This window comes from Micromys minutus (genome assembly GCF_963924665.1).
Source record: "Micromys minutus genome assembly, chromosome: X".
Classification (NCBI taxonomy): Eukaryota; Metazoa; Chordata; class Mammalia; order Rodentia; family Muridae; genus Micromys; species Micromys minutus.
The window spans coordinates 56,559,289-57,086,052 of NC_137970.1; the positions used below are offsets into that span (position 1 = coordinate 56,559,289).

Below are 526,764 nucleotides of genomic sequence, written 5' to 3' on the forward strand. Positions count from 1 at the left end.
TCTAATGCTCACAGTTTAGATTTTTATAAACCATTATTTTCTGTGGATTTAATTAAGACTATAAATTCCTGAGAGCACAGACCTCATCATTTGTACATTTAAAACTATGTATACTGTAACATCACAAACCCTGTCCTTTCAAGTGCCTAGGCAACATGTGCATTTGATCTGATTACACTGGGGACAACAGGCTTCTTCATAATTTTGTCCCTGAGCCTACCTCTATCTCTGATTTTAATCAGCTCCTGAGCTGATTCTTCTTGCATCCATGGCTACACATAGTCATTGACTCTGGCACTTATTAGTAAGTCTCTAAGAGGTACAAAAGTAGATATGTAGCTGATTATTTCTGATCTGATTTTCTAGGAATTTATAAGAAAGAAAAACCACTGCCATTCACTACAGAAATTCTCTGTACATTTGCAACAGCCCACAAACTATGAATCTAAAAAAATGGAGGAGCAGAAATAATGATTGAATATGAACAATGGTGCTTCTAAATTGAGCTACTACCAGAAATCAGTTTTAATCTCAGTTGAAATAATACAACATGGTTTAATTTATTTGCAAATACATTACAAGCTAACCCTATATATCTGTAAATGAGTTATACTGTACCATCCCCACTATTCTGAAGGTTTGCTTACTTTTTAATAGAGAATGTTAAAACAGTATTTATTTTTATGACAAAAGTACTCCTTTATGTATTTGCTACAATTGATCTTTTAAACATTTTTTATAATTACAGTATAAGTCAAATGCAGAAAACTTACTAAAAGATAAAATAGTATAATGACTAAAACTCATCTATAATTTCTATCACATAGAGATAAACAGTGTTTAAGATTTTAATACATTTATATATCTACAATTACCTTACAGTTGTATTTACTCCAAGACAGAATCATATTTTACATGTATTTTGAAGTCTTTATTTTAGCAATACAGAGTTGTGATTATTTTAAGCAAATTAATACTCTTCCACAAAATGCATTTAATTGTAGTACATCTTACCTCCATATGGAGTTCCTGTAATCTGCTTAAACAATTTTCAATGCCTGACATTTTTTTCTAATTATTCTCTATTATAAATAATCTACTAATGCAAATCCTTATGTATTAATTTTCATAAATCTTTGATTATTTTTAACATAAATTTCTGAAATAGGGATTGGTAGATGATAGGTTATATATCCCTTACATCTTTTAAACTTTTGCTGCCAAATTATAGCTGTCCTTAGAATATGTTTAGATTTTCAGTAGAAAAGGAATTTGTTAGACTTTTTACCTGAAAAAATGATGATGTACATTATGTGAATATCTATAATCTGGCTATTATATTTTTTTCATCTGAAGTATCTGCAGCCACTGTGTTTGTTTTTATCTGGCCAATATTTGTGTGGCAAATCAGTGTTGAAATAAAGTTATTTATTTATTTTTTGTTAAATGCAGGACATTTCCTAGAAATTGTACCTGAAATATAGCTATTATCAAATGAGAATGAAAAAAAGCAAAGCACCAAGTGGCTTTATATCAGCAGCATTCAGCTTTTTTGGGGGGTGTGTACCCTGGATGTTTAGTATAAACAAAAATGTAGTGAAGGGAAACATGACAAAGGCCACTAAACAAACCCATATCTGGTATTTAATTTGTACAAGGAATTATGTAGTCATCCAACATTTGATATGCATGTGCCATTGTTGAGGATTGGTGCAGTCATATGGAAAAACAAACTTTTTAAGAACTATTAAGATTGTCTGCTAGTGAATGAGATATTCAGTAAAAATTCTTGATGAGGTATATAGTAAAACCAAGTTATGAAACAAAAAACAGATTTAGAATTATTGGTCACAATTAGAAATAGGCTTTTGATAATTATAATAAGAGTTTATTGCAGTAATTCAATAGTTTAGTCTCGGTGTCAATTACCTAATAAATGAAGGCTTCCCTAAAAGTTGTCCCTGGCTCTGACAGGAAATATTCATATACTCAATACAGAAAAAGTGTGTTTCCAAATCAACCTTGACTTTCAGGTTCTACAGTAAAAATCTTTGTAGAAGAGAAGACAAAAGTCAGACCATTTTAGATCTGAGGTAGACATAAACATCTGTCTATTAAATTTCTGGGAAGTATTTGTCCTGAGGTATTTTAAAACATTGTTTTCATTCTTTGACAATAGTCTCTATGAGTACCTTGGAAACGTTAAAAAAAAGATGTTTGATAACACACAATGGGGAGTAGCAGCATTGTACCTTATCAAATGTTAAATAATAATAATAAAGGTTTTATTTTGATATATATGTATAAGGTGTGTTGCTTCATTGAATCTGGAATCTAGTAAAAGACACACCTGTCAGCAGGTCTATGAGATATTTCCAGGAAGAATTAACCAAGGACAGAGACTCTCTCCCAAAATGGGCAAGTACTGCCAGTTTTTTTAGATATTACAAGCACCAAGAAAGAACAAGTCCTTGCTTGCCTGCCTGTACCACCTTCTCCATTCTGCTTTTGCTGCTGTTGCTGCTGCTGCTGCTGCTGCTGCTGCTGCTGCTGCTGCTGCTGCTGCTATTATTTCCATCCTTTTGCTGACATTCAAATCCAGATTAATTTTCATTGTCTCTACAACTTTTAACCTTTCCTGTCTGGTTTCTTGGATGATCCACTGTTCATTCCAGACTGTGTTGTTTAGTCCCCAAGTATTTTTCTGCCCTTTCTCTTATTGTTGATTTCTAGTTTTATTGCATTGCAATTTGATAGAGAACAAAGAAACCTCCCTTTCCCTTCCTCCCTCCTTCCCTCTCTCCCATATTTCTTAAGTATTGACTTGGGTCCTGTGATGTGATCAATTTTGGAGAAGGTTCCTTGTGCTATTGAGAAAAAATATGTGTTCCTTATCTGTTGGGTGGAATATTATGTATATATCTGTTAAGGCCAGTTCATTCATAGTATATTAAGTCTGTAACTTTTCTAGAAGAATTATATAAATTTGATGGTAGAGAAATGAAGTCCCCATTATTATGATGTCAGGTCATGTGGTCTTTTATGTCTTTTAATGTTTGTTTTATGAAATTAGGAGCTCCAATATTGGTACATGAAGGCTTATAATTATTATATTTTCTTGATGAACAAAAGAAATTGTTCCTTTTATCAATGTGCACTGTCTCTTTATTCTTTTCCTGGTTTGGTTTAATCTAATTTTTGGTTTGGTGTTTGCTTTGCCTGGTGTAAGGATAGCTATGTCAGTTTGTTTACAATTTCTATTTGCCTAGTAATTTGTTTTCCATTCCTTGACATTAAGTTTTGGGTATTTTTACTGGTTGTGTTTCTTTAGATTTGAAATTGAGTTGGACATTGTTGTTTTCCCCTCCATGTCTGGCTTATCTGTAATTAGTTTCTCTTTCAGCTTTGTCCCTGTAAGGTAACCCATTAAGAACTTTCTGCAGTTCTGGCTTGTTTGTCTGAAATTGCCTTAATTTGTGCTTGTCTTGAAAGACCTTTATTTTTCCATCAATTTTGAAAGAAAGCTTTTTAGGGCATAGCATTTTTGTTTCACTGTAGTTTACTTTCATACCTTGATATATTTCATTCCTTGTTCTTCTAGCTTTTATGTTTGCTGATGAAAAGTCTGGGGTAATCCTGATATTTCTACCTTTGTGGGTGAGTTTTCCTCATTCTCATACCTCTTTTAGGATTATTACTTTACATTGTATTTCAGTTTATTCTCTCATAATGTTTATTTGGATATTCATATTCCTCTTGTGTTTGGAAGAACATCTCTAAAAATGTTAAGTTTAGTATTATAATTTCACTAAATATTCTGTCTGCAACTTGAATTCAATTCTGCTCCTTCTTTTATAATTAACTTATTTTATAAAATATTACTATAACTCACACATAATAATATATGATGAATACAAATTTTTTTCTTTTTCTTTTTCTTTTTTTTTCTAAGAAGGAATGAGGCTTCCCTATTTTGTCCTTCCTTCTTTTTGAGTTTCAAATAGTTTTTGAATTGTTTCTGGGATGTTCAGAGCTTTCTGGGGTTAGGATACAATTATCAGTGACTGCATATTATGTCTGTTCTTTTGTGACTGGGTTACCTCACTCAGGATGATATTCTCTAGATGCATTCATTTTCTTAAAAATTTCATAAAATCATTGTTTCTGTTACCTGAGTAGTACTCCATTGTATAAATGTACCATACTTTCTGTATCCATTCTTCTGTTGACGGACATCTTGGTTCATTCCAGCTTCTGGCTAGTGTAAATAATGCTGCTATGAACATGGTGGAGCATGTGCCCTTATTATATGTTGAAGCATCTTTGGGGTATTTGTCCAGAAGTGGAATAGCAGGGTCTTCAAGGTAGTACTATGTCCAATTTTCTGAGGAACCTCCAAACTGATTTGCAGAGTGGTTGTACCACCTTACAACCACACCAACAGTGAAGTGTTCCTATTTCTTCTCATCCTCACCAGCATCTGCGGTCATCTGAGTTTTTGATTTTAGCCATTCTGACTGGTGTGATGTGTAATCTCAGGGTTGTTTTGATTTGCATTTCCCTGATGACTAGGGATGTTGAGCATTTCTTTATGTGTTTCTAGGACTTTAGGTATTCCTCAGTTAAGAATTCTTTGTTCAGCTCTGTACCCCATTTTTAATAGGATTTTTTGATTTGCTGGAGTTTAACTTTTTGAGTTCATTGTATATAATGGATATTAAACCTCTATCAGATGTGGGATTGATAAAGATTTTTTCCCAGTCTGTTGGCTTCTGTTTTGTTTTCTTGAGAGTGTCCTTAGCCTTACAGAAACTTTGCAATTTCATGAGGTCCATTTATCGATTCTTGATCTTAGAGCATAATCAATTGGTGTTCTGTTCAAGAAATTTCCCACTGTACCTATGTATTCTAAGCTTTTCCCTATTTTTTCTTTAGGGTACCTGGTTTTAAGTGGAGATCTTTGATCCACTTAAACTTGAGCTTTGTACAAGGAAATAAGAAAAGATGGATTTGCATTCTGCATGCTGACTGCAAGTTGAACCAACACCATTTGTTGAAGAGGTTGTCCTTTTTCCATTGAATGTTTTTAGTTCCTTTGTCAAAGATCAAGTGATCATAACTGTGAAGGTTCATTTCTGCATATTCAGTTCTGTTCCATTGATCTACCTTCTTATCTCTGTATTAATACCATTCACTTTTAACACAAATGCTTTGTAATATAGCTTGAGGTCAGGGATGGTGATTCCCCCAGAAGTGTTTTTATTATTGCGAATAAATTTTGCTATTCTAGGTTTTTTTTGTTATTCCAGATGAATTTTTACATTGCTCTTTCCAACTCTATGAAGAATTGAGTTGGAATTTTGATAGGGATTGCACTGAATCTGAAGATTGCTTTTGGTAAGATGGCCATTTTTACAGTGTTGATCCTTCCAACCCATTAGCATGAGAAATCTTTCTATCTTCTGAAATCTTCTTCAGTTTCCTTTTTCAGAGATTTGAAGTTCTTATCATACAGATATTTCATTGCTTAGTTAGGGAGACACCAAGGTATTTCATATTGTTTGTGAATATTGTGAAAGAAATCTTTCTAATTTTTTTTCAGCATGTTTATCCTTTGAGTAGAGGAAGACTACTGATTTGTTTGAGTTAATTTTATATCCAGCCACTTTACTGAAGTTGTTTATCAGCTGTATAAGTTCTCTGGTGGAATTTTTTGGGTCACTTAAGTATACTATCATATAATCAGCAAATAGTGATATTTTGACTTTTTCTTTTCTGATTTGTATCCCTTTGACTTCCTTTTGTTGTCTAATTGCCCTGGCAAGGACTTCCAGTACAATATTGAATAGGTAGAGAAAGAGTGGACAGCCTTGTCCAGACCCTGATTTTAGTGGAATAGTTTAGTTTGATGTTGGCGGCTGGTTTGCTGTATATTTCTTTTACTATGTTTAGGTATGGACCTTGGACTCCTGCACTTTCCAAAAATTTTAACATGAAGGTGTGTTTAATTTTGTCAAAATATTTCTCAGCATCTAGTGCGATGATTATGTGGGTTTTTTTTTCTTTGAGTTTGTTTATATGATGGATTACTTTGATGGGTTTCCATATATTTAACCACCCCAGCATCCCAGCGATGAAGTCTACTTGATCATGGTTTAATGATGGTTTTGATGTCTTCTGGAATTCTGTTTGTAAGAATTTTACTGATTATTTTTACATCAATGTTTATGAGGGAGATTTCTCTGAAGTCCTCTTTCCTTGTAGGGTCTTTGTGTGGTTTAGGTATGAGAGTAATTATGGCTTTGAAGAATTAGTTGGGTAGTGTTCCTTTTGTCTCTATTTTGTGGAATAGTTTGGAGAGTATCAGTATTAGATCTTCTATAAAAGGCTGATAGAATTCTCCACTCAACCTGTCTAGTCCTGGGCTTTTTTTTTTTTTTTTTTTTTTTTTTTTTTTTTTTTTGGTTGGGAGGGTTTGGATGACTACTTCTATTTCTTTAGGTGTTATGGGACTGTTTAGATGATTTATCTGATCAAGATTTAACATTGGTATCTGGTATCTGTCTAGAAATTTGTCCATTTCCTCCAGATTATCCAGTTATGTTGAATATAGACTTTTGTAGTAGGATCTGATGATTTCTTGAATTTCCTCAGTTTCTATTGTTATGTCTTCCCTTTCATCTATAATTTTATTTATTTGACATTCTCTCTGTACCCTCTTGTTAGTCTGGTTAAGGGTTTATTGATCTTGTTGATTTTCTCAAAAAAACAGATCCTGGTTTTGTTGATTCTATTTATGTTTCTTTTTGTTTCTACTTGGTTGATTTCTGCTCTGAGTTTGATTATTTCCTGCTGTCTACTCCTCTTGGGTGCATCTGCTTCTTTCTGTTCTAGAGCATTCAGCTGTTCTGTCAAGCTGCTAGTGTATGCTTTCTCCAGTTTCTTTTTGAAGGCAGTCAGAGTTATGAGTTTTCCTCTTAGTACTGCTTTCATTGCATCGCATAAGTTTGGGTATGTTATTCTTTGATTTTCATTAAATTCTAAAATATTCTTGATTTCTTTCTTTCTTTTTTTCTTGACCATGTTATCATTTCCTAGCCCATTCTTCAGCTTCCATGTGTATGTGGGCTTTTTGTTGTCTTTGTTGTTATTAAAGATCAGCCTTAGTCCACTGTGATCTGATAGGATGCATGAGAATATTTCAGTCTTCTTTTTTTTTTTCTCTTTAGGCTTATTTTGTGACCAACTATGTGGTAAATTGTGGAAAAGGTGCCATGAGGTTCTGAGAAGAAGATATATTCTTTTGTTTTAAGATGAAATTTTATGTACACACCTCTTAATTCCTATTGCTTCATAACCTCTGGTAGTTTTGCTGTGTCTGTGTTCAGTTTCTGCTTCCATGATATGTCCACTGATGAGAGCGGGGTGTTGAAGTCTCCCACTGTTATTGTGTGTGGTGCAATATATGCTTTGATCTTTCCTATTTTTTTTTATGAATATCAATGCTCTTGTATTTGGACCATAGATGTTCAAGTTGAGAATTCATCTTGATATATTTTTCCTATGATGAATAAAAAAGTGTCCTTCCTTATCTTTTTTGATAAATTTTGGTTGAAAACCTATTTTATTCGATATTAGAATGGCTACTGCAATTTGTTGGGACCATTTGATTAGAAATTATTTTTTTCAGCCTTTTACTCTGAGGTAGTGTTTGTCTTTGTCTCTGAGATGGGTTTCCTGTATGCAACAAAATGCTGGATCCTATGTACAGATCCAGTCTCATAGTCTATGTATCTTTATTGGGGAATTGAGTCCATTGATGTTTACACATATTAAGAAATAGTGATTTTTTGTTTCCTGTTATTTTTGTTGTTAGAGGTAGAATTATGTTTGTGTGTCTTTCTTGTTTTTTTGATTTTCTTGAATAATCATATTCTTGCTTTTCCTAGGGTGTAGGTTCCTTCCTTGTATTGATTTTTATTTATTAACCTTTGTAGGCTGGATTTGTGGACAAATATTGTGTATATTTGGTTTTGTCCTGGAATATCTTGTTTTCTCCAATTATAGTAATTGAGTGTTTTGTTGGATATTGTAACTTAGACTGGCATTTGTGTTCTGTTATGGTCTGTATGATTACTGTCCAAAATCTTCTAGCTTTCTAGTCTCTGTTGAGAAGTCTGGTGTAACTCTGATTGGTCTGCCTTTATACGTAACTTGTCCTTTTTTCATCACTGCTTTTATTATTCTTTCTTTGTTTTGAACATTTGGAGTTTTGACTATTATGTGTCATGAAGAATTTGTTTTTTCGTCCAGTCTATATGGGGGTCTGTAGGCTTCCTGTATGTTTATGGTTATCTCATTCTTAAGGGTAGGAAGTTTTTTTCTATGATTTTTGATGAGGATATTTACTGTGCCTTTAGTTGATATTCTTCATTCTTTTCTACACCTATTATCCTTAGATTTGTTCTTCCCATTGTGTCCTGGATCTCCTGGACTATTTGGGTTAGGGGCTTTTTGGTTTTTGCATCTTCTCTGACTGCTTTGTCTATGTTTTCTATGTTGTCTTCAGTCCCTGAGATCCTTCGTTTCATCTCTTGTAGTGTGTTGGTGATGTTTGTATCTATGACTCCTGATTTCTTTCTTAGGTTTTCTATCTCCAGGGTTGACTCTTTTTGTAATTTCTTTACTGTACTTTTTTCCATGTTCAATTTCTTCACCTGTTTGTGTTTTCCTGTAGTTCTTTGAGTGATTTCTCCTGGTTCTCCTTTAATTGTTTAAGGGGATTATTTATGTGCTTCTCAAAGATCTCCATTATCATCATGAAGTATGATTTTAAGTGCTTTTCTGTCCTGTGGATCTGAAGGCTCATGGGCTCAGGAGGGAGATTGCTTCTGGGTGTTCAGCTCTTTGTTGGCAGGCAGTGAGTTCTGACGGCAGTGACTCAGTTCTGTCTTCGTGGGCTCAGGTGTGAGAACTCTTGAGAGGCTGTTCTGGGAGCACAGCCCTCTGCCCACAGATCCTGAGTCTTAATGGCAGAGACCAGGCTCTTTTTTCTAGGCCTAAAAGGATCCTTTTTCAGAGAGTACAAGCTCTCTGTTCTCTGAGAACTCCCAGCGTTCCCTTTCAGGACAGCTGGTGGGTCTGTGCCTCTGGCTAACCCTTGGTCCATGTGTAAAAGCACCTGTGGAGCTTAGCCTCCTGCAGGCATGTCCTGAGTCCAGTTGGTGGGGACCTGGCCCTCACTGTGGGCTGGAAGGGACCCCTTTTCAGAGAGCACAAAGGGATCCCTTTGCCCAGAGAATTCCAGGTATGACCTCCCCTGGCCTGTGCTCCAGGCTCTCCCTTGGTCCAAAAAGTGCCTGTACAACTAATCTAACTCTGCGTTTTCTATATCTTGAATTCTCAGCTTTGGAATCTTAAATGTGTCTCAGACTTGGAAATATTCTTTTTAAAGAAGATTTATTTATTTTGTTTATATGAATACCCTGTAGCTTTCTTCTGATAAACCAGAAGAGGGCATCCAATATCATTGAGCTACCATGTGGTTGCTGGGAATTGAACCCCAGACCTCTGGAAGAGCAGTCAGTGCTCTTAAATACTGAGCCATCTCTCCAGCACAGGAAATATTCTTTATTCTCCTTAATTTTTTCCTCATATGTGTGTATTTGTATTACTTATATTACTTTATCTTTCATTCCCCAAAGATATTTTTATGCATGGTTTTGTTACTAATGTCTGTTGAGGTTTTGATTTGATTTAATAGGTCATTCATTTTAAGTATTACAGTTTGGCTATTTCTCAATATGTCAATATCCTTGATAACATTTTCCTCCATATTTTTAAAGTTAATTTCTCATTTATTAATTGTTGAATTCACTCTACAAGCTCTTATCAAGATATTTGAGCACTTCTTTTTTTAATTTGTGCATCTATTTATCTTGCTTTTCTTTGTGATTATTAATTCTTATGAACAGGAAGACTCCACATTTTTTCTGACATTTTGGTATTTCAGTACTTTTGGATTCCTTTATGAGGGGTTAGGGTCTGTTAGTTATAGGTCTTTGGTGGTAGTTGTGTTCATAGTTTTTGTTTTTTTGTTTTTTATTTTTGACTTTCATGCTTCTATTAAAGTGTGTTTGTTTTGATTTCTTATTCTTCCATGCCGATTGAGATATTCTGGTTTCTGTGACTTCCCTTACACAAATATTTACTTGCAGTTCAGCTACCAGGACTTGTAAAATTTGGTGTTGCTGAAATGATCCTGTCTTGGCAATGTGCCAACAGAATGAATGGTGGAACTCTCTACACTAAGTTCCAAGGTGACTAGATGTAATCAAAGCCTTGCTCACACATGGATTCTATGAAACAGCTTGTCTTAGTTAATGTTTGTATTGCTGTGATGAAAGACCATGACCCAAAAGCAAGTTGGGCGTGAAAGGGTTTATTTGGCTTCCACTACTTCATTGTTCATTACCAAGAAGAAGACAGGAACTCAGGCATGGTAGTAACCTGAATGCAAGAGCTGATGCAGAAGCCACTAAGGGTGCTACTAACTGGATTGCTTCTACAGGCTTTCTCAGACTGCCTTTGCATAGAAGCCAGGACCAACAGCAAGTCATTTCAGAGATTTTTTAAAAGTATCTTTACTTAATAAAAATGTAGAACCTGTTTCTACATTAGCAATAACTTGAATAAAAATAAAAACATGAGTTATAAAAGCTAATCAGTAAAAAGTTGTGTGGAAATTTGTCTGCTATATTTCTCACAAAATCAAAAACATCATGTATTTCCTATATGCTTGCCAAATCAGAAACAGCTATAAAGAAATAGTTGACACAGATGACTAGGCTTAGTTTTCTGCTAGACATATCATTTTGTAAAAATTTAACGTCATTCTAAATAGAGATTTTAGTAATCTCTAAAATAAACTGTATTTATATAATGATACTACACATTCTTCACAAAATTAGAAAGAAATCCTAATACTTACACAGAAGTAAAGCAAACAAACAAAACAACCCTGAATAGTCAAATCAATCCCAAGAAAAAAGAACAACTCTGAAATTCTAGAAATATCTGGGTCCAGAAAATACTACAGAGCCATAATTACAAACACAGCATGCAGTACCCAGACACAAATACAAATGAAATGTGATAAAAGATCCAGAAATAAATCCATGCACTTACAACAATATGAGTCCCAACAACTGCTGTGAACATATACATTTTGGAAAAGATAGTTTCATCAAAAATGGTGCTGGAAAACTGAAAATATAGAAAAATGAACTAGACTGTGGTATAAACATCAGTTCAAAATGAACCAAACCCTTCAATGTAAGAACTAAAACAGACGAGCTAGAAAAATGGCTCAGTGGGTAAGAGCACTAGATGTTCTTCCAGAAGACACAGGTTCAATTCCAAGTACCCATATTGCAGTTCATCACTGTCTGTAACTACTGTTCCAGAAGATCTGACACCCTCACACAGACATATATGCCAGCAGAACACCAAACACCAATATGCATAAAATAAATATAATTAAATTAAAATTTAAAAATAGAGCGGAAAATGAAGCTACTGGAAGTCATTGTAAGATATAGGCATAGAAAAGAGTTTTCTTTAAATAGTGATCTAATGATAACTTAGGAAATAACAAAATTATTACTAATTAATTTGGATTATATGACATTATAAAAATCATGCATATTGTTGACAGCAATTTATCTGACAAGGAATTAATATCCAAACTATAAAAGAAACACAAAATATTAAAAAAATCAATCTAATCAATACATGGGTGAACAAATTGAATATATATTTAATGAAACAGTTTTAATGTTTAATATATTTATTAAAAATTTGTATCCACTTTAGCCATATGTAAATGCAAAAAATTACACCGAGATTCATTTTTATCCAAGACCAAAATACATCTTCTGGTTAAAATGCATGGCTGAGACAACATTGCAAACATAGACAAAACAGCCAGAGAAGATGCAAAAAACAAAAAGCTCCTAACCCAAAATGTCCAGGAAATACAAGACACAATGAGAAGACCGAACTTAAGGATAATAGGAATAGAAGAGGGAGAAGAGTATCAACTAAGAGGCACAGTAAATATCTTCAACAAAATCATAGAAGAAAACTTCCCTACCCTCAAGAATGAGATGACCACGAGCATAAAAGAAGCCTTCAGAACTCCAAATAGGTTGGACCAGAAAAGAAATACCTCCCGACACATAATAGGAAAAACATCAAGTGCCCTAAGTAAAGAAAGAATACTAAAAGCAGTAAGGGAAAAAGGTCAGGTAACATATAAAGGCAGACCAATCAGACTCACACCCGATTTCTCAACAGAGACTATGAAAGCTAGAAGAGCCTGGACAGACATCATGCACTCCTTAAGAGAGCACAAGTGCCAGCCCAAGCTGCTATACCCAGCAAAACTATCAATCACCATCGATGGAGAGACAAAGATATTTCAAGACAAATCAAAATTCACACAATATCTGACCACAAAACCAGCACTACAACGAATTATAGGTGGAAAACCCAATACAATGAGAGAAAATACAGCCTAGTAAAAACAAGAAAACTCCTAAACAAGAAAACTAAAAGAAAAAAAAAAAAAAAAAAAAAAAAAAAAACACAGAGACAACTCAACCCACAAAAGCAAAAATGGCAGGAAACAGAAACAATTATTTCTTGATATCTATTAACATAAATGGTCTCATCTCCCCAATAAAGAGACACAGACTATCAGACTGGATACGTAAACAAAATCCAGCCTTTTGCTGCATACAGGAAACTCATCTCAGAGACAGAGACAGACACTATCTCAGAGTAAAAGGGTGGGAAAAAAACCTCCAAGCAAACAGCTCCAAGAAGCAAGCTGGAGTGGCTATTCTAATATTGAATAAAGTAAATTTCCAACCAAAAGTTATCAAAAAAGATAAAGAAGGACACTTTTTACTCATTACCGGGGAAATCTGTCAGGAGGAACTCTCAATCCTTAACATATATGCTCCAAATAAAAAATCACCCACATTCATAAAAGAAACTCTACTAAAGCTCAAAAAATACATTTTACCCCACATAATAATAGTGGGAGACTTTAATACCCTACTCTCACCAATGGACAGATCAGGGAAACAGAAACTGAACAAGGACAATGTAAAACTAGCAGAGACTTTGAACCAACTAGAATTAATAGATATATACAGAACATACTATCCTAAAGTAAAAGAATACACCTTCTTCTCACCACCCCATGGCACCTTCTCGAAAATTGACCACATAATTGGACACAGAACGAGCCTTCATCGATATAAGAAGATTGAAATACTCCCATGCATTCTCTCAGATCACCATGATCTACGGCTGGTCTTTAACAACAACAAAGACAACAAAATGCTCACATACACATGGAAACTAAACAACGCTCTGTTAAAGGATAGCAGGGTCAAAGAAGAAATAAAGAAAGAAATTAAGGACTTTCTAGAATTCAACGAAAACGATAACACAACATACCCAAACATATGGGATGCAATGAAAGCAGTATTGAGAGGAAAACTCATAGCCCTAAGTCCTTCCAAAAAGAAACTAGAGAGAGCTCACATCAGCAACCTGACATCACAGCTAAAAGCCCTAGAACAAAAGGAAGCAGATATACCCAAAAAGAGTAGACGGCAAGAAATAATCAAATTTACGGCAGAAATAGACCAAATAGAAACAAAAAGAACCATTGAAAAAATCAACAAAACAAAGAGTTGGTTCTTTGAGAAAATCAACAAGATTGATAAACCCCTAGCCAGACTAACTAAAGGGCAAAGAGAGAGTATCCAAATTAACAAAATCAGAAAGGAAAGTGGTGACATAACAACTGAAACTAAGGAAATTCAAGAAATCATCAGATCCTACTACAAAAACTTATACTCCACAAAATTGGAAAATCTGGAGGAAATGGACGAATTTCTAGACAGATACAAGGTCCCAAAGTTTAACCAGGACCAAGTAAACCATCTAAATAACCCTATAACACCTAAAGAAATAGAAGAAGTCATCAAAAGCCTCCCAACCAAAAAAAAGCCCAGGTCCAGACAGGTTCAGTGCAGAATTTTATCAGACATTTATTGGGGATATAACACCAATATTCGCCAAACTATTCCAAAAGATAGAATCAGATGGAATATTACCCAACTCATTTTTTGAGGCTACAATAACCCTCGTACCTAAGCTACACAAAGACCCTACAAGGAAAGAGAACTTCAGACCAATCTCACTTATGAACATTGATGCAAAAATACTCAACAAAATCCTTGCAAACCGAATCCAAGAACACATCAAAACCATCATTCATCATGACCAAGTAGGCTTCATCCCTGGGATGCAGGGATGGTTTAACATAAGGAAATCCATCAATGTAATCCACCATATAAACAAACTTAAAGACCAAAATCACATGGTTATCTCACTAGAAAGCATTCGACAAAATCCAACACCCCTTCATGTTAAAAGTCCTGGAAAGAACAGGAATCCGAGGCCCATATTTAAACATAATAAAAGCAATATACAGCAAACCAACAGCCAACATCAAACTTAATGGCGAGAAACTTGAAGCAATCCCACTAAAATCAGGGACTCGACAGGGCTACCCACTCTCTCCCTACCTATTGAACATAGTACTGGAAGTCCTGGCTGGAGCAATTAGACAGCAAACGGAGATCAAGGGGATAAAAATCGGAAAGGAAGAGATAAAAAACATCACTCTTTGCCGATGACATGATAGTGTACTTGAGTGACCCCAAAAATTCCACCAGAGAACTTCTACAGCTGATAAACAAGTTCAGCAAAGTGGCCGGATACAAAATTAACTCAAACAAATCAGTAGCCTTCCTATACTCAAAGGACAAACATGTGGAGAAAGAAATTAGGGACAAGGTACCCTTCACAATCGTTACAAAATCTATGAAATACCTTGGCGTGACTCTAACTAAGCAAGTGAAGGACCTGTATGACAAGAACTTCAAACCTCTAAAGAAAGAAATTGAGGAGGATCTCAGAAAATGGAAAGATCTCCCATTCTCATGGATTGGAAAGATCAACATCTTAAAGATGGCCATCCTACCAAAAGGAATCTACAGATTCAATGCAATCCCCATCAAAATTCCAACCCAGTTCTTCATGGAATTTGAAAGATCAATGTGCAATTTCATATGAAATAACAAAAGACCTAGAATAGCGAAATCCATCCTCAACAACAAAAAAACATCTGCGGGAATCACTATCCCTGACCTGAAGCTATATTACAAGGCAATTGTGCTGAAAACTGCATGGTACTGGTACAGAAATAGGCAGGTGGATCAATGGAATAGAATAGAACATCCAGAAATGAACCCTCATGTATATGGTCACCTGATTTTTGACAAAGGAGCAGTAAACATTCAATGGAAAAAGGACAGCTTATTCAACAAATGGTGCTGGTCCAACTGGCACTCAACATGCAAAAGAATGAAAATAGACCCGTTCTTATCTCCTTGTACAAAGCTCATGTGTAAGTGGATTAAAGATCTCCACATTAAACCAGATACATTGAAACTATTAGATGAGAAAGTAGGGAAAACCTTAGAACACATAGGCACAGGAGAAAATTTCCTGAACAAAACACCAATGGCTCAAGCTCTAAGGTCAAAGATTAACAAATGGGACTTAATGAGATTGCAAAGTTTCTGTAAGGCTAAGGACATCGTCAAGAAAACAAAACAGCAACCAACAGAATGGGAAAAGATCTTTACCAACACCACATCAGATAGAGGCCTAATATCCAAGGTGTACAGGGAACTCAAAAAGCTAGACACCAGAGAATCAAATAACCCTATTAAAAATGGGGTACAGAGCTAAACAAATCATTTTCAGTTGAGGAACACCGAATGGCCGAGAAACATCTGAGGAAGTGCTCGACATCCTTAGCCATCAGGGAAATGCAAATCAAAACAACCCTAAGATTCCACCTCACACCAGTCAGATTGGCCAAGATCCAAAACTCAGATGACAGCAGATGCTGAGGAGGCTGTGGAGAAAGAGGAACACTTCTCCACTTGGTGGGGTTGCAAGCTAATACAACCACTCTGGAAATCTGTCTGGCGATACCTCAGAAAATTGGATATAGTACTACCTGAAGACCCAGCTATTCCACTTCTGGGCATATACCCCAGAGACACTTTAATACACAACAAAGATATATGCACCACAATGTTCATAGCGGCTCTATTTATAATAGCCAGAAGCTGGAAGGAACCCAGATGTCCTTCAGAAGACGAATGGATATAAAAATTGTGGTACATATACACAATGGAATACTACTCAGCCACCAGAAACAATGACTTAACCAAATTCTTAAGAAATGGCTGCATCTAGAGAATATCATCCTGAGTGAGATAACCCAGTCACAAAAGAACAGACATAATATGCAGTCACTGATAGTGGGATGCTAACCCCAGAGGCTTGCACTCCCCCAGAAACAACTCACAGACTGTATGAAGTCCAAGAAATAAAGAAAACAAAAAATATACATATATTCACAAAACAAGAAGACTTTGACTATTTCCATGTTGCGTTTTGTTTTGCATGTACTTTACGCTTATTGCAACTAGTAGGTTTTCAATGCATACTGTCAAGCCCTTGAAAAAAATCAAGTACTGACTAAAAAACATATTCACATGGTTTTATGTAAAATTTATTTTAATGTCTGAAAAAACAGTACTGACAAAAATGTATAATTTTAAGCAAAAAATGTTTAAAATCTGTACATTTATCTTTGTTTTGCAAAATAAAGTCGTTTAAAAAATAAAAAAAAAATGCATGGCTGATGAAGAAGCACCCTAAAACACTATTGGTGTGGATGTAAATTAGCACTGCTATTGTGTAAAGTTAAAATAGAAGATACTGAAGAAAACTAAGATATATACTATATATGCATGCTATATATCCTAGTTCATATAATGTATAATGTGTAATGTATAATGTATATAATAATAATATATAATAGTATATGGTAAACGCTACGTGATAATATATATATATATATATATACATATATACACATACATATATGTATGTATATGCTTTTTCTTTTAGACTTGCAGATGGCCATTTTCTTCCAACATATATATGCACATATATGTATATGCATATATATGCTTGTATAATTTTACCTTTCTTGAGGAAATGCATCTATCTATCTATCTACCTATTTATCTAATATTCACTTGTTTTTCACTTTCTATTACCTTCTGTTGTTCCAACTTTTCTTCCTGTGGGTTCACTTCCCCTCCTCAAAAAATTTCCTCCTTTATTCTTGTGACCATTTATTTTATCTAGGCTCTGAATATATCTCAGGGTAACACTATTATTATATGATCCATCTGCAGCATATGTATTTGCTTTCAAATGATTCCAAGCAAGTCAACATATCATAGAAATACTTACACATCCATTCAACTCTACTCACAAAAGCTAAAGAAATCTACTTCATTATAATTTCCTACCACTGTTTATTGTTCAGGATAGAAGAGTTATGAAATCAGCCTAGGTGACCATCATTACATGAATAGACAAAGAAAAAAATGTGTTAATTACTTTTCCATTGGTGTGATGAGATGCCATGATAAAGACAACATACAGAAGAAAGAGTTTTGTGGGTGCTTACAAATTCCAAAGAATCAGAATCTATGACCATAATGGAATAGAACATGACAGCCACAGGCATCATAGTGCTGTAGTAGTAGCTGGAAGCTTACATCTTGATGAGTGAACACTAGAGAGAACTAGAGAACATAGGATTGGCACAAGTCTTTCAAAACCTCAGCGTCAGCCCTCAGTGACACACCTCGTCCAATGAAACCACACCTCTTATTTTTTCTTAATAGTTTCTACCTGTTGGAAACCAAATATTCAACTATAAGAGCCGTGGTGACCATTCTTGTTCAAACTACCACAGTGTGCTATATATACATAAGAGTGTATTGCTTTGCCACAGAAGGAAAATAATACTGTGTGTAGGAAAATGGCTGGAAGTGGAAATCATCACCTAAAACCAGATCCAGAAAGAAAAATGTCATGTGATTTTTATCACTAGATTAAGTAAAAAGACATGAGAATAGAGAGGAAATTTTGTTGGATGGAGAAAGTGGATTCACAGAAAGAAAAGTGGTGACAACTGATGGTAATAGAAAGTGACTATGATAAAAGCACAGTGTAAATTTTATATAAGTATAATAATAAATCAGGTATGATGGCCCAATTTTGTAATATAAGTAGGTGAGAGGCTAAAGAAAGCATCTGATATCAGGTTGTGCTATAGAATAAAAACATGCCTTAGAAAATCAAAAGGAAAAGTATAACAGAGTCATTATTTTATACATTTAATATTTATTAATATAAAAAGAAAAAAAAACAAAATAATCTGCCTTGTTGGTTTAAACAAGAAACATTTATTTCACACAAACTGGATGCTGGGAAGTCTCACATTTTGGGTACTGGTCTAGTTTGATATTTTCCAGGCTTGAAGATGGCCACTTTCTTCCAGCATTATCACCTGTTGTAGAGTCAAAATCTCTTCTTCTTTTTTAAAGTACAGTAGTCCTATCATGGGAACTCCACCATATGGTCTTATAAAGTAAATTACCTTTCAAAGGTTTCCATCTCTGATATCCTATTTGGATTGGGGTTCCAGAATGTGATTTTAAAGAATAGATACATTCATATGTGTTATAAAGATAAATTAATGGTAATTACTTTTTCACTTAACAGGTAATTCAAAAGAGATATTAATTATGCAGATTTTTATTATGTATTCCTGAATAAAATGTTAAAATAATGTTTCAGATTAAATCACCATTTATTACTCTTATCTAGCATGAGTTAGATATCATTTAATATGTTTCTTATAAAAAATTTATAACAGTTTGGAATTAAGGAGTAGGGAGGGCCAGGAAGCTGTAGAGTATTAGCTACCAGAAGTAAGATTAAGGCTATAATGTGTCTTTATGAAGTACAAATAACGGAATTTCTGAAAGCATAAGCTGCATGTTAGAGAGTCTCATTTTTACTGATAGTTATAAAATTAAGTTGGTAAGTTGTTTCAACTGTCCTTGGACATTTCATGTGAGTGAGTTCAGCTATCATCACAAGAACGTGAGTTCTATACCTGTTGGGAATGTAGAGAATCAACTTAATAGATGAAAACTTCCTTGAAACAAATTGTCACTTGTCACAACAAGCAGCAATTTATTTTATGTATTTACTTCAATTATGTCTGAGAAATCATCATATCTCAGAGGAGCCTTATGTAATATGACAACTAAATGTAATTTTGTGTCTTAGATGGAATATTGGAACAGAAAGGAACATAATAAGGACTAAGATAGCATGAGTGCATAGAAACTTTAGATAATTCTTTATCGACATTGATTCTTTAGTTGTAGCAAATATAATATTATTCATTAAAATAGAGGAAACTGCATTCTTGTTCTAAAATCCTGTCTGTGGTATTCTTTACATTTTCATCAATCTTAAAACTATGATAAAATACTTAGAGTTACGTTACTTAAATCAAATGTAGAAGCATTCAACTAGATATAGTTTAGTGATTAAATGCTAAGTTTTAATCTAGAAACCAAACAAAGAGTACAATCCAGGGATTTTTCTAATGGAAAGGTAGAAGGTGTAAGTTTTTTAAACCAGTATGAAAGTTGGAATATTTTAAAAACTATCTTGGATTATTTTTTAAATGCAAGAAATAATTCTGGAGAGAGGTGTTTGAGGGTGCTGATAGCCTGGATGTACTAGTATGGGACACAGAAGGAAAGACAGTGTGCAGGATAGGACAGAGAATGAAGTTAGTCCATGACAATGGTTAGGAGCTTTAACTTCAGAGTCACACTGACTTCCTGCTATGTGCCAGTTCTTTTGATAAGCACATAAAAGATTTTTGGAAGTGAGTCACACTTCCTGGAATTCAGTTTTCCACCTGTAAAGTAAATACATGAGTTACATTTCTAGTAAGGAAGATTTTGTGATACAACTCATGAAACTTTTAAAGATTACTTGACACCAGGAAAATGTTAAAAGTTGTTGAATGTATTTCAGATTTTAATCACTTTCAGCACAATTTGAGAATACTTGAATTATTAAATAAATTAGTAAATACTTCTCTATACTTGAATTATTAATCTTCAATTTGGGAAGGGTTGGTATAAATTATATCTTTGCATCTGTAACATTCATTGAACTTAACAATATTCTGTATTTATTCTTTTGTGAATGAATTCATCTTTATACTCCAGATGATAGTCTCTAGTTCCATCCATTTGCCTACAAATTTCATGAAGTCATTGTTTCTAATAGCTGAGTAGTACTCCATTGTGTAAATGTATCACACTTTCTGTATCCATTCATCTACTGAAGGACATCTGGGTTGTTTCTACCTTCTGGCTATTATAAATAAGGCTGCCATAAACATATTATAGCATGTGTCCTTGTTATATGTTGGAGCATATTTAGGGTATATACCCAGGAGTGGAGTGGCTGGGTTTTCAGGTAGTACTATGTTCAATTTTCTGAGGAACCACCCAACTGATTTCCAGAGTGTTTGTACCAGCCTACAACCCCACCAACAGTGAAGGAGTGTTCCTTTCTCCACATCCTTGCCAGAATCTGCTGTCATCTGAGTTTTTGATCTTAGCCTTTCTAACTGGTGTGAGGTAGAATCTCAGGGTTGTTTGATTTGCATTTCCCTGAAGACTAGGGATGTTGAGGATTTGTTTAGGTGTTTCTCAGCCATTCAATGTTACTCAGTTGAGAATTCTTTGTTTAGCTCTGTATCCCATTTTTAATAGGATTATTTGATTCTCTATAGTCTAGCTTTCTGAGTTCTTTGTATATATTGGATACTAGCCCTCTATCTGATGTGGTGTTGGTAAAGATCCTTTACCAATCTGTTATCTGCCTTTTTGTCTTCTTAACAGTGTCCTTAGCTCTATAGAAGCTTTGCAATTTCATGAGATTCCATTTGTCGATTTTTGATCTTAGAGCATAAGCCATTGGTGTTCTCTTCAGGAATTTTTCCCCTGTACCTATGTGTTCTAAGCTCTTACTTGCTTTCTTTTCTAATAGTTTCAGTGTACCTGGTTTAATTTGGAGATCTTTGATGCACTTAGACTTGAGCTTTGTACAAAGCAATAAAAAGGATTGATTTGGATTCTTCTGCATACTGACTGACAGTTGAACCAACACCATTTGTTGAAGAGGCTGTCCTTTTCCCACTGAATGCTTTTATCTCCTTTGTCAAAGATCAGATGACCATAGGTGTGTGGGTTCATTTTTGGGTCATCAATTCTGTTCCATTGATATATCTACCTATCTCTGTACCAATACCATGTAGTTTTTATGACAATTGCTTTGTAATATAGCTTGATATCAGGGATGGTGATGAAAGATCCCCGAATTGGGGAACTCCTCACTCTCAAGTAGCAGGAGAACGCAAACCCAAGAACTCACAGACAACGTATCTTGCTGCAATCAGGCAAGAGGTTTATTTTAGGAGATCAGAATTCTGAGGACAACACATATCTCACGCAGGAGATAAAGGAGTCGACCCAGAACTCAATTAGGGTGATATATTTATAGGGAAAATTATATAGGTAGTTAGCAACAAGCGCATAGCAATTCTATTGGTTTATTCAAATTGGCACATTCTGTCCGCTTTTGGATATGATCCAAATCCAGACCACCCTGTTTTTGGGGCACGCTGACCTTCATACTTGTTTTGCTCCCGACTGCAGAGTTAGACTTTGTCAACACCAGATGGTTTGTGGTGTCTGTGGTCAGGTCATTTTTTGGAACATGTTATGTTATTCTTAGCCTTAAGGCATACTTGTCCCCAAGGTGGGGTCAGTGGGGCTAGCTTAAAATTTTAAGTCTTTCATTCCCCACTTCTTCTATTGGATAGTTATAATCTTAGAACTCAGTGTCCTGCTCTTTGGCCCCCTCGAGGTCCTTCAACGAATGATATTGCTGGTGAAGCATTAAAACCTGTACTGCACCAACTCTTTCTCTAACAAAGGCTACCAACTTATTTAAGATGCAGGATCCAAATGTCAAAAGTAGCAACAGGATAATTATAGGCCTCAGGAGCATAAAAATCAAGGTGGCGAGCCAAGGTGAGTGAGAGAACCAGCTTTCAAACCACCCTTGGTTAGCTTTCCTATCTTTCTGCCTGGTAGTCAATCTCACACAGCTTAGACATGGAGTCCTTCATGACACCAGAGTGGTCAACATGAAAACAACACTCTTCGCTTATGGCAGCACACAACTCTCCTTCTTTGAGAAATAACAAATCCAGTCTCCTTCGATTTTGTAAGACCACTTCAGATAGGGAAGTAAGTGACTCTTCTAGCTTGCTAACAGATTGCTCTAAGGCCGCTAAGTCCTCAATCATTGCCTTTTTCAGGTCTGAGAAATATCAATAAGTGATACCATTGCTGCAGTACCTGTCCCAATTCCTGCCAGCTTGACACTGACACCCAGCAGTACTGCTAAAGTCAGAGTAACTGACTCCTATCTCGGGTTGGTCTCAGGTCATATGCATTGGTTACAACCCCTTCTGGGTGATAATAAACTCAGGGTACCAATTGAACTAAAACACAAAAATCTTGGGTGGGGTCAAATACTGAGGTGGAGACACAAGGAGTAAGTCCAGTACTACAGGCCAACCAAGTATCAGTTTGAGGGACCAGATAAGTGCTGACAGATGAAGTGGCAGTCAAAGTGGAGTTACAAAGGGAAGTGCAGGGGCTAGGAATGTTCCCTTTACATAGGCCCGTCCCAGATACTTCTGTGAGAGTTTGTGGCTTGAGCCCCATGAATAAAACTGGTGTGACTCATTATAGGTGACAGTCCTATCAGTTGCTATCCCTTCATAATAGGGGGGCCCAGACCCCAGGCAGAGTCAACATGATTCAGTGATATTGGGGTCCATCTGATTCAATACCTGCATGAGATTGAGAAGTCTCTTTTGGGTATCTCTGGGGGGAAGTATTACAGTGGCAGCCTTGACACTCAAGGCTGTCATAGTGGTGGTACTTGGATTCCTAGATGGGACCTGAGGCTGGGGTGGTGCCGGGATAGGTTTAGGGTTTGTTTCTTGTAAGACTTTATTGGGCCCCACTGGGAAACTGGCAGGGTTCTCTATTTTGAGTTTCAACTTCATAATTAGGTCTGGGTCTGTTCCAGACTCATAAAGTCTAAGTCCCCAACTCAAGCCCCTAATCCAATCTCTAGACTGTTTGCCCTTTTCAGTAAAGGTAATATTTAAAGGATTGCAGAAGGGGATTTTGCTTCAGGGACCACTGCTAACCTGCACTACCCTAGACTTTAGGGAGACACAGGTAGGTCTATCAGTATGGTTTTTGTTCACTATGATGAATTCCCAGGAGGTGGTGAGATGCCAATGAGCTTCTCCTGTAGTTTCACATCCCCATGTTTTACAATAATAGGATTCTGGTCCTCCACACTTAACAGCTTGAGGGCACATCCTACCATCTCTGGGACATACATATATGTCGGCTGCCCTGATGGCACAGCTGGCGAGGGGTTTAGCATACCCTGGAGCCACTCCCATTTTTCCAATTATTGGTACATTTTCTGCACTATATTTGGGAATGTCCCAAGTATCTAACCCCACCACCAGGTGACATACATCTGGCGTGAGGGAAGACCGCCAAGTCCAAGGAGCGGCCGTTTTTTCTTACTGACCACATGACATATCCAGTTTGCAATATCACTTGCCACGTCAGCTCCTGGGGTGCATGGGGATTAAGAGTGCTTGTGACAGAGGCTAAGTTTAAGAGGATCAGCAGTCTTTTCTAACTTCCATTCATTTTTAAGAATGTCTGGAGCTTTCTTTACATGGAAGGTGTGTACCCAAGCAGCAATCCCGTCTACTTGGACAGCGGTAGGGGTGGTCAACAGTACCAGATAGGGCTCCTTCCAGCGAGGTTCCAAATTCACAGCCCAGTGATGGCAAATCAGGCCTGAATCTCCCATCTGGAACTAGTGAGGTGTTTCTGGCCTTCCCATCTCATAGGCACCCTTCAATTGGCTCCAGACTTCATTTTGGACTGTTTCTAGTGCCTTTAAATGAGCAAACAGGGTTGTAGGAAATACTTCAAGATTGGGGGCCCCTCCCAAGTCGAGGAGGGATGGGGAACTCCCAAACATAATCTCATAAGGTGTTAATCCAAAGGGGCCAGGAATGTTCCGTACACAGAACAGGGAGAAGGGAAGGAGGACAGTCCAGTCTCCCCCACTGGTCTCTGAGGCCAATTTTGACAAGGTCTCTTTTAGAGTTCTATTTATTGTCTCTACCTGTCCTGAACTCTGGGGTCTATATGTACAATGTAATTTCCAAATAATCCCCAGCTGTGTGGCCAATTCCTGACTTACCTGGGCAACAAATGAGGGTCAATTGTCAGACCCAATTACCTTGGGTATCCAAAACCTGGGAAAGTTTTCTTCAACAATCTTCTTAGCTACCACAGTGGTGCTCTCCGTTTTGGTGGGATAGGCTTCCACCCATCCTGAAAAGATGTCTACAAAAAATAAGAGATATTTGTTACCATATCTGGTAGGCTTGACTTCAGTGAAATCCACTTCCCAACGAGCACCTGGCCGGCTCCCTCTGATCCTTTTTCTTGAGGGGAGTTTTGAATGTCCTGCATTAATCATGGCACAGGGCACACAGTCTTTTACCACCTTATCAACAGTCTCTGAAAGTTTTGGGACATAATAATTTTAATCAGAGTCTCAAGATGCTTAGCTCCTAAATGAGTCATACGGTGTAGGTGGTCCACATAGTCACGCCCGTCTTTCTGGGTTGGGGCTAGTTTGCCGTCTGGGGTGTATCTTCTCTTTTCCTTTGACGGGGGAGGGAATCCTAGTTTGTCCATGCATTGGTGATATTCTTCAGTATATTCAATGTCTGATTTCAGAGCTACTGAGTGGTCCAGGGAAATTTTTGCCATAATCACAACCCCTTGGGGCGCTTCCTTGGCTACAAAGTCTGCCTTTCTATTGCCTTTCGCAATTCTGTCTTGTCCCTTTTGGTGACCTCGGCAGTAGACAACAGTCACCTTCTTCTGACAAACTGAGTATCTCCTCTTTATTTTTAATGTCCTTTCCTGCAGGGGTTAGTACCCCCCCATATGGTCCCATGAACATATGCAGTAGCAAATGCATATCTGCTGTCCGTATAGATATTTATAGCCTTGCCCTCAGCCATCCGTAGGGCTTGGATGAAGGCTATCAGTTCAGCTTTTTGCACTGAAGTCCCTTCTGGCAGATGGCTGGCCCATATGATGTTAGTTCCATCCACTACTGCTGCCCCTGCTACCTGCTTACCTTCGACCAATATGCTGCTACCATCCATGTACTGTACCAGTTTGGGCCTTCTGGCCATGGTTGGTCTTTCAGGTCCCTACTTGTACCCATTTCTTCTGCTAGGATATCTTCACATAGATGTGACAGGGCTGAATCTTGAGTCTCCGGTAGCAGCGTGGCAGGGTTTAAGATGGCTGGAGGGGCAAAGGTGATCCTGTTAGTTAATAGCAGGCTCTGGTAATGCGTCATGCAGACGTTTGCCATCCATTGATCGGGGGCTGCTGCACAATACTCTCAAGGGAGTGTGGGGCCACTATAGTCACTCTTTGTCCAAAGTCAACTTATCAGCATCCTATGACCTCGATGGCCCTTAGGCAAGAAGGCCACCCACTGGTGACAGGGCCCAACTTTTTGGACAAGTAAGCTACTGGTCTTTTCCATGGTCCCAAAGTCTGAGTAAGGACCCCTCTGGGCACCCTGGCTCTCTCATCTACATATAAGGCTTAGTCAGATCTGGTAGTGCCAGGGCAGGGGCTGATAACAGGGCTTTCTTTATTTCATCCAAAGCCTTCTAACGATTGGGAGCCACGATAAATATTTTCCCGTCCTTAGTCAGAGGATACAAGGGAGCTTCGAGCATGGCAAACCCGGGGATCCATAGTCCACAAAACCCAGCCATACCCAGGAACTCCCTCACTTGTGGAGGGGTGGTAGGCAGAAGAATCTGTGTGACCATCTTCTTCCTGGTCTCTATCAGCCACCACTTTTCTTTCCTTAGTGAGTAACTCAGGTAGGTTACTTCAGTCTGACACAGCTGAGCCTTTTTGGCTGAGGCCCAATATCCCAACACGCTCAGTTCCATGAGTAGTTTCTTAGTCCCATGGAAGCATTCTTCTTTATTGGGGGCGGCCAGGAGTAGGTTGTCTACATACTGCAGGAGAGTTACCTGGGGGTTTTCAGTTCTAAAAATAGCCAGGTCCAGATGCAATTCGTCACCAAAAAAAGTGGATGAATTCTTGAATTCCTGGGGCAACCTATTCCAAGTGAGTTGACCGGTTTGCCCAGTATCTGGATCCCTCCATTCAAAGGCAAAAATGGGCTGACTGCTGGAATGAAGCCTTAAGCAGAAATAAAGCATCCTTTAGATCAAGGACAATGTACCATTGCCGTTTAGGCAGGAGGTAACTAAGGAGATTATAAGAATTTAGAACAGTCGGGTGTATGTCTTGTACTCTCTTATTTACCTCTCTCAAGTCTTGTACTGGCCTGTAATCATTTTTTTCTGGTGGCCCCACACACTGTGGTTCTTTTGGTGCCCAGTTTCCCTAAAGGCAGTTGCAGGACAGAATATTTAGCCCTCGTGTCTACCAGAAAGTTCAATGGGGTCCCCTCCACAGTTAGGGTTTCCCTAGGCTCGGGGAGGGGGACCGAGCCCTGTCCCCTCTAATCATCATCTTCTTCAAGATTCAGTACTCGGGGACTTTTTCATTCCTCTTAGGGCACTCTTGTGCCCAGTGTCCTTTCTCTCTGCAGTAGGCGCACTGATCTTTCTCCAGGGGAGGTCTCCTTTCCCCCTTCCTTGTCCTAGACTTCTATTGCCCAGATTCCCTGTCTCTCTATGCCCTGCCTTACTTCTTTCTCCTACTACTGAGGCCAAAATCCTAGTAAAATTCCTTTCTTGTTTACGATCCCTCCAGCTCTCTCTCTTCTGCCTCTTTCTTTTCTCTTTCTTGCTTCTCTTCCTTTGTCTCCCTCTTGTGATACATTCTCTGCCTCTTTAACTAAATCCTACAAAGTATAGTCTTGCAGTCCTTTCAGGCACTGCACTTCCTTTTAATATCAGGAGCTGACTGTCTTATAAAGGCCATAGCAATTGCTGCCTGTTGTCCTGGGGAGGTAGGGTCAAAAGGGGTGTACCTCCTGTAAGCCTCCATGAGGCGTTCTAGAAAAACAGATGGCGGCTTTACAGGCCCTTGGAGTACTTTTCTTACCTTAGCTAAATTAGTTGGGCGCCTCTCGGCCCCTTTGAGACCTGACACCAGGGCCCAGCAGTAGACTGTCAGATGCTTACTACCTGCTGCAGTGTTGAAATCCCAATCAGTTCGGTTCAGGGGAAAGCCTGCATCTATTACATTGGGGAGCTGTGTAGGTTGTCACATGCTTGTGTGCCTCTAGGAGGATCTGCTACTTCTCCTCTGAGGTGAACAGAATCTGCAAAAGCTTCTGGCAGTCTTCCCAGGTGGGCTGGTGTGAGTGCATTAGGGACTCCATCAGCCCAGTTAGACCAGCAGGGTTCGCAGAAAAAGGGGGGTGATTAGACTTCCAGTTATAAAGATCAGCAGATAAGAATGGCCAATACTGGAGGAGTTGGAGGTGGGGGGTCCCACCAGGGTACCATAGGTGCTCAGGGCAAGGCCACCATGAAGTCAAGCTCTGAGGGTGTCCGGGCCCTGAGGCTTCGGGTGCTTGTGGCTGGACCTCCACTTCCTACTCCTTCTTGTGGGGCAGAGATCAGAGAATGCTGGGGAGGAAATTGGGGGTACGAAGGAGGGACTGGCCACTCAGGATGTTCCTCAATCTCAGAATAGATCTTTGGAGGAGCAGAAGGCACTGGAGGATCCGGCTTGGAAAGAGCCTTTTGTTTTATTTCCAGCGTGGGTGTGCCAGAGGGCCAGTGTTCAGGAACCAGCTTTCTGACCCACAGTTTTACCCAGGGTAGAGGATTCTTAACTTAGTTCTTGCTAGACCAAGATGTAAGGTTGCTGGTAGGGGTGCGATCCCAGTCCTTCATGGAAAACAATGGCTTTAACATCACAAATTATAGTCAGGTCAAAAGTTCCCTCAGGAGGCCAGCCGATGCCGAAAGTCAGCCATTCAACGGAGCAGAAATTCTGCCACTTCCCCTTCTTAACTTCAACTGACATTATGTGCTCTATCCCTAACTTCAGTACAGTGGTCTAGCGTGAGGCTTAGGGGGATCATCACAGTCAGTCCCATTGTCACAGAAAAACACTAAACAGACAAACAATAGACAACACAAAGAGATCACAATATCCAGACAACAACGGCTGTGCCTAGTCCGTAGCCACCATCATAAAGCAGTTTCAGAAGGAAGAGGTTTTTGTGGCTTCTCTTCCAAGAGGATAACGCGATCCTCCCTTACCCTATAGGAGAAAGTCAGGCATCCCTGACTCTCCTGTCTTCCCAGGGCGTCTCCCAGGGCTGCAGTCTGTGATTCCCTGGACGCATCTGTTGATCACAGCCCCCGAGCCTCACGACTCCAAGAGCAGCTGCAAAACTGAAAGCGCTTCTCAGACACAAAGCAGAACAGGAACAGACAGTGGCCTTACACTCAGACACAAATTGGGGAATCCCCGTTTACCTCCAAGAGGATCTCAGACTCTTGGGTGGTCGCAAAATCCTGTACAAGTCCCCAGCTGAAAGACCCTCAAATTGGGGAAGCCCCTCATTCAAGTATGGGGAGAAGGCGAACCCGAGAACTCACCAAGAGCCTATCTTGCAATCAGGCAAGAGGTTTATTTTAGGAGATCAGAACTCTGAGAACGACACGTATCTCATGCAGGAGACAGAGGAGTCGACCCAGAACTCAATTAGGGGGACATATTTATAGGGAAAATTACATAGGTAGTTAGCAACAAGCATATAGCAATTCTATTGGTTTATTCAAACTGGCGTACTCTGTCTGCATTTGGATATGATTCAAATCCGGACCACCCTGTTTTTGGGGCAAGCCGACTTTCATACTTGTTTTTCTCCAGACTGCAGAGTGAAACTTTGTCAACATCAGATAGTTTGTGGTGTTTCTGTTCAGGCCATTTCTTGGAACATGTTATGTTATTCTTAGCCTCCAGGCATATTTGTCCCCATGGTAGGGTCAGTGGGGCTAGCTTAAAATTTTAACTCTTTCAGTGATTCCCTCAGAAGTGTTTTTATTTTTGAGAATAAATTTCGCTATTCTAGGTTTTTTGTTATTTCAGACGAATTTGCAAATTGCTTTTTGCAACTCTATGAAAAATTGAGTTGGAATTTTGATGGGGATTGCACTGAATCTGTAAATTGCTTTTGGCAAGATGCCCATTTTTACAAGGTTGATCCTGCCAATCCATGAGCATGGGAGATCTTTCCATCTTCTGAGATCTTCTTCGATTTCTTTCTTCAGAGTCTTGAAGTTCCTGCCTTCATTTTCTTCAGATCCTTCACTTTCTTGGTTAGGGTGACCCCAAGGTATTTTATAGTCTTTGTGACTATTGTGAACAGTGTCAGTTCCCTAATTTCTTTCTTAGCCTATTTATTCATTGAATAGAGTAAGGCAGTTGATTTGTTTGAGTTGATTTTATAGCCAGCTACTGTGCTGAAGTAGTTTATTAGTTGTAAAAGTTCTCTGATGGAATTTTTGGGGTCACTTAAGTATACTATCATGTCATCTGCAAATAGTGATATTTTCACTTCTTCTTTTCCGATTTGAATCCCTTTGATTTCTTTTTGCTGTCTAATTGCTCTGACCAGGAGTTCCAGTATTATGTTGAATAGGTAGGGGGACAGTGGGCAGCCTTGTCGAGTCCCTGATTTTAGTGAGATTGTTTCAAGTTTCTCTCCAATTAGTTTGGTGTTAGCAACTGGTTATCTTTATATTGCTTTTATTATGTTTAGCTATGGGCCTTCAATTCCTGATCTTTCCAAGACTTTTATTATGGTGTATTAAATTTTGTCAAATTCTTTCTCAGAATCTAGAGAGAAGATCATGTGGTTTTCTTTCTTTGAGTTTGTTTATAAAGTGGATTACATGGATAGCTTTCCCTATGTTGAGCCATCTCTGAATCCCTGGGATAAAGCCTACTTGGTCATGGTAAATGATTGTTTTGATGTATTGTTGGATCCGGTTTGCAAGAGTTTTATTGAGTATTTATGCATTGATGTTCATGAGAGAAATTGGTCTGAAGTTCTCTTTCTTTGTAGTGTCTCTTTATGGTTTAATGTAAGAGACTAATTTTAGCTTCCAAGAATGAGTTTGGTAATGTTTCTTCTGTTTCTATTTAGTGAAATAGGTTGGAGAGTATAGGTAATATGTCTTCTATAAAAGTCTGATAGAATTCTCCACTAAACTCATCTGGTACTGGGCTCTTTTTGCTTGGAAGGCTTTTCAGGACTGCTTCTATTTCTTTAGGTGTTATGGAACTGTTCAGATGGTTTATGTGATACTCATTTAACTATGGTATCTGGTATCTGTTTAGAAATTTGTCCATTTCCTACAGATTTTCCAATTTTGTTGAGTATAGGCTTTTGTAGTAGGATCTGTTGATTTCTTCAATTTCCTCAGTTTCTCTGGTTATGTCTCTCCTTTCATTTTTGATTTTGTTAATTTGGATACTCTTTCTTTGCCCTCTAGTTAGTTTGGCTAAGGGTTTATCTTTCTTGCTGATTCCCCACCCCCCCCCCCAAAAAACAAAACAAAAACACATAGCTCTTGGTTTTGTTAATTCTTTGTACATATCTTTTTTTTCTCTATTTGGTTGATTTCTGCTCTGTTTTTGATTATTTCCTGCCATCTACTCCTATTGGGTGTATCTGATTCTTTTTATTCTAGAGCTTTCAGTTGTGCTGTCAGGCTGCTAGTGTATACTCTCTCCAGTTTCTTTTTGGAGGCACTCAGAGCTATGAGTTTTCCTCCCAGTACTGCTTTCATTGCATCCCATAGGTTTTGGTATGTAGTGCTGTTATTTTCATTAAATTCTAAAAAAAAAAATCTTTGATTTCTTTCTTCATTTCTTCCTTGACCAAGCTATCATTGAGCAGAGCACTTTCCATGTGTATGTTTCCATGTGTATGTGGGATTTTTGCTGTTTTTGTTGTTATTAAACACAAGCCTTAGTCTATGGTGGTCTGATAGGATGAATGGGAGTACTTCCATCTTCTTGTATCTGTTGAGGCCTGTTTTGTGACTGGTCAAATTTGGAGAAGGTACCGTGAGCTGCTGAGAAGAAAGTAAATTCTTTTGTTTTTGGATCAAATGTCCTGTAGATGTCTGTTAATTCCAATTGGTTTATAACTTCTCCTAGTTTTGCTGTGTCTTTGTTTAGTTTCTGTCTCCATGATCTGTCTGTCCATTGATGAGAGTGGAGTATTGAAATCTCCCACTATTATTGTGTGTGGTGAAATATATGCTTTTAACTTTAGTAGGATTTCTTTTTATAAATGTGGGTATCCTTGTATTTGGAGCATAGATGTTCAAGATTGAGAATTCATCTTGATAGATTTTTCCTGTGATGTGTAAAAAGTGTCTTTCCTTATCCTTTTGGTTGAAAATCTATTTTACTTCATATTAGAATAGCTACTTCAGCTTGAAAAAGCTGGGCCCATTTGCTCAGAAGTTTTTTTTTTTTTTTTTTTTTTTTTTTTTTTTTTTTTTTTTTTTTCCCAGGCTTTTATTTGGAAGTAGTATGTGTGCTTTTCTTCTTTGGTTTCCTTGAATGATGATGATGATGAAGATGATGATTATCATCATCATCATTATTATTATCATGTTTTTCCTTAGGTCTAGTTTCCTTCCTTGTGTTGAATTATTCCATGTATCATCCTTTGTAGGGCTGGATTTGTGGACAGATATTGTGTACATTTCGTTTTGTACTGGAATATCTTGGTTTTTCCATCTATGGTGATTGAGAGCTTTGCTGGATATAGTAACCTGTGCTGGCATTTTTTTTCTCTTAGGGTTTGTATGCCGTCTGTGCAAGATCTTCTGGTTTTCATAGTCTCTGTTGAGAAGTCTGGTGTAATTCTGATTGGTCTGCTTTTATATGTAACTTGTCCTTGTTACTTGTCCTTTTTCCCTTACAGATTTTAGGATTCTTTCTTTGTTTCAAATATTTAGTGTTTTGACTATGATGTGTCTGGAAGAGTTTCTTTTCTTTTCCAATTTATTTGGAGTTCTGTAGGCTTCCTTTATGTTCATGGCCATCTCGTTCTTAAGGGCAGGGAAGTTTTCTTCTATGATTTTGTTGAAGATATTTACTGTACCTTTTAGTTGATATCCTTTGCCCTCTTATACACCTATTATCCTTAGGTTTGTTCTTCTTATTGTGTCCTGGATCTCCTGGACATTTTGGGTTAGGAGCTTTTTGGCTTTTGCATCTTCTCTGGCTGTTTTGTCTATGCTTTCTATGTTGTCTTCGGCCCCTGAGATCCTGTTTCATCTCTTATAGTCTGTTGGTGAGGCTTGCATCTGTGACTCCTCATTTCTTTTTTTTTTTTTCCTCTTGGTTTTCCATTTCCAGGGTTGTCTCTTTTTGTGTTTTCATTATTATTTCTATTTCCATTTTTAATTCCTTTATCTGTTTGGTTGAGTTTTCTAGTGATTTCTCCTTGTTCTCCTGTAATTGTTTAAGGAAGTTATTTATGCACTTCTTGAAGATCTCCATCATCACCATGAAGTATGATTTCAAGGCTAGAAGTTTCTTTTGTTTTTCTGCTGTGTTTTGCAATCCAGTACTTCCTGTGGTGGGAGAGCTGGGTTCTGATGTTGCCAAGTTGTCTTGGTTTCCATTGCTTAGGTTCCTTTGCTTTCCCCATGCCATCTTGTTGTCTGTGGTTACAGGTGCTCTTGTCTCTGACTGGAGCCTGTCTCTCCTGTGGATCTGAGGGCCTGTAGGCCCAGGAAGAAAATTACTTCTGGATGTTTTTCTCTTTTCGAGCAGGTAGTGAGTTCTGATTGCAGTGGCTCCGTTCTGTGTCTGTGGACTCAGGCAGGAGAGCTCTTGCAAGACTCCTCTGGGAGCTCAGCCATGTGCAGGTGAGTCCCGAGTCTTGATTGCAGTAGCCTGGCCTTCTCGAGGTGCGGAGAGGATCAGTTCCAGAGTGCACCATGCTAGCTTTCCTCCAGGGGTTCTTGGCTATCCCTCCTGGGGCATCCTGGAGGGTATGTTGCAAGTTCCAGTTTTCTCAGGTGGGAAAGCCTTCGTAAGGCTCCTTTGCGGGCTCTGCTGTGTGCAGGCGGATCCTGAGTCTTAATGGTGGTCCCCGTGCCCTCTTGCTGCTCTGGGAAGCCCCCATTCCACAGTTCACCTCCATATCTACTCAGGAGATCACTGGGTGTTCCCTCCAGGGATAGCAGCTGGTGAGGGTATGTGGAGGCTTAGGGCTTACTGTGGGCTCAGGTTGGAGAGATCTTGCAAAGCTTCTCTGCAGGTTTTCCTGTGTGCATGTGGGTCCTGAGTCTTGATGACAGTCTGAAGCCAAGTTATTTTGTAGAAGTAATTTATAGGATATATTTGTGAAGAGAATATTTTCTAATGAAAAAGCATCTTCTAACTTTAGTGTCAGAAGGGTCTTTAGTTCTGAACAGCTCAACCAACTACTTGCCTCTTTTCCAAATGCAAATAAAATTCCATAATTTTCTTAGCAACTTTTTTTATGGATAATAATCCCTACTCTTCTTGATTACTTCCAATTATGAAGGTCCTTTACTGTACAATATTGAAGGTGTTACCTTTTGACAGTTTTAGCTATAAGATTTTATTTAATGTTGAATTAAAATCTCAGCTCTTGCTTTGGTTCTTTAAAAAAGGTAAGCATAAAATAATATATTTTCTACATGACAGCCTTTCAGATATAGTTAATGAAGAACTGATTCTTCTTTTTATATTTTTATCTCCCAAATTTTTGTTACAGTGACAGATAATGCTAAGAATATAATTTTAAAGAGATAAACGTCTTTCTGTAATATAACGCAGTTCAATAAAAGCAAACACAAGCAAACAAGCAAATGATCTGTGAGTGAAGTAGCTCTCAGAACCAAAAGACGTTCTATGAATTTCCAACAATATGTTTTTTTTTAATTGCAATTTAAAAATATCTGATGGGGTTGGTCTCTGAAAGTTTCATTTAATTTACCAAGAATTTTTTGGTAGGGAGAAAATTAAATTTATTCCATTGTTTTATAGTTCACATCATATTTTCATTTTATGAGTAGTTATTTTGTGTTATATCTGTAATATATATAAATATAAAATAGAATTTATTGTCTTTAGGGTGAAACTCTAAGAACAAGTAAGTACACTTATATCAACTATATGGTGAAACCATTAAGAGAATTTAAAGATACAATGAATCTTTGGTAAGACATATCAAAACCTCATGTCTTTGTTCAGTGTCCCTGAAGAACTGCTAAAATTATCTACCTTACAAAATAAACTGTAATTTAATGGACCTCCATGGTGATTAAGTAAGTTTGGGAAATTATTGTGCAAATGGAAAAGTGGTTGGTTTAAGATCTGAAGGAAAGCCTGCTTCTTGTCAGAAACCTATCGGTGTCCCCAGCTACATAAAAATAGGGAGAAAAGGTGGGCCAAGCGATTGGTTATTGACAGCCTCAGCTACCCTAACAAGCCACCAATTGTACTAACTCCTGCTAGATCATTATTCTACAAAACCAATTCAATCAGAGGCCTCACACTGCTGTTTACATGCAGCCTAGAACTGGCACATTGCACTTGTTAGCACAGCTGTGAAAACTAAGGACACTAATAAGGCTATCAGCTCAATTTTATAGATCTTCCAATCAGTTGATCAGAAATTTGTTCACAGCAATGATCTGCTTGTAGCCAAATACTTTAAAACAGGGAGCCAGATCTAAATTTCAAATTCTTATTGATGTGCTTATAGAAAAATAAATAGACGGGGGATATGTTCTATGGAGGTGTGGTCATGTATGGGGAAAGCGGTGCTTTGGTGGGCCCATGCTAAGGCCTCTCTTTCCCATAAGAGACCAGCCATAGGACAGTATAGTATAGAATAGAGTTTATTCAGGCCATGGAGAGGGAGGTCAAGAGAGTAGGGGGGGTAGGAGCAGAGTAGGAATAGTGAAGTGGAGGTTTGCCATAAGCATGTGGAGGGCGGGGGAGGGAATGGGGAGAGAACAGTGTCAGGAAGGCAAGAGCAAGAGAAAACAAGAGAGGGAGTGTGGCTAACAGCCCCTTTTTATAGTGTCAGGCACACCTGGCTGTTGCCAGGTAACTGTGGGACAGAGCTTAGGCAGAATGCTAACATTTCTCCATTTTGGTTTAATTAAAAAGAAAAATTAGAGGTGATGGTGGAGCAGTAATAGGGTCATCCTGATCTCTGACTAGTTCATGCTTTCTTTGGGGCAACATGTCTCTAGGAAACCTAGAAAAGTGGGTATGAGTCTTTTTGTCCAGTCTTAGAGTTGACTGTTTCCTTGTTCTCCAGGGTCTGTGGATCCATCTGACGATAGGTCAGAAGGAACAGGTCTAATAGAAGCATCTGTGTCTGTGAGAGATTGGAGAATCTGGAGCTGTCCTGGATGTAGTAAGCACCTGGACTTGATGAGATGTTGAGATGTTGAAACACAGACACACACACACACACACACACACACACACACACACACACACACACACACACATTATAGGTAGATTAAGTACATGTGGAAGAAGGAAAATGTTTTTTTTCTTAGATGTACATTTGAAACCCAGAGGAATCCCACCCTTTGTAATAGGCAGTAATTGGGAACTGTAGGCAGATATACGTATCTGATTGGAGTCTATTTGGCCCATGAGAGGTAGATCTGAGTGAGTTTTCTGTGGCATATAAGTTCATGAAACAGGTAAGAACATGTGTTAACAACATGAACAGTCTTTAAGATGAGCCTTTTGTGGAACAGAAGGAACAAGAATTTGTGATTATATAGTTGAAACATATAGTGGAATATTTAACAAGAAAAAGACATATGAAGCATTTAATTAATGAAAACTGAGTTTAGGTAAGGAAGTAAGCGAATACATCTGTGAAAGCTTACATTTGACTGAGTTGCTAAAACCTGAGTTTACAGGTCTGTTTCCATCATCATCATTATCATCTTCCTCTTCCTCCTCCTCCTCATCATTGGATATTTTCTTTACTTACATTTCAAATGTTATTTCCTTTTTTCATTTCCCCTCTGTAATCCCCCTATCCCATCCCACCTCCCCTGCCTCTATGAAAGTGTTCCCCCTTCCATCCACCAACTCCCTCCCGCCTCTTCACCCTGGCATTCCTCTACTTTGGGTTATTGAGGTTTCACAGAACCAAGGGCCTCTCCTCTCCTTGATACCTGATAAGGCATCTGCTACATATACATCTGGAGCCATGGGCAAGGTGGCTGGATATAAAATTAACTCAAACATATCAGTAGCCTTCCTCAACTCAAAGGATAAACAGGCTGAGAAAAAAATAGATAAAAAACACCTTATAATAGTCACAAATAATATAAAATACCATGGTGTGACTTTAACTAAGCAAGTGAGAGATCTGCATGACAAGAACTTCAAGTTTCTGGAGAAAGAAATCAAAGAAGATCTCAGAAGATAGAAATATCTCCTATGTTCTTGGATTGGAAGGATTAATATAGTAAAAATGGCCATCTTGCTGAAAGCAATCTACAAATTCAATGCAATCCCCATCAAAATTTTAACTCAGTTCTTTTTTTTAACTTTATTTTAAAAAAAAGATAAAAGAAAAAAATTTAAACATTTTTGCATAAATGTATACAAACATAATTGTGTCAGTGCTTGGCATTTTTTTTTTTTTAAGGTTTGATACTCTGCATTAAGGTCTTACTATTTACAATGAGCAAAAAGTACATGTAAAACAGGGTGTAACCCGGAATTTGTCGATCTGTTCTTGGTGTGTAAGGATTGAGCATGACTTTTTTTTGTTTGTTGGTTTTGTTTTTTTGTTTTTGTTTTGTTTTGTTTTGTTTTGTTTTTTTCTTGAACTTCATTCAGTCTGTGAGTTTTTTTCTGGGGGAGTGCAAGCCTCTGGGGTTAGCATCCCAATATCAGTCACTACATATTATGTCTGTTCTTTTGTGACTGGGTTATCTCACTCAGCATGATATTCTCTAGATGCTGCCATTTTCTTAAGAATTTGGTTAAGTCATTGCTTCTGATGGCTGAGTAGTATTCCATTGTGTAAATGTACCACAATTTTTGTATCCATTCATCTACTGAAGGGCATCTGGGTTCTTTCCAGCTTCTGGCTATTATAAATAGAGCTGCTATAAACATTGTGGTGCATGTATCTTTGTTGTATATTGGAGTGTCTCTGGGGTATATGCCCAGAAGTGGAATAGCTGGGTCTTCAGGTAGTACTATGTCCAATTTTCTGAGGTATCACCAGACTGATTTCCAGAGTGGTTGTATCAGTTTATAACCCCACCAACAGTGGAGAAGTATTCCTCTTTCTCTGCAACCTTGCCAGCATCTGCTGTCATCTGAGTTTTGGATCTTAGCCAATCTGACTGGTGTGAGGTGGAATCTCAGGGTTGTTTTGATTTGCATTTCCCTGATGGCTAAGGATGTCCAGCACTTCCTTAGATGTTTCTCAGCCATTCGGTGTTCCTCGACTGAGAACGTTTTGTTTAGCTCTGTACCCCATTTTTAATAGGGTTATTTGATTCTCTGGTGTCTAGCTTTTTGAGTTCTTTGTATACCTTGGATATTAGGCCTCTATCGGATGTGGAGTTGGTAAAAATCTTTTCCCATTCTGTTGGCTGCCATTTTGTTTTCTTGACAATGTCCTTAGCCTTACAGAAACTTTGCAATCTCATTAAGTCCCATTTGTTAATCTTTGACCTTAGAGCTTGAGCCATTGGTGTTTTTTTTTTTTTTTTTTTTTTTTTTTTTTTTTTTTTTTTTTGCAAATTGAACAACTTTATTTTAAAAAAACAAAGATAAATGTACATATTTTAAGCATTTTGCATAAAAGTATATGAATACATTTTGTCAGTACTTGATTTTTTAAAGGTTTGAAATGAGCATACAGTACATGTAAAACAAGATGTAACCTGGAAATAGTCAAAGTTTTCTTGGTGTGTAAAAATTAAACAAAATGGTTTTTCATTTTCTTTTTTTTTTTTTTCTTTTTCTTTTTTTGGCCTTTGTTTTTTCTTGAACTTCATATAGTCTGTGAGTTGTTTCTGGGGTGTTCAGAGCTTTCTAGGGTTAGTATCCCATTATCAGTGACTGGATATTATGTCTGTTCTTTTGAGACTGGGTTACCTCACTCAGGATGATATTCTCTAGATACATCCATTTTCTTAAGAATTTCATAAAGTCATTGTTTCTGATAGCTGAGTAGTACTCCATTGTGAAAATGTACCACAATTTTTGTGTCCATTCATCTACTGAAGGACATCTGGGTTCTTTCCAGCTTCTGGCTATTATAAATAGGGATGCTATGAACATTGTGGTGCATGTGTCTTTGTTGTATGTTAGAGCTTCTCTGGGGTATACGCCCAGAAGTGGAATAACTGTCTTCAGGTAGTACTATGTCTAATTTTCTGAGGAATCACCAGACTGATTTCCAGAGTGGTTGTAACAGTTTACAACCCCACCAACAGTGGAGAAGTGTTCCTCTTTCTCCACAACCTTGCCAGCATCTGCTGTCATCTGAGTTTTGGATCTTGGCCAATCTGACTGGTATGAGGTGGAATCTCAGAGTTGTTTTGATTTGCATTTCCCTGATGGCTAAGGATGTCCAGCACTTCCTTAGATGTTTCTCAGCCATTCCATATTCCTCAATTGAGAACGTTTTGTTTAGCTCTGTACCCCATTTTTTAATTGGGTTGTTTGATTCTCTGGTGTCTAACTTCTTGAGTTCTTTGTATACCTTGGATATTAGGCCTCTATCAGATGTGGGGTTGGTAAAGATCTTTTCCCAATCTGTTGGCTGCCGTTCTGTTTTCTTGACAGTGTCCTTAGCCTTACAGAAACTTTACAATCTCATTAAGTCCCATTTGTCGATATTTGACTTTAGAGCACGAGCCATTGGTGTTCTCTTCAGGAAATTTTCTCCTGTGCCTATGTGTTCTAAGGTTTTCCCTACTTTCTCTTCTAATAATTTCAGTGTACCTGGTTTAATGTGAAGATCTTTGATCCACTTGCACTTGAGCTTTGTACAAGGAGATAAGAAAGGGTCTATTTTCATTCTTCTGCATGCTGAGTGCCAGTTGGACCAACACAATTTGTTGAAGAGGCTGTCCTTTTCCATTGAATGTCTACAGCTCCTTGTCAAAAATCAATTGACCATATATGTGAGGGCTCATTTCTGGATCTTCTATTCTATTCCATTGATCCACATGCCTATTTCTGTACCAGTACCATGCAGTTTTCAGCACAATTGCCTTGTAATATAGCTTGAGGTCAGGGATAGTGATTCCCGAAGATGTTTTGTTGTTGTTGAGGATGGATTTCGCTATTCTAGGTCTTTTGTTATTCCAGATGGAATTGCACATTGATCTTTCCAACTCAATGAAGAACTGGGTTTGAATTTTGATGGGGATTGCATTGAATCTGTAGATTGCTTTTGGTAGGATGGCCATTTTTAAAATGTTGATCCTTCCAATCCATGAGCATGGGAGATCTTTCCATTTTCTGAGATCTTCCTAGATTTCCTTCTTTAGAGGTTTGAAGTTCTTGTCATACAGGTCTTTCACTTGCTTAGTTAGAGTCACACCAAGGTATTTCATAGTTTGTGTGACTATTGTGAAGGATATCTTTTCCCTAATTTCTTTCTCCACATGTTTGTCCTTTGAGTATAGGAAGACGACTGATTTATTTGAGTTAATTTTGTATCCAGCCACTTTGCTGAACTTGTTTACCAGCTATAGGAGTTCTCTGTTGGAATTTTTAGGGTCACTTAAGTACACTATCATGTGATCTGCAAAGAGTGATGTTTTTACCTCTTCCTTTCTGATTTGTATCCCCTTGATCTCCTTTTGCAGTCTAATTGCTCCAGCCAGGACTTCCAGTACTATGTTGAATAGGTAGGGGGAGAGGGGGCAGCCTTGTTGAGTCCCTGATTTTAGTGGGATTTCTTCAAGTTTCCTGCCATTAAGTTTGATGTTGGCTGTTGGTTTGCTGTATATTGCTTTTATTATGTTTAGGTATGGACCTTGGATTCCTGTTCTTTCCAGGACTTTTAAAATTAAGGGGTGTTGGGTTTTTTCAAATGCTTTCTCAGCATCTAGTTAGATGACCATGTGATTCTGTTCTTTGAGTTTGTTTATATGGTGGATGATATTGATGGATTTTCTTATATTAAACCATCCCTGCATCCCAGGGATGAACTCAATTCTTTATAGTGCTGGAAAGGGCAATTTTTAATTTCATTTGGAATAACAAAAAGCCCAGGATGGTGAAAACCATTCTCAACAGTAAAAGAACTTCCTGGAGAATCACTGTTCCTGAACTCAACTGTCTTACAAATCAATTGTGATTAAAACTGCATCATATTGGTACAGAGACAGGCAGGTACAGTATTCGAATAGAATTGAAGACTCAGAAATGAACCCTCACACTTATGGCCATTTGATCTTCAACAAAAGAGCTAAAACCATCCAATGGAAAGAAAGACTATTTTTTCAACAATTTGTGCTGGTTTAACAGGTAGTCAGCATATAGAAGAATGCAAATTTACCCATTTTTATACTCTAAAATATACCAAGGACACATTCTCTACTATGTTCATAGCAGCCTTATTTATAATAGCCAGAAGTTGTAAAGAACACAGATGTCCCTCAACAAAGAATGGATACAGAAATTGTGGTACATTTACACAATGGAGTACTACTCAGCTATTTAAAACAATGGCTTCATGATATTCTTAGGCAAGTGGGCAGAACTAAAAAATATCCTCATTGAGGTAAGCCAGTCACAAAAGAACATATATGGTATGTACTCACTGATAAGTGGATATAAGTCCCAAAGCTTGGAATACCCAAGAATCAATTCACAGACCATATAAAGCTCAAGAAGAAGGAAGACTAAAATGTGGATGTTTCAGTCCTTCTTAGAAAGGAGAACAAAATACTCAGAGGAGTAAATATAGAGACAAAGACTGAAACAATGACTGAAGAAAAGGTCATCCAGAAATTGCCCTACCTGGGGATCCATCCCATACGCAACCACTAAACCCAGTCACTATTGCTGATGCCAAGAAGTACTTGCTGACAGGAGCCTAATATGGATGTTTCCTGAGAGGCTCTGCTAGATTCATACCTATACAGAGGAGGATGCTTGCAACTAACCATCAGACTGAACATGAGAACCCCAATGAATGAGCTAGAGAAAGGACTGAAGGAGCTGAAGAGGTTTGCAACCCTATAGGAAGAATAACAATATCAACCAAGCAAATCTGAAAGCTCCCAGGGACTAAACCACCAACCAATGAGTGCACATGGAGAGACCCATGGCTCCATCTGCATATGTAGCAGAGAGTGGTCTTGTCTGACATCAATAGGAAGATAATCCTTGGGTCCTGTGAATGCTCATTTCCCCAGTGTAGGGTAATGTCAGGGTGTTGAGGTGGGAGTGGGTGAGTAGGAGTGGGAGCATCTTCATAGAAACAGGAGGAGAGGGTCTGGGAACGGGTCGGGGAGTTAAGGGAATAAAATTTGAAATGGACATGCATTAAATATCCAATAAAAATAAAAATAAAAAATAAAAAATAAAAAGGAACTCAATGGAGAGATTGAGGAGCTGTGTGCTAACAAATAGCCCCTTTCTTTGTCTTTTTTTTGTTTTTTTTAAGAATGTTTTCATGTAGTAGCTATTCAGAATGAGCTGGGTATCACATTCTTTCAGGTTTTAAAAATGGCTTTAATGAAGAAGTGGTTGTCAATTTTGCACTGTGATATTGATATAGAGATATCAATGCAAATATTTGTTTTTAACCAGCATGCTTTAATCACAAGCTGCACTCATATAATTTGTGCATCATCTTGATATTAACTAAATTCTATATTCTGAATGGCACGATTATGATTTGACTTATATCAAATACTATGTATATTGGGCATGGCTACAATAGTATATCCATGAGTTTTGGATTATGTGGGTGCAAATTTACAATCAAACAACAGATTTGGAGAATGAATTATAGGAAGCTATTATGTCCTGATTCAGCCTAGTAAAATGAGAAGAAATGAAGAGAACCTATTGTGAAGCAGGTAAAATGTATAAGCAGCTTCTAAATAGATGGATTGCAATGTAGTATAATTTTAAAAGATAAGCAAGCACACACATGAGACAAACAAAATAAACAAGCAAAGGAAAAAAAAACCAAAAAAACCCAAAAAAGCAAACAAAGAAACAGAGTATGTGTTCTGGAGTATGGGTGATATTCCAGTAACAATCCTTTGTAGAAAGATGATTTTTCATTTCTCAGAAGGTATTAATTGCAAAAAGCTTCGTGGTTGGGGGTGAATCTTTGTATTTTCTTCCTGTCCTCAGTAAAAGGATTATTTTTTGTGTTAGCTCTGTCATTTGTATACCTTTTGAGTGATGTCTCTTAAGGTCTTTGACTCATAAAAATAAATTATTTGTTTTTTCTTTTGTATTAGACAATTTTTTTTTAAATTTTCTCTTTTGGGGGGGGGGGTTATTTTTCAAAACAGCCTCATTCTTACTGCATTGTGGTTCCATTCGGCAAAAGGCTCAGTATTGTTTCTAGACATGGCAAACAACTTACCTTGCTGTGTTATCACATTTTCTTTTCCTGAATGCTTTACAGATTTTGCTCCATTGACTTTTTTACATTAGACTGTGTTTCAGAGAAATACAAGGCCATCTAATGTTACATTTGCTAGAAAATATCGCACCTTCATCAAGCTATTTCTTAGAATTGGTAAATTGGTAGGACATAATTTTAATAGGGATTTTCCCCCTTTTCTTTGTAAATTCAAGCTTAAAAAACAAACAACCCCCCCCCAAAAAACAAAACAAAACAAACAAACAAACAAACAACTTCAAAGGAGGTTTCTGAAAATGCTTGGAATTCTTTTGGAAATAATTTTCAAAAAGTAAAACAAGATAAAACACTGAAAACATAGTCCCTCACCTCTCTCTTACTCCACCAAGTCTTGTTACATAAAAGTAATCAACTCTGAAAATTTCTGTTGGTCTACTGAGTTTTTAACATTCTCAAACAAGGTCAACCACTTTCTCTGATCTTTAGGCAAAAACCTTCTTTAGTCTGGATTTTGAGTAATGGAAAACAGTTTTTATTAAAATTTCAACTATAAGATTAGGGTGGTAATTCAGTTGCTTAGTAGTGATTGGTTTCAGAATCTGGGACATAATTTACATACCAAAGCAGACCTGACTTTCAGGTTCTTCCAGCATTCCTCACTCTCTACCTTGCATACCCTGCCCCCCAAAGCTGAAATTTTGTAGGGTCTGGGCTGCCAGTCCCCCAGAGGCTTCTCCCTATATAATGCAGACATTTTTGTCTCCTCTCCTCCCCTCCCCTCCCCTCCTCTTCCCTCCCCTTCCCTCTAAACTCCACTCTCTTCTACTCTTTATTTTCCCCTCCCCTTATCCCTTCCCCACTTCCCTCCCCTTATTCTCTCCCCTTCCCTCTCCACTCACCTTATCCCCTCTCCTTTAACCTCCCCTCTCTGCCCCTCCCCTAGAGAGATCTAGACCTCTCTATATAATGCAGGCTGGCTTTAAACTGATGTTTCTTTTGCTTCAGACTTCCAAATGTTCTGATTACAGGCACTGACCAGCACCTTTGGCTCCTTTTTTAAAATTTAAAATTCTGCCCATTTTAGGTGAGAAGCCTGCTTCCTTTTGTTTTTTGTTTGTTTGTTTAGTTTTGTTTTTCTATTGTACTAAATCTTGCACATACCATTCTAATTTGCTTAATTATAAAATGTTGAATTGCAGCATCTGCTTTGAGGGGTGTTTTTCCTTTTCTTTATCCCCCCTTTCTTTGGATATTTTGCTTCTTCTTGTTGCTGAGACAGTCCCTGAAACTCATTACTCTTCTGTATCAGCCTTCCAAGTACCAAGAATACAGGGGTATGCAACCATAACTGCCCTGAGAAAAATTGCTAACTTAGATCTAAAAGAAATAAAATCCTAATTGATCAATGGTCTTTAATTGTTAACAGGAGAGTTGTAAATTTAATTTGTATTAAAATTACTTCCCTAAAAGATTCTTTAACAAAAGAGCATGTAAAATATGAGAATGTTAAAATTATGGCTCTTTATAAAAACTATGTAGAGTAATCATGATTCCATTATAAGGTTAGTATTTTCAGTGCTTTTCCCATGATTTTTTATTAGATATTCTCTGTATTTACATTTCAAATGTATTCCTTTTCTCCCCCTCCCATCCCCCTTCCACTACCATTGCCTCCATGAAGGTGATCCCTCTACCAATCATCCACTCCAACTCAGTGCCTTGGCAATCCCCTATACTGAGAAAACACGACCTTACTGGAACAAAAGTCTCTTCTCACATTGATGCTGGACACTACTAACTTCTGATACATATGCAACTGGAGTCATGGGTCTCCACATGTGTGCTCATTGGTTGGTGTTTTAGTTCATGGGAGCTGTGGAGGATTTGGTTGCTTGACAATGTTGTTCTTCCCATGAGGTTGCAAGCCCTTTCAGATGCTTCAGTCCTTTCTTTAGCACCTTCATTGGGGCCCATTTGTTGATTCTTGATCTTAGAGCAGAAGCCATTGGTATTCTGTTGAAGAAATTTTCTCCTGTGCCTATGCGTTCTAAACTTTTCCCTACTTTCTCTTCTAATAGTTTCATTGTACCTGGTTTTATGTGGAGATCTTGATCCACTTGGACTTGAGCTTTGTACAAGAAGATAGGAAAGGATGGATTTGCATTCTTCTGCATGCTGACTGACAGTTGAATCAACACCATTTGTTGAAGAGTCTGTCCTTTTGCCACTGAATGTTTTTAAGCTCCTTTGCCAAGGAGTTAAGTGACCATAGGTGTGTGGGTTCATTAATGGGTCTTCAGTTTTATTCCATAACCTACCTGCTTACCTCTGTACCAATACTATGAAGTTTTTATCACAATTGATCTGTAATAAAGCTGGTGGTCAGAGATGGTGTTTTCCCTGGAAGTTCTTTTATTGTTGAGAAATATTTTTACTATCCTGGGATTTTTGTTATTTCAAATGAATTTGCAAATTGCTCTTTCTAATTATATGAATAATTGAGTTGGAATTTCGATGAGGATTACATTGACTTTCTAGCTTACTTTTGGTAAGGTGGCCATTTTTACAACTTTAATCTTTCCTATCCATGAGCATAGGGCATCTTTCCATTTTTTGAGATCTTCTTCAATTTTTTTTTCATCAGAGATTTGAAATTCTTGTCATACAGATATTTCACTTGCTTAGTTGGGGTCACATCAAAGTGTTTCATATTGTTTGTGACTATTTTGAAAGATGCCTTTTTCCTAATTTTTTCCCAGCATGCTTATCCATTGAGTGGAGAATGTCTTCTGGTTTGTTTGTGTTAATTTTATATCCAGCCACATTGCTGAACTTGTTTATCAGCTATTAAAGTTCTCTGGTGGAATTTTTGGGGTCACTTAATTATATTATCATGTCATTTACAAATAGTGATATTTTGATTTTTTCCTTTCTGATTTGAATGCCTTTGACTGCCATCCATCTGCTGTCTAATAATTCTGTCCAGGATGTCTAGAACTCTATTGAATAGGTAGAGGGAGAGTGTGCAGCTTTGTCTAGTACATGATTTTAGTGGGATTGCTTCAAGTTTCTCCACATCTAATAAGATGAACATTTTTTTGAGGTTGTTTATATGGTAGAAATTGTAGATGGATTACTATATTTTGAACCATCCATGCATCCCAAGGATGAAGCCTACTTGATCATGGTGAATAATCATTTTGATGTGTTCTTGGATTCAGTTTGCAAGAATTTATTGAATATTTTTGCATCGATGTTCATAAGGAAAATTGGTCTGAAGTTCTCTTTCCTTCTAGGGTCTTTCTGTGGTTTAGGTATGAGTATAATAGTGGCTTTGAAGAATGAGTTGGATAGTTTTCCATCTGTTTCTATTTTGTGTAATAGTTTGGAGAGTATTGGTATTAGTTCTTCTATGAAAATGTGATAGAAATCTGCACTAAACCCATCTTGTCCTGAACCTTTTTTGCTTGGGAGATTTTGATGACTGCTTCTATTTCCTTAGGTCTTTTGGAATTGGTTAGATGCTTTATCTGATCCTGATTTAACATTGGTTCCTGGTATCTGTCTAGAAATTTATACCTTTCCTCTAGATTTTCTAGTTTTGTTGAGTATAGCCTTTTGTAGTAGGATCTGATGGTGTCGTGAATTTCCTCAGCTTCTGTTGTTATATCTCCACTTTCATTTCTGATTTTATTATTTTGGATACTCTCTCTGTGCCCGATAGTCAGTCTGGATAGGGGTTTATCGATCTTGTTGATTGATTCTTTGTATAGTTCTTTTTTTTTTTTTTTTTTTTTTTTTTTTTTTTTGTACTTGGTTGATTTCTGCTCTGAGTTTGATTATTTCCTGCCATCTACTCCTCTTTGGTGTATCTGCTTCTTTTTGTTCTAGAGTTTTCAGTTGTGCTGTTAAGCTGCTAGTGCATGCTCTCTCTAGTTTCTTTTTAGAGGCACTAAGAGCTACGAGATTTATTTTTAGTACTGCTTTCATTGCGTCCCATAAATTGGGGTATTTTGTGCTTTCATTTTTCTTAAATTCTAAAAAATATTAATTTCTTTCCTTATTCCTTCCCTGACCATGTTATCATTGAATAGAACATTGTTCAGTTTCCATGTGTATGTGGACTTTTTGTTGTTTTTGTTATTGTTGAACCAGCCTTAGTTCTTACTGATCTGATAGGATTCATGGGATTATTTAAATTGTCTTATATCTCTTGAGTTGTGTTTTGTGACTGACTATATTGTCAATTTTGGAGAAGGTGTTGTGAGGTGATGCAATAAGCTATATTTTCTTGTTTTAGGATCAAATGTTCTATAGATGTCTGTTAAATCCAATTGGTTCATAGCCTATGGTAGTTTCACTGTCTCTCTGTTCAGTTTCTGTTTCCATTATCTGTCCATTGATGAGAGTGGAGTGAAGTCTTCCACTATTATTGTGTGTGGTGCAATATAAGCTTTGAACTTTAGTATGGTTTCTTTTATAAATGTGGGTGTGCTTGTACTTGGAGTATTGATGTGCCGAACTGAGAGTTTATCTTGATAGATTTTTCCTGTGATGACTAAAAAGCATCTTTCCTTTTATTTTTAAAAACTTTTGGTTGAAAATCTATTTTATTCAATATTATCATGGCTACTCCAGCTTGTTTCTTGGGACCATTTGGTCCCAAGAATCTTTCCTACCTTTTCCTCTAAGGTAGTGTCTGTTTTTGTCTCTGAGAAGAGTTTCCTGTTGCAGGAAAATACAGGATCCTGTTATGTATCCAGTTTGATAGTCTTTGTCTTTTTATTGAGAACTGAGTCATTGATGTTAAGAGACATTAAGAAATTGTGATTTTTTTTTCTGTTAATTTGTTGTTAAAGGTAGAATTACATGTGTTGCTTTCCCTGTTTGGTTTTCTTGCATGTATTATTTTCTTGATTTTTCTAGTTGTAGTTTCCCTCAATTCATTAGATTTTTCCTTCTATTATCCTTTGTAGGGCTCGAATTGTGGACAGATATTGTGTAAATTTGCTTTTGTCCTGGAATATCTTGGTTTCTCCATCTATGGATATAATAACCTGGGCTAGCATTTGCTTCTTTTAGGGTCTGTAGGATGTCTGTCCAAGATCTTCCAATTTTCATGGTCTCTGTTGAGAAGTCTGGTTTAACGTTGTTTTGTCTGCCTTTATATGTTAGTTGTCCTTTTTACTTTACTGCTTTTAGTATTCTTTCTGCGTTTTGAACATTTGGTGTTTTGACTATTATGTGTTGGGAAGAATTTGGTTTTGGGTCCAATCTATTTGAAGGTCTGTAGGCTTCCTGAATGTTTATGGTCATCTCATTCTTAAGGGTAGGGAATTTTCTTGGGTATTCAGTGCTATTGTGGGCTAGTATCAGCTTAGCAGTGAGTGCTTAAGTGTGCTCTATGGTGACTGGGTTAGCTCACTCAGGAGGATAGTTTCTATTTCCATCCATTTGACTGTGAATTTCAAAAAGTCATTGTTTCTAATAGCTGAGGAGACCATTGTGCAGATGTACCACAGTTTAAGTATCCATTCCTTCATCATCATCATGAAGTATGATTTTAAGTCTAAATCTAGTTTTCCTGGTGTGGTGGGAAATCCACTACTTGCTGTGGTGGGAGAACTGTATTCTGATGTTGCCAAGTTGTCTTGGTATCCATTGCTTAGGTTTTTGTGTTTTCTTCTTGCCATCTTGTTAACTGTGATGTTAGGTGATCTTCTTGTCTCTGACTGGAGCTTGTTTCTCCTGTGGGTCTGAGGGCCTGTGGACGTAGGTGGGTGATTACTCCTGGGTGTTTGGCTCTTTGCGGGAAGGCAGTGAGTTCTGATGGTGGTGTTTAGGCTCTCTCTTTGTGGGCTAGGGTGGGAAAGTGCTTCTGTGGCTTTTCTGGGTGCTTAGCAGTCTGTGGGCTGACCCTGAGTCCTGATGTCTGTGGCCTGGATCTCTCTCTCTGGGCTGGAATATAACTGTTCCCAGAGAGCACCATGAGAGTTCCCTGAGAGTTCCCAGTGATCCTTCCCATAATATCCTGTGGGGCGCAGGTGTAATGGGCTCACATGGGCTCAGGTGGGAAAGTGCTTATATGGCTATTCTGGGTCTCATGCGTCTTTGGGCAGACCCTGAGTCCTATGCCGGTGACCCATCCCATTATTTTTGATGGTTTAAAGTCATTAAAGTCAGAGATGTAGAATGTAAAACAACAGGAATGGTAAAATTTTCTACTATATATTTGTATTACATGTACTACAACATTTAGCCAAACATCTTGAGTACTTTATATACCAAAAACCAGGTAGGGCAATATCAGAGTGAGACTCATTATTTTGCATAACTAATATACAATAATAATTAATATAAAATGTTAGAAGATAACCTAAATAAATTTCTCATGTGAAAAAAAAATGTGTCTTGTTGCCATTTTTCCTTTTTGACAGTGTCCTTTGCCTTACAGAAGATTTGCAATTTTATGAGGTCCCATTTGTTGATTCTTGATCTTAGAGCATAAGCCCTTGGTGTTCTGTTCAGGAAATTTTCACTGTGCCTATGTATTTTAAGCTCTTCCCCACTTTCTGTTCTATTAGTTTCAGTGTACCTGGTTTTATGGAGCCACACAATTTTACATGACTAGATATCACTTGATGTTTGCCAGAGAAATTCAGAACAGGAGCAATATGGAAGCAAATGAGAGAGAGAGAAAAAAAAAATAGTTCAAAACTGTTGCCTTCCTCAACACACCAGGACATGAAGCAGGAGTGGTACACTGCACTCAAAGGTCAGGATATGAGGTAGCACCACTTGCACACTAGTTCTAAACCTTAGACAACCTCAGAGCAGTCGCTAAGTCAATGCATATAGACTTACTCTCAGAGCAGTCCATATACACTTATCTCTAACTAAAAGTATCTAAAACATATTAGGAAACTGAGTCCCTTGTGCTTACTATGACAGAGCACACAGAAAGAGTACATAAGTCAGAATGCCAAAACTGCAGCAATTTACTCCTCAATCTTTGAAGCAATCAGAGGAGCCTATGAGCACTCATAGTATTTTCTTTTTTCAAAGGCCAAACACTAAGGCTGTGAGTCTCAGGCACTTCTCTTAGAGTCTGGTCTCTGGTGCTACATTATCTTTCAAATGAGCCTGCTTACATGCATCCTTGGGACATAAATATAGACAGAGACAACAGCGCTGCTTCATAATCAGAAATAGTCAAAGAATAAGCCATGGGTTCTTGTACAACTAACAGATTGGGAAAGGGTCTTTACCAATCCTATATCTGTTAGAGGGCTACTATCCAATATATACAAAAAACTCAAGAAGTTAGACTCTAGAGACTCAAACAATCCTATTAAAAATGGGGTACAGAGGTAAATAAAGAATTCTCAACTGAGGAATAGAAAATGGTTGAGAAGCACCTAAGGAAATGCTCCATATCCCTAGTCATCAGGGAAATGCAAATCAAAACAACCCTGAGATTCCACCTCACACCAGTCAGAATGGCTAAAATCAAAAACTCAGGTGACAGCAGATGTTGGCGAGGTTGTGGAGAAAGAGGAACACTTCTCCACTGTTGGTGGGGTTGTAAACTGATACAACTACTCTGGATATCAGTCTGACAATTACTCAGAAAACTGGACATAGTACTACCTGAAGATCCAGCTATTCCACTTCTGGGCCTATACCCCAGAAACACTCCAATATACAACAAAGATACATGCACCACAATGTTCATAGCAGCTCTATTTATAATAGCCAGAAGCTGGAAAGAACCCAGATGTCCTTCAGTAGATGAATGGATACTAAAACTGTGGTACATTTACACAATGGAGTACTACTCAGCCACCAGAAACAACGACTTAACCAAATTCTTAAGAAAATGGATGCATCTAGAGAATATCATCCTGAGTAAGATAACCCAGTCACAAAAGAACAGACATAATATGCAGTCACTGATATTGGGATGCTAACCCCAGAGGCTCGGACTGCCCCAGAAACAACTCACAGACTGTGTGAAGTTCAAGAAAAAAAGAAAAGAAAAGAAAAGAAAAGAAAACAACAACAACAACAAAAACGTCATGTTCAATCCTTACACACCAAGAAAACTTTGACTAATTCTGGGTTACATCATGTTTTACATGTAATTTTGCTCATTGTGACTAGTAAGACCTTAATGCAGAGTATCAAACCTTAAAAAATAAAGAAAAAAAGCCAAGCACTGACACAATTGTATTTGTATACATTTATGCAAAAATGTTTAAATTTTTTTCCTTTTATCTTTGTTTTGTAAAATAAAGTTTAAAAAAATAAATAAAAAATAAATATCTTGGTGTGACTTTAACTAAGTAAGTGAAGGACCTGTATGTCAAGCACTTCAAATATCTGAGAAGTAAATTGAAGAAGATCTCAGAAGATGGAACGATCTCCCATGCACATGGATTGGAAGAATCAGCATTGTAAAAATGCCCATCTTACCAAAAGCAATCTACAGATTCAATGCAATCCCCATAAAAATTCCAACTCAATTCTTCATAAAGTTGGAAAGAATTTGCAAATTCATCTGGAATAACAAAAAAACTAGAATATAGAAATCTAGAACAACAAGAAAACATCTGTGGGAAATCATTATCCCTGACCTCAAGCTATATTACAAGGCAATTGTGTTAAAAACCACATAGTAATGTTACAGATATAGGCAGCTTGATCAGTGGAACAAAATAGAAGGTCCAGAAATGAACCCTCACACATATGGTCCTTTGATTTTTGACTAAGGAGCTTAAAACATTGAATGGAAAAAGGACAACCTCTTCAATAAATGGTGTTGGCTCAACTGGCACACAGAATGCAGAAGGAAAATCAAGCTTTCCTTATCTCCTTGTACAAAGATCAAGTGCAAATGGATCAAAGATCTCCACATTAAACCAGGTACACTGAAACTATTAGAAGAAAATGTGGAGAAAACCTTAGAACACATAGATAGGCACAGGGAAAAATTTCCTGAACAGAAACCAATGGCTTTTACTCTAATACCAAAGATGGAGAAATGGAACTTAATGAGATAGCAAAGTTTCTGTAAGGCTAAGGACACTGTCAAGAAAACAAAATGGCAGTCAACAGATTGGGAAAAGATCTTTACCAACCCCACATCAGATAGAGGCCTAATATCCAAGGTATACAAAGAACTGAAGAAGTTAGACACCAGAAAATCAAACAATCCAATTAAAAATGGGGTACAGAGCTAAACAAAAAATTCTCAATTGAGGAATATTGAATGGCTGAGAAGTATCTAAGGAAATGCTAGACATTCTTAGTCATCAGGGAAATGCAAATCAAAACAATTCTGAGATTCCACCTCACACCAGTCAGAATGGCTAAGATCAAAAACTCAGGTGACAGCAGATGCTGGAAAGGATGCAGAGAAAGAGGAACACTCCTTCACTCTTTTTGGGGTTGTATGCGGGTACAATCACTCAGAAAATTGGATATAGTCCTACCCAGTTATTCTACCTCTGGTCATATACCCCAGAAATGCTCCAACATAAAATAAGGACACATGTACCACAATGTTCATAGCAGCCCTATTTATAATAGCCAGAAGCTGGAAAGAACCCAGATGTCCTTCAGTAGATGAATGGATACAAAAATCATGGTATATTTACACAATGGAGTACTACTCAGCTATTAGAAACAATGCTTTTATTAAATTCCTAGGAAAATGGATGGAACTAGAAAATATCATCCTGAGTGAGGTAACCCAGTCACAAAAGAACAGACATGATATGCAGTCACTGATTGGATACTAACCCCAGAAAGCTCTGAACACCCCAGAAACAACTCACAGACGATATGAAGCTCAAAAAGAATGAAGGACAAAATATTTAATTTTAGTCCTTAGAAAAAGAGATATAAGAGTGTGTGTTCTTTATATATTATTATGTACCAAATTTTATGACCTATAACAATATTTAATAAAATAAATTAATTTTTAAAAATGAAAGGATATGTGGTGCATGTTGGGAGAATTGTGCCTGTTTAAAAAGTTTTTTTGGAGCAACTCCCATCTGTGTTGTTTGGAAATTGACAGCTCAATTTACAGGTCAGCAGTGGCAACTTGCTTCACTGGCAAACACTTCTTGGAGGTCCTGGATACACCAGCAGGCCAGTTCAGTAGAGTCGTTTCAGAAACAGCTGTGGCATGGCCTAACAGAGACAGCCAGCAAAACATGAGACTCACAAACATTCCACAGCTAGCTGCACCAGCAAGCCAAGCCCTGTCTCTATCACTTCATGGAGTCCTATTTATATCCAAATATCATGCACCCTCCATTTGTCTTGCTGAAGCCCATGAGGAAGGTTTTTGGTGTATTTTTTCCTATGGAGCCGGACAAATGCACCTCAACACACACACACACACACACACACACACACACACACACACACACACACACACACACACACACACACAAAATTTGCAGTACAAGAGTATATAGTTTTGTTTGTTTGATCTTTGTTTTGGTTTTGGTTTTAGTTGTTGTTTTGTGAGAGAACCTTGCTAGATACACCTGGTTGTCTTGAAACTTGCTTTGTATTGCAGGCTGTTCTTAAACTCACAGAGATCCATCTGTTTCTGCCTCCCCAGCTGTACTGGCTGGTTTGGTGTCAACTTGACAGGAGCTGAGCTGGCATTATCACTGAGAAAGGAGCCTCGGTTGAGGAAATGAGATCCAGCTGTGAGGCATTTTCTCAACTAGTGATCAAGTGGGGAGGGCCCAGCCCATTGTGGGTGGTGACATCCCTGGACTGGTAGACCTGGGTTCTATAAGAAAGCAAACTGAGCAAGCCAGGGGAAGTAAGCCGGTAAGTAATGTCTGTCCCAGGCCTCTGCATCAGCTCCTGCTTCCTGACCTGCTTGAGTTCCAGTCCTGACTCCCTTTGGTGATGAACAGCAATATGGAAGTGTAAACTGAATAAACCCTTTCCTCCCCAACTTGCTTCTTGGTCATGATGTTTGTGCAGGAATAAAAACCCTGACTAAGACACCAGCATTGGGATTAAAAGATCAAGGCATTACATCCAGCTAAGAATTATCTTGCAGAAAAACCGATGAATGTGAGCCTTTTATTTTACTGTATAGCATATAACCTCCAAGGAAAGAGGAAACGAGTAGTTGTCATATAAAAAACACTGAATGCCCATGGAAAGCTTATGATTTAAGAGGGTTTTTCTCTGTGTTCAACCTCTCTGCAAAATATAAAAAAAAAATTAAAGGAAAACATACTCAAGGATAAGGGATATAACAGATTCTGTCAGACTTTCTAGGATTCTTCCATCTTTTCGAATTCTATCATCCATAAAAGATTAAGACTTTTATAAGACCTCCATCTCTCTCTCTTTCTCTCTCTCTCTCTCTCCCTCTCTCTCTCTCTCTCTCTCTCTCTCTCTCTCTCTCTCTCTCTCTCTCTCTCTCTCTTTCTCTCTCTCTCTCACACACACACATACTCACAAAATACAGAAAGGTGTGAAAATGGCCATCATACAATGATTATCATAAATATTAGAAAAAAGTCATGGAGTGTCATATAAACTGGAAATAAACTCACTGTTTAGAAAAAAAGTTACTTCATTTCTTCAAATAGACCATAGAATATGCAAGCCTCTTTTAAAACAGATTAATAAAAATTACAATTTTTCAAGAACTAGAAAGAAAAATAAAAATTGAAGTATGAAAACTGTAAGAATTTAGAAAACCCTGCAATTTGTGCTTTTGGATATACCAAAGACAGAATTATCATTTTCATCCTTACATACTTGTCTCAATTTGATCATGATTTCATGGTATCTAACAGTTTCACTTCTTAGTTTGTGATTTACTGATATTAAAGGTTACATTCTCCATTAAAAAGTCCTCCTATGGATGGAAAGTTCATTTTCTTTGGAGAAGAACTAGAATAATTTGCCTTTATTTGTACATTTTATACAAATTGAAAATGCATCAAATAGTCTTTTTTTAAATTTCTGGCCCCTTAAAAACATAAAATACCACCTATATCCCTTATATAGATAAGACAACTGGGACTCATATATTAATGACTTTCTCACATAGAGAGTTACATGAATCATTAAATTTTTTGGTCCTTATTAAAATGCAATGGCATTTTTAATTAGAAAGTCATATAATATACAACATTCTTCAGAGAACTTGGCCCAGTACCAAAAAATCACCGAGTTATTAGTATCTGTATATATGCATAAATATAATAAAAGGAGAACCAGCATTAACACAATCAAAATTTTAGTAAAATGATATTGTATGTGGAGTTTCTGTTACTTAAGTAGATCATTACGGCTACTGCTTCAAAATACAGCTGTGAGATGATATTGCTAGTCTCTCTACTATCATAATCATTTTTCCTCTCTCTGTTGTTCTCTCTCTCCATATAATATATATATATATGTAATAGCTTGTAGTTAAAGCTTAATTATACATAATAAAATTTATTTTTGACACTAAACTAATTTATTGCTGGGAGACATTATAGACCAGTTAACAAGTTATAGAAGTTAATTTTACATGTTTTATATTAATTTATAATTTAAATTTGAATTTTATAATTCTAAAAACTTAAGAGCTTGATCTCTCTCTTATTATAGAAACTATAAGTTACTTTTCCCAATTAAAACGAAAAAATGAGAATAGATGAAAAGTCATTCATAGTTCAGAGGCAGAGACATCCCCCAAAAGGCTTGTTTTCATACAAAATTTACATGGGGTGGAAGACATAATTCACTCCTATTATTCAAGTGTGAGAATGAAAAGGGATTGAACCCATTTTTAGTTTTCTTATATGCCAAGGCAATAATAGGTTCTACTTTGAACTTCTCAGAAGAAAATATTTTTAGGGTGTGTTAGAGTTGTTTAAGAAACATTTACTGTCAGTGTCTCTAGATTTTTTTTCTGAACATTATAATTATAATTTAACTAAAAGGCTTTAGGGACAACTGGGTTTATAAAATTTGGGAGGTAACATATAAAATTTTGAGTTTCTAGACCATGGAAGCCTTGCATAGTTATTTCATTTTTTAAAATCATAAGCCATTAGAAATGTACTCAAAAGTAGTAGTAGTTACCCACAATAGAGATACTGAACCTCTGGGATGCAGCCAGAGGTATTCTAAGAGGAAAGTTTATGGCTCTAAGTACTTACATCAAATATCAGAGAGATAGAAATTAAAAACCCTAATGTTACACCTAATGCCTTACAAAACAAGAAAAATTCCAAACTTAAATTCAATTGACCACCAGAACTTCAAGCATTTAGGGCATATACATTGTCTATGGATGAATATGAGATACTAAAGTCACAGGTAGAGACAAAAGAAGACTACAGTGAAACAATGTTTTTTTTTTCTGGACTTGACAGCACCATTGTATACATAAATATACAGCAAGTATTAACTCTTTGCACAAAATCTGCACAAGTTCAAGTCAGCCATAATTCTACTCTGGATGGGGAACAGAAGTCATGAGGTCCCACCCTTTCTAAGTTGCTGTTAGCAGTTGATGGCTTCTAAAGCTAAAATTTTACCTATGTTCCAGTTCTCCAATTCACACACAAGCAACAGTAAGTATATTCAGTAGGTTTATTAAAAAGCTAGTATAGGGCATTGGGAGGATGGGTGGTATGCTCTGTCAGGAGCTGGAAAGAAGGAAGTGAGACAGATATGTTAAATCACATTGTAGAGAAGTATGAAATTATCAAGAACAAATCAAACAATATCTTTGTTAGGGAAAAAATGATAAACTGGAGACTAAAAGAATATTACAGAGACTCAGCCAAAGTTGTTTTTTTTTTTTTTTTTTTTTTTTTTGAAAAAAGAAACAAGATTGACAATCTACCACCAAAACTAACCAAAAGAAACAGAAAGGGGCTTGAATTAATAAATTTAAAGATGAAAAAGTAGATGTCACCACAGACTCCAAGAACTCCACAGACTCCTTAGATAATATAACAAAAAATGTATTTCAAAATACTGAAAAATCTAGAAGAAATGGGTAAATTTCTAAACACATATCATGCACGTGTTTAATAAATATAAAAATTAAATCAAGAAGGCTATAAACAACTTAAAAATTATACAGCAAGTAATCAAAGGTCTTCTTACAAAGAAAATTCAAGGACAAAGCATTGTTATTTTTTTAATTGGATATTCTCTGTATTTAGATTTCAAATGTTATCCTCTTTCCCTACACTCCCATCTTCCCTCCCCCTCCACTTGCTTCCATGAATGTGCTCCCTCTCCCAACCACCTTTCCACCTCAGCACCTTGGCATTCTCCTACACTGGGAAAATGAGCCTTCACTGGACCAAAGGCCTCTCCTCCTTTTGATGCCAGACAATGCTGTCCTCTGCTACATATATAACTGGGGCCATGAGAAGCATTGCTAAATTATAACAATGTTTTATGGAATAATTTTTATTAGATACTCTCTGTATTTGCATTTCAAATGTTATCTACTGCTTCTTCCCCCCTCAATTCCCATCCCCCATGCCCCCTCCCCCTCCACTTATCTCCACAAGGTGCACCCTCTCCCAATTACTTTCTCTACCTCAGTGCCCTGGCCTTCCCCTGCATTGGGAAAACCCACCCTCACTGGACCAAAGGTAAGGTCTTCTCACATTACTTTTCAAAGTGGTCTACAAATCCAATAGTATAAGCATACTACCACACACATTTTCCAAAGAGAACCTTATATAATAACCAAGGTGTAACATTAAAAAAAAAACTATCTATACACCATTACACACACTCTCTCTCTCTCTCTCTCTCTCTCTCTCTCTCTCTCTCTCTCTCTCTCTCTCTCTCTCTCTCTCTCACCCCTCTCTCCAAATCAAGAGTACAATAAGATATGCTCACTAGTGAAATTACTGCATGAATTTTGTTGGGGAGGTAACCAACTGCTTTCTTACTGTATTTACAAACACTCCACAGGAGGAAATCATACCTGGTATTGTAAACCTTGGATACACCCATTGATGAGGAGGCCGCAGGCCCCTGTTATTACTGTCTACTAAATGAATATGATATTTAACTGCCCTCTTAGTTCTAAACAGTTTCATAAAACGACTATTTCTGTCCTTTAAGCATTTGAGAAGCTTTGACTTGTAATAGGTGGTAGTTAATGCAGAGATACATAACTGAGCAATATGCTGAGACCTAGTGACTTTTTAAAGCTCAGACTTAAATGAGACATATATAACATTTCTCTCTCCAAGGTTCAGAAAACATCACAGAAGATGGTACAGAAGATTGAAAAATCAGGACAATAAGTGAAATGCTGTAAATGCCATCTACTGGACATGGCTGTTCAACTTAGGAATTCATAGCATCAGTGTGTATTACACAAAACTGGGCTCACCAATGGTCCATTATGGATAGGATAGGGGTAATAAGAGCCACCTAGACCAGAGGAACACTGAAATGAGGAATTGAGGCTACACTGAAATGAGGAATCTTAATCTCCAGTGGTAGTAATTGGCATATTGCCCTGCCCATACTCAAAAAGGAAATCCCATTTAAATGTCTGATGTTCTGCAAAAAGACATGAAACAATGAAAATGATTTGAGAAGATGTGATTTGGTGGGAGAGAAAAAGAAAATAAAAGTAATAGTGTGACTTGGTGTGTGTTTATTAATAAGACAAATATAGATAGATAATATTGTAAAAGAACAAATAAATATAAAAATACATTAAGATGATCATATATCACATCCAAATTGTTTTCATTCCAGGTATTTGGTTGGTTCAGCATATACAAATCAACTATTGTAACACAGTATGTGAGTAGTCTTAACAAAAATTCACAAGATCATACAAATTGATGTAGAAATGCTATATAAAAATCAGCATTAATGTCTATTCTTTCATGATAAAAATCTCAAAACTTTTGGAGTAGAAGAACTAATATCAATATAATAAAATGTGTTTATGAGAAATCTATAACCAACTTTATACTAAAGGCAAGAAAATGAAAAAAGGTCAAAAACTTGGAAGGAGACAGGGTACCTAGTTTTACTATTCTTGTTTAATATATTCTTGAAGGTTTTAGATAGCCAAGTTAATCAAGAGAAAGAAATGAAAAGGCTAAGAAAAAAAAAGTTAAATTATCTTTGACACAATCTTATAGAACCCTAAAGACTCCACCCAAAGTATGTTTAATCTGACAAACACTTTCAGCAAAGTATCAGGATAAAAGAGTCAATCAATGTAAATTAAATTAAATTAAGTTTCTTTTATATATTTCAATTATGGAATCTCCTTAAACATAATCGAGAAAATATTCTGCTCATAAAGCTTCAAAACAAGTAAGAACATGCGAATGAGAATAACCAAGGATAAAACTCTAAATAAATCTTTAATATTTGAAAAACTAAAATGTAAAGATTTTACTTGCTTATGAGTTGACAGAATTAATATTTTGGTAATTGTCATATTACTGAAATTGTTTTACAGATGTAACACAATCCTGATAAAAGTTCTATTGACTTTTTTTTCACAGAGCTCTCTCTCTCTCTCTCTCTCTCTCTCTCTCTCTCTCTCTCTCTCTCTCTCTCTCTCTCTCTCTCTTTCTCTCTCTCTCTCTCTCTCTCTCTCTCTCTGTGTGTGTGTGTGTGTGTGTGTGTGTGTAGATTATAAAATATAGAAAAGAGACCATAAGAGAAGCAGAACAGATCTTAATAGAGGAAGGGTATAGAGGTTAACGGAATTTATGTGACTTAATAATAGAATCAATGCTATTCCAGGTTGCAGGAAGAAAGTGGTTGTGCTTCAGAAAGAGGGAATATGGAAGGGTAAAGAATAAGAACACACCATGTATGAAAAATGTCATAATGAAACACATTACTTAGTATCCTAACTTTAAAACTAATTGTATAAAGGAAAGTTTTATAAAATAGAACTTTTTTTTTTTCATTTGGTTGAAAGATTTCTGGAAGCTAGTTCTCATGAGAGAAAAAAGTATCTGCTTTCTTAGATTTGCTTATTTTGTGTCAGACCCTTTTGTGCTTATTTGATTTGATCTTCATATAGCAAATTGGTGGCATCGCTGTTATTATGTGCAATTTTACCACGAAGAAAATTTGCTTACTGAATCTAATTTACCTACAGTCACCTGGCTAACAAAATTCAGAGAAAAAACATCAGTGACTAAATGTAAGTAACCATCTTAGGTTCTATGATTCTAGGCTCTCTGATGTTCATTTTTGCATCTTTCATTTGGTAATCCACCATTCTGCTATCCCCTTTGCTTACTTTACATCTTTATTAGGATTATTCCACTGTAGGAATTCATATTTATAGTGAGCTTTGGGATGATGTCTAATGAAGATATAATCTTATTCTATCTCTAGGTGATTGTGATCTTAGGGTAAGAGTAATCGTAGCAGACTTTATGATAAAGAGCATTTACTTTTGGCCTTAAAGAGTTGGCAAGAATTAAGAATGTAAATATTTTGAGGAAAATTTTAGCAATAGATAAGAACTGCAGAAACATGATAAATCTGTTTTTGCTGCTGACTGACTTTAAAGGAAGAAATGGAGAAAGGATGAGTCAACATACTTTTAACAGTCCTTAGGTAAGTATAATGCAGAAGAAATAACAGAAATAAGGAAAGTGAGAGGGAAGTAGGTTTGAGATGAGGTGGGATTATTATTCTTAACAAGTTAGAAACACCAACAGTATAGTAAAAGAGGAAACATTTAATAAGCATATAAAATCAGATTAGCGTCATTAGAAAAGCTAAGGAGCCTGATATAGCAGTCTCTGGAGAGGCTTTGCTAGAGCCTGACAAATACAGATATGAGTACCAGGGACCCCAATGGAAGAGGAATTAGGGGAATGAGCTGTAGGGGTTTTTAACCCCATAGTAAGAACAGCCATTTCAACCAACCAGACCCTCAAGACCTCCCAGGGACTAAACCACCAGCCAAAGAGTACACATGAAGAGACCCATAGTTCCAGCTGCATATGTAGCAGAGGATGGCATTGTCTGGCATCAATGGGAAGAGGGACCCTTGGGCCTGTGAAGGCTTGATGCCCCAGTGCAGAAAAATGTCAGCATAGTTAGGAGGGAGGGGGTGGGTGGGTGAGCACTGTCATGGAGGCTAAGAAGAAGGGGAGGATAGAGGGTTTGTGCAGGGGAAACTGGGAAGGGGGATAACATTTGAAATGTAAATAAATAAAATATCCAATAAAAAGAAAGGCTACCAAAAGAGATAGTGGCAAATAAATAACAGTTCTATATTTGACTTTTTGAGCCCTTAAAATCAATTCTGTTACTGTTTGGATGTTAAACAAGATTTTACTAACATTTCTCATCATTTTTATTTTTAATTTTGAAGAATAGTTAATACAGGAGTTATATATATATATATATATATATATATATATATATATATATATATATATATGTATATATATATATATGTATATATACAAATATATCATTCATTAATGCAAATAAATTAGCCTTTTATATTTTAGCACAGTATATCTTCCCATTATTGGGTCAATCATGCAGTAATTTTTATAATCCTATAGTGAATCTTTAGTTCCATGGTAAACCAACTTCTATCACTTGGAACATAGAAATTAAGGTCCCCTCAAAAATTATAGTCTCATAAGTTTATAAAAGTAACAAATGAATATAGCACAAACATTGTATATTATTTAGACATATTACTTATACTTTGTATTTTCTTGCTCCATCATCTGAGACTAAATATTAAAACAGACTTAAAGATAACTATGAAAGGAGCTCATACAGTTATTTTCCCCTGTCTATTTAAGATAGAACAAATATTTGTGCCTTTGAATGTAATAGGGCAGGAGAGAGGTGGAATTGTGAATGGACCAAAATAATAGCTATGATTGAACTATGATGATTTCCATCAGAAGGGTTCTCAGAATAATACAAATAGAAATTGAACACAGTGAATTACAACCCCCTCTTGTTTACTTGTCCCTTTATAATGAGCGATGCAGACAGAAAGGGGTCGGATGATATATAGGTACTCTTATAGGATTTAATTATGAGAAAGCAATGCCAGTACTTATCTTGGTGCTTGTGATAATTACTATGCAAATGAAGGACTACTCTGCAGGAAAACCTTTGTGTGTGCACGTGTGTGCACATAATCATGGAATATTAAAACCCAGAAGGACAGTTGAGAACATTTAATCCAACCTTATTATACAGATGAAGAAATTGAAGCACAAACATTTTTAATGACTTGACTAAAGTCATATAGCCATGGAGTATGAAAGCCATGATTATAATTTGTTTCTTTCAAACCTTAAAACTTATAGTATTGAGAAACAGTATTGAACAGGGATTGGCTGTGGGTTTAAAATTACAATTCCTGAAAATATTCATTTTGTTGGCTACACAATATTACATAAGTTATTTTAAAAAGCCCCTTGGGGACTTGTTTCTCTCTCTCTCTCTCTCTCTCTCTCTCTCTCTCTCTCTCTCTCTCTCTCTCTCTCTCTCTCTCTCACTGTTAAAAAAGAGACAAGAGAGGTACCTCATTGTTACTAACACATGTTTGTTATCATTATCATTATTCAAGTACTTTGTAACCATGGTATATATTCCTTCCTGGAAAAATTTCAAGGTAAGTTTTCTGAATCATTACTAAAATTTTAGAATGGAATATCTATGAGATAATGAAGTAGTACAGATAAATCTCATCAGCATGATCTTAATTAATATGTTGTGGTGTAATTTTAACTGGAAATTTATTAACAGCCATGGAATCTATGGTTATGTGCTCCTTTATTCATAGATTCATTCCTGAGAACATCAAGATCACATTAGCAATTTCACCAAGGAACTCAAACTGGATCTTCTTCAGTGAAGCCATCCAGGCAGTATCCATTTATGTTCCAAGAAGGGCCTTGTGGAAGGATGGTGTAGGGAAAAGGAAAGTCCAAATCCAGTTTCAGAATAGAAATGGGAATAAAATTTATTACTCTGCCTAGTGGTTTCCTTGGAAACAATCCAATAATTACGTTATACAAAGTACACAATATACTTGTGTATTAAAGGAGATTAAAACCTCCACATGCATGAGTTTGAGTGAGATTACTCCTAGTCAAGAGCTTTTGGAATCAGAGCTGAAGACTGGAGGACAATACTTTATTTTTAGTGATTATTTTAGAATACCACTTTCTCAGTTTTATTGATACAAAGACAAAGGCTACAGTACCAGCTAAAATATTTCATGTTAATAGTTTAATCTAGACATTATGAATTTTGCTTTTATCTAATATTTTTCTAAGTATAAGAACGATTATTTAATCAGTACTCCATGAACCTCATTTTCCATGTAGAGAATAATAGCATCACCTATACTGCAACAATTGTCACGAGAATAATATAACAATATATTACTTGGAAGAGGGCTTAGCACATAATAAGTGTTCACAAATACCAACCATCATTCTCATGTTGTTGTCTGAGAAAGTTCCTCTCACTATTTAAATGTTAGAGTTGAACCCCACATATAATTCTGCTCTATATTTTACTATTTAAATTATTATTTCCCCTGGTGCCAAGATATGAGCTTGCCACTGGCCATAAGATATCAGTCACAATATTTTTGAAGTGGGTTTTTCACAAAGGCATATTTAGTGATTTGTTAAATTCATTCAAAAAGTAAATAGTGAAGTTGGGATACAAAACAGGATTCTCTTTCACAGAATGAGAATGAATAGCCAGTGATTCTTAATTTTACCTTTTCATTTATTTTGATATAATTTGTATATTAAGTATGTATGTATTTCTCTTCTTTGAGGTATTATATTTTATACATAATTATTTAAATGATATAAACTAAATGCATACAAGATGAGTAGATTACAGAAAATTGTTGTGCAGCATATAACCCTAAATTAATAATATTGGTTTGTGCACTTAAACCTTGTTTAAGAGGACATCCCTGTTTAATGTTCTTAGCATAAAAAGCAATGGAAAATAAACATTTTACAGAATATATATATTTTTATACTAGCAATGATAATAGTTATCATTGGTATTCACACATTATTTTTTAAAAATCATCAAATTATATACATCAAATGCATTTTATTTGTTGTACATCAAATATATTTCAGGAAATCTATTACAAAGTGTTCAAGAACTTCTCTGCATCCAGAGAACTTTATTATTGACTTATACTGAATAACTGCCCAATCATATTTAATATACTGTATTATGCTACTGTCAAACTTGTATTACTTTATATTTTCCATATAGATGTTATGAGAAAAACTCTGTGAAATACCCTGCTAGAGTAGATACAGTGTTCATAGTATTATCTAAAGATACAGCATAATTGAATAATTTGATGTACAGCTTAGAATGAGACCCAGGTCTAAATTTTGGCCATTATATTCCACTTTTAAAGTGGATTAAGGTCTCTAAATTTTTTCATTATCCACAAAATAATGTAATTGCATAATATGAACTAACAGTATAAATTATATGATTCTTAAATATGTTATGATATTGACAATGCAATTCTAGGGTTGTTCATGCTATCAAACCTCTAAAAGAATTAAGTACTGACAAAATTATTTATATAGTGTTATGCCAAAATGCCTTTAAAATATGTATATGTATTCCTCTTTTTAAAAAATAAAGTTGTAAGAGAGAGAGAAAAAAGAAGATTTAAATACATATATATCCAGTTCTTATATTTTCTGGCCCATAGTAAATGTTGATATTACTTTATATTTCAAATAGATAAAGTACATCATGAGTTTTTTGAAGATGTGAACTCTATAATACATAAAAATTTTCAGTCGTCTGTCACAATTCTCTTTTCTATCCTTGCCTTTCTTCTTTCTTTTGCTGCACCTGATTTCCTTCCCGTCCACCCCAATGCTCTTCACAACCTAAGCACTCTAGGGCAAACCTGGCATAGGTGAATAAAAATGTTAAGCTGTATTTCACCCCAATGGCTCCCTCTGTCTTGTCAACTTCCATATTTGTGCTTACTCTACAATACCCACAATCCTCCTGAAGGATTTAAGATATCCAGTGGATTTTATACAGACCCCTGTTGATCCAGAGGCTAATTAAAAAGGTTACTCATTGCACATTGATCTCAATCATAGGCATTGACTTAGTGATGAAAGAAAAATCCTCCAAGGTAGCCAGGTTTCTGTGTGGTTTCCTTTATAAGAAACACTTACCTATTCCTCCTGACTTGATATATAAATTAACCCACAGAACAGCCTTTCACAGGGCTCGTCAATTAGGCATTTACAACATACTTACTGTTTAGCTGCCCATGGTTACATTCTGGCATCCACTGAATGCATAGGAAAGGAGACATAAATGCTTTCATAGAATTGGTAGCTTCATTCAATTCTGCTTATGTTGTTATGAAATCAATTAATATAGACAAGTCAATTTTAATTGCTAAATCCCAGTTTCCACAAACTGGAAAGGAGAATTCTTTGAACCATTTACAATGTTACTGCTTGTTATTCAATATTTTGTGGGTTATATTTTCCTTGCTCTATTATGTGATAGTAAAAGTAACATTTCATGTTTATAAACATCTTTCTTACCTTTTTAAGCAAAAGAACTTACATGTATATTATTTCATATTTTCCTCATAATTATTCCATAAGATATATAGAGTCAAGAAAATACACAGTATATAGAGGTTAAATGGCTTCTTTAAGGCCATACAACATATTAATGGCAGAAGCAACATGCGAACCCAGGTCTCTTGACTTCTACTCCAGTGTAACCACACAGAAAGATGAATTACTGTAATATGGCTGTGTGCTGGAAGAAGCTCCACTTAAAAATCTTATCACCTGAAACTTCATTACTTTTTACAGTGACTTATCTTCATTAGTTTTAAGAGGATAGAGCTGTCACTTTCTTCAAGTATTTTTCCCTCAAGTATAGTACTTGTTATGTGCCACAGAGACTAGTAACCATCATCTGGTCTGCATTACAATAGATAATGTACCCCCAAGAGCCAGGTGACTATTTCAATGAAATTGCTGAATAATACCTACACCGTGATAACATTTTCCCCTTACCCAATTTATACAAGGTGTCTAAGAAGTAGGTATACTTCTGAGACAAACATGTTCAGAGCTGTCTTCTTTTACCTTTTCTTAACTGGATTTAGCAATTTGGTAGCCATCCCTTTTAAAATAACACTTGGAACTAAGAAGAAAGTTGTTTTAAAAATGGTCTAAGTAAGAAAAATATCATTAAAAGCCAGTGCTTTTTCTTTGCACTTCCAAGTAGGATGAATATATGGTGTTCAAATACTTAGCAAATTATAAGTGAAAAAAGGGCTGCAAGAGGCAAGCATGCTGACAACCAGACTGACAACTGACAGTATGATAGAGTCAGAGAAATGACAGAGAGCAATGAAGCTCAGAAACCAAACTCACAAAGAACAGCAATCTGAAGTCATTTAGCACAGAAGCATCATTCTATAATAACACGCTACATTATTCAGGTTCTGAAAGATATCCTTAATTTATTAAAACATTAATCACAAGATAGTTTAAAAGTATTATAGAAACTACTAAGCTTGAGGTAATGTGGAAAAATAATAATAGCAACAAAAAGGTCTGATATTCCTTTTTATCTGGAAACCCCCATCATACCATTCAAATTAAGTTTCAAATCTTCACATGCACTTTAAGAGCACCTGTGAGGCTGTCAAGGTAATCAAGGCCATGTGCCTTTGAAAAACCACCACGTATTTGAAAGCTGTCATTTCCAAGAAGCAAATTTTGCTAGTCCTGTGGCACAATAGGGGTAATGATAGATATGCCTCAGGTAAATAACGCTGTAAGACATAAGGTCAGTGGAAATGAAAAGAGTGCAAAATGTTGGCTTCATGTGTTTTTTAAATTTCAGAGTCATGCTGAAATTAAGCATATAGACAGAATCTCTGGTCATTGAATACATCAAAAATGAACAAAGCATACAAGATGCACAGCTGCACTAATAGCTCATGGTCAGATTAATCCTTGTATGAGCTCTCAATGCCTCACTGAAATGGTCCTCACTGAAAAGAAACACAGTGTTCCTGAACTAGCAGATGAGTTTGAGTGAACGAAAAAAAAAGACATCACAGGAGGAAATACAAAACACAAATGAATGGCACGGTAATAATTTCAACCTAAAATAAATACAAATGAAATAAAAAATGTATAGATTTTGTTCTCTGTTTATAAAGATGGTGTTTTTATCTTTTAAGTGACAATATTCTCAAGTATTAATTTTTAACTTGCCATAACATAAAAACATACATTTATGAGATTATTTTATCTTGGGAAATTAGCTTTTTCCATATGAAGAAATAGAGACTGTTTTATTTTTCAGGAGAAATGATGATTTGGAAATAAACTTCAATTATCTGAAAAACCATGGTGATTGGAATGACTCATTCCCGAAGGTTCTTCGTAGCTGAAGTCACTGCAGTTATACAGCAAATTAGTCAGCATGAGTGATTTTTCTCTAACTTGGCCATCACAGACAGAAAATTGCCTACAATGATATATCTCCTAAAATGGCCCTCGATTAATGTCTTTCTGGGCATGGGAACTTCACAGAGCACTTTAGGCAATGAGATAACAAACGCTGAGCTGGCTGTAAATTCCTTCAAGCAAAACAGAATATTTAGGATCACAGCTGCAAAGGTGCAAAAGAAAAAACTAGCATATCACTAAGACAAGTGTTTCCTTACTAAATTATGTATATATTTTATAAATACAAAGGGGGATTTTAACATATAATATGTTCGCTATAAAAATTACGTACAATAATATGCTACAAAACCTTTATTTTTACATCTCATTAAAATATGACTTAAAGTAAATTAATCTTAGTTCAAGCTATTCAGGTTAGATAGTCATATTTACCTATTGCCCTTAATTTGGGTGGTGTATATTCTGTATTTGTTTATATACTAGTGTATATAGTAATTATCTTTGAGAAAAAAATGAAAATTTCTGTGCAGGGTACCAAGTACAAATAATTCTGGAGGGAGAAAGGTATTTTTAAACACTAGCAAGAGACTGTTGTTTTTATATTATCTGTTTTAGTTCTTTTTATTTGCAAATTTGGAACCTAATATTCTGGAATTCACCTGTAAGTCCTATATTCTAAATTCATGTATTTTCTGAATTATAAATATAGGTAAATATTGCTAAACTATTTTCTAGCATTGAAATTGACATTACCTAAATACTTGTACTTACATACTCCTTTAGCTGGAAAGACAGCTGGATTCAGTAAAGGACAAACAATTAGCTAATGAGTTAGAGTTCTCCTATTTTGTTTTTACATTGAAGAAAAATTTTAGGCTTATTGGAATGAGAAAACAATACAACTTTGAATCTAGAGGGAAGAAGCCTAAATTTTTCAAGGGACCTATTGTTATATTTCTGGGCATTTAATAAAAAATATAAACTAAATGTAGGGCCACTAAAGATTATGTACACTTTTGACTATAACCTCGAAGCTCTAAATTGTTTGAAGGTGTTATATACCAAATGAGTATGGTACAAACATAATTAAAAGGCACACCACACACACACACACACACACACACACACACACACACACACACACACCTCAGATCACGTATCATTGTGAGGCTACCTTGTAAACTGGCATAGCACTCCCTTTCCTGAAATGCTCTGGGAGAGAAAAACACTCCTCTCATTTCCTCCCCTGCCCTCTCTCCCTCTCTTTTCTCCTTTTTGCTTTCCTGGGTTCTTCTTGTCTGGTCTCTCCTTCTGTTCTTTTGTAGCAAGGAGAAAGTGTTATCACTGAAACTGTCAAGCAAGACACCTCAGCATACTTTGGACAAAAGGTGATGTTTTCTTTATATTTTGCTTGCACTTCCTGTTTCTAATCTAATTTTCTGATTTGGCATCTTGTTGAGAATAGTGAATCCTGTTGGTTATAGCCACTTGTGAGTCCACTTTGAATGTATTCACATGCTATGTAATAGAGTAGTTTCCCTTAAGCCTGATTAAACGGGGCTGATTGAGTCTCACAGCAAGCATGCTGCCAGAATCTGCTTAGCAAGAAGTGCGGTTAGAATTGAATGCTTCAGTAGACAAATACAGGCAAGTCTATATAGTTCTTTCTTCTCAGAATGTTATATTGGTTTTATGTTTGTATGGCTGTCAATCTTTCATATTAGATGCATTTTCTTCTCCTTTTAAGATTAGATGGTATCGTGTGGTTGGAAATCATGCATGTCTGCAGCACTTGTGGAGAGTTTTCAGTTAGGATCTCAGGAATGCTGCTGAGGTCTGAAATAAAACCTCTTGTTCATGTCAGTGACCCTAGTCAATTGTCAAGCTTGCTTGTTTAATGTATGTTTGTTTTGAAAGTGCAATGTTTTAGCACAATCTCTATTATAGTGCCAAGTACAATATTTTCTCAGTGTAAAAATTACGGTAGAAAATGACAGAGCCTGCTTTTTCTATAAGAACACTGTCACTTGGGGAATTCTTTAAGAAAAGTTAAAAAGTGTTGTTTTCTATGCATCTGTAGCTCATACAATGAATGTAGGAAAACAAGAAGCCTTTTCTTATATAGATATATAAGAAACACACACACACACACATATATATGTTAATAGGTTCAAGTATTTTTTTATTTTGAATATTTAGTGCCTATAAATTCAAGAAAATTTAAATTTAAATTTGTATAAATTAAATCTTAATGGGTTTCCCTGTATCATTTTCATGCACGTATATAGTATACTTCAGTTATATTCTAGGTGAAAAAGAATATGGTAAACTATTCAGTCTTTTACTGAATATGAATGAAGTCAGTATTTGAAAATGAGAGTAAAATGACATTTGGGAAATTATGTTTTATTTTGCATCATTTTATACTATCCAGGAAAATTAAAATTACATTAATTTTTGCTCCTAAAATTTCAAGTTGTTTGCACTTTTGAATAACGAAAAAATAATCATTAGAAGACACTGTGGGAAAAAATTCCAGCTGACTCAGGTGGGTTGTGGCTTCTCAGTACTCATGATGCTTGGCAATACTGACATCAGTGGTTAGACCTACTGGAAAAATGAAAATAGTGCAGCTTGTTTCCAGAGCACTGTGGCTATCAACACAATACTACAGAGGCAAATTATCACAGGTATCTCATCCAAGATGATTTTTATGTAACTAGATAATAGACACCTGTGTATATACACACAAACAGAAACATGCCTCTGTCAAAAGATCAGCTGTGTCAAATGTAATAATTTGTCAATATTTATAATTTAAAATTTTTATAGGGGATTGAGCAGATAGAGAATTTATAATGACAGTAAAGAGTATTTTCAATCCTACAGTGATAAAATCCCGTTGACAAATTAACTAACACTTGTTGCTACTTTCAGAAAAGGCATTGACACATTTGAGGCAAATTTAATTAAATTTTGGTTAATGCATTTGCCTGCCATTTGAGCTATTTATATATTTCTCTGTGAGTTTCTAGTTTGTTACATAATAAATATTTTTATTAACATGAAATTAGATTTTTCATCTTATTCTTCAATTCTATATTTTCTTAATATAAACAATGGAAAAGGAACTAAGCAAAGATTCTTGGGATTTTTCAATGTTCTAACACGTTAATTGCAAATCACCCATTAAATAAAATGATTTTATATCTTTTTACTGTAGTAAATAAGTATGTTTTAAATGATAAAAAATGGATGTACAGCTAATATTTTGTTGCTGACACTCTATGTGTTATCCAAGATATTTTTTATTTTAAGTATATATGTATATATGTGTGTATGCATGTGTGTGTGTGTGTTATGTTTTAATATACACATTGCCACTCTAAGAAATGCTTGTAAAAGCTTACACTGTATCATAGTGCTTTAGGTTTCTTTCTTATTTTTTTTCATTTAACAGAAGGGCAATTAGTTTAGAAGTAACTTTCCTGTCATTTTCTTGATTAGTGCCACTTTACTGCCTGCATTTGGCAGATGGCTATTTCATTACTAATCAAGATAAAACTCTAGAGTAGTTCTGGCGTTCAATGGTATCTACTATTTTCAAAGGAATTGCTTGGGAGTGACCACTGGCTAAGATTTAACTTTTAAAACTATTACAATGCCAACAACTAATTAGAAACTCTCATTTGTTATGCTCTGACATATTCTGGCTAAACCTTTGAGTTTAATGTATTTAAGATCTACAATGCAACTATAATATTTTCAGAATGTCATAGATATATAACAAGTAATATAATTCTGTGTTTAAGGCTGGAGTACTCTGGAATTCATACAGATATTTGATTTTTAAATTCAGTTTGTTCTAAAACTAATAATAGCAGGGTTTCTATTGTTTGTTTTCTATCAATGAGATTTTATCTTTTGTGTAGACATGATTTAGAGGATTAAATAGAATTTTAACAGCATGCCAGATAAATATATCTGTGTGCAATTATGCTCATATTTTGTTTATTATGTTAGCATTAAAATTATGAAGGGACACTTTATCAGGAAGAGCCAATCCAAAAGGTTTTAACAGACTACATAATGTTCCATTTTTAATCACAGTGACAACTGAACAAATCAACAGGCATTTATTAAGTGTTTACTGTGTGCCAGGTACACATAAAAAAGGTTGAATAAAACTGCATGTGTTATATTCTGTGAAATTGCTAGTTAATTGTTTAAATAAAGGCTGCAGCTAAATGTTAAGCCTATTTGAAAGGTGCATTTACTCTGAGAAACCTTGGCTATATGTGGTCAAGGTAATTTTTACCTGCTGATCATAAAATACCTAGCATAAAAGAAAATACATTTAATAAGTACTTACAGAAATTTAAATGTTGCTAACAACATTCAACTCCAGCTAAAGATTAATTATAGACTTTCTAGATTAACCAAATTATGGCTTTTCTCTTTTTTCTCCTCTGTATGTGTATACGTATGTGTGTTTCTTTTTTCCTCCAGAAAGTGTGTGTGCACGCTTGAAAAAAAAAACAGTAACACTTTTCAAGTTTCCACTTCTTAATCTCCTTCAGAAAAGATATGAAGATCATTTGAATAGAGTTTTGAGATGATTTGGAAACCAGTTTCAATTATCTATGCTATCTTTACTCACTGTTATCAAGAATAATTAGAAGTCAGTTAGAAAAACAAAACATAACCTCAGTATAGTAGTGACATCTAGTAATTTTGTTATAGCTTCAAAGTAACTAGAACATTTATAAACATGTAAGTAAAAAGAAAAGTAGAGAATATAATTTGGTTCTCTATAAAGGCCCAAATTGGTTTTACAATTAATACAAATGCTTTAAATGTACAGAGTAATTGAAGATTAAGCAGTAGCTGGGGAGCATTAATAGAACAGAAATAAATGGCACAACCATTTGAGATTGAGTCTGGTATATACAGTGAGGAGATTATAAAATATATAACAGAAATGATACTCATTCAGGTAATCTGTGAGTTACTTTTAGATATGTCTCTTAAGATTATGTGGGGCTACCACTTGTAGAAAGCTTGAATTCCTTCTCCTCTTTTTAAACAAATCACTAAACTCAAAAGGTATATTAAAAGATACTTCAAGACCTACCTATTTAAATATGTTGTTATCACTGAGGATTGAAGAAAATCTTTTGAACGAAGGATTAAAAATATATCATGCAAGCAAAGAAAATAGCAAGACTATAGAACATAATTCATATTCATGAGCTATCAGCAGATGATAAGAAGTTATTTCTTTTAAAAGAGACAAAATCTTCTCAGCAATTTGGTATTCCTCGGATGAGAATTACTTGTTTAGTTCTATACCCCATATCTCTCTTTTATTGGATATTCTCTGTATTTACGTTTCAGATGTTATCCCCTTTCCCCCAATCACATTCCTTCTCCCTCTTCCATTGCCTCCATGAAGGTGCTCCCTCTCCCAACCACCCTCTCCTACCTTGGCATTCCCCTACACTGGGAGAACTAGCCTTCACTGAATCAAAGGCCTCTGCTCCCACTGATGCCAGAAAATGCTATCCTCTGCTGCATATGCACCTGGAGCCATGGGTCTCACCATGCGAACGCATTGATTGGTGTTTTAGTTTCTGGGAGCTGTGGTGGGTTTGGTTTGTTAATAATTTTGTTCTTCCCATGTGGTTGCAGATCCTTTCAGCTCCTTCATTCCTTTCTCTAGCTCCTTCATTGGGGTTCTTGTGTTCGGTCAGATGGTTAGCTGCAAGCATCCTCCTCTGTATCAGTATGACTCTGGCAGAGCCTCTGAGGAGGCATCCATATCAGGTTCCTGCCAGTAAGCACTACTTGACATCAGCAATAGTGCATGAGTTTAGTTACACCCCATTTTTAATAGGATTGTTTGATTCTCTGGAGTCTAACTTCTTGAGTTCTTTGTCTATATTGGATATTAGCCCTCTATCAGATGTCGGATTGGTAAAGAACCTTTCCCAATCTGTTGGTTGCCATTTTGTCTTATTGACAGTGTCCTTTGCCTAACAGAAGCTTTGCCATTTTATGAGGTCCTGTTTGTTGATTCTTGATCTTAGAGCATAAGCTATTTGTGTACTTTTCAGGAAGTTTTCCCCTCTGCCTGTGTTAAAGTGTCTTCCCCCACATTCTCTTCTATTAGTTTCAGTGTATCAGGTTTTATGTGGAGGTTCCATGATCCACTTGGTCTTGAGCTTTGTACAAGGAGATAAGAATGGGTCTATTTGCATTCTTTTACATGCTGACTGCCAGTTGGACCAGCACCATTTGTTGGATAGGCTGCCATTTTTCCATTGGATGTTTTTAGCCCCTTTGTCAAAGATCAAATGACCATAAGTGTGTGGGTTCATTTCTGAGTCTTCAATTCTGTTCCATTGTTTTACTTGTCCATCTCTGTACTAATTCCATGCAGTTTTTGTTTTGTTTTATTTTGTTAACCATGATTGATCCATAGTACAGCTTGAGGTCAGGGATGGTGATTCCCCAGAAGTTGTTTTATTGTTGAGGATAATTTTCAGTATCCTGGTTTTATTGTTATTCTAAATGAATTTGCTAATTGCTCTTATGAACTCTTTAAAGAATTTAGTTGGAATTTTGATGGGGATTGTATTGAACCTGTAGACTGCTTTAGGCAAGATGGCCATTTTTACTATGTTGATCCTTCCAATCCATGAGCATGGGAGATCTTTCCATCTTCTGAGATTTTCTTCCATTTCCTTCTTCAATGTCTTGAAGTTCTTGTCATACAGATCTTTTCCTTGCTTGGTTAGGGTCACATCAAGGTATTTTATATCCCTCTGGGATTCTATCCTGTCCCAGCCCCATACCTGGTCTGTTCCATTTTTCTTCCCCCTCTCCTCTATTCCACTCAGGTCTCTCCTTCCCTCTGTCTCCTGTGATTATTTTGTACCCCTTGTAAGTTATATTGAAGCATCTTCACTCAGGCCTTCTTGCTTGTTATACTTCTTAGGGTCTGTAGGTCATATCCTAGGTATTCTGTACTTTTGGGCTAATATCCACTTATCAATGCGTATATACCATGCATGTACTTTTGGATTTGTGTTACCTCACTTTAGATAATATTTTCTAAGACTATCTATTTGCCTGCAAAATTCATGATGTCCTTGTTTTTAACAGATGAATAGTATTCCATTATGTATTTTCTATGTCTATTCCTCTGTTGAGGGACATCTACCTTGTTTCCAGCTTCTGGCTATTATTACAAAGAAAGCCGCTATGGACACAGTGGAGCATGTGTCCTTGTGATTATAGTGGGGGCATCTTTTGGGTATAAATATGCCAATTATGAACTGCAGTTGCAAAATTCTGAATCAATTTGCCAGAGTTTATGTCAGTCATAAAAATTCTAGAATCCTTGAGGAGACAGTAGTGGTAGTTGAAGGACATTGAGAAAGAAATAGAGTGCTGCACACAAACATAATGTATCCTCTCCCATGATAATATTTATTAGTAAGATTTATACTCCAAATATACTTTGTAATCCATAATTCTTTTGTCATGACTCCATGAGTAGGGTCTGATTTTTAAAATTCATAGACTGAAAAATCCCTACATGAGAACTTACCTGTTAGTTCTGTGTGAAATCCTTTCTAATTATTCTATTCCTTTACCTTACCTTTTTGTTTGTGGTTCTTACTGTACGAACTCAGAACCTCTTACATTCTAGGTAGTTCTACATCATTGAGCCGTACCTCCAGTCCTTTTAATATGCACTTCAGTCTTGACACCATACCCATTTCAGTACTTAAAAAAGTTTTCATTGAAAGAATTAATCTATTAATACATGCATAATAAATTAAAAGCCTAGTTACTTGTTCTATTAGAGGAATTTACTTTTGCGACATATTTACAAAATAGAGATAGGGTAATTTCAGGAGGTTTTGAAATGATAAAAATTAATCTGGAAATGCTTGTTAAACATTTTATTAATTGAATAGTTTAAATGAATGTATCATTTTATATTGACAAATCCAAGATAAGTTTATTTTTGGTATAATGTGGCAAGTTCACAGGTGACAAATTTACAGAATAATTATACTTTTAATAAGACATCCAAATTAAATAGTGCTAATAGTTCATTGCTATGTAATGTCAACATGATTTTTAAATCTTAGAATGATTTTCTATCTTATATATTACTTTCCTTTTATTATAAAGATCTTAGATGGTTCATAATTGTAAAAAAAACTCCTGTCTTCATAATTCTGTGTGGAGGTCTGTAAATCTTTAATATATCCATATGTGCTTTTAAACAAACAGAACTTTACCTTTTCTTTTGCTACTGTCAACATAAATAGTTTACCTCTTTGTTTTCTGAATAATTCTGAGACTAGGGCTAATTATTTAGCTTTAAATAATTCTGTGTTGTCATTTGACATAATTTAATAAGGAAAATATAACATTTATGAAATACAGCATAATGTTGTGTCTAGTTTTAAACTTCCACTAAAAATGTCTTTGGTTAATTTGTTTTTATGTGTAGCAATACTGAGATACATGTTTTTCCATTTCAATAAAATATTTTTCAGATTTTAAAAAACCTTTTAATTACATTAGCTTTAGAGAAAGGTAATATGGAATAATTTGATGTCTAATATTCATCCATGGAAGATGACTTAAGTTATTTTTTGAACCTGTCTAAAATTGAATGTCTTAGACTCTTTTATTACATTTTAAGTATCCCGTAGACAGAACTATTTTAAAGCAAATCATTATTAGTTGAAACTTTTTTGAAAATTCACTTTCCTTTTTGTATCTAGATTAGAAGCTAGAATGGATATTTAAATCAATGAGAGGAGATATAACTTAGTTCAAGACAGTAATTTGCCCACAAAACCTTGTCTTTACACTGTTATTTGTGACTACTAATCCTCCTGAGAATTTTAAAACAAGAGTATACTCTCAAAGTCTTGGATTATATTATATTTATATGCTTATTAATTAATATGTATATGCAAAAACAATGGTTAAAGATTGTTAAAGAAGTTGCATATTTAGAGGGAAATTGAATGGGTACGATAGTGGAGAAGAGGGAGAATGATATATTTATATTTTGATTATTATTTATTATATTTTATTTTGCTTCGAGTTTTTTGAAACAGAGTTTCTCTGTGTAGTCTTGGATTTCTTGGAATTTAGTTTGTAGACCAGGCTGGCCTCACAGATCCCACCCTCTGCCTCCTAAATGCTGGGATTAAAGATCTATGCCACAATTCTTGACTTCAATTAAACAGTTTTTTAGTATAGAATAGAGTTTATTCAGTGCATGGGAGGAGTTAAGAGAAGAGGGTAGTAGAGGCAGAGAGAGAGAGAGAGAGAGAGAGAGAGAGAGAGAGAGAGAGAGAGAGAGAGAGAAGAGAGAGAGAGAAGAGAGGAGTAGAGAAGCAGAGGCCGGCCATGAGCATGTGGACAGAGAGGGGGAAGGGAATGGGGGAGGAGGGGCGAGGAGGAAGAGCAAGAGCAGGAGAGCAAAGAGCAGAAAGACAAGAGAGCTAAACATTTTTTAGAATGACATATTTGTGCATTTCTCTCTCTCCACCCTCCTTTGTTTATTTCTTGTATTTCCTTACTGGTAAGGTTGTTGAGCATTTTAAAAGATATTTGCAGTTATTTTGACTTCTTTTGAGATCTCTGTTCATATACATAACTTGTTTTTAAATTTGGTTGGTTGTTTTCTTCACTTTTTTGACATGTTTATATGTTCTGGATGTTAATCTTCAGTCAGTTATATCAGGTATATAGCTAACCAATACTCTATCCCACTGTGTGATCTTATTTTTCACTCAATTGATGCTTCATTGTCTGTACAGAAGCTTTTTAGTTTCATGAGATTCAACTTGTCAATTGCTGGGCTATTCAATAGCTGAGCAAACACGAGTCCCATTTAGAAATCCTCTCCTGCATCCATGTCTTGTAAGTACTTACTATATTTTTCTTCTAGCAGTTACAGTATTTTGGTTCCAGTTTGGGGTCTTTGATCTATTTGAAGTTGATTTTTATGCAGACTGACAAATATGGGTCTTTATTAGTCATATGTTCATATACATGTAGTCACCCTTGGATTAATTATTATGTGAGGGGAAAATGGTATGTTTCCATTATTTACTAGAACGTTCTGGATATATAATAACCCCTATGATATTTTGAGCAGTTTAGAATTTCATGTCTCCTCATCGGCTCAAAGATTTGACTCATACGATCCAACCAAAGCAGGAAGCCAACTATTCAGAATTGGACATAAGAGCATAGTAGGAGTCTTCACAATTTAAGGAGAAAAAATAAAGTTCTATGAACAGCTTTCAGTTTTACCAGAGGTTTTGTGGTAGATAATTTTATGATAATGTGACACAAGCTAAAGTCATGTGTGAGGAGAGAACCTTAGTACAGAAAATTCCCCCATGAGACTGAGCTGTAGGCAAGCTGGTAAAACTTTCTTAGTATTTGATGGGAGAAGGCTCAGCAGCACATTGTGGATGGCGTGATTCTAGGGATTGTGGTGCTGGGTTCTATAGGAAGGCAGGTTGAGAAAATCATGAGGTTTCAAGCCCAAAAGCAGCATTCCTCTATGGCCTCTGCATCAGCTCCTGTTTCCAGGTTTCTGCCCTGTTTAAGTTCTGGTCTTGGTTTCCTTTTATAGTGAACAATGATGTGGAAGTGTAAACTGAATATACCCTTTTCTTTCCAACTTGCTTTTGGTTACTGTGTTTCATTGCAGCAATAGAAACCCTAACTATGGCAGGTTCCATCCTATCACTTGGTGATGGTTACACGAGAGGCCTCCTAAAACTGAAGACTTCATTCTAAGAACAAAATTTTTGGCTATGGTTCAGAAATTCTTTAATCCTGGAGCAGTAAGCACTCCCATGTTCTATCTTGCCACTTTGAAGTCAAGGAGTCTTAAATATATTAGCTTGATATTTAGGCTGTTTTTCCTATAATGACTTATCTGAAGACAGACAACATATCTGCTGCATGACTGGATTTTCTATATATTACTGTCTTTATACTCTTAAGGCCCGATAAGCAATGCTAAGTAAAAATAGTCAGTATTAAATATGTAATTGTGCCTACAATTGACTGCTCTGGATCTGGAAATCTAAATTACTAATTCCACACATTTTGTTTTCTGATATTAACTTTTCTAAAAGCACCAGATGTAGTAAACTGGTTCTTTCATGTGTACAGTTCAAAGTTCAATTCACTTTGCAAGAAAAAAATTAAAAGAAACAACTTCTTCAAGTATCAGTTTCCTCATCAGTAGAACAGTGGAATACTTATCTTGGTTCAATTTTGTGAGAATTAATTAAGACAAATTATGAAAATTCTATAAAGAATATAAATCAATATAGGAAGTATGAGGGCTAGTACTGTTAACAGTAAAGGTCACTATCACCTTGAAGACCCAGAAACTAACCTAGAAGTGGAGACATTCTTATTAAAATATTTTTATTAATTATTTGAGAGTTTTATACATTGCAGTTTGACCATATTCATGGCGTTGCAATGCAATGGAAGAAAGTATGTCATTCTGTTTATACATTGGACAATTTCAACCTGAAAGTCATAACACTAACACACTTACTAGGTCAAACATATCTCACAATATTAAGTTTTAAAAATAAAATGGGCTGCACTTCAGTTGCATTTTATTTATACCATCATATAAATCTAATTATTCCAAGTTAGTGTTGATTTGATCCAAAAGATTATCTGAATAAAGATATGTTCCAAAATGATTATCCATATATAAATACTCCTTTTATAAAGAAACATATTGTTTATTAGTTAATTTCTTTAGCTCTATATTCCTAACAGGTGATCCAGAGACAAATGTTCCCATAAAATAAAACCAGCTGATAAACTGAAAAACTGAGCTAGGATGATCCTGTTCAGATAAATTAAGTTTAAACAAATGGTTTCACTTAGCATGGAGAGCCTTGATTTCGGAGTGACTCATAAATGAGGAATGGCTCGAGAGCAAGCAGAGATATCAGTGACGTTAGTGGTTCCTATTAGCATTCTGATCACATATGCCTCCTGTGACTCCCTTTCATTTTTTTTCCTTTTCATTAAATCAGCTACTTGCTTTGTGTTCTTACAGGATGGTGAACTAGCCAGTTCATGTTATATTTTTAAACAGTGATTTATACTGTGGACATAATGAAAAATATATGTAATAACCATTTTTATGTATGTTATACTAGACTTCTTTGGAGCTAAGCTTTCAAAATTCTATTTGAACTTTCCCTCTAGGAAATAATATTTTAGAATTCTAAAATTTGCATAAGATAATCTATCTGACTGTCATAACAGAAACCAAAAATATAGATTTGACTCAATAGTAAATTGAAACCCCCGAGTAACTTAATACCTTTGATTGGATGAAGGGAGGGAGAGAAAATTAACAATATATTCTCATTGTGTAGGTACTTCACATTTTCATCACACGTTTATTACTGTCAAACTAGAGAAAAAAATACCTATTTACCATTACAATTAAAAATAGCCTTGGGAGCATGAAAGGATGACTCAAAATGAGATATTTACCATTACAGTTAAAAATAGTGTTGGAAGCTAAAAAGATGACTTAGTAGTTAAGAGTGTGTCTGCTCTCCCAGAGAACACAGGTTTGAATCCCAGCTTCCACACAGTAGCTAGAACTCCAGACTCAGCGGAATTTGACATTCTTTCGTGACCTCTGTGGGTCTTAAATGTATGTGGTACACAGACATATATCCAGGCAAACATCCACATACATATAATAAAAGCAAATAAAATATCATCATCATCAACAACCTTTAAAACCTTGGATTGCCAGAGTCCCACTCTTCATATCACCTGTGTCCCTTTCAAGGACTCAGGTGTGATACTTACAAAATGTTATATGGTCGAAAATCAGTCATGATTAAACAAATAATATGGCTCCTCATTTCCTACACTCATTTCTTGATTTTCATGTCTGGGTTAGAAAACTCAAATGGTTTAATAATTTTAGATACTCCTATTTCAACGCAGTAACCAGTGACACTGTTAAGCTCCTAGGTAGACTGGCATTTTTCTATTGAGTACTACCCATTTTTAAAACTTAAAGAATTGTGAAAACCACAGACAAGGTTGTCAATATAAAAACCAGACCACGAGAAGCAATTTGATCTTATACCTCTCTCTTTTCTAATGAGGCTTCTTAAAGTCTCTTTTTAATATAATTTTATTGAATATTTTATGTATTTGCATCTCAAATGTTATCTTCTTTCCCCCTCCTACCATCCCCCTCCCCTTCCCCTTGCTTCCATAAAGATGCTCCCACTCCCAACCACCCACTCCCACTTCATTGCCCTGACATTCCGCTAAACTGGGGAAATGAGCCTTCACTGGACCAAAGCATTGATGCCAGACAATGCTATCTATCCTCTGCTATATATGAGGATGCATAGGAGAAAAGATTCAGTTTTGAGTCTTTCTTCCTAAATGTCTCCATTCAAATTCGCACTCGCGCTCGTGGACGGGCGTGCGCGCGCACGCGCGCACACGCGCACACACACACACACACACACACACACACACACACATACACACACACACACACACACACAGAAAACATTAGAGGTATTACACTGGATGTGACTTTTGAAGTGAAAGGGTAGATTTCTCTTACAACTTTCTGATGTTAAGAAAGAATTAGCTCCTACTTTAAATGTACTAATTTTAAGGAAGAAAAGTGGTACCTCACATTTAATCTGCAGAGGACATGTATTTTTTTTTAAATTGATCTACAAATAGCACTTTGTGTTGCTATTGATTCTGCTTTGCAAATGAAACAATTGAGGTCCAGAAATATTAGATAGTGTGTTCAAGGTAATTAAGCGAGTTGCAGAAATGAGACTGTTTGATTTTTGAGTAAAGAGAACACCTGAGAAACTCAGATGGGAGAAATAACTTATATCATCTGAGACCTGAGAAGATTTAATTTGGTCATGCCAGAGGTAAGTGGATATCAAACTCCTAGTGTTTTTCCCAATCTAATGCAGGAATTTTCAATGTAGTCTAATTCAGCACAGTTAAATATTCAGTTACAATACACCTAGGGAAAATGATGGTGAAATTAAGTATATTAAATACATCCATTCAGAATCAATGAATGTTAATACATTTTGAAATATCTCATTTGAAGGAGGCAAATCACAACTTTGCATAAGCAAGAAAAAGATGAAAGAGCATCTGTTTTTATAATGTAAATATAAATTTTATTTTAATTTTATTACTGTTTTTCCCAGATGTATTATAATGTAGTCAGAAAGTTTATATGTACACACACACACACACACACACACACACACACACACACACACATACACACACACACACACACACACACATACACACACACACATCTTTATCCATTCATTCAGCTGTTGCTGGACACCTCAGTTGATTTCATACCTTCACTATTACAAATACTGGATATATAGCCTTAAGATAGACTTTTGACTAATTCTGGTGTTCATTTTCATGCTGTTTCATATAATAGTCATACTGATAGATATTGCCACCAACAGTACACAAGGAGTTCCCTTTTTAGACACCTTTTCCAACATATTTGGCTCTTTATATGATTATAACAGCTGTGAGTTAATACTTAATTGTGTTTTAATGTATATTTACCTAATTGTTATTGATGCTGAGCAATTTTTCCCATATCCATTAGCCATTTGTATGCAATCCTTTCATAAATCTCTATTCAGGTCCATTCAGATTTTTAGCAGATTATTATTACTGTTTTTAAACTGGTTGCTTGACTTCTTTATATATTATGGCTATTAGCTCTTCAGTAAATAGTTGGTTTGCAAATATATTTTCCTATGCCTGACAATATCTTTTGTTTTCTTTTGCTGTTTTTGGCTTTTGGCATTGCTGTACAGAAGCATTTTATTTGCATACAATCACATTTGTGTATTGATTCCTTTGTCATAGGTGCTTTTTTGAGGCTTTTAAACTCAAATACTAAAAACGTAATTCACAACTTTGTGTAATCCAGAATCTGGTGCCCAGTCTGGCAAAGTAAACTCCCTGTTGACTGATGTCAGTTGAGTTGGTAATACCCAGAGAAATGGTCAGTTACAAAGGAAGTGGATTTCCTAGTATGGGTTACTGCATCTCATCTGTATAGTTATTCTGAGCATTTTCCCCACATAGTCTCCACTATACTTACCTGTTCTACTTGTTCAATAAACATACCAAATGTTCATGAAAAAAGTAACTCATAAAACCAATACTAAGAAGATTTTTTCCTTATGTATTTTTGTAGTCATTTTATATTTTCACATCTTATGTTTAAATCTTATGTATATTTTGGTTGATTTTGGATATGGTATGAAATATTGTTTTATGCAGACAGAATTATTAACAATATTGAAGAAATTGTCTTGTCCCATTGTATGTTCTTTGGAACATTATTAAAGATCAATTGCTCAAAATTTTATGAACCTTTCAAATAGACATTTTGTTCTGTTGTTTGGTTGATATATCTGAATTTATAAGTGCTTCATGTTGCTGTGATTACTAAAGAATTGTAGTATATTTTAATTGATTTATTTTGACAAGACATTACAATGTAGTCTAAGCTTGTTTGAAAGTTAGTTAAGGAGCTTGAGTTAGCCTTGAACTCAGTAATAATCCTGCCTCAGCTTCCTGTGGGTGATGAATCATTGTGTGCATTTGTAGTATACTTTTAAATACTGTAGCTTAATGTTCCAGCTTTTTTCCTGAAACCATATTCTTGATCAGAAATAACTTGGCTTTTAAGATAGGCAAAAATGTTGTTATTACTTTCTAAAAAGAATCCACTGTCATTAAGGATACAATGGCAACAAACAGATTATGGGAAAAAAAATCTTTAACAATCCTACATCGGATAGAGGGCTAGTATCCATTATCTACAAAGAACTCAAGAAGTTAGACTCTAAGGAATCAGATAATCCTATTAAAAATGGAGTACAGAGTCAAACAAAGAATTCTCAACTGAGGAATACCAAATGGCTGAGAAGTACCTAAAGAAATGTTCAACATTCTTAGTCACCAAGGAAACGTAAATCAAAACAACCCTGAGATTCCACCTCACACTAGTCAGAATGGCTAAGATCAAAAACTCAGGTGACAGCAGATGCTGGCAAGTATATGGAGAAAGAGGAACACTCCTCCACAGTTGGTGGGTTTGTAAGCTGGTATAACCACTCTGGAAATAAGTCTGGTGGTTCTTTAGAAATTGAACAATCAGTACTGCCCAAGGGTCCAGCTATACCACTCCTGGGCATATACCTAAAAGATGCTCCAACATATAACAAGGACACATGCTCCACTATGTTTATAGCAGCCTTATTTGTAATAGCTAGAAGCTGGGAAGAACCCAGATGTCCTTCAACAAAGGAATTAATACAGAAAATGTGGTACATTTACACAAATGGAGTACTACTAAGGTATGAAAAACAATAACTTTAAGAAATTCCTAGGAAAATGGATGGAACTAGAAATTATCATCCTGAGTGAGGTAACCCATTCACAAAAGAATATGCATGGTATATATTCACTGATAAGCAGATATTAGTCCAAAAGGCCGGAATACACAAAATATCATTCAGAGACCACATGAAGCTCAGGAAGGAAGACTGAAGTGGATGCTTCAGTCCTTAGAAGGTGGAAGCAAATACTCATGAGAGAAAATACAGGGAAAAAGAGTGGAGCAGAGACTAAAGAGACTGCCCTACCTGGAGATCCATCCCATATACAGTCACCAAACCTAGACACTATTGCGAATGCCAAGAAGTGCATGCTGACAGCAGCCTGATAAAGCTGTCTCCTGAGTGGCTCTGCCAGAGCCCGACAATTACAGTGGTGGATGCTCGCAGCCAACCATTAGACTGAGCACAGGGTTCCCAATGGAGGAGTTAGAAAAATGACTGAAGGATCTCAAGGGATTTGCAACCCCATAGAAAGAACAACAATAAGAACCAACCAGACCCCCCCGGAGCTAAATACCTCTGGTACTAAACCACCAACCAAAGAGTCCACATGTTTTGACCCATAGCTTGAGTTGCATATGTAGCAGAGAATGGTATTGTAAGACATCCATGGGAGGAGAGGCCCTTTGTCCTGTGAAGGCTCATTGATCCAATATAGGGAGATGCCAGGGCAGGGAGGCAGGAGTGGGTGGATGGGTGGATTGGAGAGCACCCTCATAGAAGCAGAACGATGAAGGTTGAGATAGAGATAGAGGGTTTCTAGCAGAGAAACCAGAAAACAGGATAACTTTCGAAATGTAAATAAATAAAATATCCAATAATTTTTAAAGGATACACACTTACAGGTTTTGACATTATTACAGATATTAAGTTATTTCTTTCAAGAATAAAAATGACAATGCACTCAGCTTTTTCTTATGTGCAACTACTTTTTGTGGTTAGAACAGTATCTTCCCATGACATTCAATCATTAAAATCCTTTGGGATTTTCTTTACAAATAGATGGCAGAGAATTTACAATATTTAAAATAGAGAAATGGGAGTGTTTCAAAGCTGTATGTATAACATTGTTGGTATTTTTAGTACTTGTTATTTTGGCATTAGCATGTGTATGTTTAATTTGTTTTGAAGCATGCCCTTTGGTGTTAATACTATTCAGCTTATTTGATAGTAAAAAGATTTACTCAGGAAAGAAGCCAGCATAATTATTAAGGGTTGTTTTCAAGGAACTCTACTGAGATTTTAAAAGAGCAAGAACATTGTTGGCATTGTACTGGCACCCTGGCCAAAGTATGAAGTAGAACATGCTTGTCTTAAGCTCAACTTCCTACTTTGTTTCTCCCATAGTATTGGGGCCCTCTATCTTCCTAATATCTTTTCCCTTTAACTACTTATCACCCTGAAACTTTAATGAGCTCTGCCTCAGTGTCTTGCCTAGAGAACTGATGAACCACCAGTAGATTGTTGATAACTACAGAAGTGGTTCAATCTTTAATTCTCTAGTACTTTAAGATTTAAGCATTACATCAAAGGAGGGAGCAAAATATGTCACCTATTGTGATATGCTTTTTGCTACTACAGAATTTGAGGGCCAGTGTATGTGTGTTTCACCACTCTCAAAAATATTGTGTATTAAAAATACTGTGTATAAATCATTTTGTATAGATATGGTTGTTGCCTGCATACATAGTGGAAATTTTAGTAGGAACATTAAAAACTAAGAGGTTTAGTGTGACAGAGGAAGAGGGAGATATGTTTCAAATCAATGATATTGATTTCAAAATATGAGACGTTCTACACTTATCTTTGTAGTGATGAGTTCTAGAATTAGTGGCATGTAGAATACTGCTTAATGGTTCTCACAGGGATAATTTACATTTTCCACTGTTTACTAGTAAATACATAGTAAGTGGTATACTAAGATTTCAAATCAATTCTTTGGGAAAAGATAAACAATCCAATTGTAATGAATTAGAATTTCCATGAAAAGTTTGATTCACTCTCCCTACTTCTCTCTATTCTTTTATCCCATGGAACTCAATTTTTATTTTTTAAATTTTTTATTGGATATTCTCTGTATTTACATTTTAAATGTCAGCCTCTTTCCCTCCACTCCCAATGTCTCTCCCTCTCCACTTGCTTCCTTGAAGGTGCTTTCTCTCCCAATCACCCTCTCCACCTCAGCGCCTTGGCATTACCCTATACTGGGAAAATGCAATTTCAGTGGAACAAATGTTTCTTCTCCCATAAATGCCAGACAATGGTCTGGCTGCATATGCACTGGAGCCATAGTCTCTCCGTGTGTGCTCATTGGTTGGTGTTTTAGTCCCTGGGAGTTCTGGAGGGTTTGGTTGGTTGATAATGTTGTTCTTCCCATGGGGTTGCAAACCCTTTCATCTCCTTCAGTCCTTTCTCTAGCTCCTTCATTGGGGTCTTCTTGTTCAGTTCGATGGTTAGCTGCAATTTATCCCTAAATCCCTTATCATACCTCCCCATATCTATCTCTTTCTGCCTTATGATTATCTTTTCTATTTGTTTTTTTTTTACCTTGAATCTTTTATTTTCTTATGAATAAATACATAGCTTTTTGTGTGCAAGAAATCTGGAAGGAGATGGCTTTGCTTCAATTTATGAATCTACCACTTTTGATTATTTATATAAATTTTGTTTCTTTTCTGTTTTTCAAAATTCAAGTCCATGCATTTAATTTTGGCATTACAATGGAGGTTCTGAAGATTTATTCTCAGTTTCTGTTCTGATAACTGAGCCTCGTTCCCCCCTCCTGCTCTCTCTGTCTCTCTGTCTCTGTCTCTCATGGTGTCTCTCTCTTTCATGGTGTGTGTGTGTGTGTGCACTCCAACTAATTTGAACATGTGTTAAATGAGTCAATTTAGATAATAAAAGCTTAGATTATTTTGGTTGTATGTATTTGTTCTAACTTCCTTAAGATAGTAACACATACTTTAGAACAAATATGTTGGATTAAATTAATTTAATGAGCTTTCATATATCTACCATGCCACTACTTAAGAAGCTGAGGCAGGATGTTCTTTATTTCCAGGATAGCCTGGATTACAATAGTGAAGCCTTCTCCCAAGAAAGGGGAAAAGTTTCACAACCATATTTTTTCCTTCTGTTTTTTAAAGAAGTATTTATTTATTCACTGTACATCTCAATAACAGTGTCCCTCTCCTTTCAATAGCCTCTTATGCATATCCTCCTGCTATTCTTCCTTCTCCTTTGAGAAGGTGGAGCCCCCCTCTGTGTATTAACTCCTCACCCTCCACTAACATCCTCCATAGCAAATAAAGTCTCTGCAGGACTATGCACATTCTCTCTCAGTCAGGCCAGACAAAGCAGACCAGTTAGGGAAGCAGGATCCACAGCCAGGCAGAAAACATTTTAGGGACAGCCCTTGCTCCAGGTTTGGAGGACCTGCATGAAGACATAGCTGCACTTCTGCTACAAATGTGCAAGGCTGGGGTGGGGTGTAGATCCAGTTCATGCTTGCTCTTTGAGCTGCCCAGGGGTCCTGGTGTTAGTAGACCTCTTTCTATGGACTCCTCTTTCTATGGAGACCCATTTCTCTTAGGTACCTCCATCCTTGCCCCACCTCTTCCACAAGACTCACTGAATCCCATCTAAAGTTTGGCTGTGGGTGACTGCATCTGTTTCCATTTGCTGCTGGGCAGACTCTCTCAAAGGACGGTTATGCTAGGATCCTCTCTGCAAGCATAACAGTATGATGAATAGTATCGGTGATTGGTTGTTGCTCATGGGATGAAAGTCATTGGTTTGTCCATTCCCTCCATCTTTGCTCTATCTTTGTCCCTGGATATCTTGTAGGCAGGACACATTTTGGGTTGAAGGTTTTGTGGGGGAGGATTGTCTTTATTTTTTCACTAGGAGCCCTGCCTGGCTATAGAAAGTAGACACTTCAGGATCTATATCACTCACTTATAGGAGTCTCAGTTAGAGTTACCCCCATAGATACCCTGTGGTCTTCCCCCTTCCTCCTCATCTTGGAATTCTGGCTTGTCCTAGAGATTACCCTGCCCCTTCTCCCAACTGCAGATTTCAGTTCTCTCTACCCTGCTCTCCCTATACCTGTTCCCTCCCCTGCTTCACTCTTCTCCCCATCTCCTTTCCCACCAAGTTTCCTCCCTTCATCCACCTTTTATTTCTTCTTTTGAGACAGATTCAACTATCCTCCTTTGGCCCATCCTTGTTATTTAGCTTCTTGGGAGTCTGCAGATTACACCATAGTTATCTTGTACTTAGTGGCTAATGTCCATTTAGAAGTGAGGACATACAATGGATGTCCTTTTTTGACTGGGTTATCTCACTCAGGATGATATTTTATAGTTCCATCCAATTGCCTGCAAAATTTGTGAAGTCATTGATTTTAATAGCCAAGTAGTATTCCATTGTGTAGATGTACCACATTTTTCTTTATCCATTCTTCAGTTGAGGGACATCTACGTTGTTTCCAGCTTCTGGTTATTATAAATAAAGTTAATATGAACATAGTTGAGCAAGTGTCCTTGTGGTATGGTGGAGTATCTGTTCGGTATAGGCCCAGGAGTGCTATAGCTAGGTCTTGAGTTATAACTATATATAGTTTTCCGAGAAGCTGGCAAATTGATTTCCAGAGTGGTTGTACAGGTTTTCACTACCACAGGTAATGGAGGAGTTCTCCCCTTGCTCATCATCCTCACTATCATGTGCTGTTGCTTGAGTTTTTGTTCTTAGTCATTCTGATGGGTCATTTTGATTTGTATTTCCCTGGTGACTAAGGACATTTAATATTCCTTTAAATGTTTCTTGGCTATTAGAGATTCTTCTGTTGAAAATTCTCTGTTTAGCTCTATACTCCAGTTTTAAATTTGGGTTGTACATTTTCTTTTCTTAATCAGTATTTAATGAATGTAAATTTGGTTTCCTGCCTAGATCATCATCATCATCTACATCCCCTTCCTCCTCCTCATCAACATCATGAACAGCAACACCAATAACATTATTTTGTTTCTCTACAAAATTAGTTGATATATTCAAGAGTTACTAGTACTGTAGTTCTGTCAGTATTCACATTGAATGGCCCTTATCTTTTATGCATACATGTTTACAGTTTCCTGGTTTTGTCAGGCATTGCTTCTTGCTACTCTCAAGGTTTACATCAGAATCGTGGTCTATGAAATTGGAATACAGCTAGTTCCTATTTTACAGGGCTTTTATTTAATTTGTGTTATCTAATGTGTGAAAATGACTTAGAATACTACCTGGTATGTTTAAGTATGTAATACATAATTTGGATTTTATTTTATTTACATTTTTATTATATTTCCCAAAATATTTCAAAGTATTGCTATACCACAATTGATATTTAAATTTGGTCATACTGCTATGATCATCAGTATCAGTTGTTGAAACCAGAGGCTGATGTTGGGTGTCTTTCTCAGTCAGTATAATTTTCAAGACAGCATCTTTCACTGAAACTGGACCTGTCCAATTTAGCTAGATTGGCTGGCCAGCAAGATCAAGGGATCCTTGTATCTCTCTATACCCAATGCTGGAACTACAAATTCATATCCCATGACGTGCTTTTGTACATTAGTGCTGAGGATTGAACTCAGCTTCTCATGTTTGTCTGGCAAGCATTTTATGACTAAGCCATCTTTGCGGACCTCATTTTTCAACTCTAAATGTAATTGTATGGCATGAACCTTGCATTTAGAAATATTCCAAGCCTATCTCTGATATTTACAAGCTGTGCAACAATAAATGTGTCAACATATCTCAAATAGTTTTCTCAGTGAGGAAATGAGAATAAAAATAACTACCTAATACAAGTGCTGTAAGAACAACAAAATGGATTTTCAAAGAGCATGGTACAGGTAATACACTGCTTTTTGACCTTTTATGTAGAAAAGATCAGTTTGGGAAAATTCATTGAGGTTTACACTTATGAAATGCGCCTTTTATTAGTATTAGTGCAGTAATGAAAAAATGCTTTTATTAAAAAAAAACAAATAAATGTTAACAAAGTTTCTGGTATGGAACAAATGTTCAATTTTTTTATTAGTCGTTCTTGCAAACTGGATTCTATTTCTATCACTCCAAATTCATCAGTGATCTCTAATCAATATATTCCAGAATATATTTGCAGAATCAGCACTATATCACTTTGAATATTTTGCTCCCACTGAGCTTTTCAATTGATGCAGCCAGGAATTTTTATTTAGTCTATTTTTATTTTATAAATTTCTGTGCATAGTTGCTTGAGTGTCTGGATATACGTTTATGCAGATGTGGTTTTCATTCTTTCCTGTTTTTGCAAGAAGACAACTTACAAAGAAATTATCCGAGGAACAAACTTTTCTTAACATTTTATTTTTGAGATAAAATGTCAGTTTGTAATTTAGACTGGTCAAGAACTCCTGTCTCTGCATCCTAAGTGCTGGGATTATAGATATTTAACCATTGAAATTGGCTTAAAGGAGGTGGTTTTGAAAGGTAATTTGAACTGAATGCAATAGATGGTGAAAGATTTGGGGGCTACCATCACTGAGCAATAGTTTAATTCCAATAAGTAAATGGTGCCAGGGCAGAGCCTAGAGACATGCATATTTGTCAGAGAAGTAGCAATAATAGGAATAGGGAAATGAGAAATTTGTAAAGGGTCCCTTTTCTTTTTGCCAGAATTGTTTGCTGTCCAGAGAGCTAAACCTTATGCTTGTGATATCCATGTAATTTCCATTAATCTCTGAAGAAGATTCTCTGAAGGAGATGAAATAATTGCAATAAATTATGAAAACATTAACTCTGATATTCCTTTTGGAGCGGTAATAGATAAAACACTAAGTGGGAGTGTATAAAAAAAAGGTTCAGGTCTCAGTCTTTTTTCCTTGTCATACAGTGCTGCATTGGGCAAATAATTTAATCTTCTTGAACATCAGCTTCCTCATCTTCTGATAGATATTAACAGTCTCTCCTCCCAATCATTTTCAAAACTTTGCTGTCAGGCTCAAATAAGATAATATATGTAGAGATACTCTGAAGCTCTCCTGGCACCACACAGATGCAGAGAATGATTTGTAAGGTACTTGTTCCATAACCCCTCCCTCCCATGCAGCTGCCATGTGACTGGATGCTACTACACTACAGCACACAACGTCAGAGAGAGCACTGACCAGTAAACGGATGAAGGCTGTTGCTTAGGGGAGTAGATTTGATTTGGGAAGCGTTTCTCAGAGTACAGACCTGGTGGCAAGCTGTGTCTGACTTGTTAGAGTCAGTGCTCTTTGAATTCTATCCTGAATGTGACAACCTGCTGTTTATTTATAGGTGAGTCATTTCTTCTTATAAATTTATAGTTGAATCATGTTAAGCAACTGTGCCTGTTCTGTATCGATGAAGGAAATAGGAAAGAGAAAAAAGTAGAATGTTTTTGTTGTTGCTGATTTTACTAGCTAATAATGTAAAGATAACAATAGGTATTTTAGAAAATAATTAAATTTTATTATGTATATCTTCAGAAGCACATTTCTGAATTTTTACTATGCAAAACTACATTTTCCTTAGGAAGACTAAATTCAGGGATATTTGGAAAATGATTTTAATTGATATTTTATGGATTTATTATAGAATAATTAAATAATAAAATAGAAACATCTAAGGTGTGTAGTGTGATGTTTTGGCTTATATGTACATTGTGACATGATTATTAACTTCTGACATAGTTAGTTGTGTTTTCTCTTTTATAATGAGAACACTTAAGATCTGCCTCTGATGCTTTACTGTTAATAAGTACGAAGTAAGCAATACATTATTAACTGTACTCACCACTCTGAATGTAAGGTTAACTGAGGGATTTTTATGGAATTGTTTCTGTTTATGCAAATCAGATGTCTATCTTGTCTGAGGTGCTTGAACCTTACAAAGAGAGAGGAAATATGAATTAGTTGTGATTACATAGTTAAATTGAATTCATGATTTCATTTATATCATAATAAAAAGAGAAATATGCTGTAGCACTTTTGTCTTGTGCTGCTATGTGGTCATAGAGACTAGGGAAACTCATGTGTGTGTGTGTGTGTGTGTGTGTGTGTCTGTGTCTGTGTGAGTGTGTGTGCATGTGCGCGTATGAGCGTGCTCTTGTGTGTGTGTGTGTGTGTGTGTGTGTGTGTGTGTGTGTGTGTGTGTGTGTGAGAGAGAGAGAGAGAGAGAGAGAGAGAGAGAGAGAGAGAGAGAGAGAGTCCATGTATGCATACTTTTATGAGATATATTTTATGACATATTCAGAATAGCTTGAGAAGGTGTAAATGTTTCAATAACATATGATTTGGTTGTTATTGTGGAAATTGTGTCAGAGATTCTGGGCAAATATTACCCTGGCAGTAATAGGACTACCATTACTGTGTAGTTTTTATTTTTATCACAATGAGCTATTGAATTTTTATTAAGTTTTGATTTATAATTACTGTGAAGCTAATGTCTACAATGGTAGTTTGTCCTCCTAAGAATTCATGTTTGTGTTCTGCAAATGGTACATCATTTGTTGGAAAACACAAGAAGGTGCATGTGAAATTCCTTTCAAATCTGTGACGCAATATTTATAAACAGTAATATTATTTTTTCCACATTGTTTACTCAAATCCCTTTACTTAAAATTAAAGGATTTTATGTTATTTTATATATCTGCAATGTTTTATTCTTAGTTTGATTGCTTTTTGTACATAAATAACCGTGTGTGTGTGTGTCTCTGTCTCTGTCTCTGTCTCTGTCTCTCTCTCTCTCTCTCTCTCTCTGTGTGTGTGTGTGTGTGTGTGTGTGTGTGTGTGTGTGTGTGTGTGGTTTGTAGCATTTGAAAGGATAAACACAGTGGGGCAGGAGTTGTAATTAAACCTTGCCAGGTCTTTGTGATTGACATTACACAAAGCTATTGTTAAATTACACATTTCTTAAGAGGGAGGTTGGCAATAATTATTAACAAATTAGCACACATTAGTTTATCAGATTAACTTGCAGGATGCCAAAACCTTGGTAATAAAAACAAACTAAGCATTATGCCCTAACTCTAAACAAAAATTCTAAATAAAAATGCCCCTTTGATTAAATAACAAAAAGTAAGGTTTCAATAATTTGAATGTGCCAACCCTAATATATCGTCTATGTATGTATTCAAATACTGAAACCTAAGATAATTTCACTGCAAGCATCCCAAAGTTGCATCAGTAATAACAACAGTTTACATATGTACCATTAACATCCATAGAATGAGCAATCAAGAGAGAAGCTACTTTGATGCATCTGATAAAGGTTGCAAACATCTACCTCTGTAAAAATGGACATGAGCCAGCATATTTTTCCCTGCTTGCTAACTGGCTCTAATAATTTCATTTGGTCTCAAGTGATTCATGTATATTCATGCCTGTAAAATGCTTTTTTCCGTGTTGCATCTCTTCTGCCCACTCATCATCATTTGCTCTCCCTCGCTCATCATTAGTGTTTGGATGTCCCCCTCCCTGCCCAATCTTTGTGCCTAGCTCCTGAAAGACAAGCCGACTCGTGATTTTACAAAATGCTCTACTCTTTAAAGGTGCTTAAAATATGGCATGTGTGAGATATTTGTGTAAGTACTACACTGGGGCATAGATGATTAGCTCTTAAACCCCCTTTCCCCTACATGTCATTTAAAACAATTATTTTTATATGTGGGCCTCAGTTTCCCCATCTGCGAAATGAAATGATTCCCAGTATTTTCCAGATTAATTTCAGGTATGCTCCAAATTCATTAATTCTCTTTGTTGGACTAGACAGCCTTTTGGGGGACAGGAAATCCCCGGGGAACCGTTTTTTTCAGTGAATGTGGGCATTAATAGAAAGGTCGATTTACTTTATTTTCATCACTTTTAGATGTTTCCTTTTATACAGGATTAAAAAAATGTGCATTTACCCACCATGGCACGTCTGTCGCCCGTAGCTTCCATAACGCTTGGTGCAGGAAAAAGGGATTTTCAGATACAGCATCAAGGGCTGCAAGACCATACATAAGACTTTAATTTCAGCTTTGTGTGAAATGGAGGCTACAGATTCAGATTCACAACGTCCAGGGGTCAAGGGATGTGTGCTTTGTTTGTTTGTTTTTATGACCACTTACCCTCCTAGGAAACACAATAATTTATCTCGCAGCGGGAAAACGGGGCACTTCCGTGGGTCTCCTTTAAACCCACAGCGCCTCCGTCCACGGCACTTTACCACAGGGGAACTACTTGAACTAATCCGAAGCATCCGCGGAACATTGGGTAACTACAAAAGACCCTAGTTCTAGCCTTTTCTGACTCCTCCGCCCTCACCCCGAAGTCAGGACCTTGATTTTATGGTCTGTAAAGATTAGGCAAAGGAGAAGTAGGTTTCCCACAGCCTTTAGGAAGGGGCATGTCCTCCCTTTGACTCCGGTCCCAAGAAACGCTCCCCTTTATCCGAGAGTCTGGGGCCACCTGTTGCTTTCCACTTAAGTTTTCTTCCTCCGCTGGCTTCACGCTCCCTCAGCGAGTGCCGTGGGCGTGTGTTTCTTGTGGAGAGCCTCCCTTGGGCTCCCTGTCAGCTTTTCCGACAGTTCCACAGTTTGGGAGGGACAGCAAACTTTGAAGGCAGGCTCCTCCGCGCCTGCAGGGGGCAAGGGTCAGGCCAGGGGCCAGAGCCGCCGCGCCGCGCACGCCCCCGCGCCCCTCCGCGGAGCAGCCGCTACGTCACGTCGACGGCAAGCGGAGGTTCCCCAGCACGCGCCGCCAGTTGACTGTGAGCGCGGCCAGGGGCGCGACGCGGGCGGAGACTCCGTGGCCGGCTCTGGCCGCTGAGGGGGACGAGGCGGCCCCTTGGCAACGGCGGGGCTCGGGGGCAGAGAGGCGAGTAGCAGAAGGGGCCCCGCTGGGGTCCGCCAAGGGGCTGGGGTGGCGGCGGGGGCTGCGGTTCGCGCTCTGAGGAAAAGCCACCTCGCGGGGCTGGCCGGAGCGCGCGTGGGCCGGGAGGGGAGAGGCGCGGAGGCTGGCGCGAGGCGCCGCGGGGGCGGAGGGAGGAGGCAAGCGCCCGCAGGCCGCTGGGGGGCCCTCGGGGTGGCCTCCTGACAGGGGCACTGCCTTGACGTCGTCTCCCTGCTTCGCGCTTCAAGCGGGCGTGAAGAGGGTGAGGCGGAGAGCTGAGGTGGAACTTCGGCTGAGGACCGGAGCTGCGAAAAGAGTCTTGAGGGGAAGAAGGCGAGGGCGGGAAAAGGGAGCACAGCGGTGCCAGGTTGGTCCTCTGACGGTTTGGGCCCCCGCGGCCGGGACTTTGACCAGCTGTCTCTGAGGTGAAAAGCCTGAGATTTCTCTCCATGCTTAGGCTCTGGGCACAGTGGGGAGGTAAAGACTGGAAAGGGGGCGTGGGTTCTGGGCAGGCGGACTTCAGCTCAGCCTTAGGAAAAATTCCCACAAAATTTCGCTCTTGGCAAACCTTGGGGTATGGTGCCGGCCATTCCAACCTTAGGATGTTGGCCTCCCCCCGCCCCCCCCCCCGCCCCCGCCGCGACCGGGGATGGCTTTTGATTAGATAGCAGTCCAACGGCCCTTTAAATGTCTAAATCCCCAGAGCCCATGATTCACCTTTTATGATCCTTGTCAGCATTATTTATATAATTCTCTTACAGAAATAACCGTGGTCAGTTCAGCTGCTGTTGTAGAATTTGGTTTGCTTTAAATTTTAATGCCTTAATGTCTTGGATGTGGTAATAGGACATCTATTGTGTATTTAAACTACATAGGGCTTAATTAGAATGCTAATAATTAGGGGCCCTCCAGTTTCCAGCTTAGCACCCTACACAGCCTGTAGACCCAAGCCCTTTAGTATAAAGCAAGGTTAATTAGCTCTTTTCAAAGCTAGACAACATTCATAGGAATAGACTCTGAGGTCTTAAAAGAACATTTTTTTACTATTTTAGACCACAGATATTTTACCTTTAAAAATTATTTTGCCAGTTTTTGTTTTCTTTCTTTTATTTTCATTCTTAAGGGCTGAGATAAGAACCCTGGGTGAGTGTTTTGTATAAACAGACATATGGATTTGAAGCAGTCTGAGAAAACAGGCCTCAGTCCTCTTATCTACAGTTAAAAGAAAAAGCAGTGGGTGCCAGAAAGGCAGAAATCAAATCATTTGAGTAGATTAGAGAAAAGAATGGAGAAAATTATCCCCATTGCGTACTGAAGACCCATTTCTTTGAAATTAAAGGCCTTTGATAATGCTATGAAAACACAGCAGTGCTACATGTTTAAAACTAGTGAAATTCCTCATGCTGGGCATATAGTGAGCGCACATCACTTGCTTATTGAATGCACATATGTACTTGAATGACATGAAATATTTTTAGTCTTGGAACAAACTTTCTGTTGAATGTCAGCAGTTCATATGTGTCATATTAATATTAATTTTGTTCTCTTCATAGTAACTGATGAAAGTTCTCATAGCTCACCATGGTGTTTACCTAAATTGCCTTTATTTTGTCTCCTACCCTCCCTGTCCTCTGTGGTCTCTGCTATCCTCACATTTCCTGCTGGTGGATGCCTTGCTGTATTTCAAGACAGCTGACGATCTGACAGTAAGCATCAAGTTTTTTTTTCAGATATGTTTCATTAGTAGCTTTAGTACTTGACTGAAAAAAATCTAACCTTGTGTTGAGAGAGAGTGTAGTAATTATTAATTTTCAAAAAATTAAAAGTAATTACAATTACAGTTGACTACGGTCACCCCACCAAACTCCAGTGGACTGGACCAATGGACAGGTTTCTCTGGTTAAAATAAATGATTAAAAAATAGATCACAAAACAGAAGAAGTTATTTGTCTTCTGTAAGAGACAGGCAGGGAGGGACAGGGGCTAAGGAGGGAGGGAGATTAAAAATATTGTGGAAAACAGCCAGAATGCAGTATAAATATGTATTAAATTCTCAAGGAACTAACTTCACAAAATATTGTGCCCACAATTCTCATTGTCCAAAATTTTACCTATTTAATAACCAGATATGGCTAATAACTACCATATTGAACAATGCTAATGTAGAAGATTTTGGCATTGTTTAATGGTCTATTAGAAGTCCTAGAAAAATCCTGTTATCTCATGTCATTTCTTCAATTTGAGAGTGAAATTCAAACTCTGTTTTATTGAAGACAAGGTGCAGGTAAACAATATACTTTGCAGTAATCTAACAAATGATTATGGAATTGAGGATCTGAATAAATAGGTTTAAGTGAGAAGGGAAAGAATGGTGGTAGAATTAATCTAATGGGATTATCATTATTAAGGCTGAGAATGTGAGGCCTACATTTAATATTTGTTAGTCAATTGCTTTGTTATTTTAGAGCACCTTTTAAAATATGAATGTTTATAGTTTATATTTTGTAAAGTACTATTATTTAGCAATACAATTTGTTAAAAGTTAGAACTAAAAGGGAAAACAGGTTTAGAGTGTCTTTGCTATTATAGTATTGTATGTCATCATTTGTTTTCTTTTGTTCTAATTTTTGTTTTTGTTTTGTTTTGTTTGTTTTACATCGTCTCACATAGCCTAGGTTGACCTTGAATTCTCTACCTAGTTAAAAGAATGAGCTTGAGTTCCCGGTACTTCTGCATCTGTCTTCCAAGGACTGGAATTGTACGATTGTGCCACCGTGTCTGGCTTCTATTTTGCTTAATATAGTGGTTAAGAGTTGAGCGATACAGCATGGATCCTGAAAGTTGCAAAACAGGATGGGGGGTGGTTTCACGATCATCGAGACTAGTAATGATTCAAATTTTCAGAATGAATATTTTGATTCCAGAAAGCATTTTATATCTAATTTTTTTGCTGTAGGTGGGGCAGATTTTTATAATTTTGCTTTCGTAGCTCATTTTTGTCTCTTTTTCTTTGGTTTGACTCAGATGCCACCTGCTGCATGAAGCTGTTTTCTGTACAGAAAGCATGAACTTCTTAACTTTTTCTTTGTATAATACTATTAAAGTTAACTAAGGTTCCTTTATTTTCTTCTCCATCTTAGTGGAGTCCTTCAATTCCTTCTCCTACAAAACAAATTGTTTGGAACATGTCTGATATTTTTTGGATTATATTAAATAACTGCTTCTCTAAATTATAGTTACTAATTACTAACAATGTGACCATTACTAATGGTCAAGTGTTTTCCTCCAAACCTCCATTCCTTATAATATATAATAATAAAATGTAGAGTGTATGAATGAATAAAGCATCAACCTTACTAAGTTCTGTTTTTTCATTCTTAGGTATTAAGATTTTCTCTGTCCATTCTGAGAGATGGCACAATTGTTTCGTTATTTCCAGGGAGATCCTGTCATGACATCCTCTCCCACTGAAGTTCGTATGTGGGTAGAAGGTAAGATACTTTGAAACATTTTTTATTCCTGTCTTTCCATGTCACACTTCACCTCTCTATATGTTAGGAGACCATATTTTACAGACGTATGGTACATAAAAATAACACTTTTCAGTCTTTCAAAGAAGATGTTTCATCCTTCAGCAAATCCTACTGGCATGTGCCACCACAACCGGTAAAGGAGAAGTTTCAATATTTAAAGATTACAGCAAAAGTCTGTAAATTTAAGTTTACACTATTGTATTTTATGTAAGCATGTTACAAGAATATTTTCATAATTGGAACAAGGATATAGCTTAGTGTTAGAAAGCTTGCTTAGCATGTAGAAATGCCAAGGTTTAATTTAAAGTAATACACAAAATTACATTCACATTCACAAAAGAATATTTTTTTTGTCTACATTAATACCTTCCTTGTGTGAATATCGGAGTTAGTGTATATTATTAGAAGTGTATAATTATTAGAAGCTCTCAAAACATCCAGAAATAATGACAACATATAAATTAAGAACACTAGTAGATAAGTTATACATTTTTTTTTTTTTTTACAGAAAGAAGTATGGGCAGTGTAGGGAAATGAACACAATGAAAGGAAAGTTAAATGTAATTAATTTTGTTACTAATTAGGTTTAGTTAGTATGCTTAACCACTGAGAGATGAGGTTAAGTTTAAATCTGTCACATGGTATTTATATTAACAAATATCAGTGAATGATACATTTATCGATAAGAAGGGGAGAACCAAATATATATTTCTATAATTTTCTTTATTACTACTAAAGCAAAGGAAAATTGCAGTCCTTAGCATTTTTTAAACTATTGAATTCCTCCTCTAAAGATAATATGTATCATGGAGATATTAGAGAGCTCTTTTTACCTAGTGATCAGTAATAATGGTTTAGAGTATTCTCTGTTAAGCAAATTGGATCAGGTAATGCATAGATGAAAATAAAATATTTATACAAATTAAATTATTTAAAACTTTGATCTATAAAATAGCTTTGGTATATTATTTTCCCATATTTTGTTAAAATAGTACATTTATCTAGCAAGGAAATTATATAGTAAACAATTTAAATTGTATCAAATTAGCTTAATGTAAAACAATTTCAAGTAAACATAGCATTCCATTTATTTGTTCACATTTAATGCTTGTGTTTAAAATTTTTAATCTTTGAAAATTGAAATTCCTTAATTTTTTTTGGATTTTGCATTTTAGGAAATAATTTGTTTCTACTTTTGAAATGAAGTTCTGATATCTCAATTTGGTATTTTTTAATGTTTTTTAAAGACATTTATTTATTAAATATAAGTACACCATAGCTGTCTTCAAACAACACCAGCATAAGACATCAGATCTTATTACACATGGTCGTGAGCCACCATGTGGTTGCTGGGGTTTGGACTCAGGATCTCTGGAAGAGCAGTCAGTACTCTTAACCGCCGAGCCAGATCTCCAGCCCTCAATTATTATTTCTATCTTTGTTTCTGTGAATTATTGTTTTTTAGTTTTTAAACTTTGAATTTATTTATTTTTATTTTTTTTAAATTTGAATTTATAAACTCATGAAAACAGTGCTAATGTAAGGAAATGTTTCATGCTTCCTTGTCTCATTACATTTTCTTTCTTTCTCAGTACACTTTCAGTCAGTCAAATATTGGATCAATGTTTGTATGCCTATGACTTTACATTTTATCTTCCTTATAAAGTTTTAATTTTTTTGGTATTATAAAATTTTCCATTTTTTATAATAATATGTTTCAAAATTCCTTATATTACTCAGTAAATAGTATCACTGGCAATATAATGACTTTAATATTTCTCATCTCAGTTTTTCTTTAATATTATCCTTATAGCAAGAAATGGTTAAGGCTGCACTCTTAGTTAACCTTTTTTGGTGGCATGGGCATATTTTTTTAACAGTACTTGTTAAAGATAACAATTTAAATAAGTTGATAAACACTTGACCCTCCTGATTTTCATTCTTTTACCAAATAGACAAAGATTCTTTCTGTACTCAAATCCTAGCATTGAGGTGGTCTAATTCGTTATGTGGCAAAGTTATTGTAAACATAGATGATTTATATTATATGAAGAGAAAAACCAAATATGTTAAAACCAGTTGGACTCATTGAAAACCTTTCTCACAACTCTGAAAAAACAAGGGTGGTTACAGGTAACATTAATGTTAGAATGTCCCAATATCTTATTTTTAAAATGTGTAGTCTGAGATTTTTATACATAGTGTATAAGTTTAGGTAATTACATATTTAAATTAAATTATAATTAGATAATTCCTCCCTCTCATTACAGTTCTTCATCCACACGTTTCCTCTCAAATTTATTACACATTTTCTTTAATTATTGCAGCATATATGTTTCTAAACATACATTTGCAAATATATAGAAACAACTTCTTGAGTTCCTTTAGTGCTGCTTGAATTTCTTTTTCCCTGATTGCTGGTGGGGCTAATCACTTGGTATTGGATAACCATTTATGGATTTGATTCCTCTTTTATCAGTCATTAATTACCTATAAATCTTTACCTAGGGGTTCAAGGGGGGGCAGTGTGTGGTGAGATTTCACTTTTCTATATTGGCATACCAACTGGTATTGTAATTGTTGAGGTCTAGTTTAGATAACTATGTTGTTGAAATTTCATGATTATAATTTGTCATGTCTAGAATACATGATCATGTTATAAATTTCTTGGTTCTCCTGCTTTTACAGTTTTCCCACGTTCTTTTGTACAATGTTCCTTGTAGAGAGGTATGTGTAAGGAGTATGTTGTAAGTGTATCACCTGTATCATAGTTGTCCTTTGTATTTTGACTAGCTGTGGCTTTTTTTAATGGTCTTTATTTGCTGCAAAAGAAGCTTTTAAAATCAGGCTTGAGAGTTACACTTCTGTGTGAGTATAGAGATCCGAATTTAGAATACATTTAGGAATTGTACTGATTTAAGAAAGATGCAATACTGGGTTGTCATCTAGGGTTCATGAACACACTAAACATGCATAGTTAGCTATGTTTACATGACTAGGCATGGTTTTCCTCCTTTTGAGACCTTAAATCCAATAAGTCCATGGTAGCCAAGAGCTATTATGAAGATATAGGTGCCACTGTTACACCTTTAAGGATATCTTGCCCTGTTGGTCACTATTGTGTCATATGCATCACAACTAGATGGGGCTATTGATAACTTCCTGTTCCTGGTAGCTTGCATAGTCACTTCTATTTTTTTTTTTGTTTTTGTTTTTTCTTATCGCTTTATTTTTTAAAACGAGGGATACATTTACAGGTTTTTAAAGGCATTTTGGCATAACATTATATGAATAATTTTGTAAGTACTTAATTCTTTTAGAAGTTTGATAGCATGCATAGAAATCTCACTAGTTACCATGAGCATAAAATAAATGTAGGACAGAACGTAACATGGAAACAGATTTCTTGTTGGGTATAGATTAAGCATAATGATCTTTGAATACGAAAAAATGCCACAAGGCTATATTCTTGACTCTTGGATTGTTAGTGATTTAAGGTCCAGGTGTACCACACTCTGAGAGGGTGCTATACATTTATATTTTTTTCCTAAGAAGGACAGAGGCTTTCTTTCTTTCTTTTCTTTTCTTTTTTTTTTTTTGGCCTGTGTTTTTCTAGAGCTTCATATAGTATGTGCGTTGTTTCTGGGGTGTTCACAGCTTTCAGGGGTTAGTATCCAATTAACAGTGACAGCATATTATATCTGTTCTTTTGTGACTGGGTTACATCGCTCAGGATGATATTTTCTAGATGCATCCATTTTCTTAGAAATTTCTTTTTTTGTTTTTTTTAAATGAAAAAATTATTTTAAAATACAAAGATAAATGTACAGATTTTAAAAGCATTTTTGCATAAAAGTATATGAATACATTTTAGTCAGTACTTAATTTTTTTAAAGGTTTGAGAGTATGCCGTAAAATCTTACTAGTAACAATGCGCATAAAGTATATGTAAATCAAAATGTAACCCGGAAATAGTCAATGTTTTCTTGGTTTGTAAAAATTAAGCATAATGTTGTTTTTGGCCTTTGTATTTCTTGAACTTCATATAGTCTGTAAGTTGATTCTGGGATGTTCAGAGCTTTCTGGGATTAGTATCCAATTATCAGTGACTGCATATTATGTCTGTTCTTTTGTGACTAGGTTACCTCACTCAGGATGATATTCTCAAGATGCATACATTTTCTTAAGAATTTCATAAAGTCATTGTTTCTGATAGCTGAGTAGTACTCCATTGTGTAAATATAGCACAATTTTTGTATCCATTTATCTACTGAAGGGCATCTGGGTTCTTTCGAGCTTCTGGCTACTATAAATAGGGCTGCTATGAACATTTTGGTGGATGTAACTTTGTAATATTTTGGAGCTTCCCTGGGGTATAGGCCCAGAAGTGGAATAACTGGGTCTTCAGGTAGTACTATGGCCAATTTTCTGAGGAATTGCCAGACTGATTTCCAGAGTGGTTGTATCAGTTTACAACCCCACCAACAGTGGAGAAGTGTTCCTCTTTCTCCACATCCTCGCCAGCATCTGTTGTCATCTGAGTTTTGAAGCTTGGCCAATCTGACTGGCGTGAGGTGGAATCTCAGAGTTGTTTTGATTTGCATTTCCCTGATGGCTAAGGATGTTGAGCACTTCCTTAGATGCTTCTCCCCCATTCAATATTCCTCAATTGAGAACTTTTTGTTAAGCTCTGTGCCACATTTTTAAAGAGGGTTGTTTGATTCTCTTGTATCTACCTTCTTAGTTCTTTGTATACCTTGGATATTAGGCCTCTATCTGATGTGGGGTTGGTAAAGATCTTTTCTCACTCTGTTGGCTGCTGTTTTGTTTTCATAACAGTGTTCTTAGCCTTAACAGAAACTTTGCAATCTCATTAAGTCCCATTTGTCTATATTTGACCTTATATATAGCATGAGCCATTGGTGTCTGTTCAGCAAATTTTCTCCTGAGCCTATGTGTTCTAAGGTTTTCCCTACTTTATCTTCTAATAGTTTAAGTGTACCTGGTTTAATGGGGAGATCTTTGATCCTCTTGTACTTGAGCTTTGTACAAGGAGATAAGAAAGAGTCTGTTTTCATTCTTCTGCATTCTGAGTGCCAGTTGGTCCAACACCATTTGTTGCATAGGCTGTTCTTTTTCCATTGAATGTTTACAGATCCCTTGTTAAAATCAAGTGACCCTATATGTGAGGGCTCATTTCTGGATCCTCTATTCTATTCCATTGGTCCACATGCCTATTTCTGTACCAGTACCATGCAGTTTTTAACACAATTGCCTTGTAATATAGCTTGACATGAGGGATTGTGATTACCGCAGATGTTTTCTTGTTGAGGATAGATTTCTCTATTCTAGGTCTGTAAGAAAAAGATGACGGGGCACCAATGAAAGGAAAAGTCACTGAAAGGAAGAGTCACAGGGCACCAATGTTGTGAAAGGATAACGATCCAAGTCACGGCACCAATGTTAGGGGAAGGATGAAGAGAGTGGGGGGCATATGGCCCATGGAGGCAAATCGAGGCCTGAGGGCAAGGGAGATGCCTCTGAGGGGCCCATGTTGGGAATCCCTTCCCTGAGGGACCAGCCACACAACACTATAGTACTGAATAGAGTTTATTCAGGTCATGGGAGAGTTAAGAGGGTGGTAGAGGCAGAGAGAGAGAGAGAGAGAGAGAAGCAGAGGAGTAGAGGAGTAGAGGCCGGCCATGAGCACGTGGGACAGAGGGGGGGAGGGAAAAGGGAGAGCAAGGCTGCAAGAGCACAAGGGCAAGAGAGGCCAAGAGAGAGAGCTCCTTTCAAGCAGCTCCTTTTATAGTGTCAGGTCACTGGGGCGGAGCATACCTGGCCACTGCTGGGTAATTGAGGGGTGGGGTATACCTGGCTGTTGCTAGGTAACTGAGAGGTGGGGTTTACAGAATCCCAACAAGGTCTTTTGCTATTCCAAATGAAATTGCACATTGCTCTTTCCAACTCTATGAAGAATTGGGTTGGAATTTTGATGGGGATTGCATTGAATCTGTAGATTGCTTTAGGTAAGATGGCCATTTTTACAATGTTGATCCTTCCAGTCCATGAGCATGGGAGATCTTTCCATTTCCTGAGATCTTCCTCGATTTCCTTCTTTAGAGGTTTGAAGTTCTTGTCATACAGGTCATTTGCTTAGTTAGAGTCACACCAAGGTATTTCATAGTATTTGTGAATATTGTGTAGGGTGTCTTTTGCCTAATATCTTTCTCTACATGTTTGTCCTTTGAGTATAGGAAGGCTACTGATTTGTTTGAGTTAATTTTATTTCCAGCCATTTTACTGAACTTGTTTATCAGCTGTAGGAGTTCTCTTGTGGAATTTTCAGGGCCACTTAAGTATACTATCATGTCATCTGAAAACAGTGCTGTTTTTACTTCTTCCTTTCCAATTCATATCCTTTTGATTTCCTTTTGCTGTCTAATTGATCCGGCCAGGACTTCCAGTACTATGTTGAATAGGGTGGGGGAGAGTAGGCAGCATTGTGTAGTCCCTGATTTTAGTGGGATTGCTTCAAGGTTCTCACCATTAAGTTTCATGTTGGCTATTGGATTGCTGTATATTGCTTTTATTATGTTTATTTATGGGCCTTGGATTCCTGTTCTTTTAAAGACTTTTAACATGAAAGGGTATTGAATTTTGTCAAATGCTTTCTCACGATCTAGTGAGATGACCATGTGGTTATATTCTTTGAGTTTGTTTATATGGTGGATTAATTTGATTGATTTCTATATATTAAACCATCCCTGCATCCCAGGTATGAAGCCTACTTGATCATGGTGAACATTTTGATGTGTTCTTGGATTGGGTTTGCAAGGATTTTGTTGAGTATTTTTGCATTAATGTTCATAAGTGAGATTGGTCTTAAGTTCTCTTTCCTTGTAGGGTCTTTGTGTGGTTTAGGAACAAGGGTTATTTTGGCCTCGAAAAATGAGTTAGGTATTGTTGCATCTGACTATATTTTGTGGAATATTTTGGTGAGTATTGGTATTAGGTTGTCAATAAATTTCTGATAGAATTCTGTACTGAACCCATCTGGACCTGGGTTTTTTTTTTTTGGTTGGGAGGCTTTTGATGACTGCTTCTATTTCTTTAGGTATCCTGGGATTATTTAGATTGTTTACCTGATCCTACTTTAACTTTAGTATCTGGTATCTGTCTAGGAATTCATCCATTTCCTCCAGATTTTCCAGCTTTGTTGAGTATAGTCTTTTGTAGTAGGATCTGATGATCTCTTGAATTTCCTAGTTTAAGTTGTTATGTCTCCACTCTCATTTCTGATTTTGTTAGTTTGGATACTCTCCCTTTGCCCTCTAGTTAGTCTGGCTAAAGGTTTATCAATCTCGTTAATTTTCTCAAAGATCCAGCTCTTGGTTTTGTTGATTGTTCAAATGGTTCTTTTTGTTTCTATTTGGTCTATTTCTGCTCTGAGTTTGATAATTTCTTGCTGTCTACTCCTCTTGGCAGTATCTGCTTCCTTTTATTCTAGAGCGTTTAACAGTGCTGTGAATTTGCTAGTGTATGTTCTCTCTAGTTTCTTTTTGGAAGCACTCAGAGCTACAAGTTTTCCTCTCAGTACTGCTTTCATTGCATCCCATAGGTTTGTGTATGTTGTGCTTTCATTTTCATTAAATTCTAGAAAATCCTTAATTTCTTTCTTTATTTCTTCTTTGACCATGCTATCGTTTAATAGAGCATTGCTTAGTTTCCATGTGTTTATGGGTTTTTCGTTGTCTTTGTTTTTATTAAAGAGCAACCTTAGACCATGGTAATCTGATAGGATGCATTTTAGTATTTCAGTCTTCTTATATCTATTGAGGCTTGTTTTTTGACTGATTATATGGTCAGTTTTGGAGAAGGTGCCGTGAGGTGCCAAGAAGATGGTATGTTCTTTTGTTTTAGGATGAAATATTCTGTAGATGTCTATTAATTTTAATTGGTTCATAACCTCCACTAATTTCACTGCATCTTTTTATATTTTCTGCTTCCATGATCTATCCATTGATGAGAGTGGGGTTTTGTTTCTCCCACTATTATTTGTGGGGTGCAATGTATATTTTGATCTTTAGTAGGGTTTCTTTTATAAATATGGGTGCTCTTGTATTTGGAGCATATATGTTAAATATTGAGATTTCCTCCTGATAAATTTTCCCTTTAATTAGTAAAAAGTGTCCTTCCTTATCTGTTTTGAGAAATTTTGTTTGACAATCTACTTTATTCGATATTAGAATGGCTACTCCAGCTTGTTTCTTGGGGCCATTTGCTTGGAAGGTTTTTTCCCAACCTTTTACTCTGAGATAGTGTCTGTCTTTGTCTCTGAGATGAGTTTCCTGTATGCAGCAAAATGCTGGATCCTGTTTATGTACCCAGTCTGATAGCCTATGTCTTTTAATTGGGGAATTGATTCCATTTACATTAACAGGTATTATGGAATACTGATTGCTGTTTCCTGTTATTTTTGCTTTTAGAGGTAGAATTGTGCATGATTTAGAGGTAGAATCAGGGACATGATTTACATGCAACAGGAATCTGTTGGTCGCATTTTTAGTTTTCTTGCTTAGTTATTTACTTGTTTTTACTAGGATGTAGCTTCCCTCCTTGTATTGGGTTTTCCACTTATAATTTGTTTTAGTGCTGTATTTGTCGTCAGATATTGTGTAAATTTTGTTTTGTCCTGGAGTATCTTGGTCTCTCCATCTACTGTGATTGAGTTTTGCTGGGTATAGCATCCTGGCCTGACACTTGCGTTCTCTTAGGGTCTGCATGATGTCTGTCCAGGATCTTCTAGCTTTCATAGTCTCTGTTGAGAAGTCAGGTGTGATTCTGATTGGTCTGCCTTTATATGTTATGTGACCTTTTTCCCTTACTGCTTTTAGTATTTTTTTTTTTTTTTTTTTGCTTTGGACAGTTGGTGTTTTGACTATTATGTGTTGTAACGAATTTCTTTTCTGGTCCACTCTGTTTGGAGTTCTGTAGGCTTCTTTTATGCTTATGGTCATCTCATTCTTAAGGGTAGGGAAGTTTTCTTCTATGATTTTGTTGAAGATATTTACTGTGCCTCTTAGTTGATATTCTTTGCCCTCTTCTATTCCTATTATCCTTATGTTTGGTCTTCTCAATGTGTTCTGGATCTCCTGGACATTTTGTATTAGGGGTATTTTGGCTTCTCTGACTGTTATCTTTGTTTTCAATGTTGTCTTCGGCCCCTCAGATTCTCTCTTCCATCACTTGTAGTCTTTTGGAAATGCTTGCATCTGTGACTCCTGATTTTTTTTTTTTTAATTTTTCTACCTCTAGGGTGGTCTCTTTTAGTATTTTCTTTATTTTGTCCATTTCTAATCCAGTTCTTTGATTTCTTTAAGTGTTTTTCGTGTTTCCTCTTTAAAAGCTTCTATTTCTTTATGGTTTTCCTCCAGTTCTTGTTTAAGTGAGTTTTTCACGCTCTTCTCAAATATCTCCATCATCATCTTAAGGTATGATTTCAGGTCTGAGTCTTCTTTTTCTGGAGTGTTTGGCATTCCACTGCTTGCTGTGATGGGAGATCTGGGTTCTGATGTTGGCAGGTTGTCTTGATTTCCATTGCATAAGTTCTTTAGCTTTCTTTTTGTCATCTTTTTGTCTGAGATTAAACGTGGCTTGTTGTCAGTGATTGGTTCCCATCTCTCCTGTGTACCTGGCCTGTGTCCCGGGATCTCAGCTGTTTAAGGTGGCAAATGACTTGAGTGTGTAGTCAGCCTGAAAGGGCCCTCTGGGTGAACACCGAGTCCCTAAGGCAGAATTTGTTCTCCCGTGGACCAACCGGAGGGCTGCACCTACTATGTGCTAGGCCCAGCTCTCTCAGCACCCTGGCTACTCATACCATTGTCTCGCCAGGCCAGTGTCCCTGGATCTCTGATGTTCCCGGTGGCAAATTGCCTGAGCATTTGGTCTGCACATGATAGCTTTCTGGGCAGATAACAGGTCCCTATTCCAGGGTTCCTACTTCCCTGAACCAATCGGGTGGGCTGTGCTTTCTGCGAGCTCGGCCCAGACCTCTCTTGGCCCGGTCCACTCACGGAGCAGTCTCACCAGGCCTGTATCCCTGGATCTCTGCTCTTCCAGGTGGCAAAAATCGCATAGTTTCTTCTGGTAAATTGAGAGTTAGTCTTCATGGAAGAAGCTTTCAGATCAGACTTCCAAGATGTCTTCAGCATCAAGAGGCTACCTTCAATTTCTAGGAGACAGCCAAGGGCAACAGAAGTAGGCTATATTGTTTTAGGAGCACGTTGGACTACCCTGACAACTTGAAAGGAGGCCTCTGGTTTTTGCTATGAAAATTGTCTGTGGCTCTTCAGGAAAGCATTTTCACCCTAAGCTGCATAACTATATTTATTTAAACTATACATATATGCTTATATGCATTGTGTGATGTTAGGTTAATATGAAATATTATGATTCCTTATGCATTTTCAAATATTCTTAGAGTTATTTATCTCTCTTCCTTACCCCAATTACTTCTTGTATTTTCCCATTACTCCCTTTTTATCATCTGTATATCCTATTCCCTCTCTAGAGTCCTTTGCTCCACATGGTTGTTTTTTACTTTTTTTGTTTCTGTGGTTACTCACATAACATTTACATCTAGGAATCATAAATGCAGAACACAGAAGATTTGTCTTTGTTGGTTAGGAATACAACACCCAACAAAATATTTTGTAGTTTGATTTTAACTTAAATATTTCACGATTTTATTTTTCTATACAGATGAATATATTCCAAAGAGTACATGTGCCATATTTTCATTATGCATTCATCAGGTGAAGGGCATTTAGGTTGTTTCCATTTCAGCTCTCATAAATAGAACAGCAGTGAACATAGCTGCACAAGTATCAGTGAGTCAGGGTGTCAACTCCTTTATCATTTGCAAGCTCGTTTGTATGGTAGGTTGATTTTGAGTTATTTGAGAATTCCTCACCATGTTTTCCAGAGTAGATGTACCACTTTACAGTTTAAAAAAAAACAAAACAAAACAAGCCTTTAATCCATAACCTCTTGTATTAGTGGTTAGTCGTTTCTGACTGGAGTAAGATGATAATTTAAAGTAGTTTTAATGTGTACTTTTCTAATTGCTAAGGACAAAAACTTTTTGAGATATTTATTAGCTCAAATTTTAATTTGTTTTAGAATTCTGCACAGTTTCATAGCCCCTTGCTTTATATTCTTTATTTTAAAATTTTATTGCTATTTTTAATCTATAAAATTAAAATATAATAGGATCATTTTCCTTCTTATACTTCCTCTCCCCCCTTCCTTACATCTAACTACTCCCGTGTTTTCACCCCCATGTCTTCTTGAAATCATGGATGTTTTTTCCTTTAGTTGTTATTACATGATTATTTTGTGTGTGCATATGTGTGTGTGTACTAACTTGGGCCCTTCTGCTTGTTAATCTTCTTGAGTTCTGTGGATCGTATCCTAGGTATTCTGTACTTTTTTATTTAACACACACTTCTTAATACATACCATGAATGTACTTTTGGGTCTGTTACCTCACTCAGAATGAGATTCTAGTTCCATCCATTTGCCTTAAGTAGTGAGGATGTCCTCATTCTCAATAGCTGAGTAGTATTCAAATGTTTAAAAGAACCACATTTTCCATATCCATCAATTCTTTATTCTAGGGATGTTTGTGTTGTTTTCAGCTTCAGGCCATTGCAAATAAGGCTTCTATGAATATAGGGGAGCTCATGTTTTTGTAGTATGATGGAGCATCTTTTGGGTATATGCTAAAGAGTGATATAGCTGGGTCTTCAGGTAGATTTATTTCCAGTTTTCTGAGAAACTTCAGATTGATTTCCAGAGTGGTTGTACTATTTTTCAATCCCACCAACAATGGAGGATTGTTTCTCTTCCTCCACACTCTTGCCAACATATGCAGTCGCCTGAGTTTTGATCTTAGCCATTTTGACTGGTGTGAGGTGGAATCTCAGGGTTCTTTTGATTTGCATTTCCCTGATGACTAAGGATGCTGAACTTTAAGTGCTTCTTAGCCATTTGTTATTCCTCAGATGAGAATCTTTTGTTTAGCTCTGTACCCCATTATTAAAAAAATTATTTATTTATTACATATAAGTATATTGTAGCTGTCTTCAGACACACCAGAAGGGTGCATCAGATCTTATTACTGATGGTGGTGAGCCACCATGTAGTTGCTGGGATTTGAACTCAGGACCTCTGGAAGAGCAGTCAGTGCTCTTAACCACTGAGCGATCTCTCTAGCCCTATACCCCTTTCTAATAGGCTATTTGGTTCCCTTGACTTTAACTTCTTGAGTTCTTTTTATATATTAGATATTAGTCCTCTATTACATGTAGGATTGGTATAGATCTTTCCTCAATCTATTGGCTACCATTTTGTCATGTTATCTGTCTAGAAAATTATATATTTTATCTAAATTTTCTACCTTTTGTAGTAAGATCTGATTTTTTTTTAATTTCATGTTTTTCATTCTATATCTCCCTTCTCATTTCTGATGATAATAATTTTTTTTAATTTGGATACTGTCTCTAAGCCCTTTAGTTAGTTTGGCTATGGGTTTATCTATCTTGTTGATATTTTTCAAAGAACCAGCTTTTGGTTTTGTTGATTCTTTGTATTGTTCTCTTTGTTTCTATTTGGTTGAGATCTGCCCTGAGTTTGTGTATTTCCTGCTGTCTATTCCTCTTGGGTATGTTTGCTTATTTCCGTTCTATGTTTTTCAGGTGCACTGTTAAGTTGCTCTTGTATGATCTGTCCAATTTCTTTAAGAGGGTACTTTGTGCTATGACTTTTTTTCTTAGTGTTGTTTTCATTGTGTCCTGTAAGTTTAGGTATGCTATTTCATCATTTTCATTGAATTCCAGGAAGTCTTTAATTTCTTTATTTCTTTCTGGACCAAGTTATCACTGAGTAGATAGTTGTTCTGTTTCCGTGGGTGTATCGATTTTCTGCTATTTTTGTTGTTAATGAAGACAAGCCTTAATCCCTAATGATCAGGTGGGATGCTTAGTTCTGATGGTGCCATATTGCTCTGGCTTTTGTTGCCTTTAGTCATCTGATTGTCCTTTGTATGTTCCAGTTATATTCAATATTTATAGTGGGCCTAACTTCAATGATTCTCACGTTGCAGACCTCTTGTGAATATTCTTGGTCTGGACAGTAGAACTCATAGGATGGTGTAAGTATCCAAACATTTGGGTGTACCCCTGGGGACAATATAGGAGGCAGATTGGGGTTGGAGAAGGCCGTTAGACAAGTGCCAGGACAATAGAGGCCTTGGGGGATATTAAGCTGTTCATGGCAGCAGTGTTTGGTCCAGAGGACTAGGCAGTCAAGGGAATGGGAGCAGGAAGGGAACTTTTTTGTATGATTATGGCTGAGCAAATCTGATGAAGGTGGGTAGACAGGTGGCTGGACAGTGGAGATGTGGGGGATAGGTGGCTCATCAGGGCAGCTAGATATGCCTCAGAGGACTTGTCAGTCACTACTTATCTTGATATGCTCTTAATATTTAAAGGAATCTTATTATATTAATATTCTTTTAATATTTAAAGAAATATTATAACTATTTCCTTAATGTTAGAAGGATAATTACCAAAACCAATGTCATTTTGATGTCAATAACATGTGTCATGTTAATGTTTTAAGGATATTTTTAAATTGGTGGATTAATTGTAAGAATGCTCAGGTTGTTCACTGATTTTCTCTTTTTTCCTTAGATACTCTGTATTTACATTTGAGATGTTATCCCTTTACCCCACCCCGCTCCCATCTTCCCCTCCCCCTTCAGTTGCCTTCACAAAGGTGCACTCCCTTTTGATCCCCTTCTCCATCCCATTGCCTTGTCATTCCCCTACATTGGGAAAACATGACCTCTTTGGAACCAAAGCCTCTTCTCACATTGATGCCTGACACTGCTATCTTCAGCTACACAGGCAACTAGATCAATAGGTCTCTCAAAGTGCACACAAATTTTGGTGTTTTACTCCATGGGAGCTTTGGAGGGTTTGGTTGGTTGATAATATTATCTTCCCATGAGATTGCAAATCCTTTCACCTCCTTAGGTCCTTTCTTTAGCAACTTCATTGGGATTCCCGAGTTCAGACCTATGGTTAGCATGCTCAGCTGTATCTATGTGACTCTAACATAGTCCCTGAGGGGGCATTTCTGTCTGGTTCCTGTCAGTAAGTACATTTTGGGATCAGATATAGTGCTTGGATTTGGTGACTGCATATGTGATGGATCTGCAGGTGAGGCAGCTTCTGAGTTATCTTTTCCTCAATCCCTGCTTCTCTATTTGACATTTCATTTCCTTCTATGAGTGTTTTGTTTACTTTTCTAAGAAGGACTGAGGCCTCCCCATTTTTTTCTCTTTCAACTTTATTATTTTAAAAAAGAGAGATACATGTACAGATTTTTAAAGCATTTTGACATAACACTATGTGAATATATTTTTGTCAGTACTTAATTCTTTTAGAAGTTTGATAGTATGCATTAAAATCTTACTAGTCACCATAAGCATAAAGTACATGTAGAACAGAATGATACATGGAAACTGTCAGAGTTTTCTTGGTGTGTATAGATTAAACAATGATTTTTGAATAACAAAAATTGCAACAAGGCTATATTCTTTTTTTTTTTTTTTGTTTTTTTTTGGGGTCTAATAAATTTATTTATTTATTTATTTATTTTGAACCACTTTATTTTAAAAAACAAGGATAAATGTACAAATTTTAAGGATTTTTGCATAAAAGTATACGAATACATTTTTGTCAATGTTTGGCTTTTTTTTTTCAAAGGTTTGATAGTGTGCATTAAGGTCTTACTAGTTACAATGAGCATAAAGTACATGTAAAACAAGATGTAACCTGGAATTAGTTAACGTTTTCTTGGTGTGTAAGGACTGAGCATAATGATTTTTTTTCTTTCTTTTCTTTCTTTTTTTTTCTTGAGCTTCACACAGTCTGTGAGTTGTTTCTGGAGTGTTCAGTGCTTTCTGGGGTTAGTATCCCATTATCAGTGACTGCATATTATGTCTGTTCTTTTGTGACTGGGTTACCTCATTCAGGATGATATTCTCTAGATGTATCTATTTTCTTAAGAATTTCGTTAAGTCATTGTTTCTGATAGTACTGAGTAGTACTGAGTAGTACTCCATTGTGGAAATGTACCACAATTTTTGTATCCATTCACCTTCTGAAGGACATTCCAGCTTCTGGCTATTATGAATAGAACCGCAATGAACATTGTGGTGCATGTATCTTTGTTGTATGTTGGAGCGTATCTGGGATAAATGCCTAGAAGTGGAATAACTGGGTCTTCAGGTAGTACTATACCCAATTTTCTGAGGTATTGCCAGACTGATTTCCAGAGTGGTTGTATTAGCTTGCAACCCCACCAACAGTGGAGAAGTGTTCCTGTTTCTCCACATCCTCACTAGCATCTGCTGTCATATGAGTTTTGGAGCATGGCCAATCTGACTGGTGTGAGGTGGAATCTCAGGGTTGTTTTGATTTGCATTTCCCTGATGGCTAAGGATGCTGAGCACTTCTTTAGATGTTTCTCAGCCATTTGATATTCCTCGATTGAGAACTTTTTGTTTAAGTCTATACCACATTTTTTAATAGGGTTGTTTAATTCTCTGTTGTCTAGCTTTTTGGGTTCTTTGTATACCTTGGATATTAGGCATCTATCTGATGTGGTGTTGGTAAAGATCTTTTCCCATTCTGTTGGTTGCCTTTTTGTTTTCTTGACAATTTCCTTAGTCTTACAGAAACTTTGCAATCTCATTAAGTCCCATTTGTTAATCTTTGACCTTAGAGCTCGAGCCGTTGGTGTTCTGTTCAGGAAATTTTCTCCTCTGCCTATGTGTTCTAAGGTTTTCCCTACTTTCTCATCTAATAGTTTCAGTGTACCTGTTATAATGTGGAGATCTTTGATTCACTTACACTTGAGCTTTGTACAAGGAGATAAGAAAGGGTCTATTTTCATTCTTCTACATGCTGAGTGCCAGTTGGACCAGCACCATCTGTTGAATAGGCTGTCCTTTTTCCATTGAAAGTTTATGGCACCTTTGTCAAAAATCAGGTGACCATATACGTGAGGGTTCATTTCTGGATCTTCTATTCTATTCCATTGATCCACATGCCTATTTCTGTACCACTACTATGCAGTTTTCAGCACAATTGCCTTGTAGTATAGCTTGAGATCAGGGATAGTGATTCTTGCAGATGTTTTCTTGTTGTTGAGGATGGATTTTGATATTCTAGGTCTTTTGTTATTCCAGATGAAATTGCACATTGATCTTTCCAACTCAGTGAAGAACTGGGTTGGAATTTTGATGGGGATTGCATTGAATCTGTAGATTGCTTTTGGTAAGATGGCCATTTTTAAAATGTTGATACTTCCATTCCATGAGCATGGGAGATCTTTCCATTTTCTGAGAGATCTTCCTTGATTTCCTTCTTTAGAGGTTTGAAGTTCTTGTCATATAGGTCCTTCATTTGCTTAGTTAGAGTCACACCAAGGTATTAGTTTTTGTGACTATTGTGAAGGGTATTGTTTCCCTAATTTCTTTCTCCACATGTTTGTCCTTTGAATATAGGAAGGCTACTGATTTGTTTGAGTTAATTTTATATCTAGCCACTTTGCTGAACTTGTTTGTCAGCTGTAGGATTTCTCTGGTGGAAGTTGTGGGGTCGCTTAAGTACACTATCATGTTATCTGCAAATAGTGATATTTTTAGTTCTTCTTTTCCAATTTGTATCCCTTTGATTTCCTTTTGCTGTCTAATTGCTCCAACCAGGACTTCTAGTACTATGTGGAATAGGTAGGGGAAGAGTGGGCAGCCTTGTCTAGTCCAAGATTTTAGTGGGATTGCTTTAAATAAGTTTCCCACCGTTAAGTTTGATGTTGGCTGTTGGTTTGCTGTATATTGCTTTTATTATGTTTAGATATTGGCCTTGGATTCCTGTTCATTCCAAGACTTTTAACATGAAGGGGTGTTGGATTTTGTCAAATGCTTTCTCAGCATCTATTGAGATAACCATGTTTTTTTTTTCTTTGAGTTTGTTTATATGGTGGATTAAATTGATGGATTTCCTTATAGTAAACCAACCCTGCATCCCAGGGATGAAGCCTACTTGATCATGTTGAATGATCGTTTTGAAGTGTTCTTGGATTGGGTTTAAGGATTTTCTTGAGTATTTTTGCGTCAATGTTCATAAGTAAGATTGGTTTGAAGTTCTCTATTCTTGTAGGGTGTTTGTGTGGTTTAGGAATGAGGGTTATTATAGCCTCAAAAAATGAGTTATGTAGTGTTCCATTGGATTCTATTTTGTGGAATATTTTGGAGAGTATTTGTATTACGTTGTCGATAAATGTCTGATAAAACTCTGCACTGAACCTGAACCTGGGCTTTTTTTTTTTTTTGGTTTGGAGGCTATTGATGACTGCTTCTATTTCTTTAGGTGTCATGGGATTATTTAGGTGGTTTACCTGGTCCTGGTTTAACTTTCGTATCTTATATCTGTCTAGGAATTCATCCATTTCCTCCAGATTTTCCAACTTTGTTGCGTATAGGCTTTTGTAGTAGGATCTGATGATTTATTGAATTTCCTCATTTTCAGTTGTTATTTCTCCATTTTCCTTTCTGATTTTGTTAATTTGTATACTCTCTCTTTGCCCTCTAGTTAGTCTGGCTAAGGGTTTTTTAATCTTTTTAATTTTCTCAAAGAACCTGCTCTCGGTTTTGTTGATTCTTTCAATGGTTCTTTTTTGTTTCTATTTGGTCTATTTCTGTCCTAAGTTTGATTATTTCTTGCCGTATATGCATCTTGGGTGTATCTGCTTCCTTTTGTTCTGGAGCTTTCAGCTGTGCTGTCAGGTTGCTAGTGTATGCTCTCTCCAGTTTCTTTTTGGAAGCACTCAGAGGTATGAGTTTTCTTCTCAGTACTGCTTTCATTGCATCTCATAGGTTTGGGTATGTTGCGTTTTTATTTTCATTGAATTCTTGAAAATCCTTAATTTCTTTCTGTATTTCTTCTTTGACCCTGCTATTGTTTAATAGAACATTGTTTGGTTTCCATGTGTATATGGACTTTTTGTTGTCTTTGTTGTTATTAAAGACCAGCCTTAGACCATGGTGATCTGAGAGGATGCATGGAGTATTTCGATCTTGTATGGATTGAGGCTTGTTCTGTGTCCAATTATGTGTTCAGTTTTCAAGAAGGTGCTGTGAGGTGTTGAGAAGATGGTGTATTCTTTTGTTTTTGGATGATATGTTCTATAGATATCTATTAATTCCAGTTGGTTCATAGTCTCTGCTAGTTTTACAGTGTCCTTTTTCAGTTTTTGTTTTCATGATCTGGCCATTGGTAAGAGTGGAGTATATTAAAGTCTCCTAGTATTATTGTGTGGGGTAAAATGTATTTTTTGAGGTTTAGTAGGGTTTCTTTTATGAATATGGTTGCTTTAGTATTTGGGGCAGTTATTTTAAGGATTGAGAGTTCCTCCTATATGACTACTTATAACTCCTTTTCTCTTATTACACTTGTTTCCCCTCACACTTATTCACAACTCTCTCAATCTTCTCCCCCCATGACTGTTGTTCATCTTTATTCATTGTGTTTTATAACTTACCAAGATCAACCATGACATTTGTGTAACAATAGATTTGATTCTATTCATTGGAAAATGGTAGGCTTGTCAGAAATCATACAACTAAATATAGTGGTCCTTTTTTCCCCAGATTCTACTTATATCCAGTAATTCAGAGGTAAATGGCAAAGTACTCTGATTCCTGTACACTTCATTGACTAATTTTTGATAGTGTTAGTCTTTTGGGCTCAGTGCAGTAATTATAATTGATGTCATTCAGTGACTTCATTTATTGTTTAAAGACAAAAAAAAAGTCATTTTACCCTATTTTTGAATATTACATATTTCTATTCCCCTTTTGGTCAGAAGACTTTATAGCTGTTTCTAGGTAACTGTTCAAAGGAATTAACTAATTAGTTTGAAGAATATTTAAAAATGGATAAATATAGTTAGTCAATGTTTGAGGTGCAAATATAGGACTGACATTATAGCCTTAGAACTCACTCATTTGTTAGAGTTTTTGCTTATTATTCATGACATCCTGTATTTGAGCCAGTATATACACAAAGGCGTTGCTGAATAATGTCATTTTGACAGTGATACCATACCTTTCTAAATGTTAGAAAAATATGGCCAAGTGGCTGAGTTTGAATTCTCTTAACTCTGATTATATCATGACCAAAGGCAACTTGAATGGAAAGAAATTGGTTATTTAGATTACACACCCCATCCCTATCATAGGGGATTATTGAGGGAAACCAGTATAAGAACCCAAGCAGAAGCAGAGGCAGAATACTGGAGGAAGATGCTTACTGGCTTTGTTCCAGTTCAATAAACTTTTGTATCCTTTCCAGGACCACCAGCCCAGGTAACACCATCTACTTTATATCAATCAACAGAATGTCCCACAGATACTATCATGGGCCAATCCAATTGAGACAATCCTTCTCTTAAGATTCCCTCTTCTTAATTCAGTTTCTATTGTTGACATAAAACACCATGACAGAAAACAATTTAGGGAGAGAACTATTTTGGCCTACACTTTATAGTCTCTCATGGAGGGAAGTCAGACAGGGCAAGAACCTGGAGGCTAGAATTTAAGGGAAAGAAGACTTGGAAGTGGAACATGACTTACTGGTTTGCTCTCCATAGCTTTCTTAGCTTTCTATTTTACAACTTAAGTTCACCTGTCAAAGTGTGGCAATACCTATGAAAATTCCTCATATACTTGTCCATAGGCTAGTCTGATGGAAGTATTTTCTCAATTGAGGTCTGATACTACTCTTATGAATAGACTGGTAATCATGGTAATGTTTAAGGAAGTTATGTAAAATTATAAAGTTTCATTTTCCTTATGAATAATGAGGTTCATCATTTTTAATATACCCGCTAGAGTAATTCTTACAGGTTTTTTTGGAGAACTGTCTAAATATTTGGAACTGAGCATAGTGCAGACTCAGAACACACTAAATTACAGTTAGATAAGCAAGAAGCTTTCAGGTACTATTGAATGCCATACTAACTATATTTTGAATATTAGCCCTGTGTCAGTTATATAGTTGACAAAAATCTTTTTCCATTTTGTAGGCTGCTGTTTTGTCCCAATGACAGTGTACTTTGCCATACAGAAAAAATTTCAGTTTCTTGATGCCCCATTTATTAATTATTCTGATGCTCACAGTATTCTGTTCAGAAATATTTTCCACTGCCAATGAGTTTAAGGCTATTCCTTACTTTCTCTTCTATCAGGTTCATTGTATATGCTTTTATGTTGAGATCTTTCATCCATTTGGAGCTGAAGTTTGTATAAGGTGATAAGTATGGATCTATTTTTGATTCTTCTACATACAGGCATTCAGTTTGACCAGCACCATTTATTGAACATGCTGACTTCTTTCTGTATGTTTTTGTAATCTTCATAAAAATTAGTTCTCCATATTTGTATGAATTTTATATCTGCATCTTCAATTTACTTACAGTTATCAATAAATTTGTTATTATGCAATCACCATGAAGGTCATATTATAGCATCTTCGTAGTACAACTGGAAATTGGGAATGGTGGTACTTTCACCAATACTATTCAGAATTCTTTTGTCTATCCTGGTTTATCTTTCCTCTTTTCTTGTGTATATGTATGTTTCCATATGAAGCTGAGAATTGCCTTTTTATTTTATTTTACATTTACACGTGAGATTTTATTTTATTTTTTATTTTTATGATTTGAACTTCAATTTTTTGAATTTAACAACTTTATTTTAAAAAACAAAGATAAATTACAGATTTTAAGCATTTTTGCATAAAAGTATATGAATACATTTTTGTCAGAACTTGATATTTTTAGAGGTTTGATAGTATGCATTAAAATCTTACTAGTTACATTGAGCATAAAGTACATGTAAATCAAGATGTAACCTGGAAATAGTCAAAGTTTTCTTCGTGTGTAAAAATTAAGCATAATGTTTTTTTTCCATTTTCTTTTATTGTTTTGGCCTTTGTTTTTCTTGAACTTCATATAGTCTGTGAGTTGTTTCTGGGGTGTTGAGAGCTTTCTGAGGTTAGTATCTCATTATCAGTGACTGCATATTATGTCTGTTCTTCTGTGACTGGGTTACCTCACTCAGGATGATATTCTGTAGATGCATCCATTTTCTTTTTTTTTTTTTTATTGAACAACTTTATTTTAAAAAACAAAGATAAATGTACATATTTTAAACATTTTTGCATAAAAGTATACAAATACATTATTATCAGTGCTTGTTTTTTCTTTTAAAGGTTTGATAGTGTGCATTAAGATCTTACTAGTTACAATGAGCATGAAGTACATGTAAAACATTCTTAAGAATTTCATAGTCATTGTTTCTGATAGCTGAGTAGTACTCCATTGTGTAAATGTACCACAATTTTTGTATCCATTCATCTACTGAAGGACATCTGGGTTCTTTCCAGCTTCTCACTATTATAAATAGGGCTACTATGAACATTGTGGTGCATGTGACTTTGCTGTATGTTGGAGCTTCTCTGGGGTATATGCCCAGAAGTGGAATAACTGGGTCTTCAGGTAAGACTATGTCCAACTTTCTGAGGAATCGTCAGACTGATTTCCAGAGTGGTTGTATCAGTTTACAACCCCACCAACAGTGGAGAAGTGTTCCTCTTTCTCCACATCCTCCCTAGCATCTGCTGTCATCTGAGTTTTGGATCTTGGCCAATCTGACTGGTGTGAGGTAGAATCTCAGGGTTGTTTTGATTTGCATTTCCCTGATGGCTAAGGATGTCGAGCACGTCCTTAGATGCTTTTCAGCCATTTGATATTCTTCGATTGAGAACTTTTTGTTTAGCTCTGTACCCCATTTTTAATAGGGTTGTTAGATTTTCTGGTGTCTAACTCCTTGAGTTCTTTGTATAACTTGGATATTAGGCCTCTATCAGATGTGGGGTTGGTAAAGATCTTTTCCCAATCTGTTGGCTTCTGTTTTGTTTTCTTGACAGTGTCCTTAGCCTCACAGAAACTTTGAAGTACACTTGAGATTTTATTCCCCTACCTGTCTACCATCCTATGTACCATTCCATACCTCCTCCCTGACTCCCCTGTTTCCATGAGGGTGTCGCCAACCCACCCACCCTGCAGACCTCTAAACTTCGTGGGGCCCCCAGTCTTTTCAGGGTTAGGTGCATCCTCTGACTGAAACCAGAACAGGCAGTCTTATTCTGTATATGTGTTGGGAGCCTCGTATCAGCTGCTGTATGCTTCCTGGTTGGTGATCCATTATCTGAGAGATCTCAGGCATCCAGGTTAATTAAGATTGCTGGTCTTCCTGCAGGGTAGCCTTCCTCCTCAGCTTCTTCCAGCTTTTCCATAATTCAACCATAGAGGTCAGCATCTTCTGTTGATTGGTTGGGTGTAAATATCTGCATTTGACTCTTTCAGCTGCTTGTTGGGTCTTTTGGAGGGCAGTCATGATAGGTCCCTTTTTGTAAGTGATTCATAGCTTCAGTAATGGTGTCAGGCCCTCGGTCTTCCTGTTGCAGTGAATATTAAAAAATAGCTTAACCTTTTATCCTGCACTTTGCCAGCTCCCACATGGGGTTATCTGACACTGCAGGGATTTCTATCTTGGCACTCTAAACCACTTCTAAGAACTTAGGCATGAGAGCCATACTGATACAAAGGAGGATGCTTGCAGCTAACCATCAGACTGAACGTGAGGACACCAATGAAGGAGCTAGAGAAAAGGCTGAAGGAGTTGAAAGGGTTTGCATCCCCATGGGAAGAACAAAATGATCAACTAATCAAACCCACCACAGCTCCCAGGGACTAAAACACCAACCAAAGAGTTTGCATGGAAAGACCCATGGCCCCACTTGCATATGCATCAGAGGATAGCATTTTTTTGACATCAATGGGAGGAGAGGACTTTGGTCCAGGGAAGGCTCATTTTCCCAGTGTAGGGAAATATCAAGGTGCTGAGGTGAGAAAGGGTAGTTGGGAGATGGAGCATCTTCATGGAGGCAATGGGAGGGGGAGGAGGATGAGATTGCCAGAAAAGAGATAACATCTGAAATATAAATGTAGAGAATATCCAATAAATAAATTAGGGGGAGAAAAAAAGAAAAAAATTGTAAAGGAGATAAAGAACCTATTAAGAAAAAAAAACAAACCAAAACAAGCAATCAAACAAAATAACTCAGGCACAGTTTAACATTCCTGTTGCTTCTGTAGATAAGACCACCGTGGTGGGTTTCTTTCCTCCACCACCTAAACATGACTCCACCAAACAAGCCTGGTAACTTATCAAACAGGTTTATATGGTAAATTCTCAATACACAAATCCTCTACACAATAATATTATAACCAATAGACAAAGATATAAACTGCTCATCTACATTAGATAAATATATGCACAGAAGCCCTTAGAAATAATAACAATCTTATCAAGCTAGAGGTACACTGAAACATTCACATCTGCCTCCATCTTGCTTCCAGAATCCCTGCCACCTCTCCCTGTGCTCCACTTCTCCAGCCTCTTTCCCCCCACTCTCCACTCTTCAATCATATATTGCCTTAACATAAACCTACAAATCACCCTTTCTGTTTACTTTAAAAACAAAAACAAAAACTTTAGCCTAAAATGTAAGCTGTGTATTACTGAACACTCCTCCACTGTTGGTGGTGTTGTAAGCTGGTACAATTACTCTGGAAATCAGTCTGGAGGTTCCTTAGAAAATTAGACATAGTACTACCTGAAGACCCAGTTATTTCACTTCTGGGCCTATATCCCAGAGAAGCTCCAACATACAACAAAGACACATGCACCACAATGTTCATTGCAGCTCTATTTATAATAGCCAGAAGCTGGAAAGAACCCAGATGTCCTTCAGTAGATGAATGGATACAGAAATTGTGGTATATTTAAACAGTGGAGTACTACTGAGCTACTAGAAACAATGACTTTATGAAATTCCTAGGAAAATGGATATATCTAGAGAATATCATCCTGAGTAAGGTAACCCAATCACAAAAGAACAGACATAATATGCAGTCACTGATAATTGTATACTTGGCCCAGAAAGCTCTGAATACCCAAGAAATAACTCATAGATCACATGAAGCTTAAAAAAAAAAAAAACAACTAAGTGTATATCACCCTCTCAGAGTGTGGTACACCTGGAACTTAAATCATTAATAATCCAAGAGCTAAGAATATAGCCTTGTGGCAATTTTTGGTATTCCAAAATCATTATGTTTGATCTATATACACCAAGAAAACTGACTATTTCCATGTTATGTTCTCTTTAACATCTACTTTATGCTTATGGTAACTAGTAAGATTTCAATGCATACTATCAAATCTTTAAAAAAAATCAAGTACTGACAAAAGTATACTCATAGTTTCATGCCAAAATGCTTTTGCTGTATATTGCTTTTATTATATTTAGGTATGGGCTTTGGATTCCTGGTCTTTCCAAGACTTTTCCACGATTTTTCCAAGACTTGAAGACCTGTTGAATTTTGTCAAATGCTTTCTCGGCATCTAGTGACAGGATCATGTGGATTTTTTTTCTTTGACTTTGTTTATATGGTGAATTAAGTTTATGGATTTTCATATATTGAACCATCCCTGCATCCCAGGGATGAAACCTATTTGATCATGGTGAATGATCTTTTTGATGTGTTCTTGGATTTGGTTTGCAAGAATTTTATTATGTATTTTTACATGAGAATAATTGGTCTTAAGTTCTCTTTCTTTGTAGTGTCTTTGTGTGGTTTAGGTATGAGTGTAGTTGTGGCTTCAAAGACTTAGTTGGGTAGCATTCCCTCTGTTTCTATTTTGTGGAATAGTTTGGAGAGTATTGAGAGTAGATCTTCTGTGAAGGTCGGATAGAATTCAGCATTAAACCCATCTGGTCCTTGGCTTTTTTCAGTTGGGAGGCTTTTGATGATTGCTTCTATTCCCTTAGTGCTATGGGACTATTTAAATGGATTATCTGATCCCCATTTAACTTTTGTATTTGGTATCTCTCTAGCAATTTTTCCATTTCATTCAGATTTTCCAGTTTTGTTGAGTATAGGCTTTTGTAGTAGGATCTGATGATTTCTTGAATTTCCTCAGTTTCTGTTGTTATGCCTCCCATTTCATTTCTGATTTTGTTAATTTGGATACTCTCTCTTTGCCATCCAGTTAGTCTGGCTAAGGGTTTATAGATATTGTTGATTTTTTCAAACAAACAGCTCTTGGTTTTGTTGATGATTTTGTATGATTCTTTTAGTCTAATTTCGTTGATTTCTTCTCTGAGTTTGATTATTTCCTGTAGTCTACCCTCTTGGGTATATCAGCTTATTTTTGTTCTAGGGCTTTCAGCTGTGTTGTTAAACTGCTAGTGTATGCTCTCTCTAGTTTCTTTTTGGAGGCACTCAGAGGTATGAACTTTCCTTTCAGTACTGTTTTTATTGCATCTCATAAGTTTGGGTATGTAGTGGTGTCATTTTTGTTAAATTCTCAAAAATTCTTGATTTTTTTTTATTTCTTACTTTACCATATTATCATTGATTAGGGCATTGTTCAGGTTCCATGTGTATGTGGGCTTTTTGTTGTTTTTATTGTTATTAAAGACAAGCCTTAGTCCATGGTGATGTGATAGGATGCATAGGAGTATTTCAATATTCTTGTATCTGTCGAGACCTGTTTTGTGACTGAGTATGTGGTCAGTTTTGGACACGGTACCATGACATGCTGAGAAGAAAGTATATTCTTTTTTTGGGATGTGTGTGTGAAATGTCCTGTAAATGTCTGTTAATTCTAGTTGGTTCATAACCTTTGCTAGTTTCACTTTGTCTGAGTTCAATTTCTATCTTTATGATCTGTCCATTGATAAAACTGGGGTGTTGGATCATAGATGTTCAAGATTAAGAGTTTATCTTGATAGACTTTTCCTGTGATGGGTAAAAAGTATCCTTCATTACTTTTTTGATAACTTTTGGTTGAAAATCTAGTTAATTTGATATTAGAATAGCTACTCCAGCTTGTTTCCTGGGCCCATTTGCTTGGAAGATTTTTCCCAGCCTTTTACTCTGAGATAGTGTCTGTCTTTGTCTCTGAGATGAATTTCCTGTATGCAGCAAAATGCTGGATCCTGCTTAAATATCCATTCTCATAGTATATGTCTTTTAATTGGGGGGAATTCAGCCCATTGATGTTAAGAGAAATTATGGAATAGTTATTATTGTTTCCTTTTTTTTGTTGTTGTTGTTAGAGGTAAACTTATGTTTCTGTGCTTTCCTTCTTTTGGTTTTCTTGTATAATTATTTAGTTTTTGCTTTTCCTTGGGTATAGTTTTATTCCTTGTGTTGGATTTTTCCATCTATGATATTTTTGTAGGGCTCGATTTGTGGTCAGATATTGTGTAAATTTGGTTTTGTCCTGGAATATCTTGGTTTCTCCATCTGTGGTGGTTGAAGAGTTTTGCTGAATATAGTAACCTGGGCTGGCATTTGTTTTCTTTCAGGGTCTGTATGAGGTATGTCCAGGATCTTCTAGCTTTCATAGTCTCTGTTGAGAAGTCTGGTGTAATTCTGATTGTTCTTCCTTTATATGTTACATGACCTGTTTCCCTTACAGCTTTTAGGATTCTTTCTTTGTTTTGAATATTTGGTGTTTTGACTGTTATGTGTCTGGGGGAGTTTCTTTTCTGGTCCAATTATTTGGAGTACTGTAGGCTTCCCATTTTTCATAGTCATCTCTTTCTTAAGGGCAGGGAAGTTTTCTTCTTTGATTTTGTCAAAGATATTTACTGTGTCTTTTAGTTGATTTTCTTTGCCCTCTTCTATACCTATTATATTATCCTTAGGTTTGGTCTTCCTATTGTGTCCTTGATCTCCTGAACATTTTGGGTTAGGAGCTTTTGGGGTTTTGCATCTTGTTTTAATGTTTCTTCTATGTTTTCTATGTTATTGGCTCCTGAGATCCGTACTTCCATCTCTTGTAGTCTGTTGATGATGCTTGCATCTGTTACTCCTGAGTTTTTTTTTTTTTTTTTTTCTGTTTCCAGGGTTTTCTTTCTCTTTTTGCTTTCTTTATTATTTCTATTTCTGTATACAATTCCTTTACCTGTTTTATTGTGTTTTTCTTTTGTGCTTTCTTTATTGTTTCTATTTCTGTCTTCAATTCCTTCATCTGTTTGGTCGTTTTTTAACTTAGTTCTCTGAGTGACTTCGGCTGGCTCTCCTGAAATTGTTTAAGGGAGTTATTAATGTGCTTCTTCAAGATCTCCATCGTCATCATGCTGTGGTCTGAGAGCTGGGTTCTGATGCTGCCAGGTTGTCTTGGTTTCCATTGCTTAGGTTATTTCGCTGTCCTCTTGCCATTTTGTTGTCTGTGATTATACGTGTTCTGGTTGTCTCTGACTGTCTCTTGTGTGTATCTGAGGGCCCATAGACTCAGTAAGGAAGTTGCTTCTGGGTGTTTGTCTCATTGTGGGCAGTTAGTGAGTTTTGATTGCAGTAAGTCCATTCTGTCTCAGTGTTCTCAGATGGGAGAGCTCTTGCAAGACTTCTCTGGGGGCTTAGTTGTGTGCAGGCGGGTCCTGGATCTTTTAGCCTTCATAATGTTTGTTGAGAAGTCTGGTCTAATATGATCAGTCTGCCTTTATATGTTACTTGTCCTTTTTCTCTAACTGCTTTTAGTATTCTTTCTTTGTTTTGACCATTTGGTGTTTTGACTATTATTTGTCCTGAGGAGTTTCTTTTCTGGTCCAATCTATTTGGAGGTTTCTAGGCTTCTTGTATGTTTATGGTCATGTCTTTCTTTAGGTTAGGGACGCTTTCTTCTATAGGTTTGATGAAGATATTTAGTGGTCCTTTTAGTTGGGAATCTTCACTCTCTTTTACACTTATCCTTAGGTTTGTTAATCTCATTGTGTCCTGGATATCCTGGATGTTTGTGTTAAGACTTTTTCATTTTATAAAAATGATGCAAGTGATGCTTGCATTTATGACTCCTGATCTCTTTCCTAGGCTTTCTTTCTCCAGGGTTGTCTCCTTTTGTGATTTTTTTTATTGTTTTCATTTCAGTTTTCAATTCTTTTGCCTGTTTGGTTGTGTTTTCCTGTAGCGCTCTAAGTGTTATTTTTTTTCCCCATCTTTAAGGGTTTTAGTTGTTTATGTGTGTTCTTCTGGTTGAGTTCCACTGTCAGTGGCCCAGCTCTGTCTCTGGGCCTGACCAACCCTTTCCCAGGCAAGACCACATTACCTTTGCCCAGAGAGTTCCTGGAGGTCTTTCCATAGATAGTCAGTGAGGAGGAAGTAGGGACTCACCTGTGGGCTCAGGATGCAGTCTCTCCTGAGGCTCTTCTGGATGCTCATCAATCTTCGGGCAGATGGTGAGTCCTGATGGCGGTTTTCTGGAACAGTCCATTCCCAGTCAGCCCCGTGCTACTTGCATCCTGAGAGTTCCCAGTTGTCTCTCCCAGGATAGTCAGTGGTAGGAACTGGGGACTCACCCGTCAGCTCAGGATGGAATGTCTATTGAGGCTCTTTTCGGTGCTCAGCAGTCTGCAGGCAGGCAGTGAGTCCTGGTGGTGGTGGATCAGCTCTGTCTCTGGGCTAGAACAGTCCACTGGCACTTTTGAATCATATATACATGCTATGACATCTTGTTTTACCTGAATTCTGGGGAGCTGAACATAGATATGCACTCTCACATACAGTCATCAACTTTCCCTTTTAGCCATCTCTGATCCCAAGGTATAACTCAGGATTTCCTTGAGCTCATGATCCCTAACAACCAACAAAATGTGTTAAGTAGTAATTGTCTATAATTCTGATTCTAAACTGATGCACATTCCAATCTTTTTAAAACTGTATATAGTCTCAGTAGTTAAATCATAAGGAACATGAAGCTAGTTTCTAATGGCTTAAAGATGTATACAAAATAAGTAGTTGGTCATGGTAGAATTGTAGCAGAATAATACTAAAATATTGAGAAAAACTTTCTCTGAAAATTGCTGCCAGCCTATCATGCACCACTGTTTGAAAAATAAATTCGATCTATAGCTCTTTATCTTAGCATTGTTAGGTCCCTTGGTAGGATTTTCTGGAGAATTAAATATTCCCTTAGATGAAGAAAAATTGCATACTTCCTTCAGAGATATTACAGTTCCACATCAGGCCTCATATCTCTGCAAGCTGAGTATAGCTAGATTTTGGCCCCTGTTTTGTCTTTCACTAAGCTCATGAGTTCTGATCATAAAAGAGTAAATGTACACATCTATTAAGCTTTTACACTGCTGAGTGTTTAGAATAATGAAGGAAGCATAGTTTGTTTTATAATCTTTACTAAGAAATTAAGGGAAAAGCAAAAATAATTGAAACAAAATAAAAAAAATACTTACTTAGTTAATGATAGAAGCTTCAGGGTAAAGTGTGATTAGAATATTAGCCATGCCAATGTATTAGAGCCAAGAATAAATGAAATCTCCTTATAAATTAGGCAGAAGTTTAAAACTTTTGCTTCATTGCTTTTACAGTATTTAGGAAAAGAAATTATTGTTCTATTTTCTTTGAAAATGGTCAAAGGTTTATGGTTTAAAAGTACACATAAATATTTTAACAGTTGAATTAATTTCAGTTATATAAAACTATGCAAAATTTTCTCTTTTATGAGTTTATATAAGCTGCTGAATAAAAATTGAGGGGGAAATGATTATTTATGACATTGAAAACTGGAATAATAGATCTCTTTTTACATGCATTACTTTGTAGCCTGGCCACTGTATTCAGTGACTGCCAGAATTCACTGAGAACATCTTGATAGTCATCTCAATTTTTTTTCTAATTCAGGAAAATATACTGAGTAATTTTCTTGATGAATCCCTAGATTCCATACTGACATCTGAATTGTCAGAAATTGTTGGTTGAAGTGGCTCATAACAGAAATATATGTTGTAGCAATTTCATATTGCCAGCTTAAGACCCAATTAAAATAATCTAAATTAATACATAAAGTTAAACTTCCATACTTGTAAGGACATTCTGAAAGAATTATTGTAATTCACCCTCAAAAGGTAAGCAGTCACTACTACTATAACTAGTTAGCATTTGTTGTTTCTCACACTGGCTTAAGATATTTCTTCATTGCAAAAAATAACAGATGTATATGAAAGAGTTTTTATCTTCTGAGCTTCATTAAGTAAATATGTATCAACAATTCACAAAATTTAAAAGATCTATGGCTTGCAAATATCTCAAGTTTGATCTGGGATGTGGCATCTGTTCATTTCTTATTTATACTATTAAATTATTAGTAAGTATGCTAGCATTCTTTTATTCTTCTCTCTTACAACTTTCTTTAAAAAAGAGGGATACATATACAGATTTTTAAAGGCATTTTGTCATAACACTTATGCTAGCATTCTTGAAACAGTTCTCTCTCCTTTCTTTCTCTCTTTCTTTCTGTTCTCTGTTTCTTAAGGATTATCATTTAATTTTTCTTCCATGTTTCACAGTACTTAAAACAACCTGGTGCTTGCTAAGCCACTTTATGAAGATTGGCATATTAACAAAGGAAAACACATTTAAAGCAGCAGTAGGAGAATGTTTCCTCATTTCAGATACTTTCATGAATTTTAGCTAGTTATTTTTGAGACAGTTCTTATTTCATTTCTCAGAATAGTCTGTAGATTACTATGAAGCATGTGTCTCTCTTAAACTAATGACCCTACTGCTTCTGTTGCTGAATTCTAGTATCATGCCAGAATACCCAATCTTTGAGGAACTCTGATATATGTTAAAGTTTGAGAACAAACACATTAAGTTGTAACTGTAAGGTATAATATTGAAAACAGTACCAGTAATGATATAATGACATATATGTGCATCAGTAATGGCAATACATTACTGGTAGTAATGGTGTATATATATACATACATACATACATATATACACACACACATGCATATATAGTAAATATCCCCATAACTCCTAAAGAAATAGAAGCAGTCATCAAAAGCCTCATACTGAAAAAAGCCAAGGACCAGATGGGTTTAATGCTGAATTCTATCTGACCATCACAGAAGACCTAATACCAATACTCTCCAAACTGTTCTGCAAAGTAGAAACAGAGGGAATACTATCCAAATAATTCTTCTAAGCCACAATTATGCTCATTTCTAAACCACACAAAGACCCTACAAAGAGAACTTTAGAAAATTTCTCTCATGAGCGCAGATGCAAAAATACTTAATAAAATTTGTGTAAACCAAATCCAAGAACACATCAAAACGGTCATTCATCATGATCAAGTAGGCTCAATTCCAGGGATGCAAGGATGTTTTAATATAGTGAAATCCATCCATGTAATCTACTATATAAACAAACTTAAAAATAACAAAACTATGTGATCCTCTCACTAGATGCTGAGAAAGCATTTGATAAATTCAACTCACCTTCATGTTAAAAGTCTTAGAAAGATCAGGAATTTAAGTCCCATACTTAAACACAGTAAAAGCAAGATACAGCAAACCAGTAATCATCATCAAACTAAATGTAGAGAGACTTGAAGCAATCCCACTAAAATCAGGGACTAGACAAGGCTACCCACTCTCTCCCTACCTATTCAGTATAGTACTGGAAGTTCTAGCCAGACCAATCAGACAACAAAAAGAGTTCAAAGGGATACAAATTGGAAAGGAAGATGCCAAAATATCACTATTTGCACAAGACATGATAGTATACTTAAGTGACCCCAAAAATTCCACCATAGAACTTTTATAGCTGATAAACAACTACAGCAATGTGGCTGGATATAAAATTAACTCAAACAAATCAGTAGGAATCCTCTACTTAAAGTATAAACAGGTTGATAAAGAAATTATAGAATTAACACTCTTCACAATAGTCACAAATAATATAAAATACCTTGGTGTGACCCTAACCAAGCAAGTAAGGTATGTGTATGACAAGAACTTCAAGTCTCTGAATAAGGAAATTAAAGAAGACATAAGAAGGTAGAAGGATCTCCCATGCTCATGGATTGGAAGGACCAACATAGTAAAAATGGCCATCTTGCCTAAAGCAATCTACAGGTTCAGTGCACTCCCCATCAAAACTCCAACTCAGTTCTTTATAGAGTTAGAAAGAACAATTTGCAAATTCATTTGGAATAATAAAAAACCAAGTATTGCAAAAACTATTATCAACAATTAAAAGAAAAATCTCCAGGGAAATCACCATCCCTGAACTCAAGCTGTATTACAGATCAATTGCCATAAAAACTGCATGTTATTGGTACAGAGACAGGCAGGTAGATCAATGGAATAAAATTGAAGAACCATAAATAAACCCACACACCTATGATCACTTTATCTTTGACAAAGGATCTGAAAAACATTCAATAGAAAAATTACAGCCTCTTCAACAAATGGTGCTGGCTCAACTGGCAGTCAGCATACAGAAGAATGAAAATAGACCCTTTCTTATCTCATTGTACAAAGCACAAGTGCAAGTGGATCAAAGATCTCCACATTAAACCAGGTACACTGAAATTATTAGAAGAGAAAGTAGGAAAAACACTTAGAACACCAAGGCACAGGGGAAAATTTCCTGAACAAAACACCAATGGCTTGTGCTCTAAGACCAAGGATGGAGAAATGGGACTTAATGAGATTGCAAAGTTTCTGTAAGGCTAAGGACACTGTTAAGAAAACAAAATGGCAGCCAACAGATTGGTAAAAGATCTTTACCAACCCCACATCTGATAGACGGCTACTGTCCAATATATACAACCAATTCAAGAAGTTAAACTCTAGTGAATCAAATAATTGTATTAAAAATGGGGTACAAAGATAAATAATGAATTTTCAAGTGAGGAATATCGAATGGCTGAGAAACACATAAAGAAATGCACCATATCCCTATTCAGAAGAGAAATGCAAATCAAAACAACTCTGAGATTCCACCTTTTTTTTCTTTTTTTTTTGCAATCGCATGAGGAAGTTTATTGAAAGTGAAAGAGTGAGATCTCAGGCCAGCATGCTGGGGTCGAGACTCATACACCACGCAGGGGTAGAGGAGTTCGACCCCGGCCTGAACTTGTAATGGGCTTATAAAGGCAAAAATAACAAATAACAAAGGAGGGAGAGGACAGGGGGAATGAGGAAATTAAAAAGGGGAAGAATCATACATTTTTTTATCAGTACACCCCCAGGCATACCTAGGGTGTTGGAACATTCCACAGAGGTCATCCGGACCTTCTGTGGTATTTTGGGAACTCAAATCTCAAGAAACTGGGATTTCCTGGGTGGGATTTCCTGGGAGCGATTTCCTGCAGAGGAAATCCCTAGGGCAAGGAATCAGTGTCCTTTGACAACCTTTTACTCTTCATTCCCCTGTTTTTTCTTTTTGTAAAAAGCTCTAATCTTAGAGTGATCCCTCAGCTTCTTGTAATATCTGGTATTGTTGTCTTAGGACCGTTACCTGTACAGCACTCACCCTTTCTTTTATAGCATTATAGCTTCGTAGCTGAGCTATTCCTTTGTAGTAAGGGGGATTGGAAGCAAAACACAGCCAGCAGGACTGAGTAGGGGCAGGGTTAGTGCGGTTTAAAACAACAAATGCACTATCAAGCAGATTGAACAGGCAGTCCTCAGTTCTCATAGGGAGATAGGAGGGTGTGGTCAAAAGGGGATAAGAGTCCTCCTTTGGTGACAGAGTGAGAGGAGGAGGTCTCTCAGGCCTGGATACAGGGTTATCAAGCACCGAATTGGGGCCTACGGGTCGTGTGGGTGGACTCTCTATCTTTATCTTAATAACAAAAACGAATCTAGGGTCCCCTCTTGCCAGTATAGACTCTCCATCCCCAACGGTTTCCTCTTACCCACTGACGATCTTGTTTTCCCTGTGGGGTGAAGCTGATATTTAGAGGGTTATAATAACTGTCTTTGCACGGTCCTTGAGGGCTACCCCAGCTTTCAGAGGCACACCCAGTCCTACAAGCCGGGTATTTGGATGGATCTCTTTCCCCATTTTCTGGCTCCCCTGGCCTACGACCCTTTTTAACTATAATTAGATCCCAAGCGGAGGAAGGGTACCAGTAGGCTTCTCCCGTGGTCTCACATCCCCATTTACTACAAAAATAGTCTGAGGCCCCTCTCTTCATTTCCCTGGTGTGTCCCTGTCCGGGGCAGACATAGAAGTCTGCTGCCTGAAGGTTGGCTCGGAAAAACTGTCCTGAACACCCCAATGTGCTCCCTATGCCATGAGGGACACACTGTTCTTCTGGGGGTGGCTTTTCTAAATTGGTATAACTGGAAAGATCCCAGGCCATAGAGCCGGCTGCTAACTTACAGACATTGGGTGCAAGATCAGGCCACCAAGTCCAAGGGGGGTGCACTGCGGTTGTTGACCACACGACGTCGCCCACTTCATTAAGCACTTCCCAGGTTAATTTTTGAAGGGAATGGGGGTTATTACCCAAGGTTGGGGCTATGACTAAGGCGCAGCTTAAGCGAATTGTCACCAGCTGCCACTGTACCCAAGCAGCAATCCCGTTGACCTTGACTGCCGAGGGGGTAGTCAACAGCACCAGGTAGTGTCCCTTCCACCGGGGCTCAGGCGTGCCAGTGTGATGTCATCTGACCAGGACTGAGTCTCCGACCTGGAACCCGTGGGGCACCACAGTGGTTCCTGGAGTGTAGGCTTCTTTGATTCGACTCCAGATCTGGGTTTTAATAACTTCTAAGGCCTTTAAGTGGGCAAATAGAGCAGAGGAGGAGGGGGAGTTAGTGCCAGGATCCAATATCCCGCACGACTCCGTTAAGGGGGGCGGTCCCCCATGTAGGATTTCATAAGGGGTAAGGCCGAAACGCCCCGGTGAGTTTCGGACTCTTAAGAAGCACAAAGGGGAGGAGGGTCACCCAGTCTTTACCGCCGGTCTCAATAGCTAATTTAGTAAGGGTCTCTTTTAGAGTTCTATTCATTCTTTCTACCTGTCCTGAGCTCTGGGGTCTGTAAGCACAATGTAATTTCCGATTAGTCCCCAATAAACAAGCTAATATCTAACTTACCTGGGCAACACAGATGGCCCATTGTCTGATCCAATTACCTTAGGGGTGCCAAACCTAGGGAAGATCTCTTCTGGAATCTTCTTAGCTATGACCGCTGCTGCCATTTCTCTCTTTGTGGGGAGGCTTTTACCCGCCCAGAAAATGTATCTATAAAGACTAATAGATACTTATATCTATATCTTCTTGGCTCAGTTCTGTAAAATCCACTTTTCAGTAAACCTCAGGTCTATCTTCTCTCCTCCCAGCCTTCGACATACATTTGCTTTCTAACATGGCACACAGTTATCTAGTCAAATCTGGCACAAAAGAATTTGACCTCAAGACAGTCTTTACAAGTTTGTCTACCTCTAGATGAGTCCATTGATGCATTTTCTTCAAGTCCAGTGCTGTACACCAGGTCCTGGATAGGGCAATGAGCTCAACAGGTTATAGGGGTTAAGTACTGTGAGATGGAGTTCTGCCACCAATTTGTTTACCTCTCAGAGATCTTGAACTGTCCAGCAGTCGTTGGTTCCATGTTTCCGCACCAGTAGGAGAGGCATACCTCAGGATGATGAACACATACGAAGTTGTTGGAGTAACCGAATGATGAGTGTCTTGATCCCGTCTCATGCCTCCTTTGATATGGGGTACTAACGCACCACTAGCCTGGACTTTCAGCTCCATATGGGCAGGGGCTGGTTCTTAGCCTCTCTCATTCCTGCAGTCTCCGCCCAGGCCTGTGGATATGCCTACAGCCACCAGTCCGTCTGATCTGAGGCAGGCTGTTTAGAGTTGGTACTCGTCCTCCAACTGGATGGTTAGAACCTGCACAGGCTCTCCTTCTGGACCTCTAACCTGTGGTCCATCAGAGTGGAAGTGAATCTGTGCCCCATCTTAGTCAGGAGGTCTCTCCCCAACAGGGTGCAGGGACAGTAAGATTCCACCTTAAACTAGTCAGAACGACTAAGATAAAAAACACAGGTGACTGCAGATGCTGGCGAGGATGTGGAGAAAGAGGAACACTCCTCCACTGTTGGTGGGTTTGTAAACTAGTACAACCACTCTGGAAATCAGTCTGATGGTTCCTCAGAAATTTGGACATAGTACTACCTGAGGACCCAGGTATACCACTCCTGGGCATATACTCAAAAGAAGCTCCAATACTTAACAATGACACATGTTCCACCATTTTCATAGCAGCCTTATTTTTAATAGCCATGATCTGGAAAGAATCCAGATGTCCTTCAACAGATGAATGGATAGAGAAATTGGTGTATATTTACACAATGTAATGGTACTCAGCTATTAAAAACAAATACTTCATCAAATTCCTATGCAAGTGGATAGAACTTGAATCTATTATCTTGAGTGAGGTAACCCAGTCACTTAAGAATACTCATAGTATGTACTCAATGATTAGCATATACTTGTCCCCAAAGCTCAGAATTCCCAAGAAACAATTCACAGAAATTATGAACCTCAAAGTGAAGGAAGGCCAGAAGGTGAATGCCTCAGTCCTTTTTAGAAGGGAGAACAAAACACTCATGGGGGGATACAGTGGAACTAGTAGAGGAGCAGGGCAGAAAAGGTCATCCAAAGTCTGCTTCAACTGGGGATCCATCTCATATGCAGCCACCAAACACAACTACTATTGTTGATGCCAAGTAGTGCTTACTGGCAGGAACCTGATAGGGATGCCTCCTCAGAGGCTCTGCCAGAGCTATACTGATACTGAGGAGGATGCTTGAAGCTAACCATTGGCCTGAACACAGGGACCTCAGTGAAGGAGCTAGAGAAAAGACTGAAGGAGCTGAAAGGATCTGCTACCCCATGGGAAGAACAAAATAACTAACCAAACCCACCACATCTCTCAGGGTCTAAATCACCAACCAATGAGTTCGCATGGAGAAACCCATGGCTCTATGTGTATATTCAGCAGAAGATATCATACTCTGACATCAATGAGAGGAGAGGACTTTGGTCCAGTGAAGACTTGTTTTTACAGTGTAGTGGAATGGCAAGGCACTGAGGTGTGAGAGGGTGGTTGGGAGAGGGAGCACCTTCATAGAGGCAAGGGGAGGGGGAGGGGGATAAGATTTCCAGAAAAGAGATAACATCTGAAATATAGATACAGAGAATATTCAATAAAAAGTAAAATAAAGAAAAAGAAGTAATGGTGTGATGGTAAATTAATAATGTCTAACACAGGAATGAGACAGAAAAATACAGTTGTCATGTATTTGCCCTCCATACCCATGAACAAAATTTTAGACAAAATTAGAATCTAGAAAACAGGTTTCAGTAACAGAAGTATTTTGGGCAGTTGTTGGAGTTATAGACAATATTATACACATTACACAATACATTGGTAAAAGTATTTTCATTAATCTTTATAAATTGTCACATTTATTATGATGTTCTGTCTTTTAAAGAAATATGTAGAGCTTACATAGAAAATATGACTATATCACTGAGTTATTTAACTTCTTTACTGTGAGAACACATTATTTTTTCTTTATTTAAAGACTTAGTTCTATTATTGATGAGAGAATAAATTTCTGATGTGTCAAAAATTTTAGAGTCACTTAATTGATTCTCACAGTTTTAGCAGCTGTTAATTGCCTGTCACTCTTCATTTAGGGACAGGGCCCTGTCACTTATAGAAGACACTATTTGATGGGAAATGTTATGGTCCTCAGGCTCTTATACTCCAGAAGACAGTATTTATTAGTAGATGTCATGATACTTTGGCTCTCATAGGCTTTTTGCACTACTGCAATATTCCCTGGGCTTATAAGTAGAGACAGTACTTACTGATGCATGTTCCCCAAAGTAAGATATTCCCTGAATTTTGCCCAGTTGTAGATCTTTGGGCTAGGTTCCATAGGTTGAGAGAGAGGGAGCGGGCAGACAAAGAGGGAGGGAGGGAAGGAGGGAGGGAGGCAGGGGGAGAGAAGGAGAAAGGGAGGGCGGGGATGAGAGATAGAGATAGAGATAGAGATAGATAGATAGAGAGAGAGAGAGAGAGAGAGAGAGAGAGAGAGAGAGAGAGAGAGAGAGAGAGAGAGAGAGAGAGAGAGAGAATATATATCTTTTTTGATAAGTGAATGCTACTGTGGATATAAGGGGAGATACTTAGAATACAGGTAGGAATTTTACTGTTTTAGGAAAGTGGTGGTAATAAATTCTTCTTTAGAGTCTATGACCTCACCAGCCATGTTCAGTTAGTTAGCTATGTTTATAATATCACATAAGATTTCCCTCCTGTTGACACAGTCTTGTATCCAATTATATAGATGTTTACACTCCATCGCATACATTTTAGTGACTTACTAATTTAACAACATTTTTGATTAAAATGCTGATAGACATATATCTCTTGAAAATACAAATGGACTATGCTTTTTCGAAACATTCAAAGTTTGGATAGGCAGATATACTTTCCTGACTTAGATTGTGGTTTTCTTGTTATCTTCAAACATGGCATTATAAATTATTGCTTTGTAACATGGAAAGCATCTATAAACTCAAAGTATTTCAATCACAACAAGTTTTATAGCCTAGTGATTAAGAAGATGAGAATAAGAGTCTAACTATTTCAGTTTATTTGCCATATATGGACATGCATACCTGAAATTCTAGCCCATTTGAGACTGAGTTAGAAGGATTAGATTTAAAGTCAAACCAAGCTACATACAAAATTCAAGGCCAGCCTACATTGTGTGAAATTCTGTCTTAAACTCACACAGAAAAAAAAATAAACAGAAAGAGTAATTCAAATGAAATCATGACTTGTTTACTTATTATAATATGTGTCCTTCTGTAAGTTAATTATTTTTATATGAGTCAATTTACATCTGTAAACTATTCATAATTTATCTTATGCTGAAGAATTGTGAAGTTGCATAAGGTATTTGTATGAAAAGTGTATAATTATAGTAATCATTATTATTAAGACAACAAATTTTGCTGCTTTATAAATGTACAATCATTGATATTAAAAAGGAAGTTTTGTATCTTTTTGAATATATAAAACACACACACACACACATACCCTCTAATCTTTTTTATTTGTAGACAAAGCACCCAGCAAAGTCTTGATTGCTTATTTTTAATTCCTCATTCATATACATTGAGTTCACAGTTACATAAATTACTTTTCAATTTATGAAGTAGAATTAAAATTTACACAAACACATTTACACTGATATGTAAGCAAACATTAACATTGTGCAAGTATTCTTTACTAATGAGCCATCTTTATAACCTGGTACTGTTTTAAATGTTTTGTCAGTAGTAAAGAGCACTTGCACTTTTTGTAGAAGTCTTACAGGACTGTAGTTCAGTTCCCAGCAATTATACTGAGTAACACACAACATCTTGTAACTCAAACTCCAGATCTAACACTTTCTTCCTGTTTCCATGGGGACCCATAGCCATATGTACATACATATGGGTACACACATACACATATAATTAAAAGAATAATTTTAGAAGTCAAAACTGACCATGTATGTAATTTGCAAATAAGTATTATTGATAGAAATCTCTTGTTGACAAAGTAACATAGGATATAAATGCAGACTCAGAGTAGGTGTGTATGACATAAGAATCATATAGAAAAATATATGTATTTTCATTGATAACATTATAGTTAATTTTTAAACTTTATTTTAAAAAACAAAGATAAAAGAAAAAAATATTAAACATTTTTGCATAAATGTATACAAAGACAGTTGTGTCAGTGCTTGGCTTTTTTTTTTCTTTTTTTAAGGTTTGATACTCTGCATTAAGGTCTTACTAGTTACAATGAGCAAAAAGTACATGTAAAACAGGATGTAACCTGGAATTAGTCAATGTTTTCTTGGTGTGTAAGGATTGAGCATGCCAGTTTTATTTGTTTGTTTTGTTTTGTTTTGTTTTGTTTTTTTCTTGAACTTCACATAGTCTGTGAGTTGTTTCTGGGGCAGTCTCAGCCTCTGGGGTTAGCATCCCACTATCAGTGACTGCATATCCTGTCTGTTCTTTTGTGACTGGGTTATCTCACTCAGGATTATATTCTCTAGATGGAACTATTTTCTTAAGAATTTGGTTAAGTCATTGTTTCTGATGGCAGAGTAGTATTCCATTGTGTAAATGTACCACAATTTTTGTATCCATTCATCTACTGAAGGACATCTGTGTTCTTTCCAGCTTCTGGGTATTATAAATAGAGGTGCTATGAACATTGTGGTGCATGTATCTTTGTTGTATATTGGAGTGTCTCTGGGGTATATGCCCAGAAGTGGAATAGCTGGATCTACAGGTAGTAAGTACTATGTCCAATTTTCTGAGGAACCGCCAGACTGATTTCCAGAGTGGTTGTATCAGTTTACAACCCCACCAACAGTGGAGAAGTGTTCCTCTTTCTCCACATCCTCACCAGTATCTATTCTCATCTGAGTTTTAGATCTTGGCCAATCTGACAGGTGTAAGGTGGAATCTCAGGGTTGTTTTGATTTGCATTTCGCTGATGGTTAAGGATGTGGAGCACTTCCTTAGATGTTTCGCAGCCATTCGATATTCCTCAATTGAGAACATTTTTTTTTTAGCACTATACCCCAATTATATAGGGTTGTTTGATAATCTGGTGTGTAACTTTTTGAGTTCTTTGTACACCTTGGATATTAGGCCTCAATCTGATGTGGAGTTGGTAAAGATCTTTTCCCATTCTGATGGCTGCCGTTATGTTTTCATGACAATGTCCTTAGCCTTACAGAAACTTTGTAATCTCATTGAGTCCCATTTGTTAATCTTTGACCTTGGGGCTTGAGCCATTGGTGTTTTGTTCAGAAAATTTTCTCCTGTGCCTATGTGTTCTAAGGTTTTCCCTACTTTATCATCTAATAGTTTCAATGTATCTGGTTTAATGTGGAGATCTTTGATCCACTTACACTTGAGCTTTGTACAAGGAGATAAGAAAGGGTCTGTTTTCATTCTTTTGCATGCTGAGTGCCAGTTGGACCAGCACCATTTGTTGAATAGGCTGTCCTATTTCCATTGAATGTTTATGGCTGTTTTGTCAAAAATCAGGTGACCATATATGTGAGGGCTCATTTCTGGATCTTCTATTCTATTCCATTGATCCACATGCCTATTTCTGTACCAGTACCATTCAGTTTTCAGCACAGTTGCCATGTAATATAGCTTGAGGTCAGGAATAGTGATTCTGCAGATGTTTTCTTGTTGTTGCGGATGGATTTCGCTATTCTAGGTCTTTTGTTATTCCAGATGAAATTTCAGATTGATCTTTCCAACTCAGTGAAGAACTGGGTTGGAATTTTGATGGGGATTGCATTGAATCTGAAGATTGCTTTTGGTAGGATGGGCATTTTTAAAATGTTGATCCTTCCAATCCATGAGCATAGGAGATTTTTCCATTTCCTGAGATCTTCCTCGATTTCCTTCTTTAGAGGTTTGAAGTTCTTGTCATACAGGTCCTTCATTTGCTTAGTTAGAGTCACACCAAGGTATTTCATATTTTTGTGACTATTGTGAAGGGTACGTTTTCCCTAATTTCTTTCTCCACATGTTTGTACTTTCAATATAGGAAGGCTACTGATTTGTTTGAGTTAATTTTGTATCCAGCCACTTTGCTGAACTTGTTTATCAGCTGTAGGAGTTCTCTGGTGCAATTCGTGGGGCACTCAAGTACACTATCATGTCGTCTGCAAAGAGTGATGTTTTTACTTCTTCCTTTCTAATTTGTATCCCCTTGATCTCCTTTTGCTCTCTAATTGCTCCAGGCAGGACTTCAAGTACTATGTTGAATAGGTAGGGGGAGAGTGGGCAGCCTTGAGGAGTCCCTGATTTTAGTGGGATTGCTTCAAGTTTCCCACCATTAAGTTTGGTGTTGGCTGTTGGTTTGTTGTATATTGCTTTCACCAAGGTTTGGACCTTGGATTCCTGTTCTTTCCAAGACTTTTAACTTGAAGGGGTATTAAATTTTGTCAATTGCTTTCTCAGCATCTAGTGAGATGACCATGTGATTTTGTTCTTTGAGTTGTTTATATGGTGGATTACATTGATGGATTTCTTTATATTAAACCATCCCTGCATCCCAGGGATGAGGCCTACTTGGTCATGGTTAATGATCGTTTTGATGTGTTCTTGGATTCGGTTTGCAAGGATTTTGTTGAGTATTTTTGCATCAATGTTCATAAGTGAGATTGGTCTGAAGTTCTCTTTCTTTGTAGGGTCTTTGTGTGGTTTAGGAACGAGAATTATTGTAGCTTCAAAAAATGAGATAGGTAGTATTCTATCTGATTCTATCTTTTGGAATAATTTGGAGAGTATTGGTGTTATGTCTGCAATAAATGTCTGATAAAATTCTGCACTGAACCTGTCTGGACCTGGGCTTTTTTTGGTTGGGAGGCTTTTGATGATGTCTTCTATTTCTTTAGGTGTTATGGGATTATTTAGATGGTTTAGCTTGTCCTGGTTTAACTTTATGATCTTGTATCTGTCTAGGAATTCATCCATTTCCTCCAGATTTTCCAAGTTTGTTGAGTATAGGGTTTTGTAGTAGGATCTGATGATTTCTTGAATTTCCTCAGTTTCAGTTATTATGTCTCCACTATCCTTTCTGATTTTGTTAATTAGTATACTCTCTCTTTGCCCTCTAGTTAGTCTTGCTAGGGGTTTATCAATCTTGTTGATTTTCTCAAAGAACGAGCTCTTGGTATTGTTGATTTTTTTCCATGGTTCTTTTTGTTTTTATTTGGTCTATTTCTGCCCTAATTTTGATTAATGCTTGCAGTCTACTCCTCTTGGGTGTATCTGCTTCCTTTTGTTCTAGAGCTTTTAGATGTGCTGTCAACTTGCTGATGTATGCTCTCTCCAGTTTCTTTTTGGAAGGGTTCGGGGCCATGAGTTTTCCTCTCAGTTCTGCTTTCATTGCATTCCATAGGTTTGAGTATGTTGTGTTTTTGTTTTCATTGAATTCTAGAAAATCCTTAATTTCTTTCTTTATTTCTTCTTTGACCCTGCTATCATTTAACAGAGCATTGTTTAGTTTCCATGTGTATGTGGGCTTTTTGTTGTCTTCGTTGTTGTTAAAGACCAGCCTTAGACCATGGTGATCTGAGAGGATGCATGGGAGTATTTCAATCTTCTTATATCGATTGAGGCTCGTTCTGTGTCCAATTATGTTTTCAATTTTCGGGAGGGTGCCGTGGGTTGGTGAGAAGAAGGTGTATTCTTTTCTGTAGGATAATATGTTCTGTAGATATCTATTAATTCCAGTTGGTTCATAGTCTCTGCTAGTTTTATATTGTCCTTATTCACTTTCTGTTTCCATGATCTGTCCATTGGTGAGAGTGGGGTATTAAAGTCTCGCACTATTATTGTGTGGGGTGAAATGTATTTTTTTGAGCTTTATTAGGGTTGCTTTTATGACTGTGGTTCCGTTTGTATTTGGAGCATATATGCTAAGGATTGAGAGTTCCTCCTGACATTTCTCCTGTATCGAGTAAAAATTGTCATTTATTTTTTTTCATAACTTTTGGTTGTAAATTTACTTTATTTGATATTAGAATAGCCACTCCTGCTTGCTTCTTGGGGCAGTTTGCTTGGAAGTTTTTTTTTTTTTCCCACCCTTTTACTCTGAGATAGTGTCTGTCTTTGTCTCTGAAATGAGTTTCCTGTATGCAGCAAAATGCTGGATTTTGTTTATGTATCCCGTCTGATAGCCTCTGTCTCTTTATTGTGGAGTTGAGTCCATTTATGTTAATAGATATTCAAGGAATAGTGGTTTCTGTTTCCTGCTATTATTGCTTTTGTAGGTTGAGTTGTGTCTGTGTGTTTTTCTTCTTTTGGTTTTCTTGCTTAGGAGTTTTCTTGTTTTTACTAGAATGTAGTTCCCCTCATTGTATTGGGTTTTCCACCTATAATTCGTTGTAGTGCTGGGTTTGTGGTCAGATATTGTGTAAATTTAGATTTGTCTTGAAATATCTTCTTCCCTCCATCTATGGTGATTGATAGTTTTGCTGGGTATAGCAGCTTGGGCTGGCACTTGTGCTCTCTTAAGGAGTGCATGATGTCTGTCCAGGCTCTTCTAGCTTTCATAGTTTCTGTTGAGAAATCGGGTGTGAGTCTGATTGGCCTGCCTTTATATGTTACCTGACCTTTTTCCCTTACTGCTTTTAGTATTCTTTCTTTACTTTGGGCACTTGATGTTTTTACTATTATGTGTCGGGAGGTATTTCTTTTCTGGTCCAACCTATTTGGAGTTCTGAAGGCTTCTTTTATGCTCGTGGTCATCTCATTCTTGAGGGTAGGGAAGTTTTCTTCTACGATTTTGTTGAAGATATTTACTGTGCCTCTTAGTTGATATTCTTCTCCCTCTTCTATTCCTTTTATCCTATTATCCTTAGGTTTGGTCTTCTCATTGTGTCCTGGATCTCCTGAACATTTTGAGTTAGGAGATTTTTGTTTTTTGCATCTTCTCTTTTTAGTTCTATACCCCATTTTTTGATTGGTCTTTTTATGGTAGGTTTCTTAGTTCTTTATATATTTTGGATATCAGCCTTCTATCTGATGTGGGTTAGTTGAGATTTTTTTCCCTAGTCTATACATTGTCAATTTGTCTTATTGACTATGTTCTTTGTCTTATAGAAACATTCCAGTTTCATGAGGTCACATTTATCAAGTCTTGATCTTAGAGTGTTAGCCATTGAAGTTCTGTTTAGGAAATTTCCCCCTGTGCCAGTGAGTTCAAGGCTCTTTCCCACTTTCTTCTAACAAATTCAATGTATCTGGTTTTATTTTGAAGTCTTTGATCCACTAGGTCAATTTTTATTTTTCTACATACAGGCAGTCAATTAGTTAGACCAGTGCCATTTGTTGAAGGTGCTTTCTTTTTTCCATTGTATATTTTTGGCTTCTTTGTCAATTATGAAGTCTGAATAAGTGCCCCTTCAAAATTGCCACAAAAATATAAAGTATCTTGGGGTAACTCTAAACTAACAAGTGAAGGATCTGTATAACAATAACTTCAAGTCACTAAAACAATCAAAGATCTCAAAAAATGGGGAGATCTCTCATGCTCATAGATTGGCAGAATTCACATAGTAAAAATCGCCATGTTGCTGAAAGCAATTTACAGATTCAGTGCAATTTCCATACAAATTCCAACACAATTCATCAAAGACATGGAAAAAGCAATTCTCAAATTCATCTGGAAAGTCAAACAAACCAGACTAGTGAAAACAGTTCTTTACTTTTTTAATCAAAAAGTGTATTTACTTAGAAGCATTCAGAATATCAACAGAACAGCTGCAATTCTCTCTCTCTCTCTCTCTCTCTCTCTCTCTGTTTTTTTTTTCTTTTCTTTGCAATTACAGGGTGGTATTCACTTAGCAGAATGACAATATTCTCCGTATAAGCTGCATCAGAGACAACTGAATGTGAAAAAAAAGAAACAAAACAAAATAAAATCAAAAGAAAAAAAAAACAAAACAAAAGTCAAAAAAAAAAAAAAAAAAACCTACTGTCCCCATATATAACTAATTCATGGTGTGCACCAAAAAGAACCTGCTTTAAATTTCCATGACAATTTACAACTCTCAGACTGTACCAGGCAAGGTTAGTGGCTGTGGAAAATACCAGCAGGACAGGGCTACTAAAGACACATTTGATAGTGTTTTAACTATACAAAAAAGACACTATACAGTATAAAAACACATCTTACACTGCCTTACATTTCAATTTTTTTCTTTGTACACGGGGCTTAAATGCTTTATAGAAATAAAAACTGCGCTAGAACCAACTTATTTTATCATCATCTTTATCTTTGTCTTCCTCTTCTTCCTCCTCTTCCTCACCCTCTTCATCCTCCCCATCATCTTTCTCTTCCTTCTTTTTTTGCTCTTTTCAGCCTTGACCACCACCTTTTTCGCTGCATAAGGTTTTCTTTTAGCTCTGTAGGCAGCAATATCCTTCTTTTACTTCTTCAGCTTGGAAGCTTTCTTCTCACAGGGCTTCTTGTCTGAATAAGTGCCCCTTCAGTGTTGACATCTCGCCTAGTTTCTTTGCGACATCACCAATGGATAAGCCAGGATGCTTGCCTTTGATTTTTCTGTGGTACTCTGAACAGAACAAGAAGAAGGCCAAAGGAGGCCACGTGGGTGCTTTGGGTTCCTTTTCTTTTTTTTTTCTCTTTCATAACAAGCCTTCGCAATGTCTTCAAATTACCCCGTTTCTTTGGCAGACATGGTCTTCCACCTCTCTGAGCACTTCTTGGAGAACTCTGAGAAGTTAACAGAAGCATCCGGGTGCTTCTTCCTTTGCTCCTCCGGGCAGGTTTGCAGAAATAATGCATATGAGGACATTTTGCTTCTCGGCTTCTTAGGATCTCCTTTGCCCATGTTTAGTTGATTTTCCTCCTAGAACATGTAAACAATTTTTAACAATAAAAGAAAGGCTGGGAGAACCACCATCATAGATCTCAAACTGTTCTACAGAGCAATAGTGATAAAAGATGCATGATAATGAGACAGAGACAGATAGGTTGATCAGTGGAGTAGAACTGAAGACCCAGAAATACTGAATACAATTTTATATGAACACCAAAGTACTAAAAAAGTTCATTCATATAATATTGGACATACATATTATACTTTCATGTTTTTCTACTCAGTTGTTAATATCAAAATAACATTTTACTTTTTATATTTAGTTAACATAATGAAATAAGTATTTAGAAATCAGTTATAATTTATGTAAAAGATTACACTGATAGTTTTGCTTTCAACACTTTTGTAGCTTGTTCCTGATATTTCAGATTTGTTTTAGAAATTTATATACTATATAGTCCTCCATATCTAATGGCTAGCTATCATTCCTTAATTAAAGGATATAAACATAAATAAGCTGAGATCAGTGATATTCAATTTTAAGTTGTTACATCACACCTAAGTAAATAATACTACTGATTATTTTCTAACATACAACGAAGAAGTTTTTTTATAACGTTAAGTACAAATTTGGGAAAATGGAGGTCTGAATGTCCACCCTTAGGGATGTTGACTTTTGATAGGTAGCTCCACTATTTGGAGTTGAATTGTATATACAACCATTACTAATTTTTGTCTAATCAAGATTATGAACTGGATATGCAATAATATGATTATAAAACTTCAAAATAAGATATATATTTAAAATATATTGAAATAAAATTAAAGTAATATTGAGTATTAAGGTGGATCCCTTCAGAAGTTAAGAATGCAAACATAATTTTAATTAATATATTAGTACAATAAATGACATAGTTGGATATTACTTAGGTTTTGCAAAGCAGTATAAATATTTTTTATAAAATCTAATTTACATTATCCAAATAGTTAATCACTTAAAATATGAATGTCAATATTAGTCTGTCCTAATTTTTTATAAGAAGCAAATTAATAGAGCCTGTATAAATCATGGTGCATTGTTAGTTTTCAGAATTCTAGCCATAGTAGTTTAAAGAAAAGCTCAGCATTAATGTTCAGTGAAAATTTACATTATAATTTATTCTTTTATATGGTTAAATATGCATAATTCTATAATTTCCTTAGACATCTTGTTTTTTTCACCCACTCAGTTCAGCAAATTTACATGTTCTGACATCTTAATAATCTTTATTTATGTATCATTATAATTTCTTCAGTTTACATTTTAGATTTACAACATGACAGAAACACCACTAATTGTGTATAAGAAATTGAAGAATTTCTTCAGTATTGTTTTTAAGCAGTTTTTTCTAGTATATATCTTTCTAAATAATTTATTTTCGTTAATTGTTTTTAAATTCAAGATCTCAATTTTTTATTATTTTTGAACAAATACAATTATATTTAGCATGTGATATTTGTGTTATCATATGGTATATACAAAGTATATAACTCTGAAAGGTAAATAACTTAGATAAACTAGAAAATTATAGTTTTATATTAGTTTATGTATTAGTGGCTTCCAATTAGAAACACATCTCAATTCAATTAAGCCTTATAGATTATAAATCTAACTACATTTATAATCTGTTTATAATGAGATGTTTGACAATTATTTTTAAAATTAGGTTTTATATTTGAGTATTTCTGTTAGCATCTACAAAAATCTGACCCTCCTTAACCTGTCAGACCAAAATTGCCATAGTTAGCTTCTTGGAATACAAATTATAAGTGATTCACTCACAATGAAAAAAATGTAATCAATTTATGTTAGATTTGTATAGTTACTTTACAGGATATGATTTTTCAATATCCCTATCTCCTTTCTTCCACAGAGTTGGATTATAGTTTTCTTTCATATGGAGAAATTTTTGAAAAGGCAGAAATCAACGGAGAAAGGTTATTAAACATCACCAGGAAGGAACTTAATGAACTCGGGATAATTAGCACTGATCATCAGGATATACTCCTACAAGCAGTTGCTCGTATTCGTAAAAAGGTGAGCTATGGGATTTCTGTTTGTTTTACTAGTCTTAATACTTAACAAAAGATGAATTGGAAGGAATATGTTTTCTATGTGTTCTAAAAATAAATCTCCATTTTGTAACATTTTAGTTTTAAGTTTTGATTGCTACGTTCTCTGACTATTGTGTTTAAGTAGTGACAGTTTTCTTCCTGTATTTGACTTATAGTCTTGTTTGAAGTAATTGTTGCTTTTTTATTTTTTGAAAATCGTGCATATGTAAGTAATGCATCGTGATTATATCAATCTGTTGCTTCTTCCCTCTACTTCCTTCTACTGTTCCACCAAAATATCTTTTATCTCTTTCAACTTCATATGTTTTATTTATATACTCAACAAATTTTAGTTATTTCTGACCATGTATACATGTGTGTTTTGTTATCCACTGAACAACCAACTAATGGCTATATGCTCCAAAAGAAAAGTGACTCTCCATTCCTTATCATCCATCAAGTGTCAAGCTCCTCCATTAGGAATGTTGCATAAGGAACCCATTACCCATCTATGCTCAGCTCTTAATATTTTGGATATCTTGTGCAGGTAACCATTAGCTGCTGTGAATTTATACATGTATCAGCCATGTCATATCTAGAGGCCAGTTTTTCACATCATATATTTATATCTCCTGGTTCTTGTATTCTCTCTACCCCTCTTTTGTCATGTTCCCAGAGCCTAATGGCAAGTTAATTCAAATGTTTCATCTTGGCTGTGCATTTGCTTCCCCCAGTCCCCCTCACAAATTTCTCACCCCATCCCCATCTGCTTCTTGTGTAAGAAGGTGGAGTCCTTTCTGGGTATCCCAACATTCTATCACATCAAGTCTCTGTAAGGCTAGGTACATCTCCCAATGAGGCCAGACAAGGCAGCCCATAGGCTGAGCATTTCATAGTCACTTATTCTCAATATTTTGAACAGTTAGGAATCTTTGTGTTAACTACTACCCTGTACAATAAAAACTTCTCTAATGAAGGATGAGAGTAGTATAAATCTTTGGATATGAACATAAATATTTAGAAAGGTATTTGACATTATGACCTTTTAGTAAAACAGCATCAATAGCGTTTCCCCTAGAAATTATGGTTTGTCTTTTCATACTTTTTGATCATTTTTCATAATACCAAATATGGATTCCTCCCTGGGGACAAGGTATCAAATTAAATAAAGAGCAGCTGGCTAATTTTATGAAAATGTTTACCACTATTGCACCAGTGGGGATGTCTTACTTGGAAGGTTCTTGTTGCAGCATACAATGTTTAGTTTTAGATAAGACCAGAGTTGTTTTTCTACCCTAAAAGCTCTCAATAAAATTTCTCAGTATTATGAAAGGTAGCCATCAAAGAGATAAATTTCTGTTCAGTTTCACATTAATATCTCTGTTCTGCAACCAAAGCATAGTATGTTTTCACCAATAGAGTATTAACAGCTAATTATGATGACAACAAGGATAGTAACAATATATCTTCTGAGGCTTCACTGACCTGTAACTTAAAGGGAGGTAAGCTGTGCTTGGCATTGAGATTTTCATTTAATAACCCACATCTCCTGGGAGCATTGTCATATGCTCATGTGGGACATCTCATTTTAAATTACAAAACTGCACATGATTGTCTAGATAGCTGTCTCCTCACCTAGAATTAGAATTACCATTTTATAATGACAACTTTTTTTTATCAGTTATGTGATAGTCTCTGTATTTACATTTCAAATGTTATCCACCCACTCCCCTTCCCTTGAATAAAAATAGTGTTTAAGAGCACACAGTACTAATTTAAAAATACAAAAACTGTGGACTCTTATTAATAGAGAACTTCTTTCATGGTAAAATATATTGTCTATCAGCAAGTATTTATTAAGGACCTTTTTTACTTGAGTAGTTTAAATGATCACATGACTATGCTTGGTTGCCTAATTTTCCTATTGAACAGGTTTAAAAATAATTTGACTCTAATAGATTTAATTCTAAATATATCTGAATATGCAATCACTTGTGAATAATTATCCTACTTAAATATAAACTCATATTTTTATAATTTCATATTCTATATGGAAAATTATGAACATAATAGTATGTATATGTTAATTACATGTTGTATCTCATTGAGTTATATATTCAAATGAGACATCATCAGCCAAATCATGTGAACACTGGCGGGCTGCCTGCATGAAATGGTTTGGTCAGTCATAGAGGTCTTTGTAATTTAAAGTTCTAATAACAGCAATTAATTTTTCTATGAAAAACTTGTAATGAAGACTAATCATTATATTGTTTCCTATGTTAAGACTTATAGTAAGACTCTTTCTGACTTAGATTCTAAAAATGAGCCAAGTAACATCACATTTTAACTGGACATCCGGAGTTCTCAGGATAAAACAGTAGTAATCTGTCAAAAACAGTGCTCAAGGAGGCTATATGCTGGAAAAAGAAAAAGAAAGATCATGGTTTAGGTGTTTTTTCCAACTGAGTTCTCAGGAATTCATTTTTAAATATTATTTTAAATGATTTGTATGTACCTCTCTGTGTGTGAGTGTATACTATATGTATGTAAGAACCCATGGGGATGAGAAGTTACAGGCCTTCTGAGCTGGAATTACAGGAGGTTGTGAGATGCCTGAATTGGGTTCTTGGAACCGAAGTTATATTCTCTGAAATTGCAGGAAGCAAGTGATAGTTATTTTGTTTTTGTTGTATTGTTTGTTTTTGTCAACTAAACACTGCTAAATTATTTTGTAAGAGGGACAGTTGAGAAAATACCTCTATCAAATTGGTCTGTTGACAGTGGTATGGGAGGACCAGTCTCTGTAGGGTAGTTACATCCTACAGTGGTGGTTCTGGTGGGCAGGTGGTCCTGAGTTGTAGCTATCTCCTGCTATATATGCAACTGGAGACATGGGTCTCTCCACGTGTGCGCAATTATTTTTTTTTTTTTTTTTTTTTTTTTTTTTTTTTTTTAGTCCATTGGAGTTGTGGAGGGATTGTTGGTTGATATTGTTGTTCTTCCCATGGGGTTGCAACCCCTTTCAGCTCCTTCAATCCTTTCTTTAGCACCTTGATTGGGGTCCCCATGTTTAGTCCAATGGTTAGCTGCAAGCATGCTCAGCTGTATCTGTATGACTCTTGCACAGTCTCTGAGGAGGCATCTCTATCTGGTTCCTGCCATTAAGTACTTCTTGGTATCAGTAATAGTGCTTGGGTTTGGTGGTTGCATGTGTGATGGATCCCTGGTGAGGCAGCCTCTGGATGATCTTTTCTTCAATTCTTGCTCCTCTATTTGACCTTGCATTTCCTCCCTTGAGTGTTTTGTTCTCCATTCTAAGAAGGACTGAGGCATCCCCATTTTGGCTTTCCTTCTTTTTCAGCCTCATAAGATCTGTAAATTGTTTCTTGGGTATTCAGAGCTTTCTGGGGGCTAGTATCTGCTTATCATTGAGTACATATTACATGTGTTCTTCTGTGACTGGATTACCTCACTCAGGATGATAGTTTCTAATTAATTTGAAACATATAGGTGTAAAGATGGGCATTTTTGGTAAGGATTAAGATAACAGGCAACAATTTTGTATCACAAATTTATGACCAATGAACTCTGAGGTAATATGTTTTTCTACATTAAAGTGTACTATTATGGCAGGGAAAAGAAGGCCAAAAAGCCATGACTTCTATATTGTTGAGTAATATTAAGAAGGAAATTTAATTTATAGACTTTCACTATAATCAAGTTTGAACCTTAATAATTCTTAAGATTTATTTATTTATTATGTATAAGTGCACTGTCACTGTCTTCAGACATACCAGAAGATGTCATCAGATCTCATTACAGATGTTTGTGAGCCACCAAGTGATTGTTGGGATTTGAACTAGGGACCTCTGGAATAGCAGTCAGTGCTCTTTTTATAAATTGTTTTTTTATTGGATTTTTTAAAACTTAAATTTCAAATTTTATCCCCCTTTCAGTTTTCCCCTCCAGAATCCTCCTATCCCATCCCCCACTCTTGCCTTTGTAAGAGTGTTCCCCCACCCACCAACCCACTGCCTCCTGCCTCCCTGCCATGGCATTCTTCCACACTAGAGCATTGAGCCATCACAGGACCAAGGGCTTCTCCTCCCATAGATGTCCAATAATGCCATCCTCTGCTACATATGTGGCTGGAGCCACGAGTCCCTCATTGGTTGGTGGTTTAGTCCCTGGGAGCTCTGGGGTGTCTGGTTGGTTGATATTGTCGTTCTTCCTATGGGGTTCCAAACCCCTTTAGCTCCTTCAATCCTTTTTATAACTCCTCCATTGGGGACCTTGTACTTAGTCCAGTGGTTGGCTGAGAGCATCTACCTCTGTATTTTTCAGGCTCTGGCAGAGCCTTTCAGGAGACAGCTATATCAGGCTCCATGTCAGCATGCACTTCTTGGCAAATGATATGGATACCCAGGTGGGGCAGTCTCTGTATGACCTTTCCTTCAGTTTATGCTTCACACTTTGTCTCTCTATTTCCTTCCTTGAGTACTTTGTTTCCCCTTCTATGAAGGACTGAAGCATCCACACTTATGTCTTCCTTCTTCTTGAACTTCATGTGGTCTGTGAATTGTATTTTGGGTATTTTGAGCGTCTGGGCTAATATCTACTTATGAGTGAGTGCATATCATGTGTGTTCATCTGTAAATGGGATATCTCACTCAGGATGATATTTTCTAGTTCCTCCCATTTGCATAAGAATTTTCATGAACTCATTGTTTTTAATAGCTGAGTAGTGTTCCATTGAGTAAATGTACCACATTTTCTATATCCATTCCTCTGTTGAAAGACATAAGGCTGCTATGAACATAGTGGAGCATGTGCCCTTGTTAAATGTTGGAGTATCTTTTGGTAATATGCCCAGGAGTGGTATAGCTGGGTCCTCAGGTAGTACTATGTCCAATTTTCTAAGGAACTACCAGACTGATTTCCAGAGTGGTTGTACCAGCTTGCAGTCCCACCCAGAAAGGAGGGATGTTCCTCTTTCTGCACATCCACTCCAGCATCTGCTGTCATCTGAATTTTTCGTCTTAGCCATTCTGACTGGTGTGAGGTGTTATCTAAGGGTTGTTTTGATTTGTATTTCTCTGATGACTAGGGATGTTGAACATTTCTTTTGGTGCTTCTAATCCAATCGGTGTTTCTCAGTTGAGAATTCTTTGTTTGGCTCTGTTCCCCATTTTTAAATAGGGTTATTTGTTTCTCTGGAGTCTAACTTTTTGAGTTCTTTGTATATATTGGATATTAGCCCTCTATTGGGTAGAAAATTGGTAAAGATCTTTTCCCAATATATTGGTTGCTGTTTTGTCCTCTTGACAATGTCTTTTGGCTCATAGAAGTTTTGTAATTTTTGAGGTTCCATTTGTTGATTCTCTTAACCAATGTGCCATCTCTCTAGCCCAATGTTTGAACTTTAAAATTGACTTAGCAAGCATATTGACGTATTTTAAGCTAACGCTAGAAGAGGTAGAAAATGTAAACTTTTCACTCTCATATTTGTCTTTAATTGTTTGAGAAAGTGACAAAAGGGCTAAGAGATGTCTAAATGGTTAGAAGCAAAGTAATGCTTTTGCCCTCTATCCAAATTTGATTCCTAGTTCCCAGATCAGTCAGCTCACAACTGCCTGTAACTCTAGTTCCAGGGAGGTAAGATATTTCTGCCCTCCAGGGCTACCCACACTCACTTGTACATACCCACACAGATATGTGCACCTATACATAATTAAAAGTTATAAAAATATTTAAAAAGTAGATAAAGGATATTTTTTGACTCATAGAGATATATAGTCGCTTCTTCACTATTTAATCCCAAGCCATCAGGAAATACTCAGTGGATTTTCCATTGAAGCATAAAGTAGGAAATCTGTTTTTATTGAATTTGCCACTTTTATTGCTGAATTTTCCCTTTAAGTTTGTTGTCAGGTACAGTCTTAGGCTAGAACATTATCAAAACAAACAATAACTTAGTGATGCTACCTGTCTATGTTGGTGTATATACATGCATCTGACAGTGTGAAGACAGCAAATTGATTTAGATATGCATTAATGAGGTTAAATTTCAGTTTTATACTATTTAGTTAAGGGAAACTCCATATTGTGTAACTAGATTTTAATTCCTCCAAAGATAATTACACAAAGGAGTATATGTTAATACAATTGTAAGTATGAATATGGCTCTAAGACAAGGCCTTATCTTATAGGAGAAGTGAAGTTCCCTTTTCTGTAATGGAAAAGTAGGATAAAATATCTCCCTGTATTATCATAATTATTACCATTGGAATTTAGGAAGTTTGTGTAACCTTTGTAAAAACCATAATTGATCATAAGTTTCTAAAAAATAATGTTTGGCATACAATCAATAAGAAATGTTAATTGCCAGAAAAATATAAGAAATGATAAAAATCATATTTCAAAACACCCACATTGCAATGGAAAATAGTTGAATTTTCTATTATTTTATATTAGTATATTTCTATATTCACTTCCAAATCTAACCACAAATTATGTTAGTAATGTTTACAGTACAGAAAATGTCATAAGGTATAAGTTACTAGTTTGTGTATATTTTTATCTTGAAAAAAATGCTGGAAAGTATACAAATAGAATAATTTGTTGCTTCCATTATGTTACTGTTAGCCAGTTTTGTATGCTGTCTGGTCAATTTGGAAGGTTTTTAATAAAACAATTGACATTTAAAAATCCATTTTGGTATGTTACTCATCTTGAGTTATTAGGTAAAAGAATGAAAAACTTTCTTCATTTACTTTCATGGTAGATCTATTTGATAAAGCACACTAAAAATTTCCTGTTAAACCTGAGAAGTATTTTGAGATACTGAGTCTATTCTTTCCCACTCAACACTATAAAATGTGGAGATTACTGCACAGCGTTCTTTAAAACATATTCTGTTGCTTAACTCCCAAGTAGCTATGACAAATGGTTAAAAATTTTAACTATGTTAGAAGAATGCAGTGTGATTTAGATGACGACAAAGCAGATGGCTTACTGCTCAGCAAGTGTAAGGAAGAAAAGATTAGTAACTGACTTGATCTTAAAATTCAACTTCATTCAAGTTAATTTACCTCCAATGAGCTTCGCTTTGAAAATTCTCTAATAACCCAGTTAAAAATATTTTCCATATCAAGCTTATAAACCTTCTCTATCATATGCAGAGTTTTCATTGAAATGCCATTTGATCTTTTTAATTTCTAAGTACAGTGGAGTTAGATTTCAGTAGCTCCAAAAATATTTCATAGAAAATAAAACCTAATGTTATTTATTTATTGAGGATACCATACCAGTATGTTAATGAATAAATAATTTTGAGATGCAAACATTAAAATGAGTGGAACATCATTAGGCATAGTAGGAAGAAGAAACTACAAATGAAAATCAGTTTGTTAAAGTTACTTAGCATACATAGTATTACTGTGCCTTCTCTGATACTATGGTAATGACTAATTTCATGTCATAAAACATTCCCCCTTTTGATTTTTAATCTTTTTTCTTTGTCATTATATTGAAATATTTAATTTTTAATTAAAATGTTTAATATTTCTAAGTACTTAAGCCTTCTCTCCCAAAGCAACTTAATTTCATTCTTTTCCTTTCTTCTATCCTTAAATGTAGTTACACAGAATGATAAATTTCAGCATAATATTTTCATATATAAATATTACATACTTGGTCATATTTATTTCCATATGTTGTTATTGTGCCTTAGTACCATTTTATCTATCTGATGAAGCTTCATTTTTCTATCATAATCTATCATAATCTTTAACATTCTAGGAGAAAAAATTGAAATTATTATACAACATTGGAATCACCCTTTATTTTGGCCTTTATTCTAAATCTATTTTTCTAGTTTTATTAACAGAAATTAACCTCTAATGTAAAGACCAAAGACGTGTGATAGACAAAACTAAATTTTGAATACCTAAGTATTTGAATAAATATCTGGCTCCAAGTAGAAGATAGTATTGAAAGCAAAGAAAATATATTATCTTATTAGATATTTTATCACTCATGCAGCCTACAGAGTAGAAACATTTCCAAATTGATTTATAGCTATTTAAATTCCAGAATTGATGGCTGGTTAATTTTATAGACTCTGAGGAAAGTTACAGTTGTGATGGGGGACTTGAACTATTTGGACAGCTGCTGGAAATGTCATTCTATTAATAGCAAGACATGTGCTTGACTATGCCTACCATTCCCTCCTTTCAGTACTACTTGCTAACTATAAGATGGTCAGTCTCCCAAGGCTTCCTGTTACTTACAAATAGTTTTTCTTATATTTGGACAAGAAACTCAATCATAATGGTTTTCATTTCTGTGAGTTAAGATTATCAAAGATTCAAGTCTACAGACTCAGGTGAATTTTGTATCTGGGTATGGGAGTGGGAACTAAAAACATACACATAGCATTACAGGAGCAGGAGGGGTAATCTCTTAAACAGAAGAGATGCCAAAAGCTGGGGCTGGAAATTTTGTCAATTAAGAATTTTTGTTTAAAATTTTTCTCTGAATATAAAACTTTAATATTTAAAAATGATGATTGAATATGAATATAGTATCAGGTTTTGGTGATTATATGTACTATATATATATATATATATATATATATATATATATATATATATATATATATGTACTATATATATATGTATAATAGAAATAGAACTGAAATAGACTGCCACATTTCATGCTATTTTTATCATTAATCTCTTTAAAAATTCTTTGTTATTCTTATGTTTGAATTCTTAATAAGTTGTCTTGTTTCCCCCTTTCCATACCTTTAGGGCAAAATTGAAGAGCAAGCTATGCACAGAGAAGATCAGGTAAGAAAGCAAGGGTGACGACTGTAAAAGCAATCTATTCAAATCAATTTGTATGAATTAATATATTTTTACAATATTAAGGATTAATTATAATATGGATTTAATTTGCTTTGTAAATTCTTGGTTAAAATATAGCTAATAAGATGTTTCAGGATCTTTACTATTAACAGCTGCTTATAATGTGGAAAAAATGTGAGTCAAATTGGATCTTTTCAGTATGTCAGATATCCATAAGGGAAACATCTGGATGACCAAGTGGTTTATGTTGCATGAATACTAGTTAATCCTGCCTCTGTAAAAGTTTTAGCATGTCGTCTATTTTTGTCTGAGGATTTTGTATGTTGTGGCAGCTTAGTATATCACTCTTCTTTTCTGTACTGAATAAGCAGCCCCTCCCTCTATCCTCTCCTCTCTGGGGTGTATATGTGTGTTTGTATAATGCATATGTGCATGTATAAAAGATAAAGGGGATGGAGAGGGGAAGGGAGAGAGAGAAAAAGAGAGGGAGAGGTTTTTTTTTTTTTTTGATATTTGATGCACAAAAACTTCAGCAAAGGCTTCTAGCTAAATTGAGTGGTGCCAAAATGCTGACTGTTCTTTCCAAGTGACAAGCATTTACTAAGTACAACTTTTGTTTCAGGGAATGTCTTTCTTGGGTGTGTCTTAATCCCAAATGTTGTGGACCTTTTATTTTATTTGTACATTTGTGCATATGTTTTTTCAAACATTTTTTTTATCAGAAAGGATTTCTACAATGGTAATATTCATGGCCCTGCTATGGCTAATTGATAGCATGCATAGAAATCCCACTAGTTACCATAAGCATGAAGTACATGTAGGACAGAACGTAACATGGAAACAGATTTCTTGTTGTGTATAGATTAAGCATAATGATCTTTGAATTCCAAAAATTGCCACAAGGCTATATTCTTAGCTCTTGGATTATTAATGATTTGAGGTCCAGGTGTACCACACTCTGAGAGGGTGCTATACATTTATTTTTTTTTCCCTAAGAAGAACTGAGGCTTTCACTTTTTTTTTTTTTTTTTTTTTTTTGGCCTTTGTTTTTCTTGAACTTCATATAGTCTGTGAGTTGTTTCTGAGGTGTTCAGAGCTTTCTGGGGTTAGTATCTAAAAGAATTAAGTACTGACAAAAATATTCATATAATGTTATGCCAAAATACCTTTAAAAATATGTATATGTATCCCTCTTTTTTCTTTAAATAAAGCAGTAAGAAAAAAAAAAAGACTAGTTAAGTTGCTCCAAGTAGAAGTGTTTGCTCAGCTTAGAAGGGAGGGAAGGAGGGAGGAAGAGGGGGGAAGGGGAGGGGAGAGACTGAGACAGAAACAGAAAGAGACAGAGAAAGACAGGAGGGAGAGAGACAGAGCAATGGGGAAAGTTTTGGTATTATAGCATTCAATATTATTTTAATGATCATTTTCTGTACTGAACAAACATTCTACCTGTCTGTGTAATATGTGTGCACATGTGCATGCTTGCATCCTTGGGCTTGCACTTGTTGTTTATGCATGTGTGCGCGCTCGTGTGTGCATATGTGAAAGAGAGAGGGGGGATGGAGTAAGCAGCAGGGAATATGTTAAGGTATTATAACATGAAAAATTATTTCAGTGATTCTGGACAACATATACTACTTTGCTTTTTGATCCAGTATACAGAAGCTTTTACACCATGGAAAATTTGGCTTTACTTTTGGTATGCAGTATATGTTTACTGGATAACTTTTATCATTCAAATGACCTTGTATTAAATATATACACACATGTGTGCACCACACACACACACACACACACACACACACACACACACACACACACACACACAACACACACACAACACACACACAACACACACACACATATCAAGTGAAAATAGAGGTATTGATAAACATGGATATATTCTATCAAAAGGTTATTGCTTAATCCATTTCTATTACTGTACTTAATAGAATAAAATCATTAAATATGAATAACCAAAGCAATTATATGAGTCTTGAGGATTGTAAAAATATTTGAAGCCAATCAACTTAGTACAGGATATTTATAAAATGTAGTAATTCAAAGTTTAAGGATTTAAAAGTTATTTCCAGGTCATCCATATACTTTAGATATGTAAGTGTTCAATTGGAAAATGTTAATAAAGCCAGTATCTTTATATGGCCTATCTTATGAAGAGTTTTCTGTTTGGTCAAATTGTCTTAATATCAGATGTTCTTGGAGATGCACATCTTTTCTGTTTTTTTTTTTTTTTTTTTTTTTTTTTTGTTGTTGTTGTTGCTTTTAACCTGCTATTGCTGCTTACCTTTAAATGTCTATGGTAGTTTCTAGTGGAAAAAATAAATGTCATATTAGGATCATCAAGTGAAATTTTGCCACAATATGTTGCACTACCGTTTTTTAAATTATTTTAATATTTTGTTCATTATTTAACTTTAATTTAGGTATGCTGTTGGGCAGATGAAAATTAGTTTACTATGTGGCAACACTAAATAAATTATAACTCTAAATTATTCAACACAGAGTTTCAGAATGTATGTTCTGGACTCAAAGTACAGGTATTTAAATTCCAGATGACAATTACCAGTTCTATGACCTTGTGGTCAACTGTGTCCCAGAGTTTATGTGGCTTTATCTGCAAATGTAGATGATAGTGCTAAAAATCTATTTTATAAATAATACCTGATATAAAATCATTAATGTCAGGATTGTTTTTTCATGGTACTAGATAAATGTTTGCTATATTTGCTGTTTCTTTCCATCTTTTCTTCCTTTCACATTTTTACCTCCTTTTCTTCCTCTATTATTGTCATTTTTGTTAGTGTTACATAAAGGTATTTACCCTGCATAATCTATAGTACTGCTTCAAAACGTTTTAGGTGATGAAACCCTTTTAAACAGTTTCTTACATTGGGGTTATTACCCCAACCATAAAATTATTTTAATTGCTACTTCATAACTGTTACTGTGCTACTGTTATGAATTTTAATGTAAATATCTGATCTGCAGGACATCTGATATGATACCACCGTGAAAAGTGTGACCCACTTATTGAGATCCACTGATCTAGCATACTTTCTTCTTAGTTTTAAACTTCTCATACCAGTCTTTTTCTCAGAATTCTAGCAGATAAATCTCAGACTACCGAATTGATGATTTAAGGTCCCTCCTGAGTTTAGGTCCTATCCTTAATGGTAGCTCTCCATTTATTTTTCTGCATTCATTTTACTTCACTTCATGCAATCAAATCCTTTATTATTTCCTAAGAACATCAGATTGTATGAATGAAGATGAGGTGAAGCAAGCCACAGTAAAGCTTACAATGGATAAAATAAAAGCAAATAATTACAGTTGATATTTCTTTATAGCTTTATTACTGTAAAGTATTCATAAATTAAACCTGTTCATGTCAAACACTCATAATTTCAGGCTTAAACATTTGTTTGGAGATTCATGAGAATCTGTTGTGCTAATCAAAAAATGTTTCCTTGGAGTGCTCAAAATATGTATACAACATACACATAACTATATATCTCAGTATATCTCTATATTTATATCTATATATTTTTGAGATAGAAAATCAAGTAAAAACAGTCAAATAACAAATTAAAAATTTCTAGAGAAGATGTTATTATTTACCACAACAGTTATTAAGTTAAAACTAGTTTGTAGAATATTATGTGAATAAGACCCTTCAAAAAGGAATTTGTGAGGTAGGCCTTCCAAAGTAAAAAATAAAACATGAACAATGAAACAGAGGTTAAAAAACACATATGTTTAGCAAATTGTATGACATTATACCTTTAGCTGTATAGATGCAAGGAAAGATTAGTTGTAGTATCTTTGTGGATATCTGTAATGCTTTGTATCTCTACGAATAAAAGTTGTGGGAAAATCTACTTTTAAATTTTAATACAGTTTTCTTTTTTAAAACTTTTTATTGGAAATTTTCTTACTTACATTTCAAATGTTATCCCCTTTTCTGGTTTCCCATCCAGAATTTCCCTATCCCATCTCCCCACCCCTGCCTCTATGAGAGTGCTTCCTCACCCACCCTCCCACTTCCTCCTAACTCCCTGCCCTGGTATTCCCCTACACTGGGACATCCAGCCTTCACAGTACCAAGGGCCTCCCCTCCTGTTGATGACCAATGAGGTCATCCTCTGCTACATCTATGGTAGGAGCCAAGGTTTCCTCCTTGTGTACTCTTTGGATGGTGGTTTAGTCCCTGGGAGATCTGGGGTGGTGTTGGTTGATATTGTTCTTCCTATGTGGTTGCAAACCCCTTCAGTTCCTTCAGCCCTTTCTCTAACTCCTCCATTGGGGTCCCTGTTCTTAGGCCAATGGTTGGCTGAGAGCATCTGCCTCTGTATTTTTTAGGCTTTGGCAGAGCCTCTCAGGAGACAGCTATATCAAGATCCTGTCAGCATGTACTTCTTGGTATCCACAATATTGTCTTGATTTGGTAGTAGTATATGGGACAGATACCCAGGTAGGGCAGTCATTGGATGGCCCTTCCTTCAGTCTCTGCTCCACACATTGTAACTGTATTTCCTTCCTTAAGTATTTTGTTGTCCCTTCTAAGAAGGACTGAAGCATCCACACTTTGGTCTTCCTTCTTCTTAAACTTCTTGTGGTCTGTGGATTTTATTTTGGGTATTCCAGGTTTTTGGGCTAATATCTACTTATCAGTGAGTACATAGCATTGTGTGTTCTTTTGTGATTGGATTACCTCAGTCATGATATTTTCTAGTTCCATATATGTGCCTAAGAGTTTCATGAAGTCATTGTATTTAATAGCTTATTAGTACTCCATTGTGTACATGTAACAGATTTTCTGTATCCATTCCTCTGTTGAAGGACATCTTGGTTCTTTTCAACTTCTGACTACCATAAATAAGGCTGCTATGAACATAGTAGGGGTATATGTCCTTGTTATATGTTGGAGCATCTTTTAGGTATATGCCCAGGAATGTTATAGCTGGGTCCTCAAGTAGTAAGTACTATGTCCAATTTTCTGAGGAACTTCCAGACTGATTTCCAGAGTGCTTGTACCAGCTTGTAATCCCACCATCAAAGGAGGAGTGTTTCTTTTTCTCCATAATCTCCCCAGCACCTGTAATTCCTCTCTTTCCTAGCTTTTTTCCATCACCAGGGTTGTCTCCCTTTGTGATTTCTTTATTGTTTCTATTTCCAGTTTTAGATCCTGGATGGTTTTGTTCAATTATTTCACCTGTTTGTCTGTGTTTTCCTGTAATTCCTTAAGGGATTTTTGTGTTTTCACTTTAAGAGCATCTATCTGGTTATCTGTGTTCCCCTGTATTTTTTTGAGTTATTTATCTCATTCCTAAAGTCCTCTATCATCATCATGAGATGTAATTTTAAATCTGAATCTTGCTTTTTAAGTGTGATGGGGTATCCAGGATTTGTTGTAGTAGAACTGGGTTCTGATGATGCTGACTCTCCTTGGTTTCTGTTGCTTATGTTTTTGCACTTGCCATCTGGTTATCTCTAGTGCTACCTGCCCTTGCCGTCTCTGACTGGAATCTGTCCCTCTTGTGATCCTGGTTGTGTCAGAACTCCTCAAAGTCCAGCTGTCTCTGTGATCCTGTGATTCTGGGATCCTGTGATCCTGATATCATGGGTGTATGAGAGCTCCTGGGAGTCAAGCTGCCTCTGAGTTATCAAAATCCTGATGTGACCAAGGTCCTCTTGTGTCAGAGTCAAGATTTCTAGGAGTCAAGATTTCTCTGGGTGTTGCAGGAGTTGGTGGGGCACCAGAACTTGCTTCTGGCACAGGTACAAGCTGGAAGGAACTTGTGCCTCTGGTGGGCAGAGTTTGGTGTTTTCTTATACTGTGGGCATTGGGAAAGATATTGTGGCCTCAACTGTGATCTTGAGTGTGTCAGAGTTTCAGTGCTCCTTGGTGTATCTGATCTTCTGGGAGTCGAGCTTCCTCTGCAACCTTGTGATCCTGTAGTGGACCTGTAATCCTGCTATCCTGGGCATGATAGAGAACCTGGGTGATGGTCTTCTGAGTGTTGTGAGAATGAGTGTAGAACCAGCACCGAAGGTCTGCTCAGGGCACAAGTTCAGACCAGAAGGAACCCATGCCACTGGCTTGGTGGGGATTCTTACTCTGGGTGTTGGGGCAGATATTGTGCCCACCTCACCTGTGATCCTGGGCATGTGAGAGTACCTGAGTATTGTGCTAATATGGCTTTCTAACTTTTCAACTCTTTAGTCAAAGGAAAGAAAACATTGTTGTTCATATCTATAAATGATTATGTAGATAATATTTTTCATGTTTTGACTATTTTCACACATTTTTGCAAAGAAATTAAAGCAGTCTTGTTAATTTGTGACAAGTAAAAGGTTAAGCATTTTTATGTGACAGAAACATTTTATTTATTTTTTCATTATATTATGAATATTAAAACATGAATGAAAGACTAGGAGGATAGTTCGCAGAAATTCACTTGCCAGCCAGCCATTGTAGTCAAAATTTTGAGCTCCAAGTTGATTAATACATCCACACATCCCTATGTAGGTGATTTCATGCATGTACATATGCTACTGCACAACACACACACACACACATACATACACACAATTATTAAAGAAATAAATGAAGAGTGGATTAAGAAATCAGTGTTGCATTGGTTGTGGTATAAGAATTACACACCTGGAAAAAAGCATGCATAAAGTTTGTGCTTGTTTGTGTGTATTTGTGTGTTTATTTGTGTGTGCTTGTGCATGCATTCATGTGTATAGACAACTGGCAAATATTGTACATGTTACCATTATTAAGGAAAATATTAAGGAATATAACTTTTGTGCTGACTGAACTATTATTATAGATCCTGAGATTATTTTATTTATATTTTTCATTTTTATTCATATTTTATGTATTCATTTCAAATGTTAATCATTTCCCCCTTCCATTCCCCTCTCCCTCTCCTTGCATACATGAAGGTTCTCCCTTTCCTAATCACCCAATCGCACCTTAGTGCCTTGGCATTCCCCTACACTGGGAAAATGAGCCTTCACTGGACCAAAGGCCTCTCCTCCCATTGATGCCAGACAATGCTATCCTCTGCTACATTTTTAACTGGAGCCATGGGTCTCTCCATGTGTGCTTATCGGTTGGTGTTTTAGTCCCTGGGAGCTGTAGAAGGTTTATTGGATGATAATGTTGTTTTTGTCTTGGAGTTGCAAACATTTTCAGCTCCTTCAGTTCTTTCTCTAGCTCCTTCATTGGAGTTTCACTTTTTAAAGTATAAAATTAAAACCATTACCATGAAGAGCTATTATTGGCAATTATGTATCAATTCCTGGTATTTGGTTGCTTTAGTATGATTATAATTCTTTTTGGTTGCTAATAATCATTTTCTTTCTATAATACTTAAGCAAAACAGACAGAATTATTTAGTTTTCTCCTAGATTCATGGTCTGTCTAGGCTCAGGTTCTTGGCCACCTAATAAGTGTCTGTTATGGCTACCGTCTTATAGAGGTATCAGATCAGATACTGGTTGGTTAGTCCCCCAAAATTTTTGCCTCTTTTTCACTATCAATTGCAGGCATTTAACCATTGTTTATCAAGGGCTTATAACCAGGTTAATGTTTTTTTTTTCTTTTTTTGTTTGTAGTGTGCACTGTACCTTCGAGTTTCTTGAATGCTAGTTTAATGAATTGTGTAGTTGTGGTCTTCTACAATAGTGCATTCTTTTCATCAGTTTGTAAAGAGCAACCAGTAGGCTCAGAAATAGATGAGATTGTTGGGCTCCCCATGGGGCCTTTCTGGCTAATACTTCAAATAGATTTAATGCAGTTTCTAGAATAGCAATTTTCATTTTCAGAGGTTTTTTTGGTTTATTATCTCATATTGCTTTGTCAAGACTTTTTTCCCCTTTTTACATACATTTTTATTTATTTTTATTTCTCTCTCATAAGTTTCATCCTCAGTTTCCCTTCATTACACTCCTCCCAATCCATTCCCTGAAGTCCACTCTTTCCCAGATCCACTCCTCTTGCATTTTCCTTCAGGAAAAAACAAACAAACAAACAAACAAAAAAACAGGCTTACCAGGTATGTCAATCAAACATGAACTAAAAAGTTAAAGTATAAGCAGGCACAAATACTCATATCAAGGCTGGATAAAACAAACCAGTAGGACGAAAAGGGTCCCAAGCATAGGTAAAAGAGTCAGAGACACGTATCCCCATGTTGGGTGTCTCATAAGATCATCAAACAGAATGTATATGTAGAGGATCTATCTCAGACTCATACATGGTCTGTGTTTGTCTCTTCAGTTTCTGTGAGCCTCTATAAGCTGTGCTTGTTTGATTTTTATGGGCTATATTCTTGTGGTATCCTTGAACTCTCTGGTTCCTAGAGTATATCTTTTCCATCTTTGATGTGGTTCCATTGGTTCAAGATGTGTATCTGCATCTGCTCAAATCAGCTGTTGATGACAGTTGGGTTAGGTACCAGTCTACAAATATATCAGAATATCATTAGGAATCATTTCATTGACATATTTTCAGTCGTGTTAGTTTCTATCCAGAGTTTCTGGGATGTCCAGTTTCTGGTTTTTGGTGATCCAGGCAGAATGAGTTGAACATGGGATCCCTCTTGTGGAGTTATAATAGAGTTAGAGCAGTCATTGTTTAGCCACTCCCATGTATCTCACAACATTATTATCTGATCATATGTTGCATGCAGAAGAAATTGTAAGTTGAAGGTTTTTTGGCTAGGTTGATGGCCCAATTTCACTGCTAGGAACCTTTCTGATTATAGAACATATCCAGTTCAGACTTCATATTCTCCAGGACTAGGAACCTTTGCTAGGTCCACTCTTGTGGGTTCCAGGGAGTTTCCATGGTACTAATCTTCTACATCACCTCCCGTGTGTTCCTCAATTCATTGTCTCTCCAGTATTATCTCCTGCTTTCTCTCCCATACCACCACATGATCCTTCCTGTTCCCATTCCCACCTAGCCCCAGTCCACCCATATGATGTACCCTGTTTCCCCTTCCCAGGGAGACCCACCTGTCCCTCTAGAATCTTCCTTGTTAATTAGACTTTCCTAAGTCTTCTCATTTGCCTTCAAATTTGTTATCATTTGTAGCAGTTGAGTAATACTCCTTTGTGTAAATGCACCACATTTTCATTATTTATTCTTTGGCTGAGAGAATATAGGTTTTTTCTAGTTTCTGGATATTATAAATAAAGGTGGAATGAAATATTGAACATGTGTCCTTGTGCAATGGTAGAGTGTGCTTTGGGTATACACCCAGGAATGTAATGGTGTAGCTGGGTTTTGAGTTAGATTAGTTCCAAGTTTTCTGTGGAATTGCCATGTTTTTTATAGTGGCTATAAAAGTTTGCATTCTAACCAGCAATAGGGGAGTGTTCCCCATGTTCCACATCCTCTGTTTTCCAGCATGAACTGCCACTTTATTTTTATCTTAGCCTTTCTGACAGGTGAAAGATATAATCTCAAAGCACTTTTGATCTGAATTTCTCTGATGGCTAAGGATATGAACATTTCTTTCTTTCTTTTTTTTCACCCCTTGGATGTAAAAGTAACTTTTTTTATTGGATATTTTCTTTACTTACATTTCAAATGATATCTTCTTTCCCAGTTTCCCTTCTGGAATCCCTCTATCCCCAAAGCATTTTTTTTTATTTGAATTTCTCTGATGGCTAAGGATGTGAACATTACTCCCCCCCCCACTTGGATGTAAAAGTAACTTTTTATTGGATATTTTCTTTACTTACATTTCAAATGATATCCCCTTTCCAAGTTTCCCCTCTGGAATCCCCCTATACCATCACCCTGTCCCTGAGCCTCTATGGGAGTGTTCCCACACACACCCACTCCCTCCCTGCCCTGGCATTCTCCTATACTGTGGCATCGTACCTCCACAGAACCAAGGGCCTCTCCTCCCATTGATGCCTGATAAGGCCATCCTCAGCTACATATGTAGCTGGATCCAATGGTCCCTCCATGTGTACTCTTTGGTTGGTGGTTTTTTCTCTGGGAGCTTTGGGGGTCATGTTGGTTGATATTATTGTTCTGACTATGGGGTTATAAACCTCTTCAGCTCCTTCAGTCCTTTTTCTAACTTCTCAATTGGGGTCCCTGTTCTCAGTTCAATGGTTGGTTGAGAGCATCCATCTTTGTATTTCTTAGGATTTGGCAGAGACACTCAGGAGACAGCTACATAAGGACCCTGTCACCATGCATCTAGATGGTTATTGTGGATGATCTTTTTGATATGTTCTTGGATTTGGTTTGTGGATATTTTGTTTAGTAGTTTTGTATCATTGTAAATAAGGGAAATTGGTGTGTAAATATCTTTCATTGTTGAATCTTAGTGTTGTTTCCATATCATGGTGACTGTGGCATATAAGAAACATACTTCAATACTAGATATAAACATGTCCTAGTAGTAAATATTAAGAAAAGATTTTTGAAACATGTGAATCTAAGGAAAAAGCTCATGTAGATATTCTAACATCTAACAAAATAGAATTCATACCCAAGCAAAAGAGAAGGGAATAAAAAAATGTACCTTCTCAGCACCTCACAGAACCTTCACCAAACCTTTACCACATACTCAGTCAAAAACAAGCCTCAACCAATAGAAGAAAATCGAAATAACCCTTATATTCTATCAGACCACCACTGACTAAAACTGGACTTCAAAAGCAGATACAACAGAAAGCCTACACTCATTGAAACTGAACAACTATATATTGAATGACCAATGGGTCAAGACGGAAATAAAGAAGGATACTAAAGACTTCCCAAAATTCAATGAAAATGAATCCACAACATATCCAGTTGGGGGCCTCATATCAGCTGGTGTATGCTGCTTGATGGTGGCTCAGTCTGAGAGGTCTCGAGGGTCCAAGTTAGTTGGGACTGGTGGTCTTTCTATGGGGTAGCCTTCCTCTTCAGCTTCTTTCAGCTCCTCCCCCCCCCCAGAATTCAACCACAGGGGTCACCAGCTTCTGTCCATTGGTTGGATGTAAATATGTGCATCTGACACTTTCAGGTGCTTGTTGGGATTCTTGGAAGGCAGTCATGCTAGTCTCCTGTTTGTAAGCACCAAAGCATCAGTAATGGTGTCAGGCTTTAGGGCCTCACCTTGAGCTGGATCCCACTTTGGGCCTATCACTCTTTTTCATTTTTGTTCCTGTAGTTCTTTCAGGCAGGGACAATTATGGGTCAGATTTTTTGACTGTGGGATGGCAACCCCATCCCTCCACTTGATGCTCCGTGTTTCTACTGAAGGTTTTCTCTACAAGTTCCCTATCCTTACTCTAGGACATTTCATCTAATGGCCACCCTTTTGAGTCCTGAGAGTCTCTTGCCTCCCAGGTCTCTGGTACATTCTGGAGGGTCCTGCCATCTCCTACCTCCTGAGGTTGTCCTTTTCTATTCTTTATGCTTGCCCTCAGGTCTTCAGTCCTATACCCTCAATAGCCTGATAATATTACTATAATTCTTAAAATTTGTATTTTGGTGATGTTTTATGGATTTCAAATGCTTTGTATGATCTGATCATTGTATATTTATTATTCCTTTCAGTATTTCATTTAACTTACTGAAATTTTTATTTGTTAAATTTCAAATTGATATTTTCGTTGTCTTCTTTATTTAATTTTTCTTCATACCTTTATTGATTTATTTTACTCAACTAATTATATTGTACTTGAATTCATTCAGAAATTTGTTCATGTGTTCTTATAATAGGCATTTTGAATCATAAACGGTTTCTTTGATCTAATGCACTTTCTTGGCATTCATTTTAAGGAATAGTAGTCTATGGGAGGTATTATATTGTCTTGATGTTCATGTTTCTTCACTGGAATGTATAAATCTGGGATTATATTATTTGCTGGATTCTTCTGTTTTAATATTTTAGTGACGCATTGTCTTTAAATCGAACTCTTTAAATATTCTGTGGGATTAGAGTATCATAAGGCTGAGCTACCTTATTATCTACTGGACTGTAGTTCAATATCTAAACTCTAATCCAGAATGTTTTTGGCATTTGTCTCCATTTTTAAAACAACTACAATAAAAGGATGCTATATTGACACTTCCACAATTGATAATTAAGCAGTGTATGAAAATGTAGTAACTTTAAATCATGCACTTTGAACTTCAGTACCTTTAGAGGAATAGAGGAATACAATTTTATCATGTTTATTATGATAATATTTATTAAGTATATGAATTGAAGGAAAATAAAAAGCATTGGGATAATTATTAGTATTAAAGCAATAGCAAAACAGATAGGAGAAAAGTAAAGAGAAGGAAAAAACAGGAAATGTGAAGGGAGGAGGACAGATGGTTCCATGTGAAATTTGAATGATGCCTTGTCTACAGCTGAATACCCAACAGTCATTCATTCTCATTTTTCAGCATTTTGACCAGTTCTGGGTTTCAACATTAGTAACCATCCACTGAAATGGGAAACTTCTCTGACTGTTGTTGAAAGCAGCACTAGGCTATAATTATTTAGAATATAGTTTGTTTTAATTTATGAAAAATTAAGTAGATTTATGCCTAAAATCTGTGACCTATTCCGGTATAAGATTTTGATAATTTTATAGTAGCAGAAATGAAATAAGTGCAGGTAGAAAAAAATACATGCTAATTCTTTATATCTGGAGAATTTGTATTGATGAAAATTTTTATTTTGTTCTCTACAGTTGAGAAGAATAGATTTTCTAATTTTCTAGTACATTCTTTTTCATAGTCCAAATTCATTTAACAGATTGAAATATACCCCCAATATATTATGCTTTATTAATCTGTTTATGTATTTTAATTAATTAATATATATATATTTACATTCTAATCACTGTTTTCTCCTCACTGAGACCCTTCTCACAGCCCATTTCTCCTGAGAAGGTGGGGCTCCTTTGCATATCTCTCTATCTTGGTATGTCACATTTCTGCCAAATTTGGCAAATCCTTTCCCACTGAGGCCAGATAAAGCAGTCCTGTTGGGGAACAGATATCACAGTCAGGCTACAGCTTTAGGGAGAGCCTCTACTCTAGATCTCAGGCAGTCTCATGGAGACTGGGCTGCACATCTACTGCTTATATGCTAGGGGCCTCATTCCATCCCATGTGTGTTCTTTAGTTGGCTGCTCATTTTCTGAGACCACCAAGGGTTCAAGTTATTTGACTCTCTTGGTTTTCCTGTGGAGTTTCCATCCCCTTCAGAGTTTTCAATCCTTTCCCCAATTCTTCCATAAGTCCCTGATCTCTGTCCAGTGTTTGGTTGTGGGTATCTGAATCTGTTTCAGTCATCTGCTGGATAGAGACTCTCAGAGGACAGCCAAGCTAGGCTCCCATCTGCAAGTATAACATAGTATCACTAATTGTGTCAGGGATTGGTGTACACCCAGGGGCTGGGTTTTAAGTTGGCCCAGTTGTTGGTTAGCCATTTCCTTCAGTCTCTGCTCCATTTTTATCCCTGCATTTCTTTTGGATATGACAAATTTTTGGGTCAAATGTGTTGTGAGTGGGTTGTTGTCCTCATCTTGGTGTTCCTGCTTGGCTACAAAAGGTGGCCTCTTCAGGTTTAGATGTTAAGCATCTGGGCCAAGGTCACCCTCATTGGCTCCTGGGAGCCTTTCCCATCTCAGGTCCCTGGTACTTCCTAAAAATTCCTCCCAGCCTCCATGTTGTATATTTCCATTCATTCTCCTTGCCCTCTGAGTCTCTCTCTTGTCTCTCCTAACATATGCCCCCTAATCCTCTTGCCTTCTGCTCTCCCACCTACTTCTCTCCCTCTCTCTGCTTCTCATGACTATTTTATTTCCTCTTTTAAGTGTGATACAATATCCTCACTTGGGCCTTCCTTCTTGTTTAAATTTTTGGTCTGTGTAGTGTAAAGTGGGTATTCTGTGCTTTATGTCTAATATCCACTTATCAATGAGTACATATCATGCATGACCATTTGGGTCTAGGTTGCCTCATTCAGGATGATATTTTCTAGTTTAATCCATTTGCCTGCCTAATTCAATATGTTCATGCAAAGAAAACTCATTGGTATGAGATAGATACTACTTAAATATCTAAGATATAGAGGAATTTAAAAGGTGAATGTATATTAAATTGGATTGCTAAAGTGAAAATTAGTATGTGTCACATGATAGATGATATGTTTGTCAGAAGCAACAACTGGAGAGATTTGTGCCTGAATATTTTGTTTCCTAGTATGCTTGTAAACATGAATTACATGTAATTGATTTTGGACCCAGGGATAAATATCTCATAAATTTTTTCTTAAATAATAAAAGATCCCCGATCCACAGACTTTGAAAGACTAAAATAAAAATTATTTTAACCAGATCCTGTCAGAATATTTAGTAAAGTACTTTTTATTACTTTGATGTTATCTGTAGAAATTGAGTTGTTTCCTAAAGTATAGGGCACATAGAGACAATATTTTAACTCTGTGATTGTTTCTGATAGCTGCTTGATGAGGTGCTGTATAACAATGTGATGGATAACAGTGTGTGTGTGTGTATTCATGCTAACCCAAATCATATTTATGTGATTCATTTAAGTACCAAACCCAATTAAGAATCTTTTAGTCTGTGTATATTTCAATTATTTGTTTTCCTAATAAGCTACACATAATTAACATAAATGGAAATTAAATATATCTTTTTCCAGATCTTGGATCTGTACTAGATTGATAGAAAGTATAACATATTGTTGTATGCCCTATCCTCTTAACAGATTATATATTATCAAAAATGAATTGGATATATTATTTCAGCAGAATAATTCAGAAGCATTAATTATATTTAAATAATTTTGCCACATTCTAAAACTACATTAGTATTACAATGGCTGAAAATTATTACATTCACTCTCTTTTAGTGATTATATGACTATTACTAGAAAAATGTCTAAAGAATGAAAGGTGCTTGATGGTAATTTTGCCTCCTTCATATGCTAGTTTGGTTAAATTATATTTATATTGGACCTATTCCATTTTTATGATATGCTAGAAAAGTACTGCTTCATTTCTTGTGCCCAAATTCCCACTTTAATTTCAGAATATCAAAAAGATGCCTACCAGATTTGGAAAAGAAAGTGAACAACTTGAGTATGCTATTGATCGTGTTCTTGTCACAATTTCGGAAAGAAGATTGGCACGTAGTCTACATGGCACTATTGAACAGCCACCTCATAGCATTCTTACAGCTACCCTTGAACTGGTTAATATTGTCAACATGATATTAAACATTCTGGAAAGGTAATTCCTAATAAATGATATTTAAAGCCATAACACAAGTTATATTTTTCCCTTCATTTGTTCTCAAAAGTCTTAGGTGTGGAATAGATACTGTTTCCATGTTTCCTTATGTTTAATGAAATTTTACTGATGTCTTGATTATGCAGATAGGACGTACAAAATAGTTACATGGTTCCCTTTAAATCAATATTTTACCATCTGAATTTTACAACTTATTCAACTCAAGTAGTATTTTTTAAAGAGAATTCCCATTTAGTTCTCTTTATAGATGAAATTACACTCAAACTTTCACAAAATAAACAGTCTCTTAGATATTACATTAAAATTGTAAAGGATAATATCTGCCTTTTGCAGCAAAAATATTCTTTTTTGTGTATTAATTACACTATGAACTTTTAATTAACATGATTTAGTCTTGTTTCTTCTAAATTCTGTGTTAATAAGAAAGGGTTAGTTAAATAATACTAAAGATTTATAATTTTGTTTAGGTAGTAACTTGTAGTTAAAATATTAGTATGTACATTTGTATACAAGAACAATAATCAGTTATCTGTGTTATTTACAGAAATTTCATCTCTCAGATTCCTAGAAAGTTTGCTTCCAATAAGTATTATATTTTTCAGATAAGAGAAAAAAGTGAGAAAGAGAGAAAAGGATCCTGTGTTTAAGTAATAGTAATAAGCTAAACCAGGAAGAACTCGTTCTATTGATCTACAACTTTATATTATATATTCTTTTGCTGATTCATTTTTCTCTTATCACTAATATTTGAATGAAAAACTTATTCACATAAATAACGAATAAAGAACATTTTCATATCAGTTCAAAGAAATTTTAAATAATTTCATGGGATATTTGACAAACTCAGAAATTTTTTGTTTTTTGTTTTTTTTTTACATTTGTGCTTATTATGGGCAACTATATGTAAAATAATTGAAAGAAAGCAAATGCCAGAAGCATGCTCAAAAGACACTTATTCTGACATAAGCTGAATTTAAGAAGAAAATTTAGAAAATTTCATTAAATATAAAGATAGCTATAATTTGAAGTATAGCAAAAGACCCCCCCAAGTGTATATAATCTGCTCAATAATCCTTTGATAATTCACTACATTCATTTTGCCAATTTTGTCGAAGTAGTCTTACTATAGGGTTCATATTATAGAATCAGTATAAATTCACTTTTTGCTTTTTTAGTGAATTTCTCATCTTAAAAGCTTATTTACTTTGATCAGTGGAATCAGTAATATTAATGCAACATTTTCAAAATGTAGGATATCATCTTAGTGTTATCTTTATTATAACTGAAAATATTAAAGGTTTTATACTGTTACTGATTCCTAGACTCAGTCTTAATGACTAATAATAACAAAATAAGAGATATTCACGCTGAGCAATTATATATTTTCTTAAGCCCAAGACTAAATATTCCAAAATGTAATATCAGCATATCAAAATCTCTATGAAAACCTCAAAACTCACAGGGATAATTGTTAATCTGAGCATATTATAAAATATCTAAGTGTTTCAAAGATTCTTTGCTTTAAATTATGAAATATCAGGATTTCTTAGAAAGTAAATATGCTTTAGAGTTTTTATCAAGACCTTATCTGACTTACTTTTTAGAAGATAACATTTTCTATTGAATAATTAGGGCTCGGTCTAGGCATGGTGATGCATGTCTTTAATTCTGGCACTGGGGATCAGAGGCTCACCTGGTCTATCAGATTCCAGGCCTTCTAGGCCTACATTGGCTTTATAAAACAAACAAACAAACAAACAAACAAACAAACAATTGTCATAAGCCCACTCAAAATATCTGTTCAGATTGTCAGCTAGAGGAATGTAATTATTAAATCCTGGTGGAAATAATTGCTATGATTTATTATAAATTGTTCATGTCTATGATTCTAAAAAACATTGATGATGTAATGAGAAAGTATATTTTTTCATTATTATCTTTTGAAAATGATGATCCATGCTACTTTTGACCTGGCTCATTCTTTTAAAACCAGTTCGATGAATTAGACCTTATAATTATTTCAAATTTAACAATACAACTCATTAATCATTTTTATAATAGTAACAAAACTTTTTTTGAGTACTGTTCAATTCAGCAGTTAAAATTATGAGATGATTATGAACCAAAGTTTGTCTGATTTCTTCCCATGAAAAGTTCTTTATCTTTTATTTGTGAAATGCATAACCTTTAATAATAAATTATTTTAATTATCACAGATGATATATTGTATGAAATATTGATGTCATAAGCACCATAGCTTATGTTAGTGCATCATCTTAACAGTGCATTATTAATAACAAGATATATTTTAAAGTTTATTGTAGTAGTTTTGAGCTTTTAAAATTTGTTTTCATTTTATCAATTGGAAACTCTGATTTTGGTGACACTTGATCATTATGTTATATTTCTACTTGACATTTAAAATGTGAGTAGTTTCACTGATTTGATGTAGGAGAAATTATAGAATACATCTTGGGGCAACATAGTAATTGAGGACCACTTATCTAAACACAACTACCCCAAATTCTACTTTAAAGAAAATATAAATTTACCATGTTTATGGTGAAACTTAAAATGTACAAAAGAATTACAGATCCACTTGTTAAAAAGTTTAGGCTCTAAAAATAAATGAGATGAAATGGCTCAGGAACTTTGACCATATTTATCATATCCTGAGCAGAGTTGCAGTTTATGGATCCTATCGATCTTCACAAAATACTTTTACCACATAAGCTTATAAGCTCAAGTAGAGCTGTCTTTTTTTTTTCAAGTTTGAATATATTTAATATACATGTAAAAGAAAAAAAAATTTCAATCTTTATGTTGTAATTTTATTTTTTTTAACCTTTAAAAAATTTTTGGCACTAGAAGGTTCTGTAAAGAATAGAAGTGACAAATATAAAACACATGAAATCCTTTCCTAATTCTTAAGAACTATATATGTAAAGTCTGAACAACCAAAGTATGAATACAGCTAATAGAAAATAAAGAATGATTTCCAGAGTGGTGGTATTAGTTTGCAACCCCACGAACAGTGGAGAAGGGTTCCTCTTTCTCTGCTGTCTTTAAATAAACTTTACTATAGCTTTCAAGAAAAGAGGAAAGTTGAGTCTTTGCCCATCCTAAGTGAGGTAACCCAATCAGTCACAAAAGAACACACATGGTATGCAATCACTGATAATTGGATACTAGCCCCAGAAAGCTCTGAATACCCAAGAAACAACTCACAGAGCTTATGAATCTCAAAAAGAAGGAAGCCCAAATGTGTAAGCCCCAGTTCTTCTTAGAAAAAGAAAAAGAAAAAATAATTATGTACTCATCATATATTATTAGGTAAATATTTTTGTGAGCTATAATGTTATTTTATAAAATATATAATTTAAAATTACCAAATTATCAATAAAAAAATTATGTTGGAAAAAATAGCATTCGTTTCAAACACTAGTTCTTCATTGTATTCTCCTTAAAGTTTAGAGGAGATTATAAATTTCTTTTTCCTATTGATTTATAAAGATAATACTTAAGTCCACTACTTAGAAGATACATAAGTTTATCATTATAGTGCTTCGTGTTTTGTACTACATTGATAACCTAAAATTATAGTCCATTTTGAAAGATATTTGTTGAAGGACTTTTGACCACAAGGTCTTACATATGCAAAGGAAAAGCACTGAATTATATACCATCTTATTATGCCTATTATTCAGATGAAAGAGGATAATTCCCACCACCAACAGTATTTTTCTTTTTTTTTCTTTTTCTTTTTGGTCATCTTATGAAGGCTTTTCAATACCAGAGGGTTAAAATCTATGTCATATATAAATAAGAAGCCCTAAACCTTCCATAAATCTATGATATCTTAAATAATGTAAATTCTTTTTTCATTTATGTTCAAAAATGAATTTAAAAGCAGTCATTTTTATTTTCAAGGTTCAGCTACTTCTGGATAATATGATTATTATTATTCTTGAGTTTTTTTCTTTCATTTTTTTATTTTGTCAATTATTTGTATTGTAAAGAGAAATGAAATATTAAAAGATAACCTACTCAACCTGTAACATTTATTTTAATAATTTGAACCCATGAATAATTATAGAAAACCTTATTCTTACCATCTTTTCCACTTTTGGGGTCAAAGCAATACCACATTTATTAGTATCTATTTACATTTCTTACATGTTTCATATAATATTGTGATTTTTCTAGAATTTAGCTATTTGCACCTTTTTATCTAAAACTCACTATATTTTATATTTTAAACTATAACTTTTAATTTCCTGAGGAATAAAGATACTATATTCAAAGAAACTCAGATTGATGGAATCTCTTAATTATCCTTCCCTGGCAGGCCACCATTTGATTGTATGTCAGAATTTTCCAGTCTGAAAAATCATCTCATTAACCATATCACATTACTGAAACATTTCTCTGAACAGGTAAGACATAGTTTTGTTGTGCTGTTTTCCATTCATATTACTGTGTATTTACCATACCCATTACTTCACTAACACCTGTAAAAACTGACTTTTTTTTTTTACCACTCTTTACGAGATTCAGGCCTACATTTTGGTATAATTAGAATATATAGTAATAACATTGAGTTGTCACTTCAAATCCCATTTCCCTTGTATCAGAATTTGCCTGCATTGCTGGATTGTTCTAAATAATGATTGAACTTACCTGAATCCTTCAAAAGGTCACTATTCTCTAGTAAGAATCATAAAAACTTGATAATCTAGTATTAAGTATTATTTAGTCATAAAATATATCTCTTTACATAGCATATATTTAGCTATTATATCTTATAATTTTTCAATTTTCGCCCCAAAATGAATATGAAATGCTATTATGTTTTTCTTTTTTTATTTTATCTTTGGATATTTTCTTTATTTACATTTCAAATGTTACCTCTTTCATGGTTTCTCCTGTAGAATCCCCTCCCCATTCCCTGTGCCCCTTCCCCCTGCCTCTATGAAGGTGCATCCCCACAGGTTCATCTACTTATGGATAATGTAGTTAATTTAGATTTGACCCTTTCCTCCTTTTATTTTTCTACACAATTATTTGTATAAGAAGTTAAAAAAAATGAAATATTAAAAGAAAGCCAACTCAACTTTTACTTTTTACAATAATTTAAACATAATTTGTTATTAATAACTTCTTTTCATATATATATATATATATATATATATATATATATATATATATATATATATATATATATATATATATTACCATAATACCCGTTCTATCTAGAATTTACTACCATAGCCTTACTAGTTATTCAAATATGGTCTCCCTTTTAAGGAATATTTGATTGATTCATTCATTCACTTGTATAATTTTCGTTCGTCCATCCTTCTGTTCAGGAGTCTATCAAACAAGTCAACTTCTTCTCTTTTTATAATTCCATTAGCCACTGATTCACATACATTGGGGCCAGTATTGAATAAAGATGAAAAAGAAGCGGAGATGAATGAGTTAATTAAAAATTAATTTGTGGAAGATGGACAATGAATTGTTATACTCTGGTTTGTTAGATTATTTAATTTCATAATGATTTGAAACTTACATTTAAAAATTCTAAGATTCATAGAATAGAAACAATAACTAAGAATTATTTAATTCCCTGTTTTTGTTCAAAGGGGTTTCTGATAAAGAACAGCTAAGAACACAGTCATAGAGAAACAAATTATGCATTGGAACTATTTGTCTGAACCTCACAGATGTGGATTAAATAAATAAAGGGAAAAAATAAAAAAATTATTTAATTCAAGGTTTAATAAAATAATGGAACTATTTAAGTAAAAAGTTCCAATTATAAAGTTTATATGCTATATTAACTGGATTTTAAACCTCCCATGGCCAAGTTGTATTCAACATCAATTTATATTAAGACAGTTAGCATAATATTCATACATATTCAGTGCTATAAAAATGTTTGTGATGTCAACAATTTGATTTATTCTTAAGGATATAGCTATTTGTTAGACTAAGAGGAACACTTGAGCTCAGGAGTTCAAAGCCAGCTTCAATAACTTAGCAAGATCGTGTGTGTGTGTGTGTGTGTGTGTGTGTGTGTGTGTGTGTGTCTGTGTGTGTGTGTGTGTGTCTGTGTATGTGTGTGTTGGGGGGTTATTGAACACCCTAGAAAGCCTCATCATCATGGTATTTTTCCCATATGTATTTTATTTGTTTCTTAGCAGTCAAAAGGTTTGTTAAACATGAGAATTTTCAATAATTATCGGTCATACATACATTATAGTTAATGTTTGGCAAATTATTTTTATGGTATAAATATAACTCTTAAATTCATCTCTTGTTACAGTAAATATGAAAAATAAAAAGGCTTATCTCTTTATCAACCCCTGAGGTCTTACTCTGTGGATGCTGCTCTAGTGTGGAGCTGTGCACACAGACTCTGTCACTCTGTCCAGGAGCTACACTCTGCAGGACATTCCCTTCTAGCTGTAGAATGATATTGGTGCTTATATTATTAACCAGAGGCAATGTTTCATTTTTGTTAGCTGGTACTAGGACCATACTATACAGGGAAAAGATAATGCTACCTTCTTTTGAGGATATTTATGTCAAACTTATTGTACTTCTTTGGGATACAGCCTAAATAGATGATGGTGGGAATAGGGACAAGGCCAATGACCTATCTACAAGAGTAAGGGAAATAAATCAGTGAAGTAGGCAGTACATCAGTTCAGATATCCCTCAAGCCTCTCAGGCTACACTTTGACCTTGGTTGGGTACGTGTTTCTCTGCATATTATCTTTCATCTAAGGGGGTTAGCCTGGAGTCTCCCAATTGGATCCACAGTTTCCATGCCTGTGATCTAATAGTGACTAGGCTTTAGGTCACTGTGTTGGGTGCCTATGTTTTCTGATTATCTGAACTTCATATGTGTTCTGTTATCCTAGACATGTATTGGTTCTGTCTAATATTGTAATAGCATCTCCAACCTGAATAAGCCCAATCAATGAAAACACAATTCAGTTACTATGAATACAAGCTGCATGCTTAGATTGGGCAGATTTAACACTGTACTAATTTATTCCCCAGCTATGAGACCCCCTGTAACTTGTGGTTTCCCCAGGCCATGTGTTTCAACGCAATCTTTTTCCATATCCTCCTTCTCTGGACACACTCTCCTCCTCCTCCTCAACCCTCTTGCTCCACCTTCCCTTCCTCTGCCCAGTCACTGGCTCTGGCCTTTATTTTACAAATTAAAATGGGAAGAAGTTTCTGATGAAGTCACCTGAGTATTGACTAGGCAGTGTTTCTTGGGGAAGTGGAATTATCATCAAAATACAAAGAGCTGCAGAGCAATCCACAACATAAGATCTAAACTTGGAAGTTTCTATCTTAAATGCTGTGCCCCTTGTTGGGTGATACAAACCTAATTCTGGATAGTACTAAGGTCACAACAACTGTGGACCTGTCTTAGCACCCAGTAACAGGTAAGACCTAGAGGCATGAGATAGCACTTCTAAGGGTCCATACATTCTTTCTTTGTTCAGGGGTCTAGAGTTCATGTAGAGCTTTTAGAGAATCCAAGCAGTAGGGTAAGGATTTTCATATCCAATTCCTTTAACAGGGAGAAGTCCTAATGTTACAATAACCTGCAAGATGCAAGAGTTTATAATGAAAGATTTCATGGGTTAAATTGGAATCATCAAAAATATACTCTGAGAAATTGTAAACTTTTCTATGTAGGAGCTAAAGTCACTTGCAAAATAGTTTGTTGTAGAAGGCACACAATGTTCCTCCAAGACATGAATGAAGAAACAAAGGAGTTTCAGAGGAAATTCATAATAAAAGAAGGCAAGATTTGTCTTTCTTAAGGTTCTCAGTGGATATCATTCAAGTAAATACTGAAGTAAGCTTTCCTTAAGTTCTCTGTCAAAGAAATAAATGCAGAAGTTATGCTTTCAGTAAATATTAAGTTATGGGTTATAAAATAGCAAAAGATGTGTGTTCATCCCCTAGGAGGAGATAAGAACATGTGTTTTGGAGAAAGTAACTAGCAATGGACGTTTAAGAGCATCAAGAAGATACAGAGAAGGTGGAATGCTGAGATAGAGAAAAAGGGAAAAGGAAAAGGAAGAGTGGAGCATGAAAGAGAAGAGAGGAGATATAGTAGTCTTAGCCACAGGAGGAGTCTAACTTGGTTTACTTTATTGCTAAAGAAAATTGATCCAGGTCATAGTACCAGAAGATAAGAAGGTGTCTCAAGATTCTTCTGGTCTGAACATTAGTAGAACACTCAATTCTCATGAGAAGAATTTGAAGACAAAGTAGTAGAACAATTAGTCAAGAATTTAAATAGAACAAGTAAGCAAAGAAAAATACACTATTCAGAAACTGTGGGGCAATCATCAGAAACAGCCTTGATCTTGTTAGGCATGATGTTTCAATTTTTTTTTCTACTGTGAGTTATTCCCTTTCTACTTTATCAATAATAGGTATTTCTAGAAAGATCAGAAGCTCATTTTATTCATAATTATTCTGTTATAAGTAGATGTATAACATGCAAGAATTTTTATAGGGATTTAAAGATCCCTGAAGCTGAAGAATTTTATTAGGCAAAAGGTACTAGCTCTCTAAACAGGCTTCTCAATATTAGCAATCTTAAATTTGTTTTAACCTGATCTAGCTACCATAGACTGTCACCTATTGTCCCTTACATTCTTTTTATGACCTTCAGATAACCTATCTAGAGTTATCTACCACTGTGTATGATTTGAATTCTAGTTGATTTTAACTCCTTTCTTTATATTTATGTCCTATTTCAGGGCCTTAAGTTTGCCCATGTATAATTGACACTATCTTTGGTAATTAGCTTCTAACAGAAGCTAGGTAAATTGGATAGTTTTTGGAACTCAAATGAACACTTAGAATGTTTATTGCTGGTGTATAGAAACAGAAATAATTTTGTATATTGATTTTTATCTTGTAACATTAACACAAATATTAAGTTTAAATAGTTTTTAAATCAACCAATATCCAAATATTTAATTCAAAATATATGAAGAATATTTTAGGTAATTTTCAACACTGGTATTTAGTTATTTCACAAATGATACACAATTCTTGTTCCAGGTCATGGCCTTGGCACAATACACAATTTAAGGTTAAAACTATGTATTAGCATAGGGTTTAAAGCTGATTACATGTAGAATTCAAAGCAAGAAAGGTTGATTATTAGATTGTTCTCTTAAAATCAGGTTGTTAAACATACAGGCAGAGTTCAAAGTAGAATAGCATTCTTATGCTTTAAGTGATTTCTAGGTGAATTATTACTTTTGGATCTGAGATTCAGTAAAAGTTCAAGTGTTTTAGAATGTAACATATGTTTTTTCCCTGATAGATTTTCACAATTTCCATGAGTTCACAGTACAGAGAGCCTAACTCTCCAGTGAGTCCTGGTTCCAGATAGAGACACTGTGAAAAAACTGAATGAACAAAGCAGTACCTTCAACAACTCAGACTGTCACTGAGGAATTACCACCAAGTATGAGCAAGGACCTCCACATGTGAACATATATATATATATATATATATATATATATATATATGTGTGTGTGTGTGTGTGTGTGTGTGTGTGTGTGTGTGTGTGTGTGTGTGTGTACCAAAACCCACATACTTATGAACACACACACACACATACACACACAAAATCTTTCTTTACATTTCTTCCCTTTAAGAGCGTGCTCTGCTTATTTGTAGAAGTTACTTTGGGTCTTATGTTCATACTGAGTCCTAGTTCTCATAGAATTTTGTTTGGAATTCAAATCAAGTAAACTTTCCTCTCTATCACTTTCCTGAAATTTTGACTGTCTTTAGGGTAACAAAAAGCCCACTGTCCCACAACCAAATCTATTTCTCAGCAAGTAGCACTAATCTGCCTCTTCTAACATTTAGCACAGTGCATCACTAAGCCTGCTGTGATGCTGTCTTCAACTGTTTCTGGTTATTCATTCTTTGTTTTACCTAATATCCCAGTGGGTACTTCTGAGTCCTGCTTGCTGGTACTTCTGTCTGAGGGGATGATTTTGATGGTATTTTTGTGAAAATCTTTTCATGCTTTTCATTTCCATGAAAGCCTATATTTTTATTGTTGTGATGCTAATTTTACTCAAAACATTCAGACACTTTAAAATTAATTAATTAATAATCTTATTTACATCCCAAATGTTGTTCACACACACATACACTCTGGGTCCCCCTCACAGAGTTCTTACCCCCATTTCCCCAGCCCCTTTGCCTCTGAGAGGGTGTTTCACCTAGGCATCTTTTCATGCTGGGGCATCAAGTCTCTAGGATTAGGCACAGCCTGTTCCACCGAGGACAGACAAGGCAGCCTTTGTATGCTCTTTGGTTGGTGGTTCAGTCTCTGGGAGCTTGCAGTGTTCTGGGTTAGTTGACACTGTTAGTCTTCCTTTAGGTTTTCCATCCCCATTAATTTCATCAATCCTTCCCCTAATTCTTCCATAGCAGACCCTGACCTCAAACGAATGGTTGGCTATAAGTATCTGCATCTGTCTCAATCAGCAGCTAATAGAGCCTCTCAGAGGACAGCTATGCTAGGCTCCTCTCTGCAAGCACAACATATCATCAGTAATAATATCAGGGATGGGTACCTGCCCATTGGATGGGTTCCAATTTCAGCCAGACACTGTTCAGCTATTTGTTTGGTCTGCTTCATTTTTGTCCCTTCATTTCTTTTAGACAAGAACAATTTTGGGTAGAAAATTTCGAAGGTGGGTTGGTGTCCCCATTCCTCCACTGAGGTCCCTGTCTGATTTCTGGAGGTGATCTCTTCAGGTTCCATCTCCCTACTGCTGGGCATTTCATCAGCCCTTAACAGCTTGGCTTACAACCGAAGATATAAGAAATCCCTGTTTTAGATCTGTCTATTTACACCCCTTTGATCTATGTCTGTCTGTCTGTCTGTCTGTCTGTCTGTCTGTCTGCCTGCCTGCCTGCCTGCCTGCCTGCCTGCCTGCCTGCCTACCTGCCTACCTGCCTACCTACCTACCTACCTACCTACCTACCTACCTACCTACCTACCTACCTACCTATCTATCTATCTATCTATCTATCTATCTATCTATCTATCTATCTATCTGTCTATCCATCTATCTATCTATCCCCATCATCCCATTGTACTTTCATTCTCCTCTGAGAGGTTGGTGCTCCCTTTGAGTATTTAAAGCCACACAGATCTGAGTCATCCTTCTCTTCCTTGGTTCTTCTCTCTCTTTCCTATATCACCTGCTTCTCAAAAACCTTGTGCCTGCCCTCCTCTATTGTCCAATCACAGGCCTTGCCTTATCTTGTGTCTTCCCTCACCTGCATATAGACATCAATCTACAGGTGGCTTAGTCTCTGAGAGCTCCTAGGGGTCCGGATAAGTCAACTCTGTTGTCTTCCTGTGGAGTTCCAATCTCCTCTAGGGCTTTCAATTATTCCCCAACTTTTTAATAAGAGTCCACAGTCTCCATCCAATGGTTGACTGTGCATATCTGCATCTGTTACATTACACTGCTGGCTTGAGCCTCTCAGAGGGCACGTATGCCAGAATACTGTCTACAAGCATAGAAGAGTGACATTAATAATGTCAGGGATTGGTGTATGCCTATGTGATGGCTTTCAAGTTGGGCCAGTTATTTGGCCATTCCTTCAGGCTCTGCATCATCCCCCATCTCTGCATGCTTTGTTGTAGATAGGATAAATTTGGGGTTGAAAATTTTGTGAGTGGGTTGGTGTTCTTATCCCTCCACTGAGGATCCTGCCTGACTATAAGAGTTGGTCTCCTCAGGTTCCATGTTTCTAACTGTTAGGCATCTAGGCTAAGGTTACTCTCATTGACCCCTAGGATCTTCCCCCATCCCAGAACTCTGGAACTTCCTAGACAACCACTCAGCAGCTGCAGATTTTCAGTTATTCTCTTTGGTCTCTCCCCTGTCTCTCCCCACACCTGAACCTTTCCCTCACTTGCCTTCCCCCTCGCATCTGCTTCCCTCCCTTCCATTGCCCATTGCCACGTGACTATTTTGTTTCCATTATAAGTGTGATTCAAGCATTGTCACTTTGGCATTCCTTGTTTAACTTCTTTTTGTCTATCAGGTACATCATGGGTATTTTGTACTTTACAGGTAATATCCACTTATGAGTAAGTGCAGAGCATGCATGTCCTCTTGAGTCTGGGTTTCTCACTCAGAATGGTATTTTCTAGTTGCATCTATTGGCTTGCAAAATTTATGTCATTTTAATTATTATTTAATTATATCCCAAATGTTGCCCACTATTCCAGTCCCCACTCACAGAGTTCTTCCTTTTTTTTTTTTTTTCACAGAGTTCTTCCTTACATCGCCCCTTCACCTCCAAGAGGGTTTCCCCAAGATATTCCACCACCCTGAGGCACCAAACCTCTAGAGGCTTAAATAATCCTCTCCCACGGAGGCCAGACAAGGCAACCCTCTGCTACATATATGCCAGAGGCTTCAGACTAGCCCATGTGTGATTTTTGGTTGGTGTCTTAGTCTCAGGGAACTTTCAGGGGTCCAGGATAGTTGACACTTTTGGTCTTCCAGTGGGATTTTCATCTCCTTCACCTCCTTCAATCCTTCCCCTAACTCTTCCATAGGGGTCTCCAACCTCAGATCACAGCTTGGCTGTATCTGCATCTGTCTCAGCCAGTCGCTAATAGAGCTTCCCAAAAGACAGCCATGCTAGGTTCCTGTCTACAAGTACAACATAGCATCATTAATAGTGTCAGAGTTTGCTGCCTGCCCATTGAATGAATTCCAATTTGTCTGGTCACTGAATGGCCTTTCCTTCAGCTCTGCTCCATTTTTATGTCTCTGAGTTTTCTTTTTTGTTTATTTTTTAAGACAGGAACTAATTTGGGTTGAGAATTCTGCAGGTGGTATCCTTGATCACCCCACTGGGGGGACCTTGTCTAATTACTAGAGTTTGTCACTTTAGGTTCTTTATCCCCACAGTTGGGTATTTTAGATAAAGTTATCTCCATTGAGTCCTGGGATCCTTCCTTATCTCAGGCTGCTGGGACTTTCAAGGGAAACTACATATTTCCTTTCATTCCCCTAGTCCCTCTGGGGTCCTCTCCTGTCTCCCCCCACAACTAATCTTTCCCCATATTGCTCTCTCCTTTTCCTCTCCTACCCATGTTCCTCTCTCCCTTAGCTTCCCATGGTTATTTTGTTCCCCCTTTGTCTTAGTCAGGGTTTCTATTCCTGCACAAAATATCATGACCAAGAAGCAAGTTTGGGAGCAAGAGGTTTATTAATCAGCTTACACTTCCATATCATATCGATGTTCATCACCAGAGGAAGTCAGGACTGGAACTCAAGCAGGTCAGGAAGCAGGAGCTGATGCAGAGGCCATGGAGGGATGTTGCTTACTGGCTTGCTTCCCATGGCTTGCTCAACCTGCTTTCTTATAGAACCCAGGTCTACCAGCCCAGGGAAGGCACCACCCACAGTGGGTTGGGCCCTCCCCTCTTGATCACTAGTTGAGAAAATGCCTTACAGCTAGATCTCATGGAGGCATTTCCTCAAATGAGATTCCTTTCTCTGTGATGACTCCAGCATGTGTCAAGTTGAAAGAAAACCAGCCAGTACAATTGACACCTTGTCAACTTGACCTGCAAACAAATCAATATTAAACTTCAACCCTTACTTTCTTGTTCATCCTCAAGATCTAGATAACCTTAAAAGTCCCATAGCCTTTACCAATTCTTACATTTTAAAATTGCAATACCGTAAAAATATTCAGTCTCTTTTAAAAATCAAGTTCTTTTTACAATTCAAAGTCTCTAAACTGTGGGCTCCTCTTCTTCCTTCAAGAGGGAAAGATATCAGGGCAGAGTCACAGTCAAAGCAAAATCAATCTCTAACCATCCGGTGTCTGGGAATCCACTTACAAACTTCTGGGCCCCTCCAAGGACTTGAGTCACTTCTCCAGCTCTGCCCTTTGTAGCACACACTTTGACTTCTAGGATCCAGCTGCCTGTTCTCCACTGCTGCTGTTGTTCTTGGGGGTCATCTCATTGTACTGGCATCTTCAAACCACTACTGTCAGTCCTGGAGCACTAATTGTCACTGAGGATGTACCTTCACCAATGGCCTTCCATGGCCTCTCACAGTGCTGAGCCTCAGCTGCTCTCCATGACCCCTTCCTTCCTTCAAAACCAGTATCACCTGAGTGACTCTTATACATTACCAAGTCCAGTCACAGCACAAGGTACAATATTGGCTATCTCTGGAATACATCCTCTTTGTGCTCTCAGGAAAGAGTTCCTAGAAGGTTTCACCTCAATGATGCTGGTCTTTTCTTAATAACCACCAATCTCCCAGTTCCAGCCGACCAGCACCAATAGTCCCACCAATGCAAAGGTTTTGCTTTAGTAGTTTTAGTATCTTATTAATCACAGCTGATTCTTCAGCCTCAGCTAACCAAAACCACAGAATCTTCACAACCAAAAGAGCAACAGCCCTGATCAAAGAGTCTTTCTTTATTCTTCCCTCTGAAATTTCACAAGCCAGGCCTCCATCTTCTGCACCGTTCTCAACATTATCTTCCAAACTCCAACTGAACATGCCACAGAGCTCTTAATATTCCAATGGATCTTCTAGCTCAAAGCTCCAAAGCCCTTCTACAGTCCTCCCCAAAACATGGTCAGGTTGTCACAGAAACACCCCACTCCTTGTACTAATTTTTTTTAGTCAGGGTTTCTATTCCTGCACAAAATATCATGGCCAAGAAGCAAGTTGGGGAGGAAAGGGTTTATTCAGCTTACACTTCCATATCGATGTTCATCACCAGAGGAAGTCAGGACTGGAACTCCAACAGGTCGGGAAGCAGGAGCTGATACAGAGGCCATGGAGGGATGTTGCTTACTGGCTTGGTTCCCATGGCTTGTTCAGCCTGCTTTCTTATAGAACCCAGGTCTACCAGCCCAGGAATGGCACCATCCACAATGGGCTGGGCCCACCCCCTTGATAACTAGTTGAGAAAATGCCTTACAGCTGGATCTCATAGAGGCATTTTCTCAACTGAGGCTCCTTTCTCTGTGATAACTACAGCTTATGTCAAGTTGACACAAAACCAGCCAGTGCACCCTTTAAGAGGTATTTAAGCATCCTCATTTGGGCTGTCCTTGGCCTTCTTGTTTAACTTATGGGCTATATCATACGTATACTCTCTGGCAGATATCTACTTATCTGTGAGTATATGTAATGCATGTCCTTTTGAGTACAGGTTATCTCACTCAGGATTATATTTTCTTTTTCTTTTTTCTTTTTTGACGTGCATTGATTAATTTTCTAATTCCTTTATTACATTAAGATTGTAAATTGGTCATGATGAATGATTGTTTTAATGTGTTCTAGGATTCGGTTTGCAAGGATTTTGTTGAGTATTTTTGCATCAATGTTCATAAGTGAGATTGGTCTGAAGTTCTCTTTCCTTGTAGGGTCTTTGTGTGGTTTAGGTACAAGGGTTATTGTAGCCTCAAAAATGAGTTAGGTAGTATTCCATCTGATTCTAACTTTTGGAATAGTTTGGAGAGTATTGGTGTTATATCCCCAATAAATGTCTGATAAAATTCTGCACTGAACCCGTCTGGACCTGGGCTTTTTTGGTTGGGAGACTTTTGATGACTTCTTCTATTTCTTTAGGTGTTATAGGGTTATTTAGATGGTTTACTTGGTCCTGGTTTAACTTTGGGATCTTGTATCTGTCTAGGAATTCGTCCATTTCCTCCAGATTTTCCAATTTTGTGGAGTATAAGTTTTTGTAGTAGGATCTGATGATTTCTTGAATTTCCTCAGTTTCAGTTGTTATGTCCCCACTTTCCTTTCTGATGTTGTTAATTTGTATACTCTCTCTTTGCCCTCTAGTTAGTCTTGCTAGGGGTTTATCAATATTGTTGATTTTCTCAAAGAACCAACTCTTGGTTTTGTTGATTTTTTCAATGGTTCTTTTTGATTCAATTTGGTCTATTTCTGCCCTAATTTTGATTATTTCTTGCCATCTATTCTTTTTGGGTATATCTGCTTCCTTCTGTTCTAGGGCTTTTAGCTGTGCTGTCAGGTTGCTGATGTAAGCTCTCTCCAGTTTCTTTTTGGAAGCACTTAGGGCTATGCGTTTTCCTCTCAGTACTGCTTTCATTGCATCCCATAGGTTTGGGTATGTTGTGTTTTCGTTTTCGTTAAATTCTAGAAAATCCTTAATTCCATTTTTATTTCTTCTTTTTGTTGTCTTTGTTGTTGTTAAAGACCAGCCGTAGACCATGGTGATCTGAGAGAATGCATGGGAGTATTTCAATCTTCTTATATCGATTGAGGCTCGCTCTTTGTACAATTATGTGGTCAATTTTCGAGAAGGTGCCATGGGGTGGTGAGAAGAAGGTGTATTCTTTTACTTTAGGATAATATGTTCTGTATATATCTATTAATTCTAGTTGGTTCAAAGTCTCTGCTAGTTTTGCAGTGTCCTTGTTCAGTTTCTGTTTCCATGATCTGTCCATTGGTGAGAGTGGGGTATTAAAGTCTCCCACTATTATTGTGTGGGGTGAAATGTATTTTTTGAGCTTTAGTAGGATTTCTTTTATGAATGTGGGTGCTTTTTTATTTGGAGCATATATGTTATTGATTGAGAGTTTCTCCTGACCAGTTTCCCCGGTAATGAGTAAAAAGTGTCCTTCCTTATCTTTTTTGATAACTTTTGGTTGGAAATTTACTTTATTCGATATTAGAATAGCCACTCCAGCTTGCTTCTTGGAGCTGTTTGCTTGGAAGTTTTTTTTTCCATCCTTTAACTCTGAGATAGTGTCTGTCTTTGTCTCTGAGATGAGTGTCCTGTATGCAGCAAAATGCTGGATTTTGTTTATATATCCAGTCTGATAGCCTATGTCTCTTTATTGGGGAGTTGAGTCCATTTATGTTAATAGATATCAAGGAATAGTTGTTTCTGTTTCCTGCCATTATTGCTTTTGTGGGTTGAGTTGTGTCTGTGTCTTTTTCTTCTTTTAGTTTTCTTGTTTAGGAGTTTTCTTGTTTTTACTAGGCTGTATTTTCCCTCATTGTATTGGGTTTTCCACCTATAATTCGTTGTAGTGCTGGGTTTGTGGTCAGATATTGTGTAAATTTTGATTTGTCTTGAAATATCTTCATCTCTCCATCGATGGTGATTGATATTTTGCTGGGTATAACAGCTTGGGCTGGCACTTGTGTTCTCTTAGGGTGTGCATGATGTCTGTCCAGGCTCATCTAGCTTTCATAGTCTCTGTTGAGAAATCGGGTGTGAGTCTGATTGGCCTGCCTTTATATGTTACCTGACCTTTTTCCCTTACTGCTTTTAGTATTCTTTCTTTGCTTTGGGCTCTTGATGTTTTTACTATTATGTGTCGGGAGGTATTTCTTTTCTGGTCCAGCCTATTTGGAGTTTTGAAGGCTTCTTTTATGCTCGTGGTCATCTCATTCTTGAGGGTAGGGAAGTTTTCTTCTACGATTTTGTTGAAGATATTTACTGTGCCTCTTAGTTAATACTCTTCTCCGTCTTCTATTCCTATTATCCTTAGGTTCGGTCTTCTCATTGTGTCCTGGATTTCCTGGACATTTTGGGTTAGGAACTTTTGGTATTTTGCATCTTCTCTGGCTGTTTTGTCTATGTTTACAATGTTGTCTTCTGCCCCCGAGATTCTCTCTTCCATCTCTTGTAATCTATTGGAAATGCTTGCTTCTGTGATTCCTGATTTTTTTTTTTTACATGTTCTACCTCTAAGGTTATCTCTTTTTGTGTTTTCTTTATTGTGTCAATTTCTGTTTTATATTCCCTCTTCCATTCCCTCATCTCTTTGATTCTGTTTTCCTCTTGTTCTTTGAGTTCCTTGAGTGTTTTTCTTGTTTCCTCTTTAAAAGCTTCTGAATCCTTTTGCTTTTCCTCCCGTTCTTGTTTAAGTATCTCTATCAGCATCTTGAGATATGATTTCAGGTATGTGTCTTCCTTTTCTGGAGTGTTTGGAATTCCGAAGTTTTCTGATATGGGAGAGCTGGGTTCTGGTGTTGCCAGGTTGTCTTGGTTTCCTTGGGATATACTCTTTCGCTTTCCTCTTGCCATTTTGTTGTCAGTGATATGTTCTTGCCTTTCCCTTGTATCTGGTCTGTATCCCTGGATCTCCACTGGTCCATGTGGCAGATGGGTCGAGCCCTGTTCTATGCCTCAGAGTTGCTGGGTGGGAACAGAAGTTCCAAAGTTCTATTCCTGGTCGCTGGATCAGACAGGGCGGGGCAGGGCAAGGCAGGGGTTTCACTTTCCGTGTGCACTCCGCAGATATCTCTCTGCTCCCTGGCAGCCCAGGTCTCCCACCCACCAGTTGCTCAGCCCCCAGGATCATATTTTCTAGTTTCATCTATTTGCCTGAACAATTCATGATGCCTTGGTTTTTAATCGCTGAATAGTATTTCATTGTATAAAACACATTTTCTGTATCAATTCTTCAGTTGAGGGACATCTGTTTCCATTCTCTGACTATTACTAATAAGATTGTCCTGAGTATAGTAGAGCATGTATCTTTGGGATATGGTGGACCACCTTTTGGGCATAAGCCTTTGAGCACTATAGCTGGGTCTTCAGGCAAAACTATTTCCAATTTTTTAAGAAATTACCAGATTGACTTCCAGAGTGGTTTACCAGTTTGCAATATCACCAGAAATGGAGGAGTGATCCCCTTTCTCCACATCCTTACCAGAATGTGCTGTTTTTTGGGTTTTGGTGTTAGGTATTCTGATGGTGTAAGATGGTATCTCAGGGTCCTTTTGTTTTGCATTTCTTTGATGACTAAGGACTTTGAATTCTATAAGAATGTTCTAAATAAGAATGCCTTCTTTGCCATTCTATATTCCTCTATTGATCAATATATATTTCAGTACCCCATTTTTCAATTGGGTTATTTGGTTTGATTGGAGTCAAACTTCTTGAGTTCTTTGTATATTTGGAATATCAGTCCTCTATCAGATGTAGGGTGAGTGAAGAACTTTTCCTAATCTGTAAGCTGCCGTTTTGTCCAGTTGTCATTGTTCTGTGCTTTATAGAAGGTTTTTAAGTTTAAAGAGGTCCTATTTATGAAATTTTTATTGTTGAGTCTGAGCCATTTGTGTTTCGTTCAGGAATTTGTTTCCTGTACCAGTGAATGCAAGGTTGTTTTCCACTTTCCCTTCTATAAAATTCAGTGTATCTGGTTTTATGTTGAGATCTTGGAACCACTTGGACTTGAACTTTGTGCAGGGTGCTAAATGCAGATTAATAATTTGCATTCTTCTTCATGTAGTCTACCAGTTATTCCACTACTATTTGTTGAAGATTCTTTCATTTTTCCACAGTATATTTTTGGCTTCTTTGTCAAAAATTAAGTCTTTAGATATGTGGGTTCATTTCTGGCTCTTTGGTTATATTCCATCAATCATTCTGTCCATTTGAATTAGACAGACTTTTCCATTTTTGTAGATCTTATGAAATATGTTCTCCTGATATTTGTACTGTCTGGTAAACATATCTTAACATACTTCTTCATTATAATTATTTTTCTTTATTTAAAAAACAGAGATAAATGTACAAATTTTCAGCATTTTTGCATAAAAGTAAACAAATACATTTTTAAGGATGTAATTAAGTATTTCTGGGTACATATACATAAACATGTGTATATATGCAACAATAATATAGGAAAACAGGCTATAAATTTGAGGGGATAGGAGAGAGACTAGAAGGGGCAGTAGGGAGAAAAGGGGGATGTGATGCAGTTCTATTTTAATTAAAATATATTCTTTTTTTGTTGTTGAAGTTCACACAGTCTGTGAGTTGTTAGTATCCCATTATCAGTGACTGCATATTATGCCTGTTCTTTTGTGACTGGGTTATCTCACTCAGGATGATATTCTCTAGATGCATCCATTTTCTTAAGAATTTCGTTAGGTCATTGTTTCTGATAGCTGAGTAGTACTCCATTGTGTAAATGTACCACAATTTTTGTATCCATTCATCTACTGAGGGACATTTGGGTTCTTTCCAGCTTCTGGCTACTATAAATAGAGCTGCAATGAACATTGTGGTGCATGTGTCTTTGTTGTATGTTGGAGCGTCGATGGGGAAAATGCCCAGAAGTGGAATAACTGGGTCTTCAGGTAGTACTATGTCCAATTTTCTAAGGAACCGCCAGACTGATTTTCAGAGTGATTGTATGAGTTTACAACCCCACCAGCAGTGGAGAAGTGTTCCTCTTTCTGTATCTGTTGTCATCTGAGTTTTAGATCTTGGCCAATCTGACTGGTGTGAGGTGGAATCTCAGGGTTGTTTTGATTTGCATTTCCCTGATGACTAAGGATGTTGAGCACTTCCTTAGATGTTTCTCAGTCATTTCCATTTTCCTTGATTGAGAATGTTTTGTTTAGCTCTGTACCCCATATTTTAATAGGGTTGTTTAATTCTCTGGTGTCTAGCTTTTAGAGTTCTTTGTATACCTTGGATATTAGTCCTCTATCTTATGTGGGGTTGGTAAAGATCTTTTCCCAATCTGTTGGCTGCCATTTTGTTTCCTTGACAGTGTCTTTGGCCTTACAGAAACTTTGCAATCTCATTAAGACCCATTTGTCAATCTTTGACCTTAGAGATGGAGCCATTGGTGTTCTGTTCAGGAAATTTTTTCCTGTGCCTATGTGTTCTAAGGTTTTCCCTAATTTCTCATCTAATATTTTCAGTGTACCTGGTTTAATGTGGAGATCTTTGATCCACTTACACTTGAGCTTTGTACAAGGAGATAAGAAAGGGTCTATTTTCATTCTTTTTTAATTTTTTAACTTTATTTTAAAAAACAAAGATAAAAGAAAAAATTTAAACATTTTTGCATAAATGTATACAAATACAATTGTGTCAGTGCTTGGCTTTTTTTTTTTTTCTTTTTTTTTTTAAGGTGTGATACTCTGCATTAAGGTCTTACTAGTTACAATGAGCAAAAAGTACATGTAAAACAGGATGTAAGCCGGAATTAGTCAACCTTTTCTTGGTGTTTAAGGGTTGAGCATCATGTTTTTGTGTTTTGTTTTGTTTTGTTTCGTTTTTTATTCTTGAACTTCACAGAGTCTGTGAGTTGTTTCTGGGGCAGTCCGAGCCTCTGGGGTTAGCATCCCACTATCAGTGACTGCATATCATGTCTGTTCTTTTGTGACTGGGTTATCTCACTCAGGATGATATTCTCTAGATGCAGCCATTTTCTTAAGAATTTGGTTAAGTCATTGTTTCTGATAGCTGAGTAGTACTCCATTGTGTAAATGTACCACAATTTTTATATCCATTCACCTACTGAAGGACATCTGGGTTCTTTCCAGCTTCTGGCTATTATAAATAGAGCTGCTGTGAACATTGTGGTGCATGTATCTTTTTTGTATATTGGGGTGTCTTTGGGGTGTATGCCCAGAAGTGGAATAGCTGGATCTTCAGGTAGTACTATGTTCCTGGAAAGAACAGGAATCCAGGGTTTATACCTAAACATAATAAAAGCAATATACAGCAAACCAACAGCCAACATCAAACTTAACAGTGGGAAATGATGTAATACCACTAAAATCAGGGACTTGACAAGGTTGCCCACTCTCCCCCTACATATTCAACATAGTACTGGAAATCCTGGATGGAGCAATTAGACAACAAAAGGAAATCAAAGGGATACAAATCAGAAAGGAAGAAGTAAAAACATCACTCTTTGCAGATGACATCATAGTGTACTTAAGTGACCCCACAAATTCCACCAGAGAACTCCTACAGCTGATAAACAAGTTACTTTCTTTTGTTCACTTAATATATTTAACAAATATTAGGTGCCTACTCTAATAAATCACTTTAGGAGACATACTGTTAATTGAATTTTTTTTTCCAAGAAACTTTCTTGTACTGCTATGACTAGATATACCTCAGCACTGAAAATCATTTTTGTATAAGGCAACCTGCCATGAAATATCTCTGAAGATTTTTAGTTAGTAAATAGAGTAAAATCTATCAGTTACGAATAACAATATACAAATTTTCATAAATACTTATATAGAAATGTAACAACACATTTTATAATTTTATGATCAAATTAAATGTTTGATCCCATTATTTTTGATATAAGTAAAGTATTATTAAAATTTTAATATATTCATATTAAACTTAATTGCAATTCAAAGTGAGTTTTATCTCTCATCAAAATTAATAACATTCTTTTCTTCTAACATACAGTGATTACATAGACCAACTATATATTTTTATCACACAGATTCTAAGAAGTATTGATATTATTTCAAAATCCAAAGAGTTTATTTGTGTATATTAATGACTGGAAATAAATTTCCAGAACCTGATTAGATTTAACAATTGATAGCCAATTTAGCATTAATTGTAAAAAAGCATTGCATTGTAAGATAATCACTTCCATATAAACATTAGATGAAATATCCTTTCTTGCATAATAAGTTTTAGAAAATTGATATTTTCTTTTAAAGTACATGAAAGTCTGAAAGTGTTTCCAGTATTGTAGATGAGGCACAGAAAATGTATGTCCAAGCTTGTGATGGAACACTTAACCTTACTTCTTTTTTTTTAATTTGGTCAACAAGTGTGTCTGTGAGCCATCTTCTCATTACTTGTGAGTCAAACAGTATCAGTTACTAATGTTACTGTGTTTCTCCAAAAATATTCCTTTGTAATTTGGATTAAATTCATTGTTCATTTCATTATCTGAAGTAAAAGTTAATTCTAAGTCACTGTCTCATAACAGTTTTGTGAGTAGTTTTTTTCCATTCAGAAAAACACTTGTTAAAAAATGCACAATAAAATTTTACTACTGTTTATGTCTCAGAATGCTATGTTATAGAGAAATTCAGTCCCTAAGATAGATTTTTTTTAAACAATAAAAGCATAGATGGAATGTTAACTGACCTAAAGTGAATAACTATAACATGAATTTCCTGGATTTATAATACATGATAAATGCAAATACTTTCTGTAATAAGTACTTCAGGATGAAAAAAATACAAAAATCAAAGGTTTTAAATAGCTTGTGTCTTCCTAAGCTTGCAAATTTATCTAATTAACTGTTTTGTGCTCACAGAATTTTTAGTTAACTCCATCTTAAGTTAATACCATTTTAAGCCTTTTGAATTAGTCTTAATTTGAGAACCTTTCCTGTGTTTCATGTAATTTTCATTCACTTTAAACTCAGCTTTTACTTATTATATAAATTTCAACAACTTGACAGTTTTGTAATATCTATTAACTCATAAGGAGCCGAGTAAAATACTTGAAATGACTATATTTATTCCTTTGTTAGCTATTGCCATTGCTCCCAATTTTTTTCAGTTTTTGATCAGATGCTCTGAGCACATATTTTTCCCTGCTACATGAGATAATTACCTCTCCCAGTAATGAATTGTTCTCTCTGGTTCTACTACGAATAAATCAATTACATATTTACTGTAGTTGGAAATGCAATATTTTCATTTATTTTACTTTTGTTAAGGAATTGTGTTGGTATTAAATATGGCATTAAATTTCCTATGTTACTGTTTTTTTTTGTGATTTCAAAATACTTTCATAAGGAATTAAATTTATCAATATTAACTTTTCCCTGGGTATTGTCTAACCTACCATATAATACATATTTATGTATATATAATTTGGTAACTATCCATAATCTTCATTGGTTTAAATGTATCCAAGCATATTTTTTCACTTTCTGAAGTGAAATTATTAAAAATTATGAAATATATTATCATATTAGAATAGCACAATAATGTACCTGAAATGATGTCAATATGTAACAGTATCATTGTAATGTGAAAATCAGAAATACAAGATTTAATGCTAAAATTTCTTTTGTACTTTCTCAACATTTTTCATTTTTAGTAAAAATTGTTGTAAATAATATATAAAATTACTGTACTTATATCTGAAAATCGGTTGATTGTTATAGTTTTTATTTGTCATAAAATGCATTTTTGACTGTGTTTAACCATTCTCAAATGTTAAACAATATACTTAACTTATGAGTTACACAAAACAGGTGATGGGCTAGGTTTGACTGATAAGATTTAGTTTTCGAGTCTAAGTTTAAAAGTGGCAAAAATTTTATTCTTTCTCCTATAGCGCACATATAAAGCTATTTGGTAATGGTACTTTACTTGGTGAATTAGCATGATAAGAGATTATGTTTAACACAGATTTACACAATTACAAAAGTCAAAAGAGGAAATATATAGATATCTGTTTTTAATTTCCAACAAAAATAAATGATACTCATTGTTCCTGTTCACATTTTATTAGTGACAGTTTGCTACATACATTTAACTTGAATTGGGACAGGGAAGTATGGAAATACAGCCATATTTTTATGGGCATAGAATACTTATGTCCTTGGATTTTAAGAGTTTTTATTTATTTTGTGTGTGTGCACATGCATGTGTGAAAGTGCATCTTAGAATTTGTATTGCTTACTTTATTTTTATATTTAGGCTATTATAAAAATCAGATCTTAATTAATATTTCATTCTCAATTTATTCTATTCTGGTCTTAAAAGTCTGTTATATTGCTTTATTCTTTTTATTGGATATTCTCTGTAATTACATTTTAAATATTATGCCCATCACACACCTCAATCCTATCACTCCTCCCCCTCAACTTGTTTCCATGAAGGTGCTCCCTCTCCCAATCACCTTCTCCACCTCAGTGCCTTGGCTGATGATGATTATGTTCTTCCTATGAGGGTGAAAATCTTTCAGCTATTTCAGTTCTTTCTCTACGTTTTTCATTGGGATCCCCTGTTCAGTCCAATGTTTACCCACAAGCATCCTCATCTGTATCTGTATGACTCTGGGAGAGCATCCATGTCTAGTTACTGCCAGTAAATGCTTCCTGGCATCACCAGTAGTGCTTAGGTTTGGTAGCTGCATAAGGGATGATTTTCAAGGTTAGGCAGTCTCTGTAGATCTTTTCTTGAATCCCTGCTCCTCTATTTGGCCTTGTATTTCGTCCCCTGTTTTGTTCTCCCTTCTAAGAAGGACTGAGGCATCTACATTCTGTTCATCCTACTTTTTGAGCTTCATAAGTTCTGTACATGGTTTCTTACGTATTTTGAGCTCTTTTCTGAGGGGGAGTGGCACTACTTTACGCTTATGAGTGAGTACATACTATGTGTCTTCCTTTGTGCCTAGGTTACCTCACTCAGAGTGGTAGCTTGAAGTTCCATCCATTTGCCTAGGAATTTCATGAACTTGTTATTTTTAATAGCTAAGTAGCACTCCATTGTGTATATGTATCACAATTTTTGAAACCATTCTTCTTTTGAGGGACATCTGGGTTCTTTCCAGCTCTCGCTATTATAAATAAGGCTGGCATAATCATTATTAAGCATGTGTCCTTGTTGGATATTGGAGCTACTTTTGGGTATATGCCCAGGAGTAGTATAACTGTGTCCTCAGGTAGCACAATTTCCAATTTTCTGAGGAACCACCAGACTGATTTCCAGAGTGGTTGCACCAGTTTACAATCCCAGCAATGGCGGAGGAGTGTTCCTCTTTCTCCGCATCCTCGCCAGCATCTGTTGTCTTCTGAGTTTTGGATCTTGGCCAATCTGACTGGTGTGAGGTAGACTCTCAGGGTTGTTTTGATTTGCATTTCCCTGATGGCTAAGGATGTTGAGCACTTCCTTAGATGTTTCTCAGCCATTTGCTATTCTTCCATTGAGAAGTCTTTGTGTAGGACTATACCCCATTTTTAATAGGATTCATGATGCTCTAGGATATAACATCCTAGTTTCTTTTATATATTGGATACTAGCCCTCTATCAGATAAAGGATTGATAAAGATCTTTTCCTAATTTGTTGGTTGCTTTTTGACAGTGTTCTTGGCCTTACAGAAGCCTTGCAATCTCATTAAGCTTCATTTGTCGATCTTTGACCTTAGAGCACAAGCCAGTGGTGTTTTGTTCAGGAAATTTCCCCCTGTGCTTATGTGTTAAGCTCTTCCCCACTTTACTTTCTGTTCTATTAGTTTCAGCGTACCTGGTTTTATGTGGAGATCTTTGATTCACTTGGACTTGAGCTTTGTAAAAGGAGACAAGAAGGGAGATTTATTTGAATTCTTCTGCATGTTGACTGCCAGTTGAACCAGCACCATTTGTTGAAGAAGCTGTTTTTTTTTCATTGAATATTTTTAGCTCCTTTGTCAAAGATCAAGTGATCTAGGTGTGTGGGTTCATTTCTGGGTCTCTGATTCTATTCTATTTGTCTATCTGCCTGTCTCTGTACTAACTGCAGGCAGGTTTTTGTTTTGTTTTGTTTTTTTTTTTTTTAATCACAATTGCTTTGTAATATCGCTTGAAGTCAGGGATGGTGATTTCCACAGATTTTTTTTTTTTTAATTTTTGAGAATGTTTTTTGCTATCCTAGGTTTTTTATTATTTTAAATGAAATTGCAGATTGCTCTTTATAACTCTATGAAGAATGGATTTGAAATTTTGATGTAGATTAAATTGAATGTGTAGATTGCCTTAGGCAAAATGACCAGTTTTACAATGTTGATCCTTCCAATCCATGAGCATGGAAGATCTTTCCATCTTCTGAGGACTTCTTCAGTTTCCTTCTTCAGAGACTTGAAGTTCTTGCTGTACAGATACTTCACTTGCTTAGTTAGGGTCACACCAAGGTATTTTATATTCTTTATGGCTATTGTGAAGGGTGTCAGTTCTCTAATTTTTTTCTCATCCTTTTTGTCCTTTGAGTAGAGGAAGGCTACTGATTTGCTTAAATTAATTTTATACACAGCCACATTGCTGAAGGTGTTTATCAGCTATAAAAGTTCCCTGATGGAATTTTGAGGGTCACTTAAGTATATTATCATATTATCTGCAAATAGTGATATTTTGACTTCTTCCTTTCTAATTTGTATCCTTTTGAACTCTTTTTGTTGTCTTATTGCTATGGGTATTACTTCAAGTACCATATTGAATAGGTAGGGAGAGAGTGGTCAGCCTTGTCTAGTCCCTGATTTTAGTGGGATTGCTTCAAGTTTCTCAACATTTACTTTGAGGCTAGCTACTGTATATTTTGATGTATGTTCCTTTATTTATGTTTAACTATGTGCATTGACTATCTGACCTTTTTAAGACTTTTAACATGAAGGGGTGTTTAATTTTGTCAAATTGTTTCACAGCATCTAGAGAGATAATCATGTGATTTTTTTTCTTTAAGTTTGTTTATGTAGTGGATGACATTGATGGATTTTTGTATATTGAACCATCCTTGCATCCCTGGGATGAAGGCCACTTGATCATGGTGAATGTTTGCTTTGATGTGTTCTTGAATTCTGTTTGCAAGAATTTTATCGAGTATTTTTTTAATCAGTGTTCATGAGGGAAATTTGTCTAAAGTTCTCTTTCTTCATAGGATCCTTGTGTTGTTTAGATATGAGTGTAATTGTGGCTCAAAGAATGAGTTGGGTAGTGTTCTGTTTCTATATTGTGGAATAATTTGGAGAATATTCATATTTTGTCTTCTATGAAGGTCTGATAGAATTCTGTACTGAAGCCATCTGGGCTTTTTTTGGTTAGGAGCTTTTTGATGACTACTTCTATTTGCTCAGGGGTTATAGGGCTGTGTAGATGGTTTGTCTGATACTGATTTAATTTTGGTACCTAGTATCTGTCTAGAAAATTGTTTATTTCCTATAAATTTTCTAGTTTTGTTGAGTATAGGCTTTTTAAATAAGATCTGATGTTTTCTTGAATTTCCTCAGTTTCTGTTATATCTCCCCCTTCATATCTCATTTGGTAAATTTTGATACACTCTCTCTGCTCTCTAGTTCATCTAGCTAAGGGTTCATCAATCTTACTTTTTTTCTCAAAGAACCAGCTATTGTTTTTGTTGATTATTTATATAGTTCTTTTTTGTCTGTATTTGGTTGATTTCAGCTCTGGGTTTGACTATTTCCTGCCATCTACTCCTCTTGGGTGTATCAGCTTCTTTTTGTTCTAGAGCTTCCAGTTGTGCTGCCAAGCTGCTAGTGTATGCTTTCTCCAGTTTCTTTTTGGAGGCACTCAGAGCTATGAGTTTTCCTCTCAGTACTGCTTTCATTGTATTCCATAAGTTTGGGTAGGTTGTACCTACATTTTTTTTAATTCTAAGAAGTATTTGATTTCTTTCATTATTTATTCCTTGGCCTAGAAGTAATTGAGAAGAGCATTGCTTAGCTTCCATATGTATGTGGGCTTTTTGTGGTTGTTGTTGTTATTGAAGACCAGTTTTAATCCATGGTGATCTGATAGAATGCATGAGATTATTTCGATCTTCTTGTATCTGTTGAGGCCATTTTTGTGATCAACTTTATGGTCAGTTTTGGAGAAGGTTTTGTGAGGTGCTGAGAAGAAGGTATATTCTTTTGTTTTAGGATGAAATATTCTATAGGATGTCTGTTAAATCCATTTGGTTCATAACTTCTGTTACTTTCACTATGTCTTTGTTCATTATCTGCATCTAGAATTGTCCATTGATAAGGTTGGGGTGTTGAAGTCTTTTATTGTTATTGTGTGTGCTGCAATATATGCTCTGAGCTTTAGTAGAGTTTATTTTATTAACGTGGGTGCTCTTGTATTTGGAGCATAGATGTTTAGAATGGAGAGTTTCTCTTGATAGATCTTTCATTTGAGGAGTAAGAGGTGTCCTTCCTTATGGTTTTTGATGACTTCTGGTTGAAAATCAGTTTTATTCAATAATAGGATGACTACTCTAGCTTTTTTGGGACCATTTGCTTGGAAAGTTTTTTCCCAACCTTTTTCTCTGATGTAGTGCCTGTCTTTGTTGCTGAGATGACTTTCATGTACGCTGAAAAATGCTGGATCCTGTTTGCATATCCAGTTTGATAGTCTATGTCTCTTTATTGGAGAATTAATTCCATTGTTGTGAAAGGATATTAAGGAATGATGATTGCTGTTTTTTGCTCTTTTTTTTTTTTTTTTGTTAGAGGTAGAGTTATATGTTTGTTTGCTTTTCTTCTTTGGTGTTTGTTGCAAGAGGATTAGTTTTTTGATTTTCTTAGATTGAAGTTTCCCTCTTTGTGACAGCATTTTCTATCTATTACCTTTGTAAGGTTGGATTTGTGGACAGATATTCTGTAATTTTGTTTTTGTCCTAGAATATCTTGGTTACTCCACCTATGGTGATTGAGTTTTGCTGGATATAGTAACCTGGGCTGACATTTGTGTTCTCTTAGGGTCTGTATGATGTCAGTCCAAGATCTTCTAGCTTTCATAGTCTCTGTTGAGAAGTCTGGTGTAATTCTGATAGGTCTGCCTTTATATGTTACCTGTCCTTTTTCTCTTACTGCTTTTTGTATTCTTTCTTTGTTTTGAGCATTTGTTGTTTTGACTATTATGTGTTAGGAAAGGCTTCATTTTTTTGTGTCCAGTCTATTTGGGGTTCTGTAGGCCTCTTGTATGCTCATAGTTATCTCTTTTTTTTCACGTTAGTATAGTTTTCTTCTATAATTTTGTAGAAGATATTTCTGTGTCTTTAATTTGATATTCTTCACCCTCTTAACACCTATTATCCTTAGCTTTGGTCTTCTCATTGTGTCCTGGATTTCCTGGATGTTTTGGCTTAGAATATTTTTGATTTTTGCATTTTTCTCTCACTGTTGTGTCAATTATTTCTATGGTACCTTCTGCTCCCGAGATTCTCTCCTCTATCTCTTGTATTCTGTTGGTGATCGACTCCTGATGTCTTTTCTAGGTTTTCCATTTTCAGGGTTGTCTCCTTTAATTTTTTCTTTTTTTTTTCTACATTGTTTCTGTTTTCAGTTCCTTCACCTGGTTGTTTTTGCCTTTTTTTTAAAGCTCTCTATGTGATGTCTGTGCTTTCCTGTAGCCCTGGAAGTAATTTTTGTGTTTCCTCTTTAATGGCTTCAACTTGTTTTCCTGTATCCACCTGGTTTTCCTGTACTTCTTTAAGTGTGCTATTATTTCTGTGCTTCTCAATGTTCTCCATCATCTTTGTGAAGTATGATCTTAAGTCTAAATCTTGTTTTTCTGGTGAGTTGGGATATCCACTATTTGTGGTGGTAGGAGAGCTGGATTCTTTTGTTGCCAGGTTGTCTTGGTTTCCCTTTCTTAGAGTCTTGTGCTTGCCTCTTTCCATCTTGTTATAGGTGATCTTGTCTCTTACTGGAGCTGGTCTCTCTTGTGGGTCTGTGGGCCCATGGTCTCCAGAGGAAGATTGTTTATGGGTGTTCCTCTCTCAGTGTAGGTTGTGAATTTTGATGGCAAAGCCCAGTATTGATATACCTGTGCCTGGTCTGGCCTTGGGCCGGAAGTTTTCACCCCCAGGCAGTTCTGCTGCTTGAACTGTGAGAGTTCTGGGCAGCCTCTCATGGGGTAGAAGGTGGACAGAAGAAGTGGACTTACCCTTCCACTTAGGATGGAAAGTGTTCCTGCATCTCTTCTGAGCTCCCAGGGACCTGTGGGCTGGCAGACCGCTGGTCCTGATGTTGTTATATTGCACCAAAATTCCATGAGATATTTTTGTCTAAAGTTTTTGAAATGTTAATTTAAAAAAGTATCACTTAAATATACATAAGTCGCATATAAAATATTTTAATTTCTTTTGAAGATTTATAATGAATTATCTTAAAATGATTTTTAATTATTGCATTTAGATGGTCAAATATGGCAAATTATTAAAAATTTTGATTATATCATTTACAGTCTTCCCAGACATAGACCTATAGAAATTTGGACATTGTTTTTTAAATAGCCTCTTAAGTAGCCTTTGTCATACCAATAGGTGATTCAATGAGAGGTGGGAATACTATCCTCTATTTTTAAATCCATATTTTCCAAATAAAGTATTTTAGAATTTTTCTAATTTTTATTAGTTTTTTCAACATGTTTTGTTAATATTCACTTCCCTCTCCCAACTCTTCCCAGATCGTACCACTTCGCCACTCAACAATCCATGTCTTTATTTTTGTTAATCAAAACTATTTTGAGCTATCCATATATCCTTGGATGTTTAGTCTTCCACTGAATTCATGACTGACTTACTAGGTATACATTCTCAGAGAAAACTTTTCCCCCCAGCATTTAAGAGTTACCAATAACACCATAGCTAAGCCTTGGGTTTTATGCCCAATTTCTCTCCATTCTATGAATTGGTCTGGCTTGAGCTTACACAAGTATTCTGCATTCTGTAATGACCACTTTTATATTTATATGTGTGACTGACCCTCTGTGTCCCCTGTAAGCATCCACCACTTACAGTTCTTAACACCCTTCCTGCCCATTCTTCTGTAATGATCTCTGGGCCATGGTGAGAGGCTTGCAGTGTGTTTATTTTTTATTGGTTGAACATTTTGATGTATTTAATTCTCTATATTTCGGATAACTGGGTGTCTGCATTGATCACTCTTTATTACAAAAGAAGCTTCTCATATAACAGTTGGAATATTCATTGCTCTGTGGTATAATAATGAGCCATTAGAGGTCAGTTTAATACTCTTTCCATATAGTAGCATAACAGTAGTAAGATCTATCTAGAAGTCATTTACTGTTCTCTTATACATTGTAATTATATGTTCGTGGCTCAGTAATGGTGCTGGGGTGACATTTTATCTTGTAAATTGGGACTTTAGCTCAATAAGAAAGTGTTTGGTTATTTCGAGGATGTTCATGTCACATTTGTACCAGTGGACATTTTCATCAGGCTGTTCATTATTTAGCTTGCACAATATAGATAAGTATGACTGGTGAGTTTTTTTGTTCAAGTAGTATGTGAAGCAGCTTCCAACATTATGAAAGATAGCCAGTAAGTATAAATCCTCCAGGTGTGGACCATCTTGTTCTTCATATATTCTATGGTCCAAGTAAATGATAGCTTTAGAAAAAGTATCTTACTGTCAAGTTCTGGAGGGTAACCAGGAGTGATAGTGATAGCCAGTAATATTTGAATGTCTGTGAGAGCTCACTGGCTAACAACTTCCAAAGTACTGGAAGTTGGAAGTTGTGTTTCTGGCACCGAGCTTTATATCTGTAAGGGAGCTTTTTGATTTCAGAGTGATGTCATTCTAAGGTTTTTTTTTTTTTGTTTTGTTTTGTTTTGTTTTTGGTGTGTGTATATATGTGTATGTAAGATTCTACTGCCATTGATTTCCATGTATTCTTTTAAAATTGTCTTTAGTAGAACTTATCCCTCCCTGTACTCTTTCCTCTACACAGTCTTCCACTCACATATCCCATTCAAACCAGTTGTTAGTTAAATCATTCTTTAAAGGTAGACCCAGCCTCACATACCATTTCCATAAACTCATACAAAATACCTTGAAGATTTACAAAAATCTACCGTATGCTAGGTACTGCAGTATATTCTTTAATATCTGCTCAAGGTAGGAATTGTGTGGCTTGGAGGAAAGTCAGTCATGAAAGATTCACTAGGTAGCAAGACCTATCAATATTTTGACCAGACTGTTTTACTGTATGACAGGGCTTTGCAATTTCACCACTATTGGCATTTTGGGTCTAAAAGTATTCTGTTGTGCGGAAATTGTTTTGGTATTGTAGTATGATGAAAAAGTATCTGCAAGTGTCCTCAAATTTTTCCTGTGAAGCAAAATTGCAAACCACTGCTCTAAGTGAACATTCAATCATTGCTGCCTATAGATAACATACTATTCTTACAAAATGCCAATGCTCTAATTTACTTCACATGGAATAAACAATACTAAAATTGAAATATTGTTTTGATTTTTAATTGTTCCAGAATTTTTTTCTAAGAGTTTAAGAAAGGTTAAATTATGAAAGTTTTACTTTTCTCACAGCTATTATTGTTTAAAGGATAGAAGGAAAAGTCTATTTTACTTTACCATTTAATCCTTATTCCTCCTTTTCATACTCTGTCACATCTCATAATATTCAGCACTATTTGGACAATAGTTCTGAAAGATTTTATCAAGGTTGACCAGATGTTTATATTGAATCAACACAAACATAAGTTCAGACAGGGCCTACAGTATATGACAAATTATATAAAGATCACATAACTCTACATTTTGTCACAGGGGATTACATATATGGGATATCTTCCTAGAGCTCTAATTTAGGTTTTAAAGTAATTTAGAATTTATAAGTCTAGTAATTTTCTAATATTATTTTTCTTCTTTACAACATCTACACATTTTATAAAATAACACGATGGAACCTGTCTGTAACAGGGATTTTTCACTTTATAATGTTGATACCATACCTTCCTGATTTATTATTAAATTCCTCTATCTATAACTATTCTTTTTTTTTATTTCCAGTCCACTTTTAGTGTATTGAATGTGGTTCAGAAAATAGCTAGAGATTACTTTATTCTACTTAGTGCTATGTCTGTTGTTGTGATTCATGAAGTAGTTAAAGTAAAACCTCTATTTAAATAAATAAGTACATAGTTTACATGCTAAACAATTCTGGATTCTGCTAGGTGCTGACAAGAGTAGAAGAAAATGCCATTTAAGAGTATCTGTAGATCTTAGTGTCTGGTTGTAGAAATAAGCACAATTGTCAAAGAAAATAGAGAAGAAATTCTGTCTTTTGAACAAGCTTCTAAGAAATGAATAAAGCTTATCAAAAAGTCATAGCTTTTGAAAAGTCAGTCATCGTCTTAACCTTAAGTGAAAACTAAGTCAGACTGATTGAAAATACCCATCGTATGTAGAATTACTGATCACAAACTAAAAGTCTCCACACTTCCCCTGCATATGTATTGAGTGAAATAATTTAAAAACATGGTAATGGTTCAATCAATCATTTGTGAAGCACGATGCTTTTGTCATAGAAAAAGTAAGGAATTTCAGTGGGAGTGGTCCTAAAATCATAAAGTTTGAATAAAAGAAAGTATCACATAAAGGATTTAATGTACCTTTCTTCCTAAGACTTAAACCAAATTCTGATTTCATTCCTAATTGCCTATAACAATTACCTGAGCATTTTTTTTTAAAATAATGACAATCAAACCTAGCCCCAGATATTTTAGATTCAACTATTATGTAATAAAAACTCAATCATTTTCATCAATACATTCCCCAAATAATTATAATACACAAACAGCTATGAGAATCAAGCTCTTAGATACTACCTTAAAATAGAATTTATTGACTTTTCATTTATTTAGCCAGTAAAAAAGACATTTATTATGTCTTTGAAACACACATATACAGCAAAAACACACAGATAAAAGCTTTTTGTAAATGGGGATTGGGCTTCACAATTTTTCATTTTGGTTTATTGTGGTTTTCTGTAGTGGTCTCCATCTGTAGCAAAGTTCCCTTGATGTAGATAAAAACTACATTCATTTGATTGTTTAAAGACAAATGTTTAGATTGTTGTTAGGTATTATGGTGATTTAGTAAAATAGTAGTTGTAGATTTTTTTCCAATATACATTATTTCGGTAGTTCTGAGTACTTAGTTTCATTTCTGGTAACAGGAATGGTTTCACTCTTATTGAGAGTATCCTCAGTCCAATTAGAGAGCTGTTCATTACCAACAAGATATGTGTGCCACTATTGTACCCTCATGCTTATAGTAACATGCTAGTTATTGATATGGTTCATTAGCATCATAGTCCACACTTAAAACTCAGAGACAATTGTGAAAAATGGGGCAGAAAGACTTCAAGAAGATTATTAGGAGCTACCCTGACATTGTGTCTCCCAGCAATTAAGAGATACACCTATAAATTTTCACTAATATGGCTACCCAAATATAAGCTGTACAAGATGAAACCAATTTGAATGCCAAAGTGGATAGGACTTTGTATAGGCCTGAATCCCATACAAAGAACCACAAGCAACTAAAGAAAGCCAAGGACAGGAAAATATTCTTCCCCAGTGTAGTGGACACCACAATAATTTGTTATCCAATACCAAGTGGTCATCCTTGAAAATATACATGCACGTAATATTATAATAGCAGTTTATATTTACAGATATATGTATATATATGTAGATATATATATATAGATAGATAGATAGATAGATAGATACACATTTACATATGTAATGACAGAAAAGGTTGTAAACCTGAAAGAAAGCAATGGAGAATATAAGGATAAATTATGGAGAGAATATAGAAAAGGAGAATTTTTGTATTTATAATATCAAAAATAAAGAATAAAGAACTCCTCAAAATGGAGGGTGGCCGCAGGGAACCAAAAGTCCATTTTTCCCTTGAATGCTAGACTTTTATGTTTTTGAACAACTTTATTTTAAAAAACAAAGATAAATGTATAAATTTAAAGCATTTTGGCATAAAAGTATACAAATGCATTTTTATCAGTGCTTGTTTTTTTTTAAGGCTTGATAGTGTGCATTAAGATCTTACTAGTTACAATGAGAATAAACTACATACATGTAAAACAGGATGTAACCTGGAATTAGTCAAAGTTTTCTTGGTGTGTAAAGATTGAGCATAATGGTTTTATTCTTTTCTTTTGTTTCTCTTTTCTTGAACTTCATATAATCTGTGAGTTGTTCTTGGGGTATTCACAGCTTTTTGGGGTTAGTAAATGATTATCAGTGACTGCATATTATGTCTGTTCTTCTGTGACTGGGTTATCTTACTCAGGATGATATTCTTTAGATGCATCCATTTTCTTGTGAATTTCATAAAGTCATTGTTTCTGGTAGCTGAGTAGTACTCCATTGTGTAAATGCACCACAATTTTTGTATCCATTCATCTACTGAAGGACATTGGGGCTTTTTCCAGTTTCTGGATATTATAAATAGGGCTGCTATGAACATTGTGGTGCATGTGTCTTTGTTGTATGTTGGATCTTCTCTGAGGTATATGCCCAGAAGTGGAATAACTAGGTTTTCAGGTAGTATTATGTTCAATTTTCTGAGGAATGGCCAAAGTGATTTCCAAAGTGGTTGTACAAGTTTACAACACCACCAAAAGTGGAGAAATGTTCCTCTTTCTCTACATCCTAGGCAGCATCTGCTGTTATCCAAATTTTTTATATTGGCCAATCTGAGTGGTATGAGGTGGAATCTCAGGATTGTTTTCATTTGCATTTTCCTGATGGCTAATGATGTGGAGCACTTCCTTAGATGCTTCTCAGCCATTCTGTATTCCTCAATTGAAAACGTTCTGTTTAGCTCTGTACCCCATTTTGAATAGGATTGTATGATTCTCTGATGTCTAGCTTCTTGAGTTCTTTTATACCTTGGATATTAGGCCTCTATCTGATGTGGGGGTGGTAAATATCTTTTCCCACTCTGTTGGTTGCCCTTTTGTTTTCTTGACAGTGTCTTTAGCCTTACAGAAACTTTGCAATCTCATTAAGACTCATTTGTCAATCTTTGACCTTAGAGCATAAGTCATTGGTGTTCTGTTCAGGAAATTTTCTCCTGTGTCTATGAGTTCTACGATTTTCCCTACTTTCTCATCTAATAGTTTCAGTGTACCTGGTTTAATGTGGAGATCTTTGATCCACTTCCACTTGAGCTTTATACAAGGAGATAATAAAGGGTCTATTTTCATTCTTCTGCATGCTGAGTGCCAGTTGAGGCAACACCATTTGTTGAATAGGCTGTCCTTTTTTCCATTGAATGTTTACAGTTCCTTTGTCAAAAATCAGGTGACCATATATGTGAGGGCTCATTTCTGGATCTTCTATTCTATTCCATTGATCCATGTGCCTATCTCTGAACAAGTACCATACAGATTTTAGTATAGTTGCATTTTAATATACCTGAGGTCAGGGATAGTGATTCCCACAGATGTTTTCTTGTTGTTGAAGATGGATTTCGCTATTCTAGGTCTTTTGTTATTCCAGATGAAATTGCACATTGCTCTTTCTACCTCTATGAAGAACTGGTTTGGCGTTTTGATGGGGATTGCATTGAATCTGTAAATTGCTTTTGGTAGGATAGATAATTTTACAATGTTGATACTTCCAATCTATGAGCATGGGAGATCTTTCCATTTTCTGAGATCTTCTTTGATTTCTTTCTTTATAGGTTTGAAGTTCTTGTCATAAAGGTCTTTACTTGCTTAGTTTGAGTCACATCAAGGTATTTCATATTTTTTGTGACTATTGTGAAGAGTATTTTTTCCCTAATTTCTTTCTCCACACGTTTGTCCTTTGAGTAGAGGAAGTGTACTGTTTTGTTTGAATTAATTTAATATCCAGCCACTTTGCTGAACTTGTTTATCAGCTGTAGGAGTTCTCTGGTAGAATTTTTGGGGTCACTCAAGTACACTATCATGTCATCGGCAAAGAGTGATGTTTTTATCTCTTCCTTTCCGATTTGTATCCCCTTGATCTCCTTTTGCTGTCTAATTGCTCCAGCCAGGACTTACAGTAAGTACTATGTTGAATAGGTAGGGGGAGAGTGGGCAGCCTTGTCTTCCTGATTTTAGTGGGATTGCTTCAAGTTTCCCACCTTTAAGTTTGATGTTGGCTGTTGGTTTGCTGTATATTGCTTTGATTATGTTTAGTTATGGGCCTTGGATTCCTGTTCTTTCCAAGACGTTGAACATGGGGGGGTGTTGAATTTTGTCAAATGCTTTCTCAGCATCTAGTGAGATGACCATGTATTTTTTTTTCTTTGAGTTTGTTTATATGGTGGATCACATTGATGGATTTCCTTATATTAAACTATCTCTGCATCCCAGGGATGAAGCCTACGTGATCATGTGAATGATCATTTTGGCGTGTTCTTGGATTGGGTTTGTAAGGATTTTGTTGACTATTTTTGCATCAATGTTCATAAGTGAGATTGGTCTGAAGTTCTCTTTCCTTGTAGGGTCTTTGTGTGGTTTAATAAAGAGGATTATTGTGTCCTCAAAAAGTGAGTTAGGTAGTGTTCCATCTGATTCTATTTTGTGGAATAATTTGGAGAGTATTGTAATCAGGTCGTCAATAAATGTCTGATAAAATTCTGCACTGAACCCATCTGGACCTGGCCTTTTTTTGGTTGGGAGGCTTTTGATGACTGATTCTATTTCTTTAGGTGTTATCGCATTATTTAGATGTTTTTTCTGCTCCTAGCTTAACTTTAGTATCTGGTGTCTGTCTAGGAATTCATCCATTCCATCCAGATTTTCCAGCTTTGTTTAGTATAGGCTTTTATAGTAGGATCTGATGATTTCTTGAATTTCCTCAGTTTCAGTTATTATGTCTCCACTTTCATTTCTGATTTTGTTAATTTGGATACTTTCTCTTTGCCCTCTAGTTAGTCTGGCTAAGGGTTTATCAATCTTGTTAATTTTCTCAAGGAACCATCTCTTGGTTTTGTTGGTTCTTTGAATGGTTCTTTTCGTTTTTATTTGGTCAATTTCTGCTCTGAGTTTGATTATTTCTTGCTGTGTATCTTGCTCCTCTTGGTTGTATCTGCTTCCTTTTGTTCTAGAGTTTTCAACACAAGTTTCTAGTATATGCTCGCTCCAGTTTCTTTTTGGAAGCACTTTGAGCTATGAGTTTTCCTCTCCTTACTGCTTTCATTGCATACCATCGCGGTTTGGGTGTGTTGTTCTTACCTTTTCATTAAATTCTAGAAAATCCTCCTTTTAAAAAAATTTTTTTCTTTGTCCATGCTATCTTTAATATTGCATTGTTTAGTTTCCTTGTTCATATGGGCTTTTGTTGTCTTTGTTGTTATTGAAGACCAGCCTTAGACCAGGGTGATATGATATGGTGCATGGTAGCATTTCTGTCTTCTTATATCTATTGAGGCTTATTTTGTGGCAGATTATATGGTCAATTTTGGTGAAGATGCCCTGAGGTGCTGAGAAGAAGTTGTATTCTTTTGGTTTAGGATGATATGTTCTGTAGATGTCTATTAATTTCAATTGGTTCATAACCTGTGCTAGTTTCAATGTGTCCTTGTTCAGTTTCTGCTTCCATGATCTGTCCATTGATGAGAGTGGGATGTTGAGGTCTCCCATTATTAATGTGTGGGGCACAATGTAATTTTTGTTCTTTAGTAGGGTTTCTTTTATGAATATGGGTACTCTTGTATTTGGAGCATATATTTTAAGGATTGAGAGTTCCTCCTGACAAATTTTCACTATAATGAGTAAAAAGTGTCTTTCCTTTTTTTTTGATAACTTTTGGTTGGATTTCTATTTTATTTGTTATTAGAATGAATGGCCACTCCAGCTTTTTTCTTGGGGCCTTTTACTTGGAAGATTTTTTTCTCATCCTTTTACTCTGACATAGTGTCTGTGTTTGTCTCTGTGATGAATTTCCTGTATGCTGCAAAATGCTTGATTCTGTTTATGTATCCAGTATGATAGCCTATATCTTTTTATTGGGGAATTGAGTCAATTTATATTAACAGATATTAAGGAATTGTGGTTGCTGAGGATTTACCATATTCCAAAGAAGTCCTGTATTGGCTTTTTTCTATGGTTTGGCATTTTTTGTTATGACATGAAACCATTTTCAGATGGATATTTCTAGTTTAACACAATAGCTTAATGAACATTCTTCTCTGTAAAATGAATCCTAGTGTCAATGCAGAAAGGAGGAAAGACCTTTCTTAACATCTTAACATCTGAAGTATCAATACAAAGCAAATATGTAAGTATACATAAATCAGTTAAAATCCACCAGTACTGTAGTATATAAAACTGGAAATTTCATGTAGACAAACCTAAGGAGTTTCAATTTATTCAAGGTAAAAATATAGATAATTATTGCACAAAGTGAAATAGGCATATCAGGGCTAAAATTTAATTGAGATTAATGAAAACAAAGATAAGAACAAAGGAGGTAGGTGTTAGGAAGCCTGAGAGAAACAAAAAAAAATCATGCACATTGAATAATGCATTGTAGAAATAGATGATTTATTCCACTTCTGGGCATATACCCCAGAGACGCTCCAACATACAACAAAGACACATGTTCCACCATGTTCATAGCAGCCCTATTTATAACATCCAGAAGCTGGAAAAACCCAGATGTCCTTCAGTAGATGAATGGATAGAGAAATTGTGGTATATATACACAATGGAGTACTACTTAGGTACTAGAAACAATGATTTAATGAAATTCCTAGGAAAATGGATGCACCTAGAAAATATCATCCTGAGTGAGGTAATCCAGTCACATAAGAACAGACATAATATGCAGTCACTGATAATTAGATACTAACCCCAAAAAGCTCTGAATACCTAAGAAACAACTTACAGATCATATGAAGCAAAAAAAAAAAAAAAAAAAAAAGAAAACAAAAGAAAGGAAGAAAAAAAGGCCAAAAAGTGGAAGCCTTAGTCCTTCTTAGGAAACAAAACAAAACAATAAGCGTATAGCACCCTCTCAGAGTGGGGTATACGTAGCCCTTAAGTCACTAATAACTTTAGAATTAAGAGGATAGACTTGTGGCAATTTTTGTTTTTTAAAAATCATTATGTTTAATCTATACACACCAAAAAATCTTTGACTATTTTCATGTTATGTTTTGTTTTACATGTACTTTATGCTTATGGTAATTAGTAAAATTTCAATACATACTATCAAAGCTTTAAAAAAATCAAGTACGGACAAACATATATTCATATAGTTTTAGTCCAAAATGCTTTTAATAATCTGTACATGTATATCTTTTTTAAAAATAAATTGTAAGGAAAAAATAATATGTGAACCTCCAGGTGAAATGGTATCTTTGTGGTTTCACTTACTGTGAAACTCACATGTGTGAAAATATCAATAAGAGTTTTATGCCATCACTTAAAAAAGCAAGAAATAGATGATTGCAAGAAAAGCATAAAATAAAATTTAAACGATCATTTTAAAATGAAAGTTAAGTCTGACCAAACACTTGGGCCCTTTGCCACCTGGAACATCGGAGGTCTAGGGAGACAGGGAAGGAGATACTGTGCAGTTTATAACCAAACACAGAGAGGGCTAGGCAGAGCACAAGGAAAATATGCCCCTGTGTCCCAAGGTGGGGCCGGACCTCTGGCATAGGAACTCAGGATCTGCCTGGAAATCCCAAGCTCACAGACTAGACACACAAACCCACAGTAAGGCACAGGCCCTTGTTAGTGGGGGCCGGGGTCTGCCTGGGAAAGGCAGTGCTTGAAGTTCAACTCTACAGACCCTCTTACATCTGGACCAGAGGGGAGCCTGGCATATAGGCCCAGAGAGAGCATAGTAGGAGTTTGTAGATAGCAGAAAGTACTGTGTTATCTGGAAAAGGGTCCATTGTGGCCCATAGAAAGACCCAGGTCCCTGCCAGTAGTACTTAGGACATGTGGGCACAGGGCTGAGATACCAAAACAGCCTCACAAGAGCTCCCACACCTGAGCCCATGAAGATAGAGTTGAGTCACTGCTACCAGAACTACTTTCCCAGTAAAAGCCGAACACTCAGAAGCAGTTTTCTTCCTGAGCCCACGGAACCTCAGGTCCACCAGAGAGATGGGTACAAATCACTGACAACAAGACCACATATAATCACAGACAAGAAGATGGCAGAAGGAAAACAAAAGAACTTATGCAATGGACACCGAGACAACCTGGCAACATCAGAACCCAGTTCTCCTAACACAGCGAGCAGTGGGTTGCCAAGCACTCCAGATAAAGAAGACTAAGACCTGAAATAATACCACAGGATGATGACGGAGATTTTTGAAGAGTGTGAACAACTCCCTTGAACAAGTATGTGAGGACAACCATAAACATTTAGAAGCTTTTAAAGAATAAACATGAAAATCACTCAATGAACTCAAAGAACCACAGGAAAACTCAACCAAACAGATGAAGGAATTGACAATGTACATCGAAACAATAAAGAAAACACTAAAAGAGACAACCATGGAATTGGAAAACCTAAAAAAGAAATCAGGAGTCATAGAAGCAACCATAACCAACAGACTACAAGAGACAGAGGAGAGAATCTTAGGGGACAAAGACAACATTGAAAACATTCAGAGAAGATTCAGAAACCAAAAAGCTCCTAAGCTAAAATTTCTAGGAGATGCAGGATACAATGAGAAGACCACACATAAAGATAATAGGAATAGAAGAGGGCGAAGAATATCAACTAAGAGGCACAGTAAATATCTTCAACAAAATTGTAGAAGAAGACTTCCCTACCCTTAAGAATGAGATGAACATGAACATAACAGAAGCCTACAGAACTCCAAATATATTGGACCAGAAGAGAAATTCTTCCAGACATATAATAGTCTAAACTCTACGTGTCCAAAACAAGGAAAGAATACTAAAATCAGTAAGGGAAAAAGGTCATGTAACTTATAAAGGCAGACCAATCAGAATTACACCCAACTTCTCAACAGAGACTATGAAAGCTAGAAGATCCTGGACTGACATCATACAGACCCTAAGAGAACACAAATGTCAGCCCAGGCTATACCCAGCAAAACTCTCAATCACCACAGATGGAGAGACCATGATATTCTAGGACAAAACTAAATTTACACAATATCTGAACACCAATCCAGTCCTACAAAGTATAAAAGTTGGAAAACCCAAAACAAGGAGGGAAACTACATCCTAGAAAACACAAGAAAATAACTAAGCAAGAAACGCAAAAGAAGACACACAGACATAATTCTACCTCTAAAAGCAAAAATAGCAGGAAACAGCAACCACTATTCTTTAATATTTGTTAACATAAATAGACTCAATTCCCCAATAAATAGACATAGACTATCAGAATGGATACATAAACAAATCCAGCATTTTGTTGCATACAGGAAACTCATCTTAGAGACAGAGACAGACACTATCTCAGAGTAAAGGGCTGGGAAAAAAAACCTTCCAAGCAAACAGTCCCAAGAAACATGCTGGAGTAGTTATTCTAATGTCGAATAAAGTAGATTTTCAACCAAAAGTTTTCAAAAAAGATAAGGAAGGACACTTTTTATTCATCACAGGGAAAATTAGTCTGGAGGAACTCTTAATTTTTAACATACATACTCCAAATACAAGAGTACCCATATTCATAAAAGAAACCCTACTAAAGCTCAAAACATAAATTGGCACCACACACAATAATATTGGGCAACTTCAACATCCCACTCTCATCAATGGGCAGATCATGGAAGCAAAAACTGAACAAGGACACAGTGAAACTAGCAGATGTTTTGAACCAATTGGTATTAATACACATCTACAGAACTTTTCACCCTAAAACAAAAGAATATACCTTCTTCCAAGCACCTCACAACACCTTTCTTTAAATTGAACATATAGTAGGTCATAAAACAAGCCTCACTAGATAAAAGGAGATTTAAATACTCCCATGCATCCTATCTGATCACCATGGACTAAGGCTGATCTTTAATAACAACAAAAATGACAAAAAGTCTATATACACATCGAAGCTGAACAATGTGCTGCTTACTAATAGCATGGTCAAAAAATAAAGAAAGAAAGGAAATAAAGATTTTCTAGAATTTAATGAAAGTAAAAGCACAGTATACACAAACTATTCGATGAAATGAAAGTGGTCCTAAGGAAAACTCATAGCTCTGAATGCCTACAAAATGAAACTGGAGAGAGGATCCACTAGCAGCTTGAAAGCATAGTTAAAAAGTCTAGAATAAAAAAAGTAGATACACCCAAGAGGGGTAGCCTGCAAGAAATATTCAAACAAAGAAGAGAAATTAACCAAATAGAAATAAAGAGAACCATTCAAAGAATCAACAAAACCAAGAGCTGGTTATTTGAGAAAATTAACAAGATTTATAAACCCTTAGCCAGACTAATTAGAGGGCAAAGAGAGAATATCCAAATTAACAGAATCAGAAATGAAAGTAGAGACATAATAACTGAAGCTGAGGAAATTCAAGAAATCATCAGATCCTACTACAAAAGACTATACTCAACAAGGCTGTAAAATCTGGAGGAAATGGATGAAGTCCTAGACAGATACCAGATAAAAAAGTAAAACCAGTAACAGGTAAACCATCTAAATAATACCATAACACCTAAAGAAATAGAAGCAGTCATCAATAGCCTCCCTACCAAAAAAAGCCTGGGACCAGATGGGTTCAGTATAGAATTCTATCAGACATTTATCGATGAGATAATAGCAAAACTCTCCAAACTATACCACAAAATAGAGTTAGATAGAATACTACCCAACTCATTTTTCAAAGCCACAATTACCCTCATTCCTAAACCATACAAAGACCCTACAGGGAAAGAGAAATTCAGACCAGTCTCCCTTGTGAACATTGATGCAAAAATACTCGACGAAATTCTTGCAAACCAAATCCAAGAATACATCAAAAAGATCATTCATCATGATCAAGTAGGCTTCATTCCTGGGATGCAAGGATAGTTTAATATATGGAAATCCATCAACATAATCCACCATATAAACAAACCCAAAGAAAAAACCATACTGTCCTCTCTCTAGATTCTGGGAAAGAATTTGACAAAATTCAAAAGCCCTTCATTTTAAAAGTTTTGGAAAGAACAGGAATCCAAGGCCAAAACCTAATGATAAAAGCAATATACAGCAAACCAATAGGCAACATCAAACTTAATGGTGAGAACCTTGAAGCAATCAGACTAAAGTCAGGGACTAGGCAAGGCTCCCCACTCTCCCCTACCCTATTCAACATAGTACTGGAAGTCCTTGCCGGAGTAATTAGGCAGCAAAAGGAAATCAAAGGGATACAAATCATAAAGGAAAAATAAAAATATCACTATTTGCAGATGACATGATAATATAATTAAGTGACCCCAAATAGTCGACCAGAGAACTTTTACAGCTGATAAACAACGTCAGCAAAGTTACTGGATATAAAATTAATTCAAACAAATCAGTAGGCTTCTACTCAAAGGACAAACATGCTGAGAAAGAAATTAGGGAAAAGATACCGTTCACAATAGTCACAAAAAATATACAATACCTTGGTGTGACTCTAACTAAGCAAGTGAAGGACCTGTTTGACAAGCATGTCAAATCTCTGAATCAGGAAATTGAACATCTCAGAAGATTTAAAGATTTCCCTTTCAGATGGATTGGAAGGATCAGCTATGTAAAAATGGCCATCTTACCAAAAGCAATCTACAGATTCAATGTAATCTCCATCAAAATTCCAACACAATTCTTCATAGAGCTGGAAAGAGCAATTTTCAAATTCATCTTGAATAATAAAAACTGGGAATATTGAAATCCACCCCCAACAACAAGAAAATATCTGGGGAAATCACCATAACTGACCTCAAGCAGTATTACAAGGCAATTGTGCTAAAAACCGCATGGTCCTGGTACAGATATAGGCAAGTTGATCATTGGAACAGAATAGAAGATCCAGAAATGAGCCCTCACACCTTTGGTCACTTGATTTTTGAAAAAGGAGTTGAAAATATTCAATGGAAAAATGACAGCTTCATCAACAATTGGTGTTGCCTCAACTGGCACTCAGCATGCAGAAGAATGAAAATAGACCCTTTCTTATCTCCTTGTACAAAGCTCAAGTGCCAGTGGATCAAAGATCTCCACATAATCCTATGTACACTGAAAGTATTTGAAGAAGTAATGGGGAAAACCTTCGAACACATATGCACAGGGGAAATTTTCCTGAATAGAACACCAATGGCTTGTGCTCTAAGACCAAGGATCATGAAATGGGACTTAATGAGAATGCAAAGTTGCTGTAAGGCTAAGGGCACTGTCAAGAAAACAAAACGGCAGCCAACAGATTTGGAAAAGTCTTTGCCAATCCCACATCTGATAGAGGTCTAATATCCAATATATACAAAGAACTCAAGAAGTTAGACTCCAGAGAATTAAACAATCCTATTAAAATGGGATACAGAGCTAAACAAAAAAAAATTAATTGATTAATATCAAGTTGCTGAGAAGCACATCTAAGGAAGTGCTCAACATCCCTAGTCAGTAGGGAAATGCAAATCAAAACAACCCTGAGATTCCACCTCACACCAGTCAGATTGGCCAAGATCAAAAACTCAGATGACAGCAGAAGCTGGCCAGGATTTAGAGAATGAGGAACACTCCTCTACTGTTGTGCGATTTTTAGCAGGTACAACCACTATGATAATCAGTCTGGCGGTTCCTTTGAAAATTGAACATAGTCCTACCTAAAGACCCAGTTATCCCCCTACTGGGCATATACCCCAGAGAGGGTCCGACATACAATGAGGACACATGCACCATAATGTTCATAGCAGCTCTATTTATAGTAGCCAGAAGGTAGAAAGAACCCAGATGTCCTTCAGTAGATGAATGGATACAAAAATTGTGGTATATTTACACAATGGAGTATTCCTCATCTGTCAGAAACAATGACTTTATGAAATTCTTAAGAAAATTGATGCATCTAGAGAATATCAACCTGAGTGAGTTAACCCAGTCACCAAAAAGCAGAAATAATATGCAGTCACTGATAATTGGATAATAGCCCCTAAAAGCTCTGAACACCCCAGAAACAACTCACAGGCCATATGAAGTTCAAGAATAAGAAGGCTAAATAGTGAAAGCCTCTGTCCTTCTTAGGGAAAAACATAAGTGTAAAGCAGCCTCTCAGAGTGTGGTCCACCTAGACCTTAAATCATTAATAATCCAAAAGCTAGGAATATTGACTTGTGGTAATTTTTGTTATTCAAAAATCATTATGTTTAATCTATACACACGAATAAAACTGAATGTTTCCATGTTACATTCTGTTCTACATGTAATTTATGCTTATGTTAACTAGTGGGATTTCAATGCATGCTATCAAACCTCTAAAATAATTGCCAAACTGCTCTTAAAAATCTGTACATGTATCTCTCTTCTTCAAATAATGTAAGAAAAAAAAATCAATGTTAAATAATATCAAAATTGGAATACAGTAAAGGATCAAGAATGCAAGTTGCTAAAAATAATGTTTTAAAAAGACAAGTTATTGTATATGTTTCTTGGTCCTCAAATACTATATAAACATTTTCTGTCGAGACCCTGTCAAATTTGAATTAGTTCATCTGAAACATGATATAAAATAGCTGAAAACAAATTTGGAGTAAAACTGATGATATTGTCATTAGGATACTTTTGTTTGAGGCACATATGATACAAATTGATAATTTTTAGGAACTTGAAGAAGGCAGAAAATTTAAAACTATTTTATGACATTGAATGAACCTTATCTTAGTATAAACACATCAATCTTAAGTTAAAATGAATGTCACATTATTTAGACACAGCAAAATTAAGTTTATTTCCAGGTAAACCTGGTAATTTTGATTGTTTAATTTTTCACTGAATTTTTGCCTTAAAAATTAAGAAGGGAAACTGTATGGAGAAACTATCATAATTGATTTACTTTCAGCATCATTTCATGTTAGTTTCTCATAATAATTTCTCTTTATGCTATAATTTTATGCATTTTTCTGAGGTCATTTTGTTGTTAATTTTCGACAGCTACATATATTTAAATGGATTTCTTTAGTGCCTAGCACAAAGTCTGTCTTATGTTATTGATAGTTTCTTTAAGTTTGTTTTGTTTCATTTTCTCAGATATACTATGCACGTTTTTTTTTTTTTTTTTTTTTGTATGCTTTATCATTTGGTAGAAAATAGACATGAGCATTCTATATTATAGTATGGTAAATTTAGAGTCTGAGTCTTTCCAGTGATAACTTTTTTATTTGTTAAATTGTGTGTGTGTGTGTGTGTGTGTGTGTGTGTGTGTGTAAGTAAACGTGGTGTGAATGTAAGAAGGAAATTTCTGGAGTCTATTATCTCTTTTACCAGTATGGACCCCAGAAATTGAATCCTGATCTTTGGCTTTCACAACTGAGCCATGACAACAACCCAGTTTTTCTCAAAAATCTGTATTTTCTTTTGTGATATTAAAGGATATGTCTGTTTGTTTTGTAGTCAACTTATATTTTCAAATATATTTGAATTACAGGGGCTTAAAATTAGAACATCAGCAACAAAATCTATCATGGTTATATAGATTGTTTGTTTGTTTTAAGAGCCTATTATTTTTTTATTTGTGTTTTGTGCCTGTCTTTTATCTTTTGGTGAAAGTATCAATTTGGTGCTGAGAATTAAGATCAGCTTGAAAGGAAAGATGAGTATATTTTTAGCTGTCTTTTTTGATGTTTCTACCAAACAATAATTAATCTTCTATTTGTCCCAATTGAAATTTGTACTACACATATGTAAATTGTTTATTAACCCTCCAGTGTTTTAAAATATTATTTTTATTTTTCTCTTAACCAAGTTCTCTTTCCTTTTTTGAAATGAGGATTGACCAACTGCATCCAATGCTTTAGATATACCCCAGATATGCTAACGTAGATAGGCACAATAATCTATCAGTAAAATTTACTATGCTTCATTTGGTTCAGGAATGAGGAGGTCAAACATGAAATACAAATTTCCACCTTCAAAATGACTCTAAAATGAAGACAGAGAGGAAAAGAGAATTAAAATTACCATAGTTTCATTATTCCTTTAATTGATTCAGTGTTGGGTTAAACAGTTTTCCATTAATGTAATTAATACCTGCAACAGACAACTGGTTAAGGGAAACTTTATTCTGCCTTTCAGTTTTGGAGATTTAAGTGCATGCATAGATGACCGAATTGATTTTAGTTCTGTAAAAATGTGAAACATGGTGGCAATGTGTACAGAGAGAAATTCCTCATTGTGAGGTAAAGAGAAAATGAAGGACCTTTGTTTTCTCTCTTTTTATCCCCAATTTTATTTTGTTTTTTTTTTTTTTTTGTCATTAAATATTTTCATTACTTACATTTAAAATGTTATCTTTATTTCCTGGTTTTGCCTCTGGAATCCCCCTATTCCATCCCCCTCCCATGCCTCTATATGAGTGTTCCCTTGCCCACCCAATCCCTCCAATCTACCCACCCTGGTATTCCCCAACATTGGAGTATTGAGCCTTCACAGGTCAAACAGCTCTCCTCTTCTGATGCCTGATAAGACCATCTTCAGCTACATATGCACCTGAAGCCATGGGTCCCTCCATTTGTACTCTTTGGTTCTTAGTTCAGTCTCTAAGAGCTCTGGGGAGGGGCCAATTGGTTGATATTGTTGTTCTTCTGTAGGGTTGCAAACTCCTTCAGCTCCTTCTTTTCTTTTTCTAACTCCTCCATTGGAGACCTAGTTCTGAGTCTAATGGTTGGTTGAGAGCATCCAACTCTATGTTTTTCAGGCTCTGGCAGAACCTCTCAGTAGACAGCTATATCAGGCTCCTGTCAGCATGTGCTTCATGGCATTCACAATATTGTCTGGTTTTGGTGACTGTTAATGGGATGGATTCCTGGGTTGCAGAGTCTCTGGATGGCCTTTTCTTCAGTCTATGTTCCATACTCTGTCTCTCTATTTCTTTCTGTGAATATTTTGTCCCCACCTTTAATGAAGGGCTGGTGCATCCACTATTTATTTGTGGAACCTGTGCCAGAAATACCATATAGCTTTCTTCCTTGAGATAGGAGCAACTTCTGCCACCTCTGCCATTGGGTCTGGCTGGTGCATGCGAGCTCCGGCTAACTGAAGGAGAAAAATGGGTTTGTTCACTGCTTTGCTGTCGGGTTGGAGAGACTGGTTTGGCTACCTCTGTTGCTGGACTCCTAGGGGCACGTGAGCTCAGGCAAATAGGGAGAAACATGGTTTGGATGGCTCTGCTGATACAGAGTGCTGGGCCAGGCTGAACCAGGCCAGTGAGAGGCTTTGGCACAGGATACAAGAAGCTTCAGGGGACAAAATTTTTTCCCAATTGGAGGTGTTATTAGTGCTTTACCACAAAGGATTTCAGGTGGTAGAATGATTCTTACACTTGTCTTTTACTCTCAACCAAAGATCTCATATATATATATACAGTTTTTAAATGGTTTGGAGTCTGACAACCTGAACTTGGTACTTCCTATTGGCTTGGCCTGAGGGTTTGGGAAGACCTTGTCAACATATTTGGGAGCAGTCCTGCTCCTGTCTGAAGCTTATGTAACCTATGGTCACTTCCACCTAAAGTGTTGGTACTTGGGCCGTGGTTGATCTGGCTGGGGTCCAGGTCATATCCTCCTGTGAAGGGGGTACTTTGGCATGGCCAATGCCCTGAGGGGCTGTGCACTGCTTTTGACAGTGTGAAGATTCCTTGGAAGATTGGGAAAATTCCTGCCCTCTTACTCATCATAACTAGGGCTTCTACCATCTCAACCGATGATCAGGCTTCCCAGCATGGCCTACCTGCCCCATAATTGGTGTTCCAAATTTGTGACTTTCATGTGGTCTGTGGATTTTATCTTGGGCTTTGCAATCTTTTGGGCTAATATCCACTTAGCAGTGAGTCCTTACTATGCATGTTCTTTTGTGACTGGGTTACCTCACTCAAAATGATAATTTTTCCTTCCATCCATTTGTCTAAGAATTTCATAAAGTCATTGTTTTTAATAGCTGAATTTTACTCCATGGTGTAAATGTATGACATAAGCAGTAAGGGAGGAAGGACAAGTAACATTTAAAGGCAGACCTATCAGAATTACAACAGACTTTTCAACAGAGACTATGAAAGCTAGAAGATCCTAAACAGATGTCACTCAGACCCCAAGAGATAACAAATGAAAGCCCAGGCTTCTATACCCAGAACAAACATAATTTCACTTCTAAAACCAGAAAAAACAGGAAACAACAATCACTATTCCTTAATATCTCTTAATATCAATGGACTCAATTCCCCAATAAAAAGTCATAGACTAACAGACTCAATACTTAAATAGGGTCCAGTATTTTGCTGCATACTGGAAATGCATCTCGGTGACAAAGACAGACACTACCTCAGAGTAAAAGGGTGGGAAAACAATTTTACAAGTAAATGATGCTGAAAAGCAAGGTGGAGTATCCATTCTAATATAGAATAAAATTTACTTTCAAACAAAAATTATCAAAAAAGATAAGGAAGGGAACTTCATACTCATCAAATGAAAAATCTACCAAGATGAACTCTCAATCCTGAAAATCTATGTTCCAAATGCAAGGGCAGCCACATTCATAAGAAGAAACTTTACTAAAGCTCAAAGCATATATTGCAGCACACATATTAATAGTGGGAGAATTCAAGACCACATTCTCTTCAATGTACAGATCATGGAAACAACCTGCATAGAGACAGTGATACCAATAGAAGTTATGAACCAAATGGATTTAACATATCTATAGAACATTTCATCCTAAAACAAAAGAATATACCTTCTTCTCAGAACCTCAGAGTACCTTCTCCAAAATTAAGCATATAGTTGGTCACAAAATAGGCCTCAACATGTGCAAGAAGATTTAAATATGCCCATGCATTCGATCAGATCACCATGGACTAAGGCAGGTCTTCAATTACAACAAAGACAACAGGAAGGCCACATACACATGGATACTGAACTGTGCCCTACTCAATGATAACTTTGTCAAGGAAGGAAAAAAATTAAATACATTTTAGAATTTAATGAAAATGAAGGGACAACATATCCAAACATCTTGGATACAATGAAAGCAATGCTAAGAGGAAAAATCATAGCTCTGAGTTCTTCCAAAAGGAAACTAGAGAGATAATACACTAGCATCTTGAGAGCCCACCTGAAAGCTTCAGAACAAAAAGAATAAAATATACCCTAGAGGAGTAGAAGATAGAAAATAATTGATCTCAGAGCTGAAATCAACCAAGTAGAAACAAAAAGAACTTTACAAAGAATTAACAAACCTGGATCTGGTTCTTTTAAAAAATCAAAAAGATAGACAAACAGCCAGACTATTCAGAGCACACAGGGACTGTATTCATATTAACAAATCAGAAATGAAAAGGGAGACATAACAACAGAAATTGAGGAAATTAAAAAAAAATCATCAGATCATACCACAAAAGCCTAAACTCAACAAAACTGGAAAATCTGGAGGAAATGAACAATTTTCTAGACCGATCCCAGGTACCACATTTAAATCAGGATCAGAAAAAATAATTCAAACCATTCCATAAACCCTAACAAAATGGAAGCAAACATCAAATACCTCTCAACCAAAAAATCCCCAGGACCAGATGGGTTTAGTGCATAATTCTGTCAGACTTTCAAAGAAGACCTAATACCAATACTCTCCAAAGTTTTCCATAAAATTGAAACACAATGAGTACTACTGAATTTGTTCTAAGAAGCCACAATTATGCTTATACCTAAACCAAAAAAAGACCCAACAAAGAAAGAGAACCCAACAAAGAAACTTCAGACCAATATCACTTATGAACATCAATTCAAACATACTTAATAAAATTCTTGCAAACCGAATTTGAGAACACTTCAAATGATCATCCATCGTGATCAAGTAGGCTTCATCCCAGGGATGCAGGGATGTTTCAGTACACTGAAACTTATCAGTGTAATCCACTGTATAAACAATCAAAGGAAAAACAAATAGCATGATCTTCTCGATGCTGAGAAAGCATTTTACAAAAACCAACACCCCTTTATGTTAAAAGTCTTAGAAAGTTCAGGATTCCAAGGCCCATACCTAAAAATAGTAAAAATAATATACAGCAAAGCAGTAGCCAACATCAAATTAAATGTAGAGAAACTCGAAGAAATCCCACTTAAATCAGAAACAAGACAAGATTGCCCACTCTCTTCTTACTAATTATATTTTTAATATCTTTTTTACAGTCCAGCCTTTTTCATGCTCATGACCCACCCTGACTGTTCCACACTCCATATATTTTTCTCTCCCCATCTCCAAGAGGATGTCCCCACTTCCTCCCCCATCCAACACACCTCCCCTCTCCCTGGGGCCTCCTGTCTCTTGAGGGTTAAATGCATCGTATCTCACTGAGTCTAGACCCAACAGTGCTTTGCTGTTTGTGTGTGTGTGTGTGTGTGTGTAAATATTACTTAATTAACTTATTCATTCATTCATTCATTCATTCATTCATTCATTCATTCATTCATTTATTTATTTATTTATTTATTTATTTATTTATTTATTTATTTATTTATATCGGGGGCCTTGTATCAGCTGGTGTATGCTCCCTGTTTGGTGGCTCAGTGTCTGAGAGATCTCAGGAGTCCAGGTTATTTGAGACTGCTGGTCTCATATGGTTGTTCGCCTCAGCTTCTTCCAGCTTTTCCCCAATTCAACAACATAGATCACTGGATTCTGTGACAGTATGTCTGTTTGTTCGGTGCAAATATTGGTATCTGACTCTTTCAGCTGCTTGTTGGGCCTCTCATAGGGCAGTCATAATCGTCCCCTTTTTGTGAGATCTCCATAGCCTCAGTAATAGTGTCAGACCTTGGAACCTCCCCTTGAGCTGGATCCCACTTTGGGCCTGTCACTGGACCTTTTTTTCCCCCCTCAGGCTCTTCTTTATTTCTATCCCTGCAGTTATTTCAGACAGGAACAATTATGGGTCAGAGTTTTTGACTGTGGGTTGGCAATTCCATCCCTCCAATGGATGCCCTGTCTTTCTCTTAGAGGTGTTATATACATGTTCCCTCTTACACTGTAGGGGATTTCATCTGAGGTACTACTTTCCTTTGAGTCCTGAGAGTCTCCCACCTTCCAGGTCTCTGGTACATACTAGGGCTTCCCTGTACCTCCTATTTCCAGAGGTTTCCATTCTTTCTGCTGTGCCTCGGGGCTTCAGTTATGTACCCCCCCCACACACACTCAATTTCTGATACAGTTTCCCCTCTTCCCATCCCTGTCCCCCTTTCTACCCAGATTCCTCTCTCCATCTCTCCTCCTGTGATTGCTTTCTTCTCTCTCCCAAGTGGGATTGAGATGTCCTCATATCAGCCTTCAGGCTTGTTAACCTTCTTGAGTTCTGTGGATTGTATTCTGGATATTCTGTACTTTTTGGCTACTAATCATTTATTAGTGGGTAGATACCATGCTTTTTTTTTGATTCTGAGTTACTTCACTCAGGATGATATTTTTTAGTTCATCTGTTCCCTTGTGAAACTTATCATATCCTTGTTCTTAATAGCTGAGTACCATTCTAATTGTATAAATGAACCACATTTTCTATATCCATTCCTCTGTTGTGGGACATCTGGGTTGTTTCCAGCTTCTGGCTATCAAAAATATTGCATCTATGAACATAGTGAAACACATGCCTCTATGGCATGGTGGGACATCATTTGGCTATATGCTCAATAGTGGTATAGCTGGGTCTTCAGGTCGATATATTTGCAATTTCCTGGTGAATTTCAAGATTGGTTTCCAGAGTGGTTGTACCAGTTTTCAATCCCTCCAGCAATGTAAGAGTACTCTTTTTTCTTAAAACATACTTGAAGAGTTTTTCTACATTGATGTAAGACATTCCGTTTCATTCCATTTCTCAAGTACTGCTTCCTTACAATAGTGTTATGGACTTCAAATCATCTCTTTTAATATATAGACCTTACAGAAATTCTATTTGAAAATATAGGAGGCATAACATTTTAACTTTGCTTTTAATTGTTTTTACAGTGTTGGTTTATGCTTATTATTCAGTGCTTCTTTTGAAATCTTATCTGCTTATTCTGATGTTTTGTATACCTAGATATAATTTTTATTAATATTCCTATTAAATATATTGTAAATCTTTTAAGAGTAGTTATTAAATATTTATTAATATTTTACTTTTATTAGAAATACTTAGAGATTACCTAGTCAGAATTTAAATGTTTATAACTTACTAAATCATTGAACATGGTAAATAGTTTAAAGTTACTCACTTCTTTTAGAAACGAAAAAAATACCAATATCGAAATTACATACTAGCTTTGGAATCTACTAAAGTTATACAGACTTAGGAACTGCTTAAATATTCAAAGTATTACCTTGCAAACTAACACTAGGGTTCAAATTCTCTTTATGTTTTGTTTTTAAAAATGCACATTGGGAATGCTTCTCTTTATTTTGGAATAACTGTGTTAATGATACCTATACCTAAAAAGTCAACAAAGGAAAAAAGTAATGTACTTAGTTGAAGTGCTACCATTCCTTAGATCACAGCATATGATGTTCCCTTTCATCCTACTTATATTCAGACAGACTACTTGAAGGTTTTACATTCTTTGTGATTCGTGTTTTTACTTCCAACTGTTATTTGTACACTTAGTATTTGATTATTATAGCTTTTCTCATATTTAATTTTATTTGAGTATATTTTTGAATATTTGAGTGTAATCTTCGTAAATAGCAATGGGTTTACAAAAATCATGTTCTATTTAGACCATTTCTTCACCTAACCCTTTTTATATCTATGAATTAATTCTTTAGACAGTTTGCTTCTACTTTTATGTCTAATATCCATCCATAATTATATGTACTTGCATACATTTTAAGATTTATAAATAAGGTGTAATGCAATATTTGTCATTTTGACTTTTCATTTCCAAATCACAGTACTCTGACTGAATCCACTTTCCTATAAGCAACAAAATATTGGATGCTTATTTTTGAACAATCTTTTATTTATGAACTTAGGTTATACCATAACATAGTTAATATCAGTAGAGCTACAATAAACATTTATATGAACATATCTCTTTGATATGTAGTTTTACTGATTTTCTTACAAGCTTTCTGGATTTACATGCTGGATGTTATGGTAGTTGTATATTTAATTTTTTGAGAAGTCTTGGTACTGGTTTTCAATATACATTCCTACAATTTTATTATGTTTTATACTTTTATATTCAATATATTTTGATTATATATTTTCATCATCTCAAACCTTCCCATATCCTATTCTACCCACCTCCCTACCTACTCATTTCTGTTCATTCTAAAGCAAAATAAAGCATACAAACACATTTTCACACATGCACATGTGTGCACATACACACATACACACACATGTCTTTGACTGGACTGTGATTGATACACCTAGTTGTTGTAGTAGCCAATTAATCTCTACTCAAAATTTTCCAGCTGTGGTAGCAAGAGGTCCTCACTACTTGTTTCAGTGTTCTGGGTTTCTAAATGAAAGATTTATACACACAGGCTTGTGTTTTAATATGCCCTAAACAGCTCAATGGCTGGGCCAATTACTAAGCTGTACTTTCAGACAATCCCAACTCACCATTTATTAAACCCTCTATTCCATCTTGGCTGCCCAGGACCCAGAACTGCAACCCTCCGTAGCTATGATACCTGGCTCTTACATGTTGTTTGTCTTTTTATCCTGCAGTTCTCAGGCTTGGCAGCTACTGTATTTCTTACATGGTGGCTAGAGCTTCCTCCTCCCTAGGTGACTTGCCCCAGAATCCTAAAAGTCCTGCCTCTGTCTCTCTGCAAAGCTATTGGTCTTCAGTGACTTTATTTATCATTCAAAACCAACTGGGGGAAGGGAATTTCAAGGTCTTACATGCAGACATTCAAATTCCTCTGTAATTTTGGGGACCCAATTAACATAATAGACCAAATCCACAGTACCCAAACTCACTGTTACTCCCTCTCTCTTTCAGCAAATATCAATTGTAAATAGCTTCTTCCTTAAGAGTGTAATATTTTTTTGCCATTTTCACTCTGTTTGTTCTGTTATTTGTCTGGCTTGAATTTTGCAATTCTTATGCATGCTGTCACTGAGGTGGAGAGGATGATTGGGAGAGGGAGCACCTTTGTGGAGACAAGTGGAGGGGGTGTATGGGAGTGGGGAAATAACATTTGAAATGTAAATACAGAGAGTATCCAATAAAAAGAAGAATAAAGAGTTGCTGTGAGTTTATGTGTGTATCAGCCCTGTTAGAAGAAACTGTTTCCTTAGAGTGACCCACAACTTCTGGCTCTTTCTAACTTATCTTGCATATAGATCCTTGAGCCTTGAGAAGTGGAAGTTGATAAAGACTGTCCCATTTAGGTTTAAGTACATCAACTTCTTACACTGTCTATATACATTGTCCAGTTATAGGTCTCTGATAATTATCATCTCCTGGAAGAACTTTTTCTGATGAGGGTTGCACAGTACCCTGATATGGATGTAGCAATATGGATGTAGTTGCTTTATTGAAATGTTCCTTTGCCAAAACTGTATGTATGTATGTATTTTCCCTTAGGTCAAATCTAGTCTCAGGCTCTTGACCTCAGTAACAATATCAGGTTTGGGTTCCATTTCATAGACTTGGTCTTACATTCAACCCAAAAGTGGTTAATTAATCCCATTAGTGCCAATGTTGTAGCAGTATATATTGTAGGGTATTAAATATTATGGGTGGCAGGGCTCATAGCTGGATGAGATTGATGATTACTTTTGTTGTCCAGAAGTATATACTTTTTGCACTATGAATTCTAGTTAGAGATCGTGAAGCTTCTACTTGGCCACCAGATAAATTTTTCCATATTTGATTGTATAAGTAAATGGTATCTTCAGCAACAGGCCTTAATATCTGTTTTCTCCATAATGTTCATTTAGGCTGGAGTTATAGAAAATTAATTCTCTAATTACTAAGAATGTCAAACATTTTTATATAAGTATTAGCTATTAGTCTTTCTATTGAAAACTATTCATTTGCTCATTTATTGATTGGAACATTTTCAGTTGTTTTGTGTTTTGATTTTTGAGGTTTTTAGATATTCTATATATTAATCAGATTTCTGATTGAGAGCTGGCAGAATTTCTCCTATTCTATTTACTATCTTGATTTTAGCCAAATTTCTCTTATGAGCATTTAATGCAAAATTACTCAATAAAATACTGTCAAACCAAATCGAAGAACACATCAAAGACATCATTGATTATTATCAAGTAGGCTTCATCCCAGAGATGCAGGGTTGGTTTAATATACAAAAGTTCATCAGTATAATCTACCTTATAAACAAAATGTAAGAAAATAATTACACATATTCCTCTCACTATATGCTGAAAAAAACATTGACAAAATCCATCAACCCTTCTTAGGAGTCTTGGAGAGGTCAGGGATATAATGTGCCTATATAGCAAATCAAATTAAATGAAGAGTAACTTAAAGCAATTCCACTAAAATCAGAGATAAGACAAGGCTGCTCACTCTCTCCATATCTATTTGACTGTCTTTGTTGTTAAAAGGCTGTTCGTTATCCTAGCATCTAGTGAACACCCTGGTAAGCAAATACAGCCCTTATGAAAAAAAATTGCTGATACCAAGAAGTGCTTGCTGACAGGAGCCTTGTATAGCTATCTCTTTAGAGGCTCTGCGAACACCTGACTAATACACATGCAGATACTCTCAACCAACCATTGGCTTGAGACTGGGGACACCAATGGAAGAGTTCGGGGAAGGACTGAAGGAGCTGAAGGGGATTGTAGCCCCATAGGAAGAACAGCAATATCCTAATTGGTCGCCTAGAGTTCCCTGGGACTAAACCACCAACCAGAGGATACATGGATGGGTCCATAGCTCCAGGTACATATGTAGCAGAGGATTGCCTTATCTGGCATCAATGGGAACAGAGGCCCTTGGTCCTTTGGAGGCTTGATGCTCCAGCATAGGGGGATCTTAGAGTGGTGAAGCCAGAATGGGTGGGTGGTTGGAGGAGCACCCTATTAGAGACAAGGTGGAGGGGGATAGGATGGGAATTTTGCATAGGGGAGACAGAGAAGGGGGACAACATTTGACATGTAAATAAATAAAATAGCCATTAAAATGAAGTAAAAAAGAAATACAGAGAAAGATATATCCATGGATAACTGTGTACCAACAATTTTCATTTATGTAATGTAAAATAATAGAATATAAATGAAAGTATAAATTAACTACATTTAATTATTAAAGACAGTAAAGAAGTTGCTAAATATTGTAAGTAAAGAGAAACTATATGATAAAAACACTCAAAAGAGATTTGAAAACTAACCAAGAATTATGATAACAGGTAATTCTAACTATTGAAATATTTGTTCACTAGATGACTTAAGTGCATATTAAATATTTAAAGAGAAAATGCTTCAGAATGTGTTGTATAAAAAAGATAAAAAAATAACTGATATTGGGATGAATGCTTTTAAACTCAGCCTTCAAGAAGTTGATGCAGAAGAATTAAGAATTTGAGACCAATATGGGCCACATAGCAAGTTTAATAATAATCTAAGCCACTATTGAGGTTTAAGCATTCAGAATTGTATATCTGTTATGAATAAAATGCTAATGCTAATGCTAATAATAATAATAATAAAAATAATAGTAAAGCTTAGTGAGGAAGACATATCAAAACCTAAAATGAGCAACTAAGTTAGGATATGTTTGTATACCATATATATGATGTGAAACACTACTACACACAATAAAATAACAGATTTTCATATATTATTCTGAATAAAAGACAACAATGTAGCAACATATTGTAAAACAAATCTATAGTTTGTATTTAGGTGAAGTTCAAAAAGAAGCAGTTTTTATGGTATACTTTTATATACAAAGAAGCTGTGTACTGGAAGGGAGCCAGAGAAAGACTCCTATGTACTGGGAACATGTTTGATATAAGGCATGCGATATGGGTAGTTCCTTATGTAAATTTTCCTTTGTTTACTTTATTCTATATGTTATATTATACTCCTTAACAAATTAAAGATAACCTTAGAAACTGTGTCAGTATAACAAATGGATGAATATAAAACATGTTCTTGTTGGATCAATTTCACCAAGAGAAATCTAGAATTTGAATTTTCAACTTCTGGTGTCTTCCATCAGTTTGTGGCTTGGCCTGTCCTGTAGCCCATCTGTTTTGTGTATCTAATCTGTCCCTGTTAAATAAGTGTGTCTGTTGTACTTTTCTGCGCCTGCCCATGACAAAGGACTTTGCTCTATATTTCTTGAACAGCATAGAGAACATGATATTGGGAATGAGTGAGGGATAATTTGCAAAATTCTTTAATAGTTTACAATGCAAAACTCATTTTATTGACCCCATCTGGCCCTAAAGTGCTAATCACTGCAAATGGAAGTTGTCAAGCTATATCCACCTGCTACTTTTTTAAACATTTGTGTTAGTTATTTGTTGTATAAGATTACTTTCAACCTGATGGTTACTTTTAATGAATGATAAGCACAACATACACAAATATTACTTTTATTCATGTACATGCAAGAGTATATAGTTCAGTAGTATATGTTGTTGTAAAAGTTGATTATATGGGAAATCCAAGCCTTAATAATGTTAGTTACACAGTTCTCTTATATTGGCCTGAGTACACAGTAGGATAGCAGTATTTCAATGTATATTATTCACTTAAATTTGTGGTATGCCAAAAGTTCACTCTTTCTGAAGTCAGCATATATTTTATAAAAATGTATCACTACATAATGTATCATTAAAATAAATACATTGAATTAATTTATATATATTAATAATGAATTTTACATACCATTATAAATAACATCTAAACACAAACTAAAGTTTATTAGTATTATAATTTGAAACATTTTATTTCTCATGTCATGGATGATACTGAACATGTGTATTTGCTCATGCATCACATTTCTAACCTACTCATGAAAATTGTGAGTTAAGTAGACCCTAATTTATTTTATTAATATTGTAAAAAAGTTTTGACCTCATGAATTCCCTAAACGATCTTGAAGACACATAGAATTTTCCAATACACCCTTTAAACATGTTGTGTAGTAACTATGAAAATAATGATAGAAATTGATATAGATAAAACTTAATAGAATGTGGATGATCTAAATATTCAATAATCACATTAATAGAGAATGAAAAAAACAAATAAGTTACACAAAAAGAAAAATACTCTAAATGATATAAATAATTGCATTTAATTTAAATAGTTTAATACTTAATTTTTAAAAGGCCTGGCAGCTAGATTAAAGTGTATCTAAGTGACTTTAAGACTTTGAGTAAATGCAGAGGCTAGGGATATACTGGAACCCTTACAGAGAGGGGGGATTGAGATTGTAGGAGCCAGAGGTGTAAATGATACCACAAGAATATGACCTATAGAATCAGCTTCTCAGGGCACATAGGGGACTCACAGTGATTGAAGCAACAATCATGGAGTTTGCATTAGGTTCTCTGCATTACATTATGATTGCATAGCTTGGTATTTTAGTGGGACTCCCAACAGTGGGAGTGGGGATGTCTCTGATCTGCCTGTGCTTGAGACTCTTTAACTGTTTCTGGGTTGCCTTATCCAGCTTTAATAAGAGGGTTTGTGCCTAGTCTTATTGTAACATGTTATGTCATGCTCAATTGATGCCCTTGGGAGGCCTGCTTTGTTTGTTGAAAGGAAATGGAGGATGAGTAGATTTGGGAGAGAGAGGAGGGACTGGGAAGGGAAACTGTGGTGAATATATAATGTGTGTGAGAAAAGTTTTATACATACATATATATATATATATATATATATATATATATATATATACACATAAAAATTTTGAAAGAGCTACAATCTAAATGTAAGTTTGCTGAAATATTGAAACCAAAAAAATTGGAAAGGTTGAATTGTATAAAATTAAATTATGTGATATTCATTAACTTTCATGTTTCCTACAGTTTCCTATAAATAGGTGAGTAAGGCAGGGATAAAAAATACATATGAAATAAGATTTCATTTATGTGAAATACCAAACAGAAAATTAATTATGAGACAATTGAAAGCATTGGTTATTACTTGAACTATAGTCTGGGATAGCAACATGAAGGGAATATTCTGTGTTGCTAGAAATATTCTATAATTAATTCTATAATATTATTCTGTAATTTATGTTGTAATTGTGCAGGCATATTCTTGTGTAAAATATCATTAAGCTACATATTTGTCCAGAGTGTGCTTATGTATTATAAAATTATGTAGTTTTAAAATATCAGCACTGAGCAGAAAAATTATGGAAATGTTTATTTTTAAAAATATTGACACTTGATATTTATGATAGAAGATATGGGAAAGAAGTTTCAGTATAAAAGATTTAGGTCTTATATGGATGTTAAAACTTATATTTTAAAGATAACATTAAGAGACTATATAATGTATGAACTAAAGTATGTAGAAGCCCCAGGGAAAACTTTAATCAATAGAATTCAAAGAATTTGAAAAATGAGTCTAAAAAATAAATAAAATCATTGTATAGAAAAGAAAACATAACAGATTAGTCCTACTGCATTGGAATCACCATAAATGCTCATGGATAAAAGCAAACTGTTAAAAGATAGAATGTACAGGTTGTTCCTTAGATTCAGAATACATTTCCTTCATTAAGGAATACAAACAGTGGAGATAAGATACAATTGATATTTATTCTTTTCCATTGACTAAATACCTTTTATATGAACAAAAACACTAATTTACTCTTTCTTCTTTTGTAGTCTGATCTTAACCATGAAAATGAATCTGATATAATAGACATGGTAAGTGCACTTTTAAGCCCTTTAAATGGAAATATTTCTTATTCATGTTACTATTAATCATAGTTTTTGCAGTACATACATTTACTTCCTTGACTACTCTGTATAATAATGAATATTTATATATAGTGAATATTGAATTATATTTTGATATTTATTTATGACATACAAATATAGTAGAATATAATTAAATATTTTTATACAAAATATTCTAGGTTGTTAAATAAAACTATAGTGAAGATTGAACACTAAAAATTCTTCATTCTGATGCTAAAATTTATTTTTTAAATATTTCTGACTAGAGCTTAATAACTTCATTGTATGAAACTATCTGTCAGATATTCTGTTTATGGAATGTTTCGTTATCACTTAAATATGTAAATGTTCATATTTTTATACAAGATTACTTATAGCAACTATTGCCATGGAAGCCTTCATCTTCATCAAAGGTCCCCTCATGTTATGAAACTTTTCACATTTAGTTCCACTAAAGAGCATATTTATTCTATATTCATTTAAATACAAGTGGTCATCTTTTGAAAAAATAATTCTAAGTGTACAGACTGCTTGAGATATATATGTAGTTCAGACAAATAGAAAATTTAATTTTTCTTATTTCTAATTCAAGCTAGTATTAATATCAAGGAAGTTTTTAAGTGGCTGGAACACACACGATTTCTAAATGCCTTAAGAAATATATCCCTTCCCCATTTCTTGGTAATCATTTTCTTAGGCCAAAAAAATAATCACTTAATTTCAGTTTCATTCCTAATATAGTGTCCAGTATAGAAATAGACCAGATTGTTTTTAAATTCTTTCTTTTTTCAATTTGCTTGTCTTAGACATTTCTAGTGTCAATGCAAATGTATTGTTAATGTATTAAAATGTTAAATATATTTTTCTGTCAATAGTTAAAATGTTTTGGGGCCCCTTTTGGGTGGGTCAGGAAATTTCATTTGAATGTTCTAAGGCACTGATGCTTTAAATGTACGTAAATGTCCCACACAGGATTAATAAAATTAAGTGTTTCTAGATTACAAATTTAGCTCCAGTAGGAGTTTCATAAAAGAAAACATAATCCACTCCCCAAAGAAGTATGTTACTAACATTTTGAATAGACCCTGGTGTTTCATACAGTGGTAAACAAGATGTATAAATCCACCAAAACCAAAACATTTTTGCACTAACCATCATCCCCCCTAAAGTTCCACAGACAATCTAAATGCTTCCAGTAACTTATATATACACAGCATTATTAATATTATATGAATTTATTACTTCACTTGGTTTTAAATAATTTCTGATATAAAGCCTTCATTGAACCCCCCAAAAGATATAAAACTAATTTGTGGGAAAGAGGGAAATATAATCAGTTTAGACATTCAGTTAAAATGTAAATTTATCTAAATCTCTAAATGTTTAATAAAAATAAGTACTTTCGTTATTTAATACCTAGCTCCATTTAATATTGTACTATAAATTACATTATAGAGAGTACACCTCTATTTTTATATTGCATCTTCTTTGAATGGAATTCATATAAATGGTTGATTTTAAGAAAAATAAATGAGGTTAATCCCACTAAAATTAATATAGTCCATGTAAAATGTAATATTTTTTATTATTTTATTGGATACTCTCTGTATTTACATTTAAAATGCTCTCCTCTTCAACCCCCCACTTCCATGCTTCCTCCACTTGCTTTCATGAAGTTAATTTTTTTTTCAAAAGATAAATTTGAATGGAGGGATGACCAAAACCAAGTGAATATGGATGGAAGCAGGTTCATGAATATATGTCTAGACCATTATTAAGTCACCATCTGATATTTTTTCTCTCATTGGTTCTAGATGTCATATATTTTTTGTGTCTTTCTTTGTTATTATTGTTGCCATAATAGATAATTTATATACAAATGGAGGTTCAATTCTCAGTATAGCCATATTTGTCTGTGCTGCTGCGTCTCCAATGAATGGGTATTTTAGAGGAATTACATATGCTAGAACAAGAGAAAGGACATGAATAAAGCAGGTGTTTATTGAAGCATTCCTTATCCCAGATATAGTGTGTAGCACTGCATTCTTTATCCATTTTTTGTAGTAGTTCTCTGTGTTGGACTGAGACCCCATAAGAATTTCTCCTCAATAGTAGTTAGCATTTATATTGACAATGCCATATTTATTACTCTCTGAATTTACATTTGAAATGTTATCCCCTTTCCCCACCCTGCAATCATCCTCTTCCCCCTCTACTTGTTTTCATGAAGGTACACTCACTCCTGATCCCCCTCTCCAACCCATTGCCTTGTCATTCCCCTACATTAGGAAAACATGCCCTCACTGGACCAAAGGCCTCTTCTCATGTTGATGCCAGACACTGCTATCTTCAGCTGTATATGCAACTGGAGCCATGGGTCTCTTAATCTGTGCTTAGTGGTTGGTGTTTTATTCCATGGGAATTATGGAGGGTTTGGTTGGTTGATAATGTTGTTTTTCCTATGAGGTTGCAACCCATTCTAGATCCTGCAGTACTTTCTTTAGCACCTTCACTGTGGTCCCCCTGTTCAGTCCAGTGGTTATCTGCAAGCATGCTCAGCTGTATATCAGGCAGAGCCCCTGAGGAGGCATCTTTGTCTGCTTCCTGCTATTAAGTACTTCTTGCATAAGCAATACCATGAGGTTTTTATCACAATTGCTTTGTAATGTAGCTTAAAGTCAGGGACAGTGCTTCCCATGGAAGTTTTTTTTTTTTTTTTTTTTTTTTTTTTTTTTTAAGTTGAGAATAGATTTCAATATCCTAGGGTCTTTTTCCCAGAAGAATTTGTAAATTGCTCTTTCCAACTCTATGAATAATTGAGTTGGAATTTTAATGGGGATTGCATTGAATCTGTAGATTGCTTTTTGCAAGGTGACCATTTTTATAATGTTGATTGTTCCAATCCATGAGCATGGGAGATCTTTACATCTTCTGAGGCCTTCTTCAATGTCCTTCAGGGTCTTGAAGTTCTTGTCATAGAGACCCTTCACTTGCTTGGTTAGGGTCATCCCAAGTTATTTTGTAATATTTGTGACTATTATTAAGGGTGTCTTTTCCATAATTTCTTTCTCAGCATGTTTATCCTTTGAGTAGAGGAAGGCTACTGATATGTTTAAATTAATTTTATATCCAGCCACTTTAATGAAGAGGTTTGTCAGCTGTAACATTCTCTGGTGGAATTTTTGGCTCACTTAAGAATACCATCATGTAACATGCAAATAGTGATATTTTTACTTCTTCCTTTCCAGTTTGTATCACTTTGACTTCTTTTTGTTGTCTACTTGCTCTGGCCAGAACTTCCAGTACTATATTGAATAGGTAGGGGGAGAGTGGGAAGCCTTGACTTTCCTCTGATTTTAGTGGTATTGCTTTGAGGTTGTCTCTATTTAGTTTGATTTTGGCTGGTGGCTTGCTGTATATTGCTTTTCCTCTGTTCATGTATGGGTCTTGGGTTCCTGATATTTCCAAAACTTTTAACATGAAGGGTTATTGAATTTTGTCAAATACCTTCTCAGCATCTAGTGATATGATCATGTGTTCTTTTTTTATTTGAGTTTCTTTATATGGTGGATTACATTCATGCATTTTTGTATATTGGACCATTCCTGAATTCATGGGTTGAAGCCTACTTGATCATAGTAAATGATTTTTTCTTTTGTTATTGAATATTTTTGCATTGATGTTCAGGAGGGAAATTGGTCTGAAGTTCCTTTTTTTCTTTTTCTTTTCTTTTTTTTGGGGGGGGTAAGGTCTTTGTGTGGTTTAGGAATGAGCATAATTGTAGCTTTGAAGAACAAGTTGGGTAGTGTTCCTTCTGTTTCCATTTTGTGTAATAGTTTGGAAAGTATTGGTATTGGGTCTTCTATGAAGGTCAGATAGAATTCTGCAGTGACTCAATCAGGTCCTGGGCTGTTTTTGCTTGGTAGGCTTTTGATGACTGCGTCTATTTCTTTAGTTGTTATGGGACTGTTTAGATGGTTTATCTGATCCTGATCTAACATTAGAATCTTGTATCTATCTAGAAAATTGTCCATGTCCTTTAGATTTTCCAGTTTTGTTGAGTATAGGTTTTTTTACTAGGATCTGATGATTTCTTGAATTTCCTCATTGTTTGTTGTTATGTCTCCTGTTGCATTTCTGATTTTGTTAATTTGGATATTCTCTTTGTGCCCTCTAATAAGTCTGCCTAAGGGTTCATAGATCTTTTGGATTTCTCAAAGAACCAAGTCCTGGATTGTTGATTCTTTGAATAGTTCTTATTGTTTCTACTTGGTTAATTTCTGCTCTGAATTTAATTATTTCCTGCTGTCCACTTCTCTTGGTTGTATCTGCTTCTTTTTGTTCTAGGGCTTTCAGCTGTGCTGCTAAGTTGCTAGTGCATGCTCTCTCCAGTTTCTTTTTGGTGGCACTCAGAGCTATGAGTTTTTCTCTTAGTACTGCTTTCATTACATCCCATAAGTGTGGGTATGTTGTGGCTTCATTTCCATTAAATTCTGAAAAATCCCTAAATTCTATCTTTATTTGTTCCTTGTCTCTGTAATCACAGCGTAGAGCACTATTCAGTTTCCATGTGTATGTGAGCTTTTTGCTGTCTTTTTTGGTATTAAAGATCAGCCTTAGTTTATGTTGCTCTGATAGGATGCATGGGAGTATTTTGATCCTATGCCAATTGATGCCTTTTATTGACAGACGATATGGTCAATTTTGGAGAAGGTATCATGAGGTGGTGAGAAAAAGGTGTATTCTTTTGTTTTTTGGATGAAATGTTCTTTAGATATCTGCTAATTCCACCTGTTTCATAACCTCTGCTAGTTTTTCTGTGTCTGTGTTCAGTATCTGCTTCCATTATCTGTCCATTGATGAGAGTGGAGTGTTGAAGTCTCCCAATATTATTGTGTGTATTTTGTAATATATGTTTGAGCTTTAGTAGATTTTCTTTTCTGAATGTTGGTGTCCTTGTAGATGTTCAGGTTTGAAAGTTCATCTTGATAGATTTTTTTTTCCCTGTGGTGAGTAAAAAGTGTCCATCCTTAAGCTTTCTGGTAACTTTTGGTTGAAATTTCTTTTATTAGATATTAGTATGGCTACTCCAGCTTGTTTCCTCAGACCAATTTCTTGGAATGTTTTTTTCCAGCCTTTTACTCTGAGATAGTGTCTGTTTTTTTGTCTCTGAGATGGGTTTCCTGTATGCAGCAAAATGCTGGATGCTGTTTACATATCCAGTCTGATAGTCTATGTTTTTTATTGGGGAATTGATTCCATTGATATTAAGGAATAGTGATTGTTTGTTTCCTGTTATTTTTGTTGTTAGAGGTTTTGGTTGTGTACTTTTCTTTTTTTGGTTTTCTTGCCTGATTATTTTCTTGCTTTTTCTTAGCTGTAGTTTTCCTCCTTGTGTTGGATTTTTCCATCTATTTTTCTTTGTAGGGCTGGATTTGTGGACAGATATTGTGTATATTTGGTTTTGTCCTGGAATATCTTAGTTTCTCTAACTATAGTGATTGAGAGTTTTGCTAGATATAGTAACCTGGACTGACATTTGTGTTCTCTTAGGGCCTGTATGACGTCTATCTAGGATCCTTTAGCTTTCATCATTTTGTTGAGAATTCTGGTGTGATTCTGATTGGCCTGCCTGCATATGTTACTTGTCTTTTTTTTTTCTTACTGCTTTTAGGATTTGTTCTCTTTCTTTCTTTCTTTCTTTCTTTTCGAACATTCATGTTTTGACTATTATGTGTTGGGAGGAATTTCTTTTCTGGTCCACTCTATTTGGAGTTCTGTAGGCTTCTTTTATGCTCATGGTCATCTCATTCTTAAGGGTAGGGAAGTTTTCTTCTATGATTTTGTTGAAGATATTTGCTGTGCCTCTTAGTTGATATTCTTCTCCCTCTTCTATTCCTATTATCCTTAGGTTTGGTCTTCTCATTGTGTTCTGGATCTCCTAGACATTTTGGGTTAGCTCTGTTTGGGCATGCAGTGAGTTCTAATTGCAGTGACTTGGTTTTGTCTCTGTGGGCTCAAATCAGAGAGCACTTGTGAGGCTGTTCTGGGAACCCACCCATCTGTGGGGAGGTCCTGAGTCATGATGGAGGTCAAATGGCCCTCTTTCTGTGCAGGAAAGGACCTGATCTCTGAGTGCACCCTCCTATCTGCACTCTGCAAATCCCTGGATTTCCCTCCTCAGATAGCTGGTGGGAGTATGATGCAGGCTCACTGTGTGCTCAGTGAGAGAGCACTGATGAGGCTGTTCTTGGAGCTGTTTCAGTTGTCTCTGGGCAGGCCCTGAGTCCTGAGGGCAGTCACCTGGATCCTCTCTATGGGCTGGGAAGGATCAGCTCCCAGAGTCCACCAAGCTCTCTGTTCTCCGTGAGTTCCCTGAGTTCCCTTCCATGATTGCTGGAGGGGACATGTGGCATACTCACTGTGTTCTCAGGTGGGAAAGCAATTGTGAAGCTGTTCTGGGAGCTCAGTCATATTTGTGCAGGTCCTGAGTCCTGATGGCAGTCACCTGGCCTTTTCTCTCACAGTCTTACATATAGATTTTTAAGATCTAAGATTTCATATCTTTCAATTAAATTTAATACCATATCCAGGATTAGGCAAAGCCCCTGGTTGTGGAAAGGGGCCACCCTACTCATCTCCTAAGTTTTTACACAGATTGGCTCCTGTCTAAAGTAAATATGGGGACAAAGTATGGCGCAGAGACTAAAGGAAATGTCAGCCAGAGACTGCCCCATCTGTGGATCAATCCTACATGCAGCCACCAAAGCAGTCACTATTGCTGATGCCAAGAAGTACTTGTTGACAGGAACCTTCAATGGATGTCCCTAAGAGGTTCTCCCAGTGTCGTACATATACAGATGAGGATGCTTGCAGCTAACTATCAGACTGAACATGAGGACCCCAATGGCGTAGTTAGGGGAAATACTGAAGGAGCAGAGGATTGGCATCAATAGGAGAGGTCCTTGGTCCTGTGAAGGCTTGTTTTCCCAGTGTAGAGAAATGCCAGGTCAGTGAGGTGGGAGTGGGTAGGTGGGTGGGGGAGTAGAGAAGCAGGAGTAGGGGGAATGTGATGGGGAGTATTCCAGAGTGGAAAAGAGTAAAGGGTATAATATTTGAAATATCCAATAAAATACAAAAAAGTTAATCACTTGTAAGTTTTAGGTTATACTGTTGATTTAATTATATCTATCACATACCTATGCAATCATTAATCCCAAATTTACAGTTTTAAAGTTATGCGTTTTCCTGGAATAAGTTAATGAACTTATATCTAAAAGACATAGACTTAGAGTGTTACCTTACCATTGTTAGGTTTAACATTCAAGTACATGCCCAGTAAAAGTAGAAACATCAAGGCATGGATTTAGTCATATAGCTTGAAACTGATACCTTTATGTAGTTTTAGAGATGAAACTGAAGCATATGGGAGGTTTTTTTTTTTTAAACTTTATTTTAAAAAAACAAAGATAAAAGAAAAAAAATTTTAAACATTTTTGCGTAAATATATACAAATACAATTGTGTCAGTGCTTGCCTCTTTTCTTCTTTTTTTTTTTTAAGGTTTGATACTCTGCATTAAGGTCTTACTAGTTACAATGAGCAAAAAGTACATGTAAAACAGGATGTAACCCGGAATTAGTCAACGTTTTCTTGGTGTGTAAGGATTGAGCATAATGGTTTTTTTTTTTTTTTTTTTTGGTTTTGTTTTGTTTTCTTTTCTTTTCTTTTTTTCTTGAACTTCACACAGTCTGTGAGTTGTTTCTGGGGCAGTCTGAGACTCTGGGGTTAGCGTCCAATTATCAGTGACTGCATATTATGTCTGTTCTTTTGTGACTGGGTTATCTCACTCAGGATGATATTCTCTAGATGCAACCATTTTTTAAGGGAGGTTTTTAAACAGATGGAAATATCCTCCTGAATTTTCATTAGGTCAACAATTTTTAATTTATGGTGAAGTTAAAGTATAAATGAGTATACACAAAGTCTAAATTCACATACTTTTGCTTTGGAAGTTAGAGGAAGCCTCTTTGTCAAAACATCTAGTGAGAATAGTAAAAAGCAGGTTGTTAGTGTTTCCCCAGTTGAGGCTGTATGAAAGAGTGAAACAGTAAGCCAAGCAGTCTTTTTTTTTTTTTTTTTTTTTTTTTGACCTAATGTTATCAGTTTCACAGACATAACATAAAAGTGACTGCAAGGTGGTTTGGTGATCCCATCTGTTCACGCATGGCCCTATCTACTTACTGGATGTAGACTATATTCCATCTCCCCACGGTTCGGCATTTTGGCTAAAGTCACCCACATTGAGTCCTGGTGCTTCTCATTCCAGGTCTCTGGGACTTCCTAGAGGTTTTACCTATGCCCCACCCCGGCAGCAGCATATTTCCATTCATTCTCCTTGCCCTCTTGGTTTCTCTCCTGTCTCCTCCAATATCTGATTCTGTTCCCCTTTTCCATTCCTCTTCTCCTTTCCCGCCCAGGTACCTTTTTCCCTTTGTCTTCCATAATTATTTTGTTCCCCCATCTAAGTGGAATTAGAGCTTCATCACTTAGGCCTTCCTTTTTGTTAAATTTTTTAAGGTCTGTGGGGTGTATCATTGGTGTTCTGTATCTTTTGGCTAATATCCACTTTTTAGTGAGTACAAGACCCAGATTTGTTCTTGTCTAAAAGAAATGCAAGGACAAAATGGAGCAGAGACTGAAGGAAAGGCTGACCAGTGACTGGTCCAACTTGAGATTCATCTCATGGTCAGGCACCAGACCATGACAGCATTACTGGTGCCATGTTGTGCTTGCAGATGACAACCTAGCATGCCTGTTTTCTGAAAGGCTCTCTCAGAAGCTGACTGAGATAGATGCAGATACATGCAGCCAACCATTGGACTGAAGTTGGTAATTTCCAGTGGATGAGTTAGGGGAAGGATTGAATGAGCTGAAGGGGATGTCAACCCTATAGGTAGACCAACAATGCCAATTAATCTGGACCCCTGGGAGCTCCCCAAGTCTAAGCTACGAACCATAGAGAATACATACAGGAGCTGGTTCCATGCTCCTGCCACATATAAAACATAGAGGTGACTTATCTTGTCTCTGTGGGAAAGGATGAATCTAATTCTGGAGAGACGTGGTACCCCAGGGAAAAAGGATGTCTGGCAGGGGCATGGGGCACCCTCTAAGAAGCAAAGGAAAGGGGAAAGAGGTAAAGAATTCTGGGATGGAGCACCTGGAGAGAGAGCAACATTTGGGATGTAAATAAATAAAATAATTGAAGAAAAGTGGATGCAAGCCCCTTTAGCATGTAAGTAGTAATTGGACAGAATACCTTTACATTTTAGGTTGCTTTTGCTTTCCTAATGTTTTCTTGGAGGCAGCTTTCAGAATGAACTACTTTGAGAAATAGATTTCTTAATGTATCCGAGGTCTGTCTTGCATATTTTACAGAAATGTGAGGTGGTTTATGTCCACCTGTGTGTCATCTTGGCTGATCCAGTAAAGTTCCTAATAACATAAGAACTGGATGAGTCCATGGGACTTTATTTTCAGCACCAGAGGGATTTATTAACTTTAAATAGGTCTGAAAATATTAAGTGGTTCTCTTTCCAGAAAAAAAAAATGATAGTATGCAGTCTCTGATTTCCAGGTCATATCAGCCAAGAAACAGTCAGAAAAGCTAGGAATACATAAGATATATCCTGGAATGAGCTTGGTAAATGTTAGTGGGGAAGGGACAAATATATAGTGTCACTCTGAGCAACTCAGGAAGTTCCTGTAAGCTTAGAGGTCTCAACTCACATCAAATCAGAATTTGGTGCCTTAGTATAGAAAAGAAGCTAGAGATACATTATGATACTTAAAATGCACAATGAATTTTAATGCATCTACATCAGTTCCCAACTTTGCTAATGTATTACAAGTTTGACTTTAATGTTAATTGTCACTGGATGGAAACATTAAAATAGTATGAGATGACACTGTTCTTTTTTGCTCCAATAATATGTTTTTATCATTTATTTGGTAGTTTCACATCACAAATTCCAGCACCCTCATTTTACAGTCCTCCCAGATCTGCATTCCCCAGGACTCTCCCCCATCCCCATGATGACATGCTTCTTTCCATGATGAAAATGCAACGAACCTCTAAAACTATTAAAAATGAATTGAATTTGTATAACAATAATTTAAATAAATTTTATATTCAAGTGTAAAAAATGGGATATTTCAATGTAGTATTCAGTCCTTTTTCTACCCTCTTGTATTTACCTTAAAATAGTATATAACAATTTTATTCTTCATTAAAATATTTTGTTTTATCTTAAAGATGAAAAAGGAAGATACAGTGTTAGAAAAGAATAGATGAGAGAGGGGTTTTGAATAGTTAAATTTCTTAGAATTTATCTGACAGAGTTTAAAGTTGAATTTCCTTTTTTAAAAAAAATAGCTTTTAAAGAAGAATTTAAGCATTCAGGCACTATCCTGACCGGCCCCAAGGAACTCGGGAGAACAATAAGACATGTCATCACTAGCTGCCCAGAGGTGACACAGTTTCCTTGTTGCTGCTGTGGCATGTCCTCCTGAGCATGTGCCATGGCGCCAATCAAAAGCAACATTTTGTAAAAACAAAAATAACTTTTAGAATTTACCAATTTGTATGCAGTCATAGTTTAGGTATTTCAAAATTCTAAGTAATGCCAGCTGCTTTCTAACATTTCATTTAATTTTGACGCTTAGGACTTCTAGTTAAGCTTGGAAAAAAAGCAGTTTATAGACATAAAATATTATTCATTGAAGGAAATGTAAATAACAAGTTATCTTTAGATTCACCATTTTTAATATTTTCAGACTGAATTAACATACTATTATCACATACAGGCATAATAAATAAGTGAATAAATAAATGTAAAAATAGAAGAAAACAATAGAATTAAATTTGAATGGTTAGATACTTGAGTTCCCATTGAAAAGCTAGAAATCATTTTCTTCTAATATTAAAAATTTTAATGAATATACACTGATTTCCAAACACTGTCTTTAGCAATAAAAGTATAAAAAGCCTGAAAATATGGCCTCACATAGGTTACTGTAGTAACCTATCTAAATAAAAGTTTGGGCACAATAGGCGCTAGGAATATCTGCCACCAGGAACAACGGAGACCCAGCACAACAGGCCTGGTAAGAACAGGTTCTGAATACCAGGGGGCAGAGAGATCTCTGCAGAGCACACAGAAAGTGGGCCCCTTCCCGGATTGATCCAAGGACCCAGGAAACCAGCATCGGGCCCTCTGTTCCCAGACGGCAGCTTTTGGGTGCACAACAGGCACTTGGACAATCCACCACCAGGACAGCAGAGATCCAGGGACACAGGCAAGGACCAATCATTGACAACAAGATGGCATAAGGAAAGCGAAAGAACGTACCCCAGGGAAACCAAGACAACCTGCAACACTAGAACCCAGCTCTCCCGTCACAAGAAACAGCAGAATGCCAAATAATCCAGAAAAAGAAGACTCAGACACGAAATCCTACCTCAAGTTGATGATAGAGATCCTTAAACAAGAACAGGAGGAAAAAGATAAAGAATTAGAAGCTTTTAAAGAAGAAACAAGAAAAACACTAGAAGAACTCAAAGAACTAGAAAAAAAACAGAACCAAAGACATGAAGGAATGGAAGAAGGAATTTAAAATAGAAATGGACAAAATAAAGAAAATACTAAAAGAGACAACCCTAGAGGTAGAAATCCTAAAAAAGAAATTAGGAGTCACAGATGCAAGCATTTCCAACAGACTACAAGAGATGGAAGAGAGAATCTCGAGAGCTGAAGACAACATTGAAAAAATAGACAAAACAGTCAAAGAAGATGCAAAACCCAAACAGCTCCTAACAAAAAATGTCCAGGAGATCCAGGACACTATGAGATGACCAACCTTAGGATAATAGGAATAGAAGAGGGAGAAGAATATCAACTAAGAGGCACAGTAAATATCTTCAACAAAATCCTGGTAGAAAACTTCCCTACCTTTAAGAATGAGATGACCACAAGCATAAAAGAAGCCTACAGAACTCCAAATAGGTTAGACCAGAAAAGAAAGTCCTCCTGACACATAATAGTCAAAACACCAAGTGCCCAAAGCAAAGAAAGAATACTAAAATCAGTAAGGGAAAAAGGTCAGGTAACATATAAAGGCAGACCAATCAGAATCACACCCGATTTCTCAACAGAGATTATGAAAGCTAGAATAGCCGGGACAGACATCATGAAGACCCTAAGAGAGCACAAGTGCCAGTCCAAGCTGCTATACCTGGTAAAAATATAAATCACCATAGATGGAGAAACCAACGTATTCCAAGACAAAAATAAATTCACACAATATATGACCACAAACCCAGCACTACAACGAATTATAGGTGGAAATTCCAATACAATGAGGGGAACCACCTAGTAGTAAAAACAAGAAAACTCCTGAGCAAGAAAACCAAAAAGAAGACACACAGGCACAACTCAACCTACCAAAGCAACAATAGCAGGAAGTAGCAATCACTATTCCTTGATATCTATTAACATAAATGGACTCAACTCCTCAATAAAAAGATATAGGCTATCAGACTGGATACATAAACAAAACCCAGCATTTTGCTGCATACAGGAAACTCATCTCAGAGACAAAGATAGATGCTATCTCAGAGTAAAAGGTTGGGAAAAAATCTTCCAAGAAAATGGCCCCAAGAAGCAAGCTGGAGTGGCATTCTAATATCGAATAAAGTAGATTTTCAACCAAAAGTAATCAAAAAAGATAAGGAAGGACATTTTTTACTCATTACAGGGGAAATCTGTTAGGAGGAATTCTCAATCCTTAACATATATGATCCAAATAAAAATCACCCATATTCATAAAAGAAACCCTACTAAAGCTCAAAAAGTACATTTCACCCCACACAATAATAGTGGGAGACTTTAATACCCTACTCTCACCAATGGACAGATCATGGAAACAGAAACTGAACAAGGACACTGGAAAACTAGCAGAGACTTTGAACCAACTAGAATTAATAGATATATGCAGAACATATCATCCTAAAGTAAAAGAATACACCTTCTTTTCAGCACCCCATGGCACCTTCAGGAAAATTGACCACATTATTGGACACAGAAGGAGCCTCAGTCAATATAAGAAGATTGAAATACTCCCATGCACCCTTCCATATCACCATGGTCTAAGGCTGGTCTTTAATAACAACAAAGACAACAAAAAGCCCACATACATATGGAAACTAAACAATGCTCTATGAAATGATAGCAGCGTCAAAGAAGAAATAAAAGAAAGAAATTAAGGATTTTCTAGAATTCAATGAAAATTCAAACACAACATACCCAAACCTATGGGGTACCATGAAATCAGTACTAAGAGGAAAACTCATAGCTCTAAGTGCTTCCAAAAAGAAACTGGAGAGAGCATACACTAGCAACCGGACAGCACAGTTGAAAGCTCTAGAACCAAAGGAAGCAGGTACACACAAGAGGAGTAGACTGCAAGAAATACTCAAACTTGGGGCAGAAATAGACCAAATAGCAACTAAAAGAACCATTCAAAGAATCAACAAAACCAAGAGCTGGTTCTTTGAGAAAATTAACAAGATTGACAAACCATTAGCCTGAATAAATAGAAGGCTAAGAGAGAGTATCCAAATTAACGAAATCAGAAAGGAAAGTGGAGAAATAATGACTGAAACTGAGGAAATTCAAGAAATCATCAGATCCTACTACAAAAGCCTATACTCAACTAAGCTGTAAAATCTGGAGGAAATGGATGAATTCCTAGACAGATACAAGACTCCAAAGCTAAACCAGGGCCAGGTAAAACATCTAAATAATCCCATAACACCTAAAGAAATAGAAGCAGTTATCAAAAGCATCAAAACCAAAAAAAACCCAAGTAAAGATAGGTTCAGTACAGAGATTTATCAGATATTTATTTATGACATAATACCAATACTCTCCAAACTATTCCACTAAATAGAATCTGAGGGAACACTACCTAACTCATTTTTTGAGGCTAAAATAACCTTCATTCCTAAACCACACAAAGACCCTACAAGATTAGAGAACTTCAGAACAATTTCAGTTACGAACATTGATGCAAAAATACTAAACAAAATCTTTGCAAACCGAATCCAAGAACACATCAAAACGATCATTCACCATGATCAAGTAGGCTTCATCCCTGTGATGCATGGATGGTTTAATATAAGGAAATCCATCAATGTAATCCACCATATAAACAAACTCAAAGAAAAAAAAAACCAAAAAAAATAAAACACATAGTTACCTCCACCAGATGATGAGAAAACTTTTGACAAAATCCAACACCACTAAATGTTAAAAGTCTTGGAAAGAACAGGAATCCAAGGCCCATAACTAAACATAATAAAAGCAATATACAGCAAACCAACAGCCAACATCAAACTTAATTATTGGAAACTTGAAACAATTCCACTAAAATCAGGGACTCGACAAGGCTTCCGACTCTTCCCCTACCAATTCAGCATAGTATTGGAAGTCCTGGCTGGAGCAATTAGACAGCAAAAGGAAATCAAATGGATACAAATTGGAAAGGAAAAAGTAAAAACATCACTATTTGCAGATGGCATGATAGTGTACCTAAGCGATCCCACAAATTCCACCAGAGAACTCCTACACCTGATAAACAATTTCAGCGAAATGGTTGAAATAAAATTAACTCAAACAAATTAGAAGCCTTCCTATATTCAAAGGACAAGCATATTCAGAAAGAAGTTAGGGAAAAGATACCATTAACAATAGTCACAAAAACTATGAAATACCTTGGTGTGACACTATCTAAGCAAGTGAAGAAACTCTATGACAAGAACTTCAAACCTGTAAAGAAGGAAATCGAGGAAGATCTCAGAAAATGGAAAGATCTCCCATAATCAAGAATTGGAAGGATCAACATCTTAAAAATGGCCATCTTACCAAAAGCAATCTACAGATGCAATGCAATCCCCATCAAAATTCCAATGCAGTTCTTCACTGAGTTGGAAATGTGGAATTTCATCTGGAATAACAAAAGACATAGAATAGCGAAATCCATCTTCAACAACAAGAAAACATCTGTGAGAATCACTATCCCTGACCTCAAGCTATATTACAAGGCAATTGTGCTGAAAACTGCATGGTACTGGCACAGAAATATGCACGTGGATCAATGTAATAGAATAGAAGATCCAGAAATGAGCCCTCAAGTATATGGTCACCTGATTTTTTCAAAGGAGCTGTAAACATTCAATGAAAAAAGGACAGCCTATTCAACAAATGGTGTTCGTCCAACTGGCACTCAGCATGAAGAAGAATGAAAATAGACCCTTTCTTATCTCTTTGTACAAAGCTCAAGTATTAGCATAACAAAGAACTCCACATTAAACCAGGTAGAGGGAAACTATTAGATGAAAAATTCGGGAAAACCTTAGAACTCATAGGCACAGGAGAATACTTTCTCAATAGAAGACCAATGGCTTAAGCTGTAAGGTCAAAGATTGAAAAATGGGACTTAATGAGATTGCAAAGTTTCTGTAAGGTTAAATTAAAGACACTGTCAAGAAAACAAAATGGCAGCCAATAGAGCAGGAAAAGATCTTTACCAATCCCACATCAGATTGAGGCCTAATATTCAAGTTATACAAATAACTCAAAAACCTAGACACCAGAGAATTAAACAACCCTAATAAAAAATTGGGTACAGACATAAACAGAAAGTTCTCAATCAAGGAATATGGAATGGCTGAGAAACATCTAATGAAGTGCTCAACATCCTTAGCCATCAGGGAAATGCAAACCAAAACAACCCTGAGATTCCACCTCACACCAGTCAGATTGGCCAAGATCCAAAACTCAGATGACAACAGATGCTGGCGAGGATGTGGAGAAAGAGGAACACTTTTCCACTACTGGTGGGGTTGTAAACTGATACAACCAGTCTGGAAATCAGTCTGGCGATTCCCCAGAAAATTGGACATAATACTACCTAAACACCCAGTTATTCCACTTCTGGGCATTTACCCCAGAGACACTCCACTATACAACAAAGATACATGCACCACATTGTTTATTGCAGCTCTATTCATAATAGCCAGAAGCTGCAAAGAACCCAGATGTTCTTCAGAAGATGAATGGATACAAAAATTGTGGTACATTTACACAACTGAGTACTACTCAGCTATCAGAAACAATGACTTAACAAAATTCTTAAGAAAATGGATGCATCTAGATAATATCATCCTGAGTGTGGTAACCCAGTCACAAAAGAACAGACATAATATGCAGTCACTGTAATGGGATACTAACCCCAGAAAGCTCTGAACACCCCAAAAACAACTCACATACTGTGTGAAGCTCAATAAAAAAAGAATATATTTTAATTAAAATAGAACTGTATCACATCCCCCTTTCCTCCCTACAGCCCCTCCAAGTCTCTCCTATCCCCTCAAATTAATAGTGTCTTTTCCTTTATTATTGTTACATATATACATATGTGTATGTATATGTCCCCACAAATACTTAATTAAAACCTTAAAAATGTATTAAAAAAAAGGTCTAAATATTATTTATTTATTTTTCCTTTATTTATTTAATCCACATCTGGGAGGTTCAGACAAATAGTTCCAATGCATAATTTGTTTCTCTGTGTCTGTGTTCTTAGCTGTTCTTTATCAGAAACCCCTTTGAACAAAAACAGGTGCGAATTTAGGGGAGTTTGATGAAAATTAAAAGCTAATCAGAGTACAGGGTCTTATAAAAACACTGTTAAAAGCTGATACAATATGAAAACCATAGTTCTTGTCTTGAAAGTAAAATCTTGGTCAACAAATATGAAATAAAGGCACCATTCTCGGATCACAGCCAAAACAACACAATCCTACAAGGCAGTGTAGCTGAGCTAATGCCTATACAGGGTGAAAAGCTGACCTACTGTTTTGTTTTGTTTTTTTTTTTTTTGTTTTTATTTTTTGTTTTTGTTTTTTGGCTTGGCAGTTTTTTTCCCCCAACCTTTTATTCTGAGATTGTGTCTGTCTTTGTCTCTGTGATAAGTTTCCTGTATGCATCAAAATGCTGGGTTTTGTTTATGTATCCATTCTGATAGCCTATATCTTTTTATTGGGGAGTTGAGTTCATTTATGTTAATAGATATCAAGGAATAGTGGTTGCTATTTCCTGCTGTTGTTGCTTTGGTACGTTGAATTGTGCCTGTGTGCTTTCTTCTTTTGGTTGTCTTGCTTAGAAGTTTTCTTGATTTTACTGTGATGTAGTTCCCCTCATTGTATTGGGTTTTCCACCTATAATTCGTTGTAGTGCTGGGTTTGTGGTCATATATTGTGTGAATTTAGTTCTTGTTTTTTTTTTTTTTTTTTTTTTTTTTTTTTTTTTTTTTTAAATGAAGTCATGTAGTAGAAAATCATTCCCTAGAGGAGTGCTCTTCACTACATCTGTCAGCATTGTTAAAATCCCCCTGCCTGTGCTGCTTAATATGGTCGCCACTAGCAACAGACAATATTGAACACTTGAGGTGGGGTTTGAGGTTAGATTGACCAAGAAATTAAATCTTTAATTTTTTTTAAACGACTTTATTTGCAAAACAAAGATAAATGTAAAGATTTTAAACATTTTTTGCTTAAAATTATACATTTTTGTCAGTACTGTTTTTTCAGACATTAAAATAAATTTTACATAAAACCATGTGAATATGTTTTTTAGTCAGTACTTGGTTTTTTTCAAGGGCTTGACAGTATGCATTGAAAACCTACTAGTTGCAATAAGCGTAAAGTACATGCAAAACAAAACGCAACATGGAAATAGTCAAAGTCTTGTTTTGTGAATATATGTATAGTTTTTGTTTTCTTTATTTCTTGGACTTCATACAGTCTGTGAGTTGTTTCTGGGGGAGTGCAAGCCTCTGGGGTTATCATCCCACTATCAGTGACTGCATATTATGTCTGTTCTTTTGTGACTGGGTTATCTCACTCAGGATGATCTTCTCTAGATGCAGCCATTTTCTTAAGAATTTGGTTAAGTCATTGTTTCTGGTGGCTGAGTAGTATTCCATTGTGTATATGTACCACAATTTTTGTATCCATTCGTCTTCTGAAGGACATCTGGGTTCCTTCCAGCTTCTGGCTATTATAAATAGAGCCGCTATGAACATTGTGGTGCATATATCTTTGTTGTGTATTAAAGTGTCTCTGGGGTATATGCCCAGAAGTGGAATAGCTGGGTCTTCAGGTAGTACTATATCCAATTTTCTGAGGTATCGCCAGACAGATTTCCAGAGTGGTTGTATTAGCTTGCAACCCCACCAACAGTGGAGAAGTGTTCCTATTTCTCCGCAGCCTCGCCAGCATCTGCTGTCATCTGAGTTTTGGATCTTGGCCAATCTGACTGGTGTGAGGTGGAATCTTAGGGTTGTTTTGATTTGCATTTCCCTGATGGCTAAGGATGTCGAGCACTTCCTCAGATGTTTTTCGGCCATTCGGTGTTTCTCAACTGAAAATGATTTGTTTAGCTCTGTACCCCATTTTTTAATAGGGTTATTTGATTCTCTGGTGTCTAGCTTTTTGCGTTCCTTGTACACCTTGGATATTAGGCCTCTATCTGATGTGGTGTTGGTAAAGATCTTTTCCCATTCTGTTGGTTGCCGTTTTGTTTTCTTGACAATGTCCTTAGCCTTACAGAAACTTTGCAATCTCATTAAGTCCCATTTGTGAATCTTTGACCTTAGAGCTTGAGCCATTGGTGTTTTGTTCAGGAAATTTTCTCCTATGCCTATGTGTTCTAAGGTTTTCCCTACTTTCTCATCTAATAGTTTCAGTTTATCTGGTTTAAGGTGGAGATCTTTAATCCACTTACACTTGAGCTTTGTACAAGGAGATAAGAACGGGTCTATTTTCATTCTTTTGCATGTTGAGTGCCAGTTGGACCAGCACCATTTGTTGAATAGGCTGTCCTTTTTCCATTGAATGTTTACTGCTCCTTTGTCAAAAATCAGGTGACCATATACATGAGGGCTCATTTCTGAATCTTCTATTCTATTCCATTGATCCACTTGCCTATTTCTGTACCAGTACCATGCAGTTTTCAGCACAATTGCCTTGTAATATAGCTTGAGGTCAGGGATAGTGATTCCCGCAGATGTTTTTTTGTTGTTGAGGATGGATTTCTCTATTCTAGGTCTTTTGTTATTCCATATGAAATTGCACATTGATCTTTCCAATTCCATGAAAAACTGGGTTGGAATTTTGTTGGGAATTGCATTGAATCTGTAGATTGCTTTTAGTAGGATGGCCATTTTTAAGATGTTGATCTTTCCAATCCATGAGCATGGGTGATCTTTCCATTTTCTGAGATCCTCCTCAATTTCTTTCTTTAGAGGTTTGAAGTTCTTGTCATACAGGTCCTTCACTTCCTTAGTTAGAGTCACACCAAGGTATTTCATAGTTTTTGTAATGATTGTGAAGGGTACCTTTTCCCTAATTTCTTTCTCCACATGTTTGTCCTTTGAGTATAGGAAGGCTACTGATTTGTTTGAGTTAATTTTGTATCCGGCCACTTTGCTGAACTTGTTTATCAGCTGTAGGAGTTCTCTGGTGGAATTTTTGGGGTCACTCAAGTACACTATCATGTCATCGGCAAAGAGTGATGTTTTTATCTCTTCCTTTCCGATTTGTATCCCTTTGATCTCCTTTTGCTGTCTAATTGCTCCAGCCAGGACTTCCAGTACTATGTTGAATAGGTAGGGAGAGAGTGGGCAGCCTTGTCGAGTCCCTGATTTTAGTGGGATTGCTTCAAGTTTCTCGACATTAAGTTTGATGTTGGCTGTTGGTTTGCTGTATATTGCTTTTATTATGTTTAAATATGGGCCTTGGATTCCTGTTCTTTCCAGGACTTTTAACATGAAGGGGTGTTGGATTTTGTCGAATGCTTTCTCAGCGTCTAGTGAGATGACCATGTGATTTTGGTCTTTAAGTTTGTTTATATGGTGGATTACATTGATGGATTTCCTTATGTTAAACCATCCCTGCATCCCAGGGATGAAGCCTACTTGGTCATGATGAATGATGGTTTTGATGTGTTCTTGGATTCGGTTTGCAAGGATTTTGTTGAGTATTTTTGCATCAATGTTCATAAGTGAGATTGTTCTGAAGTTCTCTTTCCTTGTAGGGTCTTTGTGTGGCTTAGGTTCGAGGGTTATTGTAGCCTCAAAAAATGAGTTGGGTAATATTCTATCTGATTCTATCTTTTGGAATATTTGGCGAATATTGGTGTTATATCCCCAATAAATGTCTGATAAAATTCTGCACTGAACCCGTCTGGACCTGGGCTTTTTTTGGTTGGGAGGCTTTTGATGACTTCTTCTATTTCTTTAGGTGTTATAGGGTTATTTAGATGGTTTACTTGGTCCTGGTTAAACTTTGGGACCTTGTATCTGTCTAGGAATTCATCCATTTCCTCCAGATTTTCCAATTTTGTGGAGTATAAGTTTTTGTAGTAGGATCTGATGATTTCTTGAATTTCCTTAGTTTCAGTTGTTATGTCACCACTTTCCTTTCTGATTTTGTTAATTTGGATACTCTCTCTTTGCCCTTTAGTTAGTCTGGCTAGGGGTTTATCAATCTTGTTGATTTTCTCAAAGAACCAACTCTTTGTTTTGTTGATTTTTTCAATGGTTTTTTTTGTTTCTATTTGGTCTATTTCTGCCCTAATTTTGATTATTTCTTTCCATCTACTCTTTTTGGGTATATCTGCTTCCTTTTGTTCTAGGGCTTTTAGCTGTGCTGTCAGGTTGCTGATGTGAGCTCTCTCCAGTTTCTTCTTGAAAGCACTTAGGGCAATGAGTTTTCCTCTCAATACTGCTTTCATTGCATTCCATAGGTTTGGGTATGTTGTGTTACCATTTTCGTTGAATTCTAGAAAGTCCTTAATTTCTTTCTTTATTTCTTCTTTGACCCTGCTAAGTTCTTGTTTTTATTATGAGGTGGTTCCCCTCATTTTATTGGGTTTTCCACCTATAATTCGTTGTAGTGCTGGGTTTGTGGTCATATATTGTGTGAATTTAGTTTTGTCTTGAAATATCTTCATCTCTCCATTTATGGTGATTGATAGTTTTTCTGGGTATAGCAGCTTTGGCTGGCACTTGTGCTCTCTCAGGGTGTGCATGATATCTGTCCAGGCTTTTCTAGCTTTCATAGTCTCTGTTGAAAAATCGGGTGTGATTCTGATTGGTCTGCCTTTATATGTTACATGACCTTTGTCCCTTACTGCTTTTAGTATTCTTTCTTTGCTTTGGGCACTTGGTGTTTTGACTATTTTTTGTTGGGAGGAATTTCTTTTCTGGTCCAATCTATTTGGAGTTCTGTAGGCTTCTTTTATGCTTGTGGTCATCTCATTTTTAAGGGTAGGGAAGTTTTCTTCCAGGATTTTTTTGAAGATATTTACTGTACCTCTTATTTCATATTCTTCGCCCTCTTCTATTCCTATTATCCTTTGCCCTCTTCTATTCCTATTATCCTATTATCCTTAGGTTTGGTCTTCTCATTGTGTCCTGGATCTCCTGGGAGAGCTGGGTTCTAGTCTTACCAGGTGGTCTTGGTTTCCCTGGGGTATGTTCTTTTGTGTTCCTCTTGCCATCTTGTTGTCAGTGATTGGTTCTCGCCTTTCCCTTGTACTTGGCCTGTGTCCCTGGATCTCTGCTGTTCCTGGTGGTGGATGTTCCGAGTTCCTGTTGTGCACCCAGGAAGCCACGGGTTGGAAACAGAGGGCCCCATGCTGCTGGGTGCCTGGATCCTGGATCATGCCTGGCGGGCAAGGCACACACTTTCCCCATGCTCCGCTGAGATCTCTCTGGCCCCTGGCTAGTCAGAATCCATTCTCATTTGGTTATGGCCAGTCCTGTGTTGTCTGGGTCTCTGCTTTTCCTCTAGACTTTTTAATCTAAAAAAAAATAAAAAAAGTTTGGAGTGTATATTATTTAAGATATTAATCAAATTAAATAGTTTGCTTTTGAAAAAATTATATATAGTGTTTGTGATATCTAGAAATTACCTTTTGAGTACTGTATGTACTAAATTAAAGTAATTTGAAGGATAATATATATTTTGCTACAAACATGACTATGATGAGTGTTTTTCATTCTCTTTAACTATTTTAAACCACTGTATGATCCTATGCCAGTTATGTAAAATCAATTCTCAACTGTTATAATGGAATATATAAAAATGTATAAAGTCAAATTTGTTGTAAACATCTGTGATCCAAGAACTATGTATGATGAAACAAATGGATTATGAATTTATCTACGTAGCAAGACTCTGATTCAAAAAATATTAATTATGTCTATTCATAGCTTTGAGAGGCATTGAGGGTGTTGTCAGTTCATGCTCTCTCTCTCTCTCTCTCTCTCTCTCTCTCTCTCTCTCTCTCTCTCTCTCTCATTTGCTCTCTTTCTCTCTGTCTTCTTCTATCCTACCTCCACCTCTTTCCCTGTCCTCTTTTATCTTTCCTCCCTTTCTTACTCCCTTTCTCCCTCTCCTACTATGTGTATCTGTCTGTCTGTCTGTCTTATGTCGAGAATCAGGCCAATTAACATCTATCACTTTATATGCCTATCATATTTTCCCAAAAGTTACCCCAAATATTGAATAGATTACTTTTTTGATGATGACATGAAAATACTAACTGGAATGGTAATTCCTAGAGGCTGATGCATGAGGTAAGCTGAGATATTGAGTAAGTTTCAATCAAATTGGAATTCGTTTTTGAAAATCAACTACAGTTTTATTATCCTTTAACAGAAAACATCCAAAGCAAGTAGGTGTATTAGTCATGGTTTCTATTCCTGAATGAAACATTACAACTAAGAAGCAAGTTGGGGAGGAAAGGGTTTATTCAGCTTATACTTCATTATTGCTGTACATCACCAAAGGGAGTCAGGACTAGAACTCAAGCAGGTCAGGAAGCAGGAGCTGATGCAGAAGCCTGGGATAGATGTTGCTTATTGGATTTCTTCCCCTGGCTTGCTCAGCTGAATTTCTTATAGAACTCAGGTCTACCAGCCTAGGGATGGCACCACCCACAATGAGCTGTGCCCTTCCCCCTTAATCACTAGTTGAGGAAATGCTTTATAGCTGGATCTCATTGGAGACATTTCCCCAACTGAATCTCCTTTCTCTGTGATAACTCCAGCTTGTGTCATGTTGATACAAAACCAGCCAGTACAACAGGCAAGTGTAATTCTCAGAAGCTGTAGGGAATGGGTGAGTAGTAGAAAACAAAACCATGCTGTTTGGTTTAAATAGATATAGGTGTCACCATTTTGAGAATTGACAGCCATATGTCAGAGAGGAGTTCATTAGAAAAAGAGTAAAGAAGCCAAAAATATCAGAAAGCACATACTTAAGCTATGGTCAAATCTAAAAGAGAAAAATGAAAAGAAAAATTTACTATAACTTTTTGAGTGCCAAATATATGATTCCTATAATTAACAGTAGCAGTATTAATGATTAATAGTTATATGTTTATTTAAGAACTGCTAAGGCAAATTCCTTCTTTTTCCTTTTTTTAGTTTAGTTTTTATTGAATTTTTTAAAATTTACATTTCAAATACTATCCTATTTGCCATTTTTCCTCCAGAAATACCCTATCCCATCCTCCCTCCCCCTGCTTCATTGAGGGTCTTCCCCCACCCATTTCCTCCCTTCTCCTTGCCCTACACTGGGGTATTGAGACTTCACAGGACCAAGGGCTTCTCTCCTATTGATTCCCAGTAAGGCCATCCTCTGCTACAAATGCAATTGAAGCCATGGGTTACTCTTTGAATGGTGGTTAGGTTCCTGGGAGCTCTGTGGAATCTGGCTGGTTAATAATTTTGTTCTTGAAAACACTCACAGGAGGAAATAAGGGGACAAATAGAGGAGCAGGGATTGAAGAAAAGATCACTCAGAGACTGCCTAGGGATATACCCCATATGCAAGCTACCAAACTCAAGCACTATTGCTGATGCCATGAAGTGCTTACTGGCATGATCTAGATATGGATGCCTCCTCAGAGGCTCTGCCGGAGTCATACAGATACAGATGAGGATGCTTGCAGATAACCATCAGACTGAACACAGGGATCCCAATCAAAGAGCTAGAGAAAGGAGTGAAGGAGCTGAAAGGGTTTGCAACCTCATGAAAAGAACATTATCAACCAACCAAACACTCCAGAACTCCCAGGGACTAAAACACCAACCAATGAGCACACATAGAGAGACACATGGCTCCAGTTGCATATGTAGCAGAAGATAGCATTGACTGGCAATAATTGGAGAAGAGTTCTTTGGTCCAGTGAAGGTGCTTTTTCTCAGTGTAGAGGAATGCCAAGGCATTGAGTGTGAGAGGGTGTTTGGGAGACAGAGTACCTTCATAGAAGCAAGTGGAGGTGGGGGGGGGGATGGGAGGGAGTGGAAAGGGAATAACATTTGAAATGTAAATACAGAGAATGTCCAATTAACATATATTTGTTGTTATGAGGTTGCAAACCCTTTTAGCTTCTTTAGTCCATTTTCTAAATTCTCCAATGGGGACCCAGTTCTCAGTTTAGTAATTGGCTGCTAGCATCTACCTCTGTATTTGTCAGGCTCTGGCAGAGCCCTTCAGAAGACAGGTATATCCAGCTCCTGTCAGCATGCACTTCTTTGCATTAGCAATATTTTCTTGATTTTGTGGCTGTATATGGTCTGGATCTCCAAGTGGGAAAGTCTCTAGATGACCTTTGCTTCAGTCTCTGCTTGAAATTTTGTGACCATATTTCCTCCTGTGAGTATTTTTGTTCCCCCTTCTAAGAAGGAGTGAAGCATCTGAACTTTGGTCTTTGTTCTTCTTGAGATTCATGTGGTCTGTGAATTGTATCTTGGATAATCCATGCTTTTGGGCTAATATCCACTTACCAATGAGTACATACCATGTTTTCTTGTGTGTGTGTGTATGTGTGTGTGTGTGTGTGTGTGTGTGTGTGTGAGAGAGAGAGAGAGAGAGAGAGAGAGAGAGAGAGAGAGAGAGAGAGAGAGAGACATTGAGATTGGGCTATCTCACTCAGGATTATATTTTCTAGATCCTTACATTTGCCTAAGAATCTTGGGAAATCATTGTATCTAATAGCTGAGTAGTACTGCATTGTGTAAACGTACCACATTTTCTGTATCCATTCCTCTGTTGAAGGACATCTGGGGTCTTTCCAACTTCTAACTATTATAAATAAGTCTGCTATGAACATGGTGGAGCATGTGTCCTTGTTATCTGTTGGAGGCAATTTGTTCTAATTCACAATTGTGTACCACAGAAGTTATTTGTTGTAAGTGTAAAATTTAGGACTAAAATAAGAGGTAAAATTCAGGGTTAACACATACAGATTTAATCATTAACATTTTCAGTACTAATTACTTTTTTATTGGTTGTTTTATTTATTTACATTTCAGATGTTCTCTTTCTGGTTTTTCCTCCACAACCCCCCATCCCATCTCCTCTCTTCTTTGCCTCTCTGATGGTGCTCCCCCACCTACCCACTCAGCTATCCACACCTCCCCACTCACAGCTCTACTACTTATTTTGAATCTACATATAGTGCACAAGGTATAGGAAGAAAGCCTTCTTGAAATGTTGAGACAATGCTTATAAGTTATTCTAGTATGCTGTAGTGTGTGCTTTTATAATAAACACTGTCTTTTCATTATCAATGTGTCATCTATAGTAAGGTTAGTAATATTCTACTACATTGACTATGTTGGACATTAAAAATAAGAATATTAAATGATCCATATCTAATTCCAGGATTTAACAGTGCCCTTTTATTTATTTAAAGGCAATATTACACAAAGTGTAGATATTTCCTTACAAGGATTAAAATTGCTTATATGGGATGATAATTGTCATGATTACATATTTATTGATCTCTATCTATTCTGGCAATTATACTTGAGGTATGTTTAACCTGTAGTGTCTATATTGAGATAAATGATAAGTGGGTAGTTGATTGAAATTTCTTTTAACTTTAACTTATTTTTTAATAAATATTTTAGATACCATATAATTGTTTTTATTCTGAGTATAATACTTTTGTTGTTTGTTGCAACCTAATTTCTGACAAAGACATGACTCAAGGAAGGGTTTGTTTTGTTTTACAGTTTAAAAAGGTAAACAATTCATTATGATAGAAAGGACATAGTTACAGTTTACTCTGTGTTCATAGTGAGGAAGCAGAACTTGGAAAAGTGTTTAGGCCTACCTTCAATCACACTCCCCAGTGACTTATTTCTTTCACAGTGTTCTACCTCCTAAATGTTCAAGATCCTTCTAAAAAGCATGTCATCTGTAGGAGTAATTGGTCAAACAATGAATTTTCTTAACTGTCATTTAATTATCCAATTCTTTTGATTATACAATCTTGAAATATTAACATTTATTCTGTTTAACTTTTTAAATGAATATTTAGAGAATACTATTGTACCTTAAATGCAAACTTGTGAAGGCATACAAAATGTCACATAAAATGTGTTTTAAAAGCAAGCTGTAATTCATGGATAAAGAGATGTAATAAGTTTTGGTTATTTTTATTGTGTTAAGACACTGTGACCAAGGTAATTTATAGAATAAACAGTTTATTAGGGCCTTACCGATTAGAAGGGTGAGTTCATAACCATCATGGTGCAGAGCATGGCAGCAGGTAGGTAGGTATGGTGCTAGAGCAGTAGTAAGAATGATATGCCTTGAGCCACAAGAATGATTATTTGTCTGTTTGTCTGTCTGTCTGTCTGTCTGTCTGTCTGTCTGTCTGTCTATCTGTCTATCTGTCTACCTAAAGTTAACTGGGAATGGTATGGGGTTTTGTTTGAAATCTTAAAGCTACCCCCAGTGACAAAACCTCCTTCAACAAAGCCAGACCTCAAAATAATTCTTAAGCAGTTTAATTGAATGTAGACCAAACATTCTAATATATGAGCTTATGGGGCCATTCCTAAATGAAAGTGTTATTTTTAAATGATTCAGCATTTATATGTTTTAGCCATTCTACTCCCATGCTTATATCCTGTATCATATTTGAGAGTATCTAAGAAATTTAACCTAGATTTTGAAAGTATACATTTGACTCATTTTATCAAAGTTTATTTTTAGCCAATAAATATGTTTTGCCAACTTAGAAATTCTGTGGTTAATTCTTGATAAAAACTTTTTAATGAAAATTATAGAAATTCCATACTAGCACTGGGTTAAAATTGGCATATCATGGATCTTTTTTTGTTTGTTTGTTTCTTTTCCTAGTGCAAGGGTGTAACTAAGATGTGTCACTACATAATTTCTCTGCCACCTGATCTACCCAAGCCAGAAAGATCAAGACCTGCTCTTGGTGAAGATAGACCACCTAGGGTGCAAGTGGTAAGCAATTTTAACCAAATTTGCCACTAATATAAAGCAGTATAAAAATTTAAATGTCTGTAATATTTTCTCTAAGAAAGATCACATGGTTATTTTTTATTTTCTTCTAATATTTTTCAGTAATCATACTATGCAGAATATAATACTCAATTTAATGTCATCATAGTAATTCTAAATAAATGCATTATATAATGGCGAATTTAAAGAGCAGTATTATTACCATTCATATATTTGGGTGGCCACAAGATTTCAGGTGTTGAAAGTAAGACAGAAATAATTGTCTTAATATTGTAGTTATGGTGACAGGGTGCAATTCCGTAAAAATAATGCTACTTTTAAATTACAGATAATTTATAGCAAATTCTATGTTCTTGACAGTGTTGTGTGTATGTATGTGTGCATGTGTGTTGTATTTATGTGCAAAATGAGTTTTATTTCTTGCTCCTGTTACTTCTAGAATCATAAAAAGAATAATTTATTTTAATAGCTTTTTTCTTAAATATGTTATATTGTGTCTTTTATCTTAAGTTTTAAAATTTTGTCATTATTAAAATTTTTCTAACTTTAAAATATTAAATTTCATTTTAGAAAATTGTATAAAATACAGAATGACATTTAAAGACTTGTTAATAATTTAAATATCAGTTACAGAAAATTTTTATTTTCTTATGATATATATATATATATATATATCATATATATGAATAAATGCTATGAAATAAATCTTATTATTTCAGAATCCAAGAATTCAAACTCATATTAATCACAAGGTATGAATCAGTCATTTTAAAGTTCATGCTTTGTCAATATTTACCCATAAGTGAAGTGGAGTAATACTTCCTTTGTAATCCTTACTATTCACATATACCAAATATGTGATGACAACAGGGTCACTTACACTTCTGTAACTATCTTTTTTAATAGTGACTTCTAAGCAAATTATTACTTGTATTGTGTTTACTGATTAATTCCTAGCATTGAAGTAGATTTGTCTTATTTTATTTAAATAGTTTTTTTCTATAGGTAAGCTTTTTTATATCAGAGGTAAGAAGAGTATGATCAGAATCTTGCATATATAAAATCAATTTATAACTATTGATGAAGTGTATACAGCAAGGGATGATACAGGTTTTAGCCTGAGCTTTACAAAATAAAAATAACATACAAATTGAATAATAGTTATGAGAATAAGCAAAACAAAATGGTAATTTTCAAGTTGTCAAATATTACACAAAAAATACTATTGTGGTCTTGAAACTGGCCTATTGACAAATATCGCATACAAAATACTCTCAAGGGATTGACGGTGGCCTGTTCAATAGAGGGTTCTAAAATTTAACCTTTATTAGATTCATGGTAATTTCATCTCTGATATTAGGTTTGTTTTTTCACTCTTCCTACTTTTCTCTGACTCCACTAATCATATTAACAGTTCTTCTATTTTCATGGACACAAGTATCCTGAAAGAAGAAATCAACTCTGGAAGTCAAACGTAAATACTGCATAGATAAGGCTTTTGTGTTGACAAAGACTGTCTTAAGCTAGTTTGGTTCCCTCCATATCAGCAGTATGATGCTATGTCTCATTAAGCACTCATTTTTAAGTTCTAATAACTACTTTTCTGTAGTTTAAAAACTTAGAAAATTGTTTCATGCCTTTTATTTTGTTTGGTTTGTCTGTCTGTTTCTTTGTTTTTCTGTGTGATATGTTCTCATGTAACCTAGGCTGGCCTTTGAACATTTTATGTATCATAGACTGGCCTTGACTCATCTTCCTGTTTTCACTTTCAAAGTGCTCGGATTTTAGATGTATGTTACCATATCTGGTTTGAATTCTTATAATCTGATAGCTAAAGAAACCTAACCTCAAATATGGGATTTTCTAGACACCTTATAGGATAAGTAATATAATTTCTATCTTGTCTGGGAATGTTATTTTATATCCAAGAAAAAGTATTGACTCTTTGGCATTATGTGTTCCAACATCTCATCAAACTCATCTTTCCTTTAAGACGCCTTGTTTCATATACTTTTGCAATTTGATAGATAGGTAACTGTGACTACTTAATCAAGAATTGTGAAGGGCAAATATTTATTATAATATTATAAATTTTATACCGTCTGAAATTTGTTTTCTATGATAATTTTCTCCAAAGCTTTCTTGGGTCTTTGGTGACCATTGCAATATTTTGAGTCATCAATGATTCTGTGGTAAATTATGAAATATATTCCAAGAAAATGTGTTGATTCTCAATATCAGTAATCCAAAAATATTAGAGGCAAAAGTTTAACTGCTTTGAAATTTATTATGCATCCTTTTAATCACAAATGTGGCTATAAACCAACATCATTTTTAAAGAACGTGGTTTACCATAAAAAAGGAATTTCCTAGAAATGATTAGATAGCAGGGAAATTTAAGCTTACTGCCCAACAAAACAAAACAAAACTAAGGCACAACCAAATTCATGAAGTAAATAAAAAGCAAATTCAGTATTTTTTAATATTTAAAAATTCACTTGGAAACCTATGAACTCTTTTTGTGAAGTCCAGCAGTCAGTGAGTGTATTTTCAGGTTAATGAAATACGTAGTTAAATTTTGAAATACTGCATGACTGTTAGGTCTTTTTGAAATACTGTATGACTATAAGGTATTTTTTTAAGTAAAATGCATCATCTAAAGTAAGAGTGTTTCCTGTCTCCAAAAGTTGTCATTACAGTACATTTGGAAATCTAGAATCTAACGTCAAAAGGAACCTTGCGTTTTTTTTTTTTTTTTTTTTTTTTTTTTTTTTTTTTTTTTAAATTTCAGATTCTGTTATCATGTTAGAACGGTGGTAATGAACTAAGTTACAAACTTTTTGAACTTAAATTGTTATTGCTGCTCAGAGAATTACTTAGTTGACATCTTGTTTGTATTCAAGTGGAAAGATTCAGGAGATGAAGTAGGAACATACTATTATACACAAGAGTTTCTGAATTCTAAATAGAAGCAACTCTAGGATGAATAAACCTGAAATATTCACAGCAGGAGCTAATCTATATAACATAACTGTTCTAAATTACTCCCATTAGATAATGTTATATGATAGCCCAGGCTTTTTTTTTTTCACTGAAAAATCTTCTTTATTTCTTTAACCATCCAGGTAAAGCATTTCTATCATTTTCTTGTATAACCTTTCATAAATATTGTAATTATGTAATCAGTGCTATCCCCCAGTCTCCAGAGAACAAGTGTGATATCCAATTCCAGCTGATATATCTACAATACAACTCCTGCACCAATCATAGCAAAATGTATCTTTTAACATACATATTTAGAATCTACAGTGTAGATTCCCAATTTTAAATTCTCTTCCTATTCAGTCTCACATATTTTACTTCATGCTCTCAGGTCTTCACTTCAGGTTGACTTTATAACCAGTGACTTGACTACCCATAAACTCAAAACCACAATTATTTCTTATAGTTCAATGAGAATTACCAGTAAATACCAATTATATTGGCAAATTTTTGAAGAACATCCACAATCTTAAAGACAATCCCATACAGCTATTTTTTTCCACTAAAAGAGGATTCTTCATTTCACATCTTGGTGAATTTTAAAGTCTGTATGTGGGTAACAAATAAATATTTGAATAACAAAGCAGTTTACATTTTCAGTCATCATAATTTTGTCCTCAAAATAACTCTGATAGGTATGATTATGATAGGGATGATTATTCTACCTATTTAAAATAATTCTAAACTGAAGCATAGATGTAAAATATGCCCTTCTGTACCTTTTTTATGGCTAATACCCATCCAGTTCCATTGAATCATCCATTTCGTCTGTTGATCCATTTAATCACCTGTAATCAGTTGTCTTGTGTCAGTATATAATCTAAAATTTAACTACTCTTCAAAAGTGGCCCCCCATCCAAATATCAGAAATTAATTCAATATCAGCGTTTCGCCTTCTTTCCCTCCTCATCCAAAATATTTGGCCACTAACAAAGATGTCAGAATGCTTCCAAATTATGACGAACATCGTGTTGATTGTCAAACAACCAGAAAAGCTTGACAAAATGAATATCTACAGAGGCACTGGAGATCTAACAAGCTTTTAAAACACATGAGATATTGAAGGAAAGAAAACCTAGACTGTAAAGCAATGCAAGCCAGAAGACAGTGATGTCAGAAGTGATGGAATGCTGTTTATAAAACAAAAAAATGGACTGGAAGTACTCAAAGAAAGTAACTTCAAACATAGAATTCTATCTTCTTTAAAAATATCCTACAGACTGAAGTGAATAAAAACTTTTTGGACAAAAAATGCTGAGAATTTATTACAAGCACACCCAATGTAAAGGTTGTTCTTCAAGAGAAGAAAATGATCTCAGATGGGAATCCCCGGGGATGCAGAAAGGAATCGAGAGCAGCAAAACTGGTAAATATTTATGTAAATCTAAATTATTATTTCTTATGTAAAATGATAATAATTATATGGGTCTTAAAAGTGGTAGAAATCAGGTTCATTACAATAACAGCTAAAAAGGAGGGGAGACAGGTGAATGGAGTTTAAGTGTTCTATTAGATTTGAATTATCCAAGAAAGGAAAAGACTTTTTTGAAGTCAAGGGATACTTGCAATAATCCCCCACACACACCAAAACAACAAAACAAAACAAAATAAAATAAAACAGAAATGATTTATAAAATAGTAGGGCAAGGCAATAAAACATGAAAACAATTGTTAAGGTGTTAAATTGAACATCAGATGTACCAAATATGACATTAAATATAAAAGGATTAAATGGTCTAATTAAGTAAAGAAAGTCATACTTGGTTGGACAAACACTACTTAAAAGAGACACACCTAAAATTATGCTATTTTCAAAAGGAAAATGGTAAGAAAATTGTGTCAGTGCACATAAGGTTGGCACATCAAACATAGATTTAAAATAAAATTGATAGAAATTAAAATTATTGTTATTTTTTATTAAAAAATTAAAAGAATTCTAAATTCATTTGAATGTAGCATAGGTATAATTTTAAAAGTAAATTTCTTCAGCTACAAAATTATAAAAATATAAATAGGCCCAAACATTACTTCTTTTTCTTACCAAAGAGGATACTTTTCTCATTTTTAAATATAATTCTTTATATCACTTATGTCTGCCAGTCTTTCTTTGTTTTTTTTTTCTTGTTTAAAATTATCTGTTGGATTCTCTTATAATTTATCTGTTCCTTGAATTCTACTATATAAATATACTTATTTTTCTGCTTTTCTCCAAACTAAAATAGTCCTTTGTTCCGGTTCTTCTATTTCTTCACTCTTTTCCTTTAAATTTAAACCAGGATTTGTAAACTGATAATCTGTTAAAATTCTGTAAATGCTCATTGCATAGAAATCAAGTTCCTGCAACAACTGTTCTACAAACTGTCCAACTTCAAGAGGTCTCTATAGTTTTCAATGAAGTTGATTTGTACTTTTTAAAACTTCATTAGAGCAGTTTGTAAGGCTGTAGAATTAATTTTTCTAAATATTATCTGGCCATTTTTCTTAATTCTATTTATTGGATCTCTCTGGTTTTAAATGTAGATGCTAGATTCCTTTTGCAGTTTGTCCTGAGTTTGTTTTACCCCTAATCCACCTACATTATTATGTTTCGAGGCACAGAGTTTTGACTGTGTATTCAGAATCAGTAGAGATACTTGTTAAAATGAATATTGCTGAAATTTTTATCCTAGCTAATTCAGAATGTGCAAGGATATGGACGAAAATTTGAAATTATAAATCCATGGTGATTCTGATTAATATATGTTTTGCAAAATATGGAAGAAATAAAAATCTTATTGTTGTTTAATATTGATACTAGGAATTTAATGAATTTTCAGTGGTTGAGTTACAAATCACCTCCAAAGTTTGAAAAACAGTAAAGACACATAAATAAATGAAAATTTCATTCTTTGTTCATGAATTTAAACAGATTGATTTCATTTATTTTCTTAGATTTAAACAGTCTATTTATAAAATAAGACTTGAAATATTAATGTTATTTCTCTACACATAATAACCAATGAATTTTTTTTAAATTGAACAACTTTATTTTAAAAATCAAAGATAAATGTACAGATTTTAAGCATTTTTTGCATAAAAGTATATGAATACATTTTTGTCAGTACTGGATTTTTTTTAAAGGTTTGATAGTATGAATTAAAATCTTACTAGTTAAAACAAACATAAAGTACATGTAAAACAAGATGTAAGCTGGAAATAGAAAAAGTATTCTTGGTGTGTAGAGATTAAGCATAATGGTTTTTCTTTCTTTCTTTCTTTCTTTTTTTGGCCTTTGATTTTTCTTCAACTTTATATAGTCTGTGAGTTGTTTCTGGGGTGTTCAGAGCTTTCTGGGGTTAGTATCCATTATCAGTGACTGCATATTATGTCTGTTCTTTTGTAACTGGGTTACCACACTCAGGATGATATTCTCTAGATGCATCCATTTTCTTAAGAATTTTGTTAAGTCATTGATTCTGATAGCTGAGTAGTACTCAGTTGTGTAAATGTACCACAAGTTTTGTATCCATTCATCTTCTGAAGAACATCTGGGTTCTTTGCAGCTTCTGGCTATTATGAATAGAGATGCAATAAACATCGTGGTGCATGTGTCTTTGTTTTACTGTGGAGCTTCCCTGGGGTATAGGCCTAGAAGTGGAATAACTGGGTCTTCAGGTAGTACTATGTCCAATTTTCTGAGGAATTGCCAGACTGATTTCCAGAGTGGTTGTATCAGTTTACAACCCCACCAACAGTGGAGAAGTGTTCCTCTTTCTTCACATCCTCGCCAGCATCTGCTGTCATCTGAGTTTTGGATCTTGGTCATTCTGGTTGGTGTGAGGTGGAATCTCAGGGTTATTTTGATTTGCATTTTCCTGATGGCTAATGATGTGGAGCACTTCCTTAGATGCTTCTCAGCTATTCGATATTCCTCATCTGAGAACTTTTTGTTTAGCTTTGTACCCCATTTTTGAATAGGGCTGTTTCATTCTCTGGTGTCTAACTTCTTTAGTTCTTTGTATATCTTGGATATTAGGCCTCTATCAGATGTGGGGTTGGTAAAGATCTTTTCCCAATCTGTTGGCTGCCGTTTTGTTTTCTTGACAGTGTCCTTAGCCTTACAGAAACCTTGCAACCTCACTAAGTCCCATTTGTCAATATTTGACCTTAGAGCACCAGCCATTGGTGTTCTGTTCAGGAAGTTTTCTCCTGTGCCTATGTGTTCTAAGGTTTTCCCTGCTTTCTCTTCTAAAAATTTCAGTGTACCTGGTTTAATGTGGAGATCTTTGATCCACTTGCACTTGAGCTTTGTTCAAGGAGATAAAAAAGGGTCTATTTTCATTCTTCTGCATGCTGAATGCCAGTTGGACCAACACCATTTGTTGAAGAGGCTGTTTTTTTTCCATTGAATGTTTACAGTTCCTTTATCAAAAATCAAGTGATTATATATGTGAGGGCTCATTTCTGGATCTTCTGTTCTATTCCATTGACCCATGTGCCTATCTCTATACCAGTACCATGCAGTTTTAGCACAATTGCCTTGTAATATAGCTTGAGGTCAGGGATAGTGATTCCTGCAGATGTTTTTGTGTTGAGGATGGATTTCACTATTCTAGGTCATTTGTTATTCTAGATGAAATTGCACATTGCTCTTTTCAACTATATGAAGAATTGTGTTGGAATTTTGATGGGGATTGCATTGAATCTGTAGAATGCTTTTGGTAAGATGGCCATTTTTAAGATGTTGATCCTTCCAATCCATGAGCTCGAGCTATTGGTATTCTGTTCAGGAAGTTTTCTCCTCTTCCAATGTGTTCAAGGTTATTGTCCACTTTTTCTTCTGTAAGATTTAGTGTATCATGCAGCTATTTAATTAGCACCATTTGTTCAAGATGCTGTTTTTGTCCATTGTAGAGTTTTTTAATCTTTTTAAAGCTCAAGTATCTGTAAGTATGTTGGAGTATTTCTAAGCCTTCAATTTGATTCCATTGATCAATCTGTCTACTTTTATGCCAATACCATGCATTATTATTATTATTAATATTAATATTATTATTATGATTATTATGATTATGATTATTATTATTTCTCTGTAATACAGCTTTATATTGTAGTGGAAATCTGTAAAGTGCTTTTGGTAAGGATAATTTCTTTTTCTCTTTTGATCATACTGACCCATGAGCATGAGAGATTTTTCCATTTTATCCTGTCTTCTTCAATTTCTTTCTTCAAAGGTTTTAAGTTCTTGTCATGCAGGTCTATAACTTGCTTGGATACAGTTACCCCAAGACTTTTTATATTATTTGTGACTATTATGAAGTCTGGTGTTTCCCTAATTTCTTTCTCAACCAATTTATCATTTGCAGATAGGACTACTGATTATTTGTTTTTAGTTAAATTTGTAACTAACCACATTGAAGAAGATGTAGGTGTTGTGTGGTAGAATTTTGGGGGCCATTTATATATGGTATCACATCCATATCATTGGTGAATAGAAATAATTTGACTTCTGCTTTTGCAATTTGTATTCCCTTGCTCTCATTAACGTGTCTTACTACACTAGCTAGAAATTTAAGTACTATATTGAGTAGATATAAAAATAGTGGATGGCCTTGTCTTGTTCCTGATTTTAATGGAAATGCTTTAAACTTCTCCCCATTTGATTTGATGTATATTGCCCTTATTGTGTTTAGCTATGTTCTTGGTATCATTGAATGGTCCAAGACTGTTAACATGAAGGCATATTGTTGAATATTGTCAAAGAATTTTTCAGCATCTAATGAAATGACCTGCCTCCACTAATTTGTTTATATAGTGAATTATATTGATGGTTATTTGTATATTGAAACATCCCGGATTCATGGGATGAACCCTACTTGATCATTATGAATGATGTTTTTGATGTGTTTGAATGTATTTTATTGAGTATTATTGCATCAATGTTCATAAGGGAAATTGGTCAGGAATTCTATATTTTTGTTGGGTCTTTTTATGGTTTAGATATCAGGGTGAGTATGGCCTCACAAAATGAGTTCTGTTATTTTTGTGAAATATTTTGAGTAGTATTGCTATTAGCACTTATTTGACAGTATGGTAGAATTTTACACTAAAGCCGTCTGTCCCTGAGAGACTTAATACCTGCTTCAATTTCCTTAGGGGTCATAGGTCTGCTTAAATTCTTTACATGTTCTTGACTTAATTTTGGTAAATTATTTCAATGCATGCTATCAGACCTCTACAAGAATTAAATACTGACAAAAATATTCATATAGTATTATGTCAAAATGCCTTTAAAAATCTGTATATGTATACCTCTTTTTTTAAGAAATAAAGTTGTAAGAGAGGGGGGAAAAGGAAAAGAAAAAAGAAAATTATCTATTTTGTTTAGATTTTCCAAATTTGTGGGACTTGAAGTAAGACCCAATGATTCTTTGGATTTTCTTAATATTTGTTGTTATGTCCCTCTTTCATTTTTATTTTGTTAATCTGGATATTTTCTCTCTGCATTTTAGTTAGATTAAGCATTTCTCTATCTTGAGGATTTTCTCAAAGAACAAAGTTTGGTTCATTGATTCTTTGTACTGTTTTCTTCATTTCTAATTTTTGGATTTCTGCTCTGAGTTTATTTCCTGTCATCTACTACTCTTGGGTGTGTTTACTTCTTTTCATTCTAGAGCTTTAGGGTATGCTGCCAAGTTGTTAGTATGAGATCTGTCTAATTTCTTTAGGAAGCACTTAGTGCTATGAACGTTCTCCTCTTAGCACTGCTTTCATTGTATGCCTTATGTTTGGATATATTTTGCCATTATATTAATATTTTAATTGAATTCTAGAAAGTTTTTAACTTTTTCAATTCTTACTTGACCCAGTGGTTGTTGAGCAGAGAGTTGTTCAGTTTCCATGAATCTGTAGGCTTTCTGGTGTTTCTGTTATTGTTGAAGTTCCACTTTAATCCATGGTGGTCTGATAAGATATGAGGCATTATTTCAATTCTCTGTTAACTGTCGATTCTTGCTTTGTGACTAACTATATGGTCAATTTTAGAGGAGGTTCAGTGAGGTGATAAAAAGAACGCATATTCTTTTGTGTTTAGGTGAAATGTTCTGTAATTATCTGTTAGGTTCTGTTGATTCACAATGTCTGTTAGTCCTATTGTTTCTCTATTTACCTTCTGTTTGGATGACCTGTCCATTGAGGAGAGAGGGGTATTCAAGTTTTCCACTATTAATGTGTGGGATTCAATGTGTTAGTTAATCCTTAGTAATATTTATTTTATAAATGTGGGTGCCTTTTTAATTGAGGCATAAATACTCAAAATTGAGATGTCAACTGGGTGGATTGTTCCTTGATGATTATGAAATGGCCTTCCCTATTTATTTTGATTAATTTGGGTATAAAATCAATTTCATTGGAGATTAGATTGCACCCTAGGTATGTTTTTTGGATACTTGTTAAAGATGTTAAGCAAACAACCTGATTTTACTCAATAACTATGGGCTAGTGAAAAAACCTCAGGGAGTCTTGAGTTTAACAAAAGCAAAAGGCAGAAAACCTTTTATAGATTCTTGGGATATGCTAAAGAGAATATACAATGTAGTCTTAGGAAGAGGTGTTGGTACATGTGGTTAGGCTGTTTGACTTTATAACTGGTACTAATTCAGAGAAAGACAGTACTCCATTTGTTGCAGGAGGCACAGATGTAAGTAGGAACAAAGTGACCATCATAATTAAGCTAGTATTCCCACTTGTACAAGGAAAAACAGTTACTTCTTTGAAAGAATATATTTAAGAGCTGACTGCAGTGTTGTCAGTGGTAAATAATATCTCAAGAAACAAAATGAATTCTTGTCAAAATTTCAAAATAATTGTTTATGGGGAAATTTCTCTTCCCTAGTGGCTTTTGACTTATAATAAGTTTTTTGGCTCCAGCAAATAACAAGTTGTCCTAAAGATTAAACTTTCTTAGACATATATTATAAGGATGACTGGGTTTATCCTATTTTCTTAAGGTCACAGACAGTAGGGTTTCCTTAAGTCTATTAGTTTAGAGACTTCGATGGAGTCAGCTGTAGAGTGTTTTGTAGCTGTTAGGAGTAACTGTCAGTTGTCACACCCTTTCTTTCTTATTCTCTCTCTCTCTCACTCTCCCTCCCCCTCTTTCTTTCTTTCTTTCTTTCTTTCTTTCTTTCTTTCTTTCTTTCTTTCTTTCTTTCTTTCTCTTTATTTCTTTCTTTCTTTCTTCAGCAGCTATTAACTTTCAGTAGTTTTTTCAGAACTTAGAGATTTATTAAAATAGAAGAAGAAAACAAAACAGACATCAAGTTGGGAGAGGGAAATATGGGGTAGTTTAATGGGGCAAATTGGGAGTGGGTGTTATCCTATTGATTTGTATGCATGTATAAAGCTACCAAATAATAAAATATATAATAAAAACAGTAACTATCAATTTGTCATTTAAGTTGCTATAATTTAGTGAAGAAATGTAATAGTTTTACTAGGACAGTTATTAAGTAGCACTTATATAGCATATATAAAACTTATTATTAATAAATTTTTGCTAGAATGCATTGCCTAATAATTTAGAAATATCTGGATTAGTCTTCTTATAATTGGATTCGGGGATCAATAAAACTCACATACTTGTTGTTTATTACTAATTGGTAGAGCATGAATGTAGAGAGTGGCAACAAAGATCCAACATGTGCTTATGTAGTGCATAATATTTCCTGTAACTGGAATATTCAGTGACCCATTTACTCTAACCACTAGATACTAGTTATTGTTCCACAGCTTGGATAACACAAACTCTCAAAGCATGCCAAATATAAATCACATAAAATTCACTGCAAGTTATAAAGTTCAGCTATAGAGATAGAGTATTTTTAAAGAGCAATCTGTTCTAGAATCACATATGTTTATAAGACTGTTTTCTGAGACACTACTTTAAATATTTCTATTCAGTGTTTCTCTTGGGCAAAACAAATTATACCTTAAAGACATTGGGCACAGGGATCAACATAGATACTGAAGTGTATTTTCTTTTAGGGAATAGGTTTTATTAGAAGAGTTATTGATATAATGAGCATATAGAAAGTAGCATAGTAGAGACTCTGATAAGAGCTGAATGGAGTTCCCTTCTTTAAGGTCTCAGAAGAGAGAGGTTTCTTGTAATTAGGCTACCTAATAGTCTCCTGTAGGAGGCAGGAAAGAGAGAAGGTGTCTTGCATTGCCAAAAAGGAACATACTAGTCTAAGTATGTGGAGCAAGAGGGACACATTTAGTTAAAGTTGTATCCATTATATTCCTGGTGTGTGTGTGTGTGTGTGTGTGTGTGTGTGTGTGTGTGTGTGTGTGTGTGAATTGAAAGTGTGCTAATCTCCCTGAGTCTAACAACCAAAGATCTATAGACTACCGTGAAGAAGTAAGAATGATAACCATCCTTATATTGGAATCCAGGCATTGGAAGCTAGTGTGTAGTTAGAACTTCACAGACAGGCTCTTGGTAGGGTGCCTATTTGCCCTTATAGCAGTTGTATCTGTAATAAAGACGTTTCTTCTGCATTTCAACATGTCCTGATTAGCACTTAGCTGAAAAGCCTATCAGTGCCTTAAAAAAAAAAAAAAAAAAAAAAAAAACTTAAGTATTTGCTACAAATATTTTTTCTATATTTCTCTATAATTTTATATTCGGTTCTCCATATAACTAATCAAAGCAGAGTTTATTCACAAATACATTGCTTATTGCTAACCAGTCAAGTTCATAGCTTGATGCATTAGTTTACTGTATGCGACAGTCAATTAGAAAGCATACCTATTACATTGCATGTATTTGGGCTGGAGAGGTGGCTCAGAGGTTAAGAGCACTGTCCACTCTTTCAGAGGTCCTGCGTTCAATTCTCAGCAAACACATGGTGGCTCACAGCCATCTATAATGAGATCTGCTGCCCTGTTCTAGCCTGCAGGCATGCATGCAGGCAGCAGGCAGAACACTATGCAATAAGTAAATCATTTTTTTTTCAAATAAAATGCATGTATTTATAATTTGGCCAAATGAAGAATAGAAAGACTCTAATTTCTCCCTTTTGTTTCTATGACAGGATAACAGTTTATTTTAAACCATGAGACAAAGGCCAGAAGATATGCACTTAACTACTTCAACAGAAGTTTTTTTGGGGATAGACAACAGGGTCTAAGGGTGCTCCCCTTAAACCTCTCTTCTGGTTGGGTTCTCATTCTCAGCATGGAAGGGTATAAATATCTCTCTTGAATTTAGATTCCTGTGTTCTTTCAGATCTTCAGATCATTCTTTGTTGTAGTATTTGGGCTACAGACACACTAAGTGAGTTAAGTCCCTTGCCTCATGACCAGCAGGAACTAAGTAGTAAATTTGTAAGAGTTACTTCAAACCAGAGAGTTGGACAGACCCTGAAATCAGAACTGCACATCATTCTGTTTTTTTTTTTTTTTTTTTTTTGATTGACCATTTGTATGGGAAACTTGTTCAATTTATTTATCAAATAATTCATAAGATTTTTTGTGTAAACAAAACTGAAGGAGGATGTCCATAAAAATGTAAATCAAATTGAACAAGCATTGTATTTGTAATAATTATATTTTTTGTATATTAGCATGGTTAAAGAAAATAATTGTGTTTAAAATTAGTTTAGAAATATAGTTGAAAATATGTTATGGAAAACATAAGATGGTAGAATAATATACTTCTGTACACTTTTCAAACAACAAAATAACATTATAAAATACAACCACATAGATTGAACAATTTTTTAAGTGATGACAGGAATAAACAGGATTTTTTTTTCTGGAGTCAAGGTATGTGGGACAGCAAAAAAGCTAACACTTAAAATTTTCAGTTTATATTTTATCTTACCAAATCATTTCAAATTTCTATAGATATATGATTTCCTAAATGAGAATGCAATTAGAAGCATTAAGTTCTTTGACAAAATTCACTGTTTAATATGGTATAAACATTAAAAGCGGAAAAGGAATAAATGCAGTAGTCATCAGATGGTGCTCATAACATGATAACCCAACATACGCCATCTTGCCACACTGAGTATTCTCAATGGAAGGAAGTAGAAAATTTCAAAAGCTCACTTCCTGACTCTACAGTTCTAAAACACAGAAATAAAAGAATCCTTTGACCTACTTACCTTGAAGGCATATCGTAATTTCTTTGTCCTAGGAGGCCCTGCCATATATTTATATGCCAAAATTAGCTGAGTTAACAGTCCTTGCCAGAGTTCTCTAAGTTTATTTTCAATAGCTCATATGCTTTTGTTATTTTCATGTCATATTGTTCTTAAAATTACAAAAGCTAACTTAGACTTAGTCAAAAAATTTAAGGCTTGGTCTTTAGGGAGATGGGAAGAGATTGCTGCACTTTGTTTCTAGGAATAACTCAAATCAGAATTGTACTTGGCAGTCTCAAAGTTGTAGAGTAATAACTTTATGAATTAAAAAAATTATCTTGTTTCTGTGCCATTCTAGACTAAGAAATGTAAAAGGATACTTCTTTTTGATCCATTTTGCAGCTAAGTAACACTCCAACCATTAACTGACTAACACAGCTGAGGTAAATAGCTTCATTTGGGAGAGGATGTGGATTTAAAGGCTCTTGGGGAAAACACATGGTCAAAAGAGCTGAACTGGGGCTCCTTAGGCTACTGGGAATAAACTTAATGGGAACATAATGATACTATCTTTTTATGTTTTTCCAGTGTTCAGTAGTACTTTGATGATTTTATTCTCTCTTTTTGAAATTGTGTTTGGCTGGAAATACAAAAACCTATTCTATCTATAAGTATGCCTAATCACTATCTTGTGTGTGTTCATTATTTACAATTTTCTGGTAGAGAAAATACTCTTCCACTGTATTCCTAGATATATAGTTTTAACATAAATATATCCATTGCCAAAGAATGAAAGTATCATTAATACATCCAGGAAATTACCTTTGATGCTAAGATGTGCAATTTGAAAGCCAAAATGTAGGTGTAAATGTGCTTTTAAATTACTAATGGCAGTAGTTTTTTAGCTTGAGAAAAATGAACTTTTTTTTAAGTGAGACCAATATGAATTCTTTTTATATCGCACACAGAAAGCTAATGAAAACATGACAGTACAGGAAAATAAGAAAAATACTGTCTTTGGGATTATTTCAAAGAAATTTCTAGGAGCCAAGTCAAAATGATTTTTAAGCAAGTATCAAATAAGATGGACTTTTCAGCCATTTTATCTACCCATTGGTAAAAAAATAATCAAATTTAAAATTGTTACCAGTCACTAACACAATCTATTTATAAAATACTTAATTCGGTCTTTTGAAAACTTAGTTATATCAGGACGTAATGCAAAATCAATCATTTAGAGTTTGGTCCATATGTATACACTTTCGTGTGAGACTATATTTGATATATTCCTAAACTTATCACTTTGCATGCTTTCATTTGCTTATTTTATTAATCAAAAGATAAAGGACAAGAAAATGAAAAAAAACGGTATGTCTCAATTAACAATGAAAGTAGAGATAAATGTTTTAGTACTAAGGTCTCTTTTAAACTCTTTCACTTTAATATCATTATATAAAGTGTCTTTTTCATAGCGATAAGAAAATTTATAGGATTTTTTCTTTAATAAAAAACAGCAAAATAAATAACAAAGTGAAGACCGAAAAAATGTCCCCAATACTCTTCAACTTTAGAGATGAGAAAGTAAAAGGTAGGAATTAATGGAACTAGAGACTATCATCTTGAGTGAGATAACCCAGTCACAAAAGAATGGACACAATATGCAGTCACTGATAATTGGATGCTAGCCCCAGAAAGCTCTGAATACCCAAGAAACAACTCATAGGCTATCTGAAGCTCAAAAAAAGAAAGGTCAAAATGTGGAAACCTCAGTAATTCTTAGGAAAAGTGGCTGTTTTAGGGCCTTTGACTATTAAGTAAGCCTTTTTTTTTTTTTTTCGGTTTGCTTTAGTGTGCATTCCATAGGCATATTGGATTTGAATTACACACACACACACACACACACACACACACACACACACACACACACACATACACACATACACACACATACACACACACTTTTCAAGTATTGTTTCAATAATAAGAGCTCTTTTAATATTCTCCAAACCTCTACTACAAAGTGATAATAAAAAGAATAGGGATATGGGAAATCTGAGAGTTATGGAAAAATGCAGTTATGTGAAATTGGGAAAAACTTATGTGACTATTATGTAATAATCAAAGGTATAATTTCTTACTTTTTTGTGCACTCTTGTCTGTCCTAGGTGGTGTATTTCCGTTATGTACAGAAAGTACATTGTGTTTTCAACAAATGGAAATTTTAAATAAAAGAAAGGGAAGGATGATTATTTTCACAGAAAATTTTAAACACAGCTTACAGAGGCTAAAGATGTATAACTTGAAATTGTTCAAGTTGTATATCCAGAAAAATATAAGTGAAATACTTATGATTGCTTCTTTTATGGAACATTTAGTAACATAGAGAAACGTTCCACTGCAGCAATCATATGATACTTCTGTCTTTAGCATTCATGTTTTCCAGGAGACTCAGTGCAATTGATAAATAAGAGCTTAAAGGCTTTGTGAGCATTTCTTGAATATATTCTCAGACCTGGAAATGTATACAGCTCTGTGATTGATCATATCTTTACAGATTTATGTGAATATTTTGTTATTTATAAAAGCTACAATGAACTAGTATTCACCAACTTTACCCTTTTGATATTTTCTTTAGCTTATTGATTGCCCATCTGTTATTTGTATTTCAGACAGCTGTAGACAGCTTAATCCAGTTCCTCTATTTGTTTTCTACAAATGTCCGAAAGGAAAGGTTTCACGTTTGGTGAATGTGTTATCAAGTCAGTTAAACAAGTGTATATGTAAAAGTTTTCAAGGAACTATCCAGTTAAGCCTAGTTACCAGGAACAGCAAGATAAATGGACATGCCATAAACTGCATTATTATCACAGAGATTCTCTATTTTTCTTAAAAACTTACCAATTTCTGTTAAGACATTTTGTTTCCAACTTCTGAGTTTATTCTTGTCATTTTTAGGTTTACTCATTGATCTTGTGTAGGTCAGAATTATTGTGGGCTCTTGTTTACCAATTTCATGTATAAACCCATCCACATTAATTGATAGCAGCATTCAAAATGATAGTTATCAACTATGATTAAAAGTAGTACTGTTAAAAAGGACATTAGTCATTTTCCCTTTGTGTACAGTAGAGAAGAATTATGCCTTGAAAACTGACTATTTTAATCTTATCCAGAGACAATTTTGTTTTTCAGGCAAATTAATCAAACTTCTATCTTTTATGTACTACTACCTTTTGTATCTTATGTTGTTTTTAATGCTGTTCTCTTTTACTGTCGTTAAGATTTCTGCTACTGTCAATTTATTACTAGTGGTTAAATCTAATTGACAATGTCCTTCATAAGGGTTTGTTAATTATTTTTGTTAAAATAATTATAATACTTATTATCTACATTTTAATATGCTTTCATTATAAAAGCGATCATGCTTACAAGATTATTAATAAAAATAATACACAGGGAAGTGGGGTTAAGACAGACCATGGAAAACTCAAATCTTTGTAATGATACTCTGAACAATAACAATAAATTACTAAATGAAATATCACTACAAGTAAATCTCAATTGTCACATTCAATTAATATCACTCAGGCTACTTTAACTCTTAGGCTTATACTTTATTTCTCTTTAATGATATTGGTTCATACAATTCTTACTTTTGACAACTCTTCTCATTAAAATTATAATTCAAAAAGAATGTTCTTTTAAAAACTTTTGCTGTATTGTTGTTCTTGTTGTTAGCACACGAGTATGCATCATTTCCAGTTCCCAAATCCTGTACTATTAAAAAATAATATCAACTACGAGCACTGAAATGAATACTTTTGTGGGTTTTTAGTATTTTTAAAAAATCTTCATTTATTCATTTAATCTTACTCATTATTGATTATAAGACCTGCTCCTCAATACTTGAGAGCAAACATCTACTAGGTGAAATTATATAACACATCTTTTAATTTATATTGATCTTACCCTTATTTTGTCATGTAAATAAGTCATTTGTATAGTTCCCCTTTATACTGTATCTTTCAGTTCTTAAATTTTGATAGGATCTCATACTTATCCTTATATTTACATGTATTACTATTTGAGAAACTATCTCTGCATCACAGTGTGCAGCATTGCTGTCTTGTTCTACATTTCACTGAAACATTTTTTAAAAAAATGTTTCTCTTATCAATATAATTTATATAGTATTCCTTTATCTTATGTTCCCTTTTTTTCTTTAGTGCTTATTCAGATCTTTAATTACATAATCAACCTAATTCAGAAAACATAGGATTCTTGTTATGTAGTATGAATAAAAATTTAGTATAAATATACTGTAGTTGCTGATAATCTAATTAATTCTTGATTTGTAATATCTTGGCTTGTGTTTAGTCTAAAAATGGCTACATTAGTTAAAATGTTTTCCGTTTCTGTTTATTTATGATGAATGCCACCAACTACAAATAAATTTTGAAAGTGTCTCTTTTAAGTTTGTTTTGGTAGCTTATTATACATGTTTTTTTTAAGATTGAAAAACACCCATATACAGTCACCAAACCCAGACACTATTGTGGATGCCAAGAAGTACATACTGACAGGAGCCTGATACAGCTGTAGCCTGAGAGGCTCTGTCAGAGCCTGAGAAATGCAGAGGTAGATCCTCTCAGCCAGCCATTGAACTGAGCATGGGGGCCCCAATGGAGAAATTAGAGAAAGGACTGAAGGAGCTGAAAGGGTTTGCAACCCCATAGGAAGAACAACACCGTCAACCAACCATACCCCCCAGAGCTCCCAGGGACTAAACCACCAACTAAAGAGTGCACATAGAGGGACCCATGGCTCCAGCTGCATATGTAACAGAGGGTGGCCTTGTTTGGCATTAATTTGAGGAGAGGCCAGTGGACCTGGGAAGGCTAGATGTCCCAGTGTAGGGGAATTCCAGGGCAGGAAGGCAGGAGGGATTGGTTGGGTGGGTAGGGGAAGCACCCTCATAGAAGCAGGGAAAGGGGATGGGATATGGGGTTTTCAGAGGGAATACATGGAAAGGGAATAACACTTGAAATGCAAATAAAGAAAGTATTCAATTAAAGAAAAGAAAAAAGAAATTGAAAAATACCTATCTCTTAGAAAATATATTAAGAAAAACAAAAGCTTAATTCCCTTGAGTGTTTGGTAGCATAGTGTATTTGTAAGTATAGTGAGTTTAAAGCAATGAACATTGAAAATGTATACTTTTAAAAAGAAAAATATTAACTAAGTCAAAACTATGACTATATTAAATAGTTATGAATATGTTAAATACCAATATGAATTTGAAAATATTTGAGAAAATATATGAAGAAAAATATACCACTTTTGTAGTTATATGGCTATAGTTTGTGTGTATGTGTGTGTGTGTGTGTGTGTGTGTGTGTGTGTATTTAAACATCTATCTATCTTTATATATCTTTTATGATTTTTCCAAGCTATTAACAGAACTTATACCTCCAATATTTAACAGCAAGCCATATTATTAACTTAAATATAGGGAGGGGGCAATATGATGAAAGGATAAAGAGACTTTTATTATAGAAAGTATGTAATATAAAAATATCTCACTATAACATATCCATTTGCATTTATAGGTTAGTTTCTGAATGCTATTTTCACAATAGAGAACTATTTTCATTGGTTTTGAACTTTCAGTATTATTAGTACATGACTTCTGTTTCATCAAATATGTTTAAAATAATAATTTGAAAATAGGCTTTCAGATGATTAGAGGATATTTTATTTTTCAATAGTTTCTAATAAATCAACACTCAGTTTTATATTGAGAATTTTTATAAATAATAAAGCAGTTCTGTGAAACCACTGGAACTGATAGTCAACTAGTATTGTTTGGGATATTCTGGGTGTCAAACCCAGAGCAATTTTCCTGCTGAGTGAGCACTGTACCAATGAACTTAATCCCCATCATTTCCTTGTTGCTCTTAAGTACAATGCTACTGTCAAATATTATACTGATCTACCTAAACAGTGGGTTTATATCTTCAAAATCATGTTTTAATTTTTGAAAGTTATAACCCTATCAACATTTTTATATTGCTCAGTTTTGTGTCTTTTTCCGCAAATAGATATCTATCAAATCATTAAATAGTATACTTTTTGATATTGTGAAGAAAAAGACGTTAATCATTAGACTATGGTACTTATATGCAAAACAATTTATTTATACTATTTTATTCAGTGTACAAAAACAACCATGTGAGGAAAGCATAAATAACATGTCTTATTAATGAAGCCGAGACTTAGAAAATTTCACTTGTAAAAACACATTCTTTGCAATTATGACCACTAGAAATCAAAACAATTGTCCCTCATTTCTGTATTGTGATAAACCTCATATATACATGTTGCTCAGAAAATGTTGAGTAACATTATGCAACAGTCAGTTCACTTTATTTGTAAGTGAAGTAAGTTCTTCCAAGTATCTTCTGTACTATTCAGGTTATAATTTTTTGCATTGAAGATCTCTATTTTTTGTCAAATAATCTATTAAAATGTTTTGTTCATCTACTGTAGGGTTTGATGACTAGAGTTAATATTTTAATATATTTGAAAATTTAAAAATTAATTCTTAAATATTTTCATTACAAATTGTATTGCAAACAGGATTTATCCTCTAACTATGTAATAACTATTGAATTATCACTATATGTACCCTAGTATGCAGTTACACATCAGAAATAACTACTCCCATTTAATATTAACTAAGTACACAGTGGTCATCCTTTCCTAAACTCTTCCTTTTACTCTTAGCAGCCTCTGCTGACAAGTATTTTATTTCTTTATATATTTTACATTTTCTATGATTCCACTTATGAATGAAATCAAATGTTTGTCATTCATTGTTAGATTTATCTCAGTTGACATAATTATATTAAGACATAACCATGTAGTTACAAACGGTAAGAACTTCTTTTATTAAAGAATAGTATTCCATGTTGCGTGTGTGAGAGAGAGGGGTGTGTGTGTAGGTGTATATTATCTTTACTTCACCCATTCATGATCATGTTAGTTATTTTCACTTCTTAGCTTTTGTGAATAGTACAGGAGTGAATAAGAAAGAAGTTATCTCTTGGCTGTACTTGTTTCTATTGCTTGGACTTGGCCTAATGGATCGCAGAAAAGTTATATTTTCTGTTTTGTGTTGTGTATGTTTTATGGACATCAATATGCTTTTCTATAATAGTTGTACTAATTTATATTTTCATTAACTATGTTCAAGTGTGCCATTTTTGCATTTTCATGTTTTGTCATTTGTCTTATGGATAGTAGTAACCTGTTTGGAGTGAATTGAGATCTCATTTTGGTTTTGACTTTTCATTTCTTTGATTATTAGTAATTGAGTATTTTCTCATTAAAGTTGCATGTTTATGACTTCTAGGAAATAACTTTTGGGAGCAAATGCTTATTTGTAATGGGCTATTTGTTTTTATGTGAATGAGATTTTGAGTTCCTTTTTTTTTAATATCATCATTTATTGGATGAATAATTTCAAATATTTTCCCAGTTCTGTAAGTTATTTCTTTACTCTCGAGATTAATTTACAGCATCTTTTTATTTGCTAGAATACCATTAGCTTTTTTGAAATCTTTGTTTACTATGCTTTTGAGGTATTCTCAAAAAAAAGCCTTGCCCTGCCAATTGTGTGAGATATTTCTCACGTTTCTTCCCATATTTTCACAAATTTATGACCTTACACTTAAGACACTAAGTTATTTTAGATTGCTGTTTTTGGAACTAGAAGGAAATAAGAGGTGGGTAATATTAAACCAAGTGTAGACCTATAATTTTCCCACCATCATCACTGAAGATACTATGCTTTTATAAGGCAGGTTTTTAGGATTGTCAAGATTCACAGGGTGTTAGCATGTAGACTCACCTCTAGGGTACTTATGTGTTCCCTTTACTTATGTGGTTATTTTTATTTCTCTGTCACTCTGCTTTGGATACCATAGTGGCAGGTATCTCCTGTTTGCTATTTTTCTCAAGATTATTTAGCTGTTTAGAGTTATAGTGGTTCCAATAAAATTTTAGGATAATTTTCATCATGTTAAAAGATCACTGGCATGTCAAAGGGGGCTATACAATTTATTTTTTTAAATTGTTTGAATAGCAGTATCTTGGGCATTTTAATATTACGATGTCTCCCGACCTAAGAAGGTAATAATATATTTTATCTTTTTGCATTTTTCACAGTTCCTTTCATCACCATACCACATTTTCAGTTTTGCTGATCTTTCAGTGTCTGGATTGAATCTATTTATAAGCGCTTTAATTTTTTAAAAAATTTTTGTAACTATTTTAAGCTGTATATGGTGATGCTACTGATTTTTATGTATTGGTTATATAGGCTCCAACTTAAAGAATTAGTTCATTAATCTTAGTGTCCAGGAATGTAGATCGATGGTAGACTGATTGAACAAAATTATGAGGCTCCAAGATCAATCTCCAACACTGGGAATCAGAACAAATATATTAGTTCTATTGTATTTTCTTAGGACGTCCTAATATATAAATACATGTCCATCAGGAAATAGTGATAATTAAACTTAGAAAAAGTTCCATTTTAATGTCTTTTTTGTTTGTTTGTTTATGTTAACTATTCAAACTAGGACTTCCAGTAATAAATTAAATTAATGACTTTGTAATATATATCCTTGGATTGCACCAGATTTAATAAGACAGAATGCCTTTAGCTTTTCTCCATTCTAATATTATGTTTTTTAAGTTTTGAATATTTTTATTATGCTGAAATGTTCTTCTGTACTTAATTTTTCATCATTCTTATGTTGAATTTTGTTAAATACTAATTTTGTACTTATAGAGAAGATTATATGGTTTCATTATTTATTCTGGCTATGTGGTTATTATTATTATTGATTCATTTATGTTGCACTCCCTTTGGAGATTAGGATGAGTTCTACATGATTACAGTGAATAACTTTTTATACGTGCTTTGATTTGGTTTGGTAATGTTTTGTTGAAGATGTATACATTAGTTAAGGATGCAGGTTCATAACATTTTTGTTGTCTACTGTAACTTTTGTTGTTCTTGTAGAAAGGCTGACCTTGTATAATGAGTTTGGAAAACTTTTTGGTTAGTTACACAAAATAATTTAAGTAAAATTTATTTCCCCCTATGTGTTTTATACAAATCATCCATCAGGACATATGTTTTTGAGCTTTTCTTTTATGAAATATTTTAGTTAGTCATTTACACATATTACTCAGTTGTCAGTTAAGTTTTTACTTTTGTATGATTAAATCTTGATGACTTTTTCTTGATTATAAAATGCTTTTATATATAGTCATTCATCTATTTCTTTAAGTATACTAGTCAAGCAATTTTCTAGAAGTTCAAAGAAAGACAATATAATATATTTTATATAATATACTCATTAACATATTCAAATAAATGCAACACTAAACCTGCTAAATAAGATAGTATTTCTAAATCAGTAAGATAGAAACTGGTAATTGTTATGTTTTATAGGAAAAATGTCAAATAAATTATTTCACAAGATGCTGTTAAATTTAGACTTAAATATATTAAATTGATTTAGTGTTAAAATGGTTGATGACATTTTTAGGCTTCTTGAGATCAAATATCAATTTTATAACTAAATTACTGACCAGATTAAATTATTTTTATGTCTTGGGTTTCTTCATATTAATAATTGTACTTACTTTGTATGGTTGTTCAAAGGATTTAACCAACAAACATGCCTTAAACCCTCAGAATAATGCCTAAGTTCTCTTTTTTTCATGTACTATTTATGTATATCAGTGTTTATTATATGACATTTTATTGAAATATTAAAAATGCTAATTGAGTACTCTGGGCCTCCTATAAATAGTGTGGGGTTTTTTATTTAAATTTATTTTACCTTTGCTTTTAGCCAATTACTACTGAACCTGAAGCAAAGACTTCGTCACTGAAACGCAAAGCTGATTATACACTATTTTTTCAAGATTTGTCAATGGTAAGTAGCTTAAATTAATTTGCAGGTATTGAGAAATTTACTATTTGTGAGGGAAAAACTTAAGGGCTTAAGAAATGTTCCACATGTTACTAGAATTTAGAGACCTAGCTAAAAATCTGTCTTCTTATATTATTCTTTTGATATAAATCAAACCATGGTCCAGCCATGGTCTATAGTAAGAAATCATTATTAACAGCTCTGCTTCTGTGCATATAAGTTACTTAGTGGCATAATGCCTTAGTATAACATATACAACTGTGGAAATCTTATCACTCTTTCAACCTCAACTCCTGTGATTACCTGTCAGGGAATCACTAGTCATACAATAAATATTCCCATATTCATTGACACACTATGCATTCTAACTCTTTGGGTCTTTCTTTTATGCTTTGGTTTCTTATTCTTCTTTCTCACTTTGTAAATTACTTATTTTCTAATATTCCTAAATCACAAATACTGGTTCTTTCCTGAAATTTTGCCCAAAATCTTAGGAAGAATTAGTCAGTTTGTATCTTGTAGTCACATAATACTATATAAATAATACTGATAATAAGGTCATCATACTGTATTCTCCTCAGTCTGAGACTTTTTTTAATTTCTCAAATTAAACATTTAATAATGGTATTAAGAATGTAGATTATTAATTCTTATTCAGTGAATGAAATCATGGATAAATTGTTGGATGGGTGGATAGAGAGATTGATCAATAGAGACATAGATAAAGGAAAGGATAGATTAATAGAGGGAAGTATAGAAGGTCAGATGAAAAGGTGACTAGACAGGTGGGTGGATGGGTGTAAAACTTTTACTGGCCAGATTTGTCCTGTCTTCATCTGTGTCTAGTTTGTTTTCTCTGCAGCCTTGCTCTATAACACTGTCCAGGTTTATAAAACAAAAACAAAAACCAAAGATCTGGTTACCCTCACCACTCTCTCTGCACTGCTCTCTCTTTATTAAATTAATTTTAATTGGATATTCTCTGTATTTATATTTCAAATGTTATACCCTACCCTTCCTATTCTTTTAAGTCCATAACTTTTCTAACCCGTTCTCATGAGTGATGGGCATATTCTATCTCTGCTTCATTCTGTCAGATTTTTTTCCTGATTCTTTACATTGCCTGCTCCACATTAGGTGTTGTCACGCGCCCACGCTTCCCGCCGCTAGGAACAGGCGTGCAACAAACAAACAGATTCTTCTGCGGAATAACCTTTATTGAACAGCACTTTGAGCAGGGGCTTCTTGAGCAGGAAACTTGTCTCTGAGCTGGGGACTCCCTACCGAGTTCTACTGTCTAGACAGCCTCTCACGCGCAGTCCCCCACGAACGATCTCTCTGTCCAGTCTCTGTCCACGCGGGACCTCCCGCAATCTCTTTTACCGAGTCTCTCTCCACATGGTGCCTCTCTGCCATCCCTCCACGTGGGGTCTCCCGCAATCTCTCCACTGTCTTCCTCTTCTCACGCGGGGGGAGAAAATGCATTGCTATATATGTCTCAGAGACTTGTGTTGCTACCTGATTGGTGCATCCTCCTGTAGCTCAATCACGTGCCCCAAGAGTGGGCTGTGACTTATGTGGTGCATGCGCACTAAGTCTCTTGGCTGGGCAACAGCTCTGTTTGCTGAGTTCTCGGCGGGAAGCCGGCACCATGTTTGGGTGCAGCACAAACGGCTCCCTACAAGGTGTCACTTTCCTTTTTTCCCTTTTACTGGATATTTTTAAATTTATATTTCAAATCATATCCCCTTTCCAGGTTTCCCCTTTGGAAAAACCCATATCATTCACCATTTTCCTGGTTATATGATGGTGCTTACCTAACCACCTATCCACTGCGTACTCCCTCACTCACTAGTGCCTCCCGTTCTGGCATTCCTCTACACGGGGACATTAAGCCTTCACAAGAACAAGGGTGTCTTTTCCCACTGATGCCCAACAAGGCCATTCTCTACTACATATGCGTCTGGAGCCATGGGTGCCTCCATGTGTTTACTTCTGAGGGTAGTTTAGTACTTTGAGAATCTGAGGAGTCTGCTTGGTTGATATTGTTCTATCCATGGGGTTTCAAACCCTTTCAGCTCCTTCAGTCCTTTCTCTAGCTCTTTCATTGGAGTCCTCATGTTCAGTCTGATGGTTAGCTGCAAGAATCCTCAATTGAATCTGTATGACTCTGGCAGAATCTCTGAAGAGGCATCAATATCTCACTCCAGCCAGTAAGCACTTCATGCCATCAGCAATAGTCTTTGACTTTGTTGGCTACATATGGGGTGGATCCCTAGGTGAGGCAGTCTCTGAATTGTCTTTTCTTCAATTCCTGCTCCACTATTTGTCCCTGTATTTTGTCCTGTGAGTGTTTTATTCTCCCTTCTAAGAAGGACTGAGGTATTCCCATTTTGGCCTTCATTCTTTTTGAGCTTCATAAGGTCTGTGAATTGTTTCTTGGGTATTCAGAGCTTTTGGGGGCCAGTATATGCTTTTCAGTGAGTGCATACCATGTGTGTTCTTTTGTGACTGGTTTATGTCACTCAGGATGATAGTCTCTAGTTCCATCCATTAGCCTAAGAATTTCATAAAGTCATTGATTCTAATAGCTGAGTAGTAGTCCATTGTGTAATATACCACAGATTCTGTATCCATATAGAAGTACACATGGTATCATTCCACCTTCTGGCTATTATAAATAAGGCTGCTGGGAAAATGACGGAACCTGTGTCCTTGTTATATGTTGGAGTATCTTTCAGGTATATGCCCAGGAGTAGTAAAGTTGGGTCCTCAAGTAGTACTTTGCCCAATTTTCAGAGGAACTACCAGACTGATTTGATGATTGGTTATACTAGCTTGCAATCCTACCAACAGTGGAGGAGTGTTCCTCTTTTTCCACATCCTACCCAGCATCTCTTGTCACCTGAGTTTTTGATCTTAGCCATTCTGACTGGTGTGAGTTGGAATCTCAGGGTTGTTTTGATATGCATTTCCTTGATGACTAGGGGTGTTGAGCATTTCTTTAGGTGCTTCTCAGTCATTTAATATTTGTCAATTGATAATTTTTGTTTAGCACTGTACTCAATTTTTAATAGGATTATTTGATACTATGTAGTCTAACTTTTGAGTTCTTTGTATATATTGGATAATAGCGTTCTATCAGATGTTGGATTTGTAAAGAGCCTGTTCCAATAAGTTGATTGCAGTTTTGTCCTCTTCACAGTGTCCTTAACCTTATAGAAACTTTGCAATTTTATTAGGTGCCATTTATCAATTCTAGAACTTAGAGCATAAGCCAATGGTGTTCTGTTCAAGGAATTTTCCTCAGTGCCTAGGTGTTCTAAGCTCTCCCCCACTTTCTGTTCTATTAGTTTCAGTATACCTAATTTTATGTAAAGGTCTTTGATCCACTGGGACTTGAGCTTTGTACAAGGAGATAAGAAAGGCTTGATTTGCATTTTTCTGCATGCAAACTGCCAGGTGAATTGGCACCATTTGCTGAAGAGGTTGTCCTTTTTCCATTGAAGGTTTTTAGCCCCTCTGTCAAAGATTAGGTGACTATAGGTGTGTGGGTTTATATCTGGGTCTTCAATTCTGTTCCATTGATTTACCTGCCTATCTTTGTACCGATACCAAGTTTTTATTTATTTATTTATTCATTTTTATTTTTTAATTGAACAACTTTATTTTAAAAACAAAGATAGATGTACAGAATTTAAGTATTTTTGCATAAAATTATACAAATACATATCTGTCCCTACTTGTTTTGTTTTAAAGGTTTGATAGTGTACAATAAGATCTTACTAGTTACAATGAGCATAAAGTACATGTAAATCAAGATGTAACCTAGAATAAGTCAAAGTTTTCTTGGTGTGTAAAGATTAAGAATAATGGTTTTACATTTTCATTTTTTTTCTTGAACTTCATATACTCTCTGGATTGTTTCAGGGGTGTTCAGAGCTTTCTGGGGTTAAGATCCAATTATCAGTAACTGCATATTATATCTGTTCTTTTGTGACTGGGTTATCATACTCAGGATGATATTCTCTAGATACATCAATTTTCTTATGAATTTTATAAAGGCATTGTTTCTGATAGCTGAATAGTACTCCATTTTGTAAATATACCACAATTTTTGTATCTATTAATCTAATGAAGGACATCTGGGTTCTTTCCAGCTTCTGGATATTATAAATAGGGCTGCTATGAATATTGTGGTGCATGTGTCTTTGTTGTATATTGGAGCTTCTCTGGGGTATATGCCCAGAAGTGGAATAACTGGATCTTCAGGTAGTACTATGTCCAATTTTCTGAGGAATTGCCAGACAGATTTTCAGAGTGGTTTTACCAGTTTACAACCCCACCAACAGTGGAGAATTGTTCCTCTTTCTCCAAATCCTTGCCAGAATCTGCTGTCATCTGAATTTTTGATCTTAGCCATTCTGACTTGTGTGAGGTGGAATCTCAGGGTTATTTTGATTTGCATTTCCCTGATGGCTAATGCTGTGGAACACTTCCTTAGATATTTCTCAGCCATTCGATATTCCTCAATTGAGAACTTTTTGTTTAGCTCTGTACCCCATTTTTTTTATTTTGTTTGATTCTGTGGTGCCTAGCTTCTTGAGTTCTTTGTATACCTTAGATATTAGGACTCTATCTGATATGGGGTTGGTAAAGATCTTTTCCCAATCTGTTGTCTGCTGTTTTGTTTTTTTGTTTTTTTTTTTTTTGTTTTTTTTTTTTGTTGACAGTGTCCTTAGCTTTACAGAAACTTTACAATCTCATTAAGTCCCATTTGTCCATATTTGACCTTAGAGCCTGAGCCATTGGTGTTCTGTTCAGGAAATTTTCTCCTGTGCCTATGTGTTCTAAGATTTTCCCTACTTTCTCATCTAATAGTTTCAGTGTACCTGGTTTAATGTGGATATCTTTGTTTCACTTGCACTTGAGATGTGTACAAGAAGATAAGAAAGGGTCTATTTTTATTCTTCTGCATGCTGAGTGCCAGTTGGACCAGCACCATTTGTTGAATAGGTTGTCCTTTTTCCATTGAATGTTTACAGCTCCTTTGTCAAAAATCAGGTGACCATATACGTGAGGGCTCATTTCTGGATCTTCTATTCTATTCCATTGATCCACGTGCCTATCTCTGTACCAGTACCATGCAGTTTTTAGCACAATTGCCTTGTAATATAGCTTGAGGTCAGGGATAGTGATTCCCGCAGATTTTTTTTGTTGTTGAGAATGGATTTCGCTATTCTAGGTCTTTTGTTATTCCAGATGAAATCACACATTGCACTTTCCACCTTTATGAATAATTGGGTTGGAATTTTGATGGTGATTGCATTGAATTTGTAGATTGCTTTTGGTAAGATGGTCATTTTTACAATGTTTATCCTTCCAATCCATGAGCATGGGAGATTTCTTCATCTTCTGAGACCTTCCTTGATTTCCTTTTTTAGAAATTTGAAGTTCTCGTCATAGACTTCCTTTACTTGCTTAGTTAGTGTCAAACCAAGGTATTTCATACTGTTTATTACTATTGTGAAGGGTATCTTTTCCCTAATTACTTTCTCCGCATGTTTATACTTTAAGTAGAGTAAGGCTACTCATTTGTTTGAGTTGATTTTATATCCAGCTACATTGCTCGACTTGTTTATCAGCTGTAGAAGTCCTCTGGTGGAATTTTTGGGGTCACTTAAGTACACTATCATGTCATCTGCAAACAGTGATGTTTTTCCTTCTTCCTTTCCAATAGAGATCCTTAAACAAGAATGGGAGGGAAAACATAAAGAAATATTTATTTTTTTATTTTTTATTACGATTGTTTTATACAACAGCTTGAAGTTAGCAATGGTGATTCTCTGGGAAGTTCTTTTTTTGATAATAGTTAGAGCTATCCTGTTTTTGTTTTTATAAGAATAGTTTTTGCTATCCTGTTTATTTTCCTATTCCAATTGAATTTATCAATTACTCTTTACAGCTCTATGAAGTGTTGAGTTAGAATTTTGTTGTGAATTGCATTGAAATTGTAGATTTTGTTGGCAAGATGGCCATTTTTACTATGTTTATCCTTCAAGAGACTTGAATTTCTTATTATACAGATCTTTCACTTGCTTTCTTGTGGTCACACCAAGGTATTTTATATTGTTTGTGAGTATGATGAAGGGTGTTGTTTCTATAATTTTGTTTTTAGACCATTTATTCTTTGAGAAAAGAACAGCTACTTATTTGTTTGAGTTAATTTTATGTCCAGGCACTTTGCTGAAGTTGAATGTTAGCTGGTCTATGGTGTAATTTTTGAGGTCACTTAAGTGTACTAACATATCATCTGCAAATATTTATGCTTTGACCTCTTCCTTTTCTATTTGTATCACTTTTACTACCTTTTGCTGTCTAATTTATCTGTTTAGGACTATATTCAATAGGTAGGGGGATAGTGGGCATCCTTGTATAGTCCCTCATTTTAGTGGGATTGCTTCAAGTTTCTCAGCAGTTGGTTTGATGTTGGCTACTGGTTTGCTATATATTTCTTTTACTATGTTTGAGTGTTGGCCTTGACCCAGAGTCACAAGAAGATCAGGCACACTACCATCAGGACTGCCTGCAGAGAACTGAGTACCCAAGGAAGACACAGCAGTGCTCTCTCCCCTGAGCCCACAGGTTTGCCCAAGCTCTCTATCTCTCTGATTGTCTGGGGAGGATCTCCGGGAATTTGCAGAGTGCAGGGATTGCAGTATAGTCTGGGATAAGACTGGTCCAGCCTCTTTCTCAGCCCATAGCCACAGGAAGATCAGGTACATTGCTATCAGGACTTATGGCCTGATCATAGAGAGCTGAACACAGATCAGGATTGGCGTCCCACCCACAGCATGCTCGGCACTTTGAAGAGCCAAAGGACAGCTCAGATCAGGGGAGATTCCACATTTCCTCCCCACTGTCTATCCTGGGAGAGGCTTCCCAGAACTCTCATGATTCACGGGGCAGTGCTGCCTGGAAACAGACACTTTCTGCCCAAGGTCATAGCAGGCACAGGTGCATCAGGACTGGGCACTGCCTTTGGAACTCACAGCCTACCCAGTAAGCCTAACACCGAAGAACAAACTAGCTCTGGAGACCACAGGCCCACAGACCCACAAGAGAGACAAGCTCCAGCAAGAGACAAGATCACCTAGCATCACTGATAACAAAATGATGAGAGTCAAGCACAAGAATCTTAAAAAAAAAAAAAAAAAGAAACAACCCGGTAACTTCAGAACATATTTCTAACACAGTAAATAGTGGATATCACAACTGAACAGGAAAAAAAAATAAACTTAAAAATCATACTTCATGATGGAGATCCTTTAGAAACACATAAATAACACACATAAAGAAGTACAGGAAAGCCAGGAGAACACACAAATACAAGTTGAAGCCCTTAAAGTAAACACACACACACACACACAACACAAAAAATCACTTAAAGAGCTAAACGAAAGAACAAACAGGTAAAGAAACTGATAATAGAAAAGGAAACAATGAAGAAATCACAAAAGGAGACAACCATTAATTGGAAAAACTAGGTAAGGCATCAGGAGACATAGATTCAAGCGTTACCAACAGAATACAGGATATGGAAGATAGAATCTCAGCAGAGGAAGATACCATAGAAATCACTGAAACAACAGTCAGAAAAAATGCAAAAATCAAAAAGATTCTAACCCAAAACATCCAGAAAAATCCAGGAAACAACAAGAAGATCAAGCATAAGGATAATAGGTGTAGAAGTGAGCAAAAACTCCCGAATCAAAGGCCCAGTATATATCTTCAACAAAATTGTAGAACAAACCTTCCCTAACTTAAAAATAGCAGGAAACAACAATCATTATTCCTTAATATATCTTAACAACAATGGACTCAATTCCCCAGTAAAAAGACATAAACTCTCAGACTGGATAAGTAAAGCAGTGTTAAGAGGAAAAGTCATAGCTCTGAGTGCTGCCACAAAAAAACTGGAGAGAGAATACATTAGCAACTTGAGAGCACCCCTAAAAGCTCTAGAACAAAAAGAATTAGATATGCCCAAGAAGAGTAGACAGCAGGAAATAATCAAATTCAGACCTGAAATCATCCAAGTAGAAACAAACAGAACAATACAAAGAATCAATAAAAACAAGAGCTGGTTCTTTGAAAGAATCAACAATATCAATAAACACTTAGCCAGACTGAGGAGAGGGCACAGAGAGAGTATAGAAACTAACAAAAATCAGTAATTAAAGGAGAAAAATTACAACAGAAACTTAGGCAATTCACAAAATCATCAGTTCTTACTAAAAAGCCTATATTCCACAAAACTGGAAAATCTGGAGAAAATGGACAATTGTTTAGATAAATACCAGGTACCAGAGTTAAGTCAGGATCAGATAAACAATATAAAAATGCCACCAATGCCTAAGAAAATGGAAGCAGTCATGAAAAGCTTTCCAGCCAAAAAAAAAAAAAAAAAAAAAAAAACACCCAGGACCAGATGGGTTCAGTGCAGAATTCTATCAGACTTTCATAGAAGACCTAATACCAGTATTCTCCAAACTATTCCACAAAATAGAAACAGAGGGAATACTATTCAACTCATTCTTCCAAGCCACAATTATCCTCATTACTAAACCACGCAAAGACTCTACAAAGAAAGAAAACTTCAGACCAATTTTCTTCATAAGCACTGATGCAAAAATACTCAGTAAAATTCTTGCAAACCAAATCCAAAAACGCATCAAAACGATCATTCAGCACAATCAAGTAGATCTCATCCCAGAGAGGCAGACATGGTTCAATATACTGAAATCCATCAGTGTCATCAAATATATCAAAAAGATGAAAAAAAAAAGCACCAGATCATCTCTTTAAATGCTGAGACAGCATTTATCAAAATTCAACACACCTTAAATGTTTAAATTCTTGGACAGGTCAGGAATTGAAGGCTCATACTTAAACATATTGAAAGCCCTATACAGCAAACCAGTAGCCAACATAAACTAAATGTTGAGAAACTTGAAGCAATCCCACTAAAATCAGGGACTAGACAAGGACTAGTACTGGAATTACTAGCCACAGCAATCAGACAGCAAAAAGAAGTCAAAGGTATACAAATTGGAAAGCAAGAAGTCAAAATATCACTATTTGCATTTGATATGATGGTATACTTAAATGACCCCAAAAATTCCACCAGAGAACATTTACTGCTGATAAACAACTTCAGCTAAGCGGCTGGATAGAAAATTAACAGAAACAAATCAGTGGCCTTCCTCTATTCAACGGATAAACAGGCTGAGAAGGAAATTAGAGAACCAACTCCCTTCACAATAGTCACAAACAATATAAAATATCTTGGTATGACCCTAACCAAGAAAGTGAAGGATCTGTATGACAAGAACTTCAAGTCTCTGAAGAAGGAAATTAAAGAAGATTGCAGAAGATGTAAAGAATTCTCATGCTAATGGATTGGAAGGATCAACATAGTAAAAATAACCACCTTGCCTAAGGCAGTCTACAGATGCAATGCAATCCCCATTAAAATTCCAACTCAATTCTTCATAAAGTTAGAAAGAGCAATTTGCAAATTCATTTGGAACAATGAAAAAACATTCTCAAAAACAAAACAAAACAAAACAAAAACATTCCAGGGGATCACCATCTTTGACCTCAAGCTGTATTACAGATCAATTATGATAAAAACTGCATGGTATTGGTTTAAAGACAGGCAGATATATCAATGAAATAGAATCGAAGACCCAGAAATGAACCCTCACACCAGTGGTCACTTGATCTTTGACAAAGGACCTAAAAACATTCAATGGAAAAAGGACATCATCTTCAACAAATGGTGTTGTTTCAACTGACACTCAGCATGCAGAAAAATGAAAATGAACCCTTTCTTGTCTCCATGTAAAAACTCAAGTGGGAGTGGATCAAAAACCTCCACAGAAAACCAGATACACTGAAACTAATAGAACAAAAAGTGGTGAAGAACTTAGAATATATAGGCATAGGAAAATGTTTCCTGAACCAAACACCAATGGCTTAGGTTCTTATATCGAGACTCAACAAATGGAACTTCATAAACTTGCAAAGCTTCTATAAAGCAAAAGACAATTTCAAAAGGACAAAAATCAGCCAACAGATTGGGAAAAATCTTTACCAATTTTACATCTGATAGAGGTCTAATATTCAATATATACAAAAAACTCAAGAAATTAGACTGGGAAATCAAATAATCCTATTAAAAATTTGGTATAGAGATTAACAAAGAAGTTTCAACTGAGAAATATTGAATGGCTAAGAAGAACCTGAAGAAATGCTCAACATCCCTAGTCATCAGGGAAATGCAAATTGAAACAACCCTGAGATTTCATGTCACAATTGTGAGAAAAGCTAAGATCAAAAACTCAGATGACATCAGATGCTGGCGAGCATGTGAAGAAAGATGAATACTCCTCCAGTACTGGTGGGACTATAAACTGGTACCACAACTCTGGAATTCAGTCTGGCAGTTCCTCAATAAACTGGACGTAGTACTACCTGAGGACCCAGCTAAGCCACTCCTGGGCATATACCAAAATGAAACTCGAATATCTAACAAGAACACATGAAAAACTATGTTCATAACAGCCTTATTTATAATAGCCAGAAGCTGGATATACCACATATGTCCTTCAACAGAGGAATGGATACAGAAATTGTGGTACATTCACAATGGAGTACTACTCAGCTATCAAAAACAGTGACTTCATGAAATTCCTAGGCAAATGGATGAAACTTGAAGCTATTATCCTGAGTGAGGTAACCCAGTCACATAAGAACACTCATATTATGTACTCACTTATTAGTGGATGCTAGCTCATAAAGGTTGGAATAACCAAGAAATCACCCACGGAACTTATTAATGTTTACAGCTCCTTTGTCAAAAATCAAGTGACTATATGTGTGAGGGTTCATTTCTGGATCTTCTATTCTGTTCCATTGATCAATGTGCTTATCTCTGTACCAGTACCATGCGGTTTTAAAAACAATTGCCTTGAAATATATATAGCTTGACGTTAGGTAAGTGATTCCTGCAGATGTTTTCTTGTTGTTGAGGATGGATTTTGATATTCTAGGTTTTTTTGTTATACCAGATGAATTTGAAAATTGTTCTTTTCAACTCTATGAAGAATTGAGTTGGAATCGTGATGGGGATTGCATTGAATCTGTATATTGCTTTTGGTAAGATGGCCATTTTTACATTGTTGATCCTTCCAATCCTTAAGCATGGGAGATCTTTCCATCTTTTGAGATCTTCAATTTCCTTCTTCAGGGATTTGAAGTTCTTGTCATATAGGTCCTTCACTTTCTTAGTTAGAGTCACACCAAAGTCTTTCATATTGTTTGTGATAATTATGAAATGTATCTTTTCCCTAATATCTTTCTCTGCATGTTTGTCCTCTGAGTAGACGAAGGCTACTGATCAGTTTGAGATCATTTTATATCTCAAAGTTGTTTATTAGCTGTAAAAGTTCTCTGGTGGAATTTTTGTGGTCACTTATGTATAATATCATGTCATTTAGTTTTGTCCTGGAATATATTGGTCTCTCCATCTATGGTGATTGAGAGTTTTGCTGGGTAGAGCAGCTTGGGCTGGCATTTGTGTTCTCTTAGGATTTGTATGATGTCTGTCCAGGATATTCTAGCTTTCATAGTCTCTGTTGAGAAGTCGGGTGTAATTCTGATTGGTGTGCCTTTACATGACATTTTTCTCTTGCTGCTTTTAGTATACTTTCTTTGTTTTGAACACTTGGCATTTTGACTATTATGTGTTGGGAAAATTTTCTTTTCTGGTCCACACTATTTGGAGTCTTGTAGGCTTCTTTATGCTCATGGTCATCCCATTCTTAAGAGTAGGGAAGTCTTCTACAATTTTGTTGAAGATATTTACTGTACCTCTTAGTTGATATTCTTCTCCCTCTTATATTCCTATTATCCTTAGGTTTGGTCTTCTCATTGTGTCCTGGATCTCCTGCACATTTTGGGGTTAGGAGCTTTTTAGTTTTTGCATCTTCTCTGACTGTTTTGTCTATGTTTTCAATGTTGTCTTCGGCCCACGAGATTCCTCCTTCCATCTCTTGTAGTCTGTTGGAGATGCTTGCCTGTGACTCCTGATTTCTTTTTTAGGTTTTCTACCTCTAGCGTTGTCTCTTTTTGTATTTTTTTATTGTTTCTATTTCCATTTTCATGTCCTTCATCTCTTTGGTTTTGTTTTCCTGTAGTTCTTTGATTTCTTTGAGTGTTTTTTGTGTTTCCACTTTAAAAAAAATTCTATTTGTTTACGGTTGTTCTTCAGTACTTGTTCAAGGGAGTTATTCATGCTCTTCTCAAAGATCTCAATCATCATCTTGAGGTATGATTTCAAGTCTGAGTCTTCTTTTTCTGGAGTGTTTGGCAATCAATCCACTGCTTGCTGTTGTGGGAGAGCTGGGTTCTGATGTTGCTAGGTTTCCATCGTGTAAGTTCTTTCGTTTTCCTCTTATCATCTTGTTGTCCGTGATTATACCTGGTCTTGTTGTCAGTGATTTGTACCTGTCTCTTCCCTGGGCCTGAGGACCTGTGGGTTCAGGAAGAAAACTACTTCTGAGTGTTTGGCTTTTAGTGGGCAAGCAGTGAGTTCTGGTAGCAGTGACTCAGCTCTGTCTTTTTAGGTTCAGGTGTGGGAGCTCTTGTGAGGCTCTTTTGGTAGCTCAGCCCTCTGCCCACAGGTACTGAGTACTACTGTCAGGGACCTGGGTCTTTCTCCAGGCCACAATGGACCCTTTTCCTGATAGCACAGTACTTTCTGCTCTCTGAGGACTCCCGATGTGCTCTCCCTGGGCCTATGTGTCAGGCTCCCCTCTGTTCCAGGTGTAAGAGGGTCTGTAGAGTTGAACTTCAAGCACTTCCTTTCCCCGGCAAACCCCAGCTCCCACTGACAAGGGCCTATGCCTTACTCTGGACCTGTGTGTCCAGATTTTGAGCCTGCGTTTTCCAGGAGGATTCTGATTCCCTATGACAGAGGTCCAGCCCCATCATCAAGTGGAGGGGCGCGTTTTCTATGTGCTCAGCCTAGCCCTTTCTGTGCTTTGGTTACTCACAGCACTGTATCACCAGGTCTGTGTCCCTGGATCTCTGCTGTTCCAGGTGGCAAAGGACCAGAGCCCAGTTTGCAAGAATTTTATTGAATATTTTTGCATCAATTTTCATGAATGAAATTGGTGTGAAGTTCACTTTCCTTTTAAGGACTTTGAGTTGTTTAGTTATGAGTGTAACTGTGCCTTCTAAGAATGAGTTTGTAGTGTGCTTTCAGATTCTGTTTTGTGGAATAGTTTGGATAGTATTAGTATTAGCTCTTCTATGAAATACTGAAATAATTCTTTACTGAGACCATCTGGTTCTGGGCTTTTTTGGTTTGGAGGCTTTTGACGACTGCTTATATTTCTTTAGGTGGTATGGGACCTTTTTTATGGTTTATCTGATCCTTATTTAAGTTTGGTACCTAGCATCTGTCTAGAAAATTGTCCATTTCTTCTAGACTTTCCAGTTTTATTTAGTATAGGCTTTTCTACTAGGATTGATAATTTGTTGAATTTCCTCAGTTTCTGTTGTTATGTCCCTCCACTTCATTTCTAATTTCGTTAATTTGTATACTCTCTCTGTGCTCTCTAGTAAGTCTGGTTAAAGGTTTATCAATCTTATATTTTTATTTTCTCAAAGAACCAGGTCCTGTTTTTTCTTTTTCTTTTCTTTTCTGTGATTCTTTGCATAGTTTGTTTTATGTACTTGGTTAATTTTTGCTCTGTGTTTGATTATTTCTTCTTGTCTATTCCTCTTGTGTGTATCTACTTATTTTTGTTCTAGAGTTTTTAGTTCTGTTCTCAAGCTGCTAATGTATTCTCTCTCCAGTTTCTTTTTGGTGGCACTCAGAGCTATAATTTTTCCTCTCAGTACTGCTTTCATGTCATCTTACAATTTGGGGGATATTGTGCCCTTAATTTCATTAAATCTAAAAATTCTTATTTTTTTAATCCTGTACCAAGTTATCATTGAGTACAGCATTGTTTAGCTTTCATGTGTGTGGGCTTTTTGTTGTTATTGAACACCAGCCTTAGTCCATGGATATCTGATACAATGCATGGGGGTCTTTTGATCTTCTTGTATCTGTTGAGACCTGTTTTCTTACCAACTGTATGGTCCATTGTGGAGAAGGTACAGGGTGATGGAGAGAAGAAGGTGGATTCTTTTGTTTTAGGATGAAATATTCTATAGATATCTGTTAAATCCATTTGGTTCATATTTTTTGTTAGTTTCAGTCTGTCTCTGGTTAGTTTCTGCTTTCATGATCTGTACATTAATGAGAGTATAGTGTTGAAGTCTCTCACTGTTTTTCTTTTGGTACAATATATGATTTGAGCTTTAGTAGAGTTTCTTTTATGAATGAGGGGGCCCTTGTGTTTGGAGCATAGATATCCGGGATTGAGAGTTCATCTTGATAGATTTTTTTTTTCTTTTGATAACTAAAACATGTCCTTCTTTGTCTTTTTTATGGCTTTTGTTTAAAAATCTATTTTATTAGAATAACTATTCCAGATTGCTTTTTGGAACCATTGGTTTGGAAAAAAAATTTCAACCTTTTATTTGGAGGTACTCCCTGTCTTTGATGGTGAGATGAGTTTCTTGTATACAACAAAATGGTGGATTCTGTTTATATATCCAGTCTGATAATCTATGTCTTTTAATTGGGGCATTGACTCCATTGATGTTAAGAGATATTAAGAAATAAAGATTTTTCAGAGACTGCCTCACCAGTGGTTCACCCTATATGTAGACACCAAACCGAAGCACTATTGCTCATGCCAGGATGTGCTTATTGCCAGGAGCCAGATATGGATGCTTCCTCAAAGACTCTTCAAAAGTCATACAGATAGAGTTCAGGATATTTGCAGCTAGCAATTGGACTGAACACAGGGTATCTAATGAAAAAGCTAGAAAAAGGAGTGAAGGAGCTGAAAGTGTTTGCAACCTCATGGGAAGAACAACATTATCAACCAAACAAACCCTCCAAAACTCCCATGAACTAAAACACGAACGAATGAACACACATGAAGAGACCCATGACTCCAGTTGCATATTTAACAGATGATAGCATTGTCTGGTATTAATGGGAGAAGAGGCCTTTGGTCCAGTGAAGATGTGTTTTTCCAATGTAGGGGAATGCCAAGGCACTGAGGTGGAGAGAGTGGTTGGAGAGAGATCACCTTCATGGAAGCAAGTGGAGTGGGAGGGGGGATGGGAGTAGGGGAAAAGTGGATAAAATTTGAAATGTAAATGTAGACAATATGCAACAAAATGATTTTAAAAAGTAGTGATTATTGTTTTTTTTATTTTTGTTGTTAGAGGTAGAATTGTGTTTTTCTGTTGTTCTTTTGGGTTTGTTGCAAGAAGATTAGTTTCTTGATCTTACTAGGCTGAAGTTTCCCTCTTTGTGGTGTAGTTTTTCATCTATTATTCTTTGTAGGGCTTGATTTATGGACAGATATCGTGTAAATTTGCTTTTGTTCTGGAATATCTTAGTTTCTTCATCTATGGTCATTTAGAGTTTTGCTAGCTACAGTAACCTGGGCTGGCATTTGTGTTCTCTTAGGGTCTGTATGACGTCTGTCCAGGATCTTCTAGCTTTCATACTCTCTGTTGAACAGTCGGGTGTAATTTTGATTGGTCTGCCTTTATATGCTACCTGTCCTTTTTCCCTTACTGCTTTAAATGTTCTTTCTTTGTTTTGAATATTTGGTGTTTTGACTATTACATGTCAAGCAGAATTTCTTTCTGTTCCAATTTTTTTGGGGTTCTGTAGGCTTCTTGTATGTTAGTGGTCATCTCTTTCTTTAGGTTAGGGAAGTTTGATTTTACTATTTTTTTTTGAAGATATTTACTGGTCCTTTGAGTTTGGAGTCTTCACACTCTTCTACATCTATTATCCTTAGATTTGGTCTTCTAATTGTATCCTGGATTTCATTCATGTTTTTGGTTAAGAGCTTTTGTAATTTTGCATTTTCTCTGACGTGTCAATATGTTTTGTGTGTTATCTTCTGCCTCTTGTTCCACCTTCTGAGAAGAACTGAAGCATCCACACGTTGGTCTTTCTTCTTCTTGAGCTTTGTGTTGTCTGTGAATTGTATCTTGACGATAGAAGCTTTGGGCTAATACCCACTTATCAGTGAGTAGATACCATGTGTTTTCTTTTGTGATTGGGTTACCTTACTCATGATGATATTTTCTGCTTACCTCCATTTGCCTAAGAATTTCATGAAGTCATTGGTTTTTAATAGTTGAGTAGTACTCCATTATGTAAATGTATAGCAATTTCTGTATCCATTCCTCTTTAGAAGGAAATATAGGTTCTTTCCAGCTTCTGGATATTATAAAAAAGGATGCTGTGAACAGAGTGGAGCATATGTCCTTGTTAGATGTTGGAGCTTCTTTTGGGTATATGCCCAAGAGCTGGGTCCCTAGGTAGTATGATGTCTAATTTTCTGAGGAACCACCAGACTGATTTCCATAGTGGTTTTACCAACTTGCAGATTCACAAACAATGGAGGAGTGTTCCTCTTTCTCCAAATCCTCACCAGCATATACTCAGTGTAACCAGGACCGCCAGAGGAACTAGGGAAACACAAACCCAAGCTTAGCCAGAGTTAGATATCATGTTCAAACATGGCTCCTTCATTATACAAACTAACTATACTTCATTGTAAGCTAAGGGTGTGTCTGTATTACATTCAGAGGGATTAAAGGTACTAATGGTTATCTGAATTCTATCTGAATCATATAGACCTAGAAGGATTTTGGATGTGATTTTTTTGCCAGAGTAACCATGTTACTAGGTTAAAATTCCTCTGTAGATAGGTACTTCACTAACTTATCAACTATTTCTTCTCTGGGACACCAAAATAAATTGATAATGCATTAAGATGTAAAAATATGTATTTCTTTTTAGATTACTTTGACCAAGAATGAGTCCAAACTTAAATAATCTACTTCTCTTTCCTGTATGCCCCTAACCAAGTGCTTTGATATGGATTTATTAAACTTAAAAAATGGCATAGGGAAAAAATTAAAGATTTTCAACCATTTTACTTGAGGAGAAGTTATTTTACTTACATAACCAACCCAGATAACTAAAAAATACCGCAAGCATATGTGATGAAGCTATAACCAAAGTTTCTTTCAATACTTTGTGGCAAATATTTATTGTGTAATCTGTTGGCTGCTTATGGCTACTGATTAACAACATGCACACACACACACACACACACACACACACACACACACACACTACTCTGTGTCAAAGGAATGAAGAAGTACATATTGAAATATTAAAGCTATATTATATTTTAGGTTACAAAAGTTTGTTTCAGGGAAAATACCAGGCAAGTGAAGTTGGCTGGTATACTTTGGTATGCTTTTTTAAAGTCAGGTTAAACTTACACAGTCTGAGTACATAGTGGATCAGTAGGTTAAATACAGTTAATCATTACTTCAAGGCTTATTATTAAGTTTACTGTGAGGGAAACCAAAAGCTCAGTTTGGGGTAGGGCGATGCATAAAGGGATAATAACTTCCACTAGACAAGACAGAAATGTAAGAATATATATGACTAAATCAAATGCCTTATTTTGCCCACCAGATTAAGAAATATGTTTATTTTAGTCAGAAAACAGCATTCTTTTTAATCTATAAAAAGAAACTTCAGACTTTTATCTTAGATAAAATCAGTTACTCTTCCAGTGTTCAAACATAGAACAACACATTTAAAATACTTACAGACAACTCTGACAAGAACATACACCTAATTAGATTATTTAAGCCTCCATCCTCACAAGTAAAATAAAACATTTACCATAAGTAAAGGAGAATTGTAAGATGTTTTAATAGAAACAACTTCAGATATCATATTTTTACATTATTTTCATTCCTATAAAAACTAAAATTAAAATAACATTAAGAAATAATAAATTATTCTATCTAGCTGCTTTAGACTTGAGTGAATAATCTTCAGTATCTCATGATATCAATTGGGTCATCATATGATTTATATTTATTAAATAACAGAAGACAGTTGCCTATAGTTCTACTGAAACTCCATGGTGTTAAAAACAATTAAATATTTAAGAGGGATAAATAAATGACATGCTTATATTTTTAAGTCAGTGTTTGTCGTGCAAAATAACAAGTTTTAAAAGAAATTAGAAATTAAACTGTCCTAATTTGGTTCATATATCTTAAAAATTAAGTGTTGTGGACTAAATGCAGTGATAATTAATACCTTTTTCAAAAAGGATCAACAGCATTTTATGGTATTTGCTAGCTAGATTTCTGAAAAGATGATGAATAGTAGTAAAATATTCAATTATTCCTTTATTTTATCTTTTATTTGTTTGGGTTTTTTTTTTCTTTTGGAGGAGAAGCATACCACAATGTAGATCCTGAGGATTAAACTCAATTCATCAGGTTTAGCAGTGTGGTCCTTCACCTACTGAACCATCTCACTAGCCTGAATGCTCATAGACAGTTTTACAGTCTCTGTACTGAAAAATATTGACCTTTTAATATTCTACTCCTAAGAAAAGTAATATTTTGTTTATATTATACTGATTTGTGTCCCTGTTGGGTTAATTTAGAAGCATGTTCCTACATGAGTTTTCCTTTTAAGATATGTGAATATTTAATAACATAGAAAAATGTGGCACCAAACAGCATGATGATAGTTATGAGAAACAGCTTGCAAGTTGTCAAAAATGTTTTTCAAATTCAATCAGTGTATTCTCCTGTGTTTTCTTATTTATAGTGTCAACAACTGATTTCTTGTTCATAGTTTGATAGCATGCTTATATATTCTGACCATGTACTTTTCCTCTCAAGAGAGATTTGTCTATGCATATACTCCATACTCTGGAATTTTTAGGATTTCATAAAGTACATTTCTAATTGAATGTGAATCAGCCTTTGCTAGGAACCAGTATTGTGGTAATGGTAACTTCAAATATGAACATCATATAAACATGAATATTAATTATAGATATTTTCTAGTAAATACTGTATTAATGCTATCTATTATGTTTAAAAATTCCATCTAGCTTTCAAAGTATTTTCTTGTTATAAAACACAGTTTTACATTTATCTCACATTTCACAGGCTTATTTTAAGTCATTGGCTTAAAGGTTTTTTTTCATATAATATATTTTGATCATATTCTTCCACCACCAAGTTTCTCTAGTATTTCCCCACCTCCCTATCAACCAAAATGCTTGGTCAATGTCTTTATTGAAAGAAAAAAATCAAAACAAACAAACCTACAAAAAGGCAAAAATACTAAACACACAAAAATGTACACAAAGCACACATTCAAAGAATGGAGTCCATTTTTTGTTTTCCTACTACTCCTGATCATGGGGCTGCCACATCTAGTGTCACTTGGAAAAAAATTATTTTCTGGTGTAGGCTCTAACAGTCTCTGAGTTTATGTGTGTATTGGTCCTGTTTTACTGTTTAGTTAGAGTCATCCACCACCTCTGGCTCTTAAAATCTTTCTACTTCCTCTTCTGCATATATATCTAATCCTTGAAGGGAGAGGTTGATAAAGATTCAATTTAGGCTTGGGTGCTTCTAAGTCTCTCACTGCATGCTCACTGTCTAGTTGTGTGTCTCTTTGTTAGTTTCCAAATACTATAAGAAACAACTTCTCAGATGATGGCTGAACAATGTATTAATGTATAGATATAACATTATATCATTAGCTATATTTTAATAGCTATACTTATTAATCGAATAATAGTCGTAGATTTTCCCTTAAGGCCCAAGACTTATCTACTCTCATGCTCTTTGCCACATTAACAGTGTTAGATATGGGTTCGGTCTCACACTAAGGACCTTAAATTCATTAAAAAATGGTTGGTTATTCCTATATTTGTGCTTCTATATCTTGTACATAGGTGCTTTTGTAGATCTTAGAGTTTGTAACTGGGGGATATTAGTAATTACTTTTCTTCTCCAGGAGTGTATATAGTAGCTTTCAGCACCTTGAATGCTAGACAGTACTGATCAAGCTTCCAATTGGGCAGCAATTTGATTTTTCCATGCTTGGTGCCATATGTAAGTGATATCTTTAGCAATGGGGTCCCTCGTCAAGTTGTAGAAGATAATAAATAACATTGGCAATAACCTGTGATGTTTGAAGGATTACTGCAGCCTTTTTTCTAATATCTGAACACCTTCCAAGTACATGGAATTTCACTAAGAATAAGATGTCTAGATAGGGCATGATCTCCCCCATTATGTAATGACTCTACTTACATGCCTTTCATATGACTGTTTTAAGAAGACTTTACTCTGATAGGTTTCCATGCTGCTCTTCAATTGGACTTTGTTGTTATTTATTCCTGCCCAAATTCTCTCCCTTACATAGCCTTCCCATATACCCTTCCTCATCTCTCCTATTCTTGTTTCCTTTTTATATTTTTATAACGTTGTATTCTGTTTCTTTTTCTTTGGAAGTTCCACATTGCTCCAGCGATCTCTTACTAACTATTTAAATTCTGCTGTCATTACAAATAAAGCAAAAACTTAAAAGCTAATAACTTCCAAACTAATCAGCTATTCTGTGTAGTACAATAAAAAAAAAAAAAAAAAAAAAAAAAAAAACATTTGTTCTGTAAACACTACTTTGTTAGTATCATTCCCTTTATTGCTACTTACTTTATCTGAAAATTAATTCCAAATACTTATATTCAAAAGTGAACATAGCCACTTCAGTTGCTACACAAATAACCAGTGTTCCTAATATCTCTAATTCCTTTTTTGTTTTACCTGTTTAACCATCTATCTATTTATTGTCCTTTTTATAATGTGATACTTTCTTTAAAGCTCACTTTATTTGTTAATATTTTTAATTGAACAACTTTATTTTAAAAACCAAGATAAGTGTACAGATTTTAAGCATTTTTGTATAAAATTATATGAATACATTTTTGTCAGTACTTGATCTTTTTTTTTTAAGTTTGACGGTATGCATTAAAATCTTACTAGTTACAATGAGCATAAAGTACGTGTAAAATAAGATGTAACCTGGAATTAGTCAAAGTTTTCTTGGTGTGTAAGGATTAAGCATAATAGTTTTTCATTTTCTTTCTCTTTTTTTTGGCCTTTGTTTATTCTTGAACTTCATATAGTCTGTGAGTTGTTTCTGGAGAGTTCAGAGCTTGCTGGGGTTAGTATCCAATTATCAGTGACTGCATATTATGTCTGTTCTTTTGTGACTGGGTTATCTCACTCAGGATGATATTCTCTAGATGCAGCCATTTTCTTAAGAATTTCATAAAGTCATTGTTTCTGATAGCTGCGTAGTACTCCATTGTATAAATATTTTTAATCATATCACTGAAAATGTCAAATTACTTTTGTGTTATATTTTAAATTCTGTTGTCTCTATAATATTGACTTTGATTTTTATCATGGTGTTTCTTTAGTCTATACTCATGTTTTATATTTATAATACCATAAACTTCGTCTTGTGTTGCATTGTATCCGTTTTTTTTTAAGAGATAACACTGCTATGATGAAAGAAGGAACTTTGATTTTTATCAACCCAAGGGAGTTTCTTGACCATACTAAGCACAATTATTTCCCAGTTCACTCACTAGCCATATAATTTTCTACAAATATTTTCTGATGTTACAGTGTAAAAAGCTGGAAAATCGCTGAGTTCCAGTTTAGAAATGTCATTTGAGTTGTGATTGCAGAGGACAGATGAGAAATAAGATAAGAGTTGAGTAAGAGAAAGCAGATATGACCTGTAGGCTCTGGATACTTTTGAGATAAAGCACATCTTATTGCAAATTAGATTCTAGACTCTAGCTATCAAGATTCAATTGAGATTTTCTTCAGCCATTTTTAAGTCATTCAGTTTTAAAAATTAAGGATGAATGCTGAAGCATATTTTCCCAAAGATAATTTGTTAAATGATTTATAGACGTTTCCTGTGAAAAATTCATGAATATTTAAGGATTGGCTGACAATATTTCAGTTTGCTACCTTGAGCCATGAGATACCTTTAATGAAGTATGTGTATATTACATGAAAAAATATGAATAGAAACAAATGTATAAAAATATTCAGTAATTATAGTAAAATTGTAGAATGTAGAGCTATGTTTGTCAATATTTTTTGAGACAGGGTTTTGCTATCTGTTACTGACTTCCCTAGAAATCAATATGTCAATTTTGTACCTGTTGTTCTCTCTCTTTCTCTCTCTCTCTCTCTCTCTCTCTCTCTCTCTCTCTCTCTCTCTCTCTCTCTCTCTCTCTCTCTCTGCTTCTTGGGTATGCATACTTTTCTGAAAATTGAAAATAAACAATGCTAACATTTATTTTTATATAAAATTTGAAAAAATAATTCTATGTATTTTCAAACCTCTCAAGTCCAAGTCAATAAGAAAAATAAAAACAAGTTATTAAATATTAATTATATCAAATGAGCGTCTCACATTTCAGGAAGTTTATCAGAAAGTATATAAAGTTTGAACAAAGACTATAATATTTACCCAAAGTTTCTCCAAATAAATATTATTGCCATTGATTAGGCTTAATTAATTGTATTTCTTTTGTTAAAGAATCTGAGCATAGAATTTCTTTATTATGAGTGTCATTTTGTCCTGTTAAGAAGGATATGGAAGACTGTTTATCTAGATAAAAACAAAAAGATAATAATATCTAAAGTACACTTTCGATTTTGGGGCCAAATTTAAATAGGAATTATATCTTTATAAATGTATAATTTGCTTATTAGCATCAAAAAGTAAATTTTCTCACATATTAGAGACAAAAATGCTCATATTTATTTTTATGAAAATTTTATTTTTTGTTTGCATAGATGCTGTGTGAGAAAGGAAAGTAATAATGTACTGAAAGTTTCATGGTTCCTGTATCTGGGGCACTAAGTACCTTTTATCTCAAGGATTCCTTAAGTCTTCCTGTTCCCTTAATATGGTTTAATTTATTATAATAATATACATATAACCGAGAGTTAACATCTACAAAATCTCCATATAAAAAGCACATACAAAAATCAAATCAGATTTTCATGGTGAAATTAGAAGTACAAATTCATAAATACATTGAGAAATTGTTGGGATTAGCACTTGTTTACCAATAGTTAAGACACTGAGTTAAGAGTCACATCTAGTTTTCAAAATACCTTCGGCCAATGGCTTTTCCCCTTGCTAGAAATATACTGCAATATTTACTACAGTGCAAAATCTGGTAGCAAAATATGAGTTATCTGCTACCTAGCATTTCAGTGTAAGATTCCATTTCACTTAAATTTATTTATGCTAGAGATGTATATTTTGTCTTGCTGTATCAGATAAAATAAAATAAAATAAAATACCCTTACCTCCAGATACTATTTGAAAAACACTCTCACTCTATGTCCTTCATTCCAAATATAGTTGCTCATTTTCTATTATCCTATCATCCACATAGGCTACTACAGTATTGCTTGCTGTACTGATCAGGTACATATATCTAAAATGGTACATAAGCGTACATTAAGTATAAGATTGAAATCTGTAATCATGAGGCGCATATCACTAGTTTAGTATCTGAAAATTTAAAATGCTTTAGATACATATGAGAGTCTCTCACTTTCTGTCTTTAATTCTCTTTTCTCCTTTGTTCCCATCTACTTTTTTTCTCTTCTCCTTTTTTATTGTCCCCTGCAAATGTTAATAAACTACATGTTTTAAAACTTTTAAAATAATTATACAGTTAGAAAAAGTGGTACCAAAATAATAAACTATATACATATATAAATGTTTTTTTTCTTTTTTTCCTCTTTTTTTTTATTAGAATCTTGGCTGCTGAGCTGATACCTAAATGTTGTTAGAATAACTGGGGATCATTAGGGAGTTACTGGGTTAAATGATTTGGAATGGATTCATTAAGTACATCTTTGCTAGAGTTTTATCATTTTATTTTTATTAGATACTCTATATTTACATTTAAGATGTTATCCCTCTATCCCCCCTGCTCCCATCTCCCCTCCCCTTCCATTTCTCTTCACAAAGGTGCATTCCCTCCTAATCACCCTCTCCACCCCATTATCTTGGATTTCCCCTATATTGGAAAAAAAAAAAAAAAAAAAAAAACACCCTTCCTGGGCCAAAAGCTTTATCTCACATTGATGCCAGACATTTCTATCTTCAGCTACATAAGCAACTAGATCAGTAGATCTCTAAATGTGTGTACAAATGCTGGTGTTTTAGTTCATGGGAGTTTTAGATGGTTTGGTTGGTTAATAATGTTGTTCTTCCCATGAGATTGCAACCCTTTTCAGATCCTTAGGTCCTTTCTTTAGCACCCTCATTGGGGTCCCCAGTTCAGTCCCATGGTTAGCTACAAGCATGCTCAGCTGTATTTATATGATTCTAACATACTCCCTGAGGAGGCATATGGTTCCTGCCAGTAAGTACTTCTTGGGATCAGCTATAGTGCTTGGATTTGGTGGCTGCATATGCGGTAGATCCCAAGGTGAAACAGTTTATGAATGATCTTTGCTTCAATCTCTGTTCTTCTGTTTGACCTTGCATTTCTTCACATGAGTGTTTTGTTCTCCCTTCTAAGAAGGACTTAGGCATCCCTATTTTGGCCTTCTTTCTTTATGAGCTTCATAGTGTCTGTGAATTTTTTCTTGGGTATTCAGAACTTTCTGGGGCTAGTATCCATGCATCAGTGAGTGCATGCCATGTGCTTTTTCTTTTCTTTTCTTTTTTGTGACTGGGTTACCTCACTCAGGGTGATAGTCTCTAGTTCCATCCATTTGCCTATAAATTTCATAAAGCCTTTGTTTCTAATAGCTGAGTAGTACTCCATTGTGTATATGTACCACACTTTCTGTATCCATTTCTCTGTTGAAGGGTATCTGGGTTCTTTCCAGCTTCTGGCAATTATACCAAAGGCAACTTATAAACATAGTGAAGTATGTGTCCTTTTACATATTTGAGCATCTTTGGGGTATATGCCCAGGAGTGGAATAGCTGGGTTTTCAGGTAGTACTATGTACAGTTTTCTGAGGAACCTCCAGACTGATTTCTACAGTGGCTGTACCAGCTTACAACCCCACCAACAACATAGAAGTGTTTCTCTTTCTCCATATCTACTGACACCTGAGTTTTTGATCTTAGCTACTCTAACTGGAATGAGTTGGAGTCACAGGGTTGTTTTGATTTGCATTTCCGTGATGACTACTGATGTTGAGCTATTTTTTTTTTAAGGTGCTTCTCATTCGATATTCCTCAGCTGAGAAATCTTTTTTTAGCTCTGTACCCTATTTTTAATAAGATTCTTTGATTCTCTAGAGTCTAGCTTCCTGAGTTCTTTGTATATATTGGATTATAGCCAGCTGTTTATCAATTATAGGATTGGTAAAGATCCATTCCTAATCTTGGCTGCCATTTTATCTTCTTACACTGTCCTTAGCCTTACAGAAGCTTTGCAGTTTCATGAGGTTCAATTTTTCAAATATTGATTTTAGAGCATAAGCCATTGGTTTTCTCTTCAGGTAATTTTCCCATGTGCCTATGTGTTCTAAGCTCTTCCCCTACCGTCTTTTCAAAGTTTCAGTGTACCTGTTTTTTTTTTTTTTTTTTTGTTTTTTGTTTTTTGTTTTTTAATGGAGGTCTTTTTTCCACTTGGACTTGAGCTTTGGACAAGGATATAGGAAATAATTGATTTGCTTTCTTCTGCACGCTGATTGCCAGTTGAACCATTTGTTGAGGAGGCTGTCCTTTTTCCGTTGAATGTTTTTAGATCCTTTGTCAAAGATCAAGTAACCATAGGTGTCTGGGTTCATTTCTGGGTCTTCAAATTTATTCCATTGATCTACCTGCCTATCTCTGTACCAATACCATGCAATTTTTAAATCACAATTGCTTTCTAATTTAACTTGACATCAGGGATAGTGATTCCCAAAAAAAGTGTTTTTATTCTTGAGAATAGATTTTGATATTCTAGGTTTTTTGTTATTCCTGATGATTTTGCAGATTGCTCTTTTTAACTCTATGATGCATTGAGTTGGAATTTTGGTGGGGATTATATTGAATCTGTAGATTACTATTGGCAAGATGGCCATTTTTACAATGTTGATCCTGCCAGTCCATGAGCATGGGAGATACTTCCATCATCTGAGATCTTCTTCATTTTCCTTCCTCAGAGATATGAAATACTTGTCATTCATATCTTTCACTTGCTTAGTTATGGTCACCCCAAGGTATTTTATAGTCTTAGTGACTATTATGAAGGGTGTTGATTCTCTAATTACTTTGCCTGTTTAACCTTAGAGTAGAGGAAGGCAGTAGATTTAAGTTAATTTTATATCCAGCCACTTTGCTGAAGTTGTTTATCAGCTGTAAAAGTTCTCTGGTGGATTTTTTGGGGTCACTTAAGTGTACTATCAAATCATCTGCAAATAGTGATATTTTGACTTCTTCCTTTCCAACGTGAATCCCTTTGACTTCTTTTTGTTGTCTACTTGCTCTAGCCAGGACTTCCAGTACTATGGTGAATATGTAGGGGTAGGGTTGGCAGCCTTGTCTCCGCCCTGATTTTAATGTGATTGCTTCAAGTTTCTTTTCATGTAGTCTGATATTGGCTACTGGTTTGCTGTATATTGATTTTACTATGTTTAGGTACAGGCCTTGAATTCCTGATCTTTCTAAGACTTTTATCATGAAGGGGCATTGAATTTTGTCAAATCCTTTCAGAATATGTAGTGAGAGTATTATGTTGTTTTTTTTTTTTTCTCCTTGAGTTTGTTTATATGGTAGATTATGTAAATGGATTTGCATATATTGAACCATCACTGCATCCCTGGGCTGAAGCCTACTTGATCATGGTGAAGTGAATGATCTGTTTGATGTGTTCTTGGATTTGGTTTGCAAGAATTTTATTAAGTATATTTGTGTCAATGTTCATGAGGGTGATTGAACTGAAGTTATATTTCCTTTTAGGTTCTGTGTGTGGTTTAGGAATGAGAGTAATTAGGCTTTGAAGAATGAGTTTTGTAGTGTTCCCTCTGTCTGTACTTTTTTTGGAATAGTTTGGAGAGTATTGATATTAGGTCATCTATGAATGCCTAATAGAATTCTGCACTGAACCCATGTGGTCCTGGTCCTGGGCTTTTGTGGGGGAGGGCTTTTGATGACAGCTTCTAATTCTTTAGGTGTTATGGGATTTTTTAGATCATTTATCTGATCTTGATTTAACTTTGGTACTTGGTATCTGTCTAGAAAATAGTCCATATCCTCCAGGTTTTCCAGTTTTGTTGAATATAAGCTTTTGTAGTAGGATCTGGTGATTTCTTGAATTTCTTCAGTTTCTGTTGTTATCGGCTATTGCATTTCTGATTTTGTTAATTTGGATACTCTGAATCTACCCTCTAATGAGTTTGGCTAAGGGTTTATCAATCTTGTTGATTTTCTCAAAGAACCAGATGATGGTTTTGTTGATTCTTTCTGTAGTTAGTTTTGTTTCTATTTGTTTGATTTCAGCTCTGAGTTTGATTATATCCTGTTGCCTAATCTTCTTGGGTGTATCTGCTTATTTTTGTTCTAGAGCTTTCGGCTTTGCTGTCATGCTGCTACTGTATGCTCTCTCCAGTTTCTTTTTGGAGGCACTCAGAGCTATGAGTTTTCCTCTTAGTACTGCCTTAGTGGCATCCCATAAGTTTGAGTATGTTGTGCTTTCATTTTCATTTAATTCTAGAAAGTCCTTAATTTCTTTCTTTCTTTCTTCTTTGACCATGTTATCTTTGAGCAGAGCATTGTTCAGCTTCTATGTCTATGTGGGATTTTTGTTCTTTTTGTTGTTATTAAAAACCAGCCTTAGTCCATGGTGATCTGATAGGATGCATAGGAGTATTTTCATCTTCTTGTATCTGTTGAGGCCTGTTTTGTGACTGACTATATTGTCAGTTTTGGAGAAGGTACCATGGCGTGTTGAGAAGAAAGTATATTCTTTCGTTTTAGGATGAAATGTCCAGTAGATGTCTATTAATTCCAATTGGTTCATAACCTCTGCTAGTTTCACTGTGTCTCTGTTCAGTTTCTGTCTCCATGATCTGTCCATTGATGAGAGTGTAGTGTTAAAGTCTCTCACTATTCTTATGTGTGGTGTAATATATGATCTGAACTTTAGTAGGATTTTTTTTTTATAAATGTGTATGCCCTTATATTTGGAGTATAGTTGTTCAAGATTTACAGTTTATTTTGATAGATTTTTTTTTTGATGAGTAATAATTGACCTTCCTTAACTTTTTTGATAACTTTTGGTTGAAAATCAATTTTATTTGATATTAGAATAGCTACTCCGGATTGTTTGCTGGGACCATTTCCTTGGAAGTTTTTTTCTCCAGCCTCTTACTCTGAGTTAGTGTCTTTCTTTGTCTCTGAGATGAGTTTCCTGTATGCAGCAAAATGCTGGATTCTGTTTATGCATCCAGTCTGATAGTCTTTGTCTTTTTATTGGTGGAATTGAGGCCATTGATGTTAAAAAAAATTATGTAATAGTGATTGTTGTTTCCTGTTTTTTTTTTCTTTTTGTTGTTGTTAGAGGTAGACTTATGTTTGAGTGCTTTTCTTCTTTTGGTTTCCTTGCATGATGATACTTCTTCTTCTTCTTCTTCTTCTTCTTCTTCTTCTTCTTCTTCTTCTTCTTCTTCTTCTTCTTCTTCTTCTTCTTCCTCTTCCTCTTCCTCTTCCTCTTCCTCTTCCTCTTCCTCTTCCTCTTCCTCTTCCTCTTCCTCTTCCTCTTCCTCTTCTTCTTCTTCTTCTTCTTCTTCTTCTTCTTCTTTTTCTTTTATTATTATTATTATTATTATTATTAGTAGTAGTAGTAGTAGTAGTAGTAGTAGTAGTAGTAGTAGTAGTATTTGCTTTTCCTTGGGTACAGTTTTCTTCCTTGTGTTGGAATTTTACATCAATCATCCTTTGTAGGTTTTGATTTGTGGACAGATATTGTGTAAATTTTCTTTTGTCCTGGAATATCTTGGTGTCCTTCTCCATCTATGGTTATTGATAGTTTTGCTGTATATAGTAACCTGGGCTGGAATTTGTGTTCTCTTAGGGTCTGTATGAAATCTGTCCAGGATCTTCTAGGTTCCTGTTCTCTGTTGAGAAGTCTGGTGTAATTCTGATCGGACTGCCTTTATATGTTACTTGTCCTTATTTTCTTACAGCCTTTAGAATTCTTTCTTTGTTTTGAATATTCGGTGTTTTGACTATTATGTGTTGGAAGGAGTTTCTTTTCTGGTCCAATCTATTTGGAGTTCTGTTGGCTTCCTGTACATTCCTGGTCATCTCCTTCTTAAGGGCAGGGAAGTTTTTTTTTTTTTTTTTTTTTTTTTTTTTTTTTAATGAATTTGTTGAAGATGTTTACTGTGCCTTTTAGTTGATATTCTTTACCCTCTTCTACACTTTTTATCCTTAGGTTTGGTCTTCTCATTCTGTCCTGGATCTCCTGGACATTTTGGATTATGAGATTTTTGGTTTGTGCATCTTCTCTGACTGTTTTGTCTATGTTTTCTATGTTGTCTTGGGCCCCTGAGATTCTCTCTTCCATCACTTGTAGTCTGTTGGTTTTGCTTGCATCTGTGATTCCTGATTTCATTTTTAGGTTTTCTATCTTTAGGGTTTTCTCTTTTCGTGTTTTCTTTATTATTTCTGTTTTAGTTTTCAATTTCTTCACCTGTTTAGTTGTATTTTTTGTAGTTCTTTGAGTTACTTTTGTTTCCTGTTTAAAGCTTCTATTTTTTCATGTGTGTTCTCCTGTTATTGTTTAAGGGTGTTATCCAGGAGCTTCTTGAAGATCTCCATCATCATCATGAAGTATGATTTCAAGTCGAAGTCTTGTTTTTCTGGTGTGTTTTGCAATACACTACTTACTGTGGTAGGAGAAGTAGGTTCTGATGTTCCCAGGTTGTCTTGGTTTTCATTGTTTAGCTTCTTTTTCTTTTCTCTTGCCATCTTGTTGTCTGTGGGTATAGGTGATCCTCTTGTCTCTGAGTGGAGCCTGTCTCTCTTATGGATCTGAGGACCCATGGGTTTAGGCAGGAAATTTCTTCTAGCTGTTTGGCTCTTTGCAGGCAGCCAGTGAGTTCTGATTGCTGAGACTCCATTCTGTTTTTATGGGCTCTGGTGGGAGAGCTCTTTTGAGGCTGTTCTGGGAGCTCAGCTGTTTGCCAGTGGGTCCTGACCTTGATGGAGTTCACCTGGCCCTCTTTTTGTGCCAGAAAGGACCTGATCCCAGAGTGCACCGTGATATCTGTTTTCCAGGAGCTCCAGGTGATCCCTCCAGGGATGACATGTAAGGTATGTGGCAAGCTCCCTGTGAGCTCTGGCGGGAGAGTGCTTGCAAGGCTGTTCTAGGACCTGAGTCTTGATGGCAGTCTTCCTAGGCCAGAAAGTTTTCCTCTTTTTTTTAAATTGGATATTCCCTGTATTTAAAATTCAGGTGTTATCCCCTTCCACAAATCTCATCTCCCCTCCCATTGCCTCCATAAAGGTGTTCCTTCTCCCAACCACCCTTTAACCAACCTTCCAATTCTACATCAGCAACTTGGAATTCCCCTACACTGAGAAAACAAATTTTAGAGGCATTCAGAGCTATGAGTTTTCCTCCCCTCTTTTCACTGCTTTCATTGTGCCACATAAGTTTTGGACATTGGCTTCATTTTCATTAAATTAAGAAGTCTTTGATTTATTTCTTCTTTGACCAAACTATCATTGACTTGAGCATTGTTCAGTTTCCATGTGTAGGTGGGCTTTTTGTTGTTTTTGTTGTTACTGAAGAACAACCTTAGTCCATGGTCATCTGATAAGATATATATGATTATTTTGATCTTCTTGTATCTGTTGAGGCCTGTTTTATGATCAACTAGATGGTCAATTTTGGAGAAGGTTCCATGAGGTGCTGAGAAGAAGGTGTATTCTTTTGTTTTAGGGTGAAATATTCTATAGATGTGTGTTTAATCCATTTGGTTCATAACCTCTGCTAGTTTTGCTGTGTTTCTGTTCAGTCTCTGCTTCCATGATCTTTCCATTGGTGATAGTGGGATATTGCGGTCTCCCACTATTATTGTGTGTGGTGTAATATATTCTTTGTGCTTTAGTGGAGTTTCTTTTATGAAATGTGGGTGCTCTTGTATTTGGAGCATAGATGTTCCAGATTGAGAGATCATCATGGATTTCACTTTTGATGAGTAAAAAGTGCTCTTTCTTATCTTTTTTGATGACATTTGGTTGAAAATACATTTTATTCCATATTAGGATGTCTATTCTAGCTTGTTTCTTTGGACCGTTTGCTTGTAAAATTCTTTTTCCAACCATTTACTCTGAGGTAGTGCCTGTCTTTGTTGCTGAGATGAGTTTTCTGTATGCAGCAAAATGCTGTGTTCTGTTTGCATATCCAGTATGATAGCCTGTATCTTTTTATTGGGGAGTTGAGTCCATTAATGTTAAGGGATACTAAGGAATAATGATTATTGTTTCATGTAATTTTTGTTGTTAGAGGTAGAATTATATTTGTGTGCCGAGACCTCATTGCCGCTTTTCTTTGCGGTCCTCATCGTCCCAACTTACCTTGGGAACTTTGCCAGCGTTGACCTGACTACAAAAAGTTCTGACCTTGAGCAGAGACCATTCGGTTGAAGAATGTAACAGCAGTATAAGCCAGACCATTGTTTTAATATTTGCAGGCTTTTCTCAGGTAGCCCATGCCTCAAGGCAATTTCTGTCTTCTCTTTTGGCAATGTATCTTTTTGTGCTGCTTTATTCTTTTGATGCCTTGTTTCCCTTCTCTCACTATGACTATCACTAGATATTGACTGGCTCTCCTGATATTCTCTGAGAGCCTTTTGGCTGTTTTTAATAGCGGTGCTTCAGCAGCTGTCTTCAAGACAGGCACGAATCAGCCCGGACTCCTCAGAACTCGTCAGCCTGGGGAGCTCTAACTCTGCCAGAGGGTAAAGCGGCTTTGCTCCATGATTTTCTTCTGCTAGTCTTTTTTGTTCTTTTTTTACTTTTCTTTTCTCTTTACCCTTTAATGGGTTTTTCTCGAGTGCTCCTAATTTCTTTTCTCGCTCTGTTTCTGACATGCTCTCCTGGTAATCCGATAACCCAACCTACAGCGGGTCTACACCAAATGGAGGCATACCTCTCAGAGCAATCTGGTACACCTTCTGTGATACTTACCGGACTATATCCACGCCGTGTAGTTCTGAATCCTCCAGCGTACTGGGGTCTTCGCGTGTGCCTCAGATGTTTTGTTCCCGGGTTCCGGCACCAATTGTAGCAATTGCCTATCTCACCAGCAAGAAAGATGCCCACAACAGGATCCTTCTACAGGCATTTATTGCGGGTTTGATTGCAGTTGCGAAAGACCCCAGCCCAGAAATCAACCCTCCTTATATATGTTTAGGAGGAATGTGTTGCTACCTGATTTGTGCATTCTGTGCGTCCTAATTAGCATACTCGGGACTAGAGAATGAGTCAGCATGAGTCAGCAAAACAGGCATATGTGCATGTGCACTTAGGTTGTTTATCTCAAAACTGGCCAACCTCCCTTCAGGCTGGGCGTCATCTTGTAATGGCGAATGTGGTGACTTCCCACAGAGCCTGAAGACATGTTTTTTGTCCTTATAAAAAGCATGCTGTTACTAGAATGATCTAGGATTGCTGTTTTTATTTTTCTATCTCTTTGTTTCAGTGAATAGTTTTATATTTGAAAATCTCAACATAAGTCACAATCTAAAATTACATAATTCCTTCTTATACTGTAATGAGTTCAGTTATGATAATGCATGTTTCTTCTTGATATCCCTGTCATCTACTTTTTTGTAGTTTTCCCCCTATGGGTTTTTTTTTTTTTGTGTGTATATACCTACACACATACACACATACACACATACACACACACACAAACACATTTATTTATATATAATACACATATAATGTGTATATAGTACATGTATATAATCTATATATATATATATATATAATGTGTTAAAATAAGCACAAACTCTCTTTATAACATAGGCTCACCTGAGACTTATGATTATTTTGCTTTATTCTCCTAATGTTAGGGTTCAAGGGTCCGCAAAGAATGATACTTCAGACACAAATAGTATACAAAAGCAAAAGGTGTTTATTCAGTTGAATTTTCTGCATGCAGTAGTTTTCCCTGATGGACTTGAAGACCCAACTTTTATTGTCAGGGGCATTCCAGGGAGGAGTATGAACCCTTTCACTTTGATTGGTTAACTCTATCTCTAGGTGCCTGACTGATTCTATAATTGGCTAGATTTGGGAGACTTCCCAGTGGGTTGCTTACTCATTCTAGCTACCTATTCTTACTTTAGGCTAGATGAAATGCTGTCCTTGGATTGGCTGCCCGTGATTGTGGTTGGCTGATCACAGGTTCCTGGATCCAGGTGATCTGTGTTCTCATTTCTGGGAAACAGAAGCTTAGACCTAGTCCCCCAAACTGTCAGTTTGTAGCCTGTCATGGAGTCAGCCCTGTTCTGGTTAAATCAGTACTCTCACCAAGACCTGGAATTACCACAATTTGCTCATCTGTTTTCTTATTTTAGGTTTTATGAATATAACTGCACACTTTGCAAATATGACTAATCCAAGCATACTGCTACATGCTAATATTTCCAAATTTTAGCCGGGACCACATAGAGAGGTGATTTCTAAAAAACAAACAGAATATGGTTGAACTTGTAAAGCTTTTACATTCTGAGTTTCTTAACAAATGATCCTTTTAATATCCAAAAACCTCATTAAAATTCAGAATAAAAGGCTAGTGAGATGACTTAGCAGGTAGTCATTTGCAGTCAGGTCTGATAACCTGAGTTCAAGTCTCAGGATCCCAAATGTAGAACACCTATTCTTGAAAGTGGCTCTATGACCTAGACACACACACAAACACATACACATACACACACACACAAAATCTTAATATAGAACAACTTATACTTTTAAAAGCTGTTTTGTTTCTTTAACAAGAATATTTGAAAAGATTAATGAATCTTTCAGTCAGTCTTTAGTTTGATTCTCAGTTGAAGCATTTTTTTTAATCTTGTGAGTTTCAGTAATTTACCTTAAAAAAGAAGAAATGTGAGATTTTTTTCTCTATTAGTTAATTTATTTATTCTCTTTACATACCAATCCTAGCTTCTATCCTCTCAGTCTCCACCTTACATGACCTTTCCTCGTGTCCCCTCCTATTCACCTCTAAGAGGGGGGAGGGCCTCACTGGATACAAATTTTCTCCCACTGAGTCCAGAGAAGATACCCCAGTTAGGAGAGTATGATCCACAAGCAGGCAAAAGTCAGGGTAAGCTCCAGATCCAATTATTGGGGGACCCCACAGAAAGAGAGAGCTGTACATTTGCTACATATGTGTGGTGTGGAATATAGTTCCAAACCATGTATACTTTTTGATTAGTGTTTCAGTTTCTGGGAGCCCCCAAAGGTCCAGTTTAGTTGACACTGTTGGTCTTCCTGTGGAGATTGTATCCTGTTTGGGCCTCTCAATTCTTCCCCTAACTTTGCCACAAGACATCTTAAGCCTCATTTCATCTTTGGCTGTGGGTCTCTGCCTCTGTTTCAGTCAGCTGATGGATGGAGCCTCTCAGAGGACAATTGTACTAGGCTCTTCTCCTTGTTAGTTGTGTCCCAGGCATACCTGGCTGCAAAAGGAAGATTTTTATTAAACTGTTCTTTATTATTATTATGCAATAAATTTATTTAAGCCAGTTTCACACATTCTTTCTTACATGGACCAGATTCCTTCACTTTTTCTCATCACAACAGATTGTTCAATATTTAAATATTTTCAGCTGTCTTAAGAAAACAGTTAATTAAAAATGAAAATGTCATTAGAATTTATACCAGTTTGTTAAAAAATACTTTCAAACTCTTTTTCTACTAAAAGTTAATGTGAAGTACCATCTTTGTACATTATTATATATGTATTAACAATTTTTATCTAATTTTCACTATTATAGGTTGATGATAAATTATCTATACTAATTATAACTCTTTTATGATGATCTTAATATTTCTATCCTTAGAGGGAGAAGTACCTTTACACTATGAAAACTAACTTATAAAATGGGCACTTAATAGATAGAGCATTTGAGTTAGAAGTCTTGAAGAGTATGAAACACTGTAACCAGAAGCAACACTTAATTGGGATATCTTAAATATGTTCACATTATAAACATGGGATTTATTCTTAATACTAAATGGTATCTTAGTACCATAATTTACAATAAATAAAATACAGTATTGCTCGCTAAGAACACTTTAAAATTTTATTGTTGAATAACTTTCAGCATTGCAATTTTCTAGTAACATCATCTTAAGTTTTAAAATTCCATTAATATACATTGAAAGGATTTATCAACTAAATTATCTATAAAACACAACTTGTGTTTAAATGCTAAATTTTATATGTCAAAATAAAAAAATCCTTTAGTCTGTTTAAATTTGTATAAAAAGGCTGGAGGAAAGATGGCTCAGTGGTTAAGAGCACTGACTTCCTGAGGTCCTGAGTCCAGTTCCCAGCAACCATGTGGTGGCTCACAACCATATGTAATGGGATATGATGCCCACTTCTGGTGTGTCTGAAGACATTGACAGTGTATTCATACATAGAATAAAATTTCGTAAACACACTTTTAACTGAGATATTTTCAATAATTACAAAATTTTAATATGACATGTTTTACATAGAAATTTCCTTAAAATATTGGCACATATTACATATGTATATATGTAATATAAAATCCTAAATGTGACAAACACTGGTTTTACTTTTAGAACTTTGTGAGATAAAAATCATTAATGGAATATAAATGAAACATAAAAGTTATAACTAGCTGTTTGACCTTGGAATTATCTTCTTTAAAGAACTTTTATGAATTTTAGCAAAGAATTTTTACAGCATACACATGAATTGATTCTAATGACCTACATAGTACAGATACATTTGGAGAATGTTTTGTGTTAAAAACTAAACAGAATTAGAAATTTCTTTCAGTCTATAAATCATATGTAAGTTATGTGATAGTAATATGCTACAAAACACTTTTTACCTGAAAGAGATGTTGATTATTTAAAATTTCCCAAAAGTTACTTCTGCATTACTTCATAAACAGAATACATTCAGGAAATGAGATGAAGTATATGCATTCATGTTACATATTAACATTATTATTAACAAAACATTAGTGTACAATATACTGTCAATTGCTACAATTTTATTTGATTTGTATGCTTAATAACTTTACTGTTAAATTTTTTGAAATGTACATTTGGGGGCCATAAGTAGACTAGTAATACTAATTCCACATATTGGGGTATTTAAAGGAGACTAAAGCCTATTTGTTAAATTCATTAATGTATTAGCTCAGTATCTTTCACCTAAGTTTGATATGTCTCACCACTAGAAAAATTTTCCTATTAAGTCACATTAGTGTGATCAACTGAAAAATTAACATTCGCTACATAGCAAAAATATCATTCTTAAACTAATAGATGAATTATAGAATATTTGATACTTTTAAGAAACACTTAATACAATGGTTCATTTCAAACTTTTCTACTCTGATATATTGCATGGACACTTTATATTTAAAATTTTAATCAAGTATAAATCCATTTACAAAGTACATTGTATCACTGAAGTATTCTGTGACATCTAGCTGGTTTATAAATCACCCAAAACTTAACTTTTTTTAAACAACTTTATTTTACAAAACAAAGATAAATGTACAGATTTTAAACATTTTTTGCTTAAAATTATACATTTTTGTCAGTACTTTTTTTTCAGATTTTAACATAATTTTTACATAAAACTATATAAATATATTTTTTAGTCAGTACTTGATTTTTTTCAAGGTTTGATAGTATTCCTTGAAAACTTAATAGTTACAATGAGCTAAAGTACATGCAAAAGAATGAAAATAGACCCTTTCTTATCTCCTTGTACAAAGCTCAAGTGTAAGTGGATCAAAGATCTCCACATTAAACCAGATACACTGAAACTATTAGATGAGAAATTAGGGAAAACCTTAGAACACATAGGCACAGGGGAAATTTCCTGAACAGAACACCAATGGCTCAAGCTCTAAGGTCAAAGATTAACAAATGGGACTTAATGAGAAAACTTAACTTTTTATGATGCATCTTTATTTTATACTTTCATTGAAATTAGCACAATTTACTTATAATTTCTATGACAGGTAATTAACATCAATGGATAATTGTTTATATATTAATATCCCTTTTTAATATTCATGTTTTTCAGGATTTCATACAAGTGACCACTATGTTTTGATCAAATCCAGCACACCCTTTCCTATCCAATTACTATCATGACCATCATTCTTCTCTTTTAACCCATAACCTGTTCAGTTAAGCTTTCTACTATGTACATGGATTTTAGCAACCTACAGAAAAATGGGAAGTCTCTTAAGGGCTGCATCCTTGAAGAAAAATCAGCTGGCACCTTTCTAATTTCTCAAATTTATTGGTACTCCAGTTTAATCACACATATGTAAAGATTCAAAGCTAGTAACTACAGGTGATGGATGAATTGGAGCTTTGTTCTTCTTGCATCTAGAATAACTCACATGGAAATTTTCATGTTCCTGTGAAATTCATAGTTTCATTTTTTCTTACACTTAAATGCTATTTCATTTTGTATGTGAACCACATTTTTATTATCCATTCATTAGTTGAAGTTGAAGGATATTTAGGTTGTTTCTACTTTCGAACTATTGTGAATAAAATAGCGATTTACATGCCTGAGCAAGTATCTATAGTAGAATACCAGTTATTTCTCTCCTTATTAGTATGCTTCTTATGGATATATTAGAAATGCCATTGATTTTTCTTTGTTAATTTTATATTCTGCTACTTTGCTGAATGTGTTTTTCACTCTTTAAGTTCTCTTATGTAGGAAAAAAAAAATCTGCAAATAAGTATATTTGACTTCTTCATTTCCAGTCAGTATTTCTATCCTCTCTTGTCTTACCTAGCTAAGACTTCAAGCACTACATTGAATAGAAAATTAATAATCCAGGATATGATCTAGTTTTAAAAAACAGGGCAATGTTTATTGATACTAAGGAAGTTCCACATCCCACAGAGGGTTCTCAAGCAGCCATAGACCTGTTCTATATCCTGAAACTCATCTTATTCAGTCTTTTAACTTCAAGTATTTTTTTAATTTTTTCCTATCACATGTATTCTACTCTGTCTTCAATTATATATCTTTAATTCATGTCCTTTACTTTTCTGGTGATGCAGAAAGAAGCCTCTTTGATGGTGAGACCTACATTTATCTGTTGGTATATGTATTGAAAAAACAGAACCAAAAATTACAATGATTTAGGAAAGTGGAGGTAGAAGTTCTCCTTTCATATGCTGAACTCTCCAACCACAAGTAGTTGGCTGTGTTTATGGTACTAGGCATTGCCTCATGTTAAGTGGGCCTTGAATGAAATTAGATATCTGTGGTTAATGCCAAGATATATGTCACTATTATACCTGAACATATATCTTTCTATGTTAGTACTTGTTATAGTTCACAGGCATGACAACTGGATAGAACTGATTGCTTTCTTCCCTTAACAGTTTGCTACCAACTTTCAGTACCATGAAAGCTAGTCCTTAAAGTGAAAGTCCTTTTTATTCAATTACAACTTATATTTTCATCTATGTATGTATTATATGTAATTATCAGTAAATATATTTAAGTGGGTTGTAAGATAATAGATTTCTATACATCTTTCCTTGAATTATCCCTCCTGACCTAATTTCCTGCATTTTTCTGACACTCCTGTTCTTTTTGTCATGCCCAGATTGCAACTCTATACTTTCATTTTATTTATAATCTATATCTACTATGCCCCTCTTAATATTCCAACCTAGTTTTATAGCTCTCAATTGTATTCCAAGTTAAACACACAGAGCAAGCCCTTTGATGTTAGAATATACATATAAGGAAGAGCATATGACATGTATTTTTGAATGTGAGTTACCTCACTTTTTATTTTTCCAGTTCCAGTTCTTGGTGATCACCCCATGGTACTTACATCCAAAACTTGTGGGGCCTTTTCCTCCAGTGTGAATGCACTCTCACCAATAACCTCTAACTGGCTCTCTTCAGAATCTACAGTCCCCACCAGAGTGCCAAGCCTCATCTGCTTAGTATGACCTCTTCAATGCCAGTATGATCTAGGTGACTCTTACACTACCAAGTTTGGCTATTAGCACAAAGTACAACCTTGACTACCTTGGAAACACAGCTTCCATGTGTAGACCCTGAAGAAACATTTCCCAGATTTCACTTCATTGATGCTGGACTCTTCTTAATCCTTGCTAATTTTTTCAGTTCCAGTTGACCAGCATCCATTGTTCCAACAAGGCAAAGGTTTTATTTCAGTGGTTCCAGTATCTTGTCTAATTACTACTGATTCTTCAGTTCTAGATGATAAGACACCACAGATATTTAACAAAAGGCCCATTAGAGTCTTTGGTTCCCTTTGAAACTTCACAAGCCAGGCCTCCATTGTCCACACTCCTCTCAATATTCTTCAGAGTTCCAAAACCCTCAATGTCTTCCTACCCAAAGTTCCACAAACCTTCTACAACTCTCCTCAAAGCAATGTGATCATTGTATCAGCAGTACCCCCCCCCCAATTCTGGTAACAAATTGTCTAAGTTAGTGTTACTAGTGCTCAGGACTGTGCTGCCTAATCTAGAACTTTTGTGGTTTTATATGAATTTCATGACAGCTTTTTTTTTCTATTTCTCTGAAGAATGAGCTGTGAGTTTTGCCTGGAATTGCATTGAATCTGTTTATAGCTTTTCATAGAGTGGTCATTTTTATGATGTTAATTCTACCAATCAATTATCATGGGGTATTCTTTTTATTTTCATGTGTTTGTCTTTATTTCTTTCTTCAGATGTTTAAAGTTGTCTTTATAGAAGTCATTGACTTCCTTAGTAGGTTCATTTCTAGATATATTTTTCTCTGAGGTAAAATGAGAGTGTGTCCATGATTTCGTTCAATATGTGTTTGTTGTTGGTGTATAGGAAACCAGTTGAGCTGTGCACATTGAATCTGCAACCTGACACACTGATGAAGTATCATTTCTAAACATTTTCTGATAGATTTTGGGATCTCTAGTGCATGATCTCTAATAATATCATATGAAGATAGGGATAATTTGACCAGTTTCACTATTTGTAACCCTTTAATTTCTTGCTGTTGCCTTGATTGCTCCAGCTATTATCATTATTAGATTTATCATAATCATAATTTTCTTATTCTTCTCCTCTTCTTCCTACTTCTTTTTATTTCATTTTACAAATAATTTAAGAAGGACTTGCTGTAGATCTTCGAATGGTTGGAAGACTTCTACTGTAAATCGAATCCATCTGGACTTGATTCATTTTTGTGAGAAGGCTTTTTATTGGTATTTCTGTCTCTTGATTTGTAATGGTTTGTTAGATTGTTGACTTACTGATTTAATTTTTGGTTTTGAACTGATTTAGGAAATAATTCCCTTTTTTGTATTTTTCAGACATCCAGTACAGGATTTTGTATTTCCTTATACCTTTCTGAATTTCTTTGATGCCTGTTATAGTGTTTCCTTGATCATTTCAGATTCTCTTAATTTGGGTACACTCCTTCATTTTTATTAGTTGGGCCATAGGTCTGTCAGTATTGTTTATTTTTTGGAAAGAAATAGCTCTTTGATTTATTGATTCTTTGCATTTTTACGTGTTTCATTGACCTTTGCTCTGATTTTCACCATTTCTTGTCATCTATTGGATACGGTGCATCATTTGAGCCATTATTTTGTATTCTTTCTGGTTGTGTGTGTGTGTGTGTGTGTGTGTGTGTGTGTGTGTGTGTGTGTGTGTGTATGTGTGTGTGTGTGTGTGTGTGTGTGTGTGTGTATGTGTGTGTGTGTGTGTGTGTGTGTGTGTGTAAGCATTTAGAGTTATAAATCTCTCTCACAGAATTGCTTTCATTATTTCCAAAACATTTTGTAGTGCTGTGTTTTTATTTTCATTTCAATCATGGTTGGTAGTTTTGATGTATATATTATTTTAGGTAGGTTTGGTGCATTTTGGGACTTGGAATGTATTGCTTGACCCTCTTCTAGGTTTCAATGTTTCCACTGAGAAGTCAGATTTTCTTATGGGGTTTCTTTTATCTGATACTTGTATTTTTTTTCTCTTTCAGCTTTTAGTATACTTTCCTTGTTGTGTATGTTTAATGTTTTTACTATGATATACTGTGAATGTTTTCTTTCCCAATTTTCTCTTTTTGGCGTTCTGTATACTTCTTCTGTTTGTGTGTTTGTTTCTTAGTTTAGAGAAGTTTATTTTTTATGATTTTTGGATTATTCTATGCCATTAATTTAGGGTTCTTTTCTTTCAGTGATGCCAATAATTCAAAGGTTTCATTTTCATAGTTTCCTACATTTCCTATATATTTTGTCTCTGTTTTGTGTTTTTAATTTTCATGTTCCTTGCTTATTTTATCTAGATCCTCTATTATAACTTTGAGACCTCATACTCTCTCTCCCTAGAATTTTTAGATTGGCTTTTTTTTTAAACTGTGGCATCACTTTAACTTCAGTCTTCTCTCCAGATTGAATTTCATTCTTAAGTCCCAGATTTTCTTATTTCTATGACGTTTATGTTTGTGTTTCCTTGAGCAGCACTTGTTGATTCTCTTTAAACTTTCTCTTCTTAATTTCACTGAAACATTTTTGTTTCTTCTTTTTATTAATTATTTCAATTATTTACATATCAAATGATGTTCCAGTTCCTGGTTACTGACTCCACCAACCCCCATCCCATGATATCTCACTCTCAGTTACCCTTCCACCAACCCCTGAATATTTTTGCATCAAACTTTAAGCATAATTGGTCTGAATTTCTCTTTCTTTATTGGGTCTTTATGTGGGTTAGGTATCAGTGTACCTGTGGCTTCATGTAATGAATAAGGTAGCATTTCTTCTATTTCTATTTTGTGGAACAGTTTGAGAAGTATTGATATTAGCTCTTTCCATTGTTTTTGTTGTTATTGAAGTTCAACCTTAGTCCATGGTGATCTGATAGAATGCATGAGATTATTCCAATCTTCCTGCATCTGTTGAGGCTTCTTTTTTTCCAATTACATGATCAGTTTTAGAGAAGGTTCTATGAGGTGCTGAGAAGGTATATTATTTTCTATTGGGATGAAATTTTCTGTAGTTATCTGTTAAATCCATTTGGTTCCTGACTTCCATTAGTTTTACAGTATCTCTATTTAGTTTCTGTTTAAATGATCTATGCAATGGTAAGGGTGGGGTGTTTAAGTCTCCCTCTATTATTATGTGAGTTTCAATGTGTGCTTTGAGCTTTAGCAATGTTTCCTTTACAAATGTGGGTGTCCTTTCATTTAGGGAATAGATGTTCAGAATTGAGATTTCATCTTAGTGGATTTTTTTATGAGTATGAAGTTTCCTTCCCCATATGTTTTGAATACTTTTGGTTGGAAGTCTATTTTATTGGATATTAGAATGACTACACCAGCTTGTTTCTTCAGACCATTTTCTTGGAAGATTTTTTCCAGCCCTATACTCTAAGGTAGTACCTCTCAGTGTTGCTTAAGTGTGTTTACTGTATACAGAAAAATGATGGATTTTTTTCATGTATACATTCTTAACAGAAGTCATTGTATTTTACCAAAACTATACTTAATGTTGGGGCAGGAGAAATGAACAGGTTTTGTTGACTTAATTCAATAATCTATTATCACCTTAAAATATTCAAGACAAGGATGTATAGTTAACACTTAAAGAAACTTGAATTAGGTACTGATAAACTGTCAAAAACTTGATATAAAATATTTCAATCTGTGTTTTTCTAGAAGCATCTGATCACTTGCATGTACTGCCTCTGTTTATGACAGTTCTCTAAATGTTTTTTTGTTATATTTCTCGAAGCACCTGACAGAATTAGCTTTTGTATGGAGGTTGCCTACTCAAATTTACACAACTAGCAGGGATTTTTTTTTTTCTAAATATTAACTCTTAAGTATCTAACAAAGAGAACCTGGTTATTCCCTTTTGAATCAAATGCTACTTACATGCAATCCAAAGACTGTGTTTCATAGAACTCTTTTTGTATTTAGGAGTGGAACATAATTTATAGGAAGATAGATGGTGAACAAGCATCCCATAATGTGTCTACCTTGTATACCCTTATGTTTAAATGATTAAATATTAATTCTATGGTCTTAGCTACAAATATTCTACAAAGCCTATTAAGCACAAGGTTTTAGATAACCAAGTTAATATCCTATCTAGTCCAAATGCTTAATTTGCTATGTTTTGTGTTTAATTAAAAACTATTACATTATTTTTTATTTGTTTTTCAGCCAGTTACTACAAATACTTTTTCATATGGACCTCCTGTACAATATCCATCTGTTCCAAATCAAAGAGTATCTGAGAGCTATTCATCTTCACAAAGAGTTGAGTTTCCAAGGTAAATCTCACTAATAAACAGGTCTACCTATGTACAATTTTTACCTAGATTTGAAAGTAAAAATATATCCACTTTCATTTTACACTACACTTTAAAATGATACTTGATCCATAAATCTTGATATATTGACTAAATATAGCCAAGAAAATCACAAACTAACAAGAACTTATTCTATTCAGGGAAATAATTCTAGGTACATTTGAAAATAGTTAATCTGAGGGAAAGATGCTAGTGGTTGTAAAATCAACACATTAACATTCTTATTTTTAAAAAATGCTTAGGATAGTCCTTGGTTTATATCATCAACAGAAGGACAATGTGCTTCATAGTATAGTCTAATGGAAGAATTCAAGAGACATAATGATACCAAGTGGTAAATATTTAAACATGTATTCATGTTTTTTCTTTCTTTAAGCGGTGAAGGAGCGTTTACACTGGAATGTGACAAAGGATACAAATCTGAACCGGAAATTCAAGATACAGAAGCATTTGAAACTTTAGGGGGTTCTTTTTATTATAAAACTCTCCAAGACCTAACAATAATTGAAAGTGATACTCCTCTTATGGACTCTGGTTCTGAAAAGTGTGTAATTGATTCTGACTCTGACAGAGGTGTTGTCTCAGATTTTGAGTTAGAAGAGCAATGTAAAGATTCTGCATCAGTAATGTGGGGACTGGACTCTGACTCAGAAAAGTCTCCAAGGGATTCAGACTTTAGAAAACACTCTTTAAAGGAAGAAACTTATCAGCTGGATTCAGGATCTCTTGAGGACTTGACTAAGACTGAGGAACACTTGTTGAGAATTGAACAATGCCAGATGGAATCTGGATCTCTGGAACATTGGATGCCCTCAGGCTCAGAAAAGTCCCTGGAAGATTATAACTCTGAAATATTCTCTGACTCTGACAATGAAAGGAAGAAAGAAGAAAAATTCCAAATGGCTTCAGCTTCTATACAACGTCTGATGGAATCTGAAGAAATAAAGATGGAGAATGAAAATTTGTGGATGATCCCTGATTCTGAGAGTTATTCAGTGGACTCCGACACCGAAAAGGGTAGGGCATCAATATCTAAAGTACATCTGACACAGGGTGATGAGACAGAAAAACTAAGAACTAAGAGATACATGATAGATTCTGATTCTGAATCAAGTGAGACAGACTCAGATTCAGTAAGATGTGAGCTGGCCTCAGCAGCTATGAAGTATTTCATGGATAAAAGTATCCAGAGCAGTGCTAGCAACTGGTTCCCAAAGGATTCGTGGTCTGAAAGTAGAAGAGTAAACTCAGACTCTGAAAGCCCTATGATGTCCTCTGATTCTATGAAATACATGAAGAAGGCTGAAACATGCAAGAGTACCTGCAATTTAGAAAGATTCAATGTGGCTCACAAGTCTGAGTCTCTACAGGACTGGTTAGATGCTAAAATAAAACAATTAGATTCTGATAATTCTGGATACTGGGATAGCTCTGGAAAATATCAGTTTAGGTCTATAGCACCTCAAGCGAGCTTTGAAAAATGTCAGGGTGACCTTCAAACATTTCAGAGTATCACTGAAAAAAATGAAGTAAGCTCCAGTTCTGGTAAACATCAGACAGAATTTGGAAACGGAAGAGATCAAAATGAACCCGAAAGTAAAAGACACCTCATAAAGACAGAGAATGTACTAGACAATGAGGGGTTTCAAATGGATAAAGAAAGAGAAAGACATCTTGTGGAGTCTGACCACCGTGATTCAGAAAATGAGACACACCTGCTAGAAGCACACCGGCTTGGTGCTCGTAGAAAGGAGAATCGTCCTCCAGGTGAGGTTAAATGTATGTGGTGCCTAAAAATATATTACATATTTTATTAATAACATAGCATTTCCCAAAATGCCCATAGCATTGATAGATTTGGTGCTGAAACCACTCAAGACAACCCATAAGTGTTTCAAAGACTAAATATCTCAATCCCAGATTTTTATTTCACTTTTAAAATAAGGAATATCATCTTCCTTTAGGTATTTTTTATCTCTTCATTTTAAAAAATGTAAAGTTAAAATGCTTATAGAAACAATATTTGTAGTGGCCTATGAAATTATGTTTAATTTAGCTCCCATCATTCTGGGACAGGTAAAAGGAGAATTTTGCTATTTACTTATTGTAAAAATATTTAAGTATAAAAGCCTAATTACATCAGCTTTCCTTTCTCATAAAGGTTTTCCTCAAGTTCCATAATTTTCAATGGATAGTTTTCATGTATCTATTAATCATTTTTATTTTATCATTATATATCACTATAATTCTTAATTCCCTAGAGCAATGGCTCTCATGCTATGGATTGTGAGCCTTTTTAGGGTCAAATGACATTTCGAAAAAGTCACATATCAAATATCCTGAATATCAGATATATTGACATTCATAACAGTATCAAAGTTACAGTTGTAAAATAGCAAGGAAAATAATTTTTATTATTCTGAGTCAGTACAACATGAGGAACAAAGTTACAGATATTAAGTAGCAGTAAAAGTAATTTTATGATTCTGAGTCACCACAACATAAGGAACTGTACTAAAGGGTCACAGCATTAGGAGGCCTGAGAACCATTGCCCTAGACAATTTAATTAACTCTTTAAAATAAATGTATATGCTTTAGATACAGGTACTATGTATGACTCTAAACATTTTCTATGTACTGATTAATATTGATTCAGCATTGCTAGTTAATTCTCATAGATTATATATATGCAAATTTATTAATTCCCCCAAATACTAGAAGGTAGGTCACTTTATTTTAGTTTGGAGAAACTGGGGCACAAATAAGTAACAAAAATAGCACAGTAAATAATAAGAGAGTGAACTCATACTTCAATGTTTAAGTTGTTGACCATGAAAATGCACTGTCAGTCAATTCCAAGAGTTATTTATGATTGAGAATCATGATGATAATAATTAATAATAAGTACAAGTTATTTGTCTGGTACTCTCAACTTAGGCTTATTTGAATATAGTGCCTTAATTTACATGCACAATTGTGGTAAGTGTCTTTTCACATTTTTATCCTCTGGATTTTCTAATTTATAAAAACAAATTTTAAAAATCTGAATGCTACCACATGCTTCTAATCCTAGTGGTGGTATGGCAGAGATGAAAATATTACTAAGGCTCAATGGCCAGCCAGTTAGCCTAGGTTAGTCAGAAAGCTCCAGTTCTCATTGAGAGGCTCTGTTTAAAAGAAAAGCGATAAAAATATTTTGAGGCAAAACACATGAACTCTATCAAGATGCATACACAAATGCATATTTATCTGCACATATATGTGCACCCATAGCTGTGATCAAGGACACATAAATGTACACAAAATAAACAGAAATGGTAATATAGTATGTATTTCTGTTCTATAAACATGGGGAAACAGTAACTCAAAATGGCATCTTTATTAAATTGTCACAAAGGTAATTATTTACCAAGCTAGATAGAGTACAAAAACTCCTAGTCTAGTATTTTCACAAATACATCTGTGAATTTAGGAAGCTTATAATTGAAGGTCTTAATTAGTGTTACTATTACTTTGACAAAATACCATTACTAAGGTAACTTGCAATAGAAATCATTTAATTTAAGCTTACTTAATATTTTCAGGTTGTGTGTCTATTATCATGATATAGGCAGGACAAGAGTTAGGCAGGCAAGCATGATGCTCAGTCACTAACTGAGAGCTTACATCTGATTCAAAGGTTTCTGGGTGAGAGGGAGAATGAAATCTGCCTGGCATGAGTTTTTGGAAGCTCAAAGCACACCCTAGAGATACATATTCTCCAAATAGGTCAAACCTACTTCAACAAGGCCTTACCTCATAATCCTTCTCAAACAGGTCCTCTTACTGGGGACCAAGCATTCAAACTTATGAGCCTCCAGGGGACATTGTCATTCAAATCAACACTGAGAAATATTATTTGCTCTGAAGCTGAGAAGTTAAGTATATTTTAACTTAGTTTGATACAAACAAAGAGAAAATATACTTGTCAAATTTCTTAATAATTAACTTAAAGCACATGTTGGCATATGTACAATCAGAAGATAGAAACACTTTTAAACTTTAAATTAAATTTTCCTAATGCTTGTTACTCACATTTATTATTTTTAATCACAAAAAGAGTTTTGTTTAATCATATTAACAGATTTTAAACTAAAAAATATTTTTACATTTAGGAAATGTGTTATTTTATAGTCTTTTTCTTCTCTAAACATAACTGTTTTTCAGTATGTTTTCTGCTTTCTTTCTATGTAAACAATTTACAAAGTCTCTAATAAAACTTTCAAGTCTTATGGTCTAGAAATTTAAGTAAATTTTAGAATTAAAAAATGTCCTTTGATTTTACAAATACCACACATGTTGCCACTATAATGCTTAATCACAATTTCTTACCTCTTTACTTAATTTGATAATAGTCTTTTAGGTTGACTTGGTTAAGATACCATGCACTCAAAAGTTCAAAAACTAGCCAAAAGACATTTTGGGGGTGGGGGGATATCTGGGATTCCTCACTCACATTTACCTGTGATATATTTAAAATATCAATTGATACTGAAAATGTGAATTTTCAACCTACAATTAAAATCGAAATTTTCTAAGTATAAGGAAAGAGTTCTTACTTGTATATCTTTAAAAAAAAAAGTCTCTTGATAAATTTGCTGACTTTGTGATATCTGATATTTCCCTTTAAATTAATAATTAAAGTATATTTATAATACAGATAAAAAACTGTTCTTGTGCTACACATCTATTAATTTCAAAATGATCAATAATTCTTAAAGGAGGCCTTTACCACATGTCGCTATTCTCATTACAACAGCAAGCAGGTGTAAGGAAAGAGTTTGCTTGTCTCCAGTACCTAAAACTAAAGTTACTTGCCTTCTCTGACTGTGCACAATAAATAGATTGTTATTGTTTTTTAGTTAACTAGTCTATTATTATGAACTTCCTGCAAAGTTTTTAGAGATGACTATGTTTTAATTGTTACCTAGTGTTATTCATGTCATAACAATTTAAATTTCATTTTAATATGGTTTTAGTACACTTTGTGAAATTTGGTAATAGGAGCACCATTGCAAATAAGTATATTTTGAAAAGGATGTTACATTATCAAACAAGATTTTTTAAAATTTCTTATTGGATATTCTCTATTTACATTTCAAATGTTATCCCTTTCCCTCCGTTTCCATCCTCATCCCCCTCAACTTGTTTCTATGAATGTGCTCTCTCTCCCAACTACTCTCTCCACCTCAGCACATTGGCATTCCCCTATACTGGGAAAATAAACCTTCACTGGACCAAAGTTTTCTTCTATTGATGGTAGACAATGCTATCCTCTGCTACATATGCAACTGGAACCATGGGTCACTCCATGTGTGCTCATTGTTTGGTGTTTTAATCCCTGGGATTTCTGGAGGGTTAGTTTGATTCATATTGCTGTTCTTCCCATGGGATTGCAAATCCTTTCAGCTCCTTCAGTCCTTTCTCTAGATCCTTCATTTGGAATCCTGTTAGCTGCTAGCATCCTCACCTGTATCTGTATGACTCAGGCAGAGCCTCCCAGGATGCATCCATATCTGACTCCTGCCAGTAAGCACTTTTTGGCATCAGCAATAGTGCTTGGGTTTGGTGACTGCATATGGGGTGGATCCTCAGGTGAGGCAGGCTCTGAATGATCTTTTCTTTAATACATGCCCCTCTATTTGTCCCTGTATTTCTTCCTGTGAGTGCTTTATTCTCCCTTCTAAAAAGAACTAAGGTATCCACATTCTGTCCTTTCTTCTTTTTGAGTTTCATAAGGTCTGTGAATTGTTGCTTGGTTTTTCATCGGTCTATGGGGCTACTATTGGCTTATCAGTGAGTGCATGTCATGTATGTTCTTTTTTGACTATGTTAGATCACTCAGGATGATTGCTTCTAGTTCCATTCATTTGCCTTGGAATTTCATGAAGTCATTTTTTTTCTAATAGCTGAGTAGTACCCAATTGTGTATATGTACTACAATTTCTGTATCTCATTTCCCTGTTGAAGGACATCTGGGTTCTTTCAAGTTTCTGGCTATTATAAATAAGGTTGCTATGAACATGGTGGAGCATGTGTCTTTTTTATGTGTTAGAGAATATTTTGGAGTATATGCCCAGGAATGGTATAGCTCAGTCTTCAGGTAGTACTATGTCCAATTTTCTGAGGACCATCTATTTGGAGATCTGTATGCTTCTTGTTTGTTCCTGGTCAAATCTTTCTTTAGATTGAGAAGGTTTCTTCTATGATTTTGTTGAAGCTTTTTAGTGGGCATTTCAGTTGGGAGTCTTCATCTTCGCTCTCTTCTACACCTATTATCCTTAGGGTTGGTCTTCTCATTGTTTCCTAGATTTCCTGGATGTTTTGGGTTAGGAGCTTTTTTATGTTTGCATTCTCTCTGCCTGATGTCTTAATGTTTTCTATGTTATTTCTGCCCCTGAGATCGTCTCTTCCATCTCTTGTATTCTGTTAATGATGCTTGCATCTATCACTCCTAATCTCTTTCCTAGTTTTTCTATCTCCAGGGTTTTCTCCTTTTGTGATTTCTTTATTGTTTCTATTTCCATCAACGCCTTCTCCTGTGTGTTGTGTCTACTTGTAGCTCTTTAAGTGATTTTGTTTCTTCTTTACATGTTCTTTTCTTATTTACGCGTTCTCCTGTAATTCTTTAAGTGAGTTATTCATAAGCTTCTTGAGGACCTCCACCATCATCATGGAGTATGATTTTAAGTCCAAATCTTGTTCATTTTGTGTGTTAGGTTATCCACTATTTGCTGTGGTGGGAGAACTGGGTTATGATGCTGCCATGTTGTCTTGGTTTCCATTTATTAGGTTCTTGTGCTTGCCTCTTGCCATCTTGTTGTCTTTGAATCTAGTGGATATTGATGCCTCTATGCAGAGCTTATTTTTACTGTGGGTCTGTGGGCCCATGTGCTCAGGAGGGAGATTGCTCCTGGGTGTTCAACTCTCTGTGGGTAGGCTGTGAGTTCCAATGGCTGTTGGCCAGCTCTGGCTTTGGGCTGGAACTGTCTGTTCCCAGCCAGCACAGTGCTACCTGTACCTTGAGAATTCCTGGTAGTATCTCCTCAATAGTTAGTGAAGAGGAAGTATCGACTCAACAATGGGCTCAGGAGGGAGAAACCTCCTACAGCTCCTCTGAGTGCTCAGCAGTGACCAATCAAGATTTTTATTGTGGAATTATACAGTAATCATTCTTTTGCAGAATATTATTTTAGTAGTAATTCAAAAGTAACTGAGTCTATTTAATATGATTCTAGGATTTTGGAGGCCCATTATTCTGCATCCTAAGTTTGCACAGGAAAAGAAAACAGAACAGCAAAAATCTGTGCAGCAAAAAGATAACAAAGGTGAGTATATTCAGTAGGAATTGTCTACAAATTTAACTGTTATTTATTAATATTTGAGAAAATTAATTTATAATCAGAAGTGTAAGAGTTATTAAAGATAATGTCTGAATACAGTGACGCTGTAGAAAGATTCACTTGACCTAATACAGAGTGATACTTAAGGTTATAGTTTACTAACAGAAAAATCACAAGAAAAGTCATATATATATATATCCCAAAAGATGTTTTGATTACATGTGTGGTGTTTACCTTTAATAATAGATTCCCAATGCCTCTAACATCTTTCTGAATGGATCTGATATAATTAACCCAGATATGAAACTCAGTATTTTAGTATATTCACAAATATGTGCAATTATTAACTCAGTGTAATTAGAATACTTTTAGCAATACAGTGACAATTCTGAAATTATTACCTATATATTTTCCCCTACATCAACTTTCACTTAAGAAAATGGATCTAGTTTTTCAGTTTCTCTATTTTACTTATTTCATAGTAATAGAATCATATAAAGAAAATTAATTTGTGACTGCATTCAATTAGTATAATGGCTTCAAGATTGCTCTGTGTTATAATGTACATCATACATTTTATGATTGAATGCCATTCATTATTAGACATTACTACATTTTATGTATAAACATATCAATTACATTCATTCAAATTTAGAAATAATAAGACTACTTTTAATAATTTTATTGGTTATTTTATATATTTGGATTTCAGTTGTTATCCCCCTTCAGGGTTTTCACTTCACAAACCCAATATTCCCTCCTATTTAGTTCCTGCCTCTATAAGGGAGCTACACACACAAACACACACACACACGCACACACACACACACACACACACATACGCACACATACACACATGCCTCACTGCTCGAGAATTCCCCTACATTTGGGCATCAAGTCTCCACAGGACTAAGGGCCTCCCTGGTTATTGATGCCAAATATTTTCAAATTCATATTGGTATTTAACATATTCATAACATTTAACATAGTCATAGTTTTGACTTAGTTAACATTTTTCTTTTTAAAAGTATACATTTTCAATGTTTATTGCTTTAAACTCACTATACTTACAAATACATTATGCTACCAAACACTCAAGGGAATTAAGCTTTTGTTTTTCTTAATATCCTGCCTCCCTGCCCTGGAATTCCCCTACACTGGGACATCTAGCCTTCCTAGGACCAAGGGCCTCTTCTCAAATTAATGCCAAACAAGGCCACCCTCTGTTACATATGCAGCTGGAGCCAATGGTCCCTCGATATATACTCTTTGGTTGGTGGTTTAGTTCCTGGGAGCTCTGGAGGATCTGGTTGGTTTATACTGTTGTTCTCACTATGGGGATAGAAACCCATTCAGCTTCTTTAGTTCTTCACCTGATCCTCCACTAGAGTCCTTGTGCTCAATCCAATAGTTGGCTGTAAGCATCTGCATCTCTATTGGTAAGGTTCTGGCAGAGCCTCTCATGGGACAGACATACCAGGCTCCTGTGACCAAGCACTTTTTGGCATCAGCAATAGTGTCTGGATTTGATGGCTACAGATGAAATGGATCCCGAGGTGGGGTTGTCTCTGGATGGCCTTTCCTTCAGTCTCTGCTCCACTCTTTGTCCTTCTATTTCCTTTAGACAGGAGAAATTTTGGGTTAAAATTTTGAAGATGGGTTAGTGGCCCCATCCCTCAAGCAAGGGCCATGTCTAACCTCTGGCTATGATCTCTACAGGTTCTCTCTCCCCTCTTTTGGCTATTTTACTAATGTCATCCCCATTGTGTCTGGGGAACCTCTTGCTTTCCTGGGACCTGGGACGTTCTAGTGGCTACCTGTGGTTTCCCATCTGCTACTACTACACACCCACTTTTTATTTCCTGACCTTCAGATATCTCCCCCATCACCCCCCACACATCCTGCCCCTCTTTTCCTGCCCTGTACCATCCTGACTCCCTGCACCTCCCATAATTATTATGTTCTCCCTTTTAAGTAGGACTGAAGCATCCACAATTTGTTTTTTCCTTGAACTTCATGCAGTCTATGAGTTATTTCATGGGTATTCTGAGCTTTTTGCCTAATATCCACTTATCAATGAGTGCATTCCATGTGTGTTCTTTTATCACTGGGTTACCTTACTCAGGATGATATTTTCTAGTTTCATCCATGTGCCTGAGAATTTCACAAAGGCATTGCTTAATAGCTGAGTAGTGCTCCATTGTGTAAAATACCACATATTCTGTATGCATTCTTCTGTTGAAAGACATTTGGTCTTTGCCAGCTTCTGGCTATTATAAAGATGGCTGCTATGAACATAGTGGAACATGTGTCCTTGTTATGTGTTGGAGCATCTTTTGAGTATATGTGTAGGAGTGGAATAGCTGGGTCCTGAGGTAGTGCTATATCCATTTTTTTCTGAGGAACTGCTAGACTGATTTCCAGAGTGGTTATACCAGCTTACAACCCAATAGTGGAGGAGTGTTTCTCTTTCTCCACATGCTTGTAAGCATATGCCATCGCCTGATTATTGACCTTTGCCTTTCTGACTGGTGTGAGGTGAAATCTCAGGGTCATTGTGAATGAATTTTCCTCTTGACTAAGGATGTTAAACATTTCTTCAAGTGCCTTTCACCCATTTGTGATTCCTAAGGTGAGAATTCTTTGTTTAGCTCTGTACCTTATGTTTTTAGTAAGGTTGTTTGGTTCTCTGGAGTCTAACTTCTTGGGTTCTTTTTATATTGGATATTCCCCTCTATCAGATGTAGGATTGGAAAAGATATTTTCTTATTCTGCAGGTTGTTGTTTTGTTCTGCTGACAGTGTCCTTTGCCATGCAGAATATTTTCAACTTCAGGAGATCTCATTTATTCATAGTTAATCTTAGAACTGCAGCCATTGGTGGTCTCTTCAGGAAATTTTCTCCTATGCTAATGTGTCCCAGACTCTTCTCCACATTCTCTTCTATTAGTCTCTGGTATTATGTATATATGGTTTTATGTGGAGGTCCTTTGTCCAGCTGGACTTGAGCTTTATACAGGAAGATATGAATGGATCAATTTGCATTTTCTACAGGCCTACTACCACCAGAACCAGCATCATTTCTTAAATGTGCTTTTTTCCCCACTGAATGCTTTTAGCTTAGTTCTCAAAGATGAAGTAAACATAGGTGTGCGGATTTGATCCTGTGCCTTCAAGTATATTTTATTGATCTACCACTCTATGTACAAATACCATTTTGTTTTTATAATTATTGCTCTCTAGTTTAGCTGAAGGTAAGGGATTGTCATTCTCCAGACATTCTATTATTGTTGAGAATAGTTTTAGCTATGGGGTTTTTATTTTATTCCATATGAATTTGAGAATATCTCTTTCTAACTCTGAATGATTGAGTTGGAATTTTATGGGGTTTACATTGAATCTGTAGATTGCTTTTGGTAAGTTGGCCATTTATACTATATTAATCCTGGCTATTCCTGAGCATGAGGGATCTTTCCATCTTCGGAGTTCTTTGAATTCTTTCTTCAGAGACTTGAAGTTCTTGTCATACAGATCTGTCACTTGCTTGGATAGAGTCAGGGCAAAGTATTTTGTATTGCTTGTGACTGTTGCGAAGGGTGTTGTTTTCCAGCCCATTTATCCTTTGAGTAGAAAAAAAAAGCTACTGATTTGTTTGGGTTAATTTTATATCCACCCACTTTGCTGAAGTTGCTTATCAGCTGTCATAGCTCTCTGGTTGTGTTTTTGGTGTCACATGAGTATAATATCATAGCATCAGCAAATAGCTATATCTTGACTTCCCCCTTCTTATTTATATCATTTGATCTACTTTTGCTGTCTAATTGTTTTAGCTAGAACTTTGAGTACTATACTAAATAGATAGGGAGATGAATAGACATGAAGAAAGTGTGAAGCTTTGTCTGGCCCTTTATTTTAGTGAGATTGCTTCAAGTTTCTCTCAATTTAATTTGATGTTGGCTATTAATTTGTTGTATATTGCTTTTATTATATTTAAGTATGGGTCTTGAATTCCCGATCTTTCCAAGACTTTTAATTTGAAGGGTGTTGTATTTTCTCAAAGGCTTTATCAGCATCTAGTGAGATGATCATATAATTTTTCTTTCAGTTTATTTATATCATGGATTATGTTGATAGATTTCCATATATTGAACCATCCTGAATTTCTGAAATGAATCCTACTTGATCATGTTGAATGGTAGTTTTGACTTGTTCTTGGATTCAGTTTGCAAGAATTTTATGAAGTACTTTTGCATCAGTATTCATAAATAAAAATGGACAGAGATCCTCTTTGTTGGTTCTTTTGTGGCTTAAAAAAAAACAGAGTAATTGTATTTTCAAAGAACGAATTAAATATGGTTCCTTCTGTGTATAGTGTGTGGAATAGTTTGAAGAGTACTAGCATAAGCTCTTCTTTGAAGGTCTGATAGAATTATGCTCTAATACCATTTGGTCCTGAGCTTTTTTGGTTGAGAGACTTTTGATGACAGATTCTATTTCGTTAGGGGTATAGACTACTTAGATTGTTTATCTGATCCTGATTTAACTTTGGTACCTGGTATCTGCCTTGAAAATCATCCATTTAATATAGACTTTTGTTGAGTATAGGCTTTTGTAGTAGGATCTGGTGATTTTTTTTAAACTTTATTTTAAAAAACAAAGATAAATGAAAAAAATAAACATTTTTGCATAAATGTATACAAATACAATTGTGTCAGTGTTTGGCTTTTCCTTTTCTTTTTTTTTTAAGGTTTGATACTCTGCATTAAGGTCTTACTAGTTACAATGAGCAAAAAGTACATGTAAAACAGGGTGCTACCCAGAATTAGTCAATGTTTTCTTGGTGTGTAAGGATTGAACATGACTTTTTGTTTGGTTTTCTTTTCTTTTCTTTTCTTTTTTTCTTGAACTTCACACAGTCTGTGACTTGTTTTTGGGGAAGTCCGAGCCTCTGGGGTTAGCATCCCACTATCAGTGACTGCATATTATATCTGTTCTTTTGTGACGGGGTTATCTCACTCAGGATGGTATTCTCTAGATGCAACCATTTTCTTAAGAATTTGGTTAAGTCAAGTCATTGTTTCTGATGACTGAGTAGTACTCCATTGTGTAAATGTACCACAATTTTTGTATCCATTCATCTACTGAAGGACATCTGGGTTCTTTCCAGCTTCTGGCTATTACAAATAGAGCTGCTATGAATATTGTGGTGCATGTATCTTTGTTGTATATTGGAGTGTCTCTGGGGTATATGCCCAGAACTGGAATAGCTGGATCTTCAGGTAATGCTAAGTCCAATTTTCTGAGTAATCGCCAGACTGATTTCCAGAGTGGTTGTATCAGTTTACAACCCCATCAACAGTGGAGAAGTGTTCCTCTTTCTCCGCAACCTTGCCAGCATCTGCTGTCATCTGAGTTTTTGATCTTAGCCAATCTCTTTTATTTCTGATTTTGTTAATTTGGATGCTCTCTTTTTCTTTTATTTAGTCTGGGTAAAGGATTATCAATCTTGTTAATTTTCTCAAAGTACCAGCTTTTGGTTTTGTTGATTATTTGAATGGTTCTTTTTGTTTCTGTTTGGTCAATTTCTGTTCTGAGTTTGATTATTTCTTGCCTTCTACTCCTCTTGGGTATATCTACTTTTTTTTCTAGAGTTTTCAACTGTGCTACCAAGTTGCTAGTGTATGCTTTCTCCAGTTTCTTATTGGAGGCACTCAAAGCTATGAGTTTTCTTCTTAGTACTGCTTTCATTGCATCCCATAGGTTTAGATATGTTGTGCTTTCATTTTCATTAAATTCTACAAAATTTTTAATTTCTTTCTTTATTTCTTCTTTGCCCATGCTATGGTTGAGTAGAGCATTGTTCAGGTTCCATGTGTATATGGGATATTTTTGTTATTGTTGTTGTTATTAAAGACCAGCCTTAGTCCATTTTGATCTGATAAGATACATGGGAGTATTTCAATCCTCATATATTTTGAGTCTTGTTTTGTGAAGGACTATATGTTCAATTTTGGAGAAGGTGCTGTAACGTGTTGAGAAGAAGGTGTATTTTTTTTTTTTTTTAGGGTCAAATGTTCTTTAGATGTCTGTTAATTCCAATTGATTCATAACCTTTGTTGTTTCACTGTGTCCTTGTTCAGTTTCTGTTTTCTTAATCTGTCCATTGATGAGAGTGGGGTATTGAAGTCTCCTACTATTATGGTTTGTGGTGCAATGTATGCTTTAAGCTTTAGTAGGATTTCTTTTATGAATGTTGGTGCTCTTGTATTTAGACCATATATGTTAAGGATTGAGAATTCATCCTGATAAATTTTCCCTGTAATGAGGAAAAAGTGTTCTTCCTTATTCTTTTTATACCTTTTGGCTAAAAATCTACTTTATTAGATATTAAAATGGCTATACCAGCTTGTTTCTTGGGGCCATTTGTTTGAACAGTTCTTTTTCAGCCTTTTACTCTGAGATAATTTCTGTCTTTGTCTCTGATATGAATTTCTTTTATGCAGCAAAATACTGGCTTCTGTTATTTATCCACTCTGATAGTCTATGTCTCTTTATTGGGGAATTGAGTCCATTTATGTTAACAAATATTAAGGAATAGTGGTTTCTATTTTCTGCTATTTTTGCTTTTAGAGGTAGAATTATGTCTATGTGTCTTTCTTTTTTTTTAAACGACTTTATTTTGCAAAACAAAGATAAATGTACAGATTTTAAACATTTTTTGCTTAAAATTATACATTTTTGTCAGAACTGTTTTTTCAGACATTAAAATAAATTTTACATAAAACCATGTTAATATGTTTTTTAGTCAGTACTTGATTTTTTTCAAGGGCTTGACAGTATGCATTGAAAACCTACTAGTTGCAATAAGCGTAAAGTACATGCAAAACAAAACACAACATGGAAATAGTCAAAGTTTTCTTGTTTTGTGAATATATGTATATTTTTTGTTTTCTTTATTTCTTGGACTTCATACAGTCTAAGAGTTGTTTCTGGGGGAGTGCAAGCCTCTGGGGTTAGCATCCCACTATCAGTGACTGCATATTATGTCTGTTCTTTTGTGACTGGGTTATCTCACTCAGGATGATCTTCTCTAGATGCAGCCATTTTCTTAAGAATTTGGTTAAGTCATTGTTTCTGGTGGCTGAGTAGTATTCCATTGTGTATATGTACCACAATTTTTGTATCCATTCGTCTTCTGAAGGACATCTGGGTTTCTTCCAGCTTCTGGTATTATAAATAGAGCCGCTATGAACATTGTGGTGCATATATCCTTGTTGTGTATTAAAGTGTCTCTGGGGTATATGCCCAGAAGTGGAATAGCTGGATCTTCAGGTAGTACTATATCCAATTTTCTGAGGTATCGCCAGACAGATTTCCAGAGTGGTTGTATTAGCTTGCAACCCCACCATCAGTGGAGAAGTGTTCCTCTTTCTCCGCAGCTTGAGCCATTGGTGTTTTCTTCAGGAAATTTTCTCCTGTGCCTATGTGTTCTAAGGCTTTCCCTACTTTCTCATCTAATAGTTCCAGTGTATCTGGTTTAATGTGGAGATCTTTAATCCACTTACACTTGAGCTTTGTACAAGGAGATAAGAACGGGTCTATTTTCATTCTTTTGCATGCTGAGTGCCAGTTGGACCAGCACCATTTGTTGAATAGGCTGTCCTTTTTCCATTGAATGTTTACTGCTCCTTTGTCAAAAATCAGGTGACCATATACATGAGGGCTCATTTCTGGATCTTCTATTCTATTCCATTGATCCACTTGCCTATTTCTGTACCAGTACCATGCAGTTTTCAGCACAATTGCCTTGTAATATAGCTTGAGGTCAGGGATAGTGATTCCCGCAGATGTTTTTTGTTGTTGAGGATGGATTTCGCTATTCTAGGTTTTTTGTTATTCCAAATGAAATTGCACATTGATCTTTCCAATTCCATGAAGAACTGGGTTGGAATTTTGATGGGAATTGCATTGAATCTGTAGATTGCTTTAGGTAGGATGGCCATTTTTAAGATGTTGATCTTTCCAATCCATGAGCATGGGAGATCTTTCCATTTTCTGAGATCCTCCTCAATTTCTTTTATTAGAGGTTTGAAGTTCTTGTCATACAGGTCCTTCACTTCCTTAGTTAGAGTCACACCAAGGTATTTCATAGTTTTTGTAACGATTGTGAAGGGTACCTTTTTCCTAATTTCTTTCTCCACATATTTGCTCTTTGAGTATAGGAAGGCTACTGATTTGTTTGAGTTAATTTTGTATCCGGCCACTTTGCTGAACTTGTTTATCAGCTGTAGGAGTTCTCTGGTGGAATTTTTGGGGTCACTCAAGTACACTATCATGTCATCGGCAAAGAGTGATGTTTTTATCTCTTCCTTTCCGATTTGTATCCCCTTGATCTCCTTTTGCTGTCTAATTGCTCCAGCCAGGACTTCCAGTACTATGTTGAATAGGTAGGGAGAGAGTGGGCAGCCTGTCGAGTCCCTGATTTTAGTGGGATTGCTTCAAGTTTCTCGCCATTAAGTTTGATGTTGGCTGTTGGTTTGCTGTATATTGCTTTTATTATGTTTAAATATGGGCCTTGGATTCCTGTTCTTTCCAGGAGTTTTAACATGAAGGGGTATTGGATTTTGTCGAATGCTTTCTCAGCGTCTAGTGAGATAACCATTTGATTTTGGTCTTTAAGTTTGTTTATATGGTGGATTACATTGATGGATTTCCTTATGTTAAACCATCCCTGCATCCCAGGGATGAAGCCTACTTGGTCATCTATGTGTCTTTCTTCCTTTGGATTTCTTCCTTAGTTACTTTCTTGCTTTTTCTAGAATGTAGCTTCCCTCCTTCTGTTGGGTTTTACATCTATTATTCTTTGTAGGGCTGGATTTCTGATCAAGTATTGTGTAAATTAATTTTGTCTTAGAATATCATAGTCTCTCCATCTATGGTGATTGAGAGTTTGGCTGGGTATTGTAGCCTGGGTTGACATTTATGTTCTCTTAGGGTCTGTATGATGTCTGTCCAGGATTTTCTATCTTGCATAGTTTCTGTTGAGAAATCAGGGTGTAATTCTGATTCGTCTGCCTTTTTATGTTACATGACCTTTTTCCCTTACTGCTTTCAGTATTCTTTCTTTGTTTTGAACACTTGGGGTTTTGATTATTATGAGTCTGGAAGAATTTTTCTGGTCCAATCTATTTGGAGTTCTGTATGCTTCTTTTATCCTCGTGGTCTTCTCATTCTTAAGGGTCTGGAAGTTTTCTTCCATGATTTTTTGAAGATATTTACTGTGTCTCTTATTTCATATTCTTTTTTTGTCTGCAAATTGATTGGATTCCCAGGTGGGGCAGTCTCTGGATGTCTTTTCCTTCAATATCTGCTCTACTCTTTGTTCCTCTATTTCCTTTAGACAGGAGCAATGGCCCCATCCCTCAAATATGGGTCATGTCTATCAACTGGAGGTGATTTCTTCAGGTTCTCTCTCCATGCTGTTGGGCATTTTGGTTAAGGTCATCTCCATTAGGTCCTGGGAGCCTCTCCCATCTTTGGAACTTTCTAGCTTTTTCCCAAAGTCGTTACCAGTCCCCCATTGCTACATATTAATATTCATTCTCCTGCTCTCTGGACTTCTGTCCTGTGTTTTCCCATACCTGATCCATCTCATATTGCCTCTCCTCTTTTCACCCAGGTTCTTCCCTCTCTCTGCCTCCTGTGATTATCAAGTTCCCCTTCTAAGTGAGATTGAAGGCCTTCCTTCTTATCAGGATTTATACAGTCTGTGAATTGTATCCTGGATTTGAAAACTCATTGTTTTATATTTTTCACATTTTTCTATTAATTCTTATATAATGATATCTTTTGTAAAGAGTAAGCTCTATCAACCCAAAATAATGAGTATGTGAAATAAATGACCATGTTTCATTTATATTTTGAAAAGGTGAAAATGACATTTAATTAAGCAAAAAATTTAGGGTCATTGCTTTCACTTTGAAAAATAAAATAAAATTTACCATAATAGTTTGAAGGAAGTTACATTTTGTTTGCATAGATTTCTATTGTATTATGAACATTAAAGTTAGATTCATTATACTTTACCTACTTTTGCTCATACTATTTTCTTCTCTCTTAGTTTCTAGAATTCAGCAAACAAGATACATGAGTGAAGACAAAAATGTGAGATTCAAAGAGGCATCTTCAAGTCTCAGTGACAAGCAACTTTCACAAGAAGCGTTAAAGAAAAAGCACAGCTATACCTTTTCTCCGGACTCTCACACATTTACAGATGAAAAGCATCATAGTAAAACTAGATGTAAAGTATCTGCCTATAAGCGCCATTGCAAGGAGTATAGATATGCCCATAGTTGTGAGAGTTTGAAGGATCAAATCAGTCCCATTCCTTTAAGTTGCACCTCTAATGTATCATCATTTGTTGGCAGTCCAACTTCTAAAAGTCCTAAGTCTGTCACAAGAAAGAAGACTCGAAGAAGAATTACATATTCTGTGGATGAGGAAACTCAAAAATGTACTAGATGTTTTATGGAAATCAGTAACTCTTCGTTTCATAAATGCACCACAAATTCTGATGATTCTGACTCTGACACTTCACTACATGGCCAGATTTCTTCATATTCTAAATATTCTCTGCATTCTAAAACTATTCGACACTTCAAGACATCTCGAAATCGCCCTTTATCTCAATCCCTGGATACTCAGCATCCTGTGGTCAGCAGCTGCTCTCTGCATAGAGAAGATTCTAAATATTCTGTAGATCCCACCTCTTACTTACATTGTGAAAGTTGTTCAGCTCTCCAAAACCTTGGGGGTTCTTCTGTTACACAACCTATTTCTAAGAACACTAAGAAAATTATTGGCCAACATAGTACCCATGGCCACATGTCAGCACCTGTGAGATTGTCTCAAAGTGAGAGCAAGTTCAAACTTACTGTCCAACCTCAAAATAATGATGCTTCTGATGACAGTGATATTGCATTCATCAGTGCTAAAAATATCAAAGCTGAGGCTAATGTTGAAGATAAAAATTATAAAGATGAGACAGACCATGAAGATGAGACAAATACTGAAGATGAAACAGATGGTGATGATGAAACAGACACTGAAGATGAAGATGATACCAAAGATAAGAAAGACCCTAAAGACAAATCTGACCCTGATGGCAATGGTCCCAAAGATAGCAACTCTGAAAATAATCCTGATAGAAACAATGGGTCTCATTCTAGTGGTTCTTCTGGACCTATGGGTGGACCTGATTCCAATAATGATGGTGACTCTAAAAGTGTAACTGATTACAAGAATGAATCGGAGCCTACTGTTGATAGTGCCACTAACAGTGATGTTAATTTGCAGTATAACACTGATAAGATATGTACCAACAATTTCGACAGTGCTTCAGATCTGACAGAATATTCCAATCACCACAATAATACTGACCTCAAGAGTAGCATAAACCCAGCCTCTGTAAACAAAACTAGAACAGTACTGGACTACATTTCTGGTTCCAATAATAAGGACACTGGCCCTAGAAATACTATCATGCAAGGAAGTATTGACTATGTTAAGAATATTAGATTACTTTCTAACAGTCATCAAAATAATGTCATTAAAAATGAGAGTGTCCCAAACAGTAATCTCAGCCCTCCAAACAGCTATGGGCTCCCGAAATACCTTGACTCTAACTCTAATATCAAACCCAGTAATGCTACTAACAGTATTGCTAACCCTAACTATGGCACCAAGCCCACAAGCACTGATATTTACAGATATACAGCAGTCCTAAACTATTATTTAGATGTTAATGATGTCACAGGGTTTATATATGAAGTAAGGTCAAGTTTTGCAGTCAACTCAAACTATTTTGACAGGAAGAAGTATGCTGCTAGACCCAGCTTTGCTCTTAGCACTATCAATGCAATTGATACTAGTAATGTTACCAACTGCCCTGGTGCTATTAGCTCTCTGTTTACTGTCGATAAGAACTATGCCACAGACACTAAACATTTCCCTAGATTTAGTCATTTCAGGAGTTTCAATGTTATCATCAACCCAATCAGCAGTAATATCAGTCTACCTGCCACTGAATCAGAAATAAATTCCATAATATCTGTTCTTAAAATCATTTATGGAAATATCTCAAATTTTGTTGCTGGCACAAACTATCCTCATTTTTTGATAACTTCAGAATTTTATGAACCTCTTGAACTTGGTAGAGCTTATAAAATTTTTGAAAACCAAAATATTGGTGCTCCATTCCATGACTCTGCTGGATACATGGACTCTGAGTATGCTACTGGGTCTATGGCTGCCCTTGATGCCAAAGAATCTGGCTTTTTAAAAGATTTTCCTAGGATCCAGAATACAATTGGCATCAAGGATTCTTCTTCCCCTTTCAAGGTTCATTCCAATCAAAATATTACACCCCCTAGTTGCAGTGTTATAGTGGAAGCTGAACTGCCAAATATTGTGAAGTTTGCTATATCATCAGGTGCTGTGAATCAATTATTTAAGGTAAGTTTACTTAAATATACTTTTCAAATTCATTCTCCATTATTTGTAATATTGAACATAGTTTGAAATTATTTTATTTATTTGGATAAGTAAACTAGGTAATAAAGAACATAAATAATCCATTATTATTTGACACCTCAATGCCAGGAATATAATTTTGAATAGGAAAAAATCTGTCTTTTTTAATTTCGTGAATAGAAAAAAAAGCATTGACTATGTTTTAATAGACATTTGTACTTTTTCTTAACAATGTTTGAACAGTCGTAAATATAAACATAGTCACACGAAAGCTAATAAATATTTTACCCATGTACCCCCAACATGTACCCTTGATTTTGTTACGTTCCTCTTCAGTGATAGAGGAAATATGAAGGGAGTGATGAGGAAAAGAAACAGAAGAAAGTAACACAAAAGAGAATGATCTGAATTCATCTTAAGTATTGTGAATGAAAACATTTAACCAAAATCAACTTTGAAAACACTCATGTTTTAAAATGGGCATCTGAAGTAGCTATGACATTCTAAACTGAATTATTTTAAAATAAATAGTGTTTGAGTTATTTTGATGACATATCAGAAAGCAAAATACCCACCAGTAGATTTTCAACTTTTAATTTAAAACATGTTTAATTTATTTTTCTTTATAATGAGTAAATCTATATTTTTATCAAATATTTTCTCTAGTAGTCTGAATTTCTACACAAATTAAGATTCCTATGACTTTTAGAAACCTAATTTTGACCATTGTGAAATACTGTTGTTATATTTTACAAAACTACAAAAATGCTGTCAATTGGCATAATTAAATTTATATACATTAAATTTTAGGGCTTTTATACATTAGTCAAGGTAAATAAACTTAAATTTTATTTTAGTGTTTGTGTATAAACGTTTAATTTTCTCTAATTTGTTTTTATAAAATAAGTAAATAAATATTATGACACATTTAGAATAGCACAGATTCAAATAACCAAAATAGAAGCACCAACTCATATCCCTTGTGATTTTACGATAATACAGAACAGTTTTATGTTTTTGCTTTTTTTCTCAAGAGACAACATCTTCCTAGAAACAGCAAGTATGGTTTCCATGTTTTACTTATATAAAATTAAAGGTAAAATTTTCTAGTTATAAATAATTAAAAAGAGTATTACTGAGATAAAATCCTTAAAATTAAAGGAGTTTTTTTTTTTTTTTTTTTTTTTTTTTTTAGTCATTTCTCTCAAGTGAATCTTTGTTTTTATTAATTTGAAAAGAAATTAAATCTGGTGGGGTTTTTTTATATTTATGGCCAAATGGAAACATGTTTGCATTAAAGTTTACAAGTTTTGATGATTACAGTTATCATATTATATTTTATGGTTAAAATCATGTAATTTAAGAATTGATTCTTAAAAAAGGGCGACAAGACCAAATATGCCTACAAAATATAATGCACTAACATAGAAAATTATTTTTTTCAAGTGCAAGGCCTTGATTTTTTCTAAAATAAAATTTAAAATGACCTTTTAATAAACTGTATCAAAATAAATACTAAACTTTTTAATATTTTCCTAATATTTATACCAGGACCAAACAACTGAAATAATTGCAACCAATTATAGTATTCATTGGAGATGAGCAGACTTTACAGAAAATTTTGAATAGCTTTAGAAACAATGCATTTTATGTACATTTCAAACCAAAGTATTTTCCATAACAGTGATTGCCTTCTTTTAGACATTTGATGTTTCCATAGTTACCTGATTTATACATCCACATTCATATTTTCCCATTAAAAACAACAGTTGTTTAGAGAACATGGGGTTTTTATTCATAAAATTAGCTAAATGAGAGAATCTCACTCTGAAAAAATCATGTCTTTATATCAATCATAAATAAACTAAAACAACCAACCCAGCTCCCACACACAGTTAAGCCACTTGTGCCTTTTTAATTCAATTATTTAATAAAAACATAATATTTTAATGATGCTGTAAACTTAAAAAAATGGAGACTAAGTTAAAAAACAAACATAGCTGCTAGCCCCTGAAATAGCAAGTAAATAAAAACAAATTTATGTGAGTGTGGCAGGGGAAAGGAATGACATCTCAAATGTAAATACAGAGTATCTAATAAAAATGAGAGAGAGAAAAAAAAACACATTTAACAGCATCAGAGTTTCCAGAGTGACTGAAAATGCTGCCAGTGTATTTAAAGTTAGTTTGAAATATACGTGTAAGTTATGATTTGTGCTACAAGTTTTAAAAATAATTAGATCATGATTCCCAAAGTCATCTCTTTTATGGTAATGGTTAATTTTGCCTGAAGTAGAACTAGAACTACATTACTGAGTGGTGTCACTTAATAAGTTATCTAAAAGTTACATTAGAAAAGCAGAAATAATATAATTCCATAACTGATGAGATTTGAATGACTTGTAAGAACTTATTAGAACCATTCAGAGCAAGCCATTTTGTGTTTATAGCAGAATATTTGAAGTTCAAACTGATAATATGGAACAATTAAATGTTTTTATAGTCAATTAAAAGTAGAAACATAAATATGGAGTAGACATTTTAATTAATATATGTGTCCATATAGCAAATGTATTATTTTTGTACTGAAGTTTACTTAATACCATTAAAATATGCTTCATAACTAATCAGAAAATATATTATTAAATTTATATTTTTTGATTAATTGAGGAGTGAAACATATAAGCCTATTTTGGAAATACACTGTATACATATGCATATATATTTATATATTTATATATATAACATTGATATAGAATATTGATGTGAAAAGAAAGATAGTCTGATGTGGACAGCAGTTGTAAGACTTGTACTTTAAGTGCTATCCATAATATAAAAAGTTCTTTCTAATCTTAAAACCATGAAGGGCTATTTATAAGTTTAATTAGTGTGATGAATAGACATTAAAACAAATGTTAAATTTACACATAGTCCAGATAATGCAGTGTCCTTCTAAAAATAAAAGACTCAATACTTATTATAATTATTTTGAAATAATCAATTTGCTCCTCCTGGCTTTTTACAAGGATGCTATATTTTCTTACAGTGGAAGATATGTGTTTTAGAAATTTTCAGTCTGTGATACTACCACAGATGTTTTGTTCAAAGATAAAGTCAATGTGCTCAAGACCTGTTAATTGTTCAACTTCTTTATTAAGAGCACCATCAGGGTACCAGACATCCCTATAAAATAGCTATTTTATATATTAATTTAATATATTTTGTATTACTAAAATGATCTGATTGTGTCTTAATATTCTAGTACTTATCAGATAAAGATTTTAATCTTCCATAATTTTTATAGTGCTGAGTTATGAACCAGGGTCATGTTGTCTTAGAAAGTGATCTTTCATTTAACTACTCCTATAACTAAAATGGGGACTTGAAAGTATTCAGTTGTGATATAGTAAACTAAATTGGATTCTGTTTTTGATATATAGGTCTCAATTGAATATAACTAAGGTTACATGTTATATATAATATGATATAATAATATTATATATTCAAGATATGTAGATACATATATATATATCTTGTATATATCTTATATATGTGTACATATGTATATATAACTATTTTATATGTATATATATACACATATATAAAAATTATATATATATATATAAAGAATTCTAAGAGAAAATATGAGCAATTAAAAAAGAGCCTCTGAAAAACTGAAAATCTTTTACTTGTACTCTAGATAATTTGGGAGACAAAACATTTTTAATTTTATGAAAGATAAAGATGTTGCTTTTAATTCTTATATTCCAGAGGCAGAGGCAAGCAGATTCTGGAAGTTCAGCATAGTCTTGTCTATATAGCAAGTTCCAGATAGTCTAGCTAAGGTTACAGGAATAACCTGTCTCAGAAAAAAGAAATGGTTCAAATTTTGTTTTAAATTTCCCTTTATAGTATTGTGATATGTAGTTTTCTTAGTGAAATACAGAACTATACAGACATAGGTGAGGAATCCAAAGTGGACCAGATGTTTAGAGTTCCAAGCAAGGAATACCTGTGTTACTGCTCCAGTGTATGGACAAATCAATGCCTGTGACATTCCTATTGGAAGTTCAGAATCATAGTTTCCCAGATTTTCCAGGGATTCTCATCCACCTCTATATGTATTATAGCACCAGAGCTACATTTTTCATATAATAAATTGTATATTACCATTAGAAACTTAACTGCTAAATAAAATATATAGTCTTAGAAAAAAAGTTGAATTATCATCTCTAAAATGACGATTTCTAGACAATTATATAAGATTCTCAACTGGAAAAAAATGACTAAGATTGTTAATTGTGAGAGTTTTATGCAAAGCTTCAGAAAAATTCAATATTTACTTACTTCAAAATATTCTCCAATACAAATTATAAATAGTATATGATATTATATAACAAAAAGTTGAGATATCAATAATGATATGAAAAGATGAATAAATTTTGGGATTATTCAAGGACTTCTATTTAAAATTGTGAATATTTATATTACTATTATCCCCATTTTCCAAATGCGGAATTAGAAACATACTAATGCCCTCATGATTAAAAAGATATAAAATGAAAGAGCCAATAATTAGGTATATAGAGTTAATTTATATATTAGATGTAACATAATATTGTAACAATCAAATATAAATTAACCTACTGTAGTAAAAATGTAGGTTATGAAGTAAATATCACTGTGGCCTATCTTAGTATTTTAAGAAATAGTATTTTCCCTGGTATTGTGAAGTAATCATAAGCAATTTCTTGGATAAGGATTTGAACCTTTCGAGAGTTAAGCTATTCAGCATTTTCTATTAAATAAACTAAAGTATTATAAGGAAATATATTTTATTATCACTTATAACTCCCTAGTTTCTTTTTATCCTATTGTTGCAGCTCATACTCCAAACAGGTAGCAGACAAAATGTTGAACTTTGATTAATGAAAAGAATACTTTCAGATGGAAAAGACAAAGGCACAGCCAAGAAGGTTCTGAGGATATGAGCAAATAACTTCAGAAGAACTACAATGTTCCCTGAATAATGTTTATTTTATGTTTATTCTTAGATATTCATCCCATTATATGTCCATGCTTTTATTGTCTATTGTGGCTACAAATACTGCAAAGTACTATGTGGCAATTACCCTATCCATATCATATACATGTGGCAGAGTACAGAATTAGGGAAAGGACACACTGTAGTCCTTTTCTAGACAGCATACAAAACTACATTTTACTACTATGTGTTCATAATGTAGATATACTTTTCAAACAAATTCTTCCTTTTATTCTCTGTATTCTGTAGAAGGCTTCTAAGGAAGGCTTTAACTTAGAAAAAGACAGATATAATATTTTTTAGTGTTGTGGTGACAATTCTAGTTTTAAAAGAACTCATACAAAATCTATAATTTATTGTTAATTTTAATCATTGTTGGTACTGTTTTGTGAGTGTGGAGCTCAAAATTAAAATAGTTAAGACTCGTCAGTATTGTGCAGCATTTGACTTTATCTCATTCAAGTGAAGCTATTTATGTATCCTCCTGAAAGAAGCAACATATTGTGTAGAACTACACAAGAGAGCTGAAAAATATCCATTGAAATAGATAAAATTTTATTTATTTTGCAGTTAGAAGGCATGGCTATTTTTTAGGCATACTTATATACTTCATTTTGACCTTGAATTTTCTACATATATAGGCAATCAAGCCATGCTAATTTGACTAACCTTTATATAAGATACAGTTAAGAAACGTTAGCTCTGTGCCTTACATAAAATTGAGTGTCTTCTCCAGTTAGCTAAGTGTCCCAATTTTTTCTCTTCCTTTCTTTGTATGTATGTATATGTACATGTATATGTATGTATGTGCTTGTGAGTGTGTCTTTGTGTATATACATACACCATGTGCTTTTTCAACATAAAACTTCCCTCAACATAAAACCTACCTTCTTCATATGCCTCATATAAACAATATTCAATGACTATGTCCAGTGATAGGTTATCCAATTTAGATGTTAGTACATTTGAGGAATCACCAATAGTTTAATATACACAAAGTTCATAGTGTAGATGAGGTAGTGATTGTAACCCACTGTGGAAACAGATACAAGAACTTTTTTTATCATAATAGAAAATAAGACCTCTCACAGAAAACAGATAATTGCAAATAACTTAAAGCAGGGTAACAGTGTGTTCTGTTTGGACTACAAATAAAAGTTTATTGGTGTGGAGGATGAATTTGAGAGGAACCCGAAAGTGAAGGGTACTAGAAAGCTATCTGTTCTATATCTCCTTGACTGATTCTAGGCTCTAACTCAGAAGGTCTTGAAATAAAGCAGAAGGCAGTAAAAATGGAGAAGAAAAATTATGCTTGAGATATTAAAATAAGAACAATTTAGACTCCTAAAATCAGGACTAGGAGATATATGTTACTCTCTTGCTTACCTTTGGATCTCTTTCCTCTAACTGATCTACAATAGAGGAAGATTCCCCTAGTCCTACTGTGACTTGAGGAAACAAGGCAGGTTGATATCCATGGGCGGACTTATTTTCTGAGCCTTTTCTGAAGAGAAAAGGAGAATGGGAGGATGGCAGGGAGGAGCGGTGAGAGGTAGGGACTGGGAAAACAGGAGGGAGGGTAAGCTGTGAGTGATATGTAAATGTTGTTTCTTCTGTAAAATAAATGAACAAAGTTGTTCATATGTAAGAAAAATATCGCTTAAAGCACTACCATCTTCTTCAGAGCTCCTCTGTGGTCCTTTGTAACTTGGTTTTCTGGTTTCTGAAGTTGCTCCAAGCTATATATTCACATTTGAAGATTTGGAGCCAGGCCCACAGATGAGAGAAAACATTTGGTATTTGTCTTTCTGGATCTGGGTTGCCTTGTTCAATATACTTTCTGCAAATTTTATTATTACTATTTTTACAGCTGAATACTATTCCATAATATATGTGTACCATATTTTCCTTATCCATTTCCATATAAAGAACATTTAGTTTGATTACACTTCTTAAATACTGTAAATAGAGAAGCAATGAACATTGCTAAATAATTATCTGTGGAGCAGGATGTTGATTCATTTGGGCACTTTCCAAGAGGCAGTGTAGTTGAGTCATATAGCATACTTATTCTTAACATTTTGAGAATTCTCCACACTGATTTGCAGAATGGCTGTACCAGTTTAAACTACCAATAAATAGTAAATGGTGGCTGTCCCCATGCCCTATAAAGTAATTTTTTCATTGCACTTGAACATTCTAACTAAGGTAAGAATGAAGCTATTATGATTTTCTTTTCCCTAATTGCTAAGGAGGACAAACATTTTTGAGATATTTCTTACCTAGTTTTATTTCTTAGTTCCATAGCCCATTTATAGAATAGAGTTTTTGTTTTGTTTTGGGAGGTTATTTTTAAAGTTATTTATTTAACTTGAATATTTGTCTTCTGTCAGATGAGTAGCTGACAAAGATTATCTTCTGTAAATTGTTTTGTTAGCTGTTTAGAAGCTTTTAATTTTTATTGCTTATTTTATTTATTTACATTTCAAATGTTATCCCATTTATGGGTTTCTGCTTTACAAACATTTTATCCCATATTCACTCCCCACTGCATCTGTGAAGGTGCTCCCCCACCAACCCAGCCACCCCCACCTTACCAACCTAGCATTCCCTTATGTATTTAGCCTTCACAGGACCAAGGGCCTCCCCTCATATTAATACCAGATAAGGCCATCCTCTGCTACATATTCAGCTTGGGCCATGAGTCCCTCCATGTGTGCTCTGGTAGGGGATTTAGTCCCTTGGAGCTCTGGGGTTTCTGGTTGGTTGATACTGTTGTCACTATGGGGATGCAAACCCATTCAGCTTCTTTAGTTATTCCACTAATCCTCCACTGGAATCCTTGTACTCAGTACAATGGTTGGCTGCAAGCCTCTGTATTGGTAAGGCTCTGTCAGAGCCCCTCAGGGCACAAGCATACCAATCTCCTAACAGCAAGCACTTCAGGGCATCAGCAATAGTGTCTGGGTTTGGTGTTTGCAGATGGGATGAATCCCTAGGTGGGGTGGTATATGGATGGCCTTTCCTTTAGTTTCTACTCCACTATTTGTCCCTCTATTTCCTTTACTTTATTTTTTAATTGAATAACTTTATTTTTAAAAAAACAAAGATAAATGTACAGATTTTTGAGCATTTTTACATAAAAGTATATGAATACATTTTGTCAATACTTGGATTTTTTAAAGGTTTGATACTCTGCATTAAGATCTTACTAGTTACAATGAGAATAAAGTACATGTAAAACAAGATGTAACCTGGAATTAGTCAAAATTTTCTTGGTGTGTAAAGATTAAGCATAATGATTTTTCACTTTTTTTGGCCTTTGTTTTTTTTTTTTTTTTTTTTTTTTTTTGAACTTCATATACTCTGTGAGTTGTTTCTGGGGTATTCTGAGCTTTCTGGGGTTAGTATCCAATACTCAGTGACTGCATATTATGTCTGTTCTTTTGTGACTGGGTTACCTCACTCAGGATGTTATTCTCTAGATGCATCCATTTTCTTAAGAATTTCATAAAGTCATTGTTTCTGATATCTGAGTAGTACTCCATTATGTAAATATGCCACAATTTTTGTATCCATTCATCTGCTGAAGGACATCTGGGTTCTTTCCAGCTTCTAGATATTATAAATAGGGCTGCTATGAACATTGTGGTGTATGTGTCTTTGTTGTATGGTGGAGCTTCTCTGGGATATATGCCCAGAAGTGGAATAACTGGGTCTTCAGGTAGTACTATGTCCAATTTTCTGAGGAATTGCCGTACTGATTTCCAGAGTGGTTGTACCAGTTTACAACCCCACCAACAGTGGAGAAGTGTTCCTCTTTCTCCAAATCCTTGCCAGCATCTGCTGTCATCTGAATTTTTGATTATAGCCATTCTGGTTGATGAGGTGGAATCTCAGGGTTGTTTAGATTTGCATTTCCCTGATGACTAGGCATGTAGAACACTTCCTTAAATGCTTCTCAGCCATTGGATATTTCTCAATTGAGAACTTTTTGTTTAGGTCTGTACCCCATTTTTTAAATAGGGTTGTTTTATTGTCTGGTGTCTAGCTTCTTGAGTTCTTTGTATACCTTGAATATTAGGCCTCTATCTGATGTGGGGTTGGTAAAGATTTTTTCTGAATCTGTTGGCTGCCGTTTTGTTTTCTTGACAGTGTCCTTAGCCTTAAAAAAAAACTTTGCAATCTCATTAAATCTCATTTGTCCATATTTGACCTTAGAGCACAAGCCATTCGTGTTCTGTTTAGGAAATTTTCTCCTGTGCCTATATGTTCTAAGGTTTTTCCTACTTTCTCTTCTAATAATTTCAGTGTACCTGGTATAATGTGGGGATCTTTGATCCACTTGCACTTGAGCTGTGAACAAGAAGATAAGAAAGGGTCTATTCTTCTGCATGCTGAGTGCCAGTTGAAACAACAAAATTTGTTGAAGAGGCTGCTCTTTTTCCATTGAATGTTTACAGCTCCTTTGTCAAACATCAAGTGACCATATATGTGAGGGCTCATTTCTGGATCTTCTATTCCAATGATCCAAGTGCCTATCTCTGTGCCAGTACCATGCAGTTTTCAGCACAATTGCCTTTTAATATAGCTTGAGGTCAGGGATAGTGATTCCCGCAGATGTTTTCTTGTTGTTGAGGAAGGTTTTCTCTATTCTAAGTCTTTTGTTATTCCAGGTGAAATTGCACATTGCTCTTTCCAACTCTATGAAGAATTGGGTTGGAATTTTGATGGGGATTGCATTGAATCTGTAGATTGCTTTTGGTAGGATGGCCATTTTTAAAATGTTGATCCTTTCAATCCATGAGCATGGGAGATCTTTCCATTTTCTGAGATCTTCCTTGATTTCCTTCTTTAGAGATTTTAAGTTCTTGTCGTACAGGTCCTTCACTTGCTTAGTTAGATTCACACCAAGGTATTTCATATTGTTTGTGCCTATTGTGAAGGGTATCTTTCCCCTTATTTCTTTCTCCGCATGTTTGTCCTTTTAGTAGAGGGGTACTTATTTCTTTGAGTTAATTTTATAACCTGCCACATTGCTGAACTTATTTATCAGCTGTAGAAGTTCTCTCGTGTAATTTTTGGGGTAACTTAAGTATACAATCATGTCATCTGAAAACAGTGATGTTTTTACTTCTTCCTTTCCAATTTGTATCCATTTGATTTCCTTTTGCCGTCAAATTGATCTGGCCAGGACTTCCAGTACTATGTTGAATAGGTAGGGGGAGAGTGGGCAGCCTTGTCTAGTCCCTGATTTTAGTGGGATTGCTTCAAGTTTCCCACTGTTAAGCTTGATGTTCGCTATTGGTTGGCTGTATATTGCTTTTATTATGTATAGTTATTGGCCTTGGATTCCTGTTCTTTCCAAGACTTTTAACATGAAGGGATGTTGAATTTTGTCAAATGCTTTCTCAGCATCTAGTGAGATGACCATGTGGTTTTGTTTTCTTTGAGTTTGTTTATATGGTGGATTACATTGATGGGTTTCCGTATATTAAACCATCCCTGAATCCCAAGGATGAAACCTACTTGATCATGGTGAATGATCCTTTTGATGTGTTCTTGGATTCGGTTTGCAAGGATTTTGTTGAATATTTTTGCATCCATGTGCATAATTGAGATTGGTCTGAAGTTCTCTTTCTTTGTAGAGTGTTTGTGTGGTTTAGGAACAAAGGTTATTGTGGCCTCAAAAAAAATGAGTTAGGTAGTGTTCCATCTGATTCTATTTTGTGGAATAGTTTTGAGAGTATTGGTATTAGGTCGCCAATAAATTTCTGATAAAATTCTGCACTGAACGCAACTGGACTTGGGCTTTTATTGGTTGGGAGGCTTCTGATGACTGGTTCCATTTCTTTAAATGTTATGGGATTATTTAGATGGTTTACCTCGTCCTGGTTTAACTTTAGTATCTTGTATCTCTCTAGAAATTCATCCATTTCCTCCAGATTTTCCAGCTTTGTTGAGTATAGGCTTTTGTAGTATAATCCGATGATTTCTTGAATTTCCTCGGTTTCAGTTATTATGTCTCCACTTTCGTTTCTGATTTTGTTAATTTATATACTCTCTCTTTGCCCTCTAGTTAGTCTGGCTAAGTGTTTATCAATCTTGTTAATTTTCTCAATGAACCAATTTTTGGGTTTGTTGATTCTTTGAATGGTTCTTTCTGTTTCTGTGTGGTCAATTTCTGCTCTTAGTTTGATTATTTCTTGTTGTCTACTCCTTTTGGGTGTATCTGCTTTCTTTTCCTTTAGAGTTTTCAACTGTGCTGTGAAGTTGCTAGTGTATGCTCTCTCCAGCTTCTTTTTGGAATCACTCAAAGCTATGAGTTTTCCTTTCAGTGCTGCTTTCATTGCATCCCATAGGTTTGGGTGTGTTGTGTTTTTGTTTTCATTAAATTCTAGAAAAATCCTTAAGTTCTTTCTTTATTTCTTCTTTGACCCTGCTATCATTTAATATAGCATTGTTAAGTTTCAATGTGTATATGGGCTGACAAATTTTTAATATCGCTCTCTCTCTCTCTCTCTCTCTCTCTCTCTCTCTCTCTCTCTCTCTCTCTCTCTCCTCTCTCTCTCTCTCTGTGTGTGTGTGTGTGTGTGTGTGTGTGCGTGTGTGTGTATGTGTGTGTGTTTTCCAGTCAGAAAATAGGCTTTTAAACTAAGTATTGTATTTTATAAACATGTTGTTTAATTTTACTTTTACAGTGTGTAAATGTTGCATGGTTTGCCATTTAAAACAGAGAAAATGTGGAACTATGAAAAATATTTTCTCACTTATCTTACTTTGAAATGACATGTTTATGACAATTTATGATGATACATTATTTTAAATAATAAAACTCATACTAGAAAAATTTATGTACATTAACTTTTAACTATTTTGTTGCAAACTCAGTTACAAAGAACCATTCTTAATGATAAAACAATATGCAAAGTATAATAGATGTCAACTTATTTTTGTTAGCAGTTATGTTATTACACCTCAGTATGATCAGACTTCATTATTTTTTTAAACGACTTTATTTTACAAAACAAAGATAAATGTACAGATTTTAAACATTTTTTGCTTAAAATTATACATTTTTGTCAGTACTGTTTTTTCAGACATTAAAATAATTTTTCACATAGAACCATGTGAATATATTTTTTTTAGTCAGTACTTGATTTTTTTCAAGGGCTTGACAGTACGCATTGAAAACCCAATAGTTACAATAAGCGTAAAGTACATGCAAAACAAAACGCAACATGGAAATAGTCAAAGTCCTCTTGTTTGTAAATATATGTATATTTTTTTTTCTTTATTTCTTGGACTTCATACAGTCTGTGAGTTGTTTCTCGGGGAGTGCAAGCCTCCGGGGTTAGCATCCCACTATCAGTGACTGCATATTATGTCTGTTCTTTTGTGACTGGGTTATCTCACTCAGGATGATATTCTCTAGATGCAGCCATTTTCTTAAGAATTTGGTTAAGTCATTGTTTCTGGTGGCTGAGTAGTATTCCATTGTGTATATGTACCACAATTTTTGTATCCATTCATCTTCTAAAGGACATCTGGGTTCCTTCCAGCTTCTGGCTATTATAAATAGAGCCGCTATGAACATTGTGGTGCATATATCTTTGTTGTGTATTAAAGTGTCTCTGGGGTATATGCCCAGAAGTGGAATAGCTGGGTCTTCAGGTAGTACTATATCCAATTTTCTGAGGTATCGCCAGACAGATTTCCAGAGTGGTTGTATTAGCTTGCAACCCCACCAACAGTGGAGAAGTGTTTGTCTTTCTCCACAGCCTCGCCAGCATCTGCTGTCATCTGAGTTTTGGATCTTGGTCAATCTGACTGGTGTGAGGTGGAATCTCAGGGTTGTTTTGATTTGCATTTCCCTGATGGCTAAGGATGTGGAGCACTTCCTCAGATGTTTCTCGGCCATTCAGTGTTCCTCAACTGAGAACATTTTGTTTAGCTCTGTACCCCATTTTTTAATAGGGATATTTGATGCTCTGGTGTCTAGCTTTTTGAGTTCCTTGTATATCTTGGATATTAGGCCTCTATCTGATGTGGTGTTGGTAAAGATCTTATCCCATTTTGTTGGTTGGCGTTTTGTTTTCTTGATGATGTCCTTAGCCTTACAGAAGCTTTGATATCTCATTAAGTCCCATTTGTCAATCTTTGACCTTAGAGCTTAAGCCATTGGTGTTTTGTTCAGGAAATTTTCTCTTGTGCCTATGTGTTCTAAGGTTTTCCCTACTTTCTCATCTAATAGTTTCAGTGTATCTGGTTTAATGTGGAGATCTTTGATCCACTTACACTTGAGCTTTGTACAAGCAGATAAGAAAGGGTCTATTTTCATTCTTTTGCATGCTGAGTGCCAGTTGGACCAGCACCATTTGTTGAATAGGCTGTCCTTTTTCCATTGAATGTTACTGCTCCTTTGTCAAAAATCAGGTGACCATATACATGAGGGCTCATTTCTGGATCTTCTATTCTATTCCATTGTTCCACATGCCTACTTCTGTACCAGTACCATGCAGTTTTCAGCACAATTGCCTTTTAATATAGCTTCAGGTCAGGGATAGTGATTCCCGCAGATGTTTTTTTTTTGTTGTTGTTGAGAATGGATTTAGCTATTCTAGGTCTTTTGTTATTCCATATGAAATTGCACATTGATCTTTCCAGTTCCATGAAGAACTGGGTTGGAATTTTGATGGGGATTGCATTGAATCTGTAGATTGCTTTTGGTAGGATGGCCATTTTTAAGATGTTGATCTTTCCAATCCATGAGCATGGGAGATCTTTCCATTTTCTGAGATCCTCCTCAATTTCTTTCTTTAGAGGTTTGAAGTTCTTGTCGTACAGGTCCTTCACTTGCTTAGTTATAGTCACACCAAGGTATTTCATAGTTTTTGTGACAATTGTGAAGGGTACCTGTTCCCTAATTTCTTTCTCCACATGTTTGTCCTTTGAGTACAGGAAGGCTACTGATTTGTTTGAGTTAATTTTGTATCCAGCCACTTTGCTGAACTTGTTTATCAGCTGTAGGAATTCTCTGGTGGAATTTTTGGGGTCACTCAAGTACACTATCATGTCATCGGCAAAGAGTGATGTTTTTATCTCTTCCTTTCTGATTTGTATCCCCTTGATCTCCTTTTGCTGTCTAATTGCTCCAGCCAGGACTTCCAGTACTATGTTGAATAGGTAGGGGGAGAGTGGGCAGCCTTGTCGAGTCCCTGATTTTAGTGGGATTGCTTCAAGTTTCTCGACATTAAGTTTGATGTTGGTTGTTGGTTTGCTGTATATTGCTTTTATTATGTTTAAGTGTGGACCTTGTATTCCTGTATTTTCCAGGACTTTTAACATGAAGGGGTGTTGGATTTTGTCAAATGCTTTCTCAGCATCTAGTGAGATGACCATGTGATTTTGTTCTTTGAGTTTGTTTATATGGTGGATTACGTTGGTGGATTTCCTTATGTTAAACCATCCCTGCATCCCAGGGATGAAGCCTACTTGGTCATGAAGAATGATCGTTTTGATGTGTTCTTGAATTCGGTTTGCGAGGATTTTGTTGAGTATTTTTGCATCAATGTTCATAAGTGAGATTGGTCTGAAGTTCTCTTTTCTTGTAGGGTCTTTGTGTGGTTTAGGTATGAGGGTTATTGTAGCCTCAAAAAATGAGTTGGGTAATATTCCATCTGATTCTATCTTTTTGAATAGTTTGGCGAGTATTGGTGTTATATCCTCAATAAAAGTCTGATAAAATTCTGCACTGAACCCGTCTGGACCTGGGCTTTTTTTGGTTGGGAGGCTTTTGATGACTTCTTCTATTTCTTTAGGTGTTATAGGGTTATTTAGATGGTTTACTTGGTTCTGGTTTAACTTTGTGACCTTGTATCTGTCTAGGAATTCATCCATTTCCTCCAGATTTTCCAAAATTGTGGAGTATAAGTTTTTGTAGTAGGATCTGATGATTTCTTGAATTTCCTGAGTTTCAGTTGTTATGTCCCTACTTTCCTTTCTGATTTTGTTAATTGGGATACTCTCTCTTTGCCCTCTAGTTAGTCTGGCTAGGGGTTTATCAATCTTGTTGATTTTCTCAAAGAGCCAACTCTTGGTTTTGTTGATTCTTTCAATGGTTCTTTTTGTTTCTATTTGGTCTATTTCTGCCCTAATTTTGATTATTTCTTGCCGTCTACTCTTTTTGGGTATATCTGCTTCCTTTTGTTCTAGGGCTTTTAGCTGTGCTGTCAGGTTGCTGATGTGAGCTCTCTCCAGTTTCTTTTTGGAAGCACTTAGGGCTATGAGTTTTCCTCTCAATACTGCTTTCATTGCATCCCATAGGTTTGGGTATGTCGTGTTTTCATTTTCGTTGAATTCTAGAAAATCCTTAATTTCTTTCTTTATTTCTTCTTTGACCCTGCTATCCTTTACCAGAGCATTGTTTAGTTTCCATGTGTATGTGGGCTTTTTGTTGTCTTTGTTGTTGTTAAAGACCAGCCGTAGACCATGGTGATCTGAGAGGATGCATGGGAGTATTTCAATCTTCTTATATCGATGGAGGCTCGTTCTGTGTCCAATTATGTGGTCAATTTTCGAGAAGGTGCCATGGGGTGGTGAGAAGAAGGTGTATTCTTTTACTTTGGGATAGTATGTTCTGTATATGTCTATTAATTCTAGTTGGTTCAAAGTCTCTGCTAGTTTTGCAGTGTCCTTGTTCAGTTTCTGTTTCCCTGATCTGTCCATTGGTGAGAGTGGGGTGTTAAAGTCTCCCACTATTATTGTGTGGGGTGAAATGTATTTTTTGAGCTTTAGTAGGCTTTCTTTTATGAATGTGGGTGATTTTTTATTTGGAGCATATATGTTATTGATTGAGAGTTCCTCCTGACAGATTTCCCCGGTAATGAGTAAAAAGTGTCCTTCCTTATCTTTTTTGATAACTTTTGGTTGGAAATTTACTTTATTCGATATTAGAATAGCCACTCCAGCTTGCTTCTTGGAGCTGTTTGCTTGGAAGTTTTTTTCCCACCCTTTTACTCTGAGATAGTGTCTGTCTTTGTCTCTGAGATGAGTTTCCTGTATGCAGCAAAAGGCTGGATTTTGTTTATGTATCCAGTCTGATAATCTATGTCTCTTTATTGGGGAGTTCAGACCATTTATGATTTTAGATATCAAGGCATAGTTGTTTCTGTTTCCTGCTATTATTGCTTTTTTGGGTTGAGTTGTGTCTGTGTTTTTTTCTTCTTTTAGTTTTCTTGTTTAGGAGTTTTCTTGTTCTTACTAGGCTGTATTTGATGATTTAGAATGGATTGACCTAAATCTTAACATATCTAAAAAGTGGTTATTATATTGGTAAATAGGTTTCATATCAAGAAACCTATTTCAAAGCAACTCTTCAAGTTTCAAGCTGTCAAGTTCCCACCTGTCCCTAAATACATTTACAATCATTTCTGAAAATCTAGCTATGCTTGAGAGATAACTTGGTGGTAAGAGTACTTACTGCTATTGGGAATAACCTAGATTTATTTCCCAGAACACACTTGGTGGCTCATAACTATCAATAAATCCAGTTTCAGGGTATCAGAAACTGTCTTCTGACCTCCATGGACACCAGGAATGCACTACATATAGGCAAACAAATCACTAATACATATAAAATAAATATAAATACATCTTTCCAAAAAATTTAGTTCAGAATTACAGGAGTAGTTCAGTTGGTAAAATTTACATACTATGCACAAAGCCTTGAGTTCAGTCCTCAACACTGTAAAACCTGATGTAGTGGCACATACAGGAAATTCCACATTTTAGGAGGTAGAAACAGGACGTTCAAAAACATAAGATCATCCTTACCTAGATAGCCACTGCAGAGTCGCCTAAGATATATGAGGTTGTTGGTTAAAATAATTCTGTCTTATACTGTCAGTAAAATAATTCCCAAATGTCTTCTACATATTTATTTAGATATGAGAAAGCAAGATCCAGAGGTATAGTATAGTAAGCATTGGGATGAGATTTAGCTGGCTTTAGTTTTTTGTCTTACCATCCTAAGTAGCTTTGACATCTTGAATATGCTATTTACTACATTTCTTATTTTCCTACGTATAAAATGAAGCATTTTGAAAATGTACGGCACCTTGTAGCAGTTTCTATTGTCGGACATACCCACACACATAAAAATGTTTTAACAAAACAATTTGAACTATCTAGTTATTTCTTTTAATTATTCTGAAGTAATCAAAATACAGAAATATTATCAACATTAACACTTAACTACTTACACACAAATATTGTCCTTGGCTCTACTTTCTTACTGTTAAGTTTATTGTGGAAGCTTCCCTTGTGTTCCACATTTTCTCGTCAACTTTAATTTTTAACAGTATATATAACGTTTCAACATAATTCATTTTTGTGATTGGTTAGTTATATTTTAATACTATTCCTATAATTATTATTTTTTCTCTCTTACAACTTTATTTAACAAAAAGTGATACATGTATGGATTTTTAAAGGCATTTGGCATAACACTGTATGAATATATTTTTGTCAGTACTTAATTCTTTTAGAGTTTTGAGGGTATGCACTGAAATCCCACTAGTTACCATAAGCATAAAGTATATGTAGGAAAGAATATAACATGGAATCAGTCAGTTTTCTTGGTGAGTATAGATTAAGCATAATGATCTTTGAATCCGAAAAAATGCCACAAGGCTATATTCTTGGCTCTTGGATTATTAATGCTCTAAGGCCCAGGTGTACCACACTCTGAGAGGGTGCTATACATGTTTTTTCCTAAGAAGAATTGAGGCTTTCACTTTTTGACCTTTGTTTTTCTTGAGCTTCATATGGTCTGGGAGTTGTTTCTGGGGTGTTCAGAGCTTTCTGGGGTTAGCATCCCATTATCAGTGACTACATATTATGTCTGTTCTTTTGTGACTGGGTTATCTCACTGAGGATGATATTCTCTAGATGCATCCATTTTCATAGGAATTTCATAAAGTCATTGTTTCTAATAGCTGAGTAGTATTCCACTGTGTAAATATACCACAATTTTTGTATCCATTCATCTACTGAAGGACATCTGGGTTATTTCCAGCTTCTTGCTATTATAAATAGGGCTGCTATGAACATTGTGGTGCATGTGTTCTTATTGTATGTTGGAGCATCTCTGGGGTATATGTCCATAATTCTTCATGTGATCATCACAAATGATAACATGGAACTGCCATAGTTTTACATGACTCTTCCAGTTAGTCTGTAGGAAAACTGCTTATATTAATGAAACAACCAAACAGAATACATCAAAATTTTAAAAAGCAACCTGAATGTCCATAATTGAATAAGGATAAACAAGTACGTCATAATCACTTTGCAACCTAACTCTTGTGTAGGAGATAATAGGAAACAATGAGATCACACAAAGTTTGAGCATTATAAAAAACATTTTTTCTCTTGCTTTTATTTTAATATTTCTTACTTATGTTTCAATCCTATAATTCTAGCTCCATAGGGATTAGTAGAATATGTTATGAAATGTGTCTACATGCCTGAGGATTTCCATTAAAACACATGTCCCGCCATTAGGGGGATTTGTAGAAACTTCCTTAGTAATCCATATTATTTATCTACTAATCAGTCACTGATTATATTTTCTGTATTTTTACTTTATGTTCTGAAAATGGATATCATTTGTTCCATTTCAAAAATATGATGCATTATGTGATTTAAATTCGTGATCCATTGATAAATGCTTCTTGACAAAGCATATTAAAATGGTATATGTTTATAACTAGCATACAGTGGATGTTCTGCATATAATCTTGATATCTCAACTGATAATTGCCATCCAGGAGTAATTTAGTCTAAATATTCTTGTATTATGACTATAGAGAGGATTTAAATATTTTATTATTTCTGTCAATAGGTAAGGTAGTTAAAATATTCATAGAGCTATATAATAATACACATATAACATTTATTTTGCAGTGGTATATAGGAATTAAGTTAATTCATAGAAATATTTAATGCAAAGATTATGTAAACTAACTTCTGAACATATGAGTGTTAACATAATTTTCTTGCCTAATATGGCAGAGACTTGATGTACCAGGGTGGAGAGATAACCAGGGGAGGCTTCATTCTCTAAGAAGAGAAGAGAAGGGGGAGAGTTTCTATGAGAGGGGACCTGGAGGGAGAGCAGCATTTGGGATATAAATAAATAAATAAAATTTAAGAAAAGAAACTCTCATAATAAAACTTAATACTTAGTATGCTATTCAAAAATAATTTTGTTTGTAATTTATTCCTTTTTAATTCAACTCAGAATGGGATATGTAACACAATCTAGAATTACCAACTTTCACTTAATGTCTTTTTTAAAGGGTACATTATAGCACTGAGAATTCAGACTTTCAGAATTAGGATGGCAGGGTTTTAGTTCCACTTTGATCATTTACTACCTTGCTACCATGAACAAGTTAGTTGATCACTGTTTTAATTTGCTTTCCTATAGCATGAGTATAATAACAGTATCTATTTAAAAGAAATGCTATTAGGATTGAATGAGTGACCATGTACAAAGCATTTGAGCAGCAGCCACTCAATTCTGGTTATATATTATCTAGTCTATATTATACATATTTCACCCTGTCAGGATATTGACAGGCTTGATCTCATGCAAATCTCGTGCCTACAGTCCCAAGTACTCTTAAGCTTGTGTGTGAAGTTGTGCTCTCATGGCTAACAAATACTCTTTTGTTAACAGAAATTTATTCCATTTAGTTCCTGCACTATTTTATCCCCTCTTCTATGATGAACCCTAATCCTTTGGGGGAGATGGAGTGATATAGATGCCCCACATGGGGCAGAGCAGTCCACAGTATCTCATCCTCTGCATATTAACTACTTATGGATTCCTGTACCAATTGCCAACTACTGCCAAGGAAGTTTCTCTAAACAAATAGATAAACTAATAATATATGGATATGATGTTAAGAACTTAGAAGACAGTTCATATTATATCCATTTATCAGAATAATAGGACATGGATCTTCCCTAGGGCCTATAACCTAGATAACCATAGATTTTTGTCCCAGTTATTGGTATCAGGCATGGGTTCCTTCTTGTGGTGTGTACTTTAAATCCAATCAGAGATTGACTGTTATTTCCATACATTTGCACTACTGAATCGGTGGGTATACCTCACCAGGGATATGTTGTTTACAGGGTTCATAGCTTGGTAAGACTGTTGGTAATTTTTTCTCTCCCAGTAGCATTCAGAGGACATTTAAGAACTGTAAAAGATAACTAGTGAGTATGAAACTTCTGGGGTAGTCTGAACCAGATTTCTCCATGACCTGTGACTCAGGTCTGTAGTGCGTTCAGTAATAAGATCATACTGAATATTCTGGAGGGTAACCAAGAGCAATGTAATAGTTTGTAATTTGGTAGAGACCCCACTGACAAACAAATTGAAAAGAGATAACCAATACTTGCCACTGGAGTTTTTTAAAATAACCTATGCCCCTCCCCTGTTAAAGGAAACTTTCATTTAAACTCATGTGTATATATGTATATGTTACAAGAAACTTCCATAGTAGTAGGTTTCTCTATGGAATTTTCAATAGATCTTCAGTGTTATTCTTCCCACTCTCCTCCTCCTCCTCTACCCTGAATTCCTATCCACCAGCTAGATCCATTTGTGTTCCATTATTTCCATTTCTCCCTTCATACCACGTGTAATTCCAATAGAAAGAGAGACTGATATTGGAGCAGAACAATATTAAAGTTAGTAACTAAATAACAAAGAACTCTTTTTTCATGATGTCTACTCTATACTTGGTCTTCTAACAAGTTATTATAAAGTAGCTATAATTTATAAAACTGACAGCATATCTTCTCACATAATTCTGTTGTGTTTAATGTCTCCATGATTGTGATATTAATTAAGCTAATATCTTGATTGTTTCTCCTTGAAGTCAGTTTCAGAGCTTTTGCTTTTTAAAATATATTTACTTAATTTTACTTATATATAAGCTATGAGCTTAATTTAGAAACAAAACTTTATAAAAAAATTGCTCAAAAAGCATCAATTTCCCCTTGATTACCTGTGCTTCATTATTATTCTTCTGTAACTCTTTGTTATAAGTCAATTCTTAAATTTTTTCACACTTTCATTTCTCTTTTGAGAATATAAGCATATTCTTTTTTAAATTTTATTTAATTTTTTTACACTCCAGATTTTATTCACTTTCTGTTCCAAAACTATGCTTTTAAAAGTGTTGTTTGAAATGCTTGAAAAGAAGGTTGTAACATAGTTGATATTTTATATATAAAAACCTTTTAATTCATTCCCGAACAGGTGCCAAGTTCTTAATAGCTGTTTTCTGTCTAAAACTTTGTGTGACTTCTTTACAGAAAGAAACAATATATATGGTTATTTACCTTATTTTTTACTTTCAAACTTTGTTTGAAACAAGTTGTCTAAATAATCTCAAATCTAAACATTTTGAAATCCTACATTAATTTTTATTCAGTCTTGGGAATCTTAATGTGTCTACTACCTTTCCGAATCAATATCTAACAGCTAACCCTTTGTTTTTTCTTTGTATTCTTCAGTTGTCTGATAACTATGGTGGTGGTTCAAGAGCTGAGAGGGGATCTTTGGAAGTGCCCATGAGAGAAATTACTAGAAGATCTTCTCAAGTACCTGTTTGGAGATCAACAGAAGCACCTATTTGGGGACCTGAAGGAGGAAAACCTGTTGGGATTGAAAGAGGCTATGCTGTAAATCCTGCTAAAGATCTTGCTGTGAGTCCTGAAGAAGGACTCACAGTGATTCCTGCAAGGGGCCGTTCTGTGAGCCCTGCACGAGGATACTATGAGAGATGTGATAGAGAACGTGCTGTGAGTCTTGCAAGAGGATACACTGAGATACAAGCAAGGCCAAAAACCCCGAGTCATTTCAGTATGCATGATGTGAGTTCTGCACAGGAAATCCCTCTACAAGCAGCACGAAGACCTCCCATGAGACATGAAGAAAAATTTCTTCTGGGAGCTGCAGTGGGACTTACTGTAAAACCAGCAGAAGGATATGATGAAGAAACCTCTAAATCTGCCAGACCATATACCCAGTAAGTTTTTATAATGTCGCTTTACAATAACCTGCCTAGTATATATTATGTCTCCAAAGTAAAATTGGATTTTTCATATGCAGATATTTATGACTCTTAAGTGTAAAGATACTTTGTATAAGAGTTGTTTTAAGAATTTAAAGGAAGGTATTCAGTAAAAAGAAATAGTTCAATGGAAAAAACTGTTGCTTACTTTCATCTCTCTTTTATTTGAGGATAATTTATGAAAAAAATACTGAATTATATATTTACAGAAAGTGACAAAACGTTTGCAAAAAGATAAATCTACCTTTAAAAATATAGCAATTTTATATATCCCAAAAGCAACAACCAATAAAATAATTTTACTGCCTCAATATTCAAAAGGCTGCAATGATCATACATGAAATGGTAAGACAGTGATGGAGAAAGCCTTATAAATTTGAAATGATATCAAGTTATCCTCTACTTTATTATCACTTGAAGAATATTATATAGCTTCCACAGTCACCCAAACTATCAAGTATCTCTAAAGGTTTTATTTGTTTTTTTCCATGCAGTAAAATATATATTATTTTATTAATATTTTATAATATAGTTATGTACTATTATTATAAATAATAATATAAATTACTAAATTGTATAACCATAAATCAATGTATGTTTAACTACTTTAAAATCAATGTTTAATTTGTAGTTTACTTACATGAAAAAAATACTTGGTATCAAATGCCGGACCCCAAGAGAGTTTTATAAATAATTTAGCTCTAAAAGTACATTAGAAACATTTATATTTACCCGTGGGCTTTCTGCATAGCTAAATAGTGTCAGTTTTAGTATATACTTTACTGAATAGTTACCAATTTAAATAAAAATATTCTTTTGACTATAAGTTATACCTACTTTAGAACTGGAAAATATATTCTGAATTAAAAGCATTTATTCCTTCATGAGTATAATAATAGAAGATCCTTTCAGTTTGCAGAAGTCATATTTTCATGTTGCATTAACTTTAAATATTTTAGCAAAGTGAAATTTTGTGCTTTTGTTTTTTGCACATCTTTAATTAAAATGTAATTATATCAACTTTTCCTTTCTCCTTCACTTCAGCCCCTTCTAAGACTCCTTCTGACTACTTCTTCCATGAGTTATATGTTGATAGCATCTTCTGTTTGTATGCTCATATGCACACAAATAATAGTGACATAACTTGCTGAGTCTGTGTATATGGTTTCATATGAGGCTTATGTGTATATGGTTTCATATGAGGATTATGTGTATATGGATTCAGGGATAACCATTTTGGATTAGATAACCAGTTAGGGATTCATCCCTGGGAGAGGCTACTTCTCCATTTCTCATCAGTCATTACTTGCCTGTAGTTGCTTGTCTAGGGTTATGATCCTAACACTTGTTGCCTCTCCTTGTAAACATGCTGATTGGTGCAATGTGAGTGTTTAACTGTTGGTGAAATTACATATTCAAAGGAAATGGCTGGAGAATATACTGAAACCAGTTTTTCTTTTCTTTTTTCTTTCTAAATTGGATATTCTCTGTATTTACATTTCAAATGTTATACCATTTTCCTCCACTCCCATCACCCCCTCTTGCCTCCATGAAGGTGCTCCCTCCTAATCACCCACTTCCACCTCAGAGCCTTGGCATTTCTCTACACTGGGAAAGAGGGAAAGCGAGCCTTCACTAGACCAAAGGCCGCTCCTCCCATTGATGCCAGACAATGCTGTCCTTTGCTACATATGTAACTGGAACCAATAAAGTCAGTTCAGAAATATTGACTTACCCTTTCCTTCAGAACATAATAAATGTTAACTAAAACCTCAAAAACTTTGACATTTTTGAATAAATAGTAAGTATTCACTATGATAAGACTAAATAGCCTGTGATTGACAAAGCTTCCTGTCTTTTTTTACATTATTTTATCTTTATTACTATTTCATTAAAATATAATTTTGTCATTCTCTCCCCTATCTTCCTTCTCTCTCCTTTTCTTTGCACCCTTTTTTTTACTTTCACTCAAATTAGTGGCCTGAATTTATTTTTTAATTGTTGACATATGTATATGTCACATATGTCACAACACACATACACACACACACACACACACACACACACACACACACACACACACACACACACACATATATATATATATATATATATATATATATATATATATATATATATATATATTTCACCTGATTAATCAGTATTTTACTTTGTATGTATATATATTTCAAACCTGAATAACCAATTGGTGTGCTCTCCTAGAATATCTCTGCCACTCTCAGCATTCCTAAGCTTCCTGTAGCTCCCATTTTCTTTAGAATGTCTATCTTCAACTCTTGTATAGGCAGTAATGATGGTAAGATTCTATGGGTGTAGATTCTAACATTACTAGAAGACACAGTCTCACAACAAAATCCCTGATCCTGTCTGGATTTTAGAATTTTTCCAACCCTTTTTCTGTAGTGTTTCTTGAGCTTTAGGTGCAAGAGTGTTTGTATTAGTATTGAGTTCAGTAACTGCATTTGGATTGGTTTTGGTTTTCTGTAATGGTTTCTGTCTGTTGCAAAGAGATATTTCCTTGATAAGGGATGAGAACCACACCTACTTGTGGGTATAAAAATATTTTAAATGTGTGGCAGGACCTTCCTCTAATGAATAACGATTTCAAGGAGCCACTCACTAAGGTGAGTAGGCAGGGCCTCCAGGTTGGAGAGTGGAAGAGGAAAATCAGGAGAAAACATAAGCCTTCTGGACAGGGAGATCATGGAAGACACGGTGTAGATAGGGGAGGCCATCGGTTTAGGTGGCAGTAACCCACAATGAGAACTTAGCAAGCCAGGTGGAGAGGATTCAGAGCTCTGGGTTAGAGAGTCTGCAGGGCTGAGATGATCAGCCTGGCTGGCTGGCTGAGAATATGCCAGTGGTAACATGGATTGCATTTTAAAATATTTCACACTACAAGAATGTATTAAGAGATAGCATTGTCTTAGGAAAATGGTGGTTGTAGGTTCTCCTCAAAAATCTATGAATTCACCAACACCAAATAGTAAATCAGTTTTCTAGTATCAAGCATAATTTTGCTCCTGTTGAACCAGAGTTATGACTAAATCTCCATCTCAAAGCGAAAGGTATTTGTCATCAAACTGTCATTCACAAGCCGGCTGAAGTGAGATGTGTTCAATTCTGCCCCATGTTATTAATAACATTTCAAAGCCCATGCTGATAAAATTATAAAAGTCTTATGACTGATGCTAGGAACATAAACCAAGCTAAACTGAATAATTACAATTTTTGCCAAACTTCTATCTACTTTTCACTAACCAAAGAAAATAATATGACCAAACCTAACAATTCAAAATCAGGTGGACTTAACCTATAAGGAAAGAAGAGAGGAGTACTTGCTAAATCATAAACTCTACCACACTGGGCAATCTTAATTCAATAATATCTACACATTAGCTATGAATAAGACTTGGTTTCCTCTTTTTTTTTTTTTTAATAAGACTGTTCTATGTAATGACTAGATAAAAACATTACAACAAATACTCTTTAGAATGACATCAGAATATACTTTTAAATATAAATAGCAATGTTACTTTTTTAAATCTCAGGAAGTTCTTGGTAAATGCTATTGTCTAATTATAGGCTGGTGATTAAACACATATGTGAAATAGTATAAATATCTATAGCAATTGATATGCATTTCAGCGGCCATTTCTAAATAATTTTACATTGTTCCATTGACTATATTTAGTAAGTTCATTGCTTCATTAATTTTATATATACACAATATATAAACTTTGATTCATCATAAGTCATCTTAGAAACAAGTTCAAATACATATGTTTGTAGTAATTTCAATATGAATGCTCATATATATTACTTCACTGTTTATTTTTCTGTAAAAAGTACTTATATGATCAAGAACTATAAGATATTCCAATATTATGTGAACAATAAAATGTGCTAGTTCTTATTATGCATGTGCATGTATACATATACATACATATATAAATATTTACTAACTTTTCAAGACAATGGAAATTTCTCTCTATTTTTTTTCTAATTTGGTTTATTAGAAATTGCCCATGAAGCTTTTTCTAGGTTTATTTCCAGGTTCTTGTTGGTCTTGTAAATACTGCATAATATTTTTCTATTGCCACTTGAACATCTAATAAGTAACAAAGGGTTATTTGCTTCCAACTTTGAACCATAATATTCAGTTTTAAACTTATATGTACTATTACAATGCTTATTTCTGAATTTTTAGTGTGATTTTAAAACCCGCTTTTTTCTTTTCTTTAGAACTATTTCTGATGATGATGAGGAGGAGGAAAATGAAAATGGATCCTCAATCATAATGGTAAAATTTTCACAAGTATCAGTATTGTTTGAAAGTTATATTTCTCTACTAACATCGAAATCATCCTTCTATGTCAGTTCATTTTATCCTTTATATTTGGTGGATACTATTAAATGCATAAAATATAAATGCATGCATATATTGAATAATTTTGGAAGGATGCAAACAAAGTTGTTGTCAGTAGGCAAAATGAATAGAAACACAGTTTTAATATTTACAACTCATACATCTATTTTGTTTGAATATTTTGCATATTTAACTTTGTCCTTTTATTACCGTCATCATTTAAAAATAAACAAGTATCTTGTGAAATGAATATTTGGAAACATGTATATAATAAGCTCTGAGAATAAAATTACTCAATCATATTTTTTTTTAATTTCCTAACGAGAAATTTAATGCTTCAAAGTCACAAAGTATAGCTAGACAACAACCACCTGGGTTTATTTGCCATTACATTCATTCATTGAGTATTTTCTGATACAAGAACTCAGCAATTAGCATACACAGTATAATAAGTTGGAAAAAATCACAAAATTGCCTACTACAAACATGGCTAGCACAATATTACTAAACTTATTTTCTTATACTTTAGTAGCTCATTCTAATTCCACGAAAGGTTTTTTTGAACTATTGTAAACTTATCAAAAAATAATAAACTATCAGAATAGTCAGTAATGAATGTGTATGTAAAATATCAAAATAGCTAATAATAAGTTCATGACACTATGTATTGGAAACACTATAACAAATAAAACTAAGGTTAATTCTGGAAATTCAAGGAGAATTTAATAGAACTGGGATACTGATCCAATCACTTTAAAATGTTTTTTAAATTTTTCTACATGTATAAGATGGTTCTTGATAATAGCCGTCTCCTACTGCTCTCCCCTAGATCCCTTTCTAAACTGTTCAACATGTCTCCACTCTTTCCTTCTAGTTAACTCCTCCACGTCTTCCCCAACATATTTCTACTTTCCTTCCAAGTTTATAGCTCTGCTTGTTATTTATTATTATTGTTTTTCGTTTATAACTGACTAAAACCATCTAATGATTTCCACATGGGCACAAGTATAAGGTCATCCAACTATTCTTGAAGTACCTAGCAATTGCTCCCCCACCATCTTGTATACAAGGAAAAATGCTACAACCCTCATTAGTTGATTTTTGGTCCTTAGCTAAGGACAGAGCATCAAGAGCCCCTCCCCCTCCGAGACGGAATATTCAATTTTCTTTATATTGTGTAGGTCTCATTTAATAACCACAAACACAAATTACATGTGCAACAGCTATGTCATTTACAGAGGTCAGCCTTTCACATCAGTACTGCCCATCCTACATCTCTTAGATTATAATTAATCTTTCTTTACAATAAAATAAGTAGCATTTCCTGATGATAGTAAGATACTTTTGTCCTTTTAAATTTTTAAAGTATTTCTATATTACAACAATGTGTTTAAATGGAGATGAAGTGTTATTACCTGATCAAATTAAAATAGTAAATTACTATAGCCGTTTCAGTAGTTGGATTATCTAATTTGCATGTTCTTTTCTTTGTAGAATATTATAAATTGTTTCATGAAGGCAAAAGCCCAAAACTGGATTGACTGTAAGTTTCTTTTTGTTGGCTTTTTTTCTTCTGTTCTTACAAATGCATTTCTTTCCATTGCTGCTTATATTGAAGAGCTAAAACATAATGTCAGCACTAAATTTCCCAGAGTTGCTATAGAACATTTTTGTTATAGGCCTTTTTAAAGAATGGTTGTATAAACAGATCAATTTATTAATATATGCATGATAGAATTTCAAGTACTGTATGAAATATATATGGAAAGAATAGACATCCATGTGTTGTCTCTGATTTAGTGGGATTGCTTTGAGTATCCATTTAAATTAATACCTGCTGTTAGTTTGTTGTATATTGCTTTTACTATGTTTAGATATGAGCATTAAATTACTGATCTCTCCAAAACTTTTAACATGAAGGGGTGTTATATTTTGCCCAATGCATTTCAGCATCTAATGAGATGATCATGTGATTATTCTACATTGGTTTTATTTTTTTTATTGTCAACATTTTATTTTGTTAGATATTTCATGTATTTACATATCAAATGTTATCTACCCCATTTTTTCTATTTTATCCCCTCTCCCCCTGCTTGTATGAAGGAGATAAGAAAGGGTCTATTTTCATTCTTTTGCATGTTGAGTGCCAGTTGGACCAGCACCATTTGTTGAATAGGCTGTCCTTTTTCCATTGAATGTTTACTGCTCCTTTGTCAAAAATCAGGTGACCATATACATGAGGGCTCATTTCTGGATCTTCTATTCTATTCCATTGATCCACTTGCCTATTTCTGTACCAGTACCATGCAGTTTTCAGCACAATTGCCTTGTAATATAGCTTGAGGTCAGGGATAGTGATTCCCGCAGATGTTTTTTTGTTGTTGAGGATGGATTTCGCTATTCTAGGTCTTTTGTTATTCCATATGAAATTGCACATTGATCTTTCCAATTCCATGAAGAACTGGGTTCGAATTTTGATGGGAATTGCATTGAATCTGTAGATTGCTTTTGGTAGGATGGCCATTTTTAAGATGTTGATCTTTCCAATCCATGAGCATGGGAGATCTTTCCATTTTCTGAGATCCTCCTCAATTTCTTTCTTTAGAGGTTTGAAGTTCTTGTCATACAGGTCCTTCACTTCCTTAGTTAGAGTCACACCAAGGTATTTCATAGTTTTTGTAACTATTGTGAAGGGTACCTTTTCCTTAATTTCTTTCTCCACATGTTTTTCCTTTGAGTATAGGAAGGCTACTGATTTGTTTGAGTTAATTTTGTATCCGGCCACTTTGCTGAACTTGTTTATCAGCTGTAGGAGTTCTCTGGTGGAATTTTTGGGGTCACTCAAGTACACTATCATGTCATCGGCAAAGAGTGATGTTTTTATCTCTTCCTTTCCGATTTGTATCCCCTTGATCTCCTTTTGCTGTCTAATTGCTCCAGCCAGGACTTCCAGTACTATGTTGAATAGGTAGGGAGAGAGTGGGCAGCCTTGTCGAGTCCCTGATTTTAGTGGGATTGCTTCAAGTTTCTCGCCATTAAGTTTGATGCTGGCTGTTGGTTTGCTGTATATTGCTTTTATTATGTTTAAATATGGGCCTTGGATTCCTGTTCTTTCCAGTACTTTAAACATGAAGGGGTGTTGGATTTTGTCGAATGCTTTCTCAGCGTCTAGTGAGATGACCATTTGATTTTGGTCTTTAAGTTTGTTTATATGGTGGATTACATTGATGGATTTCCTTATGTTAAACCATCCCTGCATCCCAGGGATGAAGCCTACTTGGTCATGATGAATGATGGTTTTGATGTGTTCTTGGATTCGGTTTGCAAGGATTTTGTTGAGTATTTTTGCATCAATGTTCATAAGTGAGATTGGTCTGAAGTTCTCTTTCCTTGTAGGGTCTTTGTGTGGTTTAGGTACGAGGGATATTTTAGCCTCAAAAAATGAGTTGGGTAGTATTCCATCTGATTCTATCTTTTGGAATAGTTTGGAGAGTATTGGTGTTATATCCCCAATAAATGTCTGATAAAATTCTGCACTGAACCCGTCTGGACCTGGGCTTTTTTTGGTTGGGAGGCTTTTGATGACTTCTTCTATTTCTTTAGGTGTTATAGGGTTATTTAGATGGTTTACTTGGTCCTGGTTAAACTTTGGGACCTTGTATCTGTCTAGGAATTCATCCATTTCCTCCAGATTTTCCAATTTTGTGGAGTATAAGTTTTTGTAGTAGGATCTGATGATTTCTTGAATTTCCTTAGTTTCAGTTGTTATGTCACCACTTTCCTTTCTGATTTTGTTAATTTGGATACTCTCTCTTTGCCCTTTAGTTAGTCTGGCTAGGGGTTTATCAATCTTGTTGATTTTCTCAAAGAACCAACTCTTTGTTTTGTTGATTTTTTCAATGGTTTTTTTTTTTTGTTTCTGTTTGGTCTATTTCTGCCCTAATTTTGATTATTTCTTGCCGACTACTCTTTTTGGGTATATCTGCTTCCTTTTGTTCTAGGGCTTTTAGCTGTGCTGTCAGGTTGCTGATGTGAGCTCTCACCAGTTTCTTCTTGGAAGCACTTAGGGCAATGAGTTTTCCTCTCAATACTGCTTTCATTGCATCCCATAGGTTTGGGTATGTTGTGTTATCATTTTCGTTGAATTCTAGAAAGTCCTTAATTTCTTTCTTTATTTCTTCTTTGACCCTGCTATCCTTTAACAGAGCGTTGTTTAGTTTCCATGTGTATGTGGGCATTTTGTTGTCTTTGTTGTTGTTAAAGACCAGCCGTAGACCATGGTGATCTGAGAGGATGCATGGGAGTATTTCAATCTTCTTATATCGATGAAGGCTCGTTCTGTGTCCAATTATGTGATCAATTTTGGAGAAGGTGCCATGGGGTGGTGAGAAGAAGGTGTATTCTTTTACTTTAGGATAGTATGTTCTGTATATATCTATTAATTCTAGTTGGTTCAAAGTCTCTGCTAGTTTTGCAGTGTCCTTGTTCAGTTTCTGTTTCCCTGATCTGTCCATTGTTGAGAGTGGGGTCTTAAAGTCTCCCACTATTATTGTGTGGGGTGAAATGTATTTTTTGAGCTTTAGTAGAGTTTCTTTTATGAATGTGGGTGATTTTTTATTTGGAGCATATATGTTAAGGATTGAGAGTTCCTCCTGACAGATTTTCCAGGTAATGAGTAAAAAGTGTCCTTCTTTATCCTTTTTGATAACTTTTGGTTGGAAGTTTACTTTATTCGATATTAGAATAGCCACTCCAGCTTGCTTCTTGGAGCTGTTTGCTTGGAAGTTTTTTTTCCACCCTTTTACTCTGAGATAGTGTCTGTCTCTGTCTCTGAGATTAGTTTCCTGTATGCAGCAAAAGGCTGGATTTTGTTTATGTATACAGTCTGATAGTCTATGTCTCTTTATTGGGGAGTTGAGACCATTTATGTTAATAGATATCAAGGAATAATTGTTTCTGTTTCCTGCCATTTTTGCTTTTTTGGGTTGAGTTGTGTCTGTGTCTTTTTCTTCTTTTAGTTTTCTTGTTTAGGAGTTTTCTTGTTTTTACTAGGCTGTATTTTCCCTCCTTGTATTGGGTTTTCCACCTATAATTTGTTGTAGTGCTGGGTTTGTGGTCAGATATTGTGTGAATTTTGATTTGTCTTCCAATATCTTTGTCTCTCCATCGATGGTGATTGATAGTTTTGCTGGTTATAGCAGCTTGGGCTGGCACTTGTGCTCTCTTAAGGAGTTCATGATGTCTGTCCAGGCTCTTCTAGCTTACATAGTCTCTGTTGAGAAATCGAGTGTGAGTCTGATTGGTCTGCCTTTATATGTTACCTGACCTTTTTCCCTTACTGCTTTTAGTATTCTTTCTTTACTTTGGGCACTTGATGTTTTTACTATTATGTGTCGGGAGGGATTTCTTTTCTGGTCCAACCTATTTGGAGTTCTGAAGGCTTCTTTTATGCTCGTGGTCATCTCATTCTTGAGGGTAGGGAAGTTTTCTTCTATGATTTTGTTGAAGATATTTACTGTGCCTCTTAGTTGATACTCTTCTCCCTCTTCTATTCCTATTATCCTTAGGTTCGGTCTTCTCATTGTGTCTTGTATTTCCTGGACATTTTGGGTTAGGAGCTTTTTGTTTTTTGCATCTTCTCTGGCTGTTTTGTCTATGTTTGCAATGTTGTCTTCTGCCCCCGAGATTCTCTCCTCGATCTCTTGTAATCTGTTGGAAATGCTTGCTTCTGTGACTCCTGATTTCTTTTTTTGGTGTTCTGACTCTAGGGTTATCTCTTTTAGCGCTTTCTTTATTGTGTCAATTTCTGTTTTAATTTCCCTCTTCCATTCCTTTATTTCTTTGGTTCTGTTTTCATCTCGTTCTTTGAGTTCTTTGAGTGTTTTTCTTGTTTCTTCTTTAAAAGCTTCTGAATCTTTTTGCTTTTCCTCCCTTTCTTGTTTAAGTAACTCTATCAGCGTCTTGAGGCATGATTTCAGGTCTGTGTCTTCTTTCTCTGGAGTGTTTGGAATTCCGATGTTTGCTACTATCGGAGAGCTGGGTTCTGGTGTTGCTAGATTGTCTTGGTTTCCTTGGGATATACTCTTTCTCTTTCCTCTTGCCATTTTGTTGTCAGTGATATGTTCTTGCCTTTTCCTTGTATCTGGTCTGTGTCCCTGGTACACTTTCCGTGTGCACTCCACAGAGATCTCTCTACTCCCCGGCAGCCCAGGTTCCGGGTGGCAGCTGGGCCAGGCTCCGCTCTGAGTACTAAAGTTGCAGATGGGAACAGATGTTCCTATGATCTGTTCCTGGTCACAGATGCTCAGCCTCTCCGAGCCACCTTTCCGGCTGGCAGGTGGGCCAGGCTCTGCTCTGTGTCCTGAAGTCGTCTCAGGGTGGGAACAGAAGTTCCTAAGATCTGTTCCCGGTCACTGGGTCGGGGAGGACAGGGCAGGTCAGGGCAGGGGGTGCCCTTTCTGTGTGCACTCCGCAGAGATCCCTCTGCTCCCCCGCAGCCTAGGTCTCCCACTCACCAGTTGCTCAGCCTGTTCGAGCCGCCTTTCCGGCTGGCTGTTGGGCCAGGCTCTGCTCTGTGTCCTGCAGTCGTCTCAGGGTGGGAACAGAAGTTCCTAAGATCTGTTCCCAGTCACTGTATCGGGGAGGACAGGGCAGGTCAGGGCAGGGGGTGCCCTTTCCGTGTGCACTCCGCAGAGATCCCTCTGCTCCCCCGCAGCCTAGGTCTCCCACTCACCAGTTGCTCAGCCTGTAGGAGCCGCCTTTCCGGCTGGCAGTTGGGCCAGGCTCCGCTCTGTGTCCTGAAGTCGTCTCCGGGTGGGAACAGAAGTTCCTAAGATCTGTTCCAGGTCGCAGTTTCTCAGCCTGTACGAGCCGCCTTTCCGGCTGGCAGTTGGGCCAGGCTCCGCTCTGCTTCCTGAAGTCGTCTCCGGGTGGGAACAGAAGTTCCTAAGATCTGTTCCAGGTCGCAGTTTCTCAGCCTGTATGAGCCGCCTTTCCGGCTGGCAGTTGGGCCAGGCTCCGCTCTCTCCATCTAGATTTTTTTAGTTATGTTGGATATAGTCTTTTGTAGTAGGATAAAATGAATTTTTAAAAGTTTCTGTTGTTATGTTTTTCTTTTCATTTTTGATTTTGATAATTTGGATACTGTCTCTATGTCATTTAGTTCATTTGGATAGAGGTTTATCTAGCTAATTTTCTCAAAAAAAAAAAAAAAACCCAGCTTTTTTGTTGTTGTTTTCTTGATTCTTTATATTGATTTCATTATTTCTATTTGGTTGATTTCAGCCCTAAGTTTGACTATTTCCTTATACTTTTGGGGGGGTGTTTGCTTCTTTTCCTTCTATTGCTTTCACATGTGATGTTAAGTTGTTGGTGTAGGATCTCTTCAATTTCTTTATGGGGACACTTAGTGCTATGAATTTTCCTCTTAGCACAGCTCTTATTGCATCACATATGTTTGGGTATATTGTGCCTTCATTTTTTTGAATTATAAGAAGTCTATAATTTATTTCTTTATTTCTTCCCTGACCAAATTATCAATGAGCAGAGAGTTGTTCAGTTTCCATGGGTATATGGGCATTCTGTTGTTTTTGCTGTTACTGAAGTCTAGCCTTATTCTGTGGTGATTGGATAGGAAGTGTGGGGTTATTTCAATCTTCTTGTATCTGTTAAGGCTTTCTTTGTGAGCAATTATTTGGACCATTGGAAAAGGTTCAATGAGGTGATGAGAAGATTGTATATTGTTTCATTTTAGGGTGAAATGCTATGTGTATGCACACACAAACACACACACACACACAGAGAGAGAGAGAGAGAGAGAGAGAGAGAGAGAGAGAGAGAGAGAGAGAGAGAGAGAGAGAAAGAGAGAGACATATGGTTTGTCGTGAAATTTTTTTGGTTTCTCCATTTATGTTGATTGAGAGGTTTGCAAGATATAGTAGCCTTAGCTGGAATTTATGTTCTCTTAGAGTCTGCATGACATATGACCAGGCTCTTGTGGATTTTAGTGTCTCTGTTGAGAAGTCTGATATAATTCTGAAAGGTCTTCCTTTACATGTTACTTGGCCTTATTTCCTTGCACACTTTAATATTTTTCTTTGTTCTGTGCATTTAGTGTTTTGATTATTAATGTAATGAGAGGATTTTCTTATCTTTTCCAATTTATTTGGTGTTATATATGCTTCTTGTACATTTATGGCTACCTCTTTCTTTTGGCTGGGGAAGTTTCCTTCTATGGTTTTGTTAAAGATGATTTCAGGTTCTTTGAAATGGTAATCTTAACTCTCTTTTATTCCTGTTATTCTTAGGTTTGGTCTTTCATTGTATCCTGGATTACCTGGATGTTTTGGGTTAGGAGTTTTGTGTGTGTGTGTGTGTGTGTGTGTGTGTGTGTGTGTGTGTTTTGAATTTTCTTTGACTGTTTTGTCGATATCTTCTGAGGTATTTTCTAAGACTATCATTTTTTCTCTTTTTTCCCTTATATTCTGTTGTTGTTGCTGCATCATTTGTGCCTGACCTCTTTCCCAAGTTTTCCATTTCCACAGTTGATTCCAGGTACCAAAGTTAAATTAGGATCAGATCAACTATCTAAACAGTTCCATAACTCCTAAAAAAGTAGAAGCAGTCATTAAAAGTCTCCCAACCAAAAAAGCCCAGGACCAGATAGATTTAGTAGAGAATTCTATTAAAAATTCAAAGAAGACCTAATACCAATATTCTTCAAACTATTCCCACAAAATAGAAACAGAAGGAACACTACCCAACATGATATGCACTCATATAAGTGGATATTAGCCAAAAACCTTGGAATACTGAAGATTCAATCCACAGACCACATGAAACCCAAAAAGTTGGAAGACAAAAGAATGGATGCTCCAGTGCTTCTTGAAAGGGGGAACAGAATATTCACAGAAAGAAATACAGAGACAAAGTATGGAGCAGAGACTGAAGGAAATGCCATACAGAGACTGCCCCACCCGGAGATCCATCCCATACACAGTCACCAAACCCAGACAATATTGTAGATGCCAAGAATTGCATGCTGACAGGAACCCAATATAGATATCTCCTGATAGCCTCTGCCAGAGTCTGAGAAATACAGAGTCACATGCTCACAATCAGCTATTGGATTGAGAACAGGGTCACCAATGAGGAGTTAGAGAAAGGACTGAAGGAGCTGAAGGGGTTTGCAACCTCATAGGAAGAACAATAATGTCAACCATCCAGATCCCCAAGAGCTCACAGGGACTAAACCACCAACCAAAGAGTACACATGGGGGAGCCCATGGCTCCAGCAGCATATGTAACAGAGAATGGCTTTATCAGGCATCAAAGAGAGGAGAGGTCCTTGGCCCTCTGAAGGCTTAATTTCCCAGTTAGGGGAATAATATGGCAGGGAGGTAGGAGGAAGTGGATGGGTGGGGGAAAACCCTCATAGAGGCAGGAAGAGGGGGAATGGCTTAGGGGGATTCCAGATTGAAAATCTGGAAACAGGATAACATTTGAAATGTAAGTAGCGAAAATATCAAATAATTATTAATAATAATAATAATAATAATAATAATAGAGCCAAATTATTTTTGGATAACATTCTTAATCTCATTTACACTAATATGAATGACCTTTGATTAATATCTATTAAGTTATTGTAATCAAAACTGTAATTTATTTACATTTCAGATCTACCCTTACAGATTTAGGCTATTACCAACAAGTAGTGTAGGAGACATTGAAATCCTGAGGATTAAACCATTTATATCACCCATTGCATAACAAGAAAATACCTACAAGGAAAGAGAATTTTAACCAAATATTTTAACAAAAACCACAAAATACAAAACACCAAAGAAGAGAAAATATATAGAACATATATTTGAAATATAGAATATCTTCATCGAAGTCTTGGTAAATGTTGAGTTACTTGATGATGTATATGCCTCATAATTTTAGTAGTAAAATATTATGTTTTTTAAAATTCATCTAAATTTTTCAGTCAGAATTCTAACATAACAGGGTGTATTTGGAAGCTAACACTCCTTTAAAAGTTCAAAAAGGGGAAAGTGTTATCAGAAAACAAGCCAGAACGATAAATTCAGGTTTAACTGACTATAAAAATATATTAATAAATCATAAAATATTAGTACATAATAATATTGTCCAGAAAAATTAAAATATTTTTATTTTAATGAAAGGAATGATTGCTACAGATATAGATTAAACATACAAAATAATTTAAGAGTAATTAGTAAACTAAATATTATTCAAGATAGTTCAAAGCATTTGTTAAAATATTTTGAAAAAGAAATATCCTTGGATTGTTGTTTTATATAATATACAGAAATCAAGATAGATATATTCATGATTTTTATATAAAATGAATAAAACTTTAACATTTAAAGCAAAAACATAAACTTTTCATATTTGTGGCTAACTATTGAAAAATTATGTACGCACCACAATGCCATAAACAAAAGAGATAGATTTTAAATATATGACAAATAAGGTGTTAATCTTCTTAATACATCAGCCAGGAGGTTAAAAATTGACAGTGTAGGACAAAAAATAAAACAAATGCTGAAATGACTACTGACAAAGTAAGAAATATAAGTGTCTATAAGTTAAAAAAAAGTAAAATATTGTCATTTTACTGTGAAGAAAAACTGTCTAATGGTAAGCTGTTAGATTGCTGCAAATGTTTGAAAATGTCATGATAATTTGAAGTCTACATTGTCATGATATCCAAACTAAAATTTTATTTTTGTTTGTTTTTGCAGGGTCCTGGTTTAAAAGACTCTTGCCCGCATTTTTCTCTGAGGAAGACCGAAATTCTTGGTCTAAAAATCTATTCTGTGCAATTTCCTGTACTGAACTGGGACATGGAACCTGTGAGGGATGGCTTTGGCATAAAAGAGCATCTAGAGGAATCTCGCTCTTTAGTTGGAAAAAATACTGGTTTATTTTGAAACATTCAACACTCTACTGGTTCTCACATCTGAATGTAAGTGCACAAGACAGTAAAGATTCTGATGTTGAAATAAAGTTTTATGGTAGCAGTAAGGGTGCACACTCCTGGAAAAGTAAAAGATGCTCATAAGACCTAATGTCAGGGTTGAGCAAATGTTACTACTTTATGCTTTTAAAAATGCTATCTAAACTGTCTACTACATCTAGTAAAGGTGATTTAATCTTTTGAAATCAAAAATACCTGTTTCTACTCCAAGCTCTTTCACTTATTAAATATAAGAGGCCAACCAAGTTGTTTGTCTTGTCTGAATCCCACTTTTTAAAAAAAATTATTCTAAAAAATATTATTATAGTCCACAAAATTTGATACATAATAATATATGATAAATACATGATTTTTTTCTTTTTATGTTCTTTTTTTCTAAGAAGGACTGAGGCTTCCACATTTTTTGCCTTCCTTATGTTTGAGCTTCATATGGTCTGTGAGTTGTTTCTTGGATATTCAGAGCTTTCTGGGGCTCATATCCAATTATCAGTGACCGCATATTATGTCTGTTCTTTTGTTATTGAATTACCTCACTCAGGATGATATTCTCTAGATACATCCATTTTCCTAGGAATTTCATAAAGTCATTGTTTCTAGTACCTGAGTAGTACTCCATTGTGTAAATGTACAACAATTTCTGTATTCATTAATCTACTGAAGGACAACTGGGTTCTTTCCAGCTTCTGGCTATTATAAATAAGGCTGCTATTACCATGGTGGAGCATCTTTGGGGTATATGCCCAGAAGTGGAATAACTGGGTCTTGAGGTAGTAGTATGTCCAATTTTCTGAGGAATGGCCAGACTGATTTCCAGAGTGGTTGTACCAGTTTACAACCCCATCAACAGTGGAGAAGTGTTCCTCTTTCTCCACATCCTCACCAGCATCTGCTGTCCCCTGAGCTTTTGATCTAAGCCATTCTGACTGGTGTGAGGTGGAATTTCAGGGTTGTTTTGATTTACATTTCCCTTATGACTAGGGATGTTGAACATTTTTAGGTGATTCTCAGCCATTTGGTATTCCTCAGATGAGAATTCATTGTTTAGCTCTATACCCCATTTTTTAATAGGAACTTTTGATTATCTGGAGTCTTAACTTCTTGCATTCATTGTATATATTGAATAATAGCCCTCTATCAGATGTGGGATTGGTAAATATCCATTTCCAGTCTGTAGACTGGGATTTTGTTTTCTTGACAGTATCCTTAGCCTTATAGAAACTTTGCAGTTTCATGAGGCCCCATTTATCGATTCTTGATCTTAGAGCATAGGCCATTGGTGTTCTGTTAAGGAAATTTCCCCCTGTGCGTAAGTGTTCAAAGAATTTTCCCACACTCTCTTATAGTAGTTTCAGTGTACCTGGTTTTACATGGAGATGTTTGATCCACTTGCACCTGAGCTTTGTACAAGGAGATAAGAGAGGATCAATTTGTATTTTTCTACATGCTGACTGCCAGTTGAACCAACACCATGTGTTGTAGAGGCTGTCCTTTTTCCATTGAATGTTTACAGCCCCTTTGTCAAAAATCAAGTGACAATATGTGTGAGGGTTCATTTCTGGATCTTCAATTCTATTCCACTGATATACCTGCCTATTTCTGTACCAGTACCTTGGGATTTTTAACACAAGTTGTTTGTAACATAGCCTGAGGTCAGGGATGGTGATTCTCCCAGTTTTCTTCTTGTTGAGAATAGATTTCACTATTCTACACTTTTTGTTATTCTAGATGAATTTTCAAATTGCTCTTTCTAACTCTAAGAAGAATTGAGTTGGAATTTTGATGGGGATTACATTAAATCTGTAGATTGCTTTTGGTAAGATGGCCATTTTGACAATGTCTATCCTTGGATTCTATGAGCATGGGAGATCTTTCTATCATCTGAGATCTTCTTCAATTTCCTTCTTCAGAGATTTGAAGTTCTTGTCATATGGACATTTTACTTTCTTATTTAGAGTCACACCAATGTATTTTATATTGTTTGTGACTATTGTGAAAGGTGTTGATTCCCTAATTTCTTTCCCAGAATGATTATTTTATGAGTAGAGTAGACTACTGATCAGTTTGAGTTGAGTTAATTTTATATCCAGCCACTGGATATAAACAGCTGAAGTTGTTCTCTGTTGGAATTTTTGGGGTCACTTAAGTATACTACCATGTCATCAGCAAATAGTGATATTTTGACATCTTCCTTTCCAAATTGTATCCCATAGACTTCCTTTTTCTGTCTAATTGTCTTTTGTTGTCAAATTGGTTAGGATTTCAAGTACTATGTTGAATAGGTAGGGGGAAAGTGGGTAGCCTTGTCTAGTCCCTAATTTTAGTGGGATTGCTTCAAATTTCTCACTGTTTAGTTTGATGTTGGCTATGGGTTTTCTGTATATTGTTTTTACTATATTAAGGTATGGGCTTTGGATTTCTGATGTTTCCAAGACTTTTAACATGAAGGGGTGCTGAATTTTGTCAAATGCTTTCTCAGCATCTAGTTAGAAGACCGTGTTTTTTTTTTTTCTTTCAGTTTGTTTATATGGTGGATTACATTGATGGATTTCAATATATTGAACCATCCCTGCATCCCAGGGATGAACCCTGCTTGATCATGGTGAATGATTGTTTTGATATGTTCTTGGATTCAGTTTGCAAGAATTTTATTGAGTATTTTTACATCAATTATCATGAGGGATATTGGTCTGAAGTTCTCTTTCCTTGTAGGTTCTTTGTGTGGTTTATTAATGAGAGTAATTGTGGCTTTGAAGATTGAGTTGGGTAGTATTCCCTCTGTTTCTATTTTGAGGAATTGTTTGGAGAGTACTGGTATTAGGTATTCTATGAATATTTGATAGAATTCTGCACTGACCCCGTCTGGTCCTGGGCTTTGTTTGTTTGGGAGGCTTCTGATGACTGCTTCTATTTCTTTAGGTGTTAGGAGATTGTTTAGATGGCTAATCTAGTTCTGATTTAACATTGGTATCTGGTATCTATCTAGAAATTTGTCCATTTCCTCTAGATTTTCTAATTTTGTTGAGTATAGGCATTTGTACTAGGATCTGATGATTTCTTGAATTTCCTCAGTTTTTGTTGTTATGTCTCCCCTTTAATTTCTGATTTTGTTTAACTGGATACTCTCTCTGTGCCCTCTAGTTATTCTGGCTAGAGGTTTATTGATCTTGTTGATTTTCTCAAAGAACCAGCTCCTGGTTTTGTTGATTCATTGTATGGTTGGTTTTGTTTTGAACTGGTTGATTTCTGCTCTAAGTTTCATTATTTTTTACCATCTACTCTTTTTGGGTGTATCTGTTTCTTTTTGATCTTGAGCTTTCAGCTTTGATGTCAAGTTGCTAGTGTATGCTCTCTCCAGTTTCTTTTTTGAGGCACTCAGAGCTATGAGTTTTCCTCTTAGTTCCACTTTCATTGCATCCCATAGGTTTGACTATGTTGTGCTTTTATTTTCATTAAATTCTAAAAAAAAAAAATTCCTTAATTTTTTCCTTTATTTCTTACTTGACCATCTTATCTTTGAGTAGCACATTGTTCAGCTTCCATATGTATGTGGGCTTTTTGTTGTCTTTGTTTTTATTAAAGACCAGCCTTAGTCCATGGTGATCTGATAGGATGCATGGGAGCATTTCAGTCTTCTTATATCTGTTAAGACTTGCTTTGTGAATGACTATATGGTCAATTTTGGAGAAGGTGCTGTGAGATGCTGAGAAGATAGCATATATATATTATTTTGTTTTAGGATGAAATATTCTGTACCTGTCTATTAATTCCAATTTTGTCATAACCTCTGCTGTGTTTCTGTTCAGTGTCTTCTTCCATGATCTGTCCACTGATAAGAGTGGGCTGTTGAAGTCTCCCCATATTATTGTGTGTGGTACAGTGTATGGTTTGAGCTTTAGTAGGGTTTCTTTTATGAATGTGGGTGCTCTTGTATTATGAGCAGAGATGTTCAGGATTTAGAGTTTGTCTTGATAGTTTTTTTCTGTGATGTCTAAAATGTGTTCTTCCTTATTTTTTGATAACTTTTGATTGAAAATTTATTCTATTAAATATTAGAATGGATACTCCAGATTGTTTTTTGGGACCAGCTTGGAAGTTTTTTTTGTTGTTGTTTTGTTTTTTTTTTTCCTAGCCTTTTAATCTGAGGTACTATCAGTCTTTGTCTCTGAGTTTCCTGTATGCAGCAAAATGCAGGTCCTTTTTACATATCTAGTCTGATAGTCTATGTCTCTTTATTGGGGAATTGAGTCCATTTATGTTAACATTTATTAAGTAATAATGATTGTTGTTTCTTGTAATTTTTGTTGTTAGATGCAGGATTATGTTTGTGTGTCTTACTTCTTTTGATTTTCTTGCATAGTTATTTTCTTGCTTTTTCTAGCATGTAGTATCCATTTTGTGTTGAATTTTCTATCTATTATCCTTTGTAGGTCTGGATTTGTGTTCAGATATTGTGTAAATTTGTTTTTTTCCACTGGAATATCTTGTTCTCTTCATCTATAGCAACTGTGAGTTTTTCTGGATATAGTAACCTGGTCTAGCATTTGTGTTCTCTTAGAGTCTGTATGATGTCTGTCCAGGATCTTCTAGCATAGTCTCTGTTGAAAAGTCTAGTGTAATTCTGATTGGTCTGCTTATATGTTACATATCCTTTTCCCCTTACTTCTTTTAGTATTCTTTCTTTATTTGAACATTTGGTGTTTTGACTATTATGTGTCTGGAAGAATTTCTCTTCTGATCCAATCTATTAGGAGTTCTGCTGCCTTCTTTTGGTTCATGGTCATCTTGTTCTTAAGGGTAGGAAAGTTTTCTTCTATGATTTTGTTGAAGATATTTACTGTGCCTTTCATTTGATATTCTTTGCCTGTTCTACACCTTTTATCCTTAGGTTTGGTCTTCTCATTATGTCTTAGATCTCCTGGACATTTTGGGTTAGGCATTTTTTGGTTTTTGCATCTTCTCTTACTGTTTTGTCAATGGTTTCTATGATCTCTTGATCCTCTGAGAACTTCTCTTTCATCTCTTATAGTCTGTTGGTGATGCTTGCATCTATGTCTCCTGATTTCTCTCTTAGGTTTTCTATTTCTAGGGTTGTCTCCTTTTGTTATTTCTTTATTGTATCTATTTCCATTTTCAATTCCTTCACCTGTTTGTGTTTTCTTGTAGTTCTTTGAGGAATTTCTCCTGGGTCTTCTGTAATTGTTTAAGGGCTTCTCAAAGATCTCCATCATCATCCTGAAGTATGATTTTAAGTCTAAATCTTATTTTTGTGGAGTGTTGGGATATCCACTATTTGCTGTGGTGGGAAAGCTGGATTCTGATGTTACCAGGTTGTCTTCGTTACCCTTTCTTGGGTTCTTGGTCTTTCCTCTTTCTATCTTGCTGTCAGTTATTGTGGGTGATCTTGTTTCTGAATGGTGCTTGTCTCTCCTGTGGGTTGAAGGTCTGTGGGCTCAGTAGTGAGATTGCTCCTGGGTGTTCCGCTCTTTCTGGACAAGCAGTAAGTTCTGATGGCAGTGACACAGTTCTGTCTTTGTGAGCTCAGGTGTGAGAGCTCTTGAGAGTCCATTCTGGGAACTCAGCTCTCTGCCCATAGGTTTTGCGTCCTAATGGTGGAGACCTGGCTCCTTTTCTAGGCCCAAAAGTACCCTTTTCCAGAGAGCATCATGCTCCCCCACTCTCTGAAAATCCCTGGAGTTTCCTTGCAGTATAGCTGGCCAGCCTGTATCTCATGCTCACTTTTGGTCCAGGTGGATAATGGCCTGTGTAGCTTGTCTGGGAGCTCAGCCTTTTGAAGGCAGATCCTGATTCCTGGTGGTGGGGACCTGGCCCTCACTGTGGGCCCGCAGGGACCCTGTTCTAGAGAGCACATGCTCGATGTGCTCTGAGAACTCCCTGTGTGATCTCCCTGGGCCTATGCCTCAGGCTCACCTGTGGTCCAACAAGTGCCTGTGTAGCTGATCTTGTCCATTTTCCTTAAAACAAGTCACAATGCTTTCCAAAAATTTTCATTCCACTTTCTCTTATGTATTGATCCTTTCTTTCTCAACCAGGTTCATCTTCCAAACTTTTAAGTGGTAGGATCCTTTCCTTTAGATAAAAGTGAAATGAATCGGGTGCACTTATTTGGTTATAAAGCCCAACAAATATAATTTTACAGTATAGAATTGGCAAGCCCATTAGTTTTTTGGGGACATACTGACTATAAGATACTCATAAATTATTCCCAGTTTGCAGAGGGATCCAGATCTTTCATTTTTGCTTGAATGTTTACCTTAACATCCTGACATGTACAGTCAGGCTTCTTGATGCTATTACTGCTTTTTGGGTTCATAACTCACTTAAAATGCCCCCACTCCACACATACTGTGGGAAAAAATTTTAGAAGATAACCCTCACATTTTGATGTTGCTAAATCTAATACTTGCATACTCCATTTTACTTGGACTTTCCTCATTTTCATCCTGCCACAACTCTTTAACACATTTTCAAAATTGTCATATCTTCCAAGTGAGTTGTTTCAGTTACTCAGGAATCACCTCTAAGTTTTCTTATTTTTATGTATACCTTTCAATAAGAATTTTTTCTTGTATACACCCTCAATTTCTATATGTATACATGGTTCACACATATTTATATCTATACCCTAAATTTCTCTTCTTTCACTTAGGCCATATAATTCAATTATTTCTCCATTAGGCTATCTTAAGATTTTCCATATTCAGTATGTACAAAGCAAAATTCACTATTGTGCCATCCTTAAAATGATATCTTCGCTGCAGTTTTCTTTTAAGAAATTATCCTCAAACCTGTGCTATTTTGCTTCCTACAGTGTATCCATATCTACTTTAACTAAAATTATCCCCATTTGATTAAAGTATCTATCAAATTCATCATTTTCACTTTCTAGTCCAAGCCATTGTTAGCTGTCAAACAATTTCAATAGCCCTCAGTCTATCTTTTCCTGTGCACTTTAGCCTTTCTCTAATTTAGTTTACCACTCTAATCAGATCTTTTAAAATATAAATTTGTCATATTCGTACTATATCATCTCATCACATTTTAAAAAATGTTTCCTCTTTAATGAAATCCATCAACAACTTTCCATTATGACTCTTATGGGAGCAGGGGAGAAAGGGGATAACAACTGAAATGTAAATACAGAGAATAACCATAAAATAATAATAATAATAATAATAATAATAATAATGTCTTTAACATGAAATGTGAATCCTGTGTAACTCTTCTTTTATATCTTATACTAGCCATCCTGTAATTTTTACACCCCATATACTTGCCACTTCTATTTTCTCTGTTGTGCTGTACTCTATCCATTCATCGAATCTTTCCTGTGTCTTCGTTCTTGTTGTAATATTACATAATCTCAATTGTTAACTTAAGTAACAACCCACTCTTCCTTCAAGTCTCACTTCAATACATCATTTCTTTAGGAAAGCCATTCTTCACCCGACTCTACCTATTCAAATCTCAGATCACAGATTTGGCCCTTGTAATTCTACTTTACTCTATTTATATTGAGAATCTTCTCCTAGATCATAAACATTCACAAGTACTATATTTGTCTTACATGGTATTAACGTCACCAGTTTAGCAATTATCTTCAATATGCAGCACACTATATGTACTCAATGTATACTCATTTAATCAATGAGTATTTGTGATAGAGTTAACATAATGTAAAGAAGAGTTGTACGGTATTGGTCACATAATTATTTAATAAATATTATTTCTTATCATATTATCCTATTCCCCTTTTCTCAAATAATATGGAAGTTTTCTATTTTCAGATTTATGTTTTCAAGAGCAAATATGAAATACCAAGTGACTTCATATTCTGATGAAACATAATATTGAGGAAATTCTGAAGAAATTAAACAGAGAAAAAATAGTACATTCTATCTACTCTGTTTTGATTTTCATTTGAAAAATGTCTTCACAATTAATTTACTTGATATAAGATGAATAAATATCATGGAACCTTTATTAGTTGTTCTAAATCCAAGAGTTACTTTTTATCTGATCATTATCAAATATATCAATTTTGACTTTTAAATTCAAGATTACTAGGCTCATATTTTCTCAAATCTTTAATACTTACACTTTCGTTTTGTGAGTTAAAAATATTACAGCATATAATAATATGATCTCCCCCTTCAGCCTTAAAAAACTGTGACTCAGAAAAAAAAGTGACTTAGTTAACATGCACAGGTATATGATGACTAGAAATTAATATGTCCTATAAACCTGTGGAAAGGTGTTTAATTTTGTGTAAAATCATGGTCATGCCTTACAAATTTGATGAGCTGCTGATATGATATAAATACACAAGGAATAGATGATTATATTTCAAAATCCGCTTTGTGATGTTCATATGCTAAACAATTTCATCCTTAGATCTTTCACTGTTCGATGTTTTAGAAGCTTTGAAGTTGAAAATGATTGATACATGTAATCATCGTTCTGTGTGAGACAACTGAAGGTTTAGTAACATGCTAAATGCTGCTATAGCTGATTGCCTTGCTAGCCTTCTTTGATATATATTTTTGTCTGCTTTGCCTTAATGATGGCGAGAGCTGTTTGCATATTTTCAAATAATTCTGTATAATCATTAATTTAAGTCTGTTGTTGCCACCTCTAGTTTAATAAATGCATGATCCATTTGCTTTTCAGAAAGCTATTTCAAGTGCATGCTAAGCAAACAGCATTCTTTAATAAGCATTCTAGAAAAATGTTTGTTACAACACTGGTGAGCTATCTCTTGTATCTCCATTTCAAGTTGTAGTACTTTCTTAAGTCTTAATGCTTCTGCTTATATTTTTTCATTCTTTCCTAGGATACCAAGGCTGATGGTTTCATATACCTACCAGAATTCAGAATTGACTTAGCTCCACATTGCAGAAGAAACCAGTAAGTAATAATAGACTCTTAAATTCAGTGTTCAAATTAATACTCTAAAATAGAGCTATAACAGGAGTAGAGACTATACTTTTAAATTTGTCTTGTAGTTCATTCCCTGATTGTTCAGACTAATAGCATTTGAAGATTTTACTATGAGTAGAACTTAGAGTTGACAGATTCCATAGGATTAGCCTAATAGTTAAAATATTCTCGAGCTATGGTACCACTTTAATTCATTATTTACCTTCTTTTAACTATAAACTATTTTGAAATAAGAATATTTTATATAATGGTCATAATATATATTTATTTTCACAAATCTATCATAATGGTAATTGTATAAATCAATGCTGTACTCTCTGGCTATTATATAAGTGTTGTAAAATTAACAGTTTATAAGTATATCAGTACATAATTACATTAACTAATTATATGCTAATTAATGTAGCATTATTAGAAAATAATATATTCATTATATATATATATAATGCTATATAACTAGTCAGATAACTATTTAGAAATATTGAATAGGATACATTTTTACTATGTAAGTCAGAATATGAGTATAGAATATCGGGATTTACCAAAAATCAGAAGATATGAAGATACAGCTTTAAGACTCTGCATCTGTTCCCATAATTTACTGGATGAAGTCTCTCTGGTCTCTTCGATAATTCTGCCAGGCTCTTGTCCCAAAATAACCTGCAGGCAGGACAAACTGTATGTCAAAATTTTGTGGCTGCATTGTATTTCAGTCCTTCTACATGTGAGGCCTTGCCTAGCCATCAGCAGAAAACCAGTGTTAATTTAAAATAGGAAAAGAGTTAATCTCAAGCCCAAGCCACTTCTACCCTCAAATGAATGATTAAATTATAATGAGAATAAGCATATAAATATAAAACCATACGGATCCAGTCTCTGTAAAAAAAAACAAAAACAAAAAAAAAACAAAAAAAAAAACAAAAAAAAACCAAAAACATTTATATGTTGTTATCACATGTTCTCCAAACTTGATGTTTTGTTTCTCACTTTTATTATGTTTTTATATTATTTTCTGATTTTAATTTTGGAAAACACAAAATAATCCTTATAGTAACAAATAATTCATATTACAAGTATTTTTTTCTTAATTTGATAAGAATCCCTGAAGAAAGGGAACAAATACCCAACTCCAATATTTCTGGATTTGGTGCAGATGTTAATATGCCAAACAGCAAGATACTTCAAAGAAAATATTTACATTTTGGTACCTGGTATCTGTCTAGAAAATTGTCCATTTTCTCTAGATTTTCTAGTTTTGTTGAGTATAGGCTGTTGTAATAGGATCTGATGGTTTCTTGAATTTCCTCAATTTCTTTTTTTAAAGATTTATTTATTATATCTAAGTACACTGTAGCTGTCTTCAGACACACCAGAAGAGGGCATCAGATCTTATTACAGATAGTTATGAGCCACTATATGGTTGCTGGGATTTGAACTCAGTACCTCTGGAAGAACAGTTAGTGCTCTTAACTACTGAGCCATCTCTCTAGCCCCTTCAATTTCTATTGATATGCTCCCCTTTTATTTCTGATTTTTTTCAATTTGGATAACTTCTCTGAGCCCTTTGGTTAGTCTGGCTAGGGTTTTTTATCAATCTTATTGATTTTCTCAAAGAACCAGCTCTTGGTTTTGTTGATGCTTTGTATAGTTCTTTTTGACTCTATTTGGTTGATTTCATCTCTGAGTTTGATTTATTTCTTGCCATCTACTTTTCCTGGGTGTATCTCCTTCTTTTTGATCTACAGTTTTCAGCTGTGCTGTCAAGTTATTTGTTTATGCTCTCTCTAGTTTCTTTTTGGAGGACTACTTGACCTTTTCTTCATTGCTGCGTTTAATATTCTTTCTTTGATCTGTAGATTTTGTGTTTTGGCAAGATAATATTCTTTTCTTGTCCAGTCTAATTGTTATTCTATAAGCTCTCTGTATGCTTGTAGCCATTTCTTTATGTTTGAAATATTTTCTTCTTTGGTTTTGTTGAGAATATTTCCTGGGCCTTGGAGCCAGGACAATGTTGTAGTCTTTTGTCTTCTTCCTTCTTTCTATCTATCTATTTTTGCCAGTTCTAATAATATTTAAATACACGTAAAACTAGCATGCAAGCAAATGATGAGAGTTGGGATTATATTCATATATAAATGCTGGTAATATTAATAAGTAATTTAAGTAAAGTAAGATTCTCAGAAATTTTCTTTTTTTTTTCCAATAAGGCATAGTTTATATTATTGCTGAGTTGACAGTAGTATGCAAATGCTACCTTTCTTTCTGGATCACTATATAATATGTATGACGAATAAACAAGAGATAGATGGATGGATATAGATTATTTCCTAGGTACAGTTACATCATTTATTATTGACAAGACATAGATCAAAAGAAAGAAGATAGTCATACTTATTTATTTCTACATATCAATAGAAAAATACATACTGGGATTTAAAAGGACTATCTGAGAGAAATTTCATTATTCTTCAGAAGTATACAATCTGATTAATAACTCAGTTATTTTAAATCATCATAGTCCATCAGTTTGCTTAAAATCAATAGTTCCCTAATTCTTTTAAGAGCCAGAATATTATAAGAGTACCTGTTAAAGAAGCAGTGTCCTTGAGATTCAGTTGCTAGCATATTACCTTTGGCAAGCTATTTAAACCTTATACGCTTTATTTTATATATTTGTGTGATCTGGTTCTCAACCTTCCTAATGCTTAATATAGTACTTTATGTTTTGGCAATCCCCCAATCATAAAATTACCTTCATTCCTAATTTGTAACTGTAATTTTGCTACTATTATGAATCCTAATATAAATACTGTGCTTTCTAATAGTCTTAGATGAACCCTGAGAAAGGGACATTCAACCCACAATGGCTAAGCAACCCACGGTTGAAAGCCATTATATTAGATATTTTACTATATGGCTGCTTCAATATTTTCAGAGTACTATAGTACTAAATTTTCCAATCATTGTTAGAAAGAAAATGAATTCTCTGCTTTTTGCCTTTTTTCCATAGTGCTTTTCAAGCCACCCATGCAAGAATCAAGGATTTCTACTTTGCTGGTACATGCTTGGATGAGATGAATTAGTAAGTAGTTTATGTTAATTTATTCACTTAATGTATATTGAAGAACAGTTATGTTACAGGTATGTCCTTCAAACAAAGAAAATAATGTCAATGTAAAAATAAAAATATATATTTTATTTTTTATCCTATAGTGATTTAGTGTATTAGAAGGTCGTTGTGCCAGTGTGTGGAAATAAATTAGACTAGATAAGGCTTACAGGTAAAGTACATTGATACAATGAAATGTTTATAAACCATCAAGTAAATAATTAAACACATTCCCGAAATATATGATCATATAGAGAAGAAGCTGGGGGAAAAAGATTAAAGGCCTTACAGTGAACTAACTAAAAAGACTTACGTGGACTATAATAGCAATGAATTTGAAAACCAGTAGATATATTCAAGATACCTTTAGGAGGTTAAAAACAGCTCAGTTTTCTATGATATCAGAAAGTATAAAAATTGTAAAGGATGACTAGGTACCTGAAACATAAGCCAAGATAGATTTCATCATAATTTTTAATAATATGGGGAATAGTAGAAGGGCATCATGTTTCTGGGACAAGAGTTTTGTTTGAGATCATGTAGGGTATCTTCATATATTCTATGGAATTTAAAGTAGATAGTTCTCTTGAGTAGTACTCAAGAGTAAAAGATTCAAATGGAGATATAATTTGTGAATTATCTACAGTGATGAAAATATTTGAAGCCATAGGAATACATAAGAACAATCTGTACTGTGGTTCTCAAGACCAAAATATACTACAGATATTATTAAAACACACATTTCTGGGGGCCATATCTAACTCATACAATTCAATCATTTAACAATCCTCTGGGTAATAATGATGAGGATTTTGATGATTATAGGGCTCTGAGAAACACTGACCTATAAGGGGGACATAAGAAAGACAAGAGTGAAAAGGGACCTCTATACAATTGAACATTTAATAGTTGTGTATAACCTGTAAAATAAAATTTTCAGAAATATGGGCATAATTTTAATGATTCTAAACATGATTATTTTATAAACTCCTGATATTCTGTAGCAGAGACAGAATTATGCCCTTAAAGAAGAAAAAAACAAGGTTACACTTTCTAACCTAGGGCTTTTTACAACTAAAATTTATTTGCATTTGTGATATTGGTCTTAATTGGTGTTAATAAGTTAATATGTAAATATAGATACAAGCATAAATGCTCATTTACCTTATCCTAAATTATCTAAAAATATACCTAAATTTTAAAAACAAATGATTTTAATAAGTGATATCTAACATTTATCTTACTTGTTTTTTGTCTCATAACTTTTTTTAAAAAAAGAGAGATACATATATAGATTTTTAAAGGCATTTTGGCATAATGCTATATGGATATATTTTTGTCAGTTCTTAATTCTTTTAGAGGTTTAATAGCATGCACTGAAATCCCACTACTTACCATAAGCATAAACTGCATGTAGGACAGCATGTAACATGGAAACAGTCCTTTTTCTCAATGTAAAATTAAAAATTAAAATACCTTTAGATACGTTATACAGTAGTTTCATTCACCATTCATCAATCACAATGCTTTTACTGTCATTTACAACTACAGAACAGATAAGATATTCCATGTACTATTATTGGTACATTTGAAAATATTTGAAGATTGGCTGAAAGCAACTTTCTTTATTAAAGTGGTTGTTCACCTACCTTTTGCAAAATAATATTATTTTGCATAATGAAAAAATATGGTTATTTGGTTACTTTTACATTAATTTGTTAGATTTTTGTAAGACTTCACAATACAATTGATAAATCATTTCGTACTTATCTCCATTAATCTGTTGTCCATGAATTGACTATATCTCTGTGCCACATATTAGTTGAAAATTTATTATTCTTTCAAGTATATCTTAAATCCATATATATTAAACACTATGTCCATAGAAGTAGGTGGATGCAATTTATCATTGTAACAAACATATTCATGTAAATAAAATATGCTCTGTTAGACAAATTTTAAAAAGTTTTTTGGTATTATAAACTATATCCTACAAATTTTAACATGAGTTGACTAACATTAACAATGAATGCTTCGCTATAGCAGGCTCTGTATTCATGTTTAATTAAAATTAAATTAAATTACCCTTAATTTCAAAGAACATATTGCTAACATTTGTATTCAATATGCCAGAAGGAAGGGTTGTTCTTCCCTTAGTGAGCTTATTATATTCCCAATCTCAATTTTAATTATGTTGAATTTAATACTGGTACATTGCTACTGTCTATAATTTATGCCTTAGAGACACAAGCACAACTTTCTTATTGTCTGGAGGATAAAATAACCTCCTTCTTGATAGTACTTAAGTAATGATTTGTTATAAGAAGAAAATAAAATTTTAACAATTATCAGAGACGTTACGTGAGCTTTCCCAGAAAAGGGAATTCTAATTAGAATAGCTAGAATCCTGAAAAGGCACCAAAAATATATATGAACAATAAGTGTATTTTATGCTGTAGAAAGTAAGAGAAGATTGGCATTTGGGAGAAAATAGGGAATAAGGGCAGTGTTTAAGCATAATTATGCCTGTTGGCCTCTTGTCTTCATGAAGAAGTTGTGGTACTTTAAAAGAGTTAAATTCATTACATGTTCAGTAAATGTCTTTACAAAAGAGTTAAAATGTGTTATTAGATACAAAATGACTAGCAGAAACAAATATCAGACATTTGGTTGCTTAAATAACATGAAAACAATTCAACTGTTTCAAAGCAAAAGTGTTTTAACCCTGGCAATTAACATGTGACTTGTTCTCCTTACCTTTTAATGTTCAAGAGCAGTCTAAGTGAATGTATTCCATGGCATTCTCTCCATAACAATTTTTCTAGTCTAGAAATGCTAAAGAGTACCCTGTGATGAATCTTTGTTGGTTAAATTTGGAATATTCAAATGACTATGTCATAATGTGCACTAAGAACCTGGAAATCTTCATAAATGTTGCAAGAATTGTATGTAATGTAAAAATTTAACAATTATTATTTATTGAGAAAGAAGTAATTAAAGCCAGCCTATAATTATTTTTATTTTCAGTATTTACTACTATTTTTCTCTCAAAATCATAGAATGTGATATTATTTAAAAAGTGAATGAAACGACACATATATTATTTCAATTATGATGAATATTTGTCTACATTGAAATATAATTGACTTCAAATATACACATGGAAAATGAAAATTAAAGCATTGAAAGTCATATATCGCTATTCCACCCTTAACTCATCCTATGTCGTCTGCTATCTAAAGCTAAGTAGCATGGAGCCTTGATAGTACTTGAATGAGAAGCAGTTTTAACAAATATTTAAGTACTTTTCCTTTTTATTAGTGAAAGAGATAGCATGCTTTGAAAACAGAAGAAACAATAACTAAAATGTCATCTAAGTCAGTATAGGTTCACTGATCTAAGTTGTGATATAATATCTAATATCAAAAACTTCTAATATAAATTTAATTTTGCATTAATGTGAAATCATATTTTGGGTAATATTAGACACATAGACAAAAAGAGTGACCTACATTAATATAATATTTACTGACCAACTAAATTCTAATTTTTATATATAAATTAAGTGACAAAAATATTGTAAGTGGTCTGGTAACACAAAGCTATAATCCCAATACTTCTCAGGCAGTATATTCTCAAGGGCACCTCAGCTACATTGTGAGCTTTTGTGTTAAAATACTTATTTTAAATTGACTAAATGTATTCGTATACTTTTATGCAAAAATGCTTAAAATTTGTACATTCATCTTTGTTTTTTAAAATAAAGTGGTTAAAAAAATTTAAAAAATCAACTAATCCATTTTGTTAGTATAAAAAATTAATATATGTATTAGTTTTAGTAACCAAATGCCAAAGTAAAGATCCATCAGTAGAGTTTTTCAACTTGATGAAAATAGTTGTCAATATGAGAAGTGGCCTTAGGTCTAGGGAGTGCACATTTTCCCAATGTAGTGGAATGCCAAAGTGATGAGTTGACAGTGGGCGGTTGGGAGTGAGAGCACTTTCTTTTTTTTTTATTTTGCATAAAATTAACATGTTGATTTTTCTACAAACCCATAGGTTACAGATTAATTTACATAAACCTGACATTCAGGAAGCTCAACCTTTACCTTGTCAAAGAAAATAAAATAAAGTCGGGACAATCAGTATATTTAAAGCATCAGAAAATAAGATAGGCAACGGGTGAAACTTCTTATTGTTAATTGTTAATAGGCACAAAATCTTATTTTTCTTTATACTTTTTTTTTGTTTTGAATGTTCCAGTCTTCCAAGTCAGACAATTATTACAGTGAAGTATTGAAACCCATCTTTTTCTGCCCCAATTACAATCATAAAACTTTATCTCAGTCTTTGCAATTCTTAATACAAGCTTTGATAAGCATTTATTATTTTTGAGAGCACTTTCTTGAAGACAAGTGGAAGGTGATGGGAGTAGGGTTGGGCAAGGGAATAACATTTGAAATGTAAATACAGATTATGTAATGAAAATAAAATAAAATATAAGGTTGTAACTTAAATATATGTTATGCAATTGAAATGGTAACCAAAAAGTAAACATCTTTAGACATATAGAAAAGGAATAAATAGATGTCACAGAATGTAATTATAACAAAGTGAATGAAATTCAGAAGAAAGTAGGAAGAGAGGAACAAGACCCACAATACCTGGAGGAAAATAAAACAATTAGATGTTAATAGTGAGTCCTTTGATATCAGTAATTACATTTAAATGGAATGCATTATATAGTGAAAAAACAGATCATCTCAATTTATTTTTTAAAAAATAAGAGATTTAAACCATGTTATATAAGTGCATATAGAAAATGAAAGGAAGAAAAATTTTCCTTGAAAATAGAAGTTGTTTTGGGGCCGTATATATCACCGTGGTAGAAAATGGAAACTAATTGAGAACACAAATGCCCAAATTTAATCAGAAAAAAATATGGACTTTAGTCAATAGTTTCTTTTAAAAAATAAAAGCAAGATGAAGACATTTGTTGTCAATGTTGGTGATATGAAGTATATCCCATGATCTACATGATGAAAAGAACATGCTGACTCACAAATATGCATGTTTTCCTCTGATCTATATATGCATACATATGTCATGTGTACTAAACAGGCATGAAAACATGTAAACACAAACAAATGCAAATATATAAAAATAAACAGAAACACACATTCTTAAGTAATCATGGGAAATTCTCTAGGTTAGATCACTAAGTTAGTCATTAAAAAGGTTCAGTATTTTAAAAGGATTAAATATTTTAAAGTATCTTTTCTTTGTTTTAATTAGACAACTATAGTTTTAAAAAGATATAAATGTACAGATTTTAAAATCAATTTTGCATAAAAGTATATGAATACATTTTTGTTAGCACTTGATTTTTTTAAACGTTTGACAGTGTGCATTAAGATCTTACTAGATACAATGAGCATAAAGTACATGTAAAAAAAGATGTAACCTGGAAATAGTCAAAGTTTTCTTGGTGTGTAAAGATTAAGCATAATGATTTTTCATCCTTTTTTGGCCTTTGTTTTTCTTGAACTTCATATAGTCTGTAAGTTTTTTCGGGGGGGGGGGGGTGATTCAGAGTCTTCTGGGGTTAGTATCCAATTATCTGTGACCGTAAATTATGTCTGTTCTTTTGTTACTGGGTTATCACACTCAGGATGATATTCTCTAGATGCATTCATTTTCTTAATAATTTCATAAAGTTATTGTTTCTGATGGCTGAGTAGTACTCCATTTTGTAAATATACCACAATTTTTGTATCCATTCATCTACTGAAGGATATCTGGGTTCTTTCCAGCTTCTGGCTATTATAAATAGGGCTGCTATGAACATTGTGATGCATGTGTCTTTGCTGTATGTTGGAGAGTCTCTGGGGTATATGCCCAGAAGTGGAATAACTGGGTCTTGAGGTAGTACTATGTCAAATTTTCTGAGGAATCAACAGACTGATTTCCAGAGTGGTTGTACCAGTTTATAACCCCACCAAGAGTGGAGAAGTGTTCCTCTTTCCTCCACATCCTTGCCAGCATCTGCTGTCATCTGAATTTTTTATCTTGCCTTTTCTGACTGGTGTGAGGTGGAATCTCAGGGTTGTTTTGTTTTGCATTTCCCTGATGGCTAATGATATTGAGCACTTCCTTATATGTTTCTCAGCCATTCAATATTCCTCAATTGAGAACTTTTTGTTTAGCACTATACCCCATTTTTTAATAGGGTTGTTTGGTGCTCTGGTGTCTAGCTTTTTGAGTTCTCTGTATACCTTGGATATTGGGCCTCTATCAAATGTGGGGTTGGTAAACATCTTTTCCCAATCTGTTGGCTGTCTTTTTTTTTCTTGACAGTGTCCTTAGCCTTTGAGAAACTTTTCAATCTTATTGAGTCCCATTTGTCGATCTTTGACACCAGCCATTGGTGTTCTGTTCAGGAAATTTTCTCCTGTGCTTATGTGTTCTAATGTTTTCCCTACTTTCTCTTCTAATAGTTTCAGTGTACCTGGTTTAATGTGGAGATATTTGATCCATTTGCATGTGAGCTTTGTACAAGGAGATAAGATTCTTCTGCATGCTAAGTGCCAGTTGGACCAACAACACTATTTGAAGAGGCTGTCCTTTTTCCATTTAATGTTTACAGCTCCTTTGTCAAAAGTCTAGTGATCCTTCCAATCCATGAGCAAGGGAGCTCTTTCCACTTTCTGAGATCTTCCTAGATTTTCTTCTTCAGAGATTTGAATTTCTTGTCATTCAGGTCCTTCACTGGCTTCATTAGAGTCACACCAAGGTATTTCATATTGTTTGTGACTATTGTGAAGGGTATCTTTTCCCCAATTTCTTTCACCATGTTTGGCCTTTAAGTAGAGGAAGGCTACTGATTTGCTTGAGTTAATTTTTTATCCAGCCACTTTGCTGAACTTGTTTATCAGCTGTAGAATTTCTCCTGTGGAATTTTTGGAGATGAAAATCCTTTCATTTCCTTTTTCTGTCTAATTACTCCGGCGAGGACCTCAAGTACTATGTTGAATAGTTAGGGGTAAAGTGGGCAGCCTTGTCTACTCCCTGATTTTAGTGGGATTGCTTCAAGTTTCTCACTCTTAAGTTTTATGTGGGTTGTGGGTTTGCTATATATTGCTGTTATTATGTTGAATTATGGGCCTTGGATTCGTGTTCTTTCCAAGACTTGTATCATAAAGGAGTGTTGAATTTTGTCAAATACTTTCACAGCATCTAGTGAGATGGTCATGTGCTTTTTTTTTTCTTTAAGTTTGCTTATATGTTGGATTACATTGATTAATTTCATCCCAGGGATGAAGCTTGCTTGATCATGGTGAATGATCATTTTAATGTGTTCTTGGATTTTGTTTGCAAGAATTTTGTTGAAAAAAATTTTGCGTCAATGTGCATCAGTGAGATTTGTCTGAAGTTCTTGTTCCTTGTAGGGTTTTTGTGTGGTTTAGGAATGAGGGTTATTTTGGCCTCGAAAAATGAGTTAGGTTGTGTCCCATCTGATGCTATTCTGTGGAATAGCTTGGACAGTATTGGTATTGTCGTCAATAAATGTCTGATAGAATTCTGTACTGAATCCATCCGGTTCTGGGTTTTTTGTTTTTTAATTTGGGGGGCGTTTGATGAATGCTTCTATTTCTTTATGTTTTATGGGCTTGTTTAGATGGTTTATTTGGTCATGATTTAAGTTGGGTGCATGGTATCAGTCTAGAAATTTATCTATTTCCTCCATATTTTCCAGTTGTGTTGAGTATAGGCTTTTGTAGTAGGATCTGAGGATTTCTTCAATTTCCTTGGTTTCTATTGTTTCGTCTCCCGTTTTATTTCTGATTTTGTTAATTTGGATACTCTTTCTTTGCCCTCTAGTTAGTCTGGCTAAGGGGTTTATCATTCTTGTTAATTTTCTCAAAGAACCAGGTCTTGATTTTGTTGATTCTTTGAATGGTTCTCCTTGTTTCTGTTTGGTCAGTTTCTGCTAAGAGTTTGATTATTTCTTGCTGTCTACTCCTCTTGGCTGTATCTCCTTCCTTTTGTTCTAGAGCTTTCAACTGTGCTGTCAGGTTGCTACTGTATGCTCTCTCCAGTTTCTTTTTTGAAGCACTCAGAGCTATGAATATTCCTCTCAGTACTGCTTTCATTGCATCCCATAGGTTTGGGTATATTGTGCTTTCGTATTCATTAAATTCTAGAAAATCCTTAATTTGTTTCTTTATTTCTTCTTTGACCATGATATCATGTAATGGAGCATTGTTTAGTTTCCATGTGTATATGGGCCTTTTGTTGTCTTTGTTGTTATTAAAGACCAGCCTTAGACCATGGTTATCTAATAGGATGCATGAGAGTATTTCAATCTTCTTATATCTATTGAGGCTTATTTTGTGACAGATTATATGGTCAATTTTGGAGAAGGTGCCGTGAGGTACTGAGAAGAAGGTGTATTCTTTTACTTTAGGATGATAGGTTCTGTAGATATCTATTAATTCCAATTAGTTCATAACCTCTCCTACTTTCACTGTGTCCTTGTTCAGTTTCTGTTTCTATGATCTGTCCATTGATGAGAGTGGGGTGTTGAGGTCTCCCACTATTATTGTGTGTGGTGCAATGTAGTTTTTGAGCTTTAGTATGGTTTCTTTTATGAATATGGTTGCTCTTGTATTTGAAGCATATATGTTAAGGATTGAGAGTTCCTCCTGATAAATTTTCCCTATAATGAGTAAAAAGTATCCATTTTGGTTGAAAATCTACTTTATTTGATATTAGAATTGCTACTCCAGCTTGCTTCTTGGGGCTGTTTTCTTGGAAGGTTTTTTTTTTTCCCAACCTTTTACTCTGAGATAGTGTCTGTCTTTGTCTCTGAAAAGAGTTTCCTGTATGCAGCAAAATGATGGATTCTGTTTATGTATCCAGTCTGATAGCCTATGTCTTTTTATTGGGGAATTGAGTCCATTTATGTTAACAGATATTAAGGAATAGTGTTTGCTGTTTCCTGCTCTTTTTGCTTTTAGAGGTAGAATTGTGCCTGAGTGTCTTTCTTCTTTTGGCTTTTTGCTTAGGTATTTTCTTTTTTTTCCTAGGATGTAGTTTCCCTCCTTGAATTGGCTTTTCTACCTATAATTCGTTGTAGTGCTATATTTGTGTTCAGATATTGTGTAAATTTAGTTTTATCTTATAATATCTTGATCTGTTCATCTATGGTGATTGGGAGTTTTCCTGGGTATAGCAGCTTGGGCTGACACTTGTGCTCTCTTAGGGTCTGCATGATGTCTGTCAAGGATCTTCTACCTTTCATAGTCTATGTTGAGAAGTCAGGTGTGATTCTGATTGCTCTGCATTTATATGTTACATGACCATTTTTCCTTACTGATTTTGGTGTTCTTTCTTTGCTTTGGGCACTTGGTGTTTTGACTATTGTGTGTCAGAAAGAATTTCTTTTCTGGTCCACTGTATTTGGAGTTCTGTAGGCTTCTTTTATCCTCATGGTCATCTCATTCTTAAGAGTAGGGAATGTTTCTTCTATGATTTTGTTGAAGATATTTACTGTGCCTCTTAGTTGATATTCTTTGCCCTCTTCTATTTCTATTATCCTTAGGTTTGGTCTTCTCATTGTGTCCTTGATCTCCTAGATATTTTGGGTTAGGGGGCATTTTGGCTTTCTCATCTTGTCTGTTTTGTCTATGTTTTCAATGTTGTCTTAACCCCCGAGATTTTCTCTTCCATCTCTTATAGTCCGTTGGAGATGCTTGCATCTGTGACTCCTGATTTCTTTTTTAGGTTTTCTACCTCCAGGGTTGTCTCTTTTAGTGTTTTCTTTATTGTGTCAATTTCCGTTTTAAATTCCTTCTTCAGTTCCTTCATCTCTTTGATTCTGTTTTCCTCTAGTTCTTTGATTTCTTTGAGTTTTTTCTTGTTCCCTCTTCAAAAGCTTCTATTTCTTTATGCTTTTCCTTGCGTTCTTGTTTAAAGATCTCCATCATCATCTTGAGGTATGATTTCAGGTCTGAGTCTTCTCTTTCTGGAGTGTTTGGCATTCCAATGTTTGCTGTGATGGGAGAGTTGGTTTTTGATGTTGCCAAGTTGTCTTGGTTTCCATTAGTTAAGTTCTTTCGATTTCCTCTTACCATTTTCTTGTCTGTGATTATATGTGATCATGTTGTTAGTGATTGGTTTCCGTCTCTCCAGAATACCTGGCCTTTGTCCCTCAATTTCCACTGTTTTATGTGACAAATGGCTTGAGCATTTCGTCCACACACAAGTGCCTTCCAGGTGGACCCGAGTCTCTATGGCAGAGTTCTTGCTCCCCTGGACCAACCGGAGGGGCATTGCTACCGCGTGCTAGGCCTAGCCCTCTCTGTGCCTGGCTACTTGCAGAGCAGTCTCACCAGTCCTAAATCCCTGGATCTCTGCTGTTCCAGGTTTCAAATTTCCTGAGCATTTGATCTGCATGCAAGGGCCTTCCAGTTGGAAGAGCAGAGCTCCTGCTCCCCTGAACCAGTGAGGGGGCCGCACTTTCTACGAGCTTGGATCAGACCTCTCTGTGCCCCGGCTACTTGCAGCGCAGTCTCACCAGGCCTGTGTCCCTGAATCTCTACTGTTCTTGGTGGCAAATGGCCTGAGCATTTGGTCTAAAGTATCTTTTCTTAACTAAAGATAAGAACAATAAAAATCCTTACAAATAATTAAGAACTTTAATTAATTTCATTTAAAAACTCTCAACATCGCAATTTATATGTCAATGTGCCTTTTAAATAAAAGTGTAGCAGAATTAAAACTTTGAAGTCAATATTGTTTTAAATTTGGCCATCCAAAATTTTTGTCTTAGTCGGGGTTTCTATTCCTGCACAAAACATCATGACCAAGAAGCAAGTTGGGGAGGAAAGGGTTTATTCAGCTTACACTTCTACATTGCTGTTTATTACCAATGAAAGTCAGGACTAAAACTCAAGCAGGTCAGGAAGCAGGAACTGATGCAGAGGTCATGAAGGGATGTCACTTACTGGCTTGCTTCTAGCCTAGGGATGGCACCACCCACAATGGGCTGAACCCTCCCCCCTTGATCACTAGTTGAGAAAATGCCTTAGAGCTGGATCTCATGGAGGAGTTTCCTCAACTGAGGATCCTTTCTCTGTGATAACTCCAGCTTGTGTCAAGTTTGCACAAAATCAACCAGTAAAATATTGTTTTAAATTTGGCCATCCACAAACCACTAAGTGTTACTTCACTCAGTGTCCTCAGTGTTTTCATCTCAATGGAGAAGGAGCATAGCATTTGAGACTAAAATTCTTAAAGTAGAATAAAGTAAATTCATTCAATACTCAAAAGCATTATTTTAAAAAACCAGTAATGGAATTATAAACTGAAAATTTCAAATGGTGTCTATTATCTGATAAAGTACACAGAAATATATGTCAATCAGAACTTTACAGATGACTATAGTAAACACACCTGTATTACAACTAAATATTGGGTTTTATTGTCCTTAAATCTGACTGAATTTACAAATCCCTAATGTATCAAAAATGCAGTATGTGATGTTTAAATGATTAATAATTGCTTACTTATTTTATAATAGGTAACACCATGATACCTAGGTAAGTTAACAAGCATATTAGACAAGAAAAAAGACAAGTCTGGAAGTTCTATATAGAAACTTTCTCAAGAGCATACATGTATAAAAGACAAACTGTTTTGATCACAGATTTTAGGCTTCATATATTGAGAACTCTTTATACTTTTGCTCTCCAGTGAGTATAAGTCAAATTCAACCTTATTTAAGTTCTGTCAGGTGGGAATAGAAGTTAGAAACATAACTGAATTATTATTCCTAGTGTCTACGTTTCATGGTTTTCAAAATAAAACTTCCAACCCTCAATTATTTTATGAAAAATAAGCCACAAGTATTTTGAAATTAAACTATACTATAAAACAACACATGAATAGAAGTCAAAAGAAAAATTTAAAAATACTTTGATGTATAAAAATAAAGAATATAAAATATACCAACAACTTATGAGATACAACAAAAGCAGGGCTAAGAAGGAAATTATAACCATAAATACTGTGGTATTTTGTTTAGTGATGCTATAATAAAACCCATACCCAAAAGCAGCTTGGCAAAACAAGTGTTTATTTGGCTTACATTGGCCCACCAGTGACAAGAGAAATCAGAGCACTAACTCAAGGCTAGAATGTAGAGACAGGAAGAGGAATAGAAACCATAGAGTAAAACTGGCTTGCTCCTCATAAATAGCTCAGAGTGTTTACTATCTACTCCAGAACCGCCAGCCTAGAATGCACCTTCTACATTATTTATATTGAGGTTTCTTTAACTTCAGCAATGTGAAAAATACCCATATAATTATGCCAAATAAATACTTTAAAATTATCCTAGTTTAGTAGACACCAAAATCACCTATGACAGTATCAGTTTCCCATGATGATGCATAACACACAAGGAACAGAAAAGAATTTTCTTGATTTGATAAAAATAGCCATGAATGAAAATACATTTAACATCAGAATTCATCTTGAAATAAGGATTTCATTTTTTTATTGAATGAAGCACAAGACATTAAATTTAATAGGATATAAAACAGGATTAAATAACCCACACATTTTATCACCCAGGCACAGTGAAGAACCATACCTGTTAGGTTTAGCTCAAGAATAATATTCATAATTATGAAGATGGGCGCACAGGGTCCCCATGTATGCAGACAATACAAGCACAACACCTTAAGTGACCTTTACAGCCAAGGCACATGATTCTTTTTTTTATTTTTAATTTATTTATTTTATAAAATATTATTAAAGCTCATAAAATTTGTTGCATAATAATATATGATGAATACATGACTTTTTTCTAAGAAGGATTAAGGCATTATTTTGGCCTTCCTTCTTTTTGAGCTTCATAAAGTCTGTGAGTTGTTTCTTGGGTATTCAGAGCTTTCTGAGGCTAGGATCCAATTACCAGTGACTGCATACCATGTGTGCTCTTTTGTGACTGGGTTCCCTCACTCAGATGATAGTCTCTAGTTCCATCCATTTGCCTTGGAATTTGCTAAAGTCATTATTTCTAATAGCTGAGTAGTACTCTATTGTGTAAATGTACCACTCTTTCTGTATCCATTCATCTACTGAAGGACATCTGGGTTCTTTCCAGCTTCTGGTATTATAAGTAAGGCAGCTATGAACATGGCGGAGCATGTGTTTTTTTGTGATATGTTGGAGCATCATTGGGGTATATGCCCAGAAGTGTAATAGCTGGGTGGTCAATTTTCTCAGGAACCACCAGACTAATTTCCAGTACCTAAGGAAATGTTCAGCATCCCTAGTCATCAGGGAAATGCAAATCAGAACAACCCTGAGATTCCACCTCACACCAGTCAGAATGGCTAAGATCAAAAACTCAGATAACATCAGATGCTGGTGAGGATGTGAAGAAAAATGAACATTCCTACACAGTTGGTGGGGTTGTAAGCACTTGAGATTTGTACAAGGAGACAAGAAAGGATCTATTTTCATTCTTATGCATGCTGACTGCCAGTTGAGCCAACACCATTTGTTGAAGAGGCTGTCCTTTTTCCATTGAATGTTTACAGCTCCTTTGTTAAAAATCAAGTGACCATATGTGTGAGGGTTCATTTCTGGATCTTCTATTCTATTCCATTGATCCACATGCCTATTTCTGTACCAGTACCATGCAGTTTTTAGCACAATTGCTTTGTAATATAGCTTGAGGTCAGGGATGGAGATTCCCTAAGAAGTTTTCTTGTTGTTGAGAATAGATTTTGCTGTTCTAGGTCTTTTGTTATTCCAGGTGAATTTGCAAATTGTTCTTTGCAACTCTATCAAGAAATGATGGGGATTTCATGGAATTTGTAGATTACCTTTGGTAAGATGACCAAATTTACAATGTTGATCGTTCCAATCCATGTGAATGGGAGATATTTTCAACTTCTGAGATCTTTGGCAATTTCCTTCTTCAGAGATTTAAAGTTCTTGTCAAACAGGTCCTTCACTTGCTTAGTTAGGGTCACACCAAGGTATTTCATGTTGTTTGTGACTATTGTGAAGGGATTCTTTTCCCTAATTTTTTTCTCAACATGTTTATCCTTTGAGTATAGGAAGCCTCCTTAATTGTTTGAGTTAATTTTATATCTAGCCACTATGGTGAAGTTTTTTTTTTTTTTTTTTTTTTCAGCTGTAAAAGTTCACTAGTGGAGTTTTTGGGATCACTTAAATGATACTATCATGTCATCAGCAAATAGTGATATTTTGACTTTTTTCTTTCAGATTTGTATCCCTTTGACTTTCTTTTGTTGTGTAATTGCTCTGGCCAGGACTTCCGGTACTATATTGAATAGGTAGGGGGAGAGTGGGCAGCCTTGTCTAGTCTCTGATTTTAGTGAGATTGCTTCAAGTTTCTTAGTATTCAGTTTGATGTTGGCTACTGGTGTAGTATATATTGTTTTTACTATGTTTAGGTATGGCCTTGGATTCCTGCTCTTTCTAAGACTTTTAATCTGAGGTGTGTTAAATTTTGTCATATGCTTTGTCAGCATCTAGTGAGATGATCATGTGGGTTTTTTTTTTTTAATTTGTTTGTATGTTTGGTTAAATTGATTGATTTCAGTATATTGACCTATCCCCGCATCCCTAGGATGAAGCCTATTTGTTCATGGTGAATGATCATTTTGATGTGTTCTTGGATTCAGTTTCCAAGAATTTTATTGTGTATTTTTCCATTGATGTTCATGAGAGAAATTTGTCAGAAGATCGCTTTGGTTTTTTTATAGGGACTTTCTATGGTTTATGTATCAGCATAATTGTGGCTTCAGAAAATGAATTGGATAGAGTTCCCTCTGTCTCTATTTTGTGGAATAGTTTGGAGAGTATTTGTATTAAGTCTTCTGTGAAAGTCTGATAGAATTCTGCACTGAACCCATCTGATGCTAAGCTTTTTTTTTTTTTTTTTTTTTTTTTTCTTGGTTCCGGAGGCTTTTGATGACTGCTTCTATTTCTTTATGTGTTATGGGATTATTTAGATAGTTTACCTGGTTATGATTTAACTTTGGTGTCTGATATCTGTTTAGAAATTTGTCATTTTTTTTCTAAATTTTTCATTTTTGTTGATTCTAAGCTTTTGTAGTAGGGACTGATGATTTCTTGAATTTCCTGTTTCAGTTGTTATGTCTCCCCTTTCATTTATGATTTTGTTAATATGGATACTCTCTATTTCCCCTCTAGTTAGTCTGGCTAAGGGTTTATCAATCTTGTTGATTTTCTCAAAAACCAGCTCCTGGTTTTGTTGATTCCTTGTATAGATCTTTTTGTTTCTACTTGGTCGATTTATGCTCTGAATTTCATCATTTCCTGCCATCTACTTCTCTTGGGATATCTACTTTTTTTGGTCTAGAGCTTTTAGCTATGTGGTCAAGCTGCTAGTGTATGCTCTCTCCAGTTTCTTTTTGGAGGCACTCAGAGCTATGAGTTTTCCTCTTGGTACTGCTTTCATTGCACTCCATTGATTTCATTTTCATTAAATTCTAAAAAATCCTAAATTCTTTGCTTTGTTTCTTCGTTGACCATGTTATTGCTGGGTAGCACATTATTCAGCTTCCATGTGCATATGGGCTTTTGGTTGTCTCTATTGTTATTAAAGACCAGCCTTAATCCATGGTGATTTGATAGAATGCAGTGGAGTATTTCAATCTTGTTTTGTGAATGACTATATGGTCAGTTTTGGAGAACATCCTGTGAGGTGCTGAGAAGAAGTTATGTTCTTTTCTTTTAGGATGAAATTTTATGTAGATTACTATTAATTCCAATTGGTTCATAACCTCTGCTTGTTTCACTGTGTCTCTGTTCAGTTTATGCTTCCATGGTCTGTCCATTTATAAGAGTGGGGTATTGAAGTCACCTATTATTATTATATGTGGTGCAATATATGCTTTGAGCTTTATTAGGGTTTCTTTTTATAAATGTGGGTGCTCTTGCATTTGGAGTATAAATGTTCAGGTTTTAGAGTTCATCTTGATAGATTATTTTTTATGTGATGAGTAAAAAGTGTCCTTCCTTATCTTTTTTGATAACTTTTGATTGAAAATCTGTTTTATTTGATATTAAAATAGCTACTCCAGCTTGTTTCCTGGGCCTATTTGCTCAAAAAAGTTTTTCCAATCTTTTACTCTGAGTTAGTGTCTGTTTTTTCTCTGAGATGAGTTTCCTTTTTGCATCAAAATGTTGAATCTGTTTCTCTATCCAGTCTGATAGTCCATGTCTCTTTATTTGGGAATTGAGTCCATTGATGTTAACAGATATCAAGGAATAGTTATTGTTTTTCCTGTTATTTTTGTTGTTTGAGGTAGAATTTTTTGTGTGTTTTTCTTCTTTTGGTTTTATTGAGTCATTCTTTTCTTGCTTTTCCTAGGGTGTAGTTTCCTTCCTTGTATTGGATTTTCCATCTGTTTTCCTTTGTATGGCTGTATAATGTGTAAATTTGGTTTTGTCCTGGAACTTCTTGGTCTCTCCATCTATGGTAATGATGAGTTTTGCTGGATATAGTAACGTGGGCTGACATTTGTGTTCTCTTAGGATATGTATGACATCAGTCCAGGATCTTCCAGCTTTCATAGTCTCTGTTGAGAAGCCTGATGTAATTCTGATAGCTTTTCCTTTATTATGTTACTTGTCCTTTATCCTCTATTGCTTTTAGGATTCTTTCTTTGCTTTGAACATTTGGTGTTTTGACTTTTATGTGTTGGGACAAATCTCTTTGGAGTTCTGTAGGCTTCTTTTATGTTCATGGTTATCTCGTTCATAAGGGTAGGGATGATTTTTTCTATGATTTTGTTGAAGATATTTACTGTGCCTTTTATTTGATATTCTTTGCCCTGTTCTACACCTTTTATCTTTAGGTTTGGTCTTCTCATTGTGTCCTGGATCTCCTGGACATTTTGGGTTAGGAGCTTTTTGGTTTTTTCATCTTCTCTGACTGTTTTGTGTTTGTTTTCTATGTTGTCTTCGGCCCCTGAGATCCTTTCTTTCATCTTTTGTCATCTGTTGGAGATGCTTTCATCTTATTTCATCTGATTTCTTTCTTAGGTTTTCTATCTCTAGGGTCATCTCTTTTTGTGAATTATTTATTGTTTCTATTTCCATTTTCCATTCCTTCACCTGCTTTGTTGTGTTTTCCTGTAGTTCTTTGAGTGATTTCTCCTGGTTCTTCTGTAATTTCTTAAGGGAGTTATTTTTGTGATTCTCAAAAATCTTCATCATTCACATGAAGTATGATTTTAAGTCTAAATATTGTCTTTCTGGTGTGTTGAGAAATCCACTACTTTCTGGGATTCAAAAACTGGGTTCTGATGTTGCCAGATTGTCTTGGTTTCCATTGCTTGCGTTCTTGTGCTTTCCTCTTGCCATCTTGTTGTCAGTCATTGTAAGTGATCTTGTTGTGTCTGACTGTTGCTTGTCTCTCCTGTGTGTCTGAAGGCCCCTGGGCTCAGGAGGGAGATTGCTCCTGAGTGTTCAGTTCTTTGTTGGCAGGCAGTGAGTTCTGATGGGAGTGATTCTGTTCTTTCTCCATGGGCTCAGGTCCTGGTAAGCTCATGTTTTCCTAGCATCTGGACTTTCTGGTTGCTATCTCTAATTCGCCATCCCCCATTGCTTCACAACTCTGTTCAATTTCCTGACACTGTACATTTCCTCCCATACCTGATCCCGCCCCTCTTTTCCCCCTCTCCCTCCCTTCTTCTTCTAAGTCCCTCCCACCCTCTACTACCTTTGATTATTTTGTTACCCCTTCTAAGTAGGACTGAAGCATCCACTCTTTGGTCTTCCTTCCTCTTGAGCTTCATGTGAAACTGAAAACTTGTAGCCATCAACTATGGTAGTGATTGATTTTTTTTAAATTAGAACATACTGTATGATATTATGGAAGACAGATTTAACAGTGAAAATTGGCATCATATATGATCATTAAATATAACTTAGGTGAGTGTCATGATTCAGGTTCATAACCCCAGCACTTGGAAGGCTCAGGCAAAGGGAATGCGTTATCTACATAACAATGTATCTGGGAATGGTGAGATGTAATTATAGTTGTAGCCACAAGGGGAGTGAAGAAAAAATATGCATTTGAGATGAGGCCAGCCTGGGTTATACATTCAGTTTAACAATATTCTGACTCAACAATATATAATTGGAGCAAAGTGGTAAGTGTTTTTATTCTAACTGAATTCTGCCACACTAAGGATGAAATACTGTTGGATATGGAAATATACATTTCATAGGACATAAGCACAAAAATGATCTGGAAACCATAATCACATTTTTTTCCTTTAGAGAACTCATATAAAACTGACTTTCTTAGCATTCTACCCAAAGGTATTAAAATTGATGTTATCTAATCTTTTATAAAAATTTTAATCTCATACTCATCAGAAAAAAAGAAAACTTTGGAAGTTTATTTCAGAACTTTCAGTGCTGTATATACATCTTATCTAAGACACTACTAGTCTTTAAAAATTTAATATTTACCACAATAATTTAAACAGCTCATTCAGAAGCTTAGAACAAGCCATATAACAAGAAATTTGGAGAAGTTCCTTTTAGTAAGGATATCTTCATCAAAATAGTTAAAGACCCATACTGACATCATATCTTCTCTTTTTAAAGTATTGTCAAAGTAGGGCCCTCCTAAGTTATGTTGATAGATGTTAGATGACTAGATCTGCAAAAGGAGATTTTCTTTATTTTTCCTTACCGCTTTATTTTTTAAAAAGGGATACATTTACAGATTTTTAAAGGCATGTTGGCATAACATTATATGAATAATTTTGTCAGTACTTAATTCTTTTAGAGGTTTGATAACATGCATAGAAATCCCACTAGTTACCATAAGCATTAAGATTATAATGTAACAGAATGTAGGACAGAATGTAACATGGAAACAGATTTCTTGTTGGGTATAGATTAAGCATAATGATAAAATGAGATTTTCATATCTGAAGACTATCCAATATAAGTACCACTGTGACCTGATATGTATAATACAACTTAACAAATTTACAAATTATTTTATTAAATTACTATTCTTAATTCACAGAAATGAATTCATGTACCTAACATACCAATGTATTTCATGGTAATTATTTGTCTTTACATTTTTACACATATAATTGAGAAACCCCTAGGAAGGACATATTGTGTGGTGTAGCTATGTTTGTATTGGAACAATAATTCCAAACAAATATAATCTTTTATAAAGAACACCTAAAGCTCTTATATACAAGACAGAAATAATATGTTTACCTCTTTTCCTTTTTTTATTATTTCACTACTCTGTTCTGTGTGGCATTCTTAGAATTTTAAAATGGTTAAAATTTTGATTTTGAAATCTTCAAGATGATAATAATACCAAAACATTATTAAATATATAAATATTAAATTTGCTAAGTTGTTCAAATTAGAGAATATCCTTAATAAATACACATGGAAGTAAGGGTCTGTATAATGTAAATACATAATGTGGAAAGGGATTATGATAAAGCCATTATAATGGATAAAGAATTCATTGATCTCATTTTTCTGATAATTGGTTGAAAGAGTGCACTGTGTTCTTATTAGCCAGGCCAAAAATATATCCGTCGTGTCTTGTGCCATTTTTCACTATTCTAATATTTGCCACCCCATGTTCACCTTGACACTAAGCGCACATTCCCCTTATTCCTTTGGCACATGCACTGTTGTAATTGTATCCTCTGTGACTTAACAATAAGCCCCTGCCTGTTGCCTAGGCAATGGAGGTGAACATCCGGGTCCAGAGCAGGCTGCCTGGAACAGGAGCTCTGGCCTCTCCAGGCAGTGGTGTCTGCCAACAGTTGTGTGGCCTTGAGGCTTATCAGCTTCCCCACAACAGTGGGTTCTCTAGCTCTGGACAGCACATCAGCCAAGAGCCCAAGACCCAGGAAACATGCAGCCCTTCAGGTGCAATTAAGAAGATCTTGTCCCTCTCTACTCCATCCACCTCCCTCACCAGCTTCTTGGGACTCTAGCCCGCCCCTCACCCCAACCCAACCTAACCCCTCACTGCAACCCAGGCCTTGCTCCAATCACATGCCACTTTGGGCTTTCATAGAAGTTTGGGCCTTGTATCACCAAAGCCATCTACCCCTTCCCCGGCCCAGTATGAAGAATTTGTCCATCTATCCTTGGGGACCATGGTGTTAAAGCGTATTGAAAAGGAGCTCTTGGACCTGGCTCGCAATCCTCCAACCCAGTGCTCTGCAGGCTCAGTGGGAGAAGATCTGTTCCATTGGCAAGCGACCATAATGGGGCCTGATGACAGCCCCTACCAAGGCGGGGTCTTTTTCCTAGCCATCCATTTCCCAACAGATTATCCATTCAAACCACCCAAGATTACATTCATCACAAGAATTTACCATTCAAATATCAACTGGAAGGGAAGCATTTGTCTTGACATCCTAAGATCTGAGTGGTCACCAGCACTGACAGTATCTAAAGTTCTCCTGTCTATCTGCTCCCTGTTGTGCCACCCGAACCCACATGATCCATTGGTTCCTGAAATTGCGAAAATATACCGCAAAGACAAGAAAAAATATGATAGACTGGCTTGAGAGTGGACTGAGAAATTCGGTATGTAATTTCAACATGTAATCTCATGGCCGTAATAATAAAAGCAATGCTGGTGGTTCAATTTACTAGATGTCTTGCTTATTTTCTATGGGATGACATGTTCTTCATTATTTTGAGAACACATCAAACATCTTTCAAGCTGGCTAAAGTGGAAAGGGAAAAGCAGTGACCTATAGGGAAGGTGGGGGGCAGGGCTGGAGAGAAGGGATAGGGAAAGGAGTTGCTGGAAGATAGGGAGCACTAGAGAGGAGATATGGGAAAGAGTGCTTTTGGGAAAAACAGCTTCAATTTATATTTTACTAAAATATTTCCTTATTTGATGATTAAAAAACATAGGAAGAACAAGGCAATTGTTTTAGATGACAAAATCAGTTCAACCAACCAGTGGGGGAAACATTGTGAAACAGAATTTCACTATGCAGCTTATACTGGCTTTGCTCTCAAAAGATAGCTATCCATGTTGACCTTAAATAACCCATCTGCATGCCTCAGCCTCCCCACTTATGAGATTATAGGCATGTGCCACATCACTAAGACCTAAGCGGAAGATGTTTTAAGATTTTTTTCGTGGAAGCATTTAAGTGGGGCATTTTGTTGTCATTGTTTCCTTTTTTGAAATTGCTTGCATAGTTTAGTTCCTTTCAATTAAAAAGAATAATGACAGGTCAATCATTTCAAATATTTTATTCCCATTTGTTGGTCTACTATTATTGCAAAATCTACAGAAGCACCAGTTCTTGCAGATGGAATTATTATATACATTTTATATAAAGCAAACCTACTAAGAGTATAAGCAAATTCATATATTAATGGTCAGGAATAGGTTGTCTATGTCTATATATGGCATAGTCTTTACTATGAAAAAACTAACTGAAATGATTTAAATACTGAATTAGAGTTAATCAAATGAGTGAAGATATATTAGTTTTAAAATAAGTCAAATCCAATTTTAGAAATATTTTCTAAAATTAATATATTCATATGAATGAATTGATCAGCTAGGATCAAAAATGTTCTAACAGGCATTTTTATTACTTTTTAACAGTCCAGTCACTAACCTTGTCCTAGTCTGCCCTCTCACAGTTCTACATCCCATTCCTCCTCTCTTATGTCCAAGGATGTCCCCGCACCAGATCTCCCCAATCCCTGGGGCCGCAAGGGTTAAGCACATCTTCTCTCACTGAGGCCAGGCCAGACAGTCCTCTGTTGTATATGTGTCAGGGGCCTCATACCAGCTCATTTATGCTGCCTGGTTGGTGGCTCAGAGATCTCAGAGATCCTGGTTAGATGAAACTGCTGGCCTTCCAATGGGGGTCTTCCTCTTCCTCAGGGGTCCCTGACTTCAATCCATCAGTTTGGTATACGTATCTTTTTTTGGCTCAGTCAGCTGCTTGTTGGGCCTCTCAGAGGACAGTCATGCTAGGCTCCTGTCTGTAAGCATACCATAGCATCAGTAATAGTGTCAGGCTTTGGAGCCTCCCCTTGACCTGGATCTCAATTTGGGCCTGTCAGTGGACCTCCTTTTTCTCAGTCTCTTCTCCATTTGTGATCCCCGTGGTTCTTTTATACAGGAACAAATCTCGGTCAGAGTTTTTGACTGTGGGATGGCAACCCCATCACTCCACTTGATGTCCTGTCTTCCTACTGGAGATGTACTCTACAAGTTCCCTCTCCCAATTCTAGAGCATTTCAAATTAGGTCCCTGAAATGAAGTCATGAGAGTCTTTCACCTCCCAGGTCTCTGGAACATTCTAGAGGGTAACACCAACTCCTACCTCCTGAGGTTACCTGTTTTCATTCTTTTTGTTGGCCCTCAGGGCTTCACTCCCGCTCCCCCCCCCAATACTTAAGCAGGCCCCCCTTCCCACTTCTCCCTCTCCCACCTATGTTCCTCCCTTTGTCTAATTCCTATGATTGCTTTCTTCTCTCTTCCAGGTGAGATTAAATCATTCTCACATGGGCCCTTTGACTTATTAACCTTGATTTCTGTGGATTGTATTCTGGGTATTTGTATATTTTTGGCTAAAATCCACTTATTAGTGAGTACAGACCGTGCATGTCCTTTTGGGTCTGAGTTGCCTCACTAAGGATGATATTTTCTAGTAACATCCATTTGCCTGAAAAACTCATGATGTCCTCATTCTTATTTTTTTTCCTTACAACTTTACTTTCAAAAAAAACAGATATATGTACAGATTATTAAAAATCATTTTGGGTGAATGTATATGAATATATTTTTGTAAGTACTTGATTTTTTAAAGGTTTGAGTGTATGCATTGAAATCTTACTATTTCTAGGGTTGGCTCTTTTAGTGTTTTGGTCCAACTGGCACTCTGCATGCAGAAGAATGAAAATAGACCCTTTCTCATTTCCTTGTACAAAGCTCAATTGTAAGTGGATCAAAGATCTCCACATTAAACCAGGTACACTGAAACTATTAGAAGAGAAAGTAGGGAAAACCTTAGAACACATAGGCACAGGAGAAAATTTCCTGAACAGAACACCAATGGCTCATGCTCTAAGGTCAAAGATTAACAAATGGGACTTAATGAGATTTCCATGTTTCTATAAGGCTAAGGACACTGTCAAGAAAACAAAAATACAGCCAACAGATTGGGAAAAGATCTTTACCAACCCCACATCAGATAGAGGCCTAATATCCAAGGTATACAAAGAACTCAAAAAGCTAGACACCAGAGAATCAAACAACCCTATTAAAAATGGGGTACAGAGCTAAACAAAAAGTTCTCAATGGAGGAATATTGAATGGCTGAGAAACATATAAGGAAGTACTCAACATCATTAGCCATCAGGGAAATGCAAATAAAACAACCCTGAGATTCTACCTCCCAGCAGTCAGATTGGCCAAGATCCAAAACTCAGATGACAGCAGATGCTGGTGAGGATGTGGAGAAAGAGGAACACTTCACTGTTGGTGGGGTTGCAAACTGATACAACCACTCTGGAAATCAGTCTGGCAATTCCTCAGAAAACTGGACATAGTACTACCTGAAGATCCAGCTATTCCACTTCTGGGCATATACCCCAGAGACACTCCAATATACAACAAAGACACATGCACCACAATGTTCATAGCAGCTCTATTTATAATAGCCAGAAGCTGGAAAGAACCCAGATGTCCTTCAGAAGATGAATGGATACAAAAATTGTGGTACATTTACACAATGTTTTACTACCGAGCTATCAGAAACAATGACTTAACCAAATTCTTAAGAAAATGGATGCATCTAGAGAATATTATCCTGAGTGAGATAACCCAGTCACAAAAGAACAGATATAATATACAGTCACTGATAGTGGGATGCTAACCCCAGAAAGCTCTGAACACCCCAGAAACAACTTACAAATTGTGTGAAGTTCAAGAAAAAAAAAGAAAGAAGGAAAAGAAAAAAAAAAACATTATGCTCAATCCTTACACATCAAGAAAACTTTAACTAATTCCGGGTTACATCCTGTTTTACATGTACTTTATGCTCATTGTAACTAGTAAGACCTTAATGCACACTATCAAACCTTTGAAAAAAACAGCCAAGTACTGATAAAAAAAAAAAAAAAGAAAGAAAGAAAGAAAAGAAAGGACTTATGTCACTGATGGTGGTCTGTAGGAGACCTTGAACAGTCTCCAGTTGTTTTCTCTACTCCATGATTTTAGTTGAAGATGTACCATCAGCTTCAAGAAGGTTTCAATATTTTCAGTTCATTGTACTTAGTAAAATCAGGTTTGACTATTAATCAGTACTCCTTGAAAACTAATTCTAAGCAGCCTTAAATACTAAAATTTTATGTTTCTTACTTATCATTAATGGTAAGCAGTTTTAAATATTGTAATGCTCTTTGTGATCACTGGTAATAAGTTGCAGTGCCATAAAGCCATACTTTTGGTCCTTTTCCCAGGCTCTCGCGTCCCTTTTTCCTCACCTTAAGAATCTTTCTAGCTCAATTCAGTTCCCAACCAATTTCTTATTCTTGTTTATCTTCTTCTTACAAAAGCAACAACAGAAACACTATTTTTAAAATGAAAAGTTAAAAAAAAAATCCAAGCAGTCAAGCATGTGACTAATCATGAGCAACACATCTTAATTTAAACTTTGACTCAACTCTCTGAGGAAGTTACTAATACTCAGTCATCCCCACTCTTTGAGGAACTGTCTATCCTTACTACCATGCCTGCTCTTTCTTAGCCATTTTGAACTCTTACATCTCTGGCACCATAAGCCCAAATAAAAATCTTCCATTAAAAACAATCTTTACAAAGATCATAAATTACATGTAAAACAAAAAGTAACATGGAAATAGTCAAACTTAGATCTTTAACTACCAACAATTGCCACAGAACATTTCTTGTGGTTGAGGATGGATTTCACTATTCTAGGTTTTTTGTTATTCCAGATGAATTTGCAAATTGCTCTTTTCAACTCTATGAAGAATTGAGTTGGAATTTTGATGGGGATTGCTTTGAATCTATAGATTGCTTTTGGAAAGATGGTCATTTTTACAGTGTTGATTCTTCCAATATATGTGCATGGGAGGTCTTTTCATCTTCTGAGATCTTCTTCAATTTCCTTCTTCAGAGATTTGAACTTCTTGTCATACAGGTCCTTCACTTACTTAGGGTCACGCCAAGATAATTCATGGTTTAATTATGTATTCCTTTGAATTCCTTTTGGTGTCTAATTGCTCTGGAAAGGACTTCCAGTACTATGTTGAATAGGTAGGGGGAGAGTGGGCAGCCTTGTCCTGTCCCTAATTTTAGTGGGATTGCTTCAAGTTTCTCACCCTTAAGATTGATGTTGGCTATTGGATTGTTGTGTATTGTTTTATTATGTTTAGGTATGGGCCTTAGATACCTATTCTTTCCAAGACTTTTAACATGAAGGGGTGTTGAATTTTGTCAGATGATTTCCCAGTATCTAGTGAGATGGTCATGTGTTTTTCTTTTCTTTGAGTTTATATGATGGATAACATTGATGGATTTCCTTATATTAAACCATTCCTGCATCACAGGGATGAAGACTACATGATCATTGTGAATGATCATTTTGATATGTTCTTGGATTTGTTTTGCAAGAATTTTATTGAGTATTTTTGCATCAATGTTCATAAGGGAGATTGGTCTGAAGGTCTCTTTCTTTGTAGGGTCTATGTGTGGTTTAGTAATTCTGTACTGAATCCATCTGGTTCAGAGCATTTTTTTTATTTGGGAGGCTTTTGATGACTGCTTCTAATTCTTTATGTGTTATGGAATTGTTTAGATGGTTTATCTGGTCATGATTTAACTTTGGTACCTGGTATCTGTCTAGAAATTTATCCATTTCCTCCATATTTTCCAGTTTTGTTGAGTATAGGCTTTTGTAGTAGGATCTGATAATTTCTTCAATTTCCTCGGTTTCTGTTGCTTTGTCTCCCCTTTCATTTCTGATTTTGTTAATTTGGATACTCTTTCTTTGCCCTCTAGTTATTCTGGCTAAGGGGTTTATCAATCTTGTTAATTTTCTAAAAACCAGCTCCTAGTTTTGTTGATCGTTTTTTGGGATCTTTTTGTTTCTTCTTGATTGACTTCTGCTCTGAGTTTGATTATTTTCTGTGGTCTACTCCTCTTCAGTGTACCTGCTTCTTTTTGTTTGAGAGCTTTCAGCTGTTCTGTCAAGTTGCTAGTGTATGCTCTCTCCAGTTTCTTTTTGGAGGCATTCAGAGCTATGAGTTTTCCTCTCAGTACTGCTTTCATTAAATCACATAGGTTTGGGTATGTTGTGCTTTCCTTTTCATTAAATGCTAGAAAATCCTTAATTTCTTTCTTTATTTCTTCTTTGACCATGCTTTCGTTGTTCAGCTTCCATGTGTTTGTGTGCTTTTTGTTGTCTTTTTTGTTATTTAAGACCAGTCTTAGTCCATTGTGATCTGATAGGATGGGTGGGAGTATTTCCATGTTCTTGTATCTATTGAGACTTGTTTTGTGATCGACTATATGGTCAGTTTTGGAAAAGGTGCCATGAGGTGCTGAGAAGAAGATGTATTCTTTTTCTTTAGGATGAAATGTTCTGTAGATGTCTGTTAATTCCAGTTAGTTAATAATCTCTGCTAGTTTCAATGCATTTCTGCTCAGTTTTGGCTTCCATGATCTGTTCATTGATGAGAGTGGGGTGTTGAAGTCTCCCACTATTACTGTGTGTGGTGCAATGTAAGTTTTGAGCTTTAGTAGGGTTTCTTTTATGAATATGGGTGCTCTTGAATTTGGAGCATACATGTTTATGAATGAAAACTCCTACTGACTAAGTTTTCCTGTATTGAGTAAAAAGTGTCATGCCTTATTTTTTTTTATAACTTTTGGTTGAAAATCTACTTTATTCAATATTAGAATGGCTACTCCAGCTTGTGTCTTTGGGCCATTTGCTTAGAAGGTTTTTTCCCAGCCTTTTACTCTGAGGTAATGTCTGTCTTTGTCTCTGAGATGAGTTTCCTTTATGCAGCAAAATGCTATATCCTGTTTATGTATCCAGTCTGATAGTCTGTCTCTTTATTGTGGAATTGAGTCCATTTATGTTAACAAGTATTGCAGAATAGTGATTGTTTTTTTTTTTCCTATTTTTACTGTTAGATGTAAAAGTATGTCTGTATGTCTTTCTTCTTTTGGTTTTCTTGCTCAATTATTTTCTTGTTTTCTCTAGGTTGTAGTTTCCGTTCTTGTGTTGGGTTTTCCATCTATTATTCTTTGTAGGGCTGGGTTTGTTGTCAGATATGGTGTTAATTTAGTTTTGTCCAGGAATATATTGGTCTCTCCATCTATAGTGATTGAGAATTTTGCTGGATATAGTACCCTGGGCTGATATATGTGTTCTTTTAGGGTTTGTATGATGTCTGTCCATGATTTTCTAGCTTTCATAGTCTCTGTTGAGAAGTCAGTGTAATTTTGATTGATCTTCCTTTATTATGTTACTTGTCCTTTTTCCCTTACTCCTTTTCTATTCTTCCTTTGTTTTGAACACTTTGTGTTTTGACTATTATGTGTTGGGAAGAATCTCTTTGGAGTTCTGTAGGCTTCTTTGATGCTCATGGTCATCTCATTCTTAAGGGTAGGGAAGTTTTCTTCTACGATTTTGTTGAAGATATTTACCGTGCCTCTTAGTTGATATTCTTCACCCTCTTCTACACATTTTATCCTTAGTTTTGGTCTTCTCATTGTGTCCTGTATATCCTGGACATTTTGAGTAGGATATTTTTGGTTTTTGCATCTTCTCTGACTGTTTAGTCTATGTTTTCAATGTTGTCTTCAGCCAATGAGATTCTCTCTTCCATCTCTTGTAGTCTGTTTGTGATGCTTGCATCTGTGACTCCTGATTTCTATTTTAGGTTTTCTATCTCCAGGCTTGTCTCTTTTTGTGTTTTCATTTTTTCCATTTCCATTTTCATTTTCTTCCCCAATTTTGTTCTTTTCCTGTAGTTCTTTGAATGATTTTTGTGTTTCCTCTTTAAAAGCTTCTACTTGTTTTTGTGTGTTCTCCTGTAATTATTTAAGGAAGTTATTCATGTGCTTCTCTAAGATCTCCATCATCATAGTGAAGTATGATTTCAAGTCTGAGTCTTGTTTTTCTGGAGTGTTTGACAATCCACTACTTGCTGTGTGAGAGAGCTGGGTTCTGATGTTGCCAGGTTGTCTTGTTTTCCATTGCTTAAGTTCTTTTGTTCTCCTCTTGCCCTGTTGTTATCTGTGGTTATATGTGGTCTTGTTGTCAGTGACTGGCACCTACCTGTCTCTCCTGTTGATCTGAGGGTCTGTGGACTCAGGAAGAAAATTGCTTCTGAGTGTTCTGCTTTTTGTGGAGGAACAGTGAATTCTGGTGGCAGGTACTCAGTTGTCTTTCAGGGCTCAGGTGTGGGAGCTCTTGTAAGGCTGTTCTGGGAGCTCCGCCCTTTGCCCTCTGGTACTGAGTACTAATGGTGGGAACCTGGCTCTTTCTCTAGGCCAAAAAGTACCGTTTTTCAGGGAGCACAGCACTCTCTGCTCACTGAGAACTCGAGGTGTGTCCTCTCTGTGCCGATGTGTCAGGTTCATCTCTGGTCCAGGTGTAAAAGTGCCTGTGGAGCTGATCTTCTAGAACTGACTTCCCCAGGCAGATCCTGATTCTCTCTGACAAAAGCCCAGGCACCATTGCCAAGTACTCTCTGTGCTCTGGGTACTCACTGCACAACCTCACTATATCTGTGCCTCAGGCTATCTGTTGGTCCACGTGGAAGAGCACCTGGGCATCTGGTCAGCGATCACAGCCTTTCTAGGCAGATCCTGATAATCTCTTACTGTGGGCCAGAAAGAAGCTTTTGCCACAAGCACTGCTGCCAAGCACTCTCTATGCTCTGGGTGCTCTCCATGCAGCCTCACCAGGCCTGTGCCCCAGGTTATCTGCTGGTCCAAGTGGCAGAGTACCTGGGCATCTGGTTCACAAGCACAGCCTTTCCGGGCAGATCTGGATACTCTCTTACTGTGGGCCAGAAAGGACATCCTCATTCTTAATAGTGGAATAGTATTCCATAGTGTAAATGAACCACATTTTTTGTATTCATTCTTCCATTGTGGGACATCTAGCTTCTGGCTGTCACAGATAAGGCTGCTATGAACATAGTGGAGCATATACCTCTGTGATATCATGTGGCATCTGTTGTGTATATACCAAAGAGTGATATAGCTGAGTCTTAAGGTAGATCTATTTCCAGTTTTCTGAGGCACGAGATGGACTTCCACGTTTCTTAAAAATAATATTCTTATTCTTCTAAGTGTATACATTATCTTCCAGGGTCACAAAGAAGAAGTAAAAGAACATTTCAAACATATAGACAATGTGTTATGATTACATGCACTACCAGTAACTCCCTTCTGCTCGATGGGGATCCTCCAAAGTGTCCTTCTCCCAACTTCATGTTGCCTAATTTTTAATAGCTCATTGAATCTAATAAGTCCTGCTAATATGCACATGGGTGTGGGACTATCCAATGGGGCATGGACAACAACCTTTTAGAGGCCACAGCCCCAAGAATGATTATACCTTTAGCATTCAACATCTGCAATGATTCCTCCACCACAATCCATGTCAGAATTTTGACTGGATTAATCTTGTGCAGGTCTGGTACTATCAACTGTAGCTGCTGTGAGTTCATTTATGCAATAATCATATAAAAATACAGCATTTTACCTAAATTGTGATCTTCATTTGTTTTCATTCCAGTTGTTACTATATTATTGCTGGTAGTAGTAGAGATAGTAGTATCGTTAATAGGCAGAATTGACATTTGATGTGAAGGCTTTTTCCTTTTAAATTTAATGTTTTAATGAGAATAACTACAGTCCTTACCTTTTGTAATGTTATACTCAATACATATTGGCTGTTCTACTAATTAATGCTGTCCCCTTTTATTTTTCAGTTGGGTTTGTCAGACAATACAGTTAGCATTCGGGTCCTCCTTTGGAGATACAGCTGCTAATGCAGGTAATTACTCCACAGTTTCAAATATTTATGGCATTAAAAATGCAGAAATAGGCCAGGAAATGGCATGGTAACTTTAATCCCAGCAAAGCAGAATCAGGTAGATCTCTGAGTTCAAGGCCAGCATGGACCACAGAGAGAGTGCCAGGGCTATGTAGAAAAATTTTGTCTTGAAATTAAAAAAAAAAGAAATACGGTTTAAGTATATATTTATCATTATTACAACTTTCCAAGCATGATATCATCTGAAGCTTACCAGAAGATTTACTATAATGTATTTTTCAAATACAAAAGTTACTATTCAAGTATTTACTAAATAATTATTAAATACTATCAAAATATTTTCATTTCTAAAGCTAACATATATAAGCAAAATAAATATTATATCATCCTTTAGAGAGATAATTGGCTTGTTTTATTTAAAAATTAGTATTTTATAGGTACAATGGTCCTTTTATATCTGTATTACTTTCTTGAATGCTACATAATTGAAAGAACAAATAAATGTCTGACATGGTCACTAATGATTTCATGATCATTAATATAGTGAATAATCATGTTTATGACCTGTAATACTGGATATAACTGTATTATTTCTAGAAAAAATGAAAACAGTAAATAGTACCTGAGATACTTAGTTCCTTTCAAAATTAGTAAATATCATTTTATCACTTTCAGTCATAGAAGGATCACTTAAAACTTTCTTGAGATCAATGAAACAATAATGACTATAAAATATTGTCCTGTGCATTTTCCAATATTTTTTAAAATTCACTCATGTAATCTGATCTAGAAATTAAAGAAAAAAGAATAAAAGTTGGAAAGGCTTATGGAGAAAATAAATACATTTTTAGTCCTTAGAATATTCATAAACAAGAAATTAAAATCTATTTACAAAATTGTAATATTTGTTGATAATAAGTTACACTAAACTTCTATTGTAGAATTATAGTATTTTAGGCTCAGAACAGAGTTCATTAGTATGAGTGAATAAAAAATAAAATTGTTTTAAGAGCTATTTATGTCAGTTAATTTTTTAAAGGACTATACTCCCAACACACAGAAGCACCCACATACTCAATAATAAAAAGTAGGAAAACACAATCTCTTCATACTACACTCACTACTTTCTATTACTATAGTTTGCATAGTTGAGCTCAATTCAGTTGTCTTAAAATAGAACCAGTAAGCAATATCATCATATAGCTAAAAACCCTGGATACAAAAAAAGCAATAGCAATATAACTAAAATATCAAGGATAGTTGAATACAATGGCCTGTGTATACACTAAATAGGCTATTTATTTTCAAAGGAGGTATATTGCCTCTGTTCAATCTCTAGTATATGGATAGTGATATCACAAAATTTGTGAGTTCCCAACTTTATTGTTGATAAGAGTCTTCATATTCAAAGGCCCATGTTTTCTTACAGAATACAGAATTGCAAGTGCTTCGACTTATGCAAAATGTCTTGTGGCCTTGAAGAGAAACTTCCCTGTGATTTGGTGTAACTACTGCCAAGAGGCAACTACTGTAAGTAATAGTACTATTTATGCACTGATCAATAGCAGTCAAATGCATAAAACTCATACTTTATAGTCAGCAGTGTAAAAGAAGCTATATTTGTGCCATAATTTAAATAAAAAATCCTTATTGTGAAATATAAATTCCTCTCTAATAATAGAAGAATCCATAGAGAAAACTATATATATAATATTATTTATAACATATTCAATATAGTTATGTTTACTATGTTTATTTGATATTTATTTGTTATATTTATTAACATTTATTAATATATTTGATACATTGTATTCAATATATTCTATTTATTATATATTATATTATACTATTTTTAAATATAATGATATTTCCCACCCTCACTTTGGTATCCTAGTTAACTAACAGTGGTCTAATAGGTGGGCATTTAGGATACAGGTTTTTATTTCTTGACTGTTGAAAGGATGGTGTCAAGCTAAGTTGAGCATAAGAATTATACTTTCAAATAATAAAATTCTTATTAGAACTTTATTTTATTTAGTTTACAAAATAATCTCAAAGGTCTATAGTTCAAGTAGGTTTCTTTTTATTTTCTTGATGACTTTTTTTACTTTGTATGTGTGTGGATGTGTGTGTGTGTGTGTGTGTGTACATCTCCACATCAGAGTACAAATTTCTACCATGTAAGTTCCAGAACTAAACTTAAGTCATTAGGATTGATGGCATGTCCCAATACACACTGAGTCATCTCTGGAGCCCATCATTAACATTTCTAGACAGTATGCAATACAAAATTTAGAGGTTAAAAAAAAAAAAACTATAGTAAGCTAAGTACATTAGCTCATGACTGTAATCCCAACATTTGGGAGGTGAAGACAGGAGAATTGCCACAAGTACAGCCTGAGATATATGGCAAGTTCCAGGTTATCTGGGATATATTGTAAGACCATGGAACAAGCGAAGGGGTGGGCAGAACAAAAAGGAAGGGGGAAAGGAGAGAGACAGATGGAGGGAAGCAGGCAACAAAGAAGAAAGGAGAGAGAAAGGAAGGAAGGCAAAAGAAGGAAAGAGGGAAGGGGATGAAAGAGGGAAGGAAAGAGAAGGAAGAAATGAAGGAAGGAAGGAAGGAAAGGAGGGAGGGGGAAGAAAGAAAAGGAAGATGAGGGAGAAAAAAATAAATAAGTGAATGAGTGAGTTGTGAAAAGATGGCATATTCAAAACAGCTACAATTCCAAATAATTGGTTCAGCTCCACAGCAACAGCAATTGTACCACTACCAGGGGTGAGCCTTCCCACTTCAGTTAACCGAATAAAGATCATCTCACCCACAGGCAGGTTCAAAGACCCACCTCCCAGCTGATTATAGATTTTGTCAAATTGACAATTATTATTAGTTATCAAGTCTATCTACAGTAAACTTCCAACCCAAATACAACCCTTTAGATTATAATCTTCCCTCATTGTACTAGAGAGATTACTCGGTAGTTAAGAACACTTGTTACTCTTGCAGGACCTGGTTCAATTCCCAGTACACACTTAGTAGTTCACAGTCATTTGTTAATCTATTTCCAGGGAATTCAATATTCTCTTCTGGCTTTAACAGGCAGCAGGCATGCAAACATATGCTTGCATACACATAAAATTAAATAAATCTAGAACAAGATTTAAATCACAACATTCTTCCCCTTGTTCCCCTGTTCTCTCATGTTTATTTCATAATACAAAGTACAACCCAACTTTAGAGGTCTCCAGTCTAACAATTACAACATTTTAAAAATCCAAAATTGATGTCTCACCTAAGACACAGAGCAAACTTTTAACTGTAAACTTTCTATGAAACAAAAAGTCACATTCCTCCAATGTACAATGGCACAGAATTAAAAAAAAAGAGCAAGAAAACTCAGCATTTCAAATATCAAATCTCATAGCTCCATGCCAAGCATCTAAAGCTTATAATGAAGTTTGCTGGGTTACAAAGAGCTTAAGAAACCTGTGACTCTAGATCTGCTACCTACAGAAAACAGCTTCTCTTTTAGGCTGGCTACACTCCATTCCCCAGCTTTCTTTAACAGACAGACATCCATCCCATGGTCCTATAGGCTACAGTATCCTGAGGTCTCCATTGCAACTTAGGTTTCACCTTTATAGCATCATACAATGGCTTCTCGGAGACTACTTGGAAGAATTTCAATACTGACACACATTGTCTTTTTATGCTCTGAAAATGTGGAGCAGGACTCCATGATCCATTCAATCACTGATCTCCCAATTCCTGAAAAATCAAAACTGTGTAGATGTTGTTCTCAAGTTACGCTGCCCATTTGAGATACATGCTAGTGTCCTTGAACTACAGCTTCTGTGTGCTGACCTTGGAGAAGCAATTCCTTATGCAGTTGCCTTTGATGAACAAGGGACTCCTTCAATTGAGACTTTCTGTCTTTAAATAAATTTGGATCTTCACAAGATGGAATCTCTCTTGATATGGGTTTTGTCCTCAGGACACCTTTCCTATTGTCTCAGTTTATCAAAAAATGTTTCTTTTTGATGGTTCCTATCTCTAACAATTAAAGTTGCTTTCTTGTACCAGCCTGTAAGTTTTATGGCTTTAAATTTCTTCTGCCAAACAAATTCATTTAATACATTAAAATGGAACTTCACTAAACTTCTTAAGAGCAGAATGAAACCAGATACTTTCCCAAAATATCACATGAGTGAATGATATACTAAATTTTGGAGTCCTTGTTCTTTTCTGAAGCCTTGTGAGCAGGGCCTTCACTGACCATACATCTCTTGGCAATTTTTGTCTTTCAAGATCCCATTACAATGGCCTATTAAGCTCTACTAATATCATTCCAAGGGCCTTTCAAACCCTTCCACATGGCTTTCAAAAACTAATTTTAAAAGGATAGCGACCACAGAATTATATCAGCAGTAGCTCATTTCTGATAGCAATAGTCTGACTTTGTTGTTCTTCCTATTGGTATAATGAAAGTACCCAGACCACTACCAAAAACAACAAAAAGGAAACCTTGTTTATTTGGGCTCATAGGTAAAGGTTACTCTCCACTGTGCTGGAGAACTCATAACAGCAGAAACTTGACATAGCTGGTCACATCATATCCATAATCAAGAAGAGAATGTAATGAATATGTGTGCTCAGCTCACATTCTCCTTTTTACACAGTCCAAGATCCTATCCCAGGAAATAGTGCCATCCACAGTTGATAGTCTTCCTACCTCAGTTAACTCAAGAAATCACCCACAGGCATGCCCAGAGACCAACCTTTCAGATGATTCTAGACTTTCTCAAGTTTCCAATTGACAATAACTATCTCAATAACCAAACAAGAGACTCAAATAAACATGGGGAGGGAGAATTCAACAAGGAACCTGAAATGCTGAAAAAAAAAGCAAAAGCAAAAAATCACGAAATCAATCAATCATTTTTTTTAAATCTGCATTAATCGGGATTCTCTAGAGAAATATAAATGGCGGAATGGATATATATTATGTATGTATGTATGTGCTATATATGGTGTATGTGTGCATGGGTATGTGTGTGTGTGTGTGTATGTGTGTGTGTGTGTGTGTGTGTGTGTGTGTGTGTAAGGCATTTATTACAATGTCTTACAGTGATTTACAGTTGCCCAGCTAGTCCAACAACTACAACTTCTGTCTGGCGATGAAAAGTCCAACAATTTAGAAGTTGTTCAGTTCACATGGCTAGATTTCTCAGCTGCTCTTCAGTATACATCAGAAACCAGAAGTAGGTTATAATCAAGTAAAAAAAATTAACTTGCCAACAAGAGTGAGGTCAAGCAGGCAAAGAACAAAAGCTTTCTTATTTTATATAGGCTGTCAACAAAATAATGACCCAGATTAAGGGTGGATCTTCTCACCTAAAAAGATCTGGTATAAAGGTGAGTTATCCACTTTAAATGATTAGGGAAATAAATCTCATAAGTGTACCTAGTCGATTTGGTCTTAGTTAATTCCAGATCTAGCCAAATTGACAGCCAAGAGCAGCCATCTCACCAGCAAAATCTGCATTAATAGACAAGATCAGGGAACAATAATGAATTTTAATGATAGAGGACAATATCAAGACAATAATAAATATATACAGTTATAAAGAAAACAACTGAATATGATCAAAAATTCCAAAAAGTCTGACTATAATTCAGAAACTGAATCTAAGAATCCATAGGCTAGAAGTATCTGATATGAAGTGAAGAGTTTTAGACAATTTAGTGAAATCTGTTCACAAACCCAGAGGACAAAACAAATATCTAAGTATTTAAACCCTGAAAAAGAGACATGAGCAGAGAAGCTACCCTCTACAAGATATAGTCAAGATGTCTAAACTACAGTGCAAAGACATAGAACTTGAATCTATTAGTAAAACATACCAGTTCATAAAGGCAGAGACATCAATAACCATAAAATCAAGGAACACATGCAGTGATACATTTCAAGACCTGAACATAAATAATTGTCAATCAAGACAGTTATACCTGTCAAAGTTATCTATTACAATTGATGAAGAAGTAAGAATATTTCAATACTGGCATAAATTATGGTAATCCATGACCCACACACAGAACTGATTATATATTATGAAAGCAATGGGTAAGAGAAATGAACCAGGAAGAAATTAATCATGTTCAAAACAGCAAATTAGCAAACATCCAATGCAACCAGGAAAGGATGTAAAGCTCACCAGTAAACCAACCAATCAGAAGAGCCAGCAAAACATTTATAATAGCAAACACTTCTCAACAATAGTCTTGAATGAAAATGGCCTCAACTCAACAAATAAAAACATAAGAGAAGTAAATGGATTAAAAATAAGTTTATGCTATTTTTTGTCTAAACAAAAAACTAGCATAAACAGGAATGAAAGTTACAAATATATTGGACTAATAGTTCACATATCTTATAATGTAGACTTCAACCTGACAGGATATAACTATTGCAAATATTTATGTACTAAGTCTCAAAAGTCCCTAATTTTATTAAAATATCAATAGGGGTAAAAACACAAGAGATATTCTGAAATGATACTAGTGGAAGACTTCAAAATCCAGTGTTATTCATCTAGATTGATTTTGCAACCCAAAAATTAGCAAAGAAACTGTGGAGATAAATTATATCACATAGATGAGTTTGGTTTAACACATAACTACAAAATAGTTCATTTAACAGATGGGGAATATACAATATTTTTCAAAAACTATTTTATTGTGTTGTAGGTATATCTGCAACAATTGTTTAAGTTTTGATGTGCTTTTAAAAGTTTATGTAGGTAGCAGCATTATTTATAATAGCCAGAAGCTGGAAAGAACCCAGATGTCCTTCAGTAGATGAATGGATACAAAAATTGTGATATATTTACACAGTGGAGTACTACTCAGATATTGACTTTATGAAATTCCTAGGAAAATGGATGCATCTAGAGAATATCATCCTGAGTGAGATAACCCAGTCACAAAAGAACAGACATAATATGCAGTCACTGATAATCCGATACTAGGCTCAGAAAGCTCTGACCACCTCAGAAACAACTCACAAGCCATATGAAGTTCAAAAAAGAAAGGCCCAAAAGTGGAAGCACCAGCCCTTCTTAGAAAAAAATAAGTGTATAGCACCCTCTCAGAGTGGGGTACACCTAGACCTTAAATCATTAATAACTCAAGAGCTAAGAAGATAGCCTTGTAGCAATTTTTTGGTATTTAAAAATCATTATGTTTAATCTATACACACCAAGAAAACTTTGACTATTTCCATGTTACATTTTGTTTTACATGTACTTTATGCTCACTGTAACTAGTAAAATTTCAATGCATACTATCAAACCTTTTAAAAAATCAAGTACTGACAAAAATATATTCATATAGTTTTATGCCAAAATACCTTTAAAAATTTGTACATGTATCTCTTTTTTAAAATAAAGTTGTAAGAAAAAAAAGTTTATGTAGGTAAACCTGTGCTCACATACAATCTTAGGATTTCCTCTTGCCTATAATACTTCCTATAAAGTATTCATAATAAATATGAATATTTCCTTATGAATATTCATATTTATAGTTTAAAATATTAAATTTTAATTCCTTAAAGCTTTTTAAGGAATACTGTATTAGACTCATGTCTAAGTTTTCTTTTTAAAATATTATTAAATTCTTTTTTATTAATTATTTTATTTATTTACATTTCAAGTGTCCCCCTTCTCAGTTTCCCCTCCTTGAACCCTTCTCCCCAACCTCCTCCCCTTTAGCTTTAAAATGCTGGTCCCCCATAAACTCACCAACTCCCACCTCACCGCTCTAGCATTCCCCTTCTCTGGAGCATCAAACCTCCATAGGGCCATCGCCTCCCACCGAGGGCAAATAAGGCAGACCTCTGCTAACTATGTTGGAGTCATGACAGGCCCATGTATGCTCTTTGGTTGCTGGCTTAGTATATGGGGGCTCTGAGGGGTTCAGTTAGGTGATACTGTTATTCTTCAGTACATCAGTGGATATAGGTTTCAATCCCCTTCAGCTCCCTCAGTCCTTCCCATAACTTCTCCATTGGGATTCCTAGTCTTATGCAAATTTATAGTACATTTTGATCATATTCAGAACTTCAAATTCTCTCATGACTCTCCTCTTTCTCTATCTACTCCCACCCAAATTTGAGATTTCCTTTTTTTAATCTTTACCAAAAAATCTATTTTTACAAAACACACACTTATTTTGAATGATAAAATGGAGTTAATTGAGGAAGATATTTATTTTTTGAGGTTCACATTAATGTCTCTGGAAATATTTCTGTGTTTTTTCTTTTATTTAAAATATTTCATACATTATATCGTTAATAGGTTTTCCTCTCCCTCTGCTCTTCCTAGTTCCTCCCCACTTTCCCTCTCATCTAGATCAATCCTTCTCCTGTTAAACATCTAAGTGATAATAATAAAATAAAGCACAGACAAACATATTAGAATAGAACAAACAAACAGAAAGTAAATATCTCAAGAAAAGGCATGGGAAATAGGAATCCCATAGAATGACAGAATAAAGGCATTGTATATGCAAAGCTCCTGTAGACTTAAAGAGAGAGAAAAGGTAAAGATAAAAATTAAGTTTTTGTACTTTTCCCCACTGAGTCCCCTTTGTTTAGCCCAGGGAATCTTTGGAGTGGAACCATCCCTGGTGCATGGATGACCTATTAGGGAGCCACATCATTAAACTAACTAACAAAACCAACTCTCCCTAGCAGCTATTAAATGTCTGTAGTTCCTCAGATAATGGTGGTATTTCATGCTCATCTTCTGCTCTCTAGTCTAGAATTTGGCTCAACCTTGGGCAAATCTCGTGCAAGCTGTCTCAATTTCAGTGAATGTATATATGCAGCTGTCCTTTAGTACCTTTAAAATACAGTTTCTTGATGTTATCTATGAATGCTACTTTTATTTCTGTTCCAATCTGTTCCAATCTTCTGCTTCCTTGTAATTCTTTGGATTTTTCTGTCTTTACCTGTGTCTAGTTTGTTCTCTCTGCAACATGTCTCTGTAAAACTGTACCCCCAAAACATGCTATATATATACATGCACACACACATACATACATACATACATACATACACCATCCATCTACTTTCATTCTGTATGTCTCTGTCTCTCTGAGAGATGAATCTTTCTCTCATTCATCACTTAGTCTGCTCCTCAATTAGATGTCACTTTCAAACATGGCTGCTTCATTCTACAAGCTAACCTTATCTTCATTGTTTGGAATTGAAGATGTGTACAATGGGCATGTCTTTGATTGAGCCCAATCATACTATAATCAAGAGCTTGTCTGCATTTGGGCTATATCATATCTCTAGATGTGATCCTTTGTCAGAGCAGCCATGTTGCTGGAGTAAAATTCGTCTACAGGTATCTACCACGTCTAACTCTTGAAATACTCTGCCCTACTTTCTCAAAGATTCCTGAGCCTTGAGGATAGAACCAAAAGTCATTCAGGGCTGAACATACCACACTCTTTTATTTTATGGACATTGACCAGTTAAGGACTCTCTTGTATTAATGTCAACTGAAACACAAAAAACTATATATGTACATATTTCATGTACATATTATATAAATATAATATATATATTATGTGTACATGTACATATTATATAAATATAATATATATTATAATTTATAATATATAAATATACATATTATAAAGAAAGCCTTAACAAATGTATAACAAGAAATAAAATAATTATTTGCCCCTCATCAAACCACAATGGAATTAAACTTCAAATAAATATCAAAATTAACCTCAGAAATTATAAAATACATGGAAACCAAATATTATACTACAGAATAAATTAAAGGGGAGTTTAAAAAATCATAAAATCAAATGAAAATGAGAACACAGCCTATTATAATTTCTGACATACTGACAAAATAGTTCTAAGAAGAAAGATTATCACTATACGTGCTCACATTTTAAATAAAGAACTCAAATAAATAACCTAGTGATGAAACTCAAAGCTCTAAAAAAATAAAAAGTCAAACAAATGCAGAGCATGACAGAAACCATGAAAATCCTGACAGAAATTAATAGAGACAAAAAGCAGTGTTGTTCCTTTGAAAAGATTAAGAAGACTGATGAACCAAACCACAGATATAGAGAAAGGCCCAAATTAATAAAATTAGAGGTGGAAAGGGAGCTATTAAAACATAATTTGATTAACATAAAAGTGTTTAAAAATTACTTCTCAATTTATTTCACAATCTAGTTAAGAAGATGATATATCTTGACGAAATTAGTTTCATCCAAGAATGCAAAATACACAAAACAATAAATGTAATATAGCATATTAAGGGATGTAAAAATAGAAATCATCTAATATTCTTAGTTGAGACAAGGCATTTGACAGTGCTCAATATGCCTTCATGATCCCTGAATAAACTACAACATATTTCAGCATAAAAGCTGTATATAATGAACCTATAGTTTCAGTTATACTATAATAGAAAAAATTAAAAGCATTTCAACCAAAATTCAAACTGAAATGAAGTGTTCATTCTCTCCATTTTGATTCAGTATCGAGATTAAAATTTTAACTAGAGAAATTAAACAAGACAAAGATGTAAAGGTGACACTGTTGGGAAGGAAGATAATAGACTATTCCTATTTACAGAAAGTATGATACTATTAAAAGACCCAAGGACTCAACCAAAAAAAAAATAGATTTGCTAAATACTATCAATAGAGGACACACAGCCAACATATAAAAATCAGTAGATTTTATACATGCCAGTAAAAACATTAAGAATGAAAATTGGAAAAGCACTCTATTCCTAATAGAACTAAAAATAAGCAAAAATCAAACTAATGGATAAGGTAAAAGACTTATACAAGGAAATTTTAAGATAGTGGAAATTATTTTGAGAAGGAAATTATATAGTGGAAAGACTTTCCACATCTATGGATTGAGGTAATTCATATGTAAAAATGGCTATACTATCAAAAATAAGCTATGAATTTAGTGTAGTCCCATTCAAAATTTCAGTGATATTCTTCACAAAGCTAAAAAGAAAGTAATCTTAAAATTCACACAACTAGAATATATTAATGCATGTGAAGAATTTTAAAGCACCGTGATCAGAGGCAGAAGCTCTATTTTGCATATTTGGACTCAGCTGTCCATTAAGAACTATGCCATCATCTATCATCTGGATACATCAAAACAATTTGATTCTATAAAATAGAAATTTTGTGACTTAATGTAATTTATATATAACCTCCACTATTGTAAATTTATGTGAAATGCATCACAACTACAACTTTTTCATCAGTGAAATAATAAAGTTGCTGTTAACAAAAAAAAAAAAAAAAAAAGATTCATTTAGAAACACAAAATACCATACAGAGACAAATCAATTTGAAGTAGAAAAGGCACAGCCAAAATTTTAATATTCCCTGTTCTCAAAACATATGTAAGAACTTGAGTGACAAAGAAAGCATAGTAATATCACAAAAACAAATTCTGTAGACCAATGCAACACAATAGATAATCCCAAAGTAAATCCACACAGCCATTGTACATCTAACTATTGACAGACACATCAAAATGTTATTGAATAAAAATGATAGCTCATTCAATAAATAATACCAGAAAAACTGGGCATATAGATACAAAACATTAAGTTAGATCGACCCTGTAAAAATTCAAAATGATTCAAAATCCTTAATTTAAACATGCAAATACTGAAACTGTTAATGTGAAACATAAAGCAAACCTTGAGGCATATTATAGGCAACAACTCTCTGATTTAAACCCCAATAGCGCACTAAATAGACCCAAGAATTAATAGGTTTACACAATTTTAAAACTCCTGCACAGCAAAAATAAAGTATTAACAGAATAGAGAGCAATGTTATGGGATGCAAAAACGTCTTCACCAGACACTGTTAGAAACAAATTAGAAACACAAATAGGCAATAAATACTTTAAAATATTCTATATCCTAAATTATAGTGGAATTTAACATTTGTCTTAGGTGGCACCTCTCTGGGTTTTTAACAGACTGCATCAAGTCTGTTTACATGAAAATATATTTAAAACAACAGATAACTTCTGCTTAGGAATGTCTCAGAGGACCCGAGAAGCACCATGGGACTATGGGTTCAGAAGACAAACTCAGCTTTGGGTTTACTTAAGACTCTTAGATACAAGTTTATGGCAGCCTCACATACTCAAAATTTTCTCAAAACCACTTGATTTTTATTTGGGGTAATTGTTGACATATGCATCCTCTAAGGAAATTAAGAATAACAGAATCCTTTACAAACCAACAATAAAATAACATGTATGGATAAAAACTATGTTCAAACTCTTATCTCACCCAAATTTGAGTAGCTATCATAGAGAAACAAAAATGATCACAAATGCTGGTGAGGATATGTGTGCCTAGGAAGAATCTTTATTATTAATGGGAGTATAAATCAGGAAAGTCTTCTTATATCTGCATTTTAGTTTTTTTTCCAAAATATACTTTAATATGTAACAATTGTATAGAACCACTTATATTGTTTTAGAGCTATCATATGTAAATATCCTGGGAGAAAGCTTTTCTAATCAAATCACAAAGAGCTCTTCATATTATCACTCCCCAGTTAATAAAATAAGAGAATTATCACATACACACACATTTAAAACTAAATTAGTAAATACTATAGAGTTAGAAAATGAAAAAAAAAAACTTCTATTCATGTTATTTATCAGGATGCAACTGATAAATGCTAGCTAACAGTTTTCAGTATAATACTTTGTCTTTAATGGCAATATTTGATTTTGTTTATTCAATTATTATATGATTGAAAGTAGGAAAAACGAAAAGGCCAGTAGATCCATCAATCAGATGTTACCAATAGTTAGTTAATGTGATGAACTTTACTATAGCTTGCTTGTGTGTGAGCAAGTGTGTCTGGTTTGCTCTTTCTTTCTTTTTTTTATTAGAATACAATGTGAAGTAGTTGCCAGACAAGTGCTAACCCTGAGAGAATGAGTATTTGAAGCTGCTTTATCTCTATTTCATCTCCTTCACTGTTTGCTAGGCCCTGGGGTTTCACCATGATTATCAATTGTTGATTTGTAAAGCAACAGTTTGTAAAACTGGAGGAGGGAGTGATGTTGGAAGGGAAAATTAACACAGGAGAAGCTCACTATTTTAATTCAGCCACTCACATTGAATAAATGAGCAGAAATCACTCCAAGCCTAAGAAGATGGAAGGAGAGAACTGATTTACAGGAAGTTTTACACTGACCTCCACACAGCTGCTATGGCATAAATGTACTTGCATTCATACACACACACACACACACAAACACACACAGGCACCTGGACATACATACACATATGCATACATAGCAAACACATGGACAAACATACAAAAATAAAAAATATTTTAAATAATTTCTGGGAACATTTAATTGAGTCCTACTACATATTAGGAAGTTAGAAGATTTATAAACTGTTTTCCAAGCTATTGGCCATAGATAATGTAAGTTCTCAGAGGATAACAGAGTTTTTTCTTACTGGATTATTAGGAAATAAACTTGGAAAACACTAAATTAAAATAATCAATGACTGAAAGAAATAGATCACTTTGGTGGAAATATTTCTCACTTTGGAGTAATCAATACATGTCTATAGTGTCTTTGTTAGTAACGTCCTGTCTTTATAATAAAAGATATAATGTATTAGAATCAAAACTTTAATTCAAAATGTTGACTTAATGAACTTTATCTTTGAACTTGAATTTTCTTTCAGATTGTTTCTGTGAATCCAAACTTTGAATACAGACGCACTCAAAATATTTCTGATGAGTTTATTTATTTCCGTCCTATTAATTCGGAAAATCAGGAAAAGGCCAGAAAACAAAAACAACAGAATCCAACTTTGGCCTCCCAGCAACCCACCCCTGAAGGTATCCATCAGAGGGACTTGGGGCGTATGAATCAGGTGGTGTTGGCTACCACCCCCCCACTAACTCAGGAGTTAGAAAGCGCTGCCCTTGTAAAACCAAAAACTTCAGGGCTTCTTCGCATAGAGAAAATACCAGTTAAGTCTGCATGGGTCCCAGAATTTCAACGCTTAGAAGTTACAGGAATTGCCAGTCCAGAGGAAAGGGGGAAAGGCACCGCAATACTTGTTGCCGGTGTGCCTGGAAAGGAAGAGCTAGATGATACAGAAATTCCAACTTTGCACTTCACTGGGTTTGTACACCTGGAGGCTTTACTAAATAAATCTTCACCATCCTCAGAAAACAGTCGCCCAGGAACCCCAGGAAATCTGTGGATGGAATCTCCAGAAAATGCAGAGTCCCCAGGAAGTGATGATATGGAAGTAGCGAGAAGCATGTATCCTTTTAGAGAAAGATCCATCTTTCGGCGTTCCTGGGCAGAGCTCTTAGAGGCACCACTAAACAGTGAGGGGCTCCATATTCTCCAAACTTTTCACAATGAAGAAAACATAGATACGGGTGGCAACAAACTAACATCACAGGAAGAGAGTCAAGGAATCTCCCATCCCAAGGATCAGTATTTCCAGGCTTTGCAAGGCCCTTTCCCCTTGTTGCCCGATCACCCTAAGCTCCAGAGGCAGCGTAGTCAAAGCTTACCAAGATACAACGAAATCAGAGGCCAAATAAAGACACCTGAATTCAATGTAAACGCAGAAGAAACCCTCTTCTTCCCACATGATCATAATTTACTAACAGAAGGTAAGATTTTTTTTTCTTAACTTTCTTTTACTACTTTTGTAACTTAAATGTAATTTTTCATATAAGGACTTTCACCATTAAGTCTACTTATATGCCACCTACATTATCTACTCATTTCTGTATCATAAAATATTTTATGATGTGTTACTCCTCCACAAATTTAAGTTATAGTCACATTTTGTGATTTCAGCCTGATGCTTAGTTGGGTTAATTCAATCACTCACCTAATCATGGTGGTGGTAGGCATTTTAGACTATACAGAGTTTTTTAAAACTTCAAATTTGGAATTAAAGTTCACGTTTTAAAAAGAACCCCAACATATGAAGAAAAGCACAAGAGAATGTCTGACCTTTCAGTTTTAACCCATAGAATCAGAGGGAAAAAACCCATAACAAACTCATTCCCTAATAACTAAGTCGTAGATGAGAACAAAGAATGAGCTTATGGACATTGCTAAGCAAACTGGTTAACAACCAAGTGACTGTGTCCTCTTGTATGTGAGCAGCTATTGACAAGGAAGGATGACCCACCAAATGAGCCACTAATATTTTAACCCATAATTGACTAAACGTAATATTAACATAACTTATATTTATAATACTTTAAATCCTAGATTAAAATTTACTATTAACTATATAATAACCCTTTTTTATCATTATATCTATATAAGTATATCCAAAAATGATCCTATATATGCTGGATAGTATTAGGAATTTTTATGTCTAACTTCTCTTAGAAACCAAATTCTATAACTTCGTGAAAATTATGCCAAATAGAAATATTTCTTAAAAAGTAGCATCACCAAAGTACTGAAGACGGTTTTAATGAAAAGTCTGAAGTCTAACCCAAAGTTTATTTGGAAATCAAGATTTATCCCATTGTGTAATATTTCTATGTAGGACTCTAAGAAGTTAGTTTTCAAAGGAAGAAATTAACATCTAACTTAAGTTCAGCTCAGATCACATTATCCTTTGAAATGTAAAGTTGATTCAGTCTTATTCTCAAATTGAAAATCCTTCTTTAGAGTGCTAGAGTTAGCAAGAGGACACTGCTTAGACAGTAAAGATCTTGCTTTACAAGTTAGATTTTTAAAGTCAGATTGAAAAAGTTTTGTAATAGTGTGTATATGTTATCCTAAAAATGAAGTTTGCTGGTAGCTTCCCTGTCCTATTTAGGGAATTCTGGGACAGGGAGAGACTAACTCAGGAATTTTTTTAAGACAAAAATAAAAAAGTGAGCAACTCTTGGTGAATAATACTTGCACACAAGTGCCTACATGCTTATATGCAGACAGTTACACATACATGTGTGCATACACACACACACCACTGTATTAATTAATTAATTAAATCCCGGGTATGTATTTTTCATGGTTACCTCTTCTCTAATTTCTTGTTCCCATTGAATTCTTAATTGACTTAATTTTTCATACTACCAAAGAAATAAAATTGCATACTAAAACCTTTGTTTCTAACAGTCCTTCAACTTGTAACTCTTCTCTCACTATATTAGAGTTCCTCCTCTTTCTAGTCAACATAAACTTCCAGTGTATAACCATTTACTCACTTATTTCTTTTGCATTCCAAAGTGTAATTGCTAAATAACAGTTATATACATTGATAAAATCACCATGTCATTTTGAGGTAATTGAACTGAGATCAAATTTAGAAATATGCCCCTCATTCTTAATCATGGCTTGTTCTTGAAACTGAAACAAATCTTACAGTCACTTATAAATTTCCTGTATTGTGCTTTAGAAAATATCAAGAAAAGACACAACATGGAAGGAGCCTGGCAAAGAGCAATTCCATCACATTCTGGAGAACATCTTCCCATTATGCCAAGATCTGACAATTCTGCGGTTCAAGGAAGCATTGGAATTCCTGAGGATAATTCTGCACGTCCCAGAGGCAATATGAGAATTCTCCAGAGTAATGTCAATACTATTCCCATGGTTAATGTTGGAATTTCCATAGATAATCCTCAAGTTCTTGGAGGTAATACTGGAGTTCTGAGGAGCAGTGGTTTTGGAGTTTATATGGGCAACAGTGGTAGACGTATAGTATCTTCTCCACTTACTGAGCTCTCAAAGATAGGTGAACACCAGTTATAAAAACTGACACTACAAAGCTATCCTGATATTTGAAGAAACAAATATACTTAACATAAAAACTGACATGTACAAACTTGACAAGTCAAAATGCTAAATGAGACATCTAAATTCTGAGTACACAAAAAACCAAATTTACCAAACAGATAATCATTTATTAAATTGAATATAACTAGACTGTACTTATCTAGTTTATTCTGTATGTAGTCCTCAATTATATACAGAGTAAGCTGTTGGTAGAAGTGTGTTGTAGATGTGTTCTTCTTCATTGAGCAAAATACTAAGTAATCTTAAAATGGCTATGTCTTCTGGTAATTTCAGATCTTCTTGGATACTTTGATAGACCATTAAGAATGATCTCGGAGGTATTGGCATCTATTTTAATGAGTCTAGTTTAATGTCCAAGACATTTATTGACTGAAAGCTAAGAATCCAGGAGATTTGCCAAAATATTCTTGAATACAGTACTTTGTGAACTATTTTTTAAAAACGTTCTCTAGCAACAGTATTTAAATATACCTATTTGTTTTCTCACATATACACAGCAAAATTGTAAATATTTATAGCAAGCCTTAAAAATACAAGGAGACAACTAACTGTAGAACTGTAAATAGCATATGTCCTTGTGATGTTGATATAATACAAAAGTAACAGCACCACATGATGCCTAAAATACTGCATGCTAAAACAGTGGTTTTGGTTTGGAAATTAATTTTTCCACATTTTTTCCAACCACTCTGTCGATTTGCATAAGAAGATTCAGGATAGAAGAAAGAAATTCTTGAAATAATTTATGATATAAATTAATAGGATGTCCTTCCTGGAAAAATGAAGAACACATTGGCCCAGTATTAAAATTACCCAACCTGGTTTATCTATACACAATGGCTTTGTGGAACATTGATTTCACCAATTTTTAAGATAGATTAAATATTACCAGAAGGCAATGAAACTGATAAATTACTTAGGAAAGCAATTTCATTACAAACAAAACCCTGCTATTATATTTATATTCATACCTAAAATCAATTTTGTGCTGTGCTTTAGGGCACATGGGCCACTATTCAATTTGTATATTTAAAATTTAAACTTTCCTGAATAATGGTTGCTGTTGTTTTTACAATACCAAGGGCAATTTAAAGAATAGGTTACCACCTAACCACTTATTATGTGCCTTAACACATAGTGTGAGGGGTGGTAATCTTGAGTCTGAAGGCAAACTCTTGCCTTTTTAGAAGATTTATTTTGGCCTCTGAGGAAGGAGGTAAAGAGGCTAGCTAGCCTCCCTCCCTTCACTCCCCATGGTTCAGCATGTGCTTTATGAACCAGGGTTTTGGCCTCAAAAAATAAGGAAAGGTAGTGAGGGTTTTTTCTCCTACTTCTTACCAACCCAGAAGATGGAATACCATTTCAGTCTTGAGTCACCTGAGTTTTACATAGGGTGGCAAAACCACAGAAATTACAGAAGGATACAGGCTATTTTATGTAAGTTACTGACAATACTTGACTGAGAATAAAAAAAAAAAAAAAACTGACAGATCACCTTGTTTAACGGATAGTCTACTCTATATGTTCTCTTGTCTTACTGACTTTAGAAAATAGAACTATTGCATTCTAAGTTTCAAAGGAAGCCACCTTGTGAGTGAAAAAAAACATCCTAATAAGTCAGTAGTCACTGAGAAATAACTTACCAAGAACTAATGCTTATCATAAACAAGTAGAAAGAAAGACAGCAAACAAAATTTGGTTCAATTATATATAATACTGATATATAATTGAAGACAGTCACGAAAACACCAACTTCATCATCAACAAAACCCTGCTATGTGAGTGTTATTCCTCATAATCCATATAATTTTGGATGTTGTGTTTAGTGGCTTAAAATTTAGATATAAAAATATGTGTACAGTGGCCAGCTGCTTCTCTCCCAATTTAAAAACATAATAAATGAAACTGTCAAGTAAAGAATCAAACCTGAAGATGGTCTTAGAAGATGATTCTCAATCCTGTAACAGTTCTTTAGAGTGGTTTTATTGTTCTAAATACTATTATTAACTACTGAACTGAACAATGCAAATGTTCAGTAGCATGTCATTATTTATTTTTCAAGATTTTTCCTTATCTTCTTAGGGTTTTCCATATCAAATTAATTCTCCTAGTCACTCAAAAATACCAGAATTCTACAAAAATGAGTAAAAACCATAGGGTTTTTTTTTTCAATAAGAAAACTTCATAACAAAAATTAGTATAACCTTCAGGAAACGTTCATTAATTACATATGATATTTCCATCTAATCATTATGTTTTAAGTATGTATTAGAAGTAAAAATCCAAAATATAGCAAAGTGCTTTTTAACAAAGTACATGTGCCTTTTTCAGTAAATATTTCAAGAGCAGAGAGCCTCACTGATGTGGAAGACAAATTTTTTGTGAAAAATGAAAGGAAATCTAAAAATACAAAATTAGAATAAAATTATAGCTTTAAAATAAATAAAGTTCTAAATTATTAAAGAGGATTTTTTATTTCTTGCTGGTTTTAAACTTTTCATTAGTTAATAAAATGAACAAATAACCCTAAATTTTATTATACTGTCCTCAGATATACTCATCCTCTACAAGTGTTCCTCAACACAACCAACTTCACTACGTCCTTTACCTTACTTATCCCCAGCCCACTTCTCCATTCCCTCCATACTGCATCCCTACTTTAGCTTTTTCTACCCCTACACTGTTTTGAGAATCTTCTCTGCTTTTCCCCTTTCCCCATCTAATTCTACAGTGATACTCTCTGCATGTTCACTCCACCCTATTTATCATCATTTCTCTCAGCCTATTCTCAAGATTCATTCCAATTCCTACCATACCCTTACTACCCCCTTTTCCAAATTTCCCCCACCTAAACCCTTAAACTCCGATCCAGTAGTAATCATAAATTCTCCCCACATTTTGACCTTAAGGAATTATGATGGAATGAATATTAAAGTAAAGGTAAAGACCATTAAGGGAGTAAAAATATCTATTGATACCTTCTTTTATTTATAAAGATAAAAATCCATATTATTTAAACATCCAGATAGGAATGATGATGCAAAAATATAGGGGACAGAATACCATGTACTCCCCCAACTGAAATATCTTGATATTTAAAATAAGATGGCTTATGCCAGGGTTTCAAAGATAATGAAAGCATATATACAGAATGACTTTGAAAGCCTCCAATTTTCCTTTTATTAAATATTATAAAATCATTTTATTTTAGGCTCTTTGAGAAAAATGAATGAACATACAGTACCAACTACATCTAAATTGTAAAATATGTTGATGGAAAACAATAAAAGATGCACTTTGTGAATTTACCTAGAGCATATTTTTGCTATTAAAATAATATTTTAAGAGTTTATTTTTAAAAATGACTCACCTTTAGTAGATTTCCATTATCTTAAACAACTAATATTCACCTACAAACCAACTTCTTTATTCTTATACATATATTAGAGTAAGATAAAGATCATCTTCAAAGAAAATTCTCTATAAAATGCAGTGACATTTAACTTACAGTTAATTCTAAATTATGATAAAAAGTACCAACAGTTAATATTACCCAGATGCTTAATGTTTTTGAAGATCATCACAATGATGTTAACTATTTCTTCAAAATTTCTCCACAAATATATCTAGTCATTAAAAATGAATACATAGATATTTGAGGATTCTAAAGTTATAAAACAATAGATTCTGAAGTTTCTTTTTTAAACTCCAACATTTCAGTACAACATAATACCAATACATATGCAGTGCAGAGTAGGATTTGCAAACAAAAAAACATTCATTAAGTAATATCAATTTGGAAATACCCACTATTATCAAAATTCAGTAAAAAAAAAATCAAACCACCTCTACACATAATTCCCCAGTCTTCACACTCATCAGACACTCCAAGTGTTTTGGTTTGTTCTTAGTATATTCATTCTGTTTCAAGTTAGTAGCTCTTTATTTCTCATTTTCTATACCTATCACCAGTGACTAGAGAACAAATCTGTCTAAAAGCAGCAAAAGCTGTATGATGCTTATGAATTTAATATTTATTGTGGGTGTAAATTTCCACCTTTTGAAAGTGAAGGAAACAACTGGATTTTATTTTCAAAGAAAATCAGGACAGTGAAGTGCACTAGTATGGTGAAACATTGTCCATTTTACACTAATGCTGTATGAGTTTGTGAAATGTGTACTGCCATTATTTGCTGGCCATTTTTGACTTTTCTTGTTTACTAAATATTTATTGTGATATGTTTAAACAAAATACAACTCAAGGTGATATCGTAAAATATATGTAATGTGTGAATTGGCCTGTATTGTATCTTTAAACAAACTGTGGTGTAGATCGATGTGATTTTTATTTATTCAGGGGTTGAATAATTGCAGCACTAGAGTATAGAACTCCTGGTGCTCATTCTATATGATTATGCTAATGTAAAATTGACAAGTATTTTAATATCTTACTAATTTACAATTTAAATAAAGAATATTACAGAGGGGTGATATCCATTTAAAAACTAAATTGCTAAATCAATCTTATTTCTGTAGCATAACTCACCATATATTTATTAGGACTACGTTAAAAATTAAAAACAATACTAATTCTGTACTTTTTGATGTAGCTGCTCCTTCTATTACATAGTCTTTTATCCCAATATAGTGGCATTATGTGGGGACTTTTGTTTTTCAATATTGCTCTGTTTGTATTTGAGACACAGAGAATATAGCAGCAATAGCACTTTTATTTAATCACTGACAGTTTTGCTGCCATAATGTTTTTTTCCTTAACTACCTTGAAAGAATGATTTTTGATTTTATATTTTATTTTAACTCCAATATTACTTAATCTTCAACTTTACACATTGAAAACTTTGGTTTGTAATAATTTTTTGCCTGTTTCATTTATGTTCAAAATCTCATTAAAATCCAGTTTGTCTCAATGTAAATACAGACTCTTCTGTAATATTGGTTACACAAATTTTATTAACTAGACCACCAGAAGTGTTTGATGCTACAGAAATAAAAAGATCAATTTACTTCCCCCTCTTACATCTTAAAAACTAAAGTTCAACTCTTGGATAATAATAGTGTCTTTGCCTAAGTATTTTCAATTTTGTATTTGTATCTTATTGAGACTTGTACTCTAAATTACATAATCTATAAGTGTCAGCTGTTTCTCTTTCTTCTCAAGTAATTTGTGATACTAATTGTGATTGATGTCACTTTCTTATACTATATTTCTGCCAACTAACTTCTTAATATTTTGTGTCTGGTAAAATTTATTGATGGTTAATGCCATTGTGTTGTCCTCATGATTTTCCAGTACATAACAATGATGTGTAAGGTGCATTGCAAAAATGTTGAAATTTGCTCTTTTTTCTAGTACATGAATCTGCTGGAAAAATAGATATTTGACACAATAGTGAAAGTAATATATTTCTTCCTGAATTGAAATTGTCTTTTGCTTTAATACTTCATATGTAAATTTATATTTCAATAAATGGTGTCATCTGCATTCAAATATTGTTTTTTGTTCTTATTTCTTTTGAAAATATTTGCCATAGAAACATAACTAAAACAGAACTTTTAAAATAAAAAAAAAGAAGCTGGGCATTATGGTACATGGGAGGGAGAGAAGGAGGATATCTGTAAATTTTGGTGGTCTACACAGTGAGTCCAGGGTTAACCAAGGTAACAGTGAGATGCTATCTCAAAACATTTTCTTGGAAACAAATAGAAAAATGAATAAAGACAAGAAAACAGGAATACAGTTATCTGAAAACTTGAGAACTTACCCAATACCCCACAAAACAGAAAATTAAGAGTGACAATCAAGTTTGATAAATTTAAATATTGAATAGTCTATTACTCAATCTATTCATGTGTAAACTAAACCTCATAATTTATGCAAAACACAAACTTATGTTATACCCAGGATGTCAGCTATGACTTTACTACAGTTCTTTCTTCTGTGCTCAGCAATTTCTGTCCATAAATTTTTGTTGTTTGGATTGCAGTTGAAAATGCAGTAAGTAACAAAAGTGATCATGAAAGGTATGCTGTCAGTCTTTGGTAATCACAATTTATTCAGTTTTAGAAAATGTGACTCTCAAAGTTACTTATGAATAAACACTGACACAGAAAGACCTGTTAGTATAAGAAATACAAAAGAACGTTTTCTTGGAGAAAATCAGAAAATTTCCCAGTATAAAATTCTAATATAAAATCATATAGAAGACTCAAGTCACATTTTTGTTTCTAATCTTTTGATGAGGAAAATATTTTCCTAGTATAATGAAGATCAGATTTGATATGTATCTAAGTTCAGTTTTTATATCAAGACCTATATGACATTGTATGGATTTTAGTGGGGTATTTTCTTTTGTAACTTGAAATTTTTATTAGTTTAAATACAGAAAAAAAGAAAACAGGGCAGGAAAACTATATCTCAGCAGCTACTCCGAGGATGGATGAGGTAAAGGGGGAAAGCCATGCTGTTTGACATACCAGCATAGAGGGTCACCACAAGGTACCAGATAGCCACATGGGCAAAAGAGTTAGCTTTAGAGACAGTAAGGAACCCCAAAGTATTAAAAAATAAAACAGAAAAGTTTGTTTACAGTGATGAAAGTACATGACCATAGCAACTTGAAGAGTAAAGGGTTATTTTAGTCAGGGTTTGTATTCCTGCACAAAATATCATGACCAAGAAGCAAGTTGGGGAAGAAAGGGTTTGTTCAGCTTACACTTCAATATCGCTGCTCATCACGAAAGGAAGTCAGGCCTGGAACTCAAGCAGGTCAGGCAGCAGGAGCTGATGGAGAGACCATGTAGGGATGTCACTTACTGTCTTGATTTCCATGGCTTGTTCAGCTTGCTTTCTTATAGAACCCAGGTCTACCAGCCCAGGGATGGCACCACCCACAATGGGCTGGGCCCTCCCCCCTTGATCACTAGTTGAGAAAATGCCTTACAGCTGGATCTCATGGAAGCATTTCCTCAGCTGAGGCTCCTTTCTCTGTGATAACTCCAGTTTGTGTCAAGTTGACACAAAACCAGCCAGTACAAGGGTTTACTGTTAATCACTGGAGGAGATTAGGACAGAAACTTTCACAGGGTGGGAACCTGGAGGCAGGAGATGATGCAGGGACATGGAGGACTGGTACTCACTGGCTGGCTCTACAGAGTTTGTTCAGCTTGCTTTCTAATAGAATCAAGGACCAAGGATGGCCCATAAAATGGGCTGGCCCTTTCCCCATCAATAAGTAATTAAAATATTCTACAGGCTTGCCTACAGCTGCATCATAGGAGGCATTTTCTCAATTTAGGCTCTCACCTCTCTAATGACTATAGTTTGTGCTAAGTTGACATGAAAGTAGGCAATACAGTGGCCCATTGTCAAGAATTCAGTTTCTACTGAGGTCCAACAGCAGGCCAGAGCTATCTCTCAAAAGGAGGATGGTTGTCTGCAAATGATGCTAAAGACTTGGTCCAAAGATACCCTCTGATTAACCTACAGACTCCCAACATCATCTCTATCTGCTTTTGCCACTTTAAGTACCATCATGTTGACTGGATCATATGGACCAAGTAGTAAGGTATCCTTCGAAGTGGTCTGGACCTGTTGAAAAGTCATCTATTCTAGGCTCAGTCAAAGCTTGAAGCTTTCCTAGTTGCTTGGTATATGAGCTAGAGTATAGAAAGAAATGTGCTATCTCCAGAATCTAAATAGGTCCAGGAAATGTGCTTCTTTCTTGGTCATGGGAGGAGCCAAGTGAAATAACTTATCCTTCTAATTAAAATAAATATTTTGGCATACTCCACACCGGAGGACTCCTAAAATTTTCACCTAAGTAAAAGGTGAATTGAATTTTTGGTTGGATTTATTTCCCATCTTCTATTATGACAGTATTACCAACAAGTTCAAAATTGTTGATGCTTTCTTCTGTTCACATTGTCTAATCAGCATAATGTTGCCAATATAGTGGACCAATATGATATTTTATGGAAGAGACTTCTAACTTATCACATGGCCTGGAGAGTTATAATACATCCTTGACGTAAAACTTAAAAGATAAACTGCAGTTCCTGGCAACTGAAAATAAATTCCTTTTGGTGATCCTTATGGATAGATACAAAGAAAAGAGCATTTAAATAGATGAACAGTTGCATAACATGTACCAGGAAGTGTGTTAATCTGGATACAACAGCTGCTATCAAAGTCACTACCTGATCATTTTCAATAGTTTGTTATTTTCCACAATCCATCTGTTTTTGCATTGGCCAGGTAACAAAGTTAAAGGGAGTTATAGGAATCACAACCTCTACATATCCCGAGTCATTGATAGTGACTCTAACACCTGTACTTTCTCCTTATATGCATTGTTGGTTTTCGTTTCACTATTTTTTTCTGATAGAGGTACAGCCAATGGCTTCCATTTGGGGCTTTTCAACACTTCCTCCACAGGTCAGGGAACAAGAGTGAGAATTCTGCCTCTATGTGTGTGTGTGTGCGTGTGTGTGTATATATTTCGAAGACACACACATACACACACACACACACACACACACACACCAAATGTATATACAAATATGCATTCTGGAACTGAGGAAATAACCACAAGATGAGTTTGAGAACCAATGGGACCTAATGTGAGCCGGACTTCAGAAACATTCTATTTATCATCTGACAAATATAAGCCCCTCCTTAAACTAGAGGTTCATAGTGTTTCTTTGGCTCTCAGGGAAGCAGTGTTAGTTCTGAACCAGTACCATATAGACGCCAGAAAGTGTGATTGTTTTGTTCCCCCTAGTGTATATGACTCTGGGGAAAGGCTGGGAAAAGCAAACAGTAAAACTCTTAAGTATTTTATCAAAGTGTGTCCCGGGGCTTTTTCAGGGTGGAGATTTACAAGCTGAAGATTGATAAAATTACAATCTCAATCTTAGGGGTAGTTTGTGGATCAGTGGGATTTTGAGCTCAGGAATTGAAGGGATTTCAAGTTCTTTTTTTTTTTTTTTTAAGTGCTTTTTTTTAAGGTTTGGTACTGTGCATTAAGATTTTACTAGTTACAATGAGCATAAAGTACATGTAAAACAGGATGTAACTCGGAAATAGTCAAAGTTTTCATAGTGTGTAAGAAATAAGCATAATTTTTTTTCTTTTCTTGAGCTTCATATAGTCTGTGAGTTGTTTCCGGGGTGTTCAGAGCTTTCTGGGATTAGTATCCAATTATCAGTGACTGCATGTTATGTCTGTTCTTTTGTGACTGGGTTATCTCACTCAGAATGATATTCTCTAGATGCATCCATTTTCTTGATAATTTCAAAAAATCATTGTTTCTGATAGCTATGTAAATGTACCACAATTTTTGTATCCATTCATCTACTGAAGGACATCTGGGTTCTTTCCAGGTTCTGGCTATTATAAATACTGCTGCTATGAACATTGTGGTGCATATATCTTTGTTGTATGTTGGAGAGTCACTGGGGAATATGCCCTAGTGGAATAACTAGATCTTCAGGTACAATTATGTGCAATTTTCTGAGGAATCGCCAGACTGATTTCTAGAGTGGTTGAACCAGTTTACAACTCCAACAGTGGAGAAGTGTTCCTCTTCCTCCACATCCTCGCCAGCATCTGCTGTCATCTGAGTTTTGGATCTTGGCCAATCTGACTGGTGTGAGGTGGAATCTCAGGGTTGTTTTGATTTTCATTTCCCTGATGGCTATTGATGTCGAGTACTTCTTAGATGCTTCTCACCCATTCCATATTCTTCAGTTGAGAACTTTTTGGTTAGCTCTGTACCCATTTTTAATAGAGTTGTTTGGTTCTCTGGTGTCTGGCTTTTTGAGTTCTTTGTATACCTTGGATATTAGGCCTCTATCTCATGTGGGGTTGGTAAAGACCTTTTCCCACTCTGTTGGTTGCTGTTTTGTTTTCTTGAGAGTGTCCTTAGCCTTACAGAAACTTTGCAAACTCATTAAGTCCCATTTGTCAAACTTTGACCTTAGAGCAGGAGCCATTGGTGTTTTGTTCAGAAAATTTTCTCCTGTGCCTATGTGTTCTAAGGCTTTCCCTACTTTCTCATCTAATAGTTTCAGTATACTTGGTTTAATGTGGAGATCTTTGATCCACTTACACTTAAGCTTTGTACAAGGAGATAAGAAAGGGTCTATTTTCATTCTTCTGCATGCTGAGTGCCAGTTGGAACAACACTATTTGTTGAAGAGGCTGTGCATTTTCCACTGAATGTTTACAGCTACTTTGTCAAAAATCAGGTGTCCATATATGTGAGGGCTCATTTCTAGATCCTCTATTCTATTCCATTGATCCACATGCCTATTTCTGTACCAGTACCATGCAGTTTTTAGCACAATTGCCTTGAAATATAGCTTGAGGTCAGGGATACTGATTCCTGAAGATGTTTTCTTGTTGTTGAGAATGGATTTAGCTATTCTGGGTCTTTTTTTATTCCAGATGAAATTGCAAATTGCTCTTTCCAACTCTATGAACAGCTCAGTTGGAATTTTGATGGGAATTGCATTGAATCTGTAGATTGCTTTTGGTAGGATGGCCATTTTGCAATGTTGACTCTTCCAATCCATGAACATGGGTGATCTTGGCATATTATGAGATCTTCCTCGATTTCCTTCTTTAGAGGTTTTAAGTTCTTGTCCTACAGGTCCATCACTTGCTTAGTTAGAGTCACATCAAGGTATTTCATATATTTTGTGACTATTGTGAAGGGTATCTTCCCTAATTTCTTTCTCCACATTTGTCCTTTGAGTAGAGGCAGGTTACTGATTAGTTTGAGTTAATTTTATATCCAGTAACTTTGCTGAACTTGTTTATCAGCTGTAGAAGTTCTTTGGTGGAATTTTTGGGGTCATTTAAGTACACAATCATGTCATCTGCCAATAGTGATGTTTTTACTTCTTTCTTTCCAATTTGTATCTTTTCGATTTCCTTTTGCTTTCTAATTGCTCAGACCAGGACTTCCAGTACTATGTTGATTAGGTAGGGGGAGAGTGGGAAGCCTTGTTGGGTCTCTGATTTTAGTGGGATTGCTTAAAGTTTCCCACCGTTAAGTTTGATGTTGGCTGTTGGTTTGATGTATATTGCTTTTATTTTGTATAGGTATTGGCCTTGGAATCCTGTTCTTTCCAAGACTTTTAACATGAAGGGGTGTTGAATTTTGTCAAATGCTTCCTCAGCATCTAGTGAGATGACCATGTGATTTTTTTTTTCCTTTGAGTTTGTTTATGTGGGTGGATTACATTGATGGATTTCCTTATATTAAACCATCCCTGCATCCCAGGGATGAAGCCTACTTGATCATGGTAAATGATCTTTTTGATGTGTTCTTGGATTCGGTATGCAAGGATTTTGTTGAGTATTTTTGCATCAATGTTCATAAGTGACATTGGTCTGATGTTCTCTTTCTTTGTAGGGTCTTTGTTTGGTTTAGGAACAAGGGTTATTATGGCATCAAAAATGAGTTAGGTAGTGTTCCATCTGATTCTATCTTGTGGAATAGTTTGCAGAGTATTGGTATTAGGCTGGCAATAAATGTCTGATAAATTTCTGCACTGAACACATCTGGACCTGGGCTTTTTTTTTTTGAGAGGCTTTTCATGACTGCTTCTATTTCTTTATGTGTTATGGGATTATTTAGATGGTTTACCTGGTCCCGGTTTAACTTTAGTATCTGGTATCTGTCTAGAATTCCATCCATTTCTTTGAGATTTTCCATCTTTGTTGAGTATAGGCTTTTATAGTAGCACCTGATGATTTCTTGAATTTCCTCAGTGTCAGTTACTATGTCTCCACTTTCATTTCTGATTTTGTTAATTTTTATACTCTCTCTTTGCCCTCTAGTTAGTCTGGCTAAGGGTTTATCAATCTTGTTAATGTTCTCAAAGAACCAGCTCTTGATTTTGTTGATTCTTTGAATGGTTCTTTTGTTTCTATTTGGTCAATTTCTGCCCTAAGTTTGATTATTTCTTGCCATCTACTCCTCTTGTGTGTATCTGCTTCTTTTTGTTCTAGAGCTTTCAACTGTGCTGTTAGGTTGCTAGTGTAAGCTCTCTCCTGTTTCTTTTTGGAAGCACTTAGAGCTATGAGTTTTCTTCTTAGTACTACTTCCATTGCATCCCATAGGTTTGAGTATGTTCTGTTTTCATTTTCATTGAATTCTAGAAAATCCTTAATTTCTTTCTTTATTTCTTCTTTGAGCCTGCTATCATTTCATAGAACATTGTTTAGTTTCTATGTGCATATGGACTTTTTGTTGTCTTTGTTGTTATTAAAGACCATCCTTAGACCATGGTGATCTAATAGGATGCATGGGAGTATTTCAATCTTCTTTATTTATTGAGGCTCATTTTGTGACCAATTATGTGGTCAATTTTCGAGAAGGTGCAGTGAGGTTCTGAGAAGAAGGTGTATTCTTCTGTTTTAGGATGATATGTTCTATAGATATCTATTGATTCCAGTTGGGTCATAACTTCTGCTAGTTTTACAGTGTCCTTGTTCAGTTTCTGTTTCCATGATCTGTCCATTGGTGAGTGTGGGGTATTGAGGTCTCCCGCTATAATTGTGTGGGGTGCAATGTATTTTTTGAGCTTTAGTAGTGTTTCTTTTATGAATATGGGTGCTTTTGTATTTGGTGCATATATGTTAAGGATTGAGAGTTCCTCCTGACAAATTTTCCCTGTAATGAGTGTCCTTCCTTATCTTTTTTGATAACTTTTGGTGGAAAATCTACTTTATTTGATATTAGAATGGCCACTCCAGCTTGCTTCTTGGGGCCATTTACTTGGAAGTTATTTTTTTCCCAACCTTTTACTCTGAGATGAGTTTCCTTTATGCAGCAAAATACTGGGTTTTTGTTTATGTATCCAGTCTGATAGCCTATATCTTTTTATTGGGGAATTGAATTCATTTATGTTAATAGATATCAAGGAATAGTGGTTGTTGTTTCCTGCTATTTTTGCTTTTGGAGGTAGAATTGTGCCTGTGTGTCTTTTTTTAGTTTTCTTGCTTAGGAGTTTTCTTGTTTTTACTAGGATATAGTTCAACTCATTGTATTGGGTTTTCCACCTATAATTTGTTGTGGTACTGGGTTTGTAGTCAGATACCGTGTAAATTTAGTTTTGTTTTGGAATATCTTAGTCTCTCCATCTATGGTGATTGAGAGTTTTGCTAGGTATAGCAGCTTGGGCTGATACTTGTGCTCTATTAGGATTTGCATGATGTCTGTCCAGGATCATCTAACTTTCATAGTCCCTGTTGAGAAATTGGGTGTGATTCTGATTGGTCTGCCTTTATATGTTACATGACCTTTTTCCTTTACTGCTTTTAGTATTCTTTCTTTGCTTTGGGCACTTGGCGCTTTGGCTTTTATGTGTCAGGAGGAATTTCTTTTCTGGTCCAACCAATTTGGAGTTCTGTAGGCTACTTTTATGCTCGTGGTCATCTCATTCTTAAGGGTAGGGAAGTTTTCTTCTACAATTTTGTTGAAGATATTTACTGTGCCTCTTAGTTGATACTCTTCTCCCTCTTCTATTCCTATTATCCTTAGGTTTGGTCTTCTCATTGTGTCCTGGATCTCCTGGATATTTTGGGTTAGGAGCTTTTTGGCTTTTGCATATTCTCTGACTGTTTTGTCTATGTTTTCAATGTTATCTTTGATCCCGGAGATTCTCTCTTCCATCTATTGTAGTCTGTTTGTGATGCTTGCATCTGTGAATACTGATTTCTTTTTAGTTTTTCTACCTCTAGGGTTGTCTCTTTTAGTGTTTTCTTTATTGTGTCCATTTCAGTTTTAAATTCCTTCTTCCATTCCTTCATCTCTTTGGTTCTGTTTTTCTCTAGTTCTTTGAGTTCTTTGAGTGTTTTTCTCGTTTCTTCTTCAAAAGCTTCTCATTCTTTATTCTTTTCCTCCTGCTCTTGTTTAAGGATCTCTATCATCATCTTGAGGTATGAATTCGGGTCTGATTCTTCTTTTTCTGAAGTGTTTAGCCTTCCGCTGTTTGCTGTGATGGGAAAGCTGGGTTCTGGTGTTGCCAGGTTGTCTTGATTTCCCTGGGGTACGTTCTTTTGCTTTCCACTTGCCATCTTTTTGTCTGTGTTTATATGTGGTCTTGTTGTCAGTGATTGGTTCTCACCTTTCCCTTGTTCCTGGCCTGTGTCACCGAATCTCCGTGTGTTCCTAGTGGCAGATGGCCTGAGTGTCTGTTCTGCCCCCAAGGGCTGCTGACTGGGAACAGAGAGCCCAATGCAGGGTTCCTGGTTCCCTGAACCAAGGGGGGTCGTGCACTTTTTGTGTGCTTGGCAGAGATTTCCCTGCTCCCAGGCTACTTGGAATGCCTTCTCACCAGGCCTGTGTCCCTGGATCTCCGCTGTTCCTGGAGGCAGATTGGGTTTTCAAGTTCTAAATTTGGGATTTTTACTCTGTAGAAAGGAGCTTGGCCACCTGCATCTCAAGACTTTAAGTCTTAACTTTATACCCTTCAGAATGTTCAGTGGGTAGAGCCTATTTGAGGTCATAAGGAGTGAAGCCTGGGCACTCACTTGCCTTGTTGGGCCTACAGACATATATTCCTAAGCTTTTTTTATACACATAGGATTGATTTATCACCAAGAAACTTCTCACAAAATTGTTCTGAGCTTCAATGTGCCTAAAATAAACCACTCAGGGTCAGATTCTTGAAGTTTGAACCAACACTGGTACAAAATTTCATTGAACCAAGCTACGTTCTTGCCTCTCATTAACTATGGTGGTCTCAGAGGCAATTCTCTCCTCTCACACCCAAAACTCCTGATCCATTCTACTGGCTAAGCTTTCTACATAAATTTTTATTCGGGTTATATCTTTCATTTGTAGTGTTTCAGTCTTGTTTTCCTTTAGTGTGTTCTTTTATTGACTTCCTTTTTGTCATATGCCATATTGACTTCTTTTGCTCATTCTTAAATTAAATAATTGATGTATTCTCTGTGATTCATTTTTAAATTTACAATAATTCTTTTGAATTATTTGTTTGGTATTTAATCTCAGTCTCAAAGGCAGACAGTACTGTGATATTATTAATTTTTGAAGGAGCCATATTGACTTGATTTTTCTTAAAAGTGTGCTTCTTCTATTTTTTGCATTATGAAAAGCAAAAATAAGATGAGGGCATTGAATTTATTTTAGCTTTTATTTGTCAGTTACCCCTATTCTTTAAGAAAAATATTTTGCAATGCTCAAGAAGGACCCAATTTAGATGCTTTTTGATTTTCTTCCTAGACTGGTGGTTAGTATACCAGGATGAATAGAAATTTCCTAAAATCAGAATATTGTCTTAAAAATAACCATTATCAAAATATTGTCCTACTATAAAGGTACAATAATAGTTAAAAACCAATCACCTCATAAGCACTAATTATTTTAAAAACTACAGAAGTAGTGATAATACTGTATATCTCAAGTTATTTGTTACTTATGTGTAGAAGAGTACAGAGACATAAATGGTAAAATAGTTATAACAAACTAGGGTAGATAAATGAATGAATAAGACAGAAATAAATTAAGACAATTGAAGAGTCATAGCTATCCTACATCACAGAGCTAGGAAACAGAGATTCTGTAAGAAACTAGCCAAAGTTATTTGGGAAGCTTATATTATAGAAAAAAGAAAAACAAAAGAATCAATAAGGGAAAATTCGATAAAGAGAGGACAAGAATACAGAACAGAGTTAGTTTGCTAAAGTGACCCTGAGAAATAAAGATAAATAAATATGAAGAAAGAGAATATTGAAATCATTTTATGAATGTTGTCTTGCCTGCTTGCAGGCTTCAGCTTTCAGTTATTTGGAGTTTCAGTGCTGACCACACACTGAGCAGTGCTTTAGAAGACAAATGGGGAGTTCTGAACCCACCCCAAGGCAGTAGTATGTGTGGCATGTCTTGTCTTCATGGGTTGGGTTAAAAATATTGTCCCCACTCCTGTGGAATTCTTCTTGTAAGTCTGGCACTCCACTGGAACATATTTTTTTCTGAAGATTCATATTCCAACTAATATTCAACCTTACTGTTTGTTGTATGGTTCTGATTCAAAGGGGTTTTCTTGTTGCTTAATGGTATTTTGCTGGCCATGTTAAATGTCTACTTCTGGGACATTTTCTCTGACTTTCATGAACGTGTTCTCTTAACAGAGGGGATGTGAATGTCTAGCAACTGACTCAGCAGAGATATTTTTAAAGTGGTATTCTGCAGCTGCTCTTATGCATACCAAGTAAAAAGGATTTTCCTGGCACCATTCCTTCCTCCTCTAGATCTGCTCTTACCAGCTTTCTGTCTGGTTCACTCTCTTCCACTGCTATTTAAAATCTCCATGACTGAAACTACAATGAGATTTTTCTGAACCTGTCTGCCTTAATCCATGGCTTTCAGTGGTCTGTATTGGTCTGCATCTACTTTCTGAGTAAGAATGGAGAACTCTCCAAATCAAGTCAATTCCACTGAGATTGATTAAGGATTTTTTTCTCCTGCTTTTTCTAAATTTCCATGCATTGTTCTTTTTTATACTAAATCAAGAGATAATCAAGCATCAGACACCTGATATCTGTTGTCCAATTTTTTTTATTTATTCCATGAACATTGTAGAAGATTGTACACATGTCATGTCCTATGTTATTGCCTCCATATTGTTCAGCACATTAAATACCTGTAGATAAAATGATAAGAGAAGTTGTTTTACTTAGAGACTTCTAAGTAGTATAGGACAAAATATAATTACATTTATAAGGATTTTTATTATGAGCAACAATTGTGAATGAAAATAGACTGGGCTTGGGAATGACTGAGACATCAGAACTCAAGTTGATGTAGAACAAACTCCAAGTGATGTAATTGATGCTGTATGATTTTACTAATATAGTTGATTAGGAGATATCTTGTCACAAAGTTAAAATTTGACAAGGGAGCACAACCTCCAGAAAAATCTGAATAAAAGTACTTGCTAACCAGACCTATTATAGATAAGCAAAATTGAGGATTCTCGGATGTAAATGATTGTTCACCATGATTGAGCAGGCATTAAGCCTATGCCAGTAACAAAGGAGACAACCTTGACTCATGATCAGCCAGTAGGCCTAATTTCTCTACCAGAGAACATGCCTCTAACAGGCAGCTCAAAGGGGGAAGCACATTCATCCTTAAGCCCTGCCCTGCCATAAGGCTCTAAGTTCTCTTCCTAAGCAAAAGCATAACTCTATCAGGTGGGCAAGATGACCCTGGGTAGCAACTATTTGAAATGTAAGAACACTGATGTACTCAAAATAATTCTGACAATGTGCAATAACTTTGCTGTGTAAATCTCCCATCTCCCAAATTGCCCAGACTTTCTGTCTGTTGTCTTTACTTAAATTGTTGAAAGTGTAACCTGGGGCAGAGACCTCAGATATATTTAAGGATGATAATGTTTGTGGAATGTATAAACCCATAGTATACAAAATATAAATAGTGAAGGGACTCTAGACAGCGCTGCATGGCAAGGATAGCTCTGACATAACTTGCCTTTTCCCCTGTGCATTGCTAAAAACCATTAGGTCACATTCCTGAAGCTAGCCACCAAGGTTTATTCCCTTATTTGGACACTTCCTCCTCCTGAGACTGACTACCAAAGTCCACTAATCAAATGCCCCTTTTGGTTTATCTAATTAACATCCCCAATCAAAATATACCAATTCATTCTTTCCTGTTCTCATAGCATCCTCCTGCTTTTCTCTTCTTATACAAGCAAGGTTATTGTTCTGAGTCAGAAAGCAGCTGTTTAACTTTTTCTCCTTGCATAATACAGGACCTCTCCATTTAAAAAAATGGTGGGGGATATTTGGATGCAGTTTCTGCCTAATCTACAGTCTGAGAGGGAAAACCGCTCTGTGTGTGTAGGAATATCTTTCACATATTAAATCTAGTTGAGGATGGCTTCTGCCAGAACTTTAGCCAGAGATAAATAAGCACTATCCCTAAAGAGTTTTCTCTTTATTTTGTTGAGTGTAGAGGATGATTTCTCACTGAGGGGTGCAATTTCTGCTACAAAGTAAAGGAAAGAGGGAAGAAGGGATGCTCTATTACCTAACTTCTTGTTGTTATGATAAAATACCCATATATAATCAATTTCACAGAGAAAGGGTTTATTTTGAAAGGAAATTTTCCCTAAAGCAAGAGGCCTAAAGACTGCCCCCAGGGTTCAAAAATTCCACTGCTAATGGATTTTTTAGAAAGCAGCTAACCCCCCCCCCCCCGCCACAAACCCTGGAACCCAGAAGTTGCAAAACTAGGCAGTTCAACTTTTTTCCCACCCATTAGTTTTAAAAAGCAGTGTATCCAGAAAAAAAAAAGAGTTTCTAGATCTGCCACAGCCATATAGTATCTCCACACTCTCAACTATTAAAAAAAAAAATGCTCGTCTACATGGGGACATTTTTGAATACAGCACAAGGCAGAGAGGTCATGGCAACAGAAAGCTAGCTGGTCACATTGTATCCGTACGCAGGAAGAAAACAGTAAACAGTAAACAGGAATGCAGTAAAGTTAACATGGTGGTTTGAATAAAAATGTCTCCCAATTAATTGCTGGGGATGTGGAGAAAGAGAAACTCCTCCATTGCTGTTGGGACTGCAAACTTATAAAACCACTGGAAATCAATCTGGTGGTAATCAGACTATTAGCAGTAATTCTACCCAAAAGACACAGCAACACAGCTCTTATACATATATCTAAAAGAAACCTCATCATAAAACAAGGACCTGTGATTCACTATGTTTATAGAAGCTTTATTAATAATACCCAGTAACTGAAAATAACCGAGATGTCTCTCAAACGAAGAATAGATATAGAAAATGTGGTTCCTTTACACAGTGGAATACTATTTAGCTATGAAAAACAAGGAACTTGAACATATAGGCACAGGGGAAAATTTCTTGAACAGAACACCAATGGCTCCTGCTCTAAGGTCAAAGATCGAGAAATGGGACTTAATGAGATTGAAAAGTTTCTGTAAGGCTAAGGACATTGTCAAGAAAACAAAACGGCAGCCAACAGAATGGGAAAATATATTTACCATCCCCACATCTGATAGAGGTCTGATATCCAATGTATACAAAGAACTCAAGAAGTTAGATACCAGAGAATCAAACAATCCTATTAAAAATGGGGTACAGAGCTAAACAAAATATTCTCAATTGAGTAATATCGAATGGCTAAGAAGCATCTAAGGAAGTGCTTGACATCATTAGTCATCAGGGAAATGCAAATCAAAACAACCATGAGATTCCACCTCACACCAGTCAGATTGGCCAAGATCAAAAATTCAGATGACAGCAGATGCTGGTGAGGATGCAGAGAAAGAGGAACACTTCTCCACTGTCGGTGGGGTTGTAAACTGGTACAACCACTCTGGAAACTAGTCTGGCAGTTCCTCAGAAAATTGGACATAGTCCTACCTGAAGACCCAGTTATTCCACTTCTGGGCATATAGCCCAGAGAAGCTCCAACATGCAATAAGGGCACATGCACCACAATGTTCATATCAGCCCTATTTACAATAGACAGAAGCTGGAAAGAACCCAGATGTCTTTCAGTAGATGAATGGACATAAAAACTGTGGTATATTTACACAATGGAGTACTACTCAGCTATTAGAAACAATGACTTTATGAAATTCTTAAGAAAATGGATGTATCTAGAGAATATCATCCTGAGTGACGTAACCCAGTCACCGAAAAGCAGAAATAATATGCAGTCACTGATAATTGGATACTAACCCCAGAAAGCTCTGAACACTCCAAAAACAACTCACAGGCCATTATAAAGCTCAAGAAAAAACAAAGGCCAAAAACTGAAAGCCTCAGTCCTTCTTAGGAAAAAAATAAATGTATAGCACCCTCTCAGAGTGTGGTACACCTGGACCTTAAACCATTAATAACCTGAGAGCTAAGAATATAGTTTTAGGGCAATGTTTGGTATTCACTGATCATTATGCTTAATCTGTACTCACCAAGAAAACTGTTTTCATGTTATGTTCTGTCCTACATGTAGGTTATGCTTATGGGATTTTAATGCATGCTATCAAACCTCTAAAAGAGTTAAGTACTGACAAAAAGTATTCATATAGTGTTATGCCAAAATGCCTTTAAAAATCTGTATATGTAACCCTCTTTTTAAAATAAAGTTGTAAGAGAGAAAAAAAATTATTTAGTATTTTAATAAACAAAAAAAAAAGAAATTGAAGAAGATCTCAGAACATGGAGAGATCTCCTGTGTTCATGGATTGGAACGATTAACATAGTATAAATATCCATCTTGCCAAAAGCTATCTACAGGCTCGGTGTAATCCTAATCAAAAATCCAACTCAATTCTTCATAGAATTAGAAAGAGCAATTTGAAAATTCATTTGGAATAACAAAAACTCAGGTAGTGAAAACTATTCTCAAGAATAAAAGAACTTCTATGGGAATCACCTTCCCTGACCTCAAGCTGTATTACAGAGCAATAGTGATAAAAACTATATAGTATTGGTACAAAGATAGGAAGGTAGATCAAATAAATAAAATTGAAGATCCAGAAATGAACCTGCACACTTATGGTCTCTTGATGTTTGACAAAGAACTAAAAATATCCAGTGCAGAAAAGATAACATTTTCAACAAATAGTGCTGGTCCAACTGGCAGTCAGCATGTATAAGAATGCAAATTGATCCATGCTAATGTCTATGTATAAAGCTCAAGTTCATCTAGATCAAACAACTCCACATAAAACTAGATACACTCAAACTAATAGAAGAGCCTTGAACACATCAGCACTGGGGCAATTTTTCTGAACAGAACACCAATGGCTTGTGCTCTAAGATCAAAAATCAACAAATGGGACCTCATAAAACTGCAAAGCTTCTATAATGCAAAGGTCACTGTCATTAGAACAAAACAGCAACTAACATATTGGGAAAAGATATTTACCAATCCTAGATCTGATAGAGGACTAGTATGTAATATTTACAAATAACTCAAGAAGTTAGACTGCAGATAATCAACTAACCCTATTAAAAATGGGGTACAGAGTTAAACAAATAATTCTCAACTGAGGAATACTGAATGATTGAAAAGCACTTAAATAAATGTTCATCATCCTTGGTCATCAGGAAAATGCAAATCAAAGTAACCCTGAGGTTCCACCTCACATCAGTCAGAATGACTAAGATCAAAACTCAGGTGAAAGCAGATGCTGGTGAGGATGTGGAGAAAGAGGAACACTCCTCCATTGTTGGTGGAATTGCAAGCTGGTACAACTACTCTGGAAATCAGTCTGAAAGTTCCTCAGAAAATTAGACATAGTACTTACTACCTAAGGACTCAGCTATACCACTTCTGGGTATATACCTAAAATATGTTCCAACATATAAGAAGGACACATGTTCCACTATGTTCATAGCAGCCTTATAATAGCCAGAAGATGGAAAGAAACCAGATGTCCTTCAACAGGGGAATGAGTACAGAAAACATGGTATATTTACCCAGCTACTCAAAACAATGAGTTCATGAAATTTCTAGGCAAATGGATGGAACTAGAAAATATCATTTTGAGTGACACTTAAAAGTTCGTGCATGATATGCTCTCAGTAGTAAGTGGATATTAGCCAAAAAAGTACAGAATACCCAGGATGTAATCCACAGAACTGAAGAAGATTAATAGGCTGATTAATAAGGGCCCAATTGAGCATGCTTCAAACAAACTTGGGAGGGAGAAGAAAGCACAGGAGGGGGAGAGAGAAAGGGATCTGAGTGGAAAAGGGGCAGAGAAGGGAAGAGGAGAAAATGATCATGTATTGGGTTGGGGGAACAGGACTGAATCAGAACAATGGAAAAGGGCAACTTGGGAAGGTAGGAGGTGAGGACACACTCTAGAATGTACCAGAAACCTTAGATGAAAGGGAATCTCAGGATTCAAAGGTAGGGACCCTTAGATGAAATGCCCTACAGTGGGGAGAGGGAACTTGTAGAGTCCAGCTCCAGTAGAAAGCCAGGCAACAACAGTCAAAAACTCTGACCCAGAATTCTTCCTGTCTTAAAGAACTGCAGGGACAAAAATGGAAAAGAGAGTAAGGGAAAGGAGGGCCAGTGACAGGCCCCAGTTGGGATTTAGCTCAAAGGATGTCCTGCAAGGCCTAACAATATTACTAATGCTATGGTGTGCTTACAAACAGGAGCCTACATGACTGCTCTGTGTAAGACCCAACAAGCAGTTCAAAAAGTCAGATGCAGATATTTACACCCAACCAATGGACAGAAGTTGGGACCCGTGTGGTTGAACTGTGGCAATGCTGGACAAAGCTGAGGAGGAGGTCTACCCCATAGGAAGACCAGCAGTCTCAACTAACCTAGACCCCTGAGATCTCTCAGCAACTGAACCATGAACCAGGCAGCATACATTAGCTCATATAAAGCTCCTAGCACATATATAGCAGAGAACTTCTGTGTCTGGCCTCAGTTGGAGAAGATGCACCTAACCCTCAAGAGACTGGAGACCCTAGAGAGTGGGCAGGCCTGGTGGAGTGGGATGGGGTAGGGGTGTGGGTACATTATCTAGGAGACAGGGAGGAGGAGGAATGGGATGAAGAACTGTAACAGGGTGTACCTGGAGGGGATAAATACTGCACTGTAAAAATAAATAAATAAATAAGAGAATTTCAGACGAATTTTCCTTATGAAAATTTTGCAAAAATACTCAATAACATACTCACAAACCAAATCAAAGAACATCATCCACCATAATCAAGTAGGCTTCACCCCTGGAATACAGGGATGGTTTAATACACAAAAATGAAAGGATGCAATTCACCATATAAAAACTGAAAGAAAAACGTCCCATTATCATCTCATTTGTTGATGAAAAAGCCTTAGATAAAATTCAAAACAGCTTTATGTTAAAATCCTTGGAAAGGTCAATGATACAAAGTGCATACCTAAATATAGTAAAAGCAATATACAGCAACCCAAAAGTCAACATCCAATTAAATGGAGAAAAATTTAAACCAATCCCATTAAAATCAGGAACAAGGCAGATTGTCAATTGTTTCCCATTTTATTCAACATAGTACTATAAGTTCTAGAAAGAACAATAAGACAACTAAAGGAGATGAGAAATATACAAATTGAAAAGGAAGTAGTCAAAATATACCAATATCCACAAATGGTATAGTATTATGTATAAGTGTCCCAAAAATTCTACCAGAGAACTCCTACAGGTGATCCTTCAGCAAAGTAAATACATAATGAACTCAAAGTAATCAGTAGCTATCATTTATATAAGCAATCTGAGAATATGGAAACAACACCCTGTACAATAACCATAAATAATATAAATATATTTGTGGAACTCTAACCAAGTAACTGATAGACCAGTATGAAAAGAACTTTGAGTCTTTGAAGAAAGAAATCAAAGATATCAGAAGAAAGAAAGATCTTCCACATCCATGGATTGGTAGGATTAGCATAGTAAAAATGGACATTTTACCAAGAACAAATCTATAGAGTCAATGCAATTCCATCAAAACTCCAACACATTTCTTTACAGACCTTGAAAAGACAATTCTCAAGTTCATAGGGAATAACAACAACAAACTCAAGCTAGGTAAAATAGTCCTATACTGTAAAAGACCTTCTGAAGGTATCACCATCCCTGATTTCAAATTATATTGGGATTATATGGTATTAGCATAAAAACCAGACAAGTTTATAAATGCAATTGAGGATATAGAAATGAACCCACACAAATACGACCTCTTGATATTTGACAAAGAAACTAAAACCACACAACGGAAAAGTGAAAGCATTTTCAACAAATGATGCTGGTCTAACTGCATGTCTGCTTATAGATGAATACAAATAGACCCATATCTATTACCCTTCACAAAACTCAAATCCAAATGGATCAAAGACCTCAACAAAAAACCAGAGATACTAAATAATAGAATAGAGAAAGTGGAGAACTAGTTAGAACACATTGGCACAAAAGACAAATTCCTGAACAGAACACCAATAGCTCAGGCATTAAGATCAACAATTAGTCCCTGATTTTAGTGGGATTGCTTCAAGTTTCTCACCCTTAAGTTTGATGTTGGCTGTTGGTTTGCTGTATATTGCTTTTATTATGTTTAAATATGGGCCTTGGATTCCTGTTTTTTCCAAGACTTTTAACATGAAGGGGTGTTGAATTTTGTCAAATGCTTTCTCAGCATCTAGTGAGATGACCATGTGTATTTTTTCTTTGAGATTGTTTATATGGTGGATTACATTGAAGGATTTCAACATATTAAACCATCTCTGCATCCCAAGGATGAAGCCTACTTGATCATGGTGAATGATCATTTTGATGTGTTCTTGGATTTGGGTTGCAAGGATTTTGTTGAATATTTTTGCATCAATGTTCATAAGTGAGATTGGTCTGAAGTTCTCTTTCCTTGTAGGTTCTTTGTGTGGTCTAGGAATGAGGGTTATTGTGACTTTGAAAAATTAGTTGGGTAGTGTTCCATCTGATTCTATCTTGTGGAATAGTTTGGAGAGTATTGGTATTAGGTTGTCAATAAATATCTGAAAGAATTCTGTACTGAATCCATCTGGTCCTGGGCTTTTATTTGTTTGTTTGTTTGGGAGGCTTTTGATGACTACTTCTATTTCTTTATGTGTTATGGGATTATTTAGATGGTTTACCTGGTCCTTGTTCAACATTGGTATCTTGTATCTGTCTAGAAATTTATCCATTTCCTCCATATTTTCCAGTTTTGTTGAGTACAGGCTTTTGTAGTAGGATTTGATGATTTCTTGAATTACCTCAGTTTCAGTTATTATGTCTCCACTTTAATTTCTGATTATATTATTTTGGATACTCTCTCTTTGCCCTCTAGTTAGTCTTACTAAGGGTTTATCAAACAACCCTGACATTCCACCTCACACCAGTCAGAATGGCTAAGATCAGAAACTCAGATGACAGCAGATACTGGTGAGGATGCAGAGAAAGAGGAACACTCTTCCACTGTTGGTGGGGTTGTAAACTAGTACAACCACTCTGGAAATCAGTCTGGCGGTTCCTCAGAAAATTGGACATAGTCCTACCTGAAAACCCAGTTATCCCACTTCTGGGCATATACCCCAGAGATGCTCCAACATACAATAAAGACACATGCACCACAATGTTCATAGCAGCTCTATTTATATTAGCCAGAAGCTGGAAAGAACCCAGATGTCCTTCAGTAGATGAATGGATACAAAAATTGTGGTATATTTACACAGTGGAGTACTACTCAGCTATTAGAAACAATGACTTTATGAAAACCCTAGGAAAATGGATTCATCTAGAGAATATCATCCTGAGCAAGGTAGCCCAGTCACAAAAGAGCAGACATAATATGCAGTCCTGTATAATTGGATACGAGCCCCAGAAAGTTCTAAATACCTCAGAAACAACTCACAGAATGGATCTGAGTCTGAGGGAACGGCCAACCAATGACTGCCCTAACCTGAGGTACATTGCATGAGAGAGAGCCAACTCCTGACACTATTAATGATTCCCAGCTATGCCTGCAAATGGGAACTTAGCATAACTGTTTCCTGAGATGTTTCTTCCTGCAGTGAATTAAAACAGATGTAGATACTCACAACCACACATCAGGTGAATTTGGGAAATCTTCTGGAAGAGTGGAGTATAAAATTGAGCATGCTGGAGGAGTCAAGGATACCAAAGAAGGTCCAACTAACCTGGGCCTGTAGGGCTCTCAGAGATTGAACCACCAAGGAGAGAGCATACAGGGACTGGACACATTTGTAGCAGATGTGTAATTTTGTCTTCATGCGGGTTCCCTAATAACTGCAATGGGGACTGTCTATGACTCTGTTGTCTGCCATTGGATCTTCTTCCACTAACTGGACTGCCTGGATGGACCTCACTGGGAGAGGGTATGCTTGATTCTGCTTGGACTGGATGTCCCAGAGTGGGGTGATACCCAATGTGGACCTCCCCTTCATGAGGAAGTAGTGGGGAAGAGATTTATAAAGGTGATACTGGGAAGATAGGGAGAGAGAGACTGTGATTGGAATGTAAAGTGAATAAACAAATAAATTAAAGAAAAACATTTGAAAATCTATAAGAAAAGTGTTAAGTTAAAGTCTATAACACCAGTATTTATAGTTAAAAATCTATATATAGGTAATCTTAAAGGAAGCATGTGATTAGACACCATCTTAGCTCCTGCCCCTCCACTGGGATGGAGGCAGCCATATGGCTGACAGCTATCTTTGCTAGGTTGGAAAGAATGGACTTTGCCGTGTGATTTCATTCCAGTCTTGATTAAGTTAATGCAAGGCATGAACAAGTCAAGACTCCTCTATGCTATGCGGCCTAAACCACATGTTGCCTCCACTATTTTTGAAGGAATAAATTTTATAAAGGCGAGAAACATAAGCTTTAAGAGCAAGGTTCTGGAAATGGAGAAACAGGGTGTTGGTGGTCATAATGATCAGGCTTTGTTGAGACCAGCCAAAAGAAACATAGCTATTCTCAGAAGAAGACTCCCTACCCCTCCCTGTGGTAAATTCTGAGAAAAACCACTAAATTTCAGCCTGATCCTAACCGATGACCCAGTTCCTTCCCCCATATTAAGGACTTTCCAAACTGGCCTGTTCCCCAAGGCCAAGCACAGGTCTGGATGAGGAAATGACTAACTAAGCCAAGAACAGTTCCTTGAGCAGGCGAGCCAGTACCTGTAAAGATACTTTGTCCTGAGATCCACCAATGAGAGTAAGCCAACTAACCCTCTTGTTGAAGTATGCCCACTGTAAAGGATAAAAGATGTGTGCTTTTTGAGTTTGGGGTTGACTCTCCTTGAGAGGTTGAGCAACCTCATGCACATGGAATTATTAATCCTCTTTCCTTTGCATCTGTCTATCATCTAATTGTGTTCTGTGGGTCATGCTTCTGAGCTAAGACCTCCTCCAGGTCTTACAACATTTTTGATCACACTAACAACCCTCCCCCTTACTGGCATCAACCCAATCCCTTCTTTCCCTCTCCAGCCTATTTGATCACCTTTTCTCCCTCCTCAACTGCCCAAATGAACCCTCCTGTGCAACCACCTTTGGCCCACTGTCAACCCTTAGTCTGCTCACTACTCCCAGTCCTTTGTGGGGCCCAATTTACCTCCCCCTACTCAGCCTAAACTGACCTTAGTGCTCATCTTGGTCAGGGTGCATGTCTATATTAGTCAGGGTTCTCTAAAGTCACAGAACATATGGAATGTCTACCTATTAAAGGAATGTACACTTCTTGCAATCTGGAGTTTATTAACCAATGGGCAGGTATAGATGGGAAGTCCAAGATTCTACTAGTTGCTCAGTCCCATCAGGCTAGTTGCTTCAGCTGGTCTTCTGTATAATCTAGAATCTTGAAAGAAGTGTTCCTACAGTTTGCTAGCAAGTAAGTGAAAACAGGTGAAGAACATCGAGTCTTCCTTCTCCCATCATCCTTTTAGTTCTCCAGAAAAAGGTATGGCCTAGATTAAAGGTGTATACTGCCACCCCTGGATTAGAAACTTGTTCTGTCACAGGTTGCCCTTGAACTCAGAGAACTGCTTGCCTCAGTCTTCTGGGACTAAAAAGCATGTACTACCTTGCCTGGGGCCTAAACATTTTATAGCCACAACACATAAAGATATGGTTCAAAAGCATGTGTCATCCCATATAAAAATCTGGGTCAGACACCCATGTCTTCCAGCCTCAAAATATGGATCACAGGTGTGCTCTCTAATTCTGGATTGTAGTTTATTCCAGACATAGTCAAGTTGATAATCAGGAATAGCCATCACAATCTCCTCTTCTCATTAAGTGAACCTTCCCAAATAGAAAAGAGATAGCAATCCAACACTGCTAATGCCTCCACATTTATTACAGAATTCCAGTGTTACCCAATCTTACAACCTCACTTTTCACAATATTTATATCATTCTCAGCAACAATCTTCTCCCCAAGGAGTGCAGGTGAGTGTGGGTCCAGGTTTGAGCCCATGCAAACAAAATTCACCAAACTAATGCCACCCACCTAGTTGTGGCTGAGGCAGTCACCAATCAGGACTCAGAATGAAATAACAATACCCCAGTCTCCACAAGTCCACCCTTAAAGCTGTAAATTATGAAAAAATCCAAGAGGTCATCTAGGAAAAACATGAAAACCCATCTTAATTCCCAGAAAACCTTACAAAATCCCTCTTACAATATACCTAATTGGACCCTGAGACCCCAGATGGTAAACAACTCCTTATGACCTACTTCTTCTCAGTTTCCCTGAGAATATATAGAGAATGAATGTATAGAGAATGAACCCTTGACTCCATAGGCAGAAGTCTTAGCTGCGGTCTTAAAAGTATACCAATGGAGAGGTAAAAAGTCTGAAAACTAAAATAGCTTATGCAGGCTAAAGCCTTTTAGCTGGCTGTAGCAGATTCCGAGGAGCCAAAGCTTCTTGTTCCCTGCTTCAAATGAGGTCAGGAGGGTCACGGGCTGTCCAAACCCTAGCAAACCAATCAAATCATGCCTATGGTACCATCAAAAGAGGTATTGGAGGTACTGACTGTACACATGTCCCTCATGGCATGGAGATATTAAGCATAGTTCATCTTCCACTGATCTAAGTTTGACCACGGACAACTGAGAGGGCCCAAGCTTCCGTAGCCCAACCATCTCAAACAGGGAAACTCAGATAGTTATCACAGTATCAGGGCTATCCATCTTCTTCCTTCTGGACATCAATTCTACTTTTTTAGTCCTGATGGAGTTTTGGTAACTCAATCTCCTTCTTGTTCCTCTCTGATTGGAGTAGAGTGACAGCCTCACCAAACTTACCAAACCCCAGTTAACTGTATCCTTAGGGATATTTTCCTTACCCTCTCTTTCTAGTAGTGCCAACCTGTACCATCCTCTTCTGAGAAGGGATCCTCTAGCTGTTGTGGTTTAGGAGTCATCACTCAAACCATAAATACACTGCATCAGCTAAGCAAGAATAGTTATTGAATGCACACCTGAATATTGTTCGTCCAGGACTGTAAAGAGGACTGCAGGAATCTAACTATAGTATTAGTCTGCTCTCAGAGTAGACTTTTTACAGGAAAAAAAAAAAAAAAAAACAGGTTCAAACGTTTAAAGAGGGGAGCAGTTGACTTACTGAACAAAGTATTATCCACTAACTTTTAAGCTGATTGGTCTTGAGTGAGGTAAGAGGATGTGGATGGGTGGTGAACAGAAGAATTTCAAAACATTGAGATCAGAGGATGAGTATTATATGTTTTTGAGTTAGTAGTAGCATTTTTATACATTTTTTTCTCCCCAAAATTTTTATTGGATATTCTCTGCATTTACATTTCAGATGTTATCCCTTTCCCATAATCCCTGTCCCCCTCCCACACTCATTGTCTTCATGAGGGCGCTCCGTCTCCCAACCACCATCTCCCACTTCAGCACCTTAGCATTCCCATACACTGGGAAAAGGAGCCTTTACTGGACCCAAGGCCTTTCTTCCCACTGCTGTCAGAAAATGCTATCCTCTGCTGCATATGCACCTAGGTCCATGGGTCAAGTAGTAGCATTTTTAAGTATCAGCCACCAAAACATTTATAGTGAGCTCATAAATAGGTGTAGGCAGGGCTGACAAGCCATTTTAGACCTAAAAGTTTCTATTGACCTTTGATTTTAGGGTTCCTACATAAAGTTTTTTGCAAGATTTTAAGATTAGTAAACCTGATATAGAACATATAAAATAAAACACGGTATGTGGTCAGCATGTCCTTGAGCGAAGACATTTCTCTATGTCAGTGACTGACAGGCATGTTACAGCAACAATATGGAACCTCTGGCAGGCATGGAACAAAATGGTTACAGCTGTTCTGGGGTGGGGGTGGGTATCAGACCATAAAATGCCCCAATGTTTGAGTTGTCCTAATGAATCAAATCTTTGACTCAAAATTTGTTTTCTGAGTCTGGGAAGACAGACTTTTATATCAACCTTGTTGTCTTAAATGTTTCAAATTTTTATTTCCCTTAACAAGTGTTGTTGTTCTTATGCTAGCAGACCTTACTATGTTCATGCCTTTTAGGAGGAGCACTAATATTGGAGCTGCCCTGGGCATCCAGGATCAGTGTAGAAATCTCAGGTGTTCTCAATCTCTTTTTCTAAAATAATAGTATATATGAGACCATAGATGTACAAGTAAACAAGAGACAGAAGTTTTCCTGAGGATAAAGGGACTGATGTAGAGAGTTATTCTTAAGGCACAAGTAAATCAACTGGCTTTTGGAGGCACTAAACAGTAAAGGGAAATTCATGTAGTTAATCTCTATACATTACAGTCTGTGTATAAGCAGAGGCCTTACCTTTTTTTAGGTTAGAGAGAGAGTTTAACATTTTTGTTGGAACTAATGATGTCTAAGGCCCCATTATTGATGGCCTGTAATCTCTGAATGTTGAAACTCAGGGTCACTATCATATTTGTAAAGATGGAATCCCCAAATCTTTTCACTATTCATATATTATCTCATATACTGGAAACAAGTTGAATATAGGCATTGATAGGTCGAATGTCAGAAGCAGAACCCCCACAGCTCGGGCCCTTGTCCTATTAGAGTCTGGCTGGTAGTGTAAGTCACGAACAGAGCTTGTACTTGGGCAGGAATGGCAGGAATGAAGGGATATAGATTAGACTGTGGTGGCTAGTGAGGTAACCAAGCCCATGTCTGGCAGATGGGGCTTGCTGCCCTTTTCTGTGCCAGTGAGTGCCCTTTTCTGGCACTCTAGCCCAAAGGTGTTCATTGTTTGTCCATTGTTGAAACAGAGACAGGACATTTTTTTAGGTAGTTGTAATGACTATGTCTAAAATTGTTATTAAAAGGTGGTCCTGATAGAGGCTGAGCAACTGGTAGGTGGGAGACCTGGGCTGCCGGGGAGCAGAGAGATCTCTGCGGAGTGCACACGGAAAGTGCACACCCTAACTTGCCCTGCCCTGCCTTGCCCGATCCAACGATTGGGAACAGGAAATTAGAACTTCTGTTTCCACCCGGAGGCGACTTCCGGACTCAGAGCAGAGCCTGGCCCATCTGCCACCCAGAACAGCGGCTCATAGAGGCTGAGCAACTGTGAATGGGAACAGAAAATTAGAACTTCTGTTTCCACCCGGAGGCGACTTCCGGACGCAGAGCGGAGCCTGGCCCACCTGCCACCCGGAACGGCGGCTCATAGAGGCTGAGCAACTGGTGAGTGGGAGACCTAGGCTGCAGGGGAGCAGAGAGATCTCTGTGGAGTGCACACAGAAAGTGCACACCCTACCTCGCCCTGCCCTGCCTTGCCCAATCCAGCGATTGGGAACAGAAAATTAGAACTTCTGTTTCCACCCAGAGGTGACTTCAGGACGCAGAGCAGAGCCTGGCCCATCTGCCACCCGGAACTGAGGCTGGTAGAGGCTGAGCAACTGGTGGGTGGGAGACATGGGCTGCCGGGGAGCAAAGAGATCTCTGCAGAGTACACACGGAAAGTGCACCGACTGCCTTGCCCTGCCCTGCCGTGCCTGATCCAGCAACCAGAAACAGAACGTTGGAACTTCTGCTCACACCCGACTACTATGAGGCATAAAACAGGGCTCGACCCATCTGACACCTGGACCAGTGGAGAACAAGAGACACAGACCAGATACAAGAGAAAGGCAAGAACATATCACTAACAACAAAATGGCAAAAGGAAAGCGAAAGAGTATATCCCAAGGAAACCAAGACAATCTAGCAACACCAGAACCCAGCTCTCCCATAACAGCAAACATCTGAATTCCAAACACTCCAAAAAAGAAGACACAGACCTGAAATCATACCTCAAGATGCTGATAGAGATACTTAAACAAGAAAGGGAGGAAAAGCAAAAAGATTCAGAAGCTTTTAAAGAAGAAACAAGAAAAACACTCAAAGAACTCAAAGAACTAGAGGAAAACAGAACCAAAGAAATAAAGGAATGGAAGAGGGAAACTAAAGCAGAAATTGACACAATAAAGAAAACGCTAAAAGAGATAACCCTAGAGTCAGAACACCCAAAAAAGAAATCAGGAGTCACAGAAGCAAGCATTTCCAATAGATTACAAGAGATGGAAGAGAGAATCTCGGGGGCAGAAGACAACATTGCAAACATAGACAAAACAGCCAGAGAAGATGCAAAAAACAAAAAGCTCCTAACCCAAAATGTCCAAGAAATCCAAGACACAATGAGAAGACCGAACCTAAGGATAATAAGAATAGAAGAGGGAGAAGAGTATCAACTAAGAGGCACAGTAAATATCTTCAACAAAATCATAGAAGAAAACTTCCCTACCCTCAAGAATGAGATGACCACGAGCATAAAAGAAGCCTTCAGACCTCCAAATAGGTTGGACCAGAAAAGAAATACCTCCCGACACATAATAGTAAAAACATCAAGTGCCCAAAGTAAAGAAAGAATACTAAAAGCAGTAAGGGAAAAAGGTCAGGTAACATATAAAGGCAGACCAATCAGACTCACACCCGATTTCTCAACAGAGACTATGAAATCAAGAACAGCCTGGACAGACATCATGCACTCCTTAAGAGAGCACAATGCCAGCCCAAGCTGCTATACCCAGCAAAACTATCAATCACCATCGATGGAGAGACGACGATATTTCAAGACAAATCAAAATTCACACAATATCTGACCACAAACCCAGCACTACAACAAATTTTAGGTGGAAAACCCAATACAGTGAGGGAAAATACAGCCTAGTAAAAACAAGAAAACTCATAAACAAGAAAACTAAAATAAGAAAAAGACACAGACACAACTCAACCCAAAAAAGCAATAATAGCAGGAAACAGAAACAATTATTCCTTGATATCTATTAACATAAATGGTCTCAACTCCCCAATAAAGACACATAGACTATCAGACTGGATACATAAACAAAATCCAGCCTTTTGCTGCATACAGGAAACTCATCTCAGAGACAGAGACAGACACTATCTCAGAGTAAAAGGGTTGGAAAAAAACTTCCAAGCAAACAGCTCCAAGAAGCAAGCTGGAGTGGCTATTCTAATATCGAATAAAGTAAATTTCCAACGAAAAGTTATCAAAAAAGATAAGGAAGGACACTTTTTACTCATTACAAGGGAAATCTGTCAGGAGGAACTCTCAATCCTTAACATATATGCTCCAAATATAAAAGCACCCACATTCATAAAAGAAACCCTACTAAAGCTCAAAAAATACATTTCACCCCACACAATAATAGTGGGAGACTTTAATATTCCACTCTCACCAATGGACAGATCATGGAAACAGAAACTGAACAACGACACTGCAAAACTAGCAGAGACTTTGAACCAACTAGAACTAATAGATATATACAGAACATACTATCCCAAAGTAAAAGAATACACCTTCATCTCACCATCCCATGGTACCTTCTCAAAAATTGACCACATAATTGGACACAGAACGAGCCTCCATCGATATAAGAAGATTGAAATACTCCCATGCATCCTCTCAGATCACCATGGTCTTTAACAACAACAAAGACAAAAAAAGCCCACATACACATGGAAACTAAACAAAGCTCTGTTAAAGGATAGCAGGGTCAAAGAAGAAATAAAGAAAGAAATTAAGGATTTTCTGGAATTCAACGAAAACGAAAACACAACATACCCAAACCTATGGGATGCAATGAAAGCAGTATTGAGAGGAAAACTCAAAGCCCTAAGTGCTTCCAAAAAGAAACTAGAGAGAGCTCACATCAGCAACCTGACAGCACAGCTAAAAACCCTAGAACAAAAGGAAGCAGATATACCCAAAAATAGTAGATGGCAAAAAATAATCAAAATTAGGGCAGAAATATACCAAATAGAAACAAAAAGAACCATTGAAAAAAATCAACAAAACCAAGAGTTGGTTCTTTGAAAAAATCAACAAGATTGATAAACCCCTAGCCAGAATAACTAGAGGACAAAGAGAGAGTATCCAAATTAAAAAAATCAGAAAGGAAAGTGGTGACATAACAACTAAAACTGAGGAAATTCAAGAAATCATCAGATCCTACTACAAAAACTTATACTCCACAAAATTGGAAAATCTGGAGGAAATGGAAAAATTCCTAGACAGATACAAGGTCCCAAAGTTAAACCAGGACCAAATAAACCATCTAAATATCCCTATAACACCTAAAGAAATAGAAGTCATCAAAAGCCTCCGAACCAAAAAAAGCCCAGGTCCAGACGGGTTCAGTGCAGAATTTTATCAGACTTTTATTGAGGATATAACACCAATACTCGCCAAACTATTCCAAAAGATAGAATCAGATGGAATATTACCCAACTCATTTTTTGAGGCTACAATAACCCTCGTACCTAAACCACACAAAGACCCTACAAGGAAAGAGAACTTCGACCAATCTCACTTATGAACATTGATGCAAAAATACTCAACAAAATCCTCGCAAACCGAATCCAAGAACACATCAAAACGATCATTCATCATGACCAAGTAGGCTTCATCCCTGTGATGCAGGGAAGGTTTAACATAAGGAAATCCATCAACATAATCCACCATATAAACAAACTCAAAGACCATAATCACATGGTCATCTCACTAGATGCTGAGAAAGCATTCGACAAAATCCAACACCCCTTCATGTTAAAAGTCCTGGAAAGAACAGGAATCCAAGGCCCATACTTAAACATAATAAAAGCAATATACAGCAAACCAACAGCCAACATCAAACTTAATGGCAAGAAACTTGAAGCAATCCCACTAAAATCAGGGACTCGACAAGGCTGCCCACTCTCCCCCTACCTATTCAACATAGTGCTGGAAGTCCTGGCTGGAGCAATTAGACAGCAAAAGGAGATCAAAGGGATTCAAATCGGAAAGGAAGAGAGAAAAACATCACTCTTTGCTGATGACATGATAGTGTACTTGAGTGATCCCAAAAATTCCACCAGAGAACTCCTACAGCTGATAAACAAGATCAGCAAAGTAGCTGGATACAAAATTAACTCAAACAAATCAGTAGCCTTCCTATACTCAAAGGACAAACATGTGGAGAAAGAAATTAGGGAAAAGGTACCCAATCGTCACAAAAACTATGAAATACCTTGGTGTGACTCTAACTAAGCAAGTGAAGGACCTGTACGACAAGAACTTCAAACCTCTAAAGAAAGAAATTGAGGAGGATCTCAGAAAATGGAAAGATCTCCCATGCTCATGGATTGGAAAAATCAACTTCTTAAAAATGGCCATACTACCAAAAGCAATCTACAGATTCAATGCAATCCCCATCAAAATTCCAACCCAGTTATTCATGGAATTGGAAAGATCAATGTGCAATTTCATGTGGAATAACAAAAGACCTAGAATAGCGAAATCCATCCTCAACAACAAAAAAACATCTGCGGGAATCACTATCCCTGACCTCAAGCTATATTACAAGGCAATTGTGTTGAAAACTGCATGGTACTGGTACAGAAATAGGCATGTGGATCAATGGAATAGAATAGAAGATCCAGAAATGAGCCCTCATGTATATGGTCACCTGATTTTTGACAAAGGAGGAGTAAACATTCAATGGAAAAAGGACAGCCTATTCAACAAACGGTTATGGTCTAACTGGCACTCAGCATGCAAAAGCATGAAAATAGACCCTTTCTTATCTCCTTGTACAAAGCTCAAGTGTAAGTGCATCAAAGATCTCCACATTAAACCAGATACACTGAAACTATTAGATGAGAAAGTAGGGAAAACCTTAGAACACATAGGCACAAGAAAAAATTTCCTGAACAAAACACCAATGGCTCAAGCTCTAAGGTCAAAGATTAACAAATGGGACTTAATGAGATTGCAAAGTTTCTGTAAGACTAAGGAAATTGTCAAGAAAACAAAAAGGCAACCAACAGAATGGGAAAAGATCTTTACCAACACCACATTAGATAGAGGCCTAATATCAAAGGTATACAAGCAGCTCAAAAAGCTAGACACCAGAGAATCAAATAACCCTATTAAAAAATGGGGTACAGAGCTAAACAAAACGTTTTCAGTTGAGGAACACCGAATGGCCGAGAAACATCTGAGGAAGTGCTCCATATCTTTAGCCATCAGGGAAATGCAAATCAAAACAACCCTGAGATTCCACCTCACACCAGTCAGATTGGCCAAGATCCAAAACTCAGATGACAGCAGATGCTGGCAAGGCTGTGGAGAAAGAGGAACACTTCTCCACTGTTGGTGGGGTTGCAAGCTAATACAACCACTCTGGAAATCTGTCTGGCGATACCTCAGAAAATTGGATATAGTACTACCTGAAGATCCAGCTATTCCACTTCTGGGCATATACCCCAGAGACACTTTAATACACAACAAAGATATATGCACCACAATGTTCATAGCGGCTCTATTTATAATCGCAAGAAGCTGGAAGGAACCCTTCGTCCTTCAGAAGACGAATGGATACAAAAATTGTGGTACATATACACAATGGAATACTACTCAGCCATCAGAAACAATGACTTAACCAAATTCTTAAGAAAATGGCTGCATCTAGAGAATATCATCCTGAGTGAGATAACCCAGTCACAAAAGAACAGACATAATATGCAGTCACTGATAGTGGGATGCTAACCCCAGAGGCTTGCACTCCCCCAGAAACAACTTACAGACTGTATGAAGTCTAAGAAATAAAGAAAATAAAACAAAACAAAAAAATATTTACAAAACAAGAAAACTTTAAGTATTTCCATGTTACATTTTGTTTTACATGTACTTTAGCTCATTGTAACTATTAAGTTTTCAAGGCATACAATCAAACCTTGAAAAAATCAAGTACTGACTAAAAAATATATTAATATAGTTTTATATAAAAATGATGTTAAAATCTGAAAAAAGTACTGACAAAAAATGTATAATTTTAAGCAATAAATGTTTAAAATCTGTACATTTATCTTTGTTTTGTAAAATAAAGTTGTTAAAAAAAAAGAAAACATCTAACAACTGCAACAGAACTCGAAAAAAAAAAAAAGAAATGTTTCTACGATGGCATTTATTATTTACTCCTCAGTTTAAATTAATTTTTCCCAGAGTCAAACCACTGTCCCTGGCTATAAAGTAATTGGATCTTTTAAATCCACCTCTTGAGAAATAAATGAGTTCCTATTTAACCTTCAAAAAAAAAAAAAAAAAAAAGGTGGTCCTATCTAAAACACATTCTCTGTTTCCCTATACTATGTGTGTTTTTTTAAAAAAATCTCTCTCACAACTTTATTTTCAAACAAGAGGGGTACATATAGATTTTTTAAAGGCATTTTGGCATATCACTATATGTACATTTTTGTCAGTACTTAATTCTTTTAGAGGTTTGATAGCGTGCATTAAAATCCCACTAGTTACCATAAGCATAAAGTACATGTAGGATAGAATGTAACATGGAAACAGATTTGTTGGTGAGTATAGATTAAGCATAATGATCTTTGAATACCAAAAATTGCCACAAGGCTATATTCTTAGCTCTTGGATTATTAATGATTTAAGGTCCACGTGTACCACACTCTGAGAGGGTGCCATATATTGTTTTTTTTTTTTTTTTTTAACTCAGAGCTTTCTGGAGTTAGTATCCAATTATCAGTGACTGCATATTATGTCTGTTCTTTTGTGACTGGGTTACCTCACTCAGGATAATATTCTCTAGATGCATCCATTTTCTTGAGAATTTGGTTAAGTCATTGTTTCTGATAGCTGAGTAGTACTCCACTGTGTAAATATACCACAATTTTTGTATCCATTCATCTACTGAAGGACATCTGGGTTCTTTCCAGCTTCTGGCTATTATAAATAGAGCCTCTATGAACATTTTGGTGCATGGGTCCTTATTGTATGTTGGAGCATCTCTGGGGTATATGCCCAGAAGTGCAATAACTGGGTCTCCAGGTAGTACTATGTCCAAATTTCTGAAGAACCACCAGACCTATTTCCAGAGTGGTTGTACCAGTTTACAACCCCACCAACAGTGGAGGAGTGCTCCTCTTTCTCAGCATCCTTGCCAGCATCTGCTGTCATCTGAGATTTTGATCTTAGCCATTCTGACTGGTGTGAGGTAGAATCTCAGTGTTGTTTCGATTTGCATTTCCCTGATGACTAGGGACATAGAGCACTTCCTTAGATGCTTCTCAGCCATTCAAAATTCCTCAATTGAAATCTTGTTTTTTAGCTCTGTACCCCATTTTTTAATAGGATCATTTGATTCTCTGGCATCTATGTTTTTATATTATTTATATTGTTTTGATTTTATTTGAATGGGATTGGGTTTTGTTTTTAGCATTTTTAGGGTGGCTTTTTTTTAACTTTTTGTAACTGAGTATAACATTTTCTATCAGTTATTTAGGAAGATAATGTTTTATAACACCATATAACATAAAAAAGATGATAGATAGATAGATAGATAGATAGATAGATAGATAGATAGATAGATAGATGGATGGATGGATGGATGGATGGATGGATGGATGGATGGATGGATGGATGGTTGGATGGATGGATAGATGGGTGGAAGGGTGGGTGGGTGGATGGGTAGATGGAGAGACAGTCAAATAGATTGTCCCCTACAATCAGGATCTCTATTTGAGGAACAAGCATATATCTAAAAGGTGGCCAAATCATTTTTTTTTTTTTTTTGTATTTTTGGATCTTATATCTAAAAGACCTAGAGAGTACGAGAACATTTATGTTTGTAGTTTTGTGTACCTATTTTAATTTTGCCCAAATAACTTATATAAATTAAAGATGAAGGTTGGAGAACCAGAAAGATGAAGGTTGGAGAATGATATTAGTAACTAGGCTCTTGTCTGTAGTTTTTATCAAAGTTCATATGCGTTGTACTAGAGCATGTGACTCAGCAGCTCGAGGCAACACAAAAGAGAAAACTAGTCTCTAGAGTCTTTTATTAGTCTTATTTTTAATGGATCCTGTGGGTGTTAGTTGATGACTCATAGATAGTCTGGGTCCTGACAATTCCAGGAGGTGAACTTTAGATGAGAGTGGTGAATTTATGATTGGATTTTATCTATTTTATGGCCATTAGAATGGTCATGATAATGAAGTGAGGTCTTTTTTAGAGTGTGGCCAGGGGTGTGCGTGTGTTCCTTTTTGACCTAGTATTTTGACCTAGTATTATAAAGTGAGACAATGAATGTTGTATTTAAATTCTGTAGCTGTTTTCTGTGAACATTGGGACATTGTAAAAGGAACCAGGAAGGCTGAAGTGCTAGTCACAGGCTGGACAAAATGGCATTTATCAGCAGCATCTGACTAGCTGATCCAGATGGAAGACAGGGAGCAATCACATTGGCTGGACTAGTTAACATTAGCTTTTATCAAAGCCAGGGTGCAGAAGCTATATGGGTGATCCCTGGATGAAGTCTGTCAGCCAGGTAAAAATCTGCTGAGACAAATAGAGACTAGAGACAGAAATTCAAATTCTCTAGTAGTTGGGGAAGGTAAGGAATTCCAAGACAAAGGGAACAATCTCATTTTTAAAATGGGGCAGGTAAACTTATCTGCAGGCAGTTTGATCTGTGGCAAGCATATCTAAGTCTTGGGACACTTGGCTTCATAAAGTTTATATGAACCTTAGTTTATAAAAGCATATACCTTAGTATTTACCATGTTATTAAAATGTATATTTTAGAAAAAGTGGTTAACATGTGTCTGTTAGACAACAGGAGTAGAATCATGTCTTGGAAACCTAGTAAAAAGCTATGAGTTTGGGTTAAAAGACACAACATTTTTTTTAAATTTAGAAGACTAGATATATAGCTTGAAAACAACTGTTTTTATTATAATGACAAGTATCTTTGAGTTTATATTTAAAAGACAAGCAAAGGGAATATAAAATATTGAATTGACTTAAACTGTCAGTGTTTAATTGGCTTATCAGAACACTATTGATCAATGTCAAAAATTTTGAACTTTGAAACAACAAAAATATTCAGGGGAAATATATGTTTTATTTTTATATCTTAAATTATTTTTCATATTTTTATAATGTATATTTATATATCTTAATTTTTAATTTTTAAATCTTAATTTGTGTTTACTATCTTTAAGTATTTTTATGTGAAGAATTGTTTTTAAATTACTGCTTTTATCACCATCTAATTTCTTTTATATTTATTAACTTTATCATTTGTTTTTATTAATCTTAAATATCTTTAAATTTTTATACAATATTTAAACCTTAGATAAAGTTGAAATTTTATATATTTTTCTTACAACTTTATTTTTAAAAAAGAGAGATACATTTACAAATTTTTCAAAAGCATTTTCTCATGAAACTATATGAATATATTTTTGTCAGTACTTGATTTTCTAAAGGTTTGATAGTATGCATTGAAATCTTAGTAGTTACCATAAGAATAAAGTACATGTAAAACAAAATGTAACATGGAAATAGTCAAAGTTTTCTTGGTGTGTAAAGATTAAGCATAAAGATTTTTAAATACCAAACATTGCCACAAGACTATATTCTTACTCTTGAGTTATTAATGATTAAAGGTCTAGATAGTTCATCATTTTATTGGATATTCTCTGTTTTTACATTTCAAATGTTATCCCCTTTCCCCCTACTCCCATCCCCCCTTCTCCTCCACTTGTTTTCTTGAAGGTGCTCCCTCTCCCAATCACCCTCTTCACCTCAGTGCCTTTGTATTCCCCTAAACTGGGAAAACATACCTTCACTGGAAGAAAGGCCTCTTTTCACATTGATGCTAGACACTGCTATCTTCGGCTAAATACGCAAATGGGGCCAAGGATCTTGCCATGTGTGCTTAATGGTTGGTGTTTTAGTCCCTTGGAGCTGTGTACAGTTTGGTTGGTTGACAATATGATTCTTCCCATGGGGTTACAAACCCTTTCAGCTCCTTCAGTCCTTTCTCTAGCTCCTTCATTGGGGTCCTCTTGCTTTCATTTTCATTAAATTTTTTAAAAATCTTCAATTTCTTTCATTCTTTCATTCTTTTTTCTTTCCTTCTCTCTTTCTTTGTTTTGAACGTTTGATGTTTTGACTATTATATGTCAGGAGAAATTTCTTTTTCTCTCTCTTTTTATCGGGTACTCTGTATTTACATTTGAGTGTTATCCCTTTACCATGACCAGTGCCCATACCCCCTCCCCCACTAGTTGCCTTCACAAAGGTGCAATCCTTTTTGATCCCCCTCTCCACCCCATTGCCTTGACATTGCCCTATATCAAGACAATGTGCCATCTCTGGAACAAAAGCCTCTTCTCACCTTGATGCCAGACACTGCTGTCTTAGGCTACATATGCAACTGGAGAAATAGGTGAATCTTGCATCTATTACTCCTGATTTCTTTCTTAGGTTTTCTATCTCCAGTTTTGTCTCCTTTGTAATTTCTGTTTTTCTTTTTTATTTTTTTAACTTTATTTTAAAAACCAAGATAAAAGAAAAAAATTTTAAACATTTTTGCATAAATGCATACAAATACATTTTAGTTAGTGCTTGGCATTTTTCTTTTTCTTTTTCTTTTTTTTTAAGTTTTGATACTCTGCATTAAGGTCTTACTAGTGACAATGAGCAAAAAGCACATGTAAAACAGGATGTAACCCAGAATTAGCCAACATTTTCTTGGTGTGTAAGGATTAATCATAATGGTTTTTTTTGTTTTGTTTTGTTTTGTTTTTTTCTTGAACATCACAGAGTCTGTGAGTTGTTTCTGAGGAAGTCCAAGCCTCTGGGGTTAGCATCCCACTATCAGTGACTGCATATTATGTCTGTTCTTTTGTAACTGGGTTATCTCACTCAGGATGATATTCTCTAGATGCAACCACTTTCTTAAGAATTTGGTTAAGTCATTGTTTCTGATGGCCGAGTAATATTCCATTGTGTAAATATACCACAATTTTTGTATCCATTCATCTACTGAAGGACATCTGGGTTCTTTCCAGCTTCTGGCTAATATAAATAGAGCTGCTATGAACATTGTGGTGCATGTATCTTTGTTGTATATTGGAGTGTCTCTGGGGTATATGCCCAGAATTGGAATAGGTGGATCATCAGGTAGTAATATGTGCAATTTTCTGAGTAATCGCCAGACTGATTTCCAGAGTGGTTATATCAGTTTATAACCCCACCAACAGTCGAGAAGTGTTCCTCTTTCTCCACATCCTCGCCAGCATCTGCTGCCATCTGAGTTTTGTATCTTAGCCAATCTGACTGGAGTGAGATGGAATCTCAGGGTTGTTTTGATTTGCATTTCCCTGATGGCTAACGATGTGGAGAACTTCCTTAGATGTTTGTCAACAATTCTATATTCCTCAATTGAGAACGTTTTGTTTAGTTTTGAACCCCATTTATTAATAGGGTTATTTGATTCTCTGGTGTGTAGCTTTTTGAGTTCTTTGTATACCTTGGATATTAGGCCTCTATCTGATGTGGAGTTGGTAAAGATCTTTTCCCGTTATGTTGACTGCCGTTTTGTTTTTTTGACAATGACCTTAGCCTTACAGAAATTTTGCAATCTCATTAAGTCCCATTTGTTAATCTTTGACCTTAGAGCTTGAGCCATTGTTGTTTTGTTCAGAAAATTTTCTCCTGTGTTTCTCTATGTGTTCTAAGGTTTTCCCTACTTTCTCATCTAATAGTTTCAATGTATCTGGTTTAATGTGGAGATCATTGATCCACTTACACTTGAGCTTTGTACAAAGAGATAAGAAAGGGTCTATTTTCATTCTTTTGCATGCTGAGTGCCAGTTTGACCAACACCATTTGTTGAATAGGCTGTCCTTTTTTCCATTGAATATTTACAGCTCCTTTGTCAAAAATCAGGTGACAATATATGTGAAGGCTCATTTCTGGATCTTCTATTCTATTCCATTGATCCACATGCCTAATTCTGTACCAGTACCATGCAGTTTTCAGCACAATTGCCTTGTAATATAGCTTGAGTTCAGGGATAGTGATTCCCACAGATGTTTTCTTGTTGTTGAGGATAGATTTTGCTATTCTAGGTCTTTTGTTATTCCATATGAAATTGCACATTGATTTTTCTAACTCAATGAAGAACTGGGTTGGAATTTTGATGGGGATTGCATTGAATCTGTAGATTGCTTTTGGTAGGATGGCCATTTTTTAAATGTTGGTCCTTCCAATACATGAGCATGGGATATCTTTCCATTTTTTGAGATCTTCCTCGATTTCCTTCTCTAGAGGTTTGAAGTTCTTGTCATACAGGGCGTTCACTTGTTTAGTTAGAGTCACACCAAGGTATATCATAGTTTTTGTGACTATTGTGAAGGATATCTATTCCCTAATTTCTTTCTCCACATGTTTGTCCTTTGAATATAGGAAGGCTACTGATTTGTTTGAGTTAATTTTATATCCAGCCACTTTGCTGAATGTGTTTATCAGCTATAGGAGCTCTCTGGTAGAAATGTGGGGTCACTTAAGTACACTATCATGTCACCTGCAAAGCATGATGTTTTTACTTCTTCTTTTCTGCTTTGTATCCCTTTGATTTCCTTTTGCTGTCTAATTGCTCCAGCCAGGACTTCCAGTACTATTTTGAGTAGGTAGGAGGAGAGTGGGCAGCCTTGTCGAGTCACTGGTTTTAGTGGGATTGCTTCAAGTTTCTCACTCTTAAGTTTGATGTTGGCTGTTGATTTTCTGTATATTGCTTTTATTATGTTTAGGTATGGACCTTGGATTCCTGTTCTTTCCAGGTTTTAACATGAAGAGGTTTTGAATTTTGTCAAATGCTTTCTCAGCATCTAGTGAGATGACCATGTGATTTTGGTTTTTGAGTTTGTTTATATGGTGGATTACGTTGATGGATTTTCTTATGTTAAACCATCCCTGCATTCCAGGGATGAAGCATAGTTGGTCATGATGAATGATCATTTTGATGTGTTCTTGTATTCGTTTGGCAAGTGTTTGTTGTGTATTTTTGCATTAATATTCATAAGTGAGATTGGTCTGAAGTTCTCTTTCCTTGTAGGGTCTTTGTGTGGTTTAGGAATGAGGGTTATTGTAGCCTCAAAGAAATGAGTTAGGTAGTATTCCATCTTATTCTATCTTGTGGAATAGTTTAGAGAGTATTAACTTTAGTGTCTTGTATCTGTCTAGGAATTCTTCCATTTCCTCCAGATTTTCCAATTTTGTGGAGTATAGGCTTGTGTAGTAGGATCTGATGATTTCTTAAATTTCCTCAGTTTCAGTTATTATGTCTCCACTTTCCTTTCTGATTTTGTTAAGTTGTATACTCTCTCTTTGCCCTCTAGTTAGTCTGGCTAAGGGTTTATCAATCTTATTGATTTTCTCAAAGAACTAGCTCTTGCTTTTGTTGATTCTTTCGATGGTTTTCTTTGTTTCTATTTGGTCTATTGCTGTCCTAAGTTTGATTATTTCTTGCTGTCTACTCCTCTTGGGTGTATCTGCTTCCTTTTGTTCTAGAGCTTTTAGCTGTGCTGTGAAGTTGCCAATATATGCTCTCTCCAGTTTCTTTTTGGAAGCACTCAGAGCTATGAGTTTTCCTCTCAGTACTGCTTTCATTGCATCCATAGGTTTGGGTATGTTGTATTTTCATTTTCATTGAATTCTTGAAAATCCTTAATTTCTTTATTTCTTCTTTGACCCTGCTATTGTTTAACAAAGCGTTGTTTAGTTTCCATGTGTATGTGGGCTTTTTGTTGTCTTTGTTGTTTAACAAGACTAGCCTTAGACCATGGTGATCTGAGATGATGCATGGGAGTATTTCAATCTTCTTATATTGATTGAGGCTCATTCTGTGTCCAATTATGTGGTCAGTTTTCGAGAAGGTGCCGTGAGGTGCTGAGAAGAAGGTGTATTCTTTTACTTTAGGATGATATGTTCTGTATATATCTATTAATTCTAGTTGGTTCAAAGTCTCTGCTAGTTTTGCAGTGTCCTTGTTCAGTTTCTGTTTCCATGATCTGTCCATTGGTGAGAGTGGGGTATTAAAGTCTCCCACTATTATTGTGTGGGGTGAAATGTATTTTTTGAGCTTTAGTAGGGTTTCTTTTATGAATGTGGGTGCTTTTATATTTGGAGCATATATGTTAAGGATTGAGAGTTCCTCCTGACAGATATCCCTGGTAATGAGTAAAAAAGTGTCCTTCCTTATCTTTTTTGATAACTTTTGGTTGGAAATTTACTTTATTCATTATTAGAATAGCCACTCCAGCTTGCTTCTTGGGGCTGTTTGCTTGGAAGTTTATTTTCCCACCCTTTTACACTGAGATAGTGTCTGTCTTTGTCTCTGAGATGAGTTTCCTGTATGCAGCAAAATGCTGGATTTTTTTTATGTATTTAATCTGATAGCCTATGTCTCTTTATTGGGGAGTTGAGTCCATTTATGTTAACAGATATCAAGAAATAGTGGTTTCTGTTTCCTGCTATTATTGCTTTTGTAGGTTGAGATGTGTCTGTGTCTCTTTCATCTTTTGGTTTTCTTGCTTAGGAGTTTTCTTGTTTTTACTAGGATATAGTTCCCCTCATTGTATTGGGTTTTCCACCTATAATTTGTTGTAGTGCTGGGTTTGTGGTCAGATATTGTGTAAATTTAGATTTTTCTTGAAATATCTTCATCTCTCCATCGATGGTGATTGATAGTTTTGCTGGGTATAGCAGCTTGGGCTGGCACTTGTGCTCTCTTAGGGTCTGCATGAAGTCTGTCCAGGCTTATATATGCACCACAATGTTCATATTAGCTCTATTTATAATAGCCAGAAGCTGGAAGGAACCCAGATGTCCTTCAGAAGATGAATGGATACAAAAATTGTGGTACATTTACACAATGGAATACTACTCAGCCACCAGAAACAGTGACTTGACCAAATTCTTAAGAAAATGGCTGCATCTAGAGAATATCATCCTGAGTGAGATAACCCAGTCACAAAAGAACAGACATAATATGCAGTCACTGATAGTGGGATGTTAACCACAGAGGCTTGCACTCCCCCAGAAACAACTCACAGACTGTACGAAGTCCAAGAAATAAAGAAAACAAAACAAAACAAAACAAAAAAATCTTTATACAACAAGAAAACTTTCACTATTTCCATGTTACATTTTGTTTTACATGTACTTTAGGTTCATTGTAACTATTAAGTTTTCAATGCATACTATCAAACCTTTAAAAATATCAAGTACTGACTAAAAAATATATTCATACTCTTTCATGTAAAAATTATTTTTAAATCTGAAAAAAGTACTGACAAAAATGTATAATTTTATGCAAAAAATGCTTAAAATCTGTACATTTATCTTTGTTTTGTAAAATAAAGTTGTTAATAAATAAATAAAGAAAGAAATAAATGGGACCTTATCAAACTTTAAAAAAAAAAAAAAAAGTCTGTCCAGGCTCTTCTAGCTTTCATAGTCTCTGTTGTGAAGTCAGTTGTGATTCTGATTGCTCTGCCTTTATATGTTACCTCACATTTTTCCCTTACTGCTTTTAGTATTTTTTCTTTGCTGTGGGCACTTTTAGTTTTGACTATTATGTGTCAGGAGGAATTTCTTTTCTGTTCCAACCTATTTGGAGTTCTGAAGGCTTCTTTTATATTCGTGGTCATCTCATTGTTAAGGCTAGGGAAGTTTTCTTCCACAATTTTGTTGAAGATATTTACTGTGCCTCTTAGTTGATATTCTTCTCCCTCTTCTATTCCTATTATCCTTAGGTTTGGTCTTCTCATTGTGTCCTGGATTTCCTGGACATTTTGGGTTAGGAGCTTTGTGGTTTTTGCATATTCTCTGACTGTTTTGTCTATGTTTTCAGTGTTGCCTTTTGTAATTTCTTTATTATTTCTATTTCCATTTTCAAATCTTTCACCTGCTTGGTTGTGTTTTCCTGTAGCTCTCTAAGTGATTTTTTGTTTCCTCTTTAATGGCTTCTACTAGTTTACATGTGTTCTACTGGCTCTCTTGCATTTCTTTAAGGGAATTATTCATGTGCTTCTCGATGTACTCCAGCAGCAACACAAGGTATAATAATAAATTCAAATCTTATTTTTCTTGTATGTTGGGATATCCCCTACTTGCTTCTGTGGAAGAAATTGGTTCTGATGTTGCCAGGTTGTCTTGGTTTCTGTTGCTTAGGTTCTGTACTTGTGTTTTGCCATCTTGTCATTTGGGATGCTAGATGATCTTGTGTTTGTTAGGAAGTTGCTTGTCTCTCTGTGAATCTATGGGCCCATGGGCTGAGGAGGGAAATTGATCCTGGGTGTTCAGCTATTTGTGGGTAGTCTGTGAGTTTTGATAGTATAGGGTCAGGTCTGGCTCTGGGCACAGATGAGGACCGGAACAGTTCGTTCCCAAGCAACTTCAATATACCTGCACCCTGAAAGTTCCTGGAGGTCTCTTCTAGAATAGTCAATGGAGAGACTGTGGGGTTTCACCTGTGCACTCAGGTGGGAGAGTGCTCCTGAAGCTTCTCTGGATGCTCAGCAATCTTCATACAGGTGATCAGTCCTGAAGACAGTGAGCTGGCTCTGACTCAGGACTGGAGCAACCAGTTTTTGGCATTCTAGCACTACCTGAATCTTATCTTTTATAAGTCTGGTTTTTAGAACAGATATTGTATTAAATATTAAAATATTATCCTAATTCAAAATTATCTTTAGAGACTTATTTTCTTGGGTGGTCTCATGATATATAGTGTCTAGAATGATGCTAACCTTGAGTTACCAGTTTCAAGCCAACTTTTTTTTGTTATCAATGTTACAGGTTTTTAACCATATCTAGTAACTTATAAGCCAATAATCCATAACAAAAACATGTAGAATATTTTTATATATTTAAGGCCAGTGAGAAACAAACATGGAATGGCCACCTACACACATTTATGGACTTAGTATAGAAAGACAAATTTTATTATTTTTAGTTGTAATTTTAAGGAAGGAGCACATTGTCACCTGCTAAACCTAATTCTTACAGTTACAGAGATTTGTGGAGGATAAAGTGTTGTCAGCTTACTTTTTAAAACAATTGATTATTTTGTTTATTTACATTCCACCTCACACCAATCATATTTCTAAGATCAAAATGTCAGGTAACAACACATGCTGGCAAGAATGTGGAGAAAGAGAAACACTCCTCCATTGTTGGTGGGATTGCAAAATGGTACAACCAATCTGGAAATCAAATTTTAAGATTCCTCAGAAAATTGGAAAAAGACCCAGCAATACCACTCTTGGGAATATATCCAAAAGGAGCCCCGCCATGCCACAGGGGCACATGTTCTACTATGTTCATAGCAGCCTTATTTGTGAGAGGAAGACGCTGGAAAAAAACCTAGATGTCGGAGGCTGAGCAACTGGTGAGTGGGAGACCAAGGCTGCAGGGGAGCAGAGAGATCTCTGCGGAGTGCACAGGAAAAGTGCACACTTTAACTCGCCCTGCCCCGCCCTGCTCGATCCATTGATTGGGAACAGAAAATTAGAACTTCTGTTTCCACCCGGAGGCGACTTCCTGACACAGAGCAGAGCCTGGCCTACCTGCCAGGCAGAGTGGCGGCTCATAGAGGCTGAGCAACTGCAATTACGAACAGAAAATTAGAACTTCTGTTTCCACTCGGAGGCGACTTCCGGACGCAGAGATGAGTCTGGCCTACCTGCCAGGCAGAACGGCGGCTCATAGAGGTTGAGCAACTGTGCCTGATCCAGCAAACAGAAACAGAACGTTGGAACTTCTGCTCACACCCGACGACTCTGAGGCATAAAACAGGGCTTGACCCATCTGACACCTCAACCAGTGGAGAACCAGGGACACAGACCAGATACAAGGGAAAGGTAAGAACATATCACTGACAACAAAATGGCAAGAGGAAAGAGAAAGAGTATATCCCAAGGGAACCAAGACAATCTAGCAACACCAGAGCCCAGCTCTCCCATAACAGCAAACATCGGAACTCCAAACACTCCAGAAAAAGAAGACACAGACCTGAAATCATGCCTCAAGACGCTGATAGAGTTAATTAAACAAGAAAAAGAGGAAAAGCAAAAAGATTCAGAAGTTTTTAAAGAAGAAACAAGAAAAACACTCAAAGAACTCAAAGAACTAGAGGAAAAGGAATGGAAGAGGGAAATTAAAACAGAGATTGACACAATAAAGAAAACACTAAAAGAGATAACCCTAGAGTCAGAACACCAAAAAAAGAAATCAGAAGTCACAGAAGCAAGCATTTCCAATACATTACAAGAGATGGAAGAGAGAATCTCGGGGGCAGAAGACAACATTGCAAACATAGACAAAACAGCCAGAGAAGATACAAAAAACAAAAAGCTCCTAACCCAAAATGTCCAGGAAATCCAAGACACAATGAGAAGACCGAAGCTAAAAATAATAGGAATAGAAGAGGGAGAAGAGTATCAACTAAGGGGCACAGTAAATATCTTCAACAAAATCATAGAAGAAAACTTCCCTACCCTCAAGAATGAGTTGACCACGAGCATAAAAGAAGCCTTCAGAACTCAAAATAGGTTGGACCAGAAAAGAAATACCTCCCGACACATAATAGTAAAAACATCAAGTGCCCAAAGTAAAGAAAGAATACTAAAAGCAGTAAGGGAAAAAGGTCAGGTAACATATAAAGGCAGACCAATCAGACTAACACCTGATTTCTCAACAGAGACTATGAAAGCTAGAAGAGTCTGGACAGACATCATGCACTCCTTAAGAGAGCACAAGTGCCAGCCCAGGCTGCTATACCCAGCAAAACTATCAATCACCATCCTTGGAGAGACGAAGATATTTCAAGACAAATCAAAATTCACACATATCTGACCACAAACCCAGCACTACAATGAATTATAGGTGGAAAACCCAATACAATGAGGGAAAATACAGCCTAGTAAGAACAAGAAAACTCCTAAACAAGAAAACTAAAAGAAGAAAAAAAACACAGACACAACTCAACCCAAAAAAGCAATAATAGCAGGAAACAGAAACAACTATTCCTTGATATCTATTAACATAAATGGTCTCAACTCCCCAATAAAGAGACATAGACTATCAGACTGGATACATAAACAAAATCCAGCCTTGTGCTGCATACAGGAAACTCATCTCAGAGACAGAGACAGACACTATCTCAGAGTAAAAGGGTGGGAAAAAAACTTCCAAGCAAACAGCTCCAAGAAGCAAGCTAGAGTGGCTATTCTAATATCGAATAAAGTAAATTTCCAACCAAAAGTTATCAAAAAACATAAGGAAGGACACTTTTTGCTCATTACCGGGGAAATCTGTCAGGAGGAACTCTCAATCCTTAACATATATGCTCCAAATAAAAAATCACCCACATTCATAAAAGAAACCCTACTAAAGCTCAAAAAATACATTTCACCCCACACAATAATAGTGGGAGACTTTAATATTCCACTCTCACCAATGGACGGATCAGGGAAACAGAAACTGAACAAGGACACTGCAAAACTAGCAGATACTTTGAACCAACTAGAATTAATAGATATATACAGAACATACTATCCCAAAGTAAAAAAATACACCTTCTTCTCACCACCCCATGGCACCTTCTCGAAAATTGACCACATAATTGGACACAGAATGAGCCTCCATCGATATAAGAAGATTGAAATACTCCCATGCATCCTCTCAGATCACCATGGTCTATGGCTGGTCTTTAACTACAACAAAGACAACAAAAAGCCCACATACACATGGAACTAAACAATGCTCTGTTAAATGATAGCAGGGTCAAAGAAGAAATAAAAAAAAAATTAAGGATTTTCTAGAATTCAACGAAAACGAAAACACAACATACCCAAACCTATGGGATGCAATGAAAGCAGTATTGAGAGGAAAACTCATAGCCCTAAGTGCTTCCACAAAGAAACTGGAGAGAGCTCACATCAGCAACCTGACAGCACAGCTTAAAGCCCTAGAACAAAAGGAAGCAGATATACCCAAAAAGAGTAGACGACAAGAAATAATCAAAATTAGGGCAGAAATAGACCAAATAGAAACAAAAAGAACCATTGAAAAAAATCAACAAAACCAAGAGTTGGTTCTTTGAGAAAATCAACAAGATTGATAAACCCCTAGCCAGACTAACTAGAGGGCAAAGAGAGAGTATCCAAATTAACAAAATCAGAAAGGAAAGTGGCGACATAACAACTGAAACTGAGGAAATTCAAGAAATCATCAGATCCTACTACAAAAACTTATACTCCACAAAATTAGAAAATCTGGAGGAAATGGATGAATTCCTAGACAGATACAAGGTCCCAAAGTTAAACCAGGACCAAGTAAAACATCTAAATAACCCTATAAAACGTAAAGAAATAGAAGAAGTCATCAAAAGCCTCCCAACCAAAAAAAAAAGCCCAGGTTCAGACGGGTTCAGTGCAGAATTTTATCAGACTTTTATTGAGGATATAACACCAATACTCACCAAACTATTCCAAAAGATAGAATCAGATGGAATATTACCCAACTCATTTTTTGAGGCTACAATAACCCTCATTCCTAAACCACACAAAGACCCTACAAGGAAAGAGAACTTCAGACCAATCTCACTTATGAACATTGATGCAAAAATACTCAACAAAATCCTCGCAAACCGAATCCAAGAACACATCAAAACGATCATTCATCATGACCAAATAGGCTTTATCCCTGGGATGCAGGGATTGTTTAACATAAAAAAATCCATCAACGTAATCCACCATATAAACAAACTCAAAGACCAAAATCACATGGTCATATCAGTAGACGCTGAGAAAGCATTCGTCAAAATCCAACACCCCTTCATGTTAAAAGTCCTGGAAAGAACAGGAATCCAAGGCCCATACTTAAACATAATAAAAGCAATATACAGAAAACCAACAGCCAACATCAAACTTAATGGCAAGAAACTTGAAGCAATCCCACTAAAATCAGGGACTCGACAAGGCTGCCCATTCTCCCCCTACCTATTCAACATAGTACTGGAAGTCCTGGCTGGAGCAATTAGACAGCAAAAGGAGATCAAGGGGATACAAATCGGAAAGGAAGAGAGAAAAACCTCACTCTTTGCCAATGACATGATAGTGTACTTGAGTGACCCCAAAAATTCCACCAGAGAACTCCTACAGCTGATAAACAAGTTCAGCAAAGTGGCTGGATACAAAATTAACTCAAACAAATCAGTAGCCTTCCTGTACTCAAAGGAGAAACATGTGGAGAAAGAAATTAGCGAAAACGTACCCTTCACAATCGTTACAAAAACTATGAAATACCTTGGTGTGACCCTAACTAAGCAAGTAAAGGACCTGTATGACAAGAACTTCAAACCTATAAAGAAAGAAATTGAGGAGGATCTCAGAAAATGGAAAGTTCTCCCATTCTCATGGATTGGAAAAATCAACATCTTAAAAATGGCCATCCTACCAAAAGCAATCTACAGATTCAATGCAATCCCCATCAAAATTCCAACCCAGTTCTTCATGGAATTGGAAAGTTCAATGTGCAATTTCATATGGAATAACAAAAGACCTAGAATAGCGAAATCCATCCTCAACAACAAAAAAACATCTGCGGGAATCACTATCCCTGACCTCAAGCTATATTACAAGGCAATTGTGCTGAAAACTGCATGGTACTGGTACAGAAATAGGCATGTGGATCAATGGAATAGAATAGAAGATCCAGAAATGAGCCCTCATGTATATGGTCACCTGATTTTTGACAAAGGAGCAGTAAACATTCAATGGAAAAAGGACAGCCTATTCAACAAATGGTGTTGGTCAAACTGGCACTCAGCATGCAAAAGAATGGAAATAGACCCTTTCTTATCTCCTTGTACAAAGCTCAAGTGTAAGTGGATCAATGATTTCCACATTAAACCAGATACACTGAAACTATTAGATGAGAAAGTAGGGAAAACCTTAGAACATATAGGTACAGGAGAAAATTTCCTGAACAAAACACCAATGGCTCAAGCTCTAAGGTCAAAGATTAACAAATGGGACTTAATGAAATTGCAAAGTTTCTGTAAGGCTAAAGACATCGTCAAGAAAACAAAACGGCAACCAACAGAATGGGAAAAGATCTTTACCAACACCACATCACATAGAGGCCTAATATCCAAGGTGTACAAGGAACTCAAAAAGCTAGACACCAGAGAATCAAATAACCCTATTAAAAAATGGGGTACAGAGCTAAACAAAACGTTTTCAGTTGAGGAACACCGAATGGCCGAGAAACATCTGAGGAAGTGCTCCACATCCTTAGCCATCAGGTAAATGCAAATCAAAACAACCCTGAGATTCCACCTCACACCAGTCAGATTGGCCAATATCCAAAACTCAGATGACAGCAGATGCTGGCGAGGCTGCGGAGAAATAGGAACACTTCTCCACTGTTGGTGGGGTTGCAAGCTAATACAACCACTCTGGAAATCTGTCTGGCGATACCTCAGAAAATTGGATATAGTACTACCTGAAGACCCAGCTATTCCACTTCTGGGCATATACCCCAGAGACACTTTAATACACAACAAAGATATATGCACCACAATGTTCATAGTGGCTCTATTTATAATACCCAGAAGCTGGAAGGAACCCAGATGTCCTTCAGAAGATGAATGGATACAAAAATTGTGGTACATATACACAATGGTATACTACTCAGCCACCAGAAACAATGACTTAACCAAATTCTTAAGCAAATGGCTGCATCTAGAGAATATCATCCTGAGTGAGATAACCCAGTCACAAATTAACAGACATAATATGCAGTCACTGATAGTGGGATGCTAACCCCAGAGCCTTGCACTCCCCCAGAAACAACTCACAGACTGTATGAAGTCCAAGAAATTAAGAAAACAAAAAAAAATACATATATTTACAAACAAAAAGACTTTGACTGTTTCCATGTTTCGTTTTGTTTTGCATGTACTTTACGCTTATTGTAACTATTGGGTTTTCAATGCGTACTGTCGGGCCCTTGAAAAAAATCAAGTACTGACTAAAAAAAAATATATTCACATGGTTTTATGTGAAAAATTATTTTAATGTCTGAAAAAACAGTACTGACAAAAAAGTATAATTTTAGGCAAAAAATGTTTAAAATCTGTACAATTATCTTTGTTTTGTAAAATAAAGTGGTTTAAAAAAAAAACCTAGATGTCCCACAACAGTAGAATGGATACAGAAAATGTCTTTTTCACAATTTAATACTTCTCAGCCATTTAGAACCAGGACATCCTGAGTTTTCAGGCAAATGGATGGAACTAGAAAATATTATCCTGAGTGAGGTAACTCAGATCCAAAACAACATGCATGGCATGTACTCATTCATATGTTGATGTTAGCAAAAAATGCAGAATATTCAAGATACAATTTACAGAACTCAAAAAGGTCAACAAGTTGAAGGACCCAAGTGAGGATGCCTCAGGCCCACTTGGGAAGGAGAAGAAATTAGCCACAAGACGGGAGAAAGGGGTGACCTGGGAGAAAAAGAGGATGGGGAAGGGAGAGGGGAACATGATCTAATATTTATTTTCTCCCTGTATTTATTTTGGACAGAAGCCATTCCGGGTTAAAGAACTGGAGATGGGTGGCTGGCCCCATCCCCTAACTGGGGACCTTGCCTAACCTTTGGATATGGTCTCTACAGGTTCTGTCTTCCCTGTGTTGGGCATTTGAGCTAATGTCATCCCTTTTGGGTGCTGGCAATTGTCAGCTTTCTTATAGGAGATGCAGCGAAGCCAAGAAAGTGAGAATCTGCTGCCCCCTTTAAGAGCAGCTTGTACAGACAATCAGACCCTGGCAGGGCTTCTCCAGCTGTGCTAGACTCCTAGGTACAGGTACAAGGCTCCAAGGGCAGTTTATCAGTTTTGTTATGACAATTTAGGCAGTTTTAAAAAAATCTTTGAAATGAGCTACAACTAAATCAAGGAATGTATTGTCAGAGATGAAGTTTTACCTTTTTTTAAAATATTAAACACAGAGCAACAATCAAGCAACAAAACAAAACAGTAGAAATAAACTAACAAAACTGACAGACATGGACAAACCAGAGCACCAAGGATAAATAGAACTAGGGGAATACCAGAAAGGGAAGAGAACTAGATGTCCCACCAGAGGGACCCAGAACCAGAACCAGAACCAGGTATATCCATAGTGGGAACAAGAGATGAAGCAGGATATCTCCCGACATCCCCTGAGTCTAGGAGATTTTGCTCCTTCCAGTTCTGCTCCTTTGGGTCTCTAGTTCAATCTGGAAACAACCAAAATAAGAAAAAATAACTTCAAAGGTACAAGAAACCGAACTACTGACAGAGGGTGCTGGCTTGGTGTCATTCATTAGCAATAAATAAGAGGTATTTAGAGTAAGGGGCATTCCTGGCTGATGTACCATAAGTTGGGCTTCAGAAGTTGTCACTCAAGCCATAAATATACTGTCTCAACTAAGCCAGAATAGTTTATTGAATGCACACCTGAATATTGTTCGTTCAGGACTGTAAAGAGGACTGCAGTAATCTAACTATAGTATTAGTCAGCTCTCAGAGTAGACTTTTATAGGAAAAAAACAGGTTTAAAAGTTTAAAGAGAGTAGCAGTTAATTTACTAGACAAAGTATTATCCACTAACTTTTAAGCTGATTGGTCTTGAGTGAGGTAAGAGGATGTGAATGGGTGGTGAACAGAAGAATTTCAGAACATGGAGATCAGAGCATGAGTATTGTTTGTTTTTGAGTTAGTAGTAGCATTTTTATACATTTTTTCTCCCCAAAATTTTTTCTCCACCCAATTTTTTATTGACATCCTCTGCATTTACATTTCAGACGTTATCCCTTTCCCATAATCTCTTTTCCCCCCTCTCACACCCATTGCATCCATGAAGGTGCTCCCTCTTTCAACCACCCTCTCCCACTTCAGCAACTTGGCATTCCCCTACACTGGGAAAGGAGTTTTCAATGGACCAAAGGCCTCTCCTCCCTTTGCCGTCAGAAAATGCTATCCTCTGCTGCATATGCACCAGAGGCCATGGGTCTAGTAGTAGCATTTAAGTATCAGTCACAAAAAAAATACATAGTGTGCTCATATATAGGTGTAGGCAGGGCTGACTTAAGCCATTTTAGACATAACAGTTTATATTGACCTTTGATTTGATGGTTGCTACAGAAACCTTTTTGGAAAATTTTAAGATTAGCAAACTTGATAAAGAACATCTAAAACATATAGAATAAAACAGCATGTGTGGTCATCATGTCCTTGAGTGAAGACATTTCTCTGTGTCAGGCTCAACTAGTTGGCAAGTTAAAGCATTAATATGAAATACCTGACAGGCTTGGAACAAAATGGCTACAACTATTCCAGGGGGTAGTCAGACCACAACACTAGCCAAAGTGGAATCCTCTATTTCTTTTGTTACCTTCATCCACTTGACCATAGGCTACCGAACATTTCCTTCCTCTCTGTCCTCCAAACCACACTATCTGACACACCCTTTGCTCTTACTGGCTTCCCAGTGTGGAACATTCAAAACTTCTTTATAGGCCCCACCTCACACAGCTGAGACCCCAGAGAAGCCTTGCAAGTGCTCTTCTGTCTGAGCCCACAGGGAGCTTGTCACACACCCTTCAGGCTGTCCCAGGAGGGATAGCCTGGAGACCCTGGAGGACAGTTAAAGTGGTACACTCTAGGATTGTGTCCTTTCTGGACCAGCAAGAGGGTAGGGAGACCTCCATCAAGACTCAGGACGATCCTGCATATGGCAGAGCCCTCAGAGAAGTCTTGCAAGTGCTCTCCTACCTGAGCCCAGAGACAGAACAGAATCACTGCAATTAGAAATCACTGCCTGCCTGAAACGAACCAAACACCCAAAATAAATTTCCTTCCTGAGCCCACAGGCCCTTAGATCTACAGGAGAGACAGGTCCCAGTCAGAGACAACAAAATCACCTATAGTAACAAATAACAAGATGGGAAGAAGAAAGTGAAAGAATCTAAGCAATGGAAACCAAGACAACCTGGAAAAATGATAACCCAGCTCTCCCACCACAGCATGTAGTAGATTTCCAAACACACCAGAAAAACAAGACCTAAACTTGAAATCATATGTCATGATGATGATGGAGATCTTTGAAAAGCATGTAGATAACTCCCTTACAGAATTACAGGAGAACACATATAAACAAATAGAAGCCCTTAAAGAGGAAACACAAAAATCACTCAGAGAACTACAGGAAAATACAACCAAAAAGGTGAAGAAATTTAAAACAAAAATAGAAACAATAAAGAAAACACAAAAAGAGACAACAATGGAGATAAAAACAAACAAAAAAACAAAACAAACAAAACAAAAAATTAGGAGTCACAGATGCAAGCACCACCAATAGACTACAAGAGATGGTAGAGAGAATCTCAGGGGCAGAAGACAACACAAAAAACATAGACAAAAGAGTCAGAGAAGATGCAAAAACCAAAAAGCTCCTAACCCAAAATGTCTAGGAAGTCCAGGACACAATGAGAAGAACAAACCTAAGGATAATAGTTGTACAAGAGGGCAAAGAATATCAACTAAAAGACACAGTAAATATCTTCAACAAAATCATAGAAGAAAATTTCCCTGCCCTTAAGAACGAGATAACCATGAACATACAGGAAGCCTACAGAACTCCAAATAAACTAGTACAGAAAAGAAACTCCTCCCAATACATAATAGTCAAAACACTAAATATTTGAAACATAGAAAGAATCCTAAAAGCTGTAAGGGAAAAAGGACAAGTAACATAGAAAGGCAGACCAATCAGAATTACACCCAACTTCTCAACAGTGACTATGAAAGCTAGAAGATCCTGGACACATGTCATACAGACCTTAAGAGAACACAAATACCAGCCCATGTTACTATGTCCAGCAAAACTCTCAATCAGTATAGATGGAGAAACCAAGATATTTCAGGACAAAACCAAATTTACACAATATCTGTCCACAAATCCAGCCCTACAAAGGATGATAGATGGAACAATATAACACAAGGAAGGAAACTATACCCAAGGAAAACCAAAAAAAAAAAAATAAATAATCATGCAAGGAAACCCAAAGAAGAAAAGCACACAAACATAAGTCTACATCTAACACCAAAAATAACAGGAAACAACAATCACTATTACATAATTTATCTTAACATCAATGAACTCAATTCCCAAATAAAAAGACATAGACTATCAGACTAGATACATAAACAGGATCCAGCATTTTGCTGCATACAGGAAACTCACCTCAGAAACAAAGACAGACACTACCCTAGAGTTAAAAGCTGGATAAAAAAAAATAACTTCCAAGAAAATGGCCTCAAGAAACAAGCTGGAATAGCTATTCTAATACCTAATAAAATAGATTTTCAAACAAAAGTTATCAAAAAAGATAAGAAAGAACACTTTTTACTCAATACAGGAAAAATCTACCAAGATGAACTCTCAATCTTGAACATCTGTGCTCCAAAATACAAGGGCACCCACATTTATAAAAGAAATCCTACTAAAGTTCAAAGCATATATTACACCACATCCAATAATAGTGGGAGACTTCAACACCCCACTCTCATCAATGGACAGATCATGGAGACAGAAACTGAACAGAGACACAGTGAATCTAGCAGAGGTTATGAACCAACTGGAATTAACAGACATCTACAGGACAGTTTATCCAAAAACAAAAGAATATATTTTCTTCTCAGCACTTCATGGTACCTTCTCCAAAATAAACCATATAGCCAGTCACAAAAAAGGCCTCAAGAGACACAAGAGGATCAAAATACTCCCATGCATCCCAGCAGATCACTGTGGACTACGGCTTGTCTTTAATAACAACAAAAACAACAAAAAGCCCACATACACATGGAAGATGAACAATGCCCTGATCAATGATAAATAAAACTTCAAAAATACTTAATAAAATTCTTGCAAACTGAATCCAAGAACAAATCAAAACAGTCATCCACCATGATCAAGTAGGCTTCATCCCAGAGATACAGGAATGGTTCAACATAAGGAAATCCATCACCGTAATTCACCATATGAATAAACGCAAAGAAAAAAAAAACACATAATCCTCTCATTAGATTCTGATAAAGCATTCTACAAAATTTAACACCCCTTCATGATAAAAGTTTGGAAAGATCTGAATGGCAAGAACTTCAAGGCTCCAAAGGAGAAAATTAAAGAAGGCCTCAGAAGATGAAAATATCTCCCATGCTCATGGATTGGCAGGATCAACACTGTAAAAATGGCCATCTTGCCAAAAGCAATCTACAGATTCAATGCAATCCCCATCAAAATTCCAACTCAATTCTTCATAGAGTTGGAAAAGGCAATTTGAAAATTCATTGGGAATTAAAAAAAAAAAAAAAAAAAAAACAACCCTAGAATGGCAAAATCTATTCTCAAAAATAAAAACACTTCTGGTGGAATCACCACCCCTGATCTCAAGCTATATTAAAAAGCATTTGTGATTAAAATAAAAAAACCAAACAAAACAAAACTGCATGCTATTGGTACAGAGATAGTCAGGTTGATCAACGGAACAGAATTGAGGATCCAGAACTGAAACCACACACCTATGGGCACTTGATCTTTGAAAAAAAGTGCTAAAAATATTCAATAGAAAAAAGACAGCCTCTTCAACAAATGTTGTTTCAAGTGGCAGTCAGCATGCAGAAGAATGCAAATAGATCCTTTCCTATCTCCTTGTACAAAGCTCAAGTCCAAGTGGATCAAAGATCTCCACATAAAACCAGGAAGACTGAAACCATTAGAAAAGGAAATGGGGAAAATTTAGAACACATAGGCACAGTGGAAAAAATCCTGAACAGAACACCAGTGGCATACGTTCTAAGTTCAGGAATGTACAAAAGGGACGTCATGAAATTGCAAAGCTTCTGTAAGGCTAAGGAAACTGATAAGAAGACAAAAGGGGCAGGTAACAGATTGGGAAAAGATCTTTACCAATTCTACTCCTGATAGAGGGCTAGAATCTAATATATACAAAAAACGCAGAAAGCTAGAGTATAGAGAATCAAACAATCCTATTAAAAATGGAATACAGAGCTAAACAAAGAATTCTCATCTGAGGAATATTGAATCGCTGAGAAGCACCTAAAGAAATTCTCAACAATCCTAATCATCAGTGAAATGAAAATCAAACCAATCCTAAGGTTCCACCTCACACCAGTTAGAACGGCTAAGATAAAAAACTCAGGTGACAGCAGATGCTGGTGAGGATGCAGAGGATGTAGAACACTCCTCTACTGTTGGTGGGGTTGTAAGCTAGTACACTACTCTGGAAATCAGTCTGGCGGTTTCTCAGAAAATTGGAGATATTACTACCTAAAATCCCAGCTGTTCCACTCCTGGGAATATACCTCAAAGATGCTGCATTTATAGTAAAATACCATCCCACCCATCATTCAATTACAAACCCCACCAAATATCTCACCCAGGCTCGATTACTGCCCTGTCCAAAGCCCAGGGGACTTAAGCCTCTATGATCTTTAAGAAAAAAAAATCTTCTTTGCTCCATGTCTTCCTCATTTAACATTGCTATATTCAAGGGTATAAAACTTAATGGAACCTACTGCTTGGCTCAGAATCTCTGACATCAACTCTCCAGTGGTTCATCTTCATCCCATAGAATCTAACTCCTATATCCTTCCAACCATCCCCTCAGACACCTCTCATTTTTCTATCCTAAATTTTAAAGATACCTTCTTTTCTGTTTCTCTGGACCCCCAGTCACAAATTTTTTTTGTCTTTACTTGGACTTGCTGTGACACTTACCTTTCTACCCAAATTTTACTTCTTAGAGGTTCAGGTACAGTACATATCCATTTGTCCAGGCTCTGGTATCTTATTTATTCTTTTTGATACTAAGTCCAAGCTTATATAACATGATGATCTTCTTTGCAGTTCATTTTTCCAAATTCGTCAGAACAATAACCCTACCATAGCAAACTTTCTGTCCAGTTATGGATATAGAGTTTCACTTGATAAAGTCTAACTGTTCATACCTCAGGTTACTTACCTGGGACTAGTTATCACTCAAACTCACAAGACACTTAGTCAATTTTTGGTCTCTATCACAAAGGATGAAAATCAGTCCTTTCTAGGGTTGGCTGGCTTCTTAAGCTCTTGGATTCCTCTTTTTTTTTTTTCTCTTCATGTGTATCCCTAATATGAGGCAGCCATTGGTCCCTCATACAAACCCCTCTTTGTACCCATTGCCAAGCCATTTTGTAAGCTTCACCATCGTCTTGTCCCCATTCCTACATCTTCCAGACTTAACTCTTCTCTATGTTCCAGAAAAGATATGCACTCTGGATGCTGGTTCACCAACTGGGACTTTCCTTTGCGCATACTGCATAATTATCCAAAAAATGAGACTATACCATCCAAAAATATGCACATTTTCTGCATGCTCTGACTGCAACTGAACTACTCTCTTTTCACCACCTAGCCCACCTCCTAGCACACAATGGTCACTAAACACTACTCCCTTCCAGAGTTCTCTCTCTTTTGGTAGCATTGATAAGAGGATGCCTGCCATACTTACCTTTCAGCCAAGCCCAAGTCTTAACATTTTAAACTGGTTCAAGTTATAGAATTGACTTTTTAAAGATCATCTATTATGCTGGCTTCTGTAACCCACCATATTTGATTCCAAATTCTAGAGTTCACCTCTTCAGGAGCTTCTTCCTTTCTCCTGCTCTAACCATCCTTCTCTCCTTACCTACTTAGTAAGGGTACTCTCTCTGGCTCCTAGAACCTGCTACAGTCTCTCTATTTGGAACTTGTCTGTTTCCTTGCCTCCTTCCCCTTAATTTCTTCCAGGCCTCTGTGTCCTTGTTTCTCCTGTTTCTCAGCCTCACACAGCTTCTCTTACCTCTCACTTGGAAGTTATAGAAACTCCCTCTAGCAGTGTTCATTTTTCAACTCTCCCTCTCTTCCATAAACTCAGATTTTATTAATTCCTTTCTCTGTTACTACAAAGAACTTGGCCTCAGTGCAATTCAATGACAAAAATTGGCACGGTCAACTTTCACTGGTGACACTTTCTGCTACTGAACAAACTAATTATTCAAACAAATTATATTTTAACTTGTTCTCTATTTTTTTCCTCTACAAATGTTCAGGGTTGCTCTTATATACAAATGCTTAATGTCCAAGAGACCCCTACCTTTAGCCAACAGCCTATCTTAATAGGGTCAGAAATTTGGTCTATATTTAGGTGTCGAATGCCAATTCAGTTATCTATAACTACTTTTTCCATTTTTATTTCATTGTACCATATCCTCATGCCTACAGGCATTGTTGTAAGTGTAGGATGCTGGCTAATCACCAGACAGAACAGGAAGTGGAGTTGAGGCATGTAACTAGCAGGCCCTCCACATATGCCCCTGGAGCCATGGGACTTTCTGTATGTGCTCAATGGTGGTGTTTTAGACCATGGGGATTATGCAAGGTTTGGTTGGTTGATAATGTTGTTCTTTCCATGATGTTGCAAACCCTTTCAGCTCCTTCAGTTCTTTCTCTAGCAACTACATTGGGGTCCCTATGTTCAGTCCGATGATTAACTAAAAGCATGCTCAGCTGTATCTGTATGACTCTAGAAGAACCCCTGAGGAGGCATCCCTATCTGGTTCCTGCCAGTGAGTACTTCTTAGCATCAGCAGTAGTACTTGGGTTTGATTGCTGCAAATGGGGTGGATCCCAAGGTGAGACAACCTCTGAATGATCTTTTCTTCATTTCTTGTTCCTCTATTTGACCTTGTATTTCCTCCTGCGAATGTTTTGTTCTACTTTCTAAAAAAGACTGAGGCATCCACATTTTGGCCTTCCTTCTTTTTGTGCTTCATAGTGTCTGTGAATTGTTTCTTGGGTATTCAGAGTTCTCTGGGGCTAGTATCTGCTTATCAGTGAGTGCATACCATGGATGTTCTTTTGTGACTCAGTTACCTCACTCAGGATGATAGTTTCTAGTTCCATCCATTTGCCTAGGAATTTCATGAAGCCATTGTTTCTAATAGCTGAGTAGTACTCCATTGTGTAAATGTACCACACTTTCTGTATCCATTCATCTGTTGATGGACATCTAGGTTCTTTCCAGCTTCTGGCTATTAAAAATGAGGCTGCTATGAACATGGTGGAACATGTGTCCTTATTATATGTTGGAGCATCTTTTGGGTATATGCCAAGAAGTGGAATAACTGGGTTTTAAGATAGTACTATGTCCTAAGTTGAGAATTCTTTTTTAGCTCTGTCCCCATTTTTAATAGGATTGTTTGATTCTCTGGAGTCTTAACTTTTTGAGTTCTTTATATATATTGGATCTTAGAACTCTATCAAATGTAGAATTGGTAAAGATTCTTTCCCAATCTGTTGGCTGCAGTTTTGTCTTTACAGTGTCCTTAGCCTTACAGTAACTTTGCAATTTCATGAGGTCCCATTTGTTGATTCTTGATCATAGAGCATATACCATTGGTGTTCTGTTTAGGAAAATTACCCCTCTGCCTACATGTTCTCTAAGTTCTCCCCCCATTTTATCTTCTATTATTTTCATTGTACCTGGTTTTATGTGGAGGTCTTTGATGCACTTGTACTTGAGCTTTGTACAAGGATATAAGAATGGATTGATATGCATTCTTCTGCATGCTGACTACAAATTGTTAAACAAAGCCTCTATCTGAGAAACAAGTCTTCAAACAAAATAGCTTTACCTCAGAATTTTATAGGCATTCAAGCACAAATGTCCTTGTGAAATTACGAGGACCAGTGGGTAGACTTATGTACCTCCTTCTGTATTAGTTCAAGAGTTGCCCTTTTTATTTTCAAAGCAAAAAATTTGTTTATTTCATTGTCTAGTATCTAAACAGAAAAAGATATGTGTACATTTCATATTAATCCCCAAATGGAAAGACTTTGGTCATATCTTATCTTGTTTTTAGTGACAGGGAATTCAAATGCAGAAGTTGATTTTTCTCATTGTGAGGAAATGCCATACACTTCTTACTATAGCATCTGCTAGTAGAATAATATACTGAAGAAGCAAGTAAAAGTATCATTTTAATACTTTCTACTCCCATCACTTGCTGTGCCAGTTACATAAGAAGAAGTGACTCAGTATCACCTTTGTGTATACCATAAAAATATAGCTCATTGGGTAATGGCATGGAGGATAATAAGATTATCAGTGTTTTACCATCATAAGCCAGTGTCTTGGAGAAATAATTTGTGTCTCATAGCAAGATAATTGGCCTGCTCCATGGGCAAACTAGAGAAGATGCACTATAAGTACTGTTAAGTGAAGATGAATTGCTTCCGACAGTAATGTAGTGGGTAAAGACAGAAAAAATGAATTATCTAGATTAATAGCTGCGTTTTAAATTCAAGACACCATATTAATCTTGTTCAGAAATGAAATCACTTCCAAAATAGGAAATATAATCAAAGCTACCCCTGGGGTATGTTTTCAGAATATGTCTGTAATGCTTGAACTGGAAAACCGAATGAGAAACATTACACAATGTGATAATGGATCTCCCCTAAAAGGACACCATTACTGTCTTTGTTTTAGTAGTTTTAAAGTCGTTTAAATTCAATTTATTTTAACATATATAAAACAGACCTCGATTCTCTTTGTGTTTTCCATAAGAATTTTCCTGTTATTTCTACCTTCTCTTCTATCTTAATTCACTCTATTTCACATAAATGTGATGAAAACCTTTTCATCTTACGGAGAAATTAAAACTTACTTCAACTGAAATGTTTGCTTTAATGCCATTTTCTTTCTTCTTCAGAACCCAACAGCTTGAAAAGGCAATCCATAGTCAATTTTCATTTTCTTACCTTCTCCTTGCTCTTAAAGCCATCTGTTTTTGTCCCTTTAATGTAATTAGACAACTAATGTCATCAATTATCACTTATTAATTGACCCGATGTTTATTGTCTTCTATTGACACACTCTTCTCTTTGTCTTGTCTATCAAGTTGTCTTTTGTCATGTTTTAATTGCCCTATGTGCCACAGAAATTTGAACATTATTATAAAGCACCACAACAGTCTTTTTTACTATTTCATATTTCTCAGATTTTTAGCCTGGCAAGATCCCTTGATTGAAAAGCTTTCACAAATGGATAGTAAATTTTCAGTGATCATTTTTTAACACTCAGTTATAGATGGCACCATACATCAGTCTCTTTATCACAGTTACTGTTTTTCTTCCCAGTTCACAGTTATAAAAATTAGTATATGTACATTTCAGATAGAGAAGAATTTTTTTTGGTGGCAATACTTTGTGTATTCCTTTTCCTTTTCTACTACATATGAAATAATACCAAATATATATTCTACCATATACAATTTTATTTTCACTCAATTATATCATGATACACACACACACATTGCACTAGCTGGTTTTGTGTCAAGAGCCTCCGTTGAGGAAATGCCTCCATGAGATCCAACTGTAAGGCATTTTCTCAACTAGTGATCAAGGGGGGAGGGTCCAGCCCATTGTAGGTGGTGCCATCCTTGGGCTGGTAGACCTGTGTTCTATAAGAAAGCAAGCTGAGCAAAACAGGGGAAGCAAGTCAGTAAGTGACATCCCTGCATGTCCTCTGCATCAGCTCCTGCTTCCTGACCTGCTTGAGTTCCAGGCTTCACTTCCTTTGGTGATAAATAGCAAAGTGGAAGTGTAAGCTGAATAAACCCTTTCCTCCCCAACTTGCTTCTTGGTCATATGATGTTTGTGCAGGAAGAGAAATCATGACTAAAATATATATATATATATATATATATATATATATATATATATATATATATATATATATATATATATATATATGTTATATATATATAACAGCATTTTATATATCAACCATTTTATAATATTTCATAATATGGGTAAAACAAACTAAGGTAGCATTTTATCTACACTTCTGTTGATTTTTCTTTTTCATCTTATCACACACACAAATAAAGATGTTATAAGAAGCATCACCATACATATCATCTACCTTGTGAAGACTCTCTAAAAAAAATACCAAAAAAAAAAAAAAACGCTTTGGCAAGCCTCCAAGTTCATTCCTGAAAAAATAGATGCCCTCAAATTAGTAATGTTGTGTGTTAGCAAACTGCAGCATGGGTAGCAGGCTCATTATTAAAACTCTAACAGCATGATAAAAAATTTGTAAAACCTTCAGACAAATCAAAATAAGATTCAGAATTAATTGATGTCATTAGCTATAAAGCAATTAGATATTTCTATCCTATATTTAAGAGTGGAATAAAAGTGTCTTAATAAAGATGACTACAAGTACTGTGACTAGAAAGGACATTGGGAAAGGTGTTGTTCTGCATTACCTCAAACCAAAAGAGTCAGGCCTAGTGGCACAGGCCTTTAACTCTATCTCTTGAGAGACAGAGGCAGAAGACTGTGTGTTTATGACTATCCTGATTTACATAGTAAATTTCAGAACAGCCAGAATTACATACTGATACTCTGTCTAAAACTAAAAATCAGAAACAACCCCCTTACACTACAGGCATAAAAACCAAAGCAACAGGGAAAACAAGAGGTAAAGTGAATAAATGTGCTCCAAGAAAAAGTTAAAATAACTAGTCTTAGACACTATCTCAGAGTAAAAGGGTGGGAAAAAAACTTCCAAGCAAACAGCTCCAAGAAGCAAGCTGGAGTGGCTATTCTAATATCGAATAAAGTAAACTTCCAACCAAAAGTTATCAAAAAAGATAAAGAAGGACACTTTTTACTCATTACCGGGGAAATCTGTCAGGAGGAACTCTCAATCCTTAACATATATGCTCCAAATAAAAAATCACCCACATTCATAAAAGAAACTCTACTAAAGCTCAAAAAATACATTTCACCCCACACAATAATAGTGGGAGACATTAACACCCCACTCTCACCAATGGACAGATCAGGGAAACAGAAACTGAACAAGGACACTGCAAAACTAGCAGAGACTTTGAACCAACTAGAATTAATAGATATATACAGAACATACTATCCTAAAGTAAAAGAATACACCTTCTTCTCACCACCCTATGGCACCTTCTCGAAAATTGACCACATAATTGGACACAGAACGAGCCTTCATCGATATCAGAAGATTGAAATACTCCCATGCATCCTCTCAGATCACCATGGTCTATGGCTAGTCTTTAACAACAACAAAGACAACAAAATGCCCACATACACATGGAAACTAAACAACGCTCTGTTAAAGGATAGCAGGGTCAAAGAAGAAATAAAGAAAGAAATTAAGGACTTTCTAGAATTCAACGAAAATGATAACACAACATACCCAAACCTATGGGATGCAATGAAAGCAGTATTGAGAGGAAAACTCATTGCCCTAAGTGCTTCCAAGAAGAAACTGGAGAGAGCTCACATCAGCAACCTGACAGCACAGCTAAAAGCCCTAGAACAAAAGGAAGCAGATATACCCAAAAAGAGTAGACGGCAAGAAATAATCAAAATTAGGGCAGAAATAGACCAAATAGAAACAAAAAGAACCATTGAAAAAATCAACAAAACAAAGAGTTGGTTCTTTGAGAAAATCAACAAGATTGATAAACCCCTAGCCAGACTAACTAAAGGGCAAAGAGAGAGTATCCAAATTAACAAAATCAGAAAGGAAAGTGGTGACATAACAACTGAAACTAAGGAAATTCAAGAAATCATCAGATCCTACTACAAAAACTTATACTCCACAAAATTGGAAAATCTGGAGGAAATGGACGAATTCCTAGACAGATACAAGGTCCCAAAGTTTAACCAGGACCAAGTAAACCATCTAAATAACCCTATAACACCTAAAGAAATAGAAGAAGTCATCAAAAGCCTCCCAACCAAAAAAAGCCCAGGTCCAGACGGGTTCAGTGCAGAATTTTATCAGACATTTATTGGGGATATAACACCAATATTCGCCAAACTATTCCAAAAGATAGAATCAGATGGAATATTACCCAACTCATTTTTTGAGGCGACAATAACCCTCGTACCTAAGTCACACAAAGACCCTACAAGGAAAGAGAACTTCAGACCAATCTCACTTATGAACATTGATGCAAAAATACTCAACAAAATCCTTGCAAACCGAATCCAAGAACACATCAAAACCATCATTCATCATGGCCAAGTAGGCTTCATCCCTGGGATGCAGGGATGGTTTAACATAAGGAAATCCATCAATGTAATCCACCATATAAACAAACTTAAAGACCAAAATCACATGGTCATCTCACTAGATGCTGAGAAAGCATTCGACAAAATCCAACACCCCTTCATGTTAAAAGTCCTGAAAAGAACAGGAATCCAAGGCCCATATTTAAACATAATAAAAGCAATATACAGCAAACCAACAGCCAACATCAAACTTAATGGCGAAAAACTTGAAGCAATCCCACTAAAATCAGGGACTCGACAAGGCTGCCCACTCTCTCCCTACCTATTCAACATAGTACTGGAAGTCCTGGCTGGAGCAATTAGACAGCAAAAGGAGATCAAGGGGATACAAATCGGAAAGGAAGAGATAAAAACAACACTCTTTGCCGATGACATGATAGTGTACTTGAGTGACCCCAAAAATTCCACCAGAGAACTCCTACAGCTGATAAACAAGTTCAGCAAAGTGGCCGGATACAAAATTAACTCAAACAAATCAGTAGCCTTCCTATACTCAAAGGACAAACATGTGGAGAAAGAAATTAGGGAAAAGGTACCCTTCACAATCGTTACAAAAACTATAAAATACCTTGGTGTGACTCTAACTAAGGAAGTGAAGGACTTGTATGACAAGAACTTCAAACCTCTAAAGAAAGAAATTGAGGAGGATCTCAGAAAATGGAAAGATCTCCCATGCTCATGGATTGGAAAGATCAACATCTTAAAAATGGCCATATTACCAAAAGCAATCTACAGATTCAATGCAATCCCCATCAAAATTCCAACCCAGTTCTTCATGGAATTGGAAAGATCAATGTGCAATTTCATATGGAATAACAAAAGACCTAGAATAGCGAAATCCATCCTCAACAACAAAAAAAAACATCTGCGGGAATCACTATCCCTGACCTCAAGCTATATTACAAGGCAATTGTGCTGAAAACTGCATGGTACTGGTACAGAAATAGGCAAGTGGATCAATGGAATAGAATAGATGATCTAGAAATGAGCCCTCATGTATATGGTCACCTGATTTTTGACAAAGGAGCAGTAAACATTCAATGGAAAAAGGACAGCCTATTCAACAAATGGTGCTGGTCCAACTGGCACTCAACATGCAAAAGAATGAAAATAGACCCGTTCTTATCTCCTTGTACAAAGCTCAAGTGTAAGTGGATTAAAGATCTCCACATTAAACCAGATACACTGGAACTATTAGATGAGAAAGTAGGGAAAACCTTAGAACACATAGGCACAGGAGAAAATTTCCTGAACAAAACACCAATGGCTCAAGCTCTAAGGTCAAAGATTAACAAATGGGACTTAATGAGATTGCAAAGTTTCTGTAAGGCTAAGGACATCGCCAAGAAAACAAAACGGCAACCAACAGAATGGGAAAAGATCTTTACCAACACCACATCAGATAGAGGCCTAATATCCAAGGTGTACAAAGAACTCAAAAAGCTAGACACCAGAGAATCAAATAACCCTATTAAAAAATGGGGTACAGAGCTAAACAAATCATTTTCAGTTGAGGAACACCGAATGGCCGAAAAACATCTCAGGAAGTGCTCGACATCCTTAGCCATCAGGGAAATGCAAATCAAAACAACCCTGAGATTCCACCTCACACCAGTCAGATTGGCCAATATCCAAAACTCAGATGACAGCAGATGCTGGCGAGGCTGCGGAGAAATAGGAACACTTCTCCACTGTTGGTGGGGTTGCAAGCTAATACAACCACTCTGGAAATCTGTCTGGCGATACCTCAGAAAATTGGATATAGTACTACCTGAAGACCCAGCTATTCCACTTCTGGGCATATACCCCAGAGACACTTTAATACACAACAAAGATATATGCACCACAATGTTCATAGCGGCTCTATTTATAATAGCCAGAAGCTGGAAGGAACCCAGATGTCCTTCAGAAGACGAATGGATACAAAAATTGTGGTACATATACACAATGGAATACTACTCAGCCACCAGAAACAATGACTTAACCAAATTCTTAAGAAAATGGCTGCATCTAGAGAAGATCATCCTGAGTGAGATAACCCAGTCACAAAAGAACAGACATAAAATGCAGTCACTGATAGTGGGATGCTAACCCCAGAGGCTTGCACTCCCCCAGAAACAACTCACAGACTGTATGAAGTCCAAGAAATAAAGAAAACAAAAAATATACATATATTCACAAAACAAGAAGACTTTGACTATTCCCATGTTGCGTTTTGTTTTGCATGTACTTTACGCTTATTGCAACTAGTACGTTTTCAATGCATACTGTCAAGCCCTTGAAAAAAATCAAGTACTGACTAAAAAACATATTCACATGGTTTTATGTAAAATTTATTTTAATGTCTGAAAAAACAGTACTGACAAAAATGTATAATTTTAAGCAAAAAATGTTTAAAATCTTTACATGTATCTTTGTTTTGCAAAATAAAGTCATTTAAAAAAAAAGAAAAAAAAATAACTAGTCTTACATTTCATCCATTTGTAGGGTATAATTCTCTGTGACATTTCTGTACGCCTTTGAAAACCTTTTCCTACATTATATTTACAAGGATAAATGTATACAGAAAATATCCTCAGAAACTTACTATACATCATTTGTGGAAAATGGTAGCTTTCTTTCTTAACCAGGATACTAAAGATAATGCAAATCCATAAAAGATTTAACACATTTTCTGGGGGTAGCTTTTTGTTTGATGGGTTTCTTTCATGTGTGTGTATGTGTGTGTGTGTGTGTGTGTGTGTGTGTGTGTGCACGCCAGCGCACATATTTTAAGACAGTTTCACTGTGTAACCCAGGCTGGCCAGGAACTCTTTGCAGACCAGACAAGCTTTGAAATCACAGAGATCCACCTGCCTGCTGGAATGAAATGTTTGCCACCATGCCCAGCTGGGACAGTTCAAGATTACACCTCTTTTCAGTTGTGACCCACTATCTACCTACGCTTACCTCTGCATCTTAGTGGGTCCAGGGGACAAAAGGAACTTAACATGAACATGGAATTCACACTGCCTGCTGCAGCATGAGCAATATTCTTTTTTCTCTGAAACAGGAATCTCATATTTTCTCCCAACATCTATGAAATTATAGCAAGCTCACTTATTAAGTGATAAGTATGGTGTAATTTCAGACTCTTCACAGCTCTTGAAAGTTTTAGCAGCAAGAATACGTTGCTGACAAGGAAATGTCATACTGCAGTAGAAAAGTGTAAGAGCTCTTCAGTCATTTGTGAACTCAGATTGAAGATTAGACCTAACAGTATTCAGAACAAAGTGATTTTGTTAAATTGTGGCAGAGGCTATGAATTAAAACTCTCTGCTGGCCTTGCTCCTGTACTTATTTGGCTGGGAATGACATGGCAGGGTGGAAACAAGAAACCTGAAAATGCTTTTATTTACTCTTCATTCTCTTCCTGGAGGCATATGAAAAATCAACAAACACCTAGAATTGATCTAGAGTGCGACATTGATCAAAACACTTGATATTTAATTAATGAAAACTGTGAACAGCTCTTGAATCATGGCGGAAAAAAATACTTGTGGGAGGCTATCCAAAACCCAGCAGATCAAATCCAGAACAACACATAGTCTCATGCTAAAGAACTATACAGATTCCCAAATAAACCAGGTTTTTTCCCTCCAACAGATTTTAGTGTATGTTATAATAAAAGTACATCGACATCAATCATCTTTGTTGTTTCCTGGTTCCCATTTTCCAAACCCACAGTTCTGTTGCTGCTCAGTGAGAATTTGCATTCTATTTTGTACAGAGGAACCCACAAATTATAACTCTGAACTAATGCTATCTCTAAATTTGTTTGAGTTTTGTATTTTGACAACGGCTTGAAATACAAAGTGTATGTGCCTTGATTACTTCTGCCAAGCATATTCTTTGTTTTCCCTGATCCATTGGCCCACCTTTGATATTAATCACATTCAGGGAAAAACAGTACACTGGAGCACTGTAAGGAGGTCTAGGACTCATTATTTTTTAATAGTTCTGTTCAACACAAGCACAGAACTATCTTCTTAATAGATGTACTGGTGGGAAAGTACAGCTGAAATTCAGTTGCTAGATTTGGCAAGGGTTCATAGTAGGGGGCTGAAACAAAATAAATATATTAGGAACTTCTGAACTGATTTAATGTTATATTTTTGTATTTTACATGAATTCTTGGTATACATAGAGCTCTCACCTACTGAGCCATCTTCCCAGACATTTATCTATAATACAAGTTATGTTTTGTACTGTCTTATTCCTAATATCAAAGAAAACACTTGTAAAGTTGTGTGTATGTGTGTGTGAGAGAGACAGAGAGAGAGAGAGGGAGGGAGGGAGGAAGGGAAGGAGGGAGAGATGATTAATCTAGGTTTTTACTCACAGTAAGTGTCATGCTACAATTGACCCCTTGTCCAGAAAAGGGATGATCTATATCAGAGGAGCCCTGTGCTTGTCCAAATAAATCTCCTATTTGCCATCTCATGCTGGGTGAGTATTCAGCATTCTTTGTTCTACCCCATGAAGTTTTATACCAGCCAAGAAAGCATTCAGGAAACACCTTGGCATATGTTTGGTTCTTTATTGAAGAAAGGTTCGTAAACTTGACAGACTGTTTGGTTATTAAAATCTTTGTAACTACTGGTTATAAATATCAGAAACTCTAGCAAAGGAATGCAGCTTGAACCAAGAGACCACCTACAGTTTCAGGAGCCTTTCCTAACTCTCTGGTCTAACAGTCTCAATTTTTGGAATGACCAGATAGAAGGGTTATAAAAATACTCATTTATTAAGTGAAAGTGATGTATTTAAAATGCTAGCCTAGTTATGGTGATATCTTGATTTTCATTAAAAGGGCACATCTATGCCTCTGGAACAGTGGTTATCCTGTTGTGTTGTGATCCACAGAGGACTACTGGAAAACACAGATATTTACATTATGGTTCATAACAGTAGCAAAATTACAGTTATGAAGTAGCAACAAAAAATAATTTTATGGTTGGGGGGGTCACCGCAACATGAGGAACTGTATTAAAGAATCACAGCATTAGGAAGGTTGACAACCACTGCTCTAGAAGAACCTTTAACACTGTGTAATTGCTGAAGCAAATCTTCTAAATTCAACAGCTCCAAATGTGTGTATTTGGTTTATAGATTACTTGAACACATTGAAACCCAATATCTGCCTGTGTACAGCATGGATGAAACCCCAGAACTGCACATGTAAACCCAAACTGAATGCAGCTGTTCTACTTAATAGGCAAATTTTAGACTATTGATCTCTTGCCAACAGTTTAGAATTTTTCCCCTACAGCTCCAGAAACTGCAGTGTCTGTTTTCAAGCACACCCCTTGTGGACTTTAAAGGATGAAACTAAATTGAGCTTCTGGTCAAACTGAATGACACATAAAGATGTTCACTGGAGAAGTCTAATGTTTTTTGAGACTGTTTATCAAGAAGTTTATAAAGCATGGCTCTGTTTCTTGTGGAAATTTGACCATGTCAGAATTGTACTTCTTTCCCAAAGTGGTATTCCTTATCTTAAGACATTCCACATAATCTCTTACCTGCTCCTGACAGACAAATTACATTAGATCAGTGTTTCTCAACCTATGGGTTATGACACTATGGGGGTCAAATGACCCTTAACAGGGCTCACATATCAGACATCCTGCATACCAGATACTTACCTTAAGTATAGAATTAGCAAAATTACAACTATAAAGTTGTAATAAAACAATTTTATTGTTTGGGATCACCATAACATGAAGAACTGTATTGGGGTCACAGCATTAGGAAGGTTGAGAATCACTGTGTGAGTTCTTAGCTCTTTTTCAAGACTCACCAGTTCCTGTCAGTGCTGGTGCCTTTAGTTCAGATCACTTGACTACTGTGGTCCTTGGCATTCAGACCTGCATTTATTTCAGTTATCTGGATCATTTTCAGTACTAAAATTGTACCATTTATTGAAAATAAAACTTTCTTCAGCTATGATCTATTTAGACTCCACTTCTGGCAGCTTCTGATGTTCTCACCTTAGGAAAAATCAGGAAGTTAACAATAATCAAGGGTTTACTGTGGCATATTTCTAATTTTTTATGAACCTCAAGAACTTATAAATTTCCCAATCCAGTATGTGCATGATCTTCTCTTATGCCTAAAAGATGAGGCAAATTTGCAGAGCGATTCCAATACCCATTCAGCATTTAGCTCAGTTAAATCTCACAAAGAGACGTTATGATTCTGGCAGTAGATAATGCATAATCTAGGTTGTGATTTATTCTAAGGAGACAAATCTTTTACTTACAACAGACTTCAAAGAATGAAAAAAGGAAAAATATTTTCAATCCAACTACGAAGAGACAATTAAGAGGATTTCTGAGTCCCATTTGCCATTTCAAATAGTGAGAAAACAACTTTTTGAAATAACCAAACTGGTAAGACATGGCCATATTTCAAGTACCTAAATATCTTCCCACAATTTATAAACAAGGGCTGAGACCAGACAGCGTTGATGCTACTCTTCTATATACTGAAGAATTTCCGTACTATCTACACCCCAAGTAGATTTATTAGATACTTGCTACAGTAAATATCAAAAAAATAAATGTTTATCTCTTTATCAGCGCTGAGGCCTCACTCCTCAGGCCCGACCCTGATACGGAGCTGCGCGCTCCTCTGGAGCTCGGTCTGAGCCACCACGGCCCAACTTGTCTGCACAACTCCCTTCCCTGGGCGGTTTTCTACCGCCTGTTCTCTGTCGCTTCTGTCCCAGGGTGATTCTATACCCCCAAATCCCATGCAAACACAACGCTAAAGCACGATAGCTTTTCAACAGGTTTATATATTCTACTCTCAACGCACAAACCCTCTACACAACAAGATCAAGATTACATCAAATAGACAAAGATACAAACTGCCCTTCTATATGAAATATTAGACCTATAAAATCCTTAATGTTCATAGCGTTTTAACATGAATAAACCCACCCGGGTCCATCTGGTCCTTGGGAAGCTCTATGCTGCCACGACAACTAACCTCAGTCCTCTGACCTATTCAGCCCTCTCAGCCCTCTCTACTTCCCTTGCCTAGTCCAGTCACCGGTTATCCTTTATTTTACTAATTAAAATGGGATGGTTCAGTTGCAGTCAAGTCTCCAGGCAGCCCTTCTTGGAGAAGTGGAATTAACATTAAAATACAAACAGCTTCAGGACAATCTACAGATACTACCATAGGAATTCATTCTTTACAGTCAAACCTGAAAGAAAACTATCACTTGTGATATACTGTAACTGCCTTTTTTTTTTTTTTTTCTTGATTTTTTTTTTTTTTTAATTTGAGCCCTTGCTAATGAGAAACTCTTCTATGGAAGAACTCAGCCACTAACCCAGTCTGGTCAGTTAGCAAAAGTTAAGATTGTTAGTACATGAACTGATATTAGATAGATTTTTGGAGTAGTTTTTCATTTTGGAATACGTGAAAAGCAAGTTTTTTTTTTTCTATTTAAAAAGGGGAACATGATCAGGTATAGGGGCAGAAGTGAATCCTGAGGGCCAGTAGAAAGAATGGAAACCTGCAACCTCAGGAGGTAGAAGGTGGGGGCCCATCTAGAATATACCAGAGACCTGGGAGCTGAGAGACTCTCAGGACTCAAAGGGAGGAACCTTAGATGAAATGCCCTACAGTAGGGAGAGGGAATTTGTAGAACTCACCTCTAGCAGAAAGGCAGGGCAGCAAGTGAGGGATGGGGTTACCATCCCACAGTCAAAACTCTGACCCACAATTGTTCCTGTCTGAAAAAACAAAAACAAAAACAAAAACAAAAACAAAAAAAACTGCAGGGATGGAAATGGAAAAGAGCCCGAGGAAAAGAAGGCCTACTGATAGGCCCAAAGTGGGCTCCAGCTCAAGAGGAGGCCCCAAGGCCTCTGTTACTAATTACATTCCATTACTGAGGCTATGGGGCACTCACACAAAGGGACCTATCATGAATGCCCTCTGAAAGACTCAACAAGCAGCTGAAAGAGTCAGATGTAGATATTTACACCCAACCAATGGACAGAATCGGTTGACCACTGTGGCTGAATTAGGGCAAAGCTGGAAGAGGCTGAGGAGGTTGAAGACCCCATAATAAGACGAGAAGTTTCAAGTAACCTGGACCCTGAGATCTCTCAGACACTGAGCCACCAACCAGGCAGCACATACCAGCTGATATGAGGCTCCCAACACATATACAGCAGAGGACTGCCGGGTCTGGACTCAGTCAGAGTAGAATCACCTATCTCTGGAAATACTTGAGACCCCAGGATGTGAAGAGTTCTGGTAGGGTGGGTATGGGGAACATCCTCTTAGAGACATCTGGGTTGGGGGAGGAATCGGATGAGAAAATGTGGGAGGGTGGACTGGGAGGGAGATAACAAGTAGACTGTAAAAAAAAAGATTAAAGAATAGTCAATCAATCAAGGAAAAAAAACTGAGGGTCAGCAAGATAGCTCATTTGTTAGAGGTATCTGCTGTGCTTGGCTGGCAGCCTGAGTTCTACAGTCAGAACCCTTGTAAATGTGGAAGAAGAGAACCATCTCCACGAATTTGTCTTCTGACTGTCAAACGTGCACCATGATAAAAGTGCTCTGCCACATACCATACATTTATTTACACAATAAAAATGTAAAAATAAATTTGAATATTTCCAAGGAAATGGCTATAAAGAACATTGGAGCAAATATCCTGGCATGTCTTTCTATCAAATAGCATATACTAAGGTCCTGGTCCTCATAAAGGTAAATGTTTGAGGAGGACCCACATTTTCAGGGTAGGAAAAAGAGCAACACAGAATTCTAAAATTTTATGTATGGTAGAGTAAATATAGATAACAAAACAATATTTTATGTTTTAAATACTGGAAAGAATCAGAATGTTTTCACTGTAAATAAATTATTGAGGACTGAGTATATAGATGTGATGGTTTGTATATGCTTGACCCATAGAGTGGCACTGTTGGGAGGTGTAGCCTTGTTGGACTAGGTGTTGCCTTGTGGGTGTGGGCTTTCATACCCTTGTCCTAGCTGCCTTTAGATAAAGATGTAGAACTCTCAGCAACCCCTGCACCATGCCTGCCTGGATGCTGCCACGTCCCTGCCTTGGTGATATTAGATATTAGATATTAGATATTAGACTGAACCTCTGAACCTGTAAGCCAGCCCCAATTAAATATTGTCCTTTATAAGAGTTGCCTTGGTCACAGTGTCTGTTCACAGCAGTAAAATCCCAACTAAGGCAATAAGCTTACCACAAATTTAAACATCATGCTATACATAAAGTATTAAATGTCATATGGTATTCAATTGCCATGAAAAATAAAAAAATTGGGGGGTTCCTGGCAGGCCTCTTTATTATTTAGCTCTGAAAGTCCTAGGACTCACAATGCAGAGCAGCCTGGCCTTGTCAAAGAGATCTTCCTGCTTCTGTCTCCCAAATGCTTGGATTAAAAGAATGTGGAACTAGGCCCACCTTACAACTGATGGCTTTATAAAGTGGTGGTTTGAATGAGAATGGCTCCCATAGGTACATAGATTAGAATACTTGATCACTCAGGAACATAGCACTATTTAAAATAACCAGTGTGGCCTTGTTGGAGGAAGTATTACACTGGGAGGGTTGTGAGGTTTCAAAAAGCCTTTTCTATTCCAGAGTCTCCTGCCAGTGGAAGATCTGATATAGAACTCTCAGCTCTTCCAGCAGCATGTCTGCCTGCATGCCACCAAGGACCCTGCCATGATGACATGGTACTAAACCTCTGAAACTGTAAGTCAGTCCCAATTAAATTAAATTAAATACTTCACTTTATAAGAGTTGCCATGTTCATGCTATCTCTTAACAGCAATAGATCATTTACTGAGACATATGAATACATTAAAATCAAAAATTGAATAAAATCGGTGATATAATATTTCTCAGTGGTAGTTGTATTTGCCTAGCATACATCAGGCCCTAGTTTCAATCAAAGCAAAACGTAGATAAATAAAAATAATAAATAAGATTATCTTAGATCACATTTAACTTTATTATTTTTTCTTTTTAAAAATTTTATCAGATATTCTGTATTTATATTTGAAATGTTATCCCTTCCCCCCACCCCACTCCCACCCCCCCACTCCACTTGTCTTTATGAAGGTGCACTCACTCCTAATCACCGTCTTCACCCCATTGCCTTGACATTCCCTTACATTGGGAAAACATGCCCTCCCTGGACCAAAGGCCTCTTCTCACATTGATGCCGGACAGTGACATCTTCAGCTACATATGCAACTGGAGCCATAGATCTCTCCATGTGTGCTCACACATTTAACTTTTAAGATTAGGGATCTCCTGAGAGTTCCGTATCAGATCTTCCAGCAGCAGGAGACTCTGGAGTAAAAAAGGATTTTTGAAACCTCACAACCCTCCCAGTGTAATACTTCCTCCAACAAGGCCACACTGGTTATTTTAAATAGTGCTATGTCCCTGAGTGATCAAGTATTCAAATCTATGTATCTATGGGGGCCATTCTCATTCAAACCACCACTTTATAAAGACATCTAATTGTGTGTGTGTGTGTGTGTGTGTGTGTGTGTGTGTGTGTGTGTACAAAGTCAGTAGCTGGGTTTATGAGAAAGATGGTATTAGAAAGATGGTATTATGTTGAATGTCCAATCTTAAAAGAACAAAAAAGCTGAGAAAGGACTTCAATAGTCACTTTTCCCTTCTATAATAATAGTATTGTTTTCCCAATGTATTGCTGTTCAATATATAGTCTTAAGTTCCTAGCCAGAATCTGATAAGTACAGCCACAGAACTAGTTTATGAACAATAGAATCTAAGGAGAAACAATATAATTCACATATATCTAGTACATCCAAGATATGTTCTTAATATGAGGGTGCTTCCTCTCCCTTCCTCACTTGTCTACTTCCTGTTGATAGGAATCCATTTTAAACCAGAAACTGGGATTATATTTTGGGATGCTTGAACAACATGATAATGGGAGCCTCAGTTTCTGGAAACAATTGATCTACATATCAGACCTGGACTGAGTGTGTTTGTAAGAGAAGAAAGTAAATCATTTATCATAATTGGTATGTAGTATTTTCTATTATGAAGGAGCCTTAATATTTGAGATCACTGCAAACAAAGTTGTTGAAGATATAGAACATGGGCTCTATTCTACTTAGAAGACAAAATTATATCAGTGTTGTTAACAGATAACGAAAAAAGAAAATATACTTTGGTACCTTTCAAATACACAAAACATAATGTATTTTTACCCATCTAAAGCTGGAATTTGATTCTCCTATCCTGGTGTAGGTGTTTTACTTAGTGACTCATTTCTAATAAATTATAAAAATGGAGTTAAAGTGACAGAGAGTGACATTCAAGATTGGGACATAAAGGCACTATAATGTCTTCCTTGCTCTTTCTCTTGTACAACTTATTCTGTGAGAAGCTAGTTGTCAAGACATGGGAGTACTCAAAAACTTGATGGATAAATTGACATGGCAAATAATTCATAGGTCCTTGCAACCATTTAGTGACTCATCAGACCTCACAGCATAAATCAAATCTTCTCATAACTGCAGCTCTACCCACTTGACTACATATGTTGTTACATGTGTATGATAATGTCTCACTTAATTCACCTGCCTTTTTTCAGCCTGATTGTGAGCCCCTAAAGACTAAGAATATATTTTCTCTCTTCTCTGTAATCATTCCCACCCCCACAGAGTCCTACTGCTAAATGTTGCTGCTATCTTTTTTGTTAGTTGTCTTTAATCTCTTTTTTACAGTCAAGTTGTTATCTCCTTCCTGGTCTGTCCTCCCACATTTCCTCATCCGATTTCCCCCACCCAACCCCTGTCTCCAAAATTTTGAGCAGAAAGAAGGTCTCCTATTCTATACATGCATATTCACAATTTTTACAAATTGCATATTTCCTGTTAGTTGTGAAATTTCTATTAACATTAGAGTTATTGACATGTGCACCTCAATTAATTATGAACAAAAGAATCACTTAAAGCCTCCCCAAAGCACCCATTAAATATTCACAAATATTAGATTCTGATAATGTAATTAAAATATTTTAAACCTCAATACCAGAAACTTAAATATTTGCTAGTCCTCATTGTGCTTGACCAATATGTAGATAGCTCTATTCTCATCAGAAAAATAAATTTATGAACATTTTAAATATTATTTATTATTTTTCTTTTATAGTTTATGTAATAAAATTTACTCGATTTTATTATAAATATGCATGATGTACTTTAGGTGTGAAAATAATAAAAACTTAGCCTTTTACTCATGACCATTGATATTTATTTGATCATTTAATAATATATTTTATTGTATATTCATTAAAAAGAATCTGCTTAAAGTATCAAATATGTTTAATATAACATTAATGCTTAGTATATACGTCATACTTTATTTATTGAATAAATGACTGAATGTAGTTA

The 526,764-nt window shown here is 35.7% G+C and overlaps 2 protein-coding genes across 2 annotated transcripts; both read left to right on the forward strand.

Annotated features, from left to right (window-relative positions):
• Window positions 1–98,419: 98,419 nt before the first annotated feature.
• LOC308414969 (uncharacterized protein) lies at window positions 98,420–445,889 on the forward strand (the record flags this gene model as incomplete). Its single annotated transcript, XM_080910119.1, has 22 exons — window positions 98,420–98,498; window positions 147,024–147,187; window positions 156,021–156,059; window positions 171,180–171,379; window positions 175,749–175,836; window positions 233,777–233,818; window positions 261,206–261,319; window positions 285,444–285,527; window positions 329,117–329,226; window positions 329,642–331,032; window positions 336,544–336,633; window positions 346,768–349,160; window positions 370,821–371,335; window positions 376,952–377,027; window positions 377,265–377,313; window positions 386,543–386,766; window positions 395,630–395,703; window positions 398,747–398,818; window positions 428,951–429,015; window positions 430,445–430,545; window positions 442,825–443,776; window positions 445,534–445,889. The coding sequence occupies 22 exons, from the start codon at window positions 98,420–98,422 to the stop codon at window positions 445,887–445,889; spliced, it is 7,278 nt and encodes a 2,425-aa protein (XP_080766245.1).
• On the forward strand, window positions 419,083–419,499 carry LOC308414696 (ubiquitin-conjugating enzyme E2 D2-like; the record flags this gene model as incomplete). Its single annotated transcript, XM_080909937.1, has 1 exon — window positions 419,083–419,499. The coding sequence occupies one exon, from the start codon at window positions 419,083–419,085 to the stop codon at window positions 419,497–419,499; it is 417 nt and encodes a 138-aa protein (XP_080766063.1).
• Window positions 445,890–526,764: the final 80,875 nt, after the last annotated feature.